This window comes from Hyperolius riggenbachi, chromosome 9 (assembly GCF_040937935.1).
Source record: "Hyperolius riggenbachi isolate aHypRig1 chromosome 9, aHypRig1.pri, whole genome shotgun sequence".
Taxonomy (NCBI): Eukaryota; Metazoa; Chordata; class Amphibia; order Anura; family Hyperoliidae; genus Hyperolius; species Hyperolius riggenbachi.
In genome coordinates this window covers 115,264,371-115,841,086 of record NC_090654.1, presented here as the reverse complement: position 1 = coordinate 115,841,086, position 576,716 = coordinate 115,264,371, and the positions used below count along the sequence as shown (strand labels likewise).

The 576,716-nt window shown below is 44.4% G+C and overlaps 6 protein-coding genes and 1 pseudogene across 7 annotated transcripts; 4 read left to right on the top strand and 3 right to left on the bottom strand.

Annotated features, from left to right (window-relative positions):
* The first annotated feature begins 43,960 nt into the window (after positions 1-43,960).
* On the top strand, positions 43,961-72,190 carry RAD51 (RAD51 recombinase). Of its 2 annotated transcripts, none has more exons than XM_068253385.1 (10): positions 43,961-44,104; positions 52,602-52,692; positions 58,590-58,727; positions 59,752-59,869; positions 63,240-63,331; positions 64,080-64,174; positions 64,928-65,041; positions 69,115-69,244; positions 70,716-70,837; positions 71,429-72,190. In XM_068253385.1, exons 2-10 carry the CDS (start codon positions 52,618-52,620, stop codon positions 71,550-71,552), a joined length of 1,008 nt encoding a protein of 335 aa, XP_068109486.1. In that variant the 5' UTR covers positions 43,961-44,104; positions 52,602-52,617; the 3' UTR covers positions 71,553-72,190. The 2 variants fall into 2 exon arrangements, with proteins under 2 accessions (XP_068109486.1, XP_068109485.1); XM_068253384.1 differs by having other exon boundaries at positions 43,961-44,119.
* An 88,033-nt stretch (positions 72,191-160,223) lies between these two features.
* Positions 160,224-163,053, top strand: LOC137531711 (cytochrome P450 1B1 pseudogene; annotated as a pseudogene).
* Positions 163,054-203,391: 40,338 nt separating this feature from the next.
* Positions 203,392-293,825, bottom strand: RMDN3 (regulator of microtubule dynamics 3). Its single transcript, XM_068253382.1, has 13 exons — positions 293,729-293,825; positions 276,272-276,470; positions 274,837-275,005; positions 273,347-273,490; positions 259,661-259,934; positions 252,731-252,833; positions 250,222-250,282; positions 222,941-223,016; positions 222,137-222,214; positions 214,891-214,989; positions 211,816-211,869; positions 210,292-210,372; positions 203,392-209,471 (listed from the first exon to the last, which is right to left on the bottom strand). Exons 2-13 carry the CDS (start codon positions 276,462-276,464, stop codon positions 209,388-209,390), a joined length of 1,416 nt encoding a protein of 471 aa, XP_068109483.1. The 5' UTR covers positions 276,465-276,470; positions 293,729-293,825; the 3' UTR covers positions 203,392-209,387.
* Positions 293,826-308,342: 14,517 nt separating this feature from the next.
* Positions 308,343-344,465, top strand: GCHFR (GTP cyclohydrolase I feedback regulator). The gene is made up of 5 exons (XM_068254919.1): positions 308,343-308,476; positions 314,418-314,470; positions 329,268-329,446; positions 343,776-343,870; positions 343,966-344,465. The coding sequence occupies exons 1-5, from the start codon at positions 308,343-308,345 to the stop codon at positions 344,096-344,098; spliced, it is 594 nt and encodes a 197-aa protein (XP_068111020.1). The 3' UTR covers positions 344,099-344,465.
* Positions 344,466-357,305: 12,840 nt separating this feature from the next.
* On the bottom strand, positions 357,306-397,631 carry DNAJC17 (DnaJ heat shock protein family (Hsp40) member C17). Its single transcript, XM_068251671.1, has 11 exons — positions 397,414-397,631; positions 393,883-393,952; positions 390,872-390,930; positions 385,927-386,014; positions 379,645-379,721; positions 372,202-372,298; positions 371,275-371,321; positions 369,278-369,355; positions 367,739-367,819; positions 361,625-361,756; positions 357,306-358,275 (listed from the first exon to the last, which is right to left on the bottom strand). Exons 1-11 carry the CDS (start codon positions 397,504-397,506, stop codon positions 358,156-358,158), a joined length of 942 nt encoding a protein of 313 aa, XP_068107772.1. The 5' UTR covers positions 397,507-397,631; the 3' UTR covers positions 357,306-358,155.
* Positions 397,632-397,729: 98 nt separating this feature from the next.
* ZFYVE19 (zinc finger FYVE-type containing 19) lies at positions 397,730-460,510 on the top strand. The gene is made up of 12 exons (XM_068253381.1): positions 397,730-397,796; positions 406,381-406,439; positions 410,605-410,726; positions 411,671-411,724; positions 424,195-424,352; positions 427,608-427,753; positions 430,561-430,675; positions 443,815-444,033; positions 446,900-446,976; positions 448,990-449,109; positions 455,432-455,604; positions 459,905-460,510. The coding sequence occupies exons 2-12, from the start codon at positions 406,386-406,388 to the stop codon at positions 459,981-459,983; spliced, it is 1,317 nt and encodes a 438-aa protein (XP_068109482.1). The 5' UTR covers positions 397,730-397,796; positions 406,381-406,385; the 3' UTR covers positions 459,984-460,510.
* Positions 460,511-500,987: 40,477 nt separating this feature from the next.
* On the bottom strand, positions 500,988-574,400 carry PPP1R14D (protein phosphatase 1 regulatory inhibitor subunit 14D). The gene is made up of 4 exons (XM_068251670.1): positions 574,152-574,400; positions 505,983-506,072; positions 504,483-504,515; positions 500,988-501,066 (listed from the first exon to the last, which is right to left on the bottom strand). The coding sequence occupies exons 1-4, from the start codon at positions 574,329-574,331 to the stop codon at positions 500,998-501,000; spliced, it is 372 nt and encodes a 123-aa protein (XP_068107771.1). The 5' UTR covers positions 574,332-574,400; the 3' UTR covers positions 500,988-500,997.
* Between the last annotated feature and the right edge of the window lie 2,316 nt (positions 574,401-576,716).

Sequence of the window (576,716 nt, the reverse complement as noted above, 5' to 3'; positions counted from 1 at the left end):
TCACGGCCAAAGACCGCTTCCTCAGAGGCCCACAATACATACACATATCAATTGTTGGTTCATAGGTAAAATCACATCGCAATCTGTGAACAGCAGTGAATCTGCTCTCCTAGACGTGACCCTGAACGCTGGGATGCATCCATGCCACCATAGAGAAGGAGTGCTTGGCAATTGTATGGGACCTACAAAAGCTGCAGCACTATCTCTACGGTCGCGTATTCACAGTCGTAACCGACCACAACCCTCTTAGTTGGTTACATCGGGTTTCTGGTGACAATGGCAAATTGCTGAGATGGAGCTTAGTTCTCCAACAATATAGCTTCACTATTCAACATAGGAAGGAGCAATCATGGGAATGCTGATGGGCTGTCCCGTCAAACAGAACCAACAATGTAGGCGCTGGCAGGATAATCTGGGAAGATCATCTGCCTTGCCCCATTCTAAAGAGGGGAGGTGTGGTGATATATTGGGGTGCTGATGATGTTAGGGAATACACGATCATATTTCTGTCATTTTTCTGTCTACTTTGTCTGCTATATCTCACATGTGTATTCTGCTTTGAAGCGATTGTCATCTGGCTGTACTACATTTGCATCTAAAGGGACTTTCCTGAATAGAGCTGGGGTGTTAGCCTCCAGCAAAGACATTGGTTAATTAGACAATGGCAGAAGTGAAGTGTTTTGTTCTACCTTATCTGGAGTTAAAGCTTGGAAGTCCTTGACAACTGAAACATTTACACTTCTGTTGATGAAGGCTGTTAAAGCATTGTAAAGAACTCTAGACTAGCCAGGAAGAGCCTCCTGTGTGCTAAACGCTATTTTGTTGTGAGGAAATTAAATTATTGGTGGAGGTGCAAACTATATCCTGTAAATTACATCTATTAGGAGATGGCTAATCAGGCCAATAGCAGCCATATCCTTATCTTTGATGAGCTAGGAAATACTGTCAACAATGGGGTTGTCACCTGTAACTTGGACTGGGGAAGTCTTTTCATGTATGTGCTATAATACACTTTTCATACATGGAAGTTAGATCTCTGGAAATTGAATTATGTCTGAGATTTAATTAAAACTAGTTCCTCCCCTCCCCAAGGAAGTTGCAGCCTCCAGGCGTATCTCACAGTATAAAACAGCAGCTAGGATAACCACAACTCGTAGTTCTTGGAGATAGCACGGCTAGAACTAACCTGGTTCCTGACCAGAAAGTGCGTACTCCCGCAACACCGCCCAGATCGATACGCTGGTACGTTTATATCCCATTTTTATTTTATACAAATATCCTTGTGTGTATTTTTGTAACTTTAATCTTGTAACTTTTTAACTTTGTTTTTGTACATCTTTTGTATATATTAAGTTCTGCATTGTTCCATGTTTTTTCTGGAATATTAAATTGTTATTTAAATAAGTTGACTTCTGCTGTACTAAACTAACACTCATAGCCTAGAAGAGACTGAAGTGCAGCTGTGTATAAATCCATGCCTAATTGTACGTTTGAGCAACCCTACCGTATGAGATTGTAATTGCATTGTGTGTGGGGGCGTTTGTCATACGTTGGCCTAAAGCGCGCAGCTGACCCAACGTACGAAAACGCCAGTGCGAGTAGCTCGACAGCAGAGTGGCTAACAGTATCGTTCGGAACGACTGTTAGTGGTTTTGCTTCACTACAGTGTAAGATTGCAATTGTGCGTGTGTGTGTGCGTGGCATATTCGGCCTAAAGCGCAAAGCTGATCCAAATACGAAAACGCGGATTGCGTGCTGAGCACTCGACAGCCGAGTGGACGTGTCTAGCAAACCGCTAGTGGTGGCAGTAAGAAGCTTTTTAGGGGTCACAGCCTTGTTTGTAGCTCGAATAAGGCTGCTCCCCGCTTGATCTGGTCAAACCCGCAGTCGGGAACCGTATACGCAGGCGTGCCGCGGGCCGGTTCCTGACATAATTGGCTGGCAGTGGTGGGAACGTTTAGTACATTAGTACGCAGTTTAGCTCGCTATTCTGAGTACTAAAGGCTGGAAGCTTGCTAGAAGCAACTAGCCTACAGAAGTCTACTCAGTGCAGAATTTATATACTTTTTTTTTTTGTTCAAGGATACACACTTGGCATTTTGCTTCCCTCCCCCCCCCCCTTTTTCTTTTTATTTTTGCAACACGATGGCTCAGAAAGCATCCAGCTATGCAAGGCAAAACAAAGAGATGCTACTCAACCTGTGTGAGCACAGAGGCATCGAGACGGTGAACGGCCAGACTAAGGAGCAGTTGGTTCGTGCCCTCGAGGAGTATGAGGCAGAGCAAGCCCGTGCTCCAACGCCAGCGGATGCAGCTCACGACACGCCAGAGGAGGAATCACTCCCGCCACAGAATGCGAGTGGAGACGATGTCCTGGATGATCCACCGAACACGGAGATGACATCTCTGGAAGCTGATCTACAGCTACTGAACTCGGCTGATCCTGAACTGCGCCTAAAGCTGATCCTACTGCACCGACAGGCAGAGAAGGAACAAGCGGCACAGCGACTCCAGGCCGAGAGGGAACAAGTTGCACAGCGACACCAGCTGGAGCTGGCTAAACTTCAGCAGCAGAACCGGTCTGCTGGACCCGCAGAGCGCGAAGGTGAGCGAGTCCACAGAATCCCCCTGGATAAGTTCCCCGCTATGGACAAGGACTCTGACATAGACACTTTCCTACAGGGGTTTGAAAGGACTTGTCGGCAGTATGGGGTGCCCCGTGAGCAGTGGGCAAGATACCTCACACCAGGGCTGAGAAGCAAGGCCCTGGAGGCGTTTGTGAGTCTCCCCCAGGAGGAAGAAACAGACTTTGAGGCGATTAAGAAAGCCATCATTGCGCGATACTACCTCACGCCAGAGGTGTATCGAAAACGTTTCAGGACAGTGCAGCGAGGTCCTAATGACAGTTACCTGGATCATGCGTGCAACCTGCGCACTGCCTTCCAGCAGTGGGTAAAAGGACTGGCTGTTGAAACCTTTGATGCCCTGCAGGAACTGATAATACAGTGGTGTGAAAAACTATTTGCCCCCTTCCTGATTTCTTATTCTTTTGCATGTTTGTCACACTTAAATGTTTCTGCTCATCAAAAACCGTTAACTATTAGTCAAAGATAACATAATTGAACACAAAATGTAGTTTTAAATGATGGTTTTTATTATTTAGTGAGAAAAAAAAACCTCAAAACCTACATAGCCCTGTGGGAAAAAGAAATTGCCCCCTGAACCTAATAACTGGTTGGGCCACCCTTAGCAGCAATAACTGCAATCAAGCGTTTGCGATAACTTGCAACAAGTCTTTTACAGCGTTCTGGAGGAATTTTGGCCCACTCATCTTTGCAGAATTGTTGTAATTCATCTTTATTTGAGGGTTTTCTAGCATGAACCGCCTTTTTAAGGTCATGCCACAACATCTCAATAGGATTCAGGTCAGGACTTTGACTAGGCCACTCCAAAGTCTTCATTTTGTTTTTCTTCAGCCATTCAGAGGTGGATTTGCTGGTGTGTTTTGGGTCATTGTCCTGCTGCAGCACCCAAGATCGCTTCAGCTTGAGTTGACGAACAGATGGCCGGACATTCTCCTTCAGGATTTTTTGGTAGACAGTAGAATTCATGGTTCCATCTATCACAGCAAGCCTTCCAGGTCCTGAAGCAGCAAAACAACCCCAGACAATCACACTACCACCACCATATTTTACTGTTGGTATGATGTTTTTTTGCTGAAATGCTGTGTTACTTCTACGCCAGATGTAACGGGACACGCACCTTCCAAAAAGTTCAACTTTTGTCTCGTCGGTCCACAACGTATTTTCCCAAAAGTCTTGGCAATCATTAAGATGTTTTTTTAGCAAAATTGAGACGAGCCTCAATGTTCTTTTTGCTTAAAAGTGGTTTGCGCCTTGGATATCTGCCATGCAGGCCGTTTTTGCCCAGTCTCTTTCTTATGGTGGAGTCGTGAACACTGACCTTAATTGAGGCAAGTGAGGCCTGCAGTTCTTTAGATGTTGTCATGGGTTCTTTTGGGGGCTCTCGGATGAGTTTTCTCTGCGCTCTCGGGGTAATTTTGGTCGGCCGGCCACTCCTGGGAAGGTTCATCACTGTTCCATGTTTTTGCCATTTGTAGATAATGGCTCTCACTGTGGTTCGCTGGAGTCCCAAAGCTTTAGAAATGGCTTTATAACCTTTACCAGACTGATAGATCTCAATTACAGTACTTTTGTTCTCATTTGTTCCTGAATTTCTTTGGATCTTGGCATGATATCTAGCTTTGGAGGTGCTTTTGGTCTACTTCTCTGTGTCAGAAAGCTCCTATTTAAGTGATTTCTTGATTGAAACAGGTGTGGCAGTAATCAGGCCTGGGGGTGACTACAGAAATTGAACTCAGGTCTGATAAACCACAGTTAAGTTATTTTTTAACAAGGGGGGCAATCACTTTTTCACACAAGGCCATGTAGATTTGGAGTTTTTTTTCTCACTAAATAATAAAAACCATCATTTAAAATTGCATTTTGTGTTCAATTATGTTATCTTTGACTAATAGTTAACGGTTTTTTATGAGCAGAAACATTTAAGTGTGACAAACATGCAAAAGAATAAGAAATCAGGAAGGGGGCAAATAGTTTTTTACACCACTGTCCTGTTGAGGTCCGGCAGTTTGCACGGGACCGAGAGCCATAGACCGTGGATGAGGCCGCGAAAGTTGCTGATGCCTACACGTCCAATCGAGCATCTGATTTTCGGAAGACTACGGCGCCCAGCTGGAAGGGAGAAAAGACTGCAAGACTCCTCTGAGCACCCAGCGAAGCCAAGTCCCGCAGCCGCCTGGAGGTAGAACAGCCACCGTTGACACTCGGAGATGTTTTGCCTGTAATAAACCGGGTCACATCAGTGCTACGTGCCCAGAAAAGAAGAAGGAAGCCCTAAACTCTGGCGGGGCCCGGAATGCGTTGTGTGCCACCAGGAATGCAGGTAGCTATGCCGAGAATCTGCAACCTGTCACGGTTGGGGATACAGTTACCACCGGTCTGAGAGACACTGGAGCAGAGGTGACTCTAGTGCACCCCCAGCTTGTGAACCCCGAGGAGTACATTCCTGGCAAGACTATGGCTGTCAAAGGAGTTGGGGGTGTCACCCCCGCCATACCCACCGCCTTGGTCCACATGGATTGGGGGGCCAACAGCGGAATGAAAGAAGTGGGGGTAACAGATGCCATCCCCACGAACGTTTTGTTGGGTACTGACCTGGGATGGTTAGTGGCCCGATATGAGCCTACTCCAAACCCCCGTGGAGCCTGCATCCTCAGCAGAAGTTCAGGACTCTTGCAAGGTACTGTCTGATAATGCTGTGCAAGTGGGGAGTGCTGGTGAGGTCCCAGGGGCTACGGACTGTGTACTAGGAGCCAGCCCTAGTGCGTCTCCAGTGCCCAGGCCTGGGGGGGGGGACACGTGGTTACCATGAATGCAGATAATGTTGATGTAATATGTGATGTGTTGCATAATGACGTGTGCAGTGAACGCTTCGTCAGCTGCAGTGGTGACCCGCAGTGCTCACCGGGCTGCAGCAGACGAATTGTCCACTGAAGGGGCTGATGTCACTGGGTCGGGCTCTTCCACTTCAGAGACTGGCTCTGAGGACCCAGAGGCCTCTGTTTGCCACCTCCCTGGTGCCTGTGGCCGACAGCGCTGAGTTCTCCGAGGCTGTACGACTTGATAGCAGCCTGGAAGAGCTCAGGGGTCTGGCGGACAGGGCACCGGTTGAGGGCGGCAGAGTGAGGGTGTACTGGGAACAAGGTAGACTGTACAGAGAGGTTATTCCCTCTGAGCCGTCTGAAGTGGAGGAGGCAGACCGACAGTTTTTGCCTGTCTTGTGTCGCATGTCAGCGGGTCGGCAAAGCAGGTGACACAGACAAAGCCCCACTGAGGCTCTAACCCATAATAGAGGAGCCCTTCCAAAGGGTTGCTGTTGACATAATTGGGCCTCTAGCAATACCCAGCAGCACAGGGAAACGTTTTATTCTTACGGTGGTAGATTATGCCACTCGCTACCCTGAAGCTGTAGCCCTGAGCTCCATACGAGCAGACAAGGTTGCGGACGCATTGGTGTGCATTTTCTCATGGGTCGGTTTTCCCCGCGAAATGCTCACCGATCACGGCCCGCAATTCATGTCGCGCCTAATGGAATGCTTCTGTAAGCAAATGCAGGTACAACACATCAGGCCAGCCCTTACCACCCCCAGACAAATGGGTTATGTGAGTGGTTCAATGGTACTCTGAAACAGATGCTAAGGGTGTTTGTTGAATCGCAAGAGAGAGACTGGGAGCGATACCTGCCCCACTTACTGTTTGCTTATCGTGAGGTACCCCAGGCATCCACCGGGTTCTCACCCTTTGCGCTCTTGTATGGGAGGAGGGTACGCGGACTCCTCGATCTCATTCGAAAGGTCTGGGAGGGGCAGGATATGGGTCCCGGGGTCTCCATAGTGGAATACGTTCTAAAGATCCTGGAAAAGATGGACACCCTGGTGGGGTTAGTGAGAGAGAATCTTACTCAAGCCCAGGCCACCCAGAAGCAGTGGTATGACCACGGGGCTAGGGAGAGAGTTTATGAGGTAGGTCGCAAGGTATGGGTCCTAAACCCGATGCGACAGAATAAGCTGCAGGCCGCTTGGGATGGGCCCTATACCATACATAGGAAGATTAGTGATGTGACCTATGTGGTCGCGCTGGATGACCGAGGTAAGCAGCTGAAAACGTACCATGTCAATATATTAAAAGAACATCATGATAGAACCGCTTGCGCTCTCCCTGTGTGCAGTTTGCTACCGGACGGTGAAGCAGAGGCCCTGGTTGACATCCTGGTCTCCACCCAGGAAACCGACTCTGTTACCGAGGTGCAGATCAATCTGGAGTTGACAGTAGAGCAGCAGGCTGGGCTATCTGATGTGCTGACCCTTTACCGTGGTACCTTTACAGCCCGCCCTGGTCTGACCAGCCTGGCTGTACACCATGTTGACACCGGAAATAACAAGCCGGTTAGACAGTCAGCATATAGAGTCTCCCCGGAGGTTCAGGCCCACATCAGCAAGGAGATTGAGGAAATGCTGTCACTAGGGGTGATCCAACGGTCGCACAGCGCATGGGCATCACCTGTAGTGCTAGTACCCAAACGGGACCAGACGAATCGGTTCTGTGTAGATTATCGAAAACTAAATTTGATAACTGCGTCAGATGCTTACCCAATGCCGAGGGTCGACGAATTGTTAGATAAGCTAGCTGGCGCGCAATATCTAACAATCGTGGATTTGAGTCAGGGATACTGGCAGGTCCCTCTAACAGCTGAGGCACGGGAGAGGTCTGCCTTTATCACCCCCTCAGGTCTGTTTGAATTTAATGTGATGCCTTTTGGAATGAAAACCGCCCCGGCCACCTTCCAAAGGGTTGTAAATGGTCTCCTGGAAGGTTTGGAACACTGTGCTGTCGCCTACCTAGATGACATCGCCGTGTTTAGCGCCAACTGGAACGACCACTTAGCGCAGCTGTCACAGGTTTTGGGGTGCATCACTGCAGCAGGACTAACAGTCAAGCCTAGCAAGTGTCAGATAGGTATGAAACAGGTACAGTACCTGGGACATGTGGTGGGGGGGGGGGGGAAGAGCTTCGTCCAGATACTGGGAAGGTAGATGCCATTGTGTCCTGGCCCATCCCCCAAACGAAGAAGCAGATTCAGTCCTTCTTAGGGACTGCTGGGTACTATAGAAAGTTTGTCCCCAACTACAGTGCCCTCGCCAAGCCATTGACAGACCTCACAAAAAAGAAGCTGCCCAAGCAGATTCTCTGGACACCAGAATGTGAACAGTCATTCACAGCTCTGAAGAGGGCCCTAGCCAGCCCTCCCTTGTTGCAAGCGCTAGACTTCAGCCGACGGTTTTTAGTCCAGACGGACGCCTCAGCCCTTGGCCTAGGTGCTGTGTTAAGCCAGGTAAGCCGGGGAAGAACATCCGATTCTGTACTTAGGTCGAAAGCTGCTACCCCGGGAGGTAGCTTACGCTAGAGTTGGGCGAACTGTTAGTTGAACTGCAGCCGAACTGTTCGGCTGCCCAACCTGTCATGTCGCTGTGGCTCTTACTACTTCCGGGTCGCAATGACCCGGAGTAGTACGTCTGCGCTGGCCCGGCGGAGCGCGTCCTAGATCGCGCTCCCGTTGCCGGGCACTCTCTGCGCATGTGTGTGACGTCACTCATGACGTCACACACATGCGCAGAGAGTGCCCAGCAACGGGAGCGCGATCTAGGACGCGCTCCGCCGGGCCAGCGCAGACGTACTACTCCGGGTCATTGCGACCCGGAAGTATTAAGAGCCACAGCGACATGACAGGTTGGGCAGCCGAACAGTTCGGCTGCAGTTCAACTAACAGTTCGCCCAACTCTAGCTTACGCCACCATAGAGAAGGAGTGCTTGGCAATTGTATGGGACCTACAAAAGCTGCAGCACTATCTCTACGGTCGCGTATTCACAGTCGTAACCGACCACAACCCTCTTAGTTGGTTACATTGGGTTTCTGGTGACAATGGCAAATTGCTGAGATGGAGCTTAGTTCTCCAACAATATAGCTTCACTATTCAACATAGGAAGGGGAGCAATCATGGGAATGCTGATGGGCTGTCCCGTCAAACAGAACCAACAATGTAGGCGCTGGCAGGATAATCTGGGAAGATCATCTGCCTTGCCCCATTCTAAAGAGGGGAGGTGTGGTGATATATTGGGGTGCTGATGATGTTAGGGAATACACGATCATATTTCTGTCATTTTTCTGTCTACTTTGTCTGCTATATCTCACATGTGTATTCTGCTTTGAAGCGATTGTCATCTGGCTGTACTACATTTGCATCTAAAGGGACTTCAGTGAATAGAGCTGGGGTGTTAGCCTCCAGCAAAGACATTGGTTAATTAGACAATGGCAGAAGTGAAGGGTTTTGTTCTACCTTATCTGGAGTTGAAGCTTGGAAGTCATTGACAACTGAAACATTTACACTTCTGTTGATGAAGGCTGTTAAAGCATTGTGAAGAACTCTAGACTAGCCAGGAAGAGCCTCCTGTGTGCTAAACACTATTTCGTTGTGAGAAATTAAATTATTGGTGGAGGTGCAAACTATATCCTGTAAATTACATCTTTTAGGAGATGGCTAATCAGGCCAATAGCAGCCATATCCTTATCTTTGATCAGCTAGGAAATACTGTCAATAATGGGGTTGTCACCTGTAACTTGGACTAGGGACGTCTTTTCATGTATGTGCTATAATACACTTTTCATACATGGAAGTTAGATCTCTGGAAATTGAATTATGTCTGAGATTTAATTAAAACTAGTTCCTCCCCTCCCCAAGGAAGTTGCAGCCTCCATGCGTATCTCACAGTATAAAACAGCAGCTATGATAACCACAACTCGTAGTTCTTGGAGATAGCACGGCTAGAACTAACCTGATTCCTGACCAGAAAGTGCGTACTCCCGCAACACCGCCCAGATCGATACGCTGGTACGTTTATATCCCATTTTTATTTTATGCAAATATCCTTGTGTGTATTTTTGTAACTTTAATCTTGTAACCTTTTAACTTTGTTTTTGTACATCTTTTGTATATATTAAGTTCTGCATTGTTCCATGTTTTTTCTGGAATATTAAATTGTTATTTAAATAAGTTGACTTCTGCTGTACTAAACTAACACTCATAGCCTAGAAGAGACTGAAGTGCAGCTGTGTATAAATCCATGCCTAATTGTACGTTTGAGCAACCCTACCGTATGAGATTGTAATTGCATTGTGTGTGGGGGCGTTTATCATACGTTGGCCTAAAGCGCGCAGCTGACCCAACATACGAAAACGCCAGTGCGAGTAGCTCTACAGCAGAGTGGCTAACAGTATCGTTCGGAACGACTGTTAGTGGTTTTGCTTCACTACAGTGTAAGATTGCAATTGTGCGTGTGTGTGTGCGTGGCATTCCCGTATTCGGCCTAAAGCGCAAAGCTAATCCAAATACGAAAACGCGGATTGCGTGCTGAGCACTCGACAGCCGAGTAGACGTGTCTAGCAAACCGCTAGTGGTGGCAGTAAGAAGCTTTTTAGGGGTCACAGCCTTGTTTGTAGCTCGAATAAGGCTGCTCCCCGCTTAATCTGTTCAAACCCGCAGTCGGGAACTGTATATGCAGGCGTGCCGCGGGCCGGTTTCTGACAGGTATGTGTGGAAAGACACCCCAAAACACATTATACTACTACTCCTGAGAATGGCAATACCACATATGTGACACTTTTTTGCAGGCTAGCTGCGCAAACTTGCCCAAAGTCCAATGAGCACCTTTAGGCTTTATAGGGGTGCTCACAATTTAGGCCCCCACTAAACAATGCCAGGACAGTAAAAACACCCCAGAAATTATCCCATTTTGGAAAGAAGAGACCCCAAGGTATTCCACGAGGGGCATAGTGAGTTCATATAAAATTTTATTTTTGTCACAAGTTAGCGGAAAATGACAAAAAAATCCATTTCTGCTAACTTATGACAAAAAATAAAATCTTCAATGAACTCACCATACCCCTCAGCGAATACCTTGGGGTGTCTTCTTTCCAAAATGGGGTCACTTGTGGGGGTCTGCCCTGGCATTTTAGCGTATCCACAATCATTACATGTATGGCCAGTATTAGAAGATTCTGCTATACTCCTTATATTGGGCATACGGGTGATGCACTTTTTTTCCCATAAAAGGAAAAATGAAGGGCAAAGATTCTCACATTTGCATTGATCATTGTGGATGAAAAAATATCTGCCGAAATATGTGAAAAAAGAGGGGGGCATGGCGTTTGCCAGGACATAGGAGCACCGCCAACAAAATTTTCCAAATCCGCTTTGCTCCTATGCCCTGGCAAACCCGATTAATCCATTCACATCGATCGATGTGGATGAAAAAACCTTTGCCAGTTTTGATACAAAGTGCTTGCCAAAGCATAGGAGCTCCAACACCACCCCTCAGCTCATATGCCTTGGCAAACGTATCTTGCTTCAGAGGAGAAATCTCGTCCTGCAGTGCTGCATGCACTGACTTGTGTGTAATCTGACAGACGCGCAATGCTTCTGTCAGGATGCACCATCAGTGCTGCAACTGGTTGGTCGATCAGTCGTTCGCTTGGTCCACCTGGAAGGGTAAAGGAAGGAAAAAGAAAGAGAGAAAAAAACATACAAAAAAAAAAAAAAAGCAAGCAGCAAGAAATTCATTAACATTAACTTTCATAAACTTTATTAAACCTTTTTAACCAAACAATAACATTTGGAACTTTTGCTTACCTGTGTTTTTTTTGCTTGTTTTTTTTTTAAAGAGAACCCGAGGTGGGTTTGAAGAATATTATCTGCATACAGAGGCTGGATCTGCCTATACAGCCCAGCCTCTGTTGCTATCCCAAACCCCCCTAAGGTCCCCCTGCACTCTGCATTCCCTCATAAATCACAGCCACGCTGCTGACAAACAGCTTGTCAGAGCTGGCTGTGTTTATCTCTATAGTGTCAGTCTGCTGCTCTCCCCGCCTCCTGCAGAACTCCAGTCCCCGCCTGCATCCCTTCCCTCCCTGCTGATTGGAGGGAAGGGACGGGGGCAGGGACCGGAGCTATGCAGGAGGTGGGGGAGCAGCTGAGACTGACACTACAGATGTAAATACAGCCTCACAGCACGGCTGTGATTTATGAGGGATTGCAAAGTGCAGGGGGACCTTAGTGGGGTTTGGGATAGCAACAGAGGCTGGGCTGTGTAGGCAGATCCAGCCTCTGTATGCAGATAACATTCTTTAAACACACCTCGGGTTCTCTTTAACTTACCTTCCGAGGACAAACTTCTTCCCCATGGGACAGTGTGCAAAGCGCAAATCACACAGAGATGTAGCAAAGTACACTATGCACTTTGTCCCAAGTGAAAGGAGAGGTTTCTGGCAGCCCTGTGTATTTGGGTCTCTCAAAAGCAGATGTCTGGTTTCACACACAGGAGCCGCGCAGTAGTGTAGGTATGCACTAGCGTTAAGTAGAACACTTCCGGCGTAAGGGGGGACCGCAAAGTGGGACTTCCACTAAGCAATTTGCTGCAACACATCGCTCCAGTGTGAAAGAGCCTTGAGAGACTACTACCGTGTCTCACGTTCCCTACTCCAATAGCGAATCTGTTCGTGGAACTTTTCAAAACACTCCCCTATGCATAGGGCAGGCTGGTCAGGACAGTAGGGACAATAAAAAGTGGTGTCACGCCTCATTCCATCCCTCTTACAGACACGACAATGTTTTCTTGGGGTGCGTTGACCTGGGGTACTCGGAAAGACATAAGCATAGTGTCTTTCATGTAGCCGGCTAACTTCATTAGGGGGATTGGCCACGGCCCCTCCTGGATACAGGAGTTCCGAAACAACCTCTTTCTGAAATTTAAGGAAGGATCCTGTTCTCCCAGCCTTAATGTAGAGAACAAAGCTGTTGTACATTGCCAATTGAATCAAGTAAATAGCCACTTTCTTATACCAGCGGCTGCTCCTCCGGGAAACTAAATAGGGAGCCAACATCTGGTCATTGAAGTCCACCCCTCCCATGTTTAAATTATAGTCGTGGACGGCAATGGGTTTTTCAACTACCTCAGTTGCTCGCCAAATTTGGACTGTCGTGTCTCCGTGAATGGTCGACAGAAGGTAAACGTGCCTCTTGTCCTTCCATTTCACTGCAAGAAGATCGTCATTACACAAGGCAGCCCTCTCCCCCAGTGCAAGTCGGGTAGCAGTGAGCCATTGGGGGAAGCCCCGGCGACTAGGCCGCTCAGTGCCACAGCAAGGAATTCCGAGTATCCTTAAATTATTATTATTTTTAGTATTTATATAGCACCAACATCTTACGCAGTGCTGTACAGTGTATATATATATATATATTGTCTTGTTACTAACTGTCCCTTTAAGGAGCTCACAATCTAATCTCTACCATTGTCATATGTCTATATCATGTAGTGTATGTATTGTAGTCTAGGGCCAATTTAGGGGGGAGCCAATTAACTTATCTGTATGTTTTTGGGCTGTGGGAGGAAACCGGAGTGCCCGGAGGAAACCCACGCAGACACAGGGAGAACATACAAACTCCTTGCAGATAATGCCCTGGCTGGGATTTGAACCAGGGACCCAGCGCTGCAAGGCCAGAGCGCTAACCACTGCACCACCGTGCTGCCCGTAATGCTGATAGAGGACCACACTTGTGTATTAGTTGTCCACATAGAGATGGTACCCCTTGTGGAATAAGGGTGACACCAAGTCCTACACAATCTTGCCACTGCACCCCAGGTAGTCAGGGCACCCGACCGGCTCCAATTTTGTGTCTTTTCCCTCATAGACCCTAAAGCGATATATATAGCCTGTGGCCCTTTCACAGAGCTTATACAGCTTGACCCCATACCGGGCGCGCTTGGTTGGGATGTACTGCTTAATGCCAAGGCGCCCGGTAAAATGTACGAGGGACTCGTCTATACAGATGTTCTGTTCAGGGGTGTAAGCAACTGCAAATTTGGATGACAGGTGGTCTATGAGGGGCCGAAATTTGTGGAGCCGTTCATAGTCAGCGTGGCCTCTTTCATGACAGGTTGTATCATCATTGAAGTGCAGGATGTCCTCAAAACGTGACCTGGACATGGCAGCAGAGTACATGGGCATGTGATGTATTGGGTGCGTAGACCAATAGGACCGCAATACATTTTTTTTAGTTAGACCCATGTTAAAGTGAACCTCCGGACTAAAAATCGACTCAGCAGCACTGAAAAGGCCTGGTGTTTCTTTAAAGAGACTCCGTAACAAAAATTACATCCTGTTTTTTATCATCCTACAAGTTCCAAAAGCTATTCTAATGTGTTCTTGCTTACTGCAGCACGTTCTACTATCACCATCTCTGTAATAAATCAACTTATCTCTCTCTTGTCAGACTTGTCAGCCTGTGTCTGGAAGGCTGCCAAGTTCTTCAGTGTTGTGGTTCTGTGATGCATCTCCCCCCTCCTGGCCCCACTATGCACACTGCCTGTGTATAATGATCTCTTGAGATACAAAAGGAAGGATGTATACAGCCTCCTTGTGTATGAATGTATTTTCTATGTGTGGACATACTGTACATCAACCTACTTCCTGTTTTGGTGGCCATTTTGTTTGTTTATAAACAAACTTTTTAAAACTGTTTTTAACCACTTTTAATGCGGCGAGGAGCGGCAAAATTGTGACAGAGGGTAATAGGAGATGTCCCCTAACGCACTGGTATGTTTACTTTTGTGCGATTTTAACAATACAGATTCTCTTTAAACAGTATCACAGCATCAGAACTTTGTTTCTCTTATCCAAGCCTCATTTTTAGCTGCACAGAAGACAAAGGGGCCTAGCTAACTCACTAGCCTGTTTTTAGATCACTAGGATAGTGACCGAGGGGGAGGGGTAGTGATCAGATAAATTCGAAGGCAATCAGATAGCAATCGAAAACAATCAAATGCAATCAGAGGCAATCAAATGCAATAGAACACAATCAAAGCCAATCACAGTGCAATCAAGAGACCGATCAGATGCCAATCGGAGTGAAAACAGGCTATTGATGTCAAACAACAGCGCCCAGACGATAATATGTCACTCAGACCTCAATCAAATGTCACGCAGACCTCAATCAAAGCTGGTGACAGTCAATCACCGTGCAGCTGCCAGATGCCAAAGGATGTAAACAGCAATCGATCACAGGACAATCAGAGATGACCAGATGCCAATCACAGTGCAAACAGGCAATCAGATGTCAAAAACAGTGCACAGACAGATTAGATTTAGCTCAGACCTCAATCAGAGCTGATGACAGGCGGCCAGATGTCAATCACAGTGCAGCTGTCAGATGTAAACACAGATCAATCACAGGGCAATCAGAGATGATCAAAGGCCAAACAGAGCTGGTGACAGGCAATCAGATATCAATCAATAGTGCCATAGACCATAACCTGTCACTCAGCTGTCACACTATGTCACTCAGACCTCGATTAGAGCTGTGACAGGCGACCAGATATCAATCACAGTGCAGCTGTCAGATGCCAACCAATGTAAACAACAATTGAAAACACAGGGCAATCACAGATGATCAATAACCAATCACAATGATTTCATTCAATCAATCAGATGTCAAAAACCTGTGCACAGGCAATAGATGTCACTCACATGTCACTCAGACCTCGATCAGAGCTGTGACAGGCGACCAGATGACACTCAGACCTCAGTCAGACGCCTTGGCAGGGCAGTGAGGGGGGCTGTGGGGGTGATCAGCGGTGATCGGGTGGGGGATCGAGCAGGAAAACGTGTGTGGCTTACGGAGCAGGGCTGCCGTCCTCTCTATAGGTGGTCCGGGAACGCTGTGACCACGAGAGGAGGAGGCAGCCAGTATAATACACGTTGTTTACATAACGTATATTATACTCTTTACATTGGCCCGTTTGAAAGATCGCAGCCCGCCGGCGCTGCTAATTTGCTGGCGGGCTGATGACACAGGGGGGCCGCAAGGGATGCTGGGCGATGTGCGCGCGCATCCGCGCGTGATCGCCCGCATTTTGGATTGAAAAGACCTTACACCAATCGGCGTTAGCCGGTCCTGGGGCTGCCGCCGCGGCCACGCCCATTGGCGTGACGCGGGCGGCAGGTGGTTAAATAAGATTTATAATTTTCTAAAACTCTGAATTTGTTATTCTTATTTAAAGTATACCAAGCCCGAGTACCCCCCAGAACCATCAGAAGTACCCCCTAGGGTACGCGTACCACACGTTAAGAACCTAGGCTCTAGATCAGTGATCTGCAAACTTGGCTCTCAAGGAACTACAAGTCCCACAATGCATTTCAGGAGTCTACACCCATGGTCATGATTCATAAAGGCAAATGCATTGTGGGACTTGTAGTTCCTTAACAGCTGGAGAGCCAAGTTTGCAGATCTCTGCTCTAGATTTATTAGTGGCCGAAAGAATTGCTTCTTAATCCATAGATGCTGTATGGCTGAGGACAAACTTGTTTTTCAGTTTTCTGTGCATGTTTTTCTGCATTAATTTTTCTGCACACTGTGTTTGTATGCATGAAAACATGCATGCTTTTTCGCAGCAGCCAATGTAATTGATAGAGAAAACTGACAAAATATTGAGAATTATCCTGCAGAATGTCAGTTTTATTTCTGCGTGCGAAAAATTCATTAAGTGCGAACTACACCATTGACTAACATGAGTTCTCAGTTTTTCTGTGCAGAAAACACACATGAAAACAGTTAAGTGTGTCCCCTGCCTAAAAGTAAAAGGAACTTTTAAGAACCAGAACCAAAATCGTGGGTCCAGGAGTTCCGTTGCATTAAAGAGACACGGTAACATCAAAAATATCCCCTGTGGGAGTACTCACCTTGGGTGGGGGAAGATTCGGGATCCTAATGAGGCTTCCCACGCTGTCCTCTGTCCCACGGGGGTCTCGCTGCAGCCCTCCGAACAGCCGGCGACAGACCCGACTGTCAATTCAATATTCACCTTTGCTGGCTCCAGCGGGGGCGCTGTGGCTGCTTTCGGCTCCAAAGTAGTTGGAAATACCGGATCTCAGTCGGTCCGCTCTACTGCGCAGGCGCCGGAGACTTGCGCCTGCGCAGTAGAACAGACCCGACGGCGATTGGGTATTTCCGCCTACTTCAGAGCCGACAACCGTCAGAGCGCCTGCGCAGGAGCCGGGAAGGTAAATATTGACGTCACAGCTGTACGGAGGGCTGCAGCGAGACCCCTGAGGGACGGAGGACGGCGTGGGCAGCCTCATTAGGATCCTGAGGCTTCCCCCACCCGAGGTGAGTACCCCCCAGGGGACGTTTTGACGTTACAGATTCTCTTTAATGTCAAACACATTGTACGCTCGTGTAGTTAAAAATGGGTGGTTGGATCAATGTCAGGGTTGGGGAACACGTCTGTTATGTATGGTTACGGCCACACCTCTGACACAGGTGACCTGGGTTTGAATCTTGGACCCAGAGCCGGGACAAGGTCCTTCAGCACCCAAGGCTGAGACAGCAAAGTGCGCCCCTCCATCCCTCCCACCTCAGCTGTCACACGCTGATTGCAATTAGACTAAGAGGCGCCCCAGGGCCCCCAACATCCCCCACCTTAATCTCTAGTTATCTGGCTTACAGTCACTGCTATGTATGCCCTTTTCTTATTTCTTTGTGCTTCAAACACAATTGGGAATGACAGCTGAATGAATTGTGCGCCCCCTCCTACACTGCGCCCTGAGGCTGGAGCCTCTTCAGCCTCTGCCTCGGCCCTGCTTGGACCTTCCTGTTCAGTAAACAAGCACCTATTCAGTAGCAGACCTTGAGCAAGACTTCCTAACACTGCTACTACCTATAGAGCGTGTCCTAGAGGATGCAGCTCTGGTGCTTTAAGTCCGCCAGAAGAAAAGCGTGATATAAATGCTCTGTGTTTTGTCTCAAGCTGGCGTTTGTTTAAGCCAACTGAGTGCCTGTAAACCAACCATATTGCCCAAATTTTTGAGAATTTCTTCCTTGTATTGAATATACAGTGCTCTCCAAGTCAGAGTCCCGTTCACATGTCACTTCAAGCAGTGTTGGCACATGGGCTGAGCCCCAATTCCTCACCATCACCGTTTTAGCAGCTTGTTCCACTTAACAGTCAAAAGTGACTCTATAGCTATTTACCTGGAAGGGCACAGACATTTGGGGGCCCCCTTATTGAAGAGTGCTACCACATTATAGCATAAGACCCTCAGGACCTATCCCTCCCTCTCGGGCACAGACGGTGGGGAAGAGACCCTTGTCCATCATATGGACAAAGGCTCTGTAGGGGAGGGGGAGGCTTTGTCACCCCTCTTATTTTTTCACCTCCTCATATCATGTACCATGTGGACTGGAGCCTCATGCAGGTCTGATTCGTCCATGCTGACTATACCAGTCTGCATGGGTGAGAAGGGGTTAAACATTCTCACCTATGCAGGCTGGTATAGCCAAGATGACTGAATCAACCTGCATGGGGCTGTCATACTAACCATACCAGGTGGTACACCATATGGGGCGAAGCAGGTGCTTTTGGTGCACAGAATCTCAGCTGACGCTAGCCTCTGGGATTACACGCCACCACTCCTTCCTTCCTGCTATCTTGCGCTATACCAGGGGTAGGGAACCTATGGCTCGGGAGCCAGATGTGGCTCTTGATGGCTACATCTGGCTCACATACAAATCAGTAGGGTTGATTCACTAAGCTGCATTGCTCAAGCAGCGCAAGTAAAATTTTCAAAGTAGGCATGCTACTGCTGTAGCATGCACTACTAACTTACTCACGCTACCCCCAAATCTAACGGCTGCTCCAATTATCCCACTATGGGTCAGTGACCTTGTATGATGAGATCCCCACACTTTGATTGGCCCAATAGGCTGCCTGTCACTTGATAAGAATATTATTGGGCCAAAGTGCGGGGATCTCGTCCTTCAAAGTGAAATAACACCCAAGTGAGCTAGCTAATTGTACAAGCTGTTAGTCGGTATTTCTCATGTCTTGCTCTCCGGGAAATTGCTGATGTTGCTGAAACCCAAGAGAGGCTGAAGACGTGTCTGACACTTCCGCTGCCCAATGAACTGTATAAACTTCACCATGGCAACAGGGACGTGAGCCCTACTGTCCCAGTTTGAAACATATTGTATGGCTCCCGTGGAATTGCATTTTAAAATATGTGGCGTTTATGGCTCTCTCAACCAAAAAGGTTCCTGACCACTGTGCTATACTATGCAGAGAGTATAGTACAGGGTGGGCCATTTATATGGATACACCTTAATAAAATGGAAATGGTTGGTGATATTAACTTCCTGTTTGTGGCACATTAGTATATGTGAGGGGGGAAACTTTTCAAGATGGATGGTGGCCATTTTGAAGTCGGCCATTTTGAATCCAACTTTTGCTTTTTTCAATAGGAAGAGGGTCATGTGACACATCAAACTCATTGGGAATTTCACAAGAAAAACAATGGTGTGCTTGGTTTTAACATAACTTTATTCTTTCATAAGTTATTTACAAGTTTCTTGTTGTTTACATCCATTGACATGTCGCCGAGATTAATATGTGAGGAGCGGATAGAAATTGTGTTAATGTCTGGTGAACGCAGTAACCAGCAGATTTCAATGCAAGACACCCTACGAGACCACCCATCTCCCAGTTAGAAAACTGCTTGCTAAGTTTTGTGAAACTGGTTCAGTGTTGGATTTGCCAAAATGTGGACCCATGAAATCTGTCACTAATGAAGAAACATCAGTGGCTGTCCTAGCTTCATTCAGCAAGAGCCCACAGCGTAGCACTCACCGCATGTCACTGGAGATTGGCATTAGTCGAACATCCCTTGGGCGGATATTAGCTACTCACAAATGGCACCCTTACAAACTCCAGCTACTGCAGCATCTCAATGAGGATGACCCAGATCAGCACACTGAATTTGCAGAATGGGCAAAACAAAAATTGGAACAGGACCCTCAGTTTACGCAGAAGATTTTGTTCAGTGATGAGGCAAACTTTTATGTGAATGGTGAAGTTAACAAACAAAGTCACCGCTATTGGTCTGACACTAACCCACATTGGATAGATCCTTCCAAGACTGTTGGAACAAAAAAATTGATGGTATGGTGCGATATATGGGGTACAAAGATCGTGAGGCCATTCTTCATCAATGGAAACCTCAAGGCCACTAAATATGCAAAATTGCTACATGATGATGTGTTTCCCTCTTTATGCACTGAAGCTGGCATGTTCCCTGAGTTTTTCCAGCAAGATGGTGCACCACCACATTATGGGTGTCAGATCTGAGCATTCCTAGATGAACAGTTTCCTGGAAAGTGGATTGGTCATTGTGGGCCAGTTGAATGGCCCCCAAGGTCTCCCGATCTGACCCCCTTAGACTTTTATCTTTAGGGTCATCTGAAGGCAATTGTCTATGATGTGAAGATACAAGATGTGCAGCACCTGAAACTACGGATACTGGAAGCCTGTGCTAGCATTTCTCCTGCGGTGTTGCTATCAGTGTGTGAAGAGTGGGAGAAGAGGGTTGCATTGACAATCCAACACAATGGGCAGCATATTCAACACATTTTATAAACTGGTCAGAAACTTGTGAATAACTCATGAAAGAATAAAGTTACATTAAACCATTGTTTTTCTTGTGAAATTCCCAATAAGTTTAATGTGTCACATGACCCTCGTCCTATGAAAAAAAAGTTGGATTGAAAATGGCCAACTTCAAAATGGCTGCCATGGTCACCACCCATCTTGAAAAGTTTCCCCCCTCACATATACTAATGTTCCACAAACAGAAAGTTAATATCACCAACCAGTCCCATTTTATTAAGGTGTATCCATATAAATAGAAGTAGTAGCAGTAGGGTATTGTACCACTCTTCGATTTGCTAGGGCGAAGAGACCCCAACGCTATCATAATACAGTAGATTAACTTTCTGGACACCACCATATACATCAGGGGTAACAACCTACAAACCTCTGTGTATCGCAAACCTACAGACCGTCCCACATACCTAAGATATGACAGTTTTCATCCCAAGCACATTAAAGGGGCACTACAGCGATAAACTGTAAAATTTAAAATATGTGCAAACATATACAAATAAGAAGTACATTTTTTCCAGGGTAAAATGATCCATAAATTACTTTTCTCCTATGTTGCTGTCACTTACAGTAGGTAGTAGAAATCTGACAGAAGTGACAGGTTTTGGACTAGTCCATCTCTTTATAGGGGATTCTCAGGGATATATTTATTTTCAAAAGCACTTAGTGAATGCCAGTTGCTCTGTCCAACTGCCAAAAAACTGTGTAGGGAGCAGGGACGCTGGCCGGCATCATTGTTTACATTTTTTTTCCGGGAATATCTTTATAAAGATTTAAAGCCTTGCTGAGAATCCCCTATGAAGAGATGCACTAGTCCGAAACCTGTCACTTCTGTCACATTTCTACTGCCTACTGTAAGTGACAGCATTATAGGAGAAAAGTAATTTTTGGCTCATTTTACTCTGGAAAAAAATGTACTTATTATTTGTATATGTTTGCACATATTTTAAATTTTACAGTTTTTCGCTGTAATGCCCCTTTAAGAACTCTATAATTTACAGCCAAGCTATAAGGTACAACCGGGTTTGTTCTGACAGGATGGACAGAGACAAGCACCTGGATCGCCTTAAAAACACTTTCATTAAACAAGGTTACAGTCCTATGGCTAAGGCCCAAATCAGGAAAGCCAACATCATCCCCAGGACTGAACTCCTGAAATATAAGCAAAACCAGAAAGAGGACCGTGTCCCTTTGGTTGTCACCTACAATCCACACCTGGAAATCTTAAGGAGGATTGCTAAGGAACTTCATCCCATTTTACACAAGGATCACAGACTGAGAAAGATATTCCCTAAACCTCCCCTCTTGTCATATCGGCAGGAAGTACGGTGAGCAGACTGACAATAAAGACCGGTTGCTGGATCATCAGAAGAAGGTAGTTAATGTGACAGAGCGTGCCAATCCCGTCTAATCTGCTCCCGTTAGCATACGCAGGAAGTACGGTGAGCAGACTGACAAAGATTGATCGCGCAGCTGCAGACAATATGTAATGTGACAATCACTCACCAATCCCGTATTACTAGGCCACTGTTGCCATGCAGGTCTCAGGCACTAGAGACTTCTGGAGGCAGATTCACTGTGTGCATAGTAAACGGTTAAGATTGGTTGGAGGTGCCCATACATGTACAATCGGTAAAATAAAAATATCGTTTTCACACTGGAAATCGGGTAATTTCACTGCCACCACTCTTTGATTTGCTAGGGCGAAGAGACCCCAACGCTATCATACAGTAGATTCACTTTCTGGACATCACCATGTACATCAGGGGTAACAACCTACAAACCTCTGTGTATCGCAAACCTACAGACCGTCCCACATACCTAAGATATGACAGTTTTCATCCCAAGCACATTAAGAACTCTATAATTTACAGCCAAGCTATAAGGTACAACCGGATTTGTTCTGACAGGATGGACAGAGACAAGCACCTGGATCGCTTTAACCACTTCCCGACCGCCTAACGCACAGGGGCGGCCGGGAAGTGGAGCCCGCAAGGACCAGCTCACCCACAGAGGCGGTGGTCCTTGTAAGTGCATGGGCGGAGCAATCGCGTCATCCGTGACGCGATCCTCCGCCGGCTCCTGTCTCCGCTCACCCGCCGCAACATCCCGCCGGCCATACGGAAGCGCCGGCGGGATGTTAACCCCGCGATCGCCGCATACAAAGTGTATAATACACTTTGTAATGTTTACAAAGTGTATTATACAGGCTGCCTCCTGCCCTGGTGGTCCCAATGTCCGAGGGACCACCAGGGAAGGCTGCAGCCACCCTATGTCGCACCCAAGCACACTGATTTCTCCCCCCCCTGCCCCAGATCGCCCACAGCACCCCTCAGACCCCCCCCCCCTGCCCACCCCCCAGACCCCTGTTTGCACCCAATCACCCCCCTAATCACCCATCAATCACTCCCTGTCACTATCTGTAAATGCTATTTTTTATTTTACCCCCCCCCCTGCCCCCTCCTGATCAACCCCCCACCCCTCAGATTCTCCCCAGACCCCCCCCCCTGTGTACTGTATGCATCTATCCCCCTGATCACCCATCAATCACCCCCTGTCACTGCCACCCATCAATCAGCCCCTAACCTGCCCCTTGCGGGCAATCTGATCAACCACACCAATAGATCGCCCGCAGATCCGACGTCAGATCACCTCCCAAGTGCAGTGTTTACATCTGTTATCTACCCTAAACACCCACTAATTACCCATCAATCACCCATCAATCACCCCCTATCACCACCTGTCACTATTACCCATCAGATCAGACCCTAATCTGCCCCTTGCGGGCACCCAATCACCCGCCTACACGCTCAGATTGCCCTCAGACCCCCCTTATCAATTCGCCAGTGCAATATTTACATCTGTGCTTCCCTGTAATAACCCACTGATCACCTGTCAATCACCTGTCAATCACCCATCAATCACCCCCTGTCACTGCCACCCATCAATCACCCCCTGTCACTGCCACCCATCAATCAGCCCCTAACCTGCCCCTTGCGGGCAATCTGATCACCCACCCACACCAATAGATCGCCCGCAGATCCGACGTCAGATCACCTCCCAAGTGTAGTGTTTACATCTGTTCTCTACCCTAAACACCCACTAATTACCCATCAATCACCCATCAATCACCCCCTATCACCACCTGTCACTGTTACCCATCAGATCAGACCCTAATCTGCCCCTTGCGGCCACCCAATCAACCGCCTACACGCTCAGATTGCCCCCAGACCCCCCCCCCCCCCCTTATCAATTCGCCAGTGCATTAGTTACATCTGCTCTTCCCTGTAATAACCCACTGATCACCTGTCAATCACTTATCAATCAACCCTGTTGCTGCCACCCATCAATCACCCCCTGGCACTGCCACCCATCAATCTGCCCCTAACTTGCCCCTTGCGGGCAATCTGATCACCCACCCACACCAATAGATCGCCCGCAGATCCGACGTCAGATCACCTCCCAAGTGTAGTGTTTACATCTGTTCTCTACCCTAAACACCCACTAATTACCCATCAATCACCCCCTATCACCACCTGTCACTGTTACCCATCAGATCAGACCCTAATCTGCCCCTTGCGGGCACCCAATCACCCGCCTACACGCTCAGATTGCCCTCAGACCCCCCCTTATCAATTCGCCAGTGCATTAGTTACATCTGTTCTTCCCTGTAATAACCCACTGATCACCTGTCAATCACCTGTTAATCACCCAACAATCACCCCCTGTCACTGCCACCCATCAATCACCCCCTGGCACTGCCACCCATCAATCACCCCCTGTCACTGCCACTCATCAATCAGCCCCTAACCTGCCCCTTGCGGGCAATCTGATCACCCACCCACACCAATAATTCGCCCGCAGATCCAACGCCAGATCACCTCCCAAGTGCAGTGTTTATATCTGTTCTCTACCCTAAACACCCACTAATTACCCATCAATCACCCCCTGTCACTGCTACCTATCAGATTAGACCCCTATCTGCCCCTAGGGCACTCAATCACCCGCCTACGCCCTCAGAATGCCCTCAGGCCCCAGCCCTGATCACCTCGCCAGTGCATTGCTTGCATCTATTCCCCCCTCTAATCACACCTTGAGACACCCATCAATCACCTCCTGTCACCCCCTAGCACACCTACCCATCAGATCAGGCCCTAATTTGCCCCGTGTGGGCTCCTGATCACTCGGCCAAACCCTCAGATCCCCCTCAGACCCCCTTCCGATCACCTCCCCAGTGCATTGATTGCATCTATTTTCCCCTCTAACCACCCCCTGAGACACCCATCAATCACCTCCTGTCACCCCCCCTAGCACTCCTATCCATCAGATCAGGCCCAATACAACCTGTCATCTAAAAGGCCACCCTGCATATGACTGGTTCCACAAAATTCGCCCCCTCATAGACCACCTGTCATCAAAATTTGCAGATGCTTATACCCCTGAACAGTCATTTTGAGACATTTGGTTTCCAGACTACTCACGGTTTGGGCCCGTAAAATGCCAGGGCGGTATAGGAACCCCACAAACTGACCCAATTTTAGAAAGAAGACACCCCAAGGTATTCCGTTACGTGTATGACGAGTTCATAGAAGATTTTATTTTTTGTCAAAAGTTTGCGGAAATTGATTTTTGTTTTTTTTCACAAAGTGTCATTTTTCACTAACTTGTGACAAAAAATAAAATCTTCTATGAACTCGCCATACACCTAACGGAATACCTTGGGGTGTCTTCTTTCTAAAATGGGGTCACTTGTGGGGTTCCTATACTGCCCTGGCATTTTAGGGGCCCTAAACCGTGAGGAGTAGCCTAGAAAACAAATGCCTCAAAATGACCTGTGATTAGGACGTTGGGCCCCTTAGCGCACCTAGGCTGCAAAAAAGTGTCACACATGTGGTATCGCCGTACTCAGGAGAAGTAGTATAATTGTTTGATTTTGATCTCTCTGTAAATGGACAATTGTGTGTAAAAAAAATCAAACAATTGTCATTTACAGAGATATTTCTCCCACCCAGCATGGGTATGTGTAAAAATACACCCCAAAACACATTATACTACTTCTCCTGAGTACGGCGGAACCACATGTGTGGCACTTTTTTACACCCTAAGTACGCTAAGGGGCCCAAAGTCCAATGAGTACCTTTAGGATTTCACAGGTCATTTTGCGACATTTGGTTTCAAGACTACTCCTCACGGTTTATGGCCCCTAAAATGCCAGGGCAGTATAGGAACCCCACAAATGACCCCATTCTAGAAAGAAGACACCCAAACGTATTCCGTTAGGAGTATGGTGAGTTCATAGAAGATTTTATTTTTTGTCACAAGTTAGCGGAAAATGACACTTTGTAAAAAAAAACAATTAAAATCAATTTCCGCTAACTTGTGACAAAAAAATAAAAACTTCTATGAACTCACCATACTCCTAACGGAATACCTTGGGGTGTCTTCTTTCTAAAATCGGGTCATTAGTGGGGTTCCTATACTGCCCTGGCATTTTAGGGGCCCTAAACCGTGAGGAGTAGTCTTGAAACAAAAATGACCTGTGAAATCCTAAAGGTACTCATTGGACTTTGGGCCCCTTAGCGCAGTTAGGTTGCAAAAAAGTGCCAATCATGTGGTATCGCCGTACTCGGGAGAAGTAGTATAATGTGTTTTGGGGTGTATTTTTACACATACCCATGCTGGGTGGGAGAAATACCTCTGTAAATGACAATCTTTTGATTTTTTTTACACACAATTGTCCATTTACAGAGTTATTTCTCCCACCCAGCATGGGTATGTGTAAAAATACACCCCAAAACACATTGTACTACTTCTCCCGAGTACGGCGATACCACATGTGTGGCACTGTTTTGCACCGTAACTGCGCTAAGGGGCCCAAAGTCCAATGAGTACCTTTAGGATTTCACAGGTCATTTTGAGAAATTTTGTTTCAAGACTACTCCTCACGGTTTAGGGCCCCTAAAATGCCAGGACAGTATAGGAACTCCACAAATGACTCCATTTTAGAAAGAAGACACCCCAAGGTATTCTGTTAGTAGTACGGTGAGTTCATAGAATATTTTATTTTTTGTCACAAGTTAGCGGAAATTGATTTTTATTGTTTTTTTTCACAAAGTGTCAATTTTCGCTAACTTGTGACAAAAAAAAAAATCTACTATGAACTCACCGTACTACTAACGGAATACCTTGGGGTGTCTTCTTTCTAAAATGGGGTCATTTGTGGGGTTCCTATACTGTCCTTGCATTTTAGGGGCCCTAAACCGTGAGGAGTAGTCTTGAAACGAAATTTCTCAAAATGACCTGTGAAATCCTAAAGGTACTCATTGGACTTTGGGCCCCTTAGCGCAGTTAGGGTGCAAAAAAGTGCCACACATGTGGTATCGCTATACTCAGGAGAAGTAGTATAATGTGTTTTGGGGTGTATTTTTACACATACCCATGCTGAGTGGGAGAAAGATCTCTGTAAATGGACAATTGTGTGTAAAAAAAATTAAAAAATTGTCATTTACAGAGATATTTCTCCCACCCAGCATCGGTATGTGTAAAAATACACCCCAAAACACATTATACTACTTCTCCTGAGTACGGCAATACCACATGTGTGGCACTTTTTTGCAGCCTAACTGCGCTAAGGGGCCCAAAGTCCAATGAGCACCTTTAGACCTTTAGGCTTTACAGAGGTGCTTACAAATTAGCACCCCCCAAAATGCGAGGACAGTAAACACACCCCACAAATGACCCCATTTTGGAAAGTAGACACTTCAAGGTATTCAGAGAGGGGCATGGTGAGTCCGTGGCAGATTTCATTTTTTTTTGTCGCAAGTTAGAAGAAATGGAAACTTTTTTTTTTTGTCACAAAGTGTCATTTTCCGCTTACTTGTGACAAAAATTAATATCTTCTCACTATGCCTCTCAGTGAATACTTTGGGATGTCTTCTTTCCAAAATGGGGTCATTTGGGGGGTATTTATACTATCCTGGAATTCTAGCCCCTCATGAAACATGTCAGGTGGTCAGAAAAGTCATAGATGCTTGAAAATGGGAAAATTCACTTTTTGCACCATAGTTTGTAAACGCTATAACTTTTACCCAAACCAATAAATATACACTGAATGGGTTTTTTTTAATCAAAAACATGTTTGTCCACATTTTTTGCACTGCACGTATACAGAAATTTTGCTTTATTTGAAAAATGTCAGCACAGAAAATTGAAAAAAAATCATTTTTTTGCCAAAATTCATGTCTTTTTTGATGAATATAATAAAAAGTAAAAATCGCAGGAGCAATCAAATAGCACCAAAAGAAAGCTTTATTAGTGACAAGAAAAGGAGCCAAAATTCATTTAGGTGGTAGGTTGTATGAGCGAGCAATAAACCGTGAAAGCTGCAGTGGTCTGAATGGAAAAAAAGTGGCCGGTCCTTAAAGGGAAGGTTCAGGGAGGGTGGAGAAAAAATAAAAATCAATTTCCACTTACCTGGAGCTTCCTCCAGCCCGTGGCAGGCAGGAGGTGCCCTCGCCGCCGCTCCGCAGGCTCCCGGTGGTCTCCGGTGGCCGACCCGACCTGGCCAGGCCGGCTGCCAGGTCGGGCTCTTCTGCGCTCCAAGTCCTGGCACTTCTGCGTCCCACGCCGGCGCTCTGACGTCATCGGACGTCCGCCGGGCTGTACTGCGCATGTGCAGTAGTTCTGCGCATGCGCAGTACAGCCCGGCGGACGTCCGATGACGTCAGCGCGCCGGCGTGGGACACAGAAGTACCAGGACTTGAAGCGCAGAAGAGCCCGACCTGGCAGCCGGCCTGGCCAGGTCGGGTCGGCCACCGGAGACCACCGGGAGCCTGCGGAGCGGCGGCGAGGGCACCTCCTGCCTGCCACGGGCTGGAGGAAGCCCCAGGTAAGTGGAAATTGATTTTTATTTTTTCTCCACCCTCCCTGAACCTTCCCTTTAAGGGGGGTAAAGCCCACGGTCCTCAAGTGGTTAAGAACACTTTCATTAAACAGGTCATGCACCATAGTGTCGAAAACCTCATGCATCCGAGCAACGTTCACCTCCCATTCATTCGCCAATAACGTTATTGCTACTTATCACAATTAATTGATCTATATCTTGTTTTTTCCGCCACTAATTAGGCTTTCTTTGGGTAGTACATTTCGCTAAGAATTATTTTTTTCTAAATCCATTTTAACAGGAAGATTAAGAAAGAAATGAAAAAAATTCATTATTTCTCAGTTTTTGGCCATTATAGTTTGAAATTAATATATGCTACCGTAATTAAAACTCATGTATTTTATCTGCCCATCTGTCCCGGTTATTACACCGTTTAAATGATGTCCCTATCACAATTTATGGCGCCGGTATTTTATTTAGAAATAAAAATGCATTTTATCAATTTGCGTCCATCACTATTTATAAGCTTATAATTTAAAATAATATAATAACATACTCTGTTGACATGCATATTTAAAAAGTTCAGACCCTTGGGTAACTATTTATGTTGTTTTTGGGGGTTTTTTTTATTGTATTTTTTTTTATTTATTTATTTTTTTATAAAAAATGTATTTGGGTAATTTTTGGTGTGGGAGGGAAACAGCTAATTTTACATGTAAAATAATATTATTGTTTAATAAAAAATGTATGTGGGTGCAGTTTACTATTTGGTCACAAGTTGGCCACAGTCAAAAAAGTCCTGGATGCGAACGATCTCGCATCCAGGAACTACAAGGAGGCTGGGAAACTTTTTCCCGGGCAGAAAGGACCTAGATCGGTGAATGGGAATTATATTCCCATTCACTGATCAGGGGGGCTAGCGGCGGGCAGTGGGAACGCGCCCGATCGTGCGCCCCATGCGGCGGCAGCAGCAGAGCCTATCTGGACGAGTAAGTTCGTCCAGATAGGCTGAACTGGTTATGCAAGGTTACAGTCCTCCTATGGCTGAGGCCCAAATCAGGAAAGCCAGCATCATCCCCAGGACTGAACTCCTGAAATATAAGCAAAACCAGAAAGCGGACCGGGTCCCTTTGGTTGTCACCTACAACCCACACCTGGAAATCTTAAGGAGGATTGCTAAGGAACTTAATCCCATTTTACACAAGGATCACAGACTGAGAAAGATATTCCCTAAACCTCCCCTCTTGTCATATCGGCAACCACACAACCTAAAACAGATGATTGTCAGGAGCTCTTTGAATAGGCCTCAACAAAACGGAACATCATCCTGCCAACAAAAAATATGTGGGACCTGCAGACACATTTACTCCACTGACAGGTTAATGATACCAGGTTAACAACAGGAGTACAGAGTACAAGGTAAATTTTCCTGTGGGTCCACCAATCTGGTATATCTGATCATGGGCTATATGCAATTAACTTTTTCTCCTGAGTTTTCTCCTAGGAGAAAATTTTTCATCTTCAATTTATAATAACTTTTTAACACTCTGCAATTGAAAAAGTACCAAAATGTAGATAAAAAAGTGCTATCAAAATTATTTTGAGTCTTTGTTTGCTTGCTGATGGTTTAAAAGGCATTTTATTCAGAAGTTTGAACATTTCACCTAGGAGAAAACTCAGGTGAAAAAGTGAATTGCATATGGCCCCATGTGTGCTAAATGCCCCAATGTTATGTACGTGGGATAAACTGGACAAACTCTGCGCAAACGTGTGAATGGGCACAGGCACACTATTAACGATACCATATCTGAACTCCCAGTTGCTATACACTTTCGTTCTAATGGACACAGCATGTATGATCTTCGTGTCACTGCCCTGAATGGTGGCTTCAAAACGTCAAATGATCGGTTAATAGCAGAAACAAAATTTATAAATTGGTTCAAAGCAGTGGACAAGGGCTTGAATAAGGACAAAAACGTTTTATATTGGTATGAGGCTGATGATATTTAAACTCTTTGTCAGCCTATATAGCTAAACTTGTGAACTAAGAATTTACGATACCCTTTTGTCAGTCCAACTCCCAGGTCTGTGAGCATGGTATAAACAAGGATTCTTATCTCAGCTAACAACCTCTCACCCCATTGAGATCGGAGCAGTGCTTTGCAGCGCTGCTAGATTTGGGCGCAGCCAGCGCCGCCATAGACTATAATAGGAATCATTCAAAAAGTTCAGAGTGTTGCGCAAATTCGGTCAGCAGCTGAATCTGATCAAGGATATCCCAATTCCTTAAAGCAGTAAATGTATATAAATGTATAATCAGACAGCGCTAATAAAATTCGCAATAACTTTTAATAAAACCTCAATAATGAAGGAAATAGTTTAAATAGCCAATAGGCATAATGATTTAAAAAGCATATATTAATAACATGCAGAATGAATTCATATAAAACTTTAGACTGTGCAATTCATACAGACACTGGATAAAGGATGTCAGATTCAGCTAATGAATGAACTTCCTAAATAAAGTGCTGTGGTTAATCATCAAAAATGACAAATGATATAATATCAAAAATGACTGTTAGTACGCTCCCAACTGCCTGATTAGGGTAACTGGATCAAACCACTTAGTCTAGATGCAATGTTCTAGCAGATAGTGAGGTCTGTAATGCAGATTGCAACAGTACCAATAGTAGCTTAAGTTTGGTATTGCTCCTTTAAGAGAGATGGTGGCGTGTGCTGCTCCTGGGCAGAGATGATTACTGATGGCCCAATGTTTGATACTGTAATGTTATAGCATAAACTTTCCTTAGTGTCCTGCTTCCTTTAAATGGTCCAGTTGAGCATATAACTTGACACTGGAATCCTTATTCGCATTGGAACAGTCCAGTTGAGTATACAACTAGATACTGGAATCCTTAATCGCATTAGACAATGTGTCCTCGTACTCACGGTCCGCAATGGGTTGTTGATGACATGAGTCCTGGGGGGGAGCCGCTCTATCTCACTGGCCCCGGCTGGCAGCACAGTGAGAGAGTCTGGACAAACTGCACTGCGTTGTGGAAATGCGCAGTGTCGGGCAATCTGCCCCGCTCCCTGAGAACTGGCGCTACCGCTGAAGATGAAAGCCACGGAGTTCCGATCACCAGACGGTACCGTCCTGGCGCTGGATAGCCACACCTCTTCCCTGTATTGTGTGACGTCACACGTGATGCCTGATGCTGACGTTTCGGGAGGAACGCCTCCCTTTCTCAAAGCTGGCAACACGAAGGATAGAGGGGGCTGGCTTTTAAGCTGTTCTGATGCGCTGATTGTCAGTTAAATGCATACAGTTCTAATTCTTTACAAATACACAAAAACCGCGCTGATAGATAGTAAGATGGGTGACAACAGTGGTGCGCTGCCCTAAATATATAAGTAAATCACAATCCAAGCTCGGAGGCTGCGCACAAATGTTCACAGTAATCAAGTCTCTGTTAGATGCAATCCTGTAAGGAAAAACAGTCAAAACGCTATTTATCCAATAGATAAACAATCCAGTGCTTTTTCCTAAGTTGCAGGCTGTTCTCGCCACTGATCGCCTTCAGCGAGTAGTCACCACCACCACACCCCTCACAGTGGGCACTCACCGCTATTGTATGACCCTCTGTTAGGTGGGTCTTCAGCGCTTATGAGGTCATCAGGCCGCCCCCTGCCACTCAGGAACTTTATCCGCTCAATGAGACTTGTACAGGAACATATACACTTCTAAAACATGAACAGAGCTCTCATAGCGTAATACTGTAAAAACAAGTTTATTCTAAAAGAAATGCGCACTTACAAACATGAGGCTTGGTGTTGGGCACAGAGTTTTAATGGGCTCTACCCCAATCGTAGGCCGCCGGATCGGCTTGTTGCGCTGGCTGGGTCTGCTTCCAGTAGCTCTCCACCTCGCCCCTCTAATGTCTGTAAGCTTGCTAAAAAAGTGGTCGCATTAGCTTGACCGGTTTCGTCGCCTGGGCGACTCCTCAGAAGCATATGCGTCCTGAATGCCATGTTAGTTTATATATACCTATCCACCTAGTCCAATTGGACTAGGTGGATAGGTATATATAAACTAACATGGCATTCAGGACGCATATGCTTCTGAGGAGTCGCCCAGGCGACAAAACCGGTCAAGCTAATGCGACCACTTTTTTAGCAAGCTTACAGACATTAGAGGGGCGAGGTGGAGAGCTACTGGAAGCGGACCCAGCCAGCGCAACAAGCCGATCCGGCGGCCTACGATTGGGGTAGAGCCCATTAAAACTCTGTGCCCAACACCAAGCCTCATGTTTGTAAGTGCGCATTTCTTTTAGAATAAACTTGTTTTTACAGTATTACGCTATGAGAGCTCTGTTCATGTTTTAGAAGTGTATATGTTCCTGTACAAGTCTCATTGAGCGGATAAAGTTCCTGAGTGGCAGGGGGCGGCCTGATGACCTCATAAGCGCTGAAGACCCACCTAATAGAGGGTCATACAATAGCGGTGAGTGCCCACTGTGAGGGGTGTGGTGGTGGTGACTACTCGCTGAAGGCGATCAGTGGCGAGAACAGCCTGCAACTTAGGAAAAAGCACTGGATTGTTTATCAATTGGATAAATAGCGTTTTGACTGTTTTTCCTTACAGGATTGCATCTAACAGAGACTTGATTACTGTGAACATTTGTGCGCAGCCTCCGAGCTTGGATTGTGATTTACTTATATATTTAGGGCAGCGCACCACTGTTGTCACCCATCTTACTATCTATCAGCGCGGTTTTTGTGTATTTGTAAAGAATTAGAACTGTATGCATTTAACTGACAATCAGCGCATCAGAACAGCTTAAAAGCCAGCCCCCTCTATCCTTCGTGTTGCCAGCTTTGAGAAAGGGAGGCGTTCCTCCCGAAACGTCAGCATCAGGCATCACGTGTGACGTCACACAATACAGGGAAGAGGTGTGGCTATCCAGCGCCAGGACGGTACCGTCTGGTGATCGGAACTCCGTGGCTTTCATCTTCAGCGGTAGCGCCAGTTCTCAGGGAGCGGGGAAGATTGCCCGACACTGCGCATTTCCACCACGCAGTGCAGTTTGTCCAGACTCTCTCACTGTGCTGCCGGCCGGGGCCAGTGAGATAGAGCGGCTCCCCCCCAGGACTCATGTCATCAACAACCCATTGCGGACCGTGAGTACGAGGACACATTGTCTAATGCGATTAAGGATTCCAGTATCTAGTTGTATACTCAACTGGACTGTTCCAATGCGAATAAGGATTCCAGTGTCAAGTTATATGCTCAACTGGACCATTTAAAGGAAGCAGGACACTAAGGAAAGTTTATGCTATAACATTACAGTATCAAACATTGGGCCATCAGTAATCATCTCTGCCCAGGAGCAGTATACGCCACCATCTCTCTTAAAGGAGCAATACCAAACTTAAGCTACTATTGGTACTGTTGCAATCTGCATTACAGACCTCACTATCTGCTAGAGATGGGAAGTTCGGATCTTTTCAATGATTCGGATGATTCGAATCGGATCATTGAAAAGATCCGGATCTTTGATCCGAATCTCGGATCATTTTACAAGGGAAGCATTCGGGGGTTGAAATGACTAGCAGGGCAGGAGAAGGAGAGGGGGGTGGACACACAGAGAAGGGGAGAAGATGGACAGAGGGCAGGGAGTGGACAGAGAAGGGAGGAGGGACGAGCAGAAATGTTTGTTTGCACACAATACCCACATGCTGCAATCATATGCTTTACATATATTTCACCTACATGTTCATCTGTATACCTTGAATGGAAACGTCGCACAGTGAAAGAAAGCATTCCCAGAAGTAAAGTGCAGCTGTTTAGGAGGATCATATTGCGCTGCAATCACAGTGCCTGCAAAGTTACTGAGCTGTGCTGAGCAAAAAGCTTCCAATGTGTTCACTGTGCACAACTACGGAACAGACAGCCTGTAATCAGCAGCACATTATAGCCAGTATGTGTGCTCTACACATATCTGGCAGTGGCACCCATGTCCCCTCTCTCTCATCTACCTGTCCCTGCAAGGCTGGCTCCCCTGAGTCCCCTCCAACAGAGCGATCCATCTCTGCTCTGCTTCCAGGACCCCGCTGCCCGCTGAGAGGGGGCGTGTCGCTCCTGGCCCCGCCCCTTTTGCGATCCGAATCACTCATTTTGATGATTCGGATGAGTCGACTCACAAAATAGATTCGGATCAAAGATCCGAATCGTTCATGATCTGGACAACACTACTATCTGCTAGAACATTGCATCTAGACTAAGTGGTTTGATCCAGTTACTCTAATCAGGCAGTTGGGAGCGTACTAACAGTCATTTTTGATATTATATCATTTGTCATTTTTGATGATTAACCACAGTCCACAGCACTTTATTTAGGAAGTTCATTCATTAGCTGAATCTGACATCCTTTATCCAGTGTCTGTATGAATTGCACAGTCTAAAGTTTTATATGAATTCATTCTGCATGTTATTAATATATGCTTTTTAAATCATTATGCCTATTGGTTATTTAAACTATTTCCTTCATTATTGAGGTTTTATTAAAAGTTATTGAGAATTTTATTAGCGCTGTCTGGTTATACATTTATATAATAGGAATCAGTCTATAGCGGCGCTCAGTGAGTAACGTCGGCTCCGTCAGAAGACGGAGCCGAGGTTGCTTAGAAAACACAATAATTTGGCCTTCAGCATTCGCTAGAAGCCAAATTATTTCATTCCCTACCATCCATGGCAGCCTGGAGGGGGAATAGTAATTAAAACGGCCCGGACTTGTGCAGAAGCAGGATCAGCCATATACTGGCTGTATCCTGCGCCCAAGTCTACCGCGCCGATTTCAAATGTACTCATTTAGATGTTCTGTTTCACTTAAATGACTTCCGAGGCCAAAACGAAGAAAATTACACTTTTCCTTTTTCTTAGCAGAATCCACGGAGGATGCCCTGCGCGTCCTCCGCTCCGTTCCGCCGTCAGTGTAGACCTTTCCGTTCCCCCAGGGCTTGCCCCGACCCCACCGAACGGGTCGCATCCCACCTAAGATGGCCACCGCCTTGATCCGCGGCTGCGCAGTACGCTTTGCCGGGATTGCGACTGCGCAGCCTTTAGCCCGCCTCCCACTTCAGGAGGATGCCAGGACCCATACGCGGCGGGAGGCGGACTAAAGGCTGCGCAGTCGCAATCGCGGCAATGCGTACTGCGCAGCCGCGGATCAAGGCGGCGGCCATCTTAGGGGTGGCATCGATGCGACCCGTTCGGTGGGGTCGGGGCAAGCCCTGGGGGAACGGAAAGGCCTACGCTGACGGCGGAACGGAGCGGAGGACGCGCAGGGCGTCCTCCGTGGATTCTGCTAAGAAAAAGGTAAAGTGTAATTTTCTTCGTTTTGGCCTCGGAAGTCCTTTAAGGCATCTTAATGACATGTATTTATGCTTGAAAAAAATCTATGTTTTCCCTCTTGATGTTGCATGTATAAAGCTGTCTGTACTATCAGCCTGCAAGTGAACAGGATTTAAAGAAAACCTGAACTGAAAATGAAAAGTCAAAATAAGCATACACACGTCATACTTACCTTCCATGTAGTCTACTCCTCAGTGTCTTTCTCCTCTCCCGGGTCCTATTTGTTCACTGTGATCAAGGGAATTTTCCGTCCTCCATTTTGAAACTGGCCATTACCCCATAACAGCTTTATGGTCAGCACACAGTTAAACTGTAACATTGCCCACTTAAGCCATAGGGAAACATGGACATTACCTGGTACATCAGTTTTCTCTCAGCTATAACTGACAGCAACTGATATTTTACTGACAGCAACTGATGTATTTCAGATCTGACAAAATGTTGTCAGAACTGGAAGGGATTATTGTCAGAAGAAAATGGTGAGCTTCTGAGAGGAACTGATGGCAAGGTAACTATGCAATGTTCATTTGAAGTTACCTCGTGTTTATTTTAAATATTTTTACTCAGTACAGGTTCTCTTTAAGCCCGACGAAGGCTGCAAGGCCGAAAGCTTGCTTATTCTTATTCTTTTTAGTTAGCCAATAATTTAAAACTTCTTGCTTCCATATAAATGGCCCACCCTGTATAACAACTAACACTAAGCATCTTTGAGCTTTCTGCCAGTGCTCCCCATTAGTCCATGGATTATCCTCACCGAGGATTGTGAAGTCTCCATGCATGTTGTGTTAAAAAATAAAAAAAAAACTAGCTTTACTTACCTGGAGCTTCTTTCAGTCCCTAAAGGTCACTTCTGTCCCTCGCTGCAGCTCCAGTCTTCTCTCTGGTCCCACTAACAGGCCCTGAAGTATCGCTAACACCAGGCAGATCTGCGTGTTCTGCTCATGTGTGGACCAGCCTATGTCGCAGGGAGCATACTATGCCTGGGATACACAACCCGCCGGGGGTCAACAATACTTCAGAGCCTGTCAGCAGGACCAGAGAGAAGATAGAACTGCAGCGAGGGACAAATGTTACCTCTAGGGTACATGTGTCAAACTCTGGCCTGCGGGCCAAATTTGGCCCGCAGTGCCTAAAAACTTGGCCCACCGCTAGTTTTTTAATTAACATTAGCTGTGGCCCATGGTGCTTTGAAAGCTGGCCCGCAGCCACGCTAGAGGGTCGGCCCCGTTGCGCCCATCATCCTCGCATGAGTGATAAAGCGTTGCTATGCTCTATCACTCACTTGCTCCGTCACCTCCTGATGACGACCGGGTATCTCCCTTCCTCCTCTCTTCGCAGTGGGACGTTGTCCTCTCTTCGCCGCTGGCTGTTGCACTCTACGGTGCGGCGGGTGGCAGCAGTTCTGCATTCTGCACACCAGTGTGAACCCCGCACTGAACACAGGAGAGCTGTGTGTCCCTGGCTGCTGGTGCACGTATACAGGTAGTTCCTGTATACGCGCGCCATCAGTCAGGGACATACAGCTCTCCTGTGTCATTTTCCAGTGCGGGGCTCACGCTGGTGTACAGAATGCAGAACTGCCACCACCCGCCGCACCGGTGAGTGCAACGGCCAGCAGGATATTACTGGGACACCTACCTATACATGAGCACCTACTTTTTGCCTGGCTACCTACAGTGAGGTACCTACCATTTTCCTGGCTACCTATACTGAGGCACCTACATATTGCTTGTAGAGTTGGGCCGAACCTCCGATTTTAGGTTCGCGAACTTCCGCGGAAGGTTCGGTTTGCGTTAAAGTTTGCGAACCGCAATAGACTTCAATGGGGATGCGAACTTTGAAAAAAAAAAAAAATTATGCTGGCCACAAAAGTGATGGAAAAGATGTTTCAAGGGGTCTAACACCTAGAGGGGGGCATGGCGGAGTGGGATACACGCCAAAAGTCCCCGGGAAAAATTTGGATTTGACGCAAAGCAGCGTTTTAAGGGCAGAAATCACATTGAATGCTAAATGACAGGCCTAAAGTGCTCTAAAACATCTTGCATGTGTATACATCAATCAGGTAGTGTAATTAAGGTACTGCTTCACACTGACACACCAAACTGTTCACTGAACAGAACAGGTATACAGTGGCGGGTTCACTGAACAGAACAGGTATGCAGTGGTGGGTTCACTGAACAGAACAGGTATGCAGTGGCGGGTATGCAGTGGCGGGTTCACTGAACAGAACAGGTACACAGTGGCGGGTTCACTGAACAGAACCGGTATACAGTGGCGGGTTCACTGAACAGAACAGGTATGCAGTGGCGGGTTCACTGAACAGAACAGGTATACAGTGGCGGGTTCACTGAACAGAACAGGTATGCAGTGGCAGGTTCACTGAACAGAACAGGTATGCAGTGGCGGGTTCACTGAACAGAACAGGTATGCAGTGGTGGGTTCACAGTACAGGTATGCAGTGGTGGGTTCACAGAACAGGTATGCAGTGGCAGGTTCACTGAACAGGTATGCAGTGGCAGGTTCACTGAACAGGTATGCAGTGGTGGGTTCACAGTACAGGTATGCAGTGGTGGGTTCACAGTACAGGTATGCAGTGGTGGGTTCACAGAACAGGTATGCAGTGGCGGGTTCACTGAACAGGTATGCAGTGGCAGGTTCACTGAACAGGTATGCAGTGGTGGGTTCACAGTACAGGTATGCAGTGGTGGGTTCACAGAACAGGTATGCAGTGGTGGGTTCACAGTACAGGTATGCATTGGTGGGTTTACAGTACAGGTATGCAGTATCCGCGGAAGGTTCGGTTTGCGTTAAAGTTTGCGAACCGCAATAGACTTCAATGGGGATGCGAACTTTGAAAAAAAAAAATTATGCTGGCCACAAAAGTGATGGAAAAGATGTTTCAAGGGGTCTAACACCTAGAGGGGGGCATGGCGGAGTGGGATACACGCCAAAAGTCCCCGGGAAAAATTTGGATTTGACGCAAAGCAGCGTTTTAAGGGCAGAAATCACATTGAATGCTAAATGACAGGCCTAAAGTGCTCTAAAACATCTTGCATGTGTATACATCAATCAGGTAGTGTAATTAAGGTACTGCTTCACACTGACACACCAAACTGTTCACTGAACAGAACAGGTATACAGTGGCGGGTTCACTGAACAGAACAGGTATGCAGTGGCGGGTTCACTGAACAGAACAGGTATGCAGTGGCGGGTTCACTGAACAGAACAGGTATGCAGTGGCGGGTTCACTGAACAGAACAGGTATACAGTGGCGGGTTCACTGAACAGAACAGGTATGCAGTGGCGGGTTCACTGAACAGAACAGGTATGCAGTGGCGGGTTCACTGAACAGAACAGGTATGCAGTGGTGGGTTCACAGTACAGGTATGCAGTGGTGGGTTCACAGAACAGGTATGCAGTGGCAGGTTCACTGAACAGGTATGCAGCGGCAGGTTCACTGAACAGGTATGCAGTGGTGGGTTCACAGTACAGGTATGCAGTGGTGGGTTCACAGTACAGGTATGCAGTGGTGGGTTCACAGAACAGGTATGCAGTGGCGGGTTCACTGAACAGGTATGCAGTGGCAGGTTCACTGAACAGGTATGCAGTGGTGGGTTCACAGTACAGGTATGCAGTGGTGGGTTCACAGAACAGGTATGCAGTGGTGGGTTCACAGTACAGGTATGCATTGGTGGGTTCACAGTACAGGTATGCAGTGGTGGGTTCACAGAACAGGTATGCAGTGGTGGGTTCACAGTACAGGTATGCATTGGTGGGTTCACAGTACAGGTATGCAGTGGTGGGTTCACAGAACAGGTATGCAGTGGTGGGTTCACAGAACAGGTATGCAGTGGTGGGTTCACTGAACAGGTATGCAGTGGTGGGTTCACAGTACAGGTATGCAGTGGTGGGTTCACAGAACAGGTATGCAGTGGTAGGTTCACAGAACAGGTATGCAGTGGCAGGTACACTGAACAGGTATGCAGTGGTGGGTTCACAGAACAGGTATGCAGTGGTGGGTTCACAGAACAGGTATGCAGTGGTGGGCTCACAGTACAGGTATGCAGTGGTGGGTTCACAGAACAGGTATGCAGCCAGGAACAAGCTAAGCCTAACTAATCTTTCCCTATGAGAGACAGTCTGCAGCATCTCGCCCTACTCTCACTAATGCAGGCACACGAGTGACCGTAATGGCCGCCGCTGCCTGCCTTATAAAAGGGGGGTGGGGCTCCAGGGGCTAGTGTAGCCTAATTGGCTACACTGGGCCTGCTGACTGTGATGTAGAGGGTCAAAGTTGACCCTCCATGGTGCATTATGGGGCGAACCGAACTTCCGCAAACGTTCGCCTGCGGGACGCGAACGCGAACCACGGAAACTCTAATTGCTTGGCCACCTATACTGAGGCACCTACCTATTGCCTGGCTACCTATACTGAGGCACCTACCTATAGCCTGGCTATCTATACTGGGACACCTACCTATTGCCTGGCTACCTATATTGGCACACCTACCTATTGCCTGGCTACCAATGCTGAGGCACCTACCTATGCCTAGCTACCTATACTAGGGCACCTACCTATTGCTTGGCTACCTATACTGAGGCACCTACCTACCTATGCCTAGCTACCTATACTGAGGCACCTACCTATTGCTTGGCTACCTAGTATAGTGGCACACCTACCTATTACCTAACTACTTATACTGGCACACCTACCTATTGCCTGGCTACCTATACTGGCACACCTACCTAATGCCTGGCTACCTATACAGAGGCACCTACCTATGCCTAGCTACCTATACTGGGACACCTACCCTTTTGTCTGGCTACCTATACTGAGGCACCTACCTATTGCCTGGATACCTATACTGAGGCACCTACCTATAGCCTGGCTAACTATACTGGGCCACCTACCTATTGCCTGGCTACCTATATTGGCCCACCTACCTATTGCCTGAATACCAATGCTGAGGCACCTACCTATGCCTAGTTACCTATACTAGGGCACCTACCTATTGCTTGGCTACCTATACTGAGGCACCTACCTATTGCCTGGCTACCTATACTGAGGCACCTACCTATAGCCTGGCTATCTATACTGGGACACCTACCTATTGCCTGGCTACCTATATTGGCACACCTACCTATTGCCTGGCTACCAATGCTGAGGCACCTACCTATGCCTAGCTACCTATACTAGGGCACCTACCTATTGCTTGGCTACCTATACTGAGGCACCTACCTACCTATGCCTAGCTACCTATACTGAGGCACCTACCTATTGCTTGGCTACCTAGTATAGTGGCACACCTACCTATTACCTAACTACTTATACTGGCACACCTACCTATTGCCTGGCTACCTATACTGGCACACCTACCTAATGCCTGGCTACCTATACAGAGGCACCTACCTATGCCTAGCTACCTATACTGGGACACCTACCCTTTTGTCTGGCTACCTATACTGAGGCACCTACCTATTGCCTGGCTACCTATACTGAGGCACCTACCTATAGCCTGGCTAACTATACTGGGCCACCTACCTATTGCCTGGCTACCTATATTGGCCCACCTACCTATTGCCTGAATACCAATGCTGAGGCACCTACCTATGCCTAGTTACCTATACTAGGGCACCTACCTATTGCTTGGCTACCTATACTGAGGCACCTACCTATGCCTAGCTACCTATACTGAGGCACCTACCTATTGCTTGGCTACCTAGTATAGTGGCACACCTACCTATTGCCTAGCTACTTATACTGGCACATCTACCTGTTGCCTGACTACCTATACTGGCACACCTACCTATTGCCTAGCTACCTATACTGGGACACCTACCTAATGCCTGGCTACCTATACAGAGGCACCTACCTATTGCCTGGCTACCTATACTGAGGCACCTACCTATGCCTAGCTACCTATACTGGGACACCTACCTATTGCCTATCTACCTATACTGGGACACCTACCTATTGCCTGGCTACCTATACTGAGGCAGCTACCTATGCCTAGCTACCTATACTGGGACCAGTACCTATTGCCTATCTACCTATACTGGGACACCTACCTATTGCCTATCTACCTATACTGGGACAACTACCTATGCCTAGTTACCTATACTGGGACACCTACCTATTGCCTATCTACCTATACTGAGACACCTACCTATTGCCTATCTACCTATACTGAGACACCTACCTATTGCCTATCTACCTATACTGAGACACCTACCTATTGCCTGGCTACCTATACTGAGGCACCTACCTATGCCTAACTACCTATACTGAGACACCTACCTATTGCCTATCTACCTATACTAAGACACCTACCTATTGCCTATCTACCTATACTAAGACACCTATTGCCTATCTACCTATACTGGGACACCTTCCTATTGCCATATTGAGGCACCAACCTGTTCCTGGCTACCTATAGTGGGGCACCTGATAAGCTTGGCTACCTATACTGAGGCACCTACTTATGCCTAGCTACCTATAGTGGGGCACCTATGCCTGGCTAACTATACTGGGGCACCTGCTATGCTTAGCTACCTATTTTGGGGCTCCTATGCCTGGCTACCTATACTGGTGGCACATACCTGGATAACCTTTACTCGGGGCAACTATGCCTGGATAACCTAAACAGAGTTTTTTTTGTTTTTGTTTTTTGCACCGCAGCTATGACGTGCGGTGCAAATTGTGGGGTGTTGTGCGATCATTCCAAATGGGGGGGGGGGGGGGGAGAGAATAAATATGTTTATTGGCCCTCGACCTGGTTTAAGTTTTAACTTTCAGCCCTTCGTCTATTTGAGTTTGACACCCCTGCTCTAGGGGCTGTATAGGGGAGGGGTGGGGACACTACTAAACACCAGGGAAATGTATAGGAGAATGAAGGGAGACACTGGACATCAGGTAACTATAGAGGGGAGGGCGTCCACTAGATGCTAGGGAAATGTATAAGGGAGGGCACTTGACACCAGGAAACTGTATAGATGTTGAGGGAACTCTAAACACCAGGGAATTGAATAGAGGAAGGAGGACCACTAGAGACCACGGAACTATATATAGGAGGAAGGCACAGCACATGTACAATAGGGGCATGGCTAAAGGTGTGGCAGGGACGTGTCTTAGTGTCCTTTTTCCTGGCTTTGAGAGTTAAGAGGTATGCTTTCCATAACTATTCCCGAAAACTAACCCTACTGTGAACCATACACCTAACACTACTTGTCATTTCTGTAACATCATTTTGGGCTTTGGCTATGGACCAGTCTAGTGTCAGACAGTGCTCCCTATATGATAGTGTTCCCAAGCATGTGCAAGCCAACTTTCCAGCCCGGAGCCTTGTGGGCAAGGGCAATGGTGTTCAGTGTCCACTATCCAAGTAGACAGAGTTAGAACATAAAGTTAAAGAATACAGAGGCGCCAGCAGAATAAAAGTAGTAGCAATCTAAAACCAAATAAAATGTGGGTGGTAAGGGTGGGCTTACCTACCCAACAATCAACACAACCACTTTGTATGGTATAGATCACATACATTTAATTAGTACTCCAAAACAGACAATTTGCAACGCGTTTCATGGGTCCCAAGCCGCATTACCTCCCACACTCCCCAATTTTTTTTTTTTGTAATTAAAAATAAAATACAATTAAAAAAAAAACATAAATAGTTACCTTAGGGACTGAACTTTTTAAATATTTATGTCAAGAGGGTATAACACTGTTACTTTATAAACTACGGGCTTGTTATTAGGGATGGATGCAAAACTGAAAAAAATGCACCCTTATTTCCAAATAAAATATTGGCGCCAAACATTGTGATAGGGAGATAATTTAAACGGTTTTATAACCGGGACAAATGGGCAAATACATTTCATTGGTTTTAATTACAGTAGCATGCATTATTTAAAAACTATAAAGGCCGAAAACTGAAAAATAATAATTTTTTCCCACATTTTTTCCTATTTTCCCATTAAAACACATTTAGAATAAAATAATTCTTGGCATAATGTCCCACCTTAAGAAAGCCTAATTGGTGGCGAAAAAAAACAAGATATAGTTCATATCATTGCGATAAGTAATAATAAAGTTATAGACGAATGAATGGAAGGAGCGCTGAAAGGTGAAAATTGCTCTGGTGGTCAGGGGGTAAACCCCCTCAGTGGTGAAGTGGTTAAAGGGATACTGTAAGGGGGGGGGGGGTTAAAACCCGTCAGTGGTGAAGTGGTTAAATCATGTCGTACCCTAAACAAATAAAAATACACGAGTCAAGGGATAGTTCAGACGATATTACTTGTCCAACACCGCCTGTTATGAACCTGTAATTCTATGAAAACTTTGAAAAACACGAAAGACTAGCGCTGCCTGCCTGTATCCAACTAGCATTAAAGCAGCTGGTGAATTGCTCGAGAATCTACAGATTCCTCAGAGCTCACGTCACTGGTGTATTGGTGTTTTCTGACCCCTGACAGGCGCCCGTAGCCCGGAACAGAGCGAGAAGGGCGGAGTGATAGACGTAGCAGAGCAGTGGAGGTTGGCGGGACATTCGTACAGCAGGGTTGGGAGATCTGAGCTGGCTGTTGTCGGAGTGCTCGGTGCCAGTCGTACCGTGTTACCTGGAGCATCGGGTGAGAAGCGGGACGGTGAGCCGCTAATACGAGGATTAGAAGGCCATCAGTCTAATGCTGTAACGTGGATAGTAGTAAGGCGGGGTATCTCCTGACATGGCTGCGTCCATTGCTGCTGCCCCCTTCCTGCGATGCTCAGGGATTTCACCCATCTATGATGACCTGGAACAATGCTGTAGCCATGAAATGTTGTGTAACCGCTCGGGAGTGTCGTGACTAGTGCAGCGCAGAATGGGAATAACAACCAAACAGCTTACAGCTTTTACAGGGTGTTGTTTTCTCAAGATTTTCAGCTGGATCTGTCTGATTAATGGAGCTTCCATAGAAGTTTACAGCAAAGCTTTTTGTTTTTCAGTAATACAGTAATAGTTAACATACATTAATTATCAGGAGCAGGGCTATCATGAGAGGAAACTGGGCAGTTGCCCAAGGCATTAATGCAGGCAGGGATTCCAGAAGTCACTACAACTTTCCTGTCAGTACAGTATTAAAATATAAGACCACACACACACATTCATGTTAGTTTCCTGTCTGATGCCTACCTTTAACCTCTTCCTGACATGCTAGGTGCTAGTTTACTTAGGGAACATTAACTGAGAGGGATAAGGATGTTTCCTTTTAACAATACCAGTTGCTTGTCAGTCCAGCTGATCTCTTTGGCTGCAGTAGTGGCTGAATCACATACCTGCAACAAGCATGCAGCTAATCCAGTCTGACTTCAGTCACCTGATCTGCATTCTTGTTGAGGGGCTGTGGTTAAAAGTATTAGAGACACAGGATCAGCAGGAGACTGAGGTAACGGTATTATTTTAAAGGAGTACTGTAAGGGTAGTAAAAAAAAAATGGGTAACTTACCTGGGGCTCCTAATGTTCCCCCGGAGACGTCCTGTGCCGCATACATTTGAAATCGGCGCTGGGAGACTTGGGCGCAGGATACAGCCGGTATATGGCTTATCCTGCTGCTGCGCAAGTCCCAGCCGTGTTAATTACTATTCCCCCTCCAGGCCACCATGGATGGTGGGGAATGCTATACTTTGGCTTCCAGCTATTGCTGGAGGCCAAATTGTGTTTTAAAAGCAACTTCAGCTCCGGAGGTCCTCTGACGGCGCCGACGTTACTCACTGAGTGCCGCTATACCTATAATTCCTATTACAGTCTATGGCAGCACCGGCTGCGCCCAAATCTTCCTGTGCTGAAAAGCACTGCTCCGCCTGTGCCCGCGCCTGAACAAAAACATTCTCTGGTCCCCCGCGTGGTCTTCGCAGAGCGTGTCCTCTCTCCCTCTGACGTCACCTGGAGTGTACTGCGCAGTACACTCAAGGTGACATCAGCGGGAAAGAGAATGTGTGCGGCGAGGGCCGTGCAGGTGCAGTGGCTTGCATCAGTAAAGTTGCAAATTCCAGAAGTGAGCCACTGTGGAGGACTGGAGAATCGTTTTGTCCCGGCACGGGTACAGAACTTCTGCGGGGGGGGGTCACACGTTAGAAGTCCCAGGAAAGTTAAACTTTTTTTTTATAACACCCTTACAGTACGTGCTCCGTGGAGCACCTGCCGATAGGTTATTAAGTGCCCAAACTATACATACTGTACTGATTCAAGTTTTAGGCTGGGTTCACAGTACAGTGGTGAGTGCCGTGGACGAGACAGCCCATACACTGTCTCCGTCCATGGAACACGAAACAGATCAAACCGTTCAGACAAGTACATTGCATTGGACATGTTATAATAACATGACTGTTATTACACTCCCACTTTGATCAGGTGTCCGTTATTATCATGCATACAGAAAGTTGGTGTTCCATTACCAGACATGTCGCAACATGTCTGGTAATGGAACACCAACTTCCTGATCAGATCAGACATGTCTGAACGTATCCTATGGTGTTGACCAGTGATGATCACCGGGTGAAATCCAAATAGATTTTATTCAGATTTCATCCAGGTAATTAAAGCACCTGTGCGAATGGGCGAGGGGGGGTTAGTCTTACCCATCAGACGTCTTCTTTGATCCATCGCACAGCGCCTCCCAAGATGTGTTCCAAGCGCATCACATGACTACAACTACAACCCAGGAGGAGGAAGTGTTTATAATCATGTGACTTGGAACACATCTTGAGAGGCGCTGTGGAACTGATCAAAGATGAAGTCTGATTGGTAAGATTACCCCCCTCGCCCACTCGCACAGGTGCTTTAATTACCTGGATGAAATCCGAATGAAAGGTATTCGGATTTAATCCGAATACGGATTTAAGAGCATCCCTGGCTGGTGTTGACATGTCTGTTGTGGTCTGTTCTGTAAAATGGATTGTTTTGCTGCTATTTTGAACCAGCCCCAGTATAAATCAGGCTTAAAATAACTAGGCAGGTGTTAAAACTGAGATAGTACATCTCCAAAGATATAAAAAAAAACATCCAATGCCAACACGATAAATGTCTTAAACCCAAAAAGACAACACTCCATGCCCACAGTATAAATCAGTGTCCTAGCTAGGTGTCTCGGTGTAAGTTTTACATTGGGCTCCTTTTAAGCAATTGATATGGAGCACCAAAATCTGCCAAAATCAGCTGTAGTGGCTGAGTTGTAAGCACGAGAAGAACAGTTTGCTTATGATTACTGTTCAGACGTGTACATAGTGTTGGCTATAGCGTGCAATAAAGATATTGTTGCTGCTTTTGCTTTGTACACTAGAATAGCAGCCTCCTACATCTGTAAAAATAAATGAAGCCCTGAACTATTGTTGCTCAATATTTGCTACATCTTGCTTTTCCTGCTGCAGCTGTGCACACATGGATTTGTCAGGCAAACAGAATTCAGTGCTTATCTGGTGTATAGCATTGTGCTTGATCTGCAGCAGAGGTGTCCCAGCTAATTTTCCCTGATGCAGTGATGTCTATTCCGCTGTCCTCCTGCCAACACTTAAAAAAAACCCTGATGGAGTTCAGGCCAAGAACACTAATCTTCAAAGGCGCTTCCAATCCCTAAATTTTATGTAATTTATCTGAGCTCCATCAAAAAATCACGCCCCTGGTAAGAGTTGGTGCTGGAGGCTCCTTCTCTGGACAGCTTTAGAGGGGTTCTGTGGATAGTTTGTAAAAACAAAAACTGACACTTACCTGAGGCTCCTACTGGCCCCCTGCAGCTCTCCTGTCCTACACCGTCCTCTACGATTCTCTGTTCCCAGCCGCCAGTCATGGTCCAATTATTTGTCTAACAAGAGAAATGCAACTGCACGGCCGCGCACGTCCTAGTTCCCGCTTGCGTCTCAGAAAGCTTACGGAGCAGGCACAGTACAATGTTTTCTCATACTGTGCCTGCGCAGTAAGCTCCCTGAGACGAGCGAGGCCAGGGCCGCGCAGTTGCAGTCTAGTTAGACAAATAATTGGACCGTGACTGGCAGCGGGGAATCGTAGAGGACGGCGCGGGACAGGACAGCTGCAGGGGGCCAGTAGAAGCCCCAGGTAAGTTTTTCAGTTTTTGTTTTTAAAAACTATCCACAGAACCCCTTTAAAGCTGTCCAGACAAGGAGCCTCTTGCACTGACTGTGGAAGCAAGCAGGGCTGTGGAGTTGGAGTCTGAGTCGAGGAGTCAGAGTCGGGGCAATTTTGGGCACCCGGAGTCGTGGTTTCAGAAACTGGGGAGTCGGAGTCGCATGATTTTTGTACAAAATCCACAGCCCTGTTAAAGAGAATCTGTATTGTTAAAATCGCACAAAAGTAAACATACCAGTGCGTTAGGGGACATCTCCTATTACCCTCTGTCACAATTTCGCTGCTCCCCGCCGCATTAAAAGTGGTTAAAAACAGTTTTAAAAAGTTTTGTTTATAAACAAACAAAATGGCCACCAAAACAGGAAGTAGGTTGATGTACAGTATGTCCACACATACAAAATACATCCATACACAAGCAGGCTGTATACACCCTTCCTTTTGAATCTCAAGAGATCATTTGTGTGTTTCTTTCCCCTTTCTGCTCTCATGCAGTGAAGTTTCAGGCTGCTCTTTTCTTCCTGCAAACAGCTTTGCCCTTGTCTGTAATTCCTCAGTATGTGAAATCCCAGCCAGCTCAGAGGAGGATTTATCCAGCTTGTAAAAGATAAGAGAGCAGAGAGAAGCTGCACTAATCTAAATATCACACAGGCAGTGTGCAGAGAGGGGCCTGGAAGGGGGAGTTCATAGCAGAACCACAACACTGAAGAACTTGGCAGCCTTCCAGACACAGGCCGACAAGTCTGACAAGGGAAAGATACATTGATTTATTACAGAGACAGTGATAGTATAAAGTGCTGCAGTTAGCCAGAACACATTAGAATAGCTTTTGGAACTTGTAGGATGATAAAAAACAGGATGCAATTTTTGTTACGGAGTCTCTTTAAGTATTAGACTAAGGAGTCTGAGTCGAGGAGTCGGAGTCAGAGCAATTTTGGGTACCCGGAGTCGGAGTTGGAGTCGTGGTTTCAGAAACGTCGGAGTCGGAAGATTTTTGTACCGACTCCACAGCCCTGGAAGCAAGTTCCATAGAGTAGGGGCTGCATAGGAAAAGGGACGAGCACCAAATGCTTTTAAGTGAACCCTGGGAATAACCAAATTCATCTTGTTGGCAGAGCGGAGGGTGCGTGGAGGGACATAGATCCGTTATGCACTTGGGTCCCATGTGGTGTAGAGCCTTGAATGTCAGCAGGCGGATTTTAAAATGGTTTCTCCATTTTAATGGTAACCAGTGAAAAGTTTGCAGCATTGGGAAGATGCGAGCTGTGGGGGGTATGGGCTAGGAATCTGGCTGCTGCATTATGTACTAGTTGTAAGGGACGCAGAACCTTATCTGGGGATCCGATAAAATGCATGACCTAGAATAGGTAAGTTTTCAGCTGGGATAAGGTGTTTATTTCTTGCTATGTTGCTCAGATGAAAGAATGAGGACTTAACAGCCAATACCTGCTGTTTGAGTGTTAGCTTTCCATCCAGGATCACCCCAAGGTTTCGCACAGAGTCTTTATACTGTACAGAATCTCCCTCAACTGCTGGTTTGAAGTGGGGAGAGTTTTGGACTTTATCCATCATGTGTGAACCACCTACCACCAACACCTCTGTTTTGTCAGAGCTCAGCCTCAACCAGCTGGTGTTCATCCAATTTTGTAATTCTTCTAGACAGGCATTGATGGATGCTGATGGGTCTTGTGTGCCAGGCTTGAAGGACAGATACAGTTGTGTTGTCTGCGTAACAATGGTATCCTAGGCCATAGGTCTAGACTATTTTGCCCACTGGGAGCATGTAGACTGCAAAGAGTAATGGTGATAGCACAGTAATGTGGAGTCGGTCCAAAAATCCTCCGACTCCTCAGTTTAGGATTCCTCCGACTCCTCTAATTTGCATATTACAATTTTGTTGATTAACAGTATGTAACGTGAAATTTGTCTCTTGACTGCCAACGCTTAGAAATTTTAGAAGACAACTGAAGTGAGAATATGTAGACTACTATATTTATTCCCTTTAGACTAAAACTAGTCCTTGGTAAGAGTACTTGTAAAAGGTACAGACCAGAGCAAAGAACATCTATCAGGCCCTAGGCAATGTAACTGTGGGTACATGTAAGAATGATGTGCAGGTACTCTGCAGGGGAATGAGGAGATTCTTCCTTTATTACACATTCTTCATGCACAATCTGAACCAGGTTTATGGGTGATAGACAACACCTCTGTGTTCAATGTGCACAACATTCTCAGTGGATTCCCTGCAGCTCCGTGGGGTGTGCATATGTAGAGTATAGTACTACTGTGTGTAACAAAGGAAACCTGAGACAGATGAAATTAAAGTTTTATACATACCTGGGGCTTCCTCCAGCCCCCTTCAGGCTAATTAGTCCCTCGCTGTCCTCCTCCGCCACCTAGATCTTCTGCTATGAATCCAGGTACTTGAGCCAGTCTGGTGTAGTGCGCATGCACACACTCCGCCGCCGGGAGCATACTACACCTGCGCAGCACTACTGTGCAGGTGCAGAACGCTCCTGGCTGTGGAAGCGGCATGTAGCCAGACTGCTCTGACTGGCTGAATTACCTGGACTCATAGCAGAAGATCCAGGTGGCGGAGGACGACAGCGAGGGACTGCATGGCCTGAAGGGGGCTGGAGGAAGCCCCAGGTATATATAAAGCTTTTCTTTTAATTCGCCTCAGGTACCCTTTAATTCATAGTCACCAAACCAAATTTTAACATATCAAATTATTTGATTTCATGAGCAAAGAGAGTGCATACATTTGCATAAACCAGCATCAATGCAGAATTATTTCCATCTCATTGACCATCTCTATTAGTGACACGGCTACACATCAGGCTTTATTCTTACAGCATAGACGTTATTTAGTATATATAAGAGATTCCTGTGTACACCTCATATATACTGTACAGTCACAATCAGACATGTATATCTGACTTTAAAAATACGGGGACTGCTTTATTGAAGCAGCACAAGTAACTAATTTTGATCGGTTTATTTAATTTTTGTGTACTGAGCACAGCTATTACTGTGTATATATACATCATTTTAATGATTATTATCTGAGAAATAGAACATTTTATCATATTTTCTATTTTAATTACAGTTGCAAATTCATTAGGAGTCGGAGTCAGTGCATTTTTTCCCGACTCCGACTCCAGGCACCCAAAATTGCTCCGACTCCACGACTCCGACTCCACAGTCCTGCAGTAAACTGTGGGACTCCATAGGCAAGTGGCACTGGATTAGAGTAGTTGGAGCCCAGACACACTTGCTGTGTCCTGCTGGGTCGGAAGGACTGAAACCTACTGAGAACAGCACCTCTTAGCCTGAAATGCTTCTACTCTGCTGCTATGGGTTCTGGGTTGGCTGCATACCACATCTGGGCAAGCCACCAGGGATTTATGCCACAGTAGTACCAGTGGCCCATGCAATATCCATGTTTTGCACCTACAAGGCTTACCACCATCCTCGACTGATTTGAGGCAGCAAATGCCTTGGATTTCAAACAAACATGTAAGTTTGTTACACACGTAAAATGGGATGAAACTCGAAATTTAAAAAATCCAATCATTTACCTTACATATCTTGTTGTTTTTAGTGTTCACTGCCAGATTTAGTAGAAATGTTCTCTGAAAAAAAATATTTCTTCTGGTTTCCATCTATAGGGCTGGTTCAGACTGGTATCTGAACCAGCACGGTGGCGTTTTGCTTAGATTTTATCAAATGCTTTTCTGCTACCATTCGGAAAACGTAGACTGTGCTTCCCGATGTTCAGTTATGGCATTGCATTTTGACCATTCCTTTTCTGCAAACGGAAAAGGTAGTGATAATGCATTCATCGATCCAATCAAAGGAATGGACAACGCTTGAGCGATGAATGCCATGACTGCTACATTTGATGCCCATGTGAACCGGGCATTACTTTTTCTTTGTAATGCCAAAAGTGACATCACTTCTGCCCTTTTTTTCTCAACCCAGCTCTGTGTTAATTTTTGTTCCAGGCTGACATCATTGTGTAAACTGTTAAAAGTGAAAGAGGGGGCGGAATCAGTTACCTTCTGGTCATAGTGTCTTTATCTTATCCATAATAGGAAGCTTTCTCTTATTTGTATGCTATAGATAAAAATTAAAAAATACTGCACCCAGCCAGACCAAGTAAAAAGAAAAGAAATGGGGGACATACAGGAACCTATTTTAGAAAGAAAGGTGGTTAAAGTGAACCTCCGGACTAAAAATCGACTCAGCAGCACTGAAAAGGCCTGGTGTTTAACAGTTTCACAGCATCAGAACTTTGTTTCTCTTATACAAGCCTCATTTTTAGCTGCACAGAAGAAAACTGCCCGGGCTTTTTTCTGCTGATGATGTGCAAAGCATGATGGGATTTCTGATGTTGTTGTTCGCGTTCTGCTGTTTTGGTGCAATTTTTTTTCTTTACATTTTGAATTTGACATTTGAAGCCTAGCGTGTGCAGCTGGGAGGGGTTATCAGGACACAGGACAGTTGGAACTGTGTCTCCTGCTCAGTCACCTCCTTTTAACCAAAAAGATGGCTGCCCCATGACAAAGATGGCAGCCCCCATGAATCACAAACATTTGCCTGTTCTTTTAAAACAGGCTGGGTAAGAGATTATATTACCTATCTTAATTAACATAACTAATGTAACTTGATGACAGTATGTTTAGGCTGAAGTTCCCCTTTAAGTGTATTTTTGGGGCACTATTTTTTGGCAATTTTCTGTTTTTGGATGTTACACCCCTATGTACAGCAAGGAGAACTAGCAACACCTTATATGTCTGCTTGTTTTTAGTCTGTGATTGTGAATTGTTGCAGCTTAAATTCATTTTGCTTGAGCAAATACAGGCATTTCTTTTAGGTTTACTATTTGTTTATATCTTTGTTCGTTCATTTATATCCTGCCAGTCTGGTGCATTTTTATACTTTTCTTAATGGTACATACATTTGTTGTTAGTCATTGTAAATGTAACCCTGTCTAATTTTCCTTCAGAATTCACTGAAGACAAATGGCTATGCAAGCTCAATATGAAGCATCTGCTGAAGAAGAATCGCTTGGGCCACAGCCAATTACCAGACTTGAGGTAAATGGAGCAGCAAATTATATGATGGTCTTTTAGACCATCACTACTTGCAGTTTTATATACAGTGGCTTGCAAAAGTATTCGGCCCCCTTGAAGTTTTCCACATTTTGTCACATAACTGCCCCAAAGATGAATCAATTTTATTGGAATTCCATGTGAAAGACCAATACAAAGTGGTGTACACGTGAGAAGTGGAACAATCGTACATGATTCCAAACATTTTTTTACAAATCAATAACTGCAAAGTGGGGTGTGCGTAATTATTCAGCCCCCTGAGTCAACCCTTTGTAGAACCTCCTTTTGCTGCAATTACAGCTGCCAGTCTTTTAGGGTGTGTCTCTGCCAGCTATGCAAATCTAGAGATTGAAATCTTTGCCCATTCTTCTTTGCAAAAAAGCTCCAGCTCAGTCAGATTAGATAGACAGCGTTTGCGAACAGCAGTTTTCAGATTTTGCCTCAGATTCTCGATTGGATTTAGATTTGGACTTTGACTGGGCCATTCTAACACATTAATTTGTTTTGTTTTAAACCATTCCATTGTTGCTCTGGCTTTGTTTAGGGTCATTGTCCTGCTGGAAGGTGAACCTCCGCCCCAGTCTCAAGTCTTGCAGACTCCAAGAGGTTTTCTTCCAATATTGCCCTGTATTTGGCTCCATCCATCTTCCCATCAACTCTTGAAATTGCGCAAAAGTGGATCAGCGCATCACCGGGCTGCCTCCGAATGGCCACCAATCAGAGGTGCGCTGAGCCCCCCCTTTGAGACTACAAACACACCTTGAAACCAAACAGAAGCTCTGCATAAACATCGATAAGCAATGCTATTACGTGGGAGCAGCTGACCAAAGTTACTTACATTTGTACGCTACTTAAAAACAGATTAGATCCTTTGACTACCTGCTTGAGAGTGCAAGCCCCACTAGTGGGATAAAATGCACACACAGCATTCAAATAAAATGCACCTGTCTACCACTGGAGGATGTTGGTTTCCTGTAACAGCTTGCAACCTATTAAATACTTGTCCCTCCCACTGCGAAGAAGTCAATCCTCCATGGGAGGGGCCCTAACACTAATTAATCCTAAATTATGGATATGCATAGCCTGGGTGCGCTACCAAGTAAAAAAAAATTGAAATTGCGCAAAAAAGGATCAGCGCATCACCAGGCCGCCTTCGAATGGCCACCAATCAGAGGTGCGCTGAGCCCCCCCTTTTGAGACTACAAACACACCTTGAAACCAAACTGAAGCTCTGCATAAACATCGATAAGCAATGCTATCGATCAACTCTGACCAGCTTCCCTGTCCCTGCTGAAGAGAAACACCCCCAGCGCATGATGCTGCCACCACTATATTTGACAGTGGAGATGGTGCGTTCTGAGTAATGTGCAGTGTTTTCCGCTACACATAGCGTTTTGCATTTTGGCCAAAAAGTTCCATTTTGTCTCATCTGACCAGAGCACCTTCTTCCACATGTTTGCTGTGGCCCCCACATGGCTTGTGGAAAACTGCAAACGGGACTTCTTATGCTTTTCTGTTAACAATGGCTTTCATCTTGCCACTCTTCCATAAAGGCCAACTTTGTGCAGTGCATGACTAATAGTTGTCCTATGGACAGATTCCCCCACCTGATCTGTAGATCTCTGCAGCTCGTCCAGAGTCACCATGGGTCTCTTGACTGCATTTCTGATCAGCGCTCTCCTTGTTCGGCCTGTGAGTTTAGGTGGACGGCTTTGTCTTGGTAGGTTTACAGTTGTGCCATACTCCTTCTATTTCTGAATGATCGCTTGAATAGTGCTCCGTGGGATGTTCAAGGCTTTGGAAATCTTTTTGTAGCCTAAGCCTGCTTTAAATTTCTCGATAACTTTATCCCTGACCTGTCTGGTGTGTTCTTTGGACTTCATGGTGTTGTTGTTCCCAATATTCTCTTAGGCCTGGTGCACACCAAAACCCGCTAGCAGATCCGCAAAATGCTAGCAGATTTTGAAACGCTTTTTCTTATTTTTCTGTAGCGTTTCAGCTAGCGTTTTGCAGTTTTGTGTAGCGGTTTTGGTGTAGTAGATTTCATATATTGTTACAGTAAAGCTGTTACTGAACAGCTTCTGTAACAAAAACGCCGGCAAAACCGCTCTGAACAGGCGTTTTTCAGAGCGGTTTGCGTTTTTCCTATACTTTGAGGCAGAAACGCATCCGCAATCCAAAAAATGCCTCACCCCGGGAGTATGCGTTTCACCAAAACGCCTCCCGCTCTGGTGTGAACCACCCCATTGAGATACATTGACCAAGCGTATCCGCAGCCGCAAGCGGCTGCAGAAACGCTGAAAAGGCCGCTCGGTGTGCACCAGCCCTTAGACAACCTCTGAGGCCGTCACAGAGCAGCTGTATTTGTACTGACATTAGATTACACACAGATGCACTCTATTTAGTCGTTAGCACTCATCAGGCAATGTCTATGGGCAACTGACTGCACTCAGACCAAAGAGGCTGAATAATTACGCACATCCCACTTTGCAGTTATTGATTTGTAAAAAAAAATTGGAATCCTGTATGATTTTCGTTCCACTTCTCACTTGTACACCACTTTGCATTGGTCTTTCACCTGGAATTCCAATAAAATTAATTCATGTTTGTGGCAGTAATATGACAAAATGTTGAAAACTTCAAGGGGGCCGAATACTTTTGCAACCCACTGTAGATCTTCTCAGTGAGCTCTTCACATGCTGCCATAAGTTCCTTTATCAGCGAACTTAAAAATATCACTGAGAAACAAAGGTCAGTAAGGCAGCATCTAGGCCTGGGCACTTGTGAGGGGGCTATCCCCTCATCCTGACACCATTACATGGCATCAAAATGAACAGCATGGTATGTAAAAACCAGTGAAGTTCTGTCTACATATATAATGTGCACGCTATATTGAGCACACTTAAAGGGACACTGTAGGGGGGTCAGGGAAAAATGAGTTGAACTTACCCGGGGCTTCTAATGGTCCCCCACAGACGTCCTGTGCCCGCGCAGCCACTCACCAATGCTCCGGCCCCGCCTCTGGTTCACTTCCGGAATTTCAGACTTTAAAGTCTGAAAACCACTGCGCCTGCGTTGCCGTGTCCTCAATCCCGCAGATGGCACCAGGAGCCTACTGCGCAGGCCCACTATGGTCTATTGTCTGCGCCGTGCGCTCCTGGTGACATCAGGGGAAGCGAGGACATGGCAACGCAGGCGCAGTGGTTTTCAGACTTTAAAGTCTGAAATTCCAGAAGTGAACCGGAGGCGGGGCCGGAGCATCGGTGAGTGGCTGCACGGGCACAGGATGCCTGCGGGGGACCATTAGAAGCCCTGGGTAAGTTCAACTCATTCTCCCCCGACCCCTCTTTCCCCCCCCCCCCCCCCCCCTACAGTATCCCTTTAAACACCACCAAATACTACACACCATGCCCACGCACCAAACACTACATGTTCTGAACACATAGGTATACACATATCCATATGCTGCAGACCTATACCCTGTACGCTTACCTGAGCACTTCACGCATATGCTGCGTTCCTGCCCAGGCACTGCATGCACGTGCTGCGCTCCCAATTAGGCATGCACGTTGCGTGCACTATGTCTAACAAGAGACAGTTTATAATGAAGGTGACATCCATAATTTAAATATTAACATATTGCCTTATCAGGAGCATTTTACTCTGAAAGTCAAAGGTTGTGTCCCAGTAGTGGTTTTGTTGGGTCAAATATAAACTCTTTAAGTCTATGTTCAGGCTTGTACACACGCTTGACTAAAGCCGGCTGAAGCAGCCGATAATAACCACCTCAGACAACAATCAAGCATGAGTACGACAGCCCCTCAAGCGCTCCGCATGGCGGATCTACTCACCCGATTGGCAACTTGACAACTTGTTTGAAGACACTTCTCATCTGCCGCGTGATGTCATACACGCTCCACTCCTTGCCAACCCTTAAGCTGGGTACAAACATGATAAATATCACCCAAGTGGGGATCAGGACTTGACTCCCTCAGGTGACAGTTCGGGGCTGATTTCTGTTGCTATGGAGTGTGGTCAAAGCAGTGCCTCACGACCGGGCGGGGAAAGGGAGAGGACAATGCATCCAGCCAAGTCTATCCAGCAGATTGACCATCAATCCCTGGAAGGGTTCAGGTGCAGCTGTACACACACTAGGTTCTCAGGAAGGCAGAACAGTTATGTGGACAAAGCTTTGCTTATTATGCCAAGCATCACAGGTTTTAACTACAGTATTTACTTCTGAAATCTCAATAGAAGACTGATACACCATAAGGCAATGCGAGTGAAATGCAAACTGTTCCAAGTTTATGCAAATTTATGCCGCTTAAAACTGCATCAAATGCTGCAGCGGCTGCATCTGATAAGTCTGCTTTCAAGCTGCATAGAAGTAGCCTTATCTCAGAATTATTTGCACATTTTCAACCATCCAGGCTCACTACCACCTTGATGATGCTCAAACTTATATATTGCACTAGTTGCTTCTACAACAGTGCATACATACTGTGTAATGTCAGGTGATGAAAAATGTATGTACTGAGGAGTTGAGGTCTTTAGTTTACTGGTCTTGGCTCCCCCACATAAAAATAAATACAGCCTTTCACTTGGCAAATATTTTATTACTGTAGTATTTTAAAGTGACACTAAAGCAAAAAAAACACTTGATATAATGAATTGTATGTATTTTACGGATAATGAATATAACATTAGCAAAGAAAAATGTCATATTTTTATTTTGTTATAGCTTCTTCTTTTTTCTTTAAATCACATTGCATCATTCTTTAAAGAACAAGCGACACCCATGCTAACCTAGAAATAAAAGACACATATATAAGTAGATAAATACTACTTCTACTTACATAACAGATGTATTGTGCTATCCACATACTGATTTCTGTGAATTTTTACAAAGGAAAAGCAGAAAATCCTATTCTAGGCAGTGGCCATTTTGCCAAGCTAATGCTGACATCATATCCTCCCTGACTCTTGTTTCCCCCCCCATCCCTTCTCTTGCCCATTGTGTATTCATTAGCTGCCCTCCTCCCAGAGTCTTTTTTTTTTTTTTTTTTTTTTTTTTTTTTAATTTACACATCCAATCACTGAGTCACCTCAGCCTTGCTTGTAAACAGAAGTGATCAGCTAGGCGGGGAAATAAATGGAAGAGGAGGAATATATTATAGATTCAAAAGAACTCCCAGCATTCCATTTTTTGGCACTAGGCCCAGTGCTCCTAAAGTATGCGATAACTCCAAACCATAACAGCAGAAAACATTTTGAATGCAGGATTAGCATCTTTATCACTTAATACACTCAGACCAGTTGCTGTTGAAATTTGATTTTTACGGTGACAGTACCACTTTAATATTTGCTATTTACAAGCTGCACTCTGCATTAAACTATGAAACGGAGCACCTCTAATGACCTTTTCAACTTCTCTGCAGTAAAATCTTATCTGAAGTTGTCTTTCATTGTTTCTTTGAAGTTTGAAGTGCTTCAGAAAATAGCACTGTAGCAACCACATTTGGCCAGAGAGCTCAGAGAAGCTTGTTTGCATAGATAACTGAAGATTCCTAACACTTCCTGTACTACAAGCAATATTAGACTCATATCTGTGCTACTAATGTTCTAGTTCTTAGCTGTACTGCACACACAATTCATTATCTCTCATAAGTTTAATTTTCACTTCACTTTAAATAACAAAGGTTATGCAGTGGACTCTTTAAACCAGGGCACCAGTTTTCTTTTGTCAATGACTCGCTTTGTAAATTCTGAAACTTGCAACACAACAGAATTTCTTCTGTAAAAATTTCAGTATCTCGCATATGCCATATTGTGCTAAAATGTTATGGTAGTGACTGTTTGCAATTTTTGTTTTGCTTCATTAGCAATGTGGAATAAATGCGAATGATGTGAAGAAGCTGGAGGACGCAGGATTCCACACCGTAGAAGCTGTTGCTTATGCCCCAAAGAAGGAACTCCTTAATATTAAGGGTATTAGTGAGGCCAAAGCTGATAAAATCCTAGTAAGTCCTAAAAGACACCGGTAAATGTATGATTATGAATACAATTCCTGAAGTGATGTCACATTACCTCATCCTGAAGCTGCTTGTTGTCATTGGGGTCCCTCACATTCCCATCCTCTTCGTATTCAACTGGATCACTCTATTGAATGTCTTTTCAGTACTACTCCACCCCTGCACAGACAAATTTCAAACCGTGCGTGCACAGCAAAGGAAAGTCCTTAAAAGGGGAACGCCAGTGAAAATGACGTAATAAAAAAAGTGCTTAATTTTTACAATAATCATGTATAAATGATATAGGCAGTGTTTGCCTATTGTAAGATCTTTCCTCTCCCTGATTTACAATCTGAAATATATCATATTGCAAGATTTTTACTGCTGGCAGGTGATGTCAGTGGAAGTAACTGCTGCTTGCTTTTTTGGCAGTTGGAAACAGCTGTTATTTCTCACAATGCAACAATGCTCCCACGGTGTGATGTCAGCACCTCAGTGCTGTGAGGCGCTGACCTCACACAGTGGGAGGGGTTTCAACAATCTCATCCATACAAACCCCTGATGATCCGTTTGAGAAAAGTAAAAGATTTCTCATGGGAAACTGGGTATCAGCTACTGATTGGGATGAAGTTCAATTCTTGGCTATGGTTTCTCTTTAAGCGCATTGATTCACTGTGCATGTGCAGTTCAGAATTGTCCGGCTCAACTCAGAAACATCCAGGAAGCTGGAGAGTGAAGAGGATCGGGAAAAAGAGACAGTGAGCAGTGTAGGAATGCTAAAAATGAGGTTATGTAACCCACCATGGGATCCATTTAATGTTTTTCCCAATTCAGGGGTACTTTAAAGTGGGCTTATTTACCCTGTTTACCTTTTGTGAGGGTTTAGGAGAGCAGTCTCAGATGGGCGTGTAATCTTAGACATTGTCAACATACCTTCATGTAAAAGGTCATAGGCCACACATCATTTGTTCATGCTGCATCAAGCATTTCATTGAATAAGAATATAAACCAGGTGCCTGTGTATGTTTTCTAGGCAGAGGCTGCTAAACTTGTCCCCATGGGATTTACTACAGCAACGGAATTCCACCAAAGGCGTTCTGAAATAATACAGATTACTACAGGCTCCAAAGAGCTGGACAAGTTACTACAGGGTGTGTATATTTTACAATGGTATTTCTATAGTGTTTCTAATATGTGTTTTTTTTCCGCGTGCCTCAATATAGCTTGTGTGTTGGCTTAGGATGCCACCACTCTGCCAAATCTCCTGTTTTGACTATGCAGTGGTTTGGCCATTTTGAAGATTATGCCAAAATAACTTGATATGCAGTCAGCCAGCTTTGTTTGGAGAATTAGATCAGACACCATAACTATCATAAAAGACTGTTAGGGTTACCCATCTACAAGGAAGGTTAAAGGGTAGAGTAAGGGGATGATTGGCTTCATTTGTGGATGGGGTCGATGAGATGCAAATAATTCTGAGTTCATACAAATTTTATAAAAAAAATTACAGTTTGAAGAAGCATTTGCCTAATATTGGTATAAAAATTTAATCAACTTGTAATAATTTGCATCTCATTGATATTCCCTAGGAAGGAAGCTTTTGTCATGGAGGTGGATAGGTTTAAAGCACCCCAGAACTGAGAATAATATGGAGGGTGACCTATTTACTCCCTTTTAAACAACACTATTTGCCTGGCATTCTTGCTGCTCTCTAATACTTTTAGCCATAGACCCTGATCAAGCATGCAGCTCTGACTGCATGCTTTTTTCAGGTGAGTGATTCAGACATTACTGAGGCCAGGAACATTAGCAGGACTGCCATAGAATTGGTGTGTAAAAGGAGATAAATATGGCAGCTCACTTCTGGTGTGCTTTAACCACTTCCTAACCACAGTTTTTTTTTCCCCCCTTAAAAACCAGAGCAATTTTCGTATCACGCTCCTTCCATAAATTCGCTAATAACATTATCGTTATTAACATAGAATATAGAAATGATCATATCACATCGAAATGATCTATATATTGTTTTTTTCGCCACCAATAAGGCTTTCTTTGGGTGGTAGTTTTTGCTAAGAATTGTTTTAAGTTACATACATTTTAAAGGGAATAATAAGAAAAAAATGAAGAAAATTCATTTCAGTTTTCGCCCATTATAGTTTTAAAATAAATGTGCTTCCGTAATTAAAACCCACACATTTTATTTGCCCATTTGTCCCAGTTATTGCAACATTTAAAATAATTCCCTAGGTCACTGTATGGTGCCAATATTTTATCTGGAAATAAAGGTGCATTTTTTCAATTTAGTGATTAAATTTAATTAAATTAATTAAAACTAATTAAAATACTTTATTTGCAAAATGAACAGTAATATTCCTTCCTGACATTAACATATTAAAAAGTCTATAAGTTAACTTTTTTTAAATTCTTTTTAATTTTTTTTTTTTTTACAAGTTTTATTTGGGTAACTATACGGTAGGAATGTAATGAGTTAAAATGTAATAAAATGTATGTATAACTATATATAAAGTGTATGTTTGTGTGTATGTTTGAGTGCATTTTACTTTTTGGCCACAAGATGGCACTGCAGAGTACGTAAACAGTACTCGGAAGTAGTTAGTGTATCTGTTTGTGAATGAAATGCCAGGGTCAGCGTGATGCCGGCTTTTCATTCATCGCGGGGACAGCGATCGGGACGGGAACAAGCTGTTCTCAGTCTCTGATCAACTTAGCGGTGGAACTGCGGCGGAAATGAGCGGTGGCAGTGCGGCGATTCTGAGCGGCGAGGTAAACAACGTGGGTTCGTGTATTTACGCCCCTGGTTGTGAAGCAGTGTGCAGGGGGGCGTAAATACATGATGCGGTGGTGGTGAAATGGTTAAGAGAGTCTGACGCCTTTCTTTTTTTTTTGGCATCTTTAGCGTTAAAGGATACCCGAAGTGTCGTGATGAGATAGACATGTGTATGTACAGTGCCTAGCACACAAATAACTATGCTGTGTTCCTTTTTTTTTTCTTTCTCTGCCTGAAAGAGTTAAATATCAGGTATGTAAGTGGCTGACTCAGTCCTCACTCAGACAGGAAGTGACTACAGTGTGACACTTACGGATAAGAAATTCCCATTTTTACCTCTTTCTTGCTCTCAGAAGCCATTTTCTGCTAAGAAAGTGTTTTATAGTTGGAATTTCTTATCAGTGAGGGTCACACTGTAATCACTTCCTGTCTGAGTCAGGACTGAGTCAGCCACTTACATACCTGATATTTAACTCTTTCAGGCAGAGAAAAAAAAAGGAACACAGTGTAGTGATTTGTGTGCAAGGCACTGTACATACACATGTCACTTCGGGTATCCTTTACGATACAAGCTGATTCTCTGCATCCCTGCGGCAGAACAAGGTATTCATCCCCCCCTGAAATACCAGGGCAAAATTCCATGACTTTTGAAGTCACCGATTTTGCTGCCCGGTAGAGGCAGAGCTGTGCACAGTAACTCTGCCTCTTATCCAGTTGATCTCCGCCTCTCCCCACCCCTCTCAATAAAAGACTGAGAGGGGAGGGTAGAGGCAGAGATTGACTGGATAAGAGGCAGAGCTACTGCGCACAGCTCTGCCTCTACCAGGAATGAAAATTCTGCAATCGCAGAATTTTGTCCCTGTATTTAAGAGGGATAAATACCTTGTTCCGCTGCGGGGATGCAGCAAATCCATGTTGAAGATGATTGATTAATAAAAAGAGAAAAAAATACACTTCAGACTCACTCTAAAGTTTGTACACTTGCTACATGGTTTTCCACCACAATGTCCCCGCCCCCCCCCCCCCCCCATCCATAGCAACACTAGCCTGGAGGCTAGCAACACGTCAGCACTGCGTTGGACCTCAAACTGTCTCCCGCGGAATTGATTCCTGATACTTGCATGTGACAGTGCTCCTGCTTGTGTACGCACCTTGAGGCATTGTGTAGGGAAATTTTAATGAGGTAATTATGGTTAAGCAAATGACAGACGAAACTGACAACAAAACATCATAGCAATCCTAAGGGCTGGAACCCACTAGAGAAATTTTATGAGCGTTTAGGGAGCGATTCAAACCGCTAGCGTTTTCCCTAAACGCTCAGCTAATGTTAATAGATGGGCCAAATTCCATTGGAGCGATTGCCAAATCGCAAAATGCAGGACATGCAGCATTTTTAGTGTTAGCGTTTCTGCAATGTAAAGTATATAAATGCTAGCGTAATTGCTCATCAAAACCTGCACAGAGCGATTTAAAATTGAAGGAACCAATCAGAACTAAATCGCTACATAACCGCTGGCAAATTGAATACACTTTTCAAAATCGCTCATGAAATCGCTTGCAAACTGCTCATACAAAACTATAGCTATTGCAATTAGCGTTTTGTAGTGGGTTCAAGGCCGACAACTTACCAATTCTAAATTGCACAGCTATTTGGCACTGGTCCCAAATTCATATCTACCCGTCTTAGATAAATATGGTAATTTTCATAATCTATACTATATTTTTTTCCCTAGGGGGTATTGAAACAGGCTCTATTACAGAGATGTTTGGAGAGTTCCGCACAGGAAAGACTCAGTTGTGCCACACGTTGGCAGTAACCTGTCAGGTGAGAGCTGAAGTAGATAAAAACCCATCTGTCACTTTTGTATAATACCAGGCATTTACAGATTCATATGTGTGGCATTTTGTTCTATGCTTTTCTGTAGTCTATCCAGGCTGTGGTTAGGTTGGTCTGTCTAGATTTTGAATCTTGAGCGACTGCTTTGCTATAGGCAACTGCTATTTAAAGGACAACTGAAGTGAGAGGGATATGTAAGCTGCCATATATATTTCCTTTTAAGTAATACCAGTTGCCTGCATACCCTGCTGATCCTCTACCTCTAATACTTTTAGACATAGACCCTGAACAAGCATATGCAGATATGGCATTTCTGACATAGATCTGACTGGAATAGCTGCAAGCTTGTTTCTGGTGTTACTCGGACACCTCTGCAGCCACACAGATCAGCAGGACTGCCAGGCAACTGGTATTGTTTAAAAGCACTTAAATACTGTATTTTGTTTGGACTAGAAGACTCACTTTTTTTTCCCCAAAAAGTGGGGGAAAAGTCACTGCGTCTTAGTCCAATGTGAACAAGGCCTTAAAGTCGCTCCGATGCCATGGTGTTTTTCAGTAGCAGAAATGCTGTTTTCTGCAAGATTTCAAAGCATACAATAAATGAAAGAAAACAGTATTTACATTTTATCAATCTTGTATAGGACACCTGGCATTCTACTTTTTTTCCTCAACAATATAGACTTTGAGCTGGTTTCATCAGTTACTTGCTAATTCCACTTCCTGTCTTCTCTTGCAGCTCCCCATTGATAGGGGTGGTGGAGAAGGGAAAGCTATGTACATAGACTCAGAGGGAACCTTCCGACCAGAGAGGCTGCTTGCTGTTGCCGAAAGGTACAGTTTCTTGTGTTTTCTGTACTGAGTGTTGCATGATCTTCACCATTCTTTTGAATGGTAGGCTTTCACTATTTGATCAGTGGAAAACCACGCAGACAGTCAATATTTTCCAAATATTGATCTTTTACCTGTTTTACCACCTTTCACCAGTAGATGTCAGACTTCAGTAGAACTTTGGTCTAATGCGATTGTATAGACACTGCTAGCTTCTATACATCTAGTCAATCTTTTTCTCTCTTGTGGAAATATAGATAATACATTATGACCTTTGATAACCTCAAATCTAATTAAAATCTGTTAAAAATCATGGTCCCCTTGATAGATTATTTTATCGATTTTAACATTGGTTAAAGTGGACCTGAACTCTTGCACAGGACAGAAAAAAAAATAATGCACCCTGTATGCATTTAGAGAGTTTAGCCTGTTTATTCCCCCTAATTTGTGATTAATCACAAGTTGTAATTAGATCTCTCTCCTGTGTCATATGACTGCCATGGCAGATAAGCTCATTTGAAAGCACAGAATGGTAATAGGTCCTCTATCAAGACGTAGAAACAGTGAAGATTTATTTTGGGATTTGTATCAGCTGTAACAAATAAATTATTTTTGTTTAAAGGTTGTTATGCTGTTGCATACCCTCTAGAACAGAGAGGAAGTTCTGAGTTCAGGTCTGCTTTAAGAGGAAGAAGAAATGACCTTTTAGAAATGTATTTTGCTTTTTTGACGTTCCATGTATTTGGCCTGTTACAGGTATGGCTTGTCTGGCACTGACGTTCTTGACAATGTTGCTTACGCTCGAGCATTTAATACGGACCATCAAACCCAGCTGTTATACCAGGCATCAGCCATGATGGCAGAATCTAGGTAATGATCAAAAGGCATTTTCTATATTTAACCTGCTTAAAGTGGAAATTTGTATTCTATGGATGACCCGTGGTCTTCCAGCGTCACAGAAACTCCACTTAGGTGGGTGACCATCCTCTGCCTCTATCCTGAATCTGGGACTGCTGCTTTTTTACATAGAAAACTTGAAATAACACATTTTACAGTTGGTGGATGAATCAAATTTAATACTGGAGTCCCAGGTTTTTAATCTTGGACAGGACGCTGTATGTTGGCAAAATGTTCAAAACATATTTGGGTAGGTTTCCTCCAGACACTCCAGTATCCTCCTACATCCCACAAACATTACAGTAGGGTTTATTGGCAGGTGCAATCACAGGTTGTGCTGCTCCGTGTGCACGTATAGCAGCTATGTCATCACACATCGACAAATCGCTGCGCTTGTCTCTATTTGTGCTGCTCCACAGTATTTTTAACGCTCCTGTCTGCCTCAGCCCCCCGCCAGGGACATCACAGACCCTTCATCACTTCTAGACTCTGCCCATCGCCACCCTCATACACTGAACTTTCATGAAAATGTATCCAAATATACTGAGTGTTTAACTGGGAGGGGCGGTGGTGGGCTGATTCTACGATGTCGCTGGTGGGAGGGCGGAGGCAGGCAGGGACCTTTAAAGAGAAACTCCAACCTAGAATTGAACTTTATCCCAATCAATAGCTGATACCCCCTTTTACATGAGAAATATCATGCTTTTCACAAACAGACCATCGGGGCGCTGTATGACTGATTTTGTGCTGAAACCACTCCCACAAGAAGCTTTGAGTACCGCGGTGCTCCTGGCAAACTGCCACAATGTAACAATGTTCACAGACAGGAATTAGCTGTTTACAGCTGTCTCTAACAGCCAAAACAGCTAACAGCAGCTACATAACCTGCCCACAGTAAAAATGTCACCATGTAATGTCAGAATCTAAATCTACATTATTTTCACTGGAGTTCCTCTTTAAAACACTGTGGAGCAGCACTACAGGATCTTCTAAAAAAATTAGCATATTGTGATAAAGTTCATTATTTTTTGTAATGTACTGATAAACATTAGACTTTCATATATTTCAGATTCAAATACACACAACTGAAGTAGTTCAAGTATTTTATTGTTTTAATATTGATGATTTTGGCATACAGCTCATGAAAACCCAAATTTCCTATCTCAAAAAATTAGTATATTTCATCCGACCAATAAAAGAAAAGTGTTTTTAAAACAAAAAGTCAACCTTCAAATAATTATGTTCAGTTATGCACTCAATACTTGGTCGGGAATCCTTTGGCAGAAATGACTGCTTCAATGCGGCGTGGCATGGAGGCAATCAGCCTGTGGCACTGCTCAGGTGTTATGGAGGCCCAGGATGCTTCGATAGCGGCCTTAAGCTCATCCAGAGTGTTGGGTCTTGTGTCTCTCAACTTTCTCTTCACAATATCCCACAGATTCTCTATGGGGTTCAGGTCAGGAGAGTTGGCAGGCCAATTGAGCACAGTAATACCATGGTCAGTAAACCATTTACCAGTAGTTTTGGCACTGTAAACAGGTGCCAGGTCGTGCTGATAAATGAAATCTTCATCTCCATAAAGCTTTTCAGCAAATGGAAGCATGAACCCACTTTTGAACCAGAAACAGCGGCAGAAGCGCCTGACCTGGGCTACAGAGAAGCAGCACTGGACTGTTGCTCAGTGGTCCAAAGTACTTTTTTCAGATGAAAGCAACTTTTGCATGTCATTCGGAAATCAAGGTGCCAGAGTCTGGAGAAAGACTGGGGAGAGGGAAATGCCAAAATGCCTGAAGTCCAGTGTCAAGTACCCACAGTCAGTGATGGTCTGGGGTGCTATGTCCGCTGCTGGTGTTGGTCCACTGTGTTTTATCAAGGGCAGGGTCAATGCAGCCAGCTATCAGGAGATTTTGGAGCACTTCATGCTTCCATCTGCTGAAAAGCTTTATGGAGATGAAGATTTCGTTTTTTAGCACGACCTGGCACCTGCTCACAGTGCCAAAACCACTAGTAAATGGTTTACTGACCATGGTATTACTGTGCTCAATTGGCCTGCCAACTCTCCTGACCTGAACCCCATAGAGAATCTGTGGGATATTCTGAAGAGAAAGTTGAGAGACGCAAGACCTAACACTCTGGATGAGCTTAAGGCCACTATCGAAGCATCCTGGGCCTCCATAACACCTGAGCAGTGCCACAGGCTGATTGCCTCCATGCCACGTCGCATTGAAGTAGTCATTTCTGCAAAAGGATTCCCGACCAAGTATTGAATGCATAACTGAACCTAATTATTTTAAGGTTGACTTTTTTGTTTTAAAAACACTTTTCTTCTGGTTTCTGGTCGGATGAAATATGCTAATTTTTTGAGATAGAAAATTTGGGTTTTCATGAGCTGTATGCCAAAATCATCAATATTAAAACAATAAAAGGCTTGAACTACTTCAGTTGTGTGTATTTGAATCTAAAATATATGAAAGTCTAATGTTTATCAGTACATTACAGAAAATAATGAACTTTTTCACAATATGCTAATTTTTTGAGAAGATCCTGTATATGAGGCAAGCACAGTTTTATGTCCATGGGAGAAGACAGAACTTGAATACATGACGTGCCAAGCAGCATTGGGGGCAGCATTACCTATTGTTGCACCGGCAGCAGTTTCTTCCAAAGCTAGTTGCTGTAACTTCACTGTGGAACCATGAGACACTGGCTACTGACAAATACCCTGATGAAGCTTGCAAGGGGGCAGGCGCAATGCATAGGTGTTCTGTCCCATAGTCCAGCGAGCCTTCCTATTGGCTGCTGTGGGGAAGTAACCTGGGCATAACGGCTCCCCGGCGTTGTCAGTAGCCACCTGGGTAGAGCCGCGTACACACGGATATTCATTGCTGCACTGGTCTACACTGATGATATCCCTGGCCCGACGTGCTACTGGATTATAAGTGGGTGAGAGCTGCGGATCCTGGTCTGTCTGCGCTGGCGAAGAATTGCGCTTGTTGAGAGCCAGCTGATTTGATCCTCCACATTGCAAGCTGCAGTATGGCTACACTTTACCATCCCTGCACACTAACATATAGACCTCTCATCCTCTCTGAAGATACCAGTGCTGGTACTCAAGTGGATGTATGAGTGTGCCTGAAGTGTGTGGATGGGTGAGTGGGAGTGCTCTACAAACAGGCAGATTTTAATTGGTTGGTCTGTAGGTGTTATTTGTATTTGGTGCAATAAAGGCTGTTTTTGTATTTCCTTATGCCATGAGTGATGACACTATTTTTTTTTCATATTCACACTGGCTATTGTCACAGCAATTCGCGATTGCTAGTGAGGAGCTAGTGTTTAGTTGCTGTTTCAAGGTTGTGAGTGCTTATGAGTATCAACTTTGTCCCCCTAATGCTAATATCTCGCTACAGACTCAGTGTAGTGATCAAGTCTCCTGTGTGATGTGTTTCTTAAACAACAATGTTCTGGATAGGTGAAGGAAGGCTTTAGATCCTCTATCAAATTTATAGTGCAGTTCCGCTCTCCCCTTCCCCAGTGGAAATTTATTTTCACTTCCTGTCTTGGAGTTGCAACAGGAAGTTATGAGTCCCCGAATTCCCAGGACAGCTGTCCCAGAGGTGGATGTATTTGCAACTTTAGCTTTTGTGGACAATTCATCAGACTGTTAATGGAACTGGAAGTCTGAGAGAATCTCCCCTAAAGGTAAACATAGGTCATTAAAAATCCAACAGCAATTCGAATCTTTCACCATGGTATTTAAAAGGTTTGTATTTTCTGATGTTCCACCTAAAATGTACAAATCTGATTTTATTACTGTAGCACCAGTTACATATATGTATTCAAAAATGCTGTAATTCGCTATCAGATGTTAGTGGTTCCTCTAACTTGGCATTCATAAGAAGCGCTGTGTTGCTGCTAATTTCTGGTAAAGTGATGGTGCTGAAATATCTGGGCCTGCATTGTGCTCCTGCCTGATCATGTATTTTTGACCGCTTTGTGCCTTTATTCCACACTTATTTTTTTTTTTTTTTATTGTTTTGTCTTTGTAGGTATGCCCTTCTCATTGTGGACAGTGCCACTGCTCTATACAGAACAGATTATTCAGGCAGAGGTGAACTTTCTGCACGACAGATGCACTTGGCTCGCTTCTTGAGGATGCTGCTGAGACTTGCTGATGAGGTATATGGGATATAATTGAGTTAAGGCGCAACAGAAGTATTGGGTCTTTTCCTGTGCATGCGCAGTAGTCCCAGACTGACGCGACTGAGCCAGTTACCGGGGCTGATCACGGCAGACCACGGGAGGACGGCGCGGGACTCGCATGTGTTTATGGACCTGGAGGAAGCCCCGGGTAAGTAAAGAATCTTGCCTTTCAGAGATCTCTAGTTTACTTTAAATCCCAAAATTTTGGCCTGCAGTTTAAATGTTCTAAAGCCATGGAAATGGCTTTGAGGTGGGTGCTAACATTTAGTGTTGTGCTCAAGTGTCATCGTAATATGTTGGCACTTTATAAATACAATAAATAATAATCAATCTTCCTTTCAGAGTTCTCATTGCCTGCTATATGTGGGACCAACATATGGTGGAGTATATAATACTACCATGTCAGAACCAGTTTGTACAGTCATCTGAAAACGTGAATACTGCCATAACTGAAGCTTTAAATTTAGCAAAACACATTTGTTACAGACCTCTGTGGGAGTTGAGGTAATTTTTATTGCTCTGTTATGCAGCACCAGTATGGAAACTTGGGTGCTGCCAATATCAGTTGCAGCTATAGCTCCGCCTAGTGGACAATTTGGGCGCTAAATGCTGCCAAAACGGTGCAGATAGTGGCAGAAAAACAATGTTTATTAACAGCGCAGATAGTGGGAGTAACCGATCAAGCGCATGGGGTTCAGATATCATGTAGCCAAACCCAACATTGTCACTAGTAGTGTTCCCCCAGAAGTGGGGGGGGGGGGGGGTGTTTGTTAGTGTTTGGCATGGATAGGGGGTGGTTAGGGTGGGTACAGTGGAGGATAGTAGAATATTGGTCATTATGTAAATATTCTGCTATCGAGGATACAGTAGCAGAATATCAGATTACCGATATTCTACAAGCTGCTTCACCAGATGCACAAATTTCTGGTCGCCTTTTTTTGTTTTATGCATGTATTCTGCACTTTAGAGATTATTGATCCCTTTTGCCTTAGATTATGATGGAACATATAATCTCTCAAATCAAATACACAAAAGCAGATTTGAGGGGAAATCAAGTGAAGTAGATATTTATCCAAAAAATATTTTAGATTAAAGGACAAACACCTCTGTGTTTTTTTTGCTGTGGTAGCACAGACAGCAATTAAAACCCCTTGGCTGTGTGAGAAAGTGGTTTAACAATTGTCAGGTTTTTATTGCGGACTGGGACACTGATGAGCAAACTCTCTCATCCTGAAATACAGGAAGTGATGGGAATTGTGAGTGACTGAGGATTTCTGTTACTATTGCAAAACCTATTGGAGACTTCTGGGTTACAGATGGTCACTGAGATGCTAAGTCTTGCCATACTGAAATGTGTGCCATTTAATTTATGTGAGTGCTAAATGACTTGTAAATTGTACAGTCCTACCAGATAGACGGCTTAATGTTTCCCCCTTCTCTCTAATAGTTTGGTGTAGCTGTTGTAATTACAAACCAGGTTGTAGCACAAGTGGATGGAGCCGCCATGTTTGCAGCTGATCCTAAAAAACCTATTGGAGGAAATATTATAGCACATGCTTCTACTACAAGGTATGGGGTGCATATACTGTATTTTATACTATTTTTATTTTTTGTGCATGTTGAGATTGTATTTCTTTATTTTGAGCTTAAAGTGACACTGAAGCAACAAGGAAAAAAAAAACTTATGAATTTTGTGTAGTACGGATGATTAATAGAACATTTAGTAGCAGAAAAGTCTCCCATTTTCAGTTATATAGCTTTTTTTTTTTTTTTTTTTTTTTGTGTAACATTGCATCATTCTCAAATATTTGCAGTTTACAAACTAAACTCTTTGGATGGATGGATAGATAATTATGAAACAGAGCAGAGCTAATGACCCTTTGAACTTTCATGCAGTAAAACCTTGTCTGAAGTTGTCTTTCACGGTTTCTTTAGAAAACAGCGTGTCTTCGACCCAAGTTGGGTCAGAGAAGCTCTTTTGCATAGGTAACTGAAGTTTCTTAACTCTTCCTGTACTGGAAACTACAGTACATGAGACTGGTTTCCGTGTTACTAATGTTCTATGTCTTAGCTGTACTACAGATACAATTCATTATCACATAAGTTTATTTTCACTTCAGATTTCCTTTAATGAAAGTAACCTTTCCACATTTCCCACAGACTCTACTTGAGAAAGGGTAGAGGAGAAACTCGAATTTGCAAGATCTATGACTCCCCCTGCCTGCCGGAGGCTGAAGCCATGTTTGCAATTAACGCTGATGGTGTGGGTGATGCCAAGGACTGAAGAGTGCTTAATGGCAGCCATTTGACCCACATCTACTATACAGAACTGGTGCCAAGTAGGTGATGCAAAAACTATAACCAGAAAGATACTGAACTCCTCACCAAGCCTGTGAGAACGGCACCTTGAAAGCCAACCTACCTTGCTTGCCTCTTGGACTGAAAGTGATCTTGGCTTATACCCTTATGTGTGTCCATTTATAATGCAAGTTTTCAGCCATGGTGTTTTTTTATTTTGAACACTAGAACTTGGATTTGCACAGTGTTTGCATTAAATATGGACTTCAGTGGAATGTCCTTCCTTATGCCTGGAAAGATGATCAAAGCAATGGTCCGCTAAAGGTCAAATCTGAAGCAGAATGCAGGACTGTCTGTGTTGCCCACAGTAAATAAATGAGTGATCTCATATTATGTGCGCTAGAAAACAATTAAGCCTTTTCAACTTTGAGGAGCATTGTCCTTTTCACCTTCATCACCCCCAGTATGCAAGTCTGCTGAGTGTTGTTTTGATATACAGATTACATCCTAAACCTTATATTTTGTCATTGTAAAATATGAATTTTTTATGTTCATATTTGTTTTAGACCTGACTTGTACATATGGAAAGATGGTTTAAAATAAACTGATTACTTTTGTTTGGAAGACTTGTGTTGAAAATGTGTTCAGCAAGTAAACAATGCTTTTCAGAGGCGGTAACTTGTAAAACGATCTAGACATTGCTTTTCATGGTATTATTTGTAGCCACTAGGTGGTGCTGTGAACTTGGTTTATTCCAGATGATTTGCCATGCTTGCGCACAGCAGGACAGCCAGACAATTTGCATTGTGGTTTTTTTTTATGTTGCTGAAAACTAAAATGCATCATGTGGTGCATGTCACTTTATTAAAAAATAAAAAGGTAAATCAGGTAAAATGTTTACTATGCAATGTCTGTCCATTTGGAAACAATGGTTTCACATGAAGCGTTTCCTCTTAGCTGTTTTATACCTGACATTTTCACAATAGAGGGCAGCCATACTGGTTTAGCTGCTACCCCGGTGGAATTTGGTCCATTTTCACGGCAATATAAGCCCCCCCAGGACCTCTTCCCTCCCACCTCCTCCTGGGCACCGGAGGCGAGGAAGAGCCCATTGTACACACACACACACACACACACACACACACACACACACACACACACACACACACACACACACACACACACACACACACACACACACACACACACACACACACACACACACACACACACACACACACACACACACACACACACACACACACACACACACACACACACACACACACACACACAGTACAGCGCTGTGTAATATGTTGGCGCTATATAAATAATATAACGTACCATGTGGGCCATCTTTTTTTAAACTGAAAACTTGCACAGAATGCTCCCCCTTATGGAAGTGTGATTGAGAAGGCATGCAGTAGTCTACGATTAAGCCATTTGCAGTTAGTTAGGGGCGCAGTAGGACAACAGTGTAGACCGGGAGTATAGCGAGGGACCTAATAGACTGCAGGGGGGCTGGAAGAAGCCCCAGGTAAATCTCAACTTCTTTTCCACACTTAAAATTTCCTTGAAAGAACATTTGAAATGAGAGGTTTTACGGTGGCTGCCATATCTACACAATACCAGTTGCCTGGCTGTCCTGCTCATGTCTTCGGCTGCAGTAGTGTCGGAATCGCACACCTGAAACAAGGATGCATCTAATCTAGTCAGACTTCAGTCAGAAACATCTGATCTGCATTGTTATGCAGGGTGTATGGCTAAAAGTATTAGTGGTGCAGCAGGACAGCCAGACAATTTGCATTGTTAAAAAGTAAATACTGTGAAATATACTGTATGAGCCTCCATATCCCACTCAGTTCAGATGAGCTTTAAGACCCAGCAAGCTAGATTGGGATGAAGTGGATAGAAGAGAGCCATACATTTATGGAACCGTCTGCAACATATTTGGGAAGGACATTCTGAAGAATATTGGATTTCCATGGTAGAAAGAATGCCACAAGAGTGTTCAGCATTTTTATCCAGCAAAGTGGCTATTTTTTGACAAAATGGTAAATTAGATTTTGTTTTTTACACGATTCCATGATTTTTTTTCACTTCTATTGTTTGTTAGCTCTATGCTTTAATTTCAGAGCTGCTGTATATAAAAAAAAAAAAAAAGTGAAAATTGGGTAGTCCTGAACTTTTGATGTGTAGTGTAGTTTGGGACTGAACAAGTCTTTCTATGTAATATATAAATTATGTAATTCAATGTGGAGTCGGCTCAATTTCCAAATACTCAAAATAATACTCTTTGCAGCCTTAGCAATAGCGCTCTGTTAGGAGTACAGTTGCTATAAAACTGTCCGGAATTACCCACCATCATGCAGAAGTAATTAGCTGCACAGGGCAAGTCTGGACTAATGCTTGGCACAAACTTTCACACTCCGGTTTACCGTTTTCTTTTAGAGGTGTGTGTACACATGTATAAATTTGATTGTCCTAGAAGTGGCCAATTTTACCACCAACATGTAGTATGTCTAACAGATTTTGAATACTATGAGGGCCTATGGGCTAGTTTCCATATGTGTTGCACATGATTCCCGGGGGGCGGCGCCTGCAATATACCATTCATATGAATGGGATTGCCTGCACAATGGGCCAAAATGCAGGCAACCAGTGGTGAAACACAGCGCATGAATGGAAACAGCAGACAGTCTATGCACTCTCTGCTGTCCCTGCGATCGTATTTCCATAAGCGCGGCTGAACACAGATGGACGAACCCTTAGGGCTTGTTTCCATATAGCGTGGTTTCAGGCACGCTTATGGAAACGTGATCGCAGGGACATCAGAGAGTGCATAGACTGCACTATCTGATGTTTCCATACATGCGCTGCGTTTCACCACTGAATTGCAGTGCGTAGTTGCCTGCATTTTGGGGCGATTGCGCCTGCGAACCCATTAAGTATAATGAATGAAATCGCAAGCGCCACCCCCTGTGGTTCTGCATTAAATGGAAATGCACTTGTCACCTTCTGTCTGCTTTTCAGCATCTGTAACATTGTTGAGTAAATGAAAGCGGACACAACTGCGTCAGTGTGCTCAGGCCCTGAACGGATTGTGTAGCTCTTATAGTACACGGCAGTGGTATATTGCTCAATGAGAATTGGATGTGTACACACCATTAAACCTGATACATACCAGACTAAATCCTAGTACACACTTTAAATTATGATTGGCTAATCACTGACCAATTTTACCACCTCCATGTAGTATGAGGGCTTACTGACACAAGCTACATAGTATTTAATATCTGTTGATCTTCATACTCCATGCAGGGGGTAAAATTGGTCAGTGATTGGCCAATCATAATTGAAAGTGTGTACAAGGCTTTAGGCTAGGTTTGCACTCAGTCGACAACTTATTGCATCCAATCTAGTAATTGTAGTGTTTGTTATAATGGACATGTCACAGATACACGTAACTATGTATGACATGTCTGTGTTCTGTGCTGTGTCCAGAAAAATTGTGCAAACTTTGCGTTCTGCTCCTGCGATGGACACAACGGACACGTGTGAACAGATCCTGCAGGTAACAGAATACTCTGCTGTATCCATTGTGGAAAACCAGCTGATTTTGTATCTACCAAATGTGAACATAACCTTAGAAGTAAGGCAATGATTGCTTTATATGTACATAAAAGCAAAGTAATGCAGCTAAAAAAAATTCAGAGCCAAACTAAGAATGTTCATATTTTCCCAACAAATGTGAAATGTCCCTTTAAATTAAAACACATTCAGTTGTCATAAACTAGGTTTCTGAATATGCTGAATGAAGGTAGATTATCTGCCAAAATGAAATCTGCCTTTCTTTCCCAATTCCATTATCCAGGCTCAGAACAAAACAAAAATGAAGAATTATTCCAGTAAAAAAAAACAATCTTCCTTCTTGCAATACATTTCCCTCTGCCAATCAGCCGGTTTCCTGTAACAAGTCCACTGTGCGCAGGCAGATTCTCACGCGAGTGGTTTTCAGCTCATACTCAGTCTGCATGTTTGTGGCTTATGACACAAGAAGATTAACTCCTGCAAAATACAAGCTTTAAATCTGCTAACAATGTTGGTGTCATAATTCACTGTGATTCATAGGCCCATGTGGTTGCCATTTAGGTGGTTAGATCGGCTTCCAGTATAGCAGAAGATAAGGACTTAGCCCTTCCAGTATCCTCACCTTCCCCCCCCTCCCCCCTGACTGACTTTCATGTAAAAAAGACACTGCAGTCAATCAATATAGGACCTTCAAAAATATGAGAAAATTGGGGGAAAGGGAGCTATGATGGTTTTGAAATGGCATCCTGGAATAGTGTGAATCCTCTGTTAGGGCCAGTAGACACTGCTGCGTTTTTAAAATCCTAAAGCCTTCATGAAAATAGAAAAATCGCATCGCACCAGATCTTTTACAGGTCTTCATGATTTTTCAAGACCTTGCAATTAAAAAAATGCATGTGATTTTAAAAGTTCAGCAGTGTGTACAGGCCCACTGTTTACTACCCACCCTCCTTATCAGAGCATAGTGAGAGTTGCTCAAGGATTAGTGGGTTCGTTATACAATTCTGAACAGGAACACCCACAGAAACAACTTTTTTTTTTTTATCCAACATTTAAATAGTCTAATATGACCCATGTGAGAGCTACAAACTTGCCACAAATGAACCAATATTTTTAACATATCTTGGCAGGTTTGCTTGATCTCCGCTCTGGAGAACCTTGGGGTGCATACACACATCCAATTTTGATTGGCCATTCACTGGCAAATTTTACCACCTCCATGCAGTATGAGGGCTAACAGATTTTGCATACTATGAACAGATTGTGTAGGTAAGCTCTCATACTTCATGGAAGTGGAAAAATTGGATGTGTGTACCAGGCTTGTAAATTCAGACCAAGACACTTCACTTCCAGCACGTGAAATAAGAGAACAGATCTGCTCTCTAGGGCCCTTTCACACTATGGCCATTGTGTCTTGTTGCATCAGAGAAATGCAAAAGCAATGATAGGTCTGTGGGGTTATCACATTGATCGCAGCGAAGCATGGCATGTTCTGATGCAATAACGCACTGCATGTCATGCATTAACAGGATAACATCTGCATTTACAGCAGTGGTAACTAGAACTCACTGGGCCCCCTGCAAAACTTTGGATGAGGCTCCCTTGACCCTGCTGAACACTGAATAGGGACTGTCTACTGCAAAACTTTGTATGATTCCTTATCAGTGGCTGAGCAGATGCAGTCATTAGAAAAATTGTGTAGAGAGCAGAATTTTTTTTCTCTCCATGCCCTTAGTTGTCAGTCTCTGAGGACAATGAAAAGAAACTTCTCCCCCCACAGGGCCCCCTGCAGCTGCATCCCTTGCAGGGTATATTGTTACGCCCTTGATTTACAGTATATGGAAAGTGAGGCATACTTGCATGATACTGTGTTCCTCATTGGGTGCACCACCCTATCAAGGCTTTCCAGCAATGTCATGGTTTGACTGAAGAATCTACATAGTGTGTGAGGGGCCTGAGGTAGCTCAAGGGCCCCACACTGCATATTTCAATGGCTTTCATTGACTCTTCTTATCATCTGCCTCCTTGCAAAGATGCCTAAGAATATCTCACTGATTTTGAGCAAAAACAAACCAGTGATTTTCTGAGCTAGTTAAATCATACACAAAACAACCCTGGTTGGGTGTCCACCGCCTGGGGTCCTGGCTGCTGCCCCCTTTTAACCTACCCCTTCACTCCTTAGCAAAAAAAGGGGGGGCAGATGATAAATAGTAAAGCCTAAGCTGCTAGCTGGCCTGGGGCCCCATCTCACTATAACTTCTGTGGAGAGGGATTCAAAAGTTGCATGTATTGGGAAGTGGAAATAGCAGCACAGCTGTGGTTTTGTACCAACAACCATAAAGCCACTGATTCTTTGGGCACCCACATTCGAAACTGTTGCGGACTTAGGCACTTTGTTATTGACCCGAGGAAGCGGGCCAGTACCCGTGAAGCACAGTCTTTTTGTGTGTGTGTGTGTCTGTGCATAATTAAATGTATTTCAACCCGTATGGTTTGTTCATTGATGGAGGTAAGATCATAGTACTTCTACACTCTATAGTTTTAAGTTTAAGATATATTCTGGACGCCTTCTACAAGTTTCTCCTAGTTATAGTGGCATATCTGCTGATATTCACTCATTAGCCGAGGATTAACTACAAGGGAGCAACCACTGCAACCTCGGGGGGGGGGGGGGGGGGCAGAGCTGTGGGGGCACCCCAACTACTAATTTTCCTTCCCTCTGATTCAGAAGTTCATCCAAGAGTTATTGTGGCTAAACTTGTTTTGGGTGTGAAGATCATGATGGCCACACTCGTCTTCTGATTCTTGAAAGATGAGTCACCAATCGGGAGGGAAGGACTGTGAACATCGGGGACCCCATCAAAGTTTTTACGTCTCAGCTTATTAGCACTGGGACATTCTTGGCCTGTGGCATCACTGAATAGTAGACTAAAAGCATATTTTTGTAATGAATCATTTTTATTAATAGGGCTGCTCAAATCCGGATCCAGGAGATACCCGGATAGTTGCTATCCGGATATCTTCCAGTACCCTGGGCAGGGGGGGGGGTGTCAATCTTACCTGTCTGACGTCTTCTTCGTCCATCCCTGGCACCTCCAACGATGGAGGAGGAAGTGTTTGTAATCACGTGACCGCATCGTGGGAGGTGCCGAGGGACGGACTGAAGAAGATGTCAGACAGGTAAGATTTACACACACCCCCACAGAGTACATTTGAAATCGGCGCCGGTAGACTTGGGCGCAGGATACAGCGGTATATGGCTGATCCTGCTTCTGCACAAGTCCGGGCCGATTTAATTACTATTCCCCCTCCAGGCCGCCATGGATAGTGGGGGAATTAAATAATTCGGCTTCCAGCGATTGCTGGAGGCCGAATTATTATGTTTTTAAGCAACCTCGGCTCTGTCTTCTGACGGAGCCGACGTTACTAAGCGCTGCAATAGGAATGATTCCTATTGTAGTCTATGGAGGCGCCGGCTGCGCCCAAATCTAGCAGCGCTGAAAAGCACTGCTCCGCCCCCACAGGTAACTGGTAAATATCCGGATAGAGCTATCCGGATGTCTTCCGGATCCAGATTTGAGAAACCCTGATTATTAACCTACAAAGTGTAGAGACAGAAAAATCTAAATTCAATGATTTGGTGTGACCACCAGAGCCGGGACAAGGTCCTCCAGCACCCAAGGCTTAGACACCAAAGTGCGCCCCCCATCCCTCCCACCCCAGTTCTCACACACTGATTGCCATTAGACTAAGAGGCACTCCAACCCCCCTAACACTTTAATCTCTAGTGTATTTATCTGGCTTGCAGTCACTGCCATGTATACCCTTTTCTTATTTCTCTCTGCTTCAAATAATAGGGGAATGGTAGCCGAGTGAGTTGTGCGCCCCCTCCTACACTGCGCCCTGAGGCTGGATGGAGCCTCTCTCACCTCTGCCTAGGCCCTAGTGGCCACTCTTTGCCTTTTAAAACACTCTCCTAGTTTTTTGTGTTCACATGAAATAACTTGGAAGACTGTTCTAAATAACTAGAACTAACCAGATTTCTTGTGCGGATGTAGTATCGTTTAGTTGCTTATGTCTCTTGCTGTTCAAAACAGACTCAATGATGTCTCCTTTTTACTGCAGTTGGTGTTTCAGGACTTTGGCTGCATGTTTACAGTGTCTGTCAAATTGTGAACCAATCACATACCTCCCTGGTGGTATATTGCATGATTTATGAGTATCTGCCTGTTGATCATTAATACCTGTTTGCTATACTACTTATTGCATTGGCCCATATACTTGCACAGTTCTTGACCATCTACTAGTGTACTTTCGAAGATGAAACCTATTTTAAAAGCAAATGGTGATAACACCAAATATATTTAATTTATTGTTTTGTTCCTGATCGTTGCAAACAGTTAACTGATAAATAAGTATGAAATTGTATTATTTTATAAAGAATCTTCAATTTACAGTAATTTTTCACAAGAGCCTAAAATTCTGCATACTTCTATCTATATATATATATATATATATATATATATATATATATATATATATATATATATATATCTCAAGTATATGAACAGTTTCTCATAGTTGGTCCACATCCGCCACTTCTTCCATATCTTGACCCAAGAGGTGAAATGCATCTGTAGCTATATTTAATTTTATCTTAAAGGATGGGAAAAAAAATATTTCCTGGACACAAAGTAGTATTGGGGTTTGATATTCTCACATTGCATCCGTATAATTCATTCAATTTTTATGGCCATAAAAAATGCAACTGGAACTTCAGAAGTGTTTTCTCCATTCTCCTGATTGTATTGCTGCAGTCAAGTTTATGGAAATACCCAATTAAAAAAAATATTTTGACAGGTTTCACAAAAGTGGTAATCCAGGTATTATATTTATTTTTTCCTTTAGTTTGTGATACTGTGTTGAATATAATCTGTGTTGGGTTTTTATTGCTATCTGTGCATTTCATTGTGTAGATTTGCTGTCACTTTCTGTTCTTGGTGACGCAGGGATGAAAATATTCTCAATTGAGGCATTAACAGCAATAAAAACTTATTGTTTTAATATTCCTTGTTATAAATGTTTGAACGCCTTACTTTCTTTGTAAAATTACTATTGTATTGTTCCTATCACTCACATTTACTTCATTGGAGAGATTACAATTCAGTTTCTGTTCTCTGTGATACTATTACTGAGTAAGGAAGTTTCCTCAGACTGAAACTAGACAACAACAAGTCCTGGGGCTGGGATTTGCAGGAGATCGCACGCAGGCTGCACACGCATCTCCTGCTCGGGGGGCGGAGCTCCGCCCTGCCTTCAGTCTCCGAGCGGCGATTGCAGCTCGGGAGACTATAAAGATGGCGAAGCCGCCGTCTATTTACATGTACATCGCTGTGATCAGCAGCAGCGCTGTACTGGGGACAGCCGTGTGACACGGCTCTCCCCCTGGGGGACAAGAGAGAGCGATCGGCTCTCATAGGCAGAAGCCTATAAGAGCCGATCGCCATGATTGGCCGGCTGGGGGGAGGGTGGGATTTGAAAAAAAAAAGACAAAAACAAAGATATAAATATTTATTTTAAAAAAATAAACAACTTGGGGACGATCAGACCCCACCAACAGAGAGGTCTGTTGGTGGGGAGAAAAAGGGGGGGGGGAATCACTTGTGTGCAGCTTGGCCTTAAAGCTGCAGTGGCCAATTTAGTAAAAATTTGCCTGGTCTTTAGGGGGGTTTACCACTGTGGTCCTCAAGTGGTTAAAGAATACAGTCCATAAATATTTATGAACTTCAAATATTCCTTGGGTACCGTATAACTTTGATACATGGAAAATGTATTTTTTATAAATAAAGTACCATCCAATCCTTTGAAAAGGGAAAACTCCCAGCTTAGATAGCTTAGTTGACTGCAGATTTGTGCACAATGGGCCCAAACCAATTCCCTTTTTCTCCAAGTTTTCTCCTAGGTGATATTTTCACATTTTATCAAGAAAATGCCACTTTTTCACCTCCTTTTTGGTACTTTTTCAATAGCAAAGTGCTGAAAAGTTATTTTAAACAGAAGATGAAGTGGAAGTGGAGTGGAGGATGAAGTCATTCCAGAAAATAAGTGATACAAAAACTTGGAATTCATTTTTTACAAACATCTGCTAATAAAAAGTGGAAAGAGTTTGAAACCCTTAACTGGCTCATAGTAGAACACAGCGCCTGAATTATTATGACCGGTGAAATATAATTTGGGGTAACAATTGAGTAGTTACTCCGACCTACCAATCAGAAAGCTTCTTTTTTTACAGATGAGATGTGACTGGTTCTTAACAGCTGTTCCATGTTTGTTTCCAGTTTTGTTATACAGTGGCTTGCAAAGGTATTCAGCCCCCTTGAAGTTTTCCACATTTTGTCACATTACTGCCACAAACATGAATCAATTTTATTGAAATTTCACATCAACGACCAATACAAAGTGGTGTACACGTGAGAAGTGGAACGAAAATCATACATGATTCCAAACATTTTTTACAAATCAATAACTGCAAAGTGGGGTGTGCGTAATTATTCGCCCCCCTTTGGTCTGAGTGCAGTCAGTTGCCCATAGACATTGCCTGATGAGTGCTAATGACTAAATAGAGTGCACCTGTGTGTAATCTAATGTCAGTACAAATACAGCTGCTCTGTGACGGCCTCAGAGGGGGAATCTGTCCATAGGACAACTAATAGTCGTGCACTGCACAAAGTTGGCTCTTATGGAAGAGTGACAAGAAGAAAGCCACTGTTAACAGAAAAGCATAAGAAGTCCCATTTGCAGTTTGCCACAAGGTATGTGGGGGACACAGCAACCATGTGGAAGAAGGTGCTCTGGTCAGATGAGACCAAAATGGAACTTTTTGGCCAAAATGCAAAACGCTATGTGTGGCAAAAAACGAACACTGCACATCACTCAGAACACACCATCCTGACTGTCAAATATCGTGGTGGCAGCATCATGCTCTGGGGTTGCTGCTCTTCAGCAGGGACAGGGAAGCTGGTCAAAGTTGATAAGAAGATGGATGGAGCCAAATACAGGGCAATCTTGGAAGAAAACCTCTTGGAGTCTGCAAAAGACTTGAGACTGGGGCGGAGGTTCACCTTCCAGCAGGACAACGACCCTAACCATAAAGCCAGGGCAACAATGGAATGGTTAAAAACAAAACATATCCATGTGTTAGAATGGCCCAGTCAAAGTCCAGATCTAAATCCAATCGAGAATCTGTGGCAAGATCTGAAAACTGCTGTTCACAAACGCTGTCCATCTAACCTGACTGAGCTGGAGCTGTTTTGCAAAGAAGAATGGGCAAGGATTTCAGTCTCTAGATGTGCAAAGCTGGTAGAGACATACCCTAAAAGACTGGCAGCTGTAATTGCAGCAAAAAGGGGTTCTACAAAGTATTGACCCAGGGGGCTGAATAATTACGCACACCCCACTTTGCAGTTATTGATTTGTAAAAATGTTTGGAATAATGTATGATTTTCGTTCCACTTCTCACGTGTACACCCCTTTGTATTGGTCTTTCACGTGGAATTCCAATAAAATTGATTCATGTTTGTGGCAGTAATGTGACAAAATGTGGAAAAATTCAAGGGGGCCGAATACTTTTGCAAGCCACTGTATATGCCTCATGGTGGGGATGCTAAAAGTTTAGTATACTAGAGCATGTGTGGATACACTCTTTTATTTTATTTTTTTGTAAATCCATATTGTCCTGAATTTAATGAAGATAATTTCTTGATGTGGCTGCATGTGACTACAACAATACAAGCGCTTACTCACCAACTTTTCAGCAATCTTTACTATACTCTGATATGACACTGTTGAAGGTTCCAATCTTGTGGGAAAACTTTGAGACATCCAACCCAGATTTACTGGATCTTACTGTGCTGTCCGCCAGTGTTCTCCGGCCTTATGAAACCTCGGCCTGGTTCACACTCGCATAAAAAAAAGGTACGTTTGGAAAACGGAATGCATCCTAACAGATGCGACTGGATCCAATGTTAACCTATGGATCTGTTCGCATTGGTCTGTTAAAACTGATCCGTTCAGCACAATCCGCTGAACGGACTGCAAATTTCCTGCTGCAGCAATGAGCCTAGCAGAACAGAAACGGATGGTGAAGCGTTGCATTGGGGTTAATGAGAAAACAGAACGTTATAGCTAGAAAAATCCATTTTGGTAATTGAGCCCTTGGGGGGGGGGGGGGAGAATGGGAAAACGGAATGGAAGCAGCTACGTGGTAACGGAGTGAGAATGGATCCGATCGACCGGTAATCAGATCCGTTTGCCACTTAATTGCCAGTGTGAACCGGGCCTTAATCTCCCGTTTTTCTGGTCTTTCAGTAGTACTACATACATTAACAGAGGAATCTTGCTCAACAACTAAGTTACTTGGCAAAATCTGGAAACATTGGAAACTGTCAAAAAAAATTGAATATCCTTGAAAAAGAACTTTCTCTGGGTTCTTTTCCACTTAGAAATTACATTGTTATTCCATTCATATGCAGACCTCCAGGCAACATCTGTCCTCTGATAACTGCTCTCTTGGCAGCACTATCCCAAAACTCAGCCTGCACACCGGGCCCATATCAACTCTAACTGATCTAATTCGCTGTGATGGTCATTATTGCAGCATGTCGTAAAACGTTGTATTCGTAATCGCGCCCCTGTACCCACGCTGCGAGATCACGGAAATCATCACTTATAGCTTATAAAAAAAATCATCATAGACATCGTGTAGTGAGTACAGGCCTTTAGTGTGCATCCCTCCGATATTGTAGGTTTGCCCAATATGGGTCCCAAAAATTTCTGATGGCAGCCCTGGTTGAGGGGCATCAAAGTATTGCTAGCAGCAGCAGCAGCCTCTTTGCAAGCCTTTCAAGCTGCGTGTTAAAAAGTAACCTCTTTTGCTGTTATTAAAGGTTGTTTGTAGTTTTTAGTATTGCCTGGAGGTTCCTGGTAGGAAAAGAGTTAAGATAGTTAGTTTGGAGATAAGAATTGTCTGTTGGAAAGGAGGAAGCAAAAGTCACGCAAGAAAAACAGAGCCGGAGCAGGATTCTCACGCATTGGCATGTAATTCTGTCATCTGTCTTGTCGAGGTCTGCTCTCTTACCCCACCCTCTCCTCTGCTGTCAGCAGTAGTTCTCTGTGACATGAAATTAACCCAACTCCCCCTTTAAAAATAGCGTGGATACAGCGTCCCCGGAGAGCAGTCAGTTAGGGTTAATGTCCCACAGCTCACGACATCCAGAATACCTGGACAGGAAAAATGCAGTACACGCAACACTGATTAATTCAGGATATCATTCTACACAATACCAGACCCTGGAGCTGAAACAGCCTTTAAATTGAAATAGACACTTATTCTTTCTTAAGGGGAAAAATCTGCTGGATTTAGAGTTAGGCCATATGCCCCAAAACATGCACCATTGCGATTGCCAGGGCATTTTCTAGGCCATGGAGCCCCCCTTCCATAGCTAGTACAGCTATGAAGATTATTCAAGATTATTCAAAGTATTACCAGACCAGATTCACCTCACTGGATCCCTCTGACTACACTATGGAGTCCAATGCTGTACAGACACTACCAACACCTTCTGTTGCTATGGACGTCGGGGGATGATATTTAGCACATGATGGAGCGTCTCAAAGTGGGAGGAATAAGGAGAGAAAACAATGAACTCACCCTGACGCCTGGACAAGATGATTCGTTGGTCTGGATCTCTTGCTGACACTTTGGGGAGGATCAGGGGTGCCGAATACATGCTAGATCCTTGGCAGAGGCGGTCCGAATAGCTGCCTCAATCGGCAACCATCTAGCATGTGTACACGGCATTAGTGACACTTTATAAACTGCATGTGCTACGTTTTTTAATCGGAATCAAGAATAGGATCATACAAACAAACGGAATCACATGTAGTGTGCAAGAGGCCTCATGGTTACTTTTTATCATACGCTAGATCAGATTGGAACATCACAACAACTGATTAAACTATGTCTGGGGATTGGACCATTAAGTATACTTCTATGTGTTCCATATGTCTATTGCACGAAAACTTCCTTTAAAATTTTACCCTGGAGATTTGTTAGATCAAATGTGTAGCAGTTGTCTTTATGGGACATTGCAAATGAAGTGTGAAACGATGTGGAGAGTTTAGTATTTACGCAAAGTGCAGCTTGGCTTTTCCTTGTAAAATGTAAAAGTTACTTCTGCAGCTAGCAATATATTACATTAATTAGAAACATGTATAGCAAATAGGAAAAAAATGTCTCCCATTCACTTGGTTCAGACTATTGTGCCTGGGGGAGCAGGAAAAAATGGCGCACAGCGCCTGCCGAACTTTCCGGCGCACATTGAGAACAACGTACATCGATATTTACCGTTTGTTACAGTAACTTTCTGGCGCCGCGTAGAGAATCAAAATCGGTGTGCATAGAACGGTATTTAGCGTTTCAAACTTTTAACCTTTAGTTATTAAAACTTTAGTTATCGTTGTAAGTGTATGCTTCATATTTTTTTTAAATAAAACGCTATTTACCAGTTTCTTGTTTCCTGATAAACTGCTTTTCACTCCCGTTCAAAATAATTACAGAAGTTCTGCATCCACTCACGCGTGCACACAAGTACTTATACTGCCGGTCCATTATTAAGTCATAATCTTTGAATGTAATGTAATGTATTTAATTATGTAATATTTATATTAATTTTATATTTTTTCCCAATAAGTAATAATGGACGGAATTTAATTGTACTCTATTTATTTACCAAAATAGAAACCATCAACAGATTCGAACTCACCAAACTGATCCCTTGCCGTTGCTCCATTACTTCACTGCAATTTTCTGTGTTTTCTTCCTTGTATTTATTTTCTGTATGCAGGAGTCGACCTCCACCGCCATCTAGTGTTCATTTGTTTTAACTTTTCCTCATATGATCGTATTAATAATGAATTTGTGAATTAATTTTGTAATATATGTTATATATATCTGTTATATATTTATTTGAATTATTTTCATTTGTCAGGGTGATATTCTTTTACCTGTTGTTATTGAGGGTCAGAATGTTAAGATGATTGAAATGATTGACAGTGTTGTTTTTAGAGTGTGATGGATTGTGAGGGATTGTTGTCTAAGAGTGTGCGGCAGTGGTGGAGACAGTGTGAGGGATTGGTGGCTGTGAGTGTGCGGCAGTGGTGGGTACAGTGTGAGGGATTGGTGGCTGTGAGTGTGCGGCAGTGGTGGGGAGAGTGTGAGGGATTGGTGGGCGAGAGTGTTGGTTGTTAGTGTGAGGGAGTGGTGGGGACAGTGTGAGGGATTGGGGCTGTGAGTGTGCGTCAGTGGTGGGTACATTGTGAGGGATTGGTGGCAAAGAGTGTGCGGCAGTGGTGGGGAGAGTGTGAGGGATTGGTGGGCGAAAGTGTTGGTTGTTAGTGTGAGGGAGTGGTGGGGACAGTGTGAGGGATTGGGGCTGTGAGTGTGCGTCAGTGGTGGGTACATTGTGAGGGATTGGTGGCAAAGAGTGTGCGGCAGTGGTGGGGAGAGTGTGAGGGATTGGTGGGCGAAAGTGTTGGTTGTTAGTGTGAGGGAGTGGTGGGGACAGTGTGAGGGATTGGGGCTGTGAGTGTGCGTCAGTGGTGGGTACATTGTGAGGGATTGGTGGCAAAGAGTGTGCGGCAGTGGTGGGGACAGTGTGAGGGATTGGTGGGCGAGAGTGTTGGTTGTGAGTGTGAGGGAGTGGCGGGGAGAGTGTGAGGGATTTGTGGGCGAGAGTGTCGGTTGTGAATGAGAGGGAGTGGTGGGGACTGTGTGAGGGAGTGTGTGTATATATATATATATATATAGATATAGATATATATATATATATATATATATATATATATATATATATATATAGATATATATATATAGATATAGATAGATTAAATACACAAACATTTCAGCCAACACACCACTTACACTGTCAGACAAACCACAACATCCCACTCACCTCTACAACAAACCACACACTCACACTGTCTTCTCGCACACAACACCATGACACTTCTACACACAACACCCACACACTCTCCTCTCACACACCACTCCATCCAACTCCCCCACATTCTCCCCCACTAGAGATGGGCCAAACCTCCGATTTTAGGTTCGCGAACCGGGTTCGCGAACTTCCGCGGAAGGTTCGGTTCGCGGTAAAGTTCGCGAACCGCAATAGACTTCAATGGGGATGCGAACTTTGAAAAAAAAAAAAAAATTATGCTGGCCACAAAAGTGATGGAAAAGATGTTTCAAGGGGTCTAACACCTGGAGGGGGGCATGGCGGAGTGGGATACACGCCAAAAGTCCCCAGGAAAAATCTGGATTTGACGCAAAGCAGCGTTTTAAGGGCAGAAATTACATTGAATGCTAAATGACAGGCCTAAAGTGCTTTAAAACATCTTGCAAGTGTATACATCAATCAGGTAGTGTAATTAAGGTACTGCTTCACACTGACACACCAAACTCACCGTGTAACGCACCGCAAACAGCTGTTTGTGTAGTGACGGCCGTGCTGGCCTGGTGCGCACCATGGCGAGAGTGCAGGTTTTGGTGGCTTTACAGCCCATATGGTCGCCTGGCTGATGTAGCTGAATGACACAACAGTGACTGTCCAGCTGATCAAATTTGGTCTGACCACAATGAAGCAACGACCTTATTATCTTTTGTGTGCCCCCCGAGACACTCATCTAGGCGCCGGTCATTGCTTCATTGTGATACGCAAGCCCCTTCACCACGGCAAGGTAATGATCACGAAGGGGAATGGGCGCATGTACATGCCTTTTCTTTTGTTGTTGCAGCTGCCCGCAGTGCAGCCAGAAAAATTAGGCAGTCATGTACACGCACCAGAAAAATTATTACAGCGGCCGCTGCTACACACTGAACACACTACTCACTGAACACTACTCACTGAACACAACAGGGATGCAGTGGCGGGTTCACTGAACAGTACAGGTATGCAGTGGTGGGTTCACAGTACAGGTATGCAGTGGTGGGTTCACAGAACATGTATGCAGCCAGGGAGACAAGCTAAGCCTAACTAATCTTTCCCTATGAGAGAGAGTCTGCAGCAGCTCGCCCTACTCTCACTAATGCAGGCACACGAGTGACCGTAATGGCCGCCGCTGCCTGCCTTATATAAGGGGGGGTTGGGGCTCCAGGGGCTAGTGTAGCCTAATTGGCTACACTGGGCCTGCTGACTGTGATGTAGAGGGTCAAAGTTGACCCTCATAGTGCATTGTGGGGCGAACCGAACTTCCGGAAACGTTCGCCTGCGGGAGGCGAACGCGAACCACCGAAGTTCGCTGGGAACCGTTCGCCAGCGAACCGTTCGGCCCATCTCTATCCCCCACCGCTCCCTCACCCTCTCTGAGGTACTTCAAACTCTACAACAACACTCCATTACAATCTCCACCACAACTACCTCACACTCTACCCCACCACTACCTCAAATTATACAACAAGACTTCCTCACACTCACCCACAACACTCCATCACACTCTCCACACCACACGCTCAAATTATACAACAACACTTCCTCTCACTCTCACACAACACTACATCACACTCTCCCCACCACTCCCTGACACTATCTCCCAGCACTCTCTCTATCACCAACCACTCCCTAACACTACACACCAACACTCCATCAAACTACAACCACCGCCTAAATCGATCACACTCTACGACACTACTCCCCCAACACTCCATAAAAGTCGACAAGACCACTACCTTATACTCTCTACCACAACACTCCATCACACTCTCAAACAACACTCCATCAAACTCTACCCCAACACTACCCTAACCTCTACCCCATCAATCCCTCAAACTCTCCCACACCACTCACTAACAATCTCCCACACCACAATATCACATTCTCTACCAAAACAGTCCCTCACACTCTCCCACACTACTCACTCACACTCTCCCACACCACAGCCTCACACTCTCCCCCTCAATACTCCCTTACACTCTCCCCATCAATCCCTTACACTCTACCCACAACTCCCTCACACTTTACCACACCACTCCCTCACGCTCTCCTACGCCACTTCCTCACACTCTCTCCCGCAACACAACCTCACACTCTCCACCACCACTCTCCCCATCAATCCCTTACACTCTACCCATCAATCTATCACAGTCTCTCCATAAATCCATTACACTATCCCCCACAACTCCCTCACAGTCTACCACACCACTCCCTCACATTCTCCTCCAACACTCCCTCACACTCTCCCCCAACACTCCCTCACACTCTCCCCCACCACTCCCTCACACTCTCCCCCACCACTCCCTCACACTTTCCCCCACCACTCCCTCACACTCTCCCCCACCACTCCCTCACACTCTCCACCACCACTCCCTCACACTCTCCACCACCACTCCCTCACACTCTCCTCCACCACTCCCTCACTCTCTCCACCACCACTCCCTCACACTCTCCACCACCACCACTCCCTCACACTCTCCACCACCACTCCCTCACACTCTCCACCACCACTCCATCACAGTCTTGCCACACCACTCCCTCACACTCTCCCCCACCACTCCCTCACACACTCCTCCACCACTCCCTCACTCTCTCCACCCCCACTTCCTCACTCTCTCCACCACCACTCCCTCACACTTTCCACCACCACTCCCTCACACTCTCCCCCACCACTCCCTCACACTCTCCCCCACCACTCCCTCACACTCTCCACCACCTATCGCTAACACTGTCCCCAACACTGCCTCACACTCTCCTCCACCACTCACTCACAAACACTCTTCCTCACCACTGCCTACCGCTGTACCAACCACTCCCTGAAACTCTCTCCCATCCAATCCCTCAATCTACAACAACTAATACAAAAATATACAGTCCTAAACTATTTTACATGAGCAAAACATTACAAAATTTGCATCTTAACAGAAGTTACAAAAATGACCACTAGATGGCACTCGAATTTACACACACACACACACACACACACACACACACACACACACACACACACACACACACACACACACACACACACACACACACACACACACACACACACACACACACACACACACACACACACACACACACACACACACACACACACACACACACACACACACACACACACACACACACACACACACACACACACACACACACACACACACACACACACACACACACACACACACACACACACACACACACACACACACACACACACACACACACACACACACACACACACACACACACACACACACACACACACACACACACACACACACACACACACACACACACACACACACACACACACACACACACACACACACACACACACACACACACACACACACACACACACACACACACACACACACACACTTCGTCATAACTTGGCTTCCGACAAAATAATACAATTAACAACTCATCATCTCCAGCGGTAGTGCACAGATAGAGTAATGGTAAGGCTTCGGTTTAACATATTACGGGTCGTGGGTTCGATTTCGCTTATGCTACACAATTTTTGGGAATACATAACTTTGCCGAAATTTTTATACGTTTTTAAAAATACACTTACAATTATTTATTTATACATAAAAAAGGATTACACATTTAGTAATTGATTACTTAATGACAGAAAAGCAGTGTCATCGCAAGTGTGCCTGCGGCGTGAGTGCTTGTGACAGCTGATGTTTTGCTCAGGACAGAACGAGAATTCGGGAAGGACTTCTAAACTAAAGTTTTTTAGAAAAAAAAGATCAAAGATAACATTCATTTTACGATCAAAAACAGAACAGGGAATGGCGTTTGAAGATAAACACAATACAGTTAAAACGATAAACATCGTTTTAAATACATTACGTTTCTGAGGGTTAAAACGAAAAATAACGTTTTAATAAGTTTATCGTTCGTGACCATGCGCCATTTTTTCCCCGGCGCCGCTTTTGACTGTATGCGTGCCTGGAATATGTCTGTGCAGGTGGTCAGTGCCACCTGTAATGTACGGAGTACAGCTCACTCTTAGGTGCCTATCGATGATACAATCGTCACTGTACAATCTCATCATATCTACTACGGTGACCATACGTCCCGCTTTACCCAGGACGCGTCCCGCCTTCGGGGGGCGCTGTCCCAGGCTGCATGAGGTCCCGGGAAACGTCCCGCTTTTAGCAGCGGGAGGTCCCGGCCTCGGGACTCTGGCCACCGTACAATGAACTAGCCGCAGCGTCTCCTAGACGCTGCGCTAGTTCATTCCCCGCAGCCCCGCTCCAGCCTGCATTGTCCTCCTCCGGCAGGCACAGGCAGAGCAGGGCTACGGGAAGATGGCGTCCGGAGGCGGAGCCCTGTACTGGAGACTATTTGTGTCTGCAGTACAGGGCTCCGCCTCCGGACGCCATCTTGCCGTAGCCCTGCTCTGCCTGTGAGAGGCTGAGCGGGAGATTGAAGATCGTCCAGGCCAGGGGGAGCTGCACACACCAGAGGCCGGCTGCGTGAGGGGACGTCTTCTGCCAGGTGAGTAAATGCTTTTTCTTGCAGGTGAAGTGTTTGCCCGCAGTGCGTTTATTTTGTACTGACATTGATTGAAATGAAGTCCAATCCTTGGTTAAAGTTTCTCATTTAAGAGAATATGTCAAATTCTTACAATAAAAAGCATACCATTCTATTCATTATGTTCTCCTGGGCCCCTCTGTGCTGTTTCTGCTACTACCTGCTGCAATCCTGGCTTGTAATTGCCAGTTTTAGGCAGTGTTTACAAACAAAACACATGGCTGCTAACCAGAGTGTGATAGGCTGAGAGGAGCTCAGTCTGTGACTCACACAGAGCCTGCAGGGGGTGTGGTGAGGGTGTGTATAGCTTCTATCCTATCACAAGCAGTGCAGCACATTCCAGCCTGAATGCCTGAGCCCGACAAAGCCGTCAGAGGAAAGAAGATTAGATTATATAACAGAGATAATTCAGCCATTGTGCAACTAGGAAAGGCTGCAGTAAGACAGACCACATTAGAACAGGTATAGGAACTTATAGGATAGAAGAAATAAGGCTGAACATTTTGTTACATTGTTTCTTTAAATTGGACCTGAACTCTGGCACAGGGCAGAAGGAAAACAAAGAGAAATGTACCCTGTATGTATTTAGATAGTGTAGCCTGTCTAATTCCCCCTTATCTGTAACTAAGCCCAAACTGTAATTTGATCCCTCAGCTATGTCAGCTGACCGCCACAGCAGAGATCTCATTTCATTTGTAAACACACCAGAGCCAAAACTTGGGTTCAGAAACCCATAATTTGCCTGAGAAGAGGGAAGCCTCTGGATCTCAATGAGGCTTCCCTCACTGTCCTCTGGTCCCCTGTGGCCACTTGTGGACTCTCCAGCTAAGAGGGGCCTTTCTCCTCTTCAAGCACAGCTGTGCTGCAGCTGCACAAGTTCAGCCGCGCCTGCGCAGTACCACGGAGACGCTCGTGTATGAAGAGGAGTGCGGCCTGATCAGATTACCAACATACCCTTGTCGGTAATCTTTGGCGGGTCCCCGCTTGGCAACGGTGGACCAGAGGACAGCAAGGGAAGAGTACGTATTGCGTTGCCACCGCATCATTTGGGTGCTGGGTTACAGATATTTTACTATGTACCAACCCTCCACCTAATGCCTAACCCCCCCCCCCCCCCCCCCTCCTTGTAGGTGCCTAACTAACTCCCACACCCCATACCTAACTTTAACCTTGGGGGTCTTAACAACCGATAGTTGACTCTATGTAATAGCCAAATGACCGGCTGGGCGCCCAATTACCGAAAGATGACACAGGCGTTTATGAGATGCCTGCCGATCAAGGCACCTAATTTACATGATCCATGAGAGAAGCCTCATTAGGAGTACAGTAAAATGTATTATAAATAACTATTTCCTATATTGATGTCACTTATAGTAGTAGTAAAAATCTGGCACTCTTCACATAAGGGATTCTCAGGGTTTTCTTTATTTTCAAAAGCATTTACTGAACAGCAGTTGCTCCCTCCAACTGCCAAAATAGTGTGCTAACAAATAGGGAGGCTGGCTGTCATCTTTGTATTGTTCTTTCTAGGGAGTGCTTTGGTAAAGAAGGAAATGCTGAGAATCTCCCATGAGAAGATGGACTGCTCAAAATCCTCCAGTTATAAGAAATAAGTAGCCATGTGCCCTGGATGATATAATTAGGTTAGGTAGCCAGGTGTTCTTCAAATACAAAACTAAGTACAGTGGGATGCAAAAGTTTGGGCAACCTTGTCAACCACCCTGGTGTTACGTTTATTTGCGGCGCACGGCCACGGGTGTTTTTTTTTTCACATTTTTTTAAAATATCATGTGGCTAGCCCGGCGCTAGCTACATGATTCCCCCCTCCCTGCCGAATCCCTCCCACCCCTCCGATCGCCGCCGGCGATCATACCCAACAGGAAATCCCGCTCTGAACGGGACTTCCTGTATGGGCTTCCCTCGTCTTCCCTCGTCGCCATGGCGACGATCGGAATGATGTCATCAACGTCATGACGTCAGGGGGAGTCCCGATCCACCCCATAGCGCAGCCTGGTGGTGATTGGCCAGGCTGCGCAAGGGGTCTGCTGGGGGCCCTCTTTCGCGGCGGGTAGCGGCTGATCGGCGGCGATCGATTACAACACATAGCTAGCAAAGTGCTAGCTGCATGGTTTTTTAAAAAAATTATTAAAATCGACTCACCAGGGCCTGAGCAATCCACCGCGGCGGTCATGGACAAGCTGAGCTTGTCCATACCGCTAAGGTGGTTAATCATCATGATTTTCCTGTATAAATCGTTGGTTGTTACGATAAAAGATGTCAGTTAAATATATCGTATTTGAGACACACACAGTGATATTTTAGAAATGAAATTAAGTTTATTGGATTTACAGAAAGTATGCAATAATTGTTTAAACAAAATTAGGCAGGTGCATAAATTTGGGCACCACAAAAAAGAAATGAAATCAATATTTAGTAGAGCCTCCTTTTGCAGAAATTACAGCCTCTAAACACTTCCTGTAGGTTCCAATAAGAGTCTGGATTCTGGTTGCAGGTATTTTGGACCATTCCTCTTTACAAATCATCTCTAGTTCATTCAGTTTTGATGGCTTCCGAGCATGGACAGCTCTCTTTAACTCACACCACAGATTTTCAATTATATTCAGGTCTGGGGACTGAGATGGCAATTCCAGAATGTTGTACTTGTTCCTCTGCATGAATGCCTAGTGGATTTTGAGCAGTGTTTAGGGTTGTTGTCTTGTTGAAAGATCCAGCCCCAGCGCAGCTTCAGCTTTGTCACTGATTCCTGGACATTGGTCTCCAGAATCTGCTGATACTGAGTGGAATCCATGTGTCCCTCCATGTTTTTCCTCCATGCATAACGCCCCTTGTTATGCCCAAATAACTCAGTTTTAGTTTCATCAGTCCACAGCACCTTATTCCAAAATGAAGCTGGCTTGTCCAAATGTGCTTTAGCATACCTCAAGCGGCTCTTTTTGTGCTGTGGGCAGAGAAAAGGCTTCCTCTGCATACAGCATATCCTTGTGTAATGTGCACCGAATGGTTGAACGATGCACAGTGATTCCATCTGCAGCCAGATGATGTTGTAGGTCTTTGGTGCTGGTCTGTGGGTTGACTCTGACTGTTCTCACCATTCGTCGCTTTTGTTTATCTGAGATTTTTCTTGGTCTGCCATTTCGAGCGTGTAGTCTTCCATTTCCTTAATATGTTCCTAACTGTGGAAACAGACAGCTGACATCTCTGAGACAGCTTTGAGTATTCTTCCCGTTGATGGTGAACAATCTTTGTCTTCAGGTCATTTGAGAGTTGTTTTGAGACCCCCATGTTTCTACTCTTCAGAGAAAATTAAAAGAGGAGGGAAACTTACAAGTGACCCCCTTAAATACTCTTTCTCATAATTGAATTCAACTGTGTATGCAGGTCAGGGTTCACTGAGCTTACCAAGCTAATTTGAGTTCCAATAATTAGTTCTAAAGGTTTTGGAATCAATAAAATGATATCAGTGCCCAAATTTATGCACCTGCCTAATTTTAATTAAACTATTATTGCACACTTTCTATAAATCCAGTAAACTTAATTTCACTTCTCCAATATCACTGTTTGTGTCTCCTATATGATATATTTAACTGACATTTTTTATCATAACAACCAACGATTTATACAGAAAAATCATGACGATTAACAAGGTTGCCCAAACTTTCGCATTCCACTGTATACTCAATATTGTACATAATGAAACACTGTAATACAGTGAAGTCAACTGGGAAACTCTAAATGCCATACCTTGGCCTCAAAAACAAGCAAATTCATTCTAAATGGAGGAAAAAGCAATAGAAACGGGTGCCAACACATAATAAGTGATGCTGTTTATTGGAAACACATTACATTTATGGAGATGCTGCAAATTTCAGCAGCAGCAGGATATTGTAGATGAAGGAAGTCAGGGTCTCTGTGTACCTAAGTTTAAGAATAAACATTGTCCAAACTTCAAAGCATATGTGTGATAAATGTACTCACTCTTTCTTCTCTATTTGTTCTGTAATCCTGACTAAATGGCCTAAGCAAAGCTATATGATAGAAATAGGGACAACACCATTGTCTGATTTCAAGGAAAGTTGTGAGAGTATCTCAAACAGCCTTGGAAATTTCCACCAGACTATCTGTAAAGGCTCATACACATGCCTAACAAAGTGCACCACCAACTCCACGACATGACTGACCTCACGACAAACCATTTACAAGACTTGTATTTTCCACGGACCAACTAACTAACCAGCCTAATTATTTGCATGCTGCATGCTCAAGTTAAACGACTGACTGCACAACATTGAAAACAAGCGCACGGCGTTCAAACAACTTGTACACACGTGGTCAACTGCACAATATCATAAATTAAAGGCACAATTCAGTAAGCCAGAACCTATTCAGTAAGGAGTTCTTTGGGCGAGACTCCCTAACACTGCTACTACCTACTGAGTGCGCTCAAGTGGCTACCTCGCAATGCTTTGAGTCAGACAGGAGAAAAGCGCTATACAAATATAGGAATTATGAATATGTGCATTCAAACTGCAGTACCAAATTCTGCAAAGACTGAATGGCTGACCACAATATCACCTCTGAAACTAGAGGGAGACCCTCAACTTCACACAATATGTGGAACTCTAATAATAATAAAAAAAACAACTTGCATTAAGTTTACATTCAATTACACTAATTTGCATAAATTTGTATTCAGTTGCACTGATGATGTTTGCTTCCAAAGTAGTTTGCATGCAAAGGCATTCCATACTAGACCCTTTCACCAACGATGAGGTCCATCAAAGTCATTAACTGGCTGCTTTGAAACCTTCCTCCTTTCACCTAAGGAACATTCTGGAAATTGAATACCTCATTATCTCAGTATCTACCAACCTTAGCTCTACTTTGACTAAAAAATGGCTGGACCATTGGAATGCCCCCCATAAAGGCCTTCCACTTTAGGATCTAAACTGTCGACAGTTAATACTGAATGTCACTGCCAGGCCATGACAGGTTCTGTCATCTTTACCTGAGGTACTCTTAAAAGCGGATCCGAGAAGAAAAACTAACTATAACAAGTAACTTGTCTATATATCTTATCTGAAGTTTAGATAGTTTACACAGCATATCTAGCTGCAAACAGCTTCAAAAGTTTATGATTATTTATTCCTGTGATACAATGAGGGCAACCATGTTCTCTTTGTCACATTGTCACAGGCTGAGGGCTGGAGATGCTATCAGCTTGCCTGAGTGTAAATTCAGTTCCCTCTCCTCCTCCCTCCACCCCTCTGCCTCTGAAATCAATGGCTAGTAACTTCCTCCTCCTCCTGCCCAGACTGAGCTCCCATAAGCCCTTGCTACAGTGCCAACGCACAATAGGAGCTGTGGGCGAGGCTTCTTTAGTTTATAGCGAATTAGAGTATTAAAACAAAACATAAAAAGTATTTGGCTTGAAGAATGCCCTATAAACTATATGTAAGGAACACAATTATGCAATGAGTAAAAGTTTATCTCTGATCCACTTTAAGTTGGACAATATAATCACATGTGATGCAATTATATTGTAATTGCCCATTCACATTGGTGCGTTAGCAGTGTGGAATCTGTATAACGCAGTACCAGACAACGTGCACATTTACAGTTGTACTGAAGCATTCTCTTCATGTTCTGTATGCTTCACTGTATGCATGGTATGGCATGCATAATGCACAATGTTATTTTTTCCTCATTGTTGTGTTGGGATCCTGTTTTTAAAGGGCATGCAATGGTCAGCATGACTATAACTGTCACTGTTTTAGCTTTCTACGGTAATTAATTCACAGCCAGCTATGTGCCGACTCCATTCAGTTCAGTGGAGCAGAGGTGCTGAGCTAGCACAGAGCCAGCTGGCCATGAACTGCAAAGCAGCTCAGTGTAGACTCTTATGTCAAAGCAAACCTGAAGTGAGGAAACTCAATTAAGGTTAAATACTTAACTAAGGAAAGGCTCTGGATACCATAGGGCCTTCCTGGTCCGTCCCATCGTTCTTGCGCTGTCCCGCATTGAAGTCATTTGACTTGCGTGTGTGCAGTACGGATACGCTCTTCTTTGGAAGTACTAGGTGACACCAGTAGTTCTGAAGGCTGCCCAAGGAGTGCAAAGAGCTATTCAACCTAGCAGGTTGAATAACTTAAATGGAACTGGGAAGGCTCTATAGTATCCAGGGTCTTCCCGCTACTTTGGCATGTATCAAACCTGAAATAAAGTGAACCTTAAGTAAGGAAACTTAACTAAAAACATGCAGCCAATTAAGCCACCTCTTTTCACTTTAACGGTCCTGTCTAGTTTGTAGCCTAAAGGCGTTTGAACGTCCCGTCGTTCAGTCGTCCGCACGCCAAATCGGGCGTGTGTACAGACTGTCGTTCGCCGGGCGCATCGCTCGAACTCAGTCTTATCACGCGAACGACAGTCTGTACACACGCCCGATTTGGCGTGCGGACGACTGAACGATGGGATGTTTAAACCACCCGTCATTCGGAAAAATCCGACGTCTGTATGGGCCTTTAAAGAGAACCAGAGACGAAGCACCCTCATATATTTTACCTGGGAACATGACAGTAAACACCCAATCTGCTCTTTGTTTCATTGTTCTCTGTTTAATCTGACTGTTATCACCTCTGATATGAATCCCGGACTGAGCATTCATTCTGGCTTTGCTACGGAATGATTATAGCTGAGTCTGTCTTCTTTGGTGTCTTTTCAAGCCCAAGCCTGCCCCCTTGTGGCTCTGCTATAATGACTCAGCAATAATCATTCCCGGCAAAGCTAGACTGAATGCTCAGTCCGGGATTCTTATCACAGCTGATAACAGACACTTCTAGCAGTGAGGATGAAATGGAGAGCAGGGTAGGTGTTTTCTCTAATGTTCCCACCGATATATATGGTAAAATACATGAGGGTGCTTCGTCTCTGGTTCACTTTAAGGCCTGCACTTCTCTCAGGTCTTCCAAATAACTAATTCAGCCTCTCTGCCTGGTCTGATATAGGGTAACTGAATAAATAATAAGTGGTGAGAGGGGATGCTCTATTAATGGGCTCAAATCTGCAGAAGACATGTCAGCCTTGCTTTGTATATATACTCTGCATGCAGAATAATGTGTCACAGTGCCAAACAATGAACCATAAGAATGGATTATATTGATCACAACTGTCCCTTTTTGATGCGATAGTCCCTTTTTCAGACCAAATCTTTCCTCCTCTCTTGTCCTTCTTTTTTGCCCAATGTACAAATCTGTAAAAACAAATAGATGTACTGTACCTACAAATAAGTGGTTATAGTTGGCAAAATTTCATGACCAAACTGCCATAATTATCCCGAAATGCTATTAAAACGTTATATTGGTGATGGAAGAAAGGACCAATATAATTTTACAAATGAAATTATGTCCTTTCCTCATTGACTCCTTATGGTGTGCCTGACTACTAGGTGTAATGAAAATGTGACTAGGGGGTGTGGTAAAGGTGTGACTAGGGGTGTGGTAAAAGTGTGACTGGAGGTGTTGTGAAGATAACTGGAGGTGTGGTGAAGGTGTGGCTGTAAGTGTGGTAAAAGTGTGACTGGAGGTATGATGATAAACATATACCTGGAGGTGTGTTGAACGTTTCGACTGGAGGTGTGGTGAAGGTGGGACTGGAGGTGTGGTGAAGTTGTGACTGAAGGTGTGGTGAAAGTGTGACTCAGGGTATTGGAAAATGTGGTGGTAAAAATATAAAGTGCATGGTAACCAATGCTAGGAGCCTTGCAAATAAAATGGATGAACTAGAGTTCATTCTGATTGACAAAGGCTATGACATTGTGGGAATAACCGAGAAATAGATGGATGAAAGCCATGACTGGATAGCGAATTTAGAGGGATACAATGTGTTTAGGAAGTATAGAACAGGGAAAAAAGGTGGAGGGGTTTGTCTCTTTATTAAGAACTCTTTTACAGCTGTCCTGAACGATAAGATGGATGAAGATTGCAAAGATGTGGAGTCCGTTTGGGTAAATATTCATGGAGGAAGTAAAGGTTGCCAATTGCTTATTGGGGTGTGCTACAGGCCACCATATATTCATAAAGCTGCAGAACTGCAATTACTACAGCAGATTGAAAAAGCTGCAAGTAAAAATGAGGCCATAGTTATGGGTGACTTCAAATTTCCCGACATTGACTGTAGTATTGAGGCTACCCATTCATACCCATAAAAGCAGCAGATTTCTGGCAACACTACAGGACAGTTACCTGACTCAAATGGTAACGGAACCAACTATGGGGAATGCGTTACTGGATTTGATCATTTCAAATAGACCAGATTTTGTATCAAATGTGCAGGTTCAAAAACATTTGGGAAATAGTGATCACAACATGATAACGTTTGATCTGGTGACTGATAGGCCGCGGGGCAGCGGGACCACTAAAATTATGAGTTTTAGAAAAGCAAGCTTCAATCAACTCAGGCAGGCACTAAGTTTGGTGAACTGGGATAATGTACTACAAGGGAAAGACACTGAAGGGAAATGGCAAGCTTTTAAACTTACTCTCAATCAATATTGTAGTAGGTATATCCCATATGGAAACAAAACGTCTAGGAATAAAAAAGGCCTCTATGGATGAATAGAAAGGTTAGAGATAAAATGAAGGTGAAAAAGAATGCCTATAAGGTCCTAAAACAGGAGCGGACCGAGGCTGCATTAAGCAATTATAAGGAGTGCAATAAAAGTTGTAAAAAAGAAATTAGGCTGGCAAAGATTGAAGCTGAAAATCAAATCGCTAGGGATATCAAATCTAACCCAAAAAAGTTTTACAAGTACATCAACTCTAAAAAAAGAAAGTGTCTGTGGAGGAAATGGAGCGCACAATAGTGCATTACCTCAAAGTTTCTTTATTGCAGAATAAAAGTTATACTCACAAGAGTTAAAAGAAATGGCGCTTTTCAGCGGTGAAGCCAACCGTTTATGTACCCAGGCAGGGCGGCAGCAGCGCGCTGTGGCCAGCAGCGTGAGTCCCGGTGACTGGGGAAGACCGTCTCACTGTCGGGGTGGGCGTGGCACAGATTCAGTTTGCGTGCAGCGTCATTACGCGTTTCGGCGCACAGCGCCTTCGTCAGATGACGCATGCACGCTTAGCGGGGAGTTTATGGTCTATTCCCTGCTGGTAGTCATGGCGACAATGAAGCCATGTCGGAGAGGGGGAAAAAAAAAACTTTATTTAAAACTTTATTTGAAACTCACAGGTGGACCAAAATCTAGAAAATAATAAGGGAGGAAGGCGAACTAGCCTTCTATGCTGGAGACCTGGCAACGGAAAAAAGCCATAAAGAGTTAGGACGGAAGTAGCACGTATTGATGTTGGAGATTGGGTGGGAAGCGGGCATGTGCTGGCGGTGCCGGCTCGCAGCGCGCTGCTCGCTCAAATTACAATATATAAATATTCCATATAATGCAGGGTGAGAAAATAATAAGAAATAAAAAATAAAAAATAAAAAATAATAAAAAAATAAAAATTAAATGAAAAGTAAAAGATTTACTTTTCATTAAATTTTTTATTTTTTATTATTTTTTATTTTTTATTATTTTCTCACCCTGCATTATATGGAATATTTATATATTGTAATTTGAGCGAGCAGCGCGCTGCGAGCCGGCACCGCCAGCACATGCCCGCTTCCCACCCAATCTCCAACATCAATACGTGCTACTTCCGTCCTAACCCGTTGCCAGGTCTCCAGCATAGAAGGCTAGTTCGCCTTCCTCCCTTATTATTTTCTAGATTTTGGTCCACCTGTGAGTTTCAAATAAAGTTTTAAATAAAGTTTTTTTTTCCCCCTCTCCGACATGGCTTCATTGTCGCCATGACTACCAGCAGGGAATAGACTATAAACTCCCCGCTAAGCGTGCATGCGTCATCTGACGAAGGCGCTGTGCGCCGAAACGCGTAATGACGCTGCACGCAAACTGAATCTGAGCCACGCCCACCCCGACAGTGAGACGGTCTTCCCCAGTCACCGGGACTCGCGCTGCTGGCCACAGCGCGCTGCTGCTGCCCTGCCTGGGTACATAAGCGGTTGGCTTCACCGCTGAAAAGCGCCATTTCTTTTAACTCTTGTGAGTATAACTTTTATTCTGCAATAAAGAAACTTTGAGGTAATGCACTATTGTGCGCTCCATTTCCTCCACAGACACTTGCTTTGCCCTACTACGTGGAGCAGCACAGAGCATTGACCTCAACTGTTTAGAAGAGTACTACTGTGTTTGTTGAACTGCAGTTTCCAGGGAGGAGCGCAAGAATATTCTTTTTCTAAAAAAAGAAAGGCTGACTGTATTGGACTCCTAAAGGATGAGGGTGGGAACTTAATGGTGGATGACCAAGGTAAGGCAGAGTTATTAAATGCTTTCTTTGCTTCTGTCTTCACAAGGGAAACATCACTGTTGCAAATTACAGATTCCTTACATGCCTTGTAAGGGTTTTTTCGCCTTCCTCTGGATCATCAACAGGGATATGTGAGGGAGCAGGCATGAGTTGTACTTTGTACTGGTTGAACTCGATGGACATATGTCTTTTTTCAACCAAAATAACTATGTAACTATGTAACTATGTAAGAGTATCAATCTTCCAATAGTAATATTAAATACGCAGGAAGAAGTAAAGGCAAGACTAAATAAATTAAAAATAGACAAGGCACCTGGCCCGGATGGCATGCATCCTTGGGTCCCAAGGGAATTAAGTTCAGTTATAGATAAACCTTTTTATCTTATCTTTTGTGACTCTCTTTCAACTGGCAGAGTCCCAGTGGATTGGCGTACAGCCCACACTTTACCATTATTTAAAGAGACACTGAAGCGAACAAAAAATTATGATATAATGAATTGGTTGTGTAATACGGATAATTACTAGAATTTTAGTAGCAAAGAAAATATTCTAATATTTTTATTTTCAGTTATATAGTGTTTTTTATAACATTGCATCATTCACTAATATTTGCAGTTTAGACACTACTCAGCAGTCTAAATGGGTTTAAAAGTTCACTGGCCTGCTCTGTAAAAGGGAAAAAAAGATACAGTGGCCTCAATTCACTAAGCTTATCTCCTATCTTTAATAACGTTTCTAGAGTTATCCCCATGGGGATAAGGCATGTAGTATTCAGGAAACATTTCCCCTCAGGTAAACCTAAAGTTAACTCTTCTGTCTTTAAGTTAAGGTGAGATCTCTAAAGTTAACTCTTCAATCCTTAAAATAACTCCAGAATTCTAAAGTTAAGACAGGCTGTTAATTAACTGCATGTGAAAATAACTACAGAGGAGGTAACTTAACAACAGAGGAGGTAACTTAAGGAATGAAGACATAAGACAACTCTCTCACTGTGTGGAGGTAAGTTTTCTCTCTTGCCTTATTATCTCCAGCATGATCTTAGTGAATTGGGCGGATCGCTGGTAACCAGTCTTATCACCCGAACGATAGTCTGTACACACGTCGGATTTGACGCGAAAACGTCCGAACGACGGAACGTTCAAACGACGGGTCGTTCGCTAAAATCCGACGTGTGTATGGGCCTTTAGACTTATGTCTCTGCTGCTAATGTTTTTTTTCTTAGCTTTACTACACATACAAATCATTATATATTAGAGGGTTTTTTTCGCTTCAGTGTCTCTTTAAGAAGGGAAAAAAAATCAGATCCAGTAAGCTTAACATCAGTTGTATGCAAACTATTTGAGGGCAGGGGCAAACTCAGGATTTTCAAGGGGGGATTCCTGAAAGGTCTCCTTCAGCCATGCATAATACAGTATAATAATATGGTGGGACATCATGCTGGGTACACATAATGCAATTTCCCGTCTGACTGACAGAATCTGACAATTATTTCCTAAATGTCCGATCTGCTCCCAATCGACTGGATCGATTAGGGGCAGTTTGGATACAAATAATAATGAGGACATCTGATATTGCTAATGAGGGGGAAAGTGAAGCATTCACACAGCAGGGCACAGGGCTGTGCTCATACCTGACTCTGTTAAGTTACCCAGAGCTGCTCCTTGCTCTGTACATGCGCTGCTGCTCCATGCTCTGTACACACACTGCTGCTCCATGCTCTGTACACACACTCTGCTGCTCCATGCTCTGTACACACTGCTGCTCCATGCTCTGTAGCTGCTGCTCCATGCCCTGTACACACACGGCTGCCCCCTGCTCTGTACACACACTGCTGCCCCTGCTCTGTACACACACTGCTGCTCCATGCTCTGTACACACACTCTGCTGCTCCGTGCTCTGTACACACACTGCTGCCCCATGCTCTGTACACACACTCTGCTGCTCCATGCTCTGTACACACACTGCTGCCCCATGCTCTGTAGCTGCTGCTCCATGCCCTGTACACACACTGCTGCTCCATGCCCTGTACACACACTGCTGCCCCTGCTCTGTACACACACTGCTGCCCCATGCTCTGTACACACACTGCTGCTCCATGCTCTGTACACACGCTGCTGCTCCATGCCCTGTACACACACTGCTGCCCCTGCTCTGTACACACACTGCTGCCCCATGCTCTGTACACACACTGCTGCCCCATGCTCTGTACACACACTGCTGCCCCATGCTCTGTACACACGCTGCTGCTCCATCCAAAGTCAACTGTAGCAGGGAAAGAAAGGGGGCAGTGCTGTGAGCTGCAGGATGCCTGCAGATATTCTGGTGTCTCAACTTGTGCCTGTCCCCAGACACTGCACAGGCCCTAGTCTGAGGGGGGATTCTGGGCAGCTGTAATCCCTCCCTGCATTTGCCTTTGGAGGGGTTACTAAGAGATACTATGCATGACTTCATAGTAGAAAATAATCTTATTTCTCAGCATCAGCATGGGTTTACTAAAGACAGGTCCTGTTTGACTAACATGCTCAGCTTTTATGAGGTAGTGAACGCTAATGTGGGTATTGGGAATGCTGTCGATGTTATATACTTGGACTTTGCAAAGGCCTTCGACACTGTTCCCCACAAAAGTCTGGTGCAAAAGTTGAGGATGCAAGGACTGGAGAAGAGTCTGTGTGCATGGATAGGGAACTGGCTAATGGTCAATGGATCATACTCAAAATGGGTGACTGTCAGCAGTGGGGTCCCACAGGGGTCTGTACTGGTTCCAGTGCTCTCTAATTTATTTATTAGTGACCTAGTAGATGCAGTAGAAAGCTATTTTTGCAGATGATACAAAATTGTTCAGAATCGTCAACTCTCAGGAAGATAGTGACATATTGCAACAGGATCTGGATAGGATGGCTATATGGGCACATAAATGGCATATGAAATTCAATGTTGAAAAATGTAAAGTCATGCTTTTTGATTGTACCAATGGTCTAGCACCATACACAATAAATGGGATACAGTTGAGTACATCAAACTTGGAGAAGGACTTAGGAGTACTCATCGACAACAAGTGAAATAATTGTATTCAATGCCAAGCCGCTGCAGCTAAAGCTAATAAAATTTTGGAATGCATTAAAAGGGAAATAAAAACGTGAGATGCTAGCATAGTATTTCCCCTGTTTAACTCTCTAGTAAGGCCACATCTGGAATATAGAATTCAGTTCTGGGCACCACATTAGAGCAGGTGCAGAGACGAGTAACAAAATTGATACGTGGGATGGAAGGTCTCACTTAACAAGAAAGGTTATATAAACTGTGTTTACTTAGTCTAGAGAAAAGTATGTATAACTACATCAGAGGGCTATCGAAAAGCTTGGTGGATGAGCTTTTTGTCCCTAGGCCTTCTCAAAGGACTAGAGGACATGATCTGCGCATGGAGGAAAAATGTTTTAGCCATTTATTTAGGAAAGGGTTCTTTACAGTAAGAGTGATTTAGATGTGGAATGCATTGCCACAGGAAGTAGTTATGGCAAATTCTATACCTGCATTTAAAGGGGGCTTAGATGCTTTCCTTGCGTTGAAAGACATCCATGGCTACAATTACTAGGTAATGCCCAGTGGTGTTGATCCAGGGATTTTATCAAATTTCCATCTGGAATCTGGAAGGAATTTTTTCCATGTTGGGGCTAATTGGACCATGCCTTGTAAGGGTTTTTTGCCTTCCTCTGGATCAACAGGGATATGTGAGGGAGCAGGCTGGTGTTGTACTTTGTTCTCTGGTTGAACTCGATGGACGTATGTCTTTTTTCAACCCAAGTAACTATGTAACTATGCCTTATCAGGAGCATTTTACTCTGAAAGTCAAAGGTTTATGTCCCAGTAGTGGTTTTGTTGGGTCAAATTTAATCTGTTCAAGTCTGTCTATGTCTATGTCGTATGTCTTTTTTCAACCCAAATAACTATTTAACTATGTAAAGGTGTGACTAGGGGTGTGGTGAAGGTAAGACTGGGGGTGTGGTGTAGGTGTAACTGGAGGTGTGTTGAAGGTATGACTGGGGTATGGTGAAGGTAAAACTGGGGGTGTGGTAAAGGTATTACTGGGGGTGTGGTGAAGGTATGACTGGGGGTGTAGTGAAGGTATGACTGGGAGTGTTGTGAAGGGGTAACTAGAGGTGTGTTGGAGGTATGACTGGGGTGTTTTGAAGGTAAGACTGGGGGTGTGGTGAAGGTGTGCCGGGAGGTGTGGTGAAGGTGTGACTGGAGGTGTGGTAAAGGTGTGACTGGAGTTGGGGCCATGGCCCAAGTGATCACAAGTGCTAAATACAGTGGCGTAGCTAAGGACCTATGGGCTCCAATGCAAGTTTTACATTGCCCCCCATCCCCAAGTACTCAATACATAACAATAGACCAAAACCTGCTAAAAACAACTACAGTGTCAGAGGTGCAAGAAGGGCATGGTGAGCAGTTTGTGAATGATTACTACTATTCAAAGCATGAACATCTATAGAAGTGATTATTACCAGCACAGGACCAATATAGATAAATGGAAAGTTCAAAACGCTCAACCCCTGTAATTCAAACCGGTGGGTGCAGGATCAGGAAAGCCAGGCCAATCCACCAATGGAACACAGAAGGATCCGCAAACCAAGCATAGGTTGAAAAACGCTGATGTTCTTTATTCAAAAATTCCACATGGCAATAGTAATAAAACTACAAGGTTCAATAGAGAGTGGTTGTATTGTGGTTGAAGGGGATTCCCTTAGGGCCCCTTTGGACCAAGGCCCGGGTGCTGTCGCAACCTTTGCACCCCCTGTTGCTACTCCATTGGCTAAACAGGACACTTGCCACCACAAACATGAAGTCTGGAGTCCATGTGGGGAGACACATTTCTGTCCCAATAAGATTCCATGTCCCTGTCTCTGCAGACCAAAAACATTTTGGACAATATTGTTTAGTCCATTACCTAATACCTAAATGAAAAGCCATTTTAATAGAGTCACAAAACAGAACAAACACAGAGAGGGATAAATACTTTGGGCTTGATTCACAAAAGAGTGCTAACTGGCCCTTTTCGCGCGAATTTTCGCATTGCACGCGATCGCGAATTTTCGTGTGAAACGATAACGCATTTTCACACGAAACACGAAAATTCGCGTTTGTGAGCGAAAACATTATCGTTTTGCACAAAAATTCACGATCGCGCGCAATGCAAAAATTTGCGCGAAAACGGCCGTACTATCGGTTAGCACTCTTTTGTAAATCAAGCCCATTGTGTTTACCTAATTCAAGTAACATGAACAAATGTGAAAAAAGAACAACAGCTTTCTTATTTTGAGTATATTAGGTAGCGCATATCCTTGAACATAATAGCTGGGCATTTGCCTTATAGTATAGTCACCAAAATTACATAATTTTCATATACATTCTGTACATCGTCTATGTTGAAACAGAGATTTGAACCAGAAATCCATGCTATGTGCAGAAAGTAGAGAGTTACATAAGGACATAACATATACACGTGCGAAGTAAGATATACAAAGCTCCCTGTGTGTTGAGGATCACATTGCATGTTCGTGTAAAGAAGTGACATACTGTCACTGTGGCATCATCTCACATCCGTCTGCTGCTTTTGATTGCAGTGAACAATTACTGGAAGTGACCTTCTATTGGAATTTAGGGGCATTGTTACTTCCTGTGTAACTGGTTTGTGCCAGGCATTTTCTTCAGCATCCATCAGGTAGCGGCTATCAATAACAGCCATGCAGATGGCACAGTGAAAATAGCAAATGTATTGCTTCAGTGACTCTGAAGTCATTTCTAATAAATGAAACTGACAGATGAATAACTTTCTGATCATGACAAGTAACCGTCAGGTTTGCTGCCGCTAGGAACAGGGATGTCGAACTAGTCCTCAAGGGCCGAGGTCCTCACACAATTTTGGCATAATTCAAATAAATTAATTGATGGGACTGAATCAGGAAAGGCGTGGTTCATTAGGGGTTCTTCTTACTCTTGGTGCAGTGCAATTTGCACATGGCAAAATGGTTCCCACACCACACCATTAAATACAGTTCAGTACGTGCTGCAGACTGTGCCAACCCAGAAACTGGAGGCAACCCGCCCCCAAAAAGCCACACCCCTCAGATACTACGTGTGCACTGCTGGACAGGAAATACACCACCTGAAAAACCACATCTGAAAATGTCAAATGTTCACATTACGATTGACTTGCATTGCTTCCGGTACCGCATGCGGTGTGCGACATTGCCCTGCAGCATCTGCGACAGCTGGACCACTTCCGGCGCATTGCCGCTCTGGGAGTGTACCATGTTCCATTGACTTTAATGGCCTTTGCAGCGAGATGCAGTAGGAGGAGGTGACGCAACGCAACATGGTAAGCATAAAAGAGGCCTAAGTAGAACAAATTTTTACATTCTCATTCCCTCCTACACAGTCATGGATTTGGCCCTTAAGGACTAGAATTTGACACCTGTGTGTTAGACGTAACAGCCTCCAGCATATGTACGTAACTCCTAAAAGTATGCTTATGGAGCTGTATTTTGAGGTAACTTTTAGGGCCTGTTTCCATTATACACGGTGGGATGTGGCTATATAGACGCATCGCACCACTGCTGAACTGTAACCAATGCACGCCAATGGAACAGTTCCCATTGCGTGCTGGTTATGCAGAGTGGTGCGGAGTGATCGTACAGCCACATCCTTCCGCCATCCCCTCCAGTACACCTCCATATCGAGAGATGTGGAAGTGACGCGAGGGGGAGCAGAAGTGAAGCGATGCAACGCGATAGTCGCATTGCATCCCTTCTGCCAATGGAAAAGGGCCCTTAGGCAATGGGATTTGTTGCTTTGGAAGGGGGGAGGGAGGGGAGCCATTTTATTTGTTTGAGCAACAGAGAGTTGCTGTGGTTGGAAGTTCTATGTTAGGTGAATGTGATGGCTGTGACATACGGCTACCAAACTATGTAGCAGGCCCAATATTCACCACCATCATCCACTGTGTCGTCCCCACCACCATTCATTCCTCATCCTTTTTCTTGTGTTGATAGTGTTTATCCAGCCTTTGGAATCAGAGCACAGCCTCTTCTCTAGAGTCAAGCACTCTTGCCATTTGGAAAAAAATGTTTGCTGGAATCCAATGTCCCAATGCTCCTCGGCTCAGCCAGCATTTATCTCCACCGTGCAACATATCCTGCTCTTTAATTCCCCACTCATGCCTTCATTGGACAGTGGAGAAAGAGGAAGCTGGGGGTTCCAGGGATGACCACTGAATGGGCTGAGTAGTATTGGGGCATGTTAGTACTGTCACCCTACCCCAGGCAGGCACAGTGACAGCAGAAGTGTACAAGTACAGAAGTGGTGCTATTTATTTCCACATCAGGATAGGGGCACCAATCCCATGCCTGAGGCAAGGGAAGGCTATGGAGATGGAATGCTTTGGATCTCATAGTCTTCCCGGCCCTTTCTCAGTGTCCATGTTCCAGCGCTGTACTTCATTCAAATTTGTCACCTCTGGGAGCCCTCGGAAGGCTTCAGAAGCACTTGTGTCTCCAAGTGCATCTGAAGCCGGATGGCTCCGTTCTGATCATGGTCGAGTGCACTCTCGCACATGCGCAGTACAGAGCCCCCATCTTCATAAACACTTGGGGACACAAGTGCTTTCGAACCCTACTAAGGATCCCTGAAGGCATATTTAACTAGTTGGTCAAATACCTGCAACGGGGCTGACAGTGCTAGAATGAGGACACTGAGAGAGGAGCGGGAAGGCTATATGAGATCCAGAACCGGCCCTCTCCATAGGTATCTGCTTTCTTTCCCTCCCACAGTAACTTCAGTATCACTTTAAAGAGACTCCGTAACAAAAATTGCATCCTGTTTTTTATCATCCTACAAGTTCCAAAAGCTATTCTAATGTGTTCTGGCTTACTGCAGCACTTTCTGCTATCACAGTCTCTGTAATAAATCAATGTATCTTTCCCCTGTCAGACTTATCGGCCTGTGTCTGGAAGGCTGCCAAGTTCTTCAGTGTTGTGGTTCTGCTATGAACTCCCCCTTCCAGGCCCCTCTATGCACACTGCCTGTGTATTATTTAGATTAGGGCAGCTTCTCTCTTCTCTTTTACAAGCTGGATAAATCATCCTCTGAGCTGGCTGGGCTTTCACATACTGAGGAATTACAGACAAGGGCAAAGCTGTTTGCAGGAAGAAAAGAGCAGCCTGAAACTTCAGTGCATAAGAGATGCAGGGGGAAAGAAACACACAATGATCTCTTGAGATTCAACAGGAAGGGTGTATACAGCCTGCTTGTGTATGGATGTATTTTCTATGTGTGGACATACTGTACATCAACCTACTTCCTGTTTTGGTGGCCATTTTGTTTGTTTATAAACAAACTTTTTAAAACTGTTTTAAACCACTTTTAATGCGGCGGGGAGCGGCGAAATTGTGACAGAGGGTAATAGGAGATGTCCCCTAACGCACTGGTATGTTTACTTTTGTGCGATTTTAACAATACAGATTCTCTTTAAGGTTTTTTTTGTCTTTCAATAGTTATATTAGCTGCAGACGTTTTTACATATTCCTCCAACAGCTGTCTAGTAATTCCCACACAATTTCCACCCAAAGTTGCCAGATCTCCTGCAAAGCTAGACTGAGATTCAAAAACAGTTGAGTGAACAGGTTTTTCATGGGAGGAAAAAACCATTGCTATACCATTGCTATAACAAAAGAGATACACTAAGTCAAACTCAAGCATTGATACAAAGGGCAGCATTGGTTGGCTGCTTTGATTGTTAACTATCAAATAAAAAACAAGGAAAAATGTATTTAGAAATTAACTGCAATAACTGATATAATTTATGGGGTACTTTTACTTAATGTCAAGATGTACAATTTGTATTGAGAGCCATGCTGAATCAGAGGAACTCATGGGCCTCTGGGTGCAGTAGCAGTGGGGCGGGCCTGGCAGGTGTAGATACAAGAGAAAGAAGTAGTGTATAGCAATGTCGTGGGTATTACCTAAATCAACATTTGTTGGTTTGATGTCGACATAACTAATAATGTCAGTGGCTGCTTTGTCTTATAACGTGGGAATATATACTGTATGTTCTTGCACTGATTATGAACATAGACATTTTTGAAGACTGATTGTCCCTTGTTGTCTTTTTTCAGTACCAGCATCGGTAGAATTTTTTTTTAGTGAATCCAGTCCAGTAGTGCTGGATCACTTATGGTAGCCCCACTGGCGGTTCTTGAAGATATCTAGAGTAGATGCCTTAGTTAGTAGGTTGGATCCATAATGTATTAGAAGCAGATCAACACAAACACAAAGGAAGTCAGCATTGTCCTCTCCCATACTCCTCTCACTTTGTCTTCTGTAAAGATATTCCTGGCCACTTATTCCTGAAAAAGCGTAGACTTCATTCACTGCCTCTGTGCCATACGCTCACTCTCGCTGTTCCCGCTGTTGTCTACATGCTGCACCCGGTCACTCTGCTGTCAGCTGAAAGCAGAACTTCCATATATCAGGCAGGTGTGGTGGCTGTGAGCCAATCTCAGCAATTGAATGTCTTAAAGTGATCTGGAACTCAGTATTTCTTCTTTGCTCTAAAAAATTACTTACAACCTTTAACCTACTACCACAAAAAAGGGTATCAGAACAGCATTCGAACAGTTTAACACTTTGTTCTTCAGTGGAGAGCTCCTTCAGCTTGTGATCTGCATCTGAAGAGGTGATAACATTATCTTTTGTTTGCATTCCTCTGCAGCTACTTTTCTTGCCGTTTTGAAATTGAGCTCTGTCTGCTTCTAGTATGTACACCGTTGAGAAATAATCCCTAGAAGATTTTAATATGCTGTATAATGACAGCAACTATGAATAAAATGCAATGGCAGCTTTCAAAGCAGATAAACTGTACTTTGGAAACTTGTCATTTGTAAATGGACAATATTACACGTATTTTTCGAACTATAAGACGCTCCTGACCATAAGACGCACCTAGGTTTAGAGGACAAAATCCAGGGGAAAAAATATATACTAAACCTGGTGCATCTTGTGCATTATGCCCCCTTTGTACCTCGTGTCTCCCTGTGTCCTCCTCTGTCCCCCATGTGTCTGCCTCTGTCCTCTATGCCCATTTGTGTCCTCCTCTGCATGGGCACAATACAGGGAGTCCTTGACATTACAGCGTGTTGGAGGTTCATATTGGCAGACGTTCACAAGTCAGGAACTCCCTGCATTTGGACTATAAGACGCAGTAACTTCTTCCCCCCACTTTTGGGGGAGAAAAAGTGAGTCTTATAGTCTAAAAAATACAGTATTTGTGCACAAAAGCAAAAATGATAACTGTATGAGTAATAAAAAGTAGGAAACCACATTTTTATTGAATGTCATGTCAGAGTTTTATTCCACTTTAAAACGGCACGGACAGCTCTGGTCTTAAAGAGGACAGAGCTGTTCTGTCCCAAAGTGGTTTATGTGTACCTGAGCCGAATCTCTGAGAATCACATGCCTACTTAAGAAGAAGGAAGCCTATGGATCCTAATGAGGCTTCCTTCACTGTCCTCTGGTCTGTTGCCAAGCGCAGACCCTCCAAAGATTAATGACAAGGGTGACTACGGCCTCGCCTGCGCAGTAAGCGGGAGCTGCATGTGCGTACTACTGCACAGGCACAGCCCTGATTTTATGGCTTCAGCATGGCCACGCTCGTGCCAGAAGAGGAGTGTGGCCCCGATCAGCTGGCGGATCCCAGGCAGAGGCAGAGGACCAGAGGGCAGTCATTAGAATCCAGAGGTTTCCCTCTCCTTAGGTAAGTATGTATTTCTGAACTCAAGCTTTGGCTCAGATTCTATTCCTACACAGACTCTAGTATAGAGGTACTATTACTATCTGTTCTTTCTCTTGCATGCCTTCTCCAGCTGTCTAGTTAGTGAATTCAGATGATTGGGATCATTCCTGTGTACCGGAGCAGATGGGGTCTCCCATGTCTTGCTGTCACTCAGGAAGTGTTCCATTTCACTGAAAGTCAAATTGCTGTTGACATGCAGCAAAGTGGGATGTGCAAGAAAAGGGTTCATTGAGAGGCTGATGTACTTTCCTTCACCTTTCTACTCCGAGCAGCCAATTCTACAAAGAATCAGAGGTATATTTACCTCTAGAGCTTACTTGCTTCTGCTTAGTCATCAACATTAAACATTGTTCCTGTCAGTGACGGAGAGAACACTTGTTAAACTGTTTTATGCCTAATACACACAATGAGATTTTCTGGCAGATCTACTGCCAGATCGACTATGTCTGATCTGATTTCCGATCAATTTTCCATCCACTTCTATGGAAAATCGATTGGAAATCAGATCGAACATGCTGGAAATAGTCGATCTGGCAATAAATCTGCCAGAAAATCTCATTGTGTGTATTAGGCATAAGGGCGCACACACACATATCCAATTCTGATTGGCCAATTTTACCGCTTCGATGTAGTGTGAGGGCCAACAGATTACTATGAACAGATTGTGTAGGTAAGCTCTTTTACTACATGGAAGTGGTACATTTGGCAAGCGATTGACCAATCAAAACTGGACGTGTGTACACAACCTTAGTATAGAAGAAAAACAGAAGAAAAACAGCACACACATACACCTCCCCAAAACACACCCCCCCCCCCCCCCACACACACATACATACTCACCAATTTTCTTCTTTACCCAAACCATGCATCTTATTATTTAGTATTTATACAGCGCTGACATCTTCCGCAGTGCTGTACAGCGTATGTTGAGTTGCCACTTAACTGTCCCCACATTAGGACTCACAATCTAATCCCTACCATAGTCATATGCCTATGTATGTATTGTGTAGTGTATGTATTGTAGTCTATGGCCAATTTAGGGGGGAAGCCAATTTATCTGTATGTTGAGGGCTCGGAGGAGAACATACAAAGTCTGTGCAGATAGTGCCCTGGACTGGCTGGAACCTTAAAGGACAACTGAAGCAAGAGGCTCTATAGGATCCAGAGCCTTCCCTCTCCATAGGTGGGCATCTTCCTTTTCTTCCCCAGGTCACTTAAGTATCACTTTAAGAATGCACCTGAATGTTTAAAGGGTTGAAGAGTGACAAACATGTAGTTGAATTTAGTTCCAGAAAGAAGAAGCAGCTTGTGAGAAGTCCAGTCTATGAAAGTATATGTAAAGACAAGACTAATAGAGGAAAGAAGGCTGTGTGCATTGCAGAGGTTATGACTGGAGTGGTATTTGGCAACTATTAGGTAAAGGTATGGAGGAGACAGGTTGTAGAGAGGTTTGTAGGCTAGATATTATAGAAATTTGAAGTGTATCCTCAAGTAACTGCAGCCAGTGAAGAGATCAGCATATGTGGAGAGGGAGAACTGGTGGATGAGTCATGCAGCTGAGTTGAACATGAGGGTGAGGAAAAGATTCCTACATCATGCCAACACATTGCATAAATCCATAAACTTTAAGTTTCTATGTAAAACAAGAGATTTAAGACTATTTCTGCCTCTCTTTAGGTAGCCAGAGAGCCCCCCCTGTAGGGACCCAGTGAGACCCCGCTTCGGTAGCCAGGGAGACACCCTTTTAAGTAGCCAGAAAGCCCCTCCTCCACCGTAGGGAGCCAGTAAGACCCCCGTTTAGGTAGCCAGGGAGATCCCCTTTAGGTAGCCAGAGAGCCTCCCCATAGGTAGCCAGGGAGACCCCCGTTAGGTAGCCAGAGAGGCCCCTCCCCATAGGGAGCCAGGGAGACCCCCTTTAGGTAACCATTAGGTAGCCAAAGAGCCCCCCTTTAGGCAGCCAAAGAGTCCACTCTGTAGGGAGCCAGTGAGACCCCTGCCTTTAGGTAGCCAGATAACTTCCCCACCCTCCTGTAGGGAGCCAGAGAGACCTCCTTTAGGCAGCCACAGAGAGCCCCTTGTTAGGTAGCCCAAGGAAGGGGGGAGGGGCGCACGTAGCAGAGCACAGCGAGAGCAATGCCACCACATATTAACCACCTATTTCTGGGTATCATCTAATGGTAACAATGCCCCCTACAGAGTACTTTGTTTCCATTGGACAGGACCAGGAAGTAAATAAATATGTGGTGTGTGTGGATACAAGCAGGTGAGATTATTTACTGCTCCAGCTCAGTGATGGACAAACCCAGCAGTGGGCCCCTGTGCAGAATAAATGTAGGGGGCCCTATGAGAATGGCTGTGGTCATAACAGACCATGTTATAATCATTATGTTATGAACCAAAACGTGTTGGTAACATGAAAGTATGTAAACCTAGCACTGTATTAATGTTTAATGTAGCACATATTTTTCTACATATTCATTATGTGCCATGCATTACTCAGCCACGAACAATTATCACTAATCCTCATCAGAGCAGGATCATCCACCAGGCAACCTAGGCAGATGTTTGGGGCCTAGAGGGTGTCAGGGGACCCACCTGCCATCTTCTTTGACCTCTCTTAACTTCAGCTTACGAAAAGGACCACAAGGGGGCCCCAAATCTGCTACTTTGCTTAGCGCCTCATTACAGCTTAATCCATCTTTGCACCTCATACAGCAGCAGCAGTGGTGTTGAACATATTTAAGAATAAGATGAAAACTTGGAAAAAGGTAAATAGTCAAAAACAAAAACAAAACTAAGACTCCGGATCCTATTGAGGCTTCCCCTGTCCTCCTTCGGTCCCACGGCGAAACAGCTCCCCGAACAGCGAGGATGTAAATATTTACCTTCCCGACTCCAGCGCAGGCGCAGTATCGGCTCTCCGCTTTGGAGATAAGCGGAAATAGCCGATCGCTGTCGGGCCACTCTACTGCGCAGGCGCAAGTCGCCTGCGCAGTAGAGCGGACCTGACGGAGATCGGCTATTTTAACCTATCTCCGTGCGGAGAGCCGCAAGATCGCCCCCGCTGGAGCCGGGCAAGGTAAATAAATCAGCGCTTATCAGCGCTTGTCAGGCTTGTCGAGGCAGGATTCAGGGACACTTCGGGGGAGCCAGCGCTGGACTGCCTGCAGCTACAGGGGTGGGGGAAGCCTTATTGGGACCCTGAGACTTCCCCCTCCTGAGGTGATTACCCCCCACGGGAACTTTTTTTGTTACAGGTTCTCTTTAATGAGAAGTGGGCAAGTTATACACACGCTACGCGTGGTAGTGCAGCATAGTGTGCGCTGCTAACTTCCTTCAAGTGACAGGCTGCCTACTGGGCCAATCACAGTGCGGGGGTCAAGTCCATTAAAGCGGGATTGTCACCATAAAAATCAAATTTCAACAGCAACTGGTCTGAGTGTATAAAGTGATAAAGATGCTAATCCTGCATTCAAAACTTTTTTTGCTGTTATGGTTTGTAGTTATCACAGACCTTAGGAGTACTGGCCCTTTGAAAGCAATTGCCAAACAGTTGCATGCTGGGGGTTCTTTTTATCTTTCATATATTCCTCCTCTTCCTTTTTTTCCCCTGCCTAGCTGCCTAGCTGAAACATGATCCTCTGCTCACTTGTGTTTACAAGCAAAGCTGAGGTGACTCAGCGATTGGAGGAGAAAAGAAAAAAAAGTTAAGGGAAGATTTGACATCAGTATTTAGCCTAAAACTGTGGGCAAAATATTTGGTTCCCACCAGGAACAGAATTCTCTTCATTTACTATATAAAATTCACTGAAATCAAAACGTCGACAGTACAATACATGTGTTATGTAAGTAGATCAAGTATTTATCTACTTATATATGTTTTTTTTTTTCCCCTGGCATAATATGGCTAATCCTACTGCTTTAAAGCCACTGGACCCGTCGGGGCTCAGGGAGGGTTCATCGGAGCAGCCGTTACTTAGAAGGAGCGCGAGTAAGTTAGCAGCCCACACTATTCTGCACTACTGTACATAGCGTGTGCAGAACTTGCGCTCCTCTTGTTAAACTGTGCTGCTTTAGCAGTGCAGCTTAATGAATCAACCCCAATGACCCTTATTCAATTCACTTTTTCTCTGAAGTTCCCTCCTAGGAGATTATGTTTTATTTTCTGTTTAAAAAAGTTTCAGCACTATGCAATTGAAAAAGTACCAAAAGTAGTTGAAAAAGTACTGTCAAAAATATTGTATTTTAATGCTTGCTGGTGGCTGGAAAGGCATTTTGATTTCTAAGATGTAAAAATTTCACCTAGGAGAAAACATGGAAAACAAATTTAATTAAATATTGGCTTTTGTCAATAAAATCATTTTAAAGGATACCCGAAGTGACATGTGACATGATGAGATAGACATGGGTATATACAGTGCCTAGCACACAAATAACAATGCAGTGTTCCTTTTTTCTTTCTCTGCCTGAAAGAGTTAAATATCAGGTATGTAAGTGGCTGACTCAGTCCTGACTCAGACAGGAAGTGACTACAGTGTGTAGGACAGCGGCGTGGGAGCGATCCATGCTGATGAGGCTGGAGGAAGCCCCAGGTATGTATAACATCTTTTTTAATTTTTCAAGTTCCTTCATCTCTGGTTCCCTTTAAATCTGCCTCGCTGTATTCACTTTTGTTGCTTAGACATTCAAGGACAACTGTAGTGAGAAGTATGTGGAGGCTGCCATATTTATTTTCTTTTAAACAATACCAGTTTCCTGGCAGCCCTGCAGATCTATTTGGCTGCAGTAGTGTTTGAATCGCACCAGAAACAAGCATGCAGCTAATGCCAGGTCTGACAATAATGTCACCTGATCTGCTGCATGCTTGTTCAGGGAGTGTGGCTAAATACTGTATATTTGAGGCAGAGGATCAACAGGATAGCCAGGAAACTGGTATTGCTTAAAAGTAAATAAATATGGTAGCCTCCACATACCTTTCGCTACAGTTGTGATTTAATGGCTCTGTGTTGATGTTATTGCACAGCAAATAACCTTACACTGTTAGAAAAGCTGTACACTGACTGCTCTACAGAGTATCACAGCGTCATATCTTCAGTGCTGTCTGTTCCATGAGGGTGGGGGGCTTGGGGGGGGGGGCTAAATTTATAATTCTGCTTGGGGCCCTGCATGGTCTTAATCCGGCTCTGAGCGCGACCAATCTGAAGCTAAAGGCAATTCAGGCTCATCTGAGATGAGGATTAACCACTAGTGAGTAATAGAATGCAAGGTTGCAATAAATGCCACTAGATGGCAACAACTCCCTCTTAGCTCCCCTGACAGGAAGCCACTCCTGACAGGAAGGAGCAAAGTACTCTTTCAGCATGCAGCAAGAGGAAGGGCAGACGCTGGTGAGTATCGTTTTCAAAAAAATGCACAGAGCAGAGTTAAAGTACACCTGTGAGTTTAAATGATTAAAAAAAAACAGATACTTACCTCAGGAGGGGGAAGCCTCGGGGTCCCAATAAGACTTCCCCCAGTCCAATCTAGTGCTGGGACGCACTGGGGAGTTGTGTTACATGTCCTGCAAAAACTGCAATGCAACACTAAGGAGGGGAAAAGTCGCATCGCACTTTGTGCCCGCATTGCATTGCATACAGGGAAGCATACAGTCAATTAAAAGTATGCTTCACTGCAACTGTTAAGGCATACGTTATGCAGTAATGCAGTGCATGCACTGCGTTATGTCCACCGGATCCATCGCTCCCCACTGCTAATGTGCCAGGGTGAAACAGCACCATTAGAATATATTTTCATCACATTAACCAATGCGATTATATTGTCCAACGCAACGCACCACTGGGAAATTGCCTTATACACATATTAACAATCTGTGGCTAGATTTGTTTTGAGACTTTGTACACAGTTTTGGGGTGATCACTGCAGAGACACAATGTCTGACTTACGGCCAAGCAGCTTATGCCGCTTTATAGAGAGGGGAGGAAGAAATGTGTGAACGGTTTCATGCTGAAGTAACTTACTTACTTTGAAAGCAACAGTAATTTCAGTAGAATGAACACTTTGGGCCCTTTTCCACTAGCAATCGCTGGCGTTCACGCTAAGCGCTAGCGATTGCGATTCAGCAAAGTTCCAAATTTTGCCGGCAATTGCGATCACGATTTTGCTATGCAATGCACTGTACAGCAAAATCGCGGCAAAAATCGCTCCGCTGCGCGATCGCGCTCAAGTAAGAAACTAATCGCGGTAGTGGAAATAACCTACCGCGGTTCCTATGTTATTAGGGCAAACAGTAGCGATTTAAAAATCACTAGCGATTTGTGATTTTGCGATTCAGCATTGCAATCGTTGCTAGTGGAAAAGGGCCCTAATAGAGAAGCCAGCAAAGAGCGTACATTCATTTTCACCACCCGGTCACTTTGACGGCTCCTCCTGCTGCCCCTGGAATTCCGGGTGACGTTAATTACTATTCCCCTTTTTTAGTTGTAGCAACTCGGAGGGAGAAGTAATTTGGGGTTTTGCAGTTGCCTGATCCCCAGTTGCAGTTTTGCAGTTGCCGGATTACCCGTGCGCAGGCCGCAGACTATAGCATTGCTGCTATAGGCGCGCCAAACTCAGGTGGTACGCAGCGTGCGGGGTGCGCCGAGAAGCCCTGCCTCGAGCAAAGACAAGGGGTACCTGTCCTCAGATTTCCAACCAGATAATGAACAATCACAGGGGCGTAACTAGGAATCACTGGGCTCCCCTGCAAAACTTTGGATTCCCCCCCCCCCCCCTTCCTCACTTTCAGCACAGGTAAACTGAGATCCAGTGTTCAATTGGCTAGTGCACACGTGAATGTGTTTTCCCCATGCAGATAAACACAGACAGCAGTGAAGCACTGCACGCATTTTCTCTATCAATTACATTAGCTTCTGGGATAAAACGTGCATGTTTTCACACATACAGACACGCATGGTGTGCAGAAAACACACTTAACTGACAGATGAGTGTGCTCCCAGCCTAAGCTTCTTATTACACTCAGGGCCAGTGCACACCAAAAAGCGCTTACGTAATCGCAAACGCTCAGTGCTTTTGGAAGTGATTTTTCAGTGCGATTCTAGGCATGTACCAAGCGATTTTCTAATCATACGAACTGGCCGAACTGGCTCTGCAGACCTCTCCAGCATCACTATAGTACATAGCACTTGTGCAGACAGCAGATACGTTTTTTCTCTCCTTGCCCTTAGTTGTCAGTCTCTCAGGACAGAGAAAATAAACTTCTCCCACCAATGCGCCCCCTGCTGCTTTGGGGCCCCCTGCAGCCTGATCCCTTGCAGGGTCTATTGTTACGCCCCTGAACAATCATAATGGGAGAGAAAAATCAAAAGTGCACATGTGACCTTTTTGCAAGACCCTTCACACCTAATGATGAAAGCGTCTGGAGGAGAGTGTGATTCATAATGTTACAAAACAAGGACAGGTTGAGAAGGGTCAATTAGCTTTTCCAGGTGGTTGACAGGTCAGCTCTGGATGTAGAGGACTTCCCTATCCTTGGTATATCTGGACAATGTTGTAGCAGAGGTATTTTTAATGTGGGAACTTATAACCCCCAGAAACTTGTAAGTATTTTTATGGGGGTTTGATTGGCTTGGGAATCACTTCTCTCACACTCGTACTTCTGTTTCCCCACCCTTGCCAGGTCGATTGGAAGAAATCGACCTGGCAGGTAAATCTGCCAGAAAATTGTCTCGTGTGTACCTAGCATTAGTGTACTTCTCCCACATTAGCCCTCCTATGACCCTGGACTATTTTCCTGGGTTATTTTGTTTTTTCTTGGTTTGTTTATTCTATTTTGTTATGATAGTATTCATTTGCTTGCTTCCTTTGAGCATATATCTTGTGTACTTACACGTCGCTTGTTTTCTGGAATATATTGTTTGATTAAAAGTACAATTAAAACTATAATCTAAAAGGGAATAGGGAGAAATGTCCTTTGCATTTTGATGTTATTAGGTCACTGGTGACTTTGTTGAGGGCTGCTTGAGTGGAGTGGCGAAGACAAAAACCAGACTGAAAATGGACAAACAGGAAATTAGCAGGGGGATAGTCAAACATTTCTGAGGTGATATGTGATTCTAGCCATTTGGGTGAAGGGGAAAGAAGTGAGAGTTGATGGTGACTGGATTTGTTTTTGTTAATTTTGAAAAATACCGACTGAAGGTAATAAAGTAAAAAGATTTTAATACAGGAATGGGCATTAATGGGGAAAGAGAATAAAATGACTGAGACTAGAATGACACCAGAATTCCCACCTCTACACTATCTCTGTTACTGCTTCTAGAGCTGTGTTTTAACTCTTGCCTATCACATAAGAACCACTGTGATTTCCTTTCATACCTACCTGTCCTGCCACACCATCTTTGTGCTGCTCCCAATCAGTGGCTTAACTACAATTCATGGAGGCATCCAGCAAAACTTTGATGTTTCCCCCCCCCCCCCCGCCCCCCATGGTCACACCCCTTCCCTTCCTGTGGTGTCTTTCATGGCCTTGGGACCCATCTCAGAAGGGTCATAGGTTAATAGTTTGGGCCACCCACAGCTCTGCTCCCCTCTAGTAACGGCCCTGCCCCCAACCCACACATTTGTACCCCCCTCATTGTGGCCATTTTTCAATTCATTTTCTCTCTTAAAAGTTTTCTCCTAGGAGATAATTTTCCATCTTCTACTTAAAATAAGTATTATCAAAATGATTCTTAATACTTTCTTGCTTGCTGTCGGTTTTAAAATATTACATAGAAAACTCAGGAGAAAAAGTGAATTGTATATAGTGCCCATGTGTGTTACCTGTCCTACCACCCTCAGTGTATGCTTCTCCCCAACCTATTCAACCTTCACCTTCACATTACTTGTTTTGTGGTCCTCTACATTACTTTCATGTGTCTACAACCCTTGTGTCCTGCCATCTTCACTTGTACATGAGCCTCCCTCACCAATCCAGCCACCAATGCTACCAGCTGCACTGTGGGATCACCTCCAGACAACTCACCTGTCCAACCCCATCATTCTCACCTGTCTATTTAATACCATTCTGTACCCTCCTTCTATGCAATGTCTTCCACTTTTGCTGGCCCTTCCCTACCACCTTCACAGTGTGCTCTCTCCCACACCTCCACTCAACCCATTTGTCTAAGGCAGGCATGGGCAAACTTGGCCCTCCAGCTGTTAGGGAACTACAAGTCCCACAATGCATTTGCCTTTATGAGTCATGACTGTGGCTGTAAGACTCCTGCAATGCATTGTGGGACTTGTAGTTCCTTAACAGCTGGAGGGACAAGTTTGCCCATGCCTGGTCTAAGGTATAAATGAATAAACCTAGCACAATGTGTAGCTAAACAGTCAAAACCGTCGGCTCAGTGCAGGCAAGGAAAAAGAATGTGTTGCTATATGTGCAGGCTTTTTGTTTTTGCATTGTGGGAGTGGAACAAACTCAGACACATTAGAGGTGGATATGTGCGATCCTTTGTGCACGTGCATTGGAAATTTGTCTTTCTGCAAAAGTGTCAATGGAGAGCAATGCAGGTGCCATGTTCTGTTGCTGAGTGTCTCTGTTCCTCACAATTCCAACGCAGAGGCAGCAAGCTGATAGCACAATATCTGTTCTAGCCTCAGCAGGACTTTACAGCAGCGGGATGCAGGAACCTGAAGTGAGACAAATGCGTAGAATGCCATCTTCATTCTCTAGTAAACAATGCCTGTTACTTGACTTTTGCGCTGACTGGTCTGACAACAATGGCTGCATGCTTGTTGCAGGTGTCTCACTGAAAAACAGCTACATCTTAAAACTTAGCATGACAGCCAGACAGCTGGCATTGTTTATAAGGAAATGAAGATGGCAGCATCTGAATTCCAAGATGGCAATATCTGAATTCCTTTCTCCTCATGTTCCCTTTAAGTGGGTTCCTGATCACAGCTATTAGTACAGGGGATTGACTATAAGGCCTGGTCTGAGAAGCTGAAGCAATTTCCAATCCATGTACACACAGATGAGCATTAAGGAGAAACACAATTTCTCAATAGGACAGCTATGTGTTACAGTAGGTAGCACCATAGCCTTGTAACTCTAGGGTCCCAAGTTCAAATCTGGGTCAGGACACTATTTACATTGAGCTTGTATAGATTTACTCCTGGCACTCCGGTTTCTTCCAACACCCCTAAAACATTTAAATAAATTAATTGCATCTCCCAGATTGGCCTATGTCTATGACATGGGCATAAGAATATGACTGCGGTGGGATTAAGATCCAGTGAGGGATAGTAAGTGACATGATTACAGACTCTGTAAAGCACTGCAGAATTTATCAGCACTATATAAATACACAATAACCTCTAAATTTTTGGTAGGGATGATCAAAGATATGCAAATTGTTCCGAGTTGATGCAAATTTATGCACATTTTTATGCAAATGGTTGAAATTGATTGGTCCATTTCCAAACTGCATACATTTGCATAAAAATGTGCATAATGTCGGAACAATTTGCATCTTATTGATCATCCCTAGCCATAGCTAAGCTTCTTGTCATGGTCCAAATACTTCCCCTTATCCCACAGTCCCCCACATGGGCTAGTCAGGAAAAAGAAGCTGGGAAGGGCACCAGCCAGTCTTTTCCTAAAAGCACCAATCACCTGACCCTGCCCACCTCCTCCCTCTGCTGGTGAGAAATTAACTCTTTGTGGTCAGCACTTCAATAGAGCCTTATTTGTCTTGCTCCACAGTGTGTAAAAAAATAGTTATATACCTAAACTCAGAAACTCTATCGCAACAAAACCAACACAGTGTGGGAGGGCCTTTTAAAGGGAACCAAGAAGCTGTTTTTCTGCAGTTTTCCTTGTGTTCTAATAGCTGTAGGAGCTGCCATTGTACCGTCCCCTTCCCCCTGCCATTATACTGTATATCCAAGGGAAGGTGTGAATGTAATCGAGTGTGACTTCTCTAATCTGTTTGAAGTACAGTGCCCTACAGCCCCCTCCCCCGGCTGAAGAAATCTTAGGGCAATAAAAGTCTTTAACAAACATTCAAATGTAAAAAGAAGAGGTAAGATTGATTTTTTTTTTTACTAATGAGCCACATTGTTAGCACACATTTTTAATATACTATTGATATGCCCTGGGGCTATAAATGCTGCTTGTTTCATTTTAAGTAAGATATTATTAAGTGTTTTATATTTCTCAACATTATAACAGCATGTACGGTACCTTTTTATGAAAGAGGATGTTTACTGAGTACTGAGTGTTTAGAATAACGTCATCTCCAGTACCCTTTCACACATATACAGTATATTTGTTAAGAGCACATAATATTTGTGTATAAATGTTTTTCATTAAAAAAAAAAGACTTTATGCTTTTAGTTAACTAAAAATGTTTATTCTGGCTTATTTATCATTTTATTTCTCTCAAAACTCACTGTAATAAATATGACAAGTTCAAGTACCCTCTGAAACCAACCCAAGTACCCCCAGGGATAGGCGTACCACCTGTTGAGAACCTAGGTATTAGAGCACTGCAAGTTGGGAATTATAAATCAGGAGCCTTCCACTAATTTAATACATATGTCCATGTTCCCCTCTAGGTTAGTCTGTGCCTCTCGGATTCACAAGCCCTACTCCATAGAGCCAAATTAATCCATGCCATGCACTGATGAGGATCAAACAATCCGAAACAATCTGTATACATGTTGGATTATTATGGCTCTGTACAAATTAACAAGCTGACACATCATTCCATTCCAGCGGTTCTGGAGGTGTGTTTAGCTTCTGAGGGTACAATGGTTAATTTGCATATATTCAGCAGTGTTGCTCTGGGAGACATCTCAAGCTCACTCCAACCTGAATTATCGCAAATTCTTTCTGTTTTAGGAAAGCAAACTTTTGTTTCTCCCCTCTAGGTTGACTAGTGAAAAATGAAGTTTATTTAGCAAGATTAGCCGTGTAGCTACAGTAATGCAAAGGTGAACTAATAAGGAATCTAGCAGGTAGGGTTAGCAGAGCGATGGCAGGAGATTTTCCTTGTGAAAACACTAACACAATGCCATCCTGCAGTCCCCCAGAATTAGCCCCATGTCCTGCTCACCCGAGCAGTGCGTGACAGCAGCTGAAAATAAGGGGAAGTGAGTGCTATAAACAGTGATCAGTTCCAGAGTGCACAGGCTCGCTCTTCGTGACTGAGAGACCCCCTTCTCTTAAACTGCCAATATCCTAACACGCAAATTTCAGTTGAAATACTGGCCTGCTCTGCTTATTACAAGAGGGGGTCAAGAGCAGAGAGGAAGAAAGTGGGGGGTGTTAAATTGTCTCTGCCGGCTGGTAATTCCCAAAATACACAAGTAACACAAGAATGAGGAGGGGGAGCACGCTGTGCTGTGTTACAGAGAAAAAACAGTATAATCGCAAACACACGTAAGTGAGCTGGGAGTAATTATGAATGGGAACGCTTTAGTTGAACGTTTAGGATTAAGTTACAAGAAGTTATTCTGCTGAGAGGATCTAATGCTGACTCACAACTGGCCCTTTTCTGAATGGATTGTGGTGGAGTAGAGAACCCTGCCAAATTAACTCCATTCTGCCAGTATGGACTTCACCTATTGGAAATGCTGTTAAAGGACCACTATTACGAAGAATTGTAAAATTTAAAATACATACATATAAAATGTACCGTAATTTTTTTTTCTATGCTGATAATGATTGATGTATGCTGATGTTGCCTACAGGCATTAAAAAGTTGACAGATTTTGGACTAGTCCTGTGATCTGCAAACTTGGCATTCCAGCTGTTAAAGTGGACCCGAGATAAACTTTTATTCATTGCATAATTGTGTTCCTTTCATATAGTTTATAGGGCATTCCTCAAGCCAAATACTTTTTTTGTTTTGTTTTAATACTCGAATTCCCTATAAACTAAACAAGGCTCGCCCACAGCTTTTCAGAGAGCCTTGGCATTTTCAGACAGTAGCAAGAGCTTATAGGAGCTCAGTCTAGGCAGGGGGAGGGGAAGGTGTTACTAGCCATTGATTTCAGAGGCAGAGGAGAGGAGGGAGGAGGAGAGGGGTCTGAATTTACACACAGCAAGCTGATAGCATCTCCAGCTCTCAGCCTGTGACAATGTGACATACAGAAAATGGCTGCCCTCATTGTATCACAGGAATAAATATTCATAAACTTGTTGAAGCTGTTTGCAGATAGCTATGCTGTGTAAACTTTATCTAAACTTTAGATAACATATATAGACAAGTTACTTGTTATAGTTAGTTTTTCATCTCGGATCCGCTTTAAGGAACTACAAGTCCCACAATGCATTTGCCTTTATGAATCATGACTGTGGCTGTAAGACTCCTGCAATGCATTGTGGGACTTGTAGTTGTAGAGCCAAGTTTGCAGATCACTGGACTAGCCCATCGCATATTAGGATAAAAGTCGGGGGTGAGAAAACATTGCACCCTACAGAAGGAAAAACACAGAGACAACAGGAGCCCAAATGGGGCAGTATGTCACAGTAGTGGGAAAATATAGATTATACTCACAAAGGTGGGTTGCAGAAGGGCAACCAACCACTGTCAGTAGGTGGAGATGTACAAACCCGACTCTACTCGGGTGCCAGGCAGAGATGGTGGTGGTTGTACTCTTGATAAAAAACAACAACAACCTCAAGTGACCTGTAAATGGTCCAAGAGGGATGTTTCCCCTCCAAAGGGAGGGTGACGGCACAAGATATAGGGGAAAGAGGTACCCAGGAGTAATAAAATAATTTAAAAACAAATAAAATTAAAAAAGGTGAGGTGGTTTACCTCAAGGAAGACAAACTCACTTAATAGAGTTTTTATTGCACTGGCAATGCGTTTCGTGGGTACTTGCCGACTTCCTCAGGCCAAATAGCAGTGCCAAGCAGTACTAGTAGAGGCAGATAAGGCGCCTCTCAGAGGCCACATCTGTTAGATTTTCACTACCTACTGTAAATTACAGCAGTATAGGAAAGAAGTAATTTATACTGCATTTTACTCTGGGAGAAATGTACATTTATATGTATGCATTTTACATTTTATACTTTTACGCAATAGTTGTTATTTAAATTCAAGAAGAAGATGGAACCTCATAATTGTATCCATTTCCCATAAAACCTAAAGTTCAGCACAAACTTAAACAAATTATATGAACTGACATTGTTAGGGCCATGTCCCATGTGCCATTATACCGCTCCGGGTCCTCTGTACTTGTGCTGTACCTCCGGACTGTAACCCCTGCGGTGTAGGTGCGCTGCTGGGGTTACAGTGCAGAAGTACGGAGGACCCGGTGTGGTATAGCAGCTGGAGGCCACTATATCGCCACTAAAATGCAGGAGAAAAAGTTAATTGCATATGGGCCACTGTTTAATTTTCTGTTTCATTAACTTTTCATCACCTTGCAATTGAAAAAATACCAAAAAGAAGGTGAAAAAGTGCATATGTATGTACGTGTCGTCGGTGAGTCGGGCACAGGGCGAGCAGAATTACGGCTCTCCCTGCTGCCACAAAACTCCCTGGCGGAGTCTATCTTGAAGGGAGATGTAATTCAGGGTCTGGCAACCGGCGGAACCCCGAATTACCCTTACGCAACCCCGCGCAGCATTACATTGCTGCTATGGGGCGCCTAGTAACTGCTATATAACTAATATAACAAATATCATGCACTGTTTTATATAACATAGCCCAATATGCCATTAGGATAACTAATATTATTTATAGCAAGATCCCCATTATCCGGAACTCAGGCAACCGGAAGTCTTAACTAACCGTAATGCCTGAGGGGGCTAATGGGGGCTGAATTTTAGCACTATGCAGAGCTTTGCAGCAGCAGAAGCAACTCATCGATCCTCCGGGTGCCGTCTTCCACACTTCCTTTAGCTCCCTGCTGCTTCCTTGGGTCACATGACACGACGCGAGTCACGTGACTCATACACAGAGGACACCAGAAAGCCACTGGGAGCTACAGGAAATGATGAAGACAGCGCCCGGAGGATTGGTAAGTAGGTTCTGCTGCACGGGGCGGGGGGAGCTTTGTGCTATTTTCAGCCGGTTGCTCAAGCATGCACACATATACGGCATCAGGCAATCCCCGCCTGTTCCGATATATCAGGTGTCTTGCTGTACATTTATTATTAGTTGAGATGAGAAATTAGATGCAAGTAATTCCAGCTTGCATGCAAATATAACACAAACGGTATGCAGCCTGGAACAGGGCCAATCAAATCTGGCAGGAAGTGCATTTGATTGGCTCGATTCTGCAGCATACAATTTACATGAAATCTACATGCAAACTGGAATGATTGGATCTTAATGACCATTACTAATAGCTTGTAAACCTGGAAATAGAATCATAGGGTGGATTTTGGAGGAGTCTGTATTACCTCTCATTCATACCACGTATATTTGTGCATTTATCCACAATGCAGAAACGCATTAGCACTGACAGCCTATCAGTAGGCTTATTCTCATATAACATATCTCTGTGTCAGTGTTTCTGCTCCTTGCTTTTTATTTAGACACCGTACACATTTTTGTATCTAATGTATTCCATGTGGCCTCGGCCTGTTGGACACTTTCCTAACCAGCTGCACTCCCCTGGCATCTGTCTGCTGACCACAAAGCATCTTCTCCTATCCTATAGCAGATCACTGCTGCCTTCTAGGACACACAGACACAGACACTCCAGGGAGCCTCCAGCTGGCTGCAATAATCCTCCTCTCTAAGGTCTGGGACCCGCTTGAAATTGCAATCACTACTGCTAACATCTAATACGTTTAGCTATAGACCCTGCACAAGCATATGCAGATCAGGTGATCTGACTGAATTCTGACTGGATTAGCTACATGCTTGTTTCAGGTGTGTGATTCAGACAGTACTGCAGAAAAAGAGATCAACAGGACTGCCAGGCAACTGGTATTGTTAAAAAGGAAATAAATATGGCAGCCTCCATATCCTGCTCACTTCAGGTTCCCTTTAAAGCCAGTGCCACCTACTGTCAGCCTAGATGTGTCATCTGTTGCTAATTAAACTAAACACAAATGTGAGGCATAGAGGAGCAAATGTAATGGTAATGTAATAACTATAAAATGGGGTTAAAATTAGGTTAAAACCAACTAAAATGAGAAAAAAAAATAGGTGGCTTACCTCAATAACAACAAGTTCATATAATTATGACTTCTAATGAGCACAGACAACGCATGTCATGGGTCAAAGCCCACTTCCCGAGGACAAGTAAAGTGCAAGCTAAATGCCGGCAGCCAAGAACAGAGAGCATCCATTCTTGGCTGTCTGCACATAGCTGCCACTTTACTTGTCCCGAGGAATTGGGGCCTGAGGAATTGGGCGTTGACCCACGATATGCGTTGCCTGTGCTCATTAAAAGTCCTAATTATATGAACTTGTCTTTTTATTATTTTAGTTGGTTTTAGCCAAATGTTAACCATCATCTGGGTGCCTCTTACCCCCTTTGTGCTTTTCACCCTACTCAGGAGTGCTAGTACTAGTTACCTAGTATAGAACCTTTGTTGTTTTTACGAAGAGAGCAACCGCTTCAAGTTACTTCTGGATATGCCCAAGTGGAGTCAGGTTCGTATATCTCCACCTGCCTTCAGCGGTTGGTTGCCCCTTGTGCAACCTTCCTTTGTGAGTACCACATCTTCACTATCAGCTCTCATCCATTTGTGATGTACTGCACTATTTGGACTCCTGTTGTCTATGTGTACTTTTCTCCTTACAATACAATACAATATACAATAACATTTGTAAAGCGCTTTTCTCCCATAGGACTCAAAGCGCATAGTTGTGTCTCAGATTAATACAGGGTTGCAGGCTGGATTGTGTTACAGAGGAGATAGTCAGATGTTCATGAATGCCAGACTAAAGAGGCAGGTTTTCAGTTTAGACTTAAATGCTTCCAGGGATGAAGCTGTCCTGATTGGGTGTGGCAGGGAGTTCCAAAATGTAGGGGCAGCATGACAAAAGGCTCTGTCTCCAAAGGTTTTGAGGTGGACTCTGGGGGTGACCATGGTGTTACGTCCTTTTGATCTAAGATTGTGGGGGGTGTGATGCAGTTGCAACAAGTCCTTCAGGTATCCAGGGCCCAGATTGTGCAAGGATTTGAATGTCAGTAAGCCGATCTTGAACAGAATTCTCCATTTTATCGGTAGCCAGTGGAGTGAGCTCAGGGTTGGTGTTATGTGGCAATGGCGGGGTTGGCTCGTTAACAGCCTTGCGGCAGCATTCTGTACTAATTGCAGGCGGCGCAAGTCTTTCTTATGCAGGCCTGTGTAGAGGGCGTTGCAGTAGTCTAACCTTGATGTGACGAAGGCATGGACTAGGGTTGGAAGATCCTCTGAAGGAATTAGGTGTTTAATCTTCGCAATATTCCTTAGATGAAGGAAGGAATGTTTCACAACAGCTGAGATTTGATTCCTGAAGTTTTATTTCCCATCAATCAGTATTTCCAGGCTGCGCACACAGTCTGAGTTTTTCAGGTCTGAGTTCCCTATCCTTAGCGGAGTTGGTTGAGACTGGGGCTGCTTTGCTGTTGAGCCCTGGCCCTCGATAACAAGAACCTCAGTTTTGTCAGCATTAAGTTTTAGCCAATTAATATTCATCCACTCTTGAAGCTCCTTGGGGTGATTTTTCACCCCAATCACATGGTAATGTAATGATGGTAATATTGCACCTAGCCAGTCCAGTGTGCTTCATTTTAAACTTGTACTGAAGAGGTTTGTTTCATTATTACTCCACTGGCAGATCAGATCATTATATAATAAATCACACAACTTATAAACACAGAGGTACATTCCAGGGAGTGTGAAGTAAGAATCCCAACCTGCTCTGTCGCTTTGCAGGCTGATATCACGCCAAAGAGTTCTGAGAAATTTGTGCTTAAGCTGCCTGTAAAAATATAGTATATGTATACATTAAATAAGCATAGAATCTGATGACAGATGGGAAACATTTGGCATACACTATCACTGATAACCAGCGCTCAGCCACACATTGATGGAATGGCAGTGTTAATGTTCCAGCTTACACCAAGGAGATGCATACTGATGATAGTTTGGACATGATGTATAAAAGCGCCCACCTTTCCTGGTGCTATAGTCCACTGCATTGTAGAGGTCAGCTTAAAGAGAATCTGTACTCTAATATTCTTACAATAAAAAGCATACCATTCTATTCCTTATGTTCTCCTGTGCCCCTCTGTACTGTTTCTGCCACTCCCTGCTGCAATCCTTGCTTGTAATGAACATTTAGGCAGTGTTTACAAACAAATGACATGGCTTCTAACCAGAGTATCATAGGCTGTGAACAGCTATCTTGTGTGACTCATGCAGAGCTTGGAGGGTGTATGTAAAGCTTCTGCCAATGACAAGCAGTGCTGCACATTCCACACATTCCAGCCTCTGCCCGACAGACACGACAGAGGAAAGGAGATAAGATTTATTACAGAGACAGTGCAAGTAGGAAAGGCTGCAGTAAGACAGACCACATTAGAACAGTAATAGGAACTTATAGGACAGAAGAAATAAGGCACAACATTTTGTTACAGAGTCTCTTTGAAGGGGCCCTAAACTGAGAAGGATATGGATTTTTCCCTTTTAAAAGAATACCAGTTACCTAGCTTTCCTGCTGATCCTGTATCTTTAATACTTTTAGCCACAGCCCTTCAATAAGTATGGAGATCAGGTGCTCTGGCTGAGGTCAGACTGGATAAGCTTCATGCTTGTTTCAGGTGTGTCATTCAGAGACAGCAGTTATGCTGGGTACACACGTTGCGATTTCTCGCTCGATCCACAGGATCGATTCGATTATTTCCGGCATGTTAGATCGGGTTTCGATCGATCGAACATGTTGGAAGTAATCAATCGATCCCACGGATCTGACGGGAAATCGCAACGTGTGTACCCAGCATCAGAGTGATCAGCAGGACTGCCAGGCAACTGGTATTGTTTAAAAGGAAACATCCATATCCCTCTCAGTTAAGGTTCCCTCTAAGTAATAGTAATCTGGTACTTTTTCAAAATGTGTTTGCTATCAGGTGGTTAAAAGTCAGCTGGGTCATATCAAAACACAGCATTAGTAACAAAGTTTGTATATTGTTAGCTATTCAGTGTTGTCACCGCAGCCACACACCCTCCTGGGCACCCCACGTTTCACTTGCCATTACTGTATTTTTGTAATCAGTGCATAAAGGTTTCATCTACAGGTTGGTGCACTCATGCTTACGTCTTCCTGCCCTACAACGTTAGTAAATTACTGGCTGTGCAGCTGCCGTCATGTGCAGCATCCGTATGCTCCCTCTCTATTCCGGTTACTTCCTGTATTTAGAAACCCGCTGCCCTGCCTGCACACACGTGCACAGATTTCAGGGTACCGGCACAGCACATGGCTGTAAATGGACAGGCGACATCTGGCATGTGGGGAATGTTGTGGAAGGCTCCCCACCCGCAGCACCCTTTGCATTCTCCCGAGCTTTGGGGGCCTGCCCAGAAAAGGCACCGACTCTCTGTAGGCTGAGGTGGAGGCTGAGCGTCTGTTTACCATGGCAACGGCGATGCTTAGCCTCAGTTTACTTCCTGAACCTGAACAGCGCTGCGGCAGGCCGGGCAGGAAGGTAGGTAAAAGAGCCGGATGACATGCGTACATGCTGCTGGTGGGACTCACTAGCAGCAGCAGGCATGAAAAAGTTAACGTAAGGATGCTGATGGGGCCCTTTAGGCCCTGGAAGCGGCCCTAAGCTGGTGCTTGTTGTGCCTGGTGGATGATCCGGCCCTGATCCGTAGGAACAATTTGCTAAAAGAAAAATCCAGCCTGTATCTGTTTTGGATTTAATAAAGACAAATTATTGCTGTAGATTTGTGGGTGCTTCTAGAATGACACAAAGTAACATTCACCTTCCTTATGCCTACTATTGCCTTATAAGAGGGCGTTCCCTAGACTGTTAATGCGCTGAAACCTAGCTGTCAGTCCAGGATTAATGGGAGGAGCACACCAACAGTCACGTGATTGCTCTTTAACTAAATAGCATACTTTTCTTATTATTATTGAATACTCTAGATTATTATTAAATACTTTTAGTCTTGTCACTAACTGTCCCTCAGAGGAGCTCACAATCTTACCCCTACCATAGTCATATGTCCATCATAGTCTAGGGCCAATTTAGAGGGAATTACACACAGAAAATGAACTTAAATAAATCTGTTTATTTTTTGTATGTCTGGAAATGATGCTGATCACTGCTTGGCATCAGTGTTTTATTGCACACTTGTAAAATTACCCCATAAAAGAAAATAAGAAAAACTAGTCAGAGACATTAGACACAAACCACAAACAGTCCATAAAAAACAGTGAGCAAAGACATATTCAATGCAGTAAAAATAGAGAATGAAGACACTAAAAACTACACGATGAATAGAGAATATCGCTTGTGTAACCCGAAATACTAAAGCTATCATGATAGTGAACCACAGCGATATGTCTGATAAATCTAAGTAGGTTTGGGGGCCTTGCTGGAGTATTGTAACGATCGGTATCAGCACGCAGAGAGAATCTGATTATTGGCGATCTGCAGTATCACCAAGAATGCAGATATATACCCGATTATTGATGATCTGCAGTATCACCGATAATCCGATATATTGCTAACCTCTGGGCACCAGCAAAGGAACACAATAAAGACAGTAATATAAATCACAGAAGTGTGGAAATATCCACCACACGGCGATTCCTCAGAGGTGTGGTTACCTCTGAATGGGAACCCCGTGCGTGAGATCCTCTAACCAGGCAGAGTGAGGAATCTCGACCCCTAGCAGTAATCGTCTGCTTGGGGCAGTCGTCTCGGAGAGGCAAGCCTCAGAGATAACCCTCCAGTGGGAGACGTTCCACTGAAGGGAGAATGGTCAGACGAGCAGAGGTTCAGCAACAGAGATGACAGATAAAGTACAAAGACAGAAGGCTGATTCGGTATCCAAGGCAAGCAGGGTCTGGCAACGGTATATCAGATATGCGAGGTACCGAATCAGAAGACAGAGGAGTAGTCAGAAAAGCAATAAGTCATAACAGATATTAAACAATGCCTAGACTGAGTGCGAGGTCCTTGGTCTCAGCACCCTGGAACTAGTCTGAATAATAACACAGATTAACAGTACAAGTAACTGGCTAAGTGTGAATTCCCAGGGCCACCTGGTTCTAACACACTGTAGGATCTGACTAAAGGTCTGAGTGCTTCCACGTAGTGATCGCAACAGCAGACAACCAGCAACTGACAAGCAAGCTGTATATATAGTTGCAGGACTCTGCCGCCCCGCCCGAACCACTCAGCCAATCAGGAGTCCAGCAGGAATCAGCTGATCATCCTGATCAGCTGACACATCTCCTGCTGGCATAAAGGTCCTGACTTCTGGCGCGCGCGTAGCCCTAAACCTGTGTGAACTAACAGGCTCAGCCACACCAGCTGCACGCTGCTGCGTGCAAACCCGCCGCGCTGGACGCGGAATCAGCCGCCTGACTGTTGTTGCATGTGGCGGCTTTTCCGCGTTCCGCTCTGCCGCCAGACAGACGCTTCCGCGTGCAAACCGCCGCCGCACTGGACGTGGAATCAGCCGCCTGCTCAGTAGTACTCGCGGTGGCTTTTCCGCGATCTCTCACGAGAGATCTATGGAGTCTATGATCTATGAGTCACGAGAGCTTTTCCCGCCCCTCCACACTACTGGCAGGAGCTGGGGATGAGGGCAGTGATAGCGTCCCTGAGTGACAGCGAGCCGGCTGCTCTGACACAGCCGCTGCTCGCTGTAATGAAGCAAGAGGAGGAAAGTCATTTTGCCGCAGACCAGGGCAAACGGCAGCCGGCGAGGGACAATTTCATCTGGGCGCTTCCCCGGGGTAAAAGACTCTGGGGAGCGCCCAGACTTAGTATGTTGTGACACACCTTTCATGTGTCACAGCATCCCGCCCATTCCATGTGCAGCACCATCTTCCATGTGCATCATCCATGTACAGCAGCCCCTCTCTTTCATGTACAGCTCCCTTTAGCATTTATTTCCTTTTTCATGTGTTCAGCCCCATTTTCACCCTGCTCTTTCAGATGTAGCTACCCTTCTTTTATGTCCAGGTGCCCCTTGGCCTACAGCTGCCCAATGCCTCCGCCTTTGTGGCCTATCCAGAAATCTGGCCATTCTGGACTGTCCATTCACATTTGTGCCTCTTTCCAAATGAAACTTTTGAACCATCTAGCGTGTGTAAGAGGCTTAAAATAACACTGAAGCGAAAATAAACGTATGATATAATGAATTGTCTGTGTAGTACGGATAATTAATAGGACATTAGTAGCAAAGAAAAGTTTAGAAATCACACTGTATTTTAAGCTGTAAAACTGAGCAGAGCTGATGACCCTTGGAACTTTTCTGCAGTAAAACCTTATCTCAAGCTGTCTCTCACTGTTTCTTGGATGTTTAAGCTATTTAGAAAACAGGACTAAAGATGCCCATACATCAGATGACCAAAAGATGGATCTGTCTCTGATCGAATCTGATCGGAAGGAGATCTGTTGCCTGCCCATAGACCACAGGCTGATTCCCGGTCGATATCTGCATGAAATCCGAGGTAAGTATATGCTTTAGTTTTTTTTTATTTGTTTAAGATTTTGTAGCTCGGACATCCTTTAACTTTGTAATCCTCTTTCAAAATCTTACACATTTACTCACCAGAATTCCTTACCCATAGAAATTCTGCACAAGTGGGGTCCAGCTGTAGAGACAGATGAGATCAAGCATTCAGTCCTGCAGGAAAAGATTAATCATGTTTAATTCCTTCAGAAGCACTTCCATTCTCAGCAGCCTCCCTGACACAGTGATTATGTTTCTCAATCAGGAAGATGTCTTTCTGCTAATTAGCAGCTCCCTGGCACACGAGATACAGTCAGGCAAAACTTAAGACAGAGAAGTCTGGGATCCACGCAAGAGTCAAGCGGAAATCTGTTGCTTTGTTATTTTAACTGGAGAGCTTACCCTGAAACAGGTCTGGCATTATCAGAAGGCACGCAGAGCTTGTTGGCCTAATTAGCGGCTCATCTGAGGCCTCTCTGCTTTCTCTTCCCCTTTTTACGTTTGATTCATACAAAAGCTTAACTCTGAGTTAACTAATTCAGAAAAGAAAAATGTAGGTCAAAACAATGGGCAGTAGTGAAGATTTATTATAACACCTAACACAGGAGAGGGAGGGAGGGGGGTTACGGGGGGATGGGGGGGAGGCGAGTGCTTTGGCCTTCTAGGAGCAGTACAGTGCAAAGCAAGTCTGAAGACGGTCTTTGTGATTCACCAACACCCGTATTTATTTTGCACTGTATAGACTATAAACAGACTCCAATATCTACAGAAAAACAGGTAACAAAAAATAAACAAAACCCTTGCCACTAGATGGGGGAATAACTGCAATTTACCCAGTTCAGCCTTCAGTCGTTTTCACTTTATGCATCCGAGCAATGTTCACCTCCCATTCATTAGCCTATAACTTTATCACTACTTATCACAATGAACTGATCTATATCTTGTTTTTTCCGCTATCAATTAGGCTTTCTTTGGGTGGTACATTTTGCTAAGAGACACTTTACTGTAAATGCATTTTAACAGGAAGAATAAGAACAAAATGGAAAAAAATCATTATTTCTCAGTTTTCAGCCATTATAGTTTTAAAATAATACATGCCTCCATAATTAAAACTAACGTATTGTATTTGCCCATATGTCCCGGGTATTACACCATTAAAATTATGTCCCTATCACAATGTATGGCGACAATATTTTATTTGGAAATAAAGGTGCATTTTTTCCGTTTTGCATCTATCGCTATTTACAAGTTTAAAATAAAAAAAAAATAGAAATATTTCATCTTTACATTGATATTTAAAAAGTTTAGACCCTTAGGTAAGTATGTTTTTTGTTTTTTTTATTGTAATGTTTGTTTGTTTTATATTAAACATTTTATGTGGGTATTTTTGGGAGGGTGGGATGTAAACAGTATTTTTATAATGTAAATGTGTGTTGACTTTTAATTTTTTCACTTTTAGTTGTAGTTTTACTTTTTGGCCACAAGATGGCGGCCATGAGTTTGTTTACATGACGTCACTCTAAGCATAACGTACGCTTAGAGAGACGCATCCCCCATGCAACAGCCAGAAAAAGCGAAGCTTCCCGAGAGAAGCTGTCGCTTTTTCTGCGGGGGAGAGGAATCAGTGATCGGGCACCATAGCCCGATTCACTGATTGCCTGGGTAACTAACCGCGGGCTGTGAGCGCGCGTGCACATGTGCAATCGGCCGCGGGACCGCGCGGACGCGCACATGGCCTCCTGGGCGTAGCTAGTACTTCCAGGAGGCCGAAGTAGTTAAAGTGAACCGCCGGACTACTCAGCAGAACTGAAAAGGCTTGGTGTTTCTTTAACAGTTTCACAGCATCAGAACTTTGTTTTTCTTACCAAAGCATCATTTTTAGCTGCATTTTTAGCTAAGCTCCACCCATCCACCCATTTTTCCCTGATGCTGTGCAGAGCATGATGGGATTTCCTATGTGGTTATTCACGTTGCCTAGCAACTGGGAGAGGTGCTCAGGACACAGGACAGTTGGAACTGTGTCTAATGCTCCCTGTCACCTCCTTTCAACCAAAAAGATGGCTGCCATCATGAAATCAAACATTTGCCTGTTCTTCTAAAACAGTATGTAACTTAATGACAGTATGTTTGTTTAGGCTGGAGTTCCTCTTTAAAGAGAATCTGTACTCTAATATTCTTACAATAAAAAGCATACCATTCTATTCATTATTTTCTCCTGTGCCCCTCTGTGCTGTTTCTGCCACTCTCTGCTGCAATCCTGGCTTGTAATTAACAGTTTTAGGCAGTGTTTACAAACAAACTAACCAGCTTCTAATAGGCTCAGCTAAGCATAGTGTGTGAGTCATTCAGAGTATGCAGGGGGCCTGCAGAGGGTGTGTATCGCTTCTATCAATCACAAGCAGCCCTGCACATTTCACACAATCAAGCCTTAGCCCGACAAACAGGACAGAGGAAAGATACATTGATTTATTACAGAGACAGTGCAGTTAGGAAAGACTGCAGCAAGCCAGAGCAGATTAGAACAGGCATAGGAACTAATAGGATAGAAGAACTAAGGCTGAACAATTTGTTAAAGAGTCTCTTTAAGGATGAGAATCCCCTGAACAGGAAACAAACCTATTAAGTGTTCCAAATCAAAAGAAACAACTAAAAAATACAAGCCAGTCTTTTGCAGCACACAACTCAGATACCGTTTTGTTTGTCAGTCCAGCAAAGCCATATGCCACCCAGTGCAGGACTAATTTGTCCTGAGAGATAACAAGCCTTTTATTTCACACCTGAGCATCTCTCTTTTAGCCTTTGTTCATATCTAAAATCGCAAACGTTTTGTGATTTTGTGGGAAAAATTTTTTTAGCACCTCCTGGCGCTTGCCTGCGCGCTGCGTTTTTTTAAAAGCGTTTTTCTAAAGTGCTTTTGCAGACCGATTTTATAATCCACTCCCTGACACAAGTCAGGAAGTGAACTCTGTGTCCTGGAAAATAATAAATACAATGCATTTATTCTTAAAATTGCGAACGCAATTGCCGCACAAAGCAATTATGTGAACATTAAGCCCTCTTCCTATACCTTCCATTGTAGCACAATCGCCCCAAAAATGGTACAGGCACCGCTTGGCGAAGCGCGCTGATATGAGCCTTCTCATAGAGATTCATTGCACAAGCGTTTTGTGGGTGATTTTGATAATTGCCTCCGTTCAAAAAAAAGGCCGAAAACGCCCCTATTGTGAACGAGCCCTCAAGGAGAAAACCAAATCCTAGACGGGGGCTCTCTAGCCACAGTCTCAACCACTGCAATGCATGACGGGCCAGAAAATGTACACACATTGAAGAACTACATCTCATTGCAGTGGTCAGGGGCATGCAACACTGCAATGAGAGCTTCATACTTCAGCACCCTGTGCCTCCTTCTGTCCCCTTGTGCTACCTATGCCCTCCTGTGCATCCCTTTGTGCCGCCTTCTGTCCCCCTTTGTGCCTCCTTCTGTCCCCCATTGTGACTCCTTCTGTCCCCCTTTGTGCCTCCTTCTTCCCCCTTGTGCCTCCCTTAGTCCCCCTGTGCCTCCTTATGTCCCCATTTGTGACGCCATCTGGCCCCCATGACTCCTCTCATCCCCATGTGCCTCATTCTGTCTCCTTGTGTTACCTCTGCCCCCTTGCACATTCCTCTGTCCCACTGTGCCTCCTTCTGTACCCTGTGACTTTTTCTGTTCCCCTTTGTGCTTCTCTCTCTAGTGCTGGCACCATGGCAACTAGAGTGGAATAGGTGCCATAGATGCCACAGCGCAGGGTCCACTATATGGGGCATTACTATGAAAATCTAAAATGTAAATGGACTAATAAAATCTCACAGTTCATATTCAAGCTGCATAGATTGGCATTAACAGCAGCATAATTCTGGATCAACTTGGAATTATGGTATTTGCATATTTCAAGCTAAGCAGAAAGTTGGCACTGATCCAAAACTTTGTACTAAACATCTTTAGATGTTAGCGGTTCAGGAATACGGGGAAACAAAAACTCCTATAGATGATGTCCATGGCAGGTGGAAGTAGTTTTGTACTAAGAAACCTTTGGACAGGGATGTTTTAGGCATAGGTAGTACAGGCCACTACCTGGAGTGCCAATGGTCCTGGGCAGTGTCATGCCCCTGATTAAGCCCCGCCCCTGAACTAAGTCCAGCCTCTTACTAAGCCATGCCTCCCAAATGAAGCCACGTCCCCATGTATGTTTGTATCTCCTTCTGTCCCCTTGTGCCTCCTTCTGTCAGCTTGAGCCACCTTCAGTCCCCCTATGCCACCTCTGCCCCCCTGTGTGTTCCCCTGTACCTCCTTCTATCTCCCTTTGTGCCTCCTTCTGTCTCATTGTGCCTTCTTCAGTCCCCCTAAGGTCTGTGATAACTCCAAACCATAACAGCAGAAAAAGTTTTGAATGCAGGATTAGCATCTTTATCACTTAACACACTCAGACCAGTTGCTGTTGAAATTAGATTTTTATGGTGACAATCCCGCTTTAAAACATCCGCAGCAGCAGTGGCGGACATACGGCCGTGCAGGCCGTGCCGCCGCACGAGGGCCCCTGAAGTTCCCCTGCTTCAGGGGCCCATTAAGTATTGCTGGGGTTTTTTTTAACTATACTTTTTATTTTTTTTTTAACCTGGGGGGCCCCGACTCCTGTCCTCCCCCCTCACCTCGGGCCCCCCCCCCCCCCCTCATGCGGCGAGAGAGCAGAAAATACAGGAAGTCTCCGGCCGGGGCTGCAGCAGACGCTAGAGGCAGCTCCGCTTGGTCTCCCGTGTCTCCAACTTTGTACACTGCTCGCTACTAAACCAGGAAGTAGCGAGCAGTGTACAAAGTTGGAGACACGGGAGACCAAGCGGCAGCTGCCTCTAGCGTCTGCTGCAGCCCCGGCCGGAGACTTCCTGTATTTTCTGCTCTCCCGCCGGCCGCCGCGCATACTGGGAGGGGGGCCCCCCGAGGTGAGGGAGGGAGGATAGGAGTCGGGCCCCCCACCCGGATAGCTACCCACCCAGCCGGCTACCTTACCCACCCGGCTACCTTACCCACCCGGCTACCTACCCGGGTACCTAACCACTCTGCCGGCTACCTACCCACCCGGCTACCTACCCGGCTACCTAACCACCCACCCGGCTACCTACCCGGCTACCTAACCACCCACCCGACTACCAACCCACCAGGCTACCTACCTAAAGACCCACCAGGCTACCTACCTACCCACCCACCAGGCTACCTACCCACCCACCTACCCAGCCACCCACCAGGCTACCCACCCACCCGGCTACCCAGCCACCCACCAGGCTACCTACCCCCCGGCTAAGGGCTACCTACCTACCCACCCGGCTGCCTACCTACCTACCTACCCACCAGGCTACCTACCCACCAGGCTACCTACCCACTCACCCGCCAGGCTACCTATCCACTCAACCACCCATGGGAGCTGCGCGCCGGATGGAGGCTGGGACAGGAGGTCTGCTGCTGCAGGTGAGTAAATGTTTTTTTTATTATTTATTTTAGCAGGTGTATGTTCTGGGCAGGTCTGCCACATGATTGCATGTATGTTCTGGGCAAATTTGCTACATGATTGCATGTGTTTTCTGGGCAAATCTGCCGACATGATTGCACGTATTTTCTGGGCAAATCTGCCGACATGATTGCACGTATTTTCTGGGCATATCTGCCGACATGATTGCACGTATTTTCTGGGCATATCTGCCGACATGATTGCACGTATTTTCTGGGCATATCTGCCGACATGATTGCACGTATTTTCTGGGCATATCTGCTGACATGATTGCACGTATTTTCTGGGCATATCTGCCGACATGATTGCACGTATTTTCTGGGCATATCTGCCGACATCATTGCACGTATTTTCTGGGCATATCTGCCGACATCATTGCACGTATTTTCTGGGCATATCTGCCGACATGATTGCACGTATTTTCTGGGCATATCTGCCGACATCATTGCACGTATTTTCTGGGCATATCTGCCGACATCATTGCACGTATTTTCTGGGCATATCTGCCGACATCATTGCACGTATTTTCTGGGCATATCTGCCGACATCATTGCACGTATTTTCTGGGCATATCTGCCGACATCATTGCACGTATTTTCTGGGCATATCTGCCGACATCATTGCACGTATTTTCTGGGCAAATCTGCCGACATGATTGAATGTATTTTCTGGGCAAATCTGCTCACATTATGTGTATTTTCTTGAGAAAACCTGCACAATTATGTGAATTTTCTGGGGAAAGGGTCACCAAAACTTGGGCCCACTGTCTTTGCGTTGCACTTTTCAAGGGAACCTGAGGTGAGAATAATATTGAGGCTGCCATATTTCTCTCCTTTTAAGCAATACCAGTTGCCTGGTTGCCGTTCTGGTCCTCTGCCTCTTATTCTTTCAACCATAGACCCTGAACAAGCATGCAGCAGGTCAGGGGTTTCTGACAATATTGTCAGAACTGAGAAGATTAAGCTGCATGCTTGTTGCTGGTGTAATTCAGTTTATTACTGCAGCCAAACAGATCAGCAGGGCCGCCAGGCAACTAGTATTGTTTAAAAGGAAATAAATATGGCAGCCTCCATATCACTCTCACCCCGGGATCACTTTAAATTACAGTTAGCTCCGCCCTTATCCGGTCATTGCCACGCCCATTTTTTGCCGCAGCGCTACGCGCCGCAGGTTCTATCCACACCCATTGTTTGCCGCGGCCAGGAGGGCCCACAATTGATATTTTGCACAGGGGCCCACTGCTGGCTGTGTCCGCCACTGCGCAGCAGTCTAATGCTGGGAACACACGTTACGTTTTTTCACCCGATTTCCTGTGCAATCGATAGTATGAATCGAATCGCAACCAAAAATCTACAGTAATTTTATCAACCTCCTGCTAAACACGTGTACATTTTCTGTTCTGTTTTTACTATGTTCTCTATCATAAACTACTATCGATCGTAAGTACTATGCACGGAATATACTATACGTTTCTTCATTCCAATTTCATTAGCGATCGTGAAAGGGTGGTGAAAGTAGGAGCGAAAGCGTTGTACTTTCGGCCACAATACTTCTGACCGGAAGTTCATTGGGAACTAAAACACCAATCTCCCGACCGGAAGTTCATTTAGAACAAAAAGGCTATTGGAAGCATGGCAAGTTCTGGAAGCAGTTCTGGAAGCATGGTTGGAAGCATGGCTATGTCTGAGGAGGATCATTAGCGTACCGGTACTGGCATTATGCGGATGTTGGCAGCTGTGAGAAGATCTTGGAAAAACAATCGTCCAAAGTCAGTGAGGAGAGAGTGTGTTAAAACATGGCTGCAGAAGCGAAATGACCTGGACCACAAGGAGCTGATATGTGAGTTGAGGGAGAACAACCCCGACGACTTCCACAACTATATGAGGATGTCAGATTCCAACTTTGATGAGTTCATAGCGGCCATATCTCAGTAGGCACTGGGACAAATCATCCCTCCAATCCAATTTTACATCTTTTTACTAGGGCGACCCTTTACGCTACAGGGTCTATTGGTCTATTACTGCCATGCCTTGAGTCCCCCCCTAAACAGGCGCACAAACAATATTAGCACTTATAGTGTGGCGATATGTGTGTATTGCACCAAATATCAATGCAATTTCAGACGTTCCTCTCTAGTTGAAACTGTTTATAAAGTGATTTTGACCTTCATAACTTGTGTTCCTTCCACGTGTTGTTTTTTTTTGTTTCCGTTTCTTTCTAGTTTCCCAGAGGAATGGCAGGCTGTGGCCGCGGATTTCAGCACATTGTGGTATTTCCCCAACTATGGTGGTGCACTGGATGGGAAACACTTGCGGATTAACCCACCAGCCAACAGTGGATCTTATTTTTACAACTATAAAGGTTTCTTCAGCATGGTAATGATGGCGCTTGTGAATGCACGATATGAATTCCTGATAGTGGATGTGGGAAGGAATGGGAGAATATCTGATGGTGGAGTCATAGAGGGAACAGAGTACTGTCATCGCATGAGGGCCAACAAGCTGCGTCTGCCCTCCAAAGCTCAGACTGTGGCCAATTTGAATTTTGTGTTCGTTGCCGATGAGGCTTTTGCGCTAGGGGAGAACCTTGCCAAACCCTGCCCACAGCGTGGTTTGGATAGGGAGAAGCAGATCTACAATTATAGACTCTCCCGTGCAAGACGCGTTGTTGAGAACGCATTTGGGATCCTTGCACAGCGTTTCCAGATTTTCCTCTCGATAATCAACCTGGATCCTGAGAAAGTAGAAGTGATCGTGTTGGTGGCATGAACCCTGCACAATTTCTTGCGTCAGAAGAATCCACAACGCTATTGACCGCCGACTCTTGTTGATCAATGAAAGATCTAAACTGGAACTTTCATACCGGGCAAGTGGAGGAGCCATGGTGGCATGGTAGGTCTCCAACCATCCATTGCTCACAACGCAACCTACAATGCTAAACTGAACAGGGACTTGTACAAGCACTGTTTCTGTACAACTGGGGCAGTCAGCTGGCAAGACAAGATGATCAGCGATGGGTGAAGATAATAACGTACTGCCATATCAGTGCCAGTGTGTCGCTGGTATTGTAATGTGCTGTTCAAGCTATTTCTTTTTGCATGCTAACAATGTTTTATCACCTTTTGGAAGTTGTGTAGGTTACTTTTTTAACACAAGTTGTACTTGGTATGCCATCTCTAAAAGACTTGTCATGCATGTTGTTTATTGCGGTTTATTTAGGTGGTGGACTATAGGACCGATGCCATGTAATTTGTATTACTAATTGTTTGCTTGTTTCCTTTGTATCAATTATGTAATAAAGTATTTTCCAACCGTCTTTCTTTTCTTGTAGTGGGGTGGGCGCGGGGCCATGGCATATGGTCTGTGGGCCCTTTGGCAAGCACGGCCACTCTGCCTGTGGTCCCAGTCCCGGTAAGTGTGGCTGGTGACAGGGGATATTAGCCCTGTGCCAGACCGCTGAAACATGGGGCCATGGCACAGTGTCTATGGGCCACTTTGCACCCACAGCCACTCTGCCTATGTCTCCGGTCCCGGTAAGTGTGGCTGGGGACAGGGGATATTAGTCCTGTGCCAGTCCGCTGAAACATGGGGCCATGGCACTGTGTCTATGGGCCACTTTACACCCACAGCCGCTCTGCCTATGGCTCCGGTCCCGGTAAGTGTGGCTGGGGACAGGGGATATTAGTCCTGTGCCAGTCCGCTGAAACATGGGGCCATGGCACTGTGTCTATGGGCCACTTTACACCCACAGCCGCTCTGCCTATGGCTCCGGTCCCGGTAAGTGTGGCTGGGGACAGGGGATATTAGTCCTGTGCCAGTCCGCTGAAACATGGGGCCATGGCACTGTGTCTATGGGCCACTTTACACCCACAGCCACTCTGCCTATGGCTCCGGTCCCGGTAAGTGTGGCTGGGGACAGGGGATATTAGTCCTGTGCCAGTCCGGTGAAACATGGGGCCATGGCACTGTGTCTATGGGCCACTTTACACCCACAGCCACTTGGACTATGGTCTAAAAGATTTGTCATGCATGTTGTTTATTGCGGTTTATTTAAGTGGTGGACTATAGGACCGATGCCATGTAATTTGTATTACTAATTGTTTGCTTGTTTCCTTTGTATCAATTATGTAATAAAGTATTTTCCAACCGTCTTTCTTTACTTGTAGTGGGGTGGGCGCGGGGCCATGGCATATGGTCTGTGGGCCCTTTGGCAACCACAGCCTGTGGTCCTAGTCCTGGTAAGCGTGGCTGGGGACAGGGTATACTAGCCCTGTGCCAGTCCGCTCAAAACATGGGGCCATGGCATAGTGTCTGTCTGTGGGCCCCTTGCAGACACGGGCAGTCTGCCTTTGACCCTAGTCAAGGTATTTTTTTTTCCGAACGAAACTATCGGTTGCTCATTCCTCTAGCAACAACCAATGAAATAATGATGTGTTCCCATCTCATGTGCATAGGACACATGGTTTTCAGACCTGAGCTCCTAGCTATGTTGTTCGCCAGTAATTAGCAACCATCAAGTAAACAATCGCCTTTGTATCTTTTCATGTACGTAGAACAAATACTTTTCCAAACGGAACTAATATCGGTTGTGTATTCGTCCAGCAACAAGCAATTAAAGCAATGCAACCAATTCGGTGTTCCCTTTCATGTATTTAGAACAAACAGTGTTCCAAACAGAACTATCTGTTGTATTTAAATAATTAGCTAAACACCAAGTAAACTATTGTGTTGCTTCCCTTTTATGTACACAAACAAAGGGATATGATTGGTAACCTGAGTGAACAGAACTCCTATCTGTTGTGTTTAAATAATTAGCTACCACCAAGTAAACTATTGTGTTGCTTCCCTTTCATGTACACAAACAAAGGGAGGTGATTGGTAACCTGAGTGGTGGTACTATTGGTTGTGAATTCCGCTAAGTATATACAAGCAAATGAACAAACACCTTTGAAAATATCTTTCTCTTTCATGTGCCTCCGGTATGCTAATGAACCGGGAGAACACAAGTTGAGTGCTGGTGCACCTGTTCACATTTCCACATATAAAAGGCCTTTTTTGGCATTTTTGCCTCCTGCTACTTGGCTGTGTTCCCCCCCCCCCCCCCCCTGCTTTCAGGATACCTCCAAAGATGCAGAAATCTGCCAACCAAACGTCGCGGACCATTACAGAGCGGCTGGCGAAATTTGAGCGCCTCAAGATGGCGGCGGTCCGCTCCCTGGGCCCTCTGAGCGTTCCTCCAACACTATGGATGATACTTTGCCGCTGGACTCTGAAGGCTGCCCGGCTTCATACCCTGGCTCTCCCACGGCGGCTCACAGTGAGTACACTCCTGATGCAGGATCAGATGAGACTGTGGCTTCTCTGGCAGACATGGCCGACATGTGCTGTGACGCAGCTGAAGAGCCTTCCAGGCTGCAGCTACTAGAAGTTATTTCTGAGCTAAACACTTTTATCACTGGCAAATTCGACACTGTACAAACAGAACTGTCATTTGTTAAGGCAGACATGCTTAAAATGAGAGATCGAGCAAAAGAGGCAGAGAGGAGGATTGGGGAACTGAAAGATGAAGTTAGGCCTATGCACACAGACCTGGCCTATCAAGGCAAGCTGGCTAATGCACACACTGTTCAACTTACTGATCTGGAGAATAGATTTAGGAGAAGCAACTTAAGATTTGTTGGTTTCCCTGAGAGGTCTGAAGGGTCATCTCCTGAAGAATTTTTAGAAAACTGGGTTACCCCTGTTCTACCGGATTTCAAACCTTCTAGAATGTTCTCCATTGAGTGGGCGCATCTAGAGTGACCAGATTTTTGTAGGCTCAACCTGGGACAGGGTCGGGGGGGATGGGGGGGGGCGAAAAATAGGGGGGTGCGCGCGGCGAAAAATGTGGTGCCTGCTGCAACAAAAATAGGCGTGGCCATAACATTCTATGGGCGGAGCTAACGTAATGATGCAACAGCGAGGCATAAGAAAGCAGTGTTTACGCCGTGATGTGGTCAAACGAGGATTCGCATCATGGGTGTGCAGAAACTGTGTGATGCTATTTAATAGTAAACCATAACTCCAAAGCAGCAAACACAGCCAACTATGACCATTAAATAATAAATGCAGCAACAGTTACCCCAGACACTAAATGCAATGGGCAACATGTCAGCACAAAATAAACGCATTGCGGGCAACATTTCAGCACAAAATAAACGCATTGCGGCAACATTTCAGCACAAAATAAACGCAATGGGGGCAAACATGTCAGTACAAAATAAACGCAATGGGGGCAAACATGTCAGTACAAAATAAACACACTGCGGGCAAACATGTCAGTACAAAATAAACGCAATGGGGGCACACATGTCAGCACAACATAAACGCATTGCGGGCAACATTTCAGCACAAAATAAACGCATTGCGGGCAATATTTCAGCACAACATAAACGCATTGCGGGCAACATGTCAGCACAAAATAAACGCATTGCGGGCAACATGTCAGCACAAAATAAACGCAATGGGGGCAAACATGTCAGTACAAAATAAACGCAATGGGGGCAAACATGTCAGTACAAAATAAACGCAATGGGGGCAAACATGTCAGTACAAAATAAACGCACTCCGGGCAAACATGTCAGTACAAAATAAACGCACTGCGGGAAAACATGTCAGTACAAAATAAACTCAATGGAGGCAAACATGTCAGTACAAAATAAATGCACTGCGGGCAAACATGTCAGTACAAAATAAACGCACTGCGGGAAAACATGTCAGTACAAAATAAATGCACTGCGGGCAAACATGTCAGTACAAAATAAACGCAATGGGGGCAAACATGTCAGTACAAAATAAACTCAATGGAGGCAAACATGTCAGTACAAAATAAATGCACTGCGGGCAAACATGTCAGTACAAAATAAACGCACTGCGGGAAAACATGTCAGTACAAAATAAACTCAATGGAGGCAAACATGTCAGTACAAAATAAACGCACTGCGGGCAAACATGTCAGTACAAAATAAATGCACTGCGGGGAAACATGTCAGTACAAAATAAACGCACTGCGGGCAAACATGTCAGTACAAAATAAACGCAATGGAGGCAAACATGTCAGTACAAAATAAACGCACTGCGGGCAAACATGTCAGTACAAAATAAATGCACTGCGGGGAAACATGTCAGTACAAAATAAATGCACTGCGGGCAAACATGTCAGTAAAAAATGAACGCAATGGGGGCAAACATGTCCGTACAAAATAAACACACTGCGGGCAACATGTCAATACAAAATGAACGCAATGGGTGCAAACATGTCAGCACAAAATGTACGCAATGGGGGCAAACATGTCAGCACAAAAGGAACGCAATGGGGGCAAACATTTCACCTGGGGAAAAAAAAGCATTTACTTACCTGACATAAGTCAGCCAGCCGGCCAGCCTCTGGTGTGTGTGCGCAGCTCCCCGGGCTCACAGGCACTCAGGCAGAGCATGCTATGGCAAGATGGCGTCTGGAGGCGGAGCCCTGTACTGGAGACACAAATAGTCTCCAGTACAGGGCTCCGCCTCCGGACACCATCTTCCCGTAGCCCTGCTCTGCCTGTGCCTGCCGGAGGAGGACAATGCAGGCTGGAGTGGGGCTGCAGGGAATGAACTAGCGCGGCGTCTAGGAGACGCTGCGGCTAGTTCATTGTACGGTGGCCAGAGTCCCGAGGTCGGGACGTCCCGCTGCTAAAAGCGGGACGTTTCGCCGGGACCTCATGCAGCATGGGACAGCGCCCCCAAAGGCGGGACGCATCCCGGGTAAAGCGGGACTTATGGTCACCGTAGCGCATAGGATCCGTGGTGGCTCCCCTAAGCCAGGAGCACAACCGCGCCCGTTGATAGCTAAATTCCTCAACTATAGAGACAAAACTGATATCCTGAAAGCTACCAGCCAACTGCGTGAACCCCTGAAATATAATGATGCCCAGATTCATATATATCAGGACTTCTCAGTGGAAATTCAAAAGCAAAGGCTTGCCTTCTTTGATGTTAAAAAGCTTTTATGTGAAAAGCAAATCCCTTACAGCATGATGTTCCCGGCAAAACTAAGAGTTATTTCTGAGGACAAAGTTCTGTTTTTGCTTCTCCAGGTGAAGCCATGAGCTGGCTCAAAGGTAAAGGGTCTGACAGACAGCGTCGGCGACAACCGAATCGTTAACGACTTTCTTTGAACACTTTTTTTGCCTCGTTTATTCCCTTTTTGGAAGGGGCACTTGCTCTCTCATAAGGATGTGCTCTGGTTATACTGCTGCAGTTTTTTTTTCTGTAGTTACATCTGTCTATTTCCAAATCCAGATATATCTGTTTCAGCAATGTTGAGCTATGTGACTTTGTTAGATATGCAAGTATGTGATTAACAATGCTCTCACCTCTTTTAGGAGTGTACTCAATGACGATGCATGTAATCTGCTTATGTTCTTATGTGGGAATAGTACAGCATAAATATTCCCGGCTGTATGGCTTTAAGAGCCCTTGTTGTTCACACTGTTGCTCTGTATTTGCTTGGTTAGCGAGATAAAGGTCATAGCTCATGATATGTACAGTAGTTCTTATGCACTACTGTAGAATATTTCTTTAATGTAGATTTATGAATATTATAAGGTTGTCGGCATGGGAAAGTTATTCTGTGTTTTTAAGTGGCGTTCTGGAGTTTTCGCTCTAGTCTCACGCCTCAATAATGCCGCACCGTTGGGTATTAAAGCGGGTTGTGGTTGGGGACAACTTGTGGGGTGGGTTAGGGTTGGTTGGGGTTCAGTTGGGGGGTGGGGTAGGGGTATACTTGACAGTGCATGTGGTGGAGATCTCTATTTAATTCCAGCTAGACTTGATATGAGGTGTATATCATCTTTGATATTTGACAATGGCTGACCTTCAATTGATTTCATGGAACGTCAGGGGCATGAATAATCCCATTAAAAGACGTCTAGTTTTTGATCATCTTAAAAAGCTTAACCCTCATATTATATGCCTGCAGGAAACTTACTTAATGGGATCTAGGCTGACAGCGTTGAAGAAACCCTGGATAGCCAATGTCTATGCTTCTCAATACTCCACATATTTCCGAGGTACGGTCATTATGATCACCAAAAATACCCCAATTAAAATCTTGTCAATTCATACTGACCATTTGGGGCGCTTTGTTGTCGTGCAGTTACTCTATGAGGGCCGCCCTCTAACAGTGGCCTCAGTTTATGTTCCTCCTCCATTTCATGCCTCTGTATTAGACAAATTGTTTTCAGTAATATATGGCCTTTCATCTAGCCCCATTTTAATATGTGGTGACTTTAATGCTGTCCTGGATCATACTCTGGATAAGTCCAGCTCAGGGGAACACAGGGACTAATCTGCCTTCAGGGACTGGGTTACAAAACATAATATGTTTGATATATGGAGGTGGCGCAATCCCACTAAAGTTGTATATTCCTGCTTTTCTGACTCTGCGGGATCTATGTCTCGATTAGATTTAATTCTAGGCTCTCAGGACTCACTGAACAGGGTTAAAAGGCTGGAATATAAAACTCCTGGTATCTCTGATCACACTCCTGCGGTCTGCTCTGTTAGCTCTTCCTCTCAAACAAATGCAGGCTCCTGGAAAATGGGTCATATTTGGTTACAAGATGAAACCATAGTTAATCACTGTGTGTCTATGATGACTGAATATTGGCATTTGAATAAAGGTACTGCCTCACAGGCCATAATTTGGGATGCTTCTAAGGCTGCCCTCAGGGGTCACTTTTCACATATTAAAAGGGGTTACATTAAAGAATGATGAAGCCTTTATTGGCAGGACTGAGAATGCTATGACCTCTGCAAAGTCAGAATATGAACAATCCCCCTCCTCAGATAAATACTTATGCTGGGCTAAAGCAAGAAGGGATCATGAGATAACTCTGCTTAGTAGGGCTAAACGCCTCAAATTTATTACGCATCAACGAATGTTTGAATGCGGAAATAAAGTAAGCAAACTCTTGGCCTCCATGCTTCGAGCCCAGTTTTCCTCTCTAGCTATACCTAGAATATAATTCTAAATATAGAATTGTGATTTACCTTCTTTGCGTGGTTTCTTACTTGATTGTCAACTACCAAGATTAAATAATGAGGATAGACAGCTTTTAGATGCCCCCCTAACTTTAGGAGAAATTACTGCAGCCATAAAAGATTTAAAACCCCATAAAGCTCCGGGACCTGATGGAATTCCATCAGAATGGTATATTAAGAGATTCTCTCTCACGGCTCCTGGTTTACTTCAGACGTTCAACAATGCCCTGGCCGCAGGTAGCTTGCCAGACTCTATGCGGGAAGCTCATATTACTTTACTTTACTACTTAAGCCTGGGAAAAACCCAGACCAATGTGCTTCATACCGTCCCATTTATCTGTTAAACACAGACATTAAAATTTTGGCAAAAATTTTAGCATGCAGGTTGAAGTTGGTAATTGAAAAACTTATTTTTTAGGCTTTATTCCTTCGCGCTCTACCAAATTAAATCTTAAGCGTCTTTTTACCAACCTTTAGCACTCTCATGTCAATTCCGTCTCCAGAGTCCTTCTTGCTTTAGACACTAATAAAGCATTTGTTACTGTCTCTTTACAATATCTCCTTGAAGTCCTATCGGCTTTCAGGTTTGGCGATACGTTTAAGAAATGGATTAAATTATTATATACTAACCCTTGTGCTCGTCTTCGAGTGTATTCAACATCGGGAGGGGCACCAGACAAGGGTGCCCACTGTCACCCCTGATATTCGAACTGGCCATGGAGCCCTTAGCCACCTTTATTAGGGAAGATCCGGGTATAGGGGGTTGGGTCATTAAAAATGTTCGTGAGAAAATTTCCCTATATGCGGACAACGTTCTTTTATATTTAGATGGGCCCGGGGCGTCATTGCATAGAGTGCTGAAGGTTTATGAGAGGTTTGGAAATATCTCTGGTCTTAAAGTAAACTGGTCCAAATCCATCTTATGTCCGGTAGACACGCTACCCCCAAACTCATTACCAAATGATCTCCCTCTACAAGTTAGGCTTCCTTTAAATACCTGGGTGTTTGGATCACCCCCTGTAACGAAGACTATATTAAATATAACTTACTCCCAGTCATACAAAATATTGAGGATAAATTAAAGAAATGGTCATCTCTACCTCTAGATCTTATGGGTCGAGTAAACACTATAAAAATGATAATTGCCCCTAAACTCTTATATGTTTTACTTATGTCCCCGGTCTGGGTTCATAACCATTTATTTTTAAATGACAAATTTTAATCCTGGCCTCAATTTGTTACTGAATTCCATCTACCGATCTCAGCTCGTCTGCAATATTTTCAACTCCGTCATGCTACTAGATCTTAATTCGGCAGTCTTGAGGTTGCATTGCGCCCGGGCATTGTTGAATCTTGGTTGCTCAATAAGGATTCCAATAAATTAATATCCAGATTTTACTCTAACCTGCTGGTTTATACCTATAGCTCTAAACTGGCCAAGGTTAGGTCCACTTGGGAGAATTGGAGTGTAGAAATTTCCTCTTCAGATTGTGCAGATTTTGAGGAGAACTACATGAAGACTGTAATTAGCTCCAGAGACAAACGTATACAGATGCGTTGGTTTCATCAATCTTATTATACCCCCCCAGAGGATTTCTAAATTCTCATCAGATTCTAATGATGCCTGTTGGAGATGTGGGTACCGCTCAGGCAACTTTAAGGCCCGGTTCACATTAGCGTTCGCTATCCGGATTTTCCGGATCTGATCCGGACCGCATACTGTACAAACGGAACGTACGTTCCGCATAGCAATGTAAAGTCTATGCGGATGTTCACACGTGTCCGTTCCGTACAGTACGGAGCCGGATCGGATCCGGACTCCGGACTCTTTTCCAACATGCGCTATTTTTTGGGTCCGGATCTCCGGCCCACGCACCCGGACCGGAGTCGGACCTGAGCCTGACAGCACCATCAGGAACACAGAAACCAATGGGGAACGGAAGGCACAGAACACACTGCCTACAAAAACCTGACGTTCTACCCCACTTTCTATGCGTATGCAAGCGGCCATTTCGGATGGGAACACATGGGCCAAGCATGTCTGGAGTTGAGCAGCAGTGACAGACGTGCTGGAGCTGTTTGGCAGAATGTTGGAGGTGGAGGTGAGGCCTACAGCGGAGGAACCTGATTCTACACGTGCACCAGGTGCACCTTCTGCTGACCCCAACATTTTTTTTTTTAAATTTCGCTATTTTTTGCCCACGGATCCGGATGGCAGCCTGATGCATGCCTGATACAAACGGACCGGATCCGGATCGGAAACGTACGGTTCTGATCAGGATCAGATCAGGATCCGATCAGGATCTGGTCCGTTTATTTGCCAAAACGCAAGTGTGAACGGGGCCTAAGCATATGACATGGGAATGTCCGGTGATACAGTCCTTTTGGAATAAAGTGTTACAATTCATAAATGATGAGCTTAGTATTCATGTGGTCTCCTCTTATAAATACTGTATACTAGGAATGTTGGATGATGTCCCAACGTAATAGGAAAAAAAGTTGAATTGTTTATTGTTTTTCTATGCCAAAAAAACAATTTCTATAGAATGGAAACATTTTACCGAACCCCCAGTGTCAACGTGGAAACAACTGATAAATCTGGCGTTTCCATTTGACCAGCTTACTTGGCTGATAAAAGGGTCCATTTCTAAATTTTCTAAAGTATGGGGGGTGTGGCTCCGATGTGTTGGCTCAGTCAGCAATAATATGGATATTACACCTCATATTATTGGTATTGTATAAATATGCCTTCTTCTTTAAATGTATTGATTGCTGCTCTATTGATGGAAATGTATTATTGTACTTATACATCTTATCTTCTTCATTGGAAATAACTCTATGGAATCTATATTTTTTGATGTGTATATCTTGTCATCATTCTGCACTGTCAAGTAATTGTTTGTTGGGGTTATGTTATTGAAAAAAAAAACAATAAAAAGACTTTAAAAAAAATAGGGACAAAGCTAAGGTCAAAACTGCTCTAGCCTGTAAAGTGAAAATAAGGTCCAAATATAAATTGGTTAATTATCAATAAATACTCACCTTATACTCATGATTGCATGACAACGGGGTGAATTAACTAAAAGCCAGTTAACATACTTTCCCTAATTTGCATATAAGGGTTTTATACACAATGTATGAGTTGCTATTGGTGGGCTATGTTATACACGAGTGTGCCTAACCGAAGTTACACAAACTACAAGACACAGAACATTTATATCGCGCTTTTCTCTTGGCGTACTCAAAGCGCCAGAGCTGCAGCCAGGTGAATAGGTGCTGGTCTCCTGTGTCAGAGGCATAGTCCTTAACCATTACACTATCTAGCCACATAACTACATAACGCTCAGTGTCTTCACATGTACATTTTAACACCCATTAGTCAATAGATCTCAAAATCCTCTTTCATTTTGATTGAAAATGTCCCCAAGCACATCTGCAGCGGCTCACCCACCATACAATGCCAATCCATTTCAATAGCAGGAAGTTCATTAGCTATAGCTGTAGCATTAGCTATAGCATGCCCTTATTTGGGCAATCATGTCAACAAAATGGTTGCCAGGACTCTCTTATGCTGTCGGGAAACTGGGGCCAGTGGTAGTGAGACCAAATTTTTTTTAATGCAGATGAGGGGTCCCTACGACCTCTGTAGACTCTGATCGCAGGGACTCCTTATTAGTGTTAAAGTCCTGATTTAGCTAACACTAGAGTGATTTAACTAGATTAAGGCTGGTTGACTAGATTATGGGAATGCAAGTAGCTATCTTGATGATGTCATTACCCCAAAAAAGGGCTTGCAGTAGCTGATAAGCTCTCTGCTATGGCCGTTTATTGGCATACTGTGGTAAGTGAGAAGTGGCTGCGTACCTATGTTGGGGGATGAGGTTCAATGAAGTTGAAAGAGGATAATAATAATAATTCCTTTTTTTGTATAGTGCCTTTCTCCTGTCGGACTCAAAGCGCTTGCGAGGCAGCCACAAGAGCGCACTCAGTAGGCTACAGCAATGTTAGGGAATGCCATGGGATCATTTATAAAAGATAAGCATTAATTGTTCATTTAAAAAAATTTAAACTGTAGCTTCAATTCATCAGGCTGTTAGAAAAAAAAACATAAAACAAGTCGGAAAATGCCATATTCAGTATTTTAGACTTTTTTGCTAATTCATCAAGATTTTCACAGGTGCCGTAGAAGTTTTGTTCGGCATCTCTCTTTTGCGCTGCCTGGGGGTCGAAAAGCTCGACCCTCTCGAGAAGGCATCATGATCATCGCATCCTATTACAGGGACATGCAGGAGACAAAGGCCATTGCTATTGGCTCTCTGCTCCTGTCCTGGCTAACCTATACTTGGCTATCTATACTGGTGGCAACTATGCCTGGCTAACCTATACAGGGGCACCTACCTTGCAAACCTATACTGGGGACATCTATACCTGGCTATCTATGCTGGGGGCAACTATACTTGGCTAACCTACACAGGGGGAACCTACCTGGCTAAACTGTACTGGGGGCATCTATACCTGACTATCTATGCTGGGGGCAACTATACTTGGCTAACCTACACAGGGGGAACCTATCTGGCTATCTATACTGGTGGCAACTATCCCTGGCTATCTATGCTGAGGGCAACTATACCTGGCTAGCTATACTGATGGCAACTGTACCTGGCTAACCTATAGAGGGGGCACCTACCTTGCTAACCTATACTAGGCGCGACTATACCTTACTATCTATACTGGGGGCAACTATACCTGACTAACCTATACAGGGGGCACCTACCTGGCTAACCTATACTGGGGGGAGACTATAAATGGCTAACCTATACTGAGGAGGGGGGGGGGGGCTCATCCTCACAAGTTTGCCTCAGGCAGCAAAAATTAGAGAAATGCACAGTGCAGGTAGCAGTCACTGGAGCTTGCAGTATAGTGGGAGTATGAATGGTGATGCATCATGCATGGTATCAGTGCTTTGTGTGACAGCTGGCGATACAGCACAGTGCAGGTAGCAGTCACTGGAGCTTGCAGTATAGTGGGAGTATGGATGGTGATGCATCAGGCATGGTATCAGTGCTATATGTGACAGCAGGAGATGCAGCACAGTGCAGGTAGCAGACACTGGAGCATGCAGTATAGTGGCAGTATGGATGGTGATGCATCAGGCATGGTATCAGTGCTATGTGTGACAGCAGAAGATGCAGCACAGTGCAGGTAGCAGACACTGGAGCATGCAGCATAGTGGTAGTATGGATGGTGATGCATCAAGCATAGTATCAGTGCTTTGTGTGACAGCAGGAGATGCAGCACAGTGCAGGTAGCAGACACTGGAGCTTGCAGTATAGTGGGAGTTGGATGGTGATGCATCAGGCATGGTATCAGTGCTATGTGTGACAGCAGTAGATGCAGCACAGTGCAGGTTGCAGTCACTGGAGCTTGCAGTATAGTGGGGGTATGGTGATGCATCAGGCATGGTATCAGTGCTATGTGTGACAGCAGTAGATGCAGCACAGTGCAGGTTGCAGTCACTGGAGCTTGCAGTATAGTGGGAGTATGGATGGTGATGCATCAGGCATGGCATCAGTGCTATGTGTGACAGCAGTAGATGCAGCACAGTGCAGGTTGCAGTCATTGGAGCTTGCAGTATAGTGGGAGTATGGATGGTGATGCATCAGGCATGGTATCAGTGCTATGTGTGACAGCAGGAGATGCAGCACAGTGCAGGTAGCAGTCACTGGAGCTTGCAGTATAGTGGGAGTATGGATGGTGATGCATCATGCATGGTATTAGTGCTATGTGTGACAGTGCAGGTAGCAGTCACTGGAGCTTGCAGTATAGTGGGAGTATGGATGGTGATTCATCAGGCATGGTATCAGTGCTATGTGTGACAGCAGGAGATGCTGCACAGTGCAGGTAGCAGTCACTGGAGCTTGCAGTATAGTGGGACTGGGAGTATGGATGGTGATTCATCAGGCATGGTATCAGTGCTATGTGTGACAGCAGGAGATGCAGCACAGTGCAGGTAGCAGTCACTGGAGCTTGCAGTATAGTGGGAGTATGGATGGTGATGCATCATGCATGGTATTAGTGCTATGTGTGACAGTGCAGGTAGCAGTCACTGGAGCTTGCAGTATAGTGGGAGTATGGATGGTGATGCATCATGCATGGTATTAGTGCTATGTGTGACAGTGCAGGTAGCAGTCACTGGAGCTTGCAGTATAGTGGGAGTATGGATGGTGATGCATCATGCATGGTATTAGTGCTATGTGTGACAGTGCAGGTAGCAGTCACTGGAGCTTGCAGTATAGTGGGTGTATGGATGGTGATTCATCAGGCATGGTATCAGTGCTATGTGTGACAGCAGGAGATGCTGCACAGTGCAGGTAGCAGACACTGGAGCTTGCAGTATAGTGGGACTGGGAGTATGGATGGTGATTCATCAGGCATGGTATCAGTGCTATGTGTGACAGCAGTAGATGCAGCACAGTGCAGGTGGTGAGCAGATCTAGTTACATTGTAGAGATGAGGCAGCAGACTGGCTTCCCTAAACTCCTCCTTGCCTGCTACAAGCTGAGAACCGCTGGATCACTGAATACACTGGGAGTGTTTTCTCTGGTCATGGTGCTGTGTAGAGGTCACACACTGCTATAGCAGATCTAGCATTTCTCCTACTCTAGTGGAACTACAAGTCCCAACATGCCAAGGAAACCATTGCAGGAAGAAGGTTAAAGAGAGACTGAAAAGTATGACAGTGACAGAATGCTGAGGTGGAGGAACTACTCTGGGAAGTTTATAAAAGGTTTCACATTGTTAAGGAGCCCTCATCCACTCTTGCTTTCCGGAGTGTCACTGTCATCTCATAAGGAACAGGCTTCAGGGACAAGCTAATGACCATTTTGGACAAAGCAGTAATGTTAGCATGAGCCATGTCGGGCTGCCTGGTGATGGATTCCCTCTTCTTGCTACACTGTGGATCACTTTACTTGACTCCTGGGACTTACAGTGCAGTACCTATCTTGGATAAGTATTTGATGTTACCTGCTTATTTGGCATTTTTTGCTGTGATTCATACACCTGCCTTGTATAGCACCCCATATCACATATTGTGATCTCTGCTGCTCAGCTAGGTATTTTGCTATTTTTTTGCTTGTTTATTTAAGATATATAAGTGACTCTTTTTCCTTGCAAATTTTATTCTTTGTGTTTTATCTTCTTTTCTCTGATGGTTCAACTTGCACTTTATCTTTTTGTTACCAGTTTATATGGCATGTCACTTTCGTGGCGTGTCGCTTTAAATAGCTCTGGTGTGGGTACAGCTATGTATACTGATTTTTCCTAGTTTGTCCAATTCTCTGTACAAATTGTTTCTATATCAGTTGCATTGCTCAGAATTCTGAGTTCCTTTTTGGAACCACACATTTTCCTTTAATGCAACATTTTTTGAATCCTATGTGCATCATACTGTTTTACTAATATAATACCATTAGGCTAGGTACACAGTGGTCAGTTACATAAAACACGATGTAATGAGTGTGAACTGCATTGACTTTAATACAAAGCCTGCATGCAGCTGGTTCAGACGGGCGTTTTTGTGGCGTTTAACGCAGCGTTTCAGACGCAGCGTTTTTTGGGATCTACTGCCATCCCATGCAAGTGAATGGGAGCGTTTAGAGCTGGCTTTTGCAGGCTTTCATGAAAGCCTGGCAGTAGATCCCAGCGTTGCGTCTAGTCTCAAAAGCAACATGCTGCTTTCAGAGGCAGTAAACGCGAGGAAACAATAGCAGAGACCAGAACTGCTAGCCTTGAACGCTTTTCAAAAGCTTTCAAAAGCTAGCTTTTAAATGCTGGCGTTTGAACGCAATGCCAAGCAAAAGCTCAGCAGACGCCCGTGTGAACCAGCCCTTAGAATAAGGAGATCAGTTAAAATGCAATACTGTAAACAGGTCCATAGAATTCTATAGGCAGTGAATTGACATGCAGAATCATTCTGCAATGGAACTGAGCACTGTGAACTAGCCCTTATCTTTAGGCAAGTGGGGGAACATTATTAGACATTTTAAGTGTTTTGATTATTGTGTTGTTTTCTTTATAAATACATATTATTTATTATTCTATGTATACTAGTGTTATGTTTATTGGCCTCATCTTTGGGATGACCTGATGCCAGGCACATGTACCCCCCTTCCTGTGCAGCATAAAATACTCACCTAGTGTCCAGCGCTGTTTTATAACCTTAATGTAGCTCCTAGTGGCTTTTTGGCATCCTCCGTGTACAGCCTCCGGCCTCCGGGATGTCACCTGACCTGCGTTAGGTCACGTGACACGCAGGGAGCCGCGCACGGACGCCAGAAGCTACAGGTAGATTAGAAGACTGCACTGGACACTGAGTGTTTCTTTGCCCTGTAACCCCCCCCCCCCCCAACCCGCAAAGCATAGTTATCCCCTCCGGCATGCCGGTCAATTGAGACTTCCAGTTGCCTGAGTTCCAGACAACAGGGATTTGCTATAATAATAATAATATTATTGATAATATATATATATATTTACTGTTAATATTAAATTATATATATAATAATTGTGTGTATATTGTGTGTATAGAGTAGTTTTATTCAAGAATCACTGAATTCTGCACTTACAAATTGTGTGTGTGTCTGCTATAAGAGTGGCCTGCTCTGAAATGTGTCCATGGAAAAGCTAGAGTCCTGTTAATTAATGTGTCTCTCTGAAGTTCATGACTTTTAAACCACTGTGTGCACAATGCCTGTTTTCTCAAGCTGGTGATTTGTTTTTTTTTTCTTCCTTTTGCTACTTTTGCTTTTGATAAATTGAGTGGAGGTCTCTGCAGGATGAGAGCACGTGACAAAGAGTTGTGTGAGGCTGGGATGAGATGTTGGGACCACCAAAATGGGAGGGGTGAGGCTCTGCCCCTGGCCTTTACTGCTACTTACTATAAGTATAGGACAAACAGGCTGCACTTTAACAAACTGCAGCCAGACTGAGGTGTACATTTTAAAGAGCAATTAGTGAAGCTGGAAGTTTACAAATTCCATAGAAATTAGGCACTGAGCGGAACTAAAGAAATAAGAATATTCTGCCTCACTGGCTAAACTAGACCACACACTAAAAGACAACTCCAATGGAAGGTGAAGGATCATGGGAGCAATGGAGAAGCAGAATGCAACCAGCCCTGGTTCTCTCCTGTGTTTTTCTAGTCTGCCTGAAAGCTTGCATGTGGGTAAGAAACCAGAGGCAGAAGAAAAGTCCACCTGGTCCATTTCCTTGGCCTGTGGTTGGAAATGCCATGCAACTAGGACAAATACCCCACATTACATTCTGCAAAATGGCTCAAAAGTATGGAAACATTTTCAAGATCAAACTTGGTAGCTGCAACATTGTGGTCCTGAATGGAGAGTCCACCATCAAACAAGCCCTGGTGCGACAGAATGCTGATTTTGCAGGAAGACCCAACTTCTTATCCTTCAGATACATATCTGGAGGAAAAAGCATGGTTTTTAGTAGCTTCAGTGACCCCTGGAAAGTGCAGAAAAGAATTGCTCACTCAACTCTGAGATCTTTCTCTACTGTCAACACAGAAACCACAAAGCTATTTGAACAGCATGTTGTAGCAGAAGCCCAAGACCTGATTCGTATTTTCCTGAGCCTTAGTTCTGGAGGTCAGTACTTTGACCCTTACTATGAGTGTAATGTGGCAGTAGCCAATGTCATATGTGCACTGTGCTTTGGAAAACGTTACAGTCACGATGATGAAGAATTCAGAGCTCTGCTTGGAAGAAATGAGCAATTTGGAAAAACTGTGGGTGCTGGCAGTTTAGTGGACACCATGCCCTGGCTACAAATGTTCCCCAACCCTGTGCGAAGTCTGTATGACAGCTTCAAGCAATTAAACATAGGCTTTTTTGGTTGGATTCAGAAAAAGGTCACACAGCACAGGGAAACCTACAAACCTGAGATCACCAGAGACATGAGTGATGCCTTCATACGTCTAATAGAACGAGACACCACCAGCAGCCTCAGTAAAGACTATGTAGATGCGATTGTTAATGATCTTATGGGTGCAGGTCAGGACACCAGTTCTATGGCCCTGGCTTGGATTCTACTTCTTCTTATCAAATACCCCCATATACAACAGAAGCTGCAGGATGATATTGATGAAGTGGTTGGTCAGGACAGATTACCCACATATGAGGACAAAGAGCAGCTTCCCTATCTGCAAGCCTTCCTTCATGAAATGCTTCGCTTCAGTAGCTTTGTGCCAATGACCATCCCGCACTCCACCACCAGAGATGTCACCATTGAGGGTTTTAGCATACCCAAAGACACGGTGGTCTTTGTCAACCAGTGGTCAGTGAACCACGATAAGACCATATGGAGCGATCCTGATGCATTTATCCCAGAGAGATTCCTAGATGAATCCGGCCAGCTGAACAGGGACCTGGCCCACAGAGTGATGGTCTTCTCGCTGGGTAAGAGGAGATGCATTGGAGACCAGCTCTCCATGCTGCAGATGTTCTTGTTCACCTCTATTCTGCTGCATCAATGCTCCTTCCGTGCACACCCCAAACAGCAGCCATCAATGGACTATATCATCAGCTTGACCCTGAAGCCTGTTCCTTATGAGATGACAGTGACACTCCGGAAACCGAGAATGGATGATGACTCCTTAACCATGTGAAACCTTGTATAATTTCCCAGAGTAGTTCCACCCCCTCAGCTTTTCAGTCCATGCTCAACCTTCTCCCTGCACTGGTTTCCTTGGCATGTTGGGACTTGTAGTTCCACCAGAGTAGGAGAAATGTTAGGTCTGCTATAGCAGTGTGTGACCTCTGCACAGCACCACGACCAGAGAAAACACTCCCAGTGTATTCAGTGACCCAGGGGTTCTCAGCTTGTAGCAGGTGAGGAGGAGTCCAGGAAACCAGTCTGCTGCCTCATTAGCTGGTGAGCATCACTACAATGTAACCAGATCTCACACATAAAGCACTGATACCATGCCTGCTGCATCACCATCCATACTGCTGCTTTACTACCAGCTCTAGACTTCTACTGAACTGAGCAAGTCTTATTATTGCATTTTATTATACCGAATATACAGTGTATTATTTGTCATGAACAATCATGTTCAATGTATATATCCTTATAGTATGCACTATTTAGAAACTGATCTACCAAAACTGGAGAACTTAAGCCTCACACACAGTACAATTTTCCATCAGATTGACCAGTGATCTGATAAGAAATTGCATCGTGTGTAGACATCCAAGTTGTTTCCGATTGATTTCGCATTAAGTACCCATAATCCATTGCAAAATCGATCGCAATCCGATCGGACCGGTCAGAAATGATGTAATAGATCTGTTGATCAGACGGAAAATTGTACCGTGTGTACCCAGCTTTAAAGAGGCACTGTAATGACATATAGTAGAATGCAGTCAATTATTCAGGATACCCACTTTTATGTTAATTATCCTGGTTTCAGCATTCAAAACACTTCCTATAGCTATACAGTATATTGCTGTACTTTGAATATAGCCTTGCCTTCCCAATGATGTTTAACCTAGGCTGATTAGACCCGGTATATTTTGTACTGGCTTTAGAACTCTCAGTAAACAAATATTCCGCAGAGATCACCTGACAGCAGTGAAGATGTCACCATCCGTGAGAACTTTCACAATGTATATCAGGGTGAGGAAAGGTTTTACAATGGCCAAACTGTGTCTAAATAATTTATAAATGAATATTGGAAAAAATGATATATATTTTATTCATTATTTTATTTTCACTACAGTTGCTCTTTAAATGATCCCATAAACCTACTTTGTATTTTTTCAGTTGTTTGTTATTAGCGCTTAGGTGTGTTACTTGGTCATAGCAGAACATAGAGGTAGATGATAAAGTTCGTAAAATATGTAGGGGAGCTGACTTTTTAATAAATCTGGGCTGAGCTGGATTCATTAAAAATATGTTCCTACTGTAAGAAGAGTTTTTTCTCCTAGGTGATATTTTCACAATTTGTAAATATCAGCCTTTTAAACTGCCAGCAAGCAAATACTCAAAATATTTTTACAGTATTTTTTCCCCCTACTTTTTGGTACTTTTTAAATTGTAAAGTGCTAAAAAGTTATTTTAAATTGAAGATGAAAATGTATCTCCTAGGAGAAAACTCTAGAGAAAAAGTGAATTTCATATGGACCCCTGTGCATGAAACAGAAATGTTGCAAACACTAACCTGAGGCTGCAGACATTTGCACCTTAAAGTGAATGTGTACCACTTTAAAAATAAAGTCAGATACTCACCTAAGGAGAGGGAAGGCTTGGTCCTAATGAGCCTTCCCTCTCCTCTCCCGGTGCCCGGTCCCGCGCAGGATCCCCCGTAGCAGTATTCAACCAGTTCGGTCAAATACTGCCACTTCCGCAGCCGAAGGGAGGTTTCGGAAGCCTTCAGGAACACTCGGGCTCCCAAAGACTCCATAGTACGCATGCGCGAGCGCCCTCTATGACGCTGTCGCGCGTGCGTAGTATGGAGCGGCCCGTCTTCGGAAGCCCGAGTGCTCCCGAAGACCTCCAAAGTCCCTGCAGCGGTGGACGCGAACGGGGGAGCCAGCGCAGCACCGAGGGCACCGGGAGAGAAGAGGGAAGGCTCATTAGGACCGAGCCTTCCCTCTCCTTAGGTGAGTATCTGACTTTTTTATTTTTAAAGTGGTACTCATTGGCTTTAAAGAAAATCTGTAATAAAAAAACCCAAAACCCTGGTGTATTGAACTTGGGATGGGGAAGCCTCTGAGTCCTAATGAGGCTTCCCCCATCCTCTTCACCTGCCGTGATCCAACCCTGGCAGCCCCCGAACACCGGGGAGGTAAGTATTTACCTACCACAATCCTGCGCAGTAGAGCAGACCCGATCGGGATCCGTTATTTCTGCCTGAGCCAATCGGAAAGCCGCTACCTCGCCTGCGCAGGATTGCAGTAGGTAAATATTTCAGGCGCTACTGCATCTGCACCACAACCGATGTAACTGTATTTTGGGGGGAGACAGCGGTGGATCCCTGAGGCGAAAGGTGGCCACACACCATACAATTTTTTAAATATCTGTTCAATTTAAGAATTGCAATCAATTTTTCTGACTGATTGTAACATTTCAAACATATGACCAATGTACCACACACATATGTTCAATTTTTTTCCAATTATGATAAAAATGATTGGAAACTCTGACAAAATTGCTAGAGTGTGTATCTTAATAAATTAACAATCCAACACACACCATACAATCTTTAGTAGAAATTGAAGAGAAATAACTGGCATTCCAGATCGATTTAAATCGAGCAAAACGGGAAATCCGATCAGATTTTCATTCGCATGAAAAAAAAAAGCTTTCGATTGTTTTGGGAGATCCGATTGTTTTTATTGAATTGCCGTAAAATCGGATCATTTTATTGTATCCGAGTTTACAGTAATTCGATAAAAAAGATCGGGTCTCTCGAAAAAATCGAAAGCTTTTTTTTCATTTGACTGAAAAATTTCCAGTTTTTTTCGATGTAAATCGATCCAGAATGCCAGTTATTTATCTTCAATTTCTACTAAAGATTGTATGGTGTGTGTTGGATTGTTAATTTACTAATATGCACATCCTAACAATTTTCTCTGAGTTTCCAATAATTTTTATCATAACTGGGGAAGAAATTGAACATATGTGTGTGGTACATTGGTCATATGTTTAAAATGTTACAATCAGTCAGAAAAATTGATTGCAATTCTTAAATTGAACAGATATTTTAAAAATTGTATGGTGTGTGGCCACCTTTAGGAGGATGGAGGAAGCATCATTAGGATCCAGAGGCTTTCCCCTCCCAAGGTTAGTAACCGCCAGGGTTTATTTGTTTGTTTATTAACAAAATCTACAAATATCTTGCTGCTCCCTATATGTTATCACACACAACTGTGCTGTTCCTTGTAATGTCATGTACATTTTCACGGTAAAATCACTGCTGCAGTACATCCTTGTAATAGATGTATAGACTGGCAGTGTGATCAGTTGAACGTTAAACATTGCACTGCTCTGTCAGCTACAGCTAAAGCCAAGTTGCCAAACGCCTCATTGACAAGTGATGTCTTTCTATAGGTCATTTTTCATGCTTATAGGCAAATATATACATCTCAAATATATATGCCCAAAAGTGGTAATATGCCCAGTACACACCATGCAATTTCCGTCAGCTAGACGGGTCGAAACAATTATTTCTGACAGGTCCAGTCTGAATTTTCAATCGTTTTTCTGGAAGATTTTGTACAGAAGTGAATGGAAAATCGATCAGAAAAACGATTGGAAATCAGATCTGACCTGTCGGAAATAATCAATTCGACCTGCCTATCTGATGGGAAATTGCACAGTGTGTACTAATTTCAAAACATTCCACCATTTATGCTCTGTGTTTGATGGGAGGCAGGTTGTGTGTGGTGGGTGCGGAGTGTGACTTTTCTGGGCATTTCCTGGTTGTTTTTGCAGGCATCATGGTAATAGCTCCTTCTGGCAAATTATCATGCAAAACGGACATCACACTCAAATATGTGATAATGTCGATATCAGATTTGCTTTTCCTCCACTGCTTTCCTTGTTGCTAATGTGAACTTAGAACAGTTTTAAATACCAATTCTGCTATGGATTGCCCTTATTAGATGAATCAAGATGGCAAAGGGCTAGACATTTATTTTATTTATATAGCATGGTGGCCAACCTGTGGCCATACTATTTCAAACTATTTCTTTAAACTTATTCCTATTGACTCCGTATCTGTATACGGTATATGTAATGCTGGGAATAGACCATACGTTTTTACCCCCAATAGATGGGTTAGATAGATCATTTCTGACATGTCCGCTATTTCTTCCGATTGTTTTTTTACTCGATTTCTCATAGAAGTGAATGGAAAAAGATAAGATAAATGAGCGGAAGAAAAGAGAATCGAGTGGAGATTTGAGCGGAAAAACGATCGGGTGGAAAATCGAGCGGAAAAACGTATCGTGTGTACCCAGCATAACTGATGAGCTTGAGCATGTTTGTATTTTATACATCTGTAGACACTATTTTATCTGATCGCGCCAATGCCATTGTTAGTGCCATTCCCCCACCCGCCGTGTGATGTCATTGCATGCAGCACTCCTCATCCCTCTGTTGCCCTCCCCCTGCATAGTAACACAGCTCGTCGTCCGCTAAACAGCTGACAAACGTGTCCTGATCCCTGACAGGCGGCATCCGTCAAAGGTGTGTCCACACCTCACTTTCTGTCTCATCAGTTCAGTCTCAGGGAGCATTAGTAGCTGCTCCCTGCATTGCCCCACTGCCTCCTCTGTAAACTGGGATTTCTCAAAGATGCTGATAGGCAGAAATGAACTGCTTATAGTCAAAAAGTATCAGGTGCAGGGAGCGTAATTTGCAGAATTTGCCGAAAGCAGGATTGCACAGAGACAACAAATTCTGCAGCTCTGCCAACAAGGTTATAAGACTATCAATGAAACTTCTGTAGATATGCAGAAGATGGCAAAGATATGATCAAGTGAAGGAAAGTTGCGCTCAGGTTTGCTTCAATAAATATTTACACACCATGCATTTTCCCGTCAGATAGATGGGTAGAATAGATAATTTCCCGACAGGTCCGATCTGATTTCCGATCATTTTTCTGATCGATTTGCATAGAAGTGATCAGAAAAATCGTTCAGAAAAATCAGAAAATCGGAAATCTGATCAGGTCTGTCGGAAAATATCTATCGAACATCTATCTGATGGGAAATTGCATGGTGTGTACCAGGCATTATACTGCCTTTTAAAAATTATTTGAACAAGGACAATTGATTTTGTTTAAATGTTTTATCAATGTATATGGTATCTGAATATCTCTTCCCCTATCCTTTTACTTCACCACCTCTTTAAAGGCCCATACTCACAATGTCATTTCTCCAAATTATTTTTCATGACAATCGATATCACGCAACAATGTTTAACAAAAATGTGTTAAATGATGTGTCACAGTGCACGCCACCCGCTGTAGTCGTTCATTTTTGAACGACCGCGATGCTGGATTTCTGACTTGGGTTTTTCCGCGATTGTGTAAACAATCGTTTCCTTATATTTGTTTTTTCAGGGCTTTTGGGATTTTTGTACAGTGCGATACATTAGATAATTACTTTACCAGAATGTGATTGCTTGCTTACAATTATCTCTGTTGCTAAATGATATCCAGAAATATTAGATATTATTATGCATGACGATATCGCATGCTGACAGCAATATGTATTAATCAAGACCTATTAACACAGCACATAGCAGGATTTTTTAATGATTTATACAATTTTACTGAATGTATACAAGCCATACTTTACTGACATATTTCAGAAGATTTTCACCATCATGCCCGGTTTTCATTCCTACCTATTGTTCCCTTTAAAATGACTCTAGATTAATCTTTTTACGTCTTTATAAAATCTGAGTATTTTTATGTCTTGATAACTATAATTCACCAAATATTTCCAAAGTGTAACAATAAAATCTATTTTTATTAAAACTGTATTTTATACATTCATGTTTTTTTCAAATAAATTTTATTGTATTTTTATTTTTTATGTACGTTTTATTTATTATGGTGTTTTTTGTAAACAATAGAGTAATAAAGCTGTGCATATACAGTATATAATGTAGGACTACAGCTCTGAATTACATTTATTATTAGGTATGGTTCTCATCCTGTTCTGAAACATGCCTGAAGAAGAAACTTCAAGTTTTGAAAGCTTGTAAAGAAATCTTGTACAGTTGGTCATTAAAGGGAATCTGAAGTGGAAATAAACTTATGTTATAATGATTTGTATGTGCAGCACAGCTAAGAAATAGAATATCAGCAGCACAGATATTTTTCTAGTACAGGAAGAGTAAAAAAAAAAAAAAAAAAAAAGACCACTATCACGAAAATATTAAAATTTAAAATACATGCAAAAACATACAACGAATAAGTACGTTTCTTCCAGAATAAAATAAGCCATAAATTACTTTTCTCCTATCTTGCTGTCACTTACAGTAGGTTGTAGAAATCTGACATTACTGACAGGTTGTGGAGTAGCCCATCTCCTCATGGGGGATTCTCAGGGTTTTCTTTATTTTCAAAAGCACTTCGCGAATGGCAGTTAATCCATCCAACTGCCAAAACAATGTGAAGAGTTCAGGGAGGCAGGCCAGCATCTTTGTATTAATCCTTTTCAGGGAGTGTCTTTATAAAGAATAAAAGCCTTGCTGGGAATCACCCATGAAGAGATGGGCTAGTCCAAAACCTGTCGCTTCTGTCAGATTTCTACTACCTACTGTAAGTGACAGCAACATAGGAGAAAAGTAATTTATGGCTCATTTTACTCTGGAAGAATTGTACTTCCTATTTGTATGTGTGTACTGGTGTTTTACATTTTACATTTTTTTTTTTTTTGCGATAGTGGTCCTTTAAAACAGGACTTCTCAACCTTTTAACTAATTGTACCACTTTTATCAACTGAACATTTTCAAGTACCACCAGTGTGCCTGCACGGTAGATTGGACAAGATCGGGCTTGGCTGTTTCTGCTGGAGCCTGAACGTAGAGCAGCTTCTGCGCAAGCGCACACCGATGAGGAGAACTTTGGGGCTCCCAGCGCTGAATCCCATCTGCTGAGGAGGAAGGGGGAAACCTCTTTAGGATACAAAGGCCTCCCCTTCCCTGAGGCGATTAACCCCTGGGGCACTTTTTTTCTTACAGGTACACTTTAACAAAAAAAGGGGCATATGGGAGGGGAAAAGTAGGAGGCATTGGTGGGGCAAAAGACTACAATTAGATTGCAAGCCTACATGTTGTCAGTATTGGCAATCTGGAGGTAGATTGCCAATATAGGTAGCCTTGCAAGTTCCTCTTCCCAACCCCACCCCACCCCCGCTTAATTATAGGTAGCCTAGTCCCACCACCAGAGAGCTGAGAGCTAAGCAGTGACTCACCACAAAGTTCGGCTCCCCCTTTCAAACTCCTTGCTGTGCTGCCCTGTGATATAGTTCAGACTTCAGATCATCTGTAAATCAGCTGCAGTGAAGAGACAGCCAGGCAAATGGTGCACGGTGACGACGCGTATACTTAAAATACAGGAAATAAGCAGTGATGTCACTTTCTGTATCTGCGCCATTACTGTGCACCGGTCACTTGGCTGTCCCTTCCCCACTGATTTGAGGTCTGAAGTATGAGGCAGAGCATCAAAGTAAGGAGTGAGGGAGGAGGAGCCAAACTTTGTGGAGGCAGGACCAGGACAAGTGGCATGCGGGCATGCCACTTGTCTTATCTAATTAGGCCTTATCAGCAAGTAAACAGCAAGTGTAAATTAGGGCTGTCAGGTGTGCCATAGTTTGGACTAATATGTAAACACAGGCGGTTAACCCTTTTGTGCTCCTAGGACACCAGAAAGTAAACACTGCAGGGTTTTTGAAAGACTTCTGTAAGTCGTAACAAAGAAATGTTTTTCTTTAAAGTTATTATGCTGTTGCTTATCTCTTTAGAGCAGAAAGGCAGCTCTCAGTTTAGGCCCGCTTTAAAATCTGACAGAACCAACAGGTTTTAGACTAGTCCATTTCCTCCTGATGGAGTTTTAGGGTTTCCTTTGTTTTCAAAAGCATTTGCTGAACGGCCATTGTTAAGTCTGACTGCCAAAATAGTGTGCAAGCGAGTAGGGAGGCTGGCTGGTATCTTACTATTTTGGCAGTTAGACTTAGCACCTGCCATTTAGCAAATTCTTTTAAAAACAAAGAAAACCCAGAGAATCCCCATTGAGGAGGTAGACTAGTCCAAAACATGTTGGTTCTGAAAGATTTTAACTGCTTACTTTTTCACTATATTGGGCCTTTAAAAATGGTACTTTGATAACAACCATGAAGGTCAGGATGCACTGCTGCATTGCTGAGCTTATTTCAGTAATGTGTCAGGCCCCTTTTACACGTAATCAGTTACTCTCAGTTATAAATGAAAGAAACCTGATTTTTCAAAGTAATGTCCATGTTTTCCTATGGCACCTTTTACACTTAACGCGTTTTAACTGAAATCTTCTTCCCAATGCACTGCCATGGAAAAAACATGCACTACCGCGCACTAACGCATGCCAACTGATTACGTGTAAACTTAATCAGAGCCCTTTTGCACTTGATTCACTGCGCTTGGCATGCGTATGCGTTAGTATGCGTTTTTTCCCCCAAATGTAATAGAAAACATATCCCAACATGTTGCCATCCACACACACACAAAAAAAAAGTACAGTACTCTTGTGCCAGCGTGTGGAATAAGTTTTCTATTACATTTGGGGGGAAAACCGCGTACCAACACATACGCATGCCAAACGCAGCGGATCAAGTGTTCTGACAATGAACTGCTGCATGCATTTCTATGCCAACACAGTGCTGTCTCATTTCAATTAATACTGCAACGCAGAGCAACACATGTGCCACTCCAAAAAATTGGTTCAGAAAAATCATGTAATTCATGCTGCAAATAATATAATCCAGCATTTCAAAGCAACAAAGTACCTCTTTATCAAGAAAAAACTGCAAGTTCATCTGAAAGACAACTCAGAAACAATAAATCACTACAATGCATAATAAATAAATACATTTGAAGTAGCCCAAGAAAAAGAAGGCAGAGGCGGCCTTAGAGTATGCGGGGCCTGGGGCGATTGTCACATGCGGGGCCTAGAGCCATAAGTGTAGGTCATGTACCATACCACCATGCTCACAGGCTTGTCCACCTCTAATGCAGTATTCCTTATTATTATTGTTTGAAAACAATTATGTCAGGTAAAGGCCACTAAGCCAACCAATATAAAAACAAACATTTGCATGGTGGTTTTAAGTGTGTGGGTGGGGGAGCTCATGCTTCAGTTAATTTGGAAATTCTAAGGTTCATGTTTCACAAAATTCACATTGTTGTAGTAACTTTTGTCTTGCAAAATTCAGCTAATTCAGCAATCATGAGGCCCCCAACAAGACAAATTCAGCAATCATGAGGCCCCCAACATGACCAACTCAGCAATCATGAGGCCCCCAACAAGACAAATTCAGCAATCTTGAGGCCCCCAACAAGACAAATTCAGTAACCATGAGGCCCTCAACAAGACAAATTCAGCAATCATGAGGCCCCCAACAAGACAAATTCAGTAACCATGAGGCCCCCAACAAGACAAATTCAGCAATCATGAGGCCCCCAACAAGACAAATTCAGCAATCTTGAGGCCCCCAACAAGACAAATTCAGTAACCATGAGGCCCCCAACAAGACAAATTCAGCAGTCATGAGGCACATAAATAGACAGCATTTCACATAAATAGGCAGAATGTCCCCTTAATATGGTAGACACCTCTCACCTGGCAGCAGTTCCCCAAAATACACTCAATACTGACAGCAGTGGTTCCCCAAAAATAGGTAGCCCCAGGTCTATAGGTGTCCCCAGAATAGGTGGCCAGCGGTATAGATGTCCCCAGAATAGGTGGCCAGCGGTATAGATGTCCCCAGAACAGGTAGCCAGGGGTAGAGATGTCCTGAGAACAGGGGTATATGTGCCCAGTATATGTAGTCAGCGGTATATGTCCCCAGTATATGTAGCCAGAGGTATATGTGCCCAGTATATGTAGTCAGGGGTATATGTCCCCAGTATGTGTAGCCAGGGGTATATGTGCCCAGTATATGTAGCCAGGGGTATATGTGCCCAGTATATGTAGCCAGGGGTATATGTGCCCAGTATATGTAGGCAGGTGTATATGTCCCCAGTATATGTAGTCAGGGGTATATGTCCCATAATAGGTAGCCAGGTGTGCCCCCAGCAGGAGGGGAGCAGCGCAGAGAAGAGAGAGAGCTGTGGGGACAGCGGGGAAGGGCGGACGTCTCCCCCCCTTCCCTCACCTTAGTGCTCTCCCTCCCTTGCTCTCCCCTCCGGAACTTATGTGCGGTGGCTTGCAGGCAGCGGGCGGAACTTACCTCCGTCTCGATGCAGGACCGCCGCGGGATGGATTCGCCGCTACTCTGGTCTGATCCAGACCACAGTACGCGGACGGACGGACGGGGGGGGGGGGGGGCGTCAGCGGGCGGTCAGGTGGCGCAGGGCCCCTTCAAGCGCGGGGCCTGGGGCGATTGCCCTAGTCGCCCTCCCCCCCCAAAGGCCGGCTCTGAAGAAGGTCACCATTGAGGAGGAACAGAAGTACCAAACACTGTAGAGAATGTGTGGACAAGTTTCAAAAGTGGCTAAAAGTGCTAACCTGGAAAGAGAACTGCTATGAAAGTTAAAGCCAATAAATGGGTAATTAGACTGGGCGCAAGATAGGGAGATAAAAAGCCAACATAGGTTTTTTCTTGCACTCCCTCTTCGCAGTTATGCATATCTGACACCTGTGACTGTTTCATCTGGTTATGGACTTTTTAGAAATTGCCAGTTTAAAATTGTGCAAATCAATATGCAAATCTAGCCCCCAAAACATAAAATGTGGTTGCAAATCAACATTCAACATTGAGGATCTCAAGGCTTGTATTTGCAAAATAAATAAAATAAGAAGAAGGAAACAGTTGGAAGGATAGTTGAAAAATGACAGCTGGAAAATGGCAGTTGAAAAACAGTTGAAATTTGGCTGTTGGAAAATGACAGTTGAGAAATGTCAGTTTAAAAATTACAGTTGAAAAACAGTTGAAATTCAACAGTTGGAAAATGGCAGTCGAAAAACAGTTGAAATTTGGCAGTTGAAAAAGACAGTTGAGGAATGGCAGTTGAAAAATAACAGTTGAAAAACCGTTGAAATGTGACAGTTAGAAAATGGCAGTTAAAAAATGACAGTTGAAAAATGGCAGTTGGAAAAATGACAGTTTGGATATGGCAGTTGGAGAATGACAGTTAAAAAAAAAACTATTGAAATTTGGCAGAAGAAAAATGACAGTTGGAAAGTGGCAGTTGAAAAATGGCAGTTTGAAAATGGCAGTTGAAAAGTGGCAATTAATATTTGGCAGTTGGGAAATGACAGTTAAAAACAACAGTTATAATTTGGCAGTTGGAAAATGGCAGTTGAAAATGGCAGTTGAAAAGTGGCAGTTGGAAAATGGAAGTTGGAAAATGACAGTTAACATTTGGCAGTTGGAGAGTGACAGTTAAAAACTGTAAAAAATTGGCAGTTGAAAAATGACAGTTGGAAAATGGCAGTTAACATTTCGCAGTTGGAGAATGACAGTTAAAAACAACAGTTAAAATTTGGCAGTTGAAAAATGACAGTTGTAAAATGGCAGTTGGAAAAATGGCAGTTGGAAAATGACAGTTCATCTGTTGTTTTTCAACTGCCAAATTTCAACTGTAATTTTCCAACTGTCAAATTTTAACTGTTTAAAGGATCACTACAGTGAAAAAAGTGAACTGTTAAAGGAGAATTGAAGTGAGAGGGATATGCAGAGACATAGATCAACAGGGCTGCCAGGCAACTGATATAGTTTAAAAGGAAATAAATATGACAGCCTCCATATTCTTTTCACTTCAGTTGCCCTTTAGGTTGCTTTCACAGTGGGACATTACAGGTGCACGTTAGTGCAGCCTGTAACGCTCCCCCAACGCACAGCAATGTAACACAAGTGGGCTGTTCACACTGCCCATGTTGCGTTACATGTAACGCTGCACGTTGTAGTGAAAGTGCAGCATGCTGTGCGTTCTAGCGGCTTTAGCCGCGTTAGACTGTTTGCACATGCTCAGTGGAGGGCGGAGAGGAGGCGGGGAGATGCCGCTACAGTAGCCGCGCACATGGCTACTTAATATGCACTGCACTGGCTGCCGCTGATTGGCAGGCGGGACCACGTGATGCGGAGTGTCTCGCTCCGCATCACGTGGTCCCCCCGGCCAATCAGCGCCACTCTGGGAGACCTTATGCGGATAGAGCCGCCTAACGTGGCTCACTCTAACGTCCTCTCCCGCATCACCATGCGTTGCGTTAGGGGCACGTTATGCGACCATAATGTCCCCTAAAACGCAACGTCTTAGTGTGTAAGTAGCCTAAAACAATTTAAAGCGGACCTGAAATAAGAACTTCCTCTCTTCTCTACAAGATACGCAACAGCAAAATAATCTTTAAAGAAAAACATTTCTTTGTTACAGCTGTTACAAGTCCGGCAATAAATCTGCAGTGTGTCTACTTCCTGCTTTCATGGACGCAGACATAGGCTTAACATCCTGAGTTTAGCTATCTGCTCTCTGCTGTGGAAGTCAGCTGACACAGCTGAGGATCAAATTACAACTTGATGAGGGGGAATTAGACAGGCTAAACTTTCTAAATACATACAGGGTGCATTTATTTATGTTTTCCTTCTGTCCTGTGCAAGAGTTCAGGTCCACTTTAAAAAAAGTCAGGTGATCAGTCCATTTCCAATCCAATATATTTGCCACCTGCAAACTCCCCAGTTCTTATTTATTGGAGGTGAAAGAGGCTAGTGGATTACCATCATTATGGACTCCCCAGATGTTCTCATTGTCTATTTTAGGTTATTAAAAATCATTGCATCAGAAGTAGGAATAGAAAGATTAAAAAACAAACAAACATATTTTTGGCAGATTTCAGTGCATCAATTAAGGTGGCCACACACCATACAATTTTTTACCTTTCTTTTCAATTCAAGATTTACAATCCATTTTTCTGATCTCAACATTTTGAAAAATATGACCAATGTATCACACGTGTAATCAATTTTTCCCCAATTATAAAAAAATAAAAAACTCTGAAAAAATTGCTTGTGGCTCTACACTACAAAATTGACAATCTACACACACCACACAATCTTGCAAAAAAAAAAAAATTGGTCAGAAATTTCCACCAGTCTCGATGGAGAAAAAACAGGAAATCTGATTGAAATTTTCACTCGAATAAAAAAAACAAACGATTTTTCTGTAAAAACTATTATTTTTATCGAATTGCTGTAAAATCAGATCATTACTGTATATTGTATAGTGTGTGGCTACCTTTGTGTACTTTTTCTCTATTGCAGGAGGGATAATTACCCCAGTTTGTAAGTGGAATTTACATGGTATACAGATGTGTAGAAAAAAAAAATATAATCTTGAATGGCTAATCAAAAAGTTTAATATTGCTAGAGACAGGTTTTAATTAATCATGTACTATGCCACCCATCCATTCATGTACTATGCCACCCATCCAATCATGTACTATGCCACCAATCCTATGCCTCCCATCCAATCATGTACTATGCCACCCATCCCATCATGTACTATGCCACCCATCCCATCATGTACTATGCCACCCATCCAATCATGTACTATGCCACCCATCCAGTCATGTACTATGCCACCAATCCTATGCCTCCCATCCAATCGTGTACTATGCCACCCATCCCATCATGTACTATGCCACCCATCCAATCATGTACTATGCCACCCATCCCATCATGTACTATGCCACCCATCCAGTCATGTACTATGCCACCCATCCAGTCATGTACTATGCCACCAATCCTATGCCTCCCATCCCATCATGTACTATGCCACCCATCCAATCATGTGCTATGCCACCCATCCAATCATGTGCTATGCCACCCATCCAATCATGTGCTATGCCACCCATCCGATCATGTGCTATGCCACCCATCCAATCATGTGCTATGCCACCCATCCAATCATGTGGTATGCCACCCATCCAATCATATGGTATGCCACCCATCCAGTCATGTGCTATGCCACCCATCCAATCATGTGCTATGCCACCCATCCAATCATGTGCTATGCCACCCATCCAATCATGTACTATGCCACCCATCCAATCATATCATGTGGTATGCCACCCATCCAATCATGTGGTATGCCACCCATCCAATCATGTGCTATGCCACCCATCCAATCATGTGCTATGCCACCCATCCAATCATGTGCTATGCCACCCATCCAATCATGTGCTATGCCACCCATCCAATCATGTGGTATGCCACCCATCCAATCATGTACTATGCCACCCATCCAATCATGTGCTATGCCACCCATCCAATCATGTACTATGCCAGACATCCAATCATATGCTATGCCAGACATCCAATCATGTGCTATGCTACATAAATAAGGGAAAGGTCCTATGGGGAAATAAAAGTTCACAAAAGCTTGTGCCTGACATGGTTAACTCATCTTTTATGTAACACGTTTCTTTACATTATCTCACTGGTCATCGGACAGGAGCAGATAGATGTTTGTGGAGTTTGTGCACAGGTGAAAGTCCTATAGATTACCACCCTCTGTTCCATGTCACACGCTTCTTCCATGTACTGCAGCAGCAGCAGCAAGGTCATTGTTTTCACACGCACACCGCCTGAGGTTCTCCAGGCTTTTGGGGGAATTCTAATAATGGGATATGAGTCTCTTTCTTTCCCATTGCAAGGAGATCAATACAATCTGGCATCAGGAGTATGTTATTAAATCACTTGGGAAAGCCTTTTGCACAAAAGCTATATGTTATCCATCCTACCTAATAAAAGCTCTGAGATTTGCGTCCATGGGCTGCGTGTGTGTCAGCTGCCGAGTATGCAGGCGCAGAGCCGCGGCCCTTGGCCATTCTAGCGCCTAATTGACTAGTAGTTATATAATGCAATATATTACATAGAGCTTTCTAGAGTCCATTCCTATCGGCCTCTGGAGGTAAGACACACAAACACAGGAAGCACATACAAACTCCATGCAACATGTGTCTGAACTCCAATGATTAAGGCTACATTCATAGTGGAGTTCAGCGGTAGGTCCTAACGGCCGCATTGTAATGCAAGTCATACTGAAATGCAAAAGCAATACACCTTTCACAGTGCTGCCGTTGCAGTGCGGTGTATCGGATTGCAGCATCACTACGCACTGCATGCAGTGTGTTTACTGCATAGTGCTCACATTGACAGTACAGTGAAGCATCATCTTCATTGGCTGTATGCTTCACTGTATGCAATGCAATGTGTGGATAACGTTGCTGTCACAGGGAACATAACACTAGAAAAACTCCCACTCAGCCCCATTGCTTCCCCATGGTGGTGAAAATCTTCAAGTTATTAAAATATGTTGCCATTCCTTGGGATCAGTTCAAGGAGATCAGTCTTTTTACCACATTTGGTTTTAAAAAAATTACAATTCTTTTTTTTAAACGGAATGGAGTTAATTTACTAAGCTGCGCTGCTACAGTCAGGCTATTGGGCCAATCATAGTGCAGGAATATCGTATTTTTAAGATACTGGACCCGCCGGGCTCCGGGCAGGCTCAGTGGAGCGCTCATTAAAGCACTCTTTAAACTATCTGAGCGCAGTGTAATTTAACTGCGAATGCTTTGGCTGCATAGCGTGCGCAGGGGATTATAACATTCGCTGTTGTCAGCGCAGCTTTGTGGATCAACCTCATTATGCTCAATATCTATATCATCCATTTTAAAACTGCTGAAACATTCAAATATCACTTCTTTGAAATGAACAGAAATACGTTCTTCTTGCTTTTGTAATTTTTTACAAAACCTCATCGCTCCAGTGTGCATAGACACACAGGATAACATTGCAGGAGGTTTCAAAAACTCAAAACGCTCAGAAAAACTCCTCTGGTGTGCACCAGGTCTCACAGTGGGATGCGAAAGTTTGGGCAACCTTGTTAATTTGTCATGATCTTCGTGTATAAATTGTTGGTTGTTATGATAAAAAATGTCAAAAATATCATATAGAAGACACACACACAGTGATATTTGAGAAGTGAAATGAAGTTTATTGGATTTACAGAATGTGTACAATATTTGTTTAAATAAAATTAGGCAGGTGCATAAATTTGGGCACCACAAAAAAAAATGAAATCAATATTTAGTAGATCCTCCTTTTGCAGAAATTACAGCCTCTAAACGCTTCCTGTAGGTTCCAATGAATGTCTGGATTCTGGTTGAAGGTATTTTGGACCATTTCTCTTTACAAAACATCTCGGGCTTGATTCACAAAGCGGTGCTAACTGTTAGCACGCCTGTGAAAAACCCCTTAGCACGTCTAAACAAGCTTTTCGCGCATAAAACGTTACGCGAGCAAAACTTTATATGCGTAAAACATTACGCGCGCACTACACAGAACGCAGGGTGCTCCGAGCGAAGTGCCCATTAAAGCCTATGGGACTTAGCGCGCGCATAGGACTTTGCGCGCGCAAAACTTTGCGCGTAGTACTTAACGCGCGATCTGATTGAGAAAACCGGTGCTAACCTACTTAGCACCCTGGTTAGCGCGCCTAAAGACTTTAAACATTCTAAGTAGGTTAGCACTGCTTTGTGAATCAAGCCCCTCTAGTTCATTCAGGTTTGATGAGAGAGAGCATGGACAGCTCTCTTTAACTCACACCACAGATTTTCAATTATATTCAGATCTGGGGACTGAGACGACCATTCCAGAATGTTGTACTATGTTCCTCTGCATGAATGCCTTAGTGGATTTTGAGCGGTATTTAGGGTAGTTGTCTTGTTGAAAGATCCAGCCCCGGCGCAGCTTCAGCTTTGTCATCGATTTCTGGACATTGGTTTCCAGAATCTGCGGATACTGAGTGGACTCCAGGCTTCCCTCAACTTTGACAAGATTCCCAGTCCCTGCACTGGCCACACAGCCCCACAGCATGATGGAACCACCACCATATTTTACTGTAGGTAGCAGGTATTTTTCTTGGAATGCTGTGTTGTTTTTCCTCCATGCATAACGCCCCTTGTTATGCTCAAATTACTCAATTTTAGTTTCATCAGTGAACAGCACCTTATTCCAAAATGAAGCCGGCTTGTCCAAATGTGCTTTAGCTTACGTTAAGCGGCTCTGTTTGTGCTGTGGGTGGAGAAAAGGCTTCCTCTGCATCACTCTCGCATACAGCATCTCCTTGTATAAAGTGCGCCGAATGGTTGAACAATGCACAGTGACTCCACCTGCAGCAAGATGATGTTGTAGGTCTTTGGTGCTGGTCTGTGGGTTGACTGACTGTTCTCACCATTCGTCGCTTCTGTTTATCCGAGATTTTTCTTGGCCTGCCACTTCAAGCCTTAACTTCAACTGAGCCTGTGGTCTTCCATTTCCTCAATATGTTCCTAACTGTGGAAACAGACAGCTGAAATCTGAGACAGCTTTCTGTATCCTACCCCTAAACCATGATGGTAAACAAACTTTATCTTCAGGTGATTTGAGAGTTGTTTTGAGACCCCATGTTGCTACTCTTCAGAGAAAATTAAAAGAGAAGAGAAACTCGCAATTGACCCCCTTAAATACTCTTTCTCATAATTGGATTCACCTGTATACAGTGGGTTGCAAAAGTATTCGGCCCCCTTGAAGTTTTCCACATTTTGTCACATTACTGCCACAAAAATGCACCAATTTTATTGGAATTCCACGTGAAAGACCAATACAAAATGGTGTACATGTGAGAAGTGGATCGAAAATCATACATCATGCCAAACATTTTTTTTACAAATAAATAACTGCAAAGTGGGGTGTGCGTAATTATTCGGCCCCCTGAGTCAATACTTTGTAGAACCACCTTTTGCTGCAATTACAGCTGCCAGTCTTTTAGGGTATATCTCTACCAGCTTTGCACAAATCCTTGCCCATTCTTCTTTGCAAAACAGCTCCAGCTCAGTCAGATTAGATGGACAGCGTTTGTGAACAGCAGTTTTCAGATCTTGCCACAGATTCTCGATTGGATTTAGATCTGGACTTTGACTGGGCCATTCTAAAACATAGATATGTTTTGTTTTAAACCATTTCATTGTTGCCCTGGCTTTATGTTTAGGGTCATTGTCCTGCTGGAAGGTGAACCTCCGCCACAGTCTCAAGTCTTTTGCAGTCTCCAAGAGGTTTTCTTCCAAGTTTGCCCTGTATTTGGCTCCATTCATCTTCCCATCAACTCTGACCAGCTTCCCTGTCCCTGCTGAAGAGAAGCACCCCCCGAGCATGATGCTGCCTGCCACCACCATATTTGACAGTGGGGATGGTGTGTTCAAAGTGATGTGCAGTGTTAGTTTTCCGCCACACATAGCGTTTTGCATTTTGGCCAAAAAGTTCCATTTTGGTCTCAACTGACCAGAGCACCTTCTTCCACATGGTTGCTGTGTCCCCGACATGGCTTGTGGCAAACTGCAAATGGGACTTCTTATGCTTTCTGTTAACAATGCCTTTCTTCTTGCCACTCTTCCATAAAAGCCAACTTTGTACAGTGCATGACTAATAGTTGTCCTATGGACAGAGTCTCCCACCTCAGCTGTAGATCTCTGCAGCTCATCCACAGTCACCATGGGCCTCTTGACTGCATTTCTGATCAGCGCTCTCCTTGTTCGGCATGTGAGTTTAGGTGGATGGCCTTGTCTTGGTAGGTTTACAGTTGTGCCATACTCCTTCCGTTTCTGAATGATCGCTTGAACAGTGCTCCGTGGGATGTTCAAGGCTTTGGAAATCTTTTTGTAGCCTAAGCCTGCTTTAAATTTCTCAATAACTTGATCCCTGACCTGTCTGGTGTGTTCTTTGGACTTCACAGTGTTGTTGCTTCCAATATTCTCTTAGACAACCTCTGAGGCCCTCACAGAGCAGCTGTATTTGTACTGACATTAGATTACACACAGGTGCACTCTATCTAGTCATTAGCACTCATCAGGCAATGTCTATAGGCAACAGACTGCACTCAGATCAAAGGGGGCCGAATAATTATGCACACACCACTTTGCAGTTATTTATTTGTAAAAAATGTTTGTAATCATGTATGATTTTCATTCCACTTCTAACGTGTACACCACTTTGTGTTGGTCTTTCACGTGAAATTCCAATAAAATTGATTCATGTTTGTGGCAGTAATATGACAAAATGTGGAAAACTTCAAGGGGGCCGATTACTTTTGCAACCCACTGTATGTAGGTCAGGGGTCACTGAGCTTATCAAGCCGATTTGAGTTCCAATAATTAGTTCTAAAGGTTTTGGAATCAATAAAGTGACAACAGTGCCCACATTTATGCATCTGCCTAATTTTATTAAAACAATTATTGTGCACTTTCTGTGAATCCAATAAACTTCATTTCACTTCTCAAATATCACTGTGTGTGTCTCCTATATGATATATTTAACTGACATTTTTATTGTAACAACCAACATTTTACACAGGAAAATCATGGAAATTAACAAGGTTGCCCAAACTTCCCACTATATATACATTTTCTGCTATACCTGCCACTGGTTTTAGCTGTACTCAGCAGAGCCGGGCCGAGGCATAGGCTGGAGAGGCTCCAGCCTCAGGGCGCAGTGTAGGAGGGGGCGCACAATTCATTCAGCTGTCATTCCTAATTGTTTTTGAAGCAGAAATAAATAAGAAAAGGGGATACATAGCAGTGACTGCAAGCCAAATAACTAGATATTAAGGTGTTGGGGAGGTTGTGGGCCCTGCCTCTTAGTCTAATAGCAATCAGTGTGTGACGGCTGGGGTGGGAGGGATGGAGGGGCGCACTTTGGTCTCTCAGCCTTGGGTGCTGGAGGACCTTGTCCCGCCTCTGGTACTCAGGCTAGTTTCTTCTTTGGCAAATGGTAATACACATCTCCAAGGATGTCTAGAATGTACTTTTTCTCTCCTTACATTAGCAAAACCGATAATTGAATTGTTGCATACAAGCAATGTCACCCAGCACTTCATTTTTGGAATACACTATAAAGTGCCATCTTACCATGAGCAGAACACAATCAGGTGAGATATTAAAAGAATGACTGGTTCAGCTTTGCCTACTCAAAGTAGAAGGTTACTGGATGTGATGATTGCGTCTCCTTGTGCCAAAAATAATGTCCATGATGCATCACTGCCTGCCAGTGGGTGGAGCCTAACAGATTATTCCTGTTTGCCTCTGTAAACCAGGAAATGCATCCAAAGCTTTTGGTTTAGAGCACAGCTATAACCTAGTTACAGAGAATCATAAATCCAACTTGTTTGATTACGTGGATAGAGAACTGACTAAAGGTGGCCATACATGGTACAATTTTTCATTTTTTTTCGATTAGATAATTTAGTTCAATTATTCCATTAGAACGAATATAAAGATTTTTTTTCCAGCATGTCCGATCAGATTTTTCTCGAAAAAACTGAATAATCGTTCGAATTTGTTGATCGAAAAAAAAAATATTTTCTACTTTCTTCCGATTTGATAATTTAAATCGAATAAACGGGAAAATCTACCGTTTTTATTGTAACCTGTATGGGCACCATCAGAAAGAGAACTTGTTAGTAGCAGTGTCTCACAAGGGTCAGTACTGAGCCCAGTTCTCTTTCAAAGTCGTAAAGATTCCCATCCAGGACTCGACCCACAAAAGATGTTATATCAGCCACTTGTATTTATTCCATTCTTGCAGATATACAGGATCTTCTCAAAAAATTAGCATATTGTGATAAAATTCATTATTTTCTGTAATGTACTGATAAACATTAGACTTTCATATATTTTAGATTCAAATACACACAACTGAAGTAGTTCAAGCCTTTTATTGTTTTAATATTGATGATTTGTCATACAGCTCATGAAAACCCAAAAATTACTATCTAAAAAAATTAGCATATTCCATCCGACCAATAAAAGAAAAGTATTTTTAAAACAAAAAATGTCAACCTTCAAATAATTATGTTCAGTTACGCACTCAATACTTGGTAGGGAATCCTTTTGCAGAAATGACTGCTTCAATGCGGCGTGGCATCGAGGCAATCAGCCTGTGGCACTGTTCAGGCCCAGGATGCTTTGATAGCGGCCTTAAGGTCATCCAGAGTGTTGGGTCTTGCGTCTCTCAACTTTCTCTTCACAATATCCCACAGATTCTCTATGGGGTTTAGGTCAGGAGAGTTGGCAGGCCAATTGAGCACAGTAATACCATGGTCAGTAAACCATTTACCAGTGGTTTTGGCACTGTGAGCAGGTGCCAGGTCGTGCTGAAAAATGAAATCTTATTCTCCATAAAGCTTTTCAGCAGATGGAAGCAGGGCTGTGGAGTCGGTCCAAAAATCCACCGACTCCGACTCCTCAGTTTAGGATTCCACCGACTCCGATTTCGACTCCTCGACTCCGACTCCTCTTCAAGATCCTCATATGCTACGTCTACACGTATCGATTTGGCTTATCAATCGAGCCGCTGATGCGGGTAGATTGATAAGATCCGACAGGTCGGATCTCGCCACCGCCAATTCCCTGCTCGTTCCCCGAGAGGGGACAATGGCAGGGAATTGAGCGGAAGAGAAGCAGCGCCAGCAGGGACAAGGGCGGATCGAATCCGACGCACGCGTGGGCGAGCTGGGACGCGGCGGGCACGCGCGGGGATGCGGAAGAGGGCGATCCGGCCACTATTCGAGCCGCCGGATCGCTCCGTCTAGATCTAGCATTAGACAACCTCTGAGGCCGCCACAGAGCAGCTGTATTTGAACTGACATTAGATTACACACAGGTGCACTCTATTTAGTCATTAGCACTCATCAGGCAATGTCTATGGGCAACTGACTGCACTCAGACCAAAGGGAGCTGAATAATTACTCACACCCCACTTTGCAGTTATTGATTTGTAAAAAAAATGTTTGGAATCATGTATGATTTTCATTCCACTTCTCACGTGTACACCACTTTGTACTGGTCTTTATGTGAAATTCCAATAAAATTGATTCATGTTTGTGGCAGTAATGTGACAAAATGTGGAAAACTTCAAGGGGGCTGAATACTTTTGCAAGCCACTTTACGTATATCTGCAAGAATGGAATAAATACAAGTGGCTGATATAACATCTTTTGTGGGTCGAGTCCTGGATGGGAATCTTTACGACTTTGGACTTTGAGATTGAGAGGTGTGATGGACCACTCATCCCGGTAGGACTCCCCGAGATCTGTATGTAAAACCCTGAGGCTGATGAACTACTTTCCCCAGTTCTCTTTCAGTCATTAAAGGATACCTGAAGTGACGAGTGACATGATGAGATTGACATGGGTATGTACAGTGCCTAGCACACAAATAACTATGCTGTGTTTCTTTTTTTCTTTCTCTGCCTGAAAGAGTTAAATATCAGGTATGTAAGTGGCTGACTCAGCCCTCAGGAAGGGAGTACAGCTCATTGATAAGAAATTTCAACTATAAAACATTTTCCTAGCAGAAAATGACTTCTGAGAGCAGGAAAGAGATAAAAAGGGTCAATAGTCCATAGATGTTAGCTCTGGCATACTTCAATGAATGTATCATTGAGCAAAAACAATAAAAAGTTAAAACTTAAAAAGTAGATTTAAACATAAAAAACCCCTGTAGAATATCTTGAAAAGTAATTTTTAGGAGAAGGAGGATAGATACAATCATTTATTTCATTAGTTTATTTTCACTTCAGGTGTCCTTAACCCATTCGCGTTCCGTCGTTTTCATTTGAGCAATGTTCACCTCCCATTGATTAGCCTATAACTTTATCACTACTTATCACAATGAACTGATCTATATCTTGTTTTTTTCCGCCACCAATTAGGCTTTCTTTGGGGGGTACATTTTGCTAAGAGCCACTTTACTGTAAATGCATTTTAACAGGAAGAATAAGAAAAAAACGGAAAAATTCATTATTTCTCAGTTTTCAGACATAATAGTTTTAAAACAATACATCAAGGAGAACGCCAGCGCATACCACTAAGGCCACATACACACATCAGACTATAGTCTTTGGAAAATGAAAGATCACAGACCAATCTTACCACCCTTCATGTAGTATGAGAGCCATACTCTACACAGTCTTTTCTATGGAGCTGAACTCCACATCAGTAAAAAATCTTTGCAAGATGCTGCACACACAGATGCTGTACAGACACAAAAGATCAGTATCTGCAAAAGATCTGTTCCTGCTAAAAATCCATTCCTGCAAATTGCAATGATAGTCTATGAGATCTGCAGATCATCATACACACATGATTTAACTGACATTCATCTGCAGATCAGATCCACCAGGATGGATTTTCAGATCTGCAGATGATTGCTTGATCTGCAGATGAATGTCAGTTAAATCATGTGTGTTACCTCACCTACATAGCGCTTCCGGCGTCACGTCTCCATAACTACAGTGTGGTACGCTGGCGTGTCATGTGACGGCCTGTTGCCATGACACAGGAAGCTCTATGTAGGTGAGTTAACCTCCGCGAATCGCCCAGTCATGACTCTGCAAGGAGGGAGGGGGGAAAGAGAGAGGAGGAGGCCAGGTATGTTAGGAATACGGCCCAATCCACTCAAAGTTTGCCCATGCCTGCTCTAGAGCAAGGCTTTCAACCTGTGGTACGCATACCACCGGTGGTACTGTGCTGGCCAGGTGGTACACTCCAGGTTTGCCTGCCACTTTATTGCCCGCATGCCACTTGTCCTGGTCCTGTCCTGCCTCCACAAAGTTTGGCTCCTCCTCCCTTGCTCCTTGCTGTGCTGCTCTGCAGCATACTTCAGACCTCAGATCAGTGGGGAAGAGCCAGCCAGGCAAATAGTGCACAGTAATGGCGCAGATACAGAAAGGGACATCACTGCTCACTTCCTGTATTTGAAGTATACACGCCGTCACCGTGCACTCTTTGCCTGACTGTCACTTCACTGCAACTGGCTTATTAATGATCTGAGGTGTGAACTATATTGCAGGGCAGCACTGCAAGGAGTGAATAAGGGGGGAGCCAAACTTTGTGGTGAGTCACTGCCTAGCTCTCAGCTCTCTGGTGGTGGGACCTGCCTACCTATAATTAAGCAGGGGCGGGGGTGGGGCGAGTGCTGTAATAACAGCGCAGGAGATTTGGGCGCAGCCAGCGCCATCATGTGCTGTAATAGGAATTACGGTTATAGCGGCGCACAGTCAGTAGCTGCGGCGCCATGCTTCCAGCAATAGCCGTATACAAGTTGTATCCTGCGCCCAAGTCTCCCGGCGGGCAGTACATATGTATGCGCATGGGGGGGGGGGGGGGGGGAGAGGAACTTTGAAAGGCTACCTGTATTGGCAATCTACCTACAGATTGCTAATACTGACAATCTGTCGGCTAGCAATCTAATTGTAATATTTTTCCCCACCAATGTCTCCTATTTTTCCCCTCCCATATGTCCTCTTTTCTTAAAGTGTACCTGTAACAAAAAAGTGTGGAGAGGGGTACTTACCTCTGGGAAGGGGAGGCCTTTGTATCCTTAAGGGGTTTTCCCCTTCCTCCTCAGTAGAGGGGATCCAGTACTGGGAGCTCCAAAGTTCTCCTTGTCGGCTTGTAGCTGCTCTCCGTTCAGACTCCAGCAGAAACAGCCAAGCCCGATCGCACCCAAACTACTGTGCAGGCACACTGGTGGTACTTTTTAGGTGATAAAAGTTGTAGAATTAGTGAGAAGGTTGAAAAGCCCTGCTCTAGTCACACTCACAGCATCTATATTTGTTTTCCTTGACTGCAGTGCTTGAGTTTAGGTCTTCTTTAGAGATTCTGTGCGATTCTAAAAATCAAACAAGCTGACACTTACCTGGGGCTTCTATCGGCCCTCTGCAACTGTAATGTCACGCGTTGTCTTCCTTCTATGCTCCGTTCCCCGCCGCCGGTCCCGCTTTAATACCCGCTTTAATATTCATCTATGAATATTAAAGCGGGACCAGCGGCGGGGAACGGAGCATAGAAGGAGGACAACGCGTGACATTACAGCTGCAGAGGGCCGATAGAAGCCCCAGGTAAGTGTCAGCTTGTTTGATTTTTGATTTTGTACCGCACCTGCACAGTAAGCTCCTGATGACGCGAGTGGGAGTGAGCAATATTCGTCTGTTTAGATTCTAAACAGACGAATATTGCTCACTCCCACTCGCGTCATCAGGAGCTTACTGTGCAGGTGCAGTACAAAGTTTTCTTGTACTGCACCTGCGCAGTAAGCTCCCGATTATGCGTGCGGGAGCGAGCACCATGGCCTCGCAGCCGCAGTATAATCACTTGCGTGATTACACTAGGACCGGGGGTGGGGAACAGAGCATCTGAAGAGGACAGCTTTTTTTCGCTATAGTGGTCCTTTAAACAGCTGAAATTTGACAGTTTAAAAAAGACAGTTAGAAAATGGCAGTTGAAATTTGGCAGTTGAAAAATTACAGTTGAACTGTCATTTTCCAACTGTCATTTTCCAACTGCCATTTTCAACTGTCATTTTCCAACTTCAATCTTCAAACTGCCATTTTCCAACTGCCATTTTCCAACTGTCATTTCCCAACTGTCATCTTCCAACTGCCAATTTCCAACTGCCATTTCCCAACTGCCATCTTCCAACTGCCATTTCCCAACTGCCATCTTCCAACTGCCATTTTCCAACTGTCATTTTCCAACTGCCATTTCCCAACTGTCATTTTCCAACTGCCATTTTCCAACTGCCATTTTCCAACTGACATTTCCCAACTGCCATTTTCCAACTGCCATTTCCCAACTGCCATTTTCCAACTGCCATCTTCCAACTGCCATTTCCCAACTGTCATTTTCCAACTGCCATTTTACAGCTGCTATTTCCAACTGTCATTTTCCAACTACAATTTTCCAACTGCCATTTTCCAACTGCAACTTTCCAACTGCCATTTTCAACTGTCATTTTCCAACTGCCATTTTCCAACTGTCATTTTCCAACTGTCATTTTCCAACTGCCATTTTCCAAGTGTCATTTTCCCACTGCCATTTTCCCACTGCCATTTTCTAACTGTCATTTTCCAACTGCCATTTCCAACTGCTATTTCCCAACTGTCATTTTCCAACTGCTATTTCCCAACTGTCATTTTCCAACTGCCATTTCCCAACTGTCATTTTCCAACTGCTATTTCCAACCTGTCATTTTCCAACCTGTCATTTTCCAACTGCCATTTTACAACTGCTATTTCCAACTGTCATTTTCCAACTGCAATTTTCCAACTGCCATTTTCCAACTGCAACTTTCCAACTGCCATTTTCAACTGTCATTTTCAACTGTCATTTTCCAACTGCTATTTCCAACTGTCATTTTCCAACTGCCATTTTCCAACTGTCATTTTCCAACTGCCATTTTCCCACTGCCATTTTGCAACTGTCATTTTCCAACTGCCATTTCCAACTGCCATTTCCCAACTGTCATTTTTCAACTGTCATTTTTCAACTGCCATTTTCGTGCCATTTTCCTACTGCTATTTCCAACTGTCATTTTCCAACGGTCATTTTCCAACTGCCATTTCCCAACTGTCATTTTCCAACTGCTATTTCTCAACTGTCATTTTCCAACTGCCATTTTCCAACTGCCATCTTCCAACTGCCATTTTCCAACTGCCATTTTCCAACTGCCATTTCCCAACTGTCATTTCCCAACTGCCATCTTCCAAATGTAATTTTCCAACTGCCATTTTCCAACTGCCATTTTCCAACTGCCATTTTCCAACTGCTATTTCCAATTGTCATCTTCCAACTGTCATCTTCCAACTGTCATTTTCCAACTGCCATTTTCCAACTGCCATCTTCCAACTGCCATCTTCCAAATGTAATTTTACAACTGTCGTTTTCCAACTGTCGTTTTCCAACTGTTATTTCCTAACTGCCATTTTCCAACTGCCACTTTCCAAGTGTAATTTTCCAACTGCCATTTCCAACTGTCATTTTTCAACTGTCATTTTCCAACTGCCATTTTCCAACTGCTATTTCCAACTGTCATTTCCCAACTGTCATTTTTCTACTGTCATTTCCCAACTGCCATTTCCAACTGCCATCTTCTGACTGTCACTTCCCAACTGTAATTTCCCAACTGTCATTTTCCAACTGCCATTTTCCAATTGTCATTTTCCAACTGCCATTTCCAACTGTCATTTCCCAACTGCTATTTCCAACTGTCATTTCCCAACTGCCATTTTCCAACTGCCATCTTCCAAATGTAATTTTCCAACTGCCATCTTCCAACTCTCATTTCCCAACTGTCATTTTGTAACTGTCATTTTCCAACTGCCATTTTCAACTGTAATTTTCCAACTGCCATTTTCCAACTGCCATCTTCCAAATGTAATTTTCCAACTTCCATTTTCCAACTGCCATTTTCCAACTGCCATTTCCCAACTGTCATTTTCCAACTGCCATTTTCCAACTGCCATCTTCCAAATGTAATTTTCCAACTGCCATTTTCCAACTGCCATTTTCCAACTGCCATTTTCCAACTGCTATTTCCAATTGTCATCTTCCAACTGTCATTTTCCAACTGTCATTTTCCAACTGCCATTTTCCAACTGCCATCTTCCAAATGTAATTTTACAACTGTCGTTTTACAACTGTCGTTTTCCAACTGTTATTTCCTAACTGCCATTTTCCAACTGCCACTTTCCAAGTGTAATTTTCCAACTGCTATTTCCAACTGTCATTTCCCAACTGTCATTTTTCTACTGTCATTTTCCAACTGTCATTTTCCAACTGTCATTTCCCAACTGCCATTTCCAACTGCCATCTTCTGACTGTCATTTCCCAACTGTAATTTCCCAACTGTCATTTTCCAACTGCCATTTTCCAATTGTCATTTTCCAACTGCCATTTCCAACTGTCATTTCCCAACTGCTATTTCCAACTGTCATTTTCCAACTGCCATTTTCCAACTGCCATCTTCCAAATGTAATTTTCCAACTGCCATTTTCCAACTCTCATTTCCCAACTGTCATTTTGTAACTGTCATTTTCCAACTGCCATTTTCAACTGTAATTTTCCAACTGCCATTTTCCAACTGCCATCTTCCAAATGTAATTTTCCAACTTCCATTTTCCAACTGTCCATACAACTCCATTGTGTGTAGGTGGACTAGTCCAAAACCTGTTGGTTCTGTCCGCTTTTAAAGCGGAACTAAACTCAGAGCTTCCTCTCTGCTCTAAGGAGATAAGCAACAGCATAATAAATTTAAAGAAAAACATTTTTGTTACAACTTAAGGGGCCCATACACCTAATGATTTTCCCGCCGATATACGGCCGATTCGATCACAGTGATCGAATCAGCTGTGAAATCGCCGCACACACCACTGACAGAACGAACGATTTCTGTTCGAAAACGATCGTTCCCGTCAATTCCCGTCGATCCGTCCGTGCGGAAGATTTTTCTTGATCGCCGGCGTGTCGGGAGTGCGTCGATGGCGGCGTTCGAATGCCCGACGACCGACGCAATACAGCGGGTATACATTACCTGTTCCGGCCGGCGCGAGTCCCCTGGTCCCCGCTGTTTTCTTTCCGCGCTGGGTTCCGGACCGGCTGCAGCTACACAGAACTTTCTGTCCCGGCAGGAAGTTTAAATAGTAGAGCGCCCTCTACTGTTTAAACTTCCCCTGGACAGGAAGTTCAGTAGCTGCAGGAACGGTCTTGAGCCCGGAGCGGAAAAGAAGAAAACAGCTGGGACCAGGGGACTCGCGCCGGCCGGAAAAGGTAATGTATGCAGGGGGGAGGGGGTGCGGCAGCAGCGGCAGCTCCACAGATTGTGATCGGGTTCAGGCTGAAATCGATTCAAAATCTGTTTGCAGTAAAGGTGGCCATACAATCCCTCTCTGATCAGATTCGATCAGAGAGGGATCTATCTGTTGGTCGAATCTGATGGCAAATCGACCAGTGTATGGCCACCTTTACAGAAATCTTACAAAAACCTTGCAGTGTTTACTTTCTGGTGTCAGACAAAAGGGTTAACCTCATGTGTTTACATATTAGCCCAAACTATGGCATAGAGTGGCACACCTGACAGCCGTAATTTACACTTGCTGTTTACTTGCTGATAAGGCCTAATTAGACGGGCTAATCTCTTTAGACCAGAACTTTGCACCTGTGGTACGCTTGCCACCGGTGTTACTTTGCTATTGGCCAGGTGGTACACTCCAGGTTTGCCTGCCACTTTAATGCCTGCATTCCACTTGTGCTGGTCCTGTCCGGTCTCCACAAAGTTTGGCTCCTCCTCCCTTGCTCCTTGCTGTGCAGCATACTTCAGAGCTCAGATCAGTGGGGAAGAGACTGGCCAACAGTACACAGTGATGGCGCAGATACAGAAAGTGACATCACTGCTCACTTCCTGTATTTGAAGTATACACGCCGTAAACCGCGCACTGTTTGCCTGGCTGTCTCTTCACTGCAGCTGGCTTATTAATGATCTGAGGTGTGAACTATATTGCAGGGCAGCACAGCAAGGAGTGAGCAAGGAGGGGAGCCGAACTTTGTGGTGAGTCACTCACTGCCTAGCTCTCAGCCCTCTGGTGGTGGGACCAGCCTACCTATAATTAAGCGGGTGGGGGGGGGGGGGGGGGGGAGGAACTCATTTACACTTCACATTCATTTACACTTAATCAGTTGGTATGCGTTAGTGTGGGTTAGCATGCGTTGGCACGCGTTAGTATGCGTTTTTCCATAGCAGTGCATTGGGAAGAAGATTTCAGTTAAAAAGCGTTAAGTGTGACAGGTGCCATAGGAAAACATGGGTGGGCATTACTTTGAAAATCAGGTTTCTTTCAGTTATAACTGAGAGCAACGGATTAAGTGTTAAAGGGCCCTAAGGCTATCTATATTGGCAATCTACCTCTAGATTGCCAATACTGACAATATGTAGGCTAGCAATCTAATTGTAGTCTTTTTCCCTACCAATGCCTCCTACTTTTCCCCTCCCAAATGCCTCTTTTTCTTTAAGTGTACCTGTTAGAAAAAAGTGCCCCGGGAGGTACTTACATCAGGGAAGGGGAGGCCTTTGTATCCTAAAGAGGTTTCCCCCTTCCTCCGCAGCAGATAGGATTCAGCGCTGGGAGCCCCAAAGTTCTCCTCATCGGTGTGTGCATCTAACATCAACTGGGCAGCTGCCCCTTGCTCACATTTGCATGCAGGGTAAGGATACCATCTTGTCTCCCATAGCAAATGCTCGCAACTGGCTGCAAGTGCCAACAGATCCTCAGGAGCAGCTGCTAAGCAACAATGGAAGCACTGTGTTTTGCCATAAGGGAGAAGAAGATGAAGAGATCTATTGGGAGTTTTAAATCCACTGTTCTATAAATGGGATTTATCACTCAGTCTATGTAACATGACAGAGGCCACTCATTTTCTGTATTTATCATCTGTCCTTCAGTCTCTTGTAGAACTGTAGCGTTACCCTCACAATATGAAGCACGCTATATGGCAGGAATAAATGTGGCCTGTCAGCACGTGTACAGTTAAAAACATTGCAGAAATTCTTCTTAGAATGACTGTATTTTTTGGACTATAAAGGGGCCCATACACTCAGCCGATTTTCTGGCCGACCGATCGATCCAAATCGATCGATCAAATGATCGATTGCCAATCGGTTGGCCGATCGACCGATCGATGGCCGATTTCGATCGATTTTGATGGTTTTCCATCGAACTGGCAGGGTGGAAAATCTAGGTCGATCTGATGAGATTGCTTATCATTTTGCATTGGCCTTAATGGAAATCTGATGGCAAAAAAATGCCATCAGATCGAATTTCAATAGATTTAAAACTGAAATCTATTGGAATTCTATCCTGGTAAAAAATGTTCTAAAAACGCATCAGATAGATCATCAGATGCATTTCTTATCTATCTGCTGCCAATCTGACGAGTGTATGGGCACCTTAAGACTCACTTTTTCTTCCCCAAAAATTGGGGGGAAAAGTCACTGCGTCTTATGGTCCAAATGCAGGGAGTTCCTGACTTGTGAGCGTCTGCCAATACGAACCTCCAACCTGCTGCAATGTCGGGGACTCCCTGTACTGTGTCCATGCAGAGGGGAACACAGGGGGCAAACGGATTACACAGGGGGACACAAAGGGGCATAGAGGAGGATAGAGGCAGACAGACGGAGGGCACATAAGGGCACAAGGGGGGCAGAGGAAACAGGGAGACACAAGAGGTACCATGGGGCATGAGGTGCAAAGGGGCATAAGCAACAAGATGTCCCTTCACCATGGATGCACCAGGTTTAGTATATATTTTTTTTCTCCTGGTTTTTGTCCTCTAAATCTAGATGCGTCTTATGGTCAGGAAGGTCTTATAGTCTGAAAAATATGGGGTAAAAGATCTATAAGGGTGAAGCTTGAGTACTGCAGCATTGCTTGTTTCTGGTTTAATTCAGACACTACTGCAGCCAAATAGATCAGCAGGGCTGTCAGGCAACTGGTATTGTTTGTAAGGAAATAAATATGGCAGCCTCCATATCACTCTCACCTCGGGTTCACTTAAACTGAATTATTTTATTGTCACGCCTACAAACTAAACCTAAATCATTCTTGAATAACGCCTTCCATTGAACTCTTGGCGAGATGAGTGTGTGATGTATGGGACCTCATGCTTCTCCTCATCCCCTCAGTGCGTACGTTTAATTTTACTGACCTAAGTTATGCCAGCTGTCTGTGACATATTAATGCATTCACAGCTTGCTTCTTCAATGTCCCCAATATGTTTTTAATTATGACACAGTCAGCATTCTGTGAATTTTTGATTATGAATGTGCTTCAGACGGCTGGTTTAAATGCTTCAATTCAGCAGGACAATAAATGAGGTTGTAAATTTCACAGAATGGACACATATGATGTTCAGCTCATATTTATTCACCTGCAAGGCATTAGTTATATCTGCTGTTGCCGTCCGTCAGCGAGTGTTCTTTCAGGCACTTGTTTTGTTAGATGTGATTTCCTGTTCACCAGTGTGGAGCAAATAACACTAAATTTGTTCCGCTGACAATATGAGTGAGTGGTGGGACTACATCCCTTTGGTGTACTGTGATACTCAGAAATATGAACGTTTTAAGTATAGGAAGTACAGAACTGTCCATCTGTGTCTCTAGTATGTTTCTGAGCCGCTTTTGAATCTGTACATATATGGAACAACTGTATGGTACACAGACATCGAAACTGTTGCAAAGTAGATGGGCTGCAGGAAAACATGAACAGTACATAATTAGTATCATGCCCAGGAATGTCTTCTCCTAGTGGCCATGCTACCATCCATGCTGAAGCACATCTTTATTGGGCACGTGCGAGAGAGGTCTGCTCAAACCCAGTAGAATGAAGCACTTGTGCAGAAAAAGAAAAGAGCCATGCACGCAGGGCCGGATTTCTGGAAAGGTCACAAAGGCCCAGGCCTTGGGCCGCTGCAGCCCAAGGGGGCCTCCAAACATGAAAGAGGGGTTGGGAGCAGGAGTTCCTCACCTGTGGACATATTTATTATCGACCAGACTTTCCCAAATAGTGGGTTGGTTTAGACCTGAATTGAATAGCCCATGGATCCTGTTCGAGACGTTATCCGTTAAACCTTATAATATCCAATCTCTCCCATACCTGGCCTCTCATTTTTTGAAGCAAATCAACAAACGCAATTTAATTGTAGCAGATTTGTTATGAATCTGGTTCAGTTACCATGAAAAAATTTAACTTGGTTCTAAATTTGCTCCTAGGTTATCTTTTGTAGGTCATCCTGAATTTCCTCCTGTATTTCTAGATAGCAGAAGCTTTCATTGGTGGATTTCCCATTTTTATACTACTGCCAATAGGTTTTGGTTGGGAGATACATTTTTACCTTTTGTTATACTACAATCTAATCTCTATCAGATCATTTTAGATACTGTCAACTAAGATTTTTCTTCCTTAAACACTCAACACAGGGGAGTTCCTTAAATGCTACCTTTTTTTTTTAAATGTTTAACTCTCTGAACAGATTCCTAAAGGAATAATTTCATCCCTTTATACCCACCTTATGAGTTTTACAGCTAAATCCAAGACAAGTAGCATGATAGCCTGGGATGCAGACATGAAGCAGAGATTAGATGTAGATCAATGGCCTATTTACTAACATGAAAGCTGTTACTAAATCCGCAGCGGTTCGAGATACAGTTCTGAAAGTCGCCACTTGCTGGTACCGTACTCCCCTTAGGTTACATAAAATGTTCCCTCAGGTTACTCCATTGGGTTTCCGGGGCTGTCAGGTAGAGGGCTCTATGTTGCACACATTTTGGGACTGTCCGGTGGCAGCTGGTCTGTGGACACAAGTGAGGTCTCTCTTAAATAGTCTTTGTGGAAAACAAATAACTTTGGACCCTAATCAAGCTTTATTGTTAGCCCCTTAACAGAGCCAGGACAAGGTCCTCCAGCACCCAAGGCTGAGACACCAAAGTGCGCCCCTCCATCCCTCCCACCCCAGCTGTCACACACTGATTGCTATTAGACTAAGAGGCGCCCCAGGGCTCCACAACGGTTATCTGGCTTGCAGTCACTGCCATGTATCCCCTTATTTTATTTCTCTCTGCTTCAAACACAATAGTGTAAAGAAGAGGAAAAGGAGCGCTCTGAGATTTCCAATAAGCTAAAGTCAAATAGCAATAGGAAAGGTCTCACCAAGTAGTAGTGTGGCTGGTACAGCGTACTCAGCCGCGGTTAGCGTGCGTTCCTCTTAGGCAGCCGGGGACCGGGCTCTCCGTGGCAGTAGGGCGGAGGTGACGTCACTGGTTCCAGAACTCCTTGCGATGGATAACCATCGCAAGGAATTCTGGAACCAGTGACGTCACCTCCGCCCTACTGCCACGGAGAGCCCGGTCCCCGGCTGCCTAAGAGGGACGCACGCTAACCGCGGCTGAGTACGCTGTACCAGCCACACTACTACTTGATGAGACCTTTCCTATTGCTATTTGACTTTAGATTATTGGAAATCTCAGAGCGCTCCTTTTCCTCTTCTTTACATATTTGTCTTAGTGACTGTTATGGGAGCAGCCGAGTGATTGTCGGGTGGTCAGATCGCGCCTTGAGGGGCTCACTACCCCAGAACTCTCTACTTGATCAAACACAATAGGGGAATCATAGCTGAGTGGTGCCTCTCTCGCCTCTGCCTTTGCCCAGCCCTGGCCCCTAACTCCTTAAAGTGGATCCGAGATGAACTTTTACTCATTGCATAATTGTGTTCCTTTCCTATTGTTTATAGGGCATTCCTCAAGCCAAATACTTTTTTGTTTTAATACTCTAATTCCCTATAAACTAAACAAGCCTCGCCCACAGTTTTTCAGAGAGCCTTGGCATTTTCAGACAGTAGCAAGGGCTCATGGGAGCTCAGTCTGGGCAGGAGGAGGGGGAGGTATTAATAGCCAGAGATTTCAGAGGCAGAGGGGAGGAGGGAGGGGGGGGGGATTAGGTTTTTTTCACAGGCAGAGTGCTGACGATGCAGATACGCTTGCCTGTGTGTAATGTTTACAAACAACATGGCTGCTATCATTGTATCACAGGAAGAAATAATCATATTCTATTGGAGCTGTTTGCAGCTAGTTTTGCTGTGTAAATTATCTAAACTTTATATAAGATATAAAGACAAGTTACTTGTTATAGTTACGGATCTGCGAAAACATGGAGGAGAGTAAATTATGTATTGCTATGTTCTGTTCTCTGAGTGATTGCATGTCTTTGGAAACAACCAGCTCTTAATTTTGATAAGGTTCTTACCAGGGTAGACAGCATTATGTTGTCTGATTATGTTTTTCATAGTATGTTTGATACTATGGAGAAATATCATTTAAATTGGCATGACTGGCATTCCAAAAGAAATATCACGCAATCTTCATAGTTTCCAAGGCGCTTAGTTCTTTAGGTCTTCTGCTATATATGTTTTATTCCAGTTAGACATTTTGGACACTTGTCATGTCTCCTTGTTGTGATAACCATTTTCAGACATTTCTTACTCTGGTATAATTTTGCAGGATTGTTCAACCATTTTATATGTTCAATAAAACTTTAGTGAAAGAAAGAGGGGTTGCTGCAAATGAAAGGGGGCTGAAAATGGGGAACAACACATGAAAAAGGGAAACTGATGCCCAATGGAGGTGTTCATGAAAGCAAGGGGCTAGTTCATTAATGATACACGTGGAAGAAGGGTCTCCACATGGAATGGGAGGGGCGCTGCTGCATATGAAAAGCGTGCCCCAACATTTTTGGCCCAGGGGCGCACAAAGAATAAATTCAGCTCTGCGTGCATGAATGATTGGCTTCATTCTACTGGGCATGCACAGTCCACACCTGCACATGCCCAGTGTAGATGTGCTTGTACAGGCGAGAGCAATGCCACGAAAAGTATGTTCCACTAGGTCTTGTCAAATATTTTTGGAGGGATACTGAGCAGGAACAGTGGGCTGCAGGAGGAGCAGTGAAGCATCGGGCCTGTCTAGAGACTTCCCACAACTGAGGTAATGTTCTAATTTTTTTTTTCTCGATTTTCATTTCAGGTACACATTAAGAAGCCCAGCTCAAAACTGAGTTTTTTTTGTATGTCACTTATTTTGAGTTCAAAGGTTTTTATTTCCTGTTCATTTAGAAAAAAATGCCTTTCAAAAATGCACAGGTAAGTGAAATTCTTAAAGCATGAATTGTAAATTCTGAACTCTGTAATAATAATTATACTGTAATAGTAATGCAGTATTCCCCGAAAGGCCTGGTTTTGGCGGTGCAGTGTTTTTTTTTCAGTAGACACTGACCCCAATAGGCAGTGTAAAGCCGGCCTTAAACTGCTGCAGCCGCATGTTTGTCTGGAGAAGATGAAGGAGGACATAGACAGGGGCTAGGGAGCAGCCCTCGAGGTTAAGTAATACCTGTCACTCCCCCAATGGCCCACACTATTTATGAACCTCCTTTATGGGGGTTTTTGTTTTATATATAGATTATGAAATACAATAGGTGCTCATATTCCTTTAAAGGGACTCCGAGCAGTGCAGAAACTATGGAAAGATGCACATCATTTTAAAGCTCTCTTTCTCCTCTTTCCAATGATACATAAACCACCACCCTACGTCTTTTAGTTTTCGCTATTTTTGCAATTGAAATTGCCGCGACCGACATTTCGATCGTGAAAATAGAGAAAACTAAAAGGCGTAGGGTAACGATGTAGGTGTCGTCAGAAAGAGGAGAGAGAGAGCTTTAAAATGATATCCATCAAGCCATAGTTATATTGTATTACACAGGGCGACACTTTCCCCAGTGTCAGCAGCTCCATTCTGCTGAATGCAGCTGCTGACTTTGACAAAAAGTCGCCCTGTGTAATACAAGTAACTATGGAAAGATGGATATCATTTTAAAGCTCTCTTTCTCCTCTTTCTGACGACACCTACATCGTTACCCTACGCCTTTTAGTTTTCTCTATTTTCGCGATCGAAATCGCGGCCGCGGCAATTTCAATCGCGAAAATAGCGAAAACTAAAAGGCGTAGGGTGGCGGTTTATATATCATTGGAAAGAGGAGAAAGAGAGCTTTAAAATGGTGTGCATCTTTCCATAGTTTCTGCACTGCTCGGAGTCCCTTTAAGAACTCATCTAGCAGAAATGTATTTGTACAATTCAGGTCCATCCATATTCAAGGACTGTGCTCATGTTCTGATCTGCGACTCCTGACAGGAGGTTCTGTACTCCTTGAGCCTATGCTCGCAGTGGGGCATTGTGTTTCATATCCTGCAAACCCAGGATCGCGACAAAGGAGAAAAGTCAGATCACACGCCAAGTATACTTCACTGTACTGTCCCTGCTAACACATGCTTGTTCACACGCTCTCATAGTACATAGAGGTGGTAAAAATGGACAATCATTGATCAATCAAAATTGAGGCCCATTTGCAATTCCCCTTTTCTCCTAGGTGATATTTTCACAACTTGCCATAAAATTCCTTTTAAGCTTCCAGCAAGCAATCAAATACTCAAAATAAATGTAGTGGTACTTCTTCACTAACTTTTGGGTACTTTTTCAATTGTAAAATGCTTAAAAGTTAAAGAGAAGATGAAAAATATCTCCTAGGAGATAACAGGTGAAAAGGTGAATTGCATATGGGCCTGAATGCGTTTACGAGGCTGTCAGTTGCATAGTCCAGGATCTACAGGTCCCACTGATCCCCTCTAAGCACTCTATAAAAATCTATATACAGTATGTGATGTAATCTGTATGGAGCACCAACGCTGCCAGTGTGAGATGTGCAAGCAGGGGGCATTTTCACATCTCTAAATTCTAATGCTGGGTACACACGATACGTTTTTCCGATCGATTTTCCACCGGATAATTTTTTCCACTCAATTCCCCGCTTGATTCTCTTATCTTCCGCTTGTTATTCTTATCTTTTTCCATTCACTTCTATGAGAAATCGAGCCAAAAAACGATCGGAAGGAATATCGGACATGTCGGAAATGATCTATCGAACCGATCTATCGGGGGTAAAAACGTATGGTGTATTCCCAGCATAATGGATCACGTTATCTAAACAGACTTTCTACAGTGCGTTTCTGGGTAAGGTGTGTTAATGAGCATGTAACCATATCAGTATGCGTGCTATGAAAAAATAACATGCACGCTATAAAGGTGCAGAGTGCACGTTAGACTTATTAACAAGATTAGTTGCTAGTAATGTTAATGTTTAATGCATACAGTTGCCATGAACTGTGGCACACTAGAGTAGCAGCAACTAGTTACTGGAATAGGTGCTAGCAACTGCTTATCATTGTAGCAAGCATGATTAGGCCTTTCATGTGACATTGATGTATTGATTGATATTGATTGGGCAGCATGGTGGCGTAGTGGTCAGCACTCTTGCCTTGCAGCACTGGAACCCTGGTTCGAATCCCAACCAGGATGCTATCAGCAGGGAGTTTGTATGTTCTCCCCGTGCCTGAGTGGGTTTCCTCCGGACCACTCTGCTTTCCTCCCACATCTCAAAAATATACAGATACAGTAGTTAATTGGCCCTAGACTACCGTACATACACTACACGATAGATACATGTGACTATGGTAGGGATAGATTATGAGCCCCTCTGAGGGACAGTTAAATGACAGTATCCTCTGTATAGCACTGCAGAAGATGTCAGCGCTATATAAATGCTAAATAATTATAATTGACTAAGGTATGGAAGGTGAGTATAAGCTTGTGGGCAATAGTATGATGACACACAATGACCTCTGTTGCTCACATCCCAAGATTGTGTGTGTAAGCCAATTGGTCACCAGTGAAGAGTGTGAGTGCAAGCTGGCCTCTAGTGGCAGCTTAGGGTACTGCATGCAGAATAAATTCCTGTAAATTCCAAGTTCTGTGGACATGATATCTGTAGTTACACTTTAAGGCTATGTTCACAGTGGGGTGTTGTGGTGTGATGTAACAGAGGCAATTTAACTTACAGTAATGCACTGGAGTTGTAAGTCTACGTGACGGTCAGAGGGCATCCAGTGTGGTCCAGCAGACTGCAATATACCAACGCAGAGCATGCAGTGCGCGTTAAGGGAGGGATCACACTTGTATCTTTGGGAATCACCGATTATTTCCCACAAGTGTTGTGCGATTTGCAGAGTGTTTTAACTAGCTTTTTTTTGCAGTAGATATTGATTTCTATTGAAACCCGCATAAATTGTGTGAGAAAGTAATGCAGGTTGTATTTTTTTTTAAACGCTCCATCAACTATCATTATAAGCAATTTCACATGCATTTATTGCTTAAAAGGGGGCCACTAACGGTCTAATTTCTAGCGAAAAATCATTAGAACGATCAGAAATTCTGATTGGAAGAAATACTGTTTACTACACCATCAACGAACCAATCTTTGTTTCACAACCTACCTCCTCCAAGTAGACACACAACGACTGTAGTAAAGACAGTCAATATATTTTATCTATGAACTCCAAATATGCAATGCGTTTCGCAGGTTTGATCCCACTTCAACAGGCAATAACAACGGAGCAATAGCATATGTGGTCAGTAGAAGAGCCAGGCACATATGCTATTGCTCCGTTGTTATTGCCTGATGAAGCGGGATCAAACCTGCAAAATGAGTTGCATATAAATATAATATATTGACTGTCTTTACTACAGTCGTGTGTCTACTTGGAGGAGGTAAGTCCACCACTACCAACTCTATTTACCAAGAATTTAGTTTTTAAGCTCATTTAGCTTCCTTTTATCCTTTTGGCGCCTCTGTTCTCCTGCATAATATTGAGTCCACAGTGGGTGGAGGGTTGAACTCCCTTTTTTTCTCATCTATAGAGAGCGACTTCTTATTCCTGAGTGGGGTCAGGAAAATCTCCCCACCTGCCTTTACAGTGGTTGCCTAATGGTAACCCCTGGTTTGTGAGTATTAATATTTACTCTATCTAGTAACCATTTACCAGTACATATTACACTATTGGGGCTCTTGGTGTTCCTTGTTTTTAGTTTTGTTTCACAACCATTCAAGAAAATCCAAATTTTGGTTTGACAAAAATCCAATTGGACGACTATTTTTTTATAATCGATCATAATCGATTATTCCCATTATCTGAGATTATATTCATCCAATCCGATCAGAATTTCTGATCGCTCTAACGATTTTTTCGCTAGAAATTGGACCATTAGTGGCCACCTTAAGAGTGACCCCTCTTAAGCAATAAACGCATATGGAATGGCTTATAATGATAGTCTATGGTGAGTTTAAAAAAAAAAAAATACAACCTGCATTACTTTCCCTTTTATTTTATTACTTTTATTTGAACGGACTGCATGTTTCCCTGTATGCAACAAACGGCGTGCAATGCGACTTTTCCCCTTTGTTGTGTTCCTGTTTTTACAGGGAACACGATGCAGATCCCCACTGACAACATAGCCTAAGGCCTGGAACCATTTTGAAAAGCTCTTTCTAATGTAATGCTGTGGGTGTGATCCCACTACTAGAGGGATGTGATTTTTTAAATTTCCCCATAGCATTGCATTAGCAAGAGCTTTCTCAAATGTTTGGCTGTTGCGCCACAAAAATCTATCATTGTATTTTTTATTTTTTTCTCATACATCTTGCAGTCATATAGCCAAATCAAGTCCCATGACCTAATACAATAAACGAATGAAACACACAAAAAGTAATTTCAATTATCTTTATTTTCACATACTGTATTTACATAACACAGTGTCAGTTTGTTCACCTTTACTCAGTTACATTACTATCAAAGTTAAAAATGAAAATCCAGTTTACAAAAAAAAAATTGTATTAAAACATGGGAAAAGTGCTCATTTCTGGACACATTATGGCCACTGAAAGTTAATTTACACAGATGTTCAGCTGCTGATCCTCCTGGAGAATTCTTCTGAGGAGCCATCATGCTGCTGGCTACAATGCTCCATATATCCCACACATGGGTGGCTAGTAAGCTGAATGCCCACCACAAGACCGCGGAAGATGGATTGGGGATAAGCGGCAATGAAAGGTGCAATGAACAATCATTCCACGATCCATCTTCTGCAATTGCATACCTCGTGAGAACAAACAACAGTGCGAGGTGACTTTGAACAATCGTGGTAATTAGTGCTGGGGTCAATGGGGATCAAAACAACCATCCACAAAGGGATCCATCATGGGGGTCATTCAAAATGAACGATTGTCACAGGTAATCGGCTGCCGTTGAACATCATTTAACAATCATTAAACAATCATTAAACAATGTAACATGACAACAGTCGTTTGCCGTCAACGTTTCGACGTGAAAATGTTCAGCTGGGTATGAGCCTTTAGAAAAGTTTGCTTAGCATCACAGCAAACGGATGGCCCCAAACCAGCGCAAGGATGGATTCTAGGCTTGGCGAAAGCCAGCTAGCGCTCAGATGGAAAGACTCTAAGGAGTTTCATCACAGCTGTGCTTATACACGACATGTCTTCTGTCACCGCGTAACACCACCGTGTGTCAAATGACGGCACACATGGGGTTACCAATGTACATGTACTTGCAGCCAATAGGTGTCCGTGGCCAGCAGCCTGAACTGCTCGACAAGACAAGTGTGTAGTTCAGCCTCCCGCTTGAAAGAGGCATTAGAACTAGTCCTTTCCAGAGGTCTGGTCATCATTATTTAACTAAATGCTAATTTTTACGGCTTACATGTAAGCTTCATTCATACTGCTGCGTGGAATTAGACCAACCAAAATTGTCAGGAAGTGTATTTCACTGGCCCAATTCCAACCAGTGCATTAAGCTTACACAAATGCTGGAATTATTACCGTATTGTTGACCATAGTGATCCTAGGTGATCTCTCCTCACAGCACAAACCACTTATACCACCCCATATGGCCACAATGCTGGGCATTTACAAGTGTTGTGCTGGGTACACACAATACATTTTTCCGCTCGTTTTTTTTCCACCCGATCGTTTTTTTCCCGCTCGATTCTCCGCTCGATTCCTTTGTCTTCCGCTCGTTTTTCTTCTCTCTTTTCCATTCACTTTTGTGAGAAATTCAGCCAAAAAACGATCGGAAGGAATATTGGACATGTCGGAAATGATCTATTGAACCCATCTATCGGGGTAAAAACGTATGGTGTATTTCCAGCATTAGGCACTGTAGAAAGGCTAGATAAAACGCAGTGAAAAATTTATGTTTAGAAGCAAATGCACAGCTAGGAGGTGAAAGCCGAACATCCCTGTAAATTATTTCTTTGGATACAGTGCAAGGAACAATGGTGATAGACAAAGCGTGTAACACAGAGCAACCAATCAGCTTTCAGTGTGCCACAGTCACCCCTGTAAAGGGTTTTTACTGTCCATCACTACTCTCTGCAACAAGCTGCAAACGTTAAACTGGTGCTCCACCCAGATCCTTATTTGTTCTGGATACAGAGGCGAAAGTGTATGGTCTCTATGAGGAAGATGTCACATCACTCCATGTCCTGATACCACTCAGGGCTCTGCTGTGAGCTGAACATCTAGTGACCGCTTTCTGTATACAATTCATCAGGTCATGGTTGTGAAATGAGAAGTTCCTCTCGCAGAAATGCCCTGGTTATTATCCAGAAAGAGACACAAAACCGTACTGAGGTCCACTTCACTGACAAAAAGAGTAGGAAGAAATTGAATAGAATCAATGAAATGTCAGAGAGCTAAGTATAATCCCAGCTACCTGGACCATCTGTGTAATAAACATCATCTTTATTATAGTCATTATCATCCCAACTTGGTTATCAGAAGCTCCATTAACTTGAATGGAATGTAACGGCTGTCCAGCCATGACAGTTACTTCCTGCCAGAAGAAGCAGCAGTATTTGAACCAATGGCTGTGTACTGCTGCTTCTAATTAAAGTGGTGTTCTGTGCTCTCCATGGTTCCCTAGGGTGCTCATCACAATACAACTGTTGCACGCCATTTCACAATCTGGCATTTTTAGGTTATAAATATGGCAAGAAAGTAGCAGACAACTAGAATGGGGCAATCAGGCTCTAAAGTGATGATTTTTTTGACTTACCAACACCTATTTACCGGTCTATTGTTTCAGAAAAAAAGAATGTTCAGATTAACATCACAGAAAATGAGAAGCCTAACAGAATTTGTTCACGGTCCCTTCAACAAATGTTCAGCGAAAACAACATATCACCAAATCATTACTTCTTAGTAAAACAAAATATGCTGAATGGACTGCCAAAAAAACAAATGACCTACTTTGTGAATTCACAATTTTTGATATATGCAATATGTAAGTTACTTTTTTTGCGTCCCTTAAACATTCCTTTTAATCTTTTCAGCTCATTGTCAGAATATTTACAGGATGTGGAGACATTTAACTGAACTTATACGAAGTCAAATTACTCTTTAGTTGATACAAAGAAGGTACCATGATATATGGGACTCCCACTATCCCAGGTTACCCTATGGACTGCATGATCTTCATAAAGTTACCGAATAGGTGAATTTTCACCTTTCTGGTAAAAGTTGAGCTTGACGCAACCCTTTTGCCCTCCAGTTCCTTCATATTGTTGGAGCCCTGCAACAAAGGCTGCCATGTACCCTGTAAATGTGCCCACACACATCTGTCACATTAGTTTGACTGCATGAAAACAAACAGTTTATAATACTAATCAAGTACTTCTAACTTTCAAAGTGCTTGTTTACTGGGAGGGAGAAATAAAGGGCCTGTCACATGAGTCGCAAATAGAGTTGCTACCACTAGCGATATGTTAAAGCGGACCTGAACTCAGAACTTCCTGTCTGTTCTAAAAGAAAAGCAACAGCATAATAACCTTTAAAGAGAAGCATTTCTCTTCCACCAGTTACTAGTTGGTGTGCTTAGAGACCAGTTGCTGCTGATTCCATGCGAGATGGCTCTAACTTGGACAGCAACACTTACCTCCATACGAGCCTGTTTCCACTAAACGCAATTTTTCTGATACAAAAACATCATGGAAGGCATATTGCAGATTTCGGCATCAGATTCTGGATGCAAAAAACTGACTTCAAAAAATGCCTATGGGCCTGTTTCCATTAACATGTTCATAAGAGAAACGAATGCATGCTGCAGAAGTCTGCAACATGCCTTCCATTTTTTTTCCGCATCAGAAAAATTGCGTTTAGTGGAAACAGGCCCATAAGCATTCATTGGAGTCCGTTTTTCTGCATCAGGAATCCACGTGTATTGGAAACAGGCCCCAAAACACAAATATGGGTTTCCTTTCTATAATCATAACAAAACAATTTCTTATATAGCTATTGTGGCCAGGAACGCAAAGAATCACTCGCGTCCCCAGCCTGTCAGCTCCTGTCACCGAAACAGGAAGTGGCTGCCGGCCGGGCCAGGAGGATCGGAGGGAGACAGCGAGGGTACCGGACAGCTGCAGGGGGCTATTGGAAGCCCCAGGTGAGTAAAACTCTTTTTTTTTTTTTTGACTTAAGTGTCCCTTTAAAGGCATCAGCTGGAGCACTGGACAGTGTAGAATAAAAACATTTTAGGGCTGCTGTGAGATCAGACTACTTGGCAATATAGAATAAAATGTCAGTCCGTCATATCATTCAGGATTCTGTCCACTGATCAGAGTTAGAAGGATGCCCCCAGGGAGGCAGCTATTTAGGCAGATTTGCATTTTGTCAAAGAAAATAAAAAACATAAAATATAAAAAAGTAAAACTCAGTATGAAAACTTTGTCCAGATTCAAAGAAAAAATAAATAAATTGTCTAAAACCAGTCCAGCAATTAAAAAAAACCCCAACACTTTCACATAATCCTATACAGTAAACAGACACGGGTCAAAAATACCCAAGGACATGTTACACACTTTCCCTCCTTCTCGGAGGAGTGGAAGAGATAACGGCACACAACATGAAGTAACGGCTTCCAGCAGGAGGTGCTTAAAGGACTTCTGGGGTGAAATAAAAATCTATATTTTACTCACCTCGGGCCTCTTCCAGCCCCGGGCAGTTGTCTCAAGTCCCTCGCCGCAGCATCGGTCCTACTCCCTGTCACCGCTGGCCGTCCGCAATGATGGCGACCCACCAGTGGGGTCAGCTCTTCTGCATCTGCACTCATGCCCACGTGTCCACGGCATCTGGCGCATACTGCGCCTGCACACAACTACTGCGCAGGCGCAATACGCGCCAGAAAACGTGGACGCGCAAGCACAAGTGGACAGGCAAGCACCCGCCGGTGGGTTGTCATCATTACGGGCGGCCAGCGGGGACACCGAGAGGACCAGGGCTGTGGCGAGGGACTGAGACTGCTGCACAGGGCTGAAAGAGGCCCCAGGTGAGTAAATAGATTTTTTCGATTTTAATTTCACCTCGGAAGTCCTTTAAGGGTCATTTAAAGATCCAGTATTTGAGATCTTTAAACAAGCTTGGGGGACACCTGTACACATGCTTAATTCTCACTGGGTTTGGTATAGAGTATCTACACACCTTTACTTTTAACATTGCCATACACTGATAAAAGGCAGCCAAATTTAACCATCACATTGATCCCTCTCAGATCAATTCGAATTCTTGCACATACCGTACACAGTTTTTCAATAAATGTAAGCATGGAATCTATTAATATCTGTGGAGCTGCACACTGCCTGCCAGGCCCCCCAGCTCTCCACCATCTATGTGTTCCTCGCCTTGAGCCATGCAGAGTGTTGGAGCTTGCACTCACCTGCCTGCTGGTGTATATCTTCTCTCCATGGCCGCCGGTGCACTCATCCCTGTCTCCTCCCTCCACCGCCTGTGTCCCATGACAAACAGAGGAAGAACACTAAAGCAGCGCTGGGCAAAGTATAATAGGCGGCCGGACTCTTCTCCCTGCTGCCTGCCAGCGTGTAATACTCTGGCAAGTCCTGACAGCAAGTCACAGGATGTCCTGTTGCCATGGACATGCGACGCTGGAATCAGAGATCAGGAGAGTTATTACCTCACTTATCGCCCGCTCACTACTCTGCAGGGAGGGAGGGTAGAGGGATAGAATTTTAGGAATGCGGCCCAGGCCGTGTAAAGTTTTCCCAGGTCTGCACTAGAGGCTTGGTGGCATGTAGCTTTCGTTACCATGTATACGCCGGGCCTTTAGTGTTTGTCATGGGACACAGGAGACAGGGAGGAGCGAATAGAAGACGCACACTGATGAACAGATGAGTGTAAGCTCTAGTGCTAACACTTCATGTCAGTTGTCCTGAAATCGAATGCCGCTACCAATGGCTCCCGACCTGCCGTCCATCAAGCCATATCTTGCGTCTGATGCGAATGATCGTTTCGATCATTATTAAGCAAAAATCTTTCAGGCTTTGTTTGCGGCATCGATTTCTAGCAGATTCAATGAGCGTGATTGAACATGCTAGATAATAGGAAAAAAATCGTTATGTCTATTGCCACCCTTACTACTGCAATCTTGCCTTGTCCTTTATGGTAGTAACACTGAGATATCCTAAACGCTGGGATTTGGTACACAATCTCCACAGAGAGAAGCAGACAGAGATCACAAAAACAAATGCAGGAACATGGTCACATGACTGCCAAGTGAGAAGACCGAGTATTTCTGAGGAACGCATACAAAATTTGTGCACATTCTCTACATTTTTATATACATTGCTTTTAGAATATATTTTTAAAGAGACAATAGGTATGCTTTAAGGAATATAAAATTCACTGTTATGTGTTTATTAATTACAGCTGGTTAAAACAGTTCTGTTTAAATATTGTAAAATATGGTCGTTATTGGTTCACGCCTGTGGACTACCAACACTGCTGCATAAAGATGTCCAAAGCACCACAGGAAAACCAGTCCCATAGGAAAGCAAAGCACACACCAATGTCCGGATTAACTGTCAGTTCCACAAAAACACTCACATTTTTAAAGTTTAACAGCAACACTTCACCATATCACTTCATACAAGATTAAACCCTTGTGCTTGATTAAAGTATAAATTAATGTATATCATAGACGCTTACAACAGTCCCTTGTTCAAGATTATCTGAACTGCACCTCAACAGTAGAGATGTTATCTCAGTTCTGACTTGGCAGCTTCTCTTGCTAAATAGCGAGTGTTAATTATCATAACCGTCACTTAGCATTGAAGGAAACAGAATCACAATTGGAAGGTTGATAGCTGATTAGTCATCAGCCTACCAAAGCTGATTACCTATATGCAAAGTTTCTGCTGAGCCCAGGTGGATTCCTGAGCAGCAAGAAACTGCTGACAGAGTCTGGATCTGTGACAGTCCCTACTCAATATTATTATCACTGAGTACTTAGTGTTAAAGGACAACTATTGTGAAACGTTTAAAACGCATACATAAAATACACTTTAAATCACTTAAAGCAGGTGCTGAATATCTAACAGATCTGTCAGGTTTTGAACTAGTACATCCCCTCATGAGAGATTCTCAGTTATGTCTTTACTTACAAAATGACTCACTGAACTGCAGTTGCTCAGGACAAATGCCAAAATAGTGTGCAAATGAGTAGGGAAGCTGGCCAATATCTTTGTATAGGAGGGCTTTTGTAAAGACTAAAGGTAATACTGAGAATCCCCCAAGAGTATATGTGCTAGTCTACAATCTGGCAGATCTATCAGCTGTTTGCTGCCTACCGTAAGTGACAGTAACATAGGAAAAAATAATTTATAGAGCATTTCACTCTGGTAGAAATGTACATTTTATTAGTATGTATTTTAAAATGTACAATTTTTCGCAAAAGTGGTCCTTTAATCAACTGCAGTCAGGCACACTCAACTCTGTGTCTCAGAAATTCAATCATAATTATAAACATGGTTGCTATATGTGCGTATGTCAGTGTATTGTAAAGTGTATGCACCATTTTCATATTAAGGGTTAATCTTTGAGTTTGATTCCTTTATCTGTGTTCTGTCGGCTCTATTGTTAAAATTTCTACTAAATCTTTGTTGTAGGAATGTAGATCGGACATCTCCACAGAGGATTACGTGGAGGTAGCCATCACTGTGTCACTTTCTGCTCCACCCGACATCATCAACTCCTCTAACAGGCGGGCACTTTCTTTATCCTATCAGAAAAGAGAAAACAATTATGTTTACAGTTTATAACCTACTACAAGGCAACAAACTTTGCTCAGGCCCAGCGGCTCTATTCATGGGAGGGAACATTGTAGCAATCTTGCCTCTTCCTGTCAGAAAGTTTGACTTTAGCAAAAAGTCACATTTTTCAAGGAGTAATTATGATGACCAGGAGAAACCAGGAGAGGAACTGACACACGACCCTAATGGCTCTTTTACACTGCAAAACGCAATCACAATGCAACTGCCTAACGCGGAGCGTTGGCTCCCCCAGGACCTCCTAACGGCGATTGGCGTTAAGTTCTGGTGGAGGAGATTAGCGGGGATCACGCACACCGATTGATTTCAGCATAAAATCTTGTGGGACCAGCCTAGTGAAGCCGCCTCCCTGCCCCCGGCGCTGTCCCCCCAGTGCCCGTGCATGAATACTTTACCTGTCAGCGTCTGCCGCTGGCTCCGTCCTCATACACACACTCGCCCCATGTGGATGCCCATGTAATGTGGGCGCGCATTGCGCACATGCATCCATGTTATGCTGGCAACCACATGGGGCACGTGCGTGAGAGGAAGAAGTCGCTCATCCCGATATTGCACGCCGTTACAGCTGCACACTTCATCGAGCACTTCGGCCTGACATCTTGCACCATGTCCGATCAATACGTGGGACCAATGCCGCTGATTGGGCGTGTTCTTGGCAACACAGATTTTCATCCAATTCGGCCGCCAAGTTGCCTGATGTATGGCTGCCTTAAAAATCAGCATTTCTAAGCGTTTGAATAGTGGTTATCACCTATGGAGAGCAATACACACCTCTTTTGTTACATCAGGCAAGTCCGCAGCCAGTTTCATCCAGTGGGCGGCTGTACCGGAGTCTCCTAACTCTGTGGCACACTAAAAATTAATAGGTAAAGTTAGCATTTTACATATTAATACACAAAATCCATAACTGCACTTTAGATTATTAGTAAAACTTAACCCAAACCACTTGTAAGGCAACACAGTATTACCCGGCACCATTGTGCAACAGCAATGCTTCTTGTTCGATTTTACACAGTAAATGAACAATAATATTTATTTAGTATCATTAACAGCTGAGAGATGACCCCATATTCCCCGCTGTACCAAGCTTGGCATGCAGAGCGTAAGAACAAGAGTCAGAACAAGGACAGCGCTGCAGATGTGATCTGTATCTGGTTTCAAAGCCATATTTCACCTCATTAAGTTGGAGGAGTGAAGTGTAGATTGTTAAATTCTCATTTAGCAGAGCAGCACACTGGAGTGGCTGTGTCAGGCTGATATAGCACTTGTTAATGTAAGCTGCTCACCCCCACTGCACCTTTCCCTGGCCCGCCGCCAACTGTTCAATTACTTCCCGCTACGCTCTACACAAACTTGGCAAAAGTATTTACAAAAAATCCCCCGACCAGTTAAAAATGGTAATAAATTCCATCTGGAAACAGAGGGTTATCACGCTATTTTGTGTGAAAATACACCCCTTCTTTAGAGTAGCGTTTAGTCATTGACTGGCAGCAGAAAGATGGCTGAAACAAGCATGAATATCTTGGGCTATGAATCTTTAGCATATTAGAATGAGAAAAGAATGTCAGTGATTGTATAAACACAGTGAATGGGGTACCAGGCTATTGTCCGCTGTGTTAACATTGATTTTAAATCATAAGGTTTCATTTTCAAATATACAAGTTTCATCATTTTCAAATATACAAGTTTCACATAAGGAAGAAGTAACTTCCATGGTACATCATTTTCGTGCAGTGAATAAATATGCGAATCAGTTTTTTATGTCTCTAAATAGCCAGGCATACATACAGAGCTGCTTGGTTTATAGCTCATCTAGGGCCTATTCATTTTACAAAACTATAAAAACCCAACTTGCAGACAGCTGTTTCAGGCTGCCTTGGCCTTCTTCAGTCCAAGCTATGCGATGATAAGGCTCTACAGTGGGAGTTATGAGGAGGTGCTACAGTCATGGACAATGAAGAATGCTAGGATTCTTGTAGGGAACCAGAAAGGACCCCCCACTGAAAATGGTATGGTGTGGACCTTCGTCAAAAAATCTGAGAACTAAGTAATGGCAACCTACAAACAATTTATGAAATCATAGTCATGGCAGAAGCCAACAAAAACATAGTAAAGAACCAAGGCATAAAGTCTGCGTATAAAACAATCCATGGCATTCATGCACTATATGGCCTCCATACACTAGGTACATGCAAAGAACAGGTGAAGTTCATATAAACACACACATGGAATGCTTTCTAATACAGTTTATATATCTACTATGTAGAGAGCTGCTTCCATTATTGTAAGAATTACCTTTGCGATATAGACTCTTGCTGCTTTGGAAAATCCTGGAGATAACTCCTCGGCCTGCATCACAACATAAACATATTATTTATTTATGCATTTAGAGGAAGATTCTTTTTTTTCCGCTCCAGCATTCTGCTCTGTTACTGCCAGCACTCCTGAGCTATGCGTTCTCTTGTATTTACTCCAGTTCCGATCATGGAAGCTAACTACTTACAGTGGCGTAGCAATAGGGGATGCAAAGGTCGGAGGGGCCCTCCATCAAACGCAGTGTAAGCTCTTTATTGGTCCTGTGGTGGTAATGATTACTTCTATATACTGTATGCTTTGAGTAGTAGTACCAGTAATTAACAAATTGTTCCCCATCCCCTTCTTGCACCTCTGACACTGTGGTTGTCCTTGGCAGGTTTTGGTGCGTCATATCAATTGTTATGTATAAAGTGCTTTGGGAGACCCAATGCAGAACTTGCACCGGGGCCCAGAGCTCCATAGCTATGCCGCCCGCTACTTACCATTACTAGCAGCTCTTTTATTCAGGAATGAGAAATTATGGAAAACAATGTATTCTTAGAACTTTTTTTAAAATGTACCTGCGATGAGATTCTGTATACAGAGCTACAGCTAGTGATGGCAGCGTGGAATACAAGCCTCCAACTTTCTATCACGATATTCTTTTTCTCATATGGCGCATTACAACTTGTAATTGGAAAGTGGCAGTGAGTGAATGGAGGAGGCTAGATCACGGTTGGATCTACTTGCACACTTCAGATCAAGCAAGTGGTGAAAGACCTCCAGATGGCTTTACCTTCATTTGCAAAGATTGATTACATTTTCAAAGTAAGCATAATAAAAACCTAACGAAATATTCAAAGCAATTAGAATTTTACATTGTGATTGCATATTAAATAATACCTGACCCAAGGCAAAGCTAAGCCCGAGCTCATACCCTACCCCCACCCGCCTTACCCACAGACACGTCCTCCCTCACTCCTGAGGCCTCTGGAATGCCAGCTCGTTCCACAATAAACTCACAGCCATTCCTGTCCAAATCCCCCACTCAAGTAACACTAAATGAAACCTGGCTCTTCCCCTTCCTAATTCCACTGCCCACTCTCAGAGGGGCGCAATCACACCCACACTACCAGGCCTGTCAACAAGACAGAGGGTGGAGTAGGCCTCATCCTCTCCCCCTCCTGCACCTTCCATGTTCCTCACCTTACTACCCTCTTTCCGCTTCACATCATTTCAGGCGTATGTCATTCACCATCCCTTATAGTTGCTGTCATTTATGCCCCGCCTCCCCGGTTCTGCCAAGAATCTAGTGCGAGTACAGCGGCCCCCCATGCCGCCTGACACCTCAGCCAGCGATCAGCCAGGAATACTGATTCACTCAATTGCTGGTCAAGAGTTCTCCCCATTCACCTTGGACGCTGTGTGACATCACTCCATCAGCCCCCCTCCCTACTTAGAGCACATTGCTATTCTGGAGGCTAGCGACACGTTTGTACAGTGCCTGCTCTGCAGTTTAGCCTGAGGAATCGTGTCATACGCGTATACAAGGCTTTAAACTGTGAGGTTTCTACCTAAAGCAAACTTGCCCTTAATCAGTGGCTCAGTGCAGAGTTGCAACTGCATCGGGGCCCACCTTCAACCACAGTATTAGCTCTTTATTTGTCCTGTGCTGATAATATTCATTTCTATAGATGCTTTGAATTGTAGTGATCATTAAACTCTTCCCCATCCCCTTCTTGCACCACTGACACTGTGGTTGTCCTTGATTGGTTTTGGTGCGTCATATCAATTGTTATGTATGGAGTGCTTGGGGGACCCAATGTAAAACTTGCACTGGGGCCTACAGCTTCTTAGCTACGCCACTGTCCTTAACCATTTCTGCCGCCTGGACGTGAATTTCACGTCCGGGCGGCTGCTCTGCTGCGGTGCCGTGCTTCGGCGCGCTCCCACGCGATCTCGGGCGCGCCCCCGTGCCCCATGATGTCCCCCGGTAGCACTGGGATCAGTGAATGGGAACATGGTTCCCGATCACCGATCCGTGTCCCCAGCAGAAAAACCGAAGCGCTCTTACAAGAGGCTTCAGTCTTTCTGCACGTAAAATTTTCCGCGTCCCCCTTGTGCTTCCAGTTAGCGAGAAGCACAAGCAGGAAAAAAAACCCTCAAGGTGGCCATTTTGTGGCCAAATAGTAAACTACATCTACATATTTTTTACAGTACAATTTGCACATTAAATAACATTAAAAATTAACTGTTTATTTCCCACACCAAAATATTACCCAAATAAAATTTTTAATGGAAAAAATTTTTTTACAAGTAAAAAAACAAAAAAAAAGACAAATAGTTACCTAAGGGTCTGAACTTTTTAAATATGCATTTGAAGGCTGTATACTACGAACATTTTTTACATTATAAGCTTGTAAATAGTGATGGACGCGAAACGGAAAAAATGCACCTTTATTTCCAAATAAAATATTGGCGACATACATTGTGATAGGGACAAAATTTAAATGGTGTCATAACCGAGACAAACGGGCAAATAAAATACATAGGTTTTAATTATGGTAGCGTGGATTATTTTAAAGCTATAATGGCCGAAAACTGAGAAATAATAAATTTTATTCAATTTTTTGCTTATTAATCCTGTTAAAATGCATTTCTAAAAAAATAATTCTTAGCAAAATGTACCACCCAAAGAAAGCCTAATTAGTGGCGGAAAAAACAAGAAATAAATTGTGATAAGTAGTGATAAAGTTATTAGCAAATTAATGGGAGGTGAAAATTGCTCTGATGCATAAGGTGAAAAATTCCCGCGGGCGGAAATGGTTAGTGTATACTTCAAGAAAAGTGACATAATCTGCAACTTGAAGGATCAGACATGCTTGTAACGGTTATAAGCAGAATCAACTTAAAACCATGTTCAATAAAATGCTTGGTGCTTTAAAAAAAATCTATATGGTTTAACTGAAAAAACAAGCAAACAAACTAAAAAAAAACCCAAGGAACACCACACAAGGAAAATGCACTCTGGTTGAAAGGGTCTGTGCAGGGGGGTGCCTTTAGTTTAGTGTTTACCTTCAGGAAGTTCTGCAAAGCCTCTTCAGTTGTAGCACTTGGTGGGGTTTCATATAGAGCGGAGGCAGTTTTTCTCTCCAGCCACCCTAGATTGGAGACCTGGAGAAACAAGGAACTGTTGTTAAACGTTTCTGCTTTCAGCGCATCCATTCACTACTGAAATATTGAGATAAAGCTACAACACCAACAACACCCTGAAAGGAAACCTGAGATGAACAGGTACCTTTAAAATAAACATACACCCCAAAAGTGTATGCCAAATACAGGCTATTCCTGTAATTTTTGTTGCTCTCCTGTGCTCATGTCATTCTTAATTTTTCATTTTTATCCTGTCTAAAATCCAAGAAGGCCGCCATCTGCTTCCTGGTCAGTGTCACCATGTGTATAGTTCTCCATCAAATAATGTATGCAGGGAGATAAAGCTTTTCAGCAGATGGAAGCATGAACCCACTTTTGAACCAGAAACAGCGTCAGAAGCGCCTGACCTGGGCTACAGAGAAGCAGCACTGGACTGTTGCTCAGTGGTCCAAAGTACTTTTTTCGGATGAAAGCAACTTTTACATGTCATTCGGAAATCAAGGTGCCAGAGTCTGGAGGAAGACTGGGGAGAGGGAAATGCCAAAATGCCTGAAGTCCAGTGTCAAGTACCCACAGTCAGTGATGGTCTGGGGTGCCATGTCAGCTGCTGGTGTTGGTCCACTGTGTTTTATCAAGGGCAGGGTCAATGCAGCTAGCTATCAGGAGATTTTGGAGCACTTCATGCTTCCATCTGCTGAAAAGCTTTATGGAGATGAAGATTTCATTTTTCAGCACGACCTGGCACCTGCTCACAGTGCCAAAACCACTGGGTTATGGTTTACAGACCATGGTATTACTGTGCTCAATTTTTCTGCCAACTCTCCTGACCTGAACCCCATAGAGAATCTGTGGGATATTGTGAAGAGAAAGTTGAGAGACGCAAGACCCAACACTCTGGATGAGCTTAAGGCCGCTATCGAAGCATCCTGGGCCTCCATAACACCTGAGCAGTGCCACAGGCTGATTGCCTCCATGCCACGCCGCATTAAAGCAGAAATTTCTGCAAAAGGATTCCCGACCAAGTATTGAGTGCATAACTGAACATAATTATTTTAAGGTTGACTTTTTTTTGTTTTAAAAACACTTTTCTTTTATTGGTCGGATGAAATATGCTAATTTTTTGAGATAGGAAATTTGGGTTTTCATGAGCTGTATGCCAAAATCATCAATAAGAAAAACAATAAAAGGCTTGAACTACTTCAGTTGTGTGTAATGAATCTAAAATATATGAAAGTCTAATGTTTTTCAGTACATTACAGAAAATAATGAACTTTATCACAATATGCTAATTTTTTGAGAAGATCCTGTATATAGATAGATAGATAGATAGATAGATAGATAGATAGATAGATAGAAAAAAAACCTGCAGGCATAGGAAAATAAAACCTGCAGACATAGGAAAATAATACCTGCAGACATAGGAAAATAATACCTGCAGGAAGTCGCGGCTCATGAGGTGGGGAGGGAAAGGACACAGGCGGGGAGCCGTGCAATACAGGAGGCGGGGGAACGGTGATGAATGACAAGCGCAGGTAGATAGCAGGCTAGCGACAAGCAGATGCTTTTTTAAGGGGGATCAGCAGAGCCCGAGGGGGAGCTGGAGGCACAATAGAAGCACACGGAGGCATGTCATTGTACACAGAACATGCCTCTGTGTCCTATTAATATTTGACACCTCAAGATTCTCTTTAACACTTAAAGAGACACTGAAGCGAAAAAAAATATATGATATAATGAATTAGTTGTGTACTATGAATAATTACTAGAAGATTAGCAGCAAAGAAAATATTCTCATACTTTTATTTTCAGGTATATAGTGTTTTTTCTAACATTGCATCATTCTATAATATGTGCAGATTACACAACACTCAGCATTCAAAATGATTCTTTCAGAGCAGTCTGTGAAGTAATGACCTCTCCTCTGGCAGAGAAAAAGAAAATTGTTCACTAACACTTGAGATAATAAAAGTCAGAAGACTGCCCTCTCCACGACTTTGAAAGTCGTAGAGTTTAATGGATTTTTTGCATAGAGATAACAACTGGAGTTTCTTAACTCTTCCTGTACTGGAAACAATTAGACTGATGTATCTGATCTTAATGTTTTATTTCTGATCTGTACTACACATACAAATCATATCATAATTTTTTTTCCGCTTCAGTGTCTCTTTAAAGGAAAACTTAAGTCAACTATAAAAAAATGAGATTTACTCACCTGGGGCTCCCCTCAGCCCCCAGCAGCCGATCGGTGCCCTCGCAGCCCCGCTCAGATGCTCCTGCACCTGCCGGCGAACACTTCCGGTTTGGCCGTCACCGGCCGACAGGCATGGGAACGCGAGTGATTCTTCACGTTCCCAGCCTGTATATCGCCCCCTATACTGCTATTGCGACCAGCTGGCCGCAATACCTTGCCTAGGGCCCTATTACATCTTAATCCATCTCTGGCCAAAGGTACAGTAAATTCCCCTCACCCCACATTACTAACTCCTGGCATCTTTCTGTAAAGTCATGCTGCACTGAAACAAAGTAGACACCGGAAGCAAGTAGACTGCATACATTGTCTGCTTCAGATTTAAGATGAAAGTTCAAGTCTGCATTCAAAGCCTCTTCCTTCCTTCTCAAGAGTTATGTCAGTAAACACAGCACTGCTGTAGAGCTATCCAGTAATGGGAGTAAAATCGTTAATTTGCGTTACTGATCATGCAGTTTGTAAAGTATGCTTCGCAATAATAGCTTCCCTTCAACCTCAAAGTGGATTGCTACTTGTGATTACTTGGGTCTACTGTTTCTGCATCAACATTGCAAAGAAGCAAACATACAAACACTACACTGCCACAAAAATCTGATCAGGCTTTCTTAGCCGTTTGAGCTGTGGCAATCAACATCAGTAACATCAGCTTAGTGTGGACCTGAAGTGCAGGAGTAAAACTCCCCATGCTATGGCAACAGGAGTTGCAATAGAGTAGTATCAATAAATGTCTAAAGCTATGTACTCACCTCGCGATGCAGGGAGATGGATCCAGCGAGTCATTAAAAATGAAATTGTGACTTGCCTGTGGCTTCCTCCAGCCCACTGTAGTCTGCAGGGTCCCCGACGTCCTCCTGGCCCCTCTCCCAGTCCCAGCTGGCGGCTCCGTTATTGTACGACTTCAGCCTGAAGTCAGGGCTGCTTCCCGCTTTGCCGATACGCGTCATCACGCCAGCCACGCAACATCACGCCTGCTGGCATGAGAGTCCTGCAGATGCTCGGTACAATATTAGATAACTGCGTATGTGCAGGACTCTCACGCCGGCCGGCGTGATGACGCTTATAGGCAAAGCGGGAAGCAGCCCTGATGACTTCAGGCCGAAGTCGTACAATAACGGAGCAGCCAGCTGGGAACGGGAGAGGAGCCAGGAGGACGTTGGGGGACCTTGCGGCCTTCGGTGGGCTGGTGGAAGCCCCAGGTAAGTCACAATTTCATTTTTAATGACTGCTCAGAGTCCCTTTAAGAGAGCTGTGCATAAAAACGAATGCCTGCAATCGTCAATAAAGTGAAGCAATGGGCCAAAGAAGCGAAGAAGAGTGGGACAAAATTCTTTCATGAGACAGACTGATAAAAAATAAGATAAAGGACATCTAGTTCAAGTTATTGGTGCTAAAGGTGGTACTTCAAACTATGTACTCATTCTTAGTTTTTCACAGACGGCTTAGTTTGTGTTACATTTCACAGTGGAATCTGCTTTGTATTGCTTTACATCTAAAGGTAGACTTATATAATTTGAGAATCTGGTAAAGATGAGATTTGTTTTAGTAAATTATGCCCTGATACAAACCCTTGGAAAAGAAAGAGCGTATACTTTATTTCTCTCATAACTGCATGTACAGTAATCATTTCAGGCTGATTCATGAGGCAACCACCTCATGGGGTTTAACTGGTAGATGCACTGATGCTTAGCTGTGTGTCAGAGTATGAGACTTTCACATGGTTGTCAGTCTGCCAGTTCATACCAATGTTGTGTGGTGAAAACGGTTCCATGCAATGAGACATCCAAAGAAAAAGACTTAAACCAGTGGTGCCAAGAGCATCACCTGAACAGTTCCTTACCTTTTCTGAATCAAATCATAACTAAAATATATATTTCTGGAGAAGGGAAAGTGTCCTAATGAGATTACATGGCTTTGCAATGCCACATAACCTGTGTAGTGTGAAATTGGTTAGCAGTAATTTTATGATCATTCTGTCACCTCTGCAAATGACCAATTTGTGCAACTTAATTACCTAATTGTTTTTTAATAGTTAAACTCACCCTGTAGGGCTCGCCTCTAAAAATGCTTTAAAGGGATACTTAAGTCAAAAATAAAACATGATTTTTACTCACCTGGGGCATCCCTTAGCCCCTCGAAGCTGTATGGTGCCCTCGCAGCCTCGCTCCGATCCTCCTGTCCCCGCCGGCGGCTACTTCCGGGTTCGGCGACAGCCGCTGACAGGCTGGGAACGCGAGTGATTCTCCGCGTTCCCAGCCGCTATATCACCCTCTATGCAGCAAAAGCGTATATGTTATACGCTATAGCAACATAGAGGGGATATAGCAGCTGGGAACGCGGAGAATCCCTCGCGTTCCCAGCCTGTCAGCGGCTGTCGCCGAACCCGGAAGTAGCCGCCAGTGGGGACAGGTGTATCGGAGCGAGGCTGCGAGGGCACCATACAGTTTCAGGGAGCTGAGGGATGCCCCAGGTGAGTAAAAATCATGTTTTATTTTTGACTTAAGTATCCCTTTAAAACAAAATGTAGCCCCAAACTGTCACCCCCTGCCCCACAGGATAAATATGCAATTCAGCCTTCTGAACTTTCTACCATGTATGTTCCACACATTTGTGTTGGCAAAGGCAGGCTCACCAGGCAACATGTAGGGGGGAGAGGCAGTGCTCCAAGGCTAGAACTCAATTGTTCCTGCCTCGGCCATATGGAGGTGTGTGTGTGTGTGTGTGTGTGTGTGTGTGTGTGTGTGTGTGTGTGTGTGTGTGTGTGTGTGTGTGTGTGTGTGTGTGTGTGTGTGTGTGTGTGTGTGTATCTTACAGCAGGGTCAGGCCCAGCAGATACTTGTCACTCCCATGGCAATTTAAAGCCTACAGTTTTTAATAAGATTTTGTGCCCACTTATAAAATATGCCATATCCCCAAGTACAAGGTGCATTGTGCGCATTCAAATTCACGTCAGATGACTGCATTCTAAATACACCTCTCAAAGTATGTTAAAGTGGTCTGAAATTCAGCATTTCTTCTTTACTCTAAGATTTCTTACAGCTTTAATGCTACTATCACAAAAAAAGAAAAAAAAACACAGAAAGCCCCTTTAGCTTCGGATCAACCCAAAGTGGAGATAACAGTGTCTTTTGTTTACATTCCTCAGTTGTTACATTGTGTGTAACCAGGGCTGTGGAGTCGGAGTCGGAGTCGTGGAGTCGGGCAATTTTGGGTGCCTGGAGTCGGAGTCGGGAAAAAATGCACCGACTCCGACTCCTAATGAATTTGTAACTGTAATTAAAATAGAAAATATGATAAAATGTTCTATTTCTCAGATAATAGTCATTAAAAATAATGTATATATACAGTAATAGCTGTGCTTAGTCCACAAAAATGAAATAAACCAATCAAAATTAGTTACTTGTGCTGCTTCAATAAAGCAGTCCCCGTATTTTTTAAGGTCAGATATACATATCTGATTGTGACTGTATATATGATGTGTACACAGGAATCTCTTATATATACTAAATAACATCTATGCTGTAAGAATGAAGCCTGATGTGTAGCTATGTCACTAATAGAGATGGTCAACGAGATGGAAATAATTCTGCATTGATGCTGATTTATGCAAATGTATGCACTCCCTTTGCTGATGAAATAAAATAATTTGATATGTTATTAAAATTTGGTTTGGTGACTACAAATTAAAGGGTAACTGAGACGGATTAAAAGTAAAGTTTTATACATACCTGGGGCTTCCTTCAGCCCCCTTCAGGCTAATCAGTCCCTCACTGTCCTCCACCACCCGGATCTTCTGCTATGAGTCCTGGTAATTCAGCCAGTCAGTGCTGTCCGGCCGCATGCCGCTCCCACAGCCAGGAACATTCTGCACCTGCGCAATAGTGCTGCACAGGTGTAGTATGCTCCTGGCGGCGGAGTGTGTGCATGCGCACTACGCCTGACTGGCTCAAGTACCTGGACTCATAGCAGAAGATCCAGGTGGTGGAGGAGGACAACGAGGGACTGATTATCCTGAAGTCGGCTGGAGGAAGCCCCAGGTATGTATAAAACTTTAATTTCATCTGTCTCAGGTTTACTTTGTTACACAGTAGTACTATACTCTACATATGCACTCCCCACAGAGCTGCAGGGAATCTACTGAGAATGCTGTGCACATTGAACACATAGGTCTGTTTACAATCTCCTCATTCCCCTGCAGAGTACCTGCACATCATTCTTACATGCACCCACACTTACATTGCCTAGGGCCTGATAGATGTTCTTTGTTCCGGTTTGTACCTTTTACAAGTACTCTTACCAAGGACTAGTTTTAGTCTAAAGGGAATAAATATAGTAGTCTACATATCCTTCTCACTTCAGTTGACTTGTGAAATTCCTAAGCGTTGGCAGTTAAGAGACGAATTTCATGTTACATACTTTTAATCAACAAAATTGTAATATGCAAATTAGAGGAGTCGAGGTCGTGGAGTCGGAGTCGGTGGAATCCTAAACTGAGGAGTCGGAGGATTTTTGGACCGACTCCACAGCCCTGTGTGTAACAGCTGAAAACAAGCTCTCTCTGCTTCAAGCATGCACACAGTTCAGAAAAGCTCACTAGAAGTCTTGAATATATAATAAAAAGCAGCTTGAAAAAAATGCAATGGCAGCTTTCAGAGCAGATAAACTATACTTTGGGAACTTGTAGTTTGTTAACAGACAATATCACTTGTGCACAAAAGCAAATATGGTAACTGTATGGGTAATAAAAAGTAGGAAAGCACATGTTCATTGATTGTTATGTCAGAGTTTCAGACCACTTTAAAGTGTAGAACAGAATTCATATGGGGGCGGAGGGATTGGGGGGGGGGGGGGGGAATGGTAGTATGCCATGAAACAAAATATAGTGAATATTACTTGTAGCGGCAGAGAGAATACAGCACATACCTGATAACACCAACGGCCAAGTAGGTAATAGCATCGTGGGTCATTAGGCTGCAAAGCTATTGCTTTTTCGATGTGTTCCTGAAACAAATGATTTTGATCAGTGACATGAAAGGAATCTTTCACACTCATTTTACAGTATTGTTGTGGGTCAGTGAGATTGGCCACAGAAGCACTTGAGAAAGGGCAGACAGCCCGAAACGTTGTGCTTGTTTGTTGCTGTATAACCGCTATTTATTGCAAATAAATTCCACAATTGGTTCTGAAGAGTCGAGTCCGGATTGGATTGCATGTGTATGGAGATTGGCCACAGTACCCATGGTGCAATACAATGCAACGGAAGTGCTTCTGATGACGCAGAGGCCATGCAGACTCTGCAGTGTGTTGCTGAGTGGTACCACTCGGCGCGCGATTCCCTAAGAGTTGATCGCACCGCAACAATCGATTATAGATTGTTGCAGTAGCGGTGCAGAGTGCATACACCGATAATCAAAATTCCAGTGACGCACTTCCTGTTCGGCAGGTGGCATGTCACTGACGATGCTCGGAGCTAGGCAAATTACCCTGTCAGTGCACTCTGCTGCAGGGCGTATTAAACACGAAAGAGCACAGGGCAATCGCACCATGTGTGAAAGTAGCCTTAATGATACCTGGACCAAGACAGGTAAAACATTCTTTTTTAAAAGACTGCACAAAACTAACAGTATTACGGTAATAAATGTTATGGCATAGAGTCATATATTTCAGTATATTGCTATTTTTTTCTCATTACATTATCTACACTTTAAATAAGAAGCTTCTTGGTACCTTAAAAATGTATCCAATCTGTATACGCTTCTGAATGCCTTCATGCTCTGACAACTGCCCACAAAGGATGGCAAACCTATAAAAGAAATCAAAAATAAATATAAGATTGTGTATACTCACACTCTCACAAAACAGCAGTAGCCTTTTTCCTGTATGATACAGCTACTCAAACACAGTTACAGCTGGTCATGTGGGATAGTGATCCAGCAGGTTAGAAAGTTGTTTCTGAGCCAATGTTCCCCCACTAAGCAATCACCAGTGGTCCTATATAGCCTTGTCTTTTCTCCATCGCAGAAAGGTTCAGCCAAGTCACACATTTTCATTTAATAATGCTAATAATTCTAATAATAATAACACTAACATTCTTTACTGAATAGGCACTGGCTTCAGCCAGGATTCAAACCCTGATTTCCTACGTCTGAGGTGGAGCCCTTAACCTACCCAGCCACTATTTAGGTACACATAGGTAGGTTAGGCAGGAGTTGAAGTCAAGGGATCCCCAGAGCCCAGTATTCCATTATAATAAATAAATATATATAGGTATGATGTTAGAAGATTATGTTCAAAGAATATAAGTATACATAAAAGTTTAAACCTGTTTCTAAGAACACCTAGACTGGGCAAAAAAAGTATTGCGTGTAAAGGTGGTCATACATCTCTCAACTTGGCAGCCGATCGACCATCCGATTCGATAATTACCAAATCTCTTGAAAATCGGTGCCTCTAAGAGCATGCTCGATTGGGACTAAATTGGTTGCATGTATCAACCAGACATGCTGGAAAATAAAGCCGATGTGCGTACGACAATCGCAAACGAAGAATGTGATGGAAACCCCTGGCCGCAACCCCCAAATGTTAGATGGATCTGGGGCTGATTGTTCAAACGGTGAACAATGCGTGGTGCGGTTTGTCCCGCTTCTTCAGAGGTCACATGTCAGGCGTTAATCACCATTAGAACAGTCACCCCTGGGCACTGGTTCCACACTTTCCTTAAGTGAGCTTCTCTTATTTTCTTTTATTGTGGACACGTCATAATAAGCTGCGGAAATGTCCTAAATAAAAGTCTTTATTTTTGTGATTGTTACATCTAGTGTGTTGGTATTTTTTGCTTTTTTCACATCCAATATTGGGCAATATTTCCATGATGGTTTTGATTAACTTGTGTGCAACCAATATAAACTCTTTGACATTATTAACATTCCCATTTCACATATTAGTATTGATAACCAGCCAGGGAACAGACAGAAGACGGGTCAGATTACAGAGAGCACTGACAGACCTAATCTGTAGATAGCCAATCTCCCATGAGAGGGCATGGTAAAGCTTTATCACCCAGAAGTTATTATGGTATATTCATGACATTTTGTCAGTGTCATCATTGGTCCCCAAGTGCATGATTTTGATAAAATCAGCGCATTATATGTTTTATGTCTTTTATACGCTAGATTGTGCCAGAAGTTGCCTGGTACACAGGATGCAATTTTTCCGACAGCTTGATGGTCGAATCAATTATTTTTTTACGCCAGGTCTGATACAATTTCCGATCATTTTTCTAATTGATTTTCCAATCACTTATATACAAAATCAATCAGAAAAACAACCTCAAATTAGATTGGACCTGTTGGAAATAATCAATTTGACTGTCAATCTGAGGGAAAATTGCATTGCGTGTATTTAGCATTAGTGTGAAATGTAAGATTGAGGCTCACCGTATGATAATGTTCCTGCATTTGAAGGGTAATAGGGCTCGGAAAAAAAATCCTCTTCATCCTGTTCCAACTGCTTCAAAATCTGTCTAGATAGGTCACGCCATGTTTGTTTCTGGGAAAAAGGGGTTAGCAAACATGGAACCCACCGTGCAGACAGACAGCTTAGACATGTGCAGTTCGTCATGAATTATTTTCCAGACATTATCATAACTGACTCCTATTTGATTAATTAACTTTTAGATGGTTGTTCATCCGGCTTCCAGGATTAAACACTGTCTGTAACATTTATACATAACCATGGGCAGCAGTAATTAGGGCCCTTTTACACTTAATGCGTTGGTATGCGTTAGTGTGCTTTAGTATGCGTTTTTTTCCATAGCAGTGCATTGTGAAAAAGCATTTAGTTAAAACGCGTATAGTGGGAACTGTGCCATAGGAAAAGATGGGCATTACTTTGAAAATCAGTTTTCTTTCAGTTATAACTGAGAGCAACTGATCAAGTGGAAAATGGGCCTAAGTAGTTTTACGTTAGACAAACCGTAACCAAGAATTGAACTTCATCACATTCAGTAGCTAATACCCCCTTTCCTATGAGAAATCTATTCCTTTTCTCAAAAGGATCATCGGGGGCTCTGTATGGCTGATTTTGTGGTGAAACCCCTCCCACGTGATGTCAGAGCCTCACAGCACTGAGGTCCTGACATCACACTGTAGGAGCCTTGTTGTATTGTGGGAAAGAGAGGCGCCTATTTGTGGCTTCAAGCACTATTAGGCACTGCTATTTAGCCTGAGGAAGTGGGTATGCACCCACGAAATGCGTTGCCAGTGCAATACAATTCTATTAATCTGTGAATTTGTCTTCATTGAGGTAAGCCACCTCACTTTTTTCATTTTACATGTTTTTAACCCATTTTATCTGCTCTGGGCGCCTCTGTGCCCTTTATCCTGTGCCTTCACTCTCCTTTTGGAGGGGAATCAACCCTCTTTGACCAATTTAGGTCATTTGAGGTTTGCTTTTTATCAAGAGTGCGACCATCACCAGCTCCGTCTGGTCACCTGAGTGGAGTCGGGGTTATACATCTTCACCTGCTTCTACTGGTCGGTTGCCCTTCTGCAACCCACCTTTGTGAGTATAATTCATCCGCATATGTTACATACTTCCGGTACTGTGACATACTGCACCATTTGGGCTCCTGTTGTCTCTGTTTTCTTTCTGCAGGGTGCAATTTTTATTATCCCTACTTTTTGTCTGTGCATTGTGGGAAAGAACAGCTGTTTCCAACTACCAAAAAAGCAAGCAGCATCTCCTTCCAGTGGCATCACCATGTGATAAATGTCTGGATGTAAATTAGGGAGAGGAAAGATTTTACAATGAGCCAACACTGAATCGTTTATACCCAATTATTGAAAAATGTATCACTTTTTTATTACATTATTTTCACTGGAGTTCCTCTTTAAAGGAGGATACGCTAACAGCAGTCGAGTACTTCTAGTATACAGTGCAAAGACTGCTGGTAAAAAACATTTTTTATTTCAAAACAATGGTCAGCCAAGTGGTCATCGGATCTCTTCAAGAAGGCAAAGGCAATAAAGCATTACAATTGCATTAATGGTCAGGGTACAGTCTCAGGCTGAGCTTGCATATTCATGTTACAAGCATGGCTGTGGAGTCAGTACAAAAATCATCTGAATCCAACCCCGAATCCTAAATGTATGATCCCACTGACTCAAACTCCTCGACTCCTGTAATCTGCATATAACAATCTTGTTGATTGAAAGTATGTAACATAAAAGACATCTCATCAGGTGCGTAAATAGAAAACACTGGGCCCCCTGAAAAACTTTGGATGGGGCCCCCTCCTGCCAGGACAGAGCACTTGGGGAGGGATAGAGAGGTTGAGGGCTGGACGTTGTACAGAAGAGCCTGCTGCACACTGAATAGGGACTATCTACAAATATTTGCAAAACTTTGTGTGATTATCAGTGGCTGAGCAGATGCAGTCATTAGAAGAATTGTGCAGTGAGCAGAAAGTTTTTTCTCTCCTTGCCCTTAGCTGTCAGTCTCTCAGGACGAACCCCCTGTGGCTTCTGGGCCCCCCTGCGGTTGCATCCCTTGCAGGGTCTATTGTTACGCCCCTGCATCTCATCCCTGCCAAAGCTTAGGAATTTTAAAGCTATATGAATGTTTTATTATTATTATAATATAGTATTTATACAGCACTGACATCTTCCGCAGTGCTGTACAGAGTATATTGTCTTGTCACTTAACAGTCCCTTAGAGGGGCTCACAATCTAATCCCTACCAATTGTCACATGTCTATATACTGTATGTATCGTAGTTTAGGGCCAATTTAGGGTGAAGCCAATTAAATTATCTGTACGTTTTTGTGATGCGGGAAGAAATTGGATTGCCTGAAGGAAACCCACGCAGACACAGGGAGAATATACAAACTTTGTGCAGATAGTGCCCTGGCTGGAATTCGCAAGGCGAGAGTGCTGACCACTATGGCACCGTGCTGCCCATATGTGTCACAAAGCACTTTCCTCTTCATATTTTCACTGAGGGGCTTCCATCTTGATTACTATGCATAATACAGTATAGTAAATGTCTACAGACATTGAAAGGTATACCTAAGACTTGTTTGTTTTGTATAACTGTATCTACATAGTCTCCAAAATCTTACATATGAATAGAGTTGAGCTATATTTACATAATACAGTCAATGTAATTGACACTGCATTGGTTCCCCATAGAGAGGTCCATGTGAATGTGCCAAGATCCGCAGATGTGTGTACTCTATACAGTTCACTAGGGATTGCCAAACACACAGAATGGGAATAAGAAGGAGGCTGCAGAAAGGGAAGCTTAATGCAACCACCCATTTAGGAGAATAGATGCATTCTTCTTTACCGGCCCTATATACTCTATTTGTCTTGCCTTGGAAACCTGCTGTGCGGTGATGGCTGCTCCTCCGCTCTGCTCTGAATGTGGCTTTTCTGCTGAGTTTGGAAGGGTGCACAGGGCCCACAAGGAAAGATAATACATATATTCCCACGGCCTTTCCAGGCAGCTGAGAAAATAGATGTCGCTTCTCTATGTGGGGAGAGGAGAAACGCAGAAACAGATAACATGGAATATTTATTTCCTCTCTCCACAGGACATGAGGATACAAAACTAGACATAAAGGCCTGCTAACTAGCAATAGAATATTCCACCCCCACAAACGCAAAGACGAAAGTGGCATCCGGCCTTGTTAGAAATGCAGAAGCCCTGAAATAAATCTAACTGAGGTTTTATTTACTACAACATAAAGTAACATGCAGAGGCATATTAACCCACTGCAGCCAAGCAGAAATTATATTCAATCTCATTGTTGTCATGAACTCAGCTGACTCTCGCCCCTGTGGCAATCCTGACACTTCCTGGAGGCGAACTGAGCAGCATAGTTTCCGATGCTGTGTCTGAATGTGCTGCCCTAAAATTTACTATGCCCCCCATGTGTAGTATGATTTCCTGTTTCATTATGCTGCGGGCAATGTCTCCACAGCCACGCTTCCTACACTCCCCAAATTTTGAGGGTATGGAGGAGTCCCCTGAATTACCTCGGTGCCCCCAGTCGCGCCGGTTTACAAGATAGACTTGTATACTCTATCTCAGGAACCAGCAGGGCTTGGGGGCTGCAATTTGGCAAATTTTGGGAAGTGTAGGAGGCATGGCAGCGGAGATATTTTTGGGGTGATTATTCTAACGTTTCCACTGAGCATGCATGTTACTCAGTAAGGCAGCTCTAGCACAGTACATTCAGACACTGCACTGGCATAGCAACTACTGGCCGGTCTAACTGCAGTCCTAGCGTTCCTGCGGTGGTGCACACACACCCTGGTGACTCAAGAGGACAGGTCCATATGGCCACATGCCCGTCCTATGCTCTTAGACGCCAACAATAGCCGTATGATGTCATCCATCTGGGGCATGTCAAGAAGAATTGCAGAGACTTCTAAATTGGTGGATGGCTTGTGTGGCTTCCTGTGATTGATGAAGGCTGGTATTTAAACCTTGCTTCTGTCATTTGCAAACTGCCCATGATAGTGTTAGGGTGTGCTATTATGTTCCTTGATCTACTGTTGTGACTCTTTGCCTGGATATTGATCTCCCCATTGGATTGCTGCCTGAACTGACCTTTTATTTGAACTTTAACTACTCCTTCGATTACCCCCTGATCTCTCTGCGTATGATCCTGGACTGTCAACTATTCTGTCTACCTGTGTGAAAGCATGGTTTGGATCGGTGGTACCTTTGTCTGCTGCCCTTGAGGCTCTATACCTTGCGCATTAAGGCCTGGGTGTAACTATGTGCTGGGTAGATGCAGGTTTCCCAAGGCTGAAAGGGGTCACACCAGATAGGGTGAAGATGTCGGTGGAGATTGGGGCATAGGGCCCGATTAGACAGTCAAACCTGACTCTTTGTGACCTCATAGGCTTCTGCACACCACAGAAGTACGGTATGCCAGTATTTATAGTTCTGGCTCTTGAAGGTGCATAGCAAGCGTTCTGTTGCTATGGTCTCGTGTTTTTGTCACAGGTATTAAATTGCATTCTAAAGACCTCCTAGTTTACTTAACAGCTCAAAACCATTATGAGTAGAGAACCAATAAACTGAAACCATATTAATTACTTTATATATTCCATAGTGCTCCAAAGTGATAATTTCAGTAAAATATATTAAATTGTTAAATAGATGCATAAATTCAGCATATGGTAATCATCACAAACTTTGCTAAACAAATAAAATGAAACTCTGCTGAGTTAATAACAAATATATCTAGATATAAACCTTGTGTGTTCATGTAAATTGAAGATTTACAAAATTGTAAAAAGGAGACCTAAACCCTGGGCCAGGCTGAGGGAAGGTTAGAAGAAGCAGAGTCCTCAGGCAAGGGGTTCAGAGTCACTGAAGGGATACATTAGCTCAACTCCTATTACTACTGCCTCTCATGCGCCACAGTCCTGCCACTCACTAAAGTACAGGGCTGCCCGCGTGGCTACTGTAGGGTATCAAGTATAGCCTCTTCTAGTCTATATTTAACCACCCTCCATTCCATATTGTTTTATATGGTGCCTCCTTTTCTCCTCATTTTTCTCTCAGGAGATATTCTCACACCTTATAAATAAAATAACTTTAAAGCGTCAAGAACTAAAAATACTCAAAAGAAGTTGGATGTAACGTTCCTATGAATTTTTTTTAGTACTTTTCAATTGCCAAGTGCTGCATATTATTTTTAGAGAACATGAGAAAATACCTCCTGGGAGAAAACTCAGGAAAAAAGTTACGGTAATTACATAAAGGCCTCTGTCAATGTGGGCAGGGGAGAGAGCCTGTGTCACTTGATGTCTGTACAATGAGGAGCCGTGTAGTCTCTGATTACACACAGCACTACACTATATGGACACTATGGACATACAGCTCTACACTACAGGTGTTCCACACCAATGTTAATCAGTGAGCTGAGCAAAACAAATTGAGGCTGCTGACTGACTTAAAGGATACCCCAACTGAAATGTGACATAATGAGATAGACATGTGTATCTACAGTGCCTAGTACACAAATAACTATGCTGTGTTCCTTTTTTTCTTTCTCTGCCTGAAAGAGTTAAATATAAGGTATGCAAGTGGCTGACTAAGTCCTGACTCAGACAGGAAGTGACTACAGTGTGACCCTCACTGATAAGAAATTACAACTATAAAACACTTTTCTAGCAGAAAATGGCTTCTGAGAGCAAGAAAGAGATAAAAAAGGGGAATTTCTTATCAGTGAGGGTCACACTGTAGTCACTTCCTGTCTGAGTCAGGACTGAGTCAGCTACTTACATACCTGATATTTAACCCTTTCAGGCAGAGAAAGAAAAAACGGAACACAGCATAGTTATTTGTGTACTAGGCACTGTACATACACATGTCTATCTCATTATCTCACATTTCAGTTGGGGTATCCTTTAAAGCTCTCACACCAATCATTCATTACCCTTACTTCCACCATTAAAAATCACTATGTTTATTCATTTATTGTATTTATAAAGCGCCAACATATTACGCTACAACTCTATAGGGATAATTCTCTTAGAACTTCAATCCATAAAGTTGAAATCATGTTACCCATCCATCCATACATACATATTGTAATCCATTAGGGGCCGTCTCCCACATGCAAGGAAAACGTAATGATTCCACAGCAAAACTGCGCAAATGGAATGCAAAATCCTGATCTGCTGCATTTTTTTTGTATAGCGGATGCGTTTCCCATAGAGACCTATGGTGGGGATAAGAAAATGGAGTGGGGCAGACACTGAACTTGTCTGCTCCGCTTGGAGTCGAATGGACTTTCGCAATTGGGAACAAAGCCTTCTCAGTCTTCACTTCAGCAAAGGTGTAATTACCGTAATTACACATTTAATCCCTTAAAGAGTAACTGTTAGCCCCCAAATTGAAATTTAAAACACTATTGCAATGTTTTATTTATTATATAAGTGAGCCAAAAAGCCAATGTACAAGTTAAAAATCAATCTAATTTTGTTACTATCTAACCTTTTCCCCCAGCTCCGGACGCAAGCCGCATATCAGATACTGTAGCATGCAGAGCATGCCTATGTCTGGCCGACCCCCCTCTCCCCCCCAGGACCAGGTGCCAATATATTCTCCCCACCGCAGCTGACCGCTCTGACACGGAGAGAGCGGCAGCACTTCCAGAGCAGCACCGCAGAGCAGCCAGCGCCGTGCATCTCTCTCACATGTGATTCTCTCACATGTGACTCGGCGGCGGCTGCTCTGCGGTGCTGCTCTGGAAGTGCTGCCGCTCTCTCTCCGTGTCAGAGCGGTCAGCTGCGGTGGGGAGAATATATTGGCACCTGGTCCTGGGGGGGAGAGGGGGGTCGGCCAGACATAGGCATGCTCTGCATGCTACAGTATCTGATATGCGGCTTGCGTCCGGAGCTGGGGGAAAAGGTTAGATAGTAACAAAATTAGATTGATTTTTAACTTGTACATTGGCTTTTTGGCTCACTTATATAATAAATAAAACATTGCAATAGTGTTTTAAATTTCAATTTGGGGGCTAACAGTTACTCTTTAAGGAAGAACACTATTGCACACCATGCACTGGTGTGGTTGGAGATGGGCATGAGAAATGGAGATGGGCATGAGTAATGTACTTCCTCTGTCCTAAGCTGAAATCTTGGCTGATCTGCAGTTGGTGAATGAATGCTTAACCACAAGCAGAAGTAACAGTGCAGCCAGGTCTATCGCCATTTTGTCTCAGTTGTGGAAGCAGCTCTGGAAGATGTGCAAGCATGGCAAGTGTTCTCGATCAAAATTAAAATCGACCTTAACCACTTAACGACCACGGTCAGCCGATCGGCGGACCTAGGTGTTAAGTGGTTTTTACATGGAAACGAACGAGCGGCCGTTCCATGTCAGTTCATGGAGGGTGTCTCCGTGAACTGCCTGCGAGCCTCCGATCGTGGCTCGCAGGCGAAATGTAAACATGCGGGGAAGAAATCCCCGCTGTTTACATCATACGGCACTGCTGCGCAGCAGTGTCGTAAAGGAGATCGGCGATCCCCGGCCTCTGATTGGCCGGGGGATCGCCGCAGTCTGATAGGCTGAAGCCTATTAGAGGCGGTGCAGGACGGATCTCCGTCCTGCGCCGCCTAGGGGAAAAAGGGGAGGAAGGGAAGGACAGGGAGGCTGACAATCGCTGCGGAGGGGGGCTTTGAGGAGCCCCCCGTGAGGTGATGACCATATGTACAGTAATACACAGGACATGGTGACTATTTATGATATTGTCATGATGTTAGAGGTATCTGCCATCTTGTTTGTAAATGATATCTATTGGGAGATGGGAAATCTCTGCAATTAGGGACTGTCTACCTAGCCTCTAATTAGGAGATCGCTAATCAGGCCAAGAGCAGCCATATCCTTACCTTTGATCGGCTAGGAAATACTGTCAACAATGTGTTTGTCAACTGTAACTTGGACTAGGTAAGTCTTCATGTATGTGCTAAAATACACTTTTACCTGTGGAAATTAGAGATGGGGAGAGGGGAATTGTCTGGAAAGTTAATTAAAAACTAGTTCCTCCCCTTCCCAATGAAGTTGCAGCCTCCAGGCATGCCCAGGGAACTACTGACCAGCTTCTATACTGCCACCATAGAATCCATCCTCTGCTCCTCAGTCATTGTCTGGTACGCGGGCGCAGCGGCCAGTGATAAACACAAACTGCAGAGAGTCATAGCTGATGCAGAGAGAATCATCGGGTCTCCCCTTCCACCTCTTGATCTCCTCCACTCCTCTAGGTTGAGGAAGAGGGCCACATGATCTCCCGTGACCCCTCTCACCCTGGCAGCCACTACTTCAAGCTCCTCCCGTTGGGCCGCCGATACAGGGCTATACCATCCAAAACCACCAGGCGGAAGAACACCATCTTCCCCCAAGCTGTTCGGGCACTGAACTCTGACCTTTCCCGGTCCGGCCTGCAGTTCTAACTGCCAGGTCGGTCAGCTGGCCCCCGTCGCGGTCGGTCTGGGTTCCCATCCGGAAGGGGGGGACTTTACCAGCATCTCTATCAGACTATCTGACTACTGTATTCAACTGTATGTGTTGTATGTCTATACTCTGTCTATGCCATGTGTACCACAAACAATTCCGAGTATGGCTCTGCCGTACCTGGCAAAATAAAACTGATTCTGATTCTGATTCCCAGTATAAGAAGCAGGGCCAGATGCCTAAAAAAATGGTAGCTCTCTGGCGATAGCAAGGACGCTAAGGGCTGCCCGACTACTGGTCGAAACGGTGTTCTCCCGCCAATGATGTTCAAACAACGCTGATAACGTTTATTTGTCCCCGTTTATTTCGGTAAGCAAATAGCATTGTGTGTATCTTTGTAAATTCTTAATCTTGTAACTTTTTACTTTGTTTTTTGTACATCTTCTGTATATATTATTTTCTGCATTGTTCCATTTTTTTCCTGGAATATTAAATTGTTATTTAATAAGCTTGACTTCTGCTGTACTAAACTAACACTCATAGCCAAGAAGAGACTGAAGTGTAACCGTGTATAAGTTCATGCCTGATTGTATGATTGAGCGACACTACCGTATGAGATTGTAATTGCATTGTGTGTATGGGGCACTTCTGCGCTCGACAGCCGAGTGGGAAGTCTAACAGTATCGTTCGGAACGACTGTTAGTGGTTTTGCTTCAATACAGTGTAAGAGTGCAACTGTGTATGTGTGCGTGGCGTTCTCGTATTCGGCCTAAGCGCAAAGCTGACCCAAATACGAAAACGCAGATTGCGTGTTGAGCACTCGACAGCTGAGTGGACGTGTCTAGCAACGGCTAGTGGTGGCAGTGGGAAGTGTTTGAGGGGTCCCAGCCTTGTTTGTAGCTTAAATAAGGCTGCTCCCGTTTGATCTGGTCAAACCCGCAGTTGGGAACCGTATACGCAGGCGTGCCGCGAGCCGGTTCCTGACACCCCCCGCAAGGCGAAAATAGCCGGTGGCGATCAGACCCCCCCCCAGCAGGACATCCCCCTAGTGGGGAAAAAAGGGGGGGAGGAAGTCTGGTCGCCCTGGCTCTATCCTGATCTGTGCTGTGGGCTGGAGAGCCCACGCAGCACAGATCAGGTAAAAATGGCCTGGTCCTTAAGTGGTTCAAATTGTATGGTGTGTTCCCAGCATTAGGTTGTATCTACAGTTCAGTCATTCCCAGCCCTTCCCGCTCTCACCATCCTTTCAGCTATCCAACCTACAGACATTGGGCCTGATGCAATTCACTATCTCCTCAGTTTTCTCCTAGGAGATTTTTTTTTTTTCATCTTTTGTTTTAATAACTTTTCAGCACTTTGGAATTTAAAAAAAAAGTACCAAAAAGTAGGTAAAAAAAATAATGTCAAAATTATTTTTTTTTTGCTTGCTGGTGGCTTACAAAGCATTTTATTGATGAGATGCGAAAATTGATTGAGGAGAAAACTTGGGAGAAAATGTTAATTGCATCAGGCCTATTGTGTTCTCCTCCTAACACCCTTCCAGCCCTCCTCCCCATCCTACTTGCCCAGACTATTTGCTTACCTCACTTCTTTTGAATACCACTGCGTACTCCACTAACCTGCCCTATCTATGCCCACTATGTCTTCCCCCAGCCATCTGACCTGCTCAGTTTATCCCTGCTCTCTTATCCTGTGTTGTGTCCATTAGGGCAGATACTAATTTGCTGGGCTAATTTAAAGGGCCAGCACTCTTAAAGTGGATCCGAGATTAACTTTTACTCATTGCATAATTGTGTTCCTTTCCTATTGTTTATAGGGCATTCCTCAAGCCAAATACTTTTTTGTTTTTGTTTTAATACTATAATTCCCTATAAACTAAAGAAGCCACGCCCACAGGTTTTCAGAGAGCCAATGCACTTTCAGACAGTAGCAAGGGCTCATGGGAGCTCAGTCTGGGCAGGAGGAGGGGGAGGTATTGCTAGCCAGAGATTTCAGAGGCAGAGAGGAGGAGGGAGGAGGAGGGGGATTAGGTTTTTTTGCTCAAGATAGAGATAAGCCTGCCTCTGGTTAATGTTTACAAACAACATGGCTGCTGACATTGAATCACAGGAATAATCAATCATATTCTATTAAAGCTGTTTGCAGCTAGATTTGCTGTGTAAACGATCTAAACTTTAGATAAGATATATAGACAAGTTACTTGTTATAGTTAGTTTTTCATCTCGGATCCGCTTTAAGCTGTATTGCAAGTAAAATCATATTTTCAATCATTTCACATGACATACAGTGTATGCACTTTGCAGTCAATAGTTAGACAGGTACTCAAAAAAAAAAAGCAATGAGGAAACACCTACTACTATGCCCAAACTAATGAACATACTTGCTATTCAGAAGATGCAATGAGAAAGGCAAATAGTGATAGGGTTGGCAAGTCAGGCAATGAACACAAATCTCAAGATAAAAATTACAACCACACCCTGAGCCAGATCAATTACCAATTAGTGGAACTTATGCTATAGTACAGCATAGAATGAAATCACTGCCTGTACAGTATCTCACACTCAGGCAAAGAAGATACAGCCAATCTATCCAATCACTTTCCTTTCAGCACTTGCTGTAACACATCTTCTGGATATATAACCCACTGCCATGACTATCTGCACGCTGCTCTATCCCCACATGTAGCCCATTTCACAAGTGATGAAAGTTTCTCATTTCATGAAACAATTATACACATTTTCATATTTCTCGTGAAGACTTGCTTTACTGTGCCTGTCAGATAAGGCAAAGTCAGCCGTGCAATGGGAAATACACAGCAGATGTGTTCTGTGGATAGAAAACAGTGTGTGAAACCACATTAATAAACAGAAGGGCTCATAAAAACAACCCAATCAATACGACGGTTACTTCTTACAGATAAAAATCATGGAATATATGCAAGTTGTTTGCTAAAGTCTACATCCTAGGGCAGATTACTGGCAGTCCTTATTCTAGGATATGTTTGATGGTGTGATAAGGGCTTATTTGCTCTTTTGGGTTTTTATTGCTGTCCTGTCTGCCCATCTTTGAGAGAATCCATGAATTCCTGCAGTAAATTATTCAGGATAACCACTTTACAGTCATTTTCCTGATTTCGCAAAATAGAAGTTTGCCTTCTCAAAACATAAGGTATTATATTCAGGTTGGAGTGAGCATACGAGGTGTCCCACAATGCATCACTGCTGAATACGCAAGTCATCCCTTTGTTGTCCCTGAAAGCTAAACACACCTACAGAACCGCTGGAATGCAATGATGCATCAGCTTACTAATATTACTGAGCCAAACTAATCCGACATGTATACAGACTGTTTCAGGCTGGTTAGGCCTCATCAGTGCATGGCATGGATTAGTGTAGCTCAATAGAGTAAGACTTGAATCACCCAGAGTTACAGATTTCCCAGCAAGCTCATGGAGAACCAGAACTCCTAGGAGTGTGTAAGGGGCTAAAAACGACCAAAACCCCCTCTTACTAAAATGCTATGCAAAACAGAAGTTTGCATACACTTACTTCCTAGATCTATATATTGCTATATATTAAACGTAGGCCTGTCCTCACAGTGATGCTTAGTCTAGGCTGATTAGCTGCAAAAATTCTGCATACACTGTTCTGCAAGTTTACCTTTATTGACTTGCATCAGCGTAATGCTTTTTGGGATTACTGGCAAACCTTAAGCGCAGCTGACAACACTCTAGTAGGCCTCAGGGAGGGGAGCTGGGGAAGTTTTTAGCACCAACAAGAATTAAACTAGGTTTTGTCCTAGGTTTAAAACTAGTTTTTTATATTGCGCAGCAGTGTTGCTTGTTTCCATGTGTAATTTGTATGTAAGTCAATGGAAAAGTAGAAGAATCGCATATGTTACGTGAAGCTAATTAGATAGATTCTCATGTAACTTAACTTTGTTGGTATGCATGGAAAAATCGCATTTGCATAAAAAGACGTGCTCGAAAACGCAAAATGAGCGGAAAAAAAAATCAAAGCACAAAACCCAAAAATTGCACACAAAAAAAACGCAGACTCAGGCATGCGGAAAAATGCATTACAGAGTTTGTGAGTCAGAACAAAGAAATGCACATCTCGTGTATTTGTGTACAAATGATACCATACTACTGTTGAGAGTGTAGTGCTGTAACACATCTGTAACCCATAAAACCACATGATTGTACGATATAACTGCATGCCTATGCTATACAGTTCCCTTTGAAGTCATTCATTCTCTTCAGTGAACTCTACTTGAAATGTTAGCAGAACTGGTGTCATAGGCCTTCCACAAACAAACCGCTAGCAGCCATGACACGGATAGGAAGTAAATCAAACAGCAACCTGACTGAACATTCATTCTCCTCATAACCTGAACAGCTCCCCTGAGAGGCTCCTGTCCAGAACTGACATGAAACCATCTCCCAGCCGTACATCACTCACACAATAAAACTCTCCAAAGCTAGGGGCTCAGTGGATGCTAGCCTCCACCAAAACTAATTAAAAAATCCAGATGACCATCAGGGCTGGACAAAAAGTGCTATCCATTTACAAATTGAACAATAAATGCACTGTTCCCAATTTCAGGTGTGTGGACCTTTAAGGAATTGTGTATACAGGATCTGTTTTATAGTCACATTATCTGAGGACTGACTATGAGCTCACTCGTGCATTTATTGTACCATCACTCAATATGACAATTGACCATTTTATCAACGATCGTTTCAGGGCCACGCCCCTTTCTCAAGGCACAGGACAGAGTATGATACAACTGTATACCATCTATTTTAGCAAATGCACCCAATTACAAAAAAAAAAAAAAAATAGTGACAATAACATAAGAAATTAATTTTGAATGTAACCAGTTATCTGTACAATCTATCAAAGCACTGGCAATTCCTGCTTCTTCATATGTATAGTGTACATATGTCACACTATAATATAATAGTGCTGAAATGTAAAGGAATTACAGTGCAGCAAGAGCAGCAAATTACAGAACAGAATGATGAACAAACAGCAAGCTGCAGTATAGTATAATGAGTACATCATACAATACAGAATTATGAATAAACATTACAGGCAGCAAACAGTCACATAACCATCATTTGTCACAGCACATTTTAATGGATACATCAGGATGGTAAATGCTTATTTTCACAATCCTCACTCCATGTCTACAGCACAGCCGGTTTACAAAACCAAATAAATGGGTGAAATCAGGTGGTGTCAGGTCATCCAGAAAGCATACCTCCCAACATTTTGAGATGAGAAAGAGGGACACTTAAGCCACCCCCCTGCTACACCCCTGATCACGCCCCGTCACAACCCTAGTCACGCATACCATAAAGATTTCCTAAGAAAAATATGTGGTTTTATAATTCAAACCACACTGGTCCTTTCTATCCTGGTTCATTTTCCTTCATATTAACATTTTAAAATTAGTAATATATCAATTTAAAGTATCTCCCCAGTATATGCAGCCAGGTGTATAGGTGTCCCCAGTATATGTAGTTAGGTGTATAGGTCTCCCCAGAATAGGTAGCCAGCTGTATAGGTCTCCCCAGTATATGTAGCCAGCTGTATAGGTGTCCCCAGTATATGTAGCCAGGTGTATAGGTGTCCCCAGTATATGTAGCCAGGTGTATAGGTGTCCCCAGTATATGTAGCCAGGTGTATAGGTGTCCCCAGTATATGTAGCCAGGTGTATAGGTGTCCCCAGTATATGTAGCCAGGTGTATATATGCCCAGTATATGTAGCCAGCTGTATATATGCCCAGTATATGTAGCCAGAGGTATATGTCCCTAGTATATGTAGCCAGGTGTATAGGTGCCCCCAGTATAGCCATGTGTATAGGTGTCCCCAGTATATGTAGCCAGCTGTATAGGTGTCCCCAGTATATGTAGCCAGGGGTATAGGTGTCCCCAGTATATGTAGCCAGGGGTATAGGTGTCTCCAGTATATGTAGCCAGGGGTATAGGTGTCCCCAGTATATGTAGACAGGGGTATAGGTGTCCCCAGTATATGTAGCCAGGGGTATAGGTGTCCCCAGTATATGTAGCCAGGGGTATAGGTGTCCCGAGTATATGTAGCCAGGGGTATAGGTGTCCCCAGTATATGTAGCCAGGGGTATACAGTAGGTGTCCCCAGTATATGTAGCCAGGTGTATATATGCCCAGTATATGTAGCCAGGTGTATATATGCCCAGTATATGTAGCCAGGTGTATATATGCCCAGTATATGTAGCCAGCTGTATATATGCCCAGTATATGTAGCCAGAGGTATATGTCCCCAGTATATGTAGCCAGCTGTATAGGTGTCCCCAGTATATGTAGACAGGGGTATAGGTGTCCCCAGTACATGTAGCCAGGGGTATAGGTGTCCCCAGTATATGTAGCCAGGGGTATAGGTGTCCCCAGTATATGTAGCCAGGGGTATAGGTGTCCCCAGTATATGTAGCCAGGGGTATACAGTAGGTGTCCCCAGTATATGTAGCCAGGTGTATATATGCCCAGTATATGTAGCCAGGGGTATATGTGCCCAGTATATGTAGCCAGGTGTATATATGCCCAGTTTATGTAGCCAGGTGTATATGTGCACAGTATATGTAGCCATGTGTATAGGTGCCCCCAGTATATGTAGCCAGGTGTATACGTGTCCCCAGTATAGCCAGGTGTATAGGTGCCCCCAGAAAGGGAGGCAGCCAGTGAAAGGGAGCTAGTGGCAAAGTGGCGGAGAAGGGGGGGGGGGGAAGTCTCCCCCCCCCCCCTTCTCTCACCTTGGGGCTCCCTTTCCTGGCTCTCCCTTCCGGATTAATGTGTTTCTCCGCAGCTGCTGAGAGTGGGCGGGGAGGACTTACCGGTTACCGCTGTCCTTCCAGCCGGCAGAGGGAGCTGTGATCTGTGCACCGCTAGTCGGGTCTTGAGTAGACCAGACTTGCGGCACACAGATCACAGCTCTCTCCGGCGGCTGCGTAACAGCGGTAACCGGTAAGTCCTCCCCATCCGCTGTCAGCCCCTGCGGAGAAACACATTAATCCGGAAGGGAGAGCCAGGAACGGGAGCCCCAAGGTGAGGGAAGGGGGGGGGGAGACTTCCCCCCCTTCTCCGCCACTTTGCCACCAGCTCCCTTTCACTGGCTGCCTCCCTTCCTGCACAAATAGGTAGTCCGCCCCTGCATCTGACCCCCCAGCCAGCCGGGACACTGGGGGGTCATAGCGGGATAGCGGGAGAGCCCTCCCAAATCGGGTCACTCCTGACGAAAACGGGACGGTTGGGGACTATGCAAAAGTCCAATAAAATACATCAAGTCCTTAAAATTTAAATACGAAGTGGCTTACCTCAGCGATGACACAGATTGGGAAAAAAAGGAAAAAGTGTTTCGTCACTTTGTGAGTACAAAGTTCTCACTTCATCAGGCCAATATGTCCATGCTGGCTTGTAAAATTCACTTAACCTTGACAGCTTCAAAGCTAGGCGAAGTTTATATGCTGGCAGTGAAATTTTAGCCTGGCGAAGTAAGACATATGTATTCACGAAACGCATTACCCTTGTGCAAATAAACTTTTTAAATGTTAAGGATTTTAAAGTATTTTATTCCTGGGCATCTCCCAGCAGTTTTTAGCTGGTAGAATACAGTCCTTTTTGCTGAAAAAGCGACCAGAGCTCTGTATCCGTGTGAAGACTGTTATTCTCCAATAAGAAATGTTGGTTGCCCATTGTAGCAACCTCATACTGTGAGTCCACTCCTTGCTTCTGCTGTCCCACTGCCTGAACATACTTCACTATTTGGGGTCTCATTGTCTGTTTACTTTAACGTGGAATATAACCCAGCATTTCATGTTTGCTCTAAAACATTATTTACAGCATATTATATGCAACCAACATTTTTTTTTTACTAGACCAGCATTTGAAGGGTTACACACAGAGCTTGAAAGTTCAGTGCAGTGAAATGTGGATGCATCCGAACTTTAGAGAATGTTATCTTGTATTTTCTTAAATGTATCAAGTAAAGGATTGTGACACATTCTGTGACTATGCACAAGCTGCTGGAGGCAGAGAGACACTGAAAGCATGTCTGCCTGCAATACAGCAATGCATAAAATCAGTTATTAATTTAATGTGAAGTCAGCTCACAAAGCAAAAACCTGTACTTTCAGGAACCTATAATTTCAAAATTAATAATAATACTTATGCACAAATGCAAATATGATAACCGTATGGCAAACATGTTTTTGTTGAATATTATGTCAGGGTTTTAAACCGCTTTAAGGTATTTTTGCCTATAGCTCTCAAGTTGTGCTTATCCAGAAAAGCATACTGCAGTTTGTCATGAGGTTTTCTACAACATCCACAAAGACTGGAAGGCGGAACAGGACACAGGATGCAGACCTTGTGGGATTATGACCATAAAACACTGCTGAGCGACTGGCAATAAACTGTGTGCTGTAACCACACTCTAGGGGAGGGGGAATTACCTGAATTATGTAGGATCCCCCAAATCATTCAGCTCCACATCTGTTTGAAGGTGACGAAGGATGGATGACTGACACTCAAGCTTGGACACAGGAGTCCTTTGTTTAACTAGCTGCCGTATAGAGGTTGCAGGTTGTATTTCTAACAAGCCTGTTCTAACACTTGACAGTCACATTCCAGCACAGCCAACATTTCCAATAACACAGATGGAATGGGTGTCAATCACAGCCAGAATGCCAAAGGTCACTCTGCTGGATGGCTACTTATTACATTATCTTCCAATATTTTTTGCTTTGGAGTTCTAAACATAATTTAGTAACATCAAAGTGCATATACCACTGCACAAAACACTCATTCCAAACCATCACAGCAATACTCCAAGATATGCTGGTAATTGAAGTGCATCTATAGGTGTAATCAAATATTAATATCTAAAGTACATCACTGTAACAAAACACTTTTTGGGGCTTATGAAAAATTACCTATTTATAGCCAACTATGACATTCTCAAAATCTAAACTGAAAATAACTTAAAGAGAATCTGTATTGTTAAAATCACACAAAAGTAAACATACCAGTGCGTTAGGGGACATCTCCTATTACCCTCTGTCACAATTTCGCCGCTCCCCGCCGCATTAAAAGTGGTTAAAAACAGTTTTAAAAAGTTTGTTTATAAACAAACAAAATGGCCACCAAAACAGGAAGTAGGTTGATGTACAGTATGTCCACACATAGAAAATACATCCATACACAAGCAGGCTGTATACAGCCTTCCTTTTGAATCTCAAGAGATCATTTGTGTGTTTCTTTCCCCCTGCATCTCTCATGCACTGAAGTTTCAGGCTGCTCTTTTCTTCCTGCAAACAGCTTTGCCCTTGTCTGTAATTCCTCACTATGTGCAAGCCCAGCCAGCTCAGAGGACGATTTATCCAGCTTGTAAAAGATAAGAGAGAAGAGAGAAGCTGCTTTAATCTAAATAACACACAGGCAGTGTGCATAGAGGGACCTGGAAGGGAGAGTTCATAGCAGAACCACAACACTGAAGAACTTGGCAGCCTTCCAGACACAGGCCTGACAAGTCTGACAAGAGAGAGATAAGTTGATTTATAACAGAGACTGTGATAGTACAAAGTGCTGCAGTAAGCCAGAACACATTAGAATAGCTTTTGGAACTTGTAGGATGATAAAAAACAGGATGCAATTTTTGTTACGGAGTCTCTTTAAAGAGAAACCGTGACCAAGAATTGAACTTCATCCCAATTAGTAGCTAATACCCCCTTTCCCATGAGAAATCTTTTCCTTTTCCCAAATGGATCAGGGGGCTCTGTATGGCTGATATTGTGGTGAAACCCCTCCCACAGTGGGATGTCAGGACCATGGTCCTGTGGGAAATAACAGCTGTTTACAGCTGGGTCCAACTGCCAAAAATGCAAGCAGTTGCTCCTTCTACTGACATCACCTGCCAGCAGTAAAAATGCCACCATGTGGTAAATGTCAGGATGTAAATCAGGGAGAGGAAATATTTTACAATAGGCAATCACTGACTAAATCATTTATACATAATTATTGTAAAAATAAAGCACTTTTTTATTACATAATTTTTACTGGAGTTCCTCTTTAACTTACCTGGGGCTTCTTGCACCCCCCTTGGAATCATCCTGTGCACACATGGCGTCCCTCCGGCAAGCAGCAGTGACCCTCAAAAAGCTGTCCGGTCGCCTCCAGTCAGCGCTTCTGCGGCCTTGCACACCGTGATCACGCTCTCGTTGCCAGGAGTGCTTTGCGCAGTAGTGATTCATGTGCAGAACACTCCTGGCCGCAGGAGCGCGGTGAGGAGGCACGTGGCCGGCTGCAAGATGCCCCCAGTAAGTTAAACTGTTTTTTTTATTTTTAACCTTTTGAGCTGCAAGCAAATTGACATGTACAGTGGAGGAAATAATTATTTGACCCCTCACTGATTTTGTAAGTTTGTCCAATGACAAAGAAATAAAAAGTCTCAGAACAGTATCATTTCAATGGTAGGTTTATTTTAACAGTGGCAGATAGCACATCAAAAGGAAAATCGAAAAAATAACCTTAAATAAAAGATAGCAACTGATTTGCATTTCATTGAGGGAAATAAGTTTTTGAACACCTACCAACCATTAAGAGTTCTGGCTCCCACAGAGTGGTTAGACACTTCTACTCAATTAGTCACTCTCATTAAGGACACCTGTCTTAACTAGTCACCTGTATAAAAGACACCTGTCCACAGAATCAATCAATCAAGCAGACTCCAAACTCTCCAACATGGGAAAGACCAAAGAGCTGTCCAAGGATGTCAGAGACAAAATTGTAGACCTGCACAAGGCTGGAATGGGCTACAAAACCATTAGCAAGAAGCTGGGAGAGAAGGTGACACATGTTGGTGCGATTGTTCGAAAATGGAAGGAGCACAAAATGACCATCAATCGACCTCGCTCTGGGGCTCCACGCAAGATCTCACCTCGTGGGGTGTCAATGGTTCTAAGAAAGGTGAAAAAGCATCCTAGAACTACACGGGAGGAGTTAGTGAATGACCTCAAATTAGCAGGGACCACAGTCACCAAGAAAACCATTGGAAACACATTACACCGCAATGGATTAAAATCCTGCAGGGCTCGCAAGGTCCCCCTGCTCAAGAAGGCACATGTGCAGGCCCGTCTGAAGTTTGCCAATGAACACCTGAATGATTCTGTGAGTGACTGGGAGAAGGTGCTGTGGTCTGATGAGACCAAAATAGAGCTCTTTGGCATTAACTCAACTCGCTGTGTTTGGAGGAAGAAAAATGCTGCCTATGACCCCCAAAACACCGTCCCCACCGTCAAGCATGGGGGTGGAAACATTTTGCTTTGGGGGTGTTTTTCTGCTAAGGGCACAGGACAACTTAATCGCATTAACGGGAAAATGGACGGAGCCATGTATCATGAAATCCTGAACGACAACCTCCTTCCCTCTGCCAGGAAACTGAAAATGGGTCGTGGATGAGTGTTCCAGCACGACAATGACCCAAAACATACAGCAAAGGCAACAAAGGAGTGGCTCAAGAAGAAGCACATTAAGGTCATGGAGTGGCCTAGTCAGTCTCCGGACCTTAATCCAATAGAAAACCTATGGAGGGAGCTCAAGCTCAGAGTTGCACAGAGACAGCCTCGAAACCTTAGGGATTTAGAGATGATCTGCAGAGAGGAGTAGACCAACATTCCTCCTAAAATGTGTGCAAACTTGGTCATCAATTACAAGAAACGTTTGACCTCTGTGCTTGCAAACAAGGGTTTTTCCACTAAGTATTAAGTCTTTTATTGTTAGAGGGTTCAAAAACTTATTTCCCTCAATGAAATGCAAATCAGTTGCTATCTTTTATTTAAGGTTATTTTCTTGATTTTCCTTTTGATGTGCTATCTGCCGCTGTTAAAATAAACCTACCATTGAAATGATACTGTTCTGAGACTTTTCATTTCTTTGTCATTGGACAAACTTACAAAATCAGTGAGGGGGTCAAATAATTATTTCCTCCACTGTAATTACTCCTTACCTGCATATGTAATTAGTTGCACTGAGCAGAAAGTAAAACTGCTGCAATATGATTAAAAGTGGCTTTCAACGAGAAAATTACAAATTGCACAGGAAAAACGCATACTTTTTCTGTGCATTTATACAGTTAGGTCCATAAATTGGACAGAGACAGTTGAAGTGCAGATTTTCAGTTTTAAATCAGTGGGGTGAACAAAATGATTGCATAAAAATGTGAGGCAACTAAAACATTTCTTTTTCAACACAATCTCTGTCTCTGACCAAATATTTATGGATCTAACTATATATTTTTTCTTGCAAATTATCATTGAATATTAATGAATGGGACTGAAATGCAACAAGGCATTTGCGCATCATCGGACAAAGGATCGCACTAGTGGAAATGATGGCCCTCGATTTACATTATTACATGAATGTCTGAGGTTGGGAAAACGTGCGGTTGCAAGGGAGGATCAAAGAGTGTCAAGTGAAAATCAGCCAAATGCTCCCTAAACATGTGCTTTGGTTCCAACTGCAGGAACACAAATATAATATAATAGTCGTCAAAAGGCACTAGCCGTGGAGGACAAAGGCAACAGTGGGCACCTGTGCAGAATAAATGTAGGGGCCCATATGAGTGGGTGTGGTCATACCAGATCATGGATAGATTGTATTCTGTACACAGTATTAATATAGCACATCTACCTATTAATTATGTCTCATACATGACTGAGCCAAAAGCAATTGTTACTGCTCCTGATGCAGCAAACCTGTTCCTCAGAATAAGATAAAAACTTGTAAAAATATTATTGGTCTACAAAAAAAAACAAAAACCAACCATTATTATTATTATGAATTTATACAGCACTAGTATGTTCCACCGTGCCTTTTACAGGGGACATACCGTCCCCGACTTACGAACGCCCGCTGCATTACCAGAAGAAGCTGTGAGGGAGAAGAGAGGTCTCTGATCACCACTGGAGCAAATGCATTAGGTGAGCCCACTGAGCTGTGCTGCAGCTGCTTTACGTTATGCAGGGAGAGCGGACTAGGACACAAGGGGGAGCGGAGGACACAGGGGGACACATGGGGGAACAGAAGGGGACACAGAAGGACACATGAGGTACAAGGGGGACACCATAATTGGGAGCGAACATCTACAAGAGGCTCCTAGAACATGGACACACCAGGTTTGGTATATTTTTTCCCTGGTTTTTGCACTCTAAACCTAGGTGCGTCGTCTGAAAAATGGAGCTACCAGCTGGGAGCGGGAGAGGAGCCAGGAGGACCTTGCGGCCTACAGTGGGCTGGAGGAAGCCCCAGGTAAGTCACCATTTCAAAAAGGACAGGCCCTATTGTTTTAAACATAGCGGTGGGGACTTTGCAATTTCTAACACGCCCACCACGGACTGTAATAGATCCTACGTTTTAGGACTCAAATATCAACGGCTGCCTTCTAAGAAATTACGGAATTTGCATTATTGCTTGTGAATCAAAACCGGTTTTGTTTTTTAAACTGGGAAGTTATTACTCCTCCTATAAATTTATAAGGCCTGTTGTGCTTGGTCATTTGAGTGAATGTGGCTACCACAGGTGGTATGATTGTGGAAGCATATGTTGTGGAGCTGTGTTTTTTTCATGTTTTTTAGTAGTATTTTACTGTGATTTGATATTTAGATTAAAAGAAGCTAGAATTTTAGCAGCGCATGTTCCTTGGTTTATATTTCGTTTTTATTTAGGATTAAAGGTTTGGGGAACCCCTTTTGGAACCTGCAGCTTAGGAAACCCCAACAGCGCCGCTTCCCACCATTTTTTGAAAAGTCACTATTTCATTTTTAGAGAGTGCTCAGGGTCCTTTCAAGGGGCCAGAGACTGCTGGTACTCAAGTGGTTAAGAACGATGGGATCCTGTGTTGGCAGCATCAGTGCTAATATGATGCAGGTCTGTATGTTCCTAAAGAGTAAATCTCACAGTTTACATTCAGCATAGTTATGTAATCTGTAACTAATAAACATAAGTGTAGAAGAACACTTTTCTCATTAAGCAGTGACAATGAACACAGCTGTAGAATATTATAATTCAAAATAGGCAAGTTGGAATCATTAAATACTTGGCAATGCTTTGAATGGGGGCATTGTACTTTTCATTAGTTTTTTATTAGTAATATTACTTACTTTGTTGCTTTATAACTTAGGCTTTCAACAATTAAATAACATTTCACAATTTTTAGGGTCCTTTCACACAACCTTTACATATTTTACTAGCAGCAACCCCCTTATTTCCAGGTGCCTTTTTTACATGCACGTCGGACCCCCTCCCTGCTCCACCCTGACAACCTCCTGTGAGCGATAATTGGACAGGAGAAGTGGTCAGCTCAGAGACTACTATTCAGTTTAATCATGCAGCATGTGCCATTCACACAGTTAGGCCCAGTGCACACCAAAACCGCTAGCAGATCCACAAAACGCTAGCGGTTTTTGGAGCCGATTTCAGAGCGATTCTAGGTATGTTTAGAGAGGTTTTCTAAACACACCTAGCGGTTTGGGTGCATTTTTGGGTAGCAGATTACACATATTGTTACAGTAAAAGCTGTTACTGAACAGCTTCTGTAACAAAAACACCTGGCAAACCACTCTGAAGTAGCGTCTTTCAGAGCGGTTTGCGTTTTTCCTATACTTTACATTGAGGACGAAATGCTTCCGAAAACCGCAAACGTGCAGCAGGAGGCGCGTTTGGGGCTTGGCAGAAATCTCAAACCGCCGGTGTGCACTATCCCATTGCAATACAATAGCCAAGCGTTTTTACAGGCGGATGCGGCCGGCGGATCGCTCCAAAAACCGCTCGGTGTGCACTGGGCCTAAGATAGTTTTGCAGACCCAGCAAACCAGGCATGCCCCCCCCCCCCCCCCCCCCCCCCCCCCACACACACACACACACACACACACACACACACACACACACACACACACACACACACACACACACACACACACCACCACCGCCAAACAAAACTGCAAAAATCTTTGTATATAGCAAATAATATATTTTACCCAATATGCATAAAAATGCAAAAATCTGAACTAGGGCTTTACGGATATGCCTCACTTTTATATCAGGGAAGACATTACTTCATAATTAAGTCAGGCCATATAATGCAATCATAACCAAACTACATCAACCGAAAACTGCATTTTGCACCCAAAATTTCAAAAATAAATAAAAAATAAAGCTTCAGCTACTCACACACAGGCAGATCCGTTATTCTAGGAATAACTCACAGCTGCAATGTTTTCATTCTTGTAATAGAGCCACAAAACAGGAGACTGGTAATGCAAAGCAGATGTGAACAACCAACTACCGCAAGCAGACTGGGGCCTTTACCCAACACAAGCCAAATGTGTACAATGTATCTGAGAAGCGGCATACATGCCGACTCCTGCCACTAACTGGCTGAACACATGCAGGTTTACCTGTCATTGTACAAAGCTTATGTTTCTAATTATGTAGGCATTTGTATCCATTTACAACCACTCGCATAAGCGTATCAAAAAATGCTGTCTAAAAATGAAACATAGGAAGTCATGTTTAAACTGCATACTAAAAAACACAACAGTTTAGGAAATATTGAATACACACTACTTGTAGTACAGGATATTCTTCACATTGATGCAAATCATATGATTAATCAGTGGCAAACTAGAGAGTGATGGCACACACTACACGCTTATCTATTGGGATAGCTCATGTAACATGTATGCAAGTAGCGGATCCATTCTCTCAGTTAAAGATCTTACCGCATTTATCTCACATTTTATAAACTAATCTGTTGCTACTAATATAGGCCATGGCAGATGCAACTGTTATTCTAATGTACAGGATTAAAGGGCACCCATCAGGGCTGGGCCAAGGCAGAGGCGAGAGAGGCTCCAGCCTCAGGGCGCAGTGTAGGAGGGGGCGCACAACTCAATCAGCTATCATTCCCCTATTGTGTTTGAAGCAGAGAGAAATACGAAAAGGGGATAAATGGCAGTGACTGCAAGCCAGATAACTAGAGATTAAGGTGTTTGGGGCCCTGGGGCATCTCTTAGTCTAATAGCAATCAGTGTGTGACGGCTGGGGTGGGAGGGATGGAGGGGCGCACTTTGGTATCTCAGCCTTGGGTACTGGAGGACCTTGTCCCGGCTCTGGTACCCATAACCCCTGAAGTTCATACCATTAGATAGTAGATACCATTCTGGAGCAGGCATATTGTTTCTCTCAGCTGGCCCCCTGACCTCATCTTTCTTCTGGAGGTACCCCCACCCCTTCCAAAGGCACAGACTGAGGCTGGTAAGCTGTGGACACTTTCGTCAACCAGCTGTCTGTCTACCAGTCTGTGAAGCCAGCAAAGAAAAATCAGCGTGATAGCGTATTCCAAGACTAGGAAGGATGCTGTGTCCTTCTTGGTCTTGGAGTACGCTATAACACAAATGTATCTTCCCAGGTATCACAGACTGGTACATACATTCTGGTGCACCCCTGATCTGTTGTATATCATGTGCCTCTGAGCAAGCGGGCTTTTAGCTATTGAGGTCATCATCATCACCGCCTGAGCAAGATACAACAAGCATACTAAGCCAAAAAGTCACGAGTTGCAATGCTTCAGACTAGTCAATCAGTTTTCTTGCTTGTACTTCACATGCCATCACCACCTCCCTGCATAGAGGACCTGCATTCACTGTCAGGTAATCCCGTGGCTGAAGTATCAGTAAGTACACGAGAATGATTTTCATCTTGGGCATACCGCCCAGATATGAAGTGTTGAGTATCATGGACCAGTAAAGTAAAAACATACCTGAATGAGCGGTCTGCTAACCCACTAGTTAATCTTAGAAAAACAAGAAAATCTGCAGGAAAAAGCCGGTACATTAGTGTGTGGGCAGGACTTGGCTTTGAGTGTGTGCTGTGCTATGTTATGTCTGTGGAGGGCTGAAGGTTGGACATGAATCTCCTCTCCCACAAGAAGACACATACCATTTGTGGCACTCAGCACTCTGGCCTCCCTTCTCAAGTGCAGCTTCAGCTTCTTCTTTGCCTGTACAGACAACCAAATAACTCTCCATTATACACTGACATGTTGTGTATAAAAACACATTTCATCTACTAAGTGGTCACTTCTTTTAACAATATTAAGGTCTTCTAAAAATAAACACGACTTTAAGCCTCACCTCTCCATTACTGAAGCAGCTATATAGCTTCATAACTTTATAGATACGTCCACGATTATTTCTTGTATCTTTGCTGGTTGATTTAGTGAATTCTGGAATGCAGTAAACATTATCCCCCTAATGATATCAGTTACTGCACTTATTTTTTAGTATGCTTTCCAGTGTTTATAATTCAGGATTTAATGATGGTTCAAAACATTATCTTTAGCATCTCAGAGTTTATGAATTTCAACAAGGTGTTTCCACCTCCTCCAGTGTAAAATCTGATATGAAGTTCCTTCCAAACCATCTATTATTGTTTAAGATTACTCTGTTGTCCTTATAGCATGGACTTGTCCAAATAGAATCATTGGCAGAGATTGGCAGAGATGAAGCCTGAGGAGAAGAAAAATGTGCTCAGCTACCACCGGACACCCGATTTAGCATGTCAGCCATACATCTTGCAGCATGTCCAATCCATACATGCGACCAATTTTGGCCTGAAATTTGTTGCATCGTCGATTGAGCACGCTCTTGGTGGCACCGATGTGGCCTGATATATGGCTACCTTTAGACCAGCCTTTCTCAACCATTCTACCCTGGAGGAACCCTGCAAATAACGCTGGGATCTCAAGGAACCCCTGCAAACAATTACTTGATCTTGAGGAACCCCTGCATTTATTTTGCATGAGGCATGGTCTTTAAACGTAGGTGTGGCTGTTTATTTCACTACCCCCTATTACAGTGCCACTCATTATACTGCCTCCTTATCCCCCAATTTAGTTATTCTTGTTAAAGTACCCCCTATTATAATGTGCTCCATTATACTTCCCCCGCGGTGGGGGGAAATGCCAAGGAACCCCTGCAGAGTACTCAAGGAACCCTGGGGTTCCAGGGAACCCTGGTTGAGAAAGCCTGCTTTAGACCCTATACAAGCAGATCAGATGTTTGACTGAATATGCTGCTTGCTTGTGTATTAGGTAGGTGATTCAGAGAATACTGATGCATGAAATACCAGGAAATACCAGGAAATACCAGGAAATAAATATGGCAGCTTCCATATCTCTCGCACTTTAGGTGTCCTGTGAGGGTTTCTGGCTAGTGTCCCAATGTCTAAAGGAGGACTGACACTTCATGGCAGTGGAGCTATGACTAAGGTAAAGGAAATTTACATCTGACTGAAAATCAAAATGGAAAGATTTTTTCACAATATGAAGAATGAAATAAAATAAAGAGACCTGTGAAGTACACATATATTGTATATAATTGGACTGGTCTCAAAGACAGCTGAGGATAGCTGTCCAAACTGACTAAAAAAAATGGTAGTATCGGTTAACAATTAACTCATGTCTGTATAAAAGATCAAAGACTCCCTCTTCAGGACTCTAAACAATATGACAGATTTCTCAAAACTAGCACATAAAATAGTGAAGAAAAAGTGGTATACTTGATCAGAGCAACCTATCAGCTTTTTTATAAATCAATGATTCTGGATGTTGACTTTGGGTAGTTTGTTCCAGTTTTCATTGTATTGGCCTTGATAAATCAGGAACAATGCCCTCTGGAGCTTGCTGGCTGCAGTCCGCAGAAGGGCCGTTCCCAGACTGATTGGCATGCATCTTGTGAGGCGCGATGCTAGATGAATCCGAACGCCTCTAGCTGTTCCATGCAATGCACAGAGATCCACAGGCGTGATGCAGCAAACCGTACCATGCCGTCCATTTTTTTGCCCGCATGCAAATCAGACAGCAGCCTATTGATTTCAATAGGCAGCATTCCCCAATCCGAATTGCATGCGGGGAAACGTTGCGACTTCCGCGTCTGAAGAAACGGGCTATAAGGGCAGTGCTCCATGGTTTAAAGCACCGTACACACCTTCGACCACGGTCATAGGAAACAAACAATGGGTTGACTGATCATTTATAAAAATGCCCCAACAACGATGGTCAGACAGCGATTATCATCCATGTAGATCGATCCGTGTTGGTGGAGTGGTTCGTAAGACAGTGTTAATCATTCATACCACACGATGCCAAACAATCAATCTCTTTAAAACACTCACATATTGGGCATTTTGCAGTTTCGGGCCCTCATTTACTGTACGTGTTTCTGTTAACAATCTAATGATGAGACTGCCATTTTGCCGCCACTGAATTAAATGTGTGCACAATGTTGTTCCCTCACCAATAGTGGTCTAGCGTGTGTATGGAGCTTTAGATCAAGGACAATCAATAACCACAGTCTTCATGGGTAAAAAGGTAAGAAATCTATCTATCTGTGGCTGTCTCACTGGACTAAAGTTTATACAATGAAAGCACAAAATCTGCTAAACTCACCATCTGAGGCATACGATTTCTTCTCTGAAAGATCATCCGTAAGCTCATACATATCACTGTAGGATCGCGCCAGTCTCCACAGAAAATCTTGATGGTCCCCATACTGTTGGATGAAAGGCATACAAACCTTATAAAGTGACAAGACACAGAACATTTATATCACACTTTTCTCCTGGAAGACTCAAAGTGCCAGAGCTGCAGCTACTAGGGCAGTAGGGAGTAGGCAGTTAGGGAGTCTTGCTATGAAAAATACATATAAGGCCAGGGCTCTCAATGTGTTGCCGGGTAGATCCATTTATTATCAACTGTACAATAGGCTTATTTACATGCAAAAATTAGCCATTTAAAACCCATTAAAATCTTGCTAGAGTATCTGTGCGGCACAGGAATATATACTTGGCTCTGACTGATATACACCTAGTCTAGGCTGGCAAATCATCCACTACGCTCACACGCAACCAGGGCCCATGCACACTTGAGTGGCCACAGTTCGGTGGGTTATTGCTTCAGCTGGCAATTAAGCATCCCATAGGGAGCGGATGGGTCCACCTGCATAGCGGTGATGATAGCAGCAGGGGCAGACTTAGTTAGGGAGTCTTGCCCAAGGTCTCTTCACTGAATAGGTGCTGGGTTACTGAACAGGAAGAAGATGATTCAAACACAGTTCTCCTGTGTCAGAGGCAGAGCCCTTAACCATTACACCATCCAGCCACTGCACTAGCAAATATTCAGATATCAACAAATGTTAGGTCTCAGTGTAGTATAGCTTGCTGTACACTTGGGGCCCACTTATAAAGCTGGCTATAAAGGTTCCACTATTTTAGTAGGAATACACAGCACTTTTTGGATCGCCATCAGTGGTGTAGCAATAGGGGATGCAGAGGATGTACTGTCCCAAGGCCCCTGGACCAGAGGGGCCCACTAAGGGCCCTCCTTTAGCCATCTTATTAGCTTTACATTGGTACTATTCTGGTAATGAAAACCTCTATATGTGCATAGCATAGAGGCAATCCTTAAACTGTTTCCTTAGTCTGATCACACCTCTCAGACACTGCAGCTGTCCTTGGTAGGTTTTGGGGCTTCATTTCAATACAGTGGTTGGGGACCCATTTAAAACTTGCACTGGGGCCCCTAGCTCCTTAGTTCCGCTACTGACCACTATTGTAATAAAAATACAAAGTAGATGAAAAGGTTAATGCTTTTCCCAGAACAAGGGTTTTACCCCATGTGACCATTTCACTGATTCTTTGTACTGAAATATACTGAAAACTGTGGTGGAGGTGCCCGGTGTATTTATAGTGGACCTCAAACTATATGCTGTATATGCACATAATGGGTACGAAGAGGCATTCGCTGCCCTCTCTAGATGATATGGCACCAGCATGTTGGAAAAAGATTTTAATCAACACAAACAGGTTGACTCAGAGGCTTACGCTCACTGCAATTGCTGATAAAGGCGCAACTATTTGAATTGACCTAAGGAAGCGGGTGAGTATCCGTGAAATGTGTTGTCATACCCGTTTGAGTTGAATAAAATCATTTTCTAATATGCTGGTGTAATATCAGCTAGAGAGGTAAGCGATTGCCTCTCTAGCCTATTATAGGCATTTACAGCATATAGTTTTAGGTCCACTATAGATATACCTGGCACCTCCCCCACAGTTTTCAGTATAGTCCTAGACCTCCAGAGGAGGTTTTTTATAACCTTGCAGTTTTTTCAACAATAACGTTTTCCAGGAGAGTGACCACTCATCATCCAGCTTTGCCTGGACAACCAAACAGGGACGGTTTATTTATCCCACAAGCGCATAGGGTGGTTGCAATATTATGAGCTACAGGTGTGAGTATATTGTCTATCAATACCCAGCTGTTCCCAGCTTGCTACAGACTGCAACATTAAGAAGAAGCAGTACACAGCAGTGGTACAAGACAAGAGCCGTGATGCAAGTCAGTGGGCCATGATGCAAGTCACTGGGCCGTGATGCGAGACAAAGGGCTGAGATGCAAGGTAATGGGCTGTGATGGAAGACAACGTGACATGGTGCAAGTCAGTGGGCCGTGATGCGAGACAATAGGTTGTGATACAAGTCAGTGTGCTCTGATGCAATACAATGGGTCAAGTACTTCTTTTTCTGGTGAGAAAACAGCAGAGGCAGCTGTCAGTCTGCAGATCATCAGTTTAGGGTTATTACAGTGCAGCAATCACAGCAGTGATCGTTACTGAGCACAATCTGACCTTGTAAATATGATGGTAAAAAAAAAGAAAATCAGACCATAAGAATTGGGGTGATAACATCACATTTACAAGATCAGATTGTGTTCAGTGATGATCACTGCTGTGATTGCCGTACAGCAATAACCCCAAACTGATGATCTGCAATTTGAAATGTGGAAAACCAAAAAAGTGGTGATTTGTTTTCAGACCTGCACTCTTTATGAACAGTTTGCCTAATATGTTGCTGACAGGTGAACAGAGTATGTTGGAAGTATCAACAGGATTACCTAAACTGTAGTATAGTAAAGCTACAACAAGATGTCACTGTCTGTAAAATGTGATGATCTCTATGGTATTGTGATTTCTTGTATTCATTCTGTGTTCCTCTCTGTTCTAATGCTAGGTACACACTATGAGATTTTCTGGCCGGTTAACTGTCAGATCGATTATTTCTGACATGTCCGATCTGCTTTCCGATCGATTTCCGTTCACTTCAATAGGAAAACAATCGGAAAATGCTCGGATATCGATCGGAAAGCAGATCGGACATGTCGGAAATAATCGATCTGACAGTAAATCGAAAATCTCATAGTGTGTACCCAGCATTAGTAAGCTGCATTATCCGATGGTTGATATGATTTATCTCTGCATGTTTTTCTTCAGTTAAAGTTGCCCATACATGGTACAATTTTTCATTTTTTTTCGATTAGATAATTTAGTTCGATTATTCCGTTAGATCGAATATAAAGATTTTTCCAGCATGTCCGATCAGATTTTTCTCCCCCAAAAAACTGGATAATCGTTCGAATTTCTTGATCGAATTTTTTTTTTGCCAACTTTTATTCGATTCGATCATTTAGATCGAATAAACTGTTAAATCGAACGTTTTTATTGTATCCTGCATGGGCACCATAAGAGCTGTAACTTGTTATACTGGGTGTCTATCTGCGTGTACCGACCACTCCGCGCTCCATCACAGTAAAGCCCTAACCTGCATGATATGCTGCATCCTCCAATCAGCAGAGTGCGAACAGACTGGTACCAATCTGTACTGCCTACCGCCATGAGGGAAAACTGACATCATGAAAATGGATATTCTATCTTGCAGGAAGATCTGCTATTAACTAAGTAGTATAAACAACCTTCTGACAGACAGAAAGCACCCACACACCCACTGAACACATTATGAAGATTTCTATACAAATAATGAGAACTGCCTTAGTACTTCATGGAATGGATTTTGTAGAACACTGATATGGGAAGTTTCTGATCTACAGTATGTTGAAATGATTAAATCGGATATCATGTAGAAAGTAGTATAACCGTTCACCCTTCTTGGTCCTGGACAGTGCTCGACCCTGGACAGCCAGTCCGGTAACTACAGTGAAGGAGAAAAAGGTCTGCACTATGTCCAAAATATGAAGTCTTTATTGTGGACGTATACAGTAAAAATGACCAGAAATCATGACAAGTTTACATGTTCCACACCAATGTGGTCCTTAGTCATAGCTGGCAGGTAATGACACACACACACAAAAATGTACAATCTAAGGAATCCTTAGATGTACATTTTTATATAATTTTTTTTGTATATATTTTGCATGTTTGCACATAGTGTTTTCTCCTTTTACATAGATCTTGGTCTTCGATATATGTTTGTCCATCCTACCTGTGATTGGAGGAGTGGTCTGGTGGGATCTCTATAATATCTCCACCTTCTAAGGTGGGTAGGCCACCTTGTGGGTAGGCCACCGTTGTGCACGACTGATCTGCAACTACAGGAAACTTTTGGTTGAAGTTATTGCAGTCAAGGAGGTTCAACCAGTTATTAAATCCAAGGGTTCACATATTTTTTCCACCTGCACGGTGAATGTTTACATGGAGTGTTTGATAAAAACATGGAAACATTTAATTATTTGTGTGGTATTGGTTTAAGCAGACTGTGATTGTCTATTGTTGTGACTTAGATGAAGGTCAGATCACATTTTAAGATCAATTTGTGCAGAAATCAATATAATTCCAAAGGGTTCACATACTTTTTACTGCAACTGTGTAATATATATATATATATATATATATATATATATATATATATATATATATATATATATATATATATATATATATATATATATATATATATATATATATATATATATATATATATATATATATATATATACATACACTGTATATATTTAGGGATGGCGCCATTGCCTGACAGCTATGACTAAGGACCACATTGGTGTGAAACATGTACGCTTGTGATTTTTGGTCATTTTTCCTGTATACGTCCACAATAAAGACTTCATATTTTGCACATAGTACAGACCTCTTTCTCCATCACTGTTACTGGCCTGGCTGTCCAGGGTCGAGCACTGTCCAGGTCCAAGAAGGGTGAACGGTTATACTACTTTCTACATGATATCCGATTTAATCATTTCAACATACTGTAGATCAGAACCTTCCCATATCAGTGTTCTACAAAATCCATTCCTCACTTGATACAATTAAATACAAGATAACATTATGTAAAGTTCAGATGCGTCCAGCTTTGCTAGCAGGGAACTTCTAATTCTTGTGTGTAACCCTTTGAATGCTGTTCTAGTAATAAACAAAATACTGGTTGTATATAATATGCTATGAATTATCTATTAAAGCAAAAAAGAAAAGCTGGGTTTTATTCTACTTTAAGGTGCATACGTACCCCATACTCAACATGGCTGAAGCTGCTGGTCATGGCTGCGTCTGCTGAAAATCCAGCGTTCATTTAACTATCTGAAGTGCTAGCTCTTTGAAAAACTATCTATCTATGACCACAGAGCACATTGCCCCCCCTCGTTACCCCACCCACCAGAACCCACCGCACCAAGCAGTCTTTCCTCCTTCCTTCCACATAGACATAGTATGGGTCACTAGACAGCTGTACAAAATAAGGCCCCTGACCTGTCGCCCAAGGTATTGAGTCTTTGGGCAATGCACCTTAAAGGATCACTATTGCTAAAAATGTGTAAAATTTAAAAATATATGTTTATGCGCATATGTATAAAATGTACATCTGTACCAGAGTAAAATACATTATAAATTACTTTTTTCCTATGTCCTTGTCATTTACAGTAGTCCATCTCCTCATTGGGGATTCTCAGGGTTTTCTTTATTTTCAAAAGCACTTAGCGAATGGCAGTTACTCAGTCCTAGTGTCAAAACAGTGTACACGTGAATAAGCTGCCCAACATTTCTGTAGAGATCTTTTCAAGGCAGTGCCTTTGTAAAGAAAAAAAAAAGGAAATGCGGAGAATCCCCCATGAGGATATGAACGATTACAAAACCTGTCAGATTTTTACTACTTACTGTAAGTGACAGCAACATAGGAAAACATTTATAGTGCATTTTATTCAGGATGAAATGTACTTATATGTATGCGTATACATATATTTTAACTTTTACAATTTTTCACAACAGTGGTCCTTTAAGTTCTAAAAACAGTTGTGTGTGAAAATCCTGTTAGATCAATCGTCATAAATATGCTCAAATCAGCTTGTCTGGCATCAACAAATTATTCCACAAAGCAAAAATTACATTTGAACATTATCTGATGGAGCATCAGATAATGTTCAAATGTAATTTTTGCTTTGTGGAATAATTTGTTGATGCCAGACAAGCTGATTTGAGCATATTTATGACGATTGATCTAACAGGATTTTCACACACAACTGTTTTTAGAACTTAAAGGACCACTGTTGTGAAAAATTGTAAAAGTTAAAATATATGTATACGCATACATATAAGTACATTTCATCCTGAGTAAAATGCACTATAAATTACTTTTTTCCTATGTTGCTAGGAGCTAGCCTGTGTTTGCATTATTATTTCATGCACAGAACCTCTGCCACGTGATTGGCTGGTTAGATAAATATGAAAAAGGCAGAGGTAAAGGTGGTTTCACTAAAGTGCTCAGTGCATTAATACTCATTTCCACTATGGTGGGAGTGGGATGGAGCAGGCATGTATTAGATGCAGTTCTCATGCCGACGGCTCCCCCGTTCTCCTCCGCCCCGTCTTTGTACCTTCAATTGCAGCTTCGGCTCAGTCCATGTCACTCTGGGCAGGTGCATTACGGCTCGATGAGGTCAGTGTGCCGGCATGCACACGCACAGAGCGATTCTGTCCGCGAGCGCCTGTGCACTACCGCCCGACCTGGGCAACCTGGACTGAGCTGCACAGCAATTTAGGGTACAAAGAACGGGAAGAGAAAGGGAGAGCGGCGGCATGAGGACTGCATCTAATACATGCCTGCTCCCCCATTTTTAATAAATCGTTCAGCTCTGGTATCCTTTACCCAAAATACCATAAGGGCTGGGGCCCACCAGCAGCGCTTTAACAGCCCTTTCCTATTGTCAGCGATCGCAAAAGCTCTGCAACAGTGGAACCCTATGGGGGTGGTTCCCAGTAGCGTTGTGATCGCGAGGCAACTGCAAAAGTGTTGCCTACCAGATTGATCACATTCAAGGCAATTAGGGGAAAATCACGATAACTCCAGAAAATCGTGGTACAATTATGAAATGCATCCACTTGTGGACCTCAGAATGAAGTTATATTATCTCAGCATTGTGTTGGAAAGAATGTGTTTACTACAGAAGCACATAGCACTAGATGTGGCTATATATTTGTTTATTCACTGACTGCACAAATGAGAGAAAATCAATGATATATACCAGTAATTTGTTACTGCAGAGCAACTGGAACCCCTCCTGCTTCTGCTCAGCATCAGCGCTGTGCAACTGGTCAGCCCTATGCAGCAGATGCGTCAACTCTTCATCTACAGGGTCCACTGCCAACATGGTGGCTTCGTCATCTGTGACCAGGTCCACCGATTCTCTCCGCATTGTTCTCACGGTTTCGCAGCTCACTTCGTCCTCCTCCTCTTCTTCCCCGCTCGCTCTGCTGCTTTCACGGTCATAATCCGATTCAGCATTGGCCGTAGTGTAACTAGAAGAGAGGGAGAAAGAAAACATGTTTGGACACTTCTGAAAGTCTCTGGAGGCCACATAACAAGATGCAGGCCACTGTGATTGCTACAGCTCGATGAAAGAAACAAACAGGAGACATGCATAGCAGGTTCAGATAAATCAAAATGAAACTAAAAGTCAATATCCGCTCCAAGTATGAGAACATTTAAATAAACAATCACAGAACAGCAAGAAATTGAATTAGGGCATCAGCATTACAACTGGCACAATGCTCTAAATCAGAAACACAAGATGCAGAGCTGCACAGCAATGTGTGCAGATATAGGCCGTTACATTCTGCGTAATCTATACCAGGTTTCCTTTTTCCTTTACACGTGCTTCCATACTTTGCACATCTGTAGGACTATCTACTCATAAGTCAAAATACAGGAGCATCTCACTATAGTAAACTTTGATATAGTAAACCTCTGGGTATAGTAAACTCAGTTCTCAAGTTCAGATTATGTCCATATACTGTACGAATATACGATGAATCCTGAACTACTTGGTCAGTTCCCTTGGAGCTTACAATACGGCCTCATTTCCACTCTAACTCTATGTGCAGCATAGGTGGCCGTGGTGGTGCACGGCTCTGCGTTGCAATGAGATCCTCCCAAATACGTTGCGATAATGCAATTTCTGATGTCCCTGTGATTATGAGTTAAGGTAGCCATACATCTAGCGAAGTATGGGCAGACTCAACCAGGAGACAAATCTCTCTCTAATTAAATAAAGAGAGAGATCTGTCAGGTGCCCATAAACAGGCAGATTCCTGATCAATTTCAGCTTGAAATCGATCCATAATTGGTCGTGTGCCCTGCATCCGCCGCTGTCCCAATAATAAATGTCCCCTTTGGTGCCAGTGCAAGGAATACATTACTTGTCCGCGACCTCCGCTTGTCCCCCGCTGGCTTCCAGGATTCCCACTGTATACACGCGCGCCCCACATGGTTTCCTAGTAAGGGCGTGCGTGTGTGACATCACAGGGGCGCCCTTAATAGGAAACCACGTGGGGTGCTCGTGTATGTACAGAGGAATGTGGCCGGAGTAGCAGTGGACAAGCGGAGACCGCGGACAGGTAATGTATACCTTACATTGGCACCGGGGGTTGGTGGGCAGACGGACACTTATTATTGGGGAGGACAACGCCAGAGGTTTGATCGCATTTGTCTAGAAATTGCACGCCGTTTCTGCTGAGCATGCTATGAAGCAAGTTGGCCCAACATTTTTCAGCATGTGCGAAGGACACTTTCGTCCTGACAATGGTTGCATTGTCGGTCGGGCATGCACCTGGCGGCACCAATTTTCATCCAATTAAATTATAATAAGCGAATGGTCGATCAGTTGCCAAGTCGCCTGATGTATGGTCACCTTTAGTTGAATTTCCAAAAGAGCAGCTAAAATCACGCGGATGGAAACAAGCCCTAAAGCAGGGATGTCAAACTTAAAATACAAGGTGGGCCAAAATTAAACACTGGGACAAAGTTGTGAGCTAATCTCAATGTCTAATGGCCACCTCCCTCACTTATAAAGTTCCCTGGTGTCTAATGCCCCCCCCCCCTGCACTCCATTGCCTATACAGTTCCCTGGTGTATAGTGAGTCCCCCTCGTCTATACAGTTCCCTGGTGTCTAATGTTTCCTTCCTCCCTTATACAATTACCTGATTTTTAGTGGTCTCCCCTTCCTCCCATATACACCGTGTTCTTTAGTGATTCACTCTCTCCCCCCTATACAGTTTCCTGGTGTCTAGTGGCCCCCTCCTTCTCCTACACAGTTCCATGATGTCTAGTTAACCCCTCCATCCTCTATACAGTCCCCTGGTGACACCTCCCATCCCTAAAAGCTCTCTGGTGTCTAGCACCCCCCCCCCCCCCTTTGCACCTCTAAACAGTACCCTGATGTCTAGTACTTTCTCCCTCCCTGCACTACAGTATATGGCTTCAGTAAAGCATTCCTTGTGGTCTAGAGCAGGGCTGTGGAGTCAGTACGAAAAATCATTCGACTCCAACTCTGACTCCTCAGTTTATGATTTCACTGACTACTCTAATTTGCATATAACAATCTTGTCAATTGAAAGTATGTAACATAAAAGGCATTTCATCGCTGCTAATGCCTAGGAATTTTAAAGCCATATTAAGATGGCATCTGCTTTTGGAAACAAAAAGCTCCTGGCCAGGAAGCTGACACTGTACCCTGTCAGTTATCCCGGCCTGTCATTGTCAACGTGAATGTATGTAGTCTGTATAAGATTCACCGGAGCCCCACATCAGCCGGGTTCGGGCATTTAGCTCTGCCACCTTGCAGAAAAAGGCCTCTATCTTGTCTGTATCTGATATAGAAAAGGCAAGGGCCATTTTCTGCAAGCGGGCAAATCTATGCAACGTAACCCAGCAGACACAGGTTTCCAGAGAATCTTATTAACCTACCTGGCAGTAAGCCCAAGCGTGCTGCGGGCGTTTTTACTCACCTCCCGGGGGATCCACACGTTGGTAGCCGTTATTCTTCCTGTCCTCCGAGGCTCTGAATCACTCCATCGCTATCAGTGATCTCGCTACAGCGTTACAGCACCACCCGGAGGACGGAGGTACAATTGCAGCGCTGGAGCCAGGGAGGTGAGTGATTGCAGGGGCTGCTGCTGGCTTTCTGGCGGCATGATTGTTACCTTATTTTAGGGTCTGAAACTTGCAGAAAAGACTGTAAAATCTGGAAATAATCATACCGCCAGGGAGGTTAAACTGACATTGGGCTCTATTCACAAAACTTCTCATAAATGACTTATTTATCACCTAATTGATAAAATTAACCATTTAGTACATTTACAAGCAAAATAAACAAAGTAAAAGTTGTTCAACTCAAGTTAACTACATTTCAATATTACTTTCTGACCTTAATTATATTATATTTTTGCTCTTTGTGAACTTAAAAAAGTAACATAGATAAGGTGAAAACAGAGGAAAACAGGTGAAAAACGTTTGTGAATCATACACAATGTGTTGGGACATACTACATTTTAAGCATTAGCACACCTGTGTGTAGGTTTTTTTTTTAATGTACACCAGAGATGCATTTTAACTAAACTTAAAAACTTAAAAGCATATACTGTAGCTGTAGAGTAGCTGTTAAATAAAAACTAGTCTTTGGTAAGAGTACTTGTGAAGGGTGCAGACAGGAACAAAGAACACTGATCGGGGCAAAGGACAATCTAAGGGCTAGTTCACACTGGGCGATTTTTCAGCGATTTGATGATCACTGGCGATCAGCAAAATGCTGCTGCTAATGCTTGTCAATGGTAGTGTTCACACTGTAGCGATCGCCAGCGATTAGCGATTTGCCGATGGTGCATGCAGCATTTTTGGAGCGAATTTAGAGTGATTGCATTTCAATGTTATAGAATCACAAAACGCAATCACTCCTAAATCTTTTGTACAATGAAAAAAACAGCATTTTGATGATCACCAGTGATCAGCAAAACACTACCAAAGCGCCCAGTGCGGACTAGCCCTAACTGTGGGTACATCTAAGAGTAATGCGCAGGTACACACCTCTGCGTTCAATGTGCACAACATTCTCAGTGGATTAACAGCTATACAGGGAGTGCATATGGAGAGTATAGTACCAATGTATGACTTAATTTATAGCCACCAATTCCAAATCAAACAATAGAACTAATAAACGGATTTCATGAGCATAGGGATTGCATAAATTTGCATAAACCTGCATCAATGCAGAAGTATTTGCATCTCATTGGCAAGTTATTTATGAAGACTATTACCTAAAAAAATAGAATATTTTTATCATTTTTTTAAATTACTGTACAGTTTAAATTTATTAGGAGTCAGATTTGGCGCATTTTTTCCCCCGACTCCAGGTACCCAAAAATTGCTCCGACTCCAGTATTAGACTAAGGAGTCGGAGTCATTTTGGGTACCTGGAGTCGGAGTCGGTGGTTCCATAAAATGAGGAGTCGCAGTTGGACATATTTTGTACCGACTCAACAGCCCTGATTTTTATAAGAAGGCATTCTTATTGAGATGCTGTAGAAAGGCTACAGCTATCTTCCATCAACCACACGTTGTCGGTTTTTTTTTATTCCTCAAATAGTCCATATTGTGCCAGGCAACAGCAACAAAAGACCTCAGCTTGGAACGGTCTACTTGTTGAGTTGTCTAGCAGCCAATCTGGCCCTCAGAATGTTGAACGGCAGCATTACTTGTACTATATTCAAGCTGAGATTTAAGAACAATCAGCGCGTGAAGATTTGGCTTTTGCTAAACTTCGAAAAATGAAACTGTCAAAACGATCCTTGAATCCTTGGGGAACATCCCGTAACACAGGCAAGGAGAAGAATTAACCTCTGAGCAACGTCAGCCAAAGAAAACGTTCTGGCTAGTTTCCTCTAGAGCCAACATATTTTTTAGCCTTCCTTCTGCGTTATTATTTTAACTGGTTTTCTTCTCTTCCTTCACCTTTGTGTTTCTGTAAATAATCTTGCAAAGGTCAGCAGAAAAACCCCAGATGACCGTAAACCACAACAGACAGTTCCCAACACTATTTGTTTGGCAATATTCCCAGAAAAGGCCATTTGTGGAGGTTAAGATTTCATTTCACTGTTTAATAATAGGCATGAGTAATAACACAGATTTTTGGTGAAAACCCTAGCCAAGAATACATTTGAACAGAAGTGGTAGAGATTGTAGTTGGTACACTTTATTTGCACAGACTGGACAGAAGTAATAGATAAGGGGATTTGGGGCTGGCTATGTAAGGTCCTAAATAGTCACATAGTGGTATACAGAGCTGGCCTAAGGTTCCATGGCAACCTGTGTGAAACTACACTCGGATACACCCCTCCTCCTCCTCATCATAAAACATGTTATACTGGATATGTCCTTGCAATCCATGATTTCAAAAATCTGATCACCAATATCTCATATCAGAGATTAATGACATCACTGATCATGCAGTCTTCTAATTCAAGAGAGACCAGTAACACCACTAAGAATGGGGGGGGGGGGGGGGGGGAATAGGGAGAATTAGGCTGGGCCCCATTACAACAAGTTGGACAGTGGCATCAGAAATGCTGTCACAGTCCATGGCACGACCACCTTGTTAAAGAGACTCTGTAACAACAAAAACCTCCCCTGGGGGGTACTCACCTCGGGTGGGGGAAGCCTCCGGATCCTAATGAGGCTTCCCACGCCGTCCTCTGTCCCACAGGGGTCCAGCGGGGGCGCTGTGGCGACTTTCGGCACGGAAATAGACGGAAATACCCGATCTCCGTCGGGTCCGCTCTACTGCGCAGGCGCCGGAAACTTGCGCCTGCGCAGTAGAGCAGACCCGACGGCGATCGGGTATTTCCGCCTACTTCGGCGCCGAGAGGCATCAGAGCGCCTGCGCAGGAGCCAGGAAGGTAAATATTACGTCACCGCTGCACGGAGGGCTAAAGCGAGACCCCCGAGGGACGCAGGACGGCGTGGGAAGCCTCATTAGGATCCTGAGGCTTCCCCCACCCGAGGTGAGTACCCCCCCAGGGGCCGTTTTGTCGTTACAGTTCCTCTTTAACAGCAGTTCCATCGTGTCCATTGCATCAGACATGTCATAGTTAGTATTGTATCTATAATACATCTGACTTCTGTCCGGTGTCTATAAAAAAATCATGCAGGTCAGAATTTTATACTCGGTCACTAAAATGGGCACAACAGACATATCGGCACATGTCTGAATAGATAATATTTTTATAGAGCTTTACGCTGGGGACAGTGCTGGGTAGTGGGTACTCAAAGCGATGTGACCCTGTGTTCTGTCTCAGAAGCTCGGAAAAAGAGTTTTAGCCTTTTCTTAAAGGGACCCTGAGCAGTGGGGTAAATTTAAAATTGGTACTGACCTGGGGCTCCCTCCAGCCCACCGTAGGCTGCAAGGTCCCCTGGTGTCCTCCTGGCTCCGTTCTGGATCCTTCTGGCGGCTCCATTACTGGCAACACTCCCACCGAGTGTCGGGCCTTGAATTCCTGATCAGTGACGCTCATCATCACGCCAGCCGCTACGCATCATTGTGGTGGCTGGCGTGACAGTACTGCGCATGCACAATTTTGACGCGGATGACATGTAGCAGTCGGCGTGATGACGAGGAGCGTCACCGTTCAGGAAGTCAAGGCCAGACACTTGCCGGTAACGGAGCCGCCAGAGAGGCCCAGAACGGAGCCAGGAGGACGCCAAGGGACCTAACAGCCTATAGTGGGCTGGAGGGAGCCCCAGGTGAGTACCAATTTTATAATTTTCCCCACTGCTCAGGATGCCTTTAAAGCTGTCCAGAGATCGAGCCGCTCGCACTGATTGTTGATGTGAGTTCCAAATAGTAGGGGCTACATGGGAAAAGGCCCAAGCACCGAATGTCTTTAAGTGGATCCTGGGAATAACCAAATTCATCTTACTGGAAAAGTGGAGAGTGCGTGGAGGGGCATACAGTTCCAATAGAGTACTTGGGTCCCTTATGGTTTAAAGGGAACCTTAACTCTAAAAAAATAAAAAAATAAATTAAAAAAAAAATAAAAATGAGTTTTACTTACTTGGGGCATCTACCAGCCCCCTGCAGCCATCCTGTGCCCTCGCAGTCACTCATGGCTCCTCTGGTCCCCCGCTGCCAGCTAGTTTCATTTTTGCCGACTGGGATGCGTACGTTTTTATGCATTCCTGCTGGCGCAGGAAGCTATTGCAGACATCAACAAGTACTTTTTTACGCGTTACGGGTGTAATGCGTAAAATTTTACGCATTACACCCATAACGCGTAAAAATGGTCTGGACTGCACCAACTGGCAATTACATGAAGTAGGAGGTAGGGGGCATAATGGCAGGGTAGCCCCAGCTGTTAGAAGAGTCCCACTCAATTGGCTAAAGAGCCACATGCGGTTCAGGGGCCACAGATTTCAACAAATATAAGAGTGAGAAGATTAGGCTAAAGTGGGGGCAAATTCAGAAATAGACTAGGCCGAGAAAAGCATGGATAGAAAAGGTCAAGTGATATCAGTATAGGATACGATCTTAGGGCCTGTACACACTGAAAAACGCAAGCAAAATTGCAAGCGCATGCGTTTTTAAAATCGAAAGTGCATGTAGTTTTAAAAACGCATCATATGCCTGCGTTTTTGATGCGTTTGCGTTTTTCTTGTAATTGCTGATTGGCTAAAGAATTCTTTGTTTTTTTTCTAGTTTACATTTCAACAGGAATCAGGAAATGCAGAGTCTTCTGGGATACTGACTTATGAAAAACGCAGGCAAAAACGCAAGCACATGCATTTTTAATGCGTTTTCAAGCGCTGCGCTTAAAAAAGCGCAGCAGGCACTGCGATTGCGTTTTTCTAAAAACGCATTGCACCAGTGTGTACAAGTCATCACGATTTTCATTATTTTTCAAAAGACCTTGCGATTTTAAAAACGCATGCGTTTTTAAAAACGCAGCGCAAGCGCAGCAGTGTGTACAGGCCCGGAGGGATCGGATTCTTGCAATTTAGAATCCCTTAGCGTTATAGAGCCATGGTTCAGTCGGAAACTCTATAGACAGGCTTCTTCTTTAAAGACATTTTAAGAGGCTACAATTCTGAAAGTTTAGTAACATTTTGCTTATATTTTACGAAGGATAAAGAACAGCTTATCTGTTCTGTGCCCAGACATTAAGTCTGTGTAGGCCAGCTTTGTATAAACAAAACTCAGCCCGAACAGACAACAATCCTTTTCCTGGAATGGAGGGTACAGGACACTGGAAGCTCCAATTTGGTAAAGGTCCAGCGGCATGCGCAGTGTGTCTTATCAACCACATGACCCAAGTGGCCAAAAGCCACCTCCTGTGATCTCCTGGATGTGATTGACAGACATGACACACTCATGGTAGACATCCTGAGTGGGGACAAGAGTTAACCCTTGGATTGCTGTTTATAAGGAACGGACAGTCCAAAGGATGTTTACTTCTCCTTCATTTCCTGCATCTTCTTCCAACTTAGTTTTACTTTGTACATATGCTGTAGTGCCACATAACTTAGAGACGGTTCTTAAGAGAATCCTGAGTTAGTCAAAAGGACTCGCTCAAGTGCCATGGAACGCCAAGTCCGTAACTGAAATATTCTTGTTTTGCTGAGGAAACCAAAGTTACTTAAAGCTGTATTCCTGAATTTCTGCTGTATTCCTGTATTGCCAAATAAATCTCCTTAGTTGCTTGAAGACATCTGTGATCTCCCTCCATTGTCCACTGCTGCTGTGACAATGTCAAGTGGATATGCGCAGTTCTTATGCTGCTGGTGCCAATAAAGATAATCTCTAACCCCAAATTTCCGGTCCCACAGAAACCAGAACTTTTCCAAAAAGGGAATTGGAAATTTGAACAAACCATTCAGATAAAGGAAATGACTATCAATTAAATGTCACTGATCTGGCATTTTAACTACTTGAAGACCGCCCCACGCCAATGGGCGTGGCCACGGCGGCAGCCCCAGGACCTCCTAACGCCATTTGGCGCCAAGTCCTGGGGAAGCAGTTTGCAGGAGATCGCGTGCAGGCTGCACGCACATCTCCTGCTTGGGGGGGGGGGGCCCTCCTTCAGTCTCCGAGCGGCAATTGCCGTTCGGGAGTCTGTTAGACTATAGGGTAGTACCGCGCCGCGATCAGAAGCCTATGGCAGTCGATCGCCTGATTGGCCGGCTGGGGGGAGGGACGGTTTTCTTTTTTTTCAAAATAGTAAAAAAAAAAAGACATAAAAAAACAAATATTTATAAAAAAAAATAATAAACACTGGGGGGGGGGGGGGGGGGGGTGTAGGCCATCAGACCGCACCAACAGAGCGCTCTGTTGGTGGGGGGAAAAGGGTGGGGGAGGGGGGGGGGAATAACTCATGTGCTGTGTTGCACGGCCTTGCAGCTTGGCCTTAAAGCTGCAGTGGCCAATTACTCAAAAAACAGCCTGGTCTTTAGGGGGGGGGGGGGTTAGCACTGTGGTCCTCAAGTGGTTAAAATAAGTGTCATTTACAGTATTTGTAGTCAAATAATTTTTGTCCTTCAGAATATCGTCAGCTGAAAATGTTTAAATATACGTCAGACTGTTTTTAGTCATCTTTATAATGTCAAATAATAAGTTGGAGAGAGAAATAAAAAAGACAAATTGCATGATTGAGAGAGCCAAAGTATATTTAATAATATATTAAGATACAGTAATTATTGCGCACTGTGTTCTTATCGCAGTTTGGTAAATCAGGACTCTCTCACCACTCCACCTATTGTTTTTCACCTACAAATCTTTCTTTCACCTCCTCCTGTGACCCTCTGTATTGTACTGCCCCCAACACTTTTGTATCCTATACTGATTAATGGCATCTCCTCCTCTGCCTCCTGTCCCTCCAGTATTACATCACATTCACAAAAGTGCTCACCGCAATATGTGACCAATTGATGTGCCGACGGGGTAACAAACCCAACCCCGCTCGGGTTTAAACAGATGCTCTCAGTGGGATGGGCAGGTTATGCAACCTCCCCCCTCCCCCCCCCCCCACCCCCACCCACCAAGGGTGGATCAACAATCAAAAATAGAAGACTACAGAGGCGCCAATGAATACAAAAAAATAAAAAACACTTTAAAGGGAACCCAAGGTGGGAAACATGGAGGATGACATATTTCCTTTTAAACAATTCACATTGCCTGTATGTCCTGCTGATCCACTGCCTCTAAATCTTTTAGCCATAGTCCCTAAACAAGCATGCAGATCAAATGTTTATGACAAAAATGTGACAAGATTAGCTGCATGCTTGTTTCAGGTGTGGGATTCAAACATGACTGCAGCCAAAGAGATCTGCAGGGCAGGCAGGCAGGCAGGCAGGCAACGTTATTCTTTAATGTCTCTTCATGAGGGGGGTTGAGCTCTGACACTCATTTGATCAGATACTCTCTTATATGTGCCCAGTGGCGTAGCTAAGGAGCTGTGGGCCCCAATGCAAGTTTGACAATGGGGCCTCCCAAGCACTCTATACATAACAATTGATACGGCGCACCAAAATCTGCCAATGGCAACTACAGTGTGTCAGAGGTGCGAGAAGAGGATGGGAAACAGTTTGTTAATTATTACTACTATTCAAAGTATCTATGGAAGTGATTATTATGAGCACAGGACCAATAAAGATAGCTATGCCTCTGTATGTGCCTGAAGAAGTGGCAGTTGTGCCAAAAAACGCATAGCAATTTTGAGCATCTCCATTTTTGAACTTAAGAATAAAGGAGGAAACAATGCATAGTTGTGTGACTAACATTTATAAGTTAAGTCCACCACTACTGCTTTTTAAAGTGTTTTTAATTATTTTATATCCTTTGGTGCCTCTGTATTCATCTTAAAGCGGTATTGTCACCATAAAAATCAAATTTCAACAGCAACTGGTCTGAGTGTATAAAGTGATAAAGATGCTAATCCTGCATTCCAAACTTTCCAAACTTTTTCTGCTGTTATGATTTGGAGTTATCACATACTTTAGGAGCACTGGCCCTTTAGTAGTCGGTGCCAAAGAGTTGAATGCTGGGAGTTCTTTTTATCTATAATATATTCCTCCTCTTCCATTTATTTCCCGGCCTAGCTGCTTATCAGAAACACCCTCTGATCACTTGTGTTTAGAAGCAAGGCTGAGGTGACTCAGCGATTGGAGGAGTAAATTAAAAAGTAAGTAAAAAGACAGTGCAGTTCCTAGTATACACCCCAGTGGGAGTGTCTGAAGCCTCTGGTAGGAGGGCACCTAATTAATACACAATGAGCAAATGAAGGAGGATCAGGGGACAAGAGTCAGGGAGCATATGATGTCAGCATTAGCTTGGCAAAATGGCCACTGCCTAGAATGGGATTTTCTGCTTTTCCTTTATAAGATTCACAGGAATCATTACGTGGATAGCACAATACATCTGTAAGTAGAAGTAGTCTTTATCTACTTATATATATATATATGTGTTTTTTTATTTCTAGGTTAGAATGGGTGTCGCTTGTTCTTTAAAGGGACTCCAAGCAGTGCAGAAACTATGGAAAGATGCATATCATTTTAATGCTCTCTTTCTCCTCTTTCCAATGACATATAAACCGCCACCCTACGCCTTTTAGTTTTCACTATTTTCGTGATCGAAACTGCCGTGGCCACAATTCAGATCGCGAAAATAAAGAAAACTAAAAGGCGTAGGGTGGCGATTTATGTGTCGTCAGAAAGAGAAAGAGCTTTAAAATGATATCCATCTTTCCATAGTTACATTGCATTACACAGGGCGACTTTTTCCTAAAGTCAGCAGCTCCATTCCTAAAGTCAGCAATTTCAATCGTGAAAATAGCGAAAACTAAAAGGTGTAGGGCGGCGGTTTATATATCATTGGAAAGAGGAGACAGAGAGCTTTAAAAATGATATGCATCTTTCCATAGTTTCTGCACTGCTCGGAGTCCCTTTAAGATTCTATCAAAACAAGTCTAGCATGAAGAACTGCAGGAGCACAAAAGAACAAATCCCAACATTTTTGCAAACTATTTAATAGAAAACAGGAACAAATAAGCCTACAGTAAGCCGAGCACAAACCTCATTGAGCTAATAAGGAAAGTGGGGTAAGAAGCAGTCCAATTGCTAATGACAGACACTGCCCAGAATGACTACTAAGATGAGAGAAACCATCACTATAACCTGGTTAGGAGTTGGCTGTTATGAAAGAATGCTGGGAAATGTCCCTGCTGGTGGGGAAAATAACATGACTGTCTGGAGGGAGTTCGACAAAGGCATGTGGTACATAAGTTGATCCAAAAGGCATGGAAAATGGTTGTCTGGTCTGGCAGAAAACCAGCCAGTATCTAGTGTGGCCACCATTTGCCCTCACGCAGTGCAACACATCTCCATTGCATAGTTGATCAGGTTGTTTATTGTGGCCTCCTCTTCAATTGCTGTGCGAAGTTGCGGAATATCGGCAGGAACTGGAACACGCTGTTGTATACGCCGATTCAGAGCATCCCAAACATGCTCAATGGGTGACATGTCTGGCGAGTATGCTGGCCATGTAAGAACTGGGATGTTTTCAGCTTCCAGGAATTGTGCCCAGATCTTTGCAATATGGGGTCATGCATTATCATGCTGCAACAGGAGGTGGAAGAATGGCACAACATGGGCCTCAGGATTTTGTCACGGTAGCTCTGTGCATTTAAAACGCCATCAATAAAATGCAACTGTGTTCGTTGTCCATAACATACACCTGCCCATACCATAACCCCACTGTCACCATGGACCACTCGATCCACAACGTTGACTTCAGAAAACCGCTCACCCACACGACACCACACACGCTGTCTGCCATCTGTCCTGAACAGTGAAAACCAGGACTCATCCATGAACAGAACGCTTCTCCAACGTGCCAGACGCCATTGAATGTGATCATTTATCCACTCAAGTCGGTTATGACGAACTGCAGTCAGGTCCAGACCCGATGAGGACAACGAGCATGCAGATGAGCTTCCCTGAGATGGTTTCTGACAGTTTGTGCTGAAATTCTTTCATTATGTAAACCGATTGTTGCTGCAACGGTATGGGTGGTTGGTCTCAGATGATCATGGAGGTGAACATGCTGGATGTGGAGGTCCTGGGCTGGCAGGGTTACACTTGGTCTGCTGTGAGGCCGGTTGGATGTGCTGCCAAATTCCTAAAACGCCTTTGGAAATGGCTTACGGTAGAGAAAAGAACATTCATTTTACGGGCAACAGCTCTGGTAGACATTCTTACAGTCAGCATGCCAATTGTACGCTCCCTCAAACGTTGCGATATCTGTGGCATTGTGTTGTGTGATCAAACTGGACATTTCAAAATGGCCATTTATTGTGGTCAGTCTGAGGCATACCTGTGCAATATTCATCCTACCTAATAAAAGCTAAGTGTCGCTGCGTCCAGCAGTTTTGTCCGTGTCCCAGGATTTTTGTTACTGCGCATGTGCGCAGTAACGAACAGCTGGGACCAGGGAACTGGACGGGCGAGCGAGGCGGGCGTGCGCACTGGCGGCGGCAGCCGCAGACCTGGAGCCCGTTTTTAGACGGGCTGGGTCTACTAGTGATAGCTAATCAGCACATTGATATACCACACCCGTGAGGTGGGATGGATTATCTTGGCAAAGGAGAAGTGCTCGCCAACACAGAATTAGACATATTTGTGAACAATATTTTACAGTAATGGGTCTTTTGTGTAAGTAGAAAATGTTTCAGATCTGAGTTCAGCTCATGCAAAATGGGAGCAAAATCTAAAGTGTTCCGTTTATATTTTTGCTACAGTGTATTTACACTATATATACACGTTTTGTGTATTGCATGTCTACATTTAGTCTCAGAAATAAATGTAAATAATTCTACTTATATAAGCACTTACCCTCCTTCACTCTCCACATCTGTATGAGCAGCCCCAGAACTGGTTGTAAAATAAATGGAACTGGAGCCTGTGGAATCGGTCCTCTCTCGATGGAGCAGGACTCTGCGACGTCGGGTGGCCTTCTGGTTCTCCTCTAGGTGTGTCCTGCAGAATGAATGGAAAAAACCCCCCACAAGATTATGCTCCTTTGCAATCCATTTCCAAAGATAAAACAGTTGTCACATTCTCCTACAGTAATAATGTAAGACCTGCTTTATAGTAGAGGCATGTAGAGGTTTGTAGAGTGCCTGTTCCCTTTATGCTACAAAGTGTACCTGAGGCAAATAAAAAGAAAAAAAATGAGATACTTACCTAAGAAGAGGTAAGAATACAGAGGCTTCCCAAGTCCTCTTGGCCTCCACCATTACCACCCTTGGACACCCGAAACATATCAGACAAGAGCTTATTGGATGTGTTATTATGGGCTTCAGGGCTGTGGAGTCGGTAAAAAAAATCATCCAACTCCTCACTTTATGAAACCACGACTCCAACTCCAGGTACCCAAAACATGCTCTGACGCCACAGCCCTGGTGGTCATGCTCTTCATGCACAAGCGCGGCTGTATTGCTCCTGTGCGAGTATGACTGTGCCTGTACAGTATGCTTAATCTGCTTGTGCACTGCACAGCCATGGCTTTATTTGTGCAGATGTGGTGTGGTCACAATCATACAGAGGTTCCCGGGGCAGCAGCTGTGGTATCCAGGAGGACTTGGGAACCCTCTGGAGGATCCAGAGATTTCCCTCATCTCAGGTATCTATTTTTTTTTTCTTGCTGCCTCAGGTTCTCTTTAAGCTGCACTGAGCTAATGACCTTATATAATTGCTCTTATAGCACGTACACACGCCATACTTTAGCAAACGACGGGTCCGTCAGACCCTCCTGCTGGGCAGACGTTCTGTCAACAGTAGCACGTGTGTAAACGCTGTCGGCAGACTGATAAGATCCGCTCAGAAACAGTCTTTTCCGTCTACCTTTCTCTCCTGTACCCTTATGCTAGGTACACACCATACAATTTTCTGGCAGATTTACCTGCCATATCGATTATTTCCAACATGTCCAACATGTCCAATATGAATTTTGATTTTCTGATTTCTTAATGTTTTTTTTCTATTGTTTTTTTCAATTGATTTTTGTTCAGTTCTATGAAAATCAATCAAAAAAAGATTGAAAAAACGATTAAAAAAAGATCAGAAAATAAAATAACCGGATCAACTTTGCTGGGTGCTAACTTGTAATACGGGGGACCCACATGTTACCCACAGTATATCACCCATGGATAAACCGACGCCCTCCAACTTTACACTTGTAGGGAGGGGATGGTGTGCTGTGAACGCTGCACTGATCTTAAAGCAAAACAAGATTTTATAGAATGGATAACATCTGGGGGGGGGGCGTGAAGTTTACATGTATTTATATTATTCATAGTATATGTCAGTTCCCAAGTACTCACCGAACTTCTCCTACAATCTCTTCAGCTAGTCCATGAAGAATGTTGCGTAAAGACTCCACTTCCTCTTTCAGTTCTGTTATACTGCCAAGAACATAGTCCAATCGGTTCAACAGCTCCACCTGCTCCCCGCGAGATGCTGACGCTGCTCCTTTTGCCCTGCTTGATAAAGCTGTAAAAAAAACCTCAATATTTAACACATACTACCAGCATTAAAGTACATCAGTCAGCCTCTGTGCCCATTTATGTCTGCTATGTGTATTTAAGCCCAGTTCAGGCACAGTTATATATAATAATTATTTAGTATTTATATAGCGCAGGCAACAGAGAGGAACCATAAGGACGTGGTAATGCAGTAGTAAATGATTCAGGATACCCACTTTTACGTTAAATATCCTGGTCTTATAGGTATATAATGATGTATATCGGTGTGTAGCCCTGCTGACCAACTGAGGTCTAGCCTGGGCTTTTTATTATGCTGAATGCTCTCCCCCAGAGCATTCTGGGAGACCAGGTATATTTTCTTCTGGTTTTAGAACTCTCAGTAATTAAAATTCCCGTACAGATCACCTGCTAGTACTAAAGATGTTTCCGCCTGTGATGAATTTCAGAATGTAAATCAGGGAGAGGAAAGATTTTACAATGGGCAAACGCTGACTAAATCATTCATAAACAAAAATTGTAAAAAAACAACAAACAAACAAAAATGCTATTTTATTCATTATGTGATTTTGACTACAGTTCTTCTGAGGTACAATCACAACACAGCAAAGCCCCCGTTATATGGAACTCCGGCAACTGGAAGTTTCAACTAACCGGCATGCTGGAGGAGATAATGGGGACTGTGCTTTGGGGCTTTTGCAGGGCAAAAAATACTCACCGAGTGTCCAGCGCAATCTTCGAACCTTCCTGTAGCTCCTAGTGGCCTCCCAGCATCCATGCATGGCTCCCGGCGTGTCATGTGACCCGACGTGGGTCAGGTGACATGCCGGGAGCCGTACACGGAGGACACCGGAAAGCCGCTAAGAGCTAGAGGAAGGTTAGAAGACTGTGCTGGACACTCGCTGAGTATTTTTTTGCTGCTGGGGGCGGGGGGAGGTTTGTGCTTTTTCAGCCGGGTACTCAAGCAACTGGCAAGCACATGTATCTGGCATCAGACGCTCCCTGCCGGTACTGGATACCAGGAGGTCCACAACCTCACATTGTAAAAGATAACGTTATCCTAACATGTTGACTACAATGTGTTTCTGGATAATGGGTGCAAAAAGCACGTGCTTCAAAGCAGCTGACCATGCTATGAAATAATGCATGTTTTTTACATGCAGAATGTGCGTTGCGGTATTTCCACATTGTAGCGCAGATGTTACGTGATGCACATAGTGTCATCTTAGATATTCTTCAAATCATGTCAATATGACAATGTAAGAAAGATCAGTACCTGGTAAGTAACTGGATGCTGTAGCAATATTCTCACTGTCTGTGAGTGTATGTACATGATATCCATTCTGCTTTGACAATATTTTCTTATTCTTCTTGCGATGCCTCCGGTACACCACATAAATGGCCACTCCTGTAGCGACTCCAGCTACAAGTCCCAGCCCAATGCGGACCAACACAACATGGCTGTGCATGGTGTCCTATTGGAAAAAAAAGAACAACAAATAAACAAAATAAAGAATAAAAAGCGTGGGAAGAATTCACTGTTGTAAGAGATAAAGATAAAAAGTTCAATCTAGGAACACTGCAGAATTACTGAACAAACGTTTGTACTACTTGGTGCAGGATTACATCATTGTTCACTTTAATTCTGGCACTTATTCATTCACATGAAGTTCAAAAATTCCTTCCTGCATTGTGGTATACTGAGTGTTCTTCATGGGAAACCACAGTGATCTGGATACAAGGAGTAGGAGCCCCCTGCTGGATAGCTACTGCATTGCCACCAAAAAAAACCCCAACAATTCCTGGCAAGTGACTTTGCTACAAAAAACAAATAATAATAATCTAACAAATGACATATCAATTACCAGAGAGAATGTACAGTATTGAAAACCAAACAACTAGACAACTGACAAGTTGCATTATTATATGGCTCTATAAAATGAATAGGATATATGCATTCTATACACCAGGGGCTCTGAGCCTGGATTTTCAGGAAGTGGTAAATTATGGGAGGACCTAGTTTCTAAGCTGAATACTTGCAAATACATTCTGTTTTATCTAGATTGAAAATAAAGAGAGCTGGTACCAAATGCTATTAGCAGGGTCACTGGAGTATACACAGGAGCTTACGTGTTTCCCTGGTGGTTTTTAGCTGGGCGTGGGGAGAAGCTGAGAGACAGCTCTCCCTGCTCACAGCACAGTAGGAGAATATAACATATAGATACCCCTATTGACTACCTAGCCCAGGGGTCAGGAACCTTTTTGGCTGAGAGAGCCATAAACACCACATTTTTTAAATGTATTTCCCCGAGAGCCATACAATATGTTTCAACCTGGGACAGTGCGCATGCGCAGTAGAAGGCTCACGTCCCTGTTGCTATGGTGATGTGTATACAGTTGATCCGCCAGGCAGCGGAAGTGTCAGACACGTCTTCAGCTCTCTTGGGTTTGAGCAACATCAGCAAATTCCCTGAGAACTAGACAGGAGAAATCCCGACTAACAGCTTGTACAATTAGCTAGCTGACTTGAGGGTTGATTCACTTTGTAGGACGAGATCCCCGCACTTTGGCCCAATAGGCTGGCTGTCAAGTGACAGGCAGGCCATTTGGCCAAAGTGCGGGGATCTCGTCCTACAAACTCACTGGACCTGACAGAGTCCAAGGTGGGACAATTGGAGCGGCCGTTAGTTTTGGGGGGAGCGCGAGTAAGTTAGTAGTGCATGCTACAGCAGTAGCATGCCTACTCTAAAAATTTTACTTGCACTGCCACACTAAGCTGCGCTGCTTGAGCAGTGTAGAGTGAATCAACCCCTACTGATTTGACTGTGAGCCAGATGTAGCCATCAAAAGAGCCACATCTGGCTCCTGAGCTATAGGTTCCCTACCCCTGACCTAGCCTGTCCTCTAGTGGCATAATTCACCGTACAGCTATTGCCAGTGTTCCAACAAAGAAACATAGTACATAATGGAAGATGGACTACTGTAACCAACATAATATACACCGTCAATTCACCTCACAATGTTTGTAGGATAACGGTAGTAGAATATCAGAAACTTTACAGATATTCTACCACTTCATTAACAGCAAATTGTCAATAATAAATACCCAAATTCTACTATGACCTGACATCTCCCCACTCTTTCACAGAACCCTCCCCTGGTGGTGCCCAACCTTGACCCCACCTCTGGACAGTTTTGCACTTGACAGGGTCATATGCAGGCTCCAAAAAGCAGCACCCCACCCACAATCAGCACAAATGAAAATTCCATCATGTTTGGTTAGTGCTACGTTTGTGTGCCCATTTGTCAAAAAAATTTAATTGCCTGAGGTGAACTTGTGAGGATGCCCCCCCCCCCCCCCCCATTCCCCCCATATTTCGAATGATCGCACAGCATTTGACAATTTACTTTGCTTCATTTAATGTTCTCACATAACGTGCTGCAGCTCAACACAACAGCACACTGGCTGGCTGTGAGCCTGTGACAAACAAACTGCTAACCCTCAGCCACTCCATTCCTCCTCAGGAAGGTACACAGTACAAAAATGCTTCCCCAGAAATCTCTGCGCCTGATGCAAATGTTTCACCTTGCTTCATGAAAGAACCGGCCCTGAGTGCTGTGTGTGTGTGCTCATAAAAATAATCTTTCTTTTTTGCAGCACAAATGAATTTGTGCTGATTGTAGGGGGGCTAGCTTCACGGAGCTAGCGCCGCACCCCCTAATTGTGGTGTAATTTATAAACTGAATTGGAGTGGAGAAGTGATCAGACTGATGGTAATCAGACAGTGTTTTCTAACTGACTTTACATGGCACGCTGGCACCTGGATGTCATTTACATCATCCCCCCATGGCAAATAGGAACACATCCAGCAGTTGCACAAGCCCTTTGCTGTTTGTGGGTCGAGCTTCAACAAACGCAAACAAATATTGACATTTTAGTGAACAGCCCAATATGTATTTTTTTAAGTCGAACATAAAAATAATTTGTTCAAGTTAACCTCCATGCTAATATGATTCTTATAATAGGTTTCTGAACTGTTTACAAAACGTACCGTATATATGAACTTAAGAACAGAAGTTATAGGCAATTCCATGTATTAAGTTTTCAGACATGGAGGTTCTCTCAGGAGACATTGATTAGGCTCGGTCCACAGCACATGCGTTTCCACAGGATCCGAGGTAAACACATCCGCTGTCAGGGAAAATCGTGTAAGTTGGTTTCTTGCGCTGTGATTACCGTAATGGATCTTTCACGGAAAGTTTGCAAAGGATCTTTCGAAGTGTAAACAGTTCCCTGTTAATAAAAAGGCCCTGTTCACAGTGCACGAGTTGTGTTGCAAAATAGCTCTGCACGTCAACACACTGCTCATACAATTCTATGGGCCTGTTCATAGTACTGCATTGTAACGGATCGCGTTATTCTAACTGGCTGCATGCAGGTTTCTATTTCCAGTCTCTGTTCCAATTTATACATATTATAATGTATACATTATGCAATGCACCACTGTGAACGTGGCCTCAGAGACGGTAATTTTCCCTGCTTGCATGCTCATTTATTGCAAACTGTACACAGCATGCAAGTGGGACAATCAAATTAACTTCCTGTTGATACTGACTGACCCATTTCCAAGCGCCACAAAGTTTACGTTCAAATTGAAGGCAAGTCAGAAAGATTAAAATGTACCTAAAAGTGGATTTTAAGTTAAAAGTTAGATCATAACCTTAGTAGGGGGAAGCCTCTGGGGGCTTCCCCGATCCTCCTCTAGCTTTTCACTCCTGCGCTGGGGCTCTGAACTTATTTGACATGAGCTTGCTGTACAGTTCTCATGGCCGTGCTCCCGCTTATATATGATTAAGCCCACACTGAGCATGTGCAAGTATGGTCTGCACATGCCCAGTAGAATGAAGATGCTCGTGGACAGCTCCATGCTACTGGGTATGTGAGAACTGTACCAGTGTATGTGCAGTATGGCCTAGCTCATACGCGGACGGAAGAATGGTCATGAAAAAGAGTCCCGCTCAGCACTGGTGGGCACATGGACCATCCAGAGTCTATCATTTTTCTCTTTACAGGCTAGCTTTAAGTCTAATTTCACTTCCACGTTGCGTTGCTCTGCGTCTGACTATAAAATCACACAGATTACCGCCAGGCATGCTTGGCAGTACCAGATAACGCATGCACTTACCGTAGCAACTAAGCATACTTTTTATGTGCAGTATGCTTCGCATCACACCTCCAAGGCTGCGATGCGAGTTTTACCCCTTCGTTATGATCCAGTTTTTCCAGAATTTGCAATGTCTTGGTGTGAAAATAAGCAAACATCTCTTTATGGTACGTTTCCACTACAAGCATGCAAATTGGTAAGCTATTTTCCGGGCGTGTAATTACATGGGTATGCAAATTCACATGCATAATCGCTATTTTTTATCGTGTGAGTTCCGTCTCTATTGACATACACAAAACATGCAAAATGCGAAAAAGCACAAACACAAAAACGTCCAGATTTTACCTGCATGCGAATTCTGGATACAGTAAAAATAGGCCCATTGAAATACAATGCTATATAAATATGTGTGCAGAAAATGCACGCAAATTCGCATGTTGTGGCCTTTAAACATCTCTGATGTTAATCATTCGAGCCTCTCTGAATGATTGAACTGTTCTGACTGCTGAAACAATCTGATATCAGAGATGAGTATAAAGCAAGTGTCAGGTGTCACTTCAAATGTCATCTCTTTCTAAAAATAAAGGGCCCGTTTCCACTGGCCGCAAATTCCCATCACACAGCACTGCATCCAACCTGAAGCCAATGCATATCAAAGGAATAGTTTCCATTGCAGAAGTCACATGCTGGTAGTTGCAATGTGATTGCATCTGTGCAGTGGAAACAGGCCCAAAGACAACAGGCCCTATGACAGTACATCCAGCACTAGTCTAGTTTAATTTCTCCAATCACAGCCACCTCTACCGGGTGAATCGTTGTGATTGGCCAAACAGTGTGGGCATTGTTTACTACAACCTACCGGAAACCTAGCAGTTTGAGAGGGCGCTGTCCACCAAATCACGTTAGCAGAATTTCCCAATGAGGTTCGCTGCTAGCTCCACTGAACTAGACTAGCCCCGTACAAGCCACAGTGTATAAGATGATCTAAAGGTGGCCACACACCATACTATTATTTTAACTTTCTTTTTAATTTAAGAATCACAATTTTTCAAATTGATTATAACATTAGAAACATCTGACCAACATACCACACGCGTTACATTTTTCCCTGATTTAAAAAAAATAAAAATCTCTGAAAAAATTGCCCGAGTCATATATATACATTAGACATATACATTAAAGGGGTTATTTCGCGAAAAAAGTAGGCAGTTAAAAAATGTGACAGATAACAGGTTTTGGGCCAGTCCATCTTTTTAAGGGGGATTCTCAGGGCTTTCTTTGTTTTCAACAGCATTTCCTGAACAACAGTTGCAAAAAATTTAACTGACATAATAGTGTGCAAGTGATTAGGGCCCTTTTCCACTAGCAGTCGCTAGCGTTCGCGCTGAACGCTAGCGATTGCTGAATCGCAATTCCGCCGTTTTCCCGACGTTTGCGGCCGCGATTTTGCTATGCTATGCACTGCATAGCAAAATCGCGGCAAAAGTCGCTCCGCGGCGCGATCGCGATCAAGTAAAAAACGAATCGCGGTAGTGGAAATGACCTACCGCGATTCCTATGTTAAAAAGCAAACCGTAGCGATTGTAAAATCGCTAGCGGTTTGCGTTTTTGCGATTCAGCCAGCGCAAACGCGCTGGTGGAAAAGGGCCCTCAGGGAGGCCAGCTGGTATTGTGCTATTTTGGCAGTTAAACTGCTGTTTAGGAAATGCTGTTGAAAACAAAGAAAGCCCTGAGAATCCCCCTTAACCACTTGCCGACCGCACGCTTATACCGTGCGTCGGCAAAGTGGCAGCTGCAGGACCAGCGACGCAGTACTGCGTCGCCGGCTGCAGCCTAATTAACGAGCGATCGCGCGGCTGTAGCCGCGCGATCGCTACGTCACACTCTTCGGCCCCCATGTGACTTCAGCCCGCCGGCCAATCAGCAGCGCCGGCGGGCTGTAAAAATTCAAATCGGCCAATAGAACAGGTATAATACAGTTTGTTTACGTAACAAACTGTATTATACTGCCTGCCTCCCGCTGGTGGTCACACTTAGCGATCGACCACCAGCGAGGAGAGCAGGCACAGTAAGCACACACACACGCACACATTAGGAGCCCCACAGACCCCCCGATCACCCGCAGCACCCATCAGACACCCCCCTGTACCCCCCTGCAGCCCGCAGATCAGACCCAACCAACCCCCATATCACCCATCAATCAATCCCTGTCACCACCTGTCACTCCTATCCATCAGAGCAGACCCCCAACTACCCCTTAGGGGTATCTGATCACCCCCCACACCTCCAGATCTCCCCCCGACCCCCCCCCCCCCCCCTGTATACTGAACCTATCTATCTCCCCTGCATCTGTCTATCTCCCCAGTGATCAGCTGCCAATCACCTATCAGTCACCTGTCAATCATCCCTTGTCACCACCTGTCACTGCCCCCCATTAGATCAGACCCCCAACTGCCCCTTAGGGGTATCTGATCACCCCCCACCCCTTCAGATCCCCCCCCCTCCCCCCGTATACTGCATCTATCTTCCCTGTAATTGCCCGCTGATCAGCTGTCAATCACCTATCCGTCACCTGTCAATCATCCCTTGTCACCACCTGCCACTGCCCCCCATCAGATCAGACCCCCAACTGCCCATTAGGGGCTTCTGATCACCCACCCACCCTTTCAGATCCCTCCGAGACACCCCCCCCCTGATCACATCAGCAGTCCATTGTTTACATCTGTTTTTCCCTGTAAACACCCACTTATCACCCGTCAATAACCCATCTATCACCACCTGTCACTCCTATCCATCAGATTAGACCCCCAACTACCCCTTAGGGGTATCTGATCACCCCCCACCCCTTCCGATCCTCCCCACACCGTCCTAGTTCATTGATTGCGTATATTCTCCCCCCTGCCATTGTGTATCTTATCTCCTGTCTGTAAGGCTTGATTGTGCTTTGTTTGGCTACAATTGTCTCAATTGCACTGTGATTGGCATCGATTGTCGTGTGATTGGCTTCGATTGTCACGTAATTGGGCTTCGATTGTCGCGTGATTGGCTTCAATTGCCCGTAATTGGTTTTGATTGTGCCAATTGCCCACTGATTGGCTGTTTTGCCCTGTGATTAGCATCGATTGTCGTGTGATTGGCTTCAATTGTCACGTAATTGGTTTTTGATTGTCACGTTATTGGATTCAATTGGTCCGTGATTGGCTTTGATTGCGCCGATTGCTGTAATTGTGTTGTAATTGTCTCGTGATTGTTTTTGATTATTTGTGATTGCTCTCTGATCCCCAACCCCCCCCCCCCCCCCCCCCCTTTCACCATCACTATCCTAGTGATCTAAAAACTTTTTTAGTATCACTAGTGGTAACAAACAGTTAGGTCAGTTATCTAAGCAAAAGGGTTGTTAGTGTCAGTTAGTGCTCAGCCCACTGCACCACAGTCACTAATTAGCGTCATCACTGTCGCTAATCAGCATTGGTACTATATAGTATCTGTAAGTGATTATTAGTGATCACAGTCAGATCTATATTAGGGTCTCTAGGATCCACAAAAAAACGCAGTGTTTGCCCGATCAGACCTGATCGTTCGCCTGCACTGCGTTCAGCCCGCCCCACCGCAGTGACAGAAATGTCTTTTTTCTGATCACTGCAAAAAACACTACACAAGCTGTGGCACTGTAAACATCAGTTTTGATTTTTTTTATCTAAACTCAGTGACCACAGCTTTCTACCTCTCAAGTACTCCCTTTCGCTAGGTAGGTGCTCTTTTCCTGGGTAGTCTCAGAGGAATACCTCCTAAATTTAGCAGGCCACCATGGCAAAAAAGAGGTTTTCCAATGAAGACATCTACAGGTACATGGACCAGTCGGATGAGGATGATTGGGTCGACTTATTCGACGAATCTTCGGGTTCAGAGTACGATCCTGTAGACAGCAGTGGCTCTCAGACCGATAGTTCCGATGACGAGGTTGAGGTCCCGGCTAGAGCCAGGCGTACCACACCCCATGTCACTGGACTGCAGGTGGCGGAAGATCAGTCTCAAGGGCAGCAGAGTGGCGCTGATCTGATTTTTCTTGGTGAGGCATGCACCAGCAGCGCAGCATCTCCTGGGCCTATCAACACCAGTACTTCCGCAGAAGACCCTGATGAAGTGGCGGACACCATCCTGGAAGTAGAAACTGGTTCGGTGGTACGTGAATTAAGATCCGATCCGCAGCCACCAAGTAGACGGGCCCGTACTCCCATTGGTTTTCCAGAGGTGCTGGCAAACCCTGATTGGCATTCCCCTGATCCCGCCGCACCCATACTGCCCCCTTTCACCGCCCAGTCTGGAGTCCAGGTGGAGACAGTTGAACTAGGATCGGCCCTAGACTTTTTTGAACTGTTCCTCACCCAGAATCTCCGTGACTTAATTGTGGCTGAGACCAACCTATATGCCACACAATTTATAACCGCCCATCCGAAAAGCTGCCACGCCCAGCCTTTTCGGTGGAAACCACTCCAAGTTTCCGAACTTAAAATTTTTTTGGGCCTTCTCCTCAACATGGGTATTACTAAAAAAAATGTATTGCGCTCTTATTGGTCTACACGCCAAATACATAACATGCCCGTGTTCTCTGCTGCCATGTCCAGGACGCGATTTGAGATCATCCTGCGCTTCCTGCATTTCAATGACAACGACACCTGTCATGAAAGAGACCACCCAGCTTATGACCGGCTCCACAAAATTCGGCCCCTCATAGACCACCTGTCATCCACATTTGCAGATGCTTATACCCCTGAACAGAACATCTGTGTAGATGAGTCCCTCGTACATTTTACCGGGCGCCTTGGCATCAAACAGTACATCCCAAGCAAGCGCGCCCGGTATGGGGTGAAACTGTATAAGCTCTGTGATAGGGCCACAGGCTATACATCTCGTTTTAGGGTCTATGAGGGAAAAGACTCAAAATTGGAGCCGGTCGGATGTCCTGACTACCTGGGGAGCAGTGGAAAGATTGTGTGGGACTTGGTGTCACCCTTGTTCCAGAAGGGGTACCATCTTTATGTGGACAACTTTTACACAAGTGTGGCCCTCTTTCAGCACTTAAAGTTAGAAGGAATCCGATGCTGTGGCACCGTGCGGCCTAGTCGCCGGGGCTTCCCCCAACAGCTCGTTAACACCAGACTTCAACGGGGGGAGAGGGCCGCCTTGTGTACCGATGACTTGCTCTCGGTGAAATGGAAGGACAAGAGGGACGTTTACCTTCTGTCTACCATTCACACAGACACGACAGTACAAATTACACGGGCAACAGAGGTCATTGAAAAGCCCCTCGCCGTCCACAGCTATAATGCCAACATGGGAGGGGTGGACTTCAATGACCAGATGTTAGGGCCCTATTTAATTTCCCGGAAAACCAGACGCTGGTATAAGAAAGTGTCTGTGTATTTAATTCAATTGGCGATGTACAACAGCTTTGTTCTCTACAGTAAGGCTGGGAGAACTGGATCTTTCCTTCAATTCCAGGAAGACATTGTTTCGGCACTCCTCTATCCAGAAGGTGACAGAGCCCAACCCCCAAATGCAACTAGCCGGCTGCATGGAAGGCATTACGCCTACCCGATTCCCAGTACCCCAACTCAACGCAACCCCAGAAAAAGATGTCGTGTCTGCAGCAAGGCTGGAATAAGGCATGACACCCCCGTTTACTGTCCCCGCTGTCCTGACCAGCCTGGCCTATGCCTAGGGGAGTGTTATGAGAGGTACCATGAGAAGGCACACTTTTAGAACCTAGGGAACTACAGACACAGCAGTAGGCACACAAGGGTCTCTCAGTGCTATTTCACACTGGCGCGATGCGTTAGGGCAAATTGCCTAGCAAAAGTCACACTTTGCGGTCCCCCCCTACGCCGGAAGTGCTTGACTTAACGCTAGTGCATGCCTACGTTACTGCGTGGCTTCTGCGGCAATTTGGGTCGGCCCGGAAGTCATGTTAGTCTACGGCGACGCAGTTAATTACTAGGCCGAATGCTACTCTTGTGGTATTCCCTGAAGATCTATTTTGGGCGAGACGGTGCAGCGGGCTCGACCGACCGGATAGGCCAGTATGCAGTGTGAACCCAAACATCAGGTTTTGAGAGATCCAAATACACTGGCCTGCCAGAAACCTCTCCTTTCACGTTGGGACAGAATGCATAATGTACTTCGCCACATATCTGTGCGATTTGCACTTTGCACATTGACCCATGGGGGAGGAGAAGTTTATCCTCAGCTCGCAGGTAAAAAAAAAACAAAAAAAAAAAACAACAGGTAAGCAAAAAAGTTAATATTTGGTTACCAATGTTATTGTTTGGTTTGAACATATTTAATAAAGTTTAAAAAGTTAATGTTATTGAAGTGCTTTGCTGCTTGCTTGCTTTTTTTTTTTTTTTTTTTTTTTTTTTTTTTTTTTTTTTCTTCTTCTCTCTTTTTTTCCAACCGACCAATCAGCTGCAGCACTGATGATGCATCCTGACAGAAGCATTGCGCTTCTGTCAGGTTACACAAAATCGGTGCATGCAGCGCTGTAGGACGAGATTTCTCCTCCACAGTAAAAAAGATACGTTTGCCGAGGCATATGGGCCAAGGTGTGGTGTTGGGGATTCATATGCTTTGGCAAGCACTTTGTATCAAAAAAGAACTCAAGCAATGATTTCTCCATTCACATCGATCAATGTGGATGAATAAATCAGGATTGCCTGGGCATACGAGCTGGTGGGTTTGGATTTTTGGGGTGGCAGCTCCTATGTCCAGGCGGACGCCTTCCCCTCCTTTTTGTTTTGTTTTTTTCGTTTTTCTTCTCTCTTTTTTCTATCCAGACCGACCGACCGACCGACCGACCAATCAGCTGCAGCACTGATGGTGCATCCTGACAGAAGCATTGCGCTTCTGTCAGGTTACACAAAATCGGTGCATGCAGCGCTGTAGGACGAGATTTCTCCTCCACAGTAAAAAAGATACGTTTGCCGAGGCATATGGGCCAAGGTGTGGTGTTGGGGATTCATATGCTTTGGCAAGCACTTTGTATCAAAAAAGAACTCAAGCAATGATTTCTCCATTCACATCGATCAATGTGGATGAATAAATCAGGATTGCCTGGGCATACGAGCTGGTGGGTTTGGATTTTTGGGGTGGCAGCTCCTATGTCCAGGCGGACGCCTTCCCCTCCTTTTGTTTTGTTTTTTTCGTTTTTCTTCTCTCTTTTTTCTATCCAGACCGACCGACCGACCGACCGACCAATCAGCTGCAGCACTGATGGTGCATCCTGACAGAAGCATTGCGCTTCTGTCAGGTTACACAAAATCGGTGCATGCAGCGCTGTAGGACGAGATTTCTCCTCCACAGTAAAAAAGATACGTTTGCCGAGGCATATGGGCCAAGGTGTGGTGTTGGGGATTCATATGCTTTGGCAAGCACTTTGTATCAAAAAAGAACTCAAGCAATGATTTCTCCATTCACATCGATCAATGTGGATGAATAAATCAGGATTGCCTGGGCATACGAGCTGGTGGGTTTGGATTTTTGGGGTGGCAGCTCCTATGTCTCTCTTTCTTTTCTTTTTGTTTCACATTTTTTGGCAGATATTTGTTCATCCACATTGATCGATGCGAATGAAGGGATGTTTGCCGTTCATTTTTCCTTTCAGCCCAGAATGCACTACCTGTATGCCCAATATAAGGAGTATAGCAGAAATACTGGCCATACATGTAATGATTGCAGAGGCCCTAAAATGCCAGGACAGACCCCACAAATGACCCCATTTTGGAAAGAGGACACCCCAAAGTATTCCGTGAGGTGCATGGTGAGTTCATAGAAGATTTTGTTTTTTGTCACAAGTTAGCATAAATTGTTGTTTTTTGTTTTTTTTCACAAAGTATCCTTTTCTGCTAACTTGTGACAAAAAAGAATTTTTTTTATAAACTCACCATGCCCCTCATGGAATACTTTGTGGTGTCTTATTTTTAAAATGGGGTCATTTGTGGGGTTTGTTAACTGTCCTGTCATGTGGGGGGGGGGCTAAATTGTGAGCACCCCTGTAAAGCCCAAAGGTAGTCATTGCACGTTGGGCCCCTTAGCGCAGTTAGGCTGCAAAAAAGTGCCACACGTGCTATCGCCGTACCCGGGAGAAGTAGACCAATGTGTTTTAGGGTGTATTTTTACACATACCCATGATGGGTAGAAGAAATCACTCTGTAAATGACAATTTTTTGATTTTTTTTACACACATTTGTCCATTTACAGAGATATTTCTCCCACCCAATATGGGTATGTGTAAAAAAACACCCCAAAACACATTGTACTACTTCTCCCGAGTACGGCAATACCACATGTGTGGCCCTTTTTTGCACCCTAACTGCGCTAAGGGGCCCAGAGTCCAATGAGTACCGTTAGCATTTCACAGGTCATTTTGAGAAATTTGGTTTCAAGACTACTCCTCACGGTTTAGGGCCCCTAAAATGCCAGAGCAGTATAGGAACCCCACAAATGACCCCATTTTAGAAAGAAGACACCCCAAGGTACTCAATTAGGAGTATGGTGAGTTCATAGAAGATTTTACTTTTTGTCACAAGTTAGCGGAAAATGATTGTTAATGGTTTTTTTTACCAAGTGTCATTTTCCGCTAACTTGTGACAAAAAATAAAATCTTCTATGAACTCACCATACTCCTAACGGAATACCTTGGGATGTCCTCTTTGTAAAATGGGGTCATTTGTGGGGTTCCTATACTGCTCTGGCATTTTAGGGGCCCTAAACCGTGAGGAGTAGTCTTGAAACCAAATTTCTCAAAATGACCTGTGAAATGGTAACGGTACTCATTGGACTCTGGGCCCCTTAGCGCAGTTAGGGTGCAAAAAAGTGCCACATATGTGGTATCGCTGTACTCGGGAGAAGTAGTACAATGTGTTTTGGGGTGTATTTTTACACATACCCATATTGGGTGGGAGAAATATCTCTGTAAATGGACAATTGTGTGTAAAGAAATCAAAAAATTGTCATTTACAGAGATATTTCTCCCACCCAATATGGGTATGTGTAAAAATACACCCCAAAACACATTGTACTACTTCTCCCGAGTACGGCGATACCACATGTGTGGCCCTTTTTTGCACCCTAACTGCGCTAAGGGGCCCAGAGTCCAATGAGTACCTTTAGCATTTCACAGGTCATTTTGAAACATTTGGTTTCAAGACTACTCCTCACGGTTTAGGGCCCCTAAAATGCCAGAGCAGTATAGGAACCCCACAAATGACCCCATTTTAGAAAGAAGACACCCCAAGGTACTCAATTAGGAGTATGGTGAGTTCATAGAAGATTTAGCTTTTTGTCACAAGTTAGCGGAAAATGATTTTTATTGGGTTTTGTTTACCAAGTGTCATTTTCCACTAACTTGTGACAAAAAAAAAATCTTCTATGAACTCACCATACTCCTAACGGAATACCTTAGGATGTCCTCTTTGTAAAATGGGGTCATTTGTGGGGTTCCTATACTGTCCTGGCATTTTAGGGGCCCTAAACCGTGAGGAGTAGTCTTGAAACCAAACTTCTCAAAATGTCCTGTGAAATGCTAACGGTACTCATTGGACTCTGGGCCCCTTAGCGCAGTTAGGATGCAAAAAAGTGCCACACATGTGGTACCGCCGTACTCAGGAGAAGTAGTATTATGTGTTTTGGGGTGTATTTTTACACATACCCATATTGGGTGGGAGAAATATCTCTGTAAATTGACAATTGTGTGTAAAGAAATCAAAAAATTGTCATTTACAGAGGTATTTCTCCCACCCAATATGGGTATGTGTAAAAATACACCCCAAAACACATTGTACTACTTCTCCCGAGTACGGCGATACCACATGTGTGGCCCTTTTTTGCACCCTAACTGCGCTAAGGGGCCCAGAGTCCAATGAGTACCTTTAGCATTTCACAGGTCATTTTGAAACATTTGGTTTCAAGACTACTCCTCACGGTTTAGGGCCCCTAAAATGCCAGAGCAGTATAGGAACCCCACAAATGACCCCATTTTACAAAGAGGACATCCCAAGGTATTCCGTTAGGAGTATGGTGAGTTCATAGAAGATTTTATTTTTTGTCACAAGTTAGCGGAAAATGACACTTGGTAAAAAAAACCAATAACAATCATTTTCCGCTAACTTGTGACAAAAAGTAAAATCTTCTATGAACTCACCATACTCCTAATTGAGTACCTTGGGGTGTCTTCTTTCTAAAATGGGGTCATTTGTGGGGTTCCTATACTGCCCTGGCATTTTAGGGGCCCTAAACCGTGAGGAGTAGTCTTGAAACCAAATTTCTCAAAATGATCTGTGAAATGCTAACGGTACTCATTGGACTCTGGGCCCCTTAGCGCAGTTAGGATGCAAAAAAGTGCCACACATGTGGTACCGCCGTACTCAGGAGAAGTAGTATTATGTGTTTTGGGGTGTATTTTTACACATACCCATATTGGGTGGGAGAAATATCTCTGTAAATTGACAATTGTGTGTAAAGAAATCAAAAAAATGTCATTTACAGAGAGATTTCTCCCACCCAATATGGGTATGTGTAAAAATACACCCCAAAACACATTGTACTACTTCTCCCGAGTACGGCGATACCACATGTGTGGCACTTTTTTGCACCCTAACTGCGCTAAGGGGCCCAGAGTCCAATGAGTACCTTTAGCATTTCACAGGTCATTTTGAAACATTTGGTTTCAAGACTACTCCTCACGGTTTAGGGCCCCTAAAATGCCAGAGCAGTATAGGAACCCCACAAATGACCCCATTTTACAAAGAGGACATCCCAAGGTATTCCGTTAGGAGTATGGTGAGTTCATAGAAGATTTTATTTTTTGTCACAAGTTAGCGGAAAATGACACTTGGTAAAAAAAACCAATAACAATCATTTTCCGCTAACTTGTGACAAAAAGTAAAATCTTCTATGAACTCACCATACTCCTAATTGAGTACCTTGGGGTGTCTTCTTTCTAAAATGGGGTCATTTGTGGGGTTCCTATACTGCCCTGGCATTTTAGGGGCCCTAAACCGTGAGGAGTAGTCTTGAAACCAAATTTCTCAAAATGATCTGTGAAATGCTAACGGTACTCATTGGACTCTGGGCCCCTTAGCGCAGTTAGGATGCAAAAAAGTGCCACACATGTGGTACCGCCGTACTCAGGAGAAGTAGTATTATGTGTTTTGGGGTGTATTTTTACACATACCCATATTGGGTGGGAGAAATATTTCTGTAAATTGACAATTGTGTGTAAAGAAATCAAAAAAATGTCATTTACAGAGAGATTTCTCCCACCCAATATGGGTATGTGTAAAAATACACCCCAAAACACATTGTACTACTTCTCCCGAGTACGGCGATACCACATGTGTGGCACTTTTTTGCACCCTAACTGCGCTAAGGGGCCCAGAGTCCAATGAGTACCTTTAGCATTTCACAGGTCATTTTGAAACATTTGGTTTCAAGACTACTCCTCACGGTTTAGGGCCCCTAAAATGCCAGAGCAGTATAGGAACCCCACAAATGACCCCATTTTACAAAGAGGACATCCCAGGGTATTCCGTTAGGAGTATGGTGAGTTCATAGAAGATTTTATTTTTTGTCACAAGTTAGCGGAAAATGACACTTGGTAAAAAAAACCCAATAACAATCATTTTCCGCTAACTTGTGACAAAAAGTAAAATCTTCTATGAACTCACCATACTCCTAATTGAGTACCTTGGGGTGTCTTCTTTGTAAAATGGGGTCATTTGTGGGGTTCCTATACTGCCCTGGCATTTTAGGGGCCCTAAACCGTGAGGAGTAGTCTTGAAACCAAATGTCTCAAAATGACCTGTGAAATCCTAAAGGTACTCATTGGACTTTGGGCCCCTTAGCGCAGTTAGGGTGCAAAAAAGTGCCACACATGTGGTATCGCCGTACTCAGGAGAAGTAGTACAATGTGTTTTGGGGTGTATTTTTATACATACCCATGCTGAGTGGGAGAAATAACTCTGTAAATGGACAATTGTGTGTAAAAAAATCAAAAAATTGTCATTTGCAGAGATATTTCTCCCACCCAGCATGGGTATGTGTAAAAATACACCCCAAAACACATTGTACTACTTCTCCCGAGTATAGCGATACCATATGTGTGACACTTTTTTGCAGCCAAACTGCGCTAAGAGGCCCACAGTGCAATGACTACTTTTAGGCTTTACAGGGGTGCTTACAATTCCGCACCCCCCAAAATGCCAGGACAGTAAACACACCCCATAAATGACCCCATTTTGAAAAATAGACACTTCAAGGTATTCATTGAGGGGCATGTTGAGTCCATGGCAGATTTCATTTTTTTTTGTTACAAGTTAGCAGAAATGGAAACCTTTTTTTTTTTTTTTTTTTGTGACAAACTGTCATTTTCCGCTAACTTGTGACAAAAAATAAAATCTTCTATGAACTCACTATGCCTCTCAGTGAATACTTTGGGATGTCTTCTTTCCAAAATGGGGTTATTTGTGGGGTATTTATACTATCCTGGAATTTTAGCACCTCATGAAACATGACAGGTAGTCAGGAAAGTCAGAGATGCTTAAAAATGGGAAAATTCACTTTTTGCACCATAGTTTGTAAACGCTATAACTTTTACCCAAACCAATAAATATACACTGAATGTTTTTTTTTTCATCAAAAACATGTTTGTCCACATTTTTCGCGCTGCATGTATACAGAAATTTTACTTTATTTGAAAAATGTCAGCACAGAAAGTTAAAAAAATCATTTTTTTGCCAAAATTCATGTCTTTTTTGATGAATATAATAAAAAGTAAAACTCGCAGCAGCAATCAAATAGCATCAAAAGAAAGCTGTATTAGTGAGAAGAAAAGGAGCCAAAATTCATTTAGGTGGTAGGTTGTATGAGCGAGCAATAAACCGTTAAAGCTGCAGTGGTCTGAATGGAAAAAACAGCGCTGGTCCTTAAGGGGGGGTAAAGGCTGAGTCCTCAAGTGGTTAAAAAGATGGACTGGCCCAAAACCTGTCATCTGTCACATTTTTTAACTGCCTACTTTTTTCGCGAAAGAACCCCTTTAAGCAATTGAATATCAGTGCTGCGTAATGTTTGCGCTTTATAAATACAATAAATTAAATAAATCTACCCACAGTGTATAGCACGCACCCAAGGAGGGGATGTATGATTGACAATCTACTCTGCACCCTTTTATCTTCAAAAAAAATTATCAGAAAAATCCATCACTACCGCTCGACTTATCGAAAAAGGTAAATTTGATCAGATTTCTCATATATATCTTTCAATTTTTCTGTACAACTGCCCGTTTTTATTGAATAGCCATACAATCAGATTGTTTTATTGTATTGTGTGTGGCCATCTTTATTAAAATGTGTAGAGCAAGGCAAATGTCACGTGTATCAGCAATGATCCTGGCCCTCTGTGTGTAGTGATAGCCACCCAAAGCACAGAGTCCACAGGCAGGGACTGATTCAAGCATAAGAGCGTGTCCTCTGACGTCAGCAATGGTTGGAAGGTCTAATCTTATCTTATCTTACCCCTTCCAAAAAGTTCTGCTGCACAAGATCCACACTCCTCTTCACCTCTATCTGCTTTCACTCTCCTGTGGTGTGCTCTGTGCTGCTCTGCCTGGCTTCCTGCTTTGGTCACATGGTATCTCTCCCTGAGACCAGCTTAATCAATAGCTGCACACTCCATTCAGGCATTAATTTACTGTGTCTGATGCCAGAGCATTGAAAACATAAAGAAACTTCTTGGTGCAGCAAAAAGAAAAAGGGGAACTCTTCACATGCTAGTTAAATTGCACTTGCACATTTTATTCTTGAATTAAAGCTTAGCAAGGTCTGCAGTTTGTGTTATCCTCAGGAAGTAGTTATGACAAACTCTATATCTGCATTAAAGGAGTACTGTAAGTGGGAAAAAAGAGATGAACTTACCTGGGGCTTCTAACGGCCCCTGCAGACGTCCTGTGCCCACTTCCTGTTTTTTGCAGATTTAATGTCGCAGTCCACGCATCCTCGCTCCCACTGAGGTCATCGAGAGCTTCCTGCACAGACGCAGTACGCTCTGCGGCAGGGACCGGGGGGGATCATTTTGTCCCACCGCAGGCACAGAATGGGGAGGGGGGAGTTAAAAGCCCCTGGTAAGTTCAACTTTTTCTTTTTTTTTTTTCCCCTTACAGTACTCCTTAAGGCCTGGAACCCACTGAAAACCGCAAACGCAAAACGCAACCGCTAGCGTTTTGTCTGAGCGGTTTGCAAGCGGATTCATGCGCGTTTTTGGTCGTGTTTTGCAACATTGTATTTTTTTCCCCAGCGGGTGCCTAGCGTTTTGCGTTTTGCGTTTTTATCCTGATTGGTCCTGTGAATTATTTTTCATTTTGTTACAGTGTGCTGAACCGCAAAACGCTAGCAAAACCGCTCAGTTTAGGTTTTGCTGAGCGTTTCTGCTAGCGTTTCAATACTTTACATTGAAGCGCTAACGCTCCCAAAATGCTGCAGGTCCTGCGTTTGCGTTTCTGGGAAACGCAAACGCTCCTGTGGAAGTTGCCCCATCCATTAACATTAGCCCAGCGTTTTGGCAAACTGCTAGCGTATCGCAGTGCTGCCAAAACGCTGCCAAAAGCGCTCCTGTGGGTTCCAGCCCAGAAAGAGGCCTTTGATGCTTTCCTTGCATTGAAGGGCATCCACGGCTATAATTTTTAGGTCATTCCCAGGAAAATTGATCCAGGGATTTATCTGACTTCCCAGGAGAATTGATCCAGGGATTTATCTGACTGACATCTGGAGTTGGGAAGGAATTTTTCCCATTTAAGTCTTATTGGCCCAGATCTTGTAATGTTTTTCGCCTTCACCTGGATCGGTTTAGACATGTGCGGGTTCAGGACAGTGTTTTTTTTTTCTTTCTAGTTGAACTTGACAGACTTATGTTTTTTTTCAACCAAACTTTGTGACATATATGTAACAAATTTCTCCATTCAATTCATAAGTAATAAAAGCACCATTATTTATTGTTATTAATTTATATAGTGCCATAATCTTCTGTGGCAGTGTAGAGAGTAAAAACAAACAGGTGCATAAAAATACAGACATTAGTACATAATACAGAAATGCCAGACAATATAATAAATGATGGTGACAATTGTAATGTGGTTAAAGTACCCCTGAAATGGATGGGGGGGGGGAATTACAGAATGAAGCCCATGGTGGGCTAGATTCCTATTTCCTTCTGAGTCTCCAGATGCTGCTAGTTCTGAGTGCCTTTTATCTCCTTAGCCTCTTGGAAGCTCATTTTAGCAGTGTTGAGAGATTCCGATCTGTACAGGCACAAGTCTAGAACGGCGCATGCACAGTGAGTGACATCACCTGTGCAGTTCTGGATCAAGTAGTGCTGCTTGGGGGAACCGGCCAGAGGCAGCAGAGTGCCCCAGAGACTGTCAGCAGCATAGGTTCAGCACAGCAAGAGGGAGAGGGCCAGCTGCCTGCAGAAGAACCAGGCCCATCATAAAAATAAGTCAGTGACAAACCACTCCTACTTTAAGGTCACACCCACAAGCAAAATATTTTTACCCCAAAAAGGTGGCAAGCCTGGAAACCCATTGTTAATTTAAACGGGTTCTGTGGCATGTGTAAAAAAACAAAAACTGACACTTACATGGGGCTTCTATCGGCCCCCTGAAGCTGTCATGTCCCGCGCAGTCCTCCTACAATTCTCCATTCCCCGCCGCCGGTCTGGTCTAATTATTCATCTTACTAGATGAATACTGCTCGCTCCCGCGCACGTCATCGGAAGCTTACTGCTCAGGTGCAGTATGAAGTTTTCTTGTACTGCACCTGCACAGTAAGCTCCCATTGACGCGCGCGGGAGGGAGCACGGCCACGGCTGCACAGCCGCAGTCTGGATACAGGAATAATTAGCCGGGGACCAGCGGTAGGGGGGCGATAGAAGCCCCAGGTAAGTGTCGGTTTTGTTTTTTTTACACACATGCCACTGAACCCCTTTAAGCTACGTACACATGCTTGATTAAATGCTGGATCTTTAGCAATGTCTGATGCCCAAGCGACCCCCATGCACATTGTTTTCCCACTCACCCCGCCCACAGGAAGCAGCTTCCCTTATACCCCGGTTGTGATCCTTCCACCCCGCTCATTAGTAACAGACACGTTGCTAGTGCTGCTAGTACATGTGTCTGCAGCTTTATTTACTCACAGATAAGAAATTATCAACATTTTTACTTAACTATAGATAGTAATGATTTAAAAGCGCTCACACATATAGGGAACTGAATGTTAATAAATTGCTAATGCAATTTATTAACATTCAGTTGCTAACAGGGGGCGTAACAATAGACCCTGCAAGGGATGCAGCCGCAGGGGGGCCCAGAAACCTCAGGGGCCCAGTCCTGAGAGATGGACAACTAAGGGCAAGGAGAGAAAATAAACTTTCTGCTCTCTGCACAATTGTTCTAATGACTGCATCTGCTAAGCCACTGATAAGGAATCATACAAAGTTTTGCAGACAAAGATTTGTAGACAGTTCCTATTTAGAGTGCAGCAGGTTTTTTTCATACAGCTCTGTTCTACCCCAAGCCTTTCTATCACTCCCTAAGACGTGCTGTCTACTGTAGTGATGCTTCAGGAGTCTGGGCACAGAGAGAAAAAGCTTTCTATTCTTGATATTGTTCAAATGACTGCATCTGCTCAGCCACTGATAACAAATCATACAATTATTGGTGGGAGGGGGCCCCATCCAAAGTTTTGCGGGGGGGGGGGGGGCAGTGATTTATAGATACGCCACTGGTTGCTAATGTTAATAAATTGCTAAATTGCTAATGCAAATCACATGCATAACTCCCTTGCAAGTTCAGTTAGCCTGCAAATTCAAAGGGGGCTCTCATCAATCGGTGGAGCGTTCTCAGTTCTAATCTATTCGGGATGCTCAAAATTTATAGAGTAGCGTTCAAATCTGGTTATCGACAGGCAGTATGAATTTATGAAGACGGCAGTCAACCACCTCTAAAATGCACAACACACCGTGCTCCCCCTAAGGGTAACAACTCACCAGATGCTGAGATCTTCACAGTCTATAAGCGCTTGCAGGGTGTATGGGCACCCTCAGCCTCTCAGGCAATTTCCGTCTGCCATCTTCCGCCGTCCTGTAGAGAGTCATCCAGCACACCTCACAAAGTAAAAAGGCTCCAAATAGAATAAAAATACCCTCAGGGCTTTTTATTAAACATATTTAAAAATGTGCACTAGCACCAAGAATTTATGACAGCATAGTGCCTGTGGAGTCGATAACCAGATTTGAGCGCTACTCTATAAAGTTTGAACATTTTTACGACTAATTGGTCTGAAGACCTGCAAGGTTGGAAAAGTCTATTAGATTGGATCTAATGAAATAATGTCTTTTTTAGAACCATGAGAGTACTTTGCTATCAATCGATTTTGCAACAACTGCAAACAGAAAAGTTGTTTATGTACCCAAGTTACTCTGGTGACCTCTTTACTGGTCTCTGATGACCACTATTGTCATTTCTCCCATTTGCCCTAATTTGTCGCCAGGGCCGTTTTTAGGCAAACGGATTCCAGGACATTGCCTCAAATGCTATTGGTCCTAAAGGGGGACAGGGGGGGGGGGGAGCCATGCCCCTGGATTAAGCCCCAAGCCCAATTTAAGCCCTGCCCCTGGACTAAGCCCCACACTGTTCTACCACTGGCTTCTGCCACGTGTGTGCAGCGACAGTAAGTTTGGTGTCCTGATGAGCAGCAATATTGCAGGTCCCAGGAGAGCAAACATTACAAGGTCCAGATAGTGTAAGTTGCAAGCAGTCACCACTGTGTCCTTCTGTGCCACCTCTCTCTCCCTCCCTCGTGCATCCCTCTGTCTCCCTGTGCCTCCATCTGTCCCCCTTAGCAGGGCTGCCAACAGAAATTTTGGGTCCCCTCACACATCATCAAGCCTGCCCCCCCTCCTTGGGCCCACCCACTGGTTGCTGTGCCCACCCACTAGCCACTCCACCCTACCAGTATAGGTAGCCTGGTATGGGTGGTGCACCAGTATAGGGTAGCCAAGTACAGTGCCCCCAGTATAGGTAGCAAGCTATAGGCGCCCCAGTATAAGCAGCCAAGTATAAAGTAGGTGGTGCCCCAGTATAGGTAGCCAGATACAGGTGATGCCCTCAGTAAAGGTAGCCAAGTATGGGTAGCCAGGTATAGGTGGTGGCCCAGTATAGGTAGCCTGTAGCTAGATATAGGTGGTGCCCCAGTATAGAAAGTCCGCTGTAGCGGGCTCACTCATTTGCTCCCCATGTTCAAGCGCCGATGTCACTATTCTCTCAGTGCTGGAACACGGTGTGCTGCTTAGTGAGCCACAGGCCCGCAGCCAGCATATGCAGGCCCTTCCAGTGCTTTGGGGGGGGGGGGGGGCAGAGCCCCCAGATGCCCTGGGCCCCTCACTGCAGTGTCAGTTGACCCCCCCTGATGGCTGCCCTGCCCCTTAGTGCCTCCCTCTGTCTCCTAGTGCCTCTTTTGCCACTTCTGCCCCCCTGTATGTCCTTCAGTCCCCCTGTGCCTCCTTTGCCTCCTGTGCCTACCTCTGTCCCCCTGTGCCCCTTTGTACCTCCTTTGGTCCCCTTGTGCCTCTTTCTGTCCTATTGTGCTACCTTTGCCCCCTAACCCCCCCCCATGCATCCTTCTATCTTACTGTCCCTCCTTCTGTCTCCCTGTGCCTCCTTCTGTCACCTGTACCTCCTTCTGTCTCCCTGTGCCTCCTTCTGTTCCGCTTTGTGTCTCCTTCTGTTCCCCTTTCTGACTCCTTCTGTCCCCCTGTGCATTCTTATGTTTCCCTGTGCCTCCTTCTGTTCACCTGTGCCTCCATCAGTCTCCCTGTGCCTCCTCCTGTCCACCCGGTCCTCCTTTAGTCCCCCTCTGCCTCCTTCTGTCCTCCTGTTCCTCCTTCTTTCCCCATTTGCGCCTCCTTCTGTCCCCCATTGTGCCTCTTTCTGCTCCCCTTTGTGCCTCCTTCTGTCCCTGTGTGCCTCCTTCTGTCCCCCTGTGCCTCCTTGAGTCCCCCTGTGCCTCCTTCAGGCACTCATGCCTCCTTCTGTCCCATTGTGCTACCTTTGCCCCCCTGTGCATCCCTTTGTCTCACTGTGCCTAGGATCCTTCTCTCCCCTATTGTGCCTCTCTCTGTGCCTCCTCTCTTGTGCAACTATCTGTCCCCGTCCCCAGCACAGTGTGTAAATGCAGAGTATAGAGCAACAGCCTGTCCAGTGCTGTACGACCATCCTTTCCCCTGTGCTGGCACCTCACTTTCCTCATTTCGTGTGTTATAATGCTACATGCAGTAGAAGATGCCTGACACTAGGCCGAGCAGGGAGTGGACAGGAGAAAGCACAGCATTGGACTCCAGTGGAGAGGGGAGGGCACAGCTTCAGCTGCGCTATACTACACATTTACACACTAAGCTGGAGGAGTGCAGGAAGGGGGTGTGCAATGAAATGCAACAGGATTAGCAGGTTGCTTGTATCTCGTGGACGCCCTGTTTTATCATTTTATTACTCTTATTATTATTTCTTTTATTATTTCTATAGCACCGACATGTTGCATAGTGCTGTACAGAGTATATTGTCTTGTCACTTAACTGTCCCTCAGAGGGGCTCACAATCTAATTCCTACCACAGTCATACTGTATGTCTATGTAAGTATCATATCTATGTATGTATAGTGTAGTTTATGTATCGTAGTCTAGGGCCAATTTAGAGTGAAGGCAATTGACTTATCTGTATGTATTGGGATGTTTGAGGAAACTGGAGTGCCCTGAGGAAACCCACACAGACACGGGGAGAACATACAAACTCTGTGCTGATTCGAACTGGTGACCCGGCGGTGCAAGGCGAGAACGCTAACCACTACGCCACCGTGCTGCCTGTATTAAGCATCCACCTAATACGCCACATGGCTCATATTCTTTAGTGTGTGCGCAAGTTTGTTTTTTTTTAGTTTATCTGGGGAGGGGGAAGGGGGGTGACACTGGAATTCTGGCCTAGAGTGACAAAAGGGCTAGAAACGGCCTTGCTTGTCGCAGTTTATTTATTCTTTAATTTATTTCCAGACAAAGCTTCTGATGAAGCCTCTGTTGCCATTTTGCTGTTAAGGCCTGGGTGCTGTAGTGGCTTCTGCAGTGCGTGCCGATCGCCAGTGAATGGCTAATCGCAGAGCGATGCCAAAAATGCTGCTTGCAGGAATTTGGGAGCGATTCCAGAGCGATCGCATCGGTTGCTGCAGTGGCCAAATCGGAAATCATTTCGGAAATCGCGGGTGCTTTGCGACTGCAGCAAAAACACCCATAGTAAGCCCCAGGGCTTATAGTACGTTTCTACTGTTTATTGTACTGTGTCACTGTTGTTTATACCTACTGATTTCTCATTAATTCTTCATGGAAATGAATGAGGACATCATTTGGCATTACAGATGAGGATATGTGCTCATCTTTGACTGACATAAAGCTGAGCTGTTAAACATCATACTGACAAATAAATATACCAACCTTCTATTGTTCTCTTCAGTCTTAAAATGTCAAAAAAAGAGTATTATCTTAAATATTTTTTGTATCTTCTCCCAAGCTTGTTTTAAAAAAATATTTCCATTTATTAGATTAATATTTCATTTTATTTTACGGTTGTGTTTGTATAAATTGGGTTGGTGTTATTGTCTGCTAGCCTGACTATGACGTTTCTGGCTATTGTAAGTGTATCTAGCATAAAGATTTTCATAAGATAAAATCCTGCTAAGATGAAATGCAATAGAGTTCTGCTCAGTGGGGCAGCACAATCTCCGAAGTACAGGTTATTGACGAGAGACAGACTGTGCCTTAGGTCTCAGTAATATTCCTATTAGCGGATATTAAAGATGGTATCTCAGTAGGAGCAGAGGTTTACATCATTTTGAAATGGTCAGACTGACCATAACGCATCCTACTTATTGCTTTCCCTGGATAAATCTTAAAGCCCAGATTCAGTTTCAGAAGGCTTCATGAAGCCGTGTACATTTTCTGCATCTTAGAGTTATTATAATAAAGTTTGGCTGTGGTAATGCATGTATATTTCAGAGATTGATATACTGTAGTTCTGTACGTTTTCCTCAACTCTTCCATACAACAGAACTTTTCATATCATTGTCAGCACAAAAAGGCTTTCAGAATTTAAATTTAAAGAGGAGCTATCAGCAATATTATCTCAGGAAAAAAAACACATATTTAAGTAAATACTTGCTCTACTTACATAACATATGTATTGCACTGTCCACGTTTTGATTTTAGTGATTTTTCTAAAGTAAAAAAAGAGAATATCCTTCTTAGGATTCTCCATTTTAACTGTGTCTATCTTGAAACCAATCCTGAAACCAATCCTGATGTCCCTAATATCCTGTGCCTGATTGTGTATGCATTGCTCGTCCTCCTCCCATCTTCAGGCACTCCCACCCAGCTAGCTCTGCAATAGAAAGTACATTGTCTCAGCATGAGAAATATTGGCCAATCAGAGAGGAACAGAGGTGTGAGAGGGGAAAATAGGAGGGAAAGAGGCTTTAGTCAATCAGGCTGCATTAGTTACCGTGAGTCTGAGGGGAAAGTAAAGAAGAAGAAAAAAGACAACCCAGCATGCCCTGCAACTTCCTTTCTGCGGCAGATGTACCAAATAAGAGTCAGGGGAACTGGGAAATGTTGTTTGATGGATAAGAAAACTAAGAGTGATTTTTAACTTTTGGATTGCCTGGTTAGCATTCTTACTACTTGTCTACCAGATAAAAATAAAGAATTGATTTTTGATTTTATGCCCGACAGTTACACTTTAAAGGAACACTATCAAACCAAGTATTCTAAAATGACAATGTACAAATAATGTCTAAATACCTGTTTAACCACTTGAGGACCGCCCCCAGCCGATGGGCGGCGGCAAAGTCCGGGCCCAAACGACCGCAATACGCCCATCGGCGGGGGCGGCTGCGGGAGTGGTTATGCGGCGATCGCGTCATTCGTGACGCGATCAGCCGCCGGGGACTGGCTCCGCCCACCGCTCGTAGTAACCCGCTAGCCGTTCGGAAGCGCCGGCGGGTTACTAGCACCCGGATCGCCGCATTTACATTGTATAATAGGCTTTGTAATGTATACAAAGCCTATTATACTGGCTGCCTCCTGCCCTGGTGGTCCCAGTGTCCGAGGGACCACCAGGGCAGGCTGCAGCCACCCTAGTCTGCACCCAAGCACACTGATTTCCCCCCCCCTGCCCCCTGATCGCCCACATCACCCCTCAAACCCCCCCTGCCCACCCCCCAGACCACTGTTTGCACCCAGTCACCCCCCTAATCACCCATCAATCACTCCCTGTCACTATCTGTCAACGCTATTTTTTTTTATCCCCCCCCCCCTGCCCACTGCCCCCTCCTGATCACCCCCCACCCCTCAGATTCTCCCCAGACCCCCCCCCAGACCCCCCCCCCCGTGTACTGTATGCATCTATCCCCCCTGATCACCTGTCAATCACCCGTCAATCACCCGTCAATCACCAGTCAATCACCCCCTGTCACTGCTACCCATCAATCAGCCCCTAACCTGCCCCTTGCGGGCAATCTGATTACCCACCCACACCAATAGATCGCCCGCAGATCCGACATCAGATCACCTCCCAAATCCATTGTTTACATCTATTCTCTCCTCTAAACACCCACTAATTACCCATCAATCACCTATCCATCACCCCCTATCACCACCTGTTACTGTTACCCATCAGATTAGACCCTAATCTACCCCTTGCGGGCACCCAATCACCCGCCCACACGCTCAGATTGCCCTCAGACCCCCCTTTATCAATTCGCCAGTGCAATATTTACATCTGTTATTCCCTGTAATAACCCACTGATCACCTGTCAATCACCTATCAATCACCCCCTGTCACTGCCACCCATCAATCACCCCCTGTCACTGCCACCCATCAATCAGCCCCTAACCTGCCCCTTGCGGGCAATCTGATCACCCACCCACACCAATAGATCGCCCGCAGATCCGACATCAGATCACCTCCCAAGTGCAGTGTTTACATCTCTTCTCTCCTCTAAACACCCACTAATTACCCATCAATCACCCCCCCTATCACCACCTGTCACTGTTACCCATCAGATTAGACCCTAATCTGCCCCTTGCGGGCACCCAATCACCCGCCCACACACTCAGATTGCCCTCAGACCCCCCCTTATCAATTCGCCACTGCAATATTTACATCTGTTATTCCCTGTAATAACCCACTGATCACCTGTCAATCACCTATCAATCACCCCCTGTCACTGCCACCCATCAATCAGCCCCTAACTTGCCCCTTGCGGGCAATCTGATCACCCACCCACACCAATAGATCGCCCGCAGATCCGACATCAGATCACCTCCCAAGTGCAGTGTTTACATCTCTTCTCTCCTCTAAACACCCACTAATTACCCATCAATCACCCCCTATCACCACCTGTCACGGTTACCCATCAGATTAGACCCTAATCTGCCCCTTGCGGGCACCCAATCACCCGCCCACACCTCAGAACGTCCTCAGACCCGAGCCCTGATCACCTCGCTAGTGCATTGCTTGCATCTATTTCCCCCCTCTAATCACACCTTGAGACACCCATCAATCACCTTCTGTCACCCCCTAGCACACCTACCCATCAGATCAGGCCCTAATTTGCCCCGTGTGGGCTCCTGATCACTCGGCCAAACCCTCAGGTCCCCCTCAGACCCCCTTCCGATCACCTCCCCAGTGCATTGATTGCATCTATTTTCCCCTCTAACCGCCCCCTGAGACACCCATCAATCACCTCCTGTCACCCCCCTAGCACTCCTATCCATCAGATCAGGCCCAAAACATCCTGTCATCTAAGAGGCCACCCTGCTTATGACCGGTTCCACAAAATTTTCCCCCTCATAGACCACCTGTCATCAAAATTTGCAGATGCTTATACCCCTGATCAGTCATTTTGAGAAATTTGGTTTCCAGACTACTCACAGTTTTGGGCCCGTAAAATGCCAGGGCAGTATAGGAACCCCACAAGTGACCCCATTTTAGAAAGAAGACACCCCAAGGTATTCTGTTAGGTGTATGATGAGTTCATAGAAGATTTTATTTTTTGTCAAAAGTTAGCGGAAATTAGATTTTTATTGTTTTTTTCACAAAGTGTCATTTTTCACTAACTTGTGACAAAAAATAAAATCTTCTATGAACTCACCATACCCCTAACGGAATACCTTGGGGTGTCTTCTTTCTAAAATGGGGTCACTTGTGGGGTTCCTATACTGCCCTGGCATTTTAGGGGCCCTAAACCGTGAGGAGTAGTCTAGAAAACAAATGCCTCAAAATGACCTGTGAATAGGACGTTGGGCCCCTTAGCGCACCTAGGCTGCAAAAAAGTGTCACACATGTGGTATCGCCATACTCAGGAGAAGTAGTATAATGTGTTTTGTGGTGTATTTTTACACATACCCATGCTGGGTGGGAGAAATCTCTCTGTAAAAGGACAATTGTGTGTAAAAAAAATCAAACAATTGTCATTTACAGAGATATTTCTCCCACCCAGCATGGGTATGTGTAAAAATACACCCCAAAACACATTAAACTACTTCTCCTGAGTACGGCGGTACCACATGTGTGGCACTTTTTTGCACCCTAAGTGCGCTAAGAGGCCCAAAGTCCAATGAGTACCTTTAGGATTTCACAGGTCATTTTGCGACATTTGGTTTCAAGACTACTCCTCACGGTTTAGGGCCCCTAAAATGCCAGGGCAGTATAGAAACCCCACAAATGACCCCATTTTAGAAAGAAGACACCCCAAGGTATTCCATTAGGAGTATGGTGAGTTCATAGAAGATTTTATTTTTTGTCACAAGTTAGCGGAAAATGACACTTTGTGAAAAAAAACAATTAAAATCAATTTCTGCTAACTTGTGACAAAAAAAAAATCTTCTATGAACTCACCATCCTCCTAACGGAATACCTTGGGGTGTCTTCTTTCTAAAATGGGGTAATTTGTGGGGTTCCTATACTGTCCTGGCATTTTAGGGGCCCTAAACCGTGAGGAGTAGTCTTGAAACGAAATTTCTCAAAATGACCTGTGAAATCCTAAAGGTACTCATTGAACTTTGGGCCCCTTAGCGCAGTTAGGGTGCAAAAAAGTGCCACACATGTGGTATCGCCGTACTCAGGAGAAGTAGTATAATGTGTTTTGGGGTGTATTTTTCCACATACCCATGCTGAGTGGGAGAAATATCTCTATAAATAGACAATTGTGTGTAAAAAAAAAATAAAACAATTGTCATTTATGGAGATATTTCTCCCACCCAGCATGGGTATGTGTAAAAATACACCCCAAAACACATTTTACTACTTCTCCTGAGTACGGCAATACCACATGTGTGGCACTTTTTTGCAGCCTAACTGCGCTAAGGGGCCAAAAGTCCAATGAGCATCTTTAGGCTTTACAGGGGTGCTTACAATTAGGCACCCCCCAAAATGCCAGGACAGTGAACACACCCCACAAATGACCCCATTTTGTAAAGTAGACACTTCAAGGTATTCAGAGAGGAGCATAGTGAGTCCGTGGCAGATTTCATTTTTTTTTTTGTCGCAAGTTAGAAGAAATGGAAACTTTTTTTTTTTCTTTTTTTTGTCAGAAAGTGCCATTTTCCGCTAACTTGTGACAAAAAATAAAATCTTCTATGAACTCACCATGCCTCTCACTGAATACTTTGGGATGTCTTCTTTCCAAAATGGGGTCATTTGGGGGGTATTTGTACTATCCTGGAATTTTAGCCCCTCATGAAACCTGACAGGTGCGCAGAAAAGTCAGAGATGCTTGAAAATGGGAAAATTCACTTTTGGCACCATAGTTTGTAAACGCTATAACTTTTACCCAATCCAATAAATATACACTGAATGGTTTTTTTTTTTATCAAAGACATGTAGCAGAATAACTTTCGCGCTCAAATGTATAGGAAATTTTACTTTATTTGAAAAATGTCAGCACAGCAAGTTAAAAAAGTCATTTTTTTGCCAAAATTCATGTCTTTTTTGATGAATATAATAAAAACTAAAACTCGCAGCAGCAATCAAATAGCAGCAAAAGAAAGCTGTATTAGTGACAAGAAAAGGAGGTAAAATTCCTTTAGGTGGTAGGTTGTATGACCGAGCAATAAACCGTGAAAGCTGCAGTGGTCTGAATGGAGAAAAAGGCTCTGGTCCTTAAAGGACTTACGAGGCCAAAATGTCTAAAAAAAGCAAAGTACCTGTAAGCTGTTTAAATGCACGGAGGACGCCGTCCGCGCCCTCCGTGCAGTTCCGCCGGGTCCCCTTCCTGAGATCGCCCACCGCGCCGACCCCGACCCCCCAGGCCGGGTCGGGCTCTCGTGCCGCTCTCAATATGGCCGCTTCCATTGGCCGCGGCTGCGCAGTCCGCCTGGCCACGAGTGCGGCTGCGCAGCTCTACAGCCAACCCCCCGAACCACGCACTGTAGCGTGGATCGGAGGGGTTGGCCGTAGAGCTGCGCAGCCGCACTCGCGGCCAGGCGGACTGCACAGCCGCGGCCAATGGAAGCGGCCATATTGAGAGCGGCACGAGAGCCCGACCCAGCCTGGGGGGTCGGGGTCGGCGCGGGGGGCGATCTCAGGAAGGGGACCCGGCGGAACTGCACGGAGGGCGCGGACGGCGTCCTCCGTGCATTTAAACAGCTTACAGGTACTTTGCTTTTTTAGACATTTTGGCCTCGTAAGTCCTTTAAGGGGTAGAAAGACTGTGGTCCTGAAGTGGTTAAACATTATTTTACTTTTCATGTTAAATATCAGAGGAAAAACCTTTAATTCATTGTGTGTAGGATTTAGCTCAATTGGAACAAATCATTCTCAGAAGGGGTGTCTGCTTCAATGCACAGCCAGTGTTTTTTTTTTTTTTTTTTTGCATATCAGACTACAGAGTATTTTTCACTGAAAGCAAAAAAAAAGTATGAAAAGCTCTGGTGTCACAGACAATTACAAATGTTTATAACAAGTTACATTTTCTCTGCTCTCTTCAGACACTTCAGTCAGAGACACAGGACACAGGCGTAAAGAAAGAGACGGCACTCCACTGGCTGCAATCAAGATGCTGTGTATTCACGAACAAGAACACTACATGTTACGGAGGAACACCCTCCTTCATCAGGTGTAAAACGTGTTTTACACCTGATGAAGGAGGGTGTTCCTCCGTAACATGTAGTGTTCTAGTTCGTGAATACACAGCATCTTGATTGCAGCCAGTGGAGTGCCGTCTCTTTCTTTACGTTTGATGGGATACAAGCTGTATGAGCAATCCAGCTGAGGCAAGGCACCAGCACAGTGTTTCAAGTAGTTACTACTTGAGTTGCTGCTTATCCAACATCATTCTTTTTGTTGCAACACAGGCAGCTGCAGCTGCTGAGAGCTTTATCTCACACACAGGGTTAACAGATGCACTGTGAGGAAATTTCCCTCCCCAATTGTTCACTCTGCTGTCAGATTTGAGCAGACTTGCCGTCAGTTGAGAGTGAAAGGCATTTGATACAGTAAACAAAAGAGATAAGCAAGTCAAATGTATACATCATTATTTACCACACTTCAGGAACGCTCTCAATCCCAGGTTAAAAAATGTTAATTGATAGTGTTTCTTTAAAGTGTACCTGTAGAGAAAAAAGTTTTTAAGTATAATCCAGAGGCTTCCCGCATCCCCATCAAACTCGCCATTCCAGCACTGGGGCTCCTCAAACCTATTCAACAAGGGTTTGTCAAAGAGGTTTGCACGGCCACCAGAGCCGTAACTAGAGAGGAGCAGCCCCTGAAATCGCAGTGGGGCCCAGAGCTGTGGGGGCCCCAACTACTAACCTTTCCTTCCTCCGATACAGGGGGCTATACATCATATCAGGTGTTTTTGTGGCTACACTTGTTACAGGTGTAAAGATCATAATGGCCACACTTGTTTTGTGACCCTTTCGAGATGGGCACCAAGGCCATGAAGAGCAAAAGATGGCCAGCGCTTATGCAGTAGCACAGACCTACTTGTGCATATTTTTTTCCACCATGCACGAATGGCTCCATGCTACTGTGCAGGCATGGGCTGGCAATCCACCTGCGCAGTGAGGCCACGCTCATTCATGGAGAGGAGCAAAACCGGGACATTTACGAGGGTCCAAAGCAGCGGTCGTGGTCTGCAAGAAGACTTGGGAATGCTCTGGAGGATATTGAGGTAAGTATCTGACCCCCACCCCTAAAGTAAGAGGCTTGCTTTAAAGAAAACTTAAAGACATGTTTAGTAATATAAATTGCTTAGAATGCAGCCTCAACACCAGTTTCATTTTTTAAAGAGTACTTCAGGTTTGCTTTAAAGTCCAGCTCCAAAATCTTTTGAAATCGAAAAAAAATAAAGTCCATCTCCAACCAAAAGTATTTGTCTTATTAGTTTTTGACATAGTCTGGAGCACCCACTTGTGAACAGGGCACAAAAACTGCATCTTCTGCATTATTTAAGACACAACACAGCAGATTGTAATCCAGCAAACTGCAGAGCCCTTCTGAAGTCTTGCAGCTTTCCTGTGTACCCTATGGTGTATTCCTTGGCAGATGCTATTCCACTTATAATTTCCCCTCCCCATTCCATAGAGCAGGTGTATGTGTGTGGGTTGAATGGGGTCATAGTCTGCTGTGCCTGCTGTGACCACTTTTGGCTTCTTGGCCTGCTTCGCTCGAGCAATGGACAAAAGCATTGCTCTAACTCCTTACTCTGCACCCATGCTATGTCACTCCTGCACCACTCTGTCCCCCCTCCCACACATAGGAACAGAACACGTCACTAAGCTGTACACGTCTGTACAGCCTCTGCCCTGCAATGTCGCCTGAGGGGTCAGGTGCTGATCCCTGACAGGCGACATGTGTCATAGGTGTGTACGGAGCTTAACAAGTGCCACACCCACACTGTAAACCCGGTACCCTAAAAAGTTGACTAGTGCTACCACAGTTCAGTTAGCCCACGGTACAATAAATGCTGACAGTTTGGTTAATCAAATGCAACTAAGTCAGCCACAGCAAAGTTGATTGTTACCTTCTATTAATAGCTGCTATATTCTTAGATATATTTGAAGTGATCTCTATACATAAAAGGTTAGTTACCAGTGAAATCACTCAGTTGACTCCCAGTAAAATAGATGCAACTCAGTCAATGGTAGTAGAGACTGCCACAAAAAAAAAATGAGTGGCTTTGGTTATGTGCGATGAGCAAGGATTACATAGGTATCACAGGCATGGCAGATCAATCAGTCCCACCCACACACTAACCCAGGTTGTCTAAGTATATGAAAAGTTAATCAGTGCCTTGACAATTCGGTTAGCCCACAGAACAATAAATGCATCTGGATAAGATGTTTTGGTTATTCCACAGCACTATAAATACACTTAAATCAGCAACAAGAATGACAGCTTTGTTAATCAAATTTGACGTAATTAGCAACAAAAACATATTTACCTTGTTTATACTGGAAAACCAAGCTGCTTCTTTGGTGTCTCTGTTGTCAGTGTTGATATTTTTTTATTTTATATGTTTCTTTCACTTCATAGAAAAATAAGAACAGACAAAAAAAGAAGCATCAACAGTATTCTAAAAACAGAACTTAAAATAACCTATCTTTACAACACCTCGGTGTAGATATGGGTGAATTTCAGAAGTCTTTAGGACATAAACATGCTAAAACAGGACTCTGTTCTGCAAGATATTTTCCACATCATCTTGAAAGGTATTCAGAGGAAAAAAAAACTCTGAGTTTGATTTTTGACTTACTATATTACAAAAGTTAATGGCAAGCATTACTCAATTTGATCATTGTTTTTATATACTGTACATATAAAACACAGTTATTTTACATTTGTTTTGTCAGATATAAATAGGCATGTCAAAGTTTGCTGCCAGTTAGTGGATTAGTCCAGTAATGCTGGCCATACACTTGTAGACGTGTGGTACTACCTTGACCATTTGCCTGGTCTACTTCCGTGTATTAGCTATAGACAAGAATTCAGCCAGAATTTTCTTTTAAACACCTGTTTGCATTTGCTGAGGTAGAAATCAGCAGGCAGCTAGCAAGAATGTTAATATGGCACTTATACGCACCATGACTGATGTCAATCTAGGCTGACGGTTGCCAGATTGTAATAATGTATTCTTTGCTGCCAGGCAACTACCTGTGTGGATGGCCACAGATTCCATTCCATTTTGGGAGTCTGTAGTGGAACAGTGGTCACTGGGTGGCTAACCTGCATAGTAAATACACTATTCATCTAAATAAGTCCTATATGTACAGTATATTCACCATGTGAAGAATAGTTGCAGACATAGGATGAAGGGGAAGAGGCGCCCAATAAAAATAAAATACATTAAAATCAAATAAAAATAAGACAAATAAAAAGTATGAGGTGGCTTACCTCAATGACCAATTGATGTAAGAATTGAATTTTTATTTACAAAGCACAGGCAATGTGTTTCGTGGGACCCTGCCCACTTCCTCAGGCCAAATAAAGTGCCAATAGATGCTGCTAGCCGCATATAAGGCGCCTCGCTGCACCATGGTTAATACACATGGCCCTCTTTCATGTGTATCATCCATGTACAGCAGCCCCTCTCTTTCATGAACAGCTTCCTTGTGCATCAGTTTCCCTTTATCATGTGTTGCTGCCCATTTTTAGCCTCCTCTTTCATATGTAGCAAACCCTATATTATGACCAGGTACGCCCTGGGCTGCAGCCGCCCAAGGCCCAGGCCTCTGTGGCTTTTCCAGAAAGCCGGCCCTGGAAATAAGCCTTGACCCATATACATTTATTGACACATATTGTATAGTATATACAGTAATTGTTCCTCAATAGTTCTTTGATTTTGTTTGTATATGATTTATAATTTGATTAAACTCATATATAGCGAGATGATTAAGACAAGCACAAGCACCCCATGAACTCATCAGAAATATCCCCAGGAGAAACTGTACCACATGCTGAGTTATATCACGGATGAAAGATTACTTCCATTATTGTCTGGCACAAAAGAAAAGCTTAAATTCCTCTTATGACATCATACGATAGGCCAGATTTTATTGTGGGCTGGAAGAGCAAGTATTATTAATAGCAATGTATAACTAGCATCCAGGTTTATAATATGTATAAAACCCCATTGGATTCATGGATTTGGAAATATAGAGGCCGCGGTTGGGCACAGAGATGCAAGAGACACTGCCAAGTAAAGATGGCTGTTTAGGGATTTCTGAATACCTCCATGTCTGTGGTCAAGTCAGAACACTCCGTTCATACTACTGCAACCAGATCTCCTTTGGCTCAGAGGGCCAGGGATTCTGCCAGCTGGAAAATGTCCACTATGACTTTAAAATTGCAGATCTTTCACAGATTTGAAACTTTTAACAATGAAAATGTATGCATGGGTCCCTTGTTTATAAGGTTATAAAACTAATAAAATATGTAGATATACTCTAGATTTTATTATTGGTTGGCACATATTTGTCTCTTACGATCTCCAAGACTGTAAACTTAAACAAGCTGTATTTTAATGCCTATTTAGAGAGCTGTATTTTTAAAAAATCTATATTTGAAAAAAAAAAATAAATAAGCTAACTTACAATGCCTGAAAACTGCAGTAAAATAAGACTACTTTTCCATTAAGGCCCTTTGCACACTGCGTCACACCTCAATACTCTTCCCCGCCGCATCCCTCTGCAAGGGCCATGCAAATCTATGGAGACTTGCACAGTTCACGGATTATGCAGTAATGCAAGTCAATGGGCGACGCAGGCAGTGTGCACGACGGGAGCACAGTGTGACACGGTGCGCATGCGTAGAACGATGGGAAATCCAGTGACGTACTTCCTGCCCAGCACTGAGCAGGGGGGCAGCGCTTTGCATATGACCCTGTCACTGCCCCATGGCGGAGGGTCATATGAAACCTCATTTCTGCGGTGCGATATGGTGCGCATACTGCCTAAAAGCATGTGTAACTTTTAAAGGGAACCCGAGCGGTACATTAAAATAGGCAAATGAACTTACCTGGAGCTTCCTCCAGCCCCTCGTAGTTGATGAAGTCCTTCAGCGTCCTCAGGGCTCCCTCCTGACATCATTTCCTCCTTCACTCTTTTTTCTCCTCTTGCTAGTAGAGATGTAGCGAACGGTTCGCCGGCGAACGGTTCCAGGCGAACTTAGGGGGTTCGCGTTCGCCTGCACCAGGCAAACTTTTGCGGAAGTTCGATTCGCCCCATAATGCACTATGAGGGTCAATTGTGTAACAATAAGTAGAAGGAAACCGGGCACCAGCTGAATGCAAATGCTAATTTATTCCATCCCGTCCAGTGACAGACACCATAAATCAGGCACACGGTCTAACAGCCGTTTCGCAAGCTAAGATGCTTGCTTCCTCAGAGACCAACTAGTGCCGTTATGACAACATACATATATACATAAACATAATACAAGTAATTGAGCAGAGAGAGGGAGGGACTCACCCACGCCGCTTCCGGCCTGTTACCGAGCAATTGCCTACTCGGCACTACTGCTCCGAGCCCCCAGCGCGCACCGCAAGTTGGGCCCGCCCCTTCCGGGGTCCGGGCGAATGGGAGATTTCCTCCAGTCACGTCACGGTTCCAAAGTCCCGTGACGTCATCCAATCTCGCGTGCTTTCCACTGGGGGTATCAACAAGCCGGGTTCTGCGTCTCACGCTGGTCTGTTTCCATAGCAGCGTAACGCAGCCGGCTGGGTCTCCCCATCCTCCTGCAATAGACAATGAGAGAGAAAAAAAAGAAAACAAAAGAAGACATATTAAAAACTTTGAACATCAGAAAAATTTACAAATTAGAATTTAAAACCAAAGATTAGAGGTCTAAGTCTGCAAATAGCATCTTTATATGCTTTAAAACTTTCTAGTATATAAAAAGTGTTGTAACACCCTTATGACAGCCTATTTTAATAAAGTGCTTAATTCTAATGTACTACATGGTACTAGCAACCAGGAGAGGGTTCATAGGACTAGCAACTGATAATTGATAAACAGGGGGTGAGCCCCCATTACCAACCAATGAAGATTAGGGGGGAGGGGGGGGCCGCGGGCCACACTCCAGTTTTAACGTTAGCTAAAGATTGTAAAACAAACTGGCACGGTGGGACATGGCAGGGGCATATGCCCCTTTATTCAGGAGGTTCTAGTGGCGGTCCAGGAAGCAATGAAGCTCATTCCGCTCATTAAGTCCCATACCTCTACATGCCTCAGTGATTGAAATTAATTTTGCCTCTTCCCTCCGTAACAATTTTTCCCTGTCTCCACCCCTATGTGGTACATCCACCCACCTTAAACCAAAAAAACGTAAACAGTCTGCATTGCCAGCATGTTCATCCCTAACATGGGAGATCAACCTGGTGGCTCCTTTTCCTGTCACAATTGAATGGAAATGCTCCTGGAACCGTGGTTCCAGGAGCATTTCCATTCAATTGTGACAGGAAAAGGAGCCACCAGGTTGATCTCCCATGTTAGGGATGAACATGCTGGCAATGCAGACTGTTTACGTTTTTTTGGTTTAAGGTGGGTGGATGTACCACATAGGGGTGGAGACAGGGAAAAATTGTTACGGAGGGAAGAGGCAAAATTAATTTCAATCACTGAGGCATGTGGAGGTATGGGACTTAATGAGCGGAATGAGCTTCATTGCTTCCTGGACCGCCACTAGAACCTCCTGAATAAAGGGGCATATGCCCCTGCCATGTCCCACCGTGCCAGTTTGTTTTACAATCTTTAGCTAACGTTAAAACTGGAGTGTGGCCCGCGGCCCCCCCCTCCCCCCTAATCTTCATTGGTTGGTAATGGGGGCTCACCCCCTGTTTATCAATTATCAGTTGCTAGTCCTATGAACCCTCTCCTGGTTGCTAGTACCATGTAGTACATTAGAATTAAGCACTTTATTAAAATAGGCTGTCATAAGGGTGTTACAACACTTTTTATATACTAGAAAGTTTTAAAGCATATAAAGATGCTATTTGCAGACTTAGACCTCTAATCTTTGGTTTTAAATTCTAATTTGTAAATTTTTCTGATGTTCAAAGTTTTTAATATGTCTTCTTTTGTTTTCTTTTTTTTCTCTCTCATTGTCTATTGCAGGAGGATGGGGAGACCCAGCCGGCTGCGTTACGCTGCTATGGAAACAGACCAGCGTGAGACGCAGAACCCGGCTTGTTGATACCCCCAGTGGAAAGCACGCGAGATTGGATGACGTCACGGGACTTTGGAACCGTGACGTGACTGGAGGAAATCTCCCATTCGCCCGGACCCCGGAAGGGGCGGGCCCAACTTGCGGTGCGCGCTGGGGGCTCGGAGCAGTAGTGCCGAGTAGGCAATTGCTCGGTAACAGGCCGGAAGCGGCGTGGGTGAGTCCCTCCCTCTCTCTGCTCAATTACTTGTATTATGTTTATGTATATATGTATGTTGTCATAACGGCACTAGTTGGTCTCTGAGGAAGCAAGCATCTTAGCTTGCGAAACGGCTGTTAGACCGTGTGCCTGATTTATGGTGTCTGTCACTGGACGGGATGGAATAAATTAGCATTTGCATTCAGCTGGTGCCCGGTTTCCTTCTACTTATTGTTACACAATTGAATCTCCAAAGCCGGAGGCACAGTGAGTAAATGTTAAGGACCCCCCAGAGGGTTGGCCAATCCAGCATTTAGTGCCGATCTTTCATCTGACTCTATTGCAATTGAACTATGAGGGTCAACTTTGACCCTCTGCATCACAGTCAGCAGGCACATTGTAGCCATTCAGGCTACACTAAGCCCTGGAGCCCCACCCCCCCTTATATAAGGCAGGGTCCGGCGGCCATTACACTCACTCGTGTGCCTGCTAGAGAGAGGAAAGGGACAGCTGCTGCAGACTTTTTCTCCTAGGGACAGATTAGTTAGGTTCTAGGCTGCTTTGCTTGCTCCTGACTGATTATTATTGCTTTTAAAGCACCCAGCAACAGCTCTTTTCAGAGTTTAACCTGTACATTTTTTTTTTCTGTGTGTCAAACTGACACTTTTGTTGCATGCACAGCCTTGCTAATTGATATTGTGTGTGCCACTGCCAGCAGCCCAGCACATTCAGTGACTACCTGTGTGTGTGACAGGGAGCTGCACATTGTACTACCCAGTACTGCATATACCCCAGTACCTGTTGTGTTTACTTAACCCACCTCATCACTGCATATACCTAGCTTTGTGTTGAGTGAACCCAGCTCACTGCATCTAACTACCCAGTACCTGTTGTGTTTACTTAACCCACCTCATCACTGCATATACCTAGCGTTGTGTTGAGTGAACCCAGCTCACTGCATCTAACTACCTGTTGTGTTGAGTGAGAACCCACCTGGCCACCTCACTGCATCTAACTACCTGTTGTGTTGAGTGAGAACCCACCTCACTGCATCTTAAGTACCTTTACTGTTCAGTGAACCCAGCTCACTGCATCTAACTACCCAGTACCTGTTGTGTTTACTTAACCCACCTCATCACTGCATATACCTAGCGTTGTGTTGAGTGAACCCAGCTCACTGCATCTAACTACCTGTTGTGTTGAGTGAGAACCCACCTGGCCACCTCACTGCATCTAACTACCTGTTGTGTTGAGTGAGAACCCACCTCACTGCATCTTAAGTACCTTTACTGTTCAGTGAACCCAGCTCACTGCATCTAACTACCTGTTGTGTTGAGTGAGAACCCACCTCACTGCATATAGCTAGCATACCCCCGAGATGGACAAAAAGGAAAAAACAGGTAGAGGAAGAGGTAGAGGCAGATCCAGAGGAAGGCCACCAGGCACCGGCAGGTCTGTGCGAGGTGGTGTTGCTGTGATTTCGTGCGGACCTGCCCCAAAATACAGTGCTTAGAAGAAGGCACGTGCCATCACTTCCCAAAATCGTGAGGAGGTGCTTGAGTATTTAACACAGAACACCTCATCTCCCGCAGCCACCAGCGCTACAACAAGCACCACATCCGCTGCATTTGACACTTCGCAGGAGTTATTTGGTGGTGAAATCACTGATTCCCAGCCACTACTGCAACAACAACAAGAAGGCACAGGTACACCACCTCATACGTCTGAGTTAGGTGGCGATAGTATGGACGTAACGTGTGTGGATGGGGATGATGGTGGACCACCTGAAGTTGGTGCACTTGAGGAGGTGTCTGAGGAAAGCGCAGCTGGCCAGAAGGATTATGATGACGATTATACGGATACCACATATGTTCCTGGTAGAGGAGATGACCAGGGGGACAGTTCAGAGGAGGAGTCAGAGAGGAGTAGGAGGAGACGACTCCATGATAGAAGCAGAGGGAGCTCGTCCTCAGAAACAGCTGGGGGCAGTGTCCGGCGCCATGTATCACCAGCTATGGCCAGCCAGCCAACATGCCCTTCAACGTCAGCTGCTGATGCCACCCTAGCGCCATAACCCCAGGGGGGTTCAGCGGTTTGGAAATTTTTTCACATGTGTGTCTCAGATCGGAGCAAAGCCATCTGTTGTCTCTGCCAGCAAAAATTGAGCCGTGGAAAGGCCAACTCTCACGTAGGGACAAGTGCCTTACGAAGGCACCTGGAGAGAAGGCACAAACAGCTATGGCAAGAACACCTGAGGAAAAGCAGCACCCCTCAAAAGACAAGCCGCGGAGAACAACCGCGGCAGCCGTCACAGGGGGCTTCTGCTGCTCCACGTTCCCATGGTATTGTTCGTGGCTGGGGGGAGGAAGAATGGATACACTTTTAAACAATTTAAAAATACAACCATCTAAACTTTCAAACAATTTAAAAATACAACCATCTAAACTTTCAAACAATTTAAAAATACAACCATCTATCATTTTCAAACATTTTTAAAAAAGGGCAAAAAAACTTGCCCTCTGTACAACATTCTTGGCAAATGCTTTCGACTTGGTTTATCTTCCGCTGGCTCAAGGGTCCATTTGACCACAGATGCCTGGTCTGCAAAGCACGGTCAGGGCAGCTACAGCATGGGTCTCAGCAGGTTCCCACTTCGGGCCGGAATCCAACCTTCATTCCCCGCGGTGACAATGGCAGACTTGCCCTCCATAACGGATTCCCGTTAAAGGATTTAAATTAAAAATTTTAAATTTAAAATTAATTCATTTCAAATACACAGCAGGGCCTCGAAAGTCCGCCTCCTGTATTGTTATTTTTGGTCACTACCTCGGGGCGGGAGTGCATGCCTGCCTGCTGCCCTCCTTGGATGTGTAGTGGTAGCCGTTTCTCAGGCTCCACACAGGATTCCATCCCTCATTCCCCGGCCATTACCCGGGGTCACAAATGGCAGACTTGCCCGCCTCCATATGATTCTCGTGAAAGGAATGTGGTGTCATCTTTGCCCGCCATAACTGGTTCTCGTTAAAGGATTTAAAGTACATTCATTTCAAATATACAGCAGGGCCTCGAAAGTCCTCCTCCTGTATTGTTATTTTTGGTCACTACCTCGGGGCAGGCGGGCGGGCGTGCATGCCTGCCCGCTGCCCTCCTTGGATGTGTAGTGGTAGCCGTTGCTCAAGCTCCACACCGGATTCAAACCCCTCATTCCCCGGCCATTACCCGGGATCACAATGGCAGACTTGCCCGCCTCCACAGGATTCTCATTGTAGCGGTACTGAACAAGTACACAGCAAGTAGAAAATGTAATTTAAAAACAAAATGTAAGCTTTTTAACAATGCCATGGAGAGTTGAGAAGGAAGTCACACATTACCTGACATCACTGAGTGAGGAAGAGCAATCTCGCCATGTTGCGCAGTAGTCCAGCATGGCCGTCACTACACAAACAGCTGTTTGCGGTACGTTACACAGTGAGTTTGGTGTGTCAGTGTGAAGCAGTACTCTAATTACACTCCCTGATTGATGTATACACATGCAAGATGTTTTAAAGCACGTTAGGCCTGCAATTTAGCATTCAATGTGATTTCTGCTCTTAAAACGCTGCTTTGCGTCACATCCAGATTTTTCCCCGGGACTTTTGGCATGTATCCCACTCCGCCATGCCCCCCTCCAGGTGTTAGACCCCTTGAAACATCTTTTCCATCACTTTTGTGGCCAGCATAATTTTTTCTATTTTTCAAAGTTCGCCTCCCCATTGAAGTCCATTGTGGTTCGCAAACTTTTCCACGAACCGAACCCTCCGCGGAAGTTCGCGAACCCGAAAATCGGAGGTTCGCGAACCGAAAATCGGAGGTTCGCGACATCTCTACTTGCTAATTGTGTATTCGTGAGCCGCCATCCTCCCAGAGTTTTCAGACACTCCCACTGAGGTCATTACTAGGAAGTGCACTGTCTTATGTCATTAGAAGTAGGGGGAAATGAAGGGAAGAGGAGGAATATATTATAGATAAAAAGACCCCCGGCATGCAACTGTTTTGCCAGCCGATGGCAACGGCAATTAAAGAGCCAATGCTCCTAAGGCAAGTTATAGCTCCAAACCATAACAGCAGAAAAAGTTTTGAAAGTTTTGAATGCAGGATTAGCATATTTATCACTTAATACACTCAGACCAGTTGCTGTAAAATGTGATTTTTATGGTGACAATCCCGCTTTAAGGCTGTCCCAAGTTTATTTCACTCTCCTCCAGAAAGCATAATATGAGTCGGAGGCAACTGGAAGGTTGATTGGGATGTTTCAACCTGCTCTTGGTCAGATTTTTAGGTGAGGCAGAGCGTGAAACCACATGCTGCACTAACCTCCCAAAGGGATCTGCTGTGAAGATGCTGGTGATGACAACAATCTACTGCAGACTTATTCATCATGTCCAGGTAGGTATACCGGATGAACAAACCTCAATGAACATTTCACAGCTTCTGAGATCTGATGTTTATCTAGCAGTTCTGTGACTTGTAGAAGTCAAACACCAAATAACTAATATTAGATGTGGTGTGGATTTCCTACTGAGTTTCTACTGACAATGTGGTTGTTATATTATTATAGTAATTGGTAATATGATCCATTTGCTTTTCCCTAGTTAATTGTAAAATGTGCGTATTTTCTAGACAGTTCTGAAACCAAAATATTTATTAACTGAGATATTAATTACTTTGCATTATTAAGTTTTGAAACTGAGCAGTATAAAGCGTACTTGACATAAATACGCTGAATATAATTGTTCTAGTCTGTTCCAGACTGGGCAGCGAATATGTGCAAAATGAGAGCCAAATAACCTTTGTCCTCCTGTCAAGAGTGATGTCAAGAGAAAAGATAAATAAAGCAAACAGACCCCCTTCCAAGGGCCCTGTTTCTGTTGGCTGCTAGAGTCCTGTATCACACATCAGCTATGTCCGAGACTCGCCGGAGCCGGGGCCAAGTGAAACGACTTGATTCATGTGATAAACTGCACCTCTGAGATATATTACCCACAATTTTATAGCTTGCTCGCACGCTACTACAGCACAGACAAACTCCCTTGAGCAACATGCATCTGGATTTGGAAACAAAACACCATGCAATATGGTTCTTTACTTCTACTTGTCAATAACTTGTTTTTGTCATTTATTATTACTATTTTGTATGTTCGAGGGTCATTCAGAAACGAACGCCTGTTTAATCTTAATCTTATCTGCTGTGCAAGGTATTTTTCCAGTGTAATTTAACTTACATCTATCAGATTAGTCCCTTCTCTCCCTTCACTGCTTGTCATGTGAATGCAGAATGCCGGTAATTGTTTGTTTAGTGGTATTAAAGCACACCTGAACTGAGAGGGACATGGAGGCTGACATATTTATTTAATTTTAAACAATGCAGATTTACTACCTGTCTTGCTGTTCCTCTTCCTCTTTTTGCCCAATACCCTGGACAGGCATGCCGATCAGATGTTTTTCTGATTAGATTAGCTGCATGCTTGTTTCAGGTATATGATTCACACTACTGCATCCAAAGAGATCAGCAGGACTTCCAGGCAACTGGTATTGTTTAAAAGGAAATAAATATGGCAGCCTCCATGTCCCTCTTAGTTCAGGCCTACTTTAACATGAAGCCCCTGATCCTCAATCCCACTCAGCCCCTTTTCTATGGGCATGCAAATAGTGCAATAGCCTTGGGTGCTGGATTGAGTGGCAGGAGGGGGCACAGCTGCGAGGGGAGCGGGCATAGTAGTTACAACTCACCTTCCGCTGCCGATCCCCCGCAGCCTCTATCTCCTTCCTCTCTCCCAGGCGTCCATTGAGTTGGTAACAGCACCCCCTGTGATGACGTAACCGCCTGTCATCACAGGGGGCGCTGTTACCAATGCGACAGATGCCTGGGACAGGAAGGAGATAGATATTGCAGAAGGAAAGTGAGTTGTAACTATGCTATACCTGCTACCCCGCTGCTGTGCCTATGCTGGGGCACCTACCTATCTAACCTATACTCGGGGCTCCTACCTATCTAACCTATACTCAGGGCACCTACCTATTTAACCTATACTCGGGGCTCCTACCTATCTAATCTGTACTTGGGGGACCTACCTAGCTAACCTATACTGCGGGCACCTACCTAGCTAACCTATACCGCGGGCACCTACCTATCTAACCTATACTGGGGAACCTACCTATCTAACCTATACTGGTGGCAACTATATGGGCTACCCTATACTGGAGGCAACTACCTAGCTAACCTATACTGGGGTAAACTATGCTTGGCTACCTATACTGGGAGGACCTATAGTCGCTTACTATACTGGGGCAACTAGACCTGTCTAACCTATACTGTGGGCACCTATACCTGGCTCCACCGGGGGGGGGGGGGGGGATTATACACCCTTGCCCTGGGAGCAATTTAGCCTAGAAACTGCCCTGATCCCCCTGACTGTTTGGTGATACTACTACACCAAAAGGACTGAAAACCTTGTAAAAAATATATGATAAATGTTTAAATAAAGGAGGTGATTATATAGGAAAATAATCATAACATGCAGTATGTCTGAAATCCGCACACGCCACTAAACATACCACAAGTTTGGTGCTGCAGTGATTTTTCCAGACAGCGTAGCCCAGCGGAACAGAAACGGACGCTGAAGCATCGCATTGGGGGCAATGAGAAACGGAACCTAAAAACATACTGACTAAAAAACGGACTATTTTAGCCAGCAAAAATCCACTTTGGTGAAGGGGGTCGGGGGTATATGGGAAAACGGAACTGAACAAATTGAACGTAAATATTCCATTAGAACCAAAATACTACTTCGACCCATCTCTAGTTGTCTAGTTTAGTTACCCTGACATAAGTAGTAAATTTGGTGATGAAGATAGAATTCCCTCCCCCAGTTTAGATAGTCAGAAGTGCCCCCAGTATGAGGTAGCCCCCACCCAGTAATAATAGCCAGGTGTGCCCTGTGTAGTATGTGGCCCCCCTTCCCAGCATAGCCAGATGTGCCTCGTGTATTAGGTAGCCAGCTCCCTAGTATAGCTAGATGTGCCCGCGTATTAGGTAGCTCCCCCTCTCTAATATAGCCAGATGTGCCCCCTGTATTCGGTGGTCCCCCATCCTCAGCATACTTGATTATTTTGGAACCGAGATGCCAAAGTATAAAATAAACTAAAAGTAGTTTAAAATGGGAGTTAGTGGTGGACTTATCTCCCCAAATAGAGTCAGATATTCAGTATCCAGTAGAAACATTCTTTAATCATGTAAACCAAAAATGCTATGTGTTTCATGGGCATTTACCCTCTTCATCAGACGATAGGAACAACTGATCCATAACTCTAAGCCAGCAAAAGCACCTCTGATGGACAGTTGGAGTGGGTGCTAAATAGTATTGGGTGCCTCATTGCAGTGGGTGCTAAGCAGATCTGAGTGCGTGTGTCAGTTCAAGTAGCAGCGGTTGCCAGTACTGAGCAGTACTGGGTGCCAAATTGTAGTAGGTGCTAAGCTGTATTGGGTGTCAAGTTGCAGTGTGTGCCATATTGCAGTAGGTGCTAAGTAGTACTAGGTGCCTTGTTGCAGTGGGTACTAAACTGCAAGTAACAGTGGGTGTCAAGTTGCAGTGAGTGCTGTGCAGAAGCAGGTGTCAATTTGTAGAGGGTGCTAAACAGTACTGGGTGCTAAGTAGTTGTGGGGGCCAAGTTGCAGTGAGTGCTTAACTGTACTGGGTACCAAGTTGCAGTAAGTGCAGAGCAGCACTGGGTACCATGTTGCAGCCCCGGTAAAAGGTAATAGGCTATATATATGTCCCATTAACTGGTTAAAGTAAACCAGAGACTAAGAAATAGAATAAATCGATACTTACCCAGGGCTTCCTCCAGCCGCATAAGCATGTGTGAGTCCCTCGCCGTCCTCCCGTGGTCTGCCGTTCAGCCGCGAACAGCCCCCCGGTAATAGGCACAGTCGGGTCCAGTCTGGGTCTTCTGCACAGTAAACCCGGACCAACGCGACTGAGACAGTTACCGGGGGGCTGATCGCGGCTGAACGGCAGACCATGGGAGGCTGGCGAAGGACTCACACATGCTTATGGGGCTGGAGGAAGCCCCGGGTAAGTATCGATTTATTCTATTTCTTAGTTTCTGGTTTGCTTTAACCACTTAATAGGACGTATATATAGCCTATTACCTATTACCGGGGCTGCAACATGGTACCCAATGCTGCTCTGCAGCACTGGACACCATGGACTGAGATGGCCATTCCAGAACGTTGTACTCGTTCCTTTGCATGAATGCCTTAGTGGATTTTGAGCAGTGTTTAGGGTCAATGTCTTGTTGAAAGATCTAGCCCCGGCACAGCTTCAGCATTGTCACTGTTTCCTTGACATTGGTCTCCAGAATCTGCTGATATTGAGTGGAATCAATGCGTCCCTCAACTTTGACAAGATACCCAGTTCCTGTACTGGCCACACAGCCCCACAGCATGATGGAACCACCACCATATTTTACCCTAAGTAGCAGGTGTTTTTCTTGAAAAGCTGTGTTCTTTTTCCTTCATGCATAACACCCCTTCTTATGTCCAAATAACTAAATTTTAGTTTCATCAGTCCACAGCACCTTATTCCAAAATGAATACAGCATCTCCTTGTGTAAAGTGCACTGAATGGCTGAACGATGCACAGTGACTCCATCTGCAGCAAGATGATGTTGTAGGTCTTTGGTGCTGGTCTGTGGGTTGACTCTGACTGTTCTCACCATAAGTCGCTTCTGTTTATCCGAGATTTTTCTTGATCTGCCACTTTGAGCCTTAACTTGAACTGAGCCTGTTATCTTCCATTTCCTCAATATGTTCCTAACTGTGGACAGCTGAAATCTCTGAGACAGCTTTCTGTATCCTTCCCCTAAACTATGATGGTGAACAATCTTTGACTTCAGGTAATTTGAGAGTTGTTTTGAGACCCCCCATGTTTCTACTCTTCAGAGAAAATTAAAAGAGGAGTGAAACTTACAATTGACCCCCTCAAATACTCTTTCTAATAATTGGATTAACCTGTGTATGTAGGTTAATCCAATTACTGAGTTTACCAAGCCAATTTGAGTTCCAATAATTAGTTGTAAAGGTTTTAGATTCAATAAAATGACCTGCACCTGCCTAATTTTGTTTAAACAATTATTGCACACTTTCTGTAAATCCAATAAACTTAATTTCACTTCTCAAATATCACTGTGCGTGTCTCCTATATGATATATTTAACTGACATTTTTTATAATAACAACCAACGATTTATACAGGAAAATCATGACGATTAACAAGGTTGCCCAAACTTTCGAATGTCACTGTATACTGACAGTGTATTTCACTGACAGTATATTTGTGGAGAGTGCACCACCAGTTTGTTACTAAATGAGGCAATGTAGTATTATTTTAACCGTGACGAGTTCTAGAATACACTTTGGTGGATCTTAAAACTTGGATCCATGTCACATAAAAAATAGGTAGGGACAAACTCAATTCAAGATAAAAAAGTCATTTTCAAAATTATGATCAAACTTGGAAAAGTTTTAACAAAACTACAAGAGACTACTGTGATAAGTAGTAGAATAGAGTTTAGAGAGTTTTAGGGTTGAGGCCCATGTTTTTTGTATTCTTTTTAGTCACAAACGGAATCAAAGGCAATTCAATTTTCGTATATTCTGTACCAAAATAAAAGACTTGTAAAATGAAAACAAAGTGACAGAATATAAAAGAAAAAATATATATTGTTACCTTAGGAACTTGGCTTTTTAAATAAGTCTGCCATGAGAGTATATTACTGTTATTTTTCTTATAATCTTATAATCATCAATAGTGTACAATGAGAAAGCGAAAAACTGTAAAAAGACACCTTTATTTCCAAATACAGTATTGTCCCCATACATTGTGCAAGAAACATAATCTAAACATTGTTATAAACCAGATTGGCTAAGCAAATAGAATTTGTGGGTTTCACTTATAGTTAGCACTGTTTATTGTAAAGATATAATGGATGTAATTGGAGATAGATATGATGGATGTAAATGGAGATATAGTGTGTTTAGTGCAGGATTGGGTGCCACATTGTAGAGGGTACTAAGCAGTAATCTTATTATTATTATTTATTGTATTTATAAAGCGCCAACATATTACGCAGCGCTGAACATTAATTTAGGTTACAGACAATATTTAGGGGTGACATACAGCAATATGACAATACAGGAATAATAGAAAACCAGATCACACAGCACAGTATGAGTACAAGGTAATGCTTAGTCAGTCACTGGATTGAGCATGGAGATTAGGCAAGTTAGGTTCACTCAGATGCATAGCATGGGTGCACAGTAATAGAGGTGCATGATCAGGTAGGACACAAAAGGAGTGAGGACCCTGCCCAAAGGCTTACAATCTAGAGGATTAGACTGCTAAGTAGTTGTGTGGGCCAAGTTGTAGTGAGTGCAACAGTATTGGGTGCCAAGCTGCAGTGGGTGTTAAGAAATAATGGGTGTAGATTTGCTGTGACTGCAAAGTTGCAGTGGGTGCCAAGTTGCAGTGAGTGATGAGCAATACTGAGTGCCAAGTTGCAGCTTGTGCTAAGCAATATTGGGTGATAAGTAGTAGTGGGGGCCAAGTTGCAATGAGTGCTTAGCAGTACTGAGTGGGAAGTTGCATAAAATGCTAAGTAGTATTGGGGGCCAAGTTGCTGTGGGTTCTAAGCAGTATTGGGTGTGAAGCTACAGTGAGTGTAAAGCTGCAGGCGATGCTAAACAGTGCAGGATGCCATGTAGGTGCAGATTATGGGGGTACTGGGTGCTGTGTGCAGGCGACTACTGAGTGCCATATGAGTTCTAGGCATGGGCCATGAATTTGCTAAATGCTATGTGGGTGGTGGGTGAAGGCTATGGGGTGTACTGGGTGCCATGCAGGTGCTGGATGTGAGCTATGTGTGTGCCGAGTGTTATGTGGGTGCTGGGCATGGGCTATGTGGGTGCTGGGTGCCATTTGAGTGCTGGGTGCAATTTAGGGGAGGTTCTGGGTGCCATGTAGGTACTGGGTACCGTGTAGGTGCTGGGTGCCAGCTATGTGGGTGCTTGTTGACATGTGGGGGTGGGTTATGTGGGTGTTGGGTGCCAGCTAAGGGAGGTACTGGGTGCCATGTAGGTGCTGGCTATGTGGCTGCTGGTTGTCATGTGGGTGCTGAGTGTGGGCTATGAGAGTGCCATATGGGTGCAAGCTAAGTGGCGAGTGCCATATGGGTACTGGGTGCCATGTATGTTTAGTGGGTAGGGCTGCAGAAGCTAGGTGCCATTTGGGTGGGACTAAGAGGGGTTACTGGGTACCATGTGGGTGGGACTAATGGGTGCCTCCTACTTCATTTTTTCCTAAAATTACTGGATGGTGATCCCGGGCAATAGTGTCAGAAGAGAGCGGCGGACAACAAGATCTCTTACACTACTCCTGCCTGGAGCTCTCTTTCTCAGTGTGCAGTTCCAGGGGCAGAGTAACTTACTCTCGCCTCCTTCCAATGGGCTCCTCTTTCCTGCTGTGTGATTTGTCAGGAAGTAAGTGCCAATGAGAAGAAGGAAGGTCCAGCTGTGTGCTGAGCTTATCTACCGTGAAAGGTGCCATGGGCCCAGCATGGAAGCGTGTTCTAGCATTCTTCATGCAACAAAATGGAGTGGCTTGTCTCAGCCCTGGGAGCAGGCCAGGACACAGAGTTTTAACTACAGTATGTTGCTGTCTTCCACCAATGCATTGCTTGCTGCTCTTTTGGGCACTCCAGCTGGAAAATGGGTGTGGCCATGCACCAGAATGTGGGTGTGGTCATGGGTGGAGCTAAATTTACATAAACTTAAGAGCAGTCTAAGTAGGCCTGTCCAGCAAAATGTTGGATGAAGCCACCTCCCAGGGCCGGGCCGAGGAAGAGGCAAGAGAGGCTCCAGCCTCAGGGCGCAGTGTAGGAGGGGGCGCACAACTCACTCAGCTATTATTCCCCTATTGTTTTTAAAGCAGAGAGAAATAAGAAAAGGGAATACATGACAGTGACTGCAAGCCAGATAACTAGAGAGTAAGGTGTTGGGGCCCCAGGGCGCGGCTTAGTCTAATAGCAATCAGTGTGTGACGGCTGGGGGGCGCACTTTGGTGTCTCAGCCTTGGATGCTGGAGGACCTTGTCCTGGGTCTGCCCCCTGCCCTCTCCATTAATACAAAAAAAAATGCAGCATATGATATCACATAAATAGGCAGTGTCACTTAAACATAACTAGGCAGAGTTACATAGCTTCTGTGCTGGCTGGTCTGGCTTTCTGCTGGGAAGGCTGTCCTGTTGCCCAGCAGTCCCCCCCATAGCATTCCCTAACTTTCTAGTGGACACCCTTTGATGCTCCCACGAGCCTCCAATTGAGGCACCACAACTCCCAGCATGCCCCATAGGAGAACCACAGTTCCCTGCATGCCCCTATAAAGGCATCACAGCGGCCAGCATGACACCACAGCATGCCCACATAGAGGCACCACAGCACCCAGCATAACCCAGATTGATGCACGAAAGCTCCCAGCATGCCTGCCATTGAGGCACCACAGCTGACTCTGTCTGGGGGACATCCGGGGCACCCCAGAATAGACCCAGGGCATGTGCTACTGATCATTGGGGTTAGCAAGGCCCCCGCTGCACTTCATCTTCCGCCTTCACAGCTATAAGTTCTGCTGTGATGGCAAAAGTGTCAGGCAGATGGAGAGCAGCGTGGAGAACATCAGGGAGTGGCAGCAACATAGGTGAGAACACTCTCTGCCAAGGCCAGTACCCACCAACATGCAGATTCACTTTGGCTATAAGCAAAATTGAATTTCATACTCAACATTTCATCCTTATTTAAGTATATTGCACAGGTCTTTGGCAAACGCAGGGGGGGGATTACAGATGCCCAGAATCCCCCCTCAAACCAGGGCCAGTGCAGTATCTGGGGACAGGCACAAGTTGAAACACCAGAATATCTGCAGGCATCCTGCAGCTCACAGCACTACCCCCTTTCTTTCCCTGCTACAGTTGACTTTGGATGAAGCAGCAGCATGTGTACAGAGCATGGAGCAGCAGTGTGTGTACAGAGCATGGAGCAGCAGTGTGTGTACAGAGCATGGAGCTGCAGGCTGCAGCGTGTACAAAGCATGGAGCAGCTCTGGGGAACTTAACCTCCTTGAAGGTTATCCCGAGAAGAGACCACTGCTAGCTAGGAAAAAAAAAAGAAAAAGTCATAAATTAGGATTAGATAAATTAACAACTGCTGAGGTCAGTGTCAAAGCTGTAAAAGAGGTGAAGAAAGAAACTGCAGAACTCACTGATGTTTGGGAATGCCTGCATTAAAACTCAGTGGAACTTAGTTCTATCTGCTTTGTAATGTGTATTTCTCACATCGATCTGTAAGTCCATCATAGAAAGGAATGGATTATCAGGTGACCGTTATGATTGATCCTGATTGTTTTAACACATCAGGAAGTGAAAGAGAGATGCAGGGATTGGGGAACTCTGGAATTCAGCTATTAGTGCAGAGCAGGGCGCTGGATGGCTGCGCTGCTGGACCAGAAGAGATGATTTACTTTGACATATGACCTCTTCTCTCTCCAAGTCAAGCCGCCCTTCTTATCTTATCTGATTTTATCGCCCTCTGCGGCCTTTCCAGAAATCCGGCCCTGGGGACAGACGCAGGGACAATTATTAGGTAGGATTGTGCTTGGCTGAGGGCTTTTCAGGAATCCCCCCTGAAAATCCTGGGTTTTCCCCGGCAGGTGAGATAATCATTGTTTTTTGTTCCATTAATCTGCCCATCACACACTCAGGGCACTCAGTTATATCGAATCCACGTCAGTAAAGTGCTTGTACATATATTGTTATTGGGTACTTATCCGTTAGCCGGGCGCATCCGGCAGGTGGCGCTGTTGTATCGAATTTCGATGCGCTGGGTTGTATCTAATTCCATTCATACTTCAACGTAGTACTGTGTGAATGGAAGCGCCGCAGGTGGCGCTAATTACATTGATACGTTGATAACAATACAGTGTTAATGGCAAGGAATACATTGTATTTGAAGTGGCCGGCACTGGCACTTAATGGAATTCAAATGAAGGTGGCAGCAATGTAACATATGAAGCCGCTGACGAACGACTCTGGGGGGAGACAGAGGGCAAAGGGGGAGAAGAAGAAGAAGAACAGAGGAAGGCGGCGGCTTCATCTGCATTGCCGCCGCCTTCATTTGAATTCCATGTAAAAGTGCCAGCCACTTCAAATACAATGTATTCCTTGCCATTAACACTGTATTGTTATCAACGTATCAATGTAATTAGCGCCACCTGCGGCGCTTCCATTCACACAGTACTACGTTGAAGTATGAATGGAATTAGATACAACCCAGCGCATCGAAATTCGCTACAACAGCGCCACCTGCCGGATGCGCCCGGCTAACGGATAAGTACCTATTATTATATTTCAATAATTCCTCTTCATCAGCGCTGCTGCTACCTACTGTAATCACTCCATAGTGATGATCACACACGTGTTAATCCTCATCTGGGTATTTCCGGAACGCCTCCCCAGCATCACGCAGCATCGGCTCTGTGATTGGCTGCCGAGCAGAGGCGAGCCGGGCATGCCGAAGGTCACATCTAGATGGTGGTGGCAGCAGCGGGCTGGCGACTGGCGAAGTGACAGCTGAGCGGAGAGAGGAGGACCTGTCCGTCATGCCATACATACTGATCAGTACCCAGATCCGCATGGTGAGTCCACACTACACATGCCACACATGTAGCGCCTGCATGGCTGCACATCGGTTTTGCACACATCGGGGAAAGCTAATTGTGTCGCGATTTTCTGTCCATCCCTCTATTATTCTCTAGATTATGCAGATTTTCACTTTGAATTGTGGCTGGACTGGTGCAGGATGTTTTGGTACATCTTGCAATGCTAATAATCTCTTGCATTGTGTTCCCTTATGCAAAGCTATTCCTTATAAACTCAGTTCATCCAGCTGTGATTTTTTTTTCTTCTTCTCCACTCTAAAGATTTGACTGACTGGTTTGTATATCTTCTTTATTAGTGTATGCAACACTACACTGGATTTAGTGTTTATTGATATTATGAAATCAATAATAAAAATAACTGAACTGCAAGTTGATGGCATGTCTATCACCAAAGCAGACACGCACTCTTTACACATTATTGATTTTCTGAGCTGCGTGTCTTCATGACATGCCTGGTGTGCGCTATGCAATTTCCCCTCAGATTGACGATCAAATCAATAATTTTCTGTCAGTTCCAATCTGATTTATGATCCTTTTTTTCTAGATTTTCCAATCACATTTTATACAAAATCCATCAGAAAGAAATAGGAAATGAGAACGGACCTGTTGGAAATTATTGATTCGACCGTCAGTCTGATGGGAAATTGCATGGTGTGTACCAGGCATCACAGTGACGATACAATTTTCAGTGAAGGATCACGATCACATAAATATGATTGAAAAGAAAATGTTATAATACATTGATTATTTCACCATCAACAAAGGAATCTGTACTTCCTATACATCACAATATACAACATACACTCTTTAGGTACAATGCAGTTTTTGGTCGTGTTATGGTTACTTCACTGCTGTCGATCAGTTGAACCTAACTAATCATTTTAGCAAGAAAAACCCTTCCAAATGGCTAATCCTAATGTCTAGCGTAACCATCACTCACTCACTGAAACGTTATCGCAGATAACTCAATAAGTGTATTGCCAGCTTGAATTAATGTCTTTATTTGCATATTGTTCTGATATCGTTTGATATCTGATATAGTTTTGATCTAAGCAAGCACCCTTGCTACAAAGATGTAGAAATGGAACAGGATCGTGTAGTGTGTGGCCAGATTAATGCATGATTGCTTGATTAAAATCAATTTGTGATCAGTCTATCAAGTGGAAGGGCCCAAAAATATCATCCGGACTGCACTGAATCTGCCCGTAAGTAATCATTTTAATAAAACAATTGAAAGATTGGTTATTTTATGATTGTTTCAAATTTGAACTCAACATTGATTTATTTAATTTCTTAGACATTTGTGGTCAGGATTAGCACCATTATCAACTATTTTAACTTAAAGAGAAAATCCGACCAAAAATGGAACTTTATCCCAGTCAGTAGCTGATACCCCCCTTTACATGAGAAGTCTATTCCTTTTCACAAACAGACCATCAGGGGATGCTGTATGACTGATATTGTGGTGAAACCCCTCCCACAAGTAACTCCCCCCACAAGAAAAGTTCGAACTTTTGTGGGAAATAGCTGTTAACAGCTGTTTCCAACTTCCAAAAACCAGGCAGCAGCTACATCACCTGGCAACAGTAAAATGTTCACTGGAGTTCCTCTTTAACATCAAACGCTTAGTAATTTATGACAAAGATCATTTAAAATGTTTTAGAATACAAACCACTGTTTTTGTAAAGGGTGGGGGGATTACCATACATGGGTTCTTGTGACAGAGATGATAACAGGTAGGTTGTACAACACATCACCACAGCTACAGGTTACATAGTGACGTTGTTATAAGAAACACGCCCGTCAAGTTTAACATTTTAAGCCTCAGGCTAGAGGACAGAAAAGCCACAAGGTCACAAAACCATAGGTCATGTCTTGTCCTTTACAGTCCCAGGGATAAAAATCTAATTTGACAAGCTTTTATATTGCCCTAGGCAGGGCTGTGGAGTCAGTACAAAAATTATCCGACTCCAACTCCGACTCTTCAGTTTATGAAACCTCTGACTCCAGGTACTCAAAATGGCTCCGACTCCCAATTCCTCGATTCCGACTCCTTAGTCTAATATTTACATAGGCTGTGGATTTGGTACAAAAATCATCCGACTCCTCAGTTTATGAGACCACCGACTCGAACTCAGAGTACCCGAAATTGCTTAGGCTCCGACTCCACAGCCCTGACCCTAGGATGTATTTATACCCTAGTTTTGATCAAATGAGCCTGAAGTCATTATGATTGAATTGCCCCGGCATCGATGTTGCAATTCGAGTAATGTATGAGCACCTTAAAGGATTCCAGAGCTGAACATATTATTAAAAATGGGGTAGCAGGCATGTATTGGATGTAGTCCTCATGCCCACTGCTTCCCCTGTTCTCCTCTGTCAGAGCTGGTCCACACTAGACACAGTTGCAGGACGGACACTGCAGTCCGGATCAGGGGAAGTACCCATCGTACTGCAAACTGATGAAAGTGCATCAGTTTTGCATCAGTTTCCGTTCAGGTTTTTCCCTGACAGAAAATGTCTCCATCATTAGGAAGGAGTGGGAGGATTTTTTTGGGCCAATTATAAAGCTCAGGCTATCCGTTTTAACATCCGTTTTTTGCCTGTGGAGCTGGAGATGCGTTTTCTCATTGCTTTCACTACCCCCTGCGTGTATCCGTGGTCCTGATCCGTTACGTGAAAATGCAGCAGATCCGGACCTTCCGTTCAGGTTTTGAAAACGGATCCCCGCAAACGCAGACGGATCCGTTTTTTACTTGGGTGAGGCTGGCTGCTATTTTCAACATTAGTATCCAGGACTCCGTTTTTCATCAGGTTTGAAAAACGCAGCCACGGATACGTTTCCGGACCTAGTGTGGACAAGCTCTAACCCTCCTTTCCACCCTAAATTGCTGCTGCAGCTCAGTGCTATTTGCCCAGGCTGGGTGTTTGTGTGTGGCACATGAGTGATGGGGATAAGGGGAGGAGTTTGGACAGCTGATGTCTATCAGCACAATGGCGTCACTGTGCTGTCGTGTGCATACACAGAGTCCTCCTTGCCGCGGGTGCCTGCACACTGCATTCCGACCTAGGCCACCAGGCTTGAGCTGCGGCGGCGTGAGTTAGACTACAAAGGAGGGGAGCTGAGTAGAACAGGGAAGTGGTGGGCATGAGGATGGCATCCAATACATGCCTGCTCCCTCCTTTCCCCCTCCCCCCCCCCATTTTTAATAACTCGTCAGCTCTGGTATCCTTTAAGGCTACTCAGAAAGACGCCCCACTGTCTTTTTAAAGAGAAAATGTATTGCACTGTCCACGTTTTGATTTTAGTGATTTTTCTACAGTAAAATAAAAGAGAAAATCCTTCTTAGCATTTCCCATTTTAAAGAGGATCTGTAACCTCAAAAAATCCCCTGGGGGGTACTCACCTCGGGTGGGGGAAGCCTCCGGATCCTAATGAGGCTTCCCACGCCGTCCTCTGTCCCACGGGGGTCTCGCTGCAGCCCTCCGTGCAGCCGTGACGTAATATTTACCTTCCTGGCTCCTGCGCAGGCGCTCTGACGGCTGTTGGCTCCGAACTACACAGAAATACCCGATCGCCGTCGGGTCTGCTCTACTGCGCAGGCGCAAGTTTCCGGCGCCTGCGCAGTAGAGCGGACCCGACTGAGATCGGGTATTTCCGTGTAGTTCGGAGAGGAAAGCAGCCACAGCGCCCCCGCTGGAGCCAGCAAAGGTAAATATTGAAATTACAGTCGGGCCTGTTGCCGGCTGTTCAGAGGGCTGCAGCGAGACCCCCGTGGGACAGAGGACAGCGTGGGAAGCCTCATTAGGATCCGGAGGCTTCCCCCACCCGAGGTGAGTACCCCCCAGGGGATCTTTTTTATGTTACAGAGTCTCTTTAAGTGTGGCTATTTTGAAGCCAATTCTGATGTCATTTCCTCCCTTAGTCTCCTCTGCCTGATTTGCCTGCCTTTCACTATAGAAAGTGCATTGTCTCAGCATGAGAAATATCGGCCAATCAGAGAGCAACAGAGGTGTGGGAGGGGAAAATAGGAGGGAAAGAGGCTTCAGCCAATCAGGCTGCAGTAGTTAAGTCTGAGGGGAAAGTAGAGAAGCAAAACAGGACAACCCAGCATGCCCTGCAACTTCCTTTTTGTGTACCAAATTTTGTGTATCCCAAATTAAGTCAGGTAAATCATTTATCAACAAGAAAAGTAATAGTGATTTTAACTTTTGGATTGCCTGGTTAGCATCCTTATTACTTGTTTACCAGATAAAAATAAAGAATTGTTTTTTGATTACACTTTAAGCAGCTGAGACAGGTGGTGAGGTGATCAGTTTTGTGCTCATAGGTAAAGACCAGCTGGTGCCGCCACCCAGCTTCTCTCTGATGGCTTCACATGAGTGACGGGCATAAGGGGAGGAGTTTCTACAGCTGATTTCTATTAGCTAAGTAGCATTCTTATTTTTACAGAAAAAAACAGGTTTACAAACCCTCTATCCCAAGTAATACAAAAGTAAAAGAAAAAATTAACAAAAATGTTGTGCATTGCAAATTATTATATATTTCACACAATATCTATTAAAAATGTGCCATGTGTAAAATAAGAGTCTGGACTATAGTTTGAACACAATAGTTTAGCCTTTCATTGCATCTCCTATATTAAACACTGAACAATAAAGCAAATCTAATCATCTGTAAAATCATGTGACATAACTTTAATGTCCCCAGGGTTTCACTTAATTCATTCTTTCTTCCGGTTTAGTCTCTCCTGCCAAGGGGTGCGTGCTTGTTACATCTGCATGAAGAGTCCCAAATAGCAAAATCATTTGTTCTAATGGCTGTGTCACTGCAGAACAAAACTGAACATTTATCCATCTTTAGGAAGTTGTGTTGACCATGTTGGGACCAGTGTTATGTGGCACAATGTCCTGTAGTGAGAACATTTCATTTCTTCCTTGTATTCAGAAATAAATAAGCTGATAGCGTGACCTCAGCTTTTTCCATGGAACTAAACTTCAGGTCCCCTGTGTCGCACTGCAGTACTCTTCCCCGCCGCAAGGGCCATGCAAGTCTATGGAGATTTGCACAGTTCACACGATGTGGTGCGATGGAAGTATCCAAACCGCCACAATGGCTGCAGCACGTTACCATATGATCCGTGCCTGTCGCACAGATAATGCAGTAATGCAAGTTAATGGGCGATACAGGCAGGGTGCACGACCGAAGCGCCGTGTGGTGAGCATGCGTGGACCAAAGGGAATCCCAGTGACATACTTCCAGCAGGGCATATGTCACCAGGGGGCAGTCCTATGCATATGACGCTGTCACCACACCGTGGCGCAGGGTCATATCAAGCCTCATTTCTGTGGTGTGATTTAGTGTGCGAACTGCATGGCAAACATCCAGTGTAAAACCAACCTCAAGGATAAGTTCCGTTTTGTAAGTTCACTAATCTGTTTCCCGGCTCAAGTGCTACAAAATAGCAAATAACTAATGTAAATGGCAAAATAAACAGTACATAATGAACTACCAATAACATTTTGCTGAAAATACCTGTTTTATTTGTTTGAGAAGCTGCCAATCCAATTCACCTTTTCTCCTAAGTTTTTTTCCTAGGAAATAAGTTTTAATCTTCTGTTTAAAATACATTTTTTTCCATTAACCCTCCAGGACAGGTATACATCGAGATTTGGCCCCTCCCAGGAAACAGGAAACATCCACAAGCCTCTCTATAAATACAAAACTTTTGTCAGGTATCCGGCAGTATGGATGTTTCCTGTTCCAGGGACAGGTCTCTCTATACCTAGCGCTGCTGTCCTGGAGAGCCTGGGTGGCTAGGGACTGTTGGCGCTGCGGAGACATGGAAGGATCACTAGGCAGGTGTTATCTAAGATTGTCCGCTTACCTCACTCTATAGCCTCCGTGGATGGTCTGGGGAGAGAGAGGACTGTGTCAGCTTCTAGATGGCAGGCGCCGCCGGCTGGAATGGCGTTGGCACGCTGCGAAGAAGTGGAGGCTGAGAAAGCGCAGAGTGCCAGAATCCAAAATGGCGGAATGCGTACTTCCGTTTCCGGGTTGACGTCACTTCCGCCCGCCGGAGTGAAGAGTGCGCAGCATTCCCCGCGTCTCTGCACTCGTGCAGGACGCAAGATGGAGTCACAGCCGGCGTCTGGTGCAAGCATGGGGCAGGTTCCCCAGGAGGACGCCAGGACGCATGACCCTAAGCCTGAGACTAAGGTATCACCTTGATTTCACATGGAAAACTGTTGTTTGTGTGAAGGCTGTAGGGATTGGCTCACTATACTGGCTGTGATTTGGGGGATTTGTGGATAGCTTCTGGTAAGAAGTATATCACATGGTGGTGGATTGGTATGTGGTCATAACTGCATGGCAGTTAATAGTATGTCTGTTTTGTGTTGTTATATTACAGACCACTGCAGCCTCATCTTCTGTGCCATCTGCTACAGCGACTGCTACAGAAGCATCAGATACTGCTAGGCCAAAAAAACGCTGTCCCTCTTGTAATGTGAAGCTGCCAGGCTCATGGAATAAGTTGTTATGTCAGCAATGTGCGACTAGGGTTTTGAATGAAGAGTCTGCTGTGGCTTATAAAGATTTTCTCAAAATGGTCCGCAAAGAAATGTCTGAGTCGATGAAAGTTTTCAGGGAGTCTATGGCAGCTCAATCGGTTGCTAATCCTCCGCCTGTTATAACTGCACAAGTGCCCGCTGGGTCTGGGACAGTACCTTCAGCTGCTACTGTGCCGCAGTCAGTCATACAACCTCCTGTGGTCATTGTTTAACCACCTACTGTTACTGCTAGCTATCCTATAGATCAAACGACATTACCTATAGTGCCGGATAAACCTACAGAAACATTATCTCCTCTTACGACAACACATAAGAAGGCAACCACTAAGACAGATCGTCCTGTGTTGTCGGATTCTGAGCCAGAGGAATATTCGGATGATATCTCCGAATGTGATTCTGAGGAGGAATTATCAGAAAAAGATCAGGATAAACCGTCTAAATTCAGATTTTCTGCCAATGAGACAGAGGAATTGTTAAAGGCAATTTATGATTCTCTAGGTCTGAAAGATGACGCTCCTTCTTCAGTGTCTACGCATGATGCATTATATGCAGGCATGGAAGGAGAGAAGCCAATGGTTTTTCCAGTGCATGCATCAACTAAACAATTGATTAATAGCCAGTGGAAGAACCCGGATAGAAAAGTTTTTCTATCTAGAGGTTTTAAAAGAAGGTTCCCTTTTGCCGAGGAAGACTGCAAACAATGGGATAAATGTCCTAAATTGGATGCAGCTTTTTCTCAAGTCCAGAAAGAAAATGAATTATCTTTTGAAGATCTAGGTTTTCTTAAGGACCAATCAGACAAGAAAGCTGAATTTGCCTTGAAGAAAACCTGGTCGGCCATCTGTGCAAATTTCCGCCCTGCCGCTGCTACTACTTGTGTAGGGCGCACCCTGGATTTATGGATGCATCAAGTAATGCGTCACATTAAAATGGGGTCGAGTAAGGATACAATTTTAAATTCCTTTACTGTAATGTTCAAAGCGATAAATTTCATTATTGATGCAGCAACGGAATCTATTCGTTTGACTGCAAGGGCTGCCGCCTTGGCTAATGTTGCCAGGAGGAATATCTGGATTAAAACCTGGGAGGGTAGTAATATCTCTAAGAACAAATTATGTACCATCCCTTTCTCAGGTGATTTATTGTTCGGGCCAGAGTTAGATGAAGTTTTGGAAAGAACTTCAGATAAAAAGAAAGGATTTCCTAAGAAGAGACAATTTAGGCAGGGGAAAAGGTTTTTTCGCAAAAAACGGCAAGAAAATAAGACGAAACCCCAAAATAGACGCAAACCCTGGTCTTTCTCTCGGGAGCAGAACAGGCCAAACGCCCTGTTTGGTAGTTCCGACTCCACTGCAAAAAGACAGCAGTGACAATGAGAAAGCTGTGGGAGGAAGGTTGAGCTCCTTTTTCCCACAGTGGCAAAAATTTGCAACCAGCCCATTCATTCTCAATTTGATCGAGTTGGGATACCATATTGTAAACAGCTAAGATCAAGCGAAGAGCAGAAGGCCATATCTTCCATTCTACAAGATATGTTAACAAGGAAGGTAGTCACTCTGGTGCCAATCATGGAGCAGGGAAGGGGATTTTACTCAAAGATCTTCCTAGTGAGGAAACCGTCGGGCAATTTTCGTCTAATCCTAAATCTCAAACCGTTGAATCCCTTCATAAAGCATCAGAAATTCAGAATGGAGTCAATTTACTCCCTGAGGAATCTTCTGACAGCCAACTGTTTCATGCTCAGTATCGATCTCAAGGACGCCTATTGGCATGTTCCGATCGAATTAAAATCCCAAAACTTTCTAAGATTTGCGGTGAAGGAAGGTTCCTTCGTGACCCATTACCAGTTCCGTTGCCTCCCCTTTGGCATCAAGTCCGCTCCAAGAATTTTCACCAAAGTGATAGCCGAATTAATCTCACATTTCCACAAAAAAGGAATTATGATAGTGCCTTATCTGGACGATCTGTTGATTATAGCAGAATCAAGACAGACGTTATTACTCCACAGGGAAGTAGTAGTGAAAGAATTACAGCAAGCGGGGTGGATTTTGAGCCTGGAGAAATCACAATTAGAACCCACTCAAAGCATTCTCTTTTTAGGGTTCATGATAAACTCAATAGAACAGAAGATGTTCCTACCGGAGCAAAAAGTGGCGAAAGTAGTTCAGCAAGTAGAGAGCTTCAGAGCATTAAAAGTCATCTCTATACGGGATGCAATGAGGCTTCTAGGGCTTCTGAACTCAGTAGCGCCAGCAGTACAGTGGGCAATGAAGCACGCACGAATACTACAGAGTTGGGTACTAAAAAATTGGTGCAAGACGATCGAATCTTTAGATCAATTAGTACAGATTCCAGTGGCAGTGAAAGACAGTCTACACTGGTGGACGGTTCCACACACATTATCTCAGGGCAGGCCTTGGCATTTCCCAACACAAGTAATCCTGACGACAGATGCAAGTCTTTTGGGATGGGGAGCTCATGTGCAGGGTTTCAAAACACAGGGACTTTGGCAACAGCATATGGAAAGTCAGTCCTCAAATTACAGAGAATTGATGGCGGTAAAGTTAGCTATAATAGCATCTCAACATGTGATAGCGTACAAACATCTACAAATAAGGACAGACAACTCCACTGTAGTGGCATATATAAACCGCCAGGGAGGAACAAGGTCCCACAAGTTGTTGACTCTGGCACTGGAGATACTGGACATAGCAGAACAGACTCTATTATCAATTACAGCGATTCATTTAAAAGGATCGATGAATGTGCTAGCAGATCTATTGAGCCGAAAACAACTATTGAATGCGGAGTGGCAGTTGAACCCGGAAGTATATTAATGGATAACATCAGTATGGGGCACTCCTGTAATAGATGTGTTTGCGAACAGGGAAAATACAAAGTGCAGACAATTTTTTTCCCTGAACGCCAGAGACAATCCAACAGCAGTGGATGCTCTTTCACAGATATGGGACTTCAGTCTTGCTTTTGCGTTCCCTCCTCTGAATCTGTTACCATTGGTATTGAGAAAAATTGTAGCATCCAAAACGACTGTAATACTTATTGCTCCAAATTGGCCACGAAGGTCGTGGTATCCTCTGCTACTGAAATTGAAAGTGGCAGAGCCGATATTACTTCCTGTCCTAGACAAATTAATATGCATTCAGAACCAGGTTGTGCCAGACATCAACAGGTGGAAACTAACAGCCTGGTTACTGAAGAACGAATACTAAAAAGTTATGGCCTATCAGATAAAGTGGTAGATACGTTAATTAAAAGTCGAAAAAAGAACACTAGAGCGATATACCTGAAATACTGGAAAACTTACAATTTATGGAAAGAACAATCAGGGTTTAAATCAAATGAAGTAGCTACAGTGTTGGAATTTCTCCAGAGTGGAGTAGACAAGAAACTGGCCTTAAGCACTATTAAGGTACAGATTGCAGCACTTTCCGTCTTTTTGGACAGACAGTTGGCTATTCATCCTTTGATTGCTCGGTTTGTAAAATCAATAGAAAGAAATAGACCAATTGCTGTTAAACCATTCCCTAAGTGGGATTTATCTTTAGTTTTGAAGGCCTTGACAAGGCCCCCTTTCGACTGTGCTGCTAGTTTGAATTTACGTTTATTGACTTTTAAAACTATTTTTTTAGTAGCAGTTACCTCGGCAAGGAGAGTGAGTGAACTCGAAGCCTTATCATGTAGGGAACCCTATTGCATTTTCTATAATGATAGAGTGGTTCTCAGAACTAGTTCAGAATTTTTTCCAAAAGTTGGAGATATTTTCTACCGATCTCAAGAGATTATACTACCATCTTTTTTTCCCAATCCAACAAATGATATGGAAAGACAGAGACATTTACTGGATGTAAGACAAGTTCTTATAGATTATTTGGAGAGAGTGGAGAGCTTGAGAAAGACTGAATCCCTGTTTGTAAATTTCACGGGAAAATTAGTAGGTCAAAAAGCCTCGAAGAGAACAATAGCTAATTGGATTAAGCTGTGTATTATAGAAGCTTATAAGGTTATGGAAACTACTCCTCCAAAGGATCTTAAAGCTCATTCTACTAGAGGGACAGCAACAAGTTGGGCCTTCAGAGCTGGTGCTTCCCCTCTGGAGATCTGTAAGGCAGCAACGTGGAGGAATTTGGGAACGTTTATGCGGCATTACAGATTGGATAAGATATCTTCATCAGACCAAGACTTTGGAAGAAAAGTCTTAGGGGCGGTCAGCCCACCCTAAGGTTAGTGATTACTTGAGTATCATCTCGATGTATACCTGTCCTGGAGGGTTAATGGAAAAAACTAAACATTAGCTTACCTGGTAATTTAATTTTAAGTAACCCTCCAGGACAGGTGGGGTAACCCACCCCATCTTCCGTATAATAATGTATGATATGTGTATATGTATTAATAAATATATATATGTGTACACGGATATGTATGTTTAGGTGTCAGGTAGTTGAGACCTGTTGGAATGTTTCTTTATTGTAATACTGCCGGATACCTGACAAAGGTTTTGTATTTATAGAGAGGCTTGTGGATGTTTCCTGTTTCCTGGGAGGGGCCAAATCTCGATGTATACCTGTCCTGGAGGGTTACTTAAAATTAAATTACCAGGTAAGCTAATGTTTAGTTTTCAGCACTTTGCATTTAAAAAGGTACCAAGAAGTAGGTGAAAAACGACTGCCAAAATTATCCCGAGCATTGTCTTACTAATTGGTGGATTTAACCACTTCAGGACCACAGGCTTACACCCCCCCCCCCCCCCCCCCCTAGTGACCAGGCCATTTTTCACAAATCAGTGCTCTGCAGCTTTGACAGCTTGCTGCACAGCCATACAACTTAGCACACAGACAAGTCTTACCTCCTTTTCTTATCCTTAACAAGACATTCTTTTGAAGGTAGTTTTTTTTTTTTTTAATTCATAAAAAAAGCCCTATTTACTTTAATCAAGGCATAGGACTGTGGCGGGGATTAGATTGTGCGGCCATCTGAGGGACAGTGAAGTGACAAGGCTGTCACTTGTATAACACTGCGGGAGATTCGCAGCACTGTTTACAATTGTATTGCCCCCCGTAGCTCTGATCGGAAACCTGCCAGCGGCTTACCGCTGCGGCCGTCTCTCTCCCCCGTAGGGAACAGCACTTGAGCAAGCGCTCGTTCCCTGCAAATATTGCGCATCGCGAGATGACGCAATCCTGCGTTAGGCGGTCCTGAGGAGCCACTCTGCGGCCGCAATTCTGACTGAGGCAGTCGCAGAGTGGTTAAAGGCATTTTATTGACAAGGTGTGGAAACATCACCCATTGTGGCACATGTTGCCATTTCAGACGAAGAGCTGGTTTGGGAAGATTGGAATATTGATATTTTCTCTGTTTTTGCTCCCAGACTTTGAAACTGAGAAAACATGATATTGAGGAGATCAAACTTAGGAATAATAAATTAAACATCCATGTTGATAATATATTGTTTTTAATTTGGGAAAAAAAACATAAATCATATACTGTATTTGAAGATAAAGCAGCATGTAAGTGTTTGAGTTCCTTTTGTTCACAGCTTATAGAGTAGGAGTGGGTCCCATGTTACTTCTGTGTGACATAGTACTGTACCTATTAATGTCCACATAGCCAGGATGGGACTTTTCGCCGTAGCACACTGTAGTCAGTGCTAATAGTGACAGCTTGAATCCCTTTTCTTCACCATTGTTTTAGCTCTGAAGAAGAATGCAACATTACTGAATGGGAGTAGTACCCATGGACCCTTGAAGATCCAGGATAGGTTTGCACATTGTTGCCACTGATTTTTTTTATGGAACTGGCGTCAGAGGGCACAGAACCAGAAGTTTGTTGTGTTTTTTTTTTGTTTTTTTTTTAAATGTCATGAGAATATAATTTTAAAATTATGTATGATTAAAAAAATAGGATAGCAGCAGTATGGAGTTGGTGAGCATTTGTCCAGGGTCAGTTTGTTGTGTGTTAATTTCCTTAATACAGGTAGTCCCCGACATACAAACACCCGACTTACAAACGGCCTGCCGATACGAAGATAGTGAAATTTGATTCTGTGGGAAAAAGTCAAAAACATTTTTTTATTTTTCAAAAAGACCCTTGTAGTTTTTGAGAAAATTGATTTTAGAAGATTCAAAGAAAAAAATGTTCTTTAAACTGGTAAAATTACATTTAGCTGTGGTACACTAAATACAAAGAGGGACAGTGCTGACACAGTGTTTTGGGGGAGGGGGGGCTGAAGGCACGCGGGAACAGAGGTGACACAGAGGGAAACGCTGGAGGCACGGGGGCATATAGGAGGTACAGGGGACTGAGGTGGCACAGTGTTGGGGGGGGGGGGGGGGGGGGGGGTGCAGATCGCACAGAGGGGCACACTGAAGGGATAGGGGGCATAGAGGAGGTACAAGGGGCTGAGGTAGCACAGTGTTGGGGGGGGGGGAGCAGATCACACAGAGGAGCACACTGAAGGCACAGGGGGACATAGAGAAGGTACAGGGGACAGAGGTGGCACAGTGTTTTTGCAGATCGCACAGGGGAGTACACTGAAGGCACAGGGGGACATAGAGGAGGTACAGGGGACAGAGGTGGCACAGTGTTTCGACTTATGGACTGATCTAGGTCAGGTAGAAACCTACAGTCCCTATCTCATTTGTTAACCGGGGACTACCTGTATCTGTATTATGCATGGATATGAACACTTGGCAGTTTTATTTTTGTTTGGCAACCTGTAGGTTGTACACAAGATTGCAGTAATGCTAGGTACACACGATACAATTTTCTGGCAGATTTACCTGCCAGATCGATTTTTCCCAAAATGTCCGATCAGAATTTTGATTGATTTCCATAAAAGTGAAGGAAAATCGATTGGAAAATCGATCGGAAAATCAATCAAAATTCAGATCTGACATGTTGGAAAAATCGACCTGGCAGGTAAATCTGACAGAAAATTGTATTGTGTGTACCTAGCATTAAGTGCCTAAAGCCTTGTGCTTGGTTGTCGGTCTGTTGAGAATCTAGCTTGTGTACAGTGGACTCCAATGTGTCGGCAAGAGATGCGGTTTGATGGAAAATCTTGCTGAAGCATTGGCCAAGCTCATTACACGCCCTCCTAGCCACTCCCACTGTGTTTCTCTATGGTGTGCCATGCATAGTCCTTTTGTCCCCTCCACAGCAACAGAACACTACACCATTGGGCCCCAAACTGTAATTTGCGGGATCCAGTCCCAATCCCCGTGGGTGACCGCATCCATGCGTGTGTGCAGTATGTACCAGTTTAGAGATAACAGAGGTAAAGCCTCTATACTCCATAAATACAGTAATAGGAAAATGATTTCATTTTGATGACTTCATCTGTAGAACACCATTTGATAACCATAATCAACACAAACCAAACCAACGTGAGCTACATGATGTCATGTAGAGCTGGTGATTTGATTACAGTATTTGAATTCAAAAGAGTTTTGGCAGATTCCATCTTAACAGTTGAATAGTCATAAAACTGATCCTTAGCTGATCCGTGTGTGCCAGTGTGCCAGCTTTTACTGTTTAAAAAGAAAATGGATTGTGATTGGGCAAGCCCTTTTCCGCTTCTGTCTCATGTTCCTAGGAATGCTTGTCTCTTGTCTTGGTCTATGCCTATTTCTAAGCTATTGAACGGTACTTTGCATTACGTTGCTGATTTAACTGTGGTCTGGTCTGTAGAGTAACACATTTGTATCTTACACAGGAAAGCGGGCCAACAATAGTTGGTGACGAAAACTCAGACCCTGAATTGATGACGCAACTTGGAGCAATCAAGCGAACTGTGCTGGGGAATAATTTGTAAGTAGATCAGTCATTGTCCTAATGGTAGACAAAGATAAAGTGCATCAAACATAAAATAAACACAAATTCTAATGTTTTCTTGCTTGTTTTAGTGCAGAATACTTTATTAATGAGCCCCCACGTGTGACCCTGAACAAGCTTGAACATTTAGGATACCGAGTCATTAGTATGACGGGCGTTGGGCAAACTCTTGTCTGGTGCCTGCACAAAGAAGAGGCACGGTAAACCTCAACAGAGACTGCTTAGGATGTCCACATGTTCAGCTTCTGGCAGTTCCCGGACAACTCTTCATAATGTGCAGTAAAGAACATCCTTCTGCAGTATTTCTCGGATGAAGAACTTTTTTGTACAAATCTGGATGATGCTTTGTCATTGTGACAGTGATTTACTAATGAAATGTCCCACAAATATACAGTTATGCTTCCAGTGTCTGTTTAGTGTCCTGCAGGTTTGAATATAGAACAAGGATGATTTTACCTGACCACTTACTGTCTTTAGGGCTTAATTTTTTTATGATCCATTTGTTTGAATTCTATATGATTTGTTACTTTTATATAATTTTTTAAATTAAATTTTTGTGTTTTATCTGGCACTAGCTTGTCCCATGCTAAACTTATCAGAGTAGTCCTTAATCTCCTGGCGGTTTATTTATTCTGCCAAATAGGCAGAAATACATATTTATTTTAACAACTCATCCTCCAGGATGGCTAAAACATGAGAGGAAGCCTGCTCCACCCCAAAGGAAACACCCCCACAATTATTCAATTAGACAGACCATATAGGTCCTCCTCTGCCATAGTCCCTCAGCTAGCCACTAGCACATTAAGAGTCCAGGTTGCGGCTCTATCCTTTTTTCTTAATTTCAAATTAGCCAAGGAACAGGCAGTTATTGATTTTCTAAAAGCAGTATCCAGATCGAGACCAATCCCGTCAAAATTATTTCCTCCCTGGGACTTAAGTTTGGTTTTGAATTATTTAACTGAGTCTCCTTTTGAGCCCCTCAACTCAATTTCGATAAAATGGCTAACTCTAAAGGCGGCTTTCTTAGTCGCCATAACGTCGGCACGTAGGGTTGGGGACATTCAGGCCCTTTCAATAAAGGACTCATACATGACTGTGTTTCCCGATAGAATAGTCTTTAGAACAGATCCTACGTACCTCCCTAAAGTATCTTCGGCCTTTCATAGATCTCAAGATATTATTATTCCATCCTTTTGTGATCCTCCTTCCAATGAAAAAGAGGGAAAATTTAACAAGTTGGATGTCAGGAGAATTCTACTGTCCTATCTGGAAGCCTCAAAGCCTTTCAGAAGATCTAATCACTTGTTGTAGCTTTCGCAGGGTCAAGGAAAGGGTTACAAGTTTCAAAAAGTACTATAGCGAGGTGGATTAGAGAGGTTATCACCTTAGCCTATGCCAAGGCAGGACAGTGTATTCCCCAAGCTGTGAATGCACATTCTACCAGATCCCTGGCTACCTCCTGGGCTGAAAGATCAGGGGCCTCTTTAGAACAGATCTGTAAAGCGGCAACCTGGTCTAGTCATCAGACTTTTGTGAAGCATTATAGAGTCGACCTACTATCAGCTCAAGACTTATCTTTTGGGAGAAAAGTTCTACAAAACATCATCCCTCCCTAAGGTAACTTTATTAGACTTCTCGTTGGTCTCTCATGTTTTAGCCATCCTGGAGGATGAGTTGTTCAAACCCTGTTAGAACTTACCGGTAGCGGTATTTCAACGAATTCTCCAGGATGGCTACCTTAGTTCCCTCCCTATCTTGGGAGATATTAGATTAATTATTATGCATACATATGGTAGTATTGTTCTTACTTTATGGGGTCCTCCTAGGTTGTACTCTATATTTACTGAGGGACTATGGCAGAGGAGGACCTATATGGTCTGTCTAATTGAATAATTGTGGGGGTGTTTCCTTTGGGGTGGAGCAGGCTTCCTCATGTTTTAGCCATCCTGGAGGATTCGTTGAAATACCGCTACCGGTAAGTTCTAACAGGGTTTTTTTTGTTTTGTTTTTTTGTTTCATGTAAAGCTACCAGAGTGGTAACTACATGAAACCACACTAGAGGGCGCATGTGTCCCTCTAGTGCAATCATAGGCAAACGGGGACGCGTATATAACGCGTTCCCGTTTGGCTACTCCTGTCGCTATGGCGACGATCGGAATGACGTCAGCCAACGTCCTGACATCAGACGCCTCCGATCCAGCCCTTAGCGCTGCCTGGAACTCATTGGTCCGGGCAGTGCAGGGCTCTGGCGGGGGGACCCGCTTCCGCCGCTGCGTGCGGGCGATCGCCGCAGAGCGGCGGCGATCAAGCTGTACGTGCGGCTAACAAAGTGCTAGCTGCGCGTACAGCACTTTGAATGGGGCGAATCGCCCCACCAGGGGCTGAGATATCCTCCTGCGTGGCATAGCCCGAGCTCAGCTCGGGCTTACCGCCAGGAAGGTTACGAATTTAGAAGTACGCTGTATGGCCTCACTGTCCTTCCTATAGTGCTTGCTAAGAAAAATGGGTTTATAAGGAGCTGGTATTTGATTGGGTGGGCCACCCGATTCTTACCTGCATCTCTAATATACAAGGCAGGATAATGCATAGTCTTGATGATTCCCTACAGCCTCGAATTCCACCTCACTGCCCCCCAAAAAATGAAAAGAAAATGAGCACTTTAGGAAGGCCGGCTAGGCTGTACACAACTCTACCTTACCCTTAGCTACTTTCCCACCAAGACGTTGCGTTTTAGGGGACGTTATGGTCGCATAACGTGCCCCTAACGCAACGCATGGTGGTGTTGAAGTTGGACTTCAGATTGAGCCGCGTTATGCAGGTCTCAAAGCAGCCACTCCAGGTTAGTGATAGGAAGACCAGATCTTTTTAAGGATTCGGATCATTTGAATCGGATCATTTGAATCATTTTACTAGGGAAGCATACTGGGTGAAATGATTAGCAGGACAGGACTTTCCCTGCACTGTACATTCTGTATGTTCCTGTTTCTTCCAGACAGACATCCACTGTGAACCGAATCTTTCATTGTGGTGATCCGGATGATTCGACTCACAAAAAAGATTTGTTTAAACGTGCTGCGTTACTATGTAACGCAACGTGTGCACTGTGAACAGTACATTGATTTATCCTTGCTGTGAGTTAGGCTGCGTTACTGGCTGCTGTAAGGTGGGACTTTACCATCCCACTGTGAAACCAGCCTTAAAGTAAACCTGGGAGATAGAAAAGTGCCCTAAAGGCTTCCACTGCCCTCTTCCACAGTCTCATTCCATCACTGGGAGCCCTGAAGAGCGGCCTCCCTGCGCTAGCGCTGTCCCACCTAAGCTCCAGCGGAAAAAGCCTAGCCTGACTGAGTCTGTTCTACTGCACTCAGCTATTTCCAAAGTAAGCTGAGCGGGACAGAGCTAGAACATATGTGCGAGACTGTGGGGGAAGACCTCTGGAACAAGACTGTGGAGGACGGAGGAAGCCTCTTTAGGATCCAGAGGCTTCCCCCTCCTGAGGCGAATACCCCTTAGGGCTATTTGGTCCAGACTGGGCCCAAACCTCGGCAATCGGGACCTGTGAACCACAATTATAAGACTTCACATGCAGTTTGAATCTTCTAGTCACCGCGTGCATGCGCAGTAGAGAAGTTGCCAGGAGCGTGGCCTTGGACGTCTAGGAGAAATTGTGCATGCACACGGCGACTAGAAGATTCAGATTGGGAAAAGGAAGATGCGATCCAGCACTGTTGAACAGGACTTATAGCTAGTTACCGTATATACTCGAGTATAAGCCAACCCCCCCCCCCCCCCAACTTTTACCTAAAAAACCTGGAAAAAATGAATGACCCAAGTATAAGCCGGGGGTAGGAAATGCAACACCCTAGGAGGCCCTCTGATTCCTAACCCGGGAGTCTTAGCCCAGCATCTTCAGTAGAAGATACAGGTTACCAGTGTATTCATGTATTTTATGCCAGCTAAACAGTGTTATGAGTGTTTATTATAGAATTCAGTAGTGGGCCCCTGTTTTCATCTTACATTATAATAATAATACTGGCTGGAATATTGGGTTGGTAAATTGTTATTGTTTTTTTTTTTTTGTAAGGATCCTGCCTGGTCTTAATCTTCCCATTTACACTCTGTCATACAATTAGTGAAAGTGTTAAAACTCCTCTGAGATTACTGGTATACTAATTTTGCTTGTGTCCCATGAATCCCTCCTCCTCACCTCCACATGTGTGACATATACATCCCCTTAGTGCCCCCGAGTCCATTACATCTGTGCACCCCGAGTGCCTTCACAGCAATATGCCTGCATGGAATAATGGCCCGGCTGCCATTTATGTGAGCACCGAGTGCTCCCCCGAGTCTCTCCCCCAAGCCAGTGCAGAGCGGTAAGTTCTGGTCCCAGCCATATGCAGAGCGTATCGGTGCCTCCTCGTCCCCCGCCTTATGCTTGCAGAATAATGCATATTAATGTTTGGGCTACCTTATGTGAGCGCCGCATTCTCCCGAGTCTCTTCCAAACTAGTGCATGGAGATATGTCCTGGTACCGGCAATATGCAGAGCGCATAGGTGCACCGCATTCACGCACCGGACCACGCTGGATGTGGGAGTCTTATGTCTATGACGTCCTGCAGCGGCGCACAAAATTAAAATAAAGGTGTTGCTATAGACACCAAACATCCAGCGCGGTCCGGTGCGTGAACGCGGTGCACCTATGCGCTCTGCATATTGCCGGTACCAGGACATATCTCCATGCACTAGTTTGGAAGAGAGACTCGGGAGAATGCGGCGCTCACATAAGGTAGCCCAAACATTAATATGCATTATTCTGCAAGCATGAGGCAGGGGACGAGGAGGCACCGATACGCTCTGCATATTGCTGGGACCATACCGCTCTGCACTGGCTTGGGGATAGACTCGGGGGAGCATGCGGCGCTCACATAAATGGTAGCCGGACCATTAATATGACTAGGAGGCACTCTGGGACACAGCTATCATGCACTTAAAACACACGACTCCAGTATAAGCCGAGACCCCCACTTTAAACCCACTTTTTTAGACCAAAAATCTCGGCTTATACTCAAGTATATACGGTATGTGTTTTCATACCACCTATTCCCTGGATGTATCCTTTAAACTATTAACCTTTTCAAACACTTTAAAGAAAACGGGTTTGTGCATAATCTACCATGGCTTATCTGTTAGGAAATTTTGACTGTAGTTCCACTATAAAATAATAAAAAAATGTCAGTTCCCTGGCTGTGCTGCTAATCATTTTGATTTCAGCAGTTTCCCAATTACACACCTAAAATAAAAATATAATTAGTATGGTCAAACTTTATTCTGCATCCTTGTTCTGGCTGTATGGCTTAAAGCGCACCTGAAGTGTGAGCAATATGGAGGCTGCCCTATGTATTTCCTTTTAAACAATGCAAATTGCCTGGCTGTCCTGCTGATCCTCTGCCTCTAGTACTTTTATCCACACACCCTGGACAAGCATGGAGAGCAGACGATTGACTGAAGCTTCCCCCATGCTTGTTTCAGATTGGTTATTCACCTATTGATGCAAGAAAGGTTAGCAGAACTGACAAGTAACTGGTATTATGTAAAAGGAAATAAATATGGCAGCATTCATAGCCCTCTCACTTCAGGTGTCCTTTAAACTGTTAGAGTCGGGAGAATTAACAGGATAGCCAGGCAATTGGCATGAACAGGAAATCCGTATAGCTCCCTCCAAAGCCTCAAGGTTACAGTGACGTGTAGTATGACGGGATAAACGTGTGCCAATCCTATTTAGAACTTCTCTGGGTTCACTTTTAATTTCTTTTCATTGCGAGTATTAATACAGCAGTGTCTCTGTTTTGGGGGCAGAATGAACAGCAGCCATGTCAGTGTGACGTTATATCTGGTTCAAACTTAAAACTTGGATTTTCAGCTCTTGTAACCAATATATGAATATGGGACCTAAGGAAACTTCTATTTAGGATTAGTTGTATAAACACAACTATTTATAAGTTTACTTTGAAGAAAAATAAAAAGTAGTGAGTAAAAACCCTCTGTTGTATCATTATCTGTTACTATACCATCTATATGTACATTGTACAAGGTATGCATTGTAAATGTGTATTATCTGTATCAACATGTTTACTTGTACAGGACCATATTGGTGAAATGAAGATCAGTAGTAAGTTTTGGGGTTTTCTTTTTGTAAAATGTGCTTGTTTTTAATAGTCCAACTGAAAGCATTAATAAGATGTATTCTAGCAATACCTGTTCTACTACCATCAGACCTCAGAATCAGCTGGCGACCAGTGAGTGCGGGGAGTGCTAGGACCTCTTGGACACCGCACTGATATGCGGAAGTGACATCACTTTCATGTATGCAGCGTAGAGTACATGGGGCTACCATGTGTCTGCTCTCACTGGTCTTCAGCTGATTCTGAGGGCTGATGCTGGCTGCTTGGATGCAGCGGGACGGCCATGTGGGGAAGACAACTGATGGTGAGTGGGGTCCCTGTCACTAACCATGGGGGAAACCTGTCACTACCTAAAACTAGTCGGCACCTGTCATCACCTAAGATGGGGAGAGTACTTGTCATTACCTGAACTGGGGGCACCTGTGTCGGAGGCTCTCACAATCTAATTTCTACCATAGTTTTAGTCTAATGTCCCATCATCGCTAAGTTGATGTAAATTTGGCTCCACCCATGACCACACCCACATCCTGGGCCATGGCCACACCTATACGCCCATTTTGCATTGCACAACTCCCCCCCCCCCCCCCACACACACATTTTCCGGCGCGACGTGGTTAGCTCCCCCCCCCCCCCCGAAAAATGTATTGCAGACACCAGTGTCTGCTACTGATCCTTATATAAAATGTGGGGTCATTTATAAAGAAGGTGCTACTGACAAAATCACGCCCTTAGGGCCCTTTTCCACCAGCGCGTTTGCGCTGGCTGAATCGCAAAAACGCGAACCGCTAGCGATTTTACAATCGCTACGGTTTGCTTTTTAACATAGGAATCGCGGTAGGTCATTTCCACTACCGTGATTCGTTTTTTACTTGATCGCGATCGCGCCGCGGAGCGACTTTTGCCGCGATTTTGCTGTGCAGAGCATAGCAAAATCGCGGCCGCGAATGTCGGGGAATCGCCGCTAATTGCGATTCAGCAATCGCTAGCGTTCAGCATGAACGCTAGCGATTGCTAGTGGAAAAGGGCCCTTATGCAGCAATTCAAGCGGTTTTCTTTTTAATGGATTTGTGTTCCTTCTGTGGTTTTGAAACTCTCTTTTTCCTACATTAATGGACTGCTATCTTCACCAAAATAAGCATTTGCAGCAGAAAGAAGAGCACTGGTAAGAAGTGGTCAGGGGAATGTTTTATTTTCTTATAGTGCTTCTTCCGGGTAGTAAAGTGTGTTTATGAATGAAGCTGTAGTAAACCTGTCTCACGTTGTCTTTGGTTTGCATTGTCTGGATCAAGACATGCATGATAAATGTACAGTATACCCCCATTTCTCCTAGTGATGGCTTCTGCTGATGTTACACCTGGCATAATGTAGATGCATTAGCTGATGAGGCATCAGAAAAAGCTATTGGGGATTGCAGATGACAAGAAGATAAGTATTGAAGAGCATTGATAGTTTAGGAATTGACAATTCTCACAAATAATTTGTAAGTTTCTGGTATGATTCAAACACTACTGCAGCCTAATAGATCAGCAAGGCTACCAGGCAACTGGTATTGTTTAAAAATAAATAAATATGACAGCCTCCACATTCTTCTCACTTCACTTGTTCTTTAGGGACCCTGAGCTGTCATAAAAAATAAAACTGGACTTACCTGGAGCTTCCACCAGCCCACTGTAGGCCTGCAAGGTTCCTGGCATCCTCTTGGCCCTGACAATGCACCAACTTCAGGTGAAGTTGCACGTGCTCGCCCCTGCTGCATACCCATTGTGTAATCACACCGGCCGCTGTTGGGAGTCCTGCACATTCGCAGTTCAACCTTTAGAGAACCGCGCATGTGCAGGACTTTTACGGCGTGATAACGTGACAAGTACACGGCAGTGGTTAGCACATTTTTATTGCTTTCTGGTGGCTTAAATGGCATTTTATTGGTATGGTGTGAAAATGCTCACTGTCTATAAATGGCTCTTGGAAAAATTATTTTATTCAAACCAGGCAGTCCAAATCACTATTACTTTTCTCGTTATAAATGATCATTCCTAAGCTTACCTAACTCTTATTTTACATTTCCGCACAAAAGAAGTTGCAGGGCATGCTCTGTTGTCTTTTTGCTTCTTCACTTTCCTCTGACTTAACTAATGCAGCCTGATTGGCTGAAGCCTCATTCCCCCATTTTCCCCTCCCACACCTCTGTTCCTCTCCGATTGGCTAATATTTTCATGCAGAGACAATGACCTTTCAATTGCAGAGCTGGGTGCCTGAGACTAATGCTGCATACACACTTGAGATAAGTCTTTGGAAAAGGCAAGATCACAGACCAATTTTACCCCATTCCATGTAGTATGAGAGCCATACTCTACACAGTCTATTCTTTGGAGCTGCACTCCCCATCAGATAAAATCTTTGCAAGATGCTGCACACAAAGATGCCCGTACACATTCAAAAGATTATTATCTGCAAAAGATCTCTTCCTGCAATAGATCCATTCCTGCAAAATGCATTCATAGTCTATGAGATCTGCAGATCCTCATACACACCTTGTTTAACAGACTTCATCTGCATATCTGGCAATCATCTGCAGATCTGAAAATCCATCCTGGTGGATCTGATCTGCAGATGATTGCCTGTTAAACAAGGTGTGTATGGTGATCTGCAGATCTCATAGACTATGAATGCATTTTGCAGGAATGGATCTATTGCAGGAAGAGATCTTTTGCAGATAATGATCTTTTGAATGTGTACGGGCATCTTTGTGTGCAGCATCTTGCAAAGATTTTATCTGATGGGGAGTGCAGCTCCAAAGAATAGACTGTGTAGAGTATGGCTCTCATACTACATGGAATGGGGTATAATTGGTCTGTGATCTTGCCTTTTCTAAAGACTTTTATCTCAAGTGTGTATGCAGCATAAGAGGAGGGCGGGCAATGCATACACAACCAGGCAGAGAAGAGTAAGGGAGGAAATTAAATCAGGATTGGCTTCAAGATAAACATACAGTGATGTGAAAAACTATTTGCCCCCTTCATGATTTCTTATTCTTTTGCATGTTTGTCACACTTAAATGTTTCTGCTCATCAAAAACCATTAACTATTAGTCAAAGATAACATAATTGAACACAAAATGCAGTTTTAAATGATGGTTTTTATTATTTAGTGAGAAAAAAAACCTCCATATCTACATGGGCCTGTGTGAAAAAGTGATTGTCCCCCCCTTGTTAAAAAATAACTTAACTTTGGTTTATCACACCTGAGTTCAATTTCTGTAGTCACCCCCAGGCCTGATTACTGCCACACCTGTTTCAATCAAGAAATCCCTTAAATAGGAGCTGACACAGCAGTAGACCAAAAGCACCTCAAAAGCTAGACATCATGCCAAGATCCAAATCAATTCAGGAACAGATGAGAACAAAAGTAATTGAGATCTATCAGTCTGGTAAAGGTTATAAAGCCATTTCTAAAGCTTTGGGACTCCAGCAAACCACAGTGAGAGCCATTATCCACAAATGGCAAAAACATGGAACAGTGATGAACCTTCCCAGGAGTGGCCGGCTGACCAAAATTACCCCAAGAGCGCAGAGAAAACTCATCCGAGAGGCCACAAAAGACCCCAGGACAACATCTAAAGAACTGCAGGCCTCACTTGCCTCAATTAAGTTCAGTGTTCACAACTCCACCATAAGGACGAGACAGAGCAAAAATGGCCTGCATGTTTGATGATCTGCTCGGCTGCCTGTGCGGCAGGCAGCTTTTTGGCCATTGTGTAGGTTTGCATGCTGCAGGACTCTGGAAAGAAGAGCTTCTGTCAGTTTTGCAGCTTGTGCTTGCTGAGGAATTTGCATACGTTGTCATGCAAATTGCCTGGCCACATTTATTGGAGGCGTGTACTATGTTTCCCACAATGCTTTGCTGTTCGTAAGGAGTCTTCCTGTGAAACACTCTGGAGAGTGTCAGCCATGCTCTTGGTTTGAAGATCAGCTTAGAGTAATTCCTGGAAACTGTGCTAGGCAGATTCCATAGTGCAGTTAGGATTGTTTATCTGTTTGTTTGTTCTGTTGCTGTTGTCCTGTCCCAGCGGTGGTCGACAGGAAATGGTTCTGATCTCTGTTCTTGGAGTATAGCTGGTGCAGCGGTTGCTACCAGCTATCTCTTCTGTTCTGTCTCCTGGGATCGCACTAGCCACTTTTCGCTAGCGCTGTGGATCCTTCTGTTCTGTCTCCTGGGATCGCGCTAGCCACTTTCCACTGGTGCTGTGGATCCTTCTGTTCTGCTACTCTGTACCTGGATCGCGCTAGCCACTTTTCGCTAGTGCTGTGGATCCTATCTCTCGCTTGTCCCTGTTTTCGTGTGTCTGTCTTGTCTGCTACGACCGCTTGCTGGAGGCTCGGTGAGGTAACCATTAAGCAAGCGTTCGCGTCCTCTGTTTCATGTTTGTCTGTCGATGGTTAGTTAGGTGTGCTTGTCTCTATGGTGCTTATCACGGAGACCGCGCATAACCGCGTGCACTGTTGCGAACGAGTGCGGTGTTCGCGGTTAGCTAGCGTTTGTTATTTTCCTCATCTTCTCATTGTATTATTTGCTGTGCCTTTGCTACCCTCGTATTCTGTTCTGATCTGCCTTGTGTCACGTCTGGCGATCGCGTTCCTATTTCATATCTGCTGTTTGTGCGCGCGGTCGCGGGGTGGCGACTGGATTGGCGCACACATACAACCTGTCCCTTTGCTCGTTCTCATTCGCAATCACCTCTCTTGCGATTGCGTTCTGCGCTTCGTACAATTCCTATCTGGCATTTGTGAAGGTACAGAGGATTGGTTCCTCTGCACTCCCCAGCGCCATCTGCCGACAGGAATTTCCCTCTACAGGTGCGTAGCACCTTTTGCTGGGTGCCTACAATTACAGGCTTGTGGAGGATTTCCGCCGTGTCAGCGCACACGTTGTGCGCTGATCACGGAGAAAGTTCCACAATCGTTACAGCATGGCAGATATAAAAGGTGCAAACCACTTTTAAGCAAAAAACATTAAGGCTCGTCTCAATTTTGCTAAAAAAACATCTCAATGATTGCAAAGACTTTTGGGAAAATACCTTGTGGACCGACAAGACAAAAGTTGAACTTTTTGGAAGGTGCGTGTCCCGTTACATCTGGCGTAGAAGTAACACAGCATTTCAGCAAAAGAACATCATACCAACAGTAAAATATGGTGGTGGTAGTGTGATGGTCTGGGGTTGCTTTGCTGCTTCAGGACCTGGAAGGCTTGCTGTGATAGATGAAACCATGAATTCTACGGTCTACCAAAAAATCCTGAAGGAGAATGTCCGGCCATCTATTCGTCAACTCAAGCTGAAGCGATCTCTGGTGCTGCAGCAGAACAATGACCCAAAACACACTAGCAAATCCATCTCTGAATGGCTGAATAGAAACAAAATGAAGACTTTGGAGTGGCCTAGTCAAAGTCCTAACCTGAATCCTATTGAGATGTTGTGGCATGACCTTAAAAAGGCAGTTCATGCTAGAAAACCCTCAAAGCTGAATTACAGCAATTCTGCAAAGATGAGTGGGCCAAAATTCCTCCAGAACGCTGTAAAAGACTCGTTGCAAGTTATCGCAAACGCTTGATTGCAGTTATTGCTGCTAAGGGTGGCCCAACCAGTTATTAGGTTCAGGGGGCAATTTCTTTTTCACACAGGGCCATGTAGGTTTTGAGTTTTTGTTCTCACTAACAAAAACCATCATTTAAAACTGCATTTTGTGTTCAATTATGTTATCTTTGACTAATAGTTAACGGTTTTTGATGAGCAGAAACGTGTGACAAACATGCAAAAGAATAAGAAATCAGGAAGGGGGCAAATAGTTTTTCACATCACTGTAGTTAAAATGGAGAATCCTAAAAAGATATTTTCTTTTTTTTACTATAGAAAAAAAAATCATTAAAATGCAGTGTAATACATAGGTTATGTAAGTAGAGCAAGTGTGTGTATGTATGTGTATATTTTTTTTTTTCCTGAGATAGTACGGCTGACAGCTCATCTTTAAACTTTTTTTTTAGTACTGTATCAGCCCATCGCTGTCAGCCAATCCACTGCTTGTTACCACTAAGTAATGGCCAAGGTGGATTATTAAAATCTTATGTGCATAATGACATACCTCTGTGTCGCTCTATTGCCACTACTAATCCTCCCTGCGGCTCTGTTGTCGCCCCCCCCCCCCCCAAAAAAAAAAACAAATAAAAAAAAATCTGCTTGTTGCTAGCCTGCTTTGTTTAGTTTGGAGGAAGCTAGTAGAGGCGGGGAGGAGTTTGTATAGAGGTGGCTATGTGGAGGAAGCTAATTGACAAGCCTTGTGTAAATAAAGGCTAGCGCCAAGCAGATTGTCGCTAGCCTAGCGATATTTTTAGGGAGGGAGAGCAAAGCGCAGAGGGGACTAGCGGGGGCGATATAACGACACAGAGTCATGTCATTATGCACATGACATGTCTCTGGTTCCTATTAAGATTTTAATAATCCACCTTGGGTTCTCTTTAAAAAACAGAAGGCATTCGCAATAATTCCTTTTTAGATATGTAAATCTCTTTACATCCCTAAAAGCTAGATTAAAAAAACCCCTAGAAATTAGCCTTCTTAAAATAGGTATTTGTGATTAACTTATGAGGTTTCCCACAATGCATCACTGCTGAATATGCAAATCGTCCCCTTGTTGTCCCTGGAAGCCAAAACACCTCCAGAACCGCTGGAATGTAATGAATGTGTTGGCACCCAAAGTATTATATACATTGGCCTTTTGTGTTTAAATATGAGCTTTTGAGCACTTCTCATTTGATAATTTCTAAGCACTACAAATTGGCCTGAGGAAGTGGGCATAGACCAATGAAACGTGTTTCCGGTGCAAATAAAACATTTCTCAGAATATTTTTAGGCGTTTGAGAGGTAAGCCACCTCTTTTTCATTTCATTGGTATTTAAAAAAAAAAAAAAAAAAAGTTATGTACTCTGGGCTCTTTCCTTTCCTGTAAAACCTGAAATTAGCACAGGAAGTAAACCTTACACAACCAGCCGGGCAATATAAAAAATGCAAAAAAGAAAAAAAGGTTTACATGCAATGCAAATACACATTGCAAATGTTGATATACTTCACATAATATACATTAGAAAGATACAGGCCTGGAACGGGATTAACAATTAAGATCTCCCCTACTAAGCCATTCTGCTTAGTATTTTAAAAACAATTCACTCACACAATGAATTTATAAAAGGAAAAGGAAACATTTAATTTAACAAGATTTTATATTAAAAAGAAAATGAGATGCTGCTTAAAGGGAACCTGATGTAAAAGACATATGGAAGCTGACATATTTACTTCCTTTTAAACAATACCAGTTGCCTGGCAGTCTTGCTAATCCTCTGCCTCCAATACATTAAGGGCATATTTCAACTACACGCAGATTCGGGATGCAGAAAACTGACTCCAATGAATGTCTTTGGGAAATCTGCATCAGAAAAATTGCATTTAGTGGAAACAGGCCCATAGACATTCACTGGAGTCAGATTTTCTGCATCCAGAATCTGCGTATAGTGGAAACAGGCCCTAAGGGCCCGTTCAGACTGCAAAACGCGGACGGCCACGCATGCAGAACGCAACGCGTACGAACGCACGCCATCCGCGTTCGTATGCGTTGCGTGGCTGATCCCATCACTGAAAAGTGAATGGGACAGCCGCGCGTTTTTGTAAAATCTGCGTGCAGCATGCGTTCCTGGACCGCACAGGTCTGGAACGCATGCAGTGTGAACATCAGACAATGCACTCTATGCACTGTCTGATGTCCTGCGTGTCGGCCCCCCGCACGCGTTTCCAAAACGCGGCTGGAAACGCGTGCAGTCTGAACGGGCCCTTAGTCATAGATCCTGAACAAGCATGCAGATCAGATGTCTGACAAAAATCTGACGAGATAAGCTGCATACTCGTTTCAAATGTGTGATTCAGACACAACTGATGCCAGAATGATCAGCATGATAGCCAGGCAACTGGTATTGCTTAAAAGGAAATAAATATGGCAGCCTCGATAAGTCTCTCACCTCGGGTTCCTTTTAAAATGTTAGGTGTCGGCTTCCTCATCTTCACGCTGTAGTTGTTCTATCAGACGCTGCCGTTCTGCCGCTTGTCTCATCTTCATTAGCACTAAACTTTCAAAGTCGCGCTCTGACCGCACAGAGTTCTGAAAAAAAAAGGAGAATGCATATAACATGTAGTTAGTAAAGAAAAGGGGGGGGGGGGGGGGGTGAATAATGCTATTAACTAGAAAGAACACCATACATTTAGTGTGCTTAGCCTTCAGTGTAAACACTGGAGGAAAGGAAAGTGGAGATACCCACTCATAATGACAAAGCAAATTCTCATAGTTTTCCAAGCAGAAGTAGAAATACGAGGTGTGAATTCCAGTTATTTACCTACGACAACATCTTGTCTCAATTTAACATTTCTTTTCATATTTGTGGTCTTAAAAGTTTGAGACTCAAACAAAAGTTTGAGAGACGGTTAAGAAAATATACTATTTAAGTGAAGTGTACAGTGTGGATTAAGGCCCGGTTCACACTGGCAATAAAAAAATGGAACTGATGCGAACGAATCCATTTTACATTCGTCCATTCGAATGGATCCATTCCGCGTGCTCCGCTGAATGGCCCACAAGTTTGGTACTGAAGCGAATTTTTCCAGACAGCGGAGCCCAGCGGAATGGAAACAGATGCTGAATCACTGCATCGGTGGCAAGAAGAAACGGATCCTTAATGTGGACCTGAACTCAAAACTTCCTCTCTGCTTTAAAAAAAACACACAACAGCATAATAACCTTTGAACAAAAAAAAACATTTGCTACAGCTTATACAAATCCTAAAATAAATCTGCACAGTTTCTACTTCCTGATTCATGGAAGCAGACATATTGTTTACAGCATGTGCTTACAAATGACCTTATCTGCCATGGGCAGTCATGTGACACAGGGGAGGATCAAACTACAACTTAAGATTAGACACAAATGAGGGAAAATTAGACAGGCTTAACTCTCTAAATACATTCAGGGTGCATTTCTCTATGTTTTCATTCTGTACTGTGCAAGAGGTTGGGTCCACTTAAACTGGCGAAAAAGAAAATAAAAGGACCATTCTAGCCAGCAAAATCCACTTTGGGGGGGGGGGTATAGGGGTACGGAGAAACGGAATGCAAATGGATCCTTTTGAATGGAAGCCGGATCAGTTTTCACGTATCCGTTTACCCCTTGCTGATAAATTGAGTGTTTTCAGTAAAACAGCATTAATTACAGTACAGTCATGCTGCCTATTGAAAACTCTAGAGTGAATGTGTGAATCGGCCACTGAAAGGCGTTGAATACAGGGCTGTGGAGTCTGAACAATTTTTGGGTACCTGGAGTCAGAGGTTTCATAAACTGAGGAGTCAGATGATTTTTGTACCGACCCTGACAGCCCACAAAAGAAGCAGGGCTGTGTTTTTCCAAACAAACAAGGGGACCTGTAAATAAAGAAAAGGGCAATCTTCTAACTACCGGTATCAGGTCTTTGCCATTGTTCTCTTAAATGATTGCCACTTTAATTTCAGATTTCTAATAGTATTCAGATTTACATGGGCAATGAATGCTTTGATCGCCATATGGTAAATATACTAAAGTGGCAATCTAGTTCTACTGACTTGAAGATCATATGGTGGTCGTAGGTGGAGTGTGCATACTATCTGGTAAGTGCCCTATACAAAAGGGTGCTCATCATGGTCACATGGTAAACCAAGACATATAGAGTAATTATAGACCGGAACTCCGTGAATTGTCTTTATTTGCTGCTAATGTTACAAAATCCATATGTAACATTGATTATATAACATTAGCAGCAAATAAAGGCTTTTGAATCTTCATGGAGTGCCGGTCTAGAACTACTCCATTGACTTAAAAACTAAACAGTCTAAACTGGGGATCCATTATGCTTTTCGTTTTAAAGGACAACTGTAATGAAAGGTGTATATATAGGCTGCCATATTTTTTTCCCCTTAAACAAAACCAGTTGCCTGGCAGCCCTGCTGATCTGTTTTGCTGCAGTACTGTTTAAACAACACCAGAAACAAGTATGCAGATAATCTTGTCAGATCTGACAATAATGTCAGAAACACTTGATATGCTCCATGCTTGTTATGGATAAAAGTATTAAAGGATCAGCAAGATAGTCAGGCAACTTGCATTGCTTAAAAGGAAATAAATATGGCAGCCTCCATAGCCCTCTCGTTACAGTTGTCCTTTAACACAAGAGTCCTGGGACAGAGGTTCAGCCAGGAGACTTTCTACATGGAATGTGTATGTTCTTCCCATGTTTCTGTGAGTCGATACTGGCAACTTCTGGTTTCCTCCCACATCCATAAAAATACTGGCTGGTTCACTGGCCTAGTTTCCCCCTTTAGGGCTCGTTTCCACTATCGCGAATCTGCATGCGTCCAACGCATGCAGATCCGCACATGTAATACAAGTGGATGGGCCTGTTTCCACTGTAGCGTTGTTGAGGTGCGTTTTTTTCAGCGTGAAAAAAACGCACAAAAGAGCCAACGATTTCGCCTGCGTCGGGAATCCGTGCGAATCGCCGCTAATGTATTTAATAGTAAAAACGCATGCGTTTGTTACATGCGTTTTTACCCGTGATTTCGCGTGCGATTTCGCACCTTTTTCAATTTTATTTAGCCCTGGCAGTGTCATGGTTAATTTCGCATGGCAGCCTGCCATGCGAAATCGCAGGCGAAATCGCGGGTAAAAACGCATGTGGAAACGCATCCGCATGCGTTTTTACAAGCGTCGGAATGCGGCCGAAATCGCGTCGCAACAGTGGAAACAAGCCCTCAGTGCACCCAAAAGATGGTTGAAACATTAGATTGTGACAGATGACAGTCACTGAGGCAGTATGCAGCCCATTGATTTGTACCAAAGCTGCATAATGCTACATTTTAATATGGAGGCCTGCAACAAACTGGTGAACAGAGCTTTTGGAAAAAATACCATTGTCCTCCATTGAAGTTTATGATCTTTGCCACTTCCAAAGTGGAGAGGACGCTTTGGCAATTATTAAAAGCGTAAACGAACTGGTCATCACTTTATGAAAATGGCAATCAGTGTTTTTTTTTTTCAGATTAAGTGGCTTTTCTGGCAATAAATAAGCCAATTATTTATTCAAAAAGGTATTGAAAAGGAAGTGCAGTGGAATGTGACGTTCTCAACCAGCCACTCACTGATGTCAAAGTAACCAAAGACTGACTAAAAGCAGTAGAACAGGAACGGCTACATTGGAGAAATGCAACTTTAATCCAAACACACCTCTGAATGCAACACAGATAAACACTGCTACTTCAGTCTCATTCAAACCTTGTGTTTCAGATATGTTGGAAAACAAATCAAAGGGGGGGGGGGGGAAACCAAAAAAAACCAACACATTTATGTGTTTATTTATGAATCCATATAAGGCGCAGAAGAACATGCACGATTAGAGAAATCAGCATGCAAATGTGAGCAATCGAGTCACCTGTGCTGATTGACTGGAGAAATCGGAGGTCTTGCTTGCATTCTCTGAAACTAGAGAAGGTGGTGGTGTGTCCAGCCAAGAAATCTTCAAGGGATTATTCAACAGGCCAGCTTCATTCCTCACTGCTAGAGCCTAGGAGACAAACATGATTCTAAGGTCAAATGTATTACTAAAGCAAAGAAAAAAATCCTGACTGTTATAAAGCATATCTAACCTCAAGTAAGTTTCCTCACTTCAATATCCCTTTAATGGCTCTTCATATTAATCATAGAAGTTTAATTTTTTTTGGCAAAAGAAATCTATGCTGAAAGTTATAGGTAAGCTGCCACTGCTGACCCCCTACACAAAAACAGTATCTGCCTGGATGCCATAGCTTCAATATTTCAGTTACTACTCACAACAAGCATGTATCTTGCAGTCTTCAGAACACATGATCAGTCCAGCATACCTGTTCCAGACATGGTGAGTGAGACATGGTGGTGACTGAACTGGGCATTGGATCTGCACTATAGTTAAGCAGATGGCATTTTTGAGAATGTACAAAACTCAGCAACAGCATCCTACATATTTCTCTCAACAGAAATACAGGCAGTGTGACTGCTACTGCGTTTTGGGTTTTTTGCCTCAACTTCTACATCCCTTCCTATTAAGCTTATCCTATTATTTCACTGCTACACTATATTGCCAAAAAGTATTACTATGTCCATCTGAACCACTGAATCCAGGTGTCCCAATCACTTCCATGGCCACAGGTGCAAAAAGTCAAGCACCAAATCATGCAGACCACGCCTATAAACGTTTGTGAAAGAATGAGTTGCTATCAAGATCTCGGAATTCCAGAGTGGTACTGTGAAAGGATGACACCTCTGCAACAAGACCATTTGTAAAAATGTACTCACTACTAAATATTGTATGGTCAGCTGTTAGTGGTAATATAACAAAGTGGAAACCATTTGGAGCAACAGCTACTCAGCCATGAAGTGGAAGGCCACGTGAAATCAAAGAGCGGGGTCAGTACATACTGAGGTATATTAAAGTCGCCAACCTTCTGCAGAATTAACAGCTAAGGACCTCCACATTTTGTATGGAATGCAGATTTGCTGAAGAACAGAGCATAGAGCGCTTCATGGACTGGGATTCCATGGCTGAGCAGCTGCATCCAAGCATTAAAGGATACCACAACTGAAATGTGACATAATGAGATAGACATGTGTATGTACAGTGCCTAGCACACAGATAACTATGCTGTGTTCCTTTTTTTCTTTCTCTGCCTGAAAGAGTTAAATATCAGGTATGCAAGTGGCTGACTCAGTCTTGACTCAGACAGGAAGTGACTACAGTGTGACCCTCACTGATAAGAAATACCCCTTTTTTACCTCTTTCTTGCTCTCAGAAGCCATTTTCTGCTAGGAAAGTGTTTTATAGTTGGAATTTCTTATCAGTGAGGGTCACACTGTAGTCACTTCCTGTCTGAGTCAGGACTGAGTCAGCCATTTACATACCTGATATTTAACTCTTTCAGGCAGAGAAAGAAAAAAAGGAACACAGCATAGTTATCTGTGTGCTAGGCACTGTACATACACATGTCTATCTCATTATGTCACATTTCAGTTGTGGTATCCTTTAAATCACCAAATGCACTACAAAGTGTCAAATACTGTGGCATGATGCCACCGGACTCTAAGTGCATAACAATAACAATTCGGTGCCTAGGCTGATCTGCATATAAACAGTTTTCTGAAGAAAAAAGAAAAAAAAAAAGACACAGGTGAGCTCTTCTGTGTTGCCAGTAGAGTGGTGCCCCATTGCTGGTCTGCAGTTACTTTAGCACTTTGCATGGAGGAGAGGTTTTGGTCCCTGGCAATTCTCCAAACTGCACAGTATGCAGCAGGCAGTGTGTTTGGGGTGTGGTGTATAGTTATCTTTCCTGCATTCCAAGTCATCGAGCTCCTCTCTTCACCTCTTCTGTGTCTGTAGCCGATGTACTTCAGCCTTGCTCTGGGTCCCATTGTTTACAGCTAATCCATATAGAGGCTGAAGTAAAAACAGGCACAGCAGAAGATGGGGGATGCATTGTAAGTATTGGCTGAAGAGAGGGGGCAAAAAAGTTGGAAAGCAGTGACAACAGATACAGTGGCTTGCAAAAGTATTCGGCCCCCTTGAAGGTTTTCCACAGTTTGTCACATTAGTGCCACAAACCTGAATCAATTTTATTGGAATTCCACGTGAAAGACCAATACAAAGTGGTGTACACGTGAGAAGTGGAATGAAAATCATACAGAATTCCAAACTTTTTTAAAAATAACTGCAAAGTGGGGTGTGCGTAATTATTCTGCTCCCTGAGTCAATACTTTGTAGAACCACCTTTTGCTGCAATTACAGCTGCCAGTCTTTTAGGGTATGTCTCTACCAGATTTGTACATCTAGAGACTGAAATCCTTGCCCATTCTTCTTTGCAAAACAGCTCCAGCTCAGTCAGATTAGATAGACAGCGTTTGTGAACAGCAGTTTTCAGATCTTGCCACAGATTCTCGGTTGGATTTAGATCTGGACTTTGACTGGGCCATTCTAACACATGGATATGTTTTGTTTTTTAAACCATTCCATTGTTGCCCTGGCTTTATGTTTAAACAATTTAAAGATATCCGGTGCACAGGTCCTTTAATTAATTAGCTCACCCAACCTGGTTTGTTGAGGAAGGCAGGTACACTTAAATCACATACGACCATACAAGAAAGAGTGACCGCCATTCAAGAGCTATAAAAGTATAAACTTTATTGATCAGATTTCATTCTTTACCAAATTTCCCCCTGTGCATAACCCTCCCCCCCCATAAAATTCTGCCTGAGACCTCAACGGGAGCGCTCCCCCAGACTTGCACATTCACACACCAACCATACAATCACGATCGGCCGATCTTTTTAGGATTGCACTTGTGTGTATAAATGGGTAAGAGATAATGTCCACTTGCTTCCCCACAATACTTCGGCTTCCTTTTAGTCTGTTCCCAATAACTCCTTCACCGGATAGCAAACTTCACATGCCTATCCCCAAAGGGCAACAATGACACTTTGTGATTGTCCCGTATAAGCTGAGCGGTAGATGCTCCTTCCAGAACAGCTGAACTATGCAGCTCCACTCCTCTCAGCTGCGGCGACTACAACACTTCAAGTGATACAGTTCTCCAATATTCCGCTCAACCGCGGTAATTGGTGTTACCTTCTCCGGCCCGCTCCAACGTCAGGTGCATACCTTGCTGCGGCGTCCCGCAGTACCGGGTACCCGGTTTGGATGACAAGGAGGAAGCGTAGCACTCTCGACCCTCTTGTGCAGAGGGGAAGCGTCCCGTCCGTCTCAAACAGCCGTCCACGCCCACATACGCGTTACGCTGAGAGGAGTGGAGCTGCATAGTTCAGCTGTTCTGGAAGGAGCATCTACCGCTCAGCTTATACGGGACAATCACAAAGTGTCATTGTTGCCCTTTGGGGATAGGCATGTGAAGTTTGCTATCCGGTGAAGGAGTTATTGGGAACAGACTAAAAGGAAGCCGAAGTATTGTGGGGAAGCAAGTGGACATTATCTCTTACCCATTTATACACACAAGTGCAATCCTAAAAAGATCGGCCGATCGTGATTGTATGGTTGGTGTGTGAATGTGCAAGTCTGGGGGAGCGCTCCCGTTGAGGTCTCAGGCAGAATTTTATGGGGGGGGAGGGTTATGCACAGGGGGAAATTTGGTAAAGAATGAAATCTGATCAATAAAGTTTATACTTTTATAGCTCTTGAGTGGCGGTCACTCTTTCTTGTATGGCTTTATGTTTAGGGTCGTTGTCTTGCTGGAAGGTGAACCTCTGCCCCAGTCTCAAGTCTTTTGCAGACTCCAAGAGGTTTTCTTCCAAGATTGCCCTGTATTTGGCTCCATCCATCTTCCCATCAACTCTGACCAGCTTCCCTGTCCCTGCTGAAGAGAAGCACCCCCAGAGCATGATGCTGCCACCACCATATTTGACAGTGGGGATGGTGTGTTCAGAGTGATGTGCAGTGTTAGTTTTCTGCATCACATAGCATTTTGGCCAAAAAGCTCCATTTTGGTCTCATCTGACCAGAGCACCTTCTTCCACATGTTTGCTGTGTCCCCCACATGGCTTGCGGCAAACTGCAAACGGGACTTCTTATGCTTTTCTGTTAACAATGGCTTTCTTCTTGCCACTCTTCCATAAAGGCCATCTTTGTGCAGTGCATGACTAATAGTTGTCCTATGGATAGATTCCCCCACCTGAGCTGTAGATCTCTGCAGCTCGTCCAGAGTCATCATGGGCCTCTTGACTGCATTTCTAATCAGCGCTCTCCTTGTTCAGCCTGTGAGGTTTAGGTGGACGGCCTTGTCTTGGTAGGTTTACAGTTGTGCCATACTCCTTCCATTTCTGAATGATTGCTTGAGCAGTGCTTCGTGGGTTGTTCAAGGCTTTGGAAATCTTTTTGTAGCCTAAGCCTGCTTTAAATTTCTCAATAACTTTATCCCTGACCTGTCTGGTGTGTTCTTTGGACTTCATGGTGTTGTTGCTCCCAATATTCTCTTAGACAACCTGTGAGGCCATCACAGAGCAGCTGTATTTGTACTGACATTAGATTACACACAGGTGCACTCTATTTAGTCATTAGCACTCATCAGGCAATATCTATGGGCAACTGACTGCACTCAGACCAAAAGGGGCTGAATAATTACTTTGCAGTTATTTGTAAAAAAAAATGTTTGGAATCATGTATGATTTTCGTTCCACTTCTCACGTGTACACCACTTTGTATTAAGCCACTGTATATAAAACCTATTCAACAGTCCAGCAAGAGCCAGGATCGTCTCCTAAAGAGGATTCAGCTGCGGGATCGGAGTGCAACCAGTGCAGAGGTTGCTCAGGAATGTCAGCAGGCAAGTGTGAGTGCAACAGTGAGGCGAAGACTTGAAAGATGGCCTGGTGTCAAGAAGGGCAGCAAAGAAGCCACTTCTCTCCCAAAAAAAACACCAGGGACAGATTGATCTTCTGTAGAAAGTATGGTGAATGGACTGCTGAGGACTGGTGAAATGTCATATTCTCCGATGAAGCCCCTTTCCGATTGTTTGGGGCATCTGGAAAAAGGCTTGTCAGGAGAAGAAAAGGTGAGCGCTACCATCAGTCTTGTGTCATGCCAACAGTAAAGCATCCTGAGACCATTCATGTGTGGGGTTGCTTCTCATCCAAGGGAGTGGGCTGACTTACAATTTTGCCAAAAAACACAGCCATGAATAAAGAATGGTACCAAAACACCCTCCAACAGCAACTTCTTCCAACAACAGTTTGTGAAGAACAATGCATTTTCCAGCACGATGGAGCACCGTGTCATAAGGCAAAAGTGCCAAGTGGCTCGGGGACCAAAACGTTACAATTTTGGGTCCATGGCCTGGAAACTCCCCAGATCTTAATCCCATTGAGAACTTGTGGTCATTCCTCAAGAGGCGGGTGGACAAACAAAAATCAACTAATTCTGAGAAACTCAAAGAAGTGATTATGAAAGAATGGGTTGCCATCAGTCAGGATTTGGCCCAGAAGTTGATTGAGAGCACTGCAAATACTGACTCTCTGCATAAATCTCATGTAATTGTCAATAAAAGCCTTTGAAACATATGAAGTTCTTATAAATATATTTCAGTACATCACATAAACAACTGAAACAAACACCTAAAAGCGGTTTAGCAGTCTCAAAACTTTTGGCCAGGACTGTATACTCTTCAATATGGGGAACACCAAAAGGGAAAATCCCTGGCGTAACCAGTAGGGCGATTAAGTGTGAAGAAATCACTCTGCTGCATCAGCTGTACTGACCCAAATGTAAACTGAGATTTTATAGGAGTCCATTTTTTGGCTTAATTTACATTCAGGCACATAAGGCACATCACTACAGTGTCCATAATCCCTGCATTGCTAGTGAACACTAGCTATTAATGTAGCTGCTGTGATCAGAATGCTGTCCTGCCTCCTGAAATTCAATACCTCACTTTGATACAAACATGCAGCAAATGAAGAGACAACGAGAATAGAGATTAGTCTGTTATATCATGAAAGCTTACATACGACGTACAGCAGCCTTAAATGTAGAAAATTCAGCTATTGCAGATCCTTTGTTCTTGCTGGATATCAGAATGTTTAACACTTCTCCATACTGTAAAAGAAGCAAAAAGGTAAAATATATAAATAGAAAGTAAGAAATCTTACCATCAAAATTGAATTCTACTAGTCTTATACAGGTAGTCCCCGGTTTACGAACGCCCGACTTACGAATGACCCGCCGTGATGACGTCACGCCGCCAGGGACTACCTGTGCTGCCATTTTTAATGCAGAGTTGGCGCAGCGGAAGGTAAATAGATGACATCTCACCTGTTCCATGGCTGTAGAAGGTCCCAGCGTGCTGCCTGGAAGCTGCGCGGCCCGTCTTCTAGCTCCGTCCACTGTCCTCTGGGCGGCTTCACATGCGTCGCATAATGACGCAATCAGGAGAAGCCTCCTAGTGGCGGCGCCTAATGCGTCATTATGAGACACGTGTGAAGCCACCGGGAGGACAGTGGACGGAGCGAGAGGTCAGGCCGCACAGCTTCCAGGCAGCACGCTGGGACCTTCTACAGCGATGGAACAGGTGAGATGTCATCTATTTACCTTCCGCTGCGCCAACTCTGCATTAAAAATGGCAGCAGAACAGGTAGTCCCGACATAAGGACGGATTCAGGTTAAGAACGAGCCGACAGTCCCTATCTTGTTCGTTGACCGAGGACTACCTGTAGTTCTTTATGTAATAGATACAGAATAAAAGTCTTCAACATATTCTGTGAACAGAGCTGCTGATTTGCACTAGGTTTCACTTTTCACTTGGCATTTTCAACTGGATGGAGACTTATAACAGCCATTACCTCTCTACAGTAACTGTTGAGTCAGAAGCAGGAAAAAAAAAAAAAAAAAAAGGCGCCGGCGGCTAGTGGAAGAAAAAGGGTGCCGCCATAGACTAATGCAATCATCGTTAATACGGCAATAGAAGCTTGCAACGTTATAGATTGTCATATTTTGTTTGTATGTACAGATTTTATGTTATCAAAGATATTATCGTTTCTATGAGTAAAGGTGTTTCTGCAGGGGGAGTGGTTAGGGACCACCCAAACACACCCACGACATCGGGAGCATATGGAGCATGCGCAGTACTACTGAACAGGTGCAGTACGCTCCTGGTGACGTGGGCACATTTGCGTGCAGGGACGGTGCATGCCCGCACATGCAAAGACGCTGGCCCATTGGGGTTCGGTGATCCTTAGAGGCTGCCAGCGGGATCCCGAAGAATACCGGAGCTGCAGCGAAGGACACAAATGACTTCTAGGGGCTGGAAAAAGCCCCAGGTCAATAAAACTGCATTTGTTCTCACTTAGCCTTTAAAGTTTCCTTTTGCTTTAAAAAATAAAAAATTAAGCATGCAGCCATTCTCTTTCATGTTGTGTTAAAGTGTTCTAGTGTTCATTGTATGCCAGCCCTAAAGTGGAAGAAAATGTTTGGGTTGGTTTGCTTTGATAAAAAGTAAATAAATAATAATAATAATAAAAAAAAAAATCAGCTGTAGAAATGCAGTAGTCCACAAACCTTTTGCAGGAGCTGCTTCAGAACATCTTCTGAATATCCTCCTCTTGTCTCATCATCTTTTTTGCACTTCCATTTTAGCTGGTGACAAAAAAAATGCAATTGGCACAATGTCCCATATGCAATTCACTTTTTCACCTGAGTTTTCTCCTAGGAGATAATTTTTCATCTTTGATTTAAAATAACTTTTCAGCACTTTTCAATTTAAAAAGTACCAAAATGTATATACTCGACTATAAGTCTAGAAATTTAGGTCTGATTCACTTCATAAAAGTATAGGGGTCGACTTATACACGAGTCACGGGCAACACCTAGTAATGTGTATACTAATAGTGACATTCCCATTTGCAGCAATATACCCAGTGGTAAGTGAAACATTCATGATAAAGGAAATGCCATGAAAACACAGGTCTGAAAGTCCTGGCCACAATAATTAACAAGGAAAGGGGCGGGGGGGGGGGGGGGGGGGGGAAATACTGGGCTGCAGGAAGAAGAGTGAATCATTACTGCACTAGGGGTCCTGTAGGAGGTATTGGCTGCACTTAAGGGACAGGAGGGGTCAACAGTCATTAAACCCTCCTGGGCCCCAAGTGCAACCACTAACTTTGCTGGGTAGACTTATACTTGAGTCAATAAAAAAAATTCCAGCTTAAGAGGGTTGAATATTGGAGTCGACTTATACACGAGGTCGACTTGTATTCGAGTATATACGGTAAGTAAAAAAAAAGTGCAATTAAATTTTCAGCATGTTCTTGCTTTCTGGTGGCTTAAAAGGCATTTTATTGACAAGTTTAAAATTATCACCTAGGAGAAAACTCAGGTGAAAAGGTGAATTGCATATGGGCTAATGTATCTTCCCGGGAACATAGCAAAATAAACCATTCACAGCAATCTGACCAGTGAATACCTGGTAACTAATTCCCTATATAACTACTGCAGGCCATTTATCTCTCTCTCTCTCTCTAAATCCTTATTGTGAGAATTTTCCTCAGTGATAACTGATTCAGTGTAGATTCAGAATCTAGTTCAAAGCTAAGGGCCTGAGCACAATAACATACTTTTGTTTGCTTTTCAGCAACACAAATGTTACAGATGCTGAAATAAAAAGCAGACACAAAACATGTTAGCATGCTCAGGGCAATTCCATAATGCATTTATAGCACAAGTTCATGTTTTTTTTTTGTTTGTTTGTTTTAGAAGGAAAGAAAGTATTGCCATCTTAATAACACAGAATTTGGTATTTTTTAGTAAACAAATTAAAATGGGTGAAACTTACAGACTGGTAAATCAAATCAAGCAAAAAGTCTGTCGTTAAGCACATACTAAATGCAGCCAGATGTGTGTTAGTGAGAAAAATGTTCCCTCTCTGAGTTCAGAAGAGCTGGTTAAAGAACTTAGACTTTATATACTTGGAAGATCTGGCTCATATGGCACTAAATAGGTCTAAAGCTTTTCATAAATCTTTGGCGTTTTAGGCTACGTTTAGAGAATCGAAAGATTTCAACAAGGTTCTAGAGGGCTTATAAAATCAAACCAAATAACGAGAACAAAAAACAGACACTAGATGCGCAAGGCCTGCAGATCTATGAGAGGATGCGCTGACACCATGCCTGGGGGTGACACGTGTGGGCATAAATTAATATTTCTCTTGTTATTTGATCATCTTTATGCCCAACATGTGCACTGTTGAGTTTGGTTACGGCACTGTGTTTTTCAGTATTTCTGGTTATAAGATTTGAGGACAACAGAAGTGTCGATTCTACTGCAACTAGACTTGAATGTTTTGTATTTAATAATGCTCTTTATACTGTTTATATTGACCCCTGTTATGCAAATATCTTCAATAAAGAATATTTAAAATGGCTGAATCTGATCCACAACAACCACAATTTCCTTTCATTAATCCTTTTTATAAAAGAATGACCTAGTCGTGTATTATTTCAATTATAGAACACATTATTTGAATTATTAAGTACACAAATGGAAATTCTGATAACTACCTTTATTTTAGCAGGTCCGGCTTCATCTGTTTGATTGCTGCGGTTTCCTGACAAAACAAACAAAAACATTTTATTCCCACTCAATGCTTGAAATGCATTGCTGTGTTTTATTTTGATGTACAGTACAACTTAGGAAGGACATGCAATGATAACATGAGACAACACCTCTCCCCCCCAAATTATCTACTGTGATTCTTCAGTGTTAATGTGGGAACTACCGTATTCTTCTGGAAAATAAGATGCTTCGGACTATAAAGCATGGGCAAAAAGCAGTGAGGAAAAAAATACTAAACCTGGTGCTTCAATGGTCAAGGAGCGTCTTGTAGATGTTCTCCCCCAATTTTTGTGCCCCCTTTGTACCTTCTGTGTCCCCCGTGTATGACCTGTCAGTTCCGTCCTCCCTTGTGTCCCCCTCTGCTTGTCCGCCTGTCCCCTATGTCCTGTCCCCATGTGAGTCCGTTCTGCTTCCCCTTGTGTCCCGTCTGCGTGTACTCCTGTCCCCATGTGTGTCCATTTCCAGTTGTGTCCCCTCCGCTGTTCATATAGTTACAAGCAGCAGAAGCTCACCTGATCCATCGGCTCTAGCGGCGATCACAGAACTCTTCTCTCAATGACGCAATCAGCAGAAGCTGGCACCAGGGGAGCCGCGCTGGAGAGGTCTGTGATCGCTGCTGGAGCCGATGGATCAGGTGAGCTGCTGCTGCAGAGGGTACACAAGGGGGAGCAGACGGACACACAGGGTCAACACAGGGAGTCCTTGACGTCACAGCAGGTCGGTGGTTCATATCAGCGGGCATTTGTAAGTTGGGGACTGCCTGTAAAAGACGCAGGAACTTTTTCTCCCCTTTTTGGGGTGAAAAAAAAAGTGTTATGTCGAAAAATACGGCATGTTATTTCTAAACTTAACAGAACCTCTATGGGTGATACCTGGTGTCTTATGGTCCCTCTCCATCCTGATCTGTTCCCGTATCAGCCTCTGCTGCTCCTCCAGCTGTCTGGAGCCTTCTTCACGCAGGCGTATTATCTGCCAATACAAAGAGGTCACAGAAGGTAATCAGAGATGGAGAGAGTAAGATGCAAATAATTCCAGCATGCATGTACATTTAATGAGAAATTGTATGGAGCTTGGAACTAGGACAACCAAAATGCACTTCCTGGTAATTTTCATTCGCCCAATTTTTTTTTTTAAATATAATTTTTATTAGTGAAATAGCATAGGTACAAAACATTTGTAAAAGTAACTAATGCCAAGAGTTTCATGCTAAGTCACTTAACAATAAATGGCCATACAGTAGAAGCTTTGACATATTAGCTGTGATATATATGTCAATATGTCTGTGATATATATGTGGCTGGATAGAGTACTGGTTAAGGGCTCTGCCTTTGACATGGGAGACCAGGGTTCGAATCCTGGCTAGGTCAAGTACCTATTCAGTAAGGCGTTCAAGGCAAGACTCCCTAACACTGCAGGGTGGCCTCTTGAGCGCGTCCCAGTGGCTGCAGCTCTTGAGCGCTTTGAGTCCGACAGGAGAAAAGCGCTATACAAATGTTCAGATTATTATTATTATTATTATTATTATATAGCATAACAAAATTTCCATAGTGAATATAAAGCATTAGCCGTATTTATAACAAAGTCCTCAAATGATCAACTTCCATTGACTGTAGGCCCTAAATCCTAAAAATTAGACTAATAATAACCAAAAATCAGGCACATACCTCCAAACTTCGATAAACAAAAATTTCCTTGCCCTATTGTAATAGATCGCGGAAAAGCCGTCGCGTGTACTAGCAGCAAGGCGGCTGATTCCGTGTCCAGCGCGGCGGTTTGCACGCAGCAGCGTGCGTCTGGTGTGGCTGGGTCTGTTAGTTCACACAGGTTGAGGAATACACGCGCGCGCTGAAAGGCAGAACCTTTATGACAAACGAGGAGGGATCAGCTGACCAGGTTGGTCAGCTGACCTCAGAGCAAGTGGCTATTGGTTGATCGGTGATGGGTGGCGCCGGAGAGCGCCGCTCTATATATAGTTACTGCTGGTCAGTCTCAGGTTGTCTGCCGTTGCGAACACTTACGTGAAAGCACTCAGACCATAGTCAGATCCCACAGTGTGTTAGAACCAGGGGGACCTGGGAATTCACACTGAGCCAGATTACTTCTGTGTTATCATTGTATTATACTTCAGACTAGTTCCAGGGTGTCGAGACCACAGACCTCACACCCAAGACTAGGCATGGTTTCATATCTGTTATGACCTATTGCATTCCTGACTATCCCTCTGCTTTCTGATTCGGTACCTACGCATATCTGATTACCTGTTGCCAACCCTGCCTGCCCTTGGTTACCGAATCAGCCTTCTGTCTCTGTACCTTATCTGCCCGTGTGTTGCCGACCTGGCTTGCCCGACCTTGAGAGCTATCCCTCTCCTTTGAGAGATTAGTCTCCAGACCTGCTGGTGACACCCACCTTCCAGGTGTCACTCAGCCAAAGGTCCTTCCTGCTATCCAGCTTGGGGCTCCTACCTTTGGATGTCTCAGGCTGCTGCAAGGTTTTTGCACTTCCCAGAGGGAGGTATTTCCCATACTGCCAAAGACCACCTGCTCCTCGGGTGGTCCCACTCAAAGTCATTACTGTTGCACCAAACACTCACACTATATAGGTGTCCAGAGGTTAGTTATACTTGGATTATTGGTGATTCTGCAGATCATCAATAATCAGGTATATATATCTGTATTCTTGGTGATACTGCAGATCACCAATGATCAGATTCTCTCTGTGTGCTGACACCGATCGTTACACCTATTCTCCCTATCATCAGTGATCTTAAAATTTCCTAATCCCTTACCTCATATTTCTAATTTGCCTAGGTAACCCCCAATCTTCCCTTTAAGATACGATGTAGTATTTTCAAAAAAACTTCATCAGCTCTACTATTTGTTTTCTGTCAAAAATCTTTTCAATATATTCTTGCCATGTTTTAAAAAATTTAGTGATTGTTTTTGGATTTCTGTCTTTCAAGGTTTAGACTTTCTAGTTGAAGAAGGTGTTTTAGTAATACGACAAGATCTGCAATTGCAGGAGAGGAGTTATCAAGCCATTTCTTAAAAAAAAAAAAAAAAAAATCGCTTTTTTGGCTGCGAGGAGTACCAGATGCTCAAATTTAGTAATATTAGATTTGTCACCATTGACAGGAGGACCTAGGCTGTGGAACAAGCAGTAAACTAAATTCAATGTTCTTTTATTGTTCGTTATGGCAGCAGAGAAGTCTCATGCTACGTACACACATGCGACAACGATCGTTCGTTGAGAACGACGAACGAGCTTTTAATTGATGAAAGAACGACCTGAGTAAAGTTAGTTTTTAAATGTGTGTAACGATCTGATCGTTAGAACGAACGTTACATCCCGTAAAGCAACTATTGCGCCTGCGCATAAAAATGAGAAGTTTCAGGGAGAAATAGTGAAATGCGCATGTCAAGCCTAGTACGAACGACCGTTTGCAACGATGTACTACTTTTGCAAACGATCGTCGTTGGTTAAAATCCGCCGAGACAGAACTTTCTTTTGTAGCGATTTGGCTCTTTCGTCGTTTGCCTTAATAGTCGGTGGTTCGTTTTTTGTAACGATCGTCGTTAGTAAAGATCGGGGAACGATCGTTACAAACGACTATAGTCGCATGTGTGTACGCACCTTAAAGAGAACCTGTACTGAGTAAAAGTATTTAAAATAAACACATGAGATAACTTCAAATGAACATTACATAGTTACCTTGCAATCAGTTCCTCTCAGAAGCTCACCATTTTCTTCTGACAATAATCCCTTCCAGGTCTGACAATATTTTGTCAGATCTGAAATATATCAGTTGCTGTCAGTAAAATATCAGTTGCTGTCAGTTATAGCTGAGAGGAAAACTGATGTACCAGGTAATATCCATGTTTCCCTATGGCTCAAGTGGGCGATGTTACAGTTTAACTGTGTGCTGACCAGAAAGCTGTTATGGGTAATAGCCATTTTCAAAATGGAGGACAGAAAATTCCCTTGATCACAGTGAACAAACAGGACGCGGGACAGGAGAAAGACACTGAGGAGTAGATTACATGGAAGGTAAGTATGACTTGTGCATGCTTATTTTGACTTTTAATTTTCAGCTCAGGTTTTCTTTAAGACTTCGTTCTAGAAATTCTGGATAGATGGGCAGGACCACATCATATGATCTAGATTTGCATTCGCTCAATTTTAAGCTGCATTAAAGAGGAGCCACAATTTCCTACACAAAAAAGTCTACTGATAGTAGACACCTCTCCATTTAGTAACAGAAAACAATTACACATTTTGGTTACCTAGAGTTTAAAAACATGTGGCAGGAGAAAGGGACAAAAAGCTATTCTGTATAAGGTGTAATTGAGACAAGACCTATTTCATGATTTATACTTACCTGGGGCATCCTCCAGCCCCACGAGGACCACAGGCTCCATTGCCGTACTCCCTGGCCGCTTAGTAACAGAGCTGAGGAGGATGGGGATGGAGCACTTGGTCCTCATGGGCTGGAGGAAGCCCCAGGTAAGTATAAATCATGCAGTAGGTCTTGTCTTAGGCTTCCTTTAATGAATATAAGTGTCTGAAGGTGCGCTCCTACAGTCCTTGCATCAGTGTATATACCAGATCCAAAACAAATTTTCCAGACCTTCTTGTAGGTTCACAAGCATCTAGTTAAACCACCTCTGGAAAGTTTAAACGTGTACAGCAGCTGATGCAGCATTCCCTCTCTTACTCCTTTGAATCTTCATTGGTCTTGTAAGCTCAAAAGAATTCCATGACCATCATAATGCAATAGGTTATAATTCCTCTGTCACACCAAAGTATCAAAGCATCTGTTCCTCATAAGCTCACAGGCTGTGTCACCACCAACAGTAAGACAAGTCTCTCACCATTTCTAGTGGCTGGCCAGGCTCACAGACAGCAACAACCCAACCACATTAAACACGTTACCCATGCTCCTGCCCTACGCTGATCAAAACCACTACACAACACCATTCACACAACGCCTAGCCATCTTATCTACATAACAGCGTTTTTCGCACATTCCTCTCTTGCAACCTTAAAGAGACTCTGTAACAAAATTTTCATCCTTATTTCTTCTATCCTATAAGTTCCTATGCCTGTTCGAATGTGGTCTGGCTTACCGCAGCCTTTCTTACTTGCACAGTGACTGTGTTATCTCTCATATGATCTAATCTTCTCTCCTCTGTCGGGCTGAGGCAGTCAGACTGGAATGTGCAGGGCTGCTTGTGATTGGATAGAAGCTATACACACTCTCTCCAGGCCCCCTGCAGGCTCTGTATGACTCACACTCTGCTTATGTGAGCCTATCACAGACTTCCTCAACCATGGTTCCATGGAACCCCAGGGTTCCTTGAGTACTCTGCAGGGGTTCCTTGACATTTTCCCCCATCGTGGGGGAAGTATAATAGAGCACATTATAATAGGAGGTACTGTAAAAATAAGCACTAAATTGGGGGTGAGAATAATAAGCAAATTAATAAAAAGCACTAGGATAATTAAGGAGACAGTATAATGAGTGGCAGTGTAATAAGGGATAGTGAAATAAACAGCCTCACCTACTTTTGAAAACCATGCCCTCTGCAAAATAAATGCAGGGGTTCCTCGAGATCAAAAAAATTGTTTACATGGGGTTCCTTGAGATCCAAAAGTAATTTGCAGGGTTCCGCCAGGGTAAAAAGGTTGAGAAAGGCTGGCCTATCACAAGCTGGTTAGTTTGTTTGTAAACACTGCCTAAAACTGGCAATTACAAACCAGGTTTGCAGCAGGGAGTGGCAGAAACAGCACAGAGGGGCCCAGGAGAACATAATGAATAGAATGGTATGCTTTTTATTGTAAAAATTTTAGAGTACAGATTCTCTTTAATAGATAATTACAGAAAGAAGTTCCAATAGTGTGAACCAGTTTTATTAAATTGTATTTTAAATTAAGTCAAAAAGCATTACTGGCATGATGAGAGTGCTGGGTTTTAATGTCTTTTATCATTTAGTTCAGTTAAATGCCATAAACTTGGTTTCCGATATTGGCATTTCTTTCAGTTATCAAGGATGAAAGAAAGAACGGAGCAGCTTTGTGCTGGGAGGAAGAGCCATGGAGGACGAGCAAGGGGGCAGGGATTAGGCATACAAGGGGTCTCCGAGGATGGGTTACACTGAAAAACACTGCCAGAGTCAGAACTTTTTAGAAGAACGCCATGCACACCATGTCCCTTTTAGATTTAATAGTCTCTTTAAAAAGGGAACAAATTTGGCAGCCTCCATAACCCTCTCACTTCAGGTTCCCTTTAACCCCCACCAGCACAAGCAGCCTGCAATTACAGATAGTGGACACAATCCAGTACATGGCTCAGGAATAGAGTGAATGCATGGGGGAATCATGTGATCATATTTCACTTCGTTGCAGCCTTTTTAGAGCTCAAGCACCTGGCGAAGCCCCGACGGGGAAAAATGCATCATGTGATCAGCAAAGACTGGCTGTTTCCACCCACCCGTGCCTGCGCCCTCTTCCCGTGCCACATTGAAATTCTTTGCTACACGTGTGGCCCTGTGCAACAAAACTGCCCGGACTGGGCATGGAGTAATATTGCGTAGGATTGTGCCCACCATCTGTGATCAACGAGGCCAAGTGTGTAGCCACTCTTATTTGACAACATGCAGGCTGGTTGCGTTGGCGGGGTTAAGTACAGATCAAGGTGTTTGTAATGAAGTGCCTACCAATCCATGGTTGTTGAGAGCCTTTGCTGTCATGACATACGGAGGTTCCTGGATTCTGCAACTGTTCAGTGGAATTGTCTACATGTGATTGGTTGGATTGGTCTATGTCCATAACCATATATTGGGCCCTGAAAATACCATATTTTGGTACCTTACTATACATAAGTACACTTCCAGACTAAACTTGGTCTTAATTCTTGATGGACTAGGTTTTCTGATCTTACCAGCTGTTTTAATGGGAGTGTGAATGCAATTGCTGATGTGGGAATTATGAGATCTATAAGAATGCAATAAACTGTTAAAGTTTTCAGCTTTGAGCTCCCCATGTGTCTTTGGTAAGATATCTGCAATTATTTAAACTTTATATGAGCTAGAAGGACTTCCCATTATGTAGAATTTCTGGCCAGTGAACAAATATGCAAATCACTGAAATGTCACCCCCCCCCCCCCCCCCCCCAAAAAAAAAGAACATACAAAGTTGACAGGCTAAGGTTTAGGCCATGAGAGGTCTTCTGTTAAATATGCCCATTTTGCTTTTAGCTGCATTTTTTTTGTAAAAAACAAAACAGATAGCCACCAGCACAGGTTCATGTTTTGGGATACCTCTGCCATGAAGCATGTTCTGTCCTTCTTTGGGGATCACTCGATTCAGCCATCAAGTGAAAATGAACCACAGGTGAAGGTAAATTGCCTTTTTTGCTTCACTGGTCACTGCCCCTACAGAATAAGATAATAAGCAGAACAGTTTATGTCCCTGTACGTTGAGAGTTCTGTGCCCAGTATGCTGTCAGCACTTTGTCCAGGTCTTGCTCAGTCCTGGCTCAATAGCTGAGGCTGAGTATTTGAGAAATATGGCCATTGATTTGATGTGTAGTGTGCATTAGAGGATATGCTAGGAGGTCAGCCCCTTCCTACCACTTAATGTTTTAAATTGTGTACAAGTTGGCAAGATATGCATTATCGGTTATGTACCACAAATAAATGATTTTCTATTTTTGTAGCTATTGTGGCCCACCCTTCCTTTTTCTTTAATTAAGTAATTGTCATATGTGAATTTAAGCAAGTCCACCTCTAGAAGAGGGAGAGGACAGAATGAGAAATTATATTGCTATTTAAGGTTTCTATACATCCAGAGTGGCCACGTCAGGATTATTTTCCTTTCTTGGTAGCATGAGGAGGAGTAACAAAACTGTGTGAATCAGAAAATCTCCCACATCTTCGTAGAATGCTGAAGCACCTTGTCTACCTGTTCTTCCCTTACAGCTACCCCTGCCCTGGTTGAGGAGTCATCCCACCACCAGCTGGACCTGACAGTTCTCAACCTCTCTCTGGCCTTAGACCTCCCACAGTTCTTTTTCCTGCCACAGGTGTTAATGCACAGACAGACCCTCCACATTCTTCATCATTTCCCAGCAGTGTGAGTCAGTTGTGGGAAGATACAAAGCTGAGATAGAGCTTTCAGCTGCTACAAGAAAAATCTCTGGAATCTCTGTATACTGAAAAAGTTAGTTTCCTTGTCAATTTCTTAGGTGTTTCACAAGTGCACTACAAATAAGTGACCCATTTATGAGCTCTCCACAGCAAAAAAAAAAGATTTACCTCTTGTTCCAATGTCCGAGCAACATGTATTTCTTCTTCCTCTGTTGCTCTTGCCTGTGCTTCTCGTGCCTCCAGATCTGAAGAGAGGTAACAGAGAATGTTCAATCCTCACTGTTGTGTGACGCACGTTATGTTGTACATAGCATTAGATAAACTGTCTCAGTGGCACAAGTGATCATAGCCCAACTAAATTCAATATTAAAAAAGGCAAACTATAAAAAGGTGCCCATAGATAGCCTGAGAGAGCAACCAAGAGATAGATTTCTCTGATGAAAAGCCGATTCACAATTGACTTCAGCATGAAATCTTTCAGGAATCGGCCTTGATGACGCATTCACCACGTAAAAGGTGCCCCCCCCGGTGTATCGTGCAGTATACTTTACTTAATGGTGTCTGCCACCGCCTCCATGCTTTGTCCTTCGTCCACATACATGTGCCCCCCCCCCCCCCAGCAGGCTAGCAATGGGTTCTGTTCCTATGCAGGGGGGCCGAGCAGCACAGGAGTGACATCATGTGGCGAGCAGGGTAAGCGAGCAAAACAATGCTCTCGCCAGTAGTCCTCAAACTAAGGCCCGCAAGCCCAATGCGGCCCCGACGGTTTTTTTTTGTTTTTGTTTTTTTTTTTAACTGGCCCCACACACACCAAATTTTTTTTACTTGTGGATGCGGAACACTGCATCTTTAAAAATTGGCAGCCCACGTATAGAATAGCAGTGCTGACACCTCCCTTCCATATGGAAGCCAGAAAGAAGTCATTCACCGGCTTCCTCCCATTCACTGTTGTCCAATTAGACGGCAAGTTGTCACCTGGGTATGCTTCTTTGTCTGGACCGCAAACACTTTTTCGGATTGTGCTGCAGGCTTTTGCAGGCCATTTGGTGACATTATGGCTCACATATAACTTGCTATGTTAGGATCACAATATCTGCACTTGCTGCGTTGGTGACATAATAACTGCACTTCCTTAGTTGGGGGGCATACTATCTGCACAGGCTGCTGGCAGAAGGGGGGGGGCCAGGCCACCATGGGGGGGGGGACACAAATCCAGGCAGCCACAGACGGGATCCGGCCGCCTGACCCCCCCAACCGCGCACCCCCTTCCCGCGCAAAATGCCTGGTCCTTGAGGGGGGGGGGGGGTAGGTGGCCGGTCCAGAAAAGGTTAAAATGGGAGACATTAGGGCTGCACATGTTACTAGGAGCGGTCTACAATACCTAGGTACAATGTAATGTTTTTCTACATCATGTATAAGTCTTCGACCCCCCAGCAGTATGAAGTATGTTAACCTGGCCCGTGACCAAAAAAGTTTGGGGACCCTTGCTCTTGCCCATCGCTAGGCCAAAAAGGATCTGGGAGCAGCTGCACAAGTTCTGGATTCTTGGCAGAAGCGGTCGTTATCGGTCAAGCTCATCTAGCTTGTGTACAGAGCTTAACCACTTGAGGACCGTGGGCTTTCCCCCTCTTAAGGACCAGAGCCTTTTTCTCCATTCAGACCACTGCAGCTTTCACGGTTTATTGCTCGCTCATACAACCTACCACCTAAATGAATTTTGGCTCCTTTTCTTGTCACTAAAAGCTTTCTTTTGGTGCTATTTGATTGCTGCTGCGATTTTTACTTTTTATTATATTCATCAAAAGACATGAATTTTGTCAAAAAAATGATTTTTTAACTTTCTGTGCTGACATTTATCGAATAAAGTAAAATTTCTGTATACATGCAGCGCAAAAAATGTGGACAAACATGTTTTTGATAAAAAAAAACAAAAACATTCAGCCTATATTTATTGGTATATTTATTGGTTTGGGTAAAAGTTATAGCGTTTACAAACTATGGTGCAAAAAGTGAATTTTCCCATTTTCCAGCATCTCTGACTTTTCTGACCCCCTGTCATGTTTCATGAGGGGCTAGAATTCCAGGATAGTATAAATACCCCCCAAATGACCCCATTTTGAAAAGAAGACATCCCAAAGTATTCACTGAGAGGCATAGTGAGTTCATAGAATATATTATTTTTTGTCACAAGTAAGCGGAAAATGACAATTTGTGACAAAAAAAAAAAAAAAAGTTTCCATTTCTGCTAACTTGTGATTAAAAAAAAAAAAGAAATCTGCCACGGACTCACCATGCCCCTCTCTGAATACTTTGAAGTGTCTACTTTCCAAAATGGGGTCATTTGTGGGGTGTGTTTACTGTCCTGACATTTTGGGGGGTGCTAAATTGTAAGCACCCCTGTAAAGCCTAAAGGTGCTCATTGGACTTTGGGCCCCTTAGCGCAGTTAGGCTGCAAAAAAGTGCCACACATGTGGTATTGCCGTACTCAGGAGAAGTAGTATAATGTGTTTTAGGGTGTATTTTTACACATACCCATGCTGGGTGGGAGAAATATCTCTGTAAATGACAATTTTTTTTTTTTTACACACACAAATTGTCCATTTACAGAGAGATTTCTCCCACTCAGCATGGGTATGTGTAAAAATACACCCCAAAACACATTATACTACTTCTCCTGAGAACGGCGATACCACATGTGTGGCACTTTTTTGCACCCTAACTGCGCTAAGGGGCCCAAAGTCCAATGAGTACCTTTAGGATTTCACAGGTCATTTTTGTTTCAAGACTACTCCTCACGGTTTAGGGCCCCTAAAATGCCAGGGCAGTATAGGAACCCCACTAATGACCCCATTTTAGAAAGAAGACACCCCAAGGTATTCCTTTAGGAGTATGGTGAGTTCATAGAAGTTTTTATTTTTTTGTCACAAGTTAGCGGAAATTGATTTTAATTGGTTTTTTTCACAAAGTGTCATTTTCCGCTAACTTGTGACAAAAAATAAAATCTTCTATGAACTCACCATACTCCTAACGGAATACCTTTGGGTATCTTCTTTCTAGAATGGGGTCATTTGTGGGGTTCCTATACTACTCTGGCATTTTAGGGGCCCTAAACCGTGAGGAGTAGTCTTGAAACCAAATGTCGCAAAATGACCTGTGAAATCCTAAAGGTACTCATTGGACTTTGGGCCCCTTAGCGTACTTAGGGTGTAAAAAAGTGCCACACGTGGTACCGCCGTACTCAGGAGTAGTATAATGTGTTTTGGGGTGTATTTTTACACATACCCATGCTGGGTGGGAGAAATATCTCTGTAAATGACAATTGTTTGATTTTTTTTACACACAATTGTCCATTTACAGAGAGATTTCTCCCACCCAGCATAGGTATGTATAAAAATACACCCTAAAACACATTATACTACTTTTCCTGAGTACGGCGGTACCACATGTGTGATACTTTTTTGCAGCCTAGGTGCGCTAAGGGGCCCAACGTCCTATTCACAGGTCATTTTGAGGCATTTGTTTTCTAGACTACTCCTCACGGTTTAGGGCCCCTAAAATGCCAGGGCAGTATAGGAACCCCACAAGTGACCCCATTCTAGAAAGAAGACACCCCAAGGTATTCCGTTAGGTGTATGGCGAGTTCATAGAAGATTTTATTTTTTGTCACAAGTTAGTGAAAAATGACACTTTGTGAAAAAAAAAACAAAAATCAATTTCCGCTAACTTTTGACAAAAAATAAAATCTTCTATGAACTCGTCATACACCTAACAGAATACCTTGGGGTGTCTTTTTTCTAAAATGGGGTCAGTTTGTGGGGTTCCTATACTGCCCTGGCATTTTACGGGCCCAAAACCGTGAGTAGTCTGGAAACCAAATGTCTCAAAATGACTGTTTAGGGGTATAAGCATCTGCAAATTTTGATGACAGGTGGTCTATGAGGGGGCGAATTTTGTGGAACCGGTCATAAGAAGGGTGGCCTTTTAGATGACAGGTTGTATTGGGCCTGATCTGATGGATAGGAGTGCTAGGGGGGGTGACAGGAGGTGATTGATGGGTGTCTCAGGGGGTGGTTAGAGGGGAAAATAGATGCAATCAATGCAATGGGGAGGTGATCAGAAGGGGGTCTGAGGGGGATCTGAGGGTTTGGCCGAGTGATCAGGAGCCCACACGGGGCAAATTGGGGCCTGATCTGATGGGTAGGTGTGCTAGGGGGTGACAGGAGGTGATTGATGGGTGTCTCAAGGTGTGATTAGAGGGGGGAATAGATGCAAGCAATGCACTGGCGAGGTGATCAGGGCTGGGGTCTGAGGGTGTGGGCGGGTGATTGAGTGCCCGCAAGGGGCAGATAGGGGTCTAATCTGATGGGTAGCAGTGACAGGGGGTGATTGATGGGTAATTAGTGGGTGTTTAGGGTAGAGAACAGATGTAAACACTGCACTTGGAAGGTGATCTGACGTCGGATCTGCGGGCGATCTATTGGTGTGGGTGGGTGATCAGATTGCCCGCAAGGGGCAGGTTAGGGGCTGATTGATGGGTGGCAGTGACAGGGGGTGATTGATGGGTGATTGACAGGTGATCAGTGGGTTATTACAGGGAAGCACAGATGTAAATTGCACTGGCGAATTGATAAGGGGGTCTGAGGGCAATCTGAGCGTGTAGGCGGGTGATTGGGTACCCGCAAGGGGCAGATTAGGGTCTGATCTGATGGGTAACAGTGACAGGTGGTGATAGGGGGTGATTGATGGGTAATTAGTGGGTGTTTAGGGTAGAGAACAGATGTAAACACTGCAACTTAGGAGGCGATTTGACGTCGGATCTGCGGGCGATCTATTGGTGTGGGTGGGTGATCAGATTGCCCGCAAGGGGCAGGTTAGGGGCTGATTGATGGGTGGCAGTGACAGGGGGTGATTGACAGGTGATCAGGGGGGGATAGATGCATACAGTACACAGGGGGGGGGGGGGGGGTGATCAGGAGTCCCCAGGGTGCAGTTAGGGACCTAATAAAAAAAAAAAACGTTGACAGATAGTGACAGGGAGTGATTGATTGGTGATTAGGGGGGGTGATTGGGTGCAAACAGGGGTCGGGGGGGGGTCTGAGGGGTGCTGTGGGCGATCAGGGGGCGGGGGGGGGGGGGGAAATCAGTGTGCTTGGGTGCAGACTAGGGTGGCTGCAGCCTGCCCTGGTGGTCCCTCGGACACTGGGACCACCAGGGCAGGAGGCAGCCTGTATAATACACTTTGTATACATTACAAAGTGTATTATACACTTTGTATGCGGCGATCCGGGTGCTAGTAACCCGCCGGCGCTTCCGAACGGCCGGCGGGTTACAGCGCGAGGTGGGCGGAGCCAGTCCCCGGCGGCCGATCGCGGCACGAATGACGCAATCGCGCCACCCATGCCCATAAAAGGACCGCCGCCTATGTGCATGCGGCGGTCCTTGCGGGGTCCACTTCCCGGCCGCCTCTGTGTGTTGGGCGGTCGGGAAGTGGTTAAGAAGTGACCATGTGATTCCCAAAGCAGGAAGAACAGAGACCAGGCTACCTTTCCCTACATTACATAAGAGGATAGGTGGCTGGAGATAGTGACAGAAGTAGTGAAAAGAGTGGGGAATGGAAATAGTTTGCACATTAGCTGCACAGTTTACAACCCACTTTATCCATATTCAGTTTTACATAAAAAAAACGGCATGAGTATCAATCACTGTACTAACAAGGAATCTTGCATCTGTAGAGATACATGTAGAGCTATAAAGCAGATTTCTAAATATGAACCTGCAGTACCAAGAGTAATACTTAGAATGTACACTAAGACCACCTGTATGCATTTGAGAATTTAGCAGCTTCCATTTTGGAGTCAGTTGGGATATAACTCTTCAGGCCCTTTCACACTGAGGCGTTGTGTTGCTCTCCATTGCTGCTTCCACATTGCAGTTGCCATTAGTCTCGGAGACTGGCCATAATACCCATGGGGCTTGATTCACTAACCGGCGCTAAGTATTAGCGCCATAGTGAAAAGCTAGACAAATCACCCTGTCAGTGCAGTCTGCCGCAAGGTGTATGAAACAGGAAATGGCGAGGTACGATACCACCCTACGTGTGCAATTCGACAACTGCCCGGATATGAAGCTCATAAAGGCAGTTAAAAAGTTCAACAAAGTCTAGGACAAGTGGCTAGATCTTGACTAGTGCCTTTTTTCTAAGTACTGTAGTTATGTAGAAGAAGTGCATTTAGACTAATACAAAAAGTATAAATTGATGCAGGACCTGGTGACTCTCATTCTAACTGTACCCTTCAGATTCTGTGTACAATAATTCCACAGAACCAAAAACTATGACCTTCCTCAATTATCTGACAACCAGGAAAACCAATCCTGCACATGTTGAGGGGAAGAGTAATGAGTTAACATTCCAGCTAGAGATACATCATGTAGAAGTGTGCAGTAGCTTACCGAGTTTGACCTTTTTTCTTTTGTCATCAAGCTTCTGTGTCCTCTTGGCTGCAGCCTCCTTGGCTTTTCTGAGTTTGTCATAGGCCGCCTAAAGAAGACATGATTAGCAGAGCCAATTTAGATAGTTACAGGTTGTATTAAACACACAGCCTTCTTCTAAGCAATCCAGTTTGGATTTGAGTTGAATCACCAATGTCAGACAGATTGTATTTGATAGGCATTTATTGAAACCACAGACAGGAAAATTCATTTTTTTTGTGGGCTCAGGCCTAGTGGACACTTCCATATCAAACTATACCAGGACAACTGCACTCACACAGAGCATTCATTCTCCAGTGCACCTACAGCATGACAAATATTGTATGGTCACCAGAAACTGACTTATCTCTGCTGTTCCCCATGCGGAAAGTGTCATTTACACACAACTGGAGACAGCTGCAGTGTGACCAATCACCAAGCTTTATATGTCCTAAAAATAGATGAATAGGTGCTACATACCATAAATCAAAGACTCAAAATAAAACGATTAACAAAATGCTAAGGCCCCTAACACTTATCAGTTGCTCTCCGTTATAACTGAAAGAAAACTGATTTTCAAAGTAATGCCCATGTTTTCCTGTGGCACAGTTCAACTTAACACATTTTAACTGAAATCTTCTTCCCAATGCACTGCTATGGAAAAAAAACGTGTACCAACGCGCACTAATGCACACTAACGCATACCAACTGATTAAGCGTAAACGGGGCCTAATTTGACCAACCTGATTCAAAATTTAGTTGCATCTTGTACAGAGCTTAGTACTGAACCAATCAAATGCAGTCGCTGCCAATTTCAGTTGTAAAGCTTCGCATTCACTACAGTGTCACTCAAAGTAAGCTTTAGGGCCAATTCACACCGAAATCGCCGGCAAAATGCTCAAACGCTAGCGCTTTTCAAAGAGCTAGTGTAATAAAAGTCTATGGGCCCATTCTTACTTGGGCGATTTGCGCTAATCGATGCAAATCACCCAAAAACGCGAAATGCATCGCCTGCACCATTTTCAGGCGATTTCCCGGCGATAGCGTTTCAGTGCTACAGAAGCGCTAAATGCGATCGCGGAAAAATCACCGCTGTGTTCAGTGATTTTTCAACGTGAAATAAAAAAAAAAAAAAAAAAAAAAAAAAAAAAAAATCGCTGATGTTTTGCAAACGCAAGTGTGAATGGGCCCTTACAGATTGTTCTGGGTGGTATTTTTGAAAAGATGACTGTACAGACATGAGGGGAGGAGAATACATGCGGCACCTTCATGCTGTGCGATTTCTCTTGAAGCTCCTGCAGTGAACAATAGGCATCGGGAGACAGTGATCTGGGTGAATTAATTGCTAAAGGCTGGCAACATGGGGGAACATCTGTACACAACACGATTATTAATGATTATTCTGGCAGGAGGAAAACCTAAAATATTCACATAGGGTAAGCTACATACAAATTACAACAAACGTTTATAAAGAAAAAAAAAAAGTATTTCTATCTTATTGACATGGCCGGATTTCAGGGAAGGCCATAAAGGGCATGGCCTAGGGCACCAGGAAAGCAAGGGGCGGGCTGTGGGCAGCAGTAGCCTCCCAAACATTCATTCTGCTACACAGAGTTTGCACATAGCGCTGGGCAGCTACAAACAGCCAGATCTGGCACTCGGAGGATGAAGGGGCAATGAACGGGCACCGGCATTGATCTTGGAGCTGCCTGTCACTCAATGAATGTGCCGCTCGCCAAGGAGCTTACAATTTAATCCCTGCCATCATGTTACTAATGCTGGGATTACACGATACGTTTTTTGCGTTTGATTCGGCGCACAATCTATTAACCATTCGATATTCTGCTCGATTCTCTTATCTTTTTTCCATTGACTTCTATAAGAAAATCGAGCGGAAACTAATCGAGCGGAACATCGGACATGTCGGAATTTTATCATCGAAGGCATCTATCGGAACGATTCTTAAAAAAAAAAAAAAAAAAAAACAGTATCGTGTAATCCCAGCATAAATGTCCTCAGAAGAGATTATACAGTGTTCCCCAACCCTGTCCTCAAGGCCCACCAACACTGCATGTATTGTATAAATCCACAGAGGTAGTAAATCAGCTCTGCTGCAACACTAATGTCTCCACCTGTGCATGTTTGTGGTTTCCTGCAAAACATGTACTGTTGGTGGGCATTGAGGACAGGGTTGGGGGGAACTCTGATATAATCCTTGTCTTGTTGGGTGGGGGTTTAGGGGTTATTTTAAAATGCTGTCAGTCCGGGGGCAGCTAAGTTATAGTGGTCCTTGGGCGGTAAAAAGTATAATCCGGCCCTGTGGTGGACACACTACAAACTGCTGAATCTTTGGCTTATATGCTATTTTACTTAAAAAATCCCATGAATAAAAGGTGTGTCAGCTTACAACATCTTTGTCTACATCCTAAAGAAGTCTCGAAACTAAAATAAATAAAAGAAATAAAAGAAGCTATGTCCTAACCAATACAAATTGTTGATGTCCGCTTAGTAGCTTTACTAATACCATAGTGGTCTCTTCCTAGCCTTTGGTGCGCCCACACGTGCCCAGTATGAAGAAGCTCCTACATAGACAGGAGCACAAATAAAGAGGGACCCAGGGATAACATGGGGAGCCCCTGGACCATCCAAAGGCGCAACACTGTGGTCATGTAATTAAAGGGAAGGTCCAAGCAAAATAAAAAAATGAGTTTCACTTACCTGGGGCTTCAACCAGCCCCATGCAGCCATCCTGTGCCCTCCTAGTCACTCACTGTTGCTCCAGTCCCCCGCTGGCATCTTGCCGACCTCGGAGGTCGGCGGGCCGCATTGCGTACATTTTTACGCATTTCCGCTAGTGCAGGAACATTAACACATACATTTTTACGCGTTACGGGTTCAATGCGTACATTTTTACGCGTTGAACCACTAACGCGTAGAAATGTATGTGTTAATGTTCCTGCACTAGCGGAAATGCGTAGAAATGTACGCAATGCGGCCCGCCGACCTCCGAGGTCGGCAAGCTGCCAGCGGGGGACTGGAGCAACAGTGAGTGACTAGGAGGGCACAGGATGGCTGCATAACTGGTAGAAGCCCCAGGTAAGTGAAACTCATTTTTTTTTTTATTTTGCTTGGACATTCCCTTTAAGGTGCTGGGAAATCTGAATGCAGGATGAAGCCGAAAAACGGTTCACCCTGCTCCTGCAAAAGTCCCAACAGCGTTAATTGCTATTCCCCCTCCATGCCGCCGTGGTTAGACATAATCTGACTGCCAGCTATTGCTGGCGGACGAATTACAACGTTTTTATGATAAATTGAGGTCCGTCTCTTTATGATAATTTGAGGTTCCCATTAAAGCCCATGGTGCGACCAAATTTCCAGTGCCTTTTTTGCCCGACTTGTCCACACTACTTAAAGGGAACCTTAACTGAGGGGGATATGGATGTTTCCTTTTAAACAATACCAGTTGCTTATCAGTCCTGCTGATCTCTTTGGTTGCAGCAGTGGCTGAATCACAAACCTGAAACAAGCATGCAGCTAAATCAGTCTGACTTCAGTCAGAGCTATTGATCTGCATAGAATAAGACACTATGGGAGGCGCCCCTATGTTTCAAATTATATAGTACAACATCAAATATTCAAAGGTAAGAGTAGTGCGTCTTACCTGGTATGAAGACTCATACAAATTAGAGTAGTAAGAATCAATTTATTAAAGTTTCGCGACCACAAGTCGCTTCTTCAGGTCAAATAACGTGCTTGAGCCTTCATACTAATTTGAAACATAGGGGCACCTCCCACAGTGTCTTATACTAAACAGTACCTCACGACGTGGGGTTACACCACCGTAGTCATATAGTGGTATTTTTTCTCCCGGGAGCGGCGACCGACAAGGCCGAGTGGAGACGGTATTTCTCCACATGATCTGATGGTGGTTGCCTTCAAAAGCAACCCAGAATTGTGAGTAGAATTTACCGCAATAGACCAGCTTACGCAACGATAATACACAATATCGGGCTCCCGGTGTCCTTGTGTCTTTTTATATCTATTAGTTTTACTATTGATCTGCATGCTTGTTGGGGGCTGTGGCAAAAAGGATTAGAGACACAGGATCAGCAGGAGAGCCAGGCAACTAGTATTATTTTAAAAGGAAAAATCCATATCCTTCTCAGTTTAGGTTCCCTTTAAAGAGAGCCCGGGGTGTGTTTAAAGAATGTTATCTGCATACAGAGGCTGGATCTGCCTATACAGCCCAGCCTCTGTTGCTATCCCAAACCCCACTAATGTCCCCCTGCACTCTGCAATCCCTCATAAATCACAGCCGTGCTGTGAGGCTGTGTTTACATCTGTAGTGTCAGTCTCAGCTGCTCCCCCGCCTCCTGCATAGCTCAGGTCCCTGCCCCCGTCCCTTCCCTCTAATCAGCAGGGAGGGAAGGGATGCAGGCGGGGACCGGAGTTCTGCAGGAGGCGGGGAGAGCAGCAGACTGACACTATAGAGATAAACACAGCCAGCTCTGACAAGCTGTTTGTCAGCAGCGTGGCTGTGAATTATGAGGGATTGCAGAGTGCAGGAGGACCTTAGGGGGGTTTGGGATAGCAACAGAGGCTGGGCTGTATAGGCAGATCCAGCCTCTGTATGCAGATAATATTCTTCAAACCCACCTCGGGTTTTCTTTAAGTATGTATTTTTTTCCTCCCAGGTTTGCTTTAAATTTTTCATAAATTTGCCACTAGGGAGACTATTGGACCACCCAATACATTCCTTCAGTTTCCCTTATCAGGAAGTGCTTGGTGGACATTATCAACTCATTGATACCTTAAAGTCAAACACTACATAAGAAAAAAAAATAAGGATGATTCCAGACACACACAAAAAAGGAGACCTGTGACACTTACTAAAGTATAGAAGTGTCTATTTTCATTATGCACTTACCCTGGCAGCTCCATCAGTAAGAACTTCCAAAGCCTGAGATAGCTGGTGAAATAATTCAGCTGAAACAGACATAAAACAATGTTAAGCAGGAAAACACATGACAGAGACTTGTCTGTTGGATCCCTGTACAGCCATTTCAAATATGTCAAATGCAAAGTGTGGCATCCAACATTGGCACATGTACTCTCCAATCCCATTTTCTTTAAATAGATAAGTGTATTTATGATACAGTGCATTAAATTAGCTTCATATTTCCACCTCATTAATAATTCAGTTATAATGTAGATCATTATCAGTTTTGCTCTCCTGAAGTGCTTTGTTTTGGACTACCAATATGTCAGCTTTACTGTATTGACATTTGATTTAAATCTTTACAATAAAGGAAATGGAACGGCTATACTGGGCTGGGGTGCCACTGGGGACCGGGACACCTGACTTCAGGGAACACAGGGAAGGAGGGAACGCGCTGGGGGCTGCCACTGGGGACTGGGACACATCTGACTACAGGGGAGTGCATAGTGTCACCCCTCAAAATTATAGGCCCTCCCCGAAAATAAGCCCTAGCATATCTTCTGGGGGTAAAATTAATACAAGACAGTTTCGGGGAAACACAGTATAAGATTGCCCTTGCAGTGGACACAATCAGATTGTGCTGAGCTCTATTTGGAAAAGAATGCAGAAAAGTTCCCCTGTATGCAGCAGGGAGGTGGAGAAGGTTCTCTGCTTTATTCGATTTGCAAATAATCAATTACAAGAAGATTTATCCTTCAACCCACCAGGTAACCAGTTAGCTTCAGTGAAGTGTATAGCATTTCAGTGACTTTATACCAATCTTTCTTTGTTTTATGTTAGTTCTGTGCTGTGTTTACCATCTTACATTATGGACCCTTATTCAATTCACCTTTTCTGCTACGTTGTTTGCTAGGTGATATTTTCACTTCTTATCAATAAAATGCCTTTCAACCCAACAAGCAAGAAAATACTATGATTATTTTGACATTACTTTTTTACCTACTTTTTGGTACTTTTTCAATTGCTGAAAAAGTTATTTTAGAATATGAAAAAATTATCTCCTAGGAGAAAAGTAAGTGAATTGCATATGGGCCTATCATGCTGATTCATCAATAAGTAACGCGCCCGTCAGCGCAAATTACTTGAAGGAGTGCACGGTAATTGTAACGAGCGCAAGCTACGCGTGGTCCTCTCTGCGTAGCGTGCGCTCTTAATCTATGCAAGCTAAACCTAACAGTCGGATGATAGCATGAAGCGCGTTTGCGATAGTTCACTAGCGTGGCTGCTAATATGTTCAATAACGTAGTAGTGTCCATGCTAGTGGACTTTGGCGGTCGCGCTACATGCTGTTACACAACAATTAGGTTTAGCTTGCATACGTTAAGAGCGCACGCTACACAGAGAAGCCCATAAGTAGCATGTGCCTATTACAATTACCTAGCACTCCTTCAAGTAACTCACGCTGACGGTGCATTACTTACTGATGAACCAACCTGTATGTGTGTTAGAATGTGAACATTTCCTCACAGCAGATAAATAATTGTAAATGAGAAAACAGACACAGTTGCATATATGTAATGTACTTTTTCACCTAAGTTTTCTCCTAGGAGATAATTTTTATTTTTCTGTTTAAAATAACTTTTAAGCACCCTGCAATTGACAAAAAAAAAAAAAAAAAAAAAAAAGGAGGAAGAAGAAGTAGTAGGTGAAAAAGTACCGTCACAATTATCCAAGTATTTTCTTGCTTGCGGGTGGCTTAAAAGGCATTTTATTAATAAAGGTGTGAAAATATCACATAGAAAATTCAGGAGAAAAAGTGAACTGCATATGGGCCAGCCTGCGAAATTACGCTGCGCATTGTACGTTTTTCTCCTACATGCAGAAAAAAACAAAACACATTAGGTGTAAATGAACCTATTGACTTACATTGGTTGTAAGTTCTAATGGTAAAACAAATGCAGAACAGTAAAGTATGAACCCTGCCTCAGTTTACTTTGCATTGGGCTCTATTCACAATCACACATGCGTTAAGAGATTTTTTACAGCTATATTACCAGCAGTGAAAATTTCCGCATTTTTTCCACATGCACAAAATTTTTTCCGCATGCGGGAACAATGCGTAAAGAAAAAATAAATTAAAAAAAAAATAAAATGGGGAAACATACGTAATTATTTAGTAACCATGCGGAAAAAAAGTGGCATAAAAAAAATAAAAAAAAAATAAAAAGCAAACACAGGTAAAGTCAGAAATAATGCGCCTCCTTTTTCTTTGCTGGAATTCCCGACTTAAGCGGGTTTTTACCGCACTTTTTACGCAAGTGAGAAAACAATCCATAACATTTTGTGAATGTTGACATGGTGTTATTTCAGTTGGGAATTTGCCCCAAGTGCATTTCCGCATGTGGAAAATGATTGTGAATAGAGCACAATGGCTATCATTCATAAAGCATTTCCACATGCGGAAATGCTTAAGACAGCTGACTTTACCGACCACTTAGCAAAGTCAGCATTCATAAAGCCTCTTTCCGCATGGAAAAATGACACTACCGAGCAGAGTGATAAATCACCGCCTTGTGCGGTGATTATCGGTACAAATGTAGCAAAATGTTCATTTATAAAGATCACCACAAGCGGTGTGAGGTCGGGAAGTTCCGCTCCCTCTGATGTGGCGATACCAATGTAAATGAATGGAGAAACACAGACCTCCCAGGCAGCTGCAGCAGAGCGGAACACGGGGAAATGTATCAACTCGGCAGCTTCCGTGTCTCCGCAAGCCTACTGCCTGCCTAGTTCGGGAAATCTCCGCACTGCTACCACAACTGGATACTTTTTTATGAATGCCCACCCAGAAGTCTAAAAATCCGCCAGCGGTGTTTTCCCGCACTGATTCTCTTTACCGACAGCCTGTTCATGAATGATAGCCAATGTATTAATAAATCCACCCCAGTCTGTTTCTCTTTGCAACTTTCGTTGTCCCTAATGTATACAAAAGTACTTACCAGCACGAGGATTATCTGGGTTTTTGTCTGGATGGCAAGTCAGGGCTTTCTGTCTGTAAGCCTTTTTAATCTACAGAAACATAACAAAAAAAGGATTGAACATTTTAAAAAGCTAAATATAAACTGCAGCAGACATGTAATAATAGAAAAAAAAATACTAACACATTGCTTTTTAAAAATGGCACCCTATAACACAAAAGGGGTCAATGCTGGACTGACAGCATTTCTGTATAGTCTGGATACAATGTACTGGGGCTAGTTCTCTAGGGCGTCTGAACCAGCCACCCAGCGTCTCACTTCAAGTTTTTCTGCAAGCAAACACAACAGCATTTGGAACTTCTGGCGGCAATTCCCATCATTTGATTTTAGCATCGCATTTTGACCCATGCAGGGAAACATAGAAACGCTGTGGTTAGCTGATCCTGGGACAGTGTAGCATCCAGGGAAAAACAACATGACTGGAAACAACGTGATCAAGCAGGACGCTTGCACGGATGGTAAACGTTTGTGCTGGCAGCTGTATAATCACTTGAACTTAAACCTATAGCCATTAAAACATCCGTGTGAACCAGCCCCAAGGTCTCCACCTTTGATACAGGAGACCAGGGTTTGAATCCTGGCTGGAGTCTGATAGGAGAAAAGAGATATACAAATGTTTATTATGTACCACTCTGGAGGACCATGGCCGTTTACTCTACGCTTGTGAGCAGATGTGATGCGTACACAATGAATAGCTCTGTATTCACATTCTGGGAAAAAAAATGATGCAGGTGGGTTCTGGCTACGTTAACAAGGGTGCATTGCAGTGCAGTGTAACAGTCACTTTTATAACGTGGCTTGCCACACTACAATGCACCACTTATGCGACACTTAGAGTGTCATGCGGTATAACAGTGTGCAGCATCCCAACAGGTCCATGTAGTGCATTACCGCAAAACCTGAGTGGTGTCAGTAAAGCATACTTTCCATTAATTGTTTGCTTCACTATAGGCCACGCAACATGCAGATAACATTCAGCGCTGCTTTCCCGATCCATTGCGTTCCCTGTAAACGCAGTCTAGGACTTCTTTTCTTTCTTTCCAAGCAGTGGGCCAGAGTGCGTCATTATGCAATGGGGGAGACTGGGATTCCACCACAAGTATGCCCCGTTATTGACTGACAGCCAATAAGAAGTTGAAAATGGCTGTCAGTCAATAAGGAGGCATACCTGTGATGGAAGCTCCCTTTAGCAGATAGCGAAGATTTCGGTACCTATAAGCCCTGGTAAATACAATATACAATATGAACCCTTGACAGGACAGTTGGTAGAACATTCAAGTCGTTTCTTCTGGAGTGCTATACAGGGCCAGTATGGTGAAAATGTTTGCAATTTTATAATATTTTGCAACCGGTTGCAATAATTTATACTTGTAGCCATCACAAAGTGCAACCTAACCATTGATTTCAATGTATTTGTATCAGAAAATACAACCCAACCCTATTCTCACATAGAACCCTCCTCACCCCCCCCCCCCCCGGAGTGAATAAAGAACCCCCCTGGTGGACTACTAACCCCACTGGAAGTAATAACCCCCCCCCCCCTTGGTGGGCAACTAATAACTCCTCCGAAGGGAACTAAGCACCAGCAGTTGCAAGTAATGACAGCCGGGAAATGCAAAAGAATGTTTATGCGCAGTTAAGCACAGTCCATTCAAGTTGCAATATTTTTCATTACACCGTTTCAAACCCCAATGTGACCCTGAAGCAAAAGTAACCTGATCCCCCCTACCTACGGTGACCAGACGTCCCGGATTGCCCGGGACGCATCCCGGATTCGGGGTCCGCTGTCGCAGGCTGTATAAGGTCCCGGGAAACATCCCGCTTTTAGCAGCAGGACGTCCCGGCCTCACTTTATTGAATGAACTGGCAACGGCGTCTATAGACGCCGTGCCAGTTCATTGCCCGTAGCCCCGCTCCAGCCTCCTTACTGTCTGCCGGTGTTTCGACACCGGCAGGCGTGCAGGGCTATGGCAAGATGGCTGCCAAAGCCCTGTACTGGAGACTATTTGTGTCTCCAGTATAGGGCTTCGGGTGCCATCTTGCCGTAGCCCTGCTCTGCCTGTCAGCGTGGCAGACTGCAGGAGGATCGTCCGGGGGAGATGCGAGCCAGAGGAGTCTTCTGCCAGGTGAGTAAATGCTTTTTTTCCCCAGGTGTTGCCCACAATGCGTTTATTTTGTACTGACATGTTTGCCTGCAGTGCGTTTATTTTGTGCTGACATGTTTGCCCGCAGTGCGTTTATTTTGTGCTGACATGTTGCCCACAATGCATTTATTTTGTGCTGACATGTTGCCCATTGCATTTATTTTGTGCTGAAATTTTGCCCACATTGCGTTTATTTTCTGGTGCCTGGGGTAACAGTTGCTGCATTTATTATTTAATGGTCATAGTTGTCTATGGTTGCTGCTTTGGGGTTACGGTACACTATTAAATAGCATCATACAGTTTCTGCACACCCATGATGCGAAACCTCGTCTGACCACATCATGGCGTAAACACTGCTTTCTCATGCCTCGCTGTTACATCATTATGTTAGCTCCGCCCATACAATGTCATGGCCACACCCATTTCTCGGCACAGCGCGCTGCGCATGCCGCATCCCCCCATTTTTCCGGCGCGGCGCGCTGCCCCTGGACTCACCCCCCCCCCCAGGTTGAACCAACAAAAATCTGGTCACTCTACCCCTAGCCCCACAGCAAATTCAGCCCTCAGGGCCCCCAAACCAGCTGCCGCCAACCCTCAATCTCTTTTCTCAACTCTACTGTGTTTCCTTGTTACAGCACTGTCCTGGTGCAGTGCGCTGCCCATGCTCCCCATCTTCATCCCCACTGGCTGTCTCTTCTCAGTGACCCGGGGCATGTTATTGCACAATGAAATGCGACAGATCATGGAAAAGTAGGGATCAAGTTGGAGAGCATGGCAGAGCAGCTTACCACAACAGTTGAGCAGCAACAATGCTGCATCAAATCGTGCAGAGGGCCAGGGAGAGCACAAGCTGGAGGGAGAAATGGAGGAGGACAGTGTTGGGTCGTATTAGAGGGTATAAGGCAGCCAGCAGAATTGCAAATCTTGGGGGCTGAGCCATATTCAGTCTACTGCAATATCCTCCCTCTCCATCCCCACACGGATATAAGTGGACATGCAGCACACATGCAATTACAATGCATACCTCCCAACTTTTTGAGATGAGAAATAGGGCCACTTATGCCACTCCCTGGCACACACCTGATCACACCCCGTCACCGCATACCATAAAGATTTCATAAGAAAAATATGTTTTATAATTCAAACCACACTGGTCCTTTCTATCCTGGTTCATTTCCTTCATATTAACATTAGTAAAGTAATATATCAATTTAAAGGATGGGAATAAAGTTTAGAGTCAAACACATTTTTTAGTAGAGAAATATATATATTTACTTAGAAAGAGGGACTGTCGGGAGCTATGATAAGTGCAGCGGATACGTTTTGCAGCCATTTCCCCAATTCTCACCTCCCTCTCTGTGGAATCCGGGGCCACAGCCAGAAGCCCATATAGATCCATCTGCAGCAGCTCCTTGGAGGCCGGAGTCTTCCCCGGAGCCATGGTCGCTCTCAGTCTCCCTCAGCACTCTCACACACCGTTTCTCCGATCCTCGGATCCTGGAGATTCTTGGTCCAGGCTGGTTGGGTTGCAGAAACACAGTCGCAGCATTAATACGCTTTCGCGCAAAGCACGCTGGAAGGTGTAGTGTAGCGTAGCTGGTGGTCAGAACAACTCTATGAAGGCAAAGCCGTCCCTGTACTACAGTTCCCAGAATGCTGTGTGGCTCGAATTGGTGGATATTTCCTGAAACTTACTGGAGGGCTGAGAAAGAGGGCTGTCATTGCGCTGAGGTAAAGATTTGGGGAAAATGGGGCAAAACTGATGATTTGAGGGCTAGCGGTTTGGTTGGTTTGCAGATGGTTTTTATGTCTTATTTGACATAGTAAAGACAGTTATTCGAGAACAAAAATATGGCACTTTCAGTCTGCCACCGGTTTGTGCTTTGCAATAGGTTTTGTCACTGATTTATGTGGCTACTTTAAATTAGGATATTTTATTTTGCATTTGTGCTTGGAGGTCTACTTACATGTTCTTTGTCCCCAAATTACATAGAAATAGCACACCATAACTTTACAGGGTTCTGTTAGGAGCTCAGTAGGTGGGCTTCATACAAATTGTTGGAACAGATTTCACCCAAAATTAACTTCCCTGATTGTTTCAGCTGACATTTTAACACAGACAGACAGAAGACAAACACTTATATAGCGCTTTTCTCCTGGCGGACTCAAAGCGCCAGAGCTGCAGCCACTAGGATCCGCTCTATAGGCAGTAGCAGTGTTAGGGAGACTTGCCTAAGGTCTCCTGCTGAATAGGTGCTGGCTAACACAGATCATTGTGCCCTGTGGAGAGTGGAAAAGGAAGAATAAACAGGATTATTTTGATCACTTCTGTTGAAAATCGATTAGAAAAAATGATCAGAAATCAGATCGGACCTTGATCTGAATGGAAATTGCATCGTGTGTACCAGGCATTACTTAGTTGATTGTTGAAGGGGACGTCAGAAACATTAACTACATTGGGCTCTATTCACAATCCCACACTTTGTAAACTTTTTTACCGCTAAATTACAGCCATCGATAATTTTTAAATTTTTTCCGCATTCACTAAAAATGTTACGCATGCGAGTAGATGGCAGAAAAAAGTGTGGAAACAGCATAAAACAGTCGGTAAATATGCGGTAAAAAATTGTCAAAATAAATGTTAAAGAGACCCTGTATTAAAAAAAAAAAAAAGACCCCTAGGGCAACTAACCTCGAGGCTTTCCCCATCCCTGTAGCTGCAGGCAATCCTGAGCTGGCTCCCCCGAAGCGTCCCGCAATCCTCCCCCGACAAGCCTGACAAGGCTTGATATATTTACCTTCCCTGGCTCCAGCGGGTGGCGGCTCTCACGACGGAAACGGACAGAAATAGCCGATCTCAGGAGACTTGCGCCTGCACAGTAGAGCGGACCGACAGCGATCGGCTATTTCCGCCTATCTCTGAGCGGAGAGCCGATACTGCGCCTGTGCTGGAGCCAGGAAGGTAAATATTTACATCCCCGCTGTTCGAAGGGGCACAGCGAGACCGCCGTGGGACGCAGGAGGATGGGGATAGGATCCGGAGGCTTCCCCCACCCGAGGTGATTACCCCTCAGGGGAACTTTTTTTTAGTTACAGGTTTTCTTTAATAAAAGTCCAGCAAACACAGTGCTAAAGCCTCTAGACGTCATTTAATTTCACGGGAATTGAAAAATATCACCAGGTACTAGCAGGTGATAAAAAGTCAGTATTTAAGGCAAAAATAATGTGCCCCTTTTTCATATAGATTTTAGTTTTTTTTTTCTAAAAAAAGGTCAACAATTTTACCAATTTTTACCAACAATTTTATGCATTATTACTGCAATATCATGAGGAAAACTTTGTGAATATCAACATGGTCTTTTTTTTCTGTCTGAAATTTTCTGACTTATGTTTACCACATGCAATCATTTAGCTCATTCTGTATAGAGTTTTACCAAAATGTTGAGCAAAAATGTTTAGCAGCAGTGTTTCAGGTGATGAAAATACCGTATATATACAAGGGGATGCGAAAGTTTGGGCAACCTTGTTAATCGTCATGATTTTCCTGTATAAATCATTGGTTGTTACGATAAAAAGTCAGTTAAATATATCATATAGGAGATGCACACAGTGATGTTTGAGAAGTTAAATGAAGTTTATTGGATTTATAGAAAGTGTGCAATTATTTAAACAAAATTGGGCAGGTGCATAAATGTGGGCACCACAAAAAATAAATGAAATCAATATTTAGTAGATCCTCTTTTTGCAGAAATTACAGCCTCTAAACGCTTCCTGTAGGTTCCAATGAGAGTCTGGATTCTGCTTGAAGGTATTTTGAACCATTCCTCTTTACAAAACCTCTCTAGTTCATTCAGGTTGATGGCTTCCGAGCATGCACAGCTCCCTTTAACTCGCACACATATTTTCAATTATATTCAGGTCTGGGGACTAAAGGTGGGTACACACGTCAGATAAAAGTCTTTGGAAAATGAAAGATCACAGACCAATTTTACCCCCTTTCATGTAGTATGAGAGCCATACTCTACACAGTCTATTCTATGGAGCTGAACTCCCCATCAGATAAAAATCTTTGCAAGATGCTGCACACAAAGATGCTGTACACACGCAACAGATCAGTATCTGCAAAAGATCAATCCCTGAAAAAGATCCATTCCTGCAAAATGCATTCATAGTCTATGACATCTGCAGATCCCATACACGCCTTGTTTAATGGACCTTCATCTGCAGATCAGACAATTATCTGCCGATCTGAAGATCCAACCGGGTGGATCTGATCTACAGTTGAGGAATCCATGCATCCCTCAACTTTGTCCCTGCACTGGCCACAAAGCCCCACAGCATGATGGAACCAACACCATATTTTACTGTAGGTAGCAGGTGTTTTTCTTGGAATGCTGTGTTGTTTTTCCTCCATGCATAACGCCCCTTGTTATGCCCAAATAACTAAATTTTAGTTTCATCAGTCCACAGCACCTTATTCCAAAATGAAGTGGGCTTGTCCAAATGTACTTTAGCATACCTCAAGCGGCTCTGTTTGTGCTGTGAGTGGAGAAAAGGCTTCCTTTGCATACAGCATCTCTTTGTGTAAAGTGCGCTGAATGATTGAACAATGCACAGTGACTCCATCTGTGGGTTGACTGACTGTTCTCGCCATTCGTCGCTTCTGTTTATCCAAGATTTTTCTTGGTCTGCCACTTCAAGCCTTAACTTGAACTGAGCCTGTGGTCTTCCATTTCCTCAATGGGTATCATTCATAAAGCATTTCCGCATGCGGAAATGCTTAACACCGGTGACTTTCCCGACCACTCAGCATAAGCCCCATTCATAAAGGCTCTTTCCGCATGAAAAGGTGACAGAGCGATACATTTCCGCCTTGTGCGGAGTTTTTCTAGATTAATCTAGAAAAAGTAACAAACACATCCATTCATAAAGATTAGAGCAAGCGGTATCCGGAAGGAAAATACCGCTTGCTCGACAGTAGCGATAGGCGGGCGGAATACATATAAATGAATGGGAGGGACCTCCCAAGCAGCATCAGACAGAGCAGCGCAGGGAGGGAACCGGGCAGCTTTTAAGTTTCCGCATGTCTTCCGCCACGCTGCCGCCAGCTTCCTCCAGAAAACCTCCGCACTTCTTCAGCAACAGGCAGACTTCTTTATGAATGCCCACCCAGAAGTCTTAATTACCGGTTGCGGAGAAGAACGGTGTTTTCCCGCACTACCGACAGCCTGTTTATGAATGATACCCAATATGTTCCTAACTGCGGAAACAGACAGCTGAAATCTCTGAGACAGCTTTCTGTATCCTTCCCCTAACCCATGATGGTGAACAATCTTTGTCTTCAGGTCATTTTAGAGTTTTTTTTAGACCCCCATGTTGCTAATCTTCAAAGAAATTTAAAAGAGGAGGGAAACTTACAATTGACCCCCTTAAATACTCTTTCTTATAATTAGATTCACATGTGTATGTAGGTCAGGGGTCCCTGAGCTTACCAAGCCAATTTGAGTTCCAATAATTAGTTCTAAAGGTTTTGGAATCAATAAAATGACAACAGTGCCCAAATGTATGCAGCTGCCTAATTTTATTTAAACAATTATTGAGCACTTTCTGTAAATGCAATAAACGTCACTTCTCAAATATCACTGTGTGTGTCTCCTATATGATATATTTAACTGACATTTTTTATCGTAACAACCGATTTATACAGGAAGATCATTATGATTAACAACGTTACCCAAATTTTCGCATCCCACTGTAGCTTGAGGCTTTTGACCTACACAAGTACACTTGTGCTTACATACAGTGACCAGATCTGCCAGTTTACTTGGGACATGTCCCTGAATTAAGGTGCACACACACATCTAATCTTGATTGGCCAATTTACCACTTGCATGAACCATGAGGGTCAACAGGTTTTGAATACTACAAACAGATTCTGTAGGTAAGCTCTCATACTACATGGAAGTAGTAAAATCGGACAGTCCTGATAGGATGTTTGTATGCACCTTTAGGGCCCCCTGTCCCAGGCACAAATATGTCCCAACCAAAGTCCCAGGTGGTTCACCGGATGTCCCAGATGGGCCGCATAATGTCTCAGCTCCCGGACTCTGTGGCCACACAGTTGGCTTCCATGCTCCATTTCTGCCTCCTGAAAATATTGGCCCGCCATAGATCAGAGATGTAGCTGGGGGCATAAGGGGTGGCAATATAATATTCCGTGCTCCCATCCTCTTTTGTGTCCCCCACTTAGCTGTTTCTCGGCAGTGTATTAAATTTGTGATAGTGGAAAGTGAACTTGTAAGGAGAAATAAGGTAAAAGTTACTTACCTCAGTAGAGGGAAACCTCTGGGTAATCTGGACGCTTCCAGAATCCTTCTCGCGGCACTTTTACACTACATGCAATTACGATTTTGATGCGATTTTACATGTGATTCAGATTTTTGATACGATTAAAAAATGTCCCTTGTACTGCGTTTTTCTGCATTTTTCTTCTTGTGTTGCTGGCATCCAGTTAAAATCAGAATCGCAAATTGGATTTGTAGATCATAATCGCAAATCGGATTTGCAAGGGCCTTCTAAACATATCTGGCAACTGCTTGTCGTTGTTCTTGTGGCCAGAGTCAGACTGGGAAGTGTAAAAACTGAGGAAATCCACCTGCTGGCCAAGCAGCAGATACCCTGTGTTTTCACTCCCAATAGAAACCTGCAGCAAGTCTTCACTGTGAACAGCAACACCTGATGACTGCTGCTTGGCCAGCAAGTGGATTTCCTCAGCTTTTCCAGCTTCCAGTCTGACACTGCTTGTGGCCGCACTCCTGTCTGAGTATAAACACTGTTGTACTGTGCATAAGTGAGTACAGTCCATACCTATGCAGTAGCAAGAAGCCACTTCCTGCAGGAAGGGCCCAGAAAAATCTGGTAACCGTAGCTTACAGACTTTTTGGAGTGTGGTTAGCAAGGACTTTCCCAGATCAAGAGCGTTCAAACAGGCTAGATCTGCAACTGGCAAAGGAGATCAGGAATCCATACAAGCTGGGTCAATTTAGAGGTCAGTAGTCAAATAGGACAAGGTCAGTAACAGGAGTAACTTCAGAGATGCAGGTAATTAGCTGGAGCTGCTTAGAATTAACAACATGTCTGGAGGGGGCTGGGTGCTGTCAGTAGTGATAAGTACACATTTTTTTGTATAATCCTAATTTGGCATTGTAATTCGCAATTACGGGGCAAAATCGTATTGTGAAACATCATAATCAATTTTTTGTAACCATAATTTCGCCCCCATTTTAGTGGTCAATAGCAAAGCCTCCTCATACATGCTATCGTCACCAAAAAATACTACGTATGTTAAAGGGAACCTAAATTGAAGTGGAAAAAACAAGTTTAACTTACCTGGGGCTTCTACCAGCCCCCTGCAGCCGCTCTGTAACCACGCCTTACCTGAACAATCCTCTGGTTCACGTACACCCTGATCATGCTCCTGTTGATGGGAGCACTCTGCACATGCGCTGTATGGGGAAATCTCTGCTGCGCATGCGCAGAACGCTCACGATTAGAGTGATCGAGGACGTGCGCCAGAGCTTGGCAACTGTGGAGCACATTCTTTTGTGCATATGCCAGTTCTTGCACATATGTACAGTGGCAGTAAAAAGTATATGAACCCTTTGGAATGATGTGGATTTCTGCACAAATTGGTCATAAAATGTGATCTTGGGCTTGATTCACAAAGCGGTGCTAACTGTTAGCACGCTTGTGAAAATCACGCCTAAAGAAACTTAGCGCGTGCTAATTAGAGCTTGTGCGCAAAGTACCACACGCAAAAACTTTGCGCGTGCAAATCCCGTTGCTCGCAAAACGAAAACGGCGCACCCTATGCACCTATAAGGTTGCATTGGATGCGCCCTAAACGTCGCACCCCCTTCCCCCCCCCCCCCCCCAAAAAAAAAGTACTGCATGTTTGAAGTTTGCAAAAGAGCACTTGGATGTTCCACAGCAGTACTGGCAAAATATTTTGTGGACAGATGAAACTAAAGTTGAGTTCTTTGGAAGAAACACACAACACTATGTCCTCATTCACACCTAAAATTGAAAACGCAAGCGTTTTGCGTTTTTGTGCACTTTTTTCCCCCCTCCTGGCGCTCTACTGCGTGCTGCGTTTCTGGTAAAAGCGCATTTCTAAGCGCTTTTACAGAGCGATTTTGTAATTCACTCCCTGACGCAAGTCAGGAAGTGAACTCTTTGACCCGGAAAATAATAAATACAATGTATTCTTAAAAATGCTCAAGCAATCGCTGCACAAAGCGATTTTGTGAGCGTTTTGCATTTTTCAAATACCTTCCATTATAGCAAAAACGCCCAAAAAATGGTACAGGCCCTTCTTTTCCGACCGCAAAGCGGGCGCAGTGCGCTGATATGAACCTTTTCATAGAGATTCACTGCACAAGTGTTTTATGATCGATTTTGAAAATCGCCAGCACTTGAAAAAAGGGCAAAAACGCCCTTAGTGTGAACGAGCCCTATGTGTTTAGAAGATGAGGCACAGCACACCAGCATCAAAACCTCATCCCAATTGTGAAGTATGGGGGTGGGGGCATCATGGTTTGTGGCTGCTTTGCTGCATCAGGGCCTGGACGGATTGCTATCATTGAAGGAAAAACAGTTTATCAACACATTTTGCAGGAGAACTCAGGCTGGTTTCACAGTGGGACGTTACAGGCGCACGTTAGAGCAGCCTGTAACGCACCCCACCACACAGCAATGAAAAATCAATGGGCTGTTCACAGTGCCCACGTTGCGTTACTCAGTAACGCTGCGCCATAACAGAACGTACTGCATGCAGTACTTTATAAGCGGCAGAGCCGTTAGACTGCTTGCACATGCGCTGTAATGTTGGGGAGGAGCGGAGAGTGGCCAAGCACATGGCTAATTAATATTCACTGCACTCAGTGACGTGCAGTGTTTACTTCCTGGAGCGGCCGCTCTGTGCGGCGATTGGCCAGGCGGGACCACGTGATGCCGCATGCGTCCAAGAGTGCGCATCACGGCATCACGGACGCCAGAGTGAGCTGCACAACGCGGCTCACTCTGACGTCCACATTAGAGAGCACCAGGCGTTGCGTTTGGGGCCCGTTATGCGACCATAACGTCCCCTAAAACGCAACGTCCTGGTGTGAAACCAGCCTTAAGGCCATCTTTTCACCAGCTGAAGCTTGGCAGAAGATGGATGTTGCAACAGGACAACAACCCAAATCATAGAAGTAAATTAACAGAATGGTTTAAACAGAAGAAAATACGCCTTCTGGAGTGGCCCAGTCAGAGTCCTGACCTCAACCCGATTAAGATGCTTTGGCATAACCTCAAGAAAGCGATTTACACCAGACTGCCCAAGAATATTGCTGAACTGAAACAGTGCTGTAAAGACCAATGGTCATAAATTTCTCCTGACTGTTGTGCACGTCTGATCTGCAACTACAGGAAATGTTTGGTTGAAGTTATTGATGCCAAAGAAGGTTCAACCAGTTATTAAATCCAAGGGTTCACATACCTTTTCCACCTGCACTGTGAATGTTTACATGGTATGTTCAATAAAAACATGGAAACATTTAATTATTTGTGTGGTATTAGTTTAAGCAAACTGTGATTGTCTATTTTTGTGTCTTAGATGAAGATCCGATCACATTTTACGACCAATTTGTTCAGAAATCCATATCATTCCAAAGGGTTCACTTACTTTTTACTGCTATTGTATGTGAAATCTGACACAATGATTCACTGACTTGCAAGCGGCTCTAGCCGAGGTCATTAGCTTCATCATCAGCGATGTGCATGAGCAACAGCGGCGAATCAGCTAATTTCAGCGCTTTGGGTGCCACCGCAGGCCACAATGAGAATTACGGCTATAGCAGTGCTCATTGACTAATTTAGTCGCCAGCAATAGCCTGAGCTCAAATTACAAAACAAAAAAAGATAATTCGACCATCTGCAATAGCCAATGCCCAGATTATATGTGTTGTTTCCCCCCCCCCCCCCAGAGTTGCAATAACCTGGAGGGGGAATAGCATTGACACCACCGAGGAGTTTTCCTGCAGCAGAGTTAGCTGTCTTTCGGCTTCACAGAGAAAACTAATGCATATGCTGGAAGAACGAAGAACTAATCACTGTATGGTGCTCCAGCCAGTGAAGCTGGCTACTATCCAGTGTTCCTAGTACAGCCACGCAAAGCCATAACTCTGCTTTGCTTCTAAGGCATTAACATATAATGTAAGTCAATATAAGCATACAGAAAGAAGGTACTCAGTCTTTGTCTTGTATTTTACAGGAGTCATGAATGGCAGATGTTTCGGTTGTGCATCTAAATTCACTATCTTTAAAAAAGAGGTGGGTATACTATGGACAACATTAGACCCAAGAAATGGTTTGTTTAAAAAAAAAATATCCAATGATTTTGTATGTTTTTAAAGAGAACCAGAGACTAAGCACCCTCATGTATTTTATTACATTTATCAGTGGGAACATGACCGTAAACACCTACCCTGCTTTTAGTTTCATTCTTCTCTGCTTAATCTATCTGTTATCAGCTGTGATAAGAATCCCTGACTGAGCATTCAGTCTAGGTTTGACCTGGAATCATTATAGCTGAGTCTTCTTTGGAGTCTTTTCAAACCCAAGCCTGCCCCCTCCTGGCTCAGCTTTCCTGCTTTGCATACTCAGAGCTGATGACATGGGAGGGCCTGCTCCTGCAGAAAGAAGCTCTGAAACAGACAAGTGTGGCTGTGTGATCTGTGTGCCACACAGGCAGCCACACAGCATACCAGAATAATAAAGTTGAAAGCACACAGATGAAAGGCTGCAGCATCAACCCTGCTTGTCTATAGCCTCATAGAGCCTAGACAGCACATCCAGAACAGCTCATAACCTGGAAGCAGAAGGGATATGAGCCGGCGGCCATATTGGATTTTTCCTGGAGCAATAATGGATAAAAAACACTCAAAAAGACACACCAGAGTGGCAAAATTATCAGATAGAACATTTATTCTTTACAAGCTATCGACTGATATGTTTATTTTGTGTGAATCGTTCATCTCTGGTTCCATTTAAAATCAATGGGAAGAAGCGATTGGAAAAATTGGAACTTGCCTGGCATAATATTTTTAGGGCTTATTCACAAGAGTAGTTTACAGCAGTCACTCTTATAAAACTTGCACTGGAGACATTTCGGACTGGTGTGTTATGGCAATTGAACCATGCGTGTAGATCTGAGCAGACTACAGCTGCCCAAGAGACATGACCTGCAGTGCAACCACACTGCATGCCAACCACTAACATGCTTCATACTGTAAATATTGCAATTTGGTTGCATTATACAGCAGCTGAATTGTGGCCAATCCCCTGAAAGAATGCAGCGGACGCAAGGCCGCATTTTCCATAAGGCACTGTAGGCACGTGCCTACATGCGCCTGATGATGGAAAGGCGTTTCACTCCCCTCCCCAAGTGCCTCCTCTTGCCTTGCCTATGCAGAGTCCCGAACAGACTGTAATTGAGAGGTTACTCACCCAGGTATTGGCATTCTACTGACCAGATCTCCGTTCAGTCTGGAGCTATTTAAAGAGAACCCGAGTCGGGTTTGAAGAATATTATCTGCATACAGAGGCTGGATCTGCCTATACAGCCCAGCCTCTGTTGCTATCCCAAACCCCCCCTAAGGTCCCCCTGCACTCTGCAATCCCTCATAAATCACAGCCACGCTGCTGACAAACAGCTTGTCAGAGCTGGCTGTGTTTATCTCTATAGTGTCAGTCTGCTGCTCTCCCCGCCTCCTGCAGAACTCCAGTCCCCGCCTGTATCACTTCCCTTCCTGCTGATTCGAGGGAAGGGAGGGGGGCAGGGACCGGTGCTATGCAGGAGACGGGGGAGCAGCTGAGACTGACACTACAGATGTAAACACAGCCTCACAGCACTGCTGTGATTTATGAGGGATTGCAGAGTGCAGGGGACCTTAGTGGGGTTTGGGATAGCAACAGAGGCTGGGCTGTATAGGCAGATCCAGCCTCTGTATGCAGATAACACTCTTTAAATACACCTCGTGTTCTCTTTAATACTGAATGAGGACAGATAACTCTGGCTACCTAGTAGTAAGGAGCAGGGCTGTGGAGTCGGAGTCGTGGAGTCGGGCAATTTTGGGTGCCTGGAGTCGGAGTCGGGAAAAAATGCACCGACTCCGACTCCTAATGAATTTGTAACTGTAATTAAAATAGAAAATATGATAAAATGTTATATTTCTCAGATAATAGTCATTAAAAATAATGTATATATACAGTAATAGCTGTGCTTAGTCCACAAAAATGAAATAAACCAATCAAAATTAGTTACTTGTGCTGCTTCAATAAAGCAGTCCCCGTATTTTTAAGGTCAGATATACATATCTGATTGTGACTGTATATATGATGTGTACACAGGAATCTCTTATATATACTAAATAACATCTATGCTGTAAGAATAAAGCCTGATGTGTAGCTGTGTCACTAATAGAGATGGTCAACGAGATGGAAATAATTCTGCATTGATGCTGATTTATGCAAATGTATGCACTCCCTTTGCTGATGAAATTTGATATGTTATTAAAATTTGGTTTGGTGACTACAAATTAAAGGGTAACTGAGACGGATGAAAAGTAAAGTTTTATACATACCTGGGGCTTCCTCCAGCCCCCTTTAGGCTAATCAGTCCCTCACTGTCCTCCACCACCCGGATCTTCTGCTATGAGTCCTGGTAATTCAGCCAGTCAGCGCTGTCCGGCCGCATGCCGCTCCCACAGCCAGGAACATTCTGCACCTGCGCAATAGTGCTGCACAGGTGTAGTATGCTCCTGACTGGCTCAAGTACCTGGACTCATAGCAGAAGATCCAGGTGGTGGAGGAGGACAACGAGGGACTGATTATTCTGAAGGCAGCTGGAGGAAGCCCCAGGTATGTATAAAACTTTAATTTCATCTGTTTCAGGTTTACTTTGTTACACAGTAGTACTATACTCTACATATGCACTCCCCACAGAGGTGCAGGGTATCCACTGAGAATGCTGTGCACATTGAACACAGAGGTGTTGTCTGTTTACAATCTCCTCATTCCCCTGCAGAGTACCTGCACATCATTCTTACATGTACCCACACTTACATTGCCTAGGGCCTGATAGATGTTCTTTGTTCCGGTTTGCACCTTTTACAAGTACTCTTACCAAGGACTAGTTTTAGTCTAAAGGGAATAAATATAGTAGTCTACATATCCTTCTCACTTCAGTTGTCTTGTAAAATTCCTAAGCGTTGGCAGTTAAGAGACGAATTTCATGTTACATACTTTTAATCAACAAAATTGTAATATGCAAATTAGAGGAGTCGGAGTCGGTGGAATCCTAAACTGAGGAGTCGGAGTCGGTGGATTTTTGGACCGACTCCACAGCCCTGGTAAGGAGTACCTGTGACTAAGGGGCCTATAACAACAAGGGAACTAAGGGAGAAGTGACAGCGGGGTCAACCAGCTCACTTGCAGTGCTGTTCGGCAGGTATTTATAGCGTTTTTTATGGAGGGTGAGGACTACTGTGCCTACAGGCTCCTGTGATGTAAATCCGGGCCTGAGTGGGCGCAGAAAAAGCATGGTAAGCGTAACTATTCGGGATACGCTGCCATTTCATGTATGGGCCATTTTGCATCCACCGCATTCGCGTCACTACCCATTTCCTTGTCTGCCGTACTATTTGTGGCCATCCGCTGCTTACCCTGAAACTGATCGGACACCAGAAGATTGTAAAAAATCAATGTAAATTCTACCTAGCAATAGGGAGGATTCTGATTGGTCCCATTGGTACAAACCACTGGGGTGCCCCATGATTATTTTGGTCTCCGATCCCCTGTAGTGGACCAAACAGTGGCGTAATTAAATCCATGAGACAGGTGAGTATTTTCCATGCGGTGCCCAGCTTGGCGTCCGTTCCTATAGGCTTCCATTGTGTCCGACTTGTGTTTGCTGCGTGGATGTGACACAGTTGTGGAAAAATGCAACTTTGTTGCAACTTTGCATTTGTGGTCCAATCTGTGCCAGTTGCGTTCACTGACAGTGTGACAGTGAAGGTGTGAACGCATCCTATCCTATTAATAACATAGGATGCATTCACCGTCCGATTTTGCGGTTTTCTGTGTTTCACGAAACGCTGAGGTTGTTTTTTTTTTTTAGCACATAATTTCCTCTCTAAGAAAGCTCATGCTGGCCCTATGTCACCTCTTCCCCTGCTTTACTTTGTTCAGTAAGTATCCCAGCACCTTCTGTGCATCTAAGCTACTTCTAATCCTGGGAAGGGTAGTGGGTATCTTCCCTACTTGTTACCAGAAAGGGCAGGACAAAGCAGTCATCTCAGAAAATCCACTCAGAATAATAACTGAACAGTTGAATTTGCACTTTCTTCTTTACAGGATATTGTTTTTCTGCTTTTACTGTATTTTCCATGAGGTGGATTTCTAAAGGCTGATTTACATTCATGTATCCTTTTTGCAGTGTGGCTGTAAATCCTGTGGGCACGCCTTCTGTGCCGGATGCCTGGGGTTCACTGCCATTCTCCCAGCATACGGCAATGCCAAGCAGAAGGTCTGCAAGAAATGTCATGAATCCATCAGCAGGTGAGCATAAGTACAGACACCATCATAGAGGGAAAAGGAGGCTTGACACGTACCTATGAAATAGCCACTGGGAGACTTGGGTGCAGGATACAGCCAATATATGGCTTATCCTGCTCCTGCACAAGTCCTGGCGGCATTAATTACTAATTCCCCTCTAGGTCAATGTGGATGGTAGGTAATGATGTAATTCAGCTTCCAGCTGTTGCTGGAGGTCTGAATTATTGTGTTTTAAAAGTAACTTCAGCTCCGTCTTCTGATGGCGCCGAAGTTGCTCACTGTGCGCCACTATAGTCGTAATTTTTATTTCAGCCTATGGTGGCAGCGGCTACGCCCAAATACCTGCACTGAAAAAGATACCCACAATGGGTTGGGGGGGGGGGCGGGTTGGGAGACAACCAACCAACCACCCACCCGCCCACTTGATGCATGTGGCGATGCACAAATTAGACTCCACCCGGGTGTCCAGAGTAATCTGGATGTGGTCGCACTCTTGAGGAAACAAATGGCACTAGGTGTGGCTAGGCCACATGAGACCAATCTCAAACCTCAAAAGGAGGGTGAAAAGCATGAAGCGAGGAAAGAGGCACTTAGAGGTGAATAAAACTACAATAAAATCAACTAAAAATAAAAAAAACTGGTGTTTTTACCTCAATAAAGACAACTTCATATAACAATGAAGTTTATTTAGCTTTAGGAATTATTTCTGTAGAGACATGCTGTGGAGGGTGGAAGATGGACATTGAGCAGTGGATGAGTGAGCAGTGCCCATAGTTTGGAGAATAATTCACTTCTTTGACACTTAGTTCTCTTATGACTGATCACTATACAACATCATGGGACAGCTGTACAGACACTAGATTACTGCATGAGACAATCAGCTTTATACATTGGCCTGTCATTTTTCAGGCTCTCTAAAAGTCTTGTATTATTTTGTTGTTTTTCAGAGGGGATCAGCGAAATAATTCATCTAAATGGTCTCCACCAGAGAATTACAAGAAGTAAGTTTTCAAGCATTGTATTCAAATACATAGCGGATCATTTTACATGGATGGTCTGACCAAGCATATACACATTTTGTAAAATGTAGTTTACGGTTGGATTGATACTTACGATACTCTGAGTGAAAAGTGTATGTCACACACAGCCACTAGCATTGTATGTACATCTGCAGTGTTTTTTCATGGTAAGCGTTACCATGCTGACGTGAGGTACAGTATGCACGTTTTTCTACTAACAGTTATAAATGAATGTGGCTGTAATACTTGAATCTGATACAGGTATTGGTAATACATTTCCCCATTACATGCAGTAATAATAGAATCAGTTTTAGCCAGGGTTTCACTTTCCCTAAAGTTAGTGTGAAGAAAAAACAAATACCTACCTAAGGAGAGGGAAGGCTCTGGGTCCTATAGAGCCTTCCCGCTCCTCTCACGCTCCCCATGTTCTGGCTCCTCCGTCTGTATTTCCTGCTGCGGGAGGCTTTGGAAGTCTTCAGGAGCCAGCGTTCTCCTGAAGATGGGAGGCTCTGTACTGCGCATGCATGAACATGCGTGAGAGCATGCTAGCGCAGGCAACATCAGTAGTATTGGCGTGCACAGACAGTGCATGGCAATATTACTCTTACTTCCACCAGTAATCACCGTGAGTTACTCTATGAGCGCGCCCTGTTGTTCTCGAGTAGCGTGACTATTGCTGTGGTAACGATAATGCTCATTAATACCAAGCATTACTATATCAATGGTCACACTACCTGAGTACCACAGCTGTGCTAATAGCATAATTCATGGTACTTACTGGTAGAAGTAAGGGTAATATTGCCGCGCGCTGCCTGTGCAGGGCAGTGTCACCGCAGTTTCGTTCATCTATCCCTATATCCCTTGCATTGCAGAAAAAATGTGCATGTGTACTCACTGCTCATACAATTCTGTGGAGCTGTTCACTTCTCTGCATTGTATTGTGTTGCTCTAGTCTAACTCACTGCATGCAGGCTTTGAATTAACATGTCTATAGTAATGTGCACAGTGTCGGTTGCAGATCACATACGTAACGTGTGTATATATACAGCTTTAGAGTGGTGGTCCACAACTATTGTGTTTCCCCTAAAGTAAGACATCCCTTGATAATAAGGCCTAGCAGGAATTCCTAGCATGCTTGAAATATAAGACATCCCCTGAATGTAAGCCCTAGGAACAAGCCTGCATGACCCCAGCAAGTCACGCTCAATACAAAGCCTGGATACAGGAGAGCAGCGGTATAATGTGAGTTCTACAGTCCTGTATATGTGTCAGGCAATTTGTGGTTTTGTTGGAGCCAGCCCTCCTGATCTGTGGTGATAAGCATCAGCAGCACTTCACTTCTTCACCTTTTCCCAGGACACACAGCTTATCCTATCATAGGTTTGGGGAGCCTGAAAGCAAGATAGAGACTTACCCACATAATCAGCAGAATCAATTTCTTGTAAGTGAGAGCCAATATCTGCAAACCACAAGCTCTGTGTATGCTGCTTGTGTTTCAGCATGGCATGCAGTATATACATTCTGTATAGGAAAACTACCAGTGTTTCCCCAAAAATAAGACATCCTCTGAAAATAAGCCCTAGCACATCTTTTGGAGCAAAAATTAGTATAAGACAGTGTCTTATTTTTGGGGAAACACGGTAGATATATTCACCGCCCCCAGGCACTGTGACAGCTGACAGATCTCTGAATGTATGGATCTTGTGCCATTCTGTACTGCTGACAGTTACCCATGCTGCAGTCCTGTATAGATTGTGGACACCTCTCCATTTGCTGTGCTTTACAGATGGTCAGTGAGATGCTAATAATTCTGTCTTGAATGCAGATTGTAAGCAGCTTAGAAATGGGCCAACCGAAAGCACTTCCTGAGAATATTGAATGTTCCAGCTACAAGATGCATTCATTTTGCATGCTCGCCAGATGTATTCGCATCTCATTGGCCATCTGTGCTCTGAAGAGATGGCAGATGTGAATGTGATGCTTATAGTTATTCAGATTTTATGTTCATTTATGCAGCTTAGAATTGGATCGAATTGCTTTTAATTGGCCCAATTCCAAACTTAAAACATTTGCCTCCCCTGAATGTATAAACCTCTGATTGAGCATCCCTATTCCTCTGCATTAGTGTGAGTGGAGTGTTGGCAGGAAATGAAGACTGGAGCCACAGTTTTCACAGGGTGACACAGAGCAGTAGGCTGGATCTGTAAACTGTACAGACAGTACTATGCAGGTACTAGGGAGTAGGCCTGAACGATTTTAGGAAAATATTGAATTGCACGATTTCTGTCAGAAATTGCGATTTCGATTCACGATTAAAATCAACATTTAGCGCTAACTTCACAATGTACAGTAACATTTACAAACATACATCAACAGAAAATAACATCATACTATCACATTGCTAGTATGATGTCATTTTCTGTCATGTTTGTAAATGTTACTGCAGTGCATTGTGAATTTATCAAAACAAATGGCTATTAATGTAATGCATAAATGCACTGATGAAAACTTGAGGCAGCAACTTAGAGTCCTTCCTTAGCTCTGAGACTCCGCAGGCCTGCAGCACTATATGTGATGAGAGCTCCTGCACCCCTGCAGCACTACGCAAGTGAGATCTCCTGCATCCTTCCAGCACCATACAGTTGGTACCGCCTGCAGCACTACACAGTTGGTACCGCCTGCAGCACTACACAGTTGGTACCGCCTGCAGCACTACACAGTTGGGACCGCCTGCAGCACTACACAGTTGGGACCGCCTGCAGCACTACACAGTTGGGACCGCCTGCAGCACTACACAGTTGGGACCGCCTGCAGCACTACACAGTTGGGACCGCCTGCAGCACTACACAGTTGGGACCGCCTGCAGCACTACACAGTTGGGACCGCCTGCAGCACTACACAGTTGGGACCGCCTGCAGCACTACACAGTTGGGACCGCCTGCATCCCTGCAGCACTACACAGTTGGGACCGCCTGCATCCCTGCAGCACTACACAGTTGGGACTGCCTGCATCCCTGCAGCACTACACAGTTGGGACCGCCTGCATCCCTGCAGCACTACACAGTTGGGACCGCCTGCATCCCTGCAGCACTACACAGTTGGGACCGCCTGCATCCCTGCAGCACTACACAGTTGGGACCGCCTGCATCCCTGCAGCACTACACAGTTGGGACCGCCTGCATCCCTGCAGCACTACACAGTTGGGACCGCCTGCATCCCTGCAGCACTACACAGTTGGGACCGCCTGCATCCCTGCAGCACTACACAGTTGGGACCGCCTGCATCCCTGCAGCACTACACAGTTGGGACCGCCTGCATCCCTGCAGCACTACACAGTTGGGACCGCCTGCATCCCTGCAGCACTACACAGTTGGGACCGCCTGCATCCCTGCAGCACTACACAGTTGGGACCGCCTGCATCCCTGCAGCACTACACAGTTGGGACCGCCTGCATCCCTGCAGCACTACACAGTTGGGACCGCCTGCATCCCTGCAGCACTACACAGTTGGGACCGCCTGCATCCCTGCAGCACTACACAGTTGGGACCGCCTGCATCCCTGCAGCACTACACAGTTGGGACCGCCTGCATCCCTGCAGCACTACACAGTTGGGACCGCCTGCATCCCTGCAGCACTACACAGTTGGGACCGCCTGCATCCCTGCAGCACTACACAGTTGGGACCGCCTGCATCCCTGCAGCACTACACAGTTGGGACCGCCTGCATCCCTGCAGCACTACACAGTTGGGACCGCCTGCATCCCTGCAGCACTACACAGTTGGGACCGCCTGCATCCCTGCAGCACTACACAGTTGGGACCGCCTGCATCCCTGCAGCACTACACAGTTGGGACCGCCTGCATCCCTGCAGCACTACACAGTTGGGACCGCCTGCATCCCTGCAGCACTACACAGTAGGGGCCGCCTGCATTCCTGCAGCACTACACAGTAGGGGCCGCCTGCATTCCTGCAGCACTACACAGTACGGGCCGCCTGCATTCCTGCAGCACTACACAGTACGGGCCGCCTGCATTCCTGCAGCACTACACAGTAGGGGCCGCCTGCATCCCTGCAGCACTACACAGTAGGGGCCGCCTGCAGCACTACACAGTAGGGGCCGCCTGCAGCACTACACAGTAGGGGCCGCCTGCAGCACTACACAGTAGGGGCCGCCTGCAGCACTACACAGTAGGGGCCGCCTGCAGCACTACACAGTAGGGGCCGCCTGCATCCCTGCAGCACTACACAGTAGGGGCCGCCTGCATCCCTGCAGCACTACACAGTAGGGGCCGCCTGCATTCCTGCAGCACTACACAGTAGGGGCCGCCTGCATCCCTGCAGCACTACACAGTAGGGGCCGCCTGCATCCCTGCAGCACTACACAGTAGGGGCCACCTGCATCCCTGCAGCACTACACAGTAGGGGCCACCTGCATCCCTGCAGCACTACACAGTAGGGGCCGCCTGCAGCACTACACAGTAGGGGCCGCCTGCATCCCTGCAGCACTACACATGTGATACTGCCTGCATTCCTTCAGCATTACACAGGTGAAAGCTGTGTTGCTGGGACCCCTCCACCTGCCGGTATCTGTGTGCGATGGGCCAGGATTTGTAGTGTGTTGCTGGGACCCCTCATCCTCTGGCTGCAGTATCGGGAATCGGCATCCAGCACATGACTGGAAAGGAGGACTTTTCTTGCCACATCAGTGCTATGCAGATCATTCCTGCAAATTACAGCGATGTCCATGGAGGAGGGGGGTGTCAGGGTATTGGCATTGCATAGGCAGAAGCAGCCTGTGGGGTGTTTAGTGAAATACACTAGTACACAAATCAGATTACTAAGAAAACAAAGGGGTTTCTTATTCCTGTCTTCTCATAAATGGCAATGTGGTGAGTACTTGGGATGGCAGCTCTGTGTTGGAGTGCAGTACAGACCTGCTATGAAAAGGGAGAGAGATGGCAAGTGACAGATTGGCGAGGGGCACCCAGAAGTATGAGGACAAATTGATAAAAACGATATATATATATCAGATATGTATATGTTAGACACATATGTCATAGCCAGCCCCCTGCACTCTCACGATATCAGAGGGCCTTGCCTGACTGACATAGTCTGACTTCAGTCACCGAGGCGTATGCTGGAGACACACGGGCCTCTGCTCTGTCACCGTGAGGCCTTCCACGGACCGCGCCAGGCTCTCGTGGTGCAGACATGCACTTCCTGAAGCCTTGCGGAACACGTCACTGACGTGAGCCGCGCAACGCAGGAGACAGATGAGAGCCTCCACTCGCTACTGTGCACGGAGCGGCAAGATGTGCACAGCAGTAGGACTGCGTTATACATTAAGATGAAACTTGCTTATGATGCCCATAAGTCAGGTGATGTATGGGCAGGTCGACCATGAGACAGATCATATTCGATCAGATAGGTCTCTGTTGCCCACAGACCAATTTTCAATAGATTTCATCATGAAATCCATCCAAAATCGGTCTAGGTCTGCTGCCTGCCTGACCGCCCCTATGTATAAAAATGTCTTTCTGGTGCCAGTGCTCTGTAAAATCAATCCCCCGGGGCAAATTCTGGCCCTCTCCGCCATGTGCGTGTCGCCACAATCAGGTGTACCATGTGGCATCAGGCTTGTGTTATGACGTTGCACACGTATCTAGTACCACATGGTACACATGCTCGCGGTGACGGCGGAGGAGATCAGGAGGCTTACTGGCGAAGAGGTGAGATTTGAAAACACTGCAGATAAGCCCAGGGGGACATTTTACCCGAGGGGACCACTGGTCAGGGGTTCATCAGTTGTCATGATATCGAATGCCGTTACCACTGCGCACCCAATCGACCACTTGCGACCGAGATTTTCCAGCATGTCTGATCGATCCCTCTGACTGACTTCATCTTGACATTGATCGATACATCAATCGGTTGGACATGTTGTGGCACCCACACTGTGGTCTAATTACATGATGAACCATGGAGGCAAGGTACACACACAATTCCATAAAAATGGCCATAAGCGCCTATCGGTTGCGTTTAATGCAGCAAAATGGCAGTGTTTGGTAACGCCATGTTACTTTTTCTTTCTCTGCTGGGTAACGCCACCGCAGGTGCAAAACTATGATGTGGTGGTGTTACCCGGTAGCAAAAAAAGCGACTTGACTCACCTGAGCCAATAGGGGAGCTGCTCTTCCAGAGTATGTGCCAAGCTATAGCAAGTGAGTCTGTGCACGGAAGCAGCTAACAGGAGGTGAATTCTCAGCCTTCAGCTTACCGTGGAAAAGGGGCATTAGAAGTGATACAGCAGGGAAACCAAGAACTGCAGGGTTCTACAAAACCAGCTCTCACATTTCAACCATCAGCGTCTCACTTTAATGACCCTCTTCTAATGGCAGCAACTGCAAAATATTTATGCATTGGTGGAACTCTCTACAGACATAAAATGGTGCAATCTGACTTCCGGTTCCGGCGCCCTGGAGGGAAGCGGCTAGAGTGAAGAGCTCCTGAGACCGATCCCAAAGTGTGCAGCCTTTCAGCCAACTAAAGCGCCCACACAACCTGAGCTGTTGGGGACACGCTGTTGGGAGACCGTAGAGGAGTAAGACCGCTGATGGACCGGTATCTCACGCGATCTGACAAGCGAGACAAACGCGCCGCAGATAAAACTCCCAAGATGGCAAAAAACAAGGAAGGCCGCCGGCAATCCCCGACCCGCAATACCCGTAATACTGCGGGGGAACTTGAATGGGACGAGACTACACAAGCCCAAGGATGGGACTCTGACTCGGACGCAGCTTCAGAAAGAAGTGAGTCAAGCGCACGTTACATGAAAATAGCAAAAGCAGTAGTCACACAACTCAGGCCTGACTTAGAGTCTATGATACAAGATGCAGTCACGCAATCCTTGAAAAAAGTACATAAAGAACTGCAGGCACATACTTCACGACTAACACAAGCTGAAAAACGTATTTCCACGCTAGAAGATGATTGTACATCCCAGAAAGACACCCAAGAAAAGCTTCTGAAAGAAAACAGGGAGATGCATGAAAAGCTTCAAGATCTGGAAAACAGATCTAGGCGCAGCAACCTGAGAGTGGTAGGATTGCCAGAATCCTATACAGCTACCTTCTTACCCAAGTTTTGTGCGGAAACTATCCCTGAACTTTTGGGACTAGAGGGCCCTTACAAAGTAGAGAGAGCTCACAGAGTGGGTCCCCCACAATCAGCAGAAAACAAAAAAGGCCCACGAATAATAATGGTCAAGTATCTGGACTACGCCGAGAAAACAGCCATCCTTAGAGCTTTTCGACAGAACGGGCAACTGCTGGAGTTTGAAGGGCAGAGGATTAGACTTTTCAATGACTTCTCTTTAGAAGTCTCTAAAATGCGACAAAAATTTAACTCTGCATGCGCTGAATGTGTCAGACGTCAGTGGAAATTTACCTTGCTGTACCCAGCAACCTTAAAAGTCACAGATAACAAAGGAGAAACCCACACCTTTAAGAACTCACATGATGCTGATCAGCACCTCAGAAAAACCGCGGACCCAGAATCTTCACCTCCAGCTGAAGATGCGGGAAATCCTGAACTTTGCAAGTATAGCATCTGTTGCCAATTCTCCTTATGTTTTCTTTCAAATTATCTATGGCGCTGCTCCTCACAGCACCAAGTTCATGGTTTTCTTTATTCTCTCGTCAAACTCTATCAATCCATTTGTTGAACTGGACTGCTGAACTTGACGATATATAGAAAGGCTGACAGACTTGATGGGATCTGGAAGCTTGCTGAGTTTAGACATAGCTCGATGTCCCCCACTAGGGGAAGAAGTGAAGACACGTTGTTTTTGATGACTCTGATCCTAATTATATTAGTTTTGGTATTTTTAATACTGAAAATAGATAAGATATACAATTTAAAAGTACTCAGATGGTTCGGGGAAGGGTTAGGTTCGCTCGCACTGTTTGCCAGCGAAACAGGGGGTCACCGTCCTATAGGGATTAATAATTCTGCTGTTATGGTTGGGATAACTCAATGCGAATTCTTACTACATCTGACCACAGGTATCTTAAACCTTATACATGGGACTAAATTTTTGTAGTTGGAATGTGAAGGGCCTTAGATCCCCTCATAAAAGAAATATGGTATTGCGTCATCTTAAAAAGTTAAAGACAGACGTTGCATTACTACAAGAAACACACCTGACAGACTCACAGTTCCCCTTCATGAAAAAGCACTGGGTTGGAAAAATTCTGGGTTCGCCCTCACGTGACAGAAAAGCTGGGGTCTTAGTGCTCTTTCATAAAAATTTCAAAGGAACAATAATAGATCACCAAGCTGATACGGAAGGCAGATGGATAAGAATTCGCATACAAGCAGGAAGGGAAATTACAAATGTCCTAAATGTCTATGGGCCCAATGAAGATAATGACACATTCTTGTCAGAGATCAATGCTTTAATTTTAAATGATATGTCATCAAGTTGGATAGTTGCTGGAGATTATAATGCAGTTCCCAATACCAAGGAAGATAGATCAGGGACCCGCAAAGCACCAGCCCTATATCAGAAAAAGTCAGATCGACTTGCAGCTTTTATGCAAGATACCAAATTAGTGGATGTTTGGCGCCTAACTCATCCATGTGACAGAACCTATACCTTCTTCTCCCCTCCACATGATGTCTGGTCCAGACTGGACATGTTTCTAACCTCAGACAAAATTGTACAAAGAACTACAGTTGCTGATATAAAAGATATGGTTATATCTGACCACACCCCCATCACGCTTACTCTGAGAGATGAGACTCCCAGGGGATCAGACATTATCTGGAGGTTCCCTACACAACTTTATCAAGACGAGCAATTCGCTAGTCTGCTACAACAATGGTGGTTAGATTTTCAAGAAAATAATAAAATACACATCTCCCAACCTAGTCTATACTGGGAAACGGCGAAAGTAGTACTGAGAGGGAGAATAATTGCATACATGGCAGGAAAAAAGAAAGAGGCTAACTTATCATACTCCAGTGCAGTCAAGGAAGTCAGAGAAGCCTGGATACATTTCCAGTCTCTTCCCAATCAAGAAAACAAACTGCAATGGCTAAAAAAGAAATTAGAGGTAGATAAATGGCTTAAAAACAAAGAATTACTAAATGGAACATATAGAGAAATTAGGTTCAGGCGATTCGGAAACAAGATGAGCAAAATGCTAAGCAACATTATTAAAGGCTCTAAACCATCTAATAATATTCTCTCTATAACAGATGAAACAGGATCACTCTTGACAGACCCTCAAAAAATAGCTGACCGATTTCAGAGATACTACGCACAGCTCTACAGTGAGGGAACTATTCCACCCCAAACAATTGTCCTTGAATCATTGATTCAGGAAGCAAAGCTGCCTTCATTAAATGAGTCAGATTTACTAATATTAAATACAGAAGTGACACAGAATGAAATACTAGACACTATCAAAGACCTGAAAAATTACAAAGCTCCAGGACCTGATGGGTTTACGGCAGAATTTTTCAAAATGTTGAAAGCAGAAGTAGTTCCCTCCCTGCAGAATATGTTCAACGACATAATTCAAAAAGGGGTAATGCCTCCGTCAGCAAGAATGGCTCACATCAAATTAATCCCAAAACAGGGCAAAAATCCAGTGGACCCGGCAGCCTATAGGCCAATATCTCTAATTAACCAAGATATCAAGATTCTTACCAAGATCATGGCGGATAGGCTGGCGGGTCTAATGCACAAACTGGTAAGCCCAACACAAGCAGGATTTATCAAAAATCGCTCTGCGGTCATGAATTTACGTAAAGTGATCACTGTTCTGGACCATGCTAAAGCCTATCCGGACACAGCCAGGGAACATGTCATATTACTACTAGATGCTGAAAAAGCATTTGACAATGTTCGCTGGCTGTGGCTTGAGAATGTACTTCAACAGATGGGAATCACTGGCCCCTTCCAACATTTAATAAAGGCTCTACATGATGGCCCAACTGCTCAAATACATACCCCAGGCTTTTTGTCCCCCAAAATACACCTACAGAAGGGCACCCGACAAGGCTGCCCTTTATCCCCTCTCCTATTTAATTTGGCCCTAGAGCCCCTGTTGCGTACTCTACAAATACAAATTACAGGTATCTCAATTAATAACACTGAGGTTTCTCAAGCCGTATTTGCGGATGATATGCTTCTCTTTATGTCCAGACCCCAGGAAGAATTAGCCAAGGTACTAGGCATTATTGACAAAATAGGGAGATACAGTGGATTTAAAGTAAATTTAGAAAAGAGCGAGCTCTTACAACTATCCACACGGGCTGAGCGCTCTACACTATCAGCTATATCCCCTGTTCCCATAAAACAACAGGTGAGGTACCTTGGCATCAAACTATCAAGAGACCCACACTCCCTATATGACCTTAACTATAAGCCATTGTTCAAGGAAATTACCCAACTACTACAAAGGTGGGAAAACCTCCCACTAAATTTAATGGGAAGAGCCGCAGTCATTAAATCAGTTTGCTTCGGGAAATTATTGTTCCCACTCCAAACAATTCCACTCCTGCTGAAGCATGGCGATGTTAAACTGATGGAGAGAGCCTTTAATAGATTTTTATGGAGAGGTCGCAAAATCAGAATAGCTTACACTAAATTGCAACTTCCTAAGGATAAAGGTGGGCTTAATCTACCTAATATTCGCTCTTATAATCTAGCGTGTCTTTTCAGACACATTAGAGATTGGGAATGCAAGTCTAGTACTTATTCCAACTACGAATTGGAAAAATCATACATGGAACCATGGTCTCCGATGGCAGTCCTTCACACAGCATACAAAGACCTACCAGTCAGGCTGAAACATAGTAGAATGGTAAGGGATACCTGGGCAACTTGGAAAGCATTACGCATTTGGTTTAAACAACCAGCTAGCATTTCAAAGTACATGCCTCTATGGGGTCACCCAGGCTTTCCGCCTAGTATATTGCATAAAGGCTTTCTTGATTGGGAAGAAAGAGGGGTCTCAAAACTGGGAAACCTGTGGTACTTTAGAAAGAACAGATGGTTCACATTTATAGAACTTAGAGCCTTATACGGCATACCTAGAACCCATTTTTTATATTATGCTCAACTGAAATCATACCTATCGAAAATAGTAGACAACATAGGCGAAGTGATGAATCTAAATGATTTTGATAGATTCCTAAATCCACAAAGACTCAAAGTGTCTTTATCTGAGATCCAGAAAAACATAGCTGACACATCCATACAAAAAAAGGCGAAGGGCAGCTTTGCGGCTTGGCTTAAAGATTTACCTATAGAAAACCTAAGTAACAACATCCTGGAAGGTAATAATCTGCTCCGTTCCCTTATCACAGACGAAACATGGCGAGAATCACATTTCAAAATGATACATAGGGCGAAATACGCCTTCAATATTAAATATAAGGATAGACCAGCTAACTATCAACCATATTGCCCCAAATGTTCTAGGTCTGATGCCTCTATGTTCCACTGTTTGTGGGAGTGCTCACCTATAAAAATCTTTTGGGCCAGGGTTCAAAATCTTGTCCTAGCAATGTGCAAATGTAATCTTACTATGTCACCACAATTATGTCTATTCAACTATAGTCCACAAGAAAAGTCCGCACAACCAAACCAAAGACAACCTTGTAAACAACTTCCAGGCTTAGCCCACATGATCATAATAGCTGCCCGCAAAGTAATATATAATAAATGGATCTACTCAAGTCTACCATCCATATGGGATGTCAAGCAGGAGCTTCTACATATCTTCCACCTAGACAACATAGAAACTCAAATGCATAAAGAAAAATACACCACACGTTTCTTTAAGATGTGGAAAAACTACATAATATATTCCCACAAACGAACTGAAATACTAGAGATAATGAAACCCTATAAGTACACTTCATGGTATGCGAAAAAAGATCTTCTAGGAGAACTAGGCCAACTAAAAATCTGATAAGTCTACAAAAGCTAAGGGCTCTCACAGCAACCAATCTTCCAGAAAGTAGAGTATCCTGTAAATAAATACTCAAACTCATTCTAAATAGGATGGTGACGGGGGGAGGGGGGGGGGGGGGTGAGTGAGGGTGGGAGTGTTTTCTGTTAAGGGGTGGAGGGGGGGTTGTTCTCTTCAGGAGTTTCCAAACTCTACCTGACTGTGTGTAGCTCTTTGAGCAAGTGTTAATGCCTGTACAACCTCATTACTTTGGACTCCCTGTGAGGACTGTTAAAATTCTTGAAAAACCAAATAAATTTTGTTTCAAAAAAAAAAAAAATGGTGCAATCACATTACCTAAGTTACTGAGTTAGTGACTGCACAACGTCAGGGATACATCTAAATGTTAAATGTCCTTAACAAATAAGAATATCATTAGCTAGTTCTCTTGTGTAAAAATCATGGTGACTAATGAGCTTTGTTTCAGGAGGGTGGCAGCGTTGGAGGCCAAGCAGAGTCAGCAAAGAGTGGTGCAGATGGGACCAGGAGTGTCACAGGGAGGGACAGACAAGTATCAGGGCTGGTCTCCGGAAGACAGAGCTATAGCTGCACGTCTTGACAAACTCAAGCAGGAAAGTAAACCAAGTGAGTGCAACAATGTGCAAACCTCGGGCTTTATTGTAATGTACCTAGAAAAGCCATTTACTGTATATACTCGGATATAAGTTGACCTCGTGTATAAGTCGACCCCAATATTTCAGCTGGATTTTTTTTTTGATCTCTCAAGTGTTAGTCTATCCAGCAAAGGTAATGGCTGCATTTGGGGACCAGAATGGGTTAATGACTACACTGAATAAAGTATTGTAGCCATTAACCCATTCTGGCCCCCAAGTGCAGCCAATAACTCCTCCAGGCCCCCAGCCATGAACCCTCTTATCTGTCCCCATCTTGTACTTACAGTATATGCAGAGCAATTGACAAGCAGTTACTTCAGTGGAAGCAGCCATTTACAGATCGATCGCCGGGCGCAGCTTCCTCTTGTCTCTCGTACTCCCACCGGTCTGTGAGCATTCGCATAGCTCTGGCTGACCTGTGTCATGTGACTTTGGAAGCCATAGCACCGCTATATGCTCACAGACCAGCATGAGTGAGAGAGGATGCTGCACCTGGCGATTGATCTGTGAGTGACAGCTACGTCACCCGCTCTGCATATAATTACACAGGGGGAGGATTGAGAGGATAGAGAGAGGCAGCTCTCCCTTTGGGTGGTGATGGGAGGGAGGAATGCAGGATTAAAGTACACTGGTGCCCTCATCATTCCAGGAAGGGGGAGAGAGTGGTGCCCTCCTGGCTATAAGGCAAGAAATGTAGGACTACTCATGTATAAGCCAATTCTCTTCCCCCACCCACACTTTATACTATGAGTCAGTCCTAAATTTCTCGACTTATAGCTGAGTATATACAGTAAATGTCATTCCGATTTTTTTTTTTTTTTTTTTTTTTTTCTTTTCAATTCAGGATTGCCTTAGGCCTGGTTCACGCGGGTGTTTACCGGCGTGTCAGTCAAATGCTTTTCTGGAAGCGTACAGAAAAGTATTTGACATTGGCCAGCTGTCGACGGCTTCCGGCGGGTTTCAACCCCATAGGGGACACAGAGACACGTTTGGAAATGACCCTGAAAGCAGCATGTTGCTTCCAGGGTCGGCTTAAACGATGGGAAAAATCGGGATCGTGCAAATAAACTACAGTACAGGCATTGCCCATTCACTTAACGACCAGTACTTTAAAGGATACATCCGGCAATTTAAAAATAAAAAAGTTTTACTTGCCTGGGGCTTCTTCCAGCCCCTAGAAGTCTGTTAGGTCCCATGGTGCGGCTCCCAGCCAGGCCTCTGCTCTCCACTCCAGAAGATCTTCTGCGCATGCGTCAGCCTCTCATTATCAGAGAGAATTGAACTGCTCACTCCTGGCAGTGGCAGCGCAATCACGAGAGGCACGCCTACGATAGCGGTGCTCAGTCAGCAATTTAGACGCTGTCAAAAGACTGAGCCCAAATTATGATAAAAACAGTATAATTCGGCAAACAGCAATAGCTGGAAGCCGAATTTTGTCTTACCCCCGAGTCAATGAGGCCTGGAGGGGGAATAGTAATTTAACACCTCCAAGGCTTTTGCAGGAGCAGGGTGAGCCATGTTTCAGCTTTACCCTGCGCCCAGATTTCCTGGGGCCTTGATTATTGAAACATTATTGAGTCTTGGGAAAAAACAAACAAACAAACAAAGATACCTACTTCAATAGTGGGAAGCCTCTGGATAGTTTCTTTCCTCCATCAATTGAACATTGATCTGGAAAGGACTTTCTGTGGGAAATCCAGCAGATCAGAGCACAGAAGTGCGGCCGCGAGTAGGAGAGTATCTATACTTTTATACAGCAGTGAACAATACAAAGTGGAAAGGAGAAGGTTTATTTTATGTTGAGAAAATCTTATAGCACTGTGTCACTGTAATAGGTGATATAATTGGTCAATATCCAGTAAATAGCAATTGTTTTCCCCATCTAGGAAATATGCCCATTGCCAATTTCTTCTTTTATTTTGGACAAATGTCACAGTACCATCTTGTGGCGCAAAGCAGTATTACATCTTATCCAGAAGAATACATTCTGTCACTAAAACACATTAACAGTCACTAAAAGCATTTCATTGTAGTATTTCACATATTTTAATACTAGACACTATAAATAAAGCAAATTTGCTAAACATTCATATATACTCACTTTGAAGCTGGTTCATATAGACAGATCTCCAGACAGTGTTTTAAAAACACATTTCATTGAATGGATCAAAGAAATCCACAAAAAGACAAACTATGTCTGTGATCTTATCGAGTCTAATGAAGGTAGCCATACATCTAGCGATGATGGGCAGATTCGACCAAGATGCCAACAAACACAAACGCGCATCGCACTGTGTAGGATTTGGTTCGCTGCCTCACGACATAAAATAAATGCACACCACTGAGGAAGCGCTACACAAATCAGTGTTATGTGAGAATATCCCACATCAAACCTCATAAACTGTGAAATAAAGTTCATATAAAAGTCCCCTTGGAACAGTCATAGAAACTGATGCAGTGGATAGGATGGAACTCAAGCTTGCTTGCATCAAATCTTGAATCACAGTTTTCTTCAAACACCACCACCACCACCATCACCACACCCTTTGTATGGCATTCACTGTCCTATAAGGTCATTATGCACCTTGGGACCATTCCCGGGTCCTCCCCCACCTCCCTGGCAATTGTAGCTTCCTCCTTGACTACCTTATATTAAGCTTCCATCGTTTAGCAGATTGTGCGATCGGCCATATACCTCAAGAATATTAAAACCTTTCATAGTGTAAAACTATAAGATTTATTATATATAAAAAGGCATTACACTCGCATGCATCTGGCGTTTTGTAATAACATGGAGTAATTTCGCCACAGGCTCACCCCCGCTTGTGGGCCACAGGTGGGCTCTCCTCAACATGCGGACACGTCTCAGGATCCCGTAGCTTCCACGCGCACAGCCCCATCCCCTCTGCGTTCCTGCTCGGGTGCCATGTGTGGATACGCTGCTGTCTCCTCTATCACTCGCTGAAGTGCTATATGCTATGACCTGTATACTGTATGGTACATTCTGCCACACTGGGTTAACACCATGCACCAGACCAGTCATTACACCCAAAATATAACAGCGGCTTTTGTAATTTTATTTTTAGCATCATAGTTATACAACAAAGTGAAGGGAACATTGTAGAGCAGCAAGTGTTATCGGGTTTCAAGCCAAATATGATTTAGTATTGTTAGGCCAATATTGTTCTTCTTTATACAGGTACAGTAATATGATTTTCTTTTGTAGGAGCTGTTCCTTCAATAGCTGAAATAGAATCCAGGGTAGAAGCTTTACGGAAAGACACACAAAAGCCTGTCCCGTCAGTACAAGAGATGGAGGATCGCCTGGCCATGTTACAGGGGAGGGTTCCTCCGTCCAAAGCAGCTAGACCGGTATTCAATATGATATATTGTACTCCTGCTGTATTTAATAAAGGACATTGTGCAGAGCTGGATATAACTTACCTAGAAATAACATTGTTCAGTCATTGTCATGTATTCTGTAAATATATTAAGTGTAACATACCCTTCATCTTCCTAAGGGTGCATACACACATCAGACCATAGTCTTTGGAAAATGCAAGATCACAGACCAATTTTACCCCCTTCCATGTAGTATGTGAGCCATACCTACACAGTCTATTCTATTGAGCTGAACTCCCCATCAGATAGAAATCTTTGCAAGATGCTCGTACACAAAGATGCTGTACACATGTAACAGATCAGTATCTGCAAAAGATCTGGTCCTGCAAAATGCATTCATAGTCTATGATATCTTGTTTAACAGACATTCATCTGCAGATCAGGTCCACCAGGATGGATCTTCAGATCTGCAGATGATTGTCTGATCTGCAGATGAATGTCTGTTAAACAAGGTGTGTATGAGGATCTGCAGATATCATAGACTATGAATGTATTTTGCAGGAACGAATATTTAGCAGGAACAGATTTTTTGCAGATACTGATCTGTTGCATGTGTACAGCATCTTTGTGTGCAGCATCTTGCAAAGATTTCTGTCTGATGGGGAGTTTAGCTCCATAGAATAGACTGTGTAGGGATGGCTCTCATACTACATGGAAGGGGGTAAAATTGGTCTGTGATCTTTCATTTTCCAAAGACTATGGTCTGATGTGTGTATGCACCTCAATAGTGGTAAGTACCATCACACTAAACTGCACTTTCTTTTTTTTTTTTATTGTATTTTTCTTAAAGGGCACTATAGTGAATTAGCTATTTTTTTTTTAAATAACAGGAACAATTAAACCGATAGGCAGTAGAAGTGTTAACCCCCCCCCCCACACACACACACAAAAAAACCAGATGTTAAAATAATGACCTATTCAGTGGGCATCCAGTCGCTTGTGATTGCATCAGAGATGGCGATTAGCTCATTCACTTGATAGGGACAACAAATGTAACAGTCATTTTTGAAGTGACTCAAAGATAAGGTAGGAATGGAGATACGTTCCTACCTACTAGAGGTCCCTTGTTCCGCTCTGGAATTTACTCCATCCCGCTACACTGCTCTTACTAACAGCATATCTTCTGAGGCCCCTAAAACATGAGCAGGCTCTTTTGTGGTCACCTCTCTGCATCCGTCCACCACGAGTGCTCTGTGCATGTCTGTTATTTTTTTTTTTTTATGCACAGTACACTTGAAAGAGGGAAGGATGCACACAGGGTGTCCACAAAAGAGCCTGCCCAAGTGCCAGGGGCTTTAGAAGCAATGCTTCTAGTAAGAGCAGTGTAGCTAGGCAGAGTAACTTCGGCAGCAGGGCGAGGGACCTCTAAATGGTAGGAACATACCACCATTCCTACTACATCTTTGAAGGGAGGTAAATTAATTTAACAAATGGCGGTTTTAATTGTTGTCCCTACAAGTGAATGAGATAATCGGCATCTCCAATGCTAACTATCAAAAGTGATGGGATAACCTCTGAATAGGTGATTACTGCAATGGCTCTGCTTATTTTTTTTTTCTCATTATTTTTTTTTTACACTTCTACCGGTTTCATTGTTATTAAAAATAAGTTAATTCGCTATAGTGCCTTTTAACTGAATAACCATGTCTTTAGGTACCTATTACTTTCTTAAACTGAACACCCATGTCTATGGGTAGCTTTCTTTTCTCATTGAGAATAACGGCTTTTTACTCTGTATGAAGCACTCATTGTTGGATTAGTATGGCTCTGTAATATTAACAAGCTGACACATCATTGCATTCCAGCGGTTCTGGAGGTGTGATTAGCTTTCAGGGACAACAAAGTGATGATTTACATATTCAGCTGCGATGCATTGTGGGAGACATCATAAGCTCACTCCAGCCTAAGTAATACCTTCTGTTTGAAGAAGGCAAAATTCTATTTTATGAAGCACTTATCAAAAGCTTAAAGAGAACCCGAGGTGGGTTTGAAGAATATTATCTGCATACAGAGGCTGGATCTGCCTATACAGCTCAGCCTCTGTTGCTATCCCAAACCCCCCTAAGGTCCCCCTGCACTCTGCAATCCCTCATAAATCACAGCCACGCTGGCTGTGTTTATCTCTATAGTGTCAGTCTGCTGCTCTCCCCGCCTCCTGCAGAACTCCAGTCCCCGCCTGCATCCCTTCCCTCCCTGCTGATTGGAGGGAAGGGACGGGGGCAGGGACCGGAGCTATGCAGGAGGCGGGGGAGCAGCTGAGACTGACACTACAGATGTAAACACAGCCTCACAGCACGGCTGTGATTTATGAGGGATTGCAGAGTGCAGGGGGAACTTAGTGGGGTTTGGGATAGCAACAGAGGCTGGGCTGTATAGGCAGATCCAGCCTCTGTATGCAGATAACATTCTTTAAACACACCTCGGGTTCTCTTTAAAGTTCACTGAGATAAACTTATCAAGGGCATTGCAAAGAAAGCTGGAACAGAAATGGATCAGTTGTTGAGAGCAACCAGTCAGAATCCTTTCTTTGGTCAGCAACTAAAATCTGACGATTTCTCTGGGAAACTATGGAATTTCTACTCCAGTTTATTTTTACCAGGCAGCTAGTTTTCAGGCTTTGTGCAGGATTCAGATGTGTAGAGAACAAATGGCTAATCTCAATTAGGGGGATGCCATATACCTTTTGTTTTAGAGGGCAGCATTCATTGAAAGAGTAATTACAAAGAGCTACTTGAATGCAATCCTATATGAGATATCTGTTTTATTTATTTTTGTAGAGTCACCAGCCACCTGATACCAGGACTCAGACAGAGAAAGTGGACCACATGCTGACTCAGCTGAGGGATGAAGTGGCCATAGATGAGCAGTGGAATCCAGAGGCTCAGTCTCAAGGTATACAAACAGTAGTAAAAATGCAGCCAGACAAACACCAGTGACTATACTCGGTCTATTTAACCACTTCCTGACCTGTGGACTCTGACACCTTAAAGGACAACTGAAGCAAGAAGAATATGGAGGCTGACATATATTTATTTCCTTTTATACAATACCAGTTGCCTTGCAGCCCTGCTGATCTATTTGGCTGCAGTAGTGTCTGAATAACGCCAGAAACAAGCATGCAGCTAATCTTGTCAGATCTGACAATAATGTCAGAAACACCTGATCTGCTGCGTGCTTGTTCAGGGTCTATGGCTGAAAGTATTAGAGCACAGGTGTCGAACTCCAGGCCTGGAGGGCCAGATCCGTGCCAGTGTTTAGGATGGACTGAGAAAGAGTCATGTGTTCTACCTGATGGACCACACCGTTCCTGATTCAGACCCATCAAATAATCTGAGCTGTGTCAAAAATGTGTGAGGACCTCGGCCCTCGAGGGACTGGTTTGACATCCCTGTAATAGAGGCAGAGGATCAGCAGGACAGCCAGGCAACTGGTATTGCTTAAAAGGAAATAAATATGACAGCCTCCGTATCCTTCTCGCTTCAGTTGTCCTTTAAGGACCAGAAACGGCTTCTTTTTTTCCCCCTCAGAAACAGAGCTGTGATCACTGTGATTGGCTCACAGTGATGACGGGGTCAGGAGCCAATGAAATCGGATCCTGACCGGTGGAAGGAGCTCTGCTGTCATTATGACAGCAGAGTGATCGGACTGCGGCGACGTCAGAGCAGTGTGAACGGTGACAGAGAGGGGTCTGTGTAGTGTGAGAAGCTGAAATCTACGCCCTTGCAGGAATAACAGGCCACAAACAGTGCATAGATCTCAACTACTGCTGTCTGCAAGAGGTTAAAATGCATAAAGCAAATTACTGAGTGTAGTTGTATAGCTCCTATTGAGCAATTATCTGCCATTGTTTTTAGTTTTTCAACCTTGTAAAATTCTATTTATTTACTATAGTTTCTGTACTATTGTCACTTTTTTTGCTTACTAATTAAACAAGTGTCCCTTGCATACAAACACAATACGGTTGCCTTTAACAATCGTGCATCGATGCACAATCGTGCATCGATTCTTCTGGTGACAGTTTGGGGCATGAACACTGTACAGACATGCTGCTGGGCTATAGCTGAACAGTGTGTGCGGTTCACTGGAGAGCAAACAATTGCAAAACAATACTCCAATTCACTATTGTCTACTTGACATATATCCTTTATTTAAATATCGCCGCCCACCAGCCTTCGTCAGATGTTCGGGTGGTGGGCGGCCGATACTAGTGATGTCGAGAGCATAGTGGTGACGTCACATCCGGGTCTCGCGTGGTGCGACGCTGAAACAGCTCCAAGGGATCCCAGCACAGCGGATACGTTAACACACGGACATCCGTAGCGGAGGGTGGATATGAACACTGCAGAGACGCTGAGCACATCAATAGGACTGTTTATCTGGTCCAGGCTAAGAGGGACAATGCGCAGGAGGTGGTGAGAGCCCTCAGCGGCAACCCCAATTATGCAATGTGTGCCTAATACTACTGGTTACATCCACTAACGCTATATGACAAAGTCCATGAGGTAACTCTCTGCGAATAAAGGGACACTGCTACTAACATAAGCTCGCTTGGCATTAACCCTTGCATGTGACACCGAGAGACTATCCTGGAGCTAATTGAGTAAATTCTGCTGTAAGCAGACAACACATTGGAGACTCCCGGGAGTTGTATGAGTGTATATGTGCATGGGTTGTATGCAGTGGAGACCGTGGTGTGTGTCACAGCCGGCTGTGGTTAGCCTAGGCATGTCATCGCAGTACTGCTCTTTTTAATGGGTATGGGGTGTTTTGTATACAATATTTAAATAAAGGATATATGTCAAGTAGACAATAGTGAATTGGAGTATTGTTTGGAAAATTTTGGATCACTTTTTGGCTCCCCTAATTAAGGGTAGACCTCATCATTTCCAATTGTTCAGGCGCAGGATATTGTTGGATTGCAAACAATTGCAAAAACAATGCCTTTGTTTGTCACTGCTGTTTAGTGATCTGCCATGCCGAATTGCAAAATGACATAGTGGGACACTTGTACACAATGGATTTTTTGCTGAGGTCTCTCAGAAAGATCATCTTCATCAAGTTTGCTCTAGCTTTTTTAGTTTCCTGGCAGTCCTGTTGATCTTTTTGACTGCAGTAGTCTCTGAATCGCACTCCTGAATCAAGCATGTGGATAATCTAGGCAGCCGCCAGTCAGAGCACCTGATCTACATGCTTGCTTAGGGTCTATAGCAAAACATATTAGATGGTGTCAGGAACCGGCCCGCGGCACGCCTGCGTATACGGTTCCCGACTGCGGGTTTGACCAGATTAAGCGGGGAACAGCCTTATTTAAGCTACAAACAAGGCTGGAACCCCTCAAAACACCTCTCACTGCCACCACTAGCGTTGCTAGACACTTCCACTCTGCTGTCGAGTCCTCAGCGCGCACTCCGCGTTTTCGTATTTGGGTCAGCTTTGCGCTTAGGCCAAATACGGGAACGCCACGCACCCACACACACACACAGTTGCAATCTTACACTGAAGCAAAGACCCACTAACAGTCGTTCCGAACGATACTGTTAGCTACTCGCACTGGCGTTGTTCGTACGTTGGGTCAGCTGCGCGCTTAGGCCAACGTATGACAAACGCCCCCACACACAATGCAATTACAATTTCCTACGGTAGTGTTGCTCAAGCGTACAATTAGGCATGAACTTATACACGGTTACACTTCAGTCTCTTCTAGGCTATGAGTGTTAGTTTAGCACGGCAGAAGTCAAACTTATTAAATAATAATTTAATATTCCAGAAAAAACATAGAACAGTGCAGAACTGAATATATACACAAAGATTACAAAAAAACAAAGTAAAAATAGTTACAAGATAAAATGTACAAAGATAACACACAAAGCGATTTTGCTTACCAAAATAAACGGGAAATAAACGTACCAGCGTATCGATCTGGTGTTGTTGCGGGCGGTACGCACTTCTGGTCAGGAACCAGGTTAGTTCTAGCCGTGTGAGCTACCTCCAAGAACTACAAGTTGTGGCTATCCTAGCTGCGGTTTTATACTATGAAATACGCCTGGAGGCTGTAAGCCTGTGTGGACGGGGGGAAGCTAGATTTAATAACATCCTCAGACATAATTTGATTTCCCAGAGATCTGAAATCCACATGTGAACAGTGTCCTATACAACAAAAGACTTTGTTAACCTCCAATCTCCCCAGGTTACAGGTGACAATTGATTAAGGCTTTCACATTGCAGCAGGATGTCCTGTGTGATCTGCTTCAAAGCAACTGTCTGATTAAGGGTTTCCTAATTACCTGTTTTCTGGCTGTCCAGAGGAACTGTATGCTAATGTCCCAGCCCCCTGCTTCCAGAGATATTCAATGCAAATGTAGTACAGCCAGATAACCATCCCTTCAAAGCAGAATACACATGTGAGATATAGCAGACAGAAAATGACAGAGATATGTTCCTGTATTTCCTAATATCATCAGCACCTCAATATATTCCTGACACGCCCCCTCTTCCAGACGGCGCCGGCAGATGATTCTAACGAATCGTCCTGCCAAAGCCGACACTGACGGCCGGGCCTGGGGGGGTAACTCCTTAGCTCCAAGCTACAGGAATGGAAAAGTTGGTCAGGTTGCTGCAATGTGTCGTTGCCCTTGGCAACCTGACGTAACCAACCAGGGGAATGCGAGTCAGTGACAACCGTGAATTTGCGACCATAGAGACAGTGCTGCAGCTGGGGAAGGGTTCCAACCGTCGCTACACGCACTTCCTCTATAGTGGCAGGAGCTATCTCTCGGTCCCTTTGGGGAACGATTATCTGCCGGTCTGCCTCCTCCACTTCGGACAGCTCAGAGGGAATAACTCCCCAGGACCCTCTCAGCCCGCCCCTCCCAGCTGGTGACCTGCTGGCTAGCCCCCTGAGCTCTTCCAGGCTGCTGTCAAATCGAACAGCCCCAGAGAGCTCAGTGCTGCCTGTCACACATTCCAGGAAGGCTGCAGACGGAGAGGCTCCTGGGCCCTCCGGGCCAGGTTCCGGATTGGATGTGGCTGACCCAGCAACATTTGTCACTTCAGTGGACAGTCCCTCTGTTGTAGACCCGCTAGCGCTGCGGGTTACCACGGCAGCCGAGGGAGCGCCCACCTTACACATATCATGAACCACATCACCTTTGGTCTTGAAACCATCTGAAGGGGAAGGATCTGGCCTGGTGCCATCTGCCCCTTCAGTGGACAGTCCACCTGCTGCAGCCCAGCGAGCGCCGCGGGTTCCTCCTGCAGCTGACGGAGTGTCCACATGACATACAGCATTACGTAGCACAACACACATGACATCAGCATTATCAGCCCTACATATATTGTCATTTGGGACATCACATAAAACATCAACATTATCTGTATCTTTACACACATTGCTACTCAGCACTTCACAAGTAGCATCAACAGTTCTTGCATCGATCGCCTGGATAGTCCGTGCGTCATAAATGACATCAATTTCTGCATTCTTTGTATCAACATGTCCCACTCCAGGCCTAGGCACTGGAGACTCACTAGGGCTGGCTCCTAGCACACAGTCCATAGCCCCTGGGGCCTCACCAGCACTCCCCATTTGCACAGCATTATCAGACAGTACCTTGCAAGAGTCCTGAACTCCTGTTGGGGATGCACGCTCCACGGGGTTTGGAGTAGGCTCATACCGGGCCACTAACCGTCCCAGGTCAGTACCCAGCAAAACGTTGGTGGGGATTTTGTCGGTTACCCCAACTTCTTTCAATCCGCTGCCGGCCCCCCAATCCAGGTGGACCAAGGCGGTGGGTATTGCTGGGGTGACACCCCCAATTCCTCTGACAGCAATCATTTTCCCAGGTATGTACTGCTCTGGGTTCACAAGCTGGGGATGTATGAGAGTCACTTCTGCTCCAAAGTCTCTCAGCCCAGTGGCAACTGTACCCCCAACCGTGACAAGCTGCAGATTCTCTGCATAGCCAGTGGCATTCCTGGTAGCACACAGAGCAGTTGGGACTTCACGGGGGTTTGAGGCCTCACTGGATTTTGGGGCCTCCCTCTTCCTCTCTGGGCAAGTCATGCTGATATGACCCACCCTGTCACATACAAAGCATTTCCGAGTGTCAGCGGTTGGTTGCCTGAATCCAGGAGACAGCGGTGCTTGCCTCCTCTGGGTGCTGGGTGACACAGGTTTAGCAATCTGTCCTCCCCTCCAGCTGGGCGTAGTAGTCCTCCGGGACTCAGGTGCTCTATGGGCGGTGTAGGAATCGGCCATTTCCGCAGCCTCATCCACTGTCTTTGGTTCTCGATCCAGCACAAACAGCCGGACCTCAACAGGACAGGTGTGTAGGAACTGGTCTTTGATCATCAGCTCCTGCAGGGCATCCAAGGTTTTGACTGACAGTCCTTTCACCCACTGCTGGAAGGCAGTGCGCAGGTTGCACGCGTGATCCAGGTAACTGTCATTAGGACCTCGCTGCACTGTCCTGAAACGTTTGCGATACACCTCTGGCGTGAGGTGGTATCGCGCAATAATGGCTTTCTTAATTGCCTCAAAGTCTGTTTCTTCCTCCTGGGGGAGACTCACAAACGCCTCCAGGGCCTTGCCTCTCAGCCCTGGTGTGAGGTATCTTGCCCACTGCTCACGGGGCACCCCATACTGCCGACAAGTCCTTTCAAACCCCTGTAGGAAAGTGTCTATGTCAGAGTCCTTGTCCATAGCGGGGAACTTATCCAGGGGGATTCTGTGGACTCGCTCACCTTCGCTTTCTGCGGGTCCAGCAGACCGGTTCTGCTGCTGAAGTTTAGCCAGCTCCAGCTGGTGTTGCCGTTCAGCTCTTCCCTCCTCTGCCCGGAGTCTGTCCCTCTCGGCCTGGAGTCGCTGGGCAGCTTGTTCCCTCTCTGCTTGTCGTATTTCCCTCTCTGCTTGCCGATGTTCCAGAATCAGCTTTAGGCGCAGTTCGGGCTCAGCCGAACCTAGTAGCTGTAGGTCGGCTTCCAGAGATGTCATCTCCGTGTTAGGTGGATCATCCAGGACATCGTCTCCACTCGCATCCTGTGGCGGGAGCGATTCCTCCTCTGGCGTGTCGTGAGCTGCATCTGCTGACGTTGAAGCACGGGCTCGTTCTGCCTCATCATGCTCCTCGAGCGCACGAACTAACTGCTCCTTAGTCTGGCCGCTCACCGTCTCGATGCCTTTGTGCTCACACAGGTTGAGTAGTATCTCTTTGTTTTGCCTTGCATAGCTGGATGCTTTCTGAGCCATCGTGTTGCACAAAATAAAAAGAGAAAAAAAAAAGGGGGGGAGGGAAAGCAAACACCAAGTGTGTATCTTTGAACAAAAAAAAAAAAACGTATATAGATTCTGCACTGAGTAGACTTCTGTAGGCTAGTTGCTTCTAGCAAGCTTCCAGCCTTTAGTACTCAGAATAGCGAGCTAAACTGCGTACTAATGTACTAAACGATGCCACCACTGCCAGCCAATTATGTCAGGAACCGGCCCGCGGCACGCCTGCGTATACGGTTCCCGACTGCGGGTTTGACCAGATTAAGCGGGGAACAGCCTTATTTAAGCTACAAACAAGGCTGGAACCCCTCAAAACACCTCTCACTGCCACCACTAGCGTTGCTAGACACTTCCACTCTGCTGTCGAGTCCTCAGCGCGCACTCCGCGTTTTCGTATTTGGGTCAGCTTTGCGCTTAGGCCAAATACGGGAACGCCACGCACCCACACACACACACACACAGTTGCAATCTTACACTGTCGTGAAGCAAAGACCCACTAACAGTCGTTCCGAACGATACTGTTAGCTACTCGCACTGGCGTTGTTCGTACGTTGGGTCAGCTGCGCGCTTAGGCCAACGTATGACAAACGCCCCCACACACAATGCAATTACAATTTCCTACGGTAGTGTTGCTCAAGCGTACAATTAGGCATGAACTTATACACGGTTACACTTCAGTCTCTTCTAGGCTATGAGTGTTAGTTTAGCACGGCAGAAGTCAAACTTATTAAATAATAATTTAATATTCCAGAAAAAACATAGAACAGTGCAGAACTGAATATATACACAAAGATTACAAAAAAACAAAGTAAAAATAGTTACAAGATAAAATGTACAAAGATAACACACAAAGCGATTTTGCTTACCAAAATAAACGGGAAATAAACGTACCAGCGTATCGATCTGGTGTTGTTGCGGGCGGTACGCACTTCTGGTCAGGAACCAGGTTAGTTCTAGCCGTGTGAGCTACCTCCAAGAACTACAAGTTGTGGCTATCCTAGCTGCGGTTTTATACTATGAAATACGCCTGGAGGCTGTAAGCCTGTGTGGACGGGGGGAAGCTAGATTTAATAACATCCTCAGACATAATTTGATTTCCCAGAGATCTGACATCCACATGTGAACAGTGTCCTATACAACAAAAGACTTTGTTAACCTCCAATCTCCCCAGGTTACAGGTGACAATTGATTAAGGCTTTCACATTGCAGCAGGATGTCCTGTGTGATCTGCTTCAAAGCAACTGTCTGATTAAGGGTTTCCTAATTACCTGTTTTCTGGCTGTCCAGAGGAACTGTATGCTAATGTCCCAGCCCCCTGCTTCCAGAGATATTCAATGCAAATGTAGTACAGCCAGATAACCATCCCTTCAAAGCAGAATACACATGTGAGATATAGCAGACAGAAAATGACAGAGATATGTTCCTGTATTTCCTAATATCATCAGCACCTCAATATATTCCTGACAGATGGTATTTGGGATATTGGCTTTAAAGAGAACCCGAGGTGGGTTTGAAGAATATTATCTGCATACAGAGGCTGGATCTGCCTATACAGCTCAGCCTCTGTTGCTATCCCAAACCCCCCTAAGGTCCCCCTGAACTCTGCAATCCCTCATAAATCACAGCCATGCTGCTGACAAACAGCTTGTCAGAGCTGGCTGTGTTTATCTCTATAGTGTCAGTCTGCTGCTCTCCCCGCCTCCTGCAGAACTCCAGTCCCCGCCTGCATCCCTTCCCTCCCTGCTGATTGGAGGGAAGGGAAGGGACGGGGGCAGGGACCCGAGCTATGCAGGAGGCGGGGGAGCAGCTGGGACTGACACTACAGATGTAAACAAAGCCTCACAGCACGGCTGTGATTTATGAGGGATTGCAGAGTGCAGGGGAACCTTAGTGGGGTTTGGGATAGCAACAGAGGCTGGGCTGTATAGGCAGAACCAGCCTCTGTATGCAGATAACATTCTTTAAACACACCTCGGGTTCTCTTTAAGTGAGCAACTGTGGTTGCCCATGATGCATCACTCCCAAACTTGCAAATCATCTCTTTATGCCCCTGAAAGCAAGGCTGCACATCCAGAAACGCTGGTGTATAGTGAGCCTATAGCGAATACATTTTATAGAGCCACATCAATCCAACATGCATACAACCTGCTTCGGACTTTCTGGTACTCATCAGTGCATTGCAGGAATTGATAGAGCTTGGACCAGTACAACAGAATACTCAGACAGCTCATGGTGACCCAGAACCACTAGAAAAGTATAAAGGGCTAAAATAGACCAAAAAGCCCTCTATTACAGCAGTGCTAAATGTAATTTTACCTTCTTAAAACTCTTTAAACTTAAAGTTGTTCTGGGTCACCATGAGCAGTATGTGTATTCTGTTGTACTGGTCCAAGCCCTGTCCCATAGAGCCATTTCTATTCCTGCCATGCACAGATGGGGACTAGAAACTCCAAAACAGGCTGTATGCTTGTTGGATTGGTGTGGCTATGTAAAATGTATTAGCTATAGGGTCACTATACACCAGCACTTCTGTATGTGCAGCCTTGCTTTTAGGGGCTTAGAGATTAATTGCATATTCGGGAGTGATGCATCCTGGGAAACCACGGTTTCTGAATTATGACAAATATGTTCTGTTTTAAAGGATTCCTGAGGTAAAATAAAAAAGCAATCATTACTTAACCGGGGCTTCTTCCCGCCCCTAGATGTCTTCCGAGTCCCTCGCCGCAGCTCTGGTGCTACTCGCTGTCCCACTGGCCTCCCGTGAAGTTCGCTGACCCATCTAGAGGGTGGTGAGCTTCACAGGCGGCCAGCAGGGAGCATTGGAGCTGCGGCGAGGGACTCAGAAGACATCTAGGGGCGGGAAGAAGCCCCAGGTAAGTAAAAATTGCTTTTTTATTTCATCTCAGGAATCCTTTAAGGAGGCAAAATTACATTTATCATTGCTTTTTAATAGAGGGCTTTTTAGCCCTTTCTACTTCCCTAGTTGTTCTGGGTCACCATAAGCTGTCTGGGTATTCTGTTAAGTATAATAGGCAGAGGATCAGTAGAACACCAGGCAACTTGCATTGTTGAAAATTAAATAAATATTTCAGCCTCCATATCCCTCTCATTTCAGGTGTCCTTTAAAAGAAACCTGAGACAAATAAATATGAAAGTTGTATACATACCTGAGACTTCCTTCAGCCCCCTCTGCGCCTATTGCTCCCACGCCATCTTCCTCCACCTCCTCCTTTTCCCGATAGAAGCCCCGTAAGTTTGGCCAGTCGGGGCACACTGCGTATGCACAGACTACCAGCCGTGGGAGCGAGACAGGGGTGCGCGCAGTCGCACTGTGCATGTGCCGACTGGCCAAACTTAGGGGGCTTCTTTCTGGACGAGGAGGAGCCAGAGGAAGACGGCATGGGAGTAATCGATGTGGAGGGGGCTGGAGGAAGCCCCTGGTATGTATAAAACTTTTATTTTTATTTGTCTCAAGTACACTTTAAGCCTCTGGCTGTGTGATATAGAGCAGGCCTTCTGTTTTCTAAAGTACAACATTCCATCTGTACAAACTCTTGAGTCTTGTGTGTGGTTTATGTTCCTATAATGACCGCACCTATTCCCACTGCAATGACTCAGCACCTATTTTACAGCTATGAATGCTTTACAATCTGTAAGACTTTAGCATGTGTTGTGTGTACTGAATATACTGTGAATACCATATTTTTTACAGTGCTTAACTTCCCTTTTCACCATTGTACTTTACTGATTTGGTGTCCACCATCCTGACACATACACCACAGTTTAATTTAAATTAAATCCGTATTTTATTACGTTACTGTAGAACTGTGCAAGATATGCACCTACTCCATACTGACCTGTAACATTAGCTCTGAAGGTAACTCAAAGTTTTCTTACACAATTTGCTGAAAAAAAGATAACCTAATTTTTGTTTTGCAACATAATGGATACAGCAGAAGGGAATGGCAGTGCTTCCAAACAGACGCTGCACCTGATCTGACTACCTGCACAAGTATGCAGAGCTCGAATAACGGGCAGATTACACACCTTGCATTCAAAAACAGGTACAGTAAAAGGGGGGCATTAGCTTCAGCATAAACTGTGCACAAATTATCCCTAATAGACTCTCCCACGATGATGACGTGCCCCCATGGGAGAGACAGGGCCGGCCCTAGACTTTTTGCCGCCTGAGGCAAATTTTTAAAAAATTGCCGCCCCGCCCCCCGGGGGGGGGGGCGCCGAGCTGGAGGGGTAGCTGGCAGGACGGGGGTATTGGGCCAGTGGCGGGGAGGGGGGTCGGACCCCCCTCCCTCCCTCGCCTGGGTCCCCCGTCCTCCGCTCCCCTCCAGCCTTAAATAGAAGCAGCCGCTATGTGATGTGTAAGAGGAACGGGCGGGGAGGACACTCACCTCTTCCCAGCGTGCGCTCCACTGAAGTCACTTCCTGCAGCGTTGCAGGAAGTGACGTCAGTGGAGCGCACGCTGGAACGAGGAAGAGGTGAGTCCTCCCCGCCCGTTCCTCTTACACATCACATAGCGGCTGCTTCTATTTAAGGCTGGAGGGGAGCGGAGGACGGGGGACCCAGGCGAGGGAGGGGGGGGTCCGACCCCTCCCCCCCTCCCCGCTGCTGGCCCAATACCCCCGTCCTGCCAACTACCCCTCCAGCTCGGCGGCCGGCTCCCCGCACCCACGGACGCACCCAAATTTGCCGCCTGAGGCAAAAGTTTCACCCCGCCTCATGAGCGGGCCGGCCCTGGGGAGAGACCTAACTACTAGTCTAACAGGGAAGCATAATTCAAACTGAAACATAACTCAAACCCTAATCTAAAGTTAAAAAAACTCATTCTTACCTGGTGCAGCTAGCCATGAATGGTATACACATTTGTTCAAAAGACAGCAAGCAATGGGCAGAGCTCACAGGCTGCAAATGAAATGAAACCTACAGAGATGTGCAGAGCCCCCCTGAGGCTAAATATACACCTTGAATACAAATCAGATGCAAATTATTTACTAATCACTATTCTAAGAATTTGAATGCAAACTGAAGCCCATGGAGGCAGCTAGCCTGAAGTATACTTATGTTTTTGGTACAGCAGAAGGGAATGGCAGCGCTTCCAAACAGATGCTGCACCTGATTTGACTACCTGCACAAGTGGGCAGAGCTCGAATAACGGGCAGATTACACACCTTGCATTCAAAAACAGGAACAGTAAAAGGAGGGAGTTAGCATAAATTGTGCACAAATTATCCCTAATAGACTCTCCCATGACTATACACTGGGTAAAGATGATGTGCACCCATTATAATTATACGTGGATCCAAAATCATTGTCTACACAGCATTACACACAACAGGTGTGTGGGTGTGAAAGTATCAGGGACAAGCCAAGCGGAGAGTAGCTAGGCAAAATGGGGCATAACCTGAGGCAGGCTTGTAGGTGGCCAGGTCAGAAACATTACGTCAGCTAGGTGGGAGATAGGTGGAGAGCTTGCCATCTTGTATGGAGACTTGCCATGTTGTATGGAGACTTGCCATGTTGTATGGAGACTTGCCATGTTGTATGGAGACTTGCCTTGTTTTGTGGAGACTTGCCTTGTTTTGTGGAGACTTGCCATGTTGCATGAAGGAGACTTGCCATGTTGTGTGGAAGTGTTGTATGGAGGAGACTTGACTTGTATGGATTTTTGCCTTGACTTTTTTTTTATTTCCGCACACGTACATAAATCCTGCTTTAACTGTGTCCCCTCTTCTCCTGTCTTGTCTTGATCTTGCTGGATCAGAGTCAGAGCAATACATTTATAGATTTATGTCTGAGTTTGTGTCTTTACTCAACGCTTCAGTCTGATACTCAGTATATCTAAGTTGTCAGTAGGGCTTTGTAAATGTACACAGTTCTGAAGAACTGAAGAGAGCCCCCAGCTTGAATAGCTAAGTTCTGCTGGATTTTGGTGACTTCACTAAATAGAAGTCTTCAGTAAAATTTGTATTTAGATCTGTGTTCATCGGGATCATCTAACATGGACACCAGACATCAATTAATCACCCCACATTAATGAGCCAATTGTGGCTTGGCAAAGGGGGTGGTTAATCAATGCCTGGTGTCCGTATTAAGGCTGCAGAGGTGCTGGCGGTCACATGGTTTTGAGAAAGCCCCAATAGAGAGGTGAAATGATCTTCAACCTCTGCCTTTGCTTTGGTTGCGCTGTATTGATCCCATTGCTTGTTGTCACCTGTACTGTGAGTTTATCCAACTAGGATTTAATAATTGGATGTTTTTGCTTTATGAAGATGTTGTTGTGCCTGGCTTATTGTTTGATGATGTCTACATTCAGGGCAGCAGCAGCAGGCTGCAGAAGCAGCAGCATGTACCCATCCCACACTCAGTGCTCATTGCTCTCCAGAAGGGAAGAGGGAATGTAAAATTACCCCCCAACCACCAGCAAGTTGGGTATCAATAGATTGAGTAGCAGTCACCAACTTAAAAAAATTTTTAAAAATTGAGGCGGGGTGGTTACTTACTTCTTCCAAAGAATGAGCGTGTCATTCAAAAAGGTTTATTTTTAATACACAGGACAATACGTTTCACAGGTCAAGCCTGCTTCTTCAGGTTATATAATTGAAGGCCCTCTGGCGACCTTTACATTGTACTCTGACACTATTCCATGACCTGAAGAAGCAGGCTTGCCCTGTTAAACTTGTTGTCTTTGGAATTTTAGTGTACTTAATAACAACACTTACATATGTACATCTCTATTATGTGCAGACTTCAGTGTGCAGCCCATTAACAATCTGAACATAACTGATGGTGTGGACAGCCAGATTTCCTTTAATGGTGAATTAGATGCAGAACAGCTGGAGAGAGAGAAGGAGAAGATTCTAAGAGAAGCAGCTGCTGAACTGCAAGAAGAGAACACCAGACAAGATAAGATACTGGATATTGCAAAAAGGCTGGCAATAGTACAAGGCAAAGATCCTGATAAAGGTAACAAACAATCCGCAGGAGCTCATCTGCATTTGTTGAACTCTTATACCCCCTTTATCATACATGTTAAATGAGCATTTAAACTCCAGCATTTAAAACCAGTATTATTCGGGCAACCATAGACATAAGACTGCAGACTGACTGCCAAAAATACAGTCATTTAGCAGAAATGTTGGCAAACTTCTCACCCACATCTGGCACACTGGCTCATCCCTCTTCTCCTAAGATTGGTCAGTCCAGAATAGTCTTCATAGGCTGAGAATGACCCATGCAGGCACAAGGGTTATGTCCAGATTGGCAGGCCCTGTCTAGGGCCAAGATTCAGTTAACCTTCCTCCTGGGTTTACTCACTGGAGATGTTTCTCATCTTATCTGCGTAGTCCATACAGCATCTTGCAAAGGAACATTAGTTAAAAAAAAGAAAAGAATGTACGGAAAGTAATTTTAGAGTACCTGAACTGACAATGATGAGATAAGCGTGGATGGGTACATCTAGTTCTAAGCCTGGTTATAACGTCTGTATTTACCTTTTGTTTCAATTGCAAATGTTAAAAAAAGCCTTCGTGTTTGATGTATGCAAATGCAACCCAACTGCAACTCTCCTGAACAGTAATAGAAACCATTTTTGGTTGCGCAAACAATCCTGATAAAAGAGTGCTGAAAAGCATATAAGCTAGTATTTTCTTTTGTGGAAGTTGAAGGAACTAGATGTAACACAAAAGAGAACATTTTGAAAAAAAACACACAATATAAAACAATCAAAAATCACCAAAGGCTGGTGAGCAGGGGCATAACTAAAAATCACTGGGCCCCCTACAAAACTTTGGATGACCCCCCCCTCCCCCCTCTCCCACACGTTTTATGCACAGGTAAACTGAGAACCAACGTTATTCAATTGGCTAGTGCACACTTGAATGCGCTTTCCCCATGCAGATAAAAACAGACAGCAGTGAAGCACTGCACACATTTTCTATATCGATTGCATTAGCCTCTGCGATAAAACGTGCATGTTTTCACACATACAGACACACATGGTGTGCAGAAAACGCATACAGAAAACCGACAGATAAGTGTGCTCCAAACCTTGGCTTATTACACTCACTCTGTTTATCTCTGATGGAGCAGAACAGGCTCTGCAACTCCTCCAGCATCACTACAATACACAGCACTTGGGGAGGGATAGAGAGGCTGGGGGCTTGGTGCTGTACACAAGAGCCTGCACAGTTGTGCAAAGAGTAAAAAGCTTTTTCTCTCAGCGCCCTTAGTTGTCAGTCTCTCAGGACAAAGAAGAGAAAATTCTCCCCCCATGGGACCCCCTGCGGCTTCTGCCCCCCCCCCCCCCCCCCCTGCAGCTGCATCCCTTGCAGGATTTATTGTTACGCCCCTGCTGGTAAGCCTGGAATACATTATAGATCATATGAACAAATGATTAACTGAGTATAAAAAGACCCCTCAACTGCAAAAAGCAACCATGGAACAAATGAATAATAATGCGGGGGCTAATCGATAGACTGGGTATAAACAAAGCACATTAACCCGACATGAGTACAAACAAATTTGCATAATATAGAAGCCACACTCTGAATGACTTCTATAACTATAAGTGAATATTATAGAAACAATGATTCAGGTTCAACATAAGAAGAAATTGAATAGTGGGCAACCATAGGGCGTATAGGATTATACTTATATATTATTACCTCTCAGGTATTAACGTGATATTTGTGTGAACAACCTGTTTGTTGGTCAAAACATGCTTATTTGCTTCAGTATTTTCCAAACCACTGAGTAAGACTGCTGGTCCTGAACGTGATGTGGAGGTTCATAGGTCATGTCATAGATCTTTCTTGTAGGGATAGCAGGGCAGAGTTTACAGTAGACCCAGGATGTCCAATTCCAGTCCTCAAGGGCCGAGGTCTTCACACATTTTTGGCACAGCGCAAATAATTGATGGGTCTGAATCAGGAAAGTGGTTCATCAAGTAGAGCACATTTCTCTGTCCACCCTAGACTAGCAAGGATATGGCCCTCAAGGGCTGGAGTTGGACATCCCTGTTGTAGACCATTCTTATAACAGTTGTGGGAAAATCACATCATACACTACATTTCATCTTTTAGGGAGTTTCTGTATTGATTTCCCGCCGAATTATTCACTTTGATTAAATCTGCTGGTTGGTTATTGTCCCAGCATAGCCAATCAAACGTCTTTCAAACAATTTTGGAAAGCTTATCACTTGAAAGACTGACTGGACATGATGGGAAATCTCTGTAAGGGGTGGGGACAGGAAAGGAGCAATGGGGATCGATAGCCACATAGGGTTACACCGCATTGAGTAGGACATCTGCAGTTCAGATGATACTTGTAATGCTGGCAAGACACAATGAGATTTTTCAGCAGATTTACCATCCGATCGATTTTCTGATTTTTCTGATTGATTTCCATTCACTTCTATGAGAAATTGATCAGAAAAACTATCGAAAATCCGATCGGACATGTTGGAAATTATGTATCGAATCATCTATCTTTCAAAAAATCTCATGGTGTATTCTCAGCATTAGATCGCTTTAGATGATGCTTGTTAGATTTTTTGCTGAAACCTATTGAGAAGTAGAAATTGATTTCTAGCCAATTGAATTTCAATAGGATAGGGATTGATCAACTTGGCATATCAGATCATAATTACACTTTGGTTTTGATGGTCATGCATAATAATTAAATGTCTAGAAGTTATCATATCTGTGTCATGTGAAAAATGCTTGACTGTTCATACAACAATCCATTTTCTTCTGGTTATTGTTAAGTACTGTAACTATATAAACCGTGTCATACATCAGTTTAGATTTGTTGTATCATTTTCTATTCATAGTGACTGTGGAAAACATCAAATTACCTGACAGTGATGAAGAAACTGAGGAAGAAGGCATTCAGAGGATTCTAAAACAGGTCAGACTCTAAACATTGTTATCTCTGAGGGAAATGTTAGAAGATACTGAGCATTTGTAGTACGAAATACTGTATATGGTTACATGTATTTAGATCTTCACCATTCAGTAAGGTTTTGTTTTGCTTGAAAGTTACTTGAAAGTTGACTTTACTATTTTCCACCTCCCCAATTCTAATCATGAACAAAGATGGGTTACTAAATAATGGGGCTGGAATGCAGTTCTCAATGCACAGTCAACAAATAGGGAAACTGCATAGCAGCACTCCTCTGTATTACACGTTAAAGTGTACTTAGAACTTGTGTGTGCTTAAAGCATCCTCCTCCTTTTGTATATAATCAATCATTTTTAACCCCCCCCCCCCCCCCAAAAAAAAACCACATGGAATGATGAACATTTTGGTTATGTCGTGTGTGGCCACCTTTAAAGTGAACTGGAGATGGTGGGAAGACGTTCTATTTTACTTACCTGGGGCTTCTTCCAGCCCCCCATGGCCTTACCGGCCCCTCGCTTTCCTCCAGGTCAGCTCCATTGTGCCCTCCAAAAGATCACCCGTCCCGGGCTATTGTGCATGGATAACCTTGCGTCCTTTATTGCGCATTTTTCATGGCCAGGAATTTTCTGCGCACTGGCAGAACACTCCTGGCAGTGGGTCCGTGATAGAGGAGGTGCGTGGCAGGGTCCACACATGCACAGCAGCCCACAACTGGTCCAGTCAGCAAGCTTTTGGAGTGGCACAATGGAGAGGCTGGAGTGGAAACCGATGGACTCACAATGCTATGGGGCTGGAAGAAGCCCCAGGTAGGTAAAAAAACCCTTTTTTTTTTCTCAGTCTCTGGTATACTTTTTGAACAGTTTCCAGTAGCAGATCATTGAACCATATGTTACTTTTAACCACATTCCTGCTTATACCATTTTGTACAGTTTTTTTTTTTTGTTCAGTACTAAATAAAATAAACATAAAAAAAGTTACACTTACAGTAAACCTGAGATGAAGGGGGGGGGGGGAGTGTATATAACTGGGGCTTCATCCAGCTCCGTCAAACCTTATCGCTCCCTCGCCTTCCTCCTCCGCCTCCTGGATCTTCTGCAAAAGGCCCGGAAAGTCCACCGGTCCGGGGCGTACTATGCATGCACGGCTAGGTTGCCCCCATTGGCGCAGAAAGCTCCTGACTACGGGACTGCGCCTGCACCGACTGTCTCTGACTGGAGGAATTTTCGGGGTCAGTTGCAGAACATCCAGGAGGTGGAGGAGGACGGTGAGGAAGCAATAAGCCTGGAGGGGGGCTGGAGGAAGACCCAACAATGTATAATCTTCCCCCTCATCTTTTAAAGGAGTCATTAGGCTATTTATCCTACCCCCGATTTACTTACCTGGGGCTTCCTCCAGCCCCTTGCAGCTGACATGTCCCACGCCACAGCTCCACTCTCAGCCACCGGCCTGGGGTCCCAGCCAGTGCAGAGGCTGACTTCGAGGTCATTCTCTACTGCGCGAGCGCCCCTGTCAATTAAGTCCACGTTGTCCGAACTGTACTGCGCTTGCACAGTAGTTCTGCACCTGTGCAGTAAAGTCCGGACAACATGGACTTGATTGACAGCGTCGCTCGTACAGGCACAGTAGAGGATGGCCTGGCGAGACACCGTCGGGGACCCCTCGCCGGCGGCTGAGATTAGAGCAGCGCCGTGGGACATGTCAGCTGCAAGGGGCTGGAGGAAGCCCCATTTAGGTAGATCGGGGGGGTTGGATAAATAGCCTGATGACTCCTTTAAGATTAAATACTGTAATGTTTTAACAACCTTGTCTATTGATTTTTCCTGCATCTATCCTTTTCCCGACGGCACAGACAGTTGCCGTGAAATAGTTTTGCAAATTGCATTGAGTTGCACTAGAGATGCCACTCCTCAACCCTAAAATTTCAGACTTCGTTATGCTAGCAGTAAATGCACAGTCTAAACTCTTCATACCTTAGCTGTTCTGTCCTGTTCTATAATTGTTGTATGGAATTGCCCACAGCTGGCTGAAGAAAATGCCCTTGATGAAGCAAGTGGGTACAACATTCTCCCTGAACAACGCACAGCTGTAGACGGCAGCAGAGGACTTCAAGCAGGAAAGAAGCAGCCGTCCTCACAAGGGGTAAGTGGGTAATACTTGGTCTGTTCTTATACCTGGCTCCAACCAAGTCATTTCTCAGATAGCGTGGAGAAGGTTAAGCATCTTTTTACTGCACTTTGGCCCGTATGCAATTAACTTTTACTCCCCAGTTTTCTCTTAGGTGATATTTTTCACACCTTATCAATAAAATGCCTTTTAACCACCTCGGCGTTCTGATTCCCAAGGATTTCTGTGCAAAAAGCGGTACATTTAATTTTCAGCACCTTTTTTCCTGTAACTTACCAAAATGAGCCAAGCAAGAGTTTAGTATACATTCTGAGTATAATAAAAGTGTCAAACACTAATTCTTGTCAAAAATAAAATAAAATTTATGAATAACTAACTGAAATACCTTGCATTTTTCCTCAATGCAGAAATATAAAGAAAATGCAGAAATAAATAAATCAATGCAGAAATAAATAAATGAAGGCAGAAACAAAATTATACAGGCTACAAGTGTACCTTAGAACACTTCTTTAGTGTGGTAGATCTTGAAGCATGGTAATGCGCAAAGTGCCACGTCACAATCTGGGCAGTAAGTGCGGGTCTCCTTCCGCATCTTTTTGCCATCCTTGTCCTTCTTATTGCAGCAAACAACGCACCTTCTTGTAGGGTTTGCTTTCTGTGGGGTCGGTGGCAAGTACTCCACAAAGTGTCTCCCTGAAAGCCGTGCCGGATTCACGACATATGATGCCCTGCGCCCCGGTCTAGATGTTGACTCTGGTGGGGGGTACTTCGTGCAGATTGCTTCCGTCAGCTGCCAGACAAAGTCATGGTGGGGTACAGGCCTTACACACCTTTTCTTGTAGAGCACATAGCCATTCCACAAGCACTGCTCAAGTAAGTGGCGGAAATTTTTTTTATAATATTTCCGCTGCTGCTTGCGGACAGCCGGATAGAAAGTCATGGCTCCATCAGCCCTGTCCACACCCCCCATAGTGTTGTTATAATCCAGTATGGCTTTGGGTTTATCCACCTCCTGTTTACTCCTGTTGGTGGTGCGGACAGTCTCGGCATTATGAATAGTGCTGAGGACACAGACATCACGTTTGTCCTTCCACCTTAGAGCCATCATTTTGCCTTTCTGCCAGGCAACGACCTCCCCCTTTTTCAGCTTCCTGGCAGAAAAGGCCGGCGGCAGATTCCGACGGTTAGCCCTCAAGGTACCATAGGCATCGGTTTTATGCTGGACCAGGTAATCAAAAAGTTCAGGGGAGCTGTAGAAATTGTCTGTCGTCAGGCAGTACCCCTGATCCAGCAATGGCTCAATTAGGGTTAGGACAGAGGAGGTGGCACACCCAAACTGGCTGAACTGAGGGGCAAATTTGGTGCCTTTGCCCGTGTAAATTACAGAGTTCCAGATGTACCCGGAGTTGGCCTCACAGAGCATATACGACTTCACCCCAAAGCGTGCCCTTTTTGAGGCAATAAATTGCACCCAGCTCAGTCTCCCCTTATATGCCATGAGGCTTTCGTCAACCGTGATGTCGCGATCTGGAACATACACAGCCTTGAAGTTCGCAACAATCATCTGGTATATGTCCCAAATTTTTTTCAGCTTGGGTGCGGGATGGGTGGCCTCATCAAACTCCTCGTTGTTTCCGAAGTGCAAATACTTCATGATGAGGGTATACCGTGGCTCGGACATAACAGATCCAAAGAAGGGCGTACTGAGGATCTTATTAGTGGTCCAGTACCACTTCTGCAGCGGCTTACCAACAACTCCCTGGAGGATGACGAGCCCCAGAAACACCCAGATGTCGTTGCTGGTCACAGGTTCCCACTTCCTGCTCCGCGAGAACCTGGGTAGAGAAGATCCCTGCTGATGTTGCGCTGCATAGCGATTCGTCTCCTCAACAATCTTGCGGATGACGTCATCAGTCAGGAAGAGCTCCAGAAAGGACAGCGGACTCTCGTCGCACGCGATCTTCTGCCCGGGTGCCCCTGTGAAGGGGAACCTGGGTGGCGGAGCTTGAGTGGGGCTCCCCAGCTCACACCAGGTGCGTGCGACCGTCACTGGCTCCTCGGCTTCCTCATCACTGGTCTCCGTCTCCGAAGACAGGTTACCGGGAACATCGCTGTCTGTCGATTCCTCTAGGAGCTCGTCTTCGCTGTCGCTTGCCTCGAGGACATCCAACAACTCCTCGTCACGCACACGCCTCCGGGAGGACGAGGCCATGACCCCAAGCAGGGTACGGGGTCACGAGCAGCGACAAAAAAAAAAAACAAAAAAAACCAGCAAAAGCAAACGCACAGGGATCACAGCGTCTTGAAAAAGACGGAAAGCAATACGCAATCTGACAGTAATATGAACGAAGCTAAGGCTGGAAAAAAGCAGTAATCGCACAGAAATCGCACAGAAATCACAGATGATAGCTGTAAACAGACTAACACTGGACGCTGAGGACTCTGAAAGAGGGAGAGCCAGTAACTGTTCAGGGCTTTTATTGAGAGCTGACAGGTGTTTGTGTTTGTGCAAACAACTTTTTGAAATACAGTAGCATGATTGGATTACATAGAGTTTGTGTACCTATGTAATCCAATGATGCTGTCGCCGCGACGGACACTAGGGGGCGCAGGAGCCGGCGTCAGAGGAAGTGGCTGGGCTACGCCATCTTCCCTGACTGCCGGATCTCCGTAGGCTTGCGGAGAGGAGGGGAGCAGGGACCGGAGGATCGGGGGAGCCTGGGGAGCGGGGACCGGAGGATCGGAGGAGCCTGGGGAGCCTGGCGCCGGCGATCAGAGCCAGCAGGAGGGAGAGGGAGCCCCGCAGCAGCCGCAGCAGCACAGAGGAGGCGGCGGAGATCACGCTGTGCACGCTGGTGAGTGGGGACAGCGCTGGACGAGCTGAGCTCGTCCTAAACACTAACAGCAACTTTTTCTTGGACGAGCTCAGCTCGTCCAGAACGCTAGGGTGGTTAAACCACCAGCAAACAAGATAAAAATACTGAAAATTATGTTAATACTTTTTCACATATTTTTTGATGCTTTTTCAATTGCAAAATGCTGAAAAGTTATTTTAAAGCGAAGCTGAAAAAAAAATGTAAACATACCTGGGGCTTCCTCCTGATCCCTTCAGGCTGATCGGTCTCTCGCTGTCCTCCTCCGCTAGGCGGCCCAGTAATTTCGCCAGTCGGCGCAGATGCAGTCCAGCCGCGCGGGCTCCCTTGTCACACTCCTGTGCCTGGGAGTGTTCTGCACCTGTGCAGTAGTACTGTGCAGACACAGAACTCTCCTGGTGACAGGAGCATAATGAGCCGCTCACGGCCGGGCCGCACGTGCGCAATACCCGGCCGAGTTCATCTCAGGTTTACTTTAAAGTGGACCTGAACTCAGAACTGCTTCTCTGCTATAAAATATAGGCAACTGCATAATAACCTTCAAAGAAAAACGTTTTTTGTTACAGCTAATACAAATCCTGCAATAAGTCTGCAGTTTGTTTACTACCTGCTTTCCTGGAAGCAGACATATTGTTAACATCCTGTGCTTTCTAATGAGCTTATCTGCCATGGCAGTCGGTTGACACAGCTGAGGGATTAAATTACAACTTGTGATTAGACACAGATGAGGGGGAATCAGACAGGCTAAATGCATACAGGCTGCATATCTCTGTTTTTCTTCTGTCCAGTGCAAGAGTTCAGGTTCACTTTAAGGACATAGTTTGACCTAGGAAAACTGGCTGCCGCTAGATGGTGCTGTTGACATATAAAATCTGGCTCAGTGTCAGCTCCTTCAGATCAAAGTGTCCTACTAAGTCCGACACTTTGATCACAGCCGACCCTATCCTCAGCCACTGTACCACATAATATAAATATTATTTGGGCAGTTTTTGGGCTGTCACTAGAAGCGACTTTGCCAAATCTAGTCCGGCATGGCGTTCCCCCTATGAGAATCAAAGTGTCTAAGTCTAACACTTCCCCTCAGCACCATTCAGTGCTTTGTATTATCGGAATTACACTGGCACACATGCAAGGGGGCAGACCTACAGCGCGGAAGCTGGATTCATCCCCACCCCTCGCCCCTGATGCCAGGTCACCTCCTCATTCTAGAGATTTCTCCTGCAATTTCACAATCACTAACGCCCCCCCCAGTCCACTAGAAAAAACTGTGCTAGGAGGAAAATGGGTAGCCTTGTGGTGTTTCATACACAGCAGGGTCGGACTAGGACACTAAGGGCCCACCAGGAAAATTTCATCCTGGGGCCTACCCCCCAACCCACCCCATTTTGGGCTCACATACGCATGTATTTTAGACATTTTGCGCAGGACATTGGACTATGACAATGGTAGGGAATAGATTTTGAGCTCTTCTAAGGGCATTCCATGACAGGGAGAAGGCCACATGCGGCGTGCGCAGCAAAAAAAAAAAAAGAGGTGTGACCATACACTGGGACATGGGAGTGATCATGATGGCTCATGGGCAGACCCAAAAATGCACAAAATAAGTAGCAGTGTTTTTCACAGAGAGTGGATCTGACCAGATAAACTTTAGATAAAATAATCAAGTAGTTACTTGCCTCATGATAATTCATCAAGTAGTCAAATGCCGCTAAATAAAAATATTTAGTCACACACCTCCAGATAAAATAAATAAGTAGGCATGTGCCTTACAATGAACAAAATAAATAGCCAGGTACATCAAAATAAAATAATTTAGTAGCCAAATGGGCCCTGTATACAAAAATGAAGTAGCCATGTTCCCCAGAAAACAGAATTAAGTAGCCATGTGCCCATATATATCAGAATTAGGTAGCAAGTGCTGGCTGGGGCAGGCTGGGTGCTTTGCTGGGTGCTACTGCCAGCAATGCTGGTCGGCCTTAGAGTATGCAGGGCCTGAAGCAAGTGTCATATGAAGGGCCTAGAGCCTGAGTATAGTTGTCCCCAATACAGGTAGTTAGCTATAGGTGCTCCCAGTGTAGGTGGCAAGTTATAGGTGTCCCCATTATACATAGTTAGCTATAGGCGCCCCCAGTATAGGTAGCAAGTTATAGGTGTGCCCATTATAGGTAGTTAGCTATAGGTGTCACCAGTATAGGTAGCAAGTTATAGGTGTGCCCAGTATAGGTAGTGAGCTATAGGTGTCACCAGTATAGGTAGCACGTTATAGGTGTGCCCAGTATAGGTAGTTAGCTATAGGTGTCACCAGTATAGGTAGCACGTTATAGGTGTCCCCAGTATAGGTAGCCAGGTCTATCGGTGTCCCCAGTATAGGTAGCCAGGTCTATAGGTGTCACCAGATTAGGTAGCCAGCTTTATAGGTATCCCCAGTATAGGTAGCCAGGTCTATAGGTGTCACCAGATTAGGTAGCCAGCTTTATAGGTATTCCCAGTATAGGTAGCCAGGTCTATAGGTGTCCCCAGTTTAGGTAGCCAGGTCTATAGGTGTCCCCAGTATAGGTAGCCAGGTCTATAGGTGTCCTCAGTATAGGTAGCCAGGTCTGTAGGTCTCCCCAGTTTAGTTAGCCAGGTCTATAGGTGTCCCCAGTTTAGTTAGCCAGGTCTATAGGTGTCTCCAGTTTAGTTAGCCAGGTCTATAGGTGTCCCCAGTTTAGTTAGCCAGGCCTATAGGTGTCCCCAGTTTAGTTAGCTAGGTCTATAGGTGTCCCCAGTTTAGTTAGCCAGGTTTATAGGTGTCCCCAGTATAGGTAGCCAGGTCTATAGGTGTCCTCAGTATAGGTAGCCGGGTCTATAGGTGTCCCCAGTGTAGGTAACCAGGTCTATAGGTGTCCCCAGTTTTGCCAGGTCTATAGGTGCCCCCCGCCCCCCGTTTATTTAGCCAGGTCTATAGGTGTCCCCAGATTAGGTAGCCAGGTCTATAGGTGTCCCCAGTAGCCTGGAAGGAGGAGCAGCGGTGGGTACAGAGCGGCGGGGAGGGGGGACCTTTTTCTGCGTTGTCCAATCACACTCTCACAGGAAGTACAGTGAGAGCAGGATTGGACAATGCAGAAGACCAGAGCAGCGCTATGGAGAGCTGGAACCAGGAAGTAGTAAGTCATTCCCCGCTGCGACGCTGGTCCTCCTTCCTGTACTGTGCCCCCTCCTGTTCCCAGCCCGAAGGCTGGATCTGCAGTGCTCGGGGGCGCTGACGTCACGTGGCGTCACTGTGTAATTAAAAGGGCCACCGGGCTTTTTCCTGAGCTTCCGGCAGCCCAGTCTGGCCCTGGTACACAGAATTGGACTACAATTGGAGAGGGATGCATGTAATGAACTGATGTTTTTGTCTGCAGAGGCTGGGGAAGTCGGGGGAGATCAGTGATAGATCTGAACAAATTGTAGATTTAACTATTCCTCACCTGTTTCAATAGGCTTCAAAATGTAAAGTGCCTGCACAGAAGTTGCCCACCAGAAGCATAACTGTTAAAGCCAAAGAAGCAGATAGTGATGAGGATGAGCTGCCCTGGTGCTGTATCTGTAATGAGGATGCTGTTCTGCGCTGCCATGATTGTGATGATGATCTCTACTGTAAACGATGTTTCAGGTAATGGCTGCAACTACTACCGGTAAATCCCAACCAGTGTAGGGTTTCTTTATCAGGACAACTTTATACTCTCGAAGATTAAAGTTGAAGTGGGTGGTGTTAACACTGGTCACACAAACTTATTCCATTATTGCCTTCATTGAGATAGCTAAATTGTCTTAACCATCACATATTAAAGTAACACTGGCCACTGTAGCCATAGAGAAAAGACCAATGTTGCATATGATCAGGTGAAATTAACAACTTTAGAGGCTAAGTATGCATTTCTGACTTATCTAAAACAATGACAATAGTGGTTTGACTGACAATTTTATAGACTCTCTGCTCATTTAGGATGCATTCACATTGTGCATTTCATTGTACAGTTTAATCTCCTTATATTAAACTCCAAGGGACCAGTAAACATGGTTTACTATATCAGAAGTTTACAAAATCAGAAATTGTCCTAGAAATGGCCAAGCATGCCTTGGTACATTCTCTGCTGCAAACCTTGTCCTCCCACTGAAGGTACAGTACAAGCACTTGCACATTTAGTGAACTACATGTTTAAGTATATCTTAAAGGGAAGGTTCAGGGAGGGTGGGTAAAAAATAAAAATCAATTTCCACTTACCTGGGGCTTCCTCCAGCCCGTGGCAGGCAGGAGGTGCCCTTGCCGCTGCTCCGCAGGCTCCCGATGGCCGACCCGACCTGGCCAGGCCGGCTGCCAGGTCGGGCTCTTCTGCGCTCCAAGGCCCGGAACTTCTGCGTCCCACGCCTGCGCAGTAGAGCCCGGAGGACGTCCGATGACGTCAGCGCGCCGGCGTGGGACGCAGAAGTTCCAGGCCTTGGAGCGCAGAAGAGCCCGACCTGGCAGCCGGCCTGACCAGGTCGGGTCGGCCACCGGAGACCACCGGGAGCCTGCGGAGCGGCGGCGAGGGCACCTCCTGCCTGCCACGGGCTGGAGGAAGCCCCAGGTAAGTGGAAATTGATTTTTATTTTTTTACCCACCCTCCCTGAACCTTTCCTTTAAGGCTGCATAGCCAGGCTGGACAAATCACTGGTCCAGTATCCAGGGCTCCTTAACCATTTCAGCCCGCGGGGATTTTTCACCTTATGCCTCAGAGCAATTTTCACCTCCCATTCATTCGCGAATAACTTTATCACTACTTATCACAATTTATTGATCTATATCTTGTTTTTTCCGCCACTAATTAGGCTTTCTTTGGGTGGTACATCTTGCTAAGAATTATTTTTTTATAAATGCATTTAACAGGATTAATAAGAAACAAAATGGAAAAAATTCATTATTTCTCAGTTTTCGGCCATTATAGCTTTAAAATAATCCACGCTACCATAATTAAAACCTATGTATGTTATTTGCCCGTTTGTCTCGGTTATGTCACCATTTAAATTTTCTCCCTATCACAATGTTTGGCGCCAATATTTTATTTGGAAATAAAGGTGCATTTTTTCCCTTTTGCATCCATCACTATTTACTAGCTTATGATTTAAAAAATGTTCGTAGTATACCCCCTTCAAATGCATATTTAAAAAGTTCAGACCCTTAGGTAACTATTTATGTTTTATTTTTTTTAATTGTAATTTTTTTTTCCAATTAAACATTTTATTTGGATAATATTTTGGTGTGTTGGAAATAAACAGTTAATTTTTAATGTTATTATATGTGTAAATTGTAATGTAAAAAATATGTAGATGTAGTTTTACTATTTGGCTGATGGCCACCTTGAATTTTTTTTCCCTCCTCGCTAAGCGGAAGCACAAGGGGATGCGGAAATTTTTACATGTAAAAAGACTGAAGCCTCTTGTAAGCGCGCTTCGGTTTTTCTGCTGGAGACACGGATCGGTGATCAGGAACCATGTTCCCGTTCACTGATCCCGGGGCTACCGGGGGACAGCACGCGGGAGTGCGCCAAAGCGCGGGCGAGAGCAGCCGCCCGGACGTGAGCTTCACGTCCGGGCGGCAGAAATGGTTAAATATTGCAGTCGTCACTGAATAGTGGTAGCTACTCTCTTCCTGTGAGTGGCTCTGATACCTCCGTGGGCAGGACTTGCTGGACGTGTCCTTAAAAACTTTCTGCTCACACTTGAGCCAATCATGAAGCTTCTCTTCAAAACGCAGCCAATCATAAGCCATTTACATCTTTTTTTTTTAACAGTTTAATTTTTATTGATTTTTGAAAAGGTATTGGGGCCATTTGCATCTTTAATGCAGTATGGCTCCAATACCTGCGCAGGCAACATAGCACTCTACTCTCCACTCTCCTTAGTTTTGCAGTGTGTAGGCCGCTCTGATCTGCACTACAAGTGAAAAAAGCCTGTACTGTGCTTCACACGCTGCCAGGAGATACACAGAAGAGCATACAATCCTGTGGGAGGACTGTGACGATAAGTTTATCAGTGATTGCAAAGTGGAAGTTTGTTTATGTTCACATTATTCCTCATTTTCCCCAGGCTGCTTATTGAACAGTACTGTATATCCAGCGCTGGTGCCATTCGTCTTGTCTTACAAATGTTATCAGGCATCAACTCACCTGCAACCAGACTGAAGAAAGCAGCCGACCATGGGTTTCACATTGACATATGATGCATGCACCGCCCACTGTTTACTATATCCAAAGTCAGCTTCATGTAGGGGCCAAAAAACATTTTTACGATAACAGTTTTATTATATCCGAGTTTACTATACAGGTGTTGCTCCCATAGACTTATAATGTAGATTGGCCGGTACCTGGAGAGGTATTTTACTATAGCAGAGTTTATCATAACGAGATTATACTGTATTGCATATATAATACAAAAGCACTGTGCATGGCAATATGCTTGTGGGGTCCTACTGCCAATAGATCTGTATGGGCCATTCTTGTATACGTGTGTTTTTCACAGGGCTGTGGAGTCGGTATAAAAAAATCATCTGACTCCAACTCGGACTCCTCAGTTTATGATTCCACTGACTCCGTGACGCCGACTCCTCTAATTTACATATAACAATCTTGTTAATGAAATGTATGTTACATAAAAGACATTTCATCACTGCCAAAGTTTAGAAATTTGAAAGCTATATTAAGATAGCATCTGCCTTTGGGAACAAAAAGCTCCTGGCCAGGAAGCGGACAACTCTACCTTATCAGCCATCCCATTCAAGTAGAATTGGTACAGGAGCTGACAATAGTTACATGTGTCACACTCAAATGCACTTGTTTAAACAAATTACAGCTCACATAAAAATGATTATTCTTTTGTAATGTAATAAAATACATATTAAAAAGCTATGCTGGATGTTGCAATAGTGACTAGGGAAGGTCATTCAGATGCAAATAATTCTCGAGTCGAGGCAGGATTTTGCAAATTTTTGTATGAAAAGGTATGCGGCTTGAAAATGGACCAATCATCTACTGGCTCCATAGCCTTGGTTGTTGAGTAACGTTCCATAGGTGAATAAATCTTTCTTGCAGACTAGTTCGCTAGAATTTGACTTCAGCAGCTGCATCTACAATCACTATTTACTTCATGTTGGTTACTATGATTTTCAAGTAGTGCTTAAAGAGAATCTGTATTGTTAAAATCGCACAAAAGTAAACATGCCAGTGCGTTAGGGGACATCTCCTATTCCCCTATGTCACAATTTCACCGCTCCCCGCTGCATTAAAAGTAGTCAAAAACAGTTTTAAAAAGTGTGTTTATAAACAAACAAAATGGCCACCAAAACCGGAAGTAGGTTGATGTACAGTATGTCCACACATAGAAAATACATCCATACACAAGCAGGCTGTATACAGCCTTCCTTTTGAATCTCAAGAAAGCATTTGTGTGTTTACCTTCTTCCCTCTGCAGCTATCATCCACTGAAGAGTGACAGGCTGATTGTTTCTTCCTGCAGACAGCTCTGCCCGGTGTCTGTAATTCCTCAGCATGTGACAGCCCAGCTCCTTTCACAGCCTAACAGAGGACGATTTATCCAGCTTGTAAAGCTCTCTTCTCTCACTGAGAGAGCAGATAGGCTGCCTAATCTAAATAACACACACGGGAGTGTGCATAGAGGGGGCCTGGAGGGGGGGGGGGTGCATAACAGATCAACAACACTGAAGACTTGGCAGCCTTCCAGACACAGGGCGACAGGAGAGAGATAAGTTGATTTATTACAGAGACGGTGGTGGTAGAAAGTGCTGCAGTAAGCCAGAGCACATTAGAATAGGTTTAGGAACTTGTAGGATAGTAGAAAAAAGGATGACATTTTTGTTAGTCTCTTTAATGTGTACTTTACTCTAATAACTTTCATATCTCCTTTTACCACTATTTCAGAGAAGGACATGATGAGTTTGACCGAAAGGAACATCAGACGTCTGCGTATCGCCCTCCACAAAAGAAGAAAGGGAGATAATTAATGCACTTAAAGTGCATCTCCACAAAGCCATCTTAACAAATCAACAACCAGAGTAACCGATTCCGGTACTTGTCACATGGCTAATGCCTGGACAACGTCAGGTGAATTGTTGTGGGTGTCCTCTAAGTAGGGACCCGCCCACAATGCACGTTTTGCAGGAAACCCCAAACATTCACAGGGGAGGTAATTCGTGTCTCAGCAGAGCTGATTTATTATTTCAGTGGATTACCACAAAACGTGCACTGTCCGGGGATACTTGAGGACAGAGCTAAGGTACACTAAATTAGAAGACTCTGACCCTTCTCCTCTCCACATTAATATGTGTGACGACTACCTTGAAGTTTATTCTCTTGTTCTGATGACCCTTTCACAGGGACAGGACATGAATTCTCATCACCTGCAACACGACAGCAGTAAGACAAATTACATATTGTGTCTCCTTATTGCCCTGTGAAGACAATATCTGAGAAGAAAAATGTCTATTCTAACTTGTTGGCTCCAGTAAAGTCAAGTTATATTGTTGATATTGTTGAGTAATGAACAATGACTAGAGAGGGAATCTTCCCGATTTTGTTCAGCGGTTGATACAGTTCCTCCATCCTGACAGACATATTGCAGACATGTTTGTATGTTTTGCTGTGTTTTTGTGTGTAGAAACCTCGTGGCTTGTTGTCATCATCTTTTCCTCTTTTGACATTGTTTTGATTGACTCATGTTCTCAGATTGTTCCCCTGGTAATGTATTATGACATCAAGAAAGGGAACAATTACGGATTATGACTAAATGTAGCAATCTGAGCACTTTAGTATGGGATATTCCTGTGAGAGCGGTTATGCCTATAGGCAATAGGAATTATTCACTGCTGAGCTGCTTCAGGCTAACCTTTTCCTATATACAAACAGGAGAGTCCTCATATCTGCAGTGCCTAGAGGGCAGTGGATTATGGATATGAAGTTAGAACACTAATGACAACCATACACTGTTAGATCAGACCTCCTGTGGATGTTGCACAGTCCACCTATCCTCTAGTAATGGGAAGTTATAATTACCTACTAAATCTCCTCCCCTCAATCCATTTTTCTGGCGGGGGGGGGGGGGGGGGGGGCAGGTCATTTAGGATATGTTCCCAGTCTCTTCCCCTCAATCCAATTTTCTGCAGGGGGCAGGTCATTTAGGATGTGTTCCCACTAGAGCAGAGGACGGACATTGTTGTCCACTTATCGCTAAACAGACAGTGAACGGCTCCTATTTTACAAATAGGGGCCGTTCCCACTTCTCATGCTGCAACGGAGTCGTGGAATCCGTTGCAGTAAGTGGACAGCACGTCTGTGCAGTTGATAATACCAGGCCGGCAGCTGCTTTACCCATATATCCTATGTGGGAGCGCATCTGCCCCGGGCTCCAGCCAGACCACAGCGGACACTACACTGTAGCGCTGCCGCTGGCCGCATGTGATCCGGAAGCAAGTGGGAACACAGCCTTATAGATTGTCACCCCTTGTGGCGAACCAATTATTTCTTGTCTGGTCAGAAACAATTCCTATCAAACCCAGCAGATCGAATTTCAATAGGTTTCAGCAGGGCGTCTTATTGAAAATCGTTCAGACTGAAGCACTGCAGCGCATTAACTAGCCATCCATCACCATTCCTGCCCTGCCCCAATCAACTTAGATCTTCCATCCTGTCCAATCGATACTCTCAATCAATTTTTGGTCAAAATCTATTAAATGTTGATCCACAGAACATTTTGGGGGAATCAATCCCCAGCATATTCAATCTAAGTGATCTGAGTTCTTACTGAATCTAACCTGTAAACTATTGAAAAATGTCTACAGGTGCCCATACATTTATTGCGTACATTGTATGGGCACGCGTAGACATTTTTTATAGATTACGTTAGATTCAGTAAGAATGTTCTATCTAACACGCACCTATTGGAAATCGAGGCCCTGTTGATTAATGCTTGTTCATGTCATCACCTGAATGTTGATTGGGAAATGTTGTTCTTTATTAGACCAACATAGACCGGAGTTGTGCTCAGTATTGAGCAGTAGTACAATGCTCTCAGTGGAGGTGGTCAGGTCAACATTCATTTTCTTTGCAACCATGGCATTGGGGAAGGATGGCTTCTGTGGTGTACAAAACATCATGAATAATTTACTGCACAGAGCTAAAACATTTACTGTGATCAGCTTAAAGCTCTAATGCTGGGGATACACGGTACGTTTCTGTACCGTGTATCGACTAGCTGATAATATTCAGCTGGCCCGATCAAGCCGATTGACTCCCGCCCGCTCGATCCCCGCTGGCGGACAATGGCAGGGAATCGAGCGCTGATAAGGAAGCGCCGGCGGGGACGAGCAGTAATCGATCCGCGGGGACGCGCCTGGGGTCGATCCGGCGGCTAATCGCCCGCCGGATCGACCCGTTTATTCCCAGCATTACACATGTAAAGAGTAACAAGCAATGCCTGTTGTTGTTTTTCTATGCATACTGTGAGGTAACAGGACAACCTGACACATCCAGGGACCTTTCCTAGAAGGATAAACCATTGTTCAAAACGGAGGTGCCAGATAAGGATAAAATAGTTAAAAACTGTTTAAAAAAGGGAGGAGGTAGTGGTGGACCTACCTCCCACAGGTAGACACACGAACACTTATTCACTGAAAAAAAAATCATTCAAATAGACTCCAAAGTAATAGCAACGCGTTTCACAGGCAACATCCCCCTTCATCAGGCAGCAAATGGAGCTTGTAAAGATCCTCCGTCTGCCATTCCTATAAAGAGGCTACTAACGTAGTTTACCCTAGTTTATGCACAAAACAACCCACGCGAAGAGAAGCTTGTACACACATCAAGTGCAGGCTCCTCCCATCTTAGGGTGACCCCATGTCTTAACATTTTCTCTTAAAGGGAACCTGAAGTGAGAGGTATATGTAGAAAGTCATTTATTTCCTTTTAAACAATATCAGTTGCCTGGCTGTTCTGCTGATCCTCTGCTCCAATACTTTTAGCTATGGACCCTGAACAAGCATGCTGATCAGATATCCCTGACTGAAGTCTGACTGGATTAGCGGCATGCTTGTTTCAGGTGTGTGACTCTAGTAGTCACTACTACAGCCAAAAACATAAAAGAAGACTGCTAGTAAACCGGTATTGTATAAAAGGAAATAAATATGTTAGCCTCCATATCCCTCTCGTATACATACACATTCCTCCAGCCCCCTACAGGCTAATCGCTCCCTCGCAGCCCTTCTGCGCTGTCTGGATCTTTGGCAATCCACCCCATAAAGTCCTCCAGTCGTGGCCAGTCAGCAAAGGTGCAGTCTGGCTGTGCGCTCCCCGCCGCCCCGGCATAGAATGCATGCTTAGTACATCCCAGACCGGAGGACTTTGCAGGGCGGGTTGCCAAGGATACAGCTAGTGCAGAAGGGAGGGAGCAATCAGCCTGGAGGAGGCTCGAGGAAGCCCCAGGTATGTATATTTTTTTCTTACATTTCCATCTCAGGGTCTCATGGGTATACATTTTTACTGTCACTGAGGGTGTGTCCTGAGTTATGACCGTTTTCCAAAGTTGGAAAGCTGACACCAGACATGGCTTCTAGCCTGTCCACCAGCCCAAGTAACTAGTGCTTGAACACTGCATTAATACAAAGGATAGTTTGTGTCCGAATGGGCTATAGCTGAGCCTTCAGACCCGGAACACCATCCAAGTTCAGGACTCCACTGGGGATCATGAAAGCCCTGCCAGTGACACTGGGGAGCACTGCTAAGTTAGTAAGGCTATATAGTGTGCATCCATGACACCAGAATGATTTACAGCAATACACTACAGGATCATTTTACTTCTCATACGTTATTCAGTCAGTCTCCTGATTGTCCTTCTAGGTATTGATTAGCTTAGCTCTGTATTTCTGAGGCCTGTCTCTGGATCGAGAAGCACTTCAGCGTTTACATACATGTGCACAGTTCAGATCATTAATCTCCTGGCCATGTACCAGTGTGGAGATCAAAAAAACAGGGCCTATCAGTGAGATTTATGGAAAGGTTTGGAATTCTGTTCTGGATCTTTTCTATGGGAATGCGTATATACCTGTAGGTGTGTTTACAAACATATTTTTTGAAGTATAATATGGCATCTCCGTTATCCTGAGTGAGATATTTCAGATTTCAGCACTTATAACTGGATTATGGAAGTGGAATGTTCCTTGTTGCAACACTGGTAATTAACATGTGATTCTAATTAAGGCAAAACACTTCAAACCTATGTACACATGCTAGATTTTTGTCACCTAAATTGATTGGTGAAAACCTCATGTGAGTACAGGTGTAGTACGATCCCTCATCCCTAGAACAGATAAGGCTGCTCAGCAGGCAGCAAGCATCAAGTGCAGTGTTGCCAACTCATCCCTTTAATTACTGACACATCTAAGTTATACAGGTTCTGGGGCTATTTGCACATAATCAGTGTCTTAACTGCATCTACCTAGCCACAAAACCTGTATAATTCATGTGTCAGTAATTAAAGGGATGAGTTGGCAACACTGATCAAGTATATACAGTCATTGTTCCTAAGGAGACAGGCAAAAAGGGTGTTGGATATTTAGGCTCTGCCATAGACTAATGCAAGCATGGGCAAACCCGGCCCTCCAGCTGTTACGGAACTACAAGTCCCATAATGCATTTGCCTTTGAGTCATGACTGTGGCTGTCAGACTCCTGCAATGCATTGTGGGACTTGTAGTTCCTTAACAGCTGGGGGGCCAAGTTTGCCCATGCCCGGACTAATGTGTATTTATGCTATAGCGATGCTCATTTGGATACCGGCAAGACAGAGGCCAAATTACGAAGGAAACAAAAAGCTGTGCAATTCAGCCGCCAGCAGCTGAATTGCATCTTACTGGAGACCATGGCAGCCTGGAGGGGGAATAGTAATTAACGCCGCCGGGAAATTTGCAATATCAGGGCGAGCCAATTTTCGGCTTCACTCTGCTCCCAAATTTCCAGGTGCCATTTTTGCATGTATGCGTTCCTAAACTGTCACCCAAAATTATCAAAAACTGTTGTTTTGGTGATATTAATCAAGCATCTCTAGCAGGCTTTAATGTTCAACTTAACTCGTGTATCAATATCAAGATTCTGCAATTAAGATTGGTAAAATCCTCAGCACCTACCTGACATTGAGAGAGTATACAACAATAAATGCAGCTAAAAGATTTGCATATTCATTTCTGTACCTTTAGTCTTATTTTATAAATTAATTTGTAAATAAATTGTGATTAATAAAGTGTTATGCAGCAGTTCCTTTTTGTCTCTTTCAAGGTTGTTAATGGAAAAAGGAGAAGAAAGTGTAATCCATTAAAAAATGCCTCCTGAACGGCTTTTCCCAAAAGTCTCCTTACCTGCTCTACCTCATGCTTCCCTGTTGCACTTACTGACACTGGAAGCCTGGTGATCAGTGCTACAGCATTTATGCCATGCAGCCTACTGTCAAGTAGGAAGATGTTCCCTCCTCGGAAATACATAGTGTTGCACTGCATCGAACAGTTCATTCTACAGTACTGATCAGCGTTGACAGGTGGCCAGAAAGAGTATTGACACTGCATGTTAACTAAGTGCCACAAACTCATCCCATGTAAGGTGCAGGCAGACTACAAAGCTTGCCCATGGCATGGTTGGCAGAAATCCTCTCACTTTAATCAGACCTAAACTCTTGCACAGGAGACAAGAGAATGCAGAGAAATCCACCATGTCCACCCGGTGTGTGTGTATATAGAGAACAGCCTAAATCTGCCTTCGCTGCAAGTAATCACAAGTGTATTTTGAGCTGTGAGCTCTGTGCCACGGGTGGACTGGGTTATGTGCTAATATGTAAACATGGGAGGTTAACTCTTTCTGTGCTCCCATGAAACCAGGAAGTAGTTCTGTAAGGTTTAACAAATAAATGTTTTCCCTAAAGGTTGTTATGCTGTTGCCTATCTTTTAGAGCAGAGAGTAAGTTCTGGGTTTAGGTTTGCTTTAATCAGGAATAGTGGGGATTGATTCTGAGTAGCCATATTAAAATTTGTGTTGTGGCAATAAATAAATTAAGTTACCGGTATGTCATTCCGATTGACTTCCACAAACTTAAAGTTTACCAGAGACGTTAACAACGTGTGTATTTATACTTACCTAGGGCTTCCTCCAGCCCCATGAGGTCCGTGGGCTCACTTGCTGTCCTCTCCGGCCACTCCATTCTTGTGCTATGCCCCCCTGTAATCTGGCCAGTCTTGCGCTTCTGGGAGTGAGAGCGCACCCCCCGCTGACCCACAGATTAGGATGTCCTCAGGGGGTGGGTGTGTTTTGTAAGGTGTGAATTAGCTACTTTCCCTTCACTAGCAGACATTTTCTTTTGCAGTAAATATGGGATAGGAAGTCAAATGAAAGCAAGACATAAATCTGAGCATCAGTTTACATAGGAAAAATAATGAACACAAAACAATCTACAGGTAAATTCCTGCAGTTTATAGATTGTCAGCTGTGTTAAAGTACCCATACACACATTAATTTACCCCCGATGTAGCAAAATGAACGATTCCCAGTAGATTTCCTGCTCAAAAGGGATCAAACTGCAGTATTAGCCTGTTCGATGCAGTGCAACACTAGAGCCCAGAGACACCATTAACAGAAAGCGTCACCTCATCTGCTCCTGGGAACTGAACACTGGCAATCCAGCACAGGAGATTTGGGCGCAGCCGGCGCCACCATAGACCATAATAGGAATTACGGCTATAGTGGCGCACAGTGAGTAATTCGGCGCCGTCAGTAGACGGAGCTGAAGTTATTTTTAAAACACTGTAATTTGGCCTCCAGCAATAGCTGGAAGCCGAATTATATCATTCCCCACTATCCACATGGACCTAGAGGGGGAATAGTAATGTCGCCGGGAACTTGTGCAGCAGCAGGATAAGCCATACCTGCTGTATTCTGCACCCGAGTCTCCCAGCGGCGAATCCTCTCTTATGCCCTGGGAACACCCCTTGCATCCTCTCATCACTTCACAGTACTACAGGAGGTTTAACAAGTGGAGTGGAGAAACCATGTAGGGACTTACAGTTGTGTTCAAAATTATTCAACCCCCACCGAAATTGAGTGTTTGGGCCAGTTTGACCTTGATTTTGATCATTTCAGTCATCTTGTTTACAATTAAATCAAAGAGGCACTTGTAAGTTAGACACATATAACATTTATAATGAAATTACCACAAATGTCTTTTCTGTGCTCACATCATTATCCGTTTTATTCAACCCCCAAGTGACATTCATTCTTAGTACAACATCCTTTTCCAGTTATAACAGCTTTTAAACGTGAAGCATAGCTTGACACAAGTGTCTTGCAGCGATCTACGGGTATCTTAGCCCATTCTTCATGGGCAAAAGCCTCCAGTTCAGTCACATTCTTAGGCTTGCGCGCTGCAACTGCTTTCTTTAAGTCCCACCAGAGGTTCTCAATCGGATTTAAGTCTGGTGACTGCGATGGCCACTCCAAAATGTTCCAGCCTTTAATCTGCAACCATTTAATCTGCAGGTACAGGAAAGCTTCAGCGTGTGCAAGGTACCATGAATTCTCTTCAGTACCTGGAGATATTGGATGAAAATGTGATGCAGTCCATCCCAAACATGAGGCATGGGAGACGTTGGACCTTTCAACAGGACAATGATCCCAAGCATACCTCCAAGTCCACTAGAGCATAGTTGCAGATTAAAGGCTGGAACATTTTGGAGTGGCCATCGCAGTCACCAGACTTAAATCCGATTGAGAACCTCTGATGGGACTTAATTAAAGAAAGCAGTTGCAGCGCGCAAGCCTAAGAATGTGACTGAACTGGAGGCTTTTGCCCATGAAGAATGGGCTAAGATACCCGTAGATCGCTGCAAGACACTTGTGTCAAGCTATGCTTCACATTTAAAAGCTGTTATAACTGGAAAAGGATGTTGTACTAAGAATGAATGTCACTTGGGGGTTGAATAAAACTGATAATGATGTGAGCACAAAAAAGACATTTGTGGTTATTTCATTATAAATGTTATGTTATATTTGTCTGACTTACAAGTGCCTCTTTGATTTAATTGTAAACAAGATGACTGAAATAATCAAAATCAATGTCAAACTGGCCAAAACACTCAATTTCAGTGGGAGTTGAGTAATTTTGAACACAATTGTAATTGCGCACTAATGTGCTGCAACAGCAGGTAGTTTGATTTAGATTTTTTTTTCAATTAAAAAGATTTATAGACATTAAATACTCAAGAAATAAAATAAAACTACTAAGTGCATTAATAAAATACTGTAAGTGCCTAAATGCAAATCTGTAGTGAGAAAAAGTCAGATAACCCTATGGAGAGGGAAGGCTCTGGATCCTATTGAGTCTTCCCTGTCATCTCTCGGTGTTCTTGTTCCCCCGCTGTCCCCCAGGGAAGTTATGTGCCTCTGTGAGCCCTTGGCGTGCATGCTTACCCATATGCAGTAGAGCCGCCCATCTTTGGGAGCCATCAGGGACACAAGTGCTCCAGAAGCCATACAAGGGCTCACAGAGATGTATTCGAGCAGTTCGTAGATTAGCTGTAACGGGGGTGACACAGCTGGAACAACGAGACCAGAGGGGACAGGGAAGGCTCAATAAGATCCAGTGCATTCCACAGGTAAGTACATTATCAAACTTTTCTTTTCACCCTCACTTCAGTTTTACCTGAAGCTTTAATTTTTCCAGTGATGATTTCTGTGGCTTGAGTCCTGTGCTCCAGTGAAAGCAAACAACCAAGATGGTAAAACAATTGCTTGGTAAACAGGTTCCCTCGTTTCCGGCAGCAGGTAGCTCTTTGCACAGTTCCAATTCACTTACAGGTCACTGGTACAGAATACTGCAGCACAGTGCTTACAATACTCTGCTGTGTATTATTAAGGGAACAACTAAGGGCTATGAATTTTCAGTTATGCCTTGTTCACATATACATGTGCTATTATTATTTCTGAATATCAGACAATTGTCCAAGCACACAATGACATGAAATACCTTCATACTGACTGTATGTTGTCCGCACCCTGCTTTATTTCATTTCAGCCATGATGACACTAACAGGGAAGGGTACATAAAGAAAGTGCAGCAAAATATTCCAGAAGCACATGTCTATATTTTTGGTTGAAATACATCTGGAAAAAAAAAAACGTTTAAAAACACACGATTGGTTCACACGATGGCCAGGGGTCCCGGACCTCTCTCACTGGCCGGGGCCCCAAGGCCAACACGTGATACCTGGAGGGGACCTGGAGGTCCAGAGCCTGAGTGTGAGAGGTCCAGGCACACCTGCACTCCCCTCCAGGTATCACGTGTTGGCATTGGGGCCCCGGCCAGTGAGAGAGGTCCGGGGCCCCTGGCCATCGTGTGAACCAATCGTGTGTTTTTAAACGTTTTCTTTCAGCTCTAGGACATGGCGGACAGGTGAGCGGTTAGGGAGGGACCCCTGTGGGAGGGATGCCTGCACGGGGCGGTCCTGCTAGCGACGCAATCTTGCGATGGCGTCCAACTGAAGCCTCCCACCTGAATGCTAATGGCTGCTAGTTGTGGTATGGCGGGTAAAGGGTGTATGACAGTGCATCCTGATTGGCTGACGAGCACCTGCTGACCACTTTTAAATGTAGCTGGATACATGTACTGCTGTGTTCTATTCAGAGGTGGCCTTAGAGTATGCGGGGCCTGGGGCGAGTGGCATATGCGGGGCCTAGAGATATATGCTGTGGATACACACGTTGTGGAAGCACACACTGTATAGGTGAGATAGGTAGGTGCCCCGCAGTATAGATTAGATAGGTAGGTGCCCTGCAGTATAGATTAGATAGGTAGGTGCCCTGCAGTATAGATTAGATAGGTAGGTGCCCTGCAGTACAGATTAGATAGGTAGGTAGGTACCCTGCAGTATAGATTAGATAGGTGCCTGCAGTATAGATTAGTTAGGTAGGTACCCCGCAGTATATATTAGATAGGTGCCTGCCGTATAGATTAGATAGATAGGTGCCTGCTGTATAGATTAGACAGGTAGGTGCCCTGCAGTACAGATTAGATAGGTAGGTAGGTGCCCTGCAGTACAGATTAGATAGGAAGGTGCCTGCAGTATAGATTAGTTAGGTAGGTACCCCGCAGTATATATTAGATAGGTGCCTGCAGTATAGATTAGATAGATAGGTGCCAGCCTGCAGTATAGATTAGATAGGAAGGTGGCTGCAGTATAGATTAGATAGGTAGGTGCCTGCAGTATAGATTAGATAGGAAGGTGGCTGCAGTATAGATTAGATAGGTAGGTGCCTGCAGTATAGGTTAGATAGGAAGGTGGCTGCAGTATAGATTAGATAGGTGCCTGCAGTATAGATTAGATAGGTGCCTGCAGTATAGATTAGATAGATAGGTGCCTGCAGTATAGGTTAGATAGGTGCCTGCAGTATAGATTAGATGGGTAGGTGCCTGCAGTATAGGTTAGATAGGAAGGTGGCTGCAGTAAAGATTAGATAGGTGCCTGCAGTATAGATTAGATAGGTGCCTGCAGTATAGATTAGATAGGTGCCTGCAGTATAGGTTAGATAGGTGCCTGCAGTATAGATTAGATAGGTAGGTGCCCTGCAGTATAGATTAGATAGGTGCCTGCAGTATACATTAGATAGGTGCCAGTCTGCAGTATAGATTAGATAGATGCCAGCCTGCAGTATAGGTTAGATAGGTGCCTGCAGTATAGATAAGATAGGTGCCAGCCTGCAGTATAGATTAGATATGTGCCAGCCTGCAGTATAGGTTAGATAGGTGCCTGCAGTATAGTTTAGATAGGTGCCAGCCTGCAGTATAGGTTAGATAGGTGCCAGCCTGCAGTATAGATTAGATTGGTGCCTGCAGTATAGGTTAGATAGGTGCCAGCCTGCAGTATAGGTTAGATAGGTGCCAGCCTGCAGTATAGATTAGATTGGTGCCAGCCTGCAGTATAGGTTAGATAGGTGCCTGCAGTATAGGTTAGATAGGTGCCTGCAGTATAGATTAGATAGATAGGTGCCTGCAGTATAGGTTAGATAGGTGCCTGCAGTATAGATTAGATGGGTAGGTGCCTGCAGTATAGGTTAGATAGGAAGGTGGCTGCAGTAAAGATTAGATAGGTGCCTGCAGTATAGATTAGATAGGTGCCTGCAGTATAGATTAGATAGGTGCCTGCAGTATAGGTTAGATAGGTGCCTGCAGTATAGATTAGATAGGTAGGTGCCCTGCAGTATAGATTAGATAGGTGCCTGCAGTATACATTAGATAGGTGCCAGTCTGCAGTATAGATTAGATAGATGCCAGCCTGCAGTATAGGTTAGATAGGTGCCTGCAGTATAGATAAGATAGGTGCCAGCCTGCAGTATAGATTAGATATGTGCCAGCCTGCAGTATAGGTTAGATAGGTGCCTGCAGTATAGTTTAGATAGGTGCCAGCCTGCAGTATAGGTTAGATAGGTGCCAGCCTGCAGTATAGATTAGATTGGTGCCTGCAGTATAGGTTAGATAGGTGCCAGCCTGCAGTATAGGTTAGATAGGTGCCAGCCTGCAGTATAGATTAGATTGGTGCCAGCCTGCAGTATAGGTTAGATAGGTGCCTGCAGTATAGGTTAGATAGGTGCCAGCCTGCAGTATAGATTAGATAGGTGCCAGCCTGCAGTATAGGTTAGATAGGTGCCAGCCTGCAGTATAGGTTAGATAGGTGCCAGCCTGCAGTATAGATTAGATTGGTGCCAGCCTGCAGTATAGGTTAGATAGGTGCCTGCAGTATAGGTTAGATAGGTGCCAGCCTGCAGTATAGGTTAGATAGGTGCCAGCCTGCAGTATAGATTAGATTGGTGCCAGCCTGCAGTATAGGTTAGATAGGTGCCTGCAGTATAGGTTAGATAGGTGCCAGCCTGCAGTATAGGTTAGATAGGTGCCTGCAGTATAGATACGATTGGTGCCAGCCTGCAGTATAGGTTAGATAGGTGCCTGCAGTATAGATTAGATAGGTGCCAGCCTGCAGTATAGGTTAGATAGGTGCCTGCAGTATAGGTTAGATAGGTGCCAGCCTGCAGTATAGATTATATAGATAGGTGCCCTGCAGTATAGATTAGATAGGTGCCAGCCTGCAGTATAGGTTAGATAGGTGCCTGCAGTATAGGTTAGATAGATGCCTGCAATATAGATTAGATAGGTAGGTGCCCTGCAGTATAGATTATATAGATAGGTGCCCTGCAGTATAGATTATATAGTTAGATGCCCTGCAGTATAGATTAGACAGGTAGGTGCCCCGCAGTACATGTTAGACAGCAAGGTGGCTGCAGTGTTGGGGAGAGCAGGCATAGTTGTTAAAACTCACGTGTCTCCGATGCTCACATCTTCCATCTATTTCCTCTCCCAGCATCTGTGTATTGGTAACAGTGCCCCCCTGTGGTGACATGCGGTCACGTCATCATAGGGGGTGCTGTTACCAATACACAAATGCTGGGAGAGGAATAGATGGTAGCTGTATGAGCATCGGAGACACGTGAGTTTTAACAACTATGCCCGCTCTACTCAGCACTGCAGAGGGTGCGGGGCCTCTTCAGACGCGGGGCCTGGGGCAATTGCCCCACTTGCTCCCCCAAAGGCCGGCTCTGGTTCTATTGCTTGTGTGTGTTGAATTTAGCATTCATTATGGAGGCAGTGTTGGTGGGTTTTCTGGATGTGAGAGGTCCAGGCCCACCTGCACTCCCCTCCAGGTATCACGTGTTGGCCTTGGGGCCCCGGCCAGTGAGAGAGGTCCGGGGCCCCTGGCCATCGTGTGAACCAATCGTGTGTTTTTAAACGTTTTCTTTCAGCTCTAGGACATGGCGGACAGGTGAGCGGTTAGGGAGGGACACCTGTGGGAGGGATGCCTGCACGGGGTGGTCCTGCTAGCGACGCAATCTTGCGATGGCGTCCAACTGAAGCCTCCCACCTGAATGCTAATGACAGTGCATCCTGATTGGCTGACGAGCACCTGCTGACCACTTTTAAATGTAGCTGGATGCATGTACTGCTGTGTTCTATTGCTTGTGTGTGTTGAAATATATCTGAGGCAGAAGGTATTGCAAATGCGCTGTGATGTTAACAATTTTCACAATTGACACTGCACATTTTGATCATTTAATCACACGTTTTAGACACCTGGTCACACTTGTCAGTTTCTCTGTGCATTTCCTGCATAGGAAAACAGAACCAATGTAAATGGGCTAGTTCCAGTGCTGGGCCGAAATTACGCATTAGCGTAATTACGCATCGTAATTCACTACAAATGCACCGTAAGCGTTACGTGTAAGGTTACGGTATTACGCGTAATTAATTACGCGTAGACCGTGGGTTACGTTTTACGCGTAACAAATTACGCGTAAGACAGTAAACTCCCATTGAAATTACACAGTCTGCCGTAATCGCGTAATATTACGCTCCTGTATAATATAAAAAAGCCGCCGACTTTAAGGGTTAATAGCAAAGCCCCCTTAAGTGCTAAGAGCCTCAAATTTGGAGAATATATTAAGGAGATCAGAAGGAATAAGAGGAAAAAATTTTTTTCAAAAAGACTTTATAGTTTTTGAGAAAATCGATGTTAAAGTTTCAAAGGAAAAATAGATACATTTAAAAACCCGCCGATTTTAACGGTTAATAGCAAAGCCTGCTTAAAATTTAGAAACACCAAATTTACAGGGTATATTAAGGGGATCAGTGGGAATAAGAGGAAAAAATTTTTTTTCAAAAAGACCTTATAGTTTTTGAGAAAATCGATTTTTAAGTTTCAAGGGCAAAAATGTCTTTTAAATGCGGAAAATGTCAGTTTTTTTTGCACAGGTAACAATAGTGTTTTATTTTCATAGATTCCCCCAAGTGGGAAGAGTTTTACTTACTTCGTTCTGAGTGTGGGAAATATTAAAAAAAAAACGACGTGGGGTCCCCCCTCCCAGACCTCTTTAACCCCTTGTCCCCCATGCAGACTGGGATAGCCAGAATGCGGAGCACCGGCCGCGTGGGGCTCCGCACCCTGACTATACCAGCCCGCATGGTCCATGGATTGGGGGGTCTCGGAAGGGGAGGGGCAGCCAAGCTTTCCCCTCCCCCTCCGAGCCCTTGTCCAATCCAAGGACAAGGGGCTCTTCTCCACCTCCGATGGGCGGTGGAGGTGGAGGCCGCGATTTCCTGGGGGGGAGGTTCATGGTGGCATCTGGGAGTCCCCTTTAAAAAGGGGTCCCCCAGATGCCCACCCCCCCTCCCAGGAGAAATGAGTATAGAGGTACTTGTACCCCTTACCCATTTCCTTTAAGAGTTAAAAGTAAATAAACACACAGACACTTTGAAAAAGTATTTTAATTGAACAAAAAACATAACCAGGAAAAAAGTCCTTTAATATTCTTAATTAACCATTAATACTTACCTGTCCCTTTAAAAGCCAGTTCCCACGCAATATCCTCGGAAATATACTAATCAGTTACAATGTAATAAAGCTATTACAATGTAACAACTTTGTTACTTTGTAACACCACCGCACCCGACGTCACTCGCCGCCACCGCCGCGTCTGCGCTGACCCGACAGAGCTCTGAGCTATATAGCTCAGAGCTCCCTAAGCATCTTTGTATTTGGGCTCCAAGGAGCCCCATTGGTCCTTAGCAGACCAATGGGGTTCCTTTAAATCAGAAGGAACCCCATTGGTCTGCTAAGGACCAATGGGGCTCCTTGGAGCCCAAATACAAAGATGCTAAGAGAGCTCTGAGCTATATAGCTCAGAGCTCTGTCGGGTCCGTGCGGGACGCTAAGTCCCCGCCGCCTCCCGCTGTCCTCCCCGCCTCTTCCACATGTCACCCACATGTCACCCACATGTGGGTGACATGTGGGTGACAGATGTGGGCGGGGCTGACAGCGTAATTGCGTAAGGGCAATGCGTAATTACAGACATGTACCGAAATTGAATGTCTATGCCGTAAGCGTAATTTCGTAATGCGTAATAGCATAAAATTACGCGTAATGATCCGTAAGCGTAGCTTTTTCCATTACGATCAGCACTGGGTAGTTCACACTTGAATGAATTTTTCACATGCAGAAGTGACAACAGTGCAGCACTGTCAGACAACTCATGCAGAAAAACAGATTGACAAGCGTGGATCCAGTTTTACACTGCCCAATTGCATTTGCAATTTTGCCTGGAAAAACCATTGACCAAATCGCAAATGCAGAAAACTAACCGCATGCCGTGTGCTCACGATAGGCCACAAACAGGGCCGGACTTAGAGCTCAGGAGCCTATAGGCACAAAAGTTCTGGTGCCCTAAACTCCGCCCCTCAGCACAAGCCACGCCCCCTTTCTTGAAATAAACCAATGCAAGGTAATCCATGGCTGTGTACAAATCACAAGGATTTTTTGTATTATTATTATTGGTTGCAATCTTACCCTATTATTATTATTCTGTATTTATACAGCACTGACCGCTAGTGTTCCTTAGTTAACTTAATTTTAATCATTTTCTATTGATAAAAAAAAAAAAAAGCTTCCTATCAATAGAATCTACCTATCGCTTGATTCTACTTCTTATTATCTGCCTGTGACATGACTATGTACTCTGTAAAGTGCTGCAGTAGATGTCAGTGCTATATAAATTATTATTATTATTAATAATAATAATAATAATAATTTGTGACATTAGACTAGTTTTATGATAGGGATTAGATTGTGAGCTCCTCTGAAGACAGTCAGTGGCATGACTATGTACTATGTAATGTGCTGCAGAAGATGTCAGTGTTATATAAATACATAATAATAATAAGAGACATTAGACTATGACTATGGTAGGATTAGATTGTGAGCTCCTCTGAGGACAGTCAGTGACATAATTATGTACTTCATAAAGTGCTGCTGAAGATGTCAGGGCTATATAAATACATAATAATAATAATATGGTAGGGCATTACACTATGACTGTGGTAGGTTTAGATTGTGAGCTCCTCTGAGGACAGTCAGTGACATAATTATGTACTACGTAAAGTGCTGCAGAAGATGTCAGTGCTATATAAATACATAATAATATGGTAGGACATTAGACTATGATTATGGTAGGATTACATTGTGAGCTCCTCTGAGGACAGTCAGTGACATGGCTATGTACTCTGCAATGTGCTGCAGAAGATGACGGTGCTATATAAATACATAAAAATAATATAGAAGGACATTAGACTACAACTATAGTAAGATTAGATTGTGAGCTCCTCTGAGGGCAATCAGTGACATGACTATGTACTCTATAAAGTGCTGCAGAAGAGGTAATTGGTATATAAATACATAATGATAACATGGTAGGATATTAGACTATGACTATACCAGGAATTAGATTGTGAGCTCCTCTGAAGACAGTCCTGTGCAACTATGTTGACCCTTTGAGAGGTAGGGGTTAAACAGTAGGCAAGAGGGCAGTGAGAGCAGGGAAGACAGAATTGTGGGCAGAGAGAGAAGCTTGGCACAAAAAGAGAGAGCTGGGAGAAAGAAAGCAGAGAGTGAGCAGAGAGAGAATAGGCAGACAGAGTACAAGAGTGGACAGAAGGTCAAAGATGAGGGTGTTCTGAGAGAGGGAGGGGGGAAGAGAGAGAGAGAGGGGAAAGGGAGAGGCAGGAGAAAGTAAGGGGGAGAGCGGGAGACAGGGGAGGGGGAGAAAGAGACAGGAGAGGGAGAAAGAGACAGGAGAGGGAGGGCGGGGGGAGAGAGAGAGAGAAGAGATATAGATGTGCAGAGAAAGTTAGAAAAAGAGCATGGAGAGGAGCAGGAGACTGTTTAATTTTCTAATACACTATTATGCTGTTGCAGTTGAGCTACTGAGTATACTGTACTGAAAGTGCAGTGCATAGATTACCTGACCTATTCCAAATGTCCATATGCATATTATTACTCTGCCAGATTGCCCTCCCTCTGACCACACACTGCTAAGAAAGGCTGAACTCCTGCACTGGGCTCTATTCATAAAACCTTACCGCAAGTTTTCCGCTCAAAACAGTGGACTTTCCCGACCATTTAGCAAAGTGGGCATTCATAACAGCTGTTCCCGCATGAAAATCTACAATCCCCCAGCAGAGCGAGAAATTTCCGCCTTCTCCAGTGTTTTTCTAGATTTATCTATGAAAAAAGTAACAAAATGGCCATTCATAAACTTTAGAGGAAGCGGTATGTGGACGGGAAATACCGCTTCCTCTGATTTTGCGGATTACGTACAAATGAATGGGACAGACCTCCCAGAGAGAGCAGTGCACGGAGGGACTCTGCCGGCGTAAGTGTTTCCGCATGCCTTCCGACAGCTTACCGCCAGCTTTCAGCGGGACATCTCCGCTCTTGCATCGCAGCTGGCAAGATTTTTTTGAATGACCACCCAGAAGTCTAAAATACCGCTGTGGTATTTTACCTCTACGAGTATTTACGCCACAAGTTTTTTAATGAAGAGCCCACTGTGTCTTCCTTCTCACCAGTGAATCCTGTGATGACATCTCAGCCTGCACACGGAGGGAGGGGGGGGGGGGGGGGAAGGATCATTCTTCAAGGCAGCCTGTCTCCACATTCCCCTACAGCAGACGCTGCCTGCTACATCCATCTGTGAAATCAGCTGGCTGGCTTCCTCCTCGAGCAGCATGTGCCTGGTCGCTTTCAGCAAATGTTATACAGAAGGGAGAGTCAAGAGAACAGCAACACGGAAGTCTCCAGCTTGGCCCACAATCCGAATCAATGAAGGGCTGGAGCGGTCAGGTGGACACATAAACAAAGTCATGTGTCGTGCCACTCCCCCCGCCTGCCCTGCACGTAGATACAGCGGCTACTTGGGACACCAGCTGGGCGGAAGTACACTGTAGCAGGAGGGAAGGGGAGAGAGCAGGAGACATGATCGGCATAACATGCGGGTGAGTGATACCATGTGCAGCACTCCGGCTCCGATACCAGGCGGGGCGCTTTAGCTCTCTTGACTGCAGTGCACACAGCAGAGTAACTTCGGGGAGGGGAGGAAGCCGCCTGTGTAATATAAGGCGCCTGTAGGCACGTGCCTACAGTGCCTTATGGTAAATCCGGCCCTGGCCACAAATATAATATATAATCGCACCAGTGGAGAAAGGACACCGCAGTTACCATGTTAATCGTGGTGCCCTTGCGATCAGCAAAACGCGGTCAGTGGAAAAGAGGTCTGATGCCTCATATTTTACTACTATATTAGTGTGCCTGTAGGCATCCATAGAAAACTTGAAAGAGTGAGCCGTAAAGGTTTTGAGTGAGGTACAAGTAAGGGACATCTGGACAGATCATGCATGCAAAATTATTTGCTTTGCTGGTTTTCATTTTAAAGACTCATTCTGTCTCCATGAAAGTTCTCACTGGTTGAAGGCCTAGGGCAGGGGTGCCCACACTTTTTCGGGTCGCGAGCTACTTTTAAATTCGCTGAGGCCAGGAGATCTACCGACGTTTCAAAGGCAACCGTCCCCCCCCCCCCCCCCCCTCCCTGGAACTCCCCTGCAAAGGTACTTAGGTATAGGTCCCTTCAGTATAGGTTAGTTAGGTGTCTGTGCCATCTGTGTAGGTTAGCTAGGTGTCTGTGCCTCCAGTGTAGGTTAGCTAGGTGTCTGTGCCTCCAGTGTAGGTTAGCTAGGTGTCTGTGCCTCCAGTGTAGGTTAGCTAGGTGTCTGTGCCTCCAGTGTAGGTTAGCTAGGTGTCTGTGCCTCCAGTGTAGGTTAGCTAGGTGTCTGTGCCTCCAGTGTAGGTTAGCTAGGTTTCTGTGCCTCCAGTGTAGGTTAGCTGGGTGCCTCCAGTGTAGGTTAGCTGGGTGCCTCCAGTGTAGGTTAGCTGGGTGCCTCAGTGTAGGTTAGCTGGGTGCCCTTAGTGTAGGTTAGCTGGGTGCCCTTAGTGTAGGTTAGCTGGGTGCCCTTAGTGTAGGTTAGCTGGGTGCCTTCACCGTAGGTTAGCTGGGTGCCCTTAGTGTAGGTAAGCTGGGTGCCCTTAGTGTAGGTTAGCTGGGTATAGGAGCCCGGGTGCACGGAACTTACCTCCCTCCAGCTCCAGCGGTGGCGTCCTGGCTTCACTCCCTCAGCCGCGGCTGCCTGGAGGGCAGATATGCAGTTCGGCGGCTGAGGGAAGCTCCGGCGGGCAGCGTGAATGGAGGCGGAAATATTGTCTCCAGCGCCGCCCATCTGCCATGACACTGCGTCACCGCCCCTCAGCCATGACACTGCATCGCCGCCCCTGGCCTCTCTGCCGCGCCCCTCTCCTCCCCGCAAGATAATAGCGACCAGCAGCATAGTCCGACAGGACGCGTAAGCTGCTGGCTGCAAAATTCAATGGGACGCGGCCACGAGGCCGCGATCTACCAATCAGGCGGTCGCGATCTACCGGTAGATCGCGATCAACCTATTGGGCAGCCCTGGCCTAGGGCTATAAAATTAGATAAGATAAGAAGGGCGGCATGACTTGGAGAGAGAAGGGGTCATATGTCAAAGTAAATAATCTCTTCTGGTCCCGCAGCGCAGCCATCCAGCGCCCTGCTCTGCACTAATAGCTGAATTCCAGAGTTCCCCAATCCCTGCATCTCTCTTTCTCACTTTTTGATGTGTTATAACAATCATTCTTCTGTATGTTGGACATACACGTGGATGTGAGAAACAAAAGGGATTTACATTACAAAGCAGATAGAATTAAGTTCCGCTGAGTTTTAATGCAGGCATTCACAAACATCACTGAGCTCTGCTAGTTTCTTTTACAACTTTGACACTGACCCCAGGCTCCAGCAGTTGTTAATTAATGTATCAAATCTAATTTATGACTGTTTTTCTTAGCTAGCAGTGGTCTCTTCTTCCTTAGTTAACTCTTTCCTGACTCATTTTCTGTCCTCCAGCTCCTACCATCTATGAGAACTGCAATAATAAAAATGCTGTTTTCTTCCCTTTCATTGCTAAACTGTCATTTTAAAAGACACCTGAGCAGTGGTGCTCATCCAATATTCGGGTATCCGAACTACCCAGATAATCCGAACTTTTTCCACTATCCGAACTTTGAATAGCAATTCGAATATTTTTTTAAATCCGAATAGCACTATCCGAGCAAACTCGGATTTCCCATCTGAGAGAGAGAGAGAGAGAGAGAGAGAGATTTTTTTTAAAGGGGGGATTTTAAGTCCCCACATCATTAAAAAAACATGATGCTACATGCCTCATTTACCCTAAAAAACGTTTTAAAGGCAATTTAAAACCCACTTTCTACCCGGATATCCGAATCTGGGCGGATATCTGGGATACTGGGTTCGGATATCCGATTCGGGTTCCAAAATTTCAAACTCAGATATCCGATTCGGATCGGATATCTGGGTATCTGGATCCAAATTCAATCTGGATTTTGAGAAGGGGTATCCGAGCAGCACTGCACCTGAACTGTTACTACCTCTATGCTAGTGTGTATGGTTTGGTATTCTCCTACTTTCCTGTAGCAGTACAGCATTGTACCCTCTTAGCCATCAGCGAAAGCAGAGAGTTTTGAATCAGGGTGATACCATTTATTGGCTTAAAAGAAAAAGAGTAAGCTTTCAGCTAATAAGCCTTCTTCATACTTTGTTCCCGTATACTGTCAATATGTTAGATCAAACCACCATATTTACATTCGGCATTCAAAAGAGATACATAGATTTTTCAGCAAATATAAATAAATGTCATCCAGATGCTTTAAAGTGGAGCTGAACTCTTGCACAGGACAGAAGGAAAACAGAAAAATGTACCATGTATGTATTTAGAGAGCCTGTCTAATTCCCCCTCCTCTGTGTCACAAGTTGTAATTTGATCTCTACATTGTGTCACCTGACTGCCACAACATCTAAGCTCATTTGAAAGCACAGGATGTTAAAAATATTGTCTGCTTCCATAAAAGCAGGAAGTAGACACACTGCAGATTTATTGCAGGATTTGTATCAGCTGTAACAAATAAATGTTTTTATTTAAAGGTTATGTTGTTGCGTATCTTTTAGAGCAGAGAGGAAGTTCTGAGTTCAGGTCCACTCTAATTACAACAGAACATCCAAAGTGGGTCTTGACAGGATGTTTGCTACTTACCTGTTCTCTGTTTTGGATGGGCTTTTCTCCATTGCACTGCCCTGCCACCTGTTTGTGGCTCCGACTGCAGCCAGTCGTACAGAGGACAAAGAAGCAGCGCATGCTCTGGCCACTCGCGCTCCTGTAATTTCTCGCTCCTGCCCATGGCCGGTACAGTGTTACGCATTCTTGACAAAGTACCGGTCATACATCAGCATCATTTCTCAAGTATGCATGCCCAGAACACTATCGGCTGCTGTGCACATTCGGGCAGGAGCGCAATGTACAGGAATTATTTGTTGAATGGGGGGCAGAGCAGCACAACTGAAATGAGCCCATTCAAACCAATGATCGCTAGTCAGAGTGTTGGACAAAATATATAATTTTTGGGGGGTGGGGGGGGGGGGGGGACACGCTTGTAGACAGCAGGCCTAGGGAACTGGAAAGTACAAATCCAGCCCTGCCTGAGGTGTCTTGTCCTGTGAAGCCGTCCCAAAGACTACAAATCACATGACGTCTAGCGCATAACCCTGCCTCCCCTCTCTCTCCGGAGAAAACGCCAAGATGTTTATTGTAGTAAATAGCTTGGCATTTTTTCTCTGTTGAGAGAGGGATGGCGGGGCCATGTGCTGAAAGTCAGGTGATTAGGGGTCCTCGGAACGGCCTTGTGGGACAAGACACTGTGGGTAACTATAACTTTCGTTTACAGCGAGGCTGCAGGATTTTGTTAATTGGTCTGGAGATCCGCTTTAAGGTCATAGTACAGGAAAATAAGGACAAGTGGACACAGTTTACTGATCTAGAGCAGTGTTTCTCAACATTTTATTGGTATGTACCCCTTTTAAAATCCTGTACTCACCAAGTACCCCCTAGCATAGTAAACATTATCACAAGTACCCCTTGACAAATATATATTTAAAGGGACACTGTAGAGGGTCAGGGGAAAATGAGTTGAAGTTACCTGGGGCTTCTAATGGTCCCCCGCAGACATCCTGTGCCCGCGCAGCCACTCACCGATGCTCCGGCCCCGCATCTGGTTCACTTCTGGAATTTCAGACTTTAAACTCTGAAAACCACTGCGCCTGCATTGCCGTGTCCTCACTCCCACTGATGTCACCAGGAGCGTACTCAGCGGGCCCAGTATGGTCTGTGCCTGCGCCGTGCGCTCCTGGTGACATCAGGGGAAGCGAGGACACGGCAACGCAGGCGCAGTGGTTTTCAGACTTTGAAGTCTGAAATTCCAGAAGTGAACCGGAGGTAGCGCCGGAGCATCGGTGAGCGGCTGCGCGGGCACAGGATGCCTGCGGGGGACCATTAGAAGTCCCGGGTAATTTCAACTCATTTTCCCCCGACCCCCCTACAGTATCCTTTTAATTGTAGTACATGATAATTGGTTCTAAACATTTTCCAAGCATTTACTATTGCTTTATATCAGCTAAAACACTAATTTGGTGGTGTTTAAATAAGATTTATCATTTTCTAAAACTCTAAATTTGTTATTCTTGGTTAAGTATATGAAGCCCGAGTATCCCCTGGGGTACACGTACCACACGTTGAGAACCTAGGATCTAGAGGATGTTTCATCTCTCCTACAAAAAAACTTCTTCTGTTGTAATGAGTGATGGAGATTCCTAGGTAAGTACAGGAACTAGATAGCTGTAGATAACTGACTATCATGCTGGTGTTAGTTGCCAGGCTGAAAGTGTGCACTGTCTCCAAAATGTCTAGGTAACTTAGGTAAGCATGATAAAACAGCATTGTGTTTTAATGATAAATTATGTTAAAGTGGATTCTAGATAAACTTTTACTCGTTACATAATTGTGTTCCTTTCATATAGTTTATAGGGCATTCCTCAAGCCAAATACTTTTTTGTTTTGTTATCATACTCTAATTCCTTATAAACTAAACAAGCCTCGCCCACAGCTTTTTAGAGTGCCTTGGCACTGTAGCAAGGGCTTATGGGAGCTCAGTCTGGGCAGGAGGAGGAGGAGGTTATTAGCCAGAGATTTCAGAGGCGGAGGGAGGAGGAGAGGGGACTGAATTTGTCACATTACACACAGGCAAGCTGATAGCATCTTCAGCCCTCAGCCTGTGACGAACAGAACATGGCTGCCCTCGTATCACAGGAATAAATAATCATAAACTATTGAAGCTGTTTGCAGCTAGATTTGCTGTGTAAACTATCTAAACTTTAGATAAGATATATAGACAAGTTACTTGTTATAGTTAGTTTTTTATCTCGGATCCGCTTTAAAGGCCCTCTTCGTGTTTAGGAATATTTGTTTTGGTTTGATTTAGATGGCCTCTTTCACCTGTTTTGCAACTCTGTTTCTTCTTTGTCTAAAATGTACATCTCACCATCCTTAATGGGCTATCTCTTCACAACTATGCAGTCTATCTAAATCTCAAGGAGAAAGGGCATTCCTTGGAGGAGGAGGATGAACAATAACATGTTATATAAAAATGTTAAACAGCTTGACCTACATACTCTCTCTAGCCTCATCCTCAGGCACCAGGGCTTGCAGAAAGCAAGAAAAATTTACAAACATATTGGTCCCCATTCTGCAGTTTCCACAAGCCTAAAACATCTTTAAGAATTGGAGAAGAGTGCATTGTGGGAAAATTCCTCCTCCCTCTCGCAAAACACCATGCCCATTGTTATTGGCCATGGAGGTCTTCAGAATAGAGGCCATAAAGGTTCCTGTACATTACTTGATTTTCCTGTTTGATTGACCATTTGATTCCATCATTTTATCAGATTGGTGAAGAATCAATTATGTCCCATTTTGCTTGATCAATGGAAATTTTGCCAATATCGGCCTAATCAACTAATTTACTTGATTGAGCAGGATGGAAAATATTAATCGATCACAAAGGAATTGGATAATGTTCACATTATTTCAAAACAGAAGCAATTTTGGGTTTCAGGGAATGGAGGCAAAACATTGTACAGATTGATTAGTGAGGCAGAATTGGCATGATCTCGCTTGTAGTGTGTGGGCCACTAGTTGATTTACTTTCGATCCACCATACTATTTTTTAGCGGCCAATAAAGTCAATTGCTTAACCACTTGAGTTCCAGCAGTCTCTGGTCCTTTAAGGCGGAAGCGCTCTGCTGTCGCTATGACAGCAAAGCTCTGAGAGACGGTCAAGAGCCGAGGCTAATCTCTTAATGGAATATCGAGTAATGTGTGGGCACCTTTAGACTTCTTAATAGTATGTGAAGCTATACATTTACATTAAATGACCAGCTGGGAAGAAGAAATAGTGGACTTTAGTCTGAACCTCAAAGATCTCTGTAATTTGCATATTCATTTAGCCTTTCATATGTCTGGAGCTATTGACCGTTTTGCCTTGCAGTCTTCACTAATGATGTCATCGTGCGTTCAGTTACTACAGCATAGATTACTACTGGTTCATATAATGGCATCATTCAGCAGATAAAACCATGACTCACCTAATTCCAGTTCCAGTTATATTTCAAGCTTTGGTTTAAACAAAAACTTATGACTTGTGTCATAACTAGAAGATTGGGCTCACCTACTTCAGTGTGCAGTTGGAAATACTAGAGGCAAATCATAGAGGGAAGTATGTTATGGCATATCTGATCTTACTTCCTAACTAATCATAGCATTTGCTTAATTTATGAATAAGACTTGTGAAATGATATTTGCAATTACTCCAATTTGTATACATTTTATGGGAAATTTGTATAGTGACTCATTCAGCACAATGTCTCTCGTCAGAGTCTTGGCGTGCGTGATGCGGGCAGGTGCTCTTGCTTTCCCTGTCACCTGTTGGGACGTGTCTTTTCTGCACAGAGTTCCCACAGACCGGTTTGGCAAGTTCCCTCTCTGAGTAAGTCTCAAGCCAGTCACAGAGTATTTGCTGAGTCATGAGTTCAGGTCACGGAGACAAAAACATTTATTATTTAGCACTGTGACGTACACAGCCAGGTATGAATGTTTCCTGCCCCAGAATGCTGCAGACAAGCTTGTTTAATAAATACTGTTTAACAAGCGAATGCTTTGTAGGCCTGCCTGCTGCAAGGCTTGCCAGATGTCCTTTTATCCCAAACTATTAGTAATCAGACATTTCCTGCTTGTATGAAAGTGTTACTTGGAATTCTTGTTGGGGAGGATGTTATTTGATACTCAGGAATGATGATTTGGTAAAGGATGTTTACTTGTGACTACTGTGCACTTTCTCAACCTTAACTGTTTCCGGGATGTTTTCCATGTTCACCACCCACAGGGATTGGTAATCAGATGACAATTGTGGGATTTATGCTGTATTGGGATGCTTCTGTGATAGCCAGATTATCTTGACCAGCCCTGCTGAATGCTGCCCAGGAGTCGGACCCACCACAGAAATGAACACTACTGCACATTTTGAACTGGAACACCTTGGGCAGCACTGCCAGATGTCAGCAATCAGGATCCTCAGCAGTGTCAGCCATCACTGCCGGTTTCCTTAGTATAGAACTGGGCCATCACTGCTGAACCTTCGACTCCCTCTGCACCCCCCCCCCCCTTTCCCCGATGTCTCCTTAGGAATAACAGGTGATTGCCAAGTGCGACTAGTGGCGTACTAGTATGGCAGCCTCGGTTCTTGGCTTTCAGACATTTCCCCCATCATTCTCACCATCCAACAGCCCTCCCTTCACTAACCTGTATGAGCCAAAACCACTTCCAGGGACAACACCCCCCTTTCCTTTGCTCTTGGTGAAATAAATGATTCTAAAATAAGTGCATTACTAGCTTTATGCCCAGGAGTCCAATACAAGTAGCCGGGATAATATATACCCTATAGAAGTAATGGTCTCCCCACCTTCCAGTGACATTGGTTAAGAAGCTTGAAGAGTTGAAGCTGCTGTGTAAGCTGCAATAAATTGCTCTTTAACCTCCCTGGCGGTCTATTAAAACCGCCAGGGAGCAGCGCAGCACTTACATTTTTTTTTTTTAAATCATGTAGCTAGCCTAGCGCTAGCTACATGATAGCTGCTGTGCATCCCCCCACCCCTTTCCAATCGCCTCCGGCGATCAGAGCAAACAGGAAATCCCGTTCAGAACGGGATTTCCTGTTTGGCTTCCCCCATCGCCATGGCGACGATCGGGATGATGTCACCAACGTCATCGACATCGTGACATCAGAGGGAGTCCCGATTCACCCCTCAGTGCTGCCTGGCACTTATTGGCCAGGCTGCGCACGGAGTCTCGGGGGGGGCCTCTAACGAGGCGGGGAGCGGTGAATCGGCGGCGACCGCATTATACACGCAGCTAGCAAAGTGCTAGCTGCGTGCAACAACAAAAAAAAGTATGTAAATCGGCCCACCAGGGCCTGAGCAATCCTCCGCGGCGGCTTAGCCCGAGCTCGGCTCGGGCTTACCGCCAGGGAGGTTAATGTGAGTTTACCATATATTTTTGTTCTAAATCCATGGCAATGGATGAACATTCAGCTGCTGGAACAAAGCTTATGTGTGATGTTCTCTCCAAATGAGGAATAACCTCTTCGGTAGTAGGATAAAGGTATAGGTAGCCAGAGAGTATGCAATCCCCCCCCCCCCCCTCGATTTTTGGTAGGCAGAGATGGCCCTCTGTTATGGGTAGCCAGAGAGGCCCCCACTATAGGTAGGCAGGGGAGTCCCCCACCCCCTGTATAAGTAGATATACAAACTGAGTATACTAACCCCACTTGAATAACCCATAAGAAAAAAATGAATTCAACAACACTATTGGGATGTAATTCAAGTTACCTATAAAAATGTAACCACAACATGGGCTTCTGCAAATTAAAATATAACTTTTATAAATTCTTATATATTAACTGCACATATATTATAAAAATCCCTGAATAGGGTGAACCCAGCAATGTCCTTACTTTATGCACTGCAGTGACTGCATAATATAAATGGCGATAAAGTAATAAAAACCCTGTCTGAGGCCTACAGTCTCTATAAGTATCAAAATTCGATGGTTTCCATCCAACAAGTCAGCAGTAATCAGTAAAAAGCATCCAGAGATATATATTCCAATGACCACATTAAATCATTGTTTCATGAGTTGATGGAATGTTGTATATCCGCTTATATTATGATCATAAGTTCATAGGCATTGATCCACAATATTTGCAGGGTAGCAATAATTTAATTGAACAAGTGCTGCACAGGCGTCTAAAGTCCCCATCCAGATTACCACGAGTGCAATAAAGAGAAAGCATGAAACGGTCTCACCATATCAGTTATCTCATCTCCATGGATTTACTCGGTTTACACCAACGGCTAGATTTAGAGACCTCCTCTCAACACAACAAGCGACGTCTCGCCTTGTGGTTGATATAGCTCAAAGTCACACTCTCGGACCCACTGGTGGAATGTGTAGTAAGTACCCCGTTGGTACTCCAGCGGCATCAAAGGCAGAACGACCTGGGCAGCGCGTCCTCCGTATGTCTGTGCAGGGAAATTCCACGTAAGTATAAGTAGTTAGAGAATGCCCTCCCCCAGTATGGGAAGCCAGAGAGTGCACCCCTCCCCCACAGGATATGTAGCTAGGCCGACCCCATCCCCACGCAGAGTGCACAGCAGAGGGGTGAACAACTCACCTCTTCAGACACTTGTGATCCCTTTTCAGCCTCCCCTCCTGGACGAGAAGATGAGACTGGTCGGTCGCGTGTGGCAGGAACCTGGAGAGATTAGTTTTTCACCCCTCTGCGGCACATTCTGCACATGGCCATGACTGCCGGTTTCTCTGAGTGTGACTCGGGGTTACCACTTTTGGTACCTTTGATTAACCCCGAGCCCTACTCGGGATTAGCACCGGGGAAGGGGAGGGGGTTAGCTTGTTTTTTTCTTACAACAGTGATGGACACGATGACACATAAATACCTCACATTTCAAAGGAAACCTGTAGTGAGAGAAATACAGTATGAGATTGTTATTTTTTAACATTGAATGCTAATTACCTGGTTTTCGTACAGATCTTATGTCTTAGCTTTCTTTTCTGTGTTATTGTATGGTTCTAAATGTAAAAAAGAAGTTTTTGCTTCTGAGAGCAGCATATAACAATTATGCTGGGGTTTCACATGGGTATTACATTTCGCATGCATTTTTTATGGACATTTCACGTTATCTTATGCAAATCTTGATGTGAATTTTCGCATATGCATTGTGGGATTGACAGTCATTACATGGGAAATAAATGTAGTGGACAAAAAAATGCAGCATGCTGGGTTTTTTTCTGCACTTTCAGTAAATGTATGCAGAAAATCATGCAATGTGCAAACTAGCCCATACACTTGCATTGCTGTGCGGTTTTTCTGGTGCAGAAAATGCATGGATTTACATGATGTGGAAATGCAGCCTTAATGTTTCATTCATTTCTCTGCATTCTTCAGTCGGTAACTTGGTAGCGCTCTGCAAAATGCACCACATAAACAACACTGGGGGTTTCCAGTGTTCCTGATGATGGTTTTTAGTTTGTACGATGTCTTCTTGAAAATACATACATACAGTACACAAGTAACTGAGCTCTAATTCAGGTCCTTGCAATTCAATTACAGCTAGTTACAAGAAGCAGTGGAAGTAGAATAAGTGCTACAGTAGTTGCCATGTGACTGCACCACAAATACAGAAGTGAAGGCATTAATTGACTTTTTTAAGCAGTTTATGGTAAAACACTGCTGATGAGGGGTGGGGGGGAGAGAAGCATAAGGAGTATATATCTCAAATCAGAAAAATCAAGCCTGATCAAAATTTTGAAATGAGTGTGGATAGTTTTTGGGATTTTTTTTTCTGTTTGAAAAGTTAATTTCCAAAGATGATAGTTTTAATTTGCTAATAAAAATAATAATAAAAAAAATAAAATAACATTTATATCGCGCTTTTCTCCTGGCGGACTCAAAGCGCCAGAGCAGCAGCCACTAGGGCACGCTCTATAGGCAGTAGCAGTGTTAGGAAGACTTGCCTAAGGTCTCCTACTGAATAGGTGCTGGCTTACTGAACAGACAGAGCTGAGATTCGAACCCTGGTCTCCTGTGTCAGAGGCAGAGCCCTTAACCATTACACCATCCAGCCACTAATCAACATTTGTGTGTTTTGAGAATTCGCCTTGTCCAAATTTGGAGGGTAAGTTGGGCTTTAAAGTAGGGCCATGTTTACAGTGGTACGTTGTGGCATAATGGCCGCTTTGCAATGGCCTATGGGACGTTCACAGTTCACAGTGCGGCTGGTGCAGTGGATTTTAATGTTGTGCTGCATCCCAACACACTGCATGCAGTGTGTTACCATAAAATGCGCATGTTAACAGCGACAGTGAAGCATCATTTTCATTGACTGTTTGCTGCACTGTATGAAATGCTGCAGCTAAAGAAGGGCCCTGACTGGCCACCCTCCCTTAGAGGCCCCAGTGTGATCACAACCCTCGTATGCCTCACTGATATGCAGTACAGTCAGTCCTTTAGGGCCAGAGCCAGGGCAAGGTCCTCCAGCACCCAAGGCTGAGACACCAAAGTGCGCCCCTCCATCCCTCCCACCCCAGCCGTCACACATTGATTGCTATAAGAGGCGCCCCAGGGCCCCCAATACCTAAATCACTAGTTATCTGGCTTGCAGTCAGTCACTGCCATGTATCCCCTTTTCTTATTTCTCTCTGCTTCAAACACAATAGGGGAATAATAGCTCATGATTTTTGGAATGCATTTTCGTTGACAATTCTCCATTCGCATGGGGACCTTAATTATAATGGTAACTGTGTGCCTTTGTTCCCACTAATGTGATTTGTTTCTTCCCCAAATGCATCCAAAGCACAGGCTGCATATTTCCTGTGTTTGTGGTTGTTTTTTTTTCAATCCATGAGGAAAATGTAAATGCAATTGCACCCTGTGAGGGCCCGTTCTCACGGGGTGATTAGCGGGTGATTACCGCTAATCGCCAAAGCGCTAGTGCGATAGTAACTATATAGGCCGTGATCTCACTGCTGTGATTGCCGCCGATCGTGGGTGTTTCCGCAGTTAGCGGCAATCGCAAAAATGTTGCATGCAGCATTTTGCCACGATTCTTGAGCAATCGCGGTACAGTGCTTAATAAAGCACTGATCACGATCGTCGGGATTTGCAAGGGTATCCAGTGATTTTACCGTGCTAATCGCTGTAAAACACCTGCGCAAAACCAAAGCACTAAGCGCTACCGTTTTGCTACTTTGTAGTGAGAACGGGCCCAAAAGGACCAATAGTACGAAAATCGTGCCAAGATTGGCAGAAGCAGCGAGAAGCTAACAAACTGCTCTCGCCACGCGCAGCAAAGTCGGGGAATATAACAAAATATATTCTCCTACTGATTACCTTGCCTGTCCCTCTGGTGGCGTCATGCGGCATCGAGCTATTGCTGGCATCTGAATTACAGGGTTTTCCCCCCAGTGCCATTATAGCCATAATTACATTACTGTCCATGCGGTCAAAGCACCGAGAAGGCCTGACTTGTGGCAGATGTTCTCTAGGTAAGTGCCCCTCAACATTACTACAGTATGTCCCCTATTGTGAAAGCCACTATTTATGAAGTAAGCCCCTGATATGAGCATCGTTCTCTCTATTACTTCATGATACATATATATTTATTACAACAGCACCCTAATCCAGTATAATTATTTTGCACTCTTATATTTGACTCTTGGCTGTCAGTTCTGAGCCTAAGCGCTGTGTAAAAACGTGGCTTGGTAACTTTGCCCGCGCCTGTATTATGCTACGGGACCTGGCAGTATACTGTAGCCCCATCCAGTAGCTAATAACAGAGCAGCCAATGTGCATTCTGTAGGTCACATGATCACTGTGATCACTGCGATCAGGTCAAATCAGATGACATGGAGGTGGAGGAGTGCTTCCTTCCACTCCCTCCCCCGGCCAGTTATATGCTATGGGACTTGGCAGTATACTGTAGCCGGGTCCCTAGCTAGTACGGGCTCTTCACATCATATAGAGCAGAATGGCCGTGCGATCGGAATGCAACACATACGATTGTACGCTATCTACAATGTGCTGCTGATCCCATTCGCTACAGTTGGCTGGAAAATGCATGCATCAGTGCGACATCGCATCACACTGCTGCGCAGCGCATATGCACTTCTGGCACACCATACGCGCTGCCGAAATGCGCACGGCAGTGCATATGATGTAAACGAGGCCTAACAGAGAGGCCAATAGCCTATCACTGTGATCACTATAGGAGGAGGAGAATTGCAACTTTGTTTACTTTCTGTTCTCTGCTCAGATCTGTTCCTGTCTGTGCAGAGAACAGAGATCATGAACACTGTGGCCACATTGTAAAAAAAACAACAACAACAAAAAAACTGTGAAATAAACTGTTAGGGCTCTTTTCCACTACGTCGTTTGCGATGGCTGAATCGCAAAAACGCAAACTGCTAGTGATTTTCAAATCGCTACGGTTTGCTTTTTAACATAGGAATCGCGGTAGGCCATTTCCACTACCACGATTAGTTTTTTACTCAATCGCGATCGCGCCGCGGAACGATTATTGCCGCGATTTTGCTATGCAGTGCATAGCATAGCAAAATCGCGATCGCAAATGTCGGGTAATCACCGCGAAATTTAGCACTTTTGCTGAATCGCAATCGCTAGCGTTCAGCGCGAACGCTAGCGATTGCTAGTGGAAAAGGGCCCTTACTGTTACAGAGTAGTGTTGGTGGATAGAATAATATTGGTCAGTGATAGGCAAACTTGGCTCTCCAGCTGTTAAGGAACTATAGATCCCACAATGCATTGCAAGAGTCTGACAGCCACAGTCATGATTCATAAAGGCAAATGCATTGTAGGATTTGTAGCTCCTTAACAGCTGGAGAGCCAAGTTTGCCTATCACTGGTATAGGTGGATAGAGTAGTGTAGTGCAGTTAGGTGTAGTGTAGTGTTGTAGTAAATTGTGTAGTGTACTTTATTACAGCACAGTGTAGTGTGTAGGTGCTTATAATATAGAGTAGTATAAAGGTATATAGTCAGTATATAGTGGAGCATATAAAGTGTAGTGTAGGTATACATTGTAGTTTTTGGCATATAAGAAGCTCTAGACTATAAGACGCACCTAGGTTTAGAGGGCAAAAACCTGGAAAAAAATACTAAACCTGGTGCGTCCATGGTGAAGTAGCGTCTTGTAGATGTTCTCTCCCAATTATTGTGTCCCCCTTGTACCTCATGTGTCCTCCATGTGTCCTCAATGTGTCCCCTTCTGTCCCCCATGTTGTCCCCTTCTGTTCCTCACATGTCCCTCTCTCTCCCCACGTGTCCCCTTCTGTCCCTCATGTGTGTTCTTCTGTCCCTCATGTGTGTTCTTCTGTCCTCCATGTGTGTCCTTTTGTCCCCATGTGTGTCCTTCTGTGCCCGATGTGTGCCCCCCCCCCCCCCCTCATGTTCTCCTCTGCTTTCCCATATATAATTATAAGCAGTACGGAGGCATAGTGGTTAGCGCTCTCGCCTTGCAGCACTGGGTCCCTGGTTCAAATCCCAGACAGGTCAACATCTGCAAAGAGTTTGTATGTTCTCCCCGTGTCTGTGTGGGTTTTCTCTGGGCACTCTGGTTTCCTCCCACATCCCAAAAACATACGGATAGGTTAATTGGCTCCCCCCTAATTTGGCCCTAGACTGCAACACATACACTACACAATACATACATAGACATAGGACTAGGGTAGGGAATTAGATTGTGAGCTCCTCTGAGGGACAGTTAGTGACAAGACAATATACTCTGTACAGCGCTGTGGAAGATGTTGGCGCTCTATAAATACTAAATAATAATAATAAGCAACGGCAGCATGGCTCACCTCATCCATCGACTCCAGAGGCAATCGGAGACCTCTCCTCTCCCTCACTATTCTCCTAGTGCCGGCTTCTGCTGATCGTGTCATTAGCAGAAGCCAGCACTAGGAGAACAGTCAGAGAGAGAAGAAAAGAGCAAGGCTGTAAGCAATTTTCAATATTAATGTCTAAGATTGTTTAGATTTTCCCAGCGGAGGAACGGAGGGGCATAGGAAGATTGGGGAAGTTTCTGGACCATCCAGAGACTTTCCTCTACTGAGGTAAGTATCTAACTTTTTTTTTCAAATGACTTCAGGTACCCTTGAAATAATATTTGGATACTCAATGTTACTAGAACATTGTTTCCCCTTAGGCCAGGGCCCCACTTTGTAGAAAACACATGCGATTCTGCTATGTGCCATGGGAAATTGCATGTGATTCTGCTAAGTGTGGCCCTGGCCTTAGTAGTTCTGGCGGTCAGATACTTCCTCTCTAATTTAGCCTGCACTGCACTGGCTGTTTTTAGACTTAGGAAGGGGTCACACTTGCCAAATTCACGTGTGTTTTCCCGCAACACAAAAATGCAGGGGAAAGCACACATAATGCTTCTCAATGCAAAATCGCCGTGCAGTGGGAGTAATGTGTATTTTCTAACTGCCGGGAAAAAAATACCGGCAGTGGTGCTTTTTCGCACACACCGCGTGTAATTCCTTATTACCAACAGTCAGCTGGCTGTCAACCAAATTGTGACAAGAAAGCAGAGCCCAAATGTGACCCCAGATAGATGAGGGCTAGCATAATTAAGCACTCATCATAAAACCTGGAACCAAAATATTTGCTCTAAAAGTCAGCGCTATCATGAATCCTGAGCCTCATCCTAAGGAAACGGTGCCATAGTTTAAAGACATTGTTTATTAACGTTACAGAAAAGAGACATTGTAAGACGACTACAATTCTTCAACAGAAAATGCTCACAGTATGAATGTGTCAGCATGGAAAAACAGAGCAACAAAGTGACAAAATAACTATTTACAGTAACTGCTGTTACATTCAGTTTTATAAATAACCTTGCTGGACAGATATGACATGATGCGGTGTGCAGTTCAGCACCACATTATTACTGGACAAGCAGACAGTTCAGAACTCTGCAGGGGATCATATAGGACGAGAGTGTTGGACAAGACAAGACAAATAACATTTATATTGCGCTTTTCTCCTGGCGGACTCAAAGCGCCAGGGCTGCAGCCACTAGGACACGCTCTATAGGCAGTAGCAGTGTTAGGTAGAATTGCCTAAGGTCTCTTACTGAATAGGTGCTGGCTTACTGAACAGGCAGAGCCGAGATTCAAACCCAGGTCTCCTTAACCATTACACCATCCAGCCACAGACTGGACTAATACATGAAGATTGCATATATGGAAAGCAGGTTTTTATTTTTTTTAACAATACTGTCAGTTTAAAGGGCAACTGTAGCGAGAGGGATATGGAGGCTGCCATATTTATTTCCTTTTAAACAATACCAGTTGACTGGCTATCCTGCTGATCCTCTGTCTCAAATACTTCCAGCCATAGACCCTGAAAAAGCAAGCGGCAGATCAGGTGTTTCTGACATTATTGTCAGATCTGACAAAGATTAGCCACATGCTTGTTTCTTGTGTTATTCAGAAACTTCTGCTGCCAAATAGACCAACAGGGCTGCCAGTATTGTTTAAAAAGAAATAAATATGGAAGCAACTATATCCCTCTTACTACAGTTATATTTTAAGGCTCCTTTATCAGAACTGAATGGAATGGATCCGTACGAATGCAAACATCTTCTTTGCAAAGCAATAAGATCCATTCACTTCAGACCATTTAGAACAGATCCGTTTGATCTGTTCCGACAAAGGAAACAAGTTTTGTTCCTGCTTGATTTTTCTGGATTGGCTGTATGAAGTGGATAGCCCAGTGTTTCTCAATCCTGTCCTTGTGACTCCCCAGCGGTGCAGGTTTTGCCAGCAGCCTCACCTATGCACAGTTGGGGTTATTAGTGTCTTAGCTTGGTGGAGTCCATGTAGCTGACACACTAATTACCCCACCTGTGCATAAGTGAGGCTGCCTGTAAAACATGCACCATTGGGGAGTCACAAGGACAGCTTTGAGGGCTCGTTTCCACTCGAGCGTATCTGCATGCGTTTCCTGCATGCAGATTCGCTCAACCAATACAAGTGGATGGCGCTGTTTCCACTTGTCAGGAATTCTGTGCGGCTCGCTATGCAGAAAAAATCTGCACAGCAGAGCCGTCAGAATTCGCACGCCGCACACCCGCACGTGAATCGTCGGTAATGTAACTAAATAGGAAAACCGCAAGCTCTTTAGTCTTGCGGTTTTCCCGGCGTTTCCGCGTGCGATTTCGTCTAAAAACCCATGTCAATGCTTGCCGGCATTGACATGGTTAAAATCGCGTCGTTAAAACCGCGGGCGATTCTGTGTGAAAATCCGCATGAAAACGTCAACGAATCCGCAACCGCATGCAGATTCGTTGACGCGGTTTCCGCGAGCAAATTGCGCCGCTCAAGTGGAAACGTACCCTGAGAAACACTGTTCTAGCCTATGAGAATTAGGGATGATCATTCGGATTCCGTGGAAATGCAACTTCTGAAATTCCAATCAGAAATTGCATTTCCGCATCGGAATGTGGAAATCGGTAATACAAGTGCGGTAGGCGGATTTCCGCCGGAAATCGCGAAAATTTCTGCCAATTTTAACATCGATTTTCTCAAAAACTATAAAGTCTTTTTGAAAACTTTGTTTTGCGTCTTGTTCACAAGATTCAGTTTAATAAACCCTCGAAATTTGGTGTTTCTAGGACTTACGGGGGCTTTGCTATTAACCACTAAAGTCGGCGGATTTTTACTGTAATGTAAAATGCAGAAAATCTGCATTATCCGATATGCGGTAATTTTAAGTCAATCAGAAGACTCAGAATGAATAAACCAATCAAAGAATGAGAATTTAGGTGGAAATTTCTGTATTCTCTGATTGGCTTATTCATTCTGCGTCTTCTGATTGGCTTAAAATTACCGCATATCGGATAATGCAGATTTTTTGCATTTTACATTACAGTAAAAATCCGCCGACTTTAGCAGTTAATAGAAAAGCTCCCGTAAGTCCTAGAAACACCAAATTTTCAGGGTTTATTAAACATAATCTTGTGAACAAGATGCAAAAATACGTTTTCAAAAAGACCTTATAGTTTTTGAGAAAAGTGATGTTAAATTCAGGGGAAATTTCCGCGATTTCCGGTGGAAATCCGCATCGGAATGCGGAAATTGGTAGCGGAAAGCGGAATCGGTAGCAGTACTTGGCAATGGCGGAATGTGGATTTACCGCGGAATTGGAAATTAACATTTCCAACCATCCCTAATGAGAATAGACCAAACACTCACCTGCTGCCATACATTCAGGTCCTCCATAGCTACTGCTGCCACCCACTTGGGTCTCTGCACAAAAGAAACACCGGCATATCGATCAGAACCCCATCAATCTACCATTCATTTGCAATAGATCAATGGTAATTGTACCTCCCCAGAGAGAACTCTCATTGCTTCACTGAGTGGTGGACCAATGAAAATCCTCCCTAGTACTTATGGCGGTTTCCCATTGGTCTTCTGCAAACCAATGGGAGGTCAATGCTTCTGCTGGGGGGGGCCCTGGGATCAGTACACAGACTTTTCAAACATGCAGAAGACTTAAACAGTGGCAGAGGAATCCACAGAAGATGTGAAAATGGAGCGAATGAAAAACTGATGCCACTGTAAGAAACTGATATAATGAAATGGGAAACGGATCAGTTTTTCATCCGGTGTAGTGTGACTCCAGCCTGAGGTGTTTGTAAAACTTACAGACAAGGTGCAGAACATTTATATCACGCTTTCTCCTGGCGGACTCAAATCGCCTGAGCTGCGGCCACTAGGGTGTGCTCTATAGGCAGTAGCAGTGTTAGAGAGTCTTGCCCAAGGACTCCTTACTGAACAGGTATCCAGCCACTACAATGGTTGGAATGGCCAACTCTCTATGGCAGATCACTGCAAAGGGTGTTTGTACAAACAATACCCTCAAATGATGAATTAACTTACTTTAAGGGGAATGCAGTTCGGGTGAACTGATAAGCTTATTTCTAAGATTGAGCATTGTTATTTGTCTATAAGTCATAAATCCCACGCCTGAAAGGCTGTTTGACAGGATTCTGAGAGGAAAGAAAAGGTATAATTATTACAGTGAACAATGTCCATCGGTTTGTTTCAATAGAGGTTCAAGAGATCGTCAGGAGTAATGACAGAAATAATATTATACCCATGGTATAACAGGCATGACAAGGCAATGTATACATTACAAGGCAGGATATACAACATCTACATAAAACAAAACAAAAATAATTACAGAGCATTGGACCTGGGAAAAGATTAACTATTACTGTATAAATCAATAATAGTAATAACTCCTAGATTCTGAGACATGTATTCCGGTTTTCTTCAGCATAATATAACACCTTATTTACAAATATTGTGTGTCTAGCCTACCCTTGAACAGTGAGAAATTAATCTCTGCAATTTTCCAATTAAAAACTATTACCCATACCCAGTTTGTAGCTGATAATGCATAGTGACAAAGAAATGAGTAGCTCAGAATATCTGGAATAAGTAAGGCTTGCTGTATATTAAGGTGGATGTCTAAATTTAGCTGAGAGAATGTTTTCATACAAGTGCCTTACTTTTTGCTACCCACTGTTAGGGCTTGTTTACACTAAGGGCGCTTTCAGCTTTTTTTAAGCGCTGTGATTTCTGAAATTGCCCTAAAAGCACTTGTGCAATGGTTCCCTATGAGAGAGTTCACATATGAGTGGTTTGATTCCGATCCACTCACCAAAGCGCTGCCTGTACCATTTTCAGGAGGATTTGCCTGAATGGAAGGTATAGGGAGATCGCAAAGAGCTTGAAAAAGCACTTTGTATAGAGATTTCCCCAGCGCGTTTAAGAATAAATACATTGTATTTATTATTTTCCGGGTCAAAGAGTTCACTTCCTCACTTGCGTCAGGAAGTGAAAAAATGAATCGCTCTACAAAAGCGCTTAGAAAAGCTCTTTACAAAAAATCGCAACGCGCAGGTAAGCGCCGGGTAGCGCTAAACAAATTGCGCACAAAATCGCTGCCATCAGCTATTGCGATTTTAGATGTGAACAATGTCTTACTAGCTTCCCTGGAACTGGTACTGGATATTGGTACTGGCCTAGCTGGTGCTGACCATTGGTATTGGCCTGACTATTGCTGGCCACTGGTACTTGCTTGGCTGAGTCTGTATACTGGCTAGATAGTGGTACTACTAGCAACTGGTGCTAGGCTGGGGACTGGTACTGGCCTGGCTGGTGTGGGTTACTGGAATTAGCCTGGCTAGGTACTGGCTTTGTTGATGTGGGCTACTGGCATTGGTCTATCTATGTACTGCTGTGGCTAGGTACTGGCATTGGGCTGGCTAGTGCTATTGACATGACTATTAATGGCTGCTGATACTGACCCAGCTAATGCAGGCTACTTGGGTTCTGACCTGCCTGGTGCTGGCTTGGCTGGATCTGGCCTGACTGATGCTGGCACTATCCTGGCATTCCTGACTGCTGGCAATAGCATGTGCATCTCTATATGATACACAACACTTGAGAGCAGATTAGGATAGAGCGCCATGAAGATGGCTATTGGTGCCCTTGATTGCAACTGTGGGCTGAGCCATCCATTTCTTGTACACCGAACATAATACTATTACCATGCAGCAATGGAACAGCACTGGTATGAGAAGTGAATACAAAATGTAAGCAAAGTCAGTAAGCTGCATGTAACCTGATAGCAAATTAGTATTTGCTATCACTTTACATGCAGCTTACTGACTTTGCTTACCTTTCTCTGTCTTATACTGGACAGAGAAAGATAAAGTAATACTGGATCATATAATTTGTCTTACATAAGACTATATGCTTACATGAAGAGGAGGGATTTTAGGTGAGTTTAAAAAAAACCCACCAGGTAAGCAGTGAAGTACATACTATATTTTTTGGACTATAAGGCTCACTTTTTCTCCCCAAAAGTGAGGGAAAAAGTCACTGCATCTTATAGTGCAAATGCAGGGAGTTCCAGACTTGTTAACGCCTGCCAATACGAACCTCAAACCCGCCGCAATGTCAGGGACTCCCTGTATTGTGCCCATGCAGAGGAGGACACAGAGACAAAATGAGAACTAAGTGACAAACGGAGGACACAGGGAGACACAAATGGGCATATCGGAGAACGCAAGGAGGACAGAGGCGGACACACGGGGGACACAGGAGGACACAAGGAGGACAGAGACGGACATACGGGGGACACAGGAGGACACAAGGGAGACAGATGAGGACACAGGGAGACACGAGGTACAAGGGGGCATGAGGTACAAAGAGGGCATAAACCACCAGATGCTTCACCATGGATGCACCAGGTTTAGAATATATTTCCCCCCCCTGGTTTTTGTCCTCTAAATCTAGGTGCGTCTTATAGTCGGGAGCGTCTTATAATCCCGAAAAATACAGGTAATTAACAAAAAAAAAAGGAACTACATACAATCTGCAATCAAACACATTTACCAAATGTTTTTGTATTACAATTACCGGTAGATAACCCCACTGACCACTCAGTTTCATCTAGACTATGTATTTAGTAAACATAGCAGACATTTTATTACAAGATGGTGTTGTAACATTAGCCTGCATATAGACTGCAATATACATTACTGGCATTGACTTCCTCATTGTCTAAATATATATTGCAAGAATATTTACACAAGTGGGATTACGTTAATGTTGGTCAGATACATACTTAAAAGTACATTAATATGAAATTGCCTTAAAGCACACAACCTGCAGCTTTACAGACCTTGTTTATGACATATACTTACTCGACTGCAAACACAGGTCATAGGAACCCCTGCCATGGTGTGATACGATCCAGGAAAGGGACCCTAACTAATTCACTATTGTAATTTACCAGGCTAGGTTTCCAGGGTCACCTGTGTCCCCCACTGTTCCCATTGTTTCTCAGTGTAGTTTGTGATTGTAAATGCATATGAGTCAAGATTTCCCTAATTCACAGGTTGATTTTGGGGAGCCAAGCTAGTTAGTTAAGTAGCGCTAACAAAATTGGTTGTGTGGGTTTGAGCTGGTTGGTGTTGTAGAGCAAATCTTGTTGGCCCTGGAAGTCTTTGTTGGTTCTGTAGATCATTGCCAACCTAGGGTGGTTGGCTTTGTGGTTCAATGTTGATTGGTCCTGTGAAACAGGGTCAGTTGGCTGGTTCTCAAAAGCATGAAACTAGTTTAGTAAAGAACGATTGGTTATTTCTGTGAATCTGAGCTTGTTTCTGCTGGAAAGTAGGGAGATCATTTCTTCTTTCACAGTTTCTTCCACATCCATCTATCAATTTGTCAGCAGGACTTGTGCATATATGAAACATAAGGAGCTAACAGGATAGACAGAGTTTGATATAAGGTAGGTTACACAAAAAAAGTCAGTATTGTTAATGTTTTTTTTTTCTTCTCTTTAAAATAAAATATATTAAAACATGATCTTCAGAAGGCCAGGCCAAGCATCCATGGCTAATTGCTTCTTAAAGTACACATGTCATTAGAGAACTATGGAGGCTGCCATCTTTATTTCCTCCTCCATCCCTATGTGATCGCTGCTTGGCTACTGTAATGCTGCAGAGGAAAAGTGATGATGTTATCAGAGGACCAGGAGGGCCATGGCAAAAGCAGGCAAGGCCATGGCATGGGGTTAAAGGACGCATGGCAGGGATTGGGGAGGGTATGTGGCTGGGCTTCTAAACCAGGAAGTCCATGGGGACCCCATTACTCAGATGAGGTTCATTAGTGAGAGCAGTCTTTGCTGCTGATGTGGCAATACAATATGAAGCAGAGCAACCTGTTTGTTACCATGCAAACCTCAGGTATGCAAGGGAATTAAGATGGCAGCTTCCATGGCTCTTCCATGGCCCTCTAATGACACATAAACCTTTTCTAGATGTGTGTGTGGGGGGGGGGGGGGGAGTCATTTGCGCATCATGGATGAAATTTTCCGTAAACCTTTCAATCGTTCCAGCAGCTCCACTGTGAATTCCTGAAAACGATAAAGAGAAATTTAGCAATAGTTGAACATTCGTGACATTAGACATTCATGCAATAGCAGCAAAATAATACCCTCAATATACGTTGTCTAAATGCTGATAAATGCCATCTTGCAATGTTAGCAGGGCTTTTGACAAGAATGTGGATTTTCCTCTACTTGGTCTCTAAAAAGACATCACATGGCTGCTGACCTGTCACTTGAGGCGCTAAACCCACTACTGCTGAAATTCCGTTACCCCATTTGTTTGCCTGATGAAGCGGGCTGGGCCTGCGAAACACGTTGCATTTTTGGGGGTAACGTATAATAAATCTGTGTATTACTATTGAGACAGTATTTCGTGTCTGCTTTCTGGAGGCAAGCCCACCACTTCCTCCGAGCAATTTTTTTTAAATTTTTTATCTAATTTCATCCTGCTGGCGCCTCTGTTCTACATACTAAATTTCATATATTACGCATCAGCCCGATATATATTTACTCCAGTCAGTTTAGAACTGTGTAATACTGTATATACAGTACAGACCAAAAGTTTGGACACACCTTCTCATTCAAAGAGTTTTCTTTATTTTCATGACTATGAACATTGTAGATTCACACTGAAGGCATCCAAACTATGAATTAACACGTGGAAGTATAGTACATAACCAAAAAGTGTGAAACAACTAAAAATATGTCATATTCTAGGTTCTTCAAAGTAGCCACCTTTTGCTTTGATTACTGCTTTGCACACTCTTGGCATTCTCTTGATGAGCTTCAAGAGGTAGTCACCTGAAATGGTCTTCCAACAGTCTTGAAGGAGTTCCCAGAGATGCTTAGCACTTTTTGGCCCTTTTGCCTTCATTCTCGATACAGAATGTATATTTGGAGAATTTCTGGCTCCTTGCTGAGAAGTTTTACCACATTTTGTGAATGCCAGCTGCGGGATCTCATGAGCAGAGTTGTTTATAATAACAACCTAACTGCTTTTCAGTCAGGTCACACAGAAAGCTTATGGTCCCAGTTCTAAGACTGGAATTACTTTTTAACCTTAAAGAGACACTGAAGCGAAAAAAAAAATTATGATATTATGATTTGTATGTGTAGTACAGCTAAGAAATAAAACATTAAGATCAGATACATCAGTCTAATTGTTTCCAGTACAGGAAGAGTTAAGAAACTCCAGTTGTTATCTCTATGCAAAAAAGCCATTCATTTGTACGACTTTCAAAAGTCGTGGAGAGGGCTGTCTTCTGACTTTTATTATCTCAACTGTTGTATATTAGAGAATGATGCAATGTTAGAAAAAACACCATATACCTGAAAATAAAAATATGAGGATATTTTCTTTGCTGCTAATCTTCTAGTAATTATTCATAGTACACAACCAATTCATTATATCATTTTTTTTTCCGCTTCAGTGTCTCTTTAAAGTTGATCTGAACACATGTTTAAAAAGGCTTCTGCTTCCCTCACTACATCTGCAGGCCTCGAGAACAAAAGCAATTTGACAAGCCTGTCTAATTCTCACTACATATCGTCTGTGATTGGGTCTCAAGAGCGTGAAACCATGTCCTTGGTTGAGCAGACCATAGTGCGGATTGCTGAAAGGTTAGTCAAACAGTAGTCGTTTGATTTTAGTGTCTTGCATCTGTCTACAACAGGGGTGTAAAACTTAAATACACAGTTGTCCGAAATCTAAAATTGGGACCAAGTTATGGGCCAATATCGATCTCTAATGGCCTCCTTTCTCCCTTATACAATTCCCTGGCCCCCTAATGGCCCCTCTCCCTCCCCTATACAGTTCACAGGTGTCTAGTGGTCCTCCCTCCTTTCCTCCCCTATACAGTTCCCTGATGTCTACTGTCCCCCCTCCCTCCCCTATATAGTTCCCTAGTTTCTAGTTGCCCCACTCCCCTATACAGTTCCCTGGTGTCTAGTGGCCCCCCATCCTCTCCCATACAGTTCCCTGGTGTCTAGTGGCCCCTATCTCTCCACTATGTGGCTTCATAGTTTCAGCGCTTAGCCATATAGGCTTAGCACTCAAGTGCTCATGGGCCACACATAATGCAAAGCGGACAAAACAACTTGCAGGACAAATTTGATGGCCGTATTCAGCCTGCAGGCCTGAGTTTGACATGTATGATCTACAATTAGAACTTTGTGCAATAAATCCAGGACTCCAGGCCTGAGGGTATCTGGGCAATCTTTTGGGTGATTGCCCATTCTAATCAATGTCCCAGAAGATAGTAAAATGGAAATAGTGTGTGTGTGGCACAGTCTCTCTACACATTCACATTCATTAGTTGGTCTTACACAAGGTTCTGAGCAGGACCAATTCTTATGTTGCAGGATGAACAATTACAGAACGATCTGCAGCAGAATGTGCTTCTGACTGTAGACAATCATTAATTTTGATCATTGTGTGTAAATAACCTGCATGAGGCCAAAGGTGTATCTTTGATTTGAACTAATTCAGCTGGAGGATCTTCCATCCCTAGTTCATGCCTTTATCACATCTGGACTACTGCAATGCCCTCTATGCAGGCCTTCCAAATAAAGAACTCCACCATCTGCAGCTAGCACAGAATGCTGCTGCAAGGCTGTTAGCAAGCCAACCCCTCCATTTCCACATAACGATCATTTGCTCACTCCACTGGCTACCCATACAATAGAGAATCCTCTTCAAAATCGGCATGCTAACCTTCAAATCTCTACACGCCCTAGGACCATGATACCTAAAGGATTTGTTGCAACTGCATCACACATCCACCAACTGTAAATCAACAAATATAATAATTTGACCACCCCCAGAGTAAAATTAAAAACCTTTGGGACCAGGGCATGCTGCCCTTACCATTAGGAATGCCCTGCCACATCCAATCAAGACAGCTCCAACCCTGGAGGCCACCTGTTTGGTGTGGCATTTATGAATACATATTTTTTCCCCCTGTAACACATCACTATGTACTGGTCTGAGGCAAGCTTATGTGCTTTGGGTCCCACGGAGAAAAGCACATTACAAATGTTTTTTTGTTGTAAAAGACATCAAAAGCAAGCCTCTTGCTCAGGTTTTTTTGTTGGAATTTGTATTTAGCAACAACAGTCTATTATGTATATATCTTTGCATTACCAGATATAGCCACAGGGTAGCAGTGTGTTCTAGTAACAAAGTTCTGACTACATCCTGTGTCTGTAAAAGGAAGTTGTAAATAAACGGTTGTTGTTTGTTATTCTTGGTGTGTATTAGCTAAGAGCCATTACCATGAAGCTGATTAATATCGGTTTCTCCTGACTCCTACATTGCTGCGCACTAAGAAGCTAAATTATAATAGCCCTATGTAATATTTTTTAGTATCAGACCCTTCATGTCCACATGTACGCTTTGTTTTTTCTTTTTGTGATGTTGCTATATATAGGTCGCTGTCACTTACTTCTGTAGGTCTGCTGCATTCTTGAAAGATTTCCTGTGAAAATATAAAAATGTATTTTTACAATGTAAAAATGTAGCTTTTCTTGTCCATCATGTATGTTGGTCACATGTAGAACTTTTTTTTTTTGCACCCATTCTTAGCGAAGCTCTCGATTGTTAGGGCATGTAGAGAATTTGCTGCAACTATTTCTGAACATGGACCTGCCCATTTGCTATGGACCTTAGACCTTCTATAGAATGTCCCCCTTCAAAATTTATTAGACACAGCCGCTTCTTACAAAAAAAATCATATTCAGAACTGTTGTTACCGTATATCCCTACAGCCACTTGAGTTTGAGATTCCACCTGTTATTAGGTTAGATCTGATCTGCATGGTGTTACAGTTCTTATTAGCGGTACACTGCAATCTGAGGCTAAGATCATCTCTGTAGGGTTCAAATGTCCACCACTAACTTCAACACTTTTTAATCTTTTAAGATCAAACAAGCATTTTTTTTTATGCTATAAGTGTGTTTTGTCACTTTTGCTAATGTATGTCAATACATGTTAGCAATTACAGATGTTGCTAATGTCTCATTATTATTTGGAACAACCACATGTATTTTATGGGCAGCATAGTGGATAGCACTCTCGCTTTGTAGTGCTGAGTCCCCAGTTCAAATCCCAGCCAGGAAACTATCTGCAGGGAGTTTGTATGTTCTCCTCCTGTCTGCGTGAGTTTTCTCCGGGCACTCCGGTTTCCTCTCACATCACAAAAACATATAGATAAGTTAATTGGCTTCCGCTTAAAAATTATCCCCAGACTAGTTAAGTTGCCATCCATCTGAAGCTCTGAGTGTGTTACAGGGAGGGGGAGATGCTCATTGCAAAACTGAAAAGGTTATAGGTGGTGTGACACAAATCCCTACTGCCTCACCTTGCATCATGAATGGGACAGGCCAGTTTTTAGGCCAGATAACTTTCACAGAAGGAAAAATAAATCTCTCCTGTGAGCAAAAGTGGGTATGGCTTTAGAGTGAAAGAATATAATTACATGGAGTAAAAGAAGGAGATGATAGGTGGCAAGCTGTGGCGAGAAGTGGAGGTGGGTGCAATAGACAATGGGTGGGGGCAATGAAAATATGTGAGCCTACTGCAGTCATGTAACCTAAAGTGCATTTAAAAAAAAAGTGTGATGTTTACTTCAGTATTGGGAAACATCTGGATAGTCCAGAGGCTTCCCAGGTCCATCTACATGCCACTACAGCGGCTGTGGATGTGCACAATCACCCTGGAGATGCGCGAGTACGTAGCCCATGCCCAGTAGAGGGAAGCGCTCGCACATAGAGGAATTTTCCAAGATTAACGCAAAACAAAAATGGCCACATTTGCTCATCACTATATAGTGACTGCAGATCAGTTAGAAGTAGAGTGATACCCACTGTACAATGTTGTTGGAATTATTAAGAATTGCACAGCTCTTTTATACCACATTTACTCATGTAAATCTGTGGTTCTGTACCTGAAGTTTACATTCTTGTTCCTCTGTAGAGAGATCCAAAAGATCATCAATATCAATCTCTGGTTCAGCATCTTCATTCCTTAGGCCATCCTATTTCAAAAAAGAAAAAGATTGGGGAGATATTCCAATATAACCGTTCTCTAGGTATGAATGTCCATAGTGGAATGCACAGAGTAATAAATGTCAATTGATCTTTCATCTCTCTGTTTCTTTTTCTGTTCCTAGTCTCAGTGTATTTTATTTCAAAAGCAGCGTCACTTGGTTAATTTTTTATTGTTGGTATACCGGTAGCTGTTTTGATTCAGCATTATAAATGAGTAGGCAGAGATAGATAAAGGGTAAGGTAAATAAGGAGAGATACTGGGGATGCAACAACAGTGTTCTCCCCAGGCTCTTTTAGCCGGGTGATCCAGCCGGCTAGTTTTGGTGAGCACCCGTCTGGCATCGGCTCACAACCTCTTCTGTTGTAAGCAGAGTTGTGCAGAAAAGTGCCGGCCTTCCATTCGCTTATCTCACCCCACCCGGTTACTTTTTCATGCCACCCGGCTGGAAAGAATTTCTGGGGAGAACACTGAACAATGTATGTAACATGCACCCAGGATTCAAGGTTAGCAAGTATTCAAAGAATGTGTGTAACCCTAGCACTCTTTATTTTCACGTGAGATAAAAATAAAACAATGTAAAAAGACAGTTTTCCACATTTTTTTTTAATTTCTGATTCTGCGGTTTGCATTTTTTTAGATTCCAAATCCTATTTGCTTTTGGTAATTTTTTCAGTGAAACTGTATGTAATTAACTTCACATTTGCATGCAAAGTTAGGCCCCGTTCACACTGCACGCGTTTCCAGCCGCGTTTTGGAATTGCGTGCAGGTGGCCGACACGCACGACATCAGACATTGCATATAGTGCAATGTCTGATGTTCACACTGCATGCGTTCCGGACCTGTGCGGTCCGGGAACGCATGCTGCATGCATTTTTTGTAAAAACGCATGGCTGTCCCATTCACTTTTCAGTGATGGGATCAGCCACGCAACGCACACAAACGCGGATGGCGTGCGTTCGTACGCGTTGCGGTCCGCACGCGTTCCGCACGCATGGCCATCCGCGTTTGTGATGTGAACGGTTTTGGAATTGCGAAAATTTGCAATTCCCATTGACTTGCATGCTCAGTTTAGAAAAAGCATAAATGTAGGCCTTTTGTTTTCTGCAGAAAATTTGCATTAAAAAATTCACACAGTAACGCAAGTCAAATGCATTGCCATTGACTTGCAGTAGCTGTGCAGTGAACGTGAATTTGCAAAAATGCAAATCACATGGAAATTCTGTTTTGTGTGAAAGGTGCCTTACAGTATCGTTACCTGCTCCTTTTCACTGACCTAAGTTCCCCTCTGAAAGCAGACAATGTGAGATCATCAGAAAACCACAGAAAAAGGACGGAAAAGAGCCAGACAAATGAGGAAGCTTTGTGGTTCTTAAAGCTGGACAGTTGAGGAAGTGATTTATGACTTTGGTTGCTTAAAAAGCAATCCCCTTGATTCAGAGCTATACATCAAGAAGGATTATGAGAAAATTATTTGTTACTTTAATTTTATCTGCAAAGGCCGCCACATCTATAGCTAAACCTTCCTGTCAGTACTGTGAGTGCTGGGTGTGTAAGTTTTCTGATTAGTGCAGGTGATAGTGGCTGGATGGTGTAAGTAGTGGCTGGATGGTTAAGGGCTCTGCCTCTGACGCAGGAGACCAGGGTTCGAATCACGGCTCTGCCTGTTCAGTAAGCCAGCACCTATTCAGTAGGAGACCTTAGGCAAGTCTCCCTAACACTGCTACTGCCTATAGAGCGCGTCCTAGTGGCTGCAGCTCTGGCGCTTTGAGTCCGCCAGGAGAAAAGCGCGATATAAATGTTATTTGTCTTGTCTTGTCTTTGTCTTGATACTCCTTTACAGATGTAATAAATTCTCCTCCGTGCAGCTTATTACCCATGCAAAAAAAGAGGAGCATTGGAGTGTTATTGGGCAGTCAGTATTTTTAAAAGTGCACTAAACCATACAGATTTTCTGAGAGGTGTGTGTGTGGGGGGGGGGGGGGGGGGGGGGAGTCAACATTTATTTAAGATATGCATAGCAGGCTGTAAAATGACATTAAGATGTAATCTTCAAAATAATTTTGTTATTAACCCCTTCATGACAAGCAGACTTATAAAAACATCCTGCTAGAGCCTCTTAAAGTGAACCTAAAGCCACTAAAAAAAATGAGATTAACTCACCTGGGGCTTCCCTCAGCCCCCTGCAGACGATTGGTGCCCTCGCAGCTCCGGTCCGATGCTTCTGGACCCGCCGGCGACGACTTCCGGTTTGCCGTCACCGGCCGACAGGCATGGGAACGTGAGTGATTGTTTGCGTTCCCAGCCTGTATATTGTTCGCGTTCCCAGCCTGTATATTGCCCCCTATGCTGCTATTGCGGCCTCCTGAACCTAAAGCCACTAAAAAAAAATGAGATTAACTCACCTGGGGCTTCCCTCAGCCCCCTGCAGACGATTGGTGCCCTCGCAGCTCCGGTCCGATGCTTCTGGACCCGCCAGCGACGGCTTCCGGTTTCGCCGACACCGGCTGCCAGGCATGGAAACGCGAGTGATTGTTCGCGTTCCCAGCCTATATATTGCCCCCTATGCTGCTATTGCGGCCTCCTGGCTGCAATAGCAGCATAGGGGGCGATATACAGGCTGGGAACGCGAACAATCACTCGCGTTCCCGTGCCTGTCGGCCGGTGACGGCCAAACCGGAAGTGTTCGCCAGCGGGTCCTGGGCCATCGGAGTGGAGCTGCGAGGGCACCGATCGTCTGCAGGGGGCTGAGGGAAGCCCCAGGTGAGTTAATCTCATTTTTTTTTTTTGACTTTAGGTTATCTTTAACGGCACCAGGACGTTATTATAAGTCAAACAGTGCTGCTGCCGATGTGCGCGTGCAGGTGCGTTCCCGTGCATGTGAGATTAGTGAGAAAAAAAAACACCATAAAAAATACACCTTTATTTCCAAATAATATATTGTCACCATACTTTGTACTACTGACATAAATAAAATCTTGTGATAACCAGGACAAATAGGCAGATAAAATGTGTGGGTTTTATTTATTTTTTCATTTTTTCCTTGTTTTGCCTTTTAAAATGCATAGAAAACAAAATAATTACTGAAAACAAATATCAACCCCACAAAGCCTAATTGGTGGCGAAAAAAACAAGATATAGATAATTTCATTGTGATTAGTAGTGATTAAAGGGAACCTGAAGCGAGTAAAATTTTTTAAAATAAATAATGTAGCTGCAAATGAATATTACATACTTACCTCACCATCAGTTCCTCTCAAGAAGCTCACCATTTTCTTCTTACAGTAATCCCTTCCAGTTCTGCCAATATTTTGTCAGAACTGAAATATACCAGTTGCTGTCAGTTATATACAAACAGCTGTCAGTTACAACTGAATGTGCAGGTAGTGTCCATGTTTCCCTATGGCTCAAGTGGGTGATATTACAGTTTAACAGTGTGCTGACCGGTAAGCTGTTATAGAGTAATGTCCATTTTTAAAATGGAGGACAGAGAATACCATTGATCACCAAGGACAAACAGGACGCAGGAGAGGAGAAAGAGATTGAGGAGTAGACTACACAGGATGAAAGTATGACCTGCGTATAATTATTTTGACTTTTTATTTTCAGTTCAGGCTCTCTTTAAGGGTCTGACCCCCCCCCCCCCACCGCTGTGCCCACTGTTCCCCCTTCCTGGCTGCTACCCCCTCCAGGCTACCTAGGGGGGGGGGGGGGGGTTGCATTCTCACAAGTTTGCCTCCGCTGCACAAGGCAATCGAAAGTATATTGGACAGAGTGTCCAATATACTTTCCTTCTCTTTGCTGACTAGACATAAAATTTAATGAAGCAAAGTATACTGTCCAATATACTTTTCTTCCATACTACAATAATGTGCAAATAGTGGAAAGAGAGGCAGGAATTCCCCATCTCCCCGTTTTCCCCTACTGTGTTCATATTTTTAGTTAAAAAGTAGTTGAACTTGGTGGACGTATGTCCTTTTTCAACCCAAATAACTATAATGTAACTATGTAGTGAGAATTGATTCATTGTTTCTATCAGTCTATGGAGTTTTTGTGAAGTCCCACAAAGTTTTGTAGAACTTAAATTTGCATTGCACTTTCGCTACGCCACTGAATAGGTGTCCTATCCCTGCTTCATCCCCACCCTAGTTGCAGCTGTAGTCTATAGCCTTCCCCTCCTCTGTGCGTGAAAAACTTAATCTCACTGCCCCCTCCCTGGTGACACAAAGGACACAACGTAGACTCTACCGCATGTGGTGTATTCGGTGGGGCACCTGTCATGGGTGGCTGCACACTCCCTCCTCACTCCTCCAATCCACTGTGTGAACATAGTGCCTTTTCCCCTTGATCTCTGCCAGCCGTGACTTTTTTGAAGTTACGTCGGCTGGCCAGTCACATGACATAGCTGCCACGGTGACAGCAAGCTTGCCTGCTCTGTTTAAAAATTTCTGGGCTTGGATTTGTAACCCCTAGTGGCTAGCCATAGGCTGCAGCTCTTCAAAGAGAGGAGGCAGTCTGGGTAGAAAGGGGCACATACTCATATTTTTCCGACACTCCTGAACATAACACGCACCTAGGTTTAGAGGACAAAAAAAGGGAAAAAAAGATATATACTAAATCTGGTCCATCCATGGTGAAGGGCATCTTGTGGATTATGCCCCTTTGTACCTTATGGGCCCTTGTACCTCTTGTGTTTCCCTGTGTCCTCCCCATTCCCCCTTGTGTCCTCCTGATTCACCCATGTGTCCGCCTCTGTTTTCCTTGTTTCTTCCTCTATGCCCCTTTGTGTCCCCGTGTCCTCCGTTTGTCTCCCTGTGTCCTCCTCTACATGGACACAGTACAGGGAGTCCCCGACATTTTGGTGGGTTGGAGGTTTGTATCGGAAGGTCAGGAACTCCCTGCATTTGGACTACAAGATGCAATTACTTTTTTCTGCCACTTTTGGAGGAGAAAAAGTGAGTCTTATAATCCAAAAAATACAGTATGTCGGCAGTACATACATGAGCACCCAGAGTCCCTCCCCCTTCCCCATGCACGAGCCTGAGCTGTGGTTTTCACGCTTCTGGCCTGTAGATGGCACTGTGACATTACTGTGATACTACTGTGATACTACTGTGATACTGATGTTGAAGGGTTGTTGATTCCTGTTCCTGCCTGTCAGTGTATGTGCTGGAGATATAAAGCAAAGCATTGCTTAATGTACAGAACTGCAGCAACTTGTAAATAAACCTAGTTCTAGTTATTCTGCATTCTGTGATTACTGAACACATCATTAGCGACAAAAAATCTAAAAAGTTAGTTAATTGCCTATGAAGAGGAAAGGCTCTGGATCCTATAGGGCCCTCCCTGTCCTCTCTCAGTGAAATCGTTCCAGCGCTGTTACCTGTTCAAATGTGCAGACAGGGAAGGCTCTATAGGATTCTAGAGCCTTGCCTTTACATAGGTATTTGATTTTTTATTTCACTTCAGTGTTACTTCAAGCGTGTGAACAAGGCTTTAGCCTGATCCTGCAGCCAGCTGTGTATGTAGTTACATGGATAATAGGAAGGGGTATAAACCTATAACTTTGTACAAACATACAACAACTGTACAGCAGCCCTGACGCCATTGATACATCGACACGGCTGACTTGCAGAGGGCTTTATTCTCTCCCTCCTCCGCCCACTTTATCGTGCGCCGCTCTGTTGGCCCTTCTCCCCCCACCATAGCAACAGAATGTGTCCCTAGCCAGCAGGCTAGCAACACATCTGTGCAGAACTTGGCCTAAATTGTCACCTTAGGGACCGAGTCCCTTCTTGGCAACATTCATCGTTTGTGTGTACCCAGCTTATGTCTAATGCCATAATATACAATACATCTGGAGGTAGACTGAACTTCCCTTTATTATTTGAGAAGGTGTGTGGTGAGATTCCACACTTGAGTTGCCAGGTTCACGCACCCATTGAAGTTATTTTTAGGATGCCTCACTGTGTCTGCTGGATTTTGTATTATAGATAATACAACAAGAGGGGTGGAGAGACGTCTGAAGGTGTGATGTCCTGAAAATCCTAAAGTGTTCAGGAACACAACCAGGAATACAGCAGACAGGTGTCATTGGCACAGTCCCCAAGAAGTACCACATAAGTAAGTGCCTCAGTAAAACAGACTCCACCCTTTATAACTGAAGTATCACTTTTGGGTGGATTGATTTTGCAAGTAGTTATGCCAGTCCAGCTTGCTAGATAGTACTGTGTATCAGAAGGCCTAAATTGGCAGGCCCTAAATAACTGCTGGATGACAGTAAAGACACGTTAGTCACGAAGAATGCAAACTTGTGAAATTGGTATTATGCCTGTGGCAGACATTGACAGTGCTGCACTCTGTACAGACTGCATGATATATACTGGCTTATCATACAGTAATGGATACAGTGGTCGACAGGAAAATCTTGGTTATAGTTATCAGCCATATCTAGCACCCCTCTGCACACCAAAGAAGAAAAAGATGAGAAGCTACGCAATGCATCAAAATGTGGGTATCATAGATTGTGGGCAGGAAAAAATTCACAAATACTGAATTATAGCTATACTTGTCCTGCAAAGAACTTAAAGTGTACCTAAGACAATGGATGCATGCAAAAGGATTTATACTTACCTGGCGATTCTTCCAGCCCCCTGTAATCCATCAGCATCTTTGCCGTCCTCCGGGTCCCCTCCATTGCACCGCTATAACCCCGGTAAAGTCCATGATCGAGCCAGTCGGAAACCACTGCGCACCTTCAAATCCCATTCCCATAGCCGGGATCTTTCTGCACATATGCGATTTGTTAAGACTGTAACAGTACAGGGGCAAACCAAGGATTTTCAAGGTGGGGGGGGGGGGGGGGAATTCCTGAAAGGTCTCCCTCAGCCTCGCACAATACAGTATAATAATATGGTAGGACATCATTCTGGGTACACATAATGCAATTTCCCGTCCAACTGACAGGATCTGACAATTATTTCCGACACCTCCGATCTGCTCCCTATCGACAACGGGATCAATCAGGAGCAGTTTGGATACAGATAATAATGAGGACAGGACAGCCAACATTGCTATTGAAGGAGAACGTGAAGCATTCACACAGCAAGGCACAAGGCTATGCTCATACTTTACTCTGTTAAGTTCCCCAGAGCTGCTCCAGTTATAGAAATGGCCGGCCACTTCCCCTTTGGCCGGTTTCTAGTTTTGGCTATAAACATAGCTACCAACTGTCCCTCTTTTGGAGAGACATTCCCTCTTTGGGAGACCATTCCCTCTGTCCCTCTTTCTCGCTCATTTGTCCCTCTTTCAGGACTGATGTACATATCTTTGGAATTATATGTACAGGATCTTCTCAAAAAATTAACATATTGTGTTAAAGTTCATTATTTTCTGTAATGTACTGATAAACATTAGACCTTCATATATTTTAGATTCAAATACACACAACTGAAGTAGTTCAAGCCTTTTATTGTTTTAATATTGATGATTTTGGCATACAGCTCATGAAAACCCAAATTTCCTATCTCAAAAAATTAGCATATTTCATCCGACCAATAAAAGAAAAGTGTTTTTAAAACAAAAAAAGTCAACCTTCAAATAATTATGTTCAGTTAGGCACTCAATACTTGGTCGGGAATCCTTTTGCATAAATGACTGCTTCAATGCGGCATAGCATGGAGGCAATCAGCCTGTGGCACTGCTCAGGTGTTATGGAGGCCCAGGATGATTCGATAGCGGCCTTAAGCTCATCCAGAGTGTTGGGTCTTGCGTCTCTCAACTTTCTCTTCACAATATCCCACATATTCTCTATGGGGCTCAGGTCAGGCGAGTTGGTAGGCCAATTGAGCACAGTAATACCATGGTCAGTAAACCATTTACCAGTGGTTTTGGCACTGTGAGCAGGTGCCAGGTCGTGCTAAAAAATGAAATCTTCATCTCCATAAAGCTTTTCACCAGATGGAAGCATGAACCCACTTTTGAACCAGAAACAGCGGCAGAAGTGCCTGACCTGGGCTACAGAGAAGCAGCACTGGACTGTTGCTCAGTGGTCCAAAGTACTTTTTTCGGATGAAAGCAACTTTTACATATCATTCGGAAATCAAGGTGCCAGAGTCTGGAGGAAGACTGGGGAAAGGGAAATGCCAAAATGCCTGAAGTCCAGTGTCAAGTACCCACAGTCATGGTCTGGGGTGCCATGTCAGCTGCTGGTGTTGGTCCACTCTGTTTTATCAAGGGCAGGGTCAATGCAGCTAGCTATCAGGAGACTTTGGAGCACTTCATGCTTCCATCTGGTGAAAAGCTTTATGGAGACGAAGATTTCATTTTCCAGCACGACCTGGCACCTGCTCACAGTGCCAAAACCACTGGTAAATGGTTTACTGACCATGGTATTACTGTGCTCAATTGGCCTGCCAACTCTCCTGACCTGAACCCCATAGAGAATCTGTGGGATATTGTAAAGAGGAAGTTGAGAGATGCAAGACCCAACACTCTGGATGAGCTTAAGGCCGCTATCGAAGCATCCTGGGCCTCCATAACACCTGAGCAGTGCCACAGGCTGATTGCCTGCATGCCACGCCGCATTGAAGCAGTCATTTCTGCAAAAGGATTCCCGACCAAGTATTGAGTGCATAACTAAACATAATTATTTGAAGGTTGACTTTTTTTTGTTTTAAAAACACTTTCTTTTATTGGTCGGATGAAATATGCTAATTTTTTGAGATAGGAAATTTGGGTTTTCATGAACTGTATGCCAAAATCATCAATATTAAAACAATAAAAGGCTTGAACTACTTCAGTTGTGTGTATTTGAATCTAAAATATATGAAAGTCTAATGTTTATCAGTACATTACAGAAAATAATGAACTTTAACACAATATGCTAATTTTTTGAGAAGATCCTGTATTTTTTACTGAAAATGTGTTTCTAAACTTTACTCCCATCCTTGGAATTGATATATTTTTTATTTTCATAGATTGATAAGAAGGAAAATGAACCTGTATAGATAGGATCAGTGTGGTTTGAACTGTAAAACAACATATTTTTCTTATGAACTATGAAATCTTTATGTTCTGGGTAATTAGTAGTATTCTGTGGACGTGATTAGGAGTTTGGCAGGGGCGTGCCTTAAGTGTCCCTCTTTTGTAACTCAAAAAGTTGGACGGTATGCACTTGCACAATTATGGAGTACTTCTGACAAATATGTATGTATCGACTGATATTTGAGATGACGTTACACACAGTAGGGGGTACTTACCTAGCACAGTTATTGATAAAAGGGTCCAATATATGAAAACGTTGACAAGCATTGCTCTACATGTATTCACACTCTGTACAAACATACGCTGCACGCACATGCCATACACTTACCCACGCTATAACCTACTCTGTTAATGTATGCCTACACAGTGTAATCTTACATCATGTACATCCACTTGATCTATACATAAGTGGTGTACATTTACCCTCACAATGTCCACCCATGCCTGTACATATGTGCTGTGCCCTTACCCATGTGTGTGATGACGAGGGCAAGGATACATGTACAGCATGTCTGTGACAGTGAATGGGTAGAGGTACTTGCACAGCACAGCATGTGTTTGTGTACACTGGATGAGATCAGGTACAGCATGGATGTGTGCATTGATCGAGTACATACAGCAGGCTGGATGTGTGTGTACGGTGTGTAGCATTTGTTGCTGTGTATGTAGCAGCTTGTTGCTCTGTTTATCTGTGCACTCATTATCATATATATTAGACAGAGCTTCATTTGCTGGGAGTTTGTATGGGTGGAGTGTGTGGACTTTGATTTACAGTGCAGTAACTGTGTAGTGCTGTGAGTGGGTGGGTGCTGAGTTTGTGGAACGTCGGGGAGGGGGGTTGAGGGTGTGTGTGACTGAGGGCGTGACGGCTGCAATTCTGTGCAGATCCTTTTTTTCCAGTCACTGCCAAAGAATGGATCCATCTGACATCATATTGAGTCACCAACCTGAGACACAATGCTCCCTTCAGATTTAATAAACATATCTTCGATACCTTAGATGGTTTAGGTTAGATTTGCTGCAAGGAGTGACTTCTGACAATGTATAGTCGAGTACACACTGAAGGTGTCCTGATTGAATCGGTTAGCGGGAATTCGGCTGTTAATGGGAATTAATGTTCATTTCCAATCAACTACCGTGGCGATCAGAAACAATTGATTGGCTATGGGATTGTATCATTAATAGGTAGTATGAAGAAATATGTGTAAGCATATTTATATTGGCGGCTACATTGATGTTATTATCTTCTGCTATTTAATGGACTCCCAAGGTGAATAAATAGATCTCTCTTTACTTACCTGGCGCTTATTCCAGCCCCTAGAAGTCCTTTGGGTCCCTTGCCGCAGCTCTGGTGCTCCCAGTGTCCTGCTGGCCACCTGTAAGTATTCCGACCCAATGGCGTGCGGCGCTTCTTTGCATGCGTGGGCGTGCGCGAGAGCTTGCGCACACACATGTCCACGTCACCGCGTACGTACAGCGCCTGCAGTACGAGTCCGATGCCGTGGGTGCATTTGTGTGTGAGCGCTCCCAAGTGCCCACGCATGCACAGAAGCTCCGACCCTTGGATGGGCCGCAATACTTACAGTCGCCCAGCGGGAAACCCGGGGAAGCCAGGAGCTATGGTGACGGACCCAAAGGACTTCTTTCCCAAAGGCTGGAAAAAGCTCTAGGTAAGTAAAGAGAGATCTATTTATTTGCCTCAGGAGTCCTTTAAACTGTTGGGCATAAAATCAAAAATTAATAATGATGCTAACCAGGCAATCCTAAAGTTAAAATCACTATTACTTTTCTTGTTGATAAATGATCATTCCCCAGTTTACTCCATTGGGCGCCTCTATTCTCCAATAGAGATGGTCCGAACTGTTCGCCGGCGAACAGGAACCGGCGAACTTCTGGGGTTCGTGATCACGGAGAACCGTGAACTTTTCCGGAAGTTCGTTTCGCCCCCATAGTGCATCATTAGGGTCAACTTTGACCCTTTACATCACAGTCAGCAGGCACATTGTAGCCAATCAGGCTACAATCCCTCCTGGATCCCCCCCCTTATAAAAGGCAGGCAGCGTCAGGCATTGGACTCACTCGTGTGCCTGCAGTAATTAGAGAAGGGAGAGCTGCTGCAGAGACATTAGGGAAAGCTTAGTTAGGGTACAGTTAGGCTTGTTAGGTTGCTCTTTCCTTTTTTATTGCTAAAAAGCACTCCTCATCCTCAACAGCTCTTTTGTGAGCTAATGTTGTTCTTGTGATCTATTTTTTTTTTGTGTGGCCCACTTGCATTATGTACAGCCCTGTCAGTCAGTCGCAGCTGGCCTTTGGCACCTTAATTCCTACTGTGCCGCTGCCAGGCCCAGCACATTCAGTGACTACCTGTGTGACAGGCAGGTGCACATTTGTAATCCCAATCACTGCACCTGTTCACTGTTTAGTCCACCTACCTACCTACCTACGTGAGCGCACGCATTGTTAATACCACCAGTCATTGCACCTGTCATTGCAGTCCTTGTGTGTGTGTGACAGGCAGCTGCACATTTGTAATCCCAATCACCGCACCTGTTCACTGTTTAGTCCACCTACCTACCTACCTACGTGAGCGCACGCATTGTTAATACCACCAGTCATTGCACCTGTCATTGCAGTCTGTGTGTGTGTGATAGGCAGTTGTACATTTGTAATCCCAATCACTGCACCTGTTCACTGTTCAGTGCACCTACCTACCTATACCTACGTGAGCGCATGCATTGTTAATACCACCAGTCATTGCACCTGTTCACCTGTGTGTGTGTGACAGGTAGCTGCACATTTGTAATACCAGTCACTGCAACCTGTTCACTGCACCTGTGTAACCACACATTGTTGTACCAGCAGTCACAGCATACCTGTTCACTGCACCTGTGTAATTGTACATTGTATTAGTCAAGTCAGTGCATACCTTTCACTTCATCCCCCCCAATATGGACAAAACAAAAGGCAGAGCCAGAGGCAGGCCACCTGGCAGGTCTGTTCAAGGTTGCGCTGTCTTGATTTCGTGCGGCCCTCGACCAAAGTACAGTGTTCAGAAGAAGGCACGTGCCATCAACCCCCAATATTGTCAGGACATAGTTGACTATTTAACACAGAACAACTCATCTTTCTCAGCTTCCGCGTGGAAGCGTGACATATCTTCCTCCTCCTGCTCTGATTCTGGCACCCCACTTAACACTCAGTCGGCCGCCACCACCAAAGTGCCATCACCCCAGGGCTCGGCGGTGTGGACATTTCTTTGTGTGTCTGCCTCAGATGAGAGCAATGCCATCTGTACTCTCTGCCACCAAAAATTGAGCCGTGGAAAGACCAAGACCCGCGTAGGGACAACTACCTTACGAAGGCACCTGATTACAAAGCACAAACTGCAATGGGATGACCACCTGAGGAAAAGCAGCACACAAAAGCAAAGCCACACACCGCAGTGGAAGATACCAGGCCGCAATTTTTTCTCAAAAAAGGTGATATCTAAACTGTACTGTGATGTTGAAAGGCAAGTGGTGACATCTCTGGTACACAGCGTTGGGTCAAGGGTCCATCTAACCACGGATGCCTGGTCTGCAAAGCACGCTCAGGCCTGCCCGAAGACTAAGTCAGTCCCCACACACAGCATCTCTGCCTGCAGGCCGCTTGACTGCCACCACCAACAGGGTCCACCAGGACTCCAGGCGGATACCTGAATTTTTAAGGCCACTGCTAGCAGCGGCCGCTATAATAATTTTTCTGATGCGTGTACATGCCTGCCTAATTTTTCTAGCTGCACTGCAGCTGCAGCAACAAAACAAAAGGCATGTACATGTGCCAATTTCCCTTTGTGATCATTACCTTGCCGCGGTGAAGGTGCTTCCGTATCACAATGAAGCAATGACCGACGGCTATGCAGGGATGGTCGTAGTCAGCCAACTTCGTTATGCTGGAAATACGCGTAGTTTTACGGAATCACGCTTTGCCAAACTACGGCTTCAAAATCAATATTCGCTTCGTATGCATTTTGTAGACTACGCGTTAAAATACGCAATTACGCATAGTGCGAAGCGTAGTGTATGCAGATGCTTATGCAGAAAATTTTACGCAAATTTGTAAGCATACAATCGCATGCGGAAAATTAGCCGCGAGTAACGCATTCGTAGTTCACTATGCAATACACATGTTAACTACGCATAGTGGGCGTAAGTAAATTCGTAAGCGTAGTTTTGAAACTTCACCTATGAACTACGATGCATAGATGTGGACTACGATGCGTAAATTCGCACCTGCGTACTTTCTGCTCATCCCTGTATGAGTGTCTCGGGGGGGGGGCACACCCAAGATAAAAAGGTCGTTGCTTCATTGTGGACAGACCAAATTCGATCAGCTGGACAGTCACTGTTCTGTCATTGAGCCCGGTGACCATATGGGCTGGAAAGCCGCCATCACCTGCACTCTCGTCATGGTGCGCACCAGTCCAGTACGGCCGTCACTACACAAACAGCTGTTTGCGGTGCGTTACACAGTGAGTTTGGTGTGTGTGCAGCAGTACTCTAATTACACTCCCTGATTGATGTACACACATGCAAGGTGTTTTAAAGCACTTTAGGCCTCCAATTTAGCATGCAATCTGATTTCTGCCCTTAAAACGCTGCTTTGCGTTAAATCCAGATTTTTCTCAGGTACTTTTGGCGTCTATCCCACTCATCCATGCAAAAACTCAGATGTTAGACCCCTTGAAACATCTTTTCCATCACTTTTGTGGCCAGCATAAATGTTTCTAGTTTTCAAAGTTCGCCTCCCCATTGAAGTCCATTGCGGTTCGCGGAAGTTTGCGTTCGCGGACCGAAAATCGGAGGTTCGGTCCATCTCTATTCTCCAAATATTGTCAACTCTAAGGGTGGAGCTTCAGAGGTAAACTATGCCTCTAATTGGCTGCCTCAGTCAGTGGCTTTGCTGGCCATGAGGCTGCTGATCAGATCTTTCTGATCACTGCAGACCGTATAGAAGCAACAAAATACATGACTCAGCATGGGCGGCGCTACACTGGGGCATGCTGGGGCTTGTCCCCCCCTCAAGGAATCACTGTGTCCCCCTGAGTGACCCCCTCCCCACTCAGTAACGTACAGTTAACTGTTTCCAGGCGCCAGCAGCGTACAGTGAACAGGTTAGGGTCTGTAAAAACTCTCCATATCAGTCTACAGTATGTAGGCATTAAGTAAACCAAGGGTCTTATCTAGTTTCCATGAATACCTCACAATCATTGCATGATTCCTTGTAATTAATGTATCTGTGTGACCCTTAAGAGTTGCAAAAACATCATTCTACCTCCTTCTGATTGTATACTTTTAACAGAAATAAAGTCTGAAGAATTCTTTAAAGCTGAAAGCTTACTGTTTTTCTTTTAAATAGGGAGCTGCATTCAAACATCCAGAACCAGTGAGCCCCAAGGGTGAAAGGGTGGTGGCACTGTACGAAACACTGTCCATGGTTGTTGTTGTCACAAGTGCTGGACTTGTGATGGGACTAGCTAGGAGCAGCTTGCTAGCAAGTAAGGATTAACCTCCCTGGCGGAGACACCGGAGGTCACCGCTCAGGCCCCGCTGGGCCGATTTGAATAATTTTTTAAAAAAAACACGCAGCAAGCACTTTGCTTGCTGCGTGTTGTGTCTGATCGCTGCCGCCACGATGCAGGGCCCCCCCAGGCGAGACCCCATGCGCTGCCTGGCCAATCAGTGCCAGGCAGAGCTGAGGGGTGGATCGGGTCTCCCTGTGACGTCGATGACGTCACGACGTGCGTCGTCATGGCGACGGGGGAAGCCCTCCTGGAAATCCCGTTCAGAACGGGATTTCCGGACGGGTGATTGCGCCGGTGGGGATCGGAGGGGTGGGAGGGACGCCGCAGGGAGGGGGGAATCTTGTAGCTAGTGCTAGGCTAGCTACATGATAAATTAAAAAAAAAATGTGCAAAAAAACTTTCCCGCGGCCGCAGGGCCGCGGGAATCAGAATGCCAGGGAGGTTAAAGCATGCCAGCAAATTAGCCAAGTACATCTGTAGGTAATGTTTATTCAATAATAGCACCATAATTTGGACAATCTGCTTTGCTCAAAAGCCTCTGAGTTCTGTTTTGTGATGTTTACATTTATTTCCTGTCATTGCTGATCTACAGTGGGTTGCAAAAGTATTCGGTCCCCTTGAAGTTTTCCACATTTTGTCACATTGCTGCCACAAACATGAATCAATTTTATTGGAAGTCAGCGTGAAAGACCAATACAAAGTGGTGTACATGTGAGAAGTGGATCGAAAATCATACATGATTCCAAACATTTTTTACAAATAAATAACTGCAAAGTGGGGTGTGCGTAATTATTCGGCCCCCTGAGTCAATACTTTGTAGAACCACCTTTTGCTGCAATTACAGCTGCCAGTCTTTTAGGGTATGTCTCTACCAGCTTTGCACATCTAGAGACTGAAATCCTTGCCCATTCTTCTTTGCAAAACAGCTCCAGCTCAGTCAGATTAGATGGACTGCGTTTGTGAACAGCAGTTTTCAGATCTTGCCACAGATTCTCGATTGGATTTAGATCTGGACTTTGACTGGGCCATTCTAACACATAGATATGTTTTGTTTTAAACCATTCCATTGTTGCCCTGGCTTTATGTTTAGGGTCATTGTCATGCTGGAAGGTGAACCACCGCCCCAGTCTCAAGTCTTTTGCAGTCTCCAAGAGGTTTTCTTCCAAGTTTGCCCTGTATTTGGCTCCATCCATCTTCCCATCAACTCTGACGAGCTTCCCTGTCCCTGCTGAAGAGATACACCCCCCGAGCATGATGCTGCCACCACCATATTTGACAGTGGGGATGGTGTGTTCAGAGTGATGTGCAGTGTTAGTGTTAGTTTTCCGCCACACATAGCGTTTTGCATTTTGGCCAAAAAGTTCCATTTTGGTCTCATCTGACCAGAGCACCTTCTTCCACATGGTTGCTGTGTCCCCCACATGACTTGTGGCAAACTGCAAACGGGACATCTTATGCTTTTCTGTTAACAATGACTTTCTTCTTGCCACTCTTCCATAAAGGCCAACTTTGTACAGTGCATGACTAATAGTTGTCCTATGGACAGAGCCTCCCACCTGAGCTGTAGATCTCTGCAGCTCGTCCAGAGTCACCATGGACCTCTTGACTGCATTTCTGATCAGCGCTCTCCTTGTTCGGCCTGTGAGTTTAGGTGGATGGCCTTGTCTTGGTAGGTTTACAGTTGTGCGATACTCCTTCCATTTCTAAATGATTGTTTGAACAATGCTCCGTGGGATGTTCAAGGCTTTGGAAATCTTTTTTTAGCCTAAGCCTGCTTTAAATTTCTCAATAACTTGATCCCTGACCTGTCTTGTGCGTTCTTTGGACTTCACAGTGTTGTTGCTCCCAATATTCTCTTAGACAACCTCTGAGGCCCTCACAGAGCAGCTGTATTTGTACTGACATTAGATTACACACAGGTGCACTCTATTTAGTCATTAGCACTCATCAGGCAAGGTCTATAGGCAAGTGACTGCACTCAGATCAAAGGGGGCCGAATAATTATGCACACACCACTTTGCAGTTATTTATTTGTAAAAAATGTTTGGAATCATGTATGATTTTCGTTCCACTTCTCACATGTACACCACTTTGTATTGGTGTTTAATGTGGAATTCCAATAAAATTGATTCATGTTTGTGGCAGTAATATGACAAAATGTGGAAAACTTCAAGGGGGCCGAATACTTTTGCAACCCACTGTAGTTAGCCTTTTTTTCACCATATTTTATCACCATATAAACATTGATTTTGATTACCCAAATGGGCCCCACAAGCCAGCCATCTTTAATTAAAAGTGGCACCCTTTGGGCCTCCCCAAAAATGTGAAGCTGGAGCGGCCACTGTGACTAAGGGGTGCTTCCATATGTTCTGGCGGTTTTTGATAGTCAGCAGTGTTGTGGTGGAGGATAGACGAGTGGATAGTCAGCAGGGAGCTATTAAAGGACACCCGAGGCGAAAATAAACTAATTAAATAAACAATTATATCTATCTTCCTTCTCCTAAAAATGACTTTTTAAGATAGTCCACAGTTTTATTTTATGTTTAACCATTTGCCGACCGCCCACAGCCGATGGGCGGCGGCAAAGTGGTGTGCAGAATGACCGCCTAACGCCCATCGGCAGCGGCTCGTTCTGCGCTAGGGGGCCGGCGATCGCGTCACTAGTGACACAATCTGCCGCCGGCAATAGGCTCCGCCCACCTGACGCCGTAACTCGCCGGCCAATTAGCAGCGCCGGCGGGGTTTTAAAAAAAAGATCTGGACAATAGAAAGTGGATAATACACTTTGTTTATGTAAAAGGGTGTATTACACAGGCTGCCTCCTCCTCTGATGGTCTCTTCGTCGTGCGACCATCAGAGAGGATGGCAGCCCTGTAAGTTATCACACACACACACACACACACACACACTTTCATATACACAGACCCCCCGATCGCCCACCCCAGCCCTCAGAACCCCCCCCCCCGACCACCCCAGCACACCACAGTTTGCACCCAAGCACCCCCCTAAAAACCCATCAATCACTCCCTGTCACTGTCAACGCTATCCCCTAGATTAGGTCCCTAACTGCCCCCTAAGGGCCCCTGATCACCCCCCCTACCCTCAGATCCCCCCCCAGACCACCCCCCTTTATACTGTATACATTTGTATACATCTGCCTTACCCACTGATCACCTGTCTATCACCAGTCTATCACCCCTTGTCACCACCACCGATCAGAGCAGACCCTTAACTGTCCCTTGGGAGAACCAGATCACCCGCCCAGACCCTCAGACTCCCCTCCTGATAACCTCCCCAGTGCATTGTTTACATCTATTCTCCCCTGTAATCACTAAGTGATCTCCCATCGGTCACCCCCTGTGTCTGCCACCCATCAGATCAGGACTCCATCTGCCCTGTGCGGGCACCTAATCAACCCCCCACACCCTCAGATCGCCCTCAGAACCCCCCCCCCCCCATCACCTACCCAGTGCATTGTATTTGATTGTGCTGTAATTGTATTTGATTGTCCCGTGATCGGCTTTGATTGTCCCGTGATCGGCTTCGATTGTCCTGTGATTGGCTTTGATCGTCCCGTGATTTGAGTGCCCTGTGATTGGCTGTGATTGCCCTGTGATTGGCTTTGTTTTCTCGTGATTGGCTTTGATTGTCCCGCGATCGTCTTTGATTGTCCCGTGATCGGCTTTGATTGTACCGTGATTGGCTTTTATTGTCCCCTGATTTAAGTGCCCCGTGATTGGCCTGCGATTGCCCTGTGATTGGCCTGTGATTGCCTTTGATTACTTTGTGATTGTCTTTGATTGTCTTTGTTTTCTCGTGATTGGCTTTGATTGTCCCGTGATTGTTTCTGATTGCCTCTGATTCCCCACTCGCCACCACCCCCAACCCCACCCCAATCACCCCCCTGTCACTATCCTAGTGATCTAAAAACAGTGATCAGTGAAAACTTTCACTTTTTTAGTATCACTAGTGTTAGCAGTTAGGCCAGTTAGCTAGGCCCTTTTGTTAGTGTCAGTTAGTGCTCAGCCCACTGCACCACAGTCACTAATTAGTGTCATCACTGTCGCTAATCAACATTGGTACTATATAGTATCTGTAAGTGATCATTACTGATCGCAGTCAGATCTATATTAGGGTCACTAGGATCCACTAAAAACGCAGTGTTTCCCCAATCAGGCCTGATCGTTCGCCTGCACTTGCGTTCAGCCTGCCCCACCGCAGTGACAGAATTATTTTTTTCTGATCACTGCAAAAAACACTGTACAATAGCTGTGGCACTGTAAAGATCAGTTTTGATTTTCTTTTTTAATCAAAACTCAGTGACCACAGCTTTCTGCTCCGCAAGTACTCCCTTTTGCTAGATGCTCTTTTTCTTGGATAGTCTCAGAGGAATACCCCCTAAATTTAGCAGTCCACCATGGCAAGAAAGGGGTATTCCGATGATGAGGTGTACAGGTACATGGCCCTGTCGGATGAGGACGATTGGGACGATTCATTCAACGAATCTTCTGTGTCAGAGTTCGAACCTGTAGAGGGCAGTGGCTCGCTGACCGATAGCGATGACGAGGTTGATGTCCCGGCTAGAGCCAGGCGTATCACACCCCATGTCACTGGACCGCAGGTGGCGCAGAATTTGCCTCAAGGGCAGCAGAGTGGTGCTCGCGCTGGTCTGAGGTTTCATGGTGAGGCATACACCAGCAGCGCAGCATCTCCTGGACCTAGCACCAGTACTTCCGTAGACCCTGGTGAAGTGGTGAGCACCAGAATGGAAGTTGAAATTGGTTCGGCGGCACGTGCAGTAAGTCCCCGGTCGCAGCCACCAAGAAGACGGGCCCGTACTACCCCTGGTTTACCAGAGGTGCTGGCAAATCCTGATTGACATTCCTCTGATTCCACCGCACCCGTACTGCCCCCTTTCACCGCCCAGTCTGGAGTCCAGGTGGAGACAGATAATCTAGGATCGGCCCTAGACTTTTTTCATCTGTTCTTCACCAAGGATCTCTACGACTTAATTGTGGCTGAGACCAACCGTTATGCCACACAATTTATCACCGACAACCCGGATAGCAGCTATGCCCAGCCTTTCCGGTGGAAACCAGTCCAAGTTTCTGAACGTAACATTTTTTTTGGGCCTTCTCCATCACATGGGACTAGACAAACAGAATGTATTGCGGTCTTATTGGTCTACGGACCCAATGCATGACGTTCCCTTGTACTCTGCTGCCATGTCCAGGACACGATTTGAGACTATCCTGTGCTTCCTTCACTTTAATGACAGTAAAACCTGTCATAAAAGTGACCACCCTGCTTATGACCGGCTCCACAAAATTCGGCCCCTCATAGACCACCTGTCATCCAAATTTGCAGATGCTTATACCCCTGAACAGAACATCTGCGTAGACGAGTCCCTCATATGTTTTACCGGGCGCCTTGGCATCAAACAGTACATCCCAAGCAAGTGCGCTCGGTATGGGGTGAAAGCTCTGTGATAGGGCCACAGGCTATACATCTCATTTTAGGGTCTATCAGGAAAAAGACTCAAAATTGGGGCCGGTCGGATGCCCTGACTACCTGGGGAGCAGTGGAAAGGTTGTGTGGGACTTGGTGCCACTCTTGTTCCAGAAGGGGTACCATCTTTATGTGGACAATTATTACTCAAGTGTTGCCCTCTATCAGCACTTAAAAATAGAAGGAATCCGATGCTGTGGCACCGTGCGGCCTAGTCGCCGGGGCTTCCCCCAATGGCTCATTACCACCAGACTTCAACGGGGGCAGAGGGCCGCCTTGTGTCCTGAGGACCTGCTCGCGGTGAAATGGAAGGACAAGAGGGACGTTTACTTTCTACCATTTTCACAGACACGACAGTCCAAATTCAACGGGCAACTGAGGTAATTGAAAAAACCCTTGTCGTCCACGACTATAATACTAACATGGGAGGGGTGGACTTCAATGACCAGAGGTTAGCACCCTATCAGGGGCGTAACTAGGCCCCACCGGGCCGCCCTGCAGAATTTCCCTGGGGCCTGCTCGGGGCTGTTTTGTGGGGGCTGGAGGGGTTGCAGCATGAGGGGAAAGCCGTGGCCACAGTCGGCGGGGAGGGGGGACATTCCCCCCCCTCCCTCACCTCGGGGCTCTCCCCTCTGCGCTCCCCTCTAGCTTAAATTTGTGTCTGGGCAGCGGCGGGCAGCAGACATATACATACCTTCCGTGCGCACCAGCCTGCGTTCCTCTCGCTAGCCTCTGACGCGACTTCCTGTATATGACACTTTGTGAAAAAAACAATAAAAATCAATTTCCGCTAACTTGTGACAAAAATAAAATCTTCTATGAACTCACCATACTTCTAATGGAATACCTTGGGATATCTTCTTTCTAAAATGGGGTCATTTGTGGGGTTCCTATACTGCCCTGGCATTTTACAGGCCCTAAAGCGTGAGGAGTAGTCTAGAAACCAAATGCCTCAAAATGACCTGTGAAATCCTAAAGGTACTCATTGGACTTTGGACCCCTTAGCGCAGTTAGGGTGCAAAAAAGTGCCACACGTGGTACCGCCGTACTCAGGAGAAGTATAATGTGTTTTGGGGTGTATTTTTACACATACCCATGCTGGGTGGGAGAAGTCTCTCTGTAAATGGACAATTGTGTGTAAAAAAAATCAAACAAATCTCATTTACAGAGATATTTCTCCCACCCAGCATGGGTATGTGTGAAAATACACCTCAAAATACATTATACTACTTCTCCTGAGTACGGCAATACCACATGTGTGACCCCGTTTTGCAGCCTAGATGCGCTAAGGGGCCCAACGTCCTATGAGCACCTTTAGGCTTTACAGGGGTGCTTACAATTTAGCACCCCCCAAAATGCCAGGACAGTAAACACACCCCACAAATGACCCCATTTTGTAAAGTAGACACCCCAACGTATATTCAGAGAGGGGCATGGTGAGTCCGTGGCAGATTTCATTTTTTTGGGCAAAAGTTAGCAGAAATGGAAACTTTTTGTTTTTTGTTTCAAAGTGTCATTTTCCGCTAACTTGTGACAAAAAATAAAATCTTCTATGAACTCACCATGCCTCTTAGTGAATACTTTGGGAAGTCTTCTTTCCAAAATGGGGTCATTTGTGGGGTATTTATACTATCCTGGAATTCTAGCACCCCATGAAACATGACAGGGAAAATTCACTTTTGGCACCATAGTTTGTAAACGCTATAATTTTTACCCAAACCAATAAATATACACTTATTTGATTTTTTTTAATCAAAGACATGTAGAACAATACATTTGAACAAAAATGTATATAGGAATTTTACTTTGTTTGAAAAATGTCAGCACAGAAAGTTAAAAAAATCATTTTTTTGACAAAATTCATGTCTTTTTTGATGAATATAATAAAAACTAAAAATCACAGCGTGTGGAGGGATTTGATCAGATAGATCCCTCTCAGATCATTATCTGATTGGAGATGGATCTAGCTGTTGGCCAAATCGACCAATGTATGGCCAGTTTAAACCAGGGCTGTGGAGTCGGTCCAAAAATCCTCCGACTCCGACTCCTCAGTTTAGGATTCCACCGACTCTGACTCCGACTCCTCTAATTTGCATATTACAATTTTGTTGATTAACAGTATGTAGCGTGAAATTCGTCTCTTAACTGCCAACGCTTAGGAATTTTACAAGACAACTGAAGTGAGAAGGATATGTAGACTATATTTATTCCCTTTAGGCTAAAACTAGTCCTTGGTAAGAGTACTGTAAAAGTTACAGACCGGAACAAAGAACATCTATCAGGCCCTAGGCAATGTAACTGTGGGTACATGTAAGAATGATGTGCATGTACTCTGCAGGGGAATGAGGAGATTCTTCCTCTATTACACATTCTTCATGCACAATCTGAACAAGGTTTATGGGTGATAGACAACACCTCTGTGTTCAATGTGCACAGCATTCTCAGTGGATTCCCTGCAGCTCTGTGGGGAGAGCATATGTTGAGTATAGTACTACTGTGTAACAAAGTAAACCTGAGACAGAGGAAATTAAAGTTTTATACATACCTGGGGCTTCCTCCAGCCCCCTTCAGGCTAATCAGTCCCTCGGTGTCCTCCTCCGCCACCTAGATCTTCTGCTATGAGTCCAGGTACTTGAACCAGTCTGGTGTAGTGCGCATGCACACACTCCGCCGCCGGGAGCATACTACACCTGCGCAGTACTATTGTGCAGGTGCAGAACGCTCCTGGCTGTGGAAGTGGCACGTATCCAGACTGCTCTGACTGGCTGAATTACCTGGACTCATAGCAGAAGATCCAGGTGGCGGAGGAGGACAGTGAGGGACCGAATGGCCTGAAGAGGGCTGGAGGAAGCCCCAGGTATGTGTAAAGCTTTTCTTTTAATTCGCCTCAGGTACCCTTTAATTCATAGTCACCAAACCAAATTTTAACAACATATCAATTTATTTGATTTCATCAGCAAAGAAAGTGCATACATTTGCATAAACCAGCATCAATGCAAAATTATTTCCATCTCATTGACCATCTCTGTTAGTGACACGGCTACACATCAGGCTTTATACTTACAGCATAGATGTTATTTCGTATATATAAGAGATTCCTGTGTACACATCATGTATACAGTCACAATCAGATGTGTATATCTGACTTTAAAAATATGGGGACTGCTTTATTGAAGCAACACAAGTAACTCATTTTGATTGTTTTATTTCATTTTTGTGGACTGAACACAGCTATTACTGTATATATACTGTATATATACATTATTTTTAATGACTATTATCTGAGAAATAGAACATTTTATCATATTTTCTATTTTAATTACAGTCACAAATTCATTAGGAGTCGGAGTCGGTGCATTTTTTCCTGACTCCGACTCCAGGCACCCAAAATTGCTCCGACTCCACGACTCCGACTCCACAGCCCTGGTTTAAACTGAGATCATTATTTTTTCTAGAGAAATATACAGGCTACCATTTTTGAAGGGCTGTGCACTCTGTAACATTCACAGAAGGTTTTTTTTTTTTGTGGTCTGCGAACGACATCAGCCTTGGAGGTAAGTACTGTGTATTCTATATGAGATAACTAACTTCACAAACAGTATTGTTTACATTCCATAGCCTAGCAAAATAATAGTTCTTGTTATATTTGTATTCATATGCAAAATCAATTTACTGAGGTTACGATCACAAGATTTGTTTTCTGGAGGCAAGATAGCAATTAATCAGAATGTACATGCAAATCTTTCAGGACATAAAAGGGAAATATGAGCAGCATGGCATAATGGCACGCTCACCTTGTAGCACCAGAGTTCAGAGTTTTTTTTTATTCCCGGCCTAAACTATCTGCATGAAGTTTGTATGTTTTTCCCTGTGTTTGAGGGGGTTTTCTCTGGACACTCTGATTTCCTGCCACATCCCAAAAACATACTGATAAGTTTATTGGTTCCCTCCCCAACCCCCAAGCAGCCTTAAAGGATACCCGAGGTGAGGGTAAAAAGTTCTGTTTAACTTATCTGCGGCTTCTTCCAGCCCCCTGCAGTCTATGAGGTCTCTCACTGTGGTTCCAATCCACTCTAATGTACTGCTGCCCCCTCTGAAAGATCTGCAAGTCGTGGTAAGTTGCACATGTGTGGCCCAACACCTCATTGACTGCGCCCTATGGCCAGAAACATTCTACGCATGCACAGTACCTAGACTTAAACTGCACATGCACAGAACTCTCCCAGCCACAAGGGCACGATCGAGGAGTCATGCGGCCCGGGTGCACGCATGCGTGACTTGCAGATCTTTTGGAGGTGGCAGTAGCACACTGGAGTGGATCGGAACCATAGCGAGGGACCTGTTAGACTTCGGGGGGCTGGAAGAAGCCCCAGGTAAGTTAAGCAGGACTTCTTACCCTCGTTTGGTTAACCACTTCGCATCCAGACCATGTTTCCCACTTATGGACCAGAGCAGTTTTGACAGTTTAGCTATGTCCCTATTTAATCAGAATGTAACGATTGTGGAATTCTCTCCGTGATCAGCGCACAAGACGTGCGCTGACACTGCGGGAATCCTCCACAAGCGTATAATTTGAGGGAACCCAGCAAAAGGTGCAATGCACCTGTAGAGGGAAATTCCTGTCGGCAGGTAGAGCTGTGGAGTGCAGAGGAACAGCTCCTCTGCCCTGCCACACACGCCAGACAGGAATTGCATGAAGGGAAGAAACGCAGGGCAAGATAGCCCTGAAAGAGAGAGATCAAAGCGACAGAGGGTATGTGTGTTCACCAAACTAGTCGCCACCCCGCGACGACGAACACACAACCAGGAAGATAAAGTGAGAAGGCAATCGCCGGAGATGGCGGTTGCTAACAGCGACACAAGACCGAATAAGCACAGATGAGGAATGTATGTATGTCCACCAATCTAGCCGCCAACCTGCGACGGTGGACACACAACAAAGGAAACTGAGTGAGAACGCAATCGCCTGAGAAGCGATTGCGAATGAGATTGAGCAAAGGGACAGATTGTATGTGCGTGCACCAAACTAGTCGCCAACCCGCGACAGTGCACACACAACAGCAGACACGAAGCAGGAATGCAACCGCGAGAGAGGCGACCGCCAGAGGTGACACAAGGCTTCAGCAAGGCAGAGCATGAGAGCAGCATAGGCACAGCAGATATACAATGAGAAGATAAGGAAAATAACAAACGCTAACTAAAGGCGAACACCGCACTCATTCGCAACAGCGCATGTATTTATGCGCGGCCTCCGCGTGTCAAGCACAACAGAGACAAGCACGCCCAAACAACCGCCGGCAGACAAACATAAAACAAAGATCAGAACGATCTCCTGTCGACCACCGCAGGGACAGGACAATCGCAACAGACAAACAAAACAGATATGCAATCCTAACTGCACTAGGGAACCTGCCTAGTGCAGTCCCAGGAATTACTCTAGGCTAATCTTTAAACAAAGAGCAAGGCTGACACTCCAGAAGTGTTTCACAGGACTAACCCTTATGACCAGCCCAGGTCTGTGATATCACATGGTATATATAGAGCATGCCTACAAAGGATGTGGCTAGGCAATCTGCATGACAAACGTATGCAAATTCCTCAGCAGCAAGCTGCAAAACTGGCAAAAGGTCTCTCTTTCAGAGACCTGCAGAATGCGGACCTGTACAGTGGTCAAAAAGCTGCCTGCCTGCGCAGGCAGCCGTACGGATCCTCACAGTACCCCCCTCTCTAGGGTCGGATTCCAGACGAGCCTCTAACCTGATATTTGCAAAAGACTCTAACTGAAGACTCATGAAGGTCAGGACAGCCCGACAAGGCCCAATTCCAGAGTCAGCCCACCCGAAACCGACCTCATCGGAAGGAGAAGCCACCGAAACATGCCCATCAGCACCATAAGTCTCAGTGTAACACCCATCAGGACTGTGAATGCCAGAGAAGAAGCCATCGACACCCACCGAGCCATGCCCACCACCTTCCAAGGACCGTCCAAAAATACCAAACCTGCCACAATACCCATTCGAAGTGTCCCTTTCCTCAAAGCACCCACTGCTGATCTCATCCAATGTACCAAGAAATATTTCTCCCAGGATCTCCCAGAACACTTTGAAGCTCCGCAGAGATCCCAGGAGGGCAGAACGATCACCAGGCTCACACGGAGAACTAACCAGAACCCCTATGGAACCAATGACAATTCCGGATTCAGAATTACCAGGACAAGCATCAAGACCAGGGCCTTCAGGGACCACTTCTGGGCATGCAGGCAGGCAGGCAACATCAGAACAGGTTTCCACCGAGAAAGCATCTGAGCAGGCTGGCAACCGAGACACACTTGGGCTTTCTGGGTCACAGAACACATCGGGGTACACTAGCCCAAGGGGAACCTCAGGACACGTCGAGGAACTGCCAACCTCAGAGTCCGTTACGACAAGACCAAAACCAGAACCGGGCAGAGAATCATCACGAGCAGTGGTCTCAAGCACTGGACTTTCAAAAGAAGGCTTGGACTCAAACCTAGAAATCTCTGTGACAATAATATCATCATTGACTACATATGAGTGAAGCTCCACCAGAGCTGCAAAGGTAGTCAGCACAACAGCAATGCCTACTGAAGTGGGCAACACCTCAGAAGGACTTGGGGGGCAGGAGACATCTCCTACAAGTTCTGCACCCTTTGGGAGGAACTCGGAGGTCTCCAGGACATCAGACAAGACCTCAGGAACATCATTTTCCAAGTTTTCTAAGAAGGATTCTGAACTATCCATGTTACAGGGCAAAACTGGAACTTTATTTTGTGGACAGAGCAGATGTCCCAGGGAAGATTCCACCATAAACTGAGACTGAATTTCATCATCATGAGCGGAATGTACAGGAATATTTACTGGAACACACACTGACTCCCTAACTTTAATCTCACTGCACCCAGAATTGTGCGTAGCAGTCAAACTAGCTTGCAACTCCAAAACTGCAGAAAAACAGGTGAGTATAGTAGCAATACCTAGACGAGCCTCTAGGGACACTGCAGGAGACTCTAAACAAGGCCATATTAACTCATCCAGAGTACAGGGTGCAGAATCAGCATTTTCCTCAGAACAAGAAAGGGACTCACAAATGTCAGTGTGAGTGGAGATCATGTTTTCATTCATGGTACAGGGCAGATTCAGAGAAAGCTTCTCTGGGCAAAGCAAAGAAGCCTCAGCATCAGATTCGCAAAACCGAAGCGCTGTCTCACTCTTAGAAACGGCTAACAATGTCAAATCCGAGGAGTCAGAACGCAAAACTTGCGCATCAAAAATCGCTTTAGGTTGTGAAACTGACGCTTCCATAGCGCAAACCTCCGCGATCTGCGGGGCAGACTGTAAGGCGTTCAGGACAGAAACACTGGAGCAACTGTCACCAGGCAACGGGCCCTTACAGGAGTGAACAGGGTGAGACAAAGACGCATTTGCAGTAGAAATAGCGACAACATCAGGAAAAACTTTATTAGACATATTAATTTTACTTTTGATGCTGCATAATTTAGGAATTTTCCCCATAGCAGGATCACAGATGGAAGATCTTAAAGAGAATCTGTATTGTTAAAATCACACAAAAGTAAACATACCAGTGCGTTAAGGGACATCTCCTATTCCAATCTGTCACAATTTCGCCGCTCCCCGCCACATTAAAAGTGGTTAAAAACAGTTTTAAAAAGTTTGTTTATAAACAAACAAAATGGCCACCAAAACAGGAAGTAGGTTGATGTACAGTATGTCCACACATAGAAAATACATTCATACACAAGCAGGCTGTATACAGCCTTCCTTTTGAATCTCAAGAGATCATTTGTGTGTTTCTTTCCCCCTGCATCTCTCATGCACTGAAGTTTCAGGCTGCTCTTTTCTTCCTGCAAACAGCTTTGCCCTTGTCTGTAATTCCTCACTATGTGAAAGCCCAGCCAGCTCAGAGGACGATTTATCCAGCTTGTAAAAGATAAGAGAGAAGAGAGAAGCTGCTCTAATCTAAATAACACACAGGCAGTGTGCATAGAGGGGCCTGGAAGGCGGAGTTCATAGCAGAACCACAACACTGAAGAACTTGGCAGCCTTCCAGACACAGGCTGACAAGTCTGACAAGAGATAGATAAGTTGATTTATTACAGAGACTGTGATAGTACAAAGTGCTGCAGTAAGCCAGAACACATTAGAATAGCTTTTGGAACTTGTAGGATGATAAAAAACAGGATGCAATTTTTGTTACGGAGTCTCTTTAAAGATCTGTCTCTAAATGACAAGGGGTCCCACACATCCTTGAGAAAACTGGCACATTCATGCTGATCACAATCTGCAGGAACATCCGAGAAACAGGCATTAGATCACATAGATTCAAACTGCACACAGGCAGGAGAGAATCTTTCAGGATTCGCACAGGAATCAACCACAGTGGTACACCCATTCATTTCAGATCGCACAATGTCAAGACTCACATGCTTTACCCCAGAAAGGCAGGAACAATCATCCGACAACAATGTCTCTTTATTGGAATCAATTGATTGGTGTGTGTGCAACTCATTAACATATGGTAATGACAGAGAAATGTTGCATAACCTAATCTGATTAGCATTTTGCACAGCAGGAAAAAACTCATAGAAACAGCCTGGCAGGGGAATTCTAAGCTTATGAGAAAACACATGAGCGAGAAACCTGCAAGGATTATGTCTCAGATTCTTGTGTCTGGCATACTCATCAGCCCACACAAACAGATCCCCTTGGAAAAGATTGTAAGCAATCTGACCACTCCAAGTGGAAATATTGGTGGCCTGAAATTCAGGATTTGCCAAGAATCTGAAACATTCTGATATGAACTCATCTCTGGTTTCAGAGTCCAGTATCTTAAACCTCAGAAAGACACAGAACCCATATTCGACCAAATCGTACAAATCGGAAATTCCCTCTACACTGGGAATTTCGGTTTGGCTGGTCATACTGTAACGATTGTGGAATTCTCTCCGTGATCAGCGCACAAGACGTGCGTTGACACTGCGGGAATCCTCCACAAGCGTATAATTTGAGGGAACCCAGCAAAAGGTGCAATGCACCTGTAGAGGGAAATTCCTGTCGGCAGGTGGAGCTGTGGAGTGCAGAGGAACAGCTTCTCTGGCCTGCCACACACGCCAGACAGGAATTGCACGAAGGGAAGAAACGCAGGGCAAGATAGCCCTGAAAGAGAGAGATCAAAGCGACAGAGGGTATGTGTGTTCACCAAACTAGTCGCCACCCCGCGACGACAAACACACAACCAGGAAGATAAAGTGAGAAGGCAATCGCCGGAGATGGCGGTTGCTAACAGCGACACAAGACCGAATAAGCACAGATGAGGAATGTATGTATGTCCACCAATCTAGCCGCCAACCTGCGACGGCGGACACACAACAAAGGAAACTGAGTGAGAACGCAATCGCCTGAGAAGCGATTGCGAATGAGATTGAGCACAGGGACAGATTGTATGTGCGTGCACCAAGCTAGTCGCCAACCAGCGACGGTGCACACACAACAGCAGACACGAAGCAGGGACGCAACCGCGAGAGAGGCGACCACCAGAGGTGACACAAGGCTACAGCAAGGCAGAGCACGAGAGCAGAAAAGGCAAAGCAGATATACAATGAGAAGATAAGGAAAATAACAAACGCTAACTAAACGCGAACACCACACTCATTCGCAACAGCACACGCGTTTATGCGCGGCCTCCGCGTGTCAAGCACAACAGAGACAAGCACGCCCAACCAACCGCCGACAGACAAACATAAAACAGAGGACGCGAGCGCCCGCTCAACGGCCACCCCACCGAGCCTCCAGCAAGCGTTCGCAGCAGACAAGACAGACACACGAAAACAGGAACAAGTGAGAGATAGGATCCACAGCAATAGCGCAAGAGGCTAGTGCGATCCAGGAAGACAGAACAGAAGGATCCACAGCACTAGCGCAAGGCGAGCGCGATCCAAGCTAGACAGGCAGATGAGATAGCTAGTAGCAACCGCTGCTCCAGCTATACTCCAAGAACAAAGATCAGAACGATCTCCTGTCGACCACCGCAGGGACAGGACAATCGCAACAGACAAACAAAACAGATATGCAATCCTAACTGCACTAGGGAACCTGCCTAGTGCAGTCCCAGGAATTACTCTAGGCTAATCTTTAAACAAAGAGCAAGGCTGACACTCCAGGAGTGTTTCACAGGACTAACCCTTATGACCAGCCCAGGTCTGTGATATCACATGGTATATATAGAGCAAGCCTACAAAGGATGTGGCTAGGCAATCTGCATGACAAACGTATGCAAATTCCTCAGCACCAAGCTGCAAAACTGACAAAGGGTCTCTCTTCCAGAGACCTGCAGAATGCAGACCTGAACAGTGGTCAAAAAGCTGCCTGCCTGCGCAGGCAGCCGAGCGGATCCTCACACAGAAATAACTTTATCCTTACTTATGACACAGAAATGAAATATATATATTTTTTTTTTTCAAGGCAAACTAGGCTTTCATTGTAGGCCAATTTTTCCCTCGAACAATTTTGTTTTCTATGAATTTTAATGGGAAAACAAGTAAAAAAAATAGAAAAAACAAATTTCTCAGTTTTACCAATTCCACTTTAAAAATAAAAAGTGCTACTGTAGATAAAAAACACAAATTTTGTTTGGCTATTCTTACCACTTATCACAAAACTTAGATTATGTTCCTGTCACAATTTATGGTGAAGGTATTTGATTCTGAAATAATGCTACAGCGTGTGTTTTTCACTATGAACTGAGAAAATAAAAGTATTTTTAATGGTAAAAATCAATCTAATTAGCTCAGGAAACATATATTCCCATTCACCAATTAGTGCTGCATCAGATAGTGCCAGAAATGTGCACAGGTGCAAGCCCAATCCTGCACAGCACTGCTTCTGCTACAAGACGTGTATCTACTGACTTGTGGCTTAGATAAAGTCACAGAGGACGTACAGTAGATATACTGTAGTGGTGGATAAAGTGGTTAAATTATGGTCAAAACATTATACTATGACTATGGCAGGGATTCAATTTTCAAGGACAGTCAGTGACATGATCGTATACCGTATAATGTGCTGCAGAACATGTCTGGGCTATATAAGTGCATTATGATAATAAGCTTGGCAAAGTGTAAAGTCAACATATCTTTCAACCTTTACTATAATGAAGCTGATTATTCAAACATATCAAACCATTCTCCTAGAAGGAAAAAGGGGTGGCGGTTGTCAGTCGTTGAGTTTCCTGGGGCAGCAAAACAGCCAGAAATAGCCCTGCTGGTATAGTAATGTCATTTAATAAAATGCCAGTTGGCTGGCTGGCAGGTGTGGATCTCTTGGCTTCAGACATGTCTGAGTCACACACCTGAAGCAAGTATGGAATTAGCTGAGTCAGAGCCCCTGGTTTGTATATTTGTCTTGGGTCAGTGACTCAGTTAGTAGTAGAGACATGACAGCAAGGTAAGTGGGATTTTTTTTTAAGAGAGCAGTGGTGCTTTTCATACCCCTGTCACTTCTTGCTATTAGTTATTACTGCAATAACCTGTGGCCACATAAACTGATTGTGGACAGAGCCAGATTTATACCTTTCCCTTCCTAGATCAACTTTCTTGTGTTGCTCCCCTTCCGTGGGCAGCCCCTTCTTCCAAATATAACTGTCCCACCCACCATCTGCAGCAACCCTTCTTGTTTCACATCTCCTTGTTCAGCAGTCCCACTATGCACTGTATTCTTATTGGGGTAGCAGGAAAAAAGGGCGCTGGCTGACGGTGGATGAAAAAGCCGTCTCTAGAGACTCTAATGCAAATATCATTAATACATCGAAAAAAGCAGAAAAAAGGGCGCCGAGATAAATATCGTTCACAATATTAGAACATTAAAGTTTTTGAAGTAGGTTATCGTTTTAGAAGCTTGCAACTTTATAATTTTTGCCTTGTTATTTCGTTTGTATGTATAGATTTTACGTTATCAAAGATATTATCGTTTCTATGTGTAAAAGGGTGTTTCTGTAGAGTTCTGTAGGGTCAGGCACCACCGGGGGGAGTGATTAGGCTTAGGCACCACCCAGGGGGGCGGTTAGGGTTGGGCAATCCCGGAGGGGGGGGGGGGGGGTAATGAGGGTTAGGCACCACCGGAGGGAGTGATTAGGCTTAGGCACCACCCAGGGGGGCGGTTAGGGTTAGGCAATACTGGGGGAGGGGGTTGGGGGGTAATGAGGGTTAGGCACCACCAGGGGGGTGGTTAGTTTTAGGCACCACCAGGGGAGGGTTCTGTGTCCTGAAGTTAGGTGGGACAGGATGGGGGGGGGGGGCGTTAGGGGGTAATGAGGGTTAGGCACCACCAGGGGGGTGGTTAGTTTTAGGAACCACCAGGGGAGGGTTCTGTGTCCTGAAGTTAGGTGGGACAGGATGGGGAGGGGGGGGGGGTGTTAGGCGGTAATGAGGGTTAGGCACCACCAGGGGGGTGGTTAGTTTTAGGCACCACCAGGGGAGGGTTCTGTGTCCTGAAGTTAGGTGGGACAGGATGGGGGGGGCGTTAGGGGGTAATGAGGGTTAGGCACCACCAGGGGGGTGGTTAGTTTTGGGCACCACCAGGGGAGGGTTCTGTGTCCTGAAGTTAGGTGGGACAGGATGGGGGGGGGGCGTTAGGGGGTAATGAGGGTTAGGCACCACCAGGGGAGGGTTCTGTGTCCTGAAGTTAGGTGGGACAGGATGGCCAATCTGGCCTGATCATGAACCAGGCCACTCCCTCCTATAAAAGGCATGATACAGGGACAGTGTTAAGGACCCCATAGTCCTTCTGAGGACTCTTCCTGACCACATAGGCTTCATTTGTGATAATGTGCTCTATAGTTGCTTCCTAAGTTCTCTGCTTCTTGTAGTCCACCAGCTAAGGACCCCCCAATAGTCTGCTTGAAGACTAATCCTGAACACAAAAGTCATTTTTGGACTGACATTGACCCTGCTGTACTGATTTTATGTTGTTGCATTGCGATGTGGTGTTTTCTGTAGCATCATCTGTATACAGTTTGGCTAACTGTGTCACCATTCTAGTCCACTGTCACTGTGCATAAAAAAATTGATCTGATGAAGGCGTTTGTATGCCCAAAAAAAAGCCAAAAAGCATTATGACACTGCAGGGACAGGAATAACAGGACCCCTGTTCACCACCCCTCCTGGACTAGTCCACTGTTCCAACAGGACGTCCTTCCTGCTGGCCACAGTTACAGCTTCTGGAGGGAGGATTTGGGAGAGGTTTCCTAATAACCCACGAGTTGGGTGATATGCTCATGTTCTATCAACATCTTGTAAGTGCCTTTTAACCTTCTTTTAAAGCGTTCTTTTAAACGTTAAAGCACCATAGAGCGCTCCCATTTTACCTTTTTTTAGAACACTGCTTTAACCACAAGTCGTGGAGCTTGCTGATTGGTGATGTTTGAAGGGATTTTGTTCCCAGGTTCTTCCATCTGATTGGAGTCCTGTCAAACTTTGGAATTTTCATAAGTAAATTGCTTGTCACTGACCCCCACACAGCATCACCCCTTCCATGACCTGCACATAACTGTAAAGTGCACAAGTGTTTTTCACAAATGTCACATTATTTAAGAGAGACTTTTATTTTAAATTTTAAATATGTGCAAACATATACAAATAAGAAGTATGTTTTTTACGTAAAATGAGCCATATATTACTTTTCTCCTATCATGCTGTCACTTACAGTAGGTAATAGAAATCTGACAGAAGCGTTTTATCTCTTCAAGGGGGATTCTCAGGGATTTATTTATTCTCAAAAGCACTTAGTATATGGCAGTTGCTCTGTCCAACTGCCAAAAAAACGTGTAGCGAGCATGGAAGCTGGCCAGCATCATTGTTTAAATCCTTTTTAGGGAATATCTTTATAAAGAATAAAAGCCTTGCTGAGAATCCCCTATGAAGAGTTGGACTAGTCCAAAATGTGTCACTTCTGTCAGATTTCTATGACCTACAGTAACACAGGAGAAAACTAATTTATGGCTCATTTTACTCTGGAAAAAACGTTCTTCTTAATTGTCTGTTTGCATATATTTCAAATTTTACAATTTTTTCGCCATAGTGCCCCTTTAAATAGACACCCTGGCATATCCAAAAAATGTCTCTGGAATTGTACTGGGTCCATCACTGCCCCTTCTGCTGCTGCTCCAGGAGCATAGGATGCACTGATATCTCCTGTTCCTGGACTGGACTGCTAGCAACAAGATCTAAGGGCTGGTGCACACCAGAGCGGTTCTGGAGCGTTTTTAAAAATGCTAGCGGTTTGAAAACTGCTTGGGTAATGTATATCAATGGGCTAGTGCACACCAGAGCGGTTCATTTTTTCACAAACGCAAACTCGGGGGCTGCAGCATTTTTTAGATTTGTGAGGCGTTTCTGCCTCAATGTTAAAGTATAGGAAAGTGGAAAACCGCTCTGAAAAACGCTAGATCAGACCGGTTTTCCAAACGTATTTGTTACAGAAGCTGTTCAGTAACCGCTTTACTGTAACAATATATGATATCTGCAACACAAAAACGCTCCAAAAAAGATTAGGCATGTTTAGAAAATCTCTCTAAACATGCCTAGAATAGCTCTTAAAATCTGCTTCACAAAAGCGTTTTGCGGATCTGCTACAGGTTTTTGGTGTGCACTGGGCCTGACACAGCTTGATTCTTTTCTTTCTCTCTGTCTTTTCTCTTTTGCACGTCACTTATAAAGACTAGCCAACTTGTCTGATCAGACTTTCTAATGATACACTGATTTAAATTAATTGAAATCAGAATAATTAGATTCACAGGAGCAACAGATGACGAGCAAACTTGATCAAAGTGATTAAATCAGCCGAGGATCAAACGGAAAAATCATAACATGTATGTACAGCTTCTTTAGTCCTGTACTGTACCTGTGACCACTTTAATCTGTATGCCATTATATAGAGAGTAGAGACTCCATCGCTGCTTGCATGTATTAAAGCCTCATTCACATTGTGTTCCCATCGCGTTAGCGTTGGCCGTTTTTTGAAACAATTTTTTCCCTTTCTGGCGATTTCTGTTAGTTGGACGTTTTTGGTAAGCATTTTTGAAGGCGTTTTTGCATAGCGATTCCGTTTTTTTCAATTCTTGACATCAGTCAGGAGGTGAAATCTTTGATTCGTAAAAGAATAAATACAATGTATTTATTCTTAAAAATGCGAACGCAATTGCTGCACAAAGCGATTTTGTGAGCATTTTGCGTTTTTCCAATACCTTCCATTGTAGCAAAATCGCCACAAAAATGGTCCATGCAGCGCTTCTCTGAGCGGAAAGCGGACGGATCGCCCTAATCTGAACTAGCGCATAGGATAGCATGGTGTAAGTGCTTTCAGAGCAATTTTGAAAAATTGCAGGCGGTTAAAAAAAAACAAAAAACGCCTCCAGTGTGAATGAGCACTAAATGTAAAATAGTGTGCTGTCCACCTCTGCCTTAAAGCAGACCTGAAGAATCAGGAAAAAAAAAAGTTTCACTTACCAGGGGCTTCTTCCTGCCCCCTGCAGCCACCCTTTGCCCACAACGTTTTCAGAGGATACTCTAGTCCCCTGCCACAGCTCCAGTTCTTTACCGCTGACATACAAGTTGATGGTTACTGCGCCTGCATGGCCCTGGCCGAGGCCATCCTCGCTCCCGCTTGTGTCCCTGGGAGCGTACTTCCTACTGTGCCTGCGCAGGATGCTCCCGGTGACGCGAGGGGGGAAGGAGGACACGCAAGGCCAGGGCTGCGCAGGTGCAGTGGCCCACCAACTTTTCCCATCACATTGCGTATATACACATGTATAAGCTGCTCAAAACAAAAAAAACAACAAACAAACACAAACATTTGAACAGTTTTTAACCACTTCGGGACCAGCACCCTCTGCCCCCCTAGGGACCAGAGGGTGCTGGTCCAGTAAACCGCCGCTTCCCGACGAATCGCCGCTAAAATCTGCCGCTCCCACCGGTCACACCGCTCTGTCCCCGCTGCAGGCTGCTCTCTCTGCCGTCGGTATGACGGCAGAGCACTGTGCGCCGGTCAGGAGCCGCTTACATTGGCTCCTGACCCTGTCACTCCATGTAAGCCAATGGGAACGGCTTACATGAATGACAGGGCCAGGAGCCAATGAAAACGGCTCCTGCCCAGCTCACAGTGCTCTGCCGTCATAAAGGTGGCAGGGCAGCGTTTAGCGGCAGAGATCGAGCGGGCACAGCGGCCGGGACGGGCGGGGGCGCGCGGTCAATGGGACGTAGAGTTTACGTCCAGTCAGAACCGCAGCGCCCCCTGCCCGCTGTAGATTTATACTGTGGCGGTCCGCAGTATGTTAATAGTATGGCATTCAATCAATTAAACCTCTTGAATATTGATCTGATCAGTTAAATGACAGCTTATGTGAGAGGGATGTGGAGGCTGCCATATTTATTTCCAATTGCTTGATGTCCTGCTGATCTTTCATGCATCAGTAGTGTCTGAATCACACACCTGGAATAAGCATGCAGCAAATCCAGACAAAGTTACAGCGGAACTGAAGGAAGTTTTTTTTGGCAATAAATCGATATTTTGGGTATGTCCTTTCAAGGCTTACATACCTCTGCGCAATCTATTTATCTTTCTTAAGGCTCTCCCGGTCCCAAATTCTTGCCGGTGAAATCATCGACTTACAAGTCGATGCTGACTGACAGAAAGAGCCTGTGCTCTTCTCTCTGTGTGACCCCTATTCCTTGCCTCTGCTCCCTGTCCCCGCCCTTTCTCCTCCCCTCCGTTGCCCCTCCGTGCTTGTTCATTCAGCGTAGCGTGGACGGTGTCATCAGAACGAGCAGGAGAAGGGCTGTCTGATCAGTTTGCATGAGAGGACAAATTGAGCATGCTCAGTGCTGGAATCCTCTCATGCACAATTTCAGCCGAAAGTGAATGCGTAGATATACAGAGGCGCCAAAAGGATAAAATATGCTAAAATGTTTAAAATATTCGGGTGGCGGCGGTGGACTGGCCACTCAGAAATAGACTCGATGCTGTCGCTTAAGATAAAGACAATTTATTCACATACTCCATGAACAGAACCGCAACGCGTTTCACGGGTATATTCCCGCTTCCTCAGGCAATAAACAGATAGGAGTACACAGTACAGTCTTAAGGTCACGAATAGCGCCTCTGTGACCTTAAGACTGTACACAGTACAGTCTTAAGGTCACGAATAGCTCCTCTGTGACAGAGGCGCTATTCGTGACCTTGAGACTGTACTGTGTACTACTATCTGTTTATTGCCTGAGGATGGGGAATATACCTGTGAAACGCGTTGCGGTTCTGTTCATGGAGTATGTGAATAAATTGTCTTTATCTTAAGCGACAGCATCGAGTCTATTTCTGAGTGGCCGGTCCACCGCCGCCACCCGAATATTTTAAACTTTTTAGCATATTTTATCCTTTTGGCGCCTCTGTACATCTACGTGTCAAGATATCCACTCTTGGTGGTTGGAAGGGTGACAAACCCTCCTTTCCTTCTTCAGAGAGCGACTTCTTATTCCTGAGTGGGGACAGGTCTAATCTCCCCACCTGCCTATATAGTGGTTGCCTAAACGGTAACCCATGTTTGTAAGTATAATACTTACTCTACACTAATTCTCCCTGATCCAATACATACTACACTATATTGGGCTCTCAGTTTCTCTGCTTTATCTTCCTTGAAAGTGAATGCGTATTAGTGACGCGCAATGCCCCCGAAGTATATAGAGATTGAGGCCATCTTGACAGGAGTATGGAAGGGATGAAAAAAGTAAAAATCGTGGAGGCTTTGAGTGGCAAAAATTACATGAATAAGTAAAGGGAAAGTAGGAGAATCCAGGGGCATGTTTTTTATTAATATTTTTTACTACATTTCAGTTCTGCTTTAAGTCAAACATCTGATCTGCTGCATGCTTTTTCAGGGTCTATGTCTAAAAGTATCAAAGGCAGAGGATCAGCAGGACATCCAGGCAATATGCACGGTTTAAAAGGAAAGAAATATGGCAGCTTATATATCCCTCTTGCTTTAAGTATCCTTTAAGTTGCAAAGGGGGTTATAAATCACTTTCCAGATATCTGTGAGGAAGCGCGGAAGCGCAGCCGCTCGCTCTCAGAGCGGGGTGGCTGCTTCCGCATACAGCATGGCGGCGCCGCATGGAGGAGCCGCCGCACGCCGCGTGAGCAGCGGTGAACGCGGAAAGGCCGCCGCGTGCAGTGCGGCGGCTCCCGCGGCGGACGCCAGGGACAGTGCTGGTGTGGCTGGGACTCATAGTCCACCAGCGTTAGTCGTGACGCGCGCGCGCGCACTGAGGCAGAAGATATGATGGCCAGAAGTCAGTCAGCTGACCAGGCTGGTCAGCTGACTCTGGCTCCACTCCTCATTGGTCCAGCACTTAGGGAGGTGCTGGAGAGATACCTCGGTATATATACTGCTGGCTGTTCAGTTGCTAGTTGTCTGGCGTTGCGAACACATACGTGGGAGCACTCAGACCTGTAGTCAGATCCTTAAGTGTGCCGGGACCAGCTGGAGCTGTAATCCTACACTTAGCTAGATTCTGTTGATAGCTTAAAGTACTAGTTTGATTGTGATTATCTGTTATGAACCTTTGCCTGCCTGACTATCCTCCTGAACTCTGATCTTGTACCTCAATATTTCTGATACCCTGTTGCCGAACCCTGCCTGTACCTAGACTCCGCCTCTGCCTTCTGAATCTGTACTTTATCTGTCCGTGTGTTTACGACCTGGCTTGTCCGTCCTCGAGAACCGACCTTACTATTGGAGGCGGTTCCCCGTCCTGTTAGTGACACTTCCTCCTGAGTGTCACTTTCAGACAATCCTTCCTACTCTCGACCTGACTCCTCCCGCCTTAGAGAGTTCAGGTCTTCGGAAGGAATCCGTGCAGTACTCCTTACTGCGCTGAGGCCTAGTCCTCTAAGTGTTACTGTTGCACCAAACACCACACTCTACTCTAGTACAGAGGTTAGCTGGTATATCGGATTATCGGTGATACTGCAGATCACTTATAATCTGGTATATATCTGTATTCCCAGTGATACTGCAGATCACCGGTAATCAGATCCTCTCTGTGCTTCACCGATCGTTACAATATCGCTGTATGATGAGGCGATACCTGGATCCTACAGAGGTTGCTCAGGTAGTCCAACTACTTGACCGTGGCAGATCAATACATGCTTTGCCAGATTGGCTATTTCTCTCATTACTCTCATTACAGTCTCAAGGGCATAGAGGTGATTGATTGCAAGTTACTCTAGGAGAGATGAACAGGGCCATAGAAGGTCCTTAAAGCCAACCTAAACAGAAAATAAACTCATAAAATAATTAATTGTACCGTATGTGTTTTACTATTAGTAGAACATTGGTAACATGGAAATAAGTCTCATATTTTTATTTCCAGTTTACGGGCTTCATTTTTAAGACTGCCTCCTAAACAGCAGCTGTGCCAGTCTCATGAAAATCTGATTTGTTGAGCTGCTAAAAACAGAAGTAATGACCCTTTGAATTTCCCAGATCTGAAAACTTACAGCATTGTTTTTTTCTCAGGCAAATAAAAGAGTGTTGTCTTCTATTTACTTTTCTGGGCCATCTAAAGGTTTAATTTGACAAACTGGTCAAGCTAATTTGTTTAGATAAGTTTTTTTTTAATACTTGCTGTACTGGAAAACAGAAAGGGACTTCGGACAGTTTCTTAGTAGGGGTACTGCTCTATGTACCTATGGTTATCTCATTATGGGCTTGATTCACTATGCGGTGCTAACCTACTTAAAGTCTTTAGGTGCGTTAACCAGGGTGCTGAGTAGGTTAGCACCGGTTTTCTCAATCAGATCGCGCGCTAAGTATTGCGCGCAAAGTTTTGCGCACGCAAAGTCCTATGCGCACGCTAAGTCCCATAGGCTTTAATGGGCACTTTGCATGGAGTGCCCTGGGCTCTGTGCAGTGCGCGCGTAAAACTTTAAAGTTTTGCGCGCGAAAAGCTTGTTTAGACATGCTAAGGGGGTTTTCACAGGCGTTCTAACAGTTAGCACCGCTTTGTGAATCAAGCCCTATGTCTCTTAACCTCCTTGGCGGTAATCCCAAGCTAGGGTCGGGGCGGAAAACCGCAGCTAAGAGAGATAACAGTGCAGTTTCTAGGCTAAAATGCACCTAGGGCGAGGGTGTAAAAATTGCGCCCCCCCCCCAATATAGGTAGCCAGCTATAGGTGTCCCCCCCCTCCCCCGAGTATAGGTGGTCAGGCATAGGTGAGCCAGTAAAGTTGCCCCCAGTATAGGTTAGCCAGGTAGGTGCCTCCAGTATAGGTAGCCAGTATAGTTGCCCCCAGTATACGTTAGATAGGCAGGCACCCCCCGGTATAAGTTAGATAAGTAGGTGCCCCCAGTACAGGTTAGCTAGGTAGGTGCCTCCAATATAGGTAGCCAGTATAGTTGCCCCGAGCATAGGTTAGATAGGTAGGTGCCCCCAGTATAGGTTAGTTAGGTAGATGCCCCCAGTATAGGTAGCAAGTATAGTTGCCACCTGTATAGGCTAACTAGGTAGGTAGGTGCCCCCAATACAGGTTAGATAAGTGCCCCCAGTATAGGTTAGATAGGTAGCTGCCCCCCAGTATAGGTTAGATTAGGTAGCTACCCCTCAGTATAGGTTAGATTAGGTAAGTGCCCCCAGTATAGGTTAGATAGGTAGCTGCAGGTTAGATAAGTAAGTGCCCCCAGTATAGGTTAGATAATGTTAGATAAGTAAGTGCCCCCAGTATAGGTTAGATAGGTAGCTGCACCCCAGTATAGGTTAGATTAGGTAGGTGCCCCCCAGTATAGGTTAGATAGCTGCCCCCCAGTACAGGTTAGATTAGGTAGGTGCCCCCAAGTACAGGTTAGATTAGCTAGCTGCCCCCCACTATAGGTTAGATAGGTAGCTGCCCCCCAGTGTAGGTTAGATTAGGTAGGTGCCCCACAGTATAGGTTAGATAGGTAGCTGCCCCCCAGTATAGGTTAGATAGGTAGCTGCCCCCCAGTATAGGTTAGATAGGTAGGTGCCCCCAGTGCAGGTTAGATTAGGTAGGTGCCCCCCAGTATAGGTTAGATAGGTAGCTGCCCCCCAGTATAGGTTAGATAGGTAGCTGCCCCCCAGTATAGGTTAGATAGGTAGCTGCCCCCAGTACAGGTTAGATTAGGTAGGTGCCCCCCAGTATAGGTTAGATAGCTGCCCCCCAGTACAGGTTAGATTAGGTAGGTGCCCCCAAGTACAGGTTAGATTAGCTAGCTGCCCCCCACTATAGGTTAGATAGGTAGCTGCCCCCCAGTGTAGGTTAGATTAGGTAGGTGCCCCCCAGTATAGGTTAGATAGGTAGGTTCCCCCCAGTATAGGTTAGATTAGGTAGCTGCCCCCCACTATAGGTTAGATAGGTAGCTGCCCCCCAGTGTAGGTTAGATTAGGTAGGTGCCCCCCAGTATAGGTTAGATAGGTAGCTGCCCCCCAGTATAGGTTAGATAGGTAGCTGCCCCCAGTACAGGTTAGATTAGGTAGGTGCCCCCCAGTATAGGTTAGATAGGTAGCTGCCCCCCAGTACAGGTTAGATTAGGTAGGTGCCCCCCAGTATAGGTTAGATAGGTAGCTGCCCCCCAGTATAGGTTAGATAGGTAGCTGCCCCAGTACAGGTTAGATTAGGTAGGTGCCCCCCAGTATAGGTTAGATAGGTAGCTGCCCCCAGTACAGGTTAGATTCGGTAGGTGCCCCCCAGTATAGGTTAGATAGGTAGCTGCCCCCCAGTATAGGTTAGATAGGTAGCTGCCCCCCAGTACAGGTTAGATTAGGTAGGTGCCCCCAAAGTATAGGTTAGATAGGTAGCTGCCCCCCGTACAGGTTAGATTCGGTAGGTGCCCCCCAGTATAGGATAGATAGGTAGCTGCCCCCCAGTACAGGTTAGATTCGGTAGCTGCCCCCCAGTATAGGTTAGATAGGAAGCTGCCCCCCAGTATAGGTTAGATAGGTAACTGCCCCCCAGTACAGGTTAGATTCGGTAGGTGCCCCCCAGTATAGGTTAGATAGGTAGCTGCCCCCCAGTATAGGTTAGATAGGTAGCTGCCCCCCAGTACAGGTTAGATTAGGTAGGTGCCCCCCAGTATAGGATAGATATGTAGCTGCCCCCAGTGCAGATCTCCCTGGCAGCATGATTTTTTCCAGGTTTTAGGGTCTGAAAGGGTGCAAAAAAATTGCACTGCTTTTAGACCCTAAAATCCGGAAAGAATCCTAGCACCAAGGGGGTTAAGGTATGCTTTAACCCATCAGAAGGACCCGTGTCTGCTCCTTTGGGCAAGGGGAAACAAGATGGGTACTGCAAGAGCCCTACAAAATTACCTCCAGCAGGCAACTAGTGTGAAAGTCTCTGACCAAGCAATCGGAAGCAGACTTTATAGGAGGGGTCTGAGGGCCCTACATGCCAGGAGCACAATTGCCATTTGCTATAGAATACCAGAATTGGCAGGTCTGTCACTTTGCTTTTCACTAGTGTTGATTGTAATGGATAATTTTGCTTTTTGCATACATTTCGCAGTTATGATCTTGATCCTAATTACGATTTTGCATGTAATCTTGATTTACCATCATTTTCGCAAGTTACATGAAATTACGTTCATGGAATTCACTTGTGTTTTGAACATATTTTTGCATAAGGGCACGTTTCTATTTGGGGTGATTTGCAGCGATTTCCTGTACACAAACCTGCTGTGAGCCCTGCTGCAATTCTACCTTTGTGTCGGTCTCAATGCCCCAATATAACCTCACAGTCTTCACCTTGTGTGGCGCGGCACGCCACTTGAACAGGAGACTACATGCGTCTGCCTGACTATGGTTGCACCCAAGCCTTAATGCATGAGGTATCAAGACTGACGGGTGACGGCAAAAAAGACAAAAGTACCCACAGGAACTATGAAGGGTCAAAAACTGGCCAGGGTTATACACAGAATCAGCACAGATAGAGGGTAATCCAAAATTGTAGTCAAGAACAAGCAGGGGTCAGTCCAGGCAGCAATCATGGTTGGTCAATATCAGGCAATGGGTCAGTCCAGGCGGGAAACACAGAAGGTCAAGGTACGCAGGCAATAGGTCAGTCCAGGTTGCAATCAAAGGGTAATCCAGGCACAAGCAAACGGTCAAACCAATAAATCAATCCCCAGGTAAGAGCAAAGGTGAGCACCCAGCAACTGGCAACTTGCTAACACTATCACGGGCAGTGAAAAATGAGCATGGACAACCTTATATAGTGGAAACATCCAATCAGTGGCCGGCCATACAAACAGCCACCAATCACACTAGACCTGCCTGAGTGTCAGCTGATTAGGTCTGTCAGCTGTCACTGTCACAGCTAAACCTGCCTGCCTGTCAGCTGTCTAAGAATGTATGTTGACACAATTCCAGTTAAGCCTGTCTACGTGTCAGCTGACTAGGAATGTCAGCTGACACTACCTCTGTCGCCGCCTGAGGGAGTACTGCGGCCGAGAGGAGCAAAGTGCCCGCCCACCTCATCCATCGCATGTACGCTGATCCTCAGTGAGCATGTCAGTGGGAGAGGACAGCCCCCGACACCCAGAAGTAAGCGGGAGATCGCGGGCACGGACAGAAGGCGAGTTCATTACACCTGGAAGTGGAATCACAGCCTATTCGTGTGCGCAGATCAAAACTGAAGCACTATCACAAATGTTTGGACAAGCATGGCACAGCTAGAGAGATTCAGATGCGTAATTGCAGAGCACAAGTGCCAGTGTCCATCTCGAAGATGGACACTTGGCACAAGTGGAAACCTGTTCTAAATTATTTTATGTGTGAATTTGAGTGGGCATGCATGTGAAAATTCGTTTTCACCAAATGCATTGAAGTCAATGGGCATGTTCACATAGATAAAGATATCCCGAAATTACAATGCAAAGTCAATGCAAAATTAGGCATTCTAATTTTGCTTTTGTGCAAAAATATTTAGAAATTTTGAATTATGATTTTGCATCATAATTGCGAATTTTGCTGCCTAATTACTACTATGCGCATTTCGAGCTCATCACTATTTTTCACAGCTGAGAGCAGGTTCTCCATGAGCACATGCAACAGATGTGCAAGAGTTTGGTGTAGATGTGGAGAATGTTATGCAGCCAATAACATTGTTCAGCATGACTGGCTTGGTGGTGGGTCAGTGATAGTCTGGGGAGGAATATTCTTGGAGGGATGCACAAACCACTAGAGGCTGGGCAATGACACCTTGACTGCCATTAGGAATCAGATGTAAACTTTGGACTCTTCGGGCCTGATGTAGTAAACTCTGGTAAAGTTTCCGTGCCGGCGGCTTGACTGTTAACCTATTACCACCTACAGTAAGTTATGTGGCATTAATAGGTTAACACCGTATCCTCCTGCACCCCTGCGCACTGCAATTTTACCGGAGTTACTGCATCAGGCCCATTGTCAGACACTATGCTGGTGCAGTGGGTCCTCGGTTCCTTCTGGTGCATGACAATGCCTGGCCTCTTGGGGCGAGATTATCCAGGCAGTTCATGGAGTATGAAGAAATTGGTACCATTCACTGACCAATAAATACTAAAACTAAACTTTCTCCAGCCTTATTGTCTATTTCTGTAAAGTGACCACCACACCCACATCCTCTTCTATCCTTTCTTCCCTTTTCACATCCAGTCATCATTATACTTGTATGTTAATTTATTAGATGGGAACTCTTCTCATAGCTTTTAACCTCCATTATCGCTACTGATTGCTCCATTTCTGTAATGGAATCCATCCTTCTTAACCACATTTGACATGGGATCTCATAAGACAAACAGATGTAATCTATACACTATGTGGCTGCATTCTTCATATGATGAAATGTTTCATTCTGGGTTTGGAATATCAAATTAACAAAGCTGTGAATATAAATCTATTGGAAAGTCTTGCAAACCTGGGAGACTAGCTTGAATGTTTTTGCCCAGGATAGTTTCACTACTTTTCAGTCCCAGTCAGAGCCAGATTAAGGTTAAATGGGGCCCTAAGCAAAGTAACTGATTTGGGCCCCTCCATCATGTCGTAATAGAATCAGAAGATGCAGCTGCACAGCAACATGCCGCACACACCGGGGCAGCCGAGCTACTGGTTGCTATGGGCAACAGCCCGCTTTCCTCTGTGGGAGCACAATGCAGGTAATAGCAGCGGCAAAATGCAGAGTGAGAGATGAATGGCTGGGACATTTGCACTCAGGGGCTGGGGTACCCCTGTGAAGAGGGCGCCAGATATCACAGCAGCAGCACTTTCCCCCTGCACCTCCAGCCTGGCAATAGCAGAAAGCTCTGGACACCGCCAAACCGGAAGCCGTTCCCCAGACAGAATTACATAACCACCCCCACCACCGAACAACCGATTTCCTCCCAAACTAGACAGCCACCATGCAGCCTCCATCCCAGTGAATACAATAGTCCAGCAGAGAAGGCAGCCGCAGCGGGGGAGAATGACAGCACCAGATGACTCACATTCATCTATTGCGATCCAAGCAATAGAGGTCCCGTCATCCGGAGCCCATCTGTCTCCTCTAGAGTGCTGCCGCTCTGTTACTACTACTATTACTACTTCCTGTCTGATCTGAGAATCAGGAAGTTCAGAGCCAGTGGCTGCACTGTAGAAGAAACAGATGGGTTTCAGATGACGGGATCTCTATCGCTTGGATCATGGATAGGTGAGTGAGCGTTTGCCATCTGCTGCTATCATTCTTGCTGCAGCTGTGGTTCTCTGTGGGAAGGGAGGGAGGAGTGGGCAGCGGCAGAGTGCACAGTAGCAGGAGGGGGACCTAGGAGGAGAGCCTGGCTCTGAAGACAATCAGCAGTGCACGGCATCATTTGACAAGACAAGACAATTAACATTTATATTGCGCTTTTCTCCTAGCGGACTCAAAGCACCAGAGCTGCAGCCACTAGGACGCGCCCTATAGGCAGTAGCAGTGTTAGAGGGACTCCGAGCAGTGCCTGTGGGTATGCCTTTAAGCATACATACAACTAATTAATTACATCCTCACACCTACCAGCATGATGTTTGTAATTATATCCCACTGGGTTCCGTATATTTCATTGCATTGTGCTGAATCGAGCTGCCGACTTTGGAGAAAAGTCGTCCTGTGTAATACAATGTAATTATGGAAAGATGCATATCATTTTGAAGCTCTCTTTCTCCTCTTTCCAATGATATATAAACTGCCACCCTACGCCTTTTCGTTTTCGCTATTTTCGCGATCGAAATTGCCATGGCCACAATTTCGATTGCAAAAATAGCGAAAACTAAAAGACATAGGGCGGTGGTGGAAAGAGGAGAAAGAGAGCTTTAAAATGATATGCATCTTTCCATAGTTACTGCACTGCTCAGAGTCCCTTCAACTATTATACCATCCAGCCACCGCTGACAGGATGGCGAGGGCTGGTTTATGTACTGATGGGGCCCCTTTGACTCTGAATGGGGCCCCAAGCGACTGCTTTTGTTGCCTGGTCGGTAATCCGGCCCTGGTCCCAGTATATATAATCCCGGTGTGCCACGGTGGCCTATTGTACAGCATTCTCGCTTTTTCAGCGCTGGGATCCGCATTCACGTGTGGGCCAGGATACTGTTTTTCTCACAGTTTGTATTTTCTCCCTGTGTTGCATGAGTTTCCTGTGGGCACCCGGTTCTCATTCCTAAAAAAGCAATTTTGATGACTTCACCCCCCAAAAAATCGACTATGGTGGAGATAAGACAATAATCAGTGGTGCAGCTAAGAAGCTATGGGCCCCAGTGGTAGTTTGGGCCCCCACAAGAACACTATACATCACAATGCATATGAAGCACCAAAACCTACGAAGTAGTGCTGCAGTGTCAGAGGTGTAAGGAGAGGAGGGGACAGTTTAAAGTACTGTAACGACAGTGAAACAACTCAGGAGAAAAGTTCATAGGATATGGGCCCACAGTGTTTTTTTTATATTCAACCAGCTTATATTGAAGCAGAAAAAAAAGTTACAAACAGGGAAAAGAATGTAAAGTTCAAAAAAGGACATGGCCATACAGAAAGAGCATCAGTCAAACATGACAAACAGTACAGCTTGTTGAAAGCCATCAGTAACACAGCCAAGAACAGGTATAATACTAGAACAGGGCAAAAAGAACCAATCTTATAGCTCTCTGTATGCCCCCAACTCCTCCATACTGTAGTAAAGGCATCCAGGTTTTCTCTGCTAGCATAAATCATGCCAGATAGCATGAAACAGTCTATTCTATTTTTAACTAATTGAATAGTGCAGTATTCCAGCTAAAGGCAATTGGTCATTATGCAGCGAACAAGGGACATAGGGGGAGATTTATCAACGCATTACCAACAGTTTTTTCTTCTTTATCTGTTCTAACCAGCAGGGAGAACAGTTCTGCATGATAATAAGAACCTTCTTAAATCCTAGGTAATAGTGGCAATTTAGCATGAATTTCTAGAGCTGCACTACAGTTAAGAAAAGTGCAAATCCATTCCTAAACTTGCGCAGATTAAGAAGTGCTTGATAGCAGTTCTACAGATGTAGAACTGCTGGCTAGACATGATTGCAGAGTGCAGACTATACATGATTTGTGATGTGCTCCTCCCACCTGCTGAATTCCTCCTCAGAGCCTGCTGCTATCAATACAGCAGGTGTGTTTGTTCCCTTAGCAACAGCAATTCCCCTCACACACTGCACTGTCTGAGAGGTCTGAGAGACTCTTTCTAGCTCCTCCTATTATACAACAGTGTTAGAAGGAATCTGCACTATCTAATGATTTCTCAAGATGCCTGAGACAGTTCTGCATGGATTTCTAAAAACCTACTAATATTTTGTCTCAGACACTCTTGATAAATCTGGCAGCGGCTTAACTAGAAATCCCCGGGCCCCCTGCAAAAAATAAAAATCCCGCCTGCCTACCCCTCCCCTGCCCCCCCCCCCCATTGAGCCCCCCACCACCCCCCCGTGGGCGGGCGGGTGGGTTGGCGGCGGTGGCAGGCTGAACACATACCTCCATCGCGCTGGAGGTCTCCAATCTCTAAGAGCTTCATGTAAGGAACATGAAGCACTTACAGATTGGAACCTCCAACACGATGGAGGTATGTATCCAGCTTGCCGCCGCTTGCCCGCTGCCACTAATGATTGCAGGAGGGGAGCGCAGAGGGGAGAGCCTGAGGTAAGGGAGGGGGGGGGGGCTGTCTCCTCTCCCCGCCGATGTGCAAAGCTCTCCCCTTATGTTGCGACCCCTTCTGCCCCCAAAAAGGCCCTGAACAGGCCCTAGGGTCCCAGGGCCCCCCTACGGGTGCAGGGGTTGCATCCCCTAGTGTTACGCCAGTGTTAATCGGAATATACATTTCAACAATGCATAATGGATACATATGTCTCCCATATCAACTACCTCTTTTCCAACCCACCCTACTCCCACCCCTCTTAAAACAGGCCTCAACATACCCCAAAATCCCTCCTCACTAGCCATGGAGAGCATACTCCAAAAAAAGCTCCACAATGATATGAAAATGTACGCTGCACAAAAAGCCTCCTCTTCCCCATCCCCCCCAACCTTTCCTACTTCTAATCCTGCATTAGCTGGCTTGAAAAATCCACTTGGCCCCCAGCACATGTGTGTGTATGTAAACACACCCACACACAGATATCATCATAGCTCCCAACTGTCCCTCTTTTAGAGGGACAGTGCCTCTTTGGGGACCCTGTCCTTCTGTCCCTCTTTCCTTCTCATTTGTCTCCCTTTCAGGACTGATGTACAGATCTGTGTAAATATATGTATTTTATCTACTGACAAATGTATTTAATTGACTCTAAACTTTATTTCCATGCTTTAAATTGATATAGTTCTTATTTTCAAATGTTAATATGAAGGAAAATGGACCAGAAAAGAAAGGACCAGTGTAATTTGAATTACAAAACAACCTATTTTTCTTATGAAATCTTTATGGTATGCGTGACTAGGGGTGTGTTGGGGGTGTGATTAGGCGTGTGGCAGAGGCAGGGCTTAAGTGTCCCTCTTTCTTATTTCAAAAAGTTGGGAGGTATACAGATATAGCTGTATGGTAAGTATGTTGCTACCTCTTCGGCCTCTATGTGGTGGTAGATAAGCAAATTAATAGGAAATAATAAAGTTGTGAAAAAAGAAAAACGAGCACTATTCCAAGAAAGACATGTACTTCTTTCAGTATTGGAGGAGAATTGAGAGAACCCGATTACTTGTTTTTCTCATGAGACATGTGGTTAAAGGGAAGATCCGCGGTAAAATAAAAAAAATAAAAATCCAAATCCACTTACCTGGGGCTCCCTCCAGCCCGCGGCAGGTAGGACGTGCCCTTGGCGCCGCTCCGCAGGCTCCCGGTGGTCTCCAGTGGCGCGCCCGACCTGGCCAGGCCGGCTGCCAGGTCGGGCTTTTCTGCGCTCCAACGTGCGCCTCAAGAGGGTGCGCTGACGTCATCGGACGTCCTCCGGGCTGTACTGCGCGGGCGCAGTAGTTCTGCCCCTGCGCAGTACAGCCCGAAGGATGTCCGATGACGTCAGCGCGCCCCCATGAGGTGCATTTTGGAGCGCAGAAGGGACCTGGCAGCCGGTGTAATATCAGAATGGGCAGCCTGGAAGCTCCCTTCCTCACTGAGTATCACGCATGCTCAGTGGGAAGTTAGATGGTATTTCTCTGAAATATCTCCACTTCCGCACCACGTACACTCCCCAAATTTTACAGGGTAGGGAGTGGACCCCCCCCCCCCGATCTAGCTCTGTGCCGAATTGCAGCCCCCAAGCCCCGATGGTTCCCGAGACTGATTACAGCAAACCTATCTCGGGAACCAGCGGGGCTCGGGGGCTGCAATTCGGCACAGAGCTAGATCAGGGGGCCCCCTCCCTATCCTGAAAATTTGAGGAGTGTACGTGGTGTGGAAGCGGAGATATGTAGGACATTTTACGTGGCTACACAATTTAATGGGACGCAGGCTCCTACTGCGCATGTGGGGCTGTCCAATCTGCGGGGCTGCCCATTCTGACACTACACCGGCCTGGCCAGGTCGGGTCGGCCACTGAAGAACACCTGGAGCCTGCGGAGCGACGCCGAGGGCACGTCCTGCCTGCCACGGGCTGGAGGAAGCCCCAGGTAAGTGGATTTGGATTTTTTTAACTGCGTGAACCTTCCCTGTGTAAACAAACTACCATTTTTGGTGAGTCAGGAATACCTTTATTTTCTCTTTAACACTGGGGTTTTACCTGCCTTCCTCTGCAACTTCAGAGCAGTGATTCTCAAACAAGACCTCATGGAATCTCACATATTGGCAAATTAGTCCTAATGACCACTCCTTGGATCAGACTCCTTAACCACTTAAAGAGGAACTGTAACGTCAAAACGTCCCCTGGGGGGTACTCACCTCGGGTGGGGGAAGCCTCCGGATCCTAATGAGGCTTCCCACGCCGTCCTCCGTCCCTCAGGGGTCTCGCTGCAGCCCTCCGTGCAAAATGACGTCATTATTTACCTTCCTGGCTCCTGCGCAGGCGCTCTAACAGCTGTCGGCTCCGAAGTAGGCGGAAATACCCAATCGCCGTCGGGTCTGCTCTACTGCGCAGGCGCAAGTTTCCGGCGCCTGCGCAGTAGAGCGGACCCGACTGAGATCGGGTATTTCCATCTACTTCGGAGCCGAGAGCAGCCACAGCGATCCCACTGGAGCCAGCAAAGGTAAATATTGAATTTACAGTCGGGTCTGTCGCCGGCTGTTTGGAGGGCTGCAGCGAGACCCTCGTGGGACAGAGGACGGCGTGGGATGCCTCATTAGGATCGGGAGGCTTGCCCCACCCGAGGTGAGTACCCCCCAGGGGATGTTTCTGATGTTACAGAGTCTCTTTAAGGACCAGGGGAATTTCCTATGATCGGTGCTGCGTGGGCTCTCCAGCCCGCAGCACAGTTCAGCATTGAACCAGGGCGACTAGACTTCCCCCCAATTTTCTGCCTCGCTCTGTTTCCCTCCCCTCCTTCCCCTGGGCGGCGCAGGACGCATCGCTGTCCTGCGCTGGACAGCGATGCGTCCTGCGCCGCTTCTGATAGGCTTCAGCCTATTAGATGCCGGCGATACCCGGCTATTCAGAGGCCGGGGATCGCCGATCTCCTTTACGGCGCTGCTGCGCAGCAGCACCGTATGATGTAAACACGGGATTTCTTCTCCGCATGTTTACATTTAGCCTGCGAGCCGCGATCGGAGGCTCGTAGGTTGTTCACGTAGACACCCTCGAACGAGCGGCCGTTTCCATGGTAACACCACTTCGACCTGCCGACGCCTATCGGCGTTAGGCGTTCATAAAGTGGTTAAAGAGGTGCTGCCTGTCAGCCATTCTATCTCAGAAAAAACTCTACTTACATAACATATGTATTGCACTGTCCACATTTTGATTTTAGTGATTTTTCTATAGTAAAAAAAGAAAAAATCCTTCTTAGGATTCTCCATTTTACTGTGTCTATCTTGAAGCCAATCCTGATGTCATTTCCTCCCTTAGGCCCGCTTCACACTTGTTGTAAAAACGTATCCGTGGCTCCGTTTTTTGGCCCAGACCAGAACTGGAGCCACAGATACCAATGTTAAAAATAACAGTCTTCACACACTTCAAAAATCTGTGGGCGATCCGGGGGATCCGTTTTGAAAAACTGAACGGAGAGTCTTGTCGGGACTTCACGGACCCCGGATGGGACTTCACAGACCCCGGATACATGGAGGGGTAGTGAAAGGCAATAGAAAAATGGATCTCCCTCTACACTGACTACTTTTCACACAAAAACGGAGGGAGATTTGTGTTGCCTACTGCCTGCTCCTCCCCTCCACATCACCCCCCATAGGTGTCCCCAGGTAGCCTGGAAGGGGTAGCAGCCAGGATAGGGGACAGCGGGCACAGCGGCGGAGAGGGAGGTGGCCCCCCCACTCCCTCACCTGGGTCCCCTCGTCCCTGCTCCCCCTCCAGCTATTTGTGCAAATGTAATTGTAATGCAGCGAGCGGGGAAGCAATTACCTTCCTTCCTCCGCTCACCACGCGACTTCTTGCAATGCCGCCCACTGAAGTATAGAGGGCGGCATTGCAGGAAGTCACTTGGGGAGCGGTGGAACGCAAGGAAGGAAGGTAATTGTGCAAATAGCTGGAGGGGCAGTGGGAACGGGAGACCCAGGTCAGCGAGGGGGGTCTGACCCCCCCTCCTAACTGCTTTGTCCGCTGCCCCCCTTCCTGGCTGCTACCCCCTCCAGTTTGGTGCCCCCCCACCCACGGCCAGGGCTGGGGATCCGTTTTTTAAAACGCAAACGTATGCTGCAAAAGGCCAGTCTTCAGGCACTCCCACCTAGCTTTGCAATAGAAAGTGTATTGTCTCAGCATGAGAAATATTGGCCAATCAGAGAGGAACAGACGTGAAGGAGGGGAAAACAGGAGGGATTTTGTGAGTCGAATCATCCGAATCATCAAAATGAGTGATTCGGATCGCAAAAGGGGCGGGGCCAGGAGCGACACGCCCCCCTCGCAGCGGGCAGCGGGGTCCTGGAAGCAGAGCTGAGATAGATCGCTCTGTTGGATGGGAGGCAGCCTTGCAGGGAGACAGGTAGATGAGAGAGAGGGGACATGGGTGCCACTGCCAGATATGTGTAGAGCACACATACTGGCTAAAACGTGCTGCTCATTACAGGCTGTCTGTTCCGTAGTTGTGCACAGTGAACACATTGGAAGCTTTTGGCTCAGCTCAGCACAGCTCAGTAACTTTGCAGGCACTGTGATTGCAGCGCAATATGATCCTCCTAAACAACTGCACTTTCCTGATACCTCCACGTCTCCATACTTCCTGGGTTAGCTCCTCCCCTCTAACCCCTATAGGACCCATGTAAAACTATAAATAAAGGTCATGACCCCCTATCCCCCATTCTCTTTTTTGTCCTCAGACACTATAGGATCCATGGAGTGGTATAGTTACTGTATTTCTTTATTGATGTATATTACTTTAGGTTATCTATAATTCCTGTTTATATCTTTATTCCCAGCTCATTGAGCGCCTTACCTATAAAGACCAGGTTTTTTTCATATTACCTATATAGGTTCTTTTTTCCTGGAGATATGGGAAGTTCTATGGTTGCTAAATGCACCGCATATAGACTCCATAGGATCAGTGAGGCATATTATCAGGCTAAAGGCTTGCAGGGGATTCACTGTGTGCTCCTTTGGGGGCGCGCTTTGCCTACCTGTGGGCTCTTTCTTGTTTGTCTGCGGGTCTTCCGTGTAGTGCTCAGTAGCAGTGTCGGCAATGGCGGCGGCGGCTTCCGGTCAGCCGCACGGAGCGTCCGGAAGTAGGCTGTGCGCATGCGCATGCCCCCGCCGTCAACAGGACTCGGAGGAGTCTGACGGCGGACATCTTGGTTGTGGGCATGCGTGCCCTTACTTGCGTACGTACGTGGTGTACGCTCAGGGGCGCTCTATTTAAGTCAGTCGGCCTCGCTTCCTCACAGAGAGAGGAGGTGTAGGTCTGACTGTCGTGAGGAACTTGTAATTTGAATAGTAAGTTGGAAAGTTGATGTTTTAGTGAATGTTTGGCATATATATATATTTATGTATGTATATTGATATATACCTCATTTGGGCAATCATTGATTGGAATCATATCTTCCCCACAGTGAATCCTGCCACAAACACTGATCCAGGTCCATCCGGGTAAGGTTTTTTTTTATTTAAAGGGACCTTTTAAAAAAAAAAAAAAAAGGGGGTAATATTTAATAGCAATTAAATTATTGCTTATATTTTATAGAGCACAAAATGTGGAAAAAAGAGATTCAAGATCTAACAGACCACGATCTACTGTCCAGCAAGTAGATAATGCTGTACCTGCATCTTCGGGGTAAGACTAGTATAGGATTATAAACATACAACTTGTTTATGCTATACACTACGAGCTCCAAAATTAAAGCAATTAAATATTGCTTATGTCTTGTAGAACAAGCAGTGCCAGAGGATCTGAAGCAAGATCCGGCCGAGCACATTCGAGATCAAAATCAAAGACAAAGAAACATAAATCAAAGAAGAGTCATAAATCTTCTAGATCCAGATCAAGATCAAGGTCACGCTCCAGAAGGAGAAGACATTCATCTAGATCAAGCTATCGTTATCACAGTTACAGATACAGATCTCCATCTCCTGCTCATAGACATTTACCAGAAAAAAATCAGTGCTGGGCATGTCCAAAGCCGGCAATGCCGGACAAGACAGTATGTGAAACATGCTTTGGTCAGCTTGCTAAAACGCAAGAAAACAAAGAGGAAAATATATCGGATATCATAAGGAAGGTAGTAAGAGAAGAGGTGATGGCACATTCATCAACCTCTCAGCAGCCGGAAGAGGACCAGGATATAATGGAATCAGACAGGGGGGAAGATGATGACTCACCCTGTTTGTTTGACTTTAAATTAACCAGCCCTTTTATCACAGCTATAAAAGAGGCACTGGAATGGTCAGATCCTCCAGGAGAGGAAGAACAAAACAAGGAATATTATTCCCATTTATCAAAGAAATTGAATACTTTCCCGATAATGAAAGAGATAAAAAACATAATTTTGGAAGAGTGGAAAAAAGTAGAAAGCAAGGTCTCAGTTCATAATCGTTTCGCCAAGCTATATCCTTTAAAAGAAGAAGAAATACCGTTCTTGTTAAATTCACCAACGATAGATGCTTCCCTATCAAGACTAGTTAAACACGTCACATTGCCTAAAGAGGATTCAGCAATCTTTAAAGATGTGCTGGAAAGAAGAATAGATAATGACTTAAAAAAATCATATATAGGAGCCGGTGCTACATGCAAACCAGCTATTGCACTTACCTCTGTAGCAAAGGCGCTGAAAATATGGACATTTAATATAGAACAGGCAGTTAGAGAAGACGCAGATAAGTCTGAAATATTATCAGCTATGGAAGATTTAAAAATCTCGGCTGATTTTGTTGGGGAAGCATCGATGGACATTCTTAGATCTCTCTCCAGGATCATGTTAAATTCTGTTACCGCGAAGAGAGCAATGTGGTTAAAATCATGGAAGGCAGACTTAGGCTCCAAACAGAATTGGGTGAAGATACCATATGATGGCGTATCACTATTTGGAGGCGAAATGGACAAGGCAATTTCGCAAATGACGGGAGGAAAGTCGGGACTCATTCCTCAAGACAGGCCACAGAGGAGAAGTTTCCCAACTAACAGAAAGCAGAATACTCGTTTTAGAGATGCAAGAACATACAGACCAGGGAAACAGTTTAGAGGCAACTGGAAAAGTTCCCAGGCTTCCTTGGCAAGATCGCTCAAATCTAATATAGCAGCTCCTGGACAAAGCAAGCAGTCCTTTTGAAATTACGCCCACCCTAACATCCAAAGTAGGATCACGTCTGATGGTCTTCAAGGATGTCTGGGTGGAAACAGTAAAAGACCAATGGGTGATTTCAACAGTTTCAACAGGACACAAATGGAGGTTTCGTTGGACTCCAAAAGACAGATTCATTCATACTCATCTTTCAAGGAACCACGAGAAAGCAAGCACATTGAGAGACTATGTGAGTTTATTGCAGGAACAGAACGCTGTATGTGCAGTGCCCCCGACGGAAGAGGGAAGAGGTGTTTACTCTCAACTAATTCTTGTGGAGAAAAAAAGCGGAGGATATCGGCCTGTGATAGACTTAAAGTATCTCAACAAATCAATATCAATACCAAAATTCAAGATGGAATCTCTACAATCAATAATTCTGGTAATCATGCCCAAGGACTGGATGCTGTCCATCGACCTTCAGGACGCATACCTTCACATACCGGTACAACACAAGCTACAAAGATACCTAAGATTTTGTATAGACAATACACATCTGCAATTCAATTCGCTGCCCTTCGGACTCTCCACAGCTCCTCGGACTTTTACGAAGGTATTAGTATCTGCAATAGCGGAGTTGAGACTCAAGGGTGTCAGAGTACACCATTATCTAGACGATATCCTAATACTTGCAGATTCGGAAGAGAAGCTTATTCAGCACAGAGACTTTACCATCAAGTTTCTAGAGAAATTAGGTTGGATCATCAACCAAAAGAAAAGCCAGATGATTCCAACCAGAAAATTGACTTATCTTGGAGCAACATTCGACACAATGAACAATATAGTTTTTCTTCCGGAGGAGAAGGTACAGAGTGTCCAGAAACTGATGTATTGGGCGATGTGCCAGCCCAATGTTTCCGCAAGACAATGTCTCCAGATATTAGGTGTAATGTCATCAGGGATTCCGATGGTGAAATGGTCCAGGTGGCACATGAGGACTTTCCAATTGAATTTCATAAGTCAATGGAATCAGTCATCAATGAAACAGAGGATCAAGTTATCAATGTCTTGCAAGATTTCCCTCCTATGGTGGACCAACCAGGACAACTTAAAGCGGGGCTTCTCACTTATTCCCCACGAATGGAGCATAATTACTTCGGATGCGAGTCAAGAAGGTTGGGGAGCACACTGTCTCCATCACTGGGCACAGGGTCAATGGCCGAAGGTTCAAAGGAAAGTTGTCTCCAATATACTAGAACTCAGGGCGGCAGTCCAGGCAACAAAAGCATTCGCTCACATTGTGAAGAATACAGCCCTATGCTTACAGATGGACAATCGAGCAGCAGTAGCGTACGTTCAGAAGCAGGGTGGCACCAGGAGCTTAACCCTGATGAGGGAGCTTACTCCACTGATGATTTGGGCCGAAGAGAATCTGAAAGCAATCAGAGCAGTTTACCTTCCGGGGAAATCGAATCTGCAAGCGGACTTCCTATCACGGAATATGATCAAAAACAACGAGTGGAAATTGAGCTCATTAATCTTCAGGCAGATAGTGCTCTTATGGGGACTTCCTCAAATAGACCTCTTTGCATCAGATCACAACAATCAATTACCAACTTTTCTATCCAGACAGTGGGTTCCAGGAACGAGTGGAGTGGATGCCTTGACATGTCCGTGGAAAGCATCCCTGGTATATGCCTTCCCTCCGGTTCCCTTGCTACTGAGATTCCTCAGGAGGCTGATGATAGAACAAGTGGATGCAATAGTGATTGCACCATACTGGCCAAAGAGGCCGTGGTTCACACTCCTAGTCAAGATGTCCCTTTGCCCTCCCCTGAGACTTCAGGTGACACAAGACATATTGACACAGAACGGAATGAACCATCAGAATCCAGAGATATTGTCGCTTGCGGCATGGAGATTGAGAGGCAGATTCTAACAGAAGCAGGATTCTCCCAGGCAGTAGTAGACACCTTACTACAGGCGAGAAAAATATCAACGAACAAATCATACCATAGAATATGGAAAAAGTTCATTGACTTTTCATCGTTGAAGGGAATCGATTTTATGGCTCCTTCTATTCCACATATTTTGGATTTTCTTCAATCAGGGGTAGACATCGGCTTAAGTGTCAGTACCATAAGGGGTCAAATTTCGGCCTTATCAAGCCTGATAGGCAGAAGATTATCATCAGAGAGATTGATCCAATTATTCTGCCAACCTTTAATGAAAATCAGACCTCCCATTAAGAAGATACTTCCCTCATGGGATCTGCCGCTGGTGTTGGAGTATCTTTCGGGGACTCCATTCGAACCTATTGAGCTTTGCTCTATTTGGAACTTAACTTTAAAAGCAACATTTTTGATAGCAATATCATCTGGTAGGAGAGTCTCAGAGATTCAAGCCTTGGGAGTAAATGATCCTTATATTACTTTTTTCCCAGATAGGGTAGTTTTGAGGCCAGTAATCAGTTTTCTTCCAAAGGTGGTTTCATATAAGCATTTGAACCAGGAATGGACTTTGCCGGCTTTTCCTGACTCAGAGGAAGGATCATCATCTAGATATTTGGACATTGCTAGGATTCTGAGAGCCTATATTAGCGCTACAGAAACCTTTAGAGACTCAGATCATCTGTTCATTTGTCCCGCAGGTCCCAGAAAAGGCAAGGAGGTGTCGGCAAGAACAATAGCTACTTGGGTAGTTAGACTAATAAAGTCAGCTTACAGAAGTAAGAGTTCAGAGGAAATGCCCTCGACTTCAGCTCATTCAACTAGAAGTATATCGGCCTCTTGGGCAGCTTCGTCCGGTGTTTCGCTTACAACTATATGTAAAGCAGCAAATTGGTCCTCATCAAACACATTTATCAGACATTACAGAATAGATCCTTCTGTGTTAACTTCTGTTAATTTTGGAAGAAAGGTTTTGGCATCTGTTGATAAATAATTGTTATCTATCTTTATATAAATATTTGGCATTATACCCACCCGTCTGGTTTATTGTGTACTAGTTAGATCCCAGGAAGTATGGAGACGTGGAGGTATCAGGAAAGCCGGAAAATTTGTACTTACCTCTGTAATTTTCCTTTCCTGATACTACTCCACGTCGACATACGACCCTCCCTATTTTTGTGGTGTCTGAGTACTATATACAAGAATGGGGGATAGGGGGTCATGACCTTTATTAATAGTTTTACATGGGTCCTTTAGGGGTTAGAGGGGAGGAGCTAACCCAGGAAGTATGTCGACGTGGAGTAGTATCAGGAAAGGAAAATTACAGAGGTAAGTACAAATTTTCCGGCTTTACTTCTGGGAATGCTTTCTTTCACTGTGCGACGTTTGCATGCAAAGTACACAGATGAGCATATAGGTGAAATACATGTATAGCATATGATTGCAGCATGTGGGTATTGTGTGCAAGCAAACATTTCTGCTCTCTGCTCGTCCCTCCTCCCTTCTCTGTCCACTCCCTGCCCTCTGTCCATCTTCTCCCCTTCTCTGTGTGTCCACCCCCCACCCCTTCTCCTGTCCTGCTAGTCATTTCACCCCCGAATGCTTCGATAGTAAAATGATCCGAGATTCGGATCAAAGATCCGGATCTTTTCAATGATCCGATTCGAATCATCCGGATCATTGAAAAGATCCGAACTTCCTATCTCTATTAGGTAAGTGTAAGGGGAAAGTAAAGCAAAAAAGGACAACCCAGCATGCCCTGCAACTTAATTTGTGCGGCAATGTACCAAATAAGAGTCAGGTAAACTGGGGAATCATCATTTAACAACAAGAAAAGTAATAGTGATTTTGGATTGCCTGGTTAGCATCCTTATTACTTTTTTACCAGATAAAAATAATAAATTTTTGATTTTATGCTCGACAGTTACATTTTAAGGCCGGAACTTTGAACTCCTATCATTTTGTTATTTTACAGGTTTTATAACTTAAAATTGTTCATGTTTTTTTAATAAAGAGATTGAAATAAAAAAAAGATATCTCAGTGTTCCTGTGTATGAAATGCCTGTACAGTATATTACTTACCAAAGTACAGCAAAGCTCCCGTTATCTGGACCTCAGGCAACCGGTGGCCTCAACTAACCGGCATGCCTGAGGTGGATAACGGGGGAAACACTTTTACAATTGGCAGAGCTTTGCGCAGCAGAAGCAACTTACTAATCCTCCAGGCCCCATCTTCCACACTTCCTGGTGCTCCCAGCGGCTTTCAGGTGTCCATGCACGGCTCCTGGCGTGACACCTGACGAGATGCGGATCAGGTGACATGCCAGGAGCTGTACACAGAGGGGGCCAGAAAGCCGCTGGGAGCTACAGGAAGTATAGAAGACAGCGCCTGAAGGATCAGTATGTAGTTTCATATATCCGGCATCAGGAAATGCCCGCCTGTGCCGGATACTAGGGTCTTGCTGTAACAACACAACTTGGAACCAAAATAGGTTAATTGTAAAATTATACCACTCCATTACAATTGTGTTGGTTCCAAATGAAAAAGGTATATTTATTGTAATACTTTTTAATTAGTTCCAGTAAGAATGGAACATGCTGGTACAATACTGTATATGATAACATATGAGGTACTGAGAGGGATGAAATGCAGAGGTATATAGAGGCTGGTGATCTGTGACATGATGCACAGTCATGATTTATAAAGGCAAATGCATTGTGGAAATTGTAGTTCCTTAGAGGGCAACTGAAGTGAGAGGTATATGGAGGCTGCCATATTTATTTCCTTTTAAGCAATACCAGTTGCCCTTGCAGCCCTGCTACAGTAGTCTCTGAATAACACTAGAAACAAGCATGCAGCTAATCTTTCAGATCCTGATAATAAAGTCAGAAACAGCTGATCTGCTGCATGCTTGTTCAGGGTGTATGGTTAAAAGGTATTAGAGGAAGAGAATCAGAAGGACAGACAGGCAACTGGTACTGTTTAAAAGGAAATAAATATGGCAGCCTCCATATCCCTCTCACTTCAGTTGTCCTTTAACAGCTGGAGAGGCAAGTTTGCAGATCACTGAACTAGGGCAACTATAACCAAATTTATCTTATTGGAAAACTTTTATTGCTGCCTAGAAATGAAACGACCATCAGCTAAACGTTCGTAGATAGAAATAATAAATCACACCCCAAGGTTTGAAATGATGTTCATGAGCACAGCGTTCCTCCTCTGAGACTATCATGATTTAGGGCTTTTGCCCAATAAAAGGTTTGTAAATGTAATAGGATATCTAGATAGTGATGTAGTGAACATGTAGCCGGAAACTGTAATAGTAGTCGACCAACATTTTCACTGATAAAAAATAAATAATCTTTTCTAACACTGTGAACTGTTATTAATCATTTTGGTTTAACAATGATTTACCTACTTTTATGAGCAGCAAAATATTGACTAATTCTATTATGCACATCCAGATTTTACAAGTAAATAAAGTTTGTTGAAATAAAAAAAATCTTTATTTATTCCACAAATTTTCTTGTAGGTGTGAAATCCAAAATTAAGCTGCACAAGCACCATCAATATATTTATCAACTGTATTGTATACGTACGATTTACTATGAATTTTAAGCAAATAAATTATGTTGATTAATATAAAATAATAAAAATAAATTCGGGGGGCGTGGCCGGAGCTCAGCGTGGATGGCAGCAGTGTGAAGAGCTCCTGATCCCAGCCAGCTAAAGCGACATCACACAGCATGCCAGACGGGGAAATTCAGTCTCAAACCCCAGCGGAGGAGGAGATGGAAGCCTCCAGCACCTCACAGCAGGATACCCAGCGTCCACAACGCATCCCCGACATGTTCAAACAGAGAAGGTCTGGGCCGCATGGAGAGCAAGATGGCGCCGGCTCCTCCGGGACGCGTAAGTCCGCATTGCCAGTTCGCATGACGAACGCATCCCATAGCAATAAACAGGCGGCAAGCGTACAAAATTCCGCATCCAGCCGCGGAGGGGCCTCACAAATACCCGCAAAGCAGGCATCCAATGTGGCCCTGCCCCGCAGTCCATCAGCCTCAGAGTCCTCTGAACAGGGGGTACCCTCCCCCACCTTTCTTAGCCCAGCCAAATCTAAGCCCAGGCTGTCAGGCCCGGCAGACTCACAGGCAGAAGCTCTCTCCCTTCTCACAGCAGTCACAGGCCACAGCAGTGCATTTGCAGAGATCCCTGACTCCAACCAGCCAGTGGACCGTGCTTTTCTTAAGGATATGATGATTGCTCTGGAAACCTCCATGTCAAACAAGATACTGACTATAGCAAATTCTATGCAACAGTTTCATGATGATCTGGGAGCTCGTGTGTCACTTACTGAAGACAGTGTCTCCATGTTAATTGAGGAACACAATAAGACTGTCACTGAGCTTGAACGACATGACTCAGCTAATGAGGCTACGCAGTTGAAGATTGCTGACCTAGAGGACCGTAATCGCCGCTGTAATCTTAAATTTAGGGGTATCGATGAATCGATAAACAGCGCACAATTGAAAAGCTACTTGATAGAAATGGTCAGGTCAGCAGTACCTCAGTTTTCCAGCATTGAATACACAATCGAACGGGCTCACAGACTGCCTAAGCCCGCCTTTCTACCTGAAAGGATTCCCAGAGATACTATAGCATGCTTTCAGTTTTACCACGTTAAAGATGCCTTTTCCTCTTACATGCGCCAGAATACGCAACTTCCGGCTCCATACAGCAACATCAAAGTCTTTACTGACTTGTCGCAGTTCACTTTACAAAGGCGCAGGTCCCTGGCTCCTCTAATAGCCTTTCTCAGAGAGCAACAGTTGCAGTATAAGTGGGGTTTCCCCACTAAGCTTTTACTTTCCCGTGACGGCAAAATCCACGTCATAGCTACACTGGAGCAAGGAGTTTCTCTTTTGAACTCACTAGGCCTACAAGTCACTCTCGCCCAATTGGAGAAATATCGTAAACAACCATTGAACAACGCTCCCCGCTCTTGGCGCTCTAATACTTAAAATGGCACGGAAACGGTCCTTCACCGCTGCACCACTTTAACTGTTCTTTACCCAATTTGGGTTTAGTGATACGGGTATTACCCCCCCTCTCAGTGTGGTCCGGGTTAAGCCACTGAGAGTTTCTGGGCCTACTAGTCGTGGGACAGTTAGGAGTGATTGCCCAGAGATAATGTTGATTTTATGTCTGTTTTATATGTTTGGCTTAAGTAGTTATGTTCCTGCAATCTTAGGATATTCGAATCTCTCTTTTCATTCCACAGGAGTCCTGTCTATTCATAAAGACCATGAGCCACTAAGTGTAAATGCTGTATTTTTCATCGTTACAGTTCTCTCATGCCTAGAATGTTCAATATGATAACACATAATGTCCAGGGGTTAAATGAGCCAGTCAAACGTAGAAAAGCATTCCAACATTATCAGAGTCTGAAAGCCTCAGTCTTGTTTTTACAAGAGACGCATTTTATTAACTCTAAACCACCCACTTTTTTGCACCGGGCATATAACAAGGCCTATTATGCCTCATTTACCAAAAAAGCTAGAGGAGTTGCAATAGTGTTCCATAACTCAGTCTCATTTACACATATTGATTCCTTCATGGACCCGGAGGGCAGAATCTTAATTCTTAAAGGTATTCTGGAGGGTAAAGCTGTTACACTGATTAATTGTTATGCTCCCAATGCCTCTAAAACTGCCTTCTTACAACTTTTATCATCCCAACTGGACAGATTATCCTCAACACACTTGATAGTTGCAGGAGACTTCAACGCGGTAGCTAACCCACTTCTGGATAGATCGGTTCAATCCCCTTTCGCACAAACTTTCCCGAGAAAACTTACTAGCTTTCTTTCCAGAAATAAAGTAATAGATATATGGAGAGCCCATAACATCGGCTGTAGGCAATATACCTTTTTTTCTCACCCTCGCCAATCCTATGCCCGCTTAGACTATATTTACTTGTCCCCAATAATTGCCTCCAACTCTACCTCCACGGATATTATCACCTGTAGCTGGTCTGACCATCATATGGTTCAGTCCTCCTTGACTGGTTTCGGTATACCCTTCAATCCCGGCAACTGGAGACTTAACGACTCTCTTTTGGCTGAGGATTCAGATAGACAGGCTGTGGTGGGAGAGTTGGAGGAATATTTTTTGTTTAATAATGAGGATAACACCTCCCCTATCCTAAGATGGGCAGCACATAAACCAGTTCTGAGAGGTATCTTTATGGCAAAAGCAGCACGGGCAAAAAAACTAAAATCACAAAGAATTCAGGTATTAACTGCCGAGCTAGATTTACTATATAAACGGCATTATGGCACAACAATTAGAGAAATTTTACATGAAATTAATCTGAAAAGAACCGAATTGAACTCTATACTAGATAACTCTCATGCTAAAGCGTTGAAGTTTTCTAAAGCAAAGTTCCTCCTCCGAGGCAATAACCCTTCTACTCAGTTCGCACGTAAATTAAACCAATACTATAAACCCCCACATGTCTATAAATTAAAAAGCCCTGGAGGCAGAGAGGAGGTACTACCTCCCAAAGTCTTAAAAATATTTGAGGACTATTATAAAAATTTACTAGGAACCGATATATTAACTAACAATATGGAACTTAAAGCATGGTTGGATACTCTGCAGTTGCCCTCCCTTTCACCAGATCAGTTGCATACTCTTAATGCTCCGATCACCCCCATAGAAGTATTAGCATCAATTAAGCTGCTTAAATCCTCTACTGCCCCGGGCCCTGACGGGTTTTCACCCTTATATTATAAAAAATTTGCTGACACACTATTGCACCCTCTGACCTCTATGTTTAATGCTGTTCTCCAAGGTGAAAAACTCCCCTCAGATATGCTATTGGCCAATATGACCCTGATTCCTAAACCGGATACTGATCACTCTACCCCGGCAGGTTTCAGACCTATATCTATCCTTAACAATGATATCAAACTTTTTGCTAAAATCCTGGCTACTAGATTAGGCTCCATGGTGCACGGTCTCGTCGCTCCCACTCAAACTGGCTTCATCCCAGGTAGGCAAGGCTCTGATAATGTTAGGCTAGCTGTTAACATATTACAGGATGCTGAACTCAAAAACTCTAGATTTATGATGTTGGGTTTAGACATTAGCAAGGCATTCGATTCAGTGGGTTGGCAGTATCTGACCGCTGCTTTGGAAAGCTTTGGCCTAACTGGCCCTATAATTACAGCAGTTTCAGCATTGTATGACTCCCCATCAACAGTGATCCGCATCCCTGGCGCATCATCCGCTCCTGTTCAGCTCAAACGTGGAACCCGTCAGGGTTGCCCTCTCTCCCCATTGCTATTCGCTCTTGCTTTAGAGCCTCTGGCGGTGGCGATTAGACGACATCCTGACATCCATGGTTATGGAATCGACAACATCAAATTAACTCTGTATGCTGACGATGCTCTCCTGTTCTTGACTAGACTTATAACAACCATGCCCAATTTATTCCAAATATTGGATAAATTCGCAAAATTTTCTGGCCTTAAGGTAAATCCCGCTAAATCTACAGCCCTCCCGATTAATCTCTATCCACATACAATTAAATGGTTAGACTCTACTTACGGGTTCAAATGGAGTAAAACTAAATTTAAATACTTGGGAGTCTTTCTTACACCCAGCTATGGGGATTTATATGGAACTAACTTCTCATACACAGTCAATAATATTACTCAACTCCTGAAAACATGGTCCTCATTTAAGGTTTCATGGCTAGGCAGATGTGTAGCATGCAAAATGATTATTCTCCCCAAATTGTTATATTTGTTTCGCATGCTCCCAATAACTATTACTAAAAAATCATTATCTAGCATACAGTCACAAATTAACAAGTTTATTTGGGACGGCAAACCAGCCAGAGTTCGAGCACAAGTCCTGTACAGACCCCCTTTACAGGGTGGTATCGGCTTACCCAGCCTATGGCATTATTACTTAGCCTCTAAGCTCAGTCAAATCTTAGATTGGGGAATAAAATCTAACCCTCCCACCTGGTACCAATTTAAATCTACCACAATTTTCCCATTTTACCTATCTACTTTGGTCACGGTTGTAACTAAAAGAGTTACATCAACTCTTGCTGGCAGGAACAGGATTGTTTCGTCACTGACTAAGCTATGGATCTCGATTGCCTCATCATATAAGCTTATGACCTTTCCCTCCTCCAGGATCTCCATCTTTGGAAATCCTCGCTTTATTCCGGCTTTTAGGAACCCACAGTTGTTTTCCTGGTGGAGAGATAAAGGCCGTTCAACTGCCAATAAATTTTGGATTAGAGATGTTCCAGTTACCTTTAATATGCTCAGATTTAGTCAAGATGCCCCCCCAGAGGAGGTTTTTCGCTTTTGTCAGATAAAACATTACTTCTCCTCCATCTTTTCTTCACCCCCAGAGTTTGAACCCTCACTGTTTGAGTCACTCTATTTTGGATCTTCACGACAAAAAGGATTAATCTCATCTTTATATGCCCAGCTGATAGGTTGTGACAGTGAGAATAAACTGACATATATGAGAGCTTGGGAGCGCGACTTAGGTACTCAATTTGAGCCAACAGATTGGTCTTATATCCGGACCGCTGTCTCTGGTGTAGTCAAATCTAATATGGTCAAAGACACGGCACTCAAGATCTTATTCCGCTGGTATTACACCCCGGCAAAAATTCATAAAATATATCCCTCGGTCCCATCGACTTGTTTTAGAGGATGTGGATTGGAAGGAACGATACTGCATGTCTTTTGGGACTGCCCCAGAGCACAGCGGTTCTGGAACGCATGGAAAACCATGATCCGAGAAGTGTTTGGCTTTCCGGTCTCGTTATCCGCCTCCCAGGCCCTGTTGTATACTTTTAATGATGATGTGCCAGGCAGATTTAGACCTTTATATAGATACATGCTACTAGCCGCTCAGTGGTCAATAGCCTTCAAATGGAAAACCACAGAACTAGAGTTATCACTGGTTACCCAACGCCTGGACCTAATGATGATAATGGATCGGGTTTATTTTTATAGTATTGAAAATATGGCAAGATTTGATCTCATTTGGGAATCCTGGAAAACATATAGGAGTGCTTAATTTCCCTCGGACATATGTGTTTATTCATTATAGTATGATGTTCAGGTTTGGATTTATTCAGGACTCCTGTAACCAAATACCTTATGCAGGAATGTATCTTGATAGTTCATTCTTTCTTTTTATCCTGTTTCTTATTTTTATGTATGTGGTTTTTTCTTTTTTTTTTTTTTTAAGTTTTATGTATGTGTTAGAGGGAGCAATATAATCTTACACCAAAACAGGTAGGATGGACTGACCCCTGGGATCTCAGAAGGAGGTTCCGAGTACCCCATTTCCCAGGCCGGACGGCCCAACTATCTACACTATGTCCTCTAGATGCTCCCCCATATTTTCTTGATGTTTAGTTGGTATGCTTATACCTTATGTTTTATCTGTTCTGCTTTCAAAAGCTTTGTATATTTGTTGATATGCTCAATAAAGCTTTTTAATACGAAAAAAAAAATAAAAATAAATTCTGGTTTAATTTTGTCCCACCCAGATTCTCTTATAATACCACATGTAAATCCTCAATGAGTCTGCATAAGCACCAGCAATATCTTTACTAATTTTATGGCATATGTTTCTTTCCTATGAATTTACCATGCAAATAAACTGTTGATAAAAAATAATAATATAAAAAAAAAAAAACACACCTCAATTTATTTCTCTGAGGTTGGTTTTACATGTTTTTTGCGTTGCTACATCCCACCGCAACGCAAAACAATAATCAACAACAATCCTATGACCCTGCAGCAAAGTGCGCTGACAGGGTCATATGCATAACGCCACACCCCCCCCCCCCCCCCGTTCAGTGACATACTTCCTGCTGGACAGGAAGTACATCACTTGGATTCCTGACGGTCCAGGCATGCATGCCACTATGCTCTGTGCTACGTGCGTTGCCCACAGACTTCCATTATCCCAAGCACCATGTATCAAGCGTGATACTTGAGGTAACGTGCTGCTGCCCTTGTGTCGGGTCAGATACTTCCGGTGCAGCGCAACGGACCGCAATAAGTGTGAAATTCTCCATAGACTTTCATTGCTTTTGTGGCTCCTAGCAGTAAAATAGGGTAACACAACACAGGAAATTAGGGATTACCTGCAAGTGGTGTAGAAGGACCCTTATAAAGCCCCCTCTACACCATTCAATTCCAGACACGATCAATCGAATTTGATTAGATCAAATAAATCCGACATGTCCGATCGGGATTCGATCGATCATGTGATCGATTTGCATTGAAAACTAGCCAAAATTGATCACACGATCGATCAAATCCCGATCTGAAATGTCGGATTTAATCGATCCAATCGAATTCGATCGATCGCGCCTGGAATTGAATGGTGTAGAAAGGGCTTTAGACCAGTTATATTCACAAATAAAGCTGAACAAGGCAGGTTATACAAATTTGCATGGAAGCCTTTACAATGTTATCTGCAAGCTATCTACAGCGGCTACTCTCATAGAAAACAACACATTCAGAGACAACAATAGTGTGTGCATCCTCACCTTGGTCTGGTAAAGATCCTGTATTTGTGTGTCAATCCACTCCTCTAGTTTAATTCTGCGCTGCAGCTCCTTGCGGTTATATTTCACAGTCAGTTTCCCCAGCTTCTTGGGTGACTTTTCTTCTTGTCTATCCACGTCCAAGAATGTGACCCGAGCAGCACTGCTGTTACTGGAAGCCATAGTCACCCCCAGATATGCTGCAATGGGCCACAGACCTGGGAGCCTTGCTGGACGACTGCTTGTTTTGTTTGGTCCTCTTTTTCCTTAATTATGCTGAGCTGCAGATGTACAAAATACAAGTGCTCAGGCAGGCAGCAGGAAAGGACTGTGACAAAGGTACATGATGAAAGGTTACAAGGAAGCAAAGTCTCTGCCAACTTGCTTCTTGTGTTTCACTATTCCAGTACAGATAGGGATCAAATGTTCACATATTATATCCCTCTGAAGAGATACGTTGCAGGATAACAGCAACAGGTTATGGCTCCTTATCACTTGTGTCAGTCACACACTGTCGAGAAATGATACCAGACCATCTGCATTACCTGTGCTCACCAGAATAAGGTAGTTATTATTACAATTAATAGTTAACAAACTAACTAAAAATAGCACTGTAATTATCGTGAAGCATTACAATGGGCATATTGCCTGCATTCCAAGTCTGTCTATAAATTGTATTCATATCACAGTATATACTAGCTAACAGCAAAGTTCTGATGCTGTGAAACGGTTAAAGAAACACCAAGCCTTTTCAGTTCTGCCGAGTAGATTTTTAGTCCGGAGGTTGGACTACTTTAGCTGAATCAGAATCAGAATCAGAAATCTTTTAATCGCCAAGCACGACTGGGTCGTGCCCGGAATTGGGTTTGGCACATTCAATTGCTCAGAGAGAGAAGTAGAAGTAGTAACAACATACGAAAAGAGCATAGTCTTACAATCATACAACATAAACAGTGGTACATAATAATAGTTAGATGTGCAGCGGTATAACGGTAGACTGCAGGGTGCGGTTTAAACAGTTTTACACTAGACAGTCCATCAGGTCAGCAACTGCAACTTTAGGGGGGGAACAGCGCTAGAGATGGGATGGCCTGAAGGGAGTTCAGGAGGTTGACGGCAGAGGGGAAGAAGGAGTCTCTATGCCTCAAAGTTCTGGTGTAAATGGCTCGAAACCTGCGGCCTGAATGGAGCCGGCTGAAAAAGCAGTGGGCCGGGTGTGAGGGGTCGCTGGCAATCCTCAGTGCTCTAGATCGTAATCTGGAGTTGTGGAGGAGGTCGAGTGAGGGGAGAGGTCTACCGATGATTCTCTCCGCCGATCTAATGACCCTCTGTAGCTTGTATCTGTCGCTGTTGGAGGAGCCAGCATACCAGACTAGGATGGATGAGCAGAGGACGGACTCAATGGTGGCTGTGTAGAAGTTCGTCAGCAGCTCCTGAGCCATGCCAAACTTCTTCAGTTGTCGGAGGAAAAAGAGCCTCTGTTGGGCTTTCCTCTGGGTCAAGGCAGTGTTTGCCTTCCATCTCAGGTCCTTAGAGATGGTAGTGCCCAGAAGGCGAACGCTAGCCACTCTTTCAACCTCTGTGCCATCAATGTAGATTGGTGGTGGGGTGGGGGCCTGCTTCCTGAAGTCCACTATCAACTCCACAGTCTTGGCTGTATTGAGGACCAGCCTGTTCTCCTTACACCACTGACAAATTCTGTCAACCTCACGGCGATAGTCCTGCTCATCATTGTTTGTTATAAGTCCCACAATGGTGGTATCATCTGCAAATTTGATTACTTTTACCGAGTCCACAGAGGATCTGCAGTTGTTCGTATAGAGGGAGAACAGGATCGGTGACAGGACACAGCCTTGTGGGGCCCCTGTGTTTGTTATCCTAGGATGAGAGGAGATATCCCCCAATTTGACAGCTTGGGACCTGTTGGTCAGGAAGTCTGTAATCCATAAGTGAAGAGTGGGATGGACATTCAGTGCCATGAGATTGTTTTGGAGTATGCGGGGGCAGATGGTGTTAAATGCTGAGCCAGCAGGAGGATTCTGACATATGTGTTCGGTTTGTCCAGGTGGTTATTTGTAAACTCCAGGCAGATGTTGATGGCATCATCAGTGGATCTGTTCGCTCTATACGCAAACTGTAACGGGTCCAGTAGGGCCGAGGTAGAAAGCTTAAGGTGGGACAGGACCAGCCTCTCAAAGGTTTTCATGATGACAGATGTTAGTGCCACGGGCCTGTAGTTGTTCAGGTCAGAGATTCCCTGCTTCTTGGGGACAGGAATGATGGTGGACCTTTTGAAGCACACAGGGACTTTGCCTTTATGGAGGGACCTGGTGTAGATGGAGGAAAGAATGGGAGCGAGCTGCCGTGAACATGTTTTTAGGCAGGCTGGTGACACACCGTCAGGGCCGGAGGCTTTCCTGGCGTTCAGAGTTGTCAGGTGGCGTAAGACATCTGCCTCACTCACAGCTGGAGGTGGTGTGCTCAGCCCTCGGACATTATCTTCAGCAGCTGAGGACTGAGTGTCTGTAGGTGTTGCTAGCCCCCCCAATGCCTCCTGGTTCTCAAACC

Excerpts from the sequence above, each read along its gene's own strand:
- RMDN3 (XM_068253382.1), bottom strand. The coding sequence starts at position 276,464 with ATGCACAGCCATGTTGTGTTGGTCCGCATTGGGCTGGGACTTGTAGCT. Across the intron at positions 223,017-250,221 it reads AGTGCTGAGTGCCACAAATG|GTTTGCCATCCTTTGTGGGC; the intron begins GTATGTGTCTTC and ends TTTCTTTTATAG. Across the intron at positions 214,990-222,136 it reads TTGGCCGTTGGTGTTATCAG|GTCTCCAATCTAGGGTGGCT; the intron begins GTATGTGCTGTA and ends TTGTTTCTCCAG.
- ZFYVE19 (XM_068253381.1), top strand. The coding sequence starts at position 406,386 with ATGAATGGCAGATGTTTCGGTTGTGCATCTAAATTCACTATCTTTAAA. Across the intron at positions 406,440-410,604 it reads TCACTATCTTTAAAAAAGAG|TGTGGCTGTAAATCCTGTGG; the intron begins GTGGGTATACTA and ends TCCTTTTTGCAG. Across the intron at positions 411,725-424,194 it reads CCACCAGAGAATTACAAGAA|GAGGGTGGCAGCGTTGGAGG; the intron begins GTAAGTTTTCAA and ends GCTTTGTTTCAG.
- DNAJC17 (XM_068251671.1), bottom strand. The coding sequence starts at position 397,506 with ATGGCTCCGGGGAAGACTCCGGCCTCCAAGGAGCTGCTGCAGATGGAT. Across the intron at positions 386,015-390,871 it reads TTACTGATGGAGCTGCCAGG|GCGGCCTATGACAAACTCAG; the intron begins GTAAGTGCATAA and ends TGTCTTCTTTAG. Across the intron at positions 361,757-367,738 it reads TTTCTACATTTAAGGCTGCT|GCTCTAGCAGTGAGGAATGA; the intron begins GTACGTCGTATG and ends TTTGTCTCCTAG.
- GCHFR (XM_068254919.1), top strand. The coding sequence starts at position 308,343 with ATGGGCTGGCAATCCACCTGCGCAGTGAGGCCACGCTCATTCATGGAG. Across the intron at positions 329,447-343,775 it reads TCAGTACCCAGATCCGCATG|GAAAGCGGGCCAACAATAGT; the intron begins GTGAGTCCACAC and ends TATCTTACACAG. Across the intron at positions 343,871-343,965 it reads ACTGTGCTGGGGAATAATTT|TGCAGAATACTTTATTAATG; the intron begins GTAAGTAGATCA and ends TGCTTGTTTTAG.
- RAD51 (XM_068253385.1), top strand. The coding sequence starts at position 52,618 with ATGGCTATGCAAGCTCAATATGAAGCATCTGCTGAAGAAGAATCGCTT. Across the intron at positions 63,332-64,079 it reads CGTTGGCAGTAACCTGTCAG|CTCCCCATTGATAGGGGTGG; the intron begins GTGAGAGCTGAA and ends CTTCTCTTGCAG. Across the intron at positions 70,838-71,428 it reads GCACATGCTTCTACTACAAG|ACTCTACTTGAGAAAGGGTA; the intron begins GTATGGGGTGCA and ends CATTTCCCACAG.
- PPP1R14D (XM_068251670.1), bottom strand. The coding sequence starts at position 574,331 with ATGGCTTCCAGTAACAGCAGTGCTGCTCGGGTCACATTCTTGGACGTG. Across the intron at positions 506,073-574,151 it reads AGGATCTTTACCAGACCAAG|GATGGCCTAAGGAATGAAGA; the intron begins GTGAGGATGCAC and ends TTTTTGAAATAG. Across the intron at positions 504,516-505,982 it reads AACAAGAATGTAAACTTCAG|GAAATCTTTCAAGAATGCAG; the intron begins GTACAGAACCAC and ends ATATTTTCACAG.